Consider the following 452,723-nt stretch of genomic DNA (forward strand, 5'->3'; position numbering starts at 1 on the left):
TCCTATTTGTATATTTATATACAAAGTCAACTTATTGCCCCCAACAATCTGGGTCCTCATTTTACCTACCTTATAAAGGATGGAAGGCTGAGTCAACCTTGGGCCTGGTGGGACTCGAGCCTGCAGTAATTGTAATTGCAGGCAGCTGTGTGTTAATAACAGGCTGCATTAGCCTGGTGAGCCACTTCCCAGCCCTTATGTATGTAAAGCATGTGTGATACCACCAATTTCGTAATTGCTCAAGTTTTAGGGAACATAAATTGGAACAATAGTTATGTAACTAATAATGTATCGCAGGCAGACTTTGCGAGAAATGTTGCAAGGTTTTTAAAAAACAACAACAACTTTGACGTTAATCCAAGAAATGACCTATAAGCAAGAGACTATTGTGGCACATCTTTTTCATGTTCTTATTCGAATGTGGACATAACCATAACTTGTGAAACTGATTTTATTAAATAATTTACTTTTGACTGGTTGTTATTTTTTTCCAGATTCCACAGGCATCCAAATCACAAATGTGAGATGGATTCACTATCCAAATAAATAAATAAACAAATAAATAAAGCAGGGGAAATTTAAATTGGCTGGGAAATCTCCAGCAAAATTCGAACGACCAACATAGGATCTTATAAGAAACTTGATTAACATTTGGCTGTGATCAGAACAAACAAGAGCTACAACAGAGCCTTAGACACAACCTTTCCTGTGTAGACAAATTCATCTCGGCAATCAACCTATTAGTTCCAAGGCAACTGGAAATTTCAGTTGAATTGAAATCTTACAATCCGTGGTGGGATTGAAATAATTTAACAACCGGTTCTCTGCCCTAATGACCAGCTGCATAGGCGTGGCTCGGTAGTCATGTGACCATGTGGGTGTGGCCAACTCAACGTCACTCAGGTCGATTGGCGCTTCAGCTTAGCCAGTCTTTAGCCTGTCAGTCCTACATAGAAGAGCTTTATAGCTCCCGCTTCCTTAAGAAAGTTCAAAGCAATCTGAAAGATCCATCTCATCCTGGGTACCTTTTTTTTTGAACTATTATCATCTGGCAGGCGGTACAGGACACTAAAAACAAGGACAAACAGGCTGAAAAACAGCTTCTATCCCAGAGCAGTAACTATATTGAAATCTACTGTATGTTGTTGCTGTTAGTCATGAAGTCGTGTCCGACCCATCGCGACACCATGGACAATGTCCCTCCAGGCCTTCCTGTCCTCTACCATCATCTGGAGTCCATTTAAGTTCGCGCCTACTGTTTCAGTGACTCCATCCAGCCACCTTGTTGTCTGTCGTCCCCTTCTTCTTTTGCTCTCAATCCTTCCCAGCATTAGGCTGTTCTCCAATGAGTCCTTCCTTCTCATTAGGTGGCCAAAATATTTGAGTTTCATCTTCAGGATCTGGCCTTCTAAAGAGCAGTCAGGGTTGATCTCCTTTAGGACTGACTGGTTTGATCACCTTGCAGTCCAAGGGAGTCGCAGGAGTCTTCTACAGTACCAGAGTTCAAAGGCCCCAATACTTTGGCGCTCAGCCTTCCTCATGGTCCAATTTTCATAGCCATACATTACAATTGGGAAAACCATAGCCTTGACTATATGTACTTTTGTTGGCAGGGTGATGTCTCTGGTTTTTAGGATGGGATCTAGATTTTCTGTACTATATAGCAATGGTGGGCTGCCACCAGTTCACCATGGATCGGGCGAACCGGTAGCGGCAGGAGGCTCTGCCCACCCACCCAGACGTCTCTGCCCAGAGCTCTGCGCCGAGCGAACCGGTAGCGACGGGATTTGAAACCCACTACTGCTGTATAGTGCAATATTAATGCAGAATCAGGGGTTCTCAATTCAATTGCATAGAATGTGAAGGATGTGTGTTTTTGTTTTTTTATATATATAGTTTTTCTTATGTATAATGTACACTGAAGGTGGCATTTAATTTCGTTGTACGAGGTGCAATGAGAAGAAATGACTAGAGTCGGCAACGACTAGAGTCGGCAATGACTAGCTGCGAGGGGAACCTTTACCTTTACCTTTACTAAGGATCGTACCTCAAAACTCTCTCTCTTTCTCCTTCTTCCAACCTGCTCAAACTAAATCATCGCCTTCCCCTTTCAGGAGCTGCCAAACGCGTGTTTACATTGCTTTGCACTCTTTTTTCTTTTTCTTTTTTAAAAAAAGCACCACTCAATTAGATCAGGACTATAGAGCAAACACAGCAATTGCTTCCTGCAATTGTTCGCAGCAGCTTGCAAGTAAGACAATCATCTGATGATAAAGGTTAGCCAGCCAGTTTGCTGTCTTTTTTTTTTTTTTTAACTGTCCAGTTCCATTAGGGGAGGGGAGGCATATTTCACAACTCCCATTGCCAAAAAACAAAGGGGGGGGGTTTACTCTCGCCTTACTTGAAAGCCTTGATGACAAGAGCTGTTTGCAAGGATGTCTGGCCACCATCAGTAGCATTTCAAGAATCGAGTCGGCACATTTTTCATTCCAAAAGAATAGATTTCCAAGAAGGAAGTGGCCTATCGTGAAACAGAAGCAACCTCTACAGCGTAACTATTGTGTCTCGGCGATCCCATCAGTAAATCTGCCTGTTTTCCAGACTGCAGGAGGCATTTTTTGAACCCTGAAATAAGCGCTTGGCCTTATTGCCATGCGCTCAAAAGCCCGATTGGGCTTATTATCAGGGGATGCCTTATTTCGGGGGAAACAGGGTATATGTTGCTTTTTTCCAAGGAGTATAAGGCAGGGTACCCCTTGCCCCCTCCGCTGATCTCATGCAACAAATCTGAAATCTTAGCTAAGAAATCTTGAGCCGTGGCAGCACAGTGGTTAGAGTGCAGTACTGCAGGCTATTTCAGCTGACTGCCGGCTGACTGCAATTTGGCAGTTCGAATTTCACCAGGCTCAAGGTTGACTCAGCCTTCCATCCTTCCGAGGTCGGTAAAATGAGGACCCAGATTGTTAGGGGCCGTAGGCTGACACTGTAAAGCACTTAGAGAGGGCTGCAAAGCACTGTGAAGTCTAAGTGCTATTGCTAAGAGAGAAGAAGAGTGACTGGCCCCAAACCCATCCAATCTAGCAATAGCAATAGCATTTAGTTCTGACATACTGCCCCATGGGGCTTTACAGCACTCTCTGGCCTGTTTATACAATATAAATATGGTTTTTTTATTGCCCCCAACAATCCAGGGTTCTTATTTTAGTTGGAAGGATGGAAGGTTGAGTCCACCTTGAGCACTATCAGGATCGCACTCCAGGCGTGTGGGCAGAGTTTGCCTGCAATCCTGCATTGTAACCACTGTACCATCAGCACTCCTGATGAAAAGTTGAGGGTTACTTTGGATAAAAATATAAAAAATAAATTATTATTATTATTATTATTATTATTATTATTATTATTATTATTATTATTATTATTATTATTACCTTTCTATCCAACTTGCTACCTAATACAACCGCATTCAGAGTAGGCAAGTCTTGGTTAACATCCAACAACTGGATGAAGACACGGCATACCTTAACTAAGGTAGTTCAGTCTGCATATTTATTTCAGTGCTCATGTCTTTATGCAATGTGATTTATTCCTGTATCTATTTATTAATCCTGTTTTGGCTGATCTAAATCGCTTCCCATCTGTCCGGAAAACTTCAATTATTGATATGGATTCCCAATGCCACAAAATTTAAATAAATAAACCATGAGCTGAAATTCCACACCTGGGAATTCACTAACCCTAGGTATCCAAAGATAGAGAGATATAGTCCAAAGCCATATAAAAATGTTTCCTATTGTTATCGCTCAGGAGAGGCTATGGGGATTTTTCTTATGGAACCAACCAGGAGCCTCTGTGAACCAATAAAAAGGGACATGGCTTCAGTCGTATGGTTGAAGTCTTAACTTTTTTCATTGCACTGCAGATGCCCTGGACTATTTTAAAAGCTGCTGTTGATGTGTTTTTGCAAAACATGACTGCTTTAGGTCAGGAGATCTGTGCAGCCACCCCCGCCCACCCCGCCCCCAGCTTTTTCAGTACAATTCCCAGCGGTTCCAAATCTTCGTGACCAAGAGTGAAGGCAACCGGGAAATTGCAATTCATAGCCCCATCTAAGAATGACAGCTCCTTTTTTTTTTTTCCTCAGGATCTTCAGAAGACTCATCATGGATAGCCTTGTCCCCTTGGGAAAGTAAGGAGGCCAAAGACTTGGGCCTTCCAAATGGATCTTCCAGCTGGATGGTTAAGAGAGCACATCCTTCAGCAGAAACTGCTGTCCTTCCAATAAGACAGTGGTCTTCGGCAACTTGAAGTCGGGTAAACTTCAACTCCCAGAATGCCCTGGCCTGCACAAAGTTGAAGTTAAATCCATCTTGAAAGGTCTCTTTCTTTCTTTCTTTCTTTCTTTCTTTCTTTCTTTCTTTCTCTCTCTCTCTCTCTTTCTTTCTTTCTTTCTTTCTTTCTTTCTTTGTCTGTCCTACTCAGCTGGTATTTAATTGGTCAGCAATATGAAAGAGGCCTCTCTCCCTTCCTTCCTTCTTAAATGTTTACACCACCCATTTCGTTTAATTGTTCTGGGTGATATACCACATAATAGAACAAAATATAAAGACACAGTAAAAACACAGATTAAAAACGAGATGAAGAACAAAGTTAAAATTTACAAGTTAAAAAATAAATTAAAAATCCAAGTTCAAAAATTCAGAAGGCTAAAATATTATCAAGGCAGCTGGAAGGGCCCTCAAGCCATCAGCCATCCCAAGGGTTGCCTCACACTCCTAGATAATTGGCAGACCCAGGTCTTAATTCTCTTCTGGATAACCAGAAGAATGGAGGCTCACCTCACCTCTGAAGGTCAGTTGTTCCAAAATAAGGGGGCAACAGCAGAGAAAACCCTGCCTAAGCAGGAGAATTAATTAATTCATACACAGAATGGTGGGGAAACCCCTTTAGTCCCCTGAATTTCTATTCTGGTTCTCCACCTGCCAAACTAATCTTGTGTAAACCCCCTTCCCACTGGCCTAAACTTCTGTTCAACTTAACATTTTTGGAAATCTTCTAGGGCGCTGGGATATATGAGCTCATCCTGTATATTCTCTAGATTTGTTTGCAGAGGATTAGATCAGCTACTGGATTTTTACCCCCTGGAGTTGAACAGCTGCCCTATGCAAACAACCTATGACCATAAAATGTCAATTTAGTTTTTTCAGACTTTGAAAAACTCGGGTGGAGACGGTAAAAGTAGGGAATATAATATTTCATTTGCAAGAGTTTCTCAGACATGAAGGTATATGACCCACAGAAGTATTTGCATAATGACCTAAGTCATGGTTTATTGAATAAACCACAGTGATTGGCTTATCTAGCAGGCTTATCAAACACACCGCATTATTGTGGACTAGTGAGATACATAAAATATGTTGGCAACCAGTAGCTATCTCATTAGAAACACCCTTAGTCACCTCAGCAGGTTATGAACAGACTGTTTTACTATTTCATAGGAATATATTTACATAATCAAATTAAACATCAAACCAACCCAGAAGATTTAAAACCTTGATAAAAACAGTAAAGAACAAGTCAGACATTACCCTGGAGGGGGGGGGGAAACCCTTTGTATTATTGGCAGAAACAACATTAAGGAAAGGAAGCGCATTAAATCTGTTGACCAAAGAACTAAATTTGAAACTCATATAATTTTTTTTAAAAAAATAATCCTGGCAAACCTCCAGGTAGAAAGTCCATTTGGCTGCCTGGAATGTAAAACCAACTGTCAATATTGTATTTTCCTTATCTAATGTTGACAGAGAGTGACCGAGAGAAAGAGTCTGGAAGAGGGCTTGGCAAAGAAACCTTGGCTTAGAACATTCATGAGGTTCTCCAATCCACAGGTCTTCTCCAATCTGTTGATTTCAACTCCCAGGATTCTTTCCATATCAAAACAAATCTTTATTCTGTCATTTTTATTAGTCATGGGACCAGCATAGCCACCTCAGTACCTAAGAATTCTGGGAATTTCAATCCTGCCACATTTTATTTTTATTTATTTTTATTTGTCAAGCATCTATAAGATAACAGATCTAAGTATAAACATGATTATGAATGCATGAAATGGATACAAATAAATGGGGACAGTAGGACAGGGATGGTAGGCACGTTGGTGCGCTTATGCAGGCCCCTTACAGACCTCTTAGGAATGGGGTGAGGTCAACAATAGACAGTTTAAGCTTAAAGTTTTGGGGGTTTGGGGAAGAAACTACAGAGTCAGGTAGAGCATTCCAGGCATTGACCACTCAGTTACTGAGGTCGTATTTTCTTCAATCGAGTTTAGAATGGTTTACCTTAAGTTTGTATCTAATGTGTGCTCGTGTATTATTGCGGTTGAAGCTGAAGTAGTCATTGACAGGTAGGACATTGTAGCTTCGGACTCTTAGGCTTTGAAAAAGAGAGGAGCACCGCCCCCTAGAGTCGGGAATGACTAGCACATATGCAAGGGGAACTTTTACTTCGACCTTATTACAGTGTGTTATGTTCTGCTGTTATTTTCTTCTTTTAATATATTATTAATATATATATATATAGTACATATGTTATGGAAGGCCTAGTGATGGGATTCAGCCAGTTCGCACCTATTCGGGAGAACCGGTTGTTAACTTTCTAAGCAGTTCGGAGAACCGGTTGTTAGAAGAAATCTTATTTTGTTTTTTTCCCACTTTGTACGGCAGGCAGGAAGGAAACATTCTAGTGTTGTTTCTAGCCTAATCATTATTGCCCTGCTTACAGAAACTGCCTCTTGGTTAACCCTTATCACATTGTAACAGCTAAGGCGAAGCGCCCATCGACGCGAGTGACGTTGAGCTGGCCATGCCCACACGGTCACATGACCACCGAGCCATGCCTACCCAGCTGGTCATTAGGGCAGAGAACCGGTTGTTAAATTATTTGAATCCCACCACTGGGAAGGCCCAATGACTAAGTGATTAAAGACACTGAGCTTGTCGGCTGGAGAGCTAACAGCCAGGGTTTGAGACCCAAGCTCCACATGACAGGGTGAGTTCCTGTTCCTTGCTCCAGCTCCTGCCCACCTAGCCGTTCGAAAGCATGCAAATGTGAGTAGATAAATAGGTACCACTTCGGTGGGACAGCGTCGGTGTATAGTCATGCCAGCCACATGACCCTGGAAGGCTCTTCAGACAATGCTGGTTCCCTCAGCAAAAAACAAACAAACCCCAAAACAGAGATGAGCACTGCCCCCTAGAGTCAGACAGAGGAAACATTTAACTTTACTATACATTGTAAATTGCAATGAGTCTTCTGGCAATTGGCGGTATAGAACTGTATTACACAATATTACACAAGATAACCCCCACCCCGTTAAAGACCTTGGAGTTTTCATGTCAAATGATCTAAGTGCCAAAGCCCACTGCAACTACATAGCAAAAAATGCTAGCAAAAAATTTACTACATAGTAAATGTTGTACCTTGATGAACGTATCTTTTCTTTTATGTACACTGAGAGCATATGCCCCAAGACAAATTCCTTGTGTGTCCAATCACACTTGGCCAATAAAATTCTATTCTATTCTAAAAGGCTCTAAGAGTTGTAAACCTAATCTTGCATAGCTTCTTTTCCAAAAACACCACACTATTAACCAGAGCATATAAAACATTTGCTAGACCAATTCTAGAATACAGCTCGCCTGTTTGGAACCCTCACCACATCTCTGACATCAATACAATTGAACGTGTCCAGAAATATTTTACAAGAAGAGTTCTCCATTCCTCTGAAAACAATAGAATACCCTATCCCACCAGACTTGAAATCCTAGGCTTAGAAAACTTGGAACTCCATCGCCTTCGACAAGACCTAAGTTTAACTCATAGAATTATCTATTGTAATGTCCTTCCTGTTAAAGACTACTTCAGCTTTAACTGCAATAATACAAGAGGAACCAACAGATTTAAACTTAATGTAAACCGCTTTAATCTAGATTGCAGAAAATATGACTTCTGTAACAGAATCATCAGTGCTTGGAATACTTTACCTGACTCTGTGGTCTCTTCCCATAATCCTAAAAGCTTTAACCAAAAACTTTCTATTATTGACCTCACCCCATTCCTAAGAGGACCATAAGGGGCGTGCATAAGCGCACAAACGTGCCTACCGTTCCTGTCCTATTGTTTTTTCTTTTCTTCTTCCTATATATATAGAGATGCTTATACCTCCTAATATTTACTCATATATATGTTTATATATTATAAAATCCTTTTATATGATGTTGTGACAAAATAAATAAATAAAATAAAAATAAGTAAATAAATAAATATAATCTGAAAGGTGCATGATTCCCTGGCAGACAATTTTTCTGCCAAGGTCATCCAATTCTGGAATGCCCTCTGAAAGTCAAACAGACTAGCCATTTACTTTGGTCGCTTTCCACTTGCAAGCAAATATGTGGAGTTTTTTTTCCCCCCTTTCCTTTCTTTTCAATCATTTTTTTTTTAACGTCGGGTTTTATACTGCAGTGTTTTTCTTTCTTTTTTTTAAATCTGATGCAGCATTATTTATTATGGTTACTTACCCACTAAGCGTTGCAGGCTGCTGTTTTTCGTTTAAACAGTTTTATCAGTTATATTAAAAAAGTTGCTGGTAGGGAAATATTCTTTGGAAGGGCAGCATATGCATTTTTTTTTTAAATAAACAAAGGATTGTTTGCCAAAGTCCACATGAATTCTGACTGGAGACTTGTTTGCACAGAGGTTTGAAGGCTTCAGTGGGAAGGCTTCCCAATTAAATTTTCATACCAATACAATTTTATCTCGGACAGCATTTGAGTCAGATGCATACTGGTACTTAGCTCCTGAGCTAACCTACTAAGTTGCATAATATAAGCTAGGGACAGTTTTATGCCCAAAGAAGGGGGAGGAAACGTGGACATTTGGTTAAGTTGTGACTTTGAACTAGCCTTGTGCTATTTATAGGTTTGATTAAGCTACTATTACAGATTGGCATTTCAGCAATATAACGGGTTTTATAGATTATGATTATTTTGGTTATACTGTTTTATGATCTGTTGCTACAACAATAAATTTTGTGTGTGTGTGTGTGTGTGTATACACACACACACACACACACACTGCCCCAATGTGGAAGGGAGCATACTGCTTCCCTTTCGCCTTTCATGAGTGTGTAACCATTATATAGAGAAAGAAAGGCTTCCTGTCGAACTGGAAAAAAATGGTATTTTCAGAAGCTTTTTCAGGAAATTATTTTTTTAAAATCTGATTCTCCCTCTCTCTCCATCGCTTGCTCTCTCTCTCTCTACATTTTTCTCTTTCTCTTTCTCTTTCTCTCTCTCTCCATCTCTTTCTCTCTCTCTCATTCCCTCAACACTGTCAAACTATTTATTAAGTCTATACTACTATTAATCTTCTCATCATTCCCACCACTCATCTCCTCTAAACCTCTAAAATGATAAAAATAATAGTACCTTATGATTCTTGAGGAAAGTATCTTTTCTTTTATGTACACTGAGAGCATATGCACCAAGACAAATTCCTTGTGTGTCCAACCACACTTGGTCAATAAAAAATTCTATTCTATTCTATTCTATTCTATTCTATTCTATTCTATTCTATTCTATTCTATTCTATTCTATTCTATTCCTATTTCTATTCTATTCTATTCTATTCTACCCGATCCTACCCTACCCTACCCTACCCAACCCTACCTTCTATTCTATTCTATTCTACCTGACCCGACCCGACCCTACCCTACCCTACCCTACCCTACCTTCTATTCTATTCTATTCTATTCTATTCTATTCTATTCTATTCTATTCTATTCTATTCTATTCTATTCTTTCTGTTTCTATTTAATTGCTGATTTTGCTGCTGCCTAAGCAATCAATCTCTTGCGGGTGTCCTCGCCATCCTCCAGTTTGTTTGGAAACCCACTCAAAACCACGTGCCTTGCTTTGGAAAACTTAACCTGTTTCACTCAGGGAACAGGATAGGATTAATATAAACCCTTGAACCTGACCCAGCTGGCACCGTGTGACTTTTCTCACCCATAGGAAATAATACGGGGAGAGGTTCTTTTCCTTCTGCCCGCCCTGAGTTTCTTTTTTTAAACTGGATGTCCAAATGGCCACTCTAGTAATATGTGAATTGAGGACAAGGTCACCATCAGCAGTCGTGGTAGATTAGAGGCACATCCAAAGTAAAGAGAGATCTGGCAACCATCCAGGCCACTAAAGATGGAAGGTGGAGGGAGGGGGGGATTAGAAAGAATGCTGGGGGGGGGTTGTACAGGAGGGTTACAAAATCAAATCGTGCTGATTTTAAAATTATATTTGGCCTAGCATTTATAACCTGGCATTTATAAACGATCCAGCACCGTGACGCAAAAAATAAACACACACACACACACAGAGAGAGAGAGAGAGAGAGAGAGAGAGAAAGAAAGAAAGAAAGAAAGAAAGAAAGAAAGAAAGAAAGAAAGAAAGAAAGAAAGAACGAACAAGTTTTACAGGTCGTTCTCCACTTACAAACATTCATTTAGTGACCATTCAAAGTTATAATGGCATTGAAAAAAGCAACTCCTGACCGTTTTCCACACTTACAGGTACCTGAACACACTTTTAAGTGGATCAGAAGCTTCCTAACAAACAGGAAGCAGCAGGTGGAGCTAAGCAGAATCACATCAGATACCTGTACAATTAGCACAGGGACCCCGCATGGCTGTGTGCTCTCCCCTCTTCTTTTCTCTCTGTATACCAATGACTGCATCTCCAACAATCCATCTATTAAACTACTGAAGTTCACAGATGACACAACAGTGATTGGTCTCATTCGAGACAGTGAATGAATTTGCATACAGACGGGAGGTTGAACGACTAGCCTCGTGGTGCGACTGGAACAATCTGGAACCGAATGAACTCAAAATCGTAGAAATGGTGGTAGACTTTAGGATAAATCCTTCCATACTTCCACCTCTTACAATACTAGACAACACAGTATCAATAGTAGAGACCTTCAAAGTTCTAAGTTCTACCATATCTCAAGATCTAAAATGGACAGCTAATATCAAAAACGTCATCAAAAAAGCACAACGAAGAATGTTCTTTCTGCGCCAACTCAGAAAGCTCAAACTGCCCAAGGAGCTGCTGATCCAGTTCTACAGAGGAATTACTGAGTCTGTCATCTGTACCTCCATAACTGTGTGGTTTGGTTCTACAACCCAACAAGACAGACATGGACTTCAGAGGATCATTAGAACTGCAGAAAAAACAATGGCTACCAACCTGCCTTCCATTGAGGACCTGTATACTGCACGAGTCAAAAAGAGGGCTGTGAAAATATCTACAGACTCTTCACATCCTGGACATAAACTGTTTCAACTCCTACCCTCAAAATGATGCTATAGAGCACTGCACACTACAACAACTAGACACAAGAACAGTGTTTTTCCCGAACACCATCACTCTGCTAAACAAATATAACACTGTCAAACTATGTTCTAAGTCTGCACTACTATTAATCTTCTCATCATTCCCATCACCCATCTCTTCCCACTTATGACTGTATGACTGTAACTTTGTTGCTTGTGTCCTTACAATTTATATTGATTGTTTCCTAGTATGATTTGATTGCTTATTTGTACCCTATGACTATCATTAAGTGTTGTACCTTATGATTCTTGATGAATGTATCTTTTCTTTTCTGTACACTGAGAGCATATGCACCAGAGACAAATTCCTTGGGTGCCTAATCACACTTGGCCAATAAAGAATTCTATCTATCTATCTATCTATCTATCTATCTATCTATCTATCTATCTATCTATCCATCCATACATCCATCTTCTTTCTATCTATATCTATCTACCTACTTACCAATATCCATCCATCCATATCTACCTACTTACCTACATCCATCTATCTCTATCTACCTACTTACCTACATCTATCTATCTATCTATCTATCTATCTATCTATCTATCTATCTATCTATCTTTCATCTTTTTAAAAGATGAAAGATAGATTCTTCATCCTGGTCTGCATCAGCCAGATTCAACCACTTTGGCCATCCCTGATCCAGATGTCAAAGATGAAGTGACCACCAAGTACAACACACACACACACACAATTAAATGAATATCCAGGAATTCAAGCAATTAGATTTAAGATCGAGAGCAGGCAACCTGCAGTTCCACTACATAACCCATACACTCCTTTCTTGATACCGCCCCACACCCTCTATGATCGCAACTGCCTGAACTCGTGGCAGAGTTTCTCACCGAACTCCAGCTTCTGCTAAGGGCTCCAGATACAGCTCTTGCTGGTGTTTCTAAAACTCTCTCAAGAACCAAAATCCTTTAATTGTCACATCATACCTCACTGAGTTCTTAAGCTGCACCATACAATCGGAGGTGTTTCGTGGCTGTCCTCAGCAGTGACAAAGGATGCATTCAGCATAAGCTGGTTTTCTGGTCTTATTCTTCACCTTAGCTCTCTTTTAAAACCAAACCAGGTTTGCTCGTCTAGCCTGCATCCGAGGATACCCGGGAAGAGTGGAAGTTCCCAAAACATCAAGAAAATTCAATAGGTTATCCAGTTCTGTTTTCAGATATTATATGTGTGTTCTGCCTATCGGATGCACGGTTGCTTAGCAACCAAACTGTTTACGTCACTACAGGTAATAAAGTCAACTTACATCCATGCGAGGTATCGGATTGAATAAATACCGTCGTCGGGGTGGGGGTGGGGGAAAAAACACCTCAGGATGGAAAAGAATTTCGTTTGGAAACCTCATTTTCTGAGTCCAAGGTGGTGGAGCTCAGCGGAGGTACAGCAAGGGTCCTTCAAGAATTAGCAACTGGTTCCTGCACTTTCTCTTCATTGTTATTTAAATAGGCATACGTATATCATCAAGGGAGGCAGTGGCTCAGTGGCTAACACTCTGCGCTTGTTGATCGAAAGGTCGGCAGTTCAGCGGTTCGAATACCTAGTGCCGTGTAATGGAGTGAGCTCCTGTTACTTTTTCCAGCTTCTGCCAACCTAGCAGTTCGAAAGCAGGTAAAAAAGGCAAGTAAAAAAATAGGGACCACCTTTGGTGGGAAGGTAACAATGCTCCATGCGCCTTTGGCGTTTAGTCATGCCGGCCACAGGACCACGGAGACGTCTTCGGACACAGCTGGCTCTTCGGCTTTGAAACAGAGATGAGCACTGCCCCCTAGAGTCGGGAACGACTATCACATATGTGCGAGGGGAACCTTTATGTATATCATAACAAAGTGTATTTTTAGTAGGATGCCATCAGGAAATTTGTAGTGGAGGGAGAATCTGGAGCAATAAACTTCTTCTAGTACTGCGCTGAATCATCATGAAAAAGTATAGAAGAACATGAATATATTTGGCACATTCTCTGCAAATACATCCAATGAGAAGGAAATTCTCGAAGCTTCAGTCTTGAACTCCCAGTTAGGGAAAACCGTGTGGATGCTATTATTTGGTGTCAAATAATAGAGCAATTCCCCAGACGTAAACAAGCTGCTATGAAAATATAAAGAGTAGTAGTTATTTTTTTATTAGTATCCTTGCATTTTAGCCACCTTGCATGTGGCTAATCTCTGCTGATTTTACAATCTGATCAGCCTTTCCCTATGTAAGTAGCAGTATCTCTCACCATAAGGAAGACTAAGCGCCAAAGAATTGAAGCCTTAGAACTCTGGTGCTGGAGAAGACTCCTGTGAATCCCTTGGACTGCAAGGTGAACAAAGAAATCAGTCCTAGAGGAGATCAACCCTGACTGCTCTTTAGAAGGCCAGATTCTGAAGATGAAACTCAAATACTTTGGCCACCTAAGGAGAAGGAAGGACTCCCTGGAGAAGAGCCTAATGCTGGGAAAGATGGAGGGCAAAAGAAGAATGGGAGGGCAGAGAATGAGGTGGTTGGATGGAGTCACTGAAGCAGTCGGCATGAACTTAAATGGACTCCAGAGGATGGTAGAGGACAGAAAGGCCTGGAGGAACCTTGTCCATGGGTTTGCGATGGGTCGGACATGACTTCGCAACTAACAGCAGCAACATCTCTCATTCAACAAGGAGGTGCTTGTTTGCCAAGTGTCTGTCCATCCATCGGTCCATCCATTCCATGTCTCCAAAGTGGCAAGCGGTATTTCTCTGGTTGGAAAGAGACTAAAGACCCATCCACTCATTGTTTCTCATCATCTCAGAAAAGGTCAGGATTTTGTTCATTCAACAACTGCATGTGATTTCAAAACTCTGTGCCGCTTTCAGGACTCATAAAATGATCCGATCGCTGGAAAAGGTCAATCAGATCTTATGAAGGGTGTGCTTCAAATCGCTTTAATGAAGTGAAAACTCAGAGAGAGTGAGAGCAGAACCTCTCATTTCAATTAACCTTCCAAATCTTGGGCTTCCAAATCTGGCAGAAAAGGAAAGGAAAATGAAGCTTGTATATTTTTAACGGGTGTTAAGAGCCAAGAAAAAATTGGCAACCATGCAGTTTTTCTCCTTTCTCCCATGGCAATCTGCAAATGATAAAATGTCTTCTAGGTAAGACTTAAATGTACAGAGTTCAACTATGATCCTATGCATCAAAATTTAAGTTACCTGGGGCCCTCCAGACATCTTGGATTCTAACTCCTTCCAACCCCAGACAGCAGAGCCAATAGTCTAAGATTGTACTGTAGGAGCAGTAGTCCAAAAACATCTGGAAAACAGCAGGTTGCTTTATCCTGCAGTGTGCAGTCTCAGTGATTCCTTTCTTAATAAAGGGAATTTATTAACCGGTCAATTAAGAATCACTACATAGAAATGTTATGCAGATGCTGCAGTCCGAGAGGCGATCGATGGAAAATAATCAAGGAGAGATCCAACCTAAAACTGAAGGGAAATTTCCTGATATTTAGAACAATTAATCAGCGGAACAGCTTGCCTCCAGTGGGTGCTCCAACACCGGAGGTTTTTAAGAAGAGATTGGACGACCATTTGTCTGACATGGTATAGGATCTCCTGCTTGAGCAGGGGCTGGACTAGAACAGGGGTCTCCAACCTTGGTCCCTTTAAGACTCATGGACTTCAACTCCCAGAGTCCGTCAGCCAGCAAATTGAAGGTGTATTTTATTTCTTTCTATATTTGGGTAATTTCAAACTATAATTTCTGGGGAAATCAAATCATGAATAATAGCCACCACCCAGAGAATAGAATAGAATAGAATAGAATAGAATAGAATAGAATAGAATAGAATAGAATAGAATAGAATAGAATAGAATAGAATAGAATAGAATAGAATTTTTTATTGGCCAAATGTGATTGGACACACAAGGAATTTGTCTTGGTGCATATGCTCTCAGTGTACATAAAAGAGAAAAGATACGTTCATCAAGGTACAACATTTACAACACAATTGATGGTCAATATATCAATATAAATCATAAGGATTGCCAGCAACAAAGTTACAGTCATACAGTCATAAGTGGAAAGAGATTGGTGATGGGAACTATGAGAAGATTAATAGTAGTGCAGATTTAGTGAATAGTTTGACAGTGTTGAGGGAATTATTTGTTTAGCAGAGTGATGGCCTTCGGGAAAAAACTGTTCTTGTGTCTAGTTGTTCTGTTGTGCAGTGCTCTGTAGCATCGTTTTGAGGGTAGGAGTTGAAACAGTTTATGTCCTGGATGTGAGGGATCTGTAAATATTTTCATGGTCCTCTTCTTGATTCGTGCAGTATACAGGTCCTCAATGGAAGGCAGGTTGGTAGCAATTATTTTTTCTGCAGTTCTAATTCTGCAGTTCTAGCCACCACCCAGAGTTAAAGTCTTAAGCAAGGCTTTGATTAAAATGTGCGTTTTAATCAAAGAATCCTAAGAAATATGTTCACCCCAAAACTTGCCTGCATGCTTAGCTCAACTCTGCTTTAGGTTTTCCATTATTTTAACAATAAAGGAGGCAATACACTTTTTAAAAAAAAAATCTTCATACAAAGTTATTCCAATGTACTTTGGGATGTGACAAATCCATACAGGTTTTTTTAAAAAATTAAATAATATGCTCGTGGTTTATTCCTTTGATCACTCCAAGTTCATAACTCTTATCTTGGCATGAGGAGACTGAATTAAGCAAGAAAAGAATAGAATGAGAAGAGAGGAAAAGGGCAACAAATCGTTATGGGTCTCTTGAGAATGAAGCAAGACTATAATTTTTAAAATGCAATACATTACACTATAAATTGCTAGGTAATAAATTGAATTAACAGATAACTATCAATTCAATATGGTTTATTCCCAGACATCTATAAAAATGGCTGTTGACATACTTAGGATCATAGGAGAGAGATGTCAAGATTGGATTGGCAGAAGAAGAAGTCGTTTCTGCTTTAACAATTGAGCCTATGTTACAGTGGTGGGGTTCAAAAAATTTTACTACCAGTTTTGTGGGGGTGGCTTGGTGGGCATGGCAGTGGAAGGATACTGTAAAATCTCCATTCCCTCGCCATTCCAGGGGAAGGATACTGCAAAATCCCCATTTCCTCCCAATCAGCTGGGATTCGGGAGGCAGAGAATAGATGGGGGCGGGGCCAGTCAGAATTTTTACTACCGGTCCTCTGAACTACTCAAAATTTCTGCTACTGGTTCTCCAGAACTGGTCTGAACCTGCTGAATACCACCTCTGCTATGTTATAAGTATGATTCTTATTCCACAATGGAGCAGAATTAATCCAAGCCCTTCTGTTACTAGTTTCTTTTCTCCTATTTGGGTCATCATTGCTTCTGCTGGAGATGTTTACATGGCCACGTCTACATGTTTGCATTTATATACCATGGCATTATATAGTGGTATTGATGCCTTGGTATAAAGCCATACTTGGAATACTGCGTCCAGTTTTGGTCGGCACGATGTAAAAAAGATGTGGAGACTCTAGAAAGAGTGCAGAGAAGAGCAACAAAGAGGAGTAGGGGACTGGAGGCTAAAACATATGAAGAACGGTTGCAGGAACTGGGTATGTCTAGTTTAATGGAAAAAAGGACCAAGGGAGACATGATAACAGTGTTCCAATATCTCAGGGGCTGCCACAAAGAAGAGGAAGGCAAGCTATTCTCCAAAGAACCTGAGGGCAGGACAAGAAGCAATGGATGGAAACTAATCAAGGAGAGAAGCAACTTAGAACTAAGGAGAAATTTCCTGATAGTTTGAACAATTAATCAGTGGAACAACTTGCCTCCAGAAGTTGTGAATGCTCCAACACTAAAAGTTTTTAAGAAGGGATTGTATAACCATTTGTCTGAAGTGGTGTAGGGTTTCCTGCCTGGGCAGGGGGTTGGACTAGAAGGCCTCCAAGGTCCCTTCCAACTATTCTATTCTATTCTATTCTATTCTATTCTATTCTATTCTATTCTATTCCATTCCATTCCATTCCATTCCATTCCACTCCCTCTTGCAACTGAGACGAGATGCATCGTTTTGGGGATTAAATTTCCAGGGATTTAGGAAGAGAGAGATCCGAAAGAATTATTATCTGGGAATTCAGATGCTTCTACCAAGGGATCCCCAATGAGGAAAAATAAGCAGAATGCCTGGGAAGTAAACACAGCTTTTCGTAAATGTGGTCAGGAGTGCTTGATTGAACGCTGCCTCCCTCAGTCCTTTGCACGAAAACAAGCAGACTCAACTCCATAAGTTCTTAAATAAAACACACTTGTTTTTATTTGCGCCTTAAATAAAACAAGTTTGCACACTCCCTTGAGAAAGGATGCTTCTATTTTATGATCGGCAGTGTCAGCCAAATCTCCGATATGCGAGCACTGTTTTCTTCCATTCCTTATAAAGAGCTCAGGATCCACATTTTTAATTTGGTCACCAATTCCCTACTGGGTTCATTCATTCTGGGAAGGAAGAAGGCAGCCGGCCAACCTGAAATTTCAAATTGCTTTGTGTTGTTGAGAACTGGTTTATTTTGGTTCTTTTTCCAAGGTCAGCAGCCGGGGCTGCTTTTCAGAGCTGGCTTTATGAATCAATCGACAATCTTGCTCCGTTGCAAAGTGGTGAGAGTCCAACGACTTATCGAGTCGCTCGTCAAATTTCCACCCTTCGATGCTACTTTTTGTAACTTGTGTGAATTTCAGATCAAAAGTTTATTTGCCGATAGAAGAAAATATGTGTAACCCAAGAGTTGAAAGAAGGAGTTAAATTAGTTTACTTGGTCATTGCACTTCGTACAACGAAATTAAATGCCATCTTCAGTGTACATTATAACTATAAAAATAAAACACACGTCCTTCACATTCTATACAATTGAAAACCCCAGATATTCTATTCTATTCTATTCTATTCTATTCTATTCTATTCTATTCTATTCTATTCTATTCTATTATTTTATTCTATTCTATGTGTTGGGCTTTCTGGAAAGACCCGTCTTGAAATCCTCAATTTACAATGTTTTTAATTCTATTTATAAAATTGTTTTTTTATGTTGGCTGTAAACCGCCCTGAGTCCTTTGGGAGAAGGGCGGTATAAAAATCAAATAATTTTTTTAAAAATACAATGGAGGTCCCTCAATAATTTGGAGGAGGTCACTTCCTCTCAGTCCCGAATTCCTTATAGGAGGGTGGTGATGGTTACTCTTGTAGAAGAAAAGTGAGTCTGAAAATATATTAATAAACACCTCTCCTAAGTAGCTATGTAGGCAATAAAGCCCTGATCAGTAGGATAATGTTGAGTGAGTAGCTACAGAGAACAGCAACCCTACTGATTGAGACCCCTGCTGATAGACTGACCCTCCCTAAGGAGGCTCATCTGGCCCAGCTGTATAGCTTTTTTTTAAAATTCTACAGCTGAAACTAAGTCTTTGCTTGTGGTACTTTACATTTTAATGGTTTAATCAATAATGTGATTGGAGGTTTGCTTAGCCCTGTTCGAGTTTCTGGAAATCATATTTATTTTTTGCTTGTTTGTTTCAGGTGCTGCTCGCCACCAAAGCAGCTCTGAGTAACTCGCAATGCAACAAGCAATAAAAGCACAATAGAGAAGAAAACAAGATGGGATCCAATTGCTTAAGAAGAAAAAAAAAAAAAGAGAGACACACAAATCCTTCCCATAAGAGGTTCCATCCATCCTTGCCTAAATCTTCTTTTTTTTGTTTAATGGGTCTTTGAGGATTGTGATGCCTAGTGCAGGAGTCTCCAACCTTGACCGGGATAGCTCAGGCTGTAAGAAGCCTGTTATTAAAACACAGCAGCCTGCAATTACTGCAGTTTCAAGCCCGGCCCAAGGTTGACTCAGCCTTCCATCCTTTATAAGGTAGGTAAAATGAGGACCCAGATTGTTGGGGGGGCAATAAGTTGACTGTCAAGGTTCCAGAAAAACCTCTTCTGCATAAAAAAAACTCAAAGCCATTGTTTTCCAGAGTTCTTTACTAGCATGAGGAAACTGGCACACGATGAGTGAAATTCCAAAACTGAATTTCCGGATTCTTTTCTCCAGTTATACAAACCCCAAGAGTCCCACCCCCCTGACCCCTTTGATGGTCACATGGTCCCACGTTCCCCCAGTTCATTCGAATATCTTCTTGCCACTCTTCCTGCAGATGTGAACACCATCCGACCTTGACCGCTTGAAGAATGTTACCACACCCCTCAGCCCCCCTTCCTCCCCTCAGAGGAAAAATGTGGCAGCGTCTGGAACCCTAAAGTCTAATAGGGTTTCCAGGCCTGACATTGACTTTGTAAATATACAAATAGAATGAGACTATTGCCTTATACACTGTAAGCCGCCCTGAGTCTTCGGAGAAGGGCGGGATATAAATGCAAATTAAAAAAAAAAAAACTTTAAGCCTGTCGGACTTCAACTCCCAGAATTCCCCAGCCAAGGCTGGAGACCCCTGGCCTAGCGGGTAAAGAGCATGACTGCCTTCTTCTTGTTTTGGTTGCACTGCATTGCCTCTTTGTCTTTTCAGACGGCTCGGCTGAGCTCACAATACACCCCCTTGTCTCCAAGTTCAGAGTGGGACAGCATGGAAATGTGGCTAGTTAATTAACCACAAGAAGTTAGGCTGCCTTGGCACATTTTTTTTTTCCTCCGCGCTCGAGTTGCAGTTTATCTTCTTAATCTTCTAATTTGTGATGTGACTCGAGAAGATTTGCTTTGTAAATCAAAAGGCAGTTTGAACAACAACAAAAACGCCGGGATGTCCCTGCAAGGTTTGGCGCTACCACACTGCCCTCTAGTGCAATTTCAGCCTGTTTCTTTTCTCCAGGGTACAACTTTTCAAAAGAAGTCAAAACACGACTTAAAAAGAAAAACAAACACCCACTAACAAGGGCATCTCCAGGGGGAATCCAAGCTTTTACCACCAGGTGAGATTCCACCCCAGGCCGAGAAAAGAACAGTTTTAGACCAAAGTAAGGAGAGAACAGCCAGATTCACACTTTCAATGTGTATTCCCCATGCTTACCTGTTTACTCTCTTACAATCCCTTCTTCTCCGATGTAAATACAAACATTAATTCCAACTTGCTAACTTTAGAATGAAGTAGGGAGAGAACAATCAGACTCACACTTTCAATGGGTATTCCCTATGCATGCCTGTTTACTCTCTTATAATCCCTTCTTCTCCGATATAAATACAAACATTAATTCCAACTTGCTAACTTTAGAATAAAGTAGGGAGAGAACAGTCAGATTCACACTTTCAATGGGTATTCCCTATGCATGCCTGTTTACTCTCTTATAATCCCTTCTTCTCCGATATAAATACAAACATTAATTCCAACTTGCTAACTTTAGAATAAAGTAGGGAGAGAACAGTCAGATTCACACTTTCAAGGTGTATTCCCCATGCATGCCTGTTTACTCTCTTATAATCCCTTCTTCTCCAATGTAAATACAAACATTAATTCCAACTTGCTAACTTTAGAATAAAGTAGGGAGAGAACAGTCAGATTCACACTTTCAAGGTGTATTCCCCATGCATGCCTGTTTACTCTCTTATAATCCCTTCCTCTCCAGTGTCAATGCATACATTAATTCCAACTTGCCAATTATCTCACTTTTGGGATGAACATTACAAAGGGTTGGGTAGTGGGAAGTATGAAACCGATTAGTTTCGTCACTTGTAAGCAGGAAGCCCAGTTGCAATCACACAATTTCACACTTTGTGACAGCAGTTGCTGGTCCAAAGGCTGGTTGCTAAACAAGGACTGCATGTAAAGTTCTTTTCCTGTCTTACTCTGATGCCAGATGTTAAATTGGAGGTCTGCCACATGCCAAGACATGGCAAAGGAGTTGTTCAGACTCTGAGCTCCAGTAAAACACAATCAAAATATTTTGCCCCAGGAAGCAAAAATCAGCCTGCCCATTATACAACCTGGTAGCATACAAAAGAACCAATCTCAAAACTGCACGAGTGCAAATGTGTTTTATTGGCATAAATACATAGAGAAAACCCTTTTAGGTAGCATGGGGTTAATCATGTGCGTTCTGCTGACAATTATTAAGTACATTTGATTTATCTAAACAGATCCTGCCAAACATCCTGCGTTAGACTGGCACTCATTAAGGAAAGACTGAAACAAAGGAAAGCAAAAATGTGTACGAAATACTCAAAAGACTGGCGGTACATCGGGGGGTGGAAAAAAAGCATTTTCAGACGAGAGGCATCTAATCAAAGATTTGAGAAGAAGGAAATTAAAAGGAGGCATTTAGAGACCTAATATATAGCAGTGGATATAATTCTTCTGAAGCATATAAATGTGATTGCTTAAGTTGAGGAACAGACAAATACATTTCTTGGACAAATATTTTCCTTGTCCAGCAATGCAAATCTCTCTTTTGATCCATCTAATAACCATCCATTCTTGGTGGGAGGGGAACAGCTCTACGTGTCTGATATCCAGAACATGAGTAATTTTCACTTTATTACCAACAAGCCCAAAATGTGACCTTCACTTAACCATATATAACTTCTCCTCAAGGTACAGCAATTAACCAAAAAACCAAAAAGCAATTAACCGAAAAACCGAAAAAACAAAATAAGAGAGTTGGAAGGGACCTTGGAGGTCTTCTAGTCCAACCCCCTGCTCAGCTGGAACCTGTACCGTTTCAGTCAAATGGTTGCCCAATCTCTTCTTAAAAACCTCCAGTATTGGAGCACCCACGACCTCGTGGCATTGACGAATGGTTCTAACTCTGGCTGGGAGTAGTGGGGATTGTAGTCTAATACAATCATTGGGTCTAGCAAGGTTTATAAAGGTCCCCAGTTCACAAGCCTGGTGTAATTTAAGTAACATCTGCTTAAGGATGCATTTCGTAAAAAAAAAAAAAAAAAAGCTTAACCTAAATAGCGTAAAATACAAAAGTGGTAGAAATCTGGGGCCATCACTGTTTGTTCTGCCTTGCCTTAAATTTCACACTGTGTGGTCCTCAGATCTTAAAGACTATTAAACGCGGAACGGAAAGATTCCCATTCAAGTGAGCTCTAACTTTTCCAGCTGCCTTCTTGTAATAGGTTTTAAGCAGAGGTAGATTTGTAACATCAACCAGGAAACTCAGGAATCTAGTAAGATTATCACAAAAGCTTGTATATTCTTGGAGTGAAGACTCAAACACCAGGGAGAGTGTCCAGAGGTTGTCCAAAATGCCAGATGGAAGACTGAGATAGCAGAATGGGCCTCGGGGGTCTAAGGGCCAGTTTTCACCACGCATGATTTCAGGAAGGGCCTTGCGTATTCAAAGACGTTAGGACCGTGATGGCGAATTGATTGGCATGCGTATCCAGAGTGGCACGCGGAGCCATGTTGCCTGGCACGCGCAGCGTTGCCCGTTCCTCTTCCAGGTGTGCATGCACGTGCGATGATCAGCTGGCCTTTGTGCATTGTGGCAGTGCCAAAAAATGGAAGAGTTGGTTGTTGTGTCTGCGCCCCCCGAGCTGGACCCCCTGCCAGAAAGTAACTTGGAAAGTGAGGGGGAAGGGCCATCAGGACTTACCTCGGGGGAACCGGCTTCCCTGGCTCAGCTCCAGGAGCCAGAGGCAGTCCAGGTGGAGGAGATAACGAGTCTTCCGTCCCCTGACTCTTTCACCCCCAGGCCACGCCTCCAGACCCAGCTGATGGCAATCAGGCCTGGCTGGACCCTAGGTTTCGTAGGCAGGAGAGGCGGGAACAACAGAAGCAGGGGTGGGGCAGGCCTAGGAAGTGCTGAGTCATGGAGCCACACCCCACAGGATATAAAAGCAGCAAGGGCTGCTATGCCTCTTCGTAGCAGAGCAAATCAACTGCTTGACTAGAGCTGAAGTACTGTTTGTTGACTCATCGGCATCAAGGGAGATAACAGAGACACTTGGCAGACGCTTGCTAGTTTGCTGCCAGAGCTGATAGTGCCGGCTAATTAAGTCATCGCTCGGACTGAGGTGAGGGGGACAAAACACTGGTCTTCCGTTTTCTGGCATGAGCATGCGCGCTGCCCAGCTGATCATCGCATTGTGTATGCGTGGCAGTAACTGGAAGACTTGCTGGCCAGTGTGCATGTGCATGCGCATGCTGGAAACCAAAAGTACCTTATGTCGTGTCCCACTCCTCCGCTGACGGCTGGGTCAGGGAAATCCGAATCAGGCATGCCTCTGCAGCTCTGCCAAAGTCCTAGCAAAGTCCTCAAGGCAGGCAGGAGACCAGAAAGTGATTTCAGCAAGATAAGGTAGACTTTGCCTGACTCAGAGACTGTCAGAAAGCAGATCCTTTATATAGGCCATGGGGTGTGGCTCCATGACTCAGCACTTATCCAGGCCTGCCCCTCCCTTCCTTCTGTCGCCGCCGCCTATCAATTCTTCTGAAGCGAGGGTCACTCCAGTCGGCAGCTGTTGGTAATTGACCTTCCTCAGGCTCACATGCTGTGGGGGAGGGGGAGGGGTCTAGTTGCTCCATTTGCCTGGGCATGGAGCCAGAGCTGGGGGCTGGAGGTGCTTCCTCCTCCTCAGCATGTCTGGGCATGGAGCCAGGGCTGGGGCCGGGAGGCATACTAGGACATTCCTCGGCATTTGGAAGCAGATAAGAAGGCCCCGACTGCGGTGAGAGCGGGCAAGACACAACACCTTATTCGGCGCACACATGCCCTCTGGGCAGCTCCTCTTCCAGGTGGCGGCCCTGACAAGTGCACAAAGTGCTTCCTTTTCAGCACTTGGTGCCATGCATGGGCTCATGGGCTCCCTGTTTTGGCATTCAGTGCCAAAAAGGTTCGCCATCCCTGCCGTAGGGCCTTTATATTGCTTTCTTTTTTTATTTTATAGACAAACAAACATTTAGTACATCAATCATTCCTTCCGTGTGACATCTCGGTGTTTTCTTCAGGGCTCCATTTTTTTAATTGTTTCTTCTTTCTCCACTTCAATTTAATCTATTACCATTTTTTTTCACAAGCCCGGTATTCTAATTAGACCTTTCTTTGCATAATTACCCATTGCTTATCTGTCTTTTTTCTAACCAATGGTAAAATTTACCCCATATCTTAAAATATTCTGAATCCTCTCTTTCTTTGATCATCAAAGTTAATCTATTCATTTCTGCACAGTCTAATTTTTTTTTTTTAATAATTTCTCCTTCCAGGGGTATTTTCCTCTGCTTTCCAATTTAGGACCTTTATATTGTTTTCAGTGGGATTTACGAGAGGCTTCCAACAAACAAAGTCAATGGGTAGAAGCCAGATTGGCTTAATGACTGTGCAAATTCACTTAACAACCATGGCAAAAAAAAAAAGGTTGTAAAATCTGATGTGACTCACTAAAGCAGAGGTCTCCAACCTTGGTCCCTTTAAGACTTGTGGACGTCAACTCCCAAAGTTCCTCAGCCAACTTTGCTGGCTGAGGGACTCTGGGAGTTGAAGTCCACAAGTCTTAAAGGGACCAAGGTTGGAGACCCCTGCGCTAAAGGACTGTATCGTTTAGCAATGGAAGTTGCAATCCCAATTGTTTTCATAAGGCAAGGACCACCTGTATAAAGTTACTCTCCTTGGTCCTGAAATATTGAGCCTACGGGGCTTAGCAGAGCCCCATCACAACTCTTAAGGGCGCTGATGTCCTGTGCTTCTTCTTGCTTGAGCTATCAAGGCCTAAATGTCTAAAGTCTTGATGAAACAAGACTATTCCACGTTGCATGTGACCAGAAAGGGTTTTTTTCTCCCATCTTCACTGATGGCATGTTATCTGTCTAGACATGTCATAAGACCATGTAAACAGGTCAAGTTTGCGAATAAGGCAGCAGCCAGGGGTGAAATCCAGCAGGTTCTGACAGGTTCTGGAGAACCGGTTGCGGAAATTTTGAGTAGTTTGGAGAACCGGCAAATACCACCTCTGGCTGGCCCCAGAGTGGGGTGGGAATGGGGATTTTGCAGTATCCTTCCCCTGGAGTGGGGTGGGAATGAGGATTTTGCAATATCCTTCCCCCAGGAGAGGGGAGGGAATGGAGATTTGGCAGTATTCTTTCCGTGGGATGGGAATGGGGATTTTGCAATATCCTTTCCCCAGGAGTGGGATGGGAATGGAGATTTTGCAGTATTCTTCCCCTGCCATGCCCACCAAGCCACACCCACAGAACCAGTAGTAAAAAAAAAATTGAATTTCACCACTGCCTGCACCCCTATCAACTTGTAGTACACTAACTCCAAAACATGAAGCTTGCTTAATGGAAGCAATCTCTCAAATGCCAACCATTTATCAAGGAGCACTAATTACCTATGACCCTAGTTCCCTGTTCATAATGTGTGAATAGACCCTTAGGGTGCACTGTCCTGCCCTGGGGGGGGGAGGAGGAGGAGGAGGAGGAGGAGGAGGAGGAGGAGGAACCTGATTCAAAGCACAGCAACTCATGCATCTACATTGGTTTTATTATTATTGTTATTATTTTAAGGAGCCAAGGGACGCTAACCTCTTCATCTTATGACTCATGCATTCCCATTGGAGGGTGGCCTGTGCTTCAGGCAGACCTCCTCCTAATCAAAATAAGACTTCAAGGTGCCACGGCGGCGTATGTCGCAGGTCCAGCAGTGGAACCCTCCTCCCAAAGAATTGGCGTGGCGGATGTTCACTTTGATGGTTGAAATGCCTGCAGGCAAAAGAAGAGAAGGCAATTTCTCGAAGGTAATTTCCCCACCTCCCCCATGGAATTAATGAGAAGTCGAACATGGGCATGGCACACTGCCAAAGCAATTGTTGTGGTCCGCCAGCAGCCTGTGGACCTGGCAGTGGAGTTGGACAGTGAGGAGGGTGGGGAGGACAATGGGTCAGTCCTGGAGTCAGGGGAAGGCCTGGATGAGGGCTCTGCATCAGAGGCAGAGATGGGGCCAGGGCCATCTGGGAGCAACGCGCAGATTCCGGAGCTTCCAGAGGTGGACAGCAGAGAGGCAGAAGAACAGGAGGAGCCTGTTCCTAGTGCACGCATGCGAAGAGCTGCCAGAAGGCAAAAGCAGTTGAAGAAAAAAGGACAACTCGGGAGTAAGGCCAGAAGATGATTGGCCCCTCCCATAAGGCTTAAAAGACCAGCAACGAGAGGTTGGGTTCTTTGTAGAAAAGTAACATTGATTCCATTGCTTCTTAGCGTCTCTTGAATTTTGTGCGGTTTTTGCCAAGAAAAGCCTTTGGCAGGTTGCCCAAAGACATCAAAGGTTGGTAATAAGGCCGACAGGCTGGTTATTAAGAATTTTGTTTTGGATTAATTCTCCAAAATTCTCTTCTCTTAATTGTTTTGAATTACTTCTCAGCTGCTTTAATAAAATAAGTTTGTTGAGGACTGAATTGTGTTTAGTAATCACTACTTGGGGTTTGGTCACAACAGCAATAGGCTTTCTAGTTATGATATTAAGCCTTGGTTAGAAGACTCTATGAAGGTCTCAAATCCCATTGCCCCCCAAATGTCTGTCCAATCAGGGAGGAGTTGTAGCAATAGCACTTAGACTTATATACCGCTTTACACCCCTCTCTGGGAAGGATGGAAGGCTGTGTCAACCTTGAGCCGCTCAGAATCGAACTTCTGAACTTCTGCATTATAACCATTGTGCCACCAAGGCTCCTACATCTTACATCCTCTTCTTTTTTCCCAGGGCTGATCAGAAAGATGAAGTGGTATCTCTTTGAGGGAGACCTCACACATCTCTAAAACGTGAAGGACATCTAGCCTTCTCATAACCTTGAAGAAAAATCAGGGTGCAGGCAGAGATCTTGAAGGTTAGGGAGGCCAGCCCTATCTCCAGATCTCAAAAGGACTGTGTAAAGTTCAACATTTTGTGCCTACAACAGCTTTTGCTGACTTGGTGGCCTTCAAAGATGTTGAACTTCCAAACTCCCAACTTGCACTTTGGGTTTAGAAGGGCTTCATGCTTCTGGAGGGCACTTAGTTGGAGAAACACTGAGTTGGAGGAATCTGGGTTAAATTATCCTTAGGAAAATGTGGGCTCTACAGACACAAACTTTGAAAGTAACTGTTCCATGAAATTTTGGCCCATCTAGCTAAATTGGTCTTACCTAGGCTTTCAAAGAGCTTCTGGATCGGGGTTTCGTTGGCATCTACCATCACACGTTTCTCATCCAGCATCAGGACGTTCATGGAAAGCCATTTGGACGACATCCAGAGCGGATGATCTAGAGATGAAAACATTAGCACTCATGGATGTCTCACCGTGCAACCATCGCAATATAACATTGGCTTCCTGTGTCATGGCTTCCATATGGAAACAAAGCCAAACCTACTGTCAGGGATCAGTGGAAGCGGTGGATGAAGGATTGTCCAGCCTGCCTTCTTGAAGAGATCAATCTAAGAGAGTCGGGAAGAAAAAAACAGACAGCTTCACACTGGAAATCATATTGTTTTCTACGTATGTTCTCCAGCTGTGCACTTCTAGTATGTCTGTTAGTTTCTCTGTTGTGATATAAAAATGATGGATGAATCAGCAGTTTAATCTGCCCGGCAACCAAGAATAGGATCATAATGGAAGAAGCTTCTCTTCCGATGCCAATTTCAACCTTTGTATCGGGGTGGTATTCATTTACCTTCGCTACCAGTTTGCAAATGTGAGCGTGCACGCATGCGCAGAGCCTTCCCCTTCACTCACACGCACCACCTCCGCACATGCACAGGGCCTTTCATGCATGAGCAGGGGCTTCCGAGTATGCGCAGAGCATCAAAAATGGGATGTGATTACATCCGAGTGGATGGGCAGAGCCTCCGCTACCGGTTTTCCCGAACCGGATAGAACCTGCTGGATACCACCACTGTTTTGCATTTTGCTTGGCGCTACAATTTTTTTTTTTTAGCAAAGTCTGATTTCCTTGTGCCTATGTATGTAATGGAATGTATGGGTGACCTTAGGGAATGAGGGGAAGAACTGTTGCCTAGGAAACAGATAAGAGAGGCAGGAGCCCCCAGTGGCTTAATGATCAGAGGGAGAAACTAAGAAATGATCCTAAAGGATCCAAACAGTTCAGACTGGCAGTGGGAAGTTGTACTTTTCGATTGGCAGGAATTTGTTAATGCAGCCTTACAACTAAAGTAAGAATTAGTTCATCTAGTCCTGTTTCCTGTCTGGTTTTACCTGGGAAAACTGACAGTGTGTTTTACATTTCTTTTTCATTCACAGTGCAAGTTTAGCCTCCATCTACCCTCCGTTGAAAAGGGGCAGGGTGGCTCAGTGGCTAAAATGCTGAGCTTGTCGATCGAAAGGTTGGCAGTTCAGCGGTTCGAATCCCTAGTGCTACGTAACGGGGTGAGCTCCCGTGATTCATCCCAGCTTCTGCCAACTTAACAGTTCAAAAGCAGGTAAAAAGTGCAAGTAGAAAAATAGGGACCACCTTTGGTGGGAACGAAACAGCGTTCCGTGCGCCTTTGGCGTTGAGTCATGCCGGCCACATGACCACAGAGATGTCTTCAGACAGTGCTGGCTCTTCAGCTTCGAAACAGAGATGAGCACCATCCCCTAGAGTCAGGAACAACTAGCACATATGTGCGAGGGGAACCTTTACCTTTACCTTGACACTTTTTTAAAAGGTGCAGCAAAAATGGGAAATTGCTGGAGTCCTCAGATGCAACCCTCAGTCTTTTAATTGCATTAAGTAGAGCTAAGGAGGCTGAAGGACAAAGATTGCGTAACACAGTAACCCATAAATCATAGCCAGCAAGCTGTACTATGACACACACACACACACCCCAAAAAAATATGTCCTGCTATATTATGATTTCATGCAATGGAATAATTTCACATATTAGGTCAGGAAGGTTTTTTTTAATGGCCTAGATCAGGGGTCTCCAACCTTAGCAACTTTAAGACTGGTGGACTTCAACTCCCAGAGTTTAATTCTGGGAGTTAAAGTCCACCAGTCTTAAAGTTGCCAAGGTTGGAGACCCCTGGCCTAGATCATTCTGTGATGGCGAACCTATGGCACATTTGCCACAGGTGGCATGTGGAGCCATCTCTGCAGACACACGAGAGGAGGCCCAGGTCAGTTCCCCCGCACATGCCCGCGTGCCTCCTGCTGGCTAGCTGATTTTTGGGTCTCTGCTGGGAGGCATGCGCGCGCATGCATTGGGGGGTGGGGGGGGTGCAGCTCCCCATCCTGGGCCCCGTTTTTTGTCCCAGGAGGCTTCAGGGAGGCCTGCTAGCACCAAAACGGGGGTCGCTCTTGCATGCGTGGGGGTGGGGTGTACAGGGGGGGGGCATTGCATTATGGGTGTCGACACGCTTGCATGCTTTTGGCATAGATGATTGGTTTGCAAATTTGTATTCCTATCCTTCGGTGTGTTGTGTCCTTTGGACAACAGTAAAGGTTGTCCATCACAAGAAACGACACGCACCAATTTATTCCTCAGATTAGAAACATTCAGCCAATGGAAGAGCTCTTCTCTATTTCTCAGCTCATCAAAATTAGCTCAATAAACTCACAGATTTTTTTTCCCCATAGCCAAACTCACTGTACAGAAAATGGGTTTTTGTTCAGTGCTGTTTGTAACTTAAAATGGGTTAGGAAAGTTACAAGTCAAGGACGACCCGAAGTTCCCCAGTCCTCTGTGAAGCCCCCTTACCTCATTACAGGGACGATCTGGATTAGAAAGCACAACCCCAGGGCCAATGATATTAAAAGTAGCATCGATGTGCATCGGGTTGGGGTCTTTGAAAGAAATAGTATGGACTCTATAATCCGGAGCAAGATGTCTCCTCATCCACTCAATGCCCATGAAATTTGTAACCTACGACAACGGAGAAAAGGAAAGCAAAAAATGCATCTGGTTTAGAGTTTAAAACAAACTTAATCAAACCTCCCTCTATAATCTGAATTGTGGATAGTGGATAGTTGGACTGTCCCAAATTTTGTAAGTTCAATCCTGTTACACTGGTATTCTTGATTAGTGAGCCGCGGTGGCGCAGTGATTAGAGTGCAGTATTGCAGGCTACTTCTGCTGACTGCCGGCTGCCTGCAATTTGGCAGTTTGAATCTCTCCAGGCTCAAGGTTGACTCAGCCTTCCGTCCTTCTGAGGTTAGTAAAATGAGGAGCCGGATTGTTGGGGGCAAGAGACTGACTCTGTAAACCATTTAGAGAGGGATGTAAAGTACTGTGAAGCGGTATATAAGCCTAGGTTCTATTGCCAAGTGGGAAGGAAGGAAGGAAGGAAGGAGGGAAGGAAGGAAGGAAGGAAGGAAGGAAGGAAGGAAGGAAGGAAGGAAGGAAGGAAGGAAGGAAGGAAGCACAGGCCAGGGTGGTGTTGTGGTTAGAATGCAGTATTGTAGGCTAACAGTTTGATTCTCACCGGCTTGTGGTTGACTCAGCCTTCCATCCTTCCATGGTGGGAAGTAAAATGAGGACCCAGATTGTTGGGGGCAAGATGCTTACTCTGTAAACCACTTAGAGAGGGCTGTAGAACACTGTGAAGTAGTATATAAGCCTAGGTACTATTGCTATGTGTTCTGTTTCTTTTTTTCTGGCTAATAGTGACTAGCCAAGGTAAGATAAATTTATTTAGAGCTATCACTGGAGAAGGAAGCAATTCCAGTTTCCACATGTCTAAACCATTTCAATTTTCTTCGCTACCGGTTCGCTATTGGGAGTGCGTGAGCGCGCAGCACTTCTGCACATGCGCAGAGCATTTTTGATGATGTCCGGGCAGGTGGGCGGAGCCTCCTGCTGCCACCGCTACCCACCACTGATCTAAACACAACCTTTAAAGCAAATTTAATGTAACTGCGGGAAGAGATGGAAAGGGATTTTGTGTAATGGTTAAGGTGCTGGCTTAGAAACCAGGAGACAGTGAGTTCTAGTTCCACCTTAGACATGAAACCCAGCTGGGTGACTTGGGGCCAGTCCATGTCTCTCCGCCCAACCATCTCACAGGGCTGTCGTTGAGGGGAAAACAGGAGGAGAAAGGAGTTTTAGATAGAATCACCATCTTGAGTTACTTGTAAAGTAATAAAGGTGGGATTTTTTAAAAAAATCTAAAAAATAATAGATTTGTGTTTGTATCCCACGTCAAATGGTCGCTAAGCAAGGACCACCTGCATACAGGTTTTGTTTTAATTTATACTAGTGTGTTCAGACATGCTTTCTTTTGGCTGAACTTGCTAACACACTTTGAAAAAAGGGGGGGGGAAGGTAAGAGTACTGTTGTGTCTTGCCCGCTCTCACAGCAGCCGGGGCCTTCTTATCTGCTCCCGAACACGGAGGAATGTATGCCTCCCGGCCCGTCCTGGCTCCATGCCCAGACAAGCTGAAGAGGAGGGGGCACCTCCCGGTCCCAGCCCTGGCTCCATGCCCAAGCAGGCTGCAGAGGAGGGAGCACCCCCCGGCCCCAGCCCTGGCTCCATGCCCAGGCAAACCCCTCCCCCTCCTCCACAGCATGTGAGCCTGAGGAAAGTTTATTTCCAACAGCTGCTGATTGGAGTGACCCTCACATCAGAAGACTGGATAGGCGGAGGCAACAGAAGGAAGGGAGGGGCAGGCCTTAATGAGTGCTGAGTCATGGAGCCACACCCCATGGCCTATATAAAGGATCTGCTTTCTGGCAGTCTCTGAGTCAGGCAAAGTCGAACTTATCTTGCTGAAGTCACTTTCTGGTCTCCTGCCTGCTCTGAGGACTTTGCTATGACTTTGGGCAGAGCTGCAGAGGCAAGCCTGATTCGGATTTCCCTGACCCGGCCGTCAGCGGAGGAGTGGGACATGACAAGTACACTTATAGGATTTCTGATAGATAAGATTTGGGGGAAACTTGCGGGAGGGGTCTTGATTGACTTACCTGGCTTCTTTGCACAAAGATATCTCTTCCAGCTCTTATGAAGTCTGCAGCATCAAAACACGGCTCAAATTCAGTGGTGACGAATTTCCCCTGGGCAGCCAACTTGTGCCTGTCCTCTACTGTGCGGATGGGATAATCCTAATTTTTAAGACAGACATAGCGCGTACAGTAATCCTTGGGACCCGATGGAGGCAAAACATACACAGCCTTAGGGGCTGCAGCAAGGAAAGGGCAGAGCCCAGAAGAGAAAAAGGCACTTGTATATAAATAAAGCCCCACTCTCTCTCCCAGCACTGATTATGTAACCTACTTGGGTAATGAAACATCTTCAAGAAAACAATCAAGTTCAGAAAGCATCAAAGGCCTCACAGTCATTATCCTCCTCCTCCTCCTCTTCCTCCTCCCCCTTTCCCTCCTCCTCCACTCCGCAAACCCCACTCCCTTCTAGCACTGATAATGTTACCTAGCTGGGTAATGAAATGTCTGCGAAACAACCAAGTTCAGAAAGCATCAAAAATCCCACAGTAGTAGTAGAAGTAGTAGTAGTAATAGTAGTAGCAGTAGTAGTAGTAGTACTCCTCTCCACAAACCCCATTCTTTTTTAACCCTGATGATATTACCTAGTTAGGTAATGAGAGATCTGCAAAACAACCAAGTTCAGAAAACATCAAAGATCCCACAGTCCTAGTCCTCCTCCTTCTCCTCCTCCATTCCACAAACCCCACTCTCTTCTAGCACTGATGATGTTACCTAGTCGGGTAAAGAAACACCTGCAAGAAAACAACCCAGCTTACACAGCCCCAAAGGACCCCAGTGTTCAACTATCCTCTTCTATTGATTGTTTTGGAGAATCAGAAAAGGCTACCTGGTCATAAAGCTCATCAGACATCGTGGGCTTCGGTGCTGCTGTCCATTTGGCTCCCTGATGAAAATACTCTTTAATGACTGGGCGATACGCTCTATATTCAAAGAACCGGGCTCGCCACGCCATCGGTGCTTCGATGATTTCATTTCCAATGACAAGTAAAATGTCTCTTGGCATAGCTGCGTACATGCCTGCCAGGGAGATCAACACATACATAGCCTGTTATTCCTAGGTAACAGTAACAGTAACAGAGTTGGAAGGGACCTTGGAGGTCATCTAGTCCAGGGGTCCCCAACCTTTTGGACCTCAGGGACTACTGAATTCGTAATTTTAAATCCCGTGGACCACTAATGTGATCTGCCTAATGACTGGCTGGGTGGGCGTGGGTAGGTGGTCATGTGACTGGGTGGGAGTGGCCAACGCGATGTCACTCACATCAAGGGGTGCCTCACCGGCCTCTACTTGCCCCTCCCCTCCCACCCACTCCTCGCCTGCTCACCAGAGCTCCTTAGGGCCCCTACAGGAAGCAGTTGTTGGAACTAAGCAGCCACCACGAGAAAGAGTCGGCAAAACAGCCCGGCTCAGTTCAAATTCGATCTGACTGAGAAGGAGGCTCAGCAGAAACACCTCACTGAGGACTACGAGCATAGGCTTTCCAAGCAGAGGGAAGACCTGCGGGAGTGCAAGGCCAAGTGCCAGCATCTGGAGGCTCAGTGGGCTGAGATGGTCAGCCAGTTCCAGGCCATGAGGCAGTCCCACTGGAACGAGGCCCTCTGGTTCTCTGCCACCAGCAGCACTTCCCTCCAGCCTTCACCCAAAGCCCTGCACCAGGAGGCCGAAGCAGACCCCAAGTCAGAATTTCTGTCCCCCTCCAACCTTCACAAAAAAGACCTCAAAGGAGGAGACTGTCTGCAGTAACACCAGCGTTCATTGCACTTATCTGTCCCAGGGGCTGTAGTTTGAGGATCCCTGATTTAGTGCAATATAAAAAATGCAAATTTTTCTGCGCACCACCTAAATTTTCTCGCAGACCATCAGTGGCCCACAGACCACCAGTTGGTGACCACTGATCTAGTCCAACCCACTGCTCACACAGGAGACCTACCTAGGGATTTGAACCGCCGAACTGCCGATCTTTCTGATCGACAAGCTCAACATCTTAGCCACTGAGCCACCTAGCCAGGCTCAAGAATAAAGTTAGTTTTAATTGGTTCTATCATACCTATTAAATGGGACATTTTAGAAGGCCGAGAAAAATTGAAGGAGGAACTGCCGTGACTCGGATTCGAACCGAGGTTGCTGCGGCCACAACGCAGAGTACTAACCACTATACGATCACGACACGCCACTGGAGAACCGAGTGGTTCTCCATCTCTGTGCTTTAGCATGGTTGTGCACAATGCACACTGCCGATACGCAACCACAACATTCAATGTTTCCAGCACAGTTGCTTTTTTTTAACGATGCCGTTTAAATGAAAATATAGCAAAGAGTGTTAAAATCCCAAGGATTATTTTTTCCAAGTTATAAAAGAAAACATGATGGCCAGCAACCCACGTGTGCTGTGTGTGCTTTAGAAAAGAAAGTGCAACAATTTATACATTCACTCACACAGGTATTGTGCATGAAGTCAATCTTTTGGTGATCCCATTAATTTAGTAGGTAAAGGTAAAGGTAAAGGTTCCCCTCGCACATATGTGCTAGTCATTCCCGACTCTAGGGGGTGGTGTTCATCTCCGTTTCAAAGCCAAAGAGCCAGTGCTGTCCGAAGACGTCTCCGTGGTCATGTGGCTGGCATGATTCCTCACCAGAGGCGCACGGAACGCTGTTACCTTCCCACCAAAAGTGGTCCCTATTTTTTTCTACTTGCTTTTTTTACGTGCTTTCGAATTGCTAGGTTGGCAGAAGCTGGGACAAATAACGGGAGCTCACCCCGTTACACGGCAGCACTAGGGATTCCAACCGCTGAATTGCCGAACCTTTGGATCGACAAGCTCAGCATCCTAGCCTCTTGAGAAGTCAGACCTGTTTCCGGACCCCCTTATTAACCTACAATATTGACATCCTGTTTTTAGCAACTCCATAATAATTGTAAACAAACTGTAAAGTAGTTTATTTATTTATTTTCATTTGTTTTAAAACGTAATGTTTTTTATTTGGCTTTCCCTTTCTCTTGCCTGTGCTATTCTCCTAACATTCCTCCTGGCTAATAATTTTCCTTACCTGTTAGAATAGAATAGAATAGAATTTAGATAGAATAGATAGAATAGATAGATAGATAGAATTTAGATTTAGTTAGAATAGAATAGAATTACTGTATTTTTCGGAGTATAAGATGCTCCGGACTATAAGACGCACCTACCTTTTTGGGGTTGGGGCCGGGAAAACAAGATATACACTAGTGCATGGATACGGGAAATAATATGAAATTTTACTAGTTTGGAACTGTTTTAAGTTTTTTTTTTCTTTGCATAGATTGGTATTGTAATCAGAATCAGTAATTTATTCAGCACACAATCTGTTAGATCGAAAGCTTTGTTACCCCCTTCTCTTTACTTTCCTTCAGGTAACATTTTAATTAAGTTAGTGAAATGCTTTTTAAATTCCAGCTAATTGTTGATCCTAGACAGAAATTTTACAACAAAAGGACAGAAAGAAGAAAATAAGACCATAAAACACTCACAATAACTCTGCCTCTGCCTCTCAGTTTGCCTCCTTGCAGCAAACAGCTTGCTTTAGTTTCATTTTCAGCGCAAGAAAAAAAAAAGAAGTCTGCCTCCCAGCAATTTGCCTGCTTGCAGCAGAGGCCCACGTGGCAATAGGCCATGGCAGTCTCTCCAGCCTGAAACAGCTGAGGGTTGGGAGGCCGATCCAACCAACAATCAACTGCTTGTGCTAATCAGGCTGTGCTGAAGCTGAAATGGGCTGTTTGGCTGTTTGTTGCTTGCTGCAAGGAGGTAAATTGCTGGGAGGCAGAGGCCAAAGGGTGGGGCCTGGTGGGTGGGCGGGGCTACATTTGGATTATAAAATGCACCCAAATTTTCCCCTTCTTTTAGGGGGGGAGGGGAGGTGCATCTTACACTCCGAAAAATACGATGTATTTCCCTTGCTGTCTTCATTCTTTTTAAATAACAACTTTTTAAATACAGGTAATCCTTGGCTTATTATAGTTCATTTAGTGACCGTTTGCAGTTAGAACGGCACTGAAGAAAAGCAATTATGACCATTTTTCACACTTCCAATCGTTGCCACATCACCATGGCCACTTGATCAAAATTCAGAGGCTTGGCAACTGGCATGTACTCATGACAGTTGCAGTGTCCCCCTTTTGCGACCTTCTGACAAGCAAAGTCAATGGGGGGAAGCCAAGATTCACTTAACAACCATGGGACTAACTTAACAACTGCAGTGATCCACTTAAAAACTACATCAAGAAAGATGATAGAATGAGGCAAAAATAGTCTCGCTTAGCAACAGAGATCTGGGGCTCAATTGTGGTCATAAGTGAAGGACTAGCGGCAGTAAAAATTGTGTTTCTGGAACATAATGGGTGGCTTTGCGACTCAATTATTTAAAATGATAACTAAGGTGCCTCGATAATCAATAATGGGCCTCTGGTGGCTCAGGCTGGTAAGACAGTCTGTTATTAACACAGCTGCTTGCAATTACTGCAGGTTCAAGTCCCACCAGGCCCAAGGTTGACTCAGCCTTCCATCCTTTATAAGGTAGGTAAAATGAGGACCCAGATTTTGGGGGGGGCAATAAGTTGACTTTGTATATAATATACAAATGGATGAAGACTATTGCTTGACATAGTGTAAGCCGCCCTGAGTCTTCGGAGAAGGGGGGGTGTTAGTTACTACCTTTAAAGCACTCCATGGCTTAGGACCGGGATACCTACGGGACCGTCTACTGCCAACGTCTATCTCCCAACGACCGGTGCGCTCTCACAGAGAGGGGCTCCTCAGGGTGCCGTCAGCCAAGCAATGTCGGCTGGCGGCCCCCAGGGGGAGGGCCTTCTCTGTGGGGGACAAGCTTCCCCCTGGACTCCGACAAATACCTGACCTTAGGACCTTCCGCCGCGAACTTAAAACCTACTTATTTCATCTTGCTGAACACGCTTAAATTTTATATTATTAAATTGATTTATGGGTTTTTAAATTTTTTAGTAAATTTTAGAGGGAATATTTTTATCTATAAGTAGCCAAATTAAATAGGTTTTTTAAGGGTTGTTTTTAGTTTTGTATTGTTGTTTTCTTTCTGTATTTTATTTGTGGCTGTACACTGCCCTGAGTCCTTTGGGAGAAGGGCGGTCTATAAATAAAATAATAATAATAATAATAATAATAATTATTATTATTATTATTATTATTATTATTATTATTATTATTATTATTATTATTATTATTATTATTAAATGCAAATAAATAAATAAAAAAAAATAAGTAGGTAGACTACAGAAAATGCACAGATATAAAGCACTAAAAGCTTTATATCTGCACATAAAAGGACCCTGCAGAAGTTGTGAATGCTGCAACACTGGAAATTTTTAAGAAAATGTTGGATAACCATCTGACTGAGATGGTGTAGGGTTTCCTGCCTGGGCAGGGGGTTGGACTAGAAGGCCTCCAAGGTCCCTTCCAACTCTGTTGTGATATTATATTATAAAAGTTGTTGAAAGCTATTCAGTCAAAAGTACCAGTAGATTCAAAATCAGGGGTTTTATATTGGGTTGACCAGTTGAGGACTTCTGGCCTCTTCACAATCACTCCCTCCATCTTCAAAATATTGCACATTTCTTCAATCTCGGCGACTGCTTTCTTAATATAATCCTCAGGAAAACTCTGCCCTCCGTACTTCTGATAAAATTCCCAGTACTTGTCATAGGTATTAGCCTGGGGAAACAACAATAACAAAAAAAAGAAAAAAGAAAAAGTCGGTCTGAAACAAACAATTTACAGACAATTGCACAAATGGTTTTCCCAACAGAGGAACAAAAGAAGATTCCTCTGTTCTCGCAGAGAGGAATCACCGACTCCCTTAAAAAGGGGAAATTCCATATCACACTTTGTTATGGTTGGTTGAGTGAATCGTGACTGGGTTCAGAAACATTAATAGCAATAGCACTTAGACTTACATACCGCTGAACAGTGCTTTACAGCCCACTCTAAGCGGTTTACACAGTCAGCATAATTGCCCCCAATAATCTGGATCCTCATTTTACCGACCTTGGAAGGATGGAAGGCTGAGTCAACCTTGAGCCGGTCAGGATTAAACTCCTGACTGTGGGCAGAGTTAGCCTGCAATAGTGGATTCTCATCACTGCACCATGAGAAAGAAGAATGAGAAAGGAAATAAGGGAGGGAGGGAGGGAGGGAAGGAAGGAGGAAGGAATAGCAATAGCACTTAGACTTATATACCGCTTCACAATGCTTTTACAGCCCTTTCTAAGCGGTTTTCAGTGTTAGCCTCTTGCCCCCAACAATCTGGGTCCTCATTTTACCCACCTCGGAAGGATGGAAGGCTGAGTCAACCTTGAGCCAGTCAGGATCAAATTGCTGGCAGTAGGCAGAGTTAGCCGCCATAGCAATAGCACTTAGCACTTAGACTTATATACTGCTTCATAGTGCTTTACATAGCAATAGCACTTAGACTAATATTCCGCTTCACAGTGCTTTCCAGCCCTCTCTAAGCGGTTTACAGAGGCAGCATAATTGCCCCCAACAATTTGGGTCCTCATTTTACCCACCTCGGAAGGATGGAAGGCGGAGTCAACCTTGAGCCTGGTGGGATTCAACCTGCCCACCCAGCAACCGGGCAGAGAACCCCTTGCTAAAATTTTTGAAGCCCACCCCTGGTCACAACTAATTCTGTTCGATTTCATCCAGACAGAGCAAGGCAAGTGATCCCTCTACCAGGTGGTTTGATAAGAGGGATCACTAATGGCCAGGCCACAAGAAGGTACAAGAAATTACACAGCAGTGGAGCCAGGAGTCTTTCCTTAGAAGACTTTCGGTTATAAAGACTAGAGAACAGGCCGTTCCTGCTCCTGAAGACACCTCCCACAGGTCTCAACTCCATGCCCCCATTTTTTGTTGACTCTCAGGCTGTGAGTTTTGTGCTGCTGGAATTACCGCAGTAGCAGTTTCAATCACGTGTATGGTTCAAGGGCCGGGACCGATTTTCCAGCGACAAGTAATAGTCCTAAAGCTTCCGAGATAAGTTGGTGTCACGCGGATTGGACCCCAAACGGCCAGCTCAGCAACTTTCAAGTGGTGTTTTCATTCATTTGTCTTTGGCTCTCCTAAATGTCATCTGAGACCATCGCCGCATCGCGCAGGTTGGCCATGCTTGCAAATGTGATGACTTCAGCTTCCACCGTCCATGCCCTCTCTGGACTTGGATCCATGAAAGCTCAAGCAATCATCCCTCTGTTGTTTTTTAAAGCACAAAAATTGCTTTTGCTGCAAAAAATGAATAGTCTGGAACAGTGGTGGGTTTCAAAAATTTTTACTACCGATTCTGTGGGTGTGGCTTGGTGGGCGTGGCAGGGGAAGTATCCTTCCCCTGCCACACCATCAAGCCATGCCCACCAAGCGATGCCATGCCCACAAAACCACACCCACAAAACCGGTAGTAAAAAAAATGTGAATCCCACCACTGTTGCATATGTTTGCTGCCTTGAGTTATTTGAAAAAAAAACCAATCAAGGCAGGATAGAAATAAACAGAAAAACTTAATAAAGAGGAAATAGTAGTATGGACCATGTCTTGGCCTCTTGTTACAAAACATACATTTAAAAAGGAGAAAGAGGAGGAGCAGGAGGAGGAGGAGCAGGAGCAGGAGGAGGAGGAGGAGGAGGGGAGAGGGAGAGGGAGAAGGAGGAGGAGGGGAAGGAAAAGGAAAAGGAGGAAGAGAAGAAGGAGGAGGAGGAGGAGGAGGAGGAGAAGGAGAAGGAGAAGGAGAAGGAGAAGGAGAAGGAGAAGGAGAAGGAGAAGAGGAGGAGGAGGAGGAAAAGGAAAAGGAGGAAGAGAAGATGAAGAAGGAGAAGGAGAAGGAGAAGGAGAAGGAGAAGGAGAAGGAGAAGAGGAGCAGGAGAGGAGGAAAGGAGGAAGAGAAGAAGAAGAAGGAGAAGGAGAAGAAGGAGGAGAAGGAGAAGGAGAAGACGAGGAGGAAAAGGAAAAGGAGGAAGAGAAGGAGAAGGAGAAGGAGAAGGAGAAGAGGAGGAGGAGGAGGAAAAGGAAAAGGAGGAAGAGAAGAAGAAGAAGAAGAAGGAGAAGGAGAAGGAGAAGGAGAAGGAGAAGAGGAGCAGGAGCAGGAGGAGCCTAAGGCTGTTCTGCCTCAGGGTTTGGAGAGATTAAAAAAAACCAGCCTCATCTCATTCAAAGTTCCTCGAACTTCAGAGAGTAAAAGACTCACCTTCACCTCCACTGTAAAAGGAGGAACCCGGGCGTTTTCGGCTCTCCCCACGATGACCTCCTCCAGTGGGTCCCATTCATTGTAGGAGCAGACAGGACAATTCTCTGGACTAGGGTCAGGGACTTTGGAGGGTTCAGCAGCAGCAGCCGCAACAGCAGCAGGGCAGGGAGAATTGGAGGCCGCTGCAGCCTGGGTGCTCTGGAAAGTTCGCTGCACCCATCCTGGAACGACTCTCCCGAACTTGAATTTAAAAGCAAAAACAAAACAAAACACAACCATCAGAAGGGGGAAAGCAAAGCGGTGTGACTAGATGGGGCCTATTCTGTCTCCGTCCTCACTTTGGAGTAACGAGCTGGCCTACAGCCAGTGGTTACACGGCTCCTAACAGTCCTGGCCGAGAAAACGCAGCTGCCTGCCAAAAAGTTCAAACAGATTAAGACTTCAGCTCACTTCGACACAGTTCAGCTAATTTGCTTCCCGTAGAAGTGAGAGCAGTCCCAAAGCTCCTTATATATCCTGTGGGGTGGGGCTCCTGCCCCATCCTTCCCTTTGATGACACCGCCTCTCTAATCTTCTGAAGCGCGGGTCGGTCGAGGCTTGATTAGTATGATTATCAGCTGCGTCTGTAGGCGTAGCCTGAGGAAGGGAGGAATCAGGGGATGTCGGCCTCATTACGTCCTCCGACTGGCCTGGTTCTGGCTCCTGGAGCTGGGCCAAAGGAATCGGTGCTCCTGAGGTAAGCCTTACCGGCCCTTCCCCCTCACTCTCAGAGTCACTTTCGGGCATGGGGCCAGGTTCAGGGGCTGGAGCCACAACAGGGCCTGTCATAAGGTTTTCGGTTCTAGGGAAACAATGATTGGACTGCCATTTGTCAGAAATGGTGTAGGGCAGTGATGGTGAATCTTTTCTGCACCGAGTGCCCAAACCGGAACATGTGTGCATGTGCATGCACATGTGCGCGCCGGAGCACCGGAAATCTGAAGGCTAGCTGGCCAGCACGCACATGCCTGTTTTTAAGGCTTTTTCAGGCTGTTTTCCAGGCTGTTTTTGGCCCCCAAAAATGACCTGAAAACAGCCCAAAAACCAGCCTGAAAACAGCCTGAAAAACAGCCTGGTTTTTGCCCTTTTCAGTCCGTTTTTTTTGGTGCTCCGGCAGCCTCGAAGACCAAATGGCCAGCGCTAGAAACCAGAAGGGCAGCTGGAAAGGCGAAAGTTCTTCTACTCGAGCCAAACCCTTTAGTACAGCGGTTCTCAACCTGTGGGTCGCGACCCTGTTGGGGGTCAAATGACGATTTGCCTAAGACCATCAGAAATATGGGAAGTATACTTGCGAGTCGAAGAATCGCGCTCCAATGGTTGACTCCTATGAATTAAAAAAGAGAGAAATCTTTGCTCTGATGCCAGCTGCAATCACTCCCAATCGCTAGCCTAATCTGGCTTCAGGCGTGATAAATTTAATAGGGGAGGAGTCTCCGCTTTAATGCCTCCGTCCTCAAGGCAATCGCAAGCAGTTCAAATCGCTAGCCAATACGGCTTCAGGCGCGATAAATTCAAAAAAACAGTTTGCCGCTTTTCCCCCCCTTCTACGGCTGCTGAGGCACGCTGAGATCGCTGCCTAAAAAAAAGATAATTTTACGGTTGGGGTCACCACATCGTGGGGAATTGTATTAAAGGGGTCGCAGCACTATAAAGGTTGAGAACCACAGCTTTAGTAGAAGAGGCTGCACTTGTTCCCTGCCAGCTGTTGGGAAAAACTAGATTGACAAGTTGCCTAGCAGCAAGTATGCCCTATCTTATTGCAGAGTGTAAATGATCAGCATTCCCAGCCCAAAAACGGGAGGATAGGCATGTGTGCTGGGTCAGCAGAAGGTTGGAGAGGGGGGAAGAGCTATCCCCCCCCCCGCCGCCCAGAGAAGGCATGTTGGAGCATGGAAAGGGAAGGTTCAAAAGATCTCAAGCTCCTTTTTTTTAAAGTTTGTCCATCTCAGGCAGGTTAGGTCTGACTTGAAGGAAAAAGACACCTACAGAAATCCAGAGCAGGACTGAAACATCAGGGCAAGGACAAAAACCCTCTGAACAGGTCCAGTGCAATCCACACTGATGGGGAAAAAAATGGTATGGATCATAACGTCACAATATAATAGGATAACAGAGTTGAAAGGGTCCTTGGAGGTCTTCTAGTCCAAACCCCTGCTTAGGCAGGAAACCCTACACCACTTCAGACAAATGGTTATCCAACATCTTCTTAAAAACTTCCAGTGTTGGAGCATTTACAACTTCAGGAGGCAAGTTGTTCCACTGATTAATTGTTCTAACTGTCAGGAAATTTCTCCTTAGTTCTAGTTTGCTTCTCTCCTTGCTTTGCTTGCACCCATTGCTTCTTGTTCTGCCCTCAGGTACTTTGGAGAATAGCTTGACTCCCTCTTCTTTGTGGCAGCCCCTGATATATTGGAAGACTGCTATCATGTCTCCCTTAGTCCTTCTTTTCATTAAACTAGACATACCCAGCTCCTGCAACCGTTCTTCGTATGATTTAGCCCCCAATACCCTAATCATCTTGGTTGCTCTTTTCTGCACTCTTTTTAGAGTCTCCACATCTTTTTTACATCGTGGCGACCAAAACTGGATGCAGGATTCCAAGTGAGGCCTTATCAAGACATTATAAAGTGGTATTAATGGTGATCTTGATTCTATCCCTCCGTTTAGGCAGCCTAGAACTGTGTTGGCTTTGTTGGCAGCTATATACCCCAGCCCTTTCCACTAGCAATGCAGGGATGAAAGTACCTTAATCCCATTTTCTAGGGTGATACCATGATATTTACATCTCACATTTATTTGTGTCGCTCCCCACCCTCCATCCTGACACCAAGAAGTGAGATTCTTGAGAAAACAGACCATGGTCTTTTGCCAACTCCCTGGACAGAAAGTTCCTTGCAGTTGTATGCAATTCCCATGTCCTTCACAAAACTCACCTGTCATTTACAGAACCTAACCTATCTTTCCTCCCATCTTTCCTCCACGCACCCCCACTGAATCCTACGTTGGAGTTGCATTTCAGGAAATCTTGTGCCTTTGAATAAAATCCATGATTTTTCACTTATCTTCCAGACTTCCGGTTAGACTAATGTGCGTCTCCCCTAGACTAATGCGCATCTCTTCCTGCAAAGTCACAGTTTTGGTGTACACAGGCAAGGGTGAGGAATCTCAGCTGGCAGTTAGCACATCAGCTAATAACCGTCTATCCAAGTTCAGCACGGTTTAGCCAGCTCAGAAACCCTGGAAGCTGTCTCTCTAGGAATGAAGAATCCTATGCGAAGACAAGAAAGGAAATGGGAAACTAAATGATGCCATTTTTCCTGTCTTTCCACTGCTATCTTCCTGCCTGGACAATAAACTTCATTTTTCCTTTACTTGAAAAACCTCTATGGGCTCTTCACAAAGCAGAAGGTTTTTTGTTTTTTGTTTTTTGCATTTATATCCCGCCCTTCTCCGAAGACTCAGGGCGGTTTATACTATGTTAGCAATAGTCTTCATCCTATTTGTATATTTATATACAAAGTCAACTTATTGCCCCCAACAATCTGGGTCCTCATTTTACCTACCTTATAAAGGATGGAAGACTGAGTCAACCTTGGGCCTGGTGGGACTAGAACCTGCAGTAATTGCAGGCAGCTGTGTTAATAACAGACTGTCTTACCAGTCTGAGCCACAGAGGCCACAGTTTCCTTGTCTGTTTTTTTTTCCATACCACTAAGCTTGCAGAACAAACAGGAAACGATTTAACAGATTAACAGAGTTGGAAGGGACCTCATACATCATCTAGTCCAATCCCCCGCCCAAGCAGGAGACTACACCATATCTGACAGATGGCAGTCCAGTCTCTTCTTGAAAGCTTCCAGTGATGAACTTCTGAAGGCAATTTCTGTTCCATGGGTTGATTGTTCACACTGTCAGAAAATTTCTCCTTATTTCCAAATTGAATCTCTCCTTGTTCAGTTTCCATCCATTATTCCTTGTCTGGCCTTCAGGTGCTTTAGAAAATAGCTTGACCCCGCCCCCTCCTCTCTGTGGCAGCCCCTCAAATATTGGAAGACTGCTCTCATGTCTCCCCTGGTCCTTCTCTTGACTAGACTAGCCATGCCTGGTTCCTGCAACCGTTCTTCATATGTTTTACTCTCCAGTCCCCTCACCACCTTGATTGCTCTTCTCTGCACTTTTCGTAGAGTCTCAACATCGTTTTTATAGCGTGGTGACCAAAACTGGATGCAATATTCTAGGTGTGGTCTTACTAAGGCTTTACCACACCTTCAAACGACATTTGAATGTCATTTCGAGCAGAGGGTTTTTCAAATGCCCAGCATCTCCTTCTCTATGTGTGCGTAAATCCACAACTGCGCGTTTGAGTCATGCTTGACTCCTGTCCATTGCCTGGGTAAGTTTTCTTACCAAGATTTCCGAAATGTGCCATTGCCTTCTTCCCAGGGTCGAGAGGGAAGGGAATGGCCCAAGGCCACCCAGCTGGCTTCATGCCTAAAATGGAACTAGAATTCACAGTCTCCTTGTTCCTAGCCTGCTACCGTAAACCACTACACCAAACTGTCTCTCTGTTCGCAGAGCATATAAAAGAATGAGTCTGTTGACACCTCCATCCTGAGATTAAACTTTGGCACAGAAACACTCACTGTCCCCAAATTTGCCCAGAACAACAGAGATAGGCAGCTAAATGACATGTGTAAATTTAGACTCTGGACTTCAAGATTCGGGGTGGGGGGGAGAGAAGGTGAGCGGAATCTTTTTTCCCAAGGAACAAGTTAAAATTAAAACTTTTATGAGAGACTTTAGGTCAGACAGTCTACAGAGCAGAGCAGATTCAATGCAAGTGAACAGTTACTTAGAGTAAACAGTAACAGAGTTGGAAGGGACCTTGGAGGTCATTTAGTCCAACCCCCTGCTCCTGCAAGACCTGTACTACTAGGGATTCGAACCACCAAACTGCCGACCTTTCTGATCAACAAGCTCAGCATCTTAGCCACTGAGCCACCTAGTTCAAGAGGGGGCTTAGTTATAGTTAATTTTCACAACTTTTTCCCTTGTATGAATGGAATGAAGGATTTCACCAAAATTAACCAAAAGGGATACAAACACATGAAACAGACCGGGAGTTGAAGCTCTTTGGGGAGAAAGGGGAAGACAGGAATTTCAAGGACATTTAAATTTGATTGCCAAAAAGCCCACATTTTTACAAACAAAAATAGAATCAAATCCCTATCGGAACTTTTCCTTCCGAATTTCCAAACTTTTGCGAATTGGTTGGATCGAAATTGACCTTCCATGCAAAGAAACCACCACCCACTCCAAGGCAAGCTTTGAAAGTTTGCTCTGAGGTTTTTCTTTTTCTTTTTAATCGATTTTCTATGAAATACATTTCTTAGTGCTTAATAAACATCATGTGGTCCGGGTATTTAATTTGCTTAACAATTACAAATGGACATTCTTAATCTTCTCCCCCCTTTTTTTCCAACCGTTGGTAAAACAGATTCTGCGGTTGATAATATTCTACATCTTCTTTCTGTTTAATTTTTCAATGTCAATCGATCCATTTCTGTGCAATCTAGTTTATCTTCCTGAGTCTGAGTATCTTTTCATCTCGTTTTTCGTTTGTTTTGATTTTGGTTTTTTAAATTCCCAGCTTCGCGCCAGAGGAATCCACAGGAAGTAGGATCTCGCCTTGCAGCCGCACCTCCTCCAAATCACATCCAACGCAATTCCCTGCGCTCCCCTGACTTTGCGCGGCACGCCCTCAAGAACAATGGCTGGCATTACTCGGATCGCGCTACCTAGGACCGCAACCACCCCTCGCCTGAAATTACAAGCGCTCTTGACTCCGATCCTCGACGCGCCTCTCCCGCTTGCTATATCAGACTATCCTAAACCTGGTTTGTTGGCACACACAGCGCGCTGAATCAGGTCTGGACAAGCCCCAGCAACAGTTTGAATTCAAACCCCACGTGCTCAGCCGGGGTGAACGTCAACTTTGGTTAGGGGGGGCTTCTTCTTGCGTCGCCCCGAGTTCAAGGAGCTGTGCGGCGGTTTCCTTCCTGCCATCGGATTCAGCGGGTTGTGTGAACGGAGCCAGGGCGCTTTCTTTCCCAGCCCGCTGCAAGGGGCGCTTACCCTTGACCCAATGTAATGCAGGGCTTCGGCCCCTCGACTGCCTCCGCGCAGGCACCGCACGCGCAGCATCCTCGCTTTTTTTTTTTTTTACCCCCCGGGGCTGGTTCGGATCCCCGTCCGGAGCAACTGTGCGCGCGCGCGCAACCGATCCGGCTCCCACCTTAAAGCCTAAAGCCAAAGGAGAGCTGAAGGCTGGACGCTTTTGAGCGCAGCTTTGCGCACGCCCCTTGCGCGGCGCCCATTGGTTGGCCCGGCCGGGAGGGTGGGTGGGGGGCAAGGCGAGCACAGCCCCAACTTAGCCCGGGGCTGCATTCCGCCTTCTTGGTTGCTTTTTATAGCTGGAATGAATGGGGAAGAGTCTCCAGGGCGCTGCCTCTCCTTCCCAACTCTCAGCAAGATGCATGGAGACGTCTAACCATCGGCTGAATTATGTCCTAGCCCAGGGGGTCTCCAATCTTGGCAACTTTAAGGCTGTACCGAAACAAACCAGAGCCTAGCCCAGCTGAGGTGGTGAAAGTCTGCTAGGCGGACGGGACAACTGGTCACTGCCCACCCACCACGGCCAACTGGCTGCAAGACAACTTGCCAGAGCGAACTTGCGGTGGGACAACCATTCTATGTAATTATTTAAAAGAATTTGAAAAATCTTTTGATTTTTGTCATTCACATTTTTTTTTACTTACTCTTTTCATGTATCCAAATTATGTTTATACTTTTACCTGTTATCTTATATGTGATTGATAAAATTAATAAATAAATAGAAGGGCGGTATATAAATCAAAATAATAAAATAAATAGATAAATAAAATAAATAATAAACATTCGTTCTCTCCCTCCTTTTTGCATTCTTTCTTTCATGATTTTATTCCACCGTTCCTTGGATACCGTAGGAGTGTCACTCTTGTCCCGCAGCAAGTTGTCTCATGGTGAGTTGGACATGATGGAGTTGGCTGTGGCGAGTTCAATTCAATTCAAACGTTTATTGTCAGAGTACAACCTGTGTCCAATGAGATTGGCTGAGCCTCCCTTCGTGCACCCCGCCTCCCCCAACACGATACAACTCACAGTGAAAGACAAAAAGAAAATCCCAGTGAATTCTACTAACAAACACTCAGCCCTATTGCACCATGTGAACTTATTGCATGTTGCGCCGGCCCCGCAAGTCAATTGGGCTACTGTTGTTGTTGTAGAGTTATTTTTCATTCAGGAGTCTGACAGCCCACGGATAAAAACTGTTCTTCGCCCTGTCTGTGCAGCTGGCTATGCTTCTATATCTCTTTCCAGATGGTAGGAGAATAAAGAAGTGATGTCCAGGGTGAGAGTCCTCCCTGAGGATTTTCCTCACTCTTCTAAGGCAGCGAGCCCTAGTGATCTCATATGGTATCAGGGAACAGCCCAGAATATTTTGTGCTGTGCTCACCACCCTCTGTAGTGTCTTTCTATCCATGGCTGTCAAGCCAGCATACCACACCATGTATGTGAGGACGCTTTCTATTGTGGACAATAGGAGGTCATCAGTTGTTTTCACAAGACCCTAAGGAAGGAGTTGGCTCTGGCAAGTTGGCCATGGTGAGTTGGCCATGGTGAGTTGCCTGCAGTCAGTTGGCTGTGGCAAGTTGGCCATGGTGAGTTGGCCACGGTGAGTTGGCTGCAGTCAGTTGGCTGTGGCAAGTTGGCCATGGTGAGTTGGCCACGGTGAGTTGGCTGCAGTCAGTTGGCTGTGACGAGTTGGCCATGGTGAGTTGGCTGCAGTCAGTTGGCTGCAGTCAGTTGGCTGTGGCAAGTTGGCCATGGTGAGTTGGCCACGGTGAGTTGGCTGCAGTCAGTTGGCTGTGACGAGTTGGCCATGGTAAGTTGGCTGCAGTCAGTTGGCTGTGGCAAGTTGGCCATGGTGAGTTGGCCATGGTAAGTTGGCTGCAGTCAGTTGGCTATGGCAAGTTGTCATAGACTCGACGTGGGTGCCAGGTTTGGTACAGACATGGTACACCATCCTATGCCAGGGATAGAAGCTTCTGGATGGGCCAATAATCAGATGACACAGTTCCCAGGAAATGCTTCATTAGGTAGAATTGTAATCCCCATCTTTTCTTTGTATATGTGATTTTTTTTAAAAATAAAAAAAGCATTTTCTTCTTATTTTGGGTTTTTCATTGTTTTGGGGTATGGCAAATGGTTTATGGGGTCTGTGGTGCTCTCTGAGCTTGGTGTTGGCTGCAGTCAGTTGGCTATGGCAAGTTGGCCATGGTGAGTTGGCCATGGTAAGTTGGCTGCAGTCAGTTGGCTATGGCAAGTTGGCCATGGTGAGTTGGCCATGGTAAGTTGACTGCAGTCAGTTGGCTATGGCAAGTTGTCATAGACTCGACGTGGGTGCCAGGTTTGGTACAGACATGGTACACCATCCTATGCCAGGGATAGAAGCTTCTGGATGGGCCAATAATCAGATGACACAGTTCCCAGGAAATGCTTCATTAGGTAGAATTGTAATCCCCATCTTTTCTTTGTATATGTGATTTTTTTAAAAAATAAAAAAGCATTTTCTTCTTATTTTGGGTTTTTCATTGTTTTGGGGTATGGCAAATGGTTTATGGGGTCTGTGGTGCTCTCTGAGCTTGGTTGTTTTCTTGCAAACGTTTCATTACCCAGCTAGGTAACATCATCAGTGCTAGCAGGGAAACAGTAATAAAGATAGTACATCTCTGACCACTGAGGGCTGGATGCTTCTCTGCCAACCCTTTATTCTTTTGAGTTCCAGAGATGATGACGCTATTTTTTTTTGAGGGGGGGAGGGTGTCATTCAGCATTCCTCTCAATGTTTCAGAGGTGGCCAGAATTTTTGTGATGCATATTTTTGATACCTTGGCTTGACATTCATTTCACTTTCCTGTTATTCTGGAAGGCAGCCCAGGTGAGGGAAGCTGGGAACAAAGCCCAGGAAAAGCTGGCAAAACTTGGCTCGCTTGTGCACCTCTGGGCATAATTGAATTCCAGGGACAGCAGAAGACTGGAATTGAATTAAGAGGCGCTTGGTCATCTCCCTTGATTAAATTTAAATGAACCAGCTTTGATTTTTAGCAAGTTTAGGGCCTCTGGTGGCTCAACAGACTAATGCAGTCTATTATTAACACAACTGCTTGCAATTACTGCAAGTTCAAGTCCCACCAGGCCCAAGGTTGACTCAGCCTTCCATCCTTTATAAGGTAAAATGAGGAGCCAGACTGTTGGGGGCAATAAAAGTTGACTTTGTATATAATATACAAATGGATGAAGACTATTGCTTAACACATTGTAAGCCGCCCTGAGTCTTCGGAGAAGGGCGAGATATAAATTCAAATTAAAAAAAACAACAGTTCTGGTTAACAGAGGCAATGGGTCAGCAGGATGAAAGTCCTCATAGGTCCTTGGTGTTCTCCGAGGTTGGTTGTTTCCTTGGAGACCTTTCATTACCCCAACTAAGCACTGATGGCATTACCTAATTCGGATTAAAAAAAAATAATAATAATTGCTACCAACCTGCCTTCCATTGAGGACCTGTATACTGCACGAATCAAGAAGAGGGCCATGAAAATATTTACAGATCCCTCACATCCAGGACATAAACTGTTTCAACTCCTACCCTCAAAATGACGCTATAGAGCACTGCACACCAGAACAACTAGACACAAGAACAGTTTCTTCCCGAAGGCCATCACTCTGCTAAACAAATAATTCCCTCAATGCTGTCAAACTATTTACTAAATCTGCACTACCATTAATCTTCTCATCATTCCCATCACCAATCTCTTTCCACTTATGACTGTATGAGTGTAACTTTGTTGCTGGCAGTTCTTATGATTTATATTGATATATTGACCATCATTTGTGTTGTAAATGTTGTACCTTGATGAAGGTATCTTTTCTTTTATGTACACTGAGAGCATATGCATCAAGACAAATTCCTTGTGTGTCCAATCACACTTGGCCAATAAAAAATTCTATTCTATCCTATCCTATCCTATTCTATTCTATTCTAATGAAAGGTCCTCAAAGGGTTAAAAAAAGGTTTTCTCAAACTTCATGGACAGATCCAAGGATCTTTCTTCTTGTTGTTGTGCCATATCCATCATTGGATGTTGGCGATCATGTTGGCAATCCTATTTTTACCAACAGCCACATGAAAAAGTGTCGTTGAGTTTTGTCCAAACCAGTCCCTTAGATTTTGAAGCCACGGTGTTCTTCTTCTGCCTGGACCTTGTCTGCCTTCAATCTTTCCCTGGAGGATTAAGTGAAGGATGCTGTATTTTTCTGGGAGTCGTATCACATGTCCAACATATTCTATATTTTGCTTTTTAATGGCTTTGACGATTTCCCTTTGCTTTCCCAGGCGGTTTATCACCTCCTCATTTGTGATTTTGTCAACCCAGCTTATTCGTAACAGCTGTCTGTAAATCCACATTTCAAACGCTTCCAGTCTCTTCAAGTGGCTTTCAGTTAGAAGCAGTTCGAGGCTCCTCACGCCTCCACCCCTTGGGCAGGGAATAACGAAGGAGGGGCAGAGGAGGCGGCGGCGGGAAAGAGGCTGCTGGCGTGCCCGACCCCAGCAGTTCTACCTCGCCTTCCTCGGGCCGTCTGGCGAGGCTCCTCACGCCTCCACCCCTTGGGCAGGGAATAACGAAGGAGGGGCAGAGGAGGCGGCGGCGGGAAAGAGGCTGCTGGCGTGCCCGACCCCAGCAGTTCTACCTCGCCTTCCTCGGGCCGCCTGGCGAGGCTCCTCGCGCCTCCACCCCTTGGGCAGGGAATAACGAAGGAGGGGCAGAGGAGGCGGCGGGAAAGAGGCTGCTGGCCGTGCCCGACCCCAGCAGTTCTACCTCGCCTTCCTCGGGCCGCCTGGCGAGGCTCCTCACGCCTCCACCCCTTGGGCAGGGAATAATGAAGGGAGGCGGAGGAGGCGGCGGGAAAGAGGCTGCTGGCCGTGCCTGACCCCAGCAGTTCTACCTCGCCTTCCTCGGGCCGCCTGGCGAGGCTCCTCGCGCCTCCCCATGTCGGACACGTGGCGGCAGTGACAGCCATCGAGAAACAGGTGAGGCGGCGAGCGGGAAAGAGGCTGCTGGCCGTGCCCGACCCCAGCAGTTCTACCCTCGCCTTCCTCGGGCCGCCTGGCGAGGCTCCTCGCGCCTCCACCCCTTGGGCAGGGAAAAACGAAGGGAGGGGGCGGAGGAGGCGGCGGCAAGCGGGAAAGAGGCTGCTGGCCGTGCCCGACCCCAGCAGTTCTACCCTCGCCTTCCTCGGGCCGTCTGGCGAGGCTCCTCACGCCTCCACCCCTTGGGCAGGGAATAACGAAGGGAGGGGGCAGAGGAGGCGGCGGCGAGTGGGAAAGAGGCTGCTGGCCGTGCCCGACCCCAGCAGTTCTACCCTCGCCTTCCTCGGGCCGTCTGGCGAGGCTCCTCACGCCTCCACCCCTTGGGCAGGGAATAACGAAGGGAGGGGGCAGAGGAGGCGGCGAGTGGGAAAGAGGCTGCTGGCCGTGCCCGACCCCAGCAGTTCTACCCTCGCCTTCCTCGGGCCGCCTGGCGAGGCTCCTCGCGCCTCCACCCCTTGGGCAGGGAATAATGAAGGGAGTTTCAAGTTCATACCAAATACAAAACAAAAGCCAAGATCAGGGGTGTCCAAACTTGGTCTCTTTAAGACTTGTGGACTTCAATTCCCAGAGTTCCTCAGCCACACCCCAAAATAAGCCACGCCCACAGAACTGGTACAAAAAATTAGCCCCCGTTCAATGGTGTGGCCCGGGCCTTTGCTTATTTTTCTGTATTTGGCCCTCACCAAAAAAACTTTGGACACCCCTGGTCTAAAGGTTGAATTGTGGCAACGACCAGCCTGCCTTCCCTTGAGGACCTGTATACTGCACAAGTTAAAAAGAGGGCTGTGAAAATATCTACAGACCCCTCACATCCTGGACATAAATTATTTCAGCTCCTACCCTCAAAACGCTATAGGGCACTGCACACCAGAACAACAAGATACAAGGACATTTTCCCAAAGGCCATCACTCTGCTAAACATTGTCAAATTCACTACGAAGACTGTATTACTATTCTTCTTCTCATCCTTACTAGTACCTATCTCTTCCGACTTATGGCTATACCCATGTTGCTTGTATCTTTACAACTTATATTGTTCTTGTTGGTTCCTAGTATGATTTGATTGCTTTTTAGTATCCTATGACTATCACTAAGTGTTGCATCGTATGATTCTTGATGAATATATTTCAGTTTTTCTTTACACCGAGAGCATACGCACCAAAGACAAATTCCTTGTGTGTCCAATCACACTTGGCCAATAAAGAATTCTAGTCTAGTCTAGTCTAGTCTAGTCTATTCTCTGTGTTAATCTTAGATGTTTCCTTGCTCTGACTGTTGATTAACAGTCCAACAGTTTTGTCCACTTGCCATGATTCAACCTTTAGACACCTTTGGCCTGGGTGATTGAGTCTTCACCGCCCTGTTCCTGCAGCCCAACCAGAGTTCTTTTAAGGAGGCAGGCTAAGTGAATGAGACTACAGATCCATCTAAGTCCTGCTTTTGGCACGAACAACATCTCTCCAAGGTTTCAGTCTAATTGAGAGGGGTCTTTCCTCATCCTATTTACAGATGCTGAGGATTGATGAGGCCACGTCCTGCACGCCCAGAAGATGGCCTGTTTCCCAAATGGCTGATACTCATTTCCGTAGAGTATAGATGTGCTTTGGGCCATGAATGCAGGACTGACATCTTACACCCTGCTATTTCTTAAAGGCAGCCGTGACCCCTGAATAGCACGGTGAATTGAAGATGCCAAATCTGGGGGTAGATTTCATTCATACCAACATCCTCCAGAAAATTTGATGCAGGCAAGCCTAGGAAGAAGACAAGGAACACATCAGCAATGATTTCCAGCAGCACACTTTGCAGGAATAATGTTGTTCTCTTGAGGGGCTTATGCTGTGCAAAAACACTTCTGGTATAAATGCAGGAAGATAACTTGGTCCAGCTTTGAAAATCGCTTGGTATCAGGTGCATTAGGATCAGTTTATCCTTAATAATAATCAAAAAAACAACATTATAATGTAATACCGTAAAAAGTCCCAAGAGACTTCGGTGACTTCAGATCAGTGGTGGGTAACTATTGGTTCGCCCCAGTTCACGCGAACTGGTAGTGGCTGCAGTAGTGGCAGGTGGGCGGGAGGCTCCGCCCACCTGCCCAGACATCATCACAGATGGTCTGCACATGCACAGAAGCGATGAGTGTGCACAAAGGATGAGACTTGGTTAGTTGGATGGGTAACCACCAGAAAAGCTTTGAATATTTAGCTAAATTGAGATATGGACATCTGGGAGTCAAAATCTACAAGGTGGTGCATGTGGCATCCCGGTTGAAGCCCTACCTCTTTCAGATTTGTGTGTGATATTACTACATATTGTAGTGGCCTTAATGGTGAAGACATTCACCTCCCACTCAAAAGCTAGAGAATTCAATCCTAGGTAGCAGCAGATAGTTCTCTCCTAGGGCGCAAAGAAAAGATTATCTGCTGTGAACTCCACATAGGCATCAGGAAGGGCATCCGGCCAGTAAATACTCAGCTCTATCCAGTCGCCCCGACTCTACCCCGAGAAGAAACTACACAGGGTTGTAAAAAAGTGTTGTGACCCAGGACCAAGTAGGTAGTAGGAAACTCAGTCAGTGAAAAAACAAACTTTATTCGAACAGCTGAGAATTACTTCATTCCCAGCGTAGTTCTACTAAATTAAAGCAAATTCCGCCCAACACAAATTCCTCAGTCCTATCGCAAACCTTGGTCCAATTAGGCAAACTGCCAAAGGCAGTTGTATCAGAAGTCACTGATACAAAAATAAATGCAAGAAGACGAAGCTACCAATGTTGTTTTCCAGCAAAGCCCAAACAACGTTGCTGGTCTGTTTTCAGCCTTATGGGAGGGGCCAATCATCTCTTAGCCCTACTCCTGAGTCGTCCCCTTTGCTTGAGCTGCTCTTGCCTTCTGGCAGCTCTTCTCATGCGTGCATTAGGAACAGGCTTCTCCTGTTCCTCTGCCTCTCTGCTACCAGGCTCTGGAGGCTCTGGAGTCCGCACCTCACTCCCCGATGGCCCTGGCCTCACCTCAGCCTCATCGCTGTCCGACTCCGTTGCCAGCTCCGCAAACTGCTGGAGGACCACAACAAAAAGGGAGCTTCTGCATGTCTACAATGGAAGGGGCTTCAATCCTGACATTGCACTTTTCTAAAATGTACTTTGATACACATTTTCCTCCATCCTGGCATAGAATTATTTGAATAGGTCGCACGTGGCTGTTACCCAGAAAGCTACAATGGACTTATCCATCAATATGACTTAAGTTCAGGGATGGGGCTGCTGGAGGTTCACAGGGGTTCGGGAGAAACTCTAGCTAAGATTCTGTGCAGTTCGGAGAAATCCCACATCTGTCGTGTCCCACTCCTCCGCTGATGACCGGGTCAGGGAAATCCGAATCAGGCATGCCTCTGCAGCTCTGCCAAAGTCCTAGCAAAGTTCTCAAGGCAGGCAGGAGACCAGAAAGTGATTTCAGCAAGATAAGGTAGACTTTGCCTGACTCAGAGAATGCCAGAAAGCAGATCCTTTATATAGGCCGTGGGGTGTGGCTCCATGACTCAGCACTTATCCAGGCCTGCCCCTCCCTTCCTTCTGTTGACGCCGCTTATCAATTCTCCTGAAGCGAGGATCTCTCCAGGCTCCAGCTGTTGGTAATTGACCTTCCTCAGGCTCACATGCTGTGGGGGAGGGGGAGGGGTCTAGTTGCTCCATTTGCCTGGGCATGGAGCCAGGGCTGGGGCTGGAGGCGCTTCTTCTTCCTCAGCCTGTCTGGGCATGGAGCCAGGGCTGGGGCCGGGAGGCATGCTAGGACATTCCTCAGCGTTCGGAAGCAGATAAGATGGGCCCGGCTGCGGGGAAAGCGGACGAGGCACAACAACATCCCACTCTGGACTGGCCCCGCCCACTCACCCCACCCCTCCCAGGAGTCCCCACACAGCCCGTTTTGGATGCAAGTAAGTGCAGGGTGTTTGCGGAGGCTCGGGGAGGGTGAAAAACGGGCCTTCCAGAAATTCGGCCTCCAGAGGGCCTCCATGTCTTGGGGAGGACATTTTTGCCCTCCCAGAGGCTCGAGGAAAGCCTCCGGAGCCTGAGGTAGGCAAAAATGCCCCCCCCACCATGGCATGGTACAGGGGGCTAACTAGGCCACACCCACCATGGCCACGCCCACCCAGCAACCAGGCAGAGAACCCCTTGCTAAAATTTTGGAAGCCCACCCCTGCTTAAGTTCCACAATTCATTTTTGCTAAAACTCAAGGGAATCACTGCTGGGTGTTGAAGGATCGGCTCAAGTCAGCAAGGGTGTCTTGTAACTTCCCCAGGAAAAGAGGGGAAGAGCGTCTCATCAGGAATCCAGTCCAACGACATACCACATAAGCGCTACATGACAGCCCACAAATGCCTTCGTGAGGTGGGACAGTTATTGGAGTGAATGCAATCTCTTTCTGCAAATGGAAGGCTACCTCTTGGCCGTTTTTTTTTCTAAACTCAGTGGCTGACCCACCAGAACGTCTCTTTCAATTGCATGTTAATAAATAACCAGACAGTATTTATTTATTTATTTAGCTTTCTGGGGTCTCCAGGACATGCCATATATGGGGTGGGGGAAAACATTCCAGTTAAACCAATTAAGGAACAAAAAAGGAAAAAAAGGAGAAGTGTTTGAGAATGTCAAAGCCATAAAGTTTTACTTGCACAGTGCATACTTGACTGGCCTCTTCAAAAATGGGGTGTACAAAGAGGAAAAACGGAGAGAAAAGGCCTACGGTTACCCCTTTATAAATGAATTGATATTAACGTTAGACGTGTGTTTGTATCGTATTTCATAACTGAATTGCTAATGTTGAAATGAGCTGGGATGATGGAAAATGAAACCTATATTCCAACATTTGTAGGCATTCTTCCATTCAAACGTCTTTGACCATAAAATGTGAGTTGAAATATAGCAAGGGAGATACAGTTTTGAGATTATGGTATTGCTGATAAAGGAAGTTTTTTCCACCCTTGTACTACTAGTATCGTGGTTTTTTTTCATGGTCATAAAACTGCACCCTATCCATTCCATTTGTTTTGCTTGCTCCCAAACCACTATTATATGTGTGTGTGTCTATATATATATTTGTTTATATGTATATATTTGTTTGTTTTCTGAGGTTTTCGTGGGTGTTTGTATGTAGGTCTTTGGTTATTCGGGTTTTCTCCCGCGTAAAATTGGAAGTGTCTTGGCGACGTTTTGACGAAGTCTCATTCGTCATCTTCAGGCTGGTGTTTACAGCTTCGTGCTTCTAGGAGCAAGTGTATATATATATATACACACACTTATTTACTAACAATTAGCCATGACATACCACACTATCTGGACACCATCAAGGACAGCACAATCAAATGTGTAGGGAAAAAAATCAAGCATGCATGACAGGCATTGCTCATAGAATTTGAAAGTCAGAGACTATGGCTGGAAATGCAAGAAAACCCAGCAAATTCACACCAAAAAAAATAGGATTAAAAATCAAGCCAAAGAAAATATATCTTACAAACTCCAGACTTTTATGTTAGCAATCAGTGACACGCTTACCTTTAACATTCAGTTTCTCTTGAAGAAATCTAAAAAGTTATCTTTCAATAAAAGATTAAAGGGAAAAGGAACACAATCCATTTATCCATCTTTTCTTTTATGTACACTGAGAGCGTATGCACCAAGACAAATTCCTTGTGTGTCCAATCACACTTGGCCAATAAAAAATTCTGTTCTATTCTATTATTCCTTTCCATCCCAAGTCTTGTGATTTAATAAAAATAATAATGAACATTGCAACAATTAAACACAAAAGCAACCTAACCTGCTTAAGTCTCTCTCTCTCTCTCTCTCTCTCTCTCTCTCTCTCTCTCTCTCTCTGTGGTATGTGTATATGTGTTAAAAATGACTCACTTTTGGTTTGTTGTTGTTTTACTACTTCCACATCCTGATTACAACATGATTGCTATTAAACTAGCTATTTGTTTAAAAGGAACTGAGACTTCACAGTATTATATTCCCTCTAGTGGACACAAAGCATCCATCTATATAGGGCATGCTTTCTATCTTTCATTTTTTAGTATTCCAGTTTCATTAAATATTTTGACAAGGAAAAGAAAAAAGAAGGAAAAAAGAAACAATGAATTTACAATTCACTGTTCACTTATAGAAGTTAAAAGAACTATATTTGTTAGGCATGAATTTTCAGTATTCCAATATCTTGCATCGTTTTAAAATTGCAGAACATTTTAAAATGAAAGTAATAAATAGATATCAACAGCAATAAACAGTGGAGTATAAACCATAAAATAAGAAAGTCATGTCATTTATGCCCAAATAGGGAAAAATCTATCTTTATTTAACAGACCACTGAAAATTAGAATATCAAACTACGTTAAGGGAAATGTAAGTTTCAGACTTGGTATGAACCTGTATATAATAGAAGCGTAATTTTCAAGAATTAAATCCTGTGCCCAGTTTATTTTTTCTACAGTATTGTCAAATTTCAGTAAAACCCATTGAAGTTTGTAAGCTGCAGTTTATTACTGTAACTAGTCAGTGGTGGGATTCAGCTAATTCGCACCACTTGGGGAGAACCGGTTGTCAACTTTCTGAGCAGTTTGGCAAACTGGTTGTTGGAAGAAATCATTAGGGCAGAGAACCGGCTGTTAAATTACTTGAATCCCAGCCCTGTAACTAGTATATGCAACAACCTTATTGTGGTTTCGCAAAACAACACTTAGTGTGTTGTGTGAATGTAGAAGGCCCCTGCTCAGCAGAAACACCGCCTGGCAGCATCCCTCCACAACATGGCATGAAGATCATTAGAATTTTGAGTGCAGAGGTCTAGTGGTTATGTGCTATTTGTTGTATGATTTCCCAGTCAAGGGAGCAATTATCAGGTGTGTTGATAGGGGGATCCAAAAAGCCAAGATGTCAGCTGCAACATACACACAAAGAGATGGGCCTTGAATCATGGCATGATCATCGTGACTTACACTCCTGGCAATAACCCCTTTCAGGTCAATCAGTCAAGCTGCTTGTTACCACCACCCGCCAAGCAAGTCCCTGTAGAAGTTGGATTTGGGGTATCTCTTGCAGGCAAACCATCTCGCCGAGCAGGCCCATAGATCTGCTGCAACAGCTGACGCTCAGAAGTCCACCAAGACAGATCCTAGAAGATAGTCCACATGGAACATCTGGTGTCATCCCAAAGGTGCTTTTTTTCAGGAGGCAAATGGACTTTCTGGTTTTTCTTTGAAGATGTTTCGGTTCTCATCCAAGAAGCTTCCTCAGCTCTGATTGGATGGTGGGGAATGGAAGGATTTATATTCCTTGCAGACAGCTGGTCATTTGCATCGTTTTAGAAGGCACTTGGAGGTTTATCTGTGCCCTGGGGGTGGGGGGAGGTCACCTGAGTTCCTGTAGTCTGCAATTTTTTCTCTGGAAATCCATTCCTCCTCCCACACCATTTGAAGGGTGTTCATCCCAAATTGCATAGCTAAAACATCTGTAGAGATTCTCGGTCCTCCAGGTCATGATTGTCCCAAAGGTCCTTTTTTCAGGAGGCAACTGGACTTTCTGGTTTTTCTTTGAAGATGTTTCGCTTCTCATCCAAGAAGCTTCTTCAGCTCTGACTGGATAGTGGGGGAATGGAAGGATCTAGTGTCATCTAACACAGGAACATCATTCGATATCGGGGAGCCCCCTTTGGGTTATCTTAGAAATGGACCAATCACTTTGGGAAGCCACCTCCTGGCCAACATCACCTGTCCACCGCTACACCCATCAGGCCTTCAAGACCCTGGCTAGGTGGCTAAGACGCTGAGCTTGTCGATCGGAAAGGTCTGCAGTTCGGCGGTTCAAATCCCTAGTATAGGTCTCCTGCGTGAGCAAGGGGTTGGACCAGATGACCTCCGAGCAGGGGTGAAATCCAGCAGGTTCTGGAGAACCAGGAGTGGAAAATTTGAGTAGTTCGGAGAACCGACAAATACCACCTCTGGCTAGCCCCCGAGTGGGGTTGGAATGGAGATTTTGCAATATCCTTCCCCTGGAATGGGGTGAGAACAGAGATTTTGCAATATCCTTCCCTCAGGAGTGGGAAGGGAATGAGGATTTTACAGTATTCTTCCCCCAGGAGTGGGGAGGGAATGGGGATTTTGCAGCATCCTTCCCCTGCCACGCCTACCAAGCCACACCCACCAAGCCATGCCACGTCCACCAAGCCACGCCCACAGAACTGGTCGTAAATCAATTTGGATTTCCCCGTCCAACTCCGTTACTGTTATAAAGCCGTTACCTTCTCACTTCCAGGTGCCACCAGAATCTTACCTGTCTGTGTAAAAGCAGGGGAGGGGGAAGTCGGGAGACAGACTAAGAATGGAAACTTTTTCTCGCTTGGGTGGGCGGGCGCGGGAGAGAAAGCTAGCTGGAAGGGAAGTCATCGCGGGAAGCGTTCCGGAGGCTCGGTTGCGCGCACTTTGCGCCTCTTGCTGCGCGTCTGGGGGAGGGGGCGAGGGAGGGAGGGAGGGGCTAGGAGCTGGACACGCCCTTCCTCCGCTGGCCACTGGGTCCCCCGGGCGCCCGGTGGCTTCTTCAGCACACCTGTCGCCAGCTCGGCCAGCAGGGACGGCGCCGTCTGGGGCACCTGTCATGCTCTCGGGCCTCTGCACGGCGCTTGCGGGGCTGCTGCTCCTGCCGCTGCTGGCGAGGCTGGCGTGCTCTTATTTCTTCCAGGACTTGTGGTTCTTCTTGAAGCTGATGGCCGTGGGGCGGCGGGCCAGGCGGGGCGCAACGCGGCGCCCTTCGTCCACCTTGCTGGAGGTGTTCGGGCAGCGAGCGCGCCGGGCGCCCGAGAAGCCGCTCCTGCTCTACCAAGACGAGGTCTACACCTATCAGCAGGTGGAGCGGCGCAGCAACCAGGTGGCGCGGGCTCTGCGGGACCAAGCCGGGCTCCGGCAGGGCGACGGAGTGGCCCTTTACCTGGGCAATCAGCCCGCTTACCTCTGGATCTGGCTGGGCTGCGCCAAGCTGGGCTGCGCCCTGGCCTGCCTCAACTGCAACATCCGTGGACGGTCGCTGGTGCACAGCTTCCAAGCCAGCGGGGCCAAGGTCCTGCTGGCCGACCCAGGTGAGGAGAGGGTGTCCTTTCCCTTCTCCAGGGTTGGGTGTTGGATCTCCATCCGCTCAAGCCCCAGCTAGGTGCGTGGGTAGGGTTGAGGCTGGGGAAAAGGCTGGAGAGGACCAGGTGATGGAGAGACCTCTACTGGGTTCCTAGCCAAGCCCCCAATTCTGAGGGCCCCGGGAAGGAGGGTCAAGGGGAGCCTCCCCTTCTCAGAGGCTTTTAAAGCCTTCTGAATCGGAGAATGAGAACTTCGTGGGGACCTTCTCCCACCTTTGCTGTCCGTGGTCCTGGAATTGTCCCACTAAAAAGGGAGATTTATTAAAGGGAGAACTTTCGAATCTGCATCCTCAATTTGGGATTTTCAGAAGAATAGGGTTGGAAGGAACTTTGGAGGTCTTCTAGTCCAGGGGTCTCCAACCTTGGTCCCTTTAAGACTTGTGGACTTCAACTCCCAGAGTTGAAGCTGGCTGAGGAACTCTGGGAGTTGAAGTCCACAAGTCTTAAAGGGACCAAGGTTGGAGACCCCTGTTCTAGTCCAACCCCCTGCTCAAGCAGGAGACCCTGTACCATTTCAGATAAATGGCTGTCCAATATCTTCTTGAAAATCTCCAATTTTGGACCACCCACATTTTCTGAAGGCAAGTCATCCCACCAATTAATTGTTCTAACTATCCAGAAATGTCTCCTTAGTTCTAGGTTGCTTCCCTCCTTGGTTAATTTCCATTTCCTTGATTTTAAATCTGTGCGGCTTCATTCTCCGTATCAGTAGTTCAGATTAGGTGTTCAATTGTACTGAAGGACACAAGACTATATCTTCATATATGTCACTGAACAATTGCACCAGTTTTCCTTTCTCATTATTTAACACAACTATTTTATTTTTTTTCCGTTCTGCATGGGGATCAGCTAAGCAGAAAGACTAAGCATAGGGATGTTGGACAGGGAACAAAATAAAGGCAGTCCATGAGACACACTTTAGAGGACACTGATTTAACCGTAAAGATGTTATGTTTTTAAAAGACTTATATCTTATGTACCGTAACCCAGAAAAAAAGAGGGATCACAAAACAGCAGCGGAAACACTGAAAAACTATGGAATCATTACATAAAGTCCTGTGCCACCCCACCCCCAAACAAAATACTTTACTACACCTTTATTGGATCCCAGCCTCACTCTACTCCAACGCTAGTTGTTGTTGTTAGTTGCGAAGTCATGTCCCACCCATCGCAACCCCATGGACAATGTTCCTCTAGGCCCTCCTGTCCTCTACCATCCTCTGGAGTCCATTGAAGCTCATGCCAACTCCAGCTTCAGTGACTCCATCCAGCCACCTCGTTCTCTGCCGTCCCCTTCTTCTTTTGCCCTCAATCTTTCCCAGCATTAGGCTCTTCTCCAGGGAGTCCTTCCTTCTCATTAAGTGGCCAAAGTATTTCAGTTTCCTCTTCAGGATCTGGCCTTCTAAAGAACAGTCAGGGTTGATCTCCTCTAGGATTGACCGGTTGGATCGCCTTGCAGTCCAAGGGACTCCCAGGAATCTTCTCCAGCACCAGAGTTCAAAGGCCACAATTCTTTGGCGCTCAGCCTTCCTTATGGTCCAAATTTCACAGCCATATATTGCAACTGGGAAAACCAAGATCTAATTCTTCAAGCCTTCCAAAATGGTAGGAAAGGGAGCTGCCAGATCTAAGGGGAAGATCACTGTACAGGGCAGGGGCTTTTTACAGAGAACTTTCCAGTTCTCAATAGATCACATTTAAAAGAAGGGACCTGGAGCGAATCCATTCTATGTGACCTGGCGGAACAGGCAGATACCCTCAGGGAGAAACAGTCCCAGTAATAACTTGACCACAAGCCATTTCAGGTTTTAAAAGTGATAACCAGTCCTTTGAAGTACAGGTTGAATTGAAGTTGCCAGACTTGGGGGATTTGTCCCTTGCCTTTAAAGTTCTCAAAAAAGGCAAGCATAAAGTGAATAGGACTTAATTCATCCTTCTCACCTGCAAGCCAGAGGGTTGGAAAAGAAAAAAGCACAGAAAATGTGATTGCTTGGCCTGGTGCATCATTTGTTAAGTTTCGGAGAAGAATGGATGCTCAGACAAACCGTAGAATGATACCTGTTCATGGGAACAGAGACCCTGTGGACTCGCTTAGAGGGATGTCTACATCAGATAAAATTTGATACTGGTATTCAGTCTGAATTTGCAGTATAATTGGATCCAGACTTCTGGTTCTGAAAACTGATATGATTCAGATGTCTGAATCGTTTTGGAAAGAAATACCACATCCAGAAGTATTTGAATCCATCGGGATATTTTTGGAGGCACCCCATATTATTCAGCGGTTCAGACCCACTTGGACAGTTTGGAGGACTAATTCAATTCAGAGATTTTATTTTCATCAACAACTCACTTTGCTTTGCAATTTTTTTTACATGTGCAATGAAAGAGAGGGAGAAAGAGAGAGAAAGGAAGGAAGGAAGGAAGGAGGGAAGGAAGGAAGGAAGGAAGGAAGGAAGGAAGGAAGGAAGGAAGGAAGGAAGGAAGGAAGGAAGAAAGAAAGAAAGAAAGAAAGAAAGAAAGAAAGAAAGGAGGGAGGGAGGGAGGGAGGGAGGGAGGGAAGGAGAGAAAGAAAGAAAGAAAAAAGAAAGAAAGAAAAGAGAGAGAGAGAGAGAAAGGAAGGAAGGAAGGAAGGAAGGAAGGAAAGAAAGAAAGAGAAAGGGAGAAAGAAACGGGAGAGAGGGAAAGAAAGAAAGGGAGAAAGGGAGAAAGAAAGAAAGAAAGAAAGAAAGAAAGAAAGAAAGAAAGGGGGGAGAGAGAAAGAAAGAAAAGAAAAAAAAGAAAAAAAGAAAGTCTGATTAAATCACTTTCCTGTTGTAAGATAACAGCTTTATACTTTCACATTGTCCTGTTAAATGGGGAAAAGAGACTTTATCTGAGGCAGCTCCATTTTGCCACTAATTTAACTTACTATATCTTTGTCTAGAGGCTGAAAAGAAGAATTAATTAACAAATCCTAGATTTGTTTTGGACATTCGGGTCCAAAGAGCAACTCAAGACTGCACTGAATAACCACATAAGCAACTCTTTTGTAATAATAGGTTACCAGGCATTTTCCAGCTGCATTATTACAACAACCTGGGTGCCAACGGTCATGTCCTATTGGGGCTTATAGGAATTGTAGTCCCCAAATCTGGAGGGCAGCAGATCACCCCTGATCTAGCCCACCGTGGCACTCAAGATGAAACCTGCCCTTTTCTGCATATTCCATCCGATCGGAACTTGCAGGATGTAAGCAGCGATATGTCAGCCTTGCCGACTCTTTGTGCTGATTGATTTACACAAGCCGCAGTATATTATTAATGACTTATTCTCTTGATAAAGCTTTCCAAAAAAGAGAACAATGCCACCGTGGCTCTTTTTGGCAAAGTTTCACGAGCCGTAGAACAGAAGCACAGGAATAATCTGCAGAATTATTGTTGGTGTCATTATAGGAGTCTTTAAAAAAAAAAACAGTGCATCAAAGAGCAAAGAAATTCCCTGGGATATTGACTCATCCTCACCTAGGAAATAGCTTAGCTCACTTAGAGATGGGTAAGGCGGGGGACGCGGTGGCTCAGGGGCTAGGACGTTGAGCTTGTCGATCGAAAGGTCGGCAGCTCAGTGGTTCGAATCCCTAGTGCTGCCGTGTAACAGGGTGAGCTCCCATTACTTGTCCCAGCTTCTGCCAACCTAGCAGTTTCGAAAGCATGTAAAAATGCAAGTAGAAAAAATAGGGACTACCTTTGGTGGGAAGGTAACAGCGTTCCGTGCGCCTTTGGCGTTGAGTCATGCCAGCCACATGACCACGGAGACAACGACTAGCATGTATGTGCGAGGGGAACCTTTACCTTTACCTTTAAGGTGGGGGAAGTAGGGGAGCCCTTTCATTACAATGAAGATAAGGCGTTATGCAACTTCAGCGGCTAATACTGCTCCAAATGTATTGTCAAAATAAGATAACTTTGTCATTTTTTTTTACTGTGAGCACAGCAGCCCAAATGAAATTCTGTCGCCTGCTCTTCAAGAGACAGTCTATATCTACCCAAGCACATACATAACACACATATACACATGCTATACGCCAGGGGTGAAATGTAAAATTTGTTACTATCGGTTCCATGGGCGTGGCTCGGTGGTGGTGGGTAATGTGACTAGGTGGGTGTGGACAACTTTTTATTATTATTATTTTTAAAAGCATTTTTTCTACAACCTCTTCGGCCGAAGAGGTTGTAAAGAAATGCTTTTAAAAGCCTCTGATGATCAGGCAACTCAGCTGGGATCACCAGAGGAGCCTTTTAAAAGCATTTTTTACAGCCTCTTTGGCCGAAGAGGTTGTAGAAAAAATGCTTTTAAAGGGGTCCGACGATCCCAGCTGAGTTGCCTGAACCCTATAAAAGCATTTTTTTACAGCCTCTTCAGCCGAAGAGGCTATAGAAAAAATGCTTTTAAAAGGTTCAGACGATCCCAACTGAGATTTTTTTTTCTTTTAAAAACATTTTTTCGGCCGAAGAAAAAATGCTTTTAAAAGTTAAAAAAAAAAAACCTCTGATGATCGCGCGGCTCAGCTGGGCATGTTGGGGGTGGCAGGGATTTTTGCTACTGGTTCTCCGAACCACCCATCGTCATCACTACCGGATCTCACGATCCGGTCCAAACCCCTGCTATACACATACAGAAATATATACCTGTACCATACCCATATATACATACATGGTTCTAGGTCAATGTATCTGTTGATGGAATTGCTTGTGGAATGCTAGGCTTTGATAAACTCACATGCATGGCGGCTGGTAACGTGGACAATGATTCTTGTATTGCTCCTTTGTTCAAACTTGGAAACCACTGTTGGACTTCTTGTTAGAGACCAGAAGAAATGAAAATTTAATTTTGGGATTCGAGAGTTAGAAATGTTTATGCTTACAGAAATACTGTGTCTTACTGTTGATTTTAGATTAAGAGGTTAATGTATTTTATACCTGTATTTTCACCGAAGAAAATTGGAAATCATTCTTCCTTTTTTCTTTTTCTCTTTTTCCCCCTTTTTTTTCTTTCCGTTTGCGTTCCTGGTTTTGTTCTTTTTAACTTCATTTTCCCCTAATACTTCTTTCGTGCCTGTTTTGTGTTTTACCCTTTGCGGAAACTTAATAAAAAATAAACTAAAATAGAAGAAAGGATATTTTGCAATTACCCTTGGGAAGGTCATACCTTTAATCATGCATGACTGAATAAACCCCACCTGGCTAGGCTCACAACTTGGTGCTAAGCTATTTTTTTTATTTTTTTTTTACATTTATATCCCGCCCTTCTCCGAAGACTCAGGGCGGCTTACAGTGTATAAGGCAATAGTCTCATTCTATTTGTATATTTACAAAGTCAACTTATTGCCCCCCCCAACAATCTGGGTCCTCATTTTACCCACCTTATAAAGGATGGAAGGCTGAGTCAACCTTGGGCCGGGCTTGAACCTGCAGTAATTGCAGGCTGCTGTGTTCTAATAACAGGCTTCTTACCAGCCTGAGCTACCATGGCCGCTATAAACCATATTTTCAGCCAAATAGCTGAATTCATGCAAGGCTAAATGCCCCCACAAAACACTCCAAAATGCCTTCCCGTGACCTGTCCATCCAGGCAGTACTTTTGATGACAGGACCATCAAGATGTCTATGCAGATTCTCAGTCATCCAGCTCATGGTTGTCCAAAGGTGCTGATGACAGGTGCTGAAGAAGCTTTTTGGATGAGAAGCGAAATGTCTTCAAAGAAAAAAACAGAAAGTCCAGTTGCCTCTTGAAAAAGCAACTTTGGGAGGACTATCTAGTAAGAAAGCACAGGTCTTGATGAATCAATTCCCTACTTCCTTCTTAACATGATAACTTCTCTTCTTCTCTTCAAAGACTTAAAAGCATCCATTGAAGACATATTGCCCACCCTGAAGCAAGAAAATGTGCTTGTTTATTTCTTAAGTAGAATGTCCAACACTGAAGGGGTGAACAGTTTCCTTGACAAGATAGAAGCTGCTTCAGATGAGGCTGTTCCAGAGTCTTGGAGATCAGATGTCACTTTCAAAAGCCCCGCCATGTATATTTATACCTCTGGAACTACAGGTAGTGTAAAAAAAAAGTAAATTGGCTTCTGCTTTCTTTAAAAAAAATTGGACGTGGTGATTGGGAATAATGGAAGATATTCAACATATTTGGGAGAATATCATCTTGGTAAACATCCTCCTCCTAGCTAAGGAAGACAACTCTTAATGTATTTTTAGTAAGAAGTTCAACTGAACGTTGAATCCAATAATTTAAATACTCGCAGGTAAATTCATGTGTACAGGGGAAAGTGTAGAAATACGGATGGATGGATGGATGGATGGATGGATGGATGGATGGATGGATGGATATGATGATAGATAGATAGATAGATAGATAGATAGATAGATAGATAGATAGATAGATAGATAGATAGATAGATAGATACTATGAGCGAGCTAGAAAGACAATATAGATAGATAGAATGAAAGATATAAAGATAGATACTAGAGATAGATAGATAGATAGATAGATAGATAGATAGATAGATAGATAGATAGATAGATAGATAGATGATGGAGGGAGGGAGAGACGGGGGAGACAGAGAGACAGAGAGAGAGAGAGAGAGAGATAGGGATAGGGATGGATGGAGAGAGAGAGTCAGGGAGAGAGAGGGATGGATGGATGGATGGATGAGTGGATGGATGGATGGAGAGAGAGGAAGACATAGCTAGATAGGGAGGGAGGGAGTGGGAGAGAGAGAGAGAGTGTGCGATAGATAGACAGACAGACAGACAGACAGACAGACAGACAGATAGACAGACAGAGGATTTCTCTAAGACTTGCTGTTTAAATTAGAATAACTCCTTTCAACACGATAAAGTGCTTTTTCGTGTATATTCCTTCAAAAATAGACGTATAAAGAAGATATACGACAGACGAATCAAACTATCCCCAAATTAAATGATAAATATTGCAATGCACAGATGCTACCGAATGACCTCCCTAAAGGAACGGGTCACTCAGTTCACATTCTTGGGAAGTCAACTAACTTGTTTTTTCCCCAACCTAGGTCTCCCCAAAGCGGCCGTGATTACTCATCTCCGTGTATTATTGGCTTGTGGTTTGATCACACTGAGCGGCGTCAGTTCAGAGGACATCATTTATACAACTCTGCCCTTATACCACAGCTCTGCCCTCTTGCTTGGAGTAAATGGTTGCATCATGCAAGGTAAGAAGCCTATATATAGATCCGCAAGATCCATCTTGACAATCACATGGTCTTAAACACTTAGAGGTGGAGCTCTTGCCTCACAATCAGGAGGTTGTGAGTTCGATCCTAGGTAGAGGCAGATGTAGGGTCTCCTGCTTGCTTGGGCAGGGGGTTGGCAGGGGTCTCCAACCTTGGGAACTTTAAGACTTGTGGACTTCAACTCCCAGAGTTCCTCAGCCAGCTTTGCTGGTCATTGTTTGTCTTGAGGGTCACACAGAGCTTTGCCATCTTAGATTCTGTATTCAATCGATTTTCAGAAAAGATTGTTTTGTTGAAGAGGTTGAGATGTGGAGACTCTAGAAAGAGTGCAGAGAAGAGCAACAAAGATGATTAGAGACTGGAAGCTAAAACATATGATGAATGGTTGCAGGAACAGGCTAGTCTAGTGAAGAGAAGGACCAGGGGAGATACAATAGCAATCTTCCAGTATTTGAGGGGCTGCCACAGAGAGTGTCAGGCCTGGAAACCATACTAGGCCTTAGGTTTCCAGACGCTGCCACATTTTTCCCCTGAGGGGAAGAAGGAGGGTTGAGGGGTATGGTAACATTCTTCAAGCGGTCAAGGTCGGATTGTGTTCACATCTGCAGAAGGAGTGGCAAGAAGAGGTTTCGAATAAACTGGGAGAATGGAACATGGTCCCATGTGACCAGCAAAGGGATTAGTGGGGTGGGACTCTTGGGGTTTGTATAACTGGGGAAAGAATCCGGAAGTTCAGTTTTGGAATTTCACTCATCATGTGCCAGTTTCCTTATGCTAGTAAAGAACTCTGAAAGACAATGGCTTCTGAATTTTTTTATGCAGAGGAGGTTTTTCTGGAACCTTGACAGAGAGGAGGGGATCAAGCTATTCCATCCATTCCAATGGATGGAAACTGATCAAGGAGAGATTCAACCTGGAAATGAGGAGAAATATTCTGACAGTGAGAACAATCAACCCATGGAACAGAAGTTGCCTTTAGAAGTTGTGGGAGCTTCATCACTGGAAGCTTTCAAAAAGAGACTGGACTGCCATCTGTCAGAAATGGTGTAGGGTCTCCTGCTTGGATGAGGGGGTTGGACTAGATGACCTACAAGGTCCCTTCCAACACTGTTAAAACTGTTTTCTTCTTGACTCTTTTGGATGGTTTTCAATCAGCTTGGGTGGGGGGGAGAAACAATAGTCCTCCATCTTAGATCACTAGGCTTTTCAGTTCAGTAACTTCACAAGGGCCTCAGGGAAGAGATTCTTCTTCCCCTCACACGATGTGGATAGTCTGAATGGAAAAAAACGTCAAACCAACATTCTAAGTCTGTCACCCTGGGGAGCTTTCTTCTGAGCAAAATTTAGCTCCCTCCTTTCCATATTATCAGAAAGGGTCACACAATCATATCTTAATCTAAGATCGATTGTTTTATTAGATTTTATTGTGCTACCTTTTTTATGTAGCTAACCTATCAGCTAGCCTATTGTCAAACTGGCTAGGCTGGTTTGATGAGGAGAAAAATTGCTTTCTTGGACTGATTATCTTTTTCTGAAAGAAAGTACCCACATTTTACACAATTGATATTGCCATTAAGGGATGCATGGTTTAGGTTTTAAAATAATTAAATTACACTCATTTGTTTCATGCCATGAATGAGATTCATCAGTAATTTCCTTCCTTCCTTCCTTCCTTCCTTCCTTCCTTCCTTCCTTCCTTCCTTCCTTCTTTCTCATCTGTCATCTCTGTCTGTCTGTCTATCTATCTATCATTTGTTCACCTTTATTCTACGTTACCTAACTTTTCATTGTTTTTCACCTGTTTTCTCTCTTTAGAATATACAATTTGATGATTTATAGCCTCAGATTTTACTCATAAAGAGTAATTTAAATAAAATCCCCAAGTTTGTGCATTTGTAGGAGCTTGTGCAAGAACACCAACATCTCACTGAAGAGAAACCAAAATCTTGTATATCATGGCAAGCCTGCCAAGTTTGAACCAAGTTCGAAGTATGGACGTATTTAATCACATAGTACTGTCCCTCGGCAACCATGAGCTGCAGACTCTTGTTCTACAACAGGGAAGAGTTGCTCAGCAGATAGATATTGAACTGAATACAAACTGTAGAAGTTGCTCATGGTCTTCTATCGTACTTGGAGGTCTCCACCCAAAGAGACAACAAAGAGGGCATTGGGTAGGCCACTTAATGCATGGATAGATATAATGTGTACTTATTTCTCATTTTCCCTTCATTCCCAGGAGCTACCCTAGTATTACGCTCAAAATTCTCTGCTTCTCAGTTTTGGGACGATTGTAGAAAATACAAGGTGACCGTCATACAGTACATTGGAGAAGTGCTTCGTTATTTGTGCCATGTGCCCAAGGTAATCCTCATTTGACCTCCTTCCCCTTATCCCTGTTGGATATATCATCCCCATTCACCAAACAAATTACTTCCAACATGCAGAATAGAGTAAGGTGTGGTCCTTGGTGGTCTCTGAGCTTGGCTGTTTTCTTGCAGATGTTTCATTACCAAACTAGGTAACATTATCAGTGCACTTCATTACCTAGTTTGATTATGAAACTGTTGTGACTTAGGCTCACTTAGTCATTACAGGACACAATTAATCTCAAACAAAACTATTTTATTATAACAGCTGAGAATTACTTCACTCCCAGCTTAGTCCAAATTAATTTTAAAACAAATCCTTCAGAAAAAGTCCTTTGGCTTATCACAGACCTTTATCTTCTTTGACACCCTGCCAAAGGCCTTTCTTGGCAATGCCCCACAAAGTTCAGAAACAGGAAACGCTGACTGAAAAACAGATTTAGCAACGTTGCTTTCCTACGAAGAGCCCAAGAGCCTTTGCTGCTCTTTTAAGCCTTATGGGAGGGGCCAATCATCTCCTGCCCTTACTCCCAAGTCATCCTTTTTGCTTTAGCTGCTCTTGCCTCCTGGCAACTCTTCGCATGCATGCACTAGGAACAGGCTCCTCCTGTTCCTCTGCCTCTCTGCTATCCACCTCTGGAGGCTCCGGAGTCTGCACATCACTCCCAGATGGCCATGGACCTATTTCTGCCTCCGATGCAGAGCCCTTGTCAGGGCCTTCCCCTGACTCCAGGATTGCCCCATGGTCCTCCCTAGCTTCCTCACTGTCTGACTCCACTGCCAGCTCCACAGGCTGCTGGCAGACCACAATGGATACATCTGCAAGAAAACAACCAATCTTGGAGAGCATCAAGAACGCCACCGTTCAAACCGGAACTACGAATATTCTCTTCTAATAGAGGAAGATCTCTGGCGTCCTACTTTCCATCTCTCTTCCGATAATATTATATGCGTAAAAGGGTTAAGAGTAGAATATCCAAAGGGCACTCCCTATGGGACAGGGCATACTAATTACATTCAATATTGTTTTTAGCGGCTTTAGAATGTTCTGTGTCTTTTGATGTAGACAGATAGATAATATGGAGGTTATAAACAGTGAGTCCTCTTCCTTTTTTTTAACTCTTCCTTGTGGTTCTTGTCTCTCTCCCTGCACTTACCTGCATCCAAACGGGCTGCATGGGGATTCCTGGGAGGGGCAGGGTGGGGTGGGCGGGGCCAGCCAGGAGTGGGATTTGGGGGTTCTCTGGAACTTCACAGAATCTTAGCTAGAGGTTCTCCCGAACCTCTGCGAACCCCCAGCAGCCCACCCCGATGTAAAACCAAATTGCAAGTCTGAAAGTATTTTCTCCCTCCTTTTACTTTCTAGAAAACTAGAGAGGGTTTCTTCTGAAATGCTTTCCGCAGCTCTTTTCCATCCGTAGACTAAAATGCCTTTTTCATGACAGTCGTCTGGTCTACAGCTCTTCCACCTGTCTCCTGAAATCATTGCTACACTCCATTGCAGAATTTTCAGATGGTACATTTTTTAATACTATGATTTGTCCCAGGCAAATCAATAAACGTTCTGTTTAAGCATATTATGTACATGGGTGGAAAAAAATCCTAGTACAAAAACGCCTTCAGTCTAAGACAAATAGACTGCCCTTTTGGCCAAATGGATCCCAATACTGAAGATTTAACCATGTTTTGTCCAGCATATTGTTAAAAGTACAATAGTTGCATAAACCAAGGTAGTGCTCACCAGACTGAATAACACGTATTTGGGATAATGATGGGATAATACGATCCAAGGAGACATTGAATGGTGGAAGGTGCTTAGCCTGCAGGTGTTATAAATCTGTCCACTAAAGATTTTGTTATCTGGGAATTAAACTGGGAGGCAATTTCTATTATGGTAACAGGAAAAACAGGATTTTTTTGGACTTTCAGAAGTATTCATGCATACTACTATTGTATGCAACGTAGTAGTAATTGGTTACCACGTCTGAATAAATGGGTATGAATTTCTCAGGGCAGAGTTACACATAAGTGAACAATATATGTTGTACAGATGTTTATTTGCAGCAACAAATCCAAGCCATTTTGCTCCACATTTTCTCTCTCCCTGGCATAATTTTGCAGTGTGTTTCTTATGTGGTCATTTACACAGCCAGTGTTAATGGCAGCTGCTTTTACTTTTTTCCTTAACACACAAAAGGATTAATGAGAAACAAAAAACAAACAAACAAACAGCAGAACCGGAGGTTGATAATAGTCTGTTTCCCCTCCCTAGAGAAACTTTACTAGGTGGAAAAATTAATCTCAGAGGTCCACAATCAAAGGAGAAAAGGGGGCGAAAGCTAAGAAAGCTAAGAAAGGGGGGTTGGGGAAGGCAAACGAACTAATAGATTCATCTCTTCAATAGACCACGTTATTTAGAATTAGCCACTTTTATCAGTTTGGGTAAACTAAATTAACTAAAACAATACACCTTTTTTAAATTCTCAGTGGTGTGTAAGAAAGTGTCATGGAACACATGAACACACAGGCTTCCCAAGTGCTTCTACTTAATGCCTTAATGCACATTTAGTGAAGTCACGCTTTGTGGCTACACAGATGGAGTTAAAAAAAATTTCCGATAGTGCAGAAAGATTCACTTCTCGTTCAACCATTTTGCGTGCATACATCAACGATTGTCAGAAGGTGTCTTCGATTGAATCAAATGTACAGAGAATATTCAATGCACAATCATCTACATTGGCTGTAGATGATTATTGAGTTACTCTTCTTGGAGTAGTTTACTGTTTCCCTATTTTGGCAACTTCCAGTTTAAAGAGACGGGGGTGGGGGGAGAGGGAGGGAGGGAGGGAGAGTGGGGGGGAGAGAGATACTAAATCACTTTCCTGTTATAAGATCACAGCTTTGTACCTTCCTGTTGTCCTATTATATGGACACTCTATCCATAGAGGTAGCTCCTTTTTGGCCTCTAATTTACCTTACTATATCTCTGTCTAGAGACTGGAAAAAAGAATTAATCCTAGATTTATTTTGGACATCCAAGGGGCCCTTGGTGCTCTCTGAGTTTTTTTTTCCTTGCAGACGTTTTATTACCCAAACAAGTAACATTATCAGTGCTAGTAAGGATGTTTTACTACCCAAACGAGGTAACATCATCAATGCTACCGTGTTTTCCTGAAAATAAGACCCTCTCTTATATTTTTTTGAACCCTGAAATAAGCGCTTGGCCCAGGGGTAGGTTCTACTTATCTTTACTACCAGTTTGCAACGGGGCTGCCCACGCAGAAGCTTTCTGATGATGTCCGGGTCAGTGGGCAGAGCCTCCCACCGGTTTTACTACCAGTTCTTGCGAACCGGTCCAAACCGGGGACAACCCACCACTGCCTTCGCCTTATTGCCATGCGCTCAAAAGCCCGATTGGTCTTATTATCAGGGGATGTCTTATTTTGAGGGAAACAGGGTAGTAAGGTACTCCTTATTAGCACTGATGATTAGCATGACCTAGTTTGGGTCATGAAACACGTGCAAGAAAACAGCCAAGCTCAGAGAGCACCAAGGATCCCCTCATGTCAACCCTGAGCTACAAATGATTCTCCTTTATTGGTAGTTTTAGATGAGCTGAGATCAATTCCAACAGCTCTTAGCTATTCTGACCTCGGTCACTGCAGAGAATTCTGGGATTTGAACGCAAGACATCTGGAAGTCACACAGCTTGAGAAATATTGGGCTAGCTTCAATAGGAAAAACATTTTCTGTTCCTAAATAAAGATTCATTCATTCCCTCTGGTAAATCAGCACAGAATGCTTCTCTAACTGTGAGTGTTATGTTTGGGTATTGACGAGGCAGGAGACCAGGTTAGTGACAACAGCTCTTTAATAACGGGTGACCCAGCAAAAACTCTGGAGAAAAACCTCTCCTTATATACACTTCAGCCTGAGGCTGCATCCAATCAGAGACGAGATATTTCCCGCCTAAAACTCCCGCCAAAACTTACAGTAATACATTACACTCCTTCCCTCCCAGAAGGCACTTTGCCAATATTTGCATATTATTTCTCTACGTAGTCCTGCAGGTACGTGGGGCGTCTCCTGACTCTCCCGGACCTGCGCAGTTCACTTTCTGGAGTTGAGTCGAGCCTGCGGGAGGGACTTTTCGTTCCTCTGAGCTCCTCCTCCCGGCCATCCGGCCCTGGATTATTCGCCCGCTCGGACCTGCTGTCCTCTAGAGGGACCGGAGGGTGTCGCTGGACCTCGCCTGACTCAGATAAGTCTCTGTTTGGTTCTTTGCTTACGCTTCCTGTTTGTTCTCGGCTCCAGTCAGCTGTGGGGTTAATTAAATCATAGTCAGGGCTGGTCTCGCCTAATTCTGCCTTATCGCTCAATCTATTTCTTAATTGATCTATGTGGCGCCCAGACTCTGCCATCGTCTAATTCCACTAGATAAGATTTGGGGCCCGTTTTGTCTATGACTATCCCTCTCTTCCAGTTTGGGCCGTCGCTGTAATTATGTGCCCACACCGAGTCTCCTATGTTTAACTCTCGGATTCTATCTGGTTTTGTTTTGAACCCGTCCTGTACGTAGTTCGGGTGTAGCCGGTCTAGCGGGCACCGTAGCTTCCGGCCCATTAATAGCTCGGCTGGGCTGCGGCGGTGGCCACACAGGGGTCCTGTGTTGGACGGTTAGGAATGCGTCGATTTGTGCCTGCCAATCGCCGGGCCGCTTCGTGATAGCGCTTCTTCGCACTCGAACAAAACGTTCAGCAAGGCCGTTCGACGAGGGTGGAACGGCGCTGAGAGGGCATGTCGGATGCCCTCTTCAGCCAGGTACCCTTCAAATAATGCTGCGGTGAACTGTGGGCGTTATCGGACACGAGGGTGTCCGGTAGCCCGTGCGTGGCGAAAAGGTGTTTTAGTGCTGAGATGACAGCTCCGGTTGTGGATTTCATTAGGATGATCTCCAGCCATTTGGAGAATGCATCCACCACAATTAGAAATGTTTGGCCGTGGAAGGGCGGCAAAATCAATGTGTATGCGGGACCAAGGGCCTTGGGGTTTCTCCCACTCCAAAACTGGGGCCGTGGGTGGTAGTGGTCTGGATTCCTGACATACTTGGCATCGGCCAACCCTGTCACTGATTTCCCTGTCCATTAGGGGCCACCAGACATAGCTCCTAGCCAAACCCTTCATCCTCACAATTCCTGGGTGACCCTCATGCAGTAGTTCCAGGACTTTTTCTCAGCTTCTCTGGAACTACCACCCTATCCCCCAGAGCAGGCACCCCTTGCACAGACAATTCCCTTTTTCTTTACAAATCTCTAAAACGGTCGCCGCGCAGCGGCCATCCCTTTGAACCCAACCGATTACAGTTCTTAAAACAACGTCCGGTAGGAGGCCGAGCCACTTCCTGCGATGTGACTGGCCCCGAGTCCAAGAGTCAATCAGTAGAACGGGTGTGCCCGGGGTGGGGTCCTCGATTTCCCCTGGCAATGGGCATCTGCTCAATGCGTCCGCATGCCCCAGCTCCTTTCCAGGCCGATGCTGCAGCTTGTAGGAGTATGCGGCCAAAAAAATAGTCCATCTTGTCAGTCTAGGTGAAAGTGCTACTGGCGTTGGGCGGTCGCCAGCCAGTAACCCCAATAGCGGTCTGTGATCAGTGACAATTTCGAAATCTCTCCCAAAACGTATTCGTGAAATTTTTCACCCTGACACTATTAGAGCCTCCCTATCTAGCTGGCTGTAATTCCTCTCAGCCGGGGACATTGTTCGTGAATAGAACGCTATAGGGGCTTCAGTGCCGTTTGGGAGTCTGTGGCTAAGTACAGCTCCTACTCCATAGGGGGATGCATCACAAACCAATACTAACGGCAGTCTGTTGTTGTATTGTATTAACAGGCTATCGCTTGATAGCAAACTTTTTACTGCCTCAAATGCCCTATTCTCTGTCTTCCCCAAGACCAAACAGTGTTTTTCCAAGCAATTTATGCAGCGGTTCAGCAATGGTTGCCTTGTCTTTTAAAAACACGGCGTAAAGTTTACCAGACCCAGGAAAGCCTGAGTTCTGTCTTGTTTTTGGGTGCTGGGGCTCTCTTTATCGCCTTGACTTTGCTCTCAGTGGGGTGAATCCCTTTTTTGTCTATTCTATAGCCCAAAAATTCAACAGATTCGACCCCTATCTGACACTTGCTTGCTTTGACTTTTAATCCTGCCGACCTAAAAATGGCCAAAACTTTCCTTAATCGCTTCCCAGTTCTCTTAAATCTTCCCTGATACCAACACATCATCGAAATAGGGCACGACTCCTGGTAACCCTTGTAGGAGCCGTTCCATCAAATTTTGGAATAGCCCCGGGGCCACACTCACCCCGAACTGTAACCGGGTGCATTTAAAGGCACCCCGGTGCGTTACAATGGTCTGGGCTTCAGCTGTGCTAGCATCTACGGGTAGCTGTTGGTACGCTTGTGCCAAGTCTAATTTGGCGAAAACTTGTCCGTGCCTAGTGAGTGCAATAAGTGTTGCACTACTGGAACTGGGTAGGCGCTTTTGCAATGCTTTGTTCAAGGTAGCCTTGTAATCAGCGCAAATTCTTATGGACCCGTCTGGTTTTATAGGGTGACGATTGGCGTCTCCCATTTGGCATGGTCAACTGGCACTAGTATCCCTGGCTGACTAATTTATCTAACTCTTTGTCGATTTTAGGTTTGAGTGCAAAGGAACCCTCCTTGCCTTTAACCTAATGGGAGCTATTTGGGGTCTAAATTGAAGGAGATAGGGGTCCCCTTGTACTTGCCTAGGTGGTCCTCGAATACCTCTGCGAATTCCTCCATTAGGGCGTTTTGCAGGTTGCATCCGCTCCGGTGGATGCCAGTCACCCCATTCCCAACGCCCGGAACCAGTCTAGCCCCAGCAAGCTTGGCAAGGTTCCTCGACTAACGTGATGGGCAGGGTCTTCTTGTGTCCCGTACTTGACCTCGACGGTCGTTGTCCTCGAACAGGGATGCGGTTGCCCTGGTAATCCTGCACCGGGCCGTTGTTTCTGTAGCTTGCGCTTTGCGATGTCGGCAAGGCTTTCACAAAAGTGTCCCAGGACATGATTGTGATAGCTGATCCTGTGTCTACTTCCAGTCGGCACGGTACGCCTTCAATTGTCGGGTTTGTGAAGATCTTTTCTTCGATGCGGGTAGCTGCGTGGTCTATGGTAACAGTCATTCGGTTTGACTTCGCTCTTTCTTTCCTGGCCAATCGCGGTCGCCTTGCCGATCTCGCGCCTGATTGGCTGGTTTGAAATTTCGCGGAATGTGGGGTTTGCATCTCTGACTCAGAGCCGCTCTGATTGGCCGATTTGAATTTTGGCGGGAAGGTTGGGGTGCTCGGCAGACTTGAGCCAGGTGCCCTTCCTTTCACACCGCCGCAAATGGCGCCCTGAACTTACATCTTTGGCGCTGATGTCGCCCGCAACTTCCGCATTCCTCCGGGTCTTCCTTGTCGATTTTCCGGTGTAGTGGACTTCTTCCTCCTCTTCGCTGGTTGACTCACGATAGGTTTCTTCGTGGTGGACTGTGCTCGGCTTTGCGCCCGCCATCGGCGTGAGTCGCTTTTGTAAGGTGTCTGCTGCATGGTTGGACATCTCATGGGCTCTGGCTTCGTCCAGAGCGTTTGCCAATGTCAGGTTGCTCTTGGCTAGCAACCGTCTCCTCAAACGGATGTCTCTGACCCCCCGTATAAGTTGTTCCAGCAGCTCTTCGTCCAGATCGCGGTACTCGCAATGCTTGGAGGCTTGTCTCAGGGCTGCCATGTAGTCGCTGATAGACTCGCCTTCTTGTTGCCTGCGCTCCCCAAACTCGTACCGTCGAACGTATTTGGACGGGGCCGGTGCGAAGTGATTCTTCAGGAGGGTCTGAAGGGTCTGCCACGACACGGAGTGTAGCGGTGTTGGCTCCGCCAGGGCTTCTGCGACGGCGATGACTGCGGACCCACAGTGGCTTATGAAGTAAGCCCGTTTGCGGTTGTCGGAGACTCCCTGTAGCTCGTTTGCCTCCAGGAAACTTTCGAAACGGGTCATATATATTCCCCATTTCTCCTGGGCAGGGTCAAACGGAGCGGGTGGCGTGTAGCCGGTCATCGCTGCATTCGCCATCACCTTGCTGGGTTTGATTCTCGTAGTGAGTTCAGCTCTGTTCTGGTGCTCTGCCTCAAGATCCCACCTCGTCGCCAATGTTATGTTTGGGTATTGACGAGGCAGGAGACCAGGTTAGTGACAACAGCTCTTTAATATAGTGTGACCCAGCAAAACTCTGGAGAAAAACCTCTCCTTATATACACTTCAGCCTGAGGCTGCATCCAATCAGAGACGAGATATTTCCCGCCTAAAACTCCCGCCAAAACTTACAGTAATACATTACAGTGAGGCTGAAAGCTTTTTAATTTGTTTGTTCTCTACCGAGAAATCTTTTACGCTCTTCTAAAATGGCGGTCGCTTTCTTTCTAGAAAGACAACGACCAGAACCACATGGTTAGACTTGCTGTGGGTAACGGCTTACGGGCTGATATTTGGAGGGAATTCATCCGAAGATTTGGAGACATGCGTATTTTTGAGTTCTACGCGGCCACCGAAGCCAATGTTGGATTTGCTAATTACAGTGGGAAAATCGGAGCTGTGGGAAGATTGAATTACTTCCACAAGGTAAGAAAAAGTAAAGATGTATATTCTTTTAACTTGTTTTTTTTTTATTTGCATTTATATCCCGCCCTTCTCCGAAGACTCAGGGCGGCTTACACTATGTTAAGCAAGTCTTCATCCATTTGTATATTATATACAAAGTCAACTTATTGCCCCCAACAATCTGGGTCCTCATTTTACCTACCTTATAAAGGATGGAAGGCTGAGTCAACCTTGGGCCTGATGGGACTTGAACTTGCAGTAATTGCAAGCAGCTGTGTTTATAACAGACTGTCTTACCAGCCTGAGCCACCAGAGGCCCTATTTATCAATTATTATTCTTTTCCCCAGCATCCATCAGTGGTCAACCATGAACTTCCTTTGAAAAGTAACTTGTATGGGGCTTTCCTAAAAATGTCATTATTGTAGATAAATCTCTGTTATCTATTATCTAATACCACTCTGTAAAGCCTTAGTAAGACCACACCTAGAGTACTGCATCCAGTTTTGGTCACCACACTATAAAAAAGATGTTGAGACTCTAGAAAGAGTGCAGAGAAGAGCAACTAAGATGATTAGGGGACTGGAGGCTAAAACATACAAAGAACGGTTGCAGGAACTGGGCCTGGCTAGTCTAGTGAAGAGAAGGACCAGGGGAGACAGGATAGCATTTATTGGACCCTATTTATTTATTGGACCCTATTTCTTAAATAACAATTTTTAAAAATGTTCTAAGATTGCAGCACTTAAACTTATCTGGAGAGATGGCAACAGAGGTGGGTTTCAGCAGGTTCTGACCAGTTCTGGAGAACCAGTAGTGGAAATTTTGAGTAGTTCGGAGAACCGATAAATACCATCTCTGACTGGCCCCGCCCACATCTATTCTCTGCCTCCCGAGTCCCAGCTGATCGGAAGGAAATGGGGATTTTGCAGTAACCTTCCCCAGGATTGGGGAGAGAATGGAGATTTTACAGTATCCTTCCCCTCGAGTGGGGTGGGAATGGAGATTTTACAGTATCCTTCTCCTGCCACGCCCACCAAGCCATGCCATGCCCACCAAGCCACACTCACAGAACCGGTAGTAAAAAAATTTGAAACCCACCACTGGACTGCAAATGTACAAAGAAAAAAAAAGCATTTGAAATCTCTGTGTTAAACCCCTAATATACCAATGGTCTATGCTTTCCTTAGAAAATAGTACAATACGAACTCATTAAGTATGATGTGGAGAAAGATGAACCTGTCAGAGATGAAAATGGCTATTGCATAAAAGTTCCTAAAGGTACCTATGTTTTGATATCTTTAATTACCACTGAGATTCGGCACCAAATAACATGCTTCGAACTGTCTTTAGAAGAATAGAATAGAATAGAATAGAATAGAATAGAATAGAATAGAATAGAATGGAATGGAATGGAATGGAATGGAAGGGAAGGGAAGGGAAGGGAAGGGAAGGGAAGGGAAGGGAAGGGAAGGGAAGAGAAGAGAATTCTTTATTGGCCAAGTGTGATTGGATACACAAGGAATTTGTCTTTGGTACATATGCTCTCGGTGTACATAAAAGAAAAGATACATTCATCAAGAATCATAAGGTACAACACTTAATGATAGTCATAGGGAAATAGTCAATATACAGTAAATCTGAGAGAGAGCTGGAACGCCCACTAGTGGGCGGTAGGGACCAGGTTGACTACCACTGGTTTAGTACAATATGTAAATAAGAATCTAGAAAAGTAAAGCTATTAGTGTTAGATAATTTAATGTAAATAAAGAAAAGTGGATAAGAAAGAAAATAAAATAACGAATGTAATATGGGGGGGAAAGGTATAAAAGCGAAAGAAGACCACTAAGAAACGCTGTTTAGAAATAGGAAATATTTATATGTTATATGTTGTGTGTTTGTCAGACTGTGTATCACATTAAAACAATTAAAAAAAAGAAAATATTAATTTAGTTTTGGGGTACTGCAAATGCCACATGGAGTATGTTAACTTTGGGGGCGGGAAGAAAAAGTTCGCTTTGGTATAAAAATGGACAGATATGAGATATTCATTGTTGTTGCTATGTTTTTGTCAGGGACCGAATTTTCGCAGGGAGGCCTACAAGGCATCCAGGCCGTCTGTTTCACTATTCAGCTGACTTTCTTTATCGTTTTGTTTGAGTTTTGCGTTCCTCCTAGGTGAAGTGGGGCTCTTAGTTTGCAAAATCACCCAGTTGGCTCCATTTAGCGGTTACGCCGGATCGAAGACCCTCACCGAAAAGAAGAAGCTAAGAAACGTTTTTCAGAATGGTGATGTATACTTCAACAGTGGAGACCTCTTAATGATTGATCGTGACAACTTTATTTATTTCCATGATCGCGTTGGAGATACATTCCGGTTTGTTTGTTTCTCTCTCTCTCTTTCTTTCTCTCTCTCGCTCTGTTTTGTCTTCCTGTCAGCAGGAAATACGTATAGATAGATCATTATATTTTGAAATGTGGCAGCCTCTGTCTCAGCATTGAAGTTGTAGTTTAATATTTAAGGCAGGGGTCGGCAACCTTAAATGCTCAAAAGAGCCATTTGGGCCCGTTTCCCAAAGAAAAGAAAACATCAGGAGCCACAAAACCCTTCCTATGCCTGACTATTTCCCGAGCAGCCATAAAACGAGCATATGTAGTTGAATTAAACATTCTGTTTTCTTCTGAAACTTTTCTTTTCTTGGATTTATCCGTGGTTGGCCTACCGGAAGTCGAAAAGCTCAATAAATTGTGTGCTGGCGGGTGTCGCACATTGGTGGTTGTGACGCATATTTTGAGCGACGGGGAGCCGCAGCAGAGGGATGAAAGAGCCACATGTGGCTCCAGAGCCATGGGTTGCTGACCCCTGATTTAAGGAGTCAGTCAATTCCAGCATACTGAAAGAGCACTATGGATTTGTAGTCAGATGGTCTAAAATATTTGTCAGGGTTCCAAGGAACACCCCCAACAAAATAAAGCTCTGAGGCTTGAGGTTCCTCAAAGTTCCAGTTTATTAGAGATGCCATGTTGGCACAGCTGGGAAAACCCGAAACTGAAAGCTTCCAGGTTTTCCACACCCAGTTGACAGTTCACAGCCCTGCCCCACACCCACAAGTTCATCACATTGTCCAATTAACTCTTCACACTCAATTGGATACAATCTTCAGGCAGTTTCCATCAGATGCAGGATGTCCTTGAATACGGAATGCTGTTATGACTAACTTTCTACCACTCTAACAACAGCCCCCTCCCAACTTCCCCAACTAAAATATGTGGCAGTTAAAAAGCAAAAAAGAAAATTGCCTTCCAAAACTGACAATATTAATGCTGAAGGCTAAGCATTGATATTGCACATGGCAGCACCATGTGATGGCACCCCAAAACTATAGTTTGGACTAGACATCTTAGCAATAGCATCCTCTGAAGCTGCTCTCCAAGGTAGAATGAGCCTTTCGTAACCTGAGGGTATATCTTTTCTTGCTAGAGTTGTATCTTCTGGATAGTTCATCGATTCTAGAAAAGGATCGATTGATCAGCCCTGGATTGATAGCCTTCCTCACCCTGGTCCCCCTGATACACTTCTTAAATTTGAGTTTCCCCCTCTAGCAGGTGCTTGGGACTCATTTAGGATAGTAGTATTTTAAGTATCTGTGAATTTTAAAATGAATTCTGTTCCCTTAGATGGAAAGGAGAAAATGTGGCCACGACAGAAGTTGCTGATACTTTAGGAGTGATCAACTTTATTCAGGAAGTGAATGTGTATGGTGTATCCGTGCCAGGTATGGAGTAAAGACAGAGAGAGGGAGGGAGGGAGGGAAAGGATGGAGGAAGAGAGGGAAGAAGGAAGGAAAGAAGGAAGCAGGGAAACAAGGAAGGAAAATGATGGAGGAAGGGTGAAAGGAAGGGAGGGAGGGAGGAAGGAAGGAAGGAAGGAAGGAAGGAAGGAAAGAAAGAGGGAAGGAAGGAAGGAAGGAAGGAGAGGGAGGGAAGGAGGGAAGGAAAGACGGAAGGAAGAAAAGGAAGGAAGGAAGGAAGGAAGGAAGGAAGGAAGAATGGACGGACAGGCAGAATTTCAATTGCATCATTATGGATGACATCTTAGCTTTTTTTTAACCATATTCGATGAACATCCCTGGGAAGATTCTTGTTTTTTGGTCCATTTGCCTAAAATTTCCTCTTTGATTTTGAAAATAAAAAAAACATTATAGTTAATACAAATACAACAAAATTGGGTTTCGTAGACCGAGTGGAAAAATGTTGAGAAAAGTCAATATTAATGGCATTTCTCTTGTAGGTCATGAAGGCCGCATAGGCATGGCATCCATCCGACTAGCAGATGGTTGTGAATTTAATGGGGAAATGCTCTACAAACATGTGATCGATTACTTGCCTCTTTACGCAAGGCCTTATTTTGTGAGGATTCAGGTAGGTCACCTTCCATCTATATATCTCACAATTTATTTTATTTATTTATTTTATTTTTATTTATTTTATCTGTCACAACAGTATATATAAGCATAAGCATGAAATAACTATACGATATATACGCATATATATAATCATAAGTATGTAATAACTATATGAAATTGGATAGAAAGTGCCAGTTTTTGCACTAGGGAACGAAAACCATTATTTTCATGGATGGCGCTGTATTGCATTGTTTGAAAGCTCTCAGAACTTGCGTAACTCCCATTGTGCTGTAATACAGGTAGTCCTCAATTTACAACCAATTTGTTTGGTGACCATTTGAAGTTCTCAACGGCTAATCATTGGGGGCCAATGATTCCCCAAGGCTTCTTCTCCCAATGCCCTCCAGGCAGTGGTGGGATTCAAGTAATTTTAACAACCGGTTCTCTGCCCTAATGATTTCTTCCAACAACCAGTTTGCCAAAGTGCTCGGAAAATTAACATCCGGTTCTCCTGAAGTGGTGCGAACTGGCTGAATCCCACCACTGCCTCCAGGCGTCCTGGGATCAATCCTCTGAATTCCCAGCACCCATACTAGACCAGTCTTTCTCCACCTCAACAACTTTAAGCAGTATGGACTTCAACTCCCAGAATCCTCCAGCCACCATGCTGGCTGGGGGATTCTGGGAGTTGAAATCCACCCATCTTGAAGTTGTTGTGGATGAGAAACACATTGCTAGATAGTTCAACTTCCAGCGTGGAGGTCTGCATGAGCATTGCATTTTGGGGGTTTGGGCACGCACGTACACACTCACACTCTGGACACTCGGTCCAGAAAAGGTTAGCCATCACTACCATAATCCCTTAGAGTCTGGGCAACTGAATGGAGCTAGCACAGTGTTTTCATGGCCGGATGCCCTTCCTGTTGCCAATGCAGAGTTTTGTTCAGCAGATAGATTCTCAGTGTGCCCAGAGAGAGAAATATCTGCCTCTACCTAGGATTGAACTCACAGCCTCCAGATTTGTGAGGCGAGAGTTCCACCTCTAGCCCACCGCACCACTCCGGGGATTATACTCTAATGATGGGTTCTTATTTAAGTAGTTGCATAACGGGGAAACACAAATCCTTATGTTTGGAAAGGAAGAGTAGAGTAATTATTTTTAAAGACCTTTATGCAACTGAGCATTGCTGTGCTGTTTCTTCTCATTTTAATAGGATGCTCTTGAGATCACGGGAACATTTAAATACCGGAAAGTGCAATTGGCACAAGAAGGATTCAATCCGGCAGTTGTCAAGGATGCCTTATATTTTGGGGATGATAAAGAGAAGGCATACGTACCCTTGACAGAAGATATCTATAACTTGATATGTAGCAACAGATGGAAACTATAGTGCTTCTGAACTTGTTGCTATTTTTTTTAAAAAGTATGTTGTTAAATAATTTTAGAAAGTTGTGAAAAATTGATTTTCAGTCCAATTGCACGTTTATGCCTAGATTTTTGAAATGGCCATGCCTAACTCGTTTGGCCAATATTTTAGAGATAGTGCCGATGACCTTGGAACAAAGCTGTTCTGTCCCCTCCAGACTGATCTGCTAATATCATGATATTCTACATGTTTGGGAATCCTTAAAAGTTAATAGCTTGTATAACCATAGATTGTTGATGCTGTGAGAATGGTTCCCATTTGGGCGTCTCTGATCATGTGCAAAATGAGGATGTTCCCACAAAGCAATAGCTGACTGGACCAACCCTGCAGGGGTGGGATTCCAAAATTTTAGCAACCTGTTCTCAGCCGGGTTGCTGCATGGCCATGGTGGGTGTGGCCCAGAGGTGGGTTTCAGCAGGTTCTGACCAGTTCTGGAGAACCGGTAGCAGAAATTTTGAGTAGTTCAGAGAACTGGTAAATGCCACCTCTGACTGGCCCCGCCCCCATTTATTCTCTGCCTCCTGAGTCCCAGCTGATCGGGAGGAAATGGAGATTTTACAGTATCCTTCCCCTGCCACACCCACCAAGCCATGCCATGCTCACCAAGCCACACCCACAGAACCAGTAGTAAAAAAATTTGAATCCCACCACTGGTTTACAGAGTCAGCCTATTGCCCCCAACAATTTGGATCCTCATTTTACCTACCTTGGAAGGATGGAAGGCTGAGTCAACCTTGAGCCTGGTGAAATGAATTTGAACTGCCAAATTGCAGGCAGCCAGCAGGCAGCAGAAGTAATCTGCAGTACTGCCCTCTAACCACCGTGCCACTGTGGCTCATATTATGCTTGAACATCTCTTGTTCTTTCCATCCTTTTTTTCCAGAATAAGCTTGGGATGTCTGTAGTATGATTTTTTTTTAAAATTAGGATGGTGAAGGTGGTGCAATCAAAGTGCCTGTGTTTTGTGTTTTTCATTTGCACTATTGTGGTTGCCATCTTTGTTTTTTTTAACCACACTCTTTGGCCACCCCTTTTGAGGATAATTGTTAATAGTTATTCCAGATTGATTACATGCCTCACTCAAAGGAAGACAATGGGTAGTATTTACTGAATGTTTGAATTTGCTGTGATTTGTGGCTTAGCTTGAATATGACTAGGAGTAGGTTATTCAATAAAACCCTGTCTCAACATGTTGTTGTTGTTAGTTGCGAAGTCGTGGCCAACCCATCGCAACCCCATGGACAACATTCCTCCAAGCCTTCCTATCCTCTACCGTCCTCTGGAGTCCATTTAAGCTCATGCCTACTGCTTCAGTGACTCCATCCAGCCACCTCATTCTCTGTCATCCCCTTCTTCTTTTGCCCTCAATCTTTCCCAGCATTAGGCTCTTCTCCAGTGAGTCCTTCCTTCTCATTAGGTGGCCAAAGTATTTGAGTTTCATCTTCAGGATCTGGCCTTCTAAAGAGCAGTCAGGGTTGATCTCCTCTAGGACTGACCGGTTGGATCGCCTTGCAGTCCAAGGGACTCGCAGGAGTCTTCTCCAGCACCAGAGTTCAAAGGCCTCAATTCTTTGTCACTTGGCCTTTCTTATGGTCCAACTTTCACAGCCACACATTGCAACTGGGAAAACCATAGTCTCAACGCATAGTGTGGACCAAATCAATAATCAATACGTGGCCAGCAGAAATGAAAACTGAAACTCTAGGTGCGAAGATTAAATATTTTATTTACTTTATGAACTTACTCGGTATACAGGCTCTTTTTAAAAAAATAAGATCTGCAACTGTGATATTACTGGGCCATAGATTACAATCTTGCATAAAAAATAATCAGACTTAGGTTGTCATGCTATGGGAGGAAGGCTCTTAAGAGCTAGATAATAGCCTGAAGAGGACAACATGGCAACTGGAGACCGCACTGAATGGTGCATTCGGGAAAACTGGGCATGTGGTAAAACTGGGGCTGTTTCTTCAGATCTTCTTTCTTGATCATCAGGATTTCTTTGGGCAGCTTGGAAAGGAATTTCCTGCCAGCGCAAGGTATGTTCTCCAAAGGGCTGTCCAAGCTGTAGGAGCGGAGTGTTTTTTTCTTGCTTTGAGCTGATAAATTCAAGACAGAAGGCAAGTCGCAGTTGGTCAGATGCCGACTGTTTTCTGTGAAGCTCTCATCCAAATGAGGCTCTTTGGCCTTTGGGATGTATCCGTTCAACAGCGACAAGGAAGAGTTGAGAGACCCTCTCCGAGGCTGGGTCGTTATCCTGCCGAAAGGAGCGATTCTACCTTTTTCTTTCTCGGTGAAAATAGGCGGAGCGATAGCCGCTGCTTTTGAACTGGAGCCGATGAATTGGCTGGGGATTTGGGCCTTCTCCTCTGGGATGAGGAGAGATTGACTGGAGATGTTGACCGCCGTCTGTTGGATGAGGGCCCAGTCTCGCTGAATATCCTCTCGCGTGGTGAATTGAGACGTTACCGTGAAGCGGATGATCAACTTCTCCTGAATGGTTGCCGGGATGACAAACAGCTTGCCTGATTTGTTCAGGTCTTTTAAGAGCTTCTCGGTCATCCAATTGGGACCCTGTTTGGGAAAGAAGGAGTTTCTCAGGATAGTCATTGAGAAAGAATCTTTAAGATACATACACATGTACCACTGAAAGACAGTATTAATCCTGCTTTGTTCTCCAAACACGACAAACCCTCTGAAGTTAACTCAAAAATTCCATTTTTTGGAGCACCAGCAGCCCTGGCAAAAAGCTAACAAGTCTGGCCAGCCAGAAGATGAATAGTTGTCTGCCACACCTATTCATCTCCGCCCCCTGCCTTTTATCCCCAGAGCTAGGGTGGGGCTTCACTAGCAGCGGTGGCTCTTCCATCTCAAGGACCGGCCCATAGATTTCCACTGCTCTCCTCTCCTCTGCCTTCTGCGCATCCACGCATCAGGCACTGGATGCAGCTGTTCCTCTTCTTCCTCATCAGCCACCTCCAGACAAAACAACTTGACGCTGGCCTGATGAGCTGGAATTCAGTGCCCATCATTCCCCGCCAGCATGGGAACTGAAGTCCAATGCACAGAGAAGGAAGCCCATTACAAGAGAATGGCATAAGTCATAGTAAAATACTATAGGAAAATGTTACCTTTAGACGAAAAACTACTAGTCCGAGATGCCTCTTAGCTGGGATTTCAAACAAGGGGTTGTTTCTGAGCAGTGACTCAAAATACTTGGCCATTTCAGTCCCCTGGGATTTCCGAAAACAAAGTCGATAATTATTTTCAATAACACAGCTATGGTGACAGTCTACAGGGTTGCCCCATTATTTGTAGGAGAACAGATTGCTCCATATAGGTAGTCCTTGACTTACGACCGCAATTGGGCCCCAAATTTATGTTGCTAAGTGAGACAACAGCCTCCTGTTGTGCAGTAGAGCACAGTTAGCTATTGGGGACAAAGTATTCTTATTTACATTTATTTTTCTAATTCACCTACATGTCTGACATGCTCCTGAAGTTTTTTCACACCAAATGAGCGAATCACAAACCAGAGTTTTAGAGAGCGAAACCTTCGGCTCAGCGGGATTTGCCAATTCTGCAAAGAAAAGCATGATAATGTTTAATAAGAATAAATCATTAATAATAATGATAACAAGACTCCAAGGTCCCTTCCAAGTCTGTTATTCTGTTATAACGGCTCAGATAAAAGGGAAGAGGTGGGCAGCTGTGTGGAATTTATTGTTGAATTGAAGGATTGTATGGCACAGTTCATAAGGCTGGCCCCAATCATGGTTTGTTCAACCATGGTTTATTTCATGCATCGCAACTGCATAATTGCACAATAACTCAATACACTAGCTCGAAAGCAAGAAAACTACCCTATCACTTAGCAACAGTTCTGATCCAATTGGCATGAAATGACAGAAAAGTTGAGCTAGGAAAAGTCTACAAGTTTACTTCACAAATTCCATTCGCTTCTGAATCCCATCCTGATTCCCTTCACTGCTGTTTTTTTTTGGGGGGGGGCATGGGGAGGGGAGGAGAAGGAATTCTGTAGCCTCTTCTTGCTGAAGGATAAGCCGAAAATTCTCACCATGAAATCAGTCGCTGATCCAGAATTTGGATGTCTGAGGTAGACGGGGTTAACACTGAAAGTTTGCTGGAGCTTGTATTTATCTTTAACCCTTTTAGAGGATGAAAAGAGAGAACAAGATAAGCCAATTGGGAAGAACTCCACAGATTGGGCATGTCAGACAGATGAGGGATGGGGAATGTTTTCGGCACTCACCAGAATGCTGTGCAATCAAAGTGAACCATCATCCATTTGGAAGGATTGAAGGTAAACGAATCGGCATATTCAATTCCCTTGAGAAAAAATCGGTATTCTGGACACAGAAATGCTGTTCCAGCATAGGCAGCGTCCACATGAAGCCAAAGACCCTCTTTAGCACCTAGAGAGAAATCATCATCTTCTTTTAACAACCCCATAATCCCTTGCGAGGTGGAGTCTGGGCAACTGAATGGAGCTAGCAGAGTGTTGACTGGCCGGATGCCCTTCCTGTTTGCCAATGCAGAGTTTTGTTCCGCAGTTATATTCTCAGTGTGCCCAGAGAGAGAAATATCTGCCTCTGCTTAGGATTGAACTCACAGCCTCCTGATTGTGAGGCGAGAGCTCTACCTCTAAGCCACCGCACCACTCCTAGCACCTGGAGAGAAATCTGTGTCAAAAACAAAATCCCATTTTATTGGATGGCTGATCATATGCAAACCCCCAAAGGACATTGGTTAATTGGTTGGTTAAATTTCTTTCCTGCCTATCTCACCATGGGGATAATCTAGATAGCTTATAATAATAGCAAGAAAATGAAAGCAGTGTGAACAAAACAGAAGTAAAATAATAAGTAACGAAAACGAACAAGAGATTATATCCATATGATAATCAAAAAGATGGACGGGTGGAAAGCAGAGTGAAAGAGGAGCAGGGCACCAGCTCAGGAATTCTGGGAGTTGAAGTCAGAGGTGGCATTCAACTGGTTCGGACCGGATTGCCCGTACCGGTAGCGGAAATCGCTGATGGGCCTGGCCACCCACCCCGTCTCTACGGCATCCTATTTAGGCACGTTTTTGAGGCTAGGCGCATGCACGGAAGGCACACACTCCAGCAAAGCACATTCCTAGAAGGATGGGCGCATGTGTGGACACGCATGTGCTCACATTTGCGAACCGGAAGGAGCTGCCTTGAGAAATCTCTCTGAAAGATCCTGAAACATTTATCTTCTTTTTTTTTAATATTTTTATTTTATTTTTACTATATAAAGAAAGAACAATAGTTTCAATGTCTATATAAATAGTGTGTTGTCTGGTTACAGTCTGTGGAACGAGCTTCCCCCTGGACTTCGACAAATACCTAACCTTCGGACCTTTCGCCGCGAACTTAAGACTTATTTGTTTCGTCTTGCTGGACTGGCTTGAATTTTAATTTCAATTTTTAGCTGATTTTATGGGGTTTTAATTTTATATTAACTTTTAGTGTTACTTGTATTTTAATATTAGGCCAAATTTAATAAGTTTTTTAATGTTTGTTTTTAATATTGTATGTATTGCTGTATTTTTATTGTGGCTGTAAACCGCCCTGAGTCCTTTGGGAGAAGGGCGGTATACAAATTAAAATATTATTATTATTATTATTACAGTTATTATTATTACAGTCATCATCATCATCATGTTCATTAGTAGTGATCATATAATAACCGTGTTTTCTCAACCTAATATTAATACAAAATTGCTAATGCTAAATCCTATTAATAATAAACATATCGTAATAAACCCTCATGGTAAAGTTAATCCTCCTCTTATCATTTTAAATGTTTTAACTTCTGTTTCTGTTATTTAACCATTGATAAAAACGAATCCCACGTTTCAAAATATTCCGTATCTTCCTTCTCTTTAATTTCAAGTGTTAATCTATCCATTTCTGCACATTCTAGTATTTCGTTTTATGGTGGCGGTGAAAATAGAAGGGAAGTCCCGTTGATCACAAGGAGCCACCCAAACATTTATCTCCTGCTTCCCTGATCTGCCCTGGGAGACCAGGGATCTGAGAATACAGGTAGACCTCGACTTACAATAGTTCGTTTAGTGACCGTTCAAAGTTACAACGGCACTGGAAAAAGTGACTTGCGACCGTTTTTCACAGCTACAGACCAGCATGACCCCATGGTCACGTGATTTACATATTTATTTATTATTTATTTATTTATTTATTAGATTTTTATACCGTCCTTCTCCCGAAGGACTCAGGGCGGTGTACAGCCGAAAAGATAAAAACTCAGAATATATACAATTAAAACAAAAAATTTAAAACAGAGCATATTAGAAAAAGGCCGACATTAAAAATTTTAAAAATTTAAAAATTTAAAAATTTAAAAACCCTAACACAATAAAACCCCAATTAAAATTAATAAAACTATTAAGCCAGTCCCGCTTGAATAAATAAGTATGTTTTTAGCTCACGGCGAAAGGTTCGAAGATCAGGCACTTGGCGTAGGCCAGGGGGAAGTTCGTTCCAGAGCGTAGGAGCTCCAACAGAGAAGGCCCTTCCCCTGGGGGCTGCCAGCCGACATTGTTTGGCGGACGGCACCCTGAGGAGACCCTCTCTGTGAGAGCGTACGGGTCGGTGGGAGGCATGAGGTAACAGTAGGCGGTCCCATAAGTACCCGGGTCCTAAACCCTGGAGCGCTTTAAAGGTGGTAACCAAAATCTTGAAGCGCACCCGAAAGACTACAGGAAGCCAGTGCAGACTGCGTAGCAGTGGTGTTACGTGGGAGCAACGAGTGGCTCCCGTTACTACTCGCGCAGCTGCATTCTGGACTAACTGCAGCCTCCGGGTGCACCTCAAGGGCAGCCCCATGTGGATGCTTGACAACTGACTCACTCATTTATGATGCTTGCTGTGTCCCAGGGTCACGTGATCCCCTTTTGTGACCTTTCTAACAAGCAAAGTCCATGGCGAAACCAGAATTCGCTTAACAACTGTGGTACTTATTTAATACCTGCAGGGATTCACTTAACGATCGTGGCAAGAAAAGTCAGAAAAATGGGGCAAAACTCCCTTAACAAAAGGTCTCACTTAACAGCATAGATTTTGAGCTCAGTTGTGGTCGTAAGTCGAGGACTGTCTGTACTCCGAGGAGAAGCAGACTTAGTCCACAACTAGACTTCCCAGGAAGGACCTTTTAGATAAGTGGTGTATAATTACTTACATATCGGACCTAGTTCTGAAAGGCAGTCAAAAGCACACACACCAGTTGTTCCCAGAGTGGCACAAACCTAGACAAAACCAGAGATTTATTAAAATATTTTGAAACAAATACATTAGAAACTTAAATAAAAGGAGGGGAGTTGGTGAAAAAAGGGTCCTCTCCTCTCCTCTCTCTCTCCCTCTCCCCTGCCCTCCCCATTCCTCTCCCCTCCTCTCCTCCACCCCTTTTCCCCTCCTCCCTCACCTTTTCCTCTCCTCTCCCCTCTCCCATTCTTCTCCCATCCCCTTATCCTCTCCTCCTTCCCCTTTTCCCCTCTCCCCTTCCCCATTCCTCTCCCCTCCCTTATTCCTCTCCCTTCCTCCCCTCCACCCCTTTTCCCCTTCTCCCCTTTTCCTCTCCTCCTTCCCTTTTCCTCTCCTCCCCTCCCCATTCCTCTCCTCCCTTTTCCTCTCCCTCCCCTCCCCATTCCTCTCCCTCCCTTTTCCCTCCCAACTCCCTTTTCCTCCCCTCCCTTTTCCTCTCCTCTCCCTCCTCTCCCCATTCCTCTCCACTCCCCATTCCTCTCCCTCCTCTCCTCCACCCCTTTTCCCTTCTCCCTCCCTTTTCTCTCCTCCTTCCCTTTTCCCTCTCCTCTCCCCATTCTTCTCCTTTTCCCCATTCCTCTCCTCTACCCCTTTTTCCCTCCCCTCCCCTTTTCCTCTCCTCTCCCCTCCTCTCCCCCATTCCTCTCCCCTCCCCTTTTCCTCTCTTCTCTTCAATGCACCAGGCTTTGGCCCATAACAACAAATTATCTATACAGAACTTATATTTGACAATGTATTAAAGACCATTCAGTCTATCTCAGTGCAATTAGCTCTTTCCCCTATTCGTGGGTTTTTAATTTTTTTCTCTATTTTTGTACTTCAGTTTTCTGCTGGCCGATGTACCTGCTTTCTCAGATCAACCGCTTATGGTATTGCCCTTTGAAAAAAGGGACGATTTTTAGGAATTAAACATACTACAAAGAATGATATTTATTTGTTAAATGTACCACCAACCCATCTGCCGATGGCCATCAATGCAGGTCGTAAGTAACTTTTTTTTTTGTAACTTTGAACTTTACTCCTAAGTCGAGTAAACTTAAAGGCAATTTTCCCTTTAACTCTTGTGATAGGGTAGCAGGAAAAATCCTTGCCTGCTTTTCAGATGGGATGGAGCAATTGTCATATAATAATAATAATAATAATAATAATAATAATAATAATAATAATAATAATAATAATAATAATAATAATAATAATAATAATAATAATAATAATATTTTAATTTGTATACCGCCCTTCTCCCGAAGGACTCAGGGCGGTGAACAGGCAGATAAAATATAAATACACACAATAATTTAAAAACAACCCTTAAAAACTAATTTAAATGCCCAAAAGCGTTAAAAACATACTCCCTGTAAAATAACACAATTTTAAAACCCATCCAATAAAAATAAAAATCAGGCTAGTCCAGCCATATGAAATAAATAAGTTTTAAGTTCGTGAAAGGTCCTAAGGTCAGGTAATTGTCGAAGTCCGAGGGAAGTTCGTTCCACAGGGTGAGCTCCCACAGAAGGCCCTCCTGGGGCCGCCAGTCGACACTGTTTGGCTGACAGCACCCTGAGAGTCCCTCTCTGTGGGGCGTGCGGACGATGGGAGATAGAAGCCGGCAGTAGGCGGTCCCGTAGATAGCCGGTCCTAAGCCATGGAGCGCTTTAAAGGTGGTAACCAATACCTTGAAGCGCACCCGGAAAGCAACAGGTAGCCAGTGCAGTCTGCGCAGGATAGGTGTTATGTGGGAGCTCCGAGACGCTCCCTCAATAACCCGCGCAGCCGCTTTCTGAACTAGCTGAAGTCTCCGGGTGCTCTTCAAGGGGAGCCCCATGTAGAGAGCATTGCAGTAGTCCAGGCGAGAGGTAACAAGGGCATGAGTGACTGTGCATAAGGCATCCCGGTCCAGGAAGGGCCGCAACTGGCGGATCAGACGAACCTGATAAAATGCTCTCCTGGAGACGGTCGCCAAATGGTCTTCAAAGGACAACCGGCCATCCAGGAGCACGCCCAAGTTGCGTACCTTCTCCATCGGGGCCAATGATTCACCCCCGACAGACAGCCGCATCTGCAGCTGACTGTACCGAGGTGCCGGCATCCACAGCCACTCCGTCTTGGAGGGATTAAGTTTGAGCCTGTATCACCCAAAGAGCGAGAGAACAAACGACACTTACAAAAATAGGCACCAGGCCACGGTTTCGGTCCTCCTGCATCGCTTTGCTCAGGGTTTCCCCTCTCAGGGCAAAATCCTCATCGACTGGCAGAAACCTCACTTTCACGAGGGAAATCAAACCTGCCTTTTCAACGGAGGAATGAGCCTGGATAAAGAAGACACAGATTGGAGACAATCGGGTTGGATGAGGACAGAATGCAGAACGTCCAGTATTGGAGCAGCCACAACTTCTGGAGGCAACTTCTGTTCCACTGGTTAATTGTTCTCAATGTCAGGAAATTTCTCCTTAGTTCTAAGTTGCTTCTCTCCTTGATGAGTTTCCTTCTGTTATTTCTTGTCCTGCCCTCAGGGGCTTGGGAGATGGTCGAGATGACATCATAAGAGTCCAATTAAAGGCAAGATACATATGATGGTAGTAGGTAAATGTAAGCACCTGATGACTATATGTGTGTGTGTGTGTGTGTGTGTGTGTGTGTGTGTGTGTGTGTGTGTGTGTGTGTGTGTGTGTGTGTATTTTTTTTCAGGGGTGCCAGGATAAAACTGCATCCATTCCTGTCTGAATCTCAAGTGCCTTTAAACCCACCATTCCTAGGCAAGGCTGCCCCCTGCTGTTCAAAAGGTATATATGGGGAAACACACAATAATAAATAATGAAGACTTTACGAGTTGGTTAGCTAAACCCTTTTTTTTAAATTTGCATTTATATCCCGCCCTTCTCCGAAGACTCAGGGCGGCTTACACTATGTCAAGCAATAGTCTTCATCCATTTGTATATTATATACAAAGTCAACTATATATATATATATATGTGCTTATACCTCCTAACATTTACTCATATATATGTTTATATGTTTATATACTATATAATCTTTTTGTATGATGTTGTGACAAAAATAAATAAATAAATAAATAAACTTATTGCCCCCAACAATCTGGGTCCTCATTTTACCTACCTTATAAAGGATGGAAGGCTGAGTCAACCTTGGGCCTGGTGGGACTTGAACCTGCAGTAATTGCAGGCAGCTGTGTTAATAACAGACTGTCTTAGCAGTCTGAGCCACCAGAGGTCCTGGTTGCTTGTCCTGTTGCCATCTGAGAACACAGCCGCATGAAAGGGGGAAAAAAGCCTATGCGCCAGGCTTTAATGTATTTGCATGTGTGAAGGGGTGACGTCCATGTGACAGATATGAATAGGAAGCAGGAAGTAAGGGACGGAAGCTTAGCAAAGAGAGATCCAGCCTAGAACTAAGGAGCATTTTCCTGACAGGGAGAACAATTAATTGGCGGAATGGGTTTTGCCTCCAGAAATTGTGGATGCTCCATCACTAGAGGTTTTCAGGAAAAGATTGGACGTGCGTTTGTCCAGAATGGTATAGGGCAGTGATGGCTAACCTTTTTAACCATCGCATGCCTGGGTGGGTAGGTGGGTCGTCTGAATGTGTGTCCAGACTCATAATTCTATGCGCCCCACCCTCACGCATGCAACCCCCCCCACTCCCCACTATCCTGGCATGCGATGGCGTGGTAGGCCAGTTTTTCTCTGTCACCTGGCTCCAGAGCCTTTCTAGGAGTCTGGGGAGGGCAAAAACGGCCTTCCCCACATCCCGGAGGCCCTCTGGAGGCCAGAAACGACCCGTTTGCCAACTTCTGGTGGGACCGGAAGGCCCATTTTTGCTGTCCCCAGTCTCCAGAGCCCCTCTAGGAGTCTGGGGAGAGCAAAAAACGGCTTTCCCTACCCCTCCGGAGGCCGAAAATGGCCCATTTGCCAACTTCTGGTCCGAAGCCAGAGCTGAGCTTGCGTGCCCACTGATATGGCTATGCATGCCACCTGTGGCACACCTGCCATAGGTTCGCCATCACAGGTATAGGGTCTCCTGCTTGAGTGGAGGGTTGGACTAGATGGCCTTTAGGGCCCCTTCCAACTCTGTTATTCTGTATTCTATTCTGCATTTCTAGGGCAGGGTTATGGCCACCATCATTTTTGGCTTCTGTTCCCTGCCTCTGTTGACCATGATTATTTTTCCCCAGATTCCAGTTAAAAACTTAAAAGTTCACACAGAATTATATGCAACAAGAACTCACCTGATCAGAAGCATATGCAATGAGGCGAGAATTCAGAATGGAATCATCCACATCTGGCTCAGAGGTTTTCATTTCGAGGATTTTATTCTTTCTGGCTGCTAGGAGAGCGATCAGGGTGGATTCACTAACTGTGCTCTGCAGGGAGAAGGTGGAGAGGAGAAAAACCTCTAACAATAGCTTATATTTGAGGTGGAAAATATCCTAGTCCATCCAAATGCCAAGATGATCCTAAGACTATATTCAAATGTCATAATTTAAGTTGCAGTCTCCTTCCCATTTTTTTTCATCAAACGTTTGCTGACTTTCTAACTGCAAGCAGTATAGAACACTTAATCTTAGAGCAATATTAGGCATACTTCATTCCTCCAGATATTTTTGGACCATAGTCCTTGGAATGGAATGAAATGGAATGGAATGGAATGGAATGGAATGTAGGGTAGGGTAGGGTAGGGTAGGGTAGAACAGAACAGAACAGAACAGAACAGAACAGAACAGAACAGAACAGAACAGAATAGAATACTTTATTGGCCAAGTGTGATTGGACACCCAAAGAATTTGTCTTTGGTGCATAAGCTCTCAGTGTACATAAAGAAAAAATAAAATATATATTCGTCAAGAATCATAAGATATATCACTTAGTGATAGTCATAGAATAGCGATCAAATCATACTAGGAAGCAGTAAAAACAATATAAGTTGTAAAGATACAAGCAACATGGATATAGCCATAAGTGGGAAGAGATAGGTACTAGTAAGGATTAGAAGCAGAATAGTAACACAGTTTTAGTAGTTAATTTGACAGTGTTGTGGGAATTAGTTCTTTAGCAGAGTGATGGCATTTGGGGGGGAAACTGTCCTTGTGTCTTGTTGTTCTATAGTGTAGTTTTGAGGGTAGCAGCCAGAAACAATTTATGTCCAAGATGTGAGGGGTCTGTAGATATTTTATTTGCCATTGCTATGCAGAATTGAAGGCTGAAATATCTGGAGAACTTCAGACTGCATGTCCTATCTCGTTCCAATGACAGTCTATTCGTCACAAACAATAATATTCACTTCTCAAAACACTCCGTTTGTACTCTGTCTGTGGTCTCTGCAAGGATCTGATTGGGAAATCTTATGACACCAATAGTTCCTGGCTGAAGGAAGATTGATGACTTCCTGCAGATCAGCCACTATTCCTCAACTTATAACCACATTTGGGTCCAGAATTAGCATTGCTAAGCAAAGGTGCTAAAATGTATAAACTTTCATTAAAATTTGGAAATGGAAGAAGAACAAGTTTTTTAAAACATATGATAAAATACGTTTAATCTAAAAATAGGTTATAGTATGTAGATACAGTGATACCTAGGTATTAATCATTAATTGGTTCTGGGAGATGTGATGAGTACCAAAAATGATGAGTACCAAATTTTTCCCACAAGGAATAATGTAGTGAGTCACAAGGCAGCTGACACTGACAGGTTCAAGCCTGTGCATTGAGTACCAAACAAACAATGAGTATTGGGGCAAAATTTCCCTATCAGAATGGGCTGAGTACCCAATTCGATGAGTTTCAAAGCGGTTGAGTACCAAGGTACCACTGTAGAACAATGGGAAAATATGAAAGAATTGAAACTTACATTGTGTTATAATCTGATATAACCTCAAAATGACGCTATAGAGCACTGCACACCAGAACAACTAGACACAAGGACAGTTTTTTCCCGAACACCATCACTCTGCTAAAAAAATCATTCCCTCAGCACTGTCAAACTATTTACTAAGTCTGCACTACTATTAATCTTCTCATCGTTCCCATCACCCATCTCCTTCCACTTATGACTGTAACTTTGTTGCTTGTATCCTTATGATTTATATTGATATTGTTTCCTGATTGCTTATTTGTACCCTATGACTATCATTAAGTGTTGTACCTTATGATTCTTGATGAACATATCTTTTCTTTTATGTACACTGAGAGCGTATGCACCAAGACAATTCCTTCTCTGTCCAGTCACACTTGGCCAATAAAGAATTCTATTCTATTCTATTCTGTTATAGAGAACGTTCATAAAATGATGTACTGTTATTATACCACACCAGAAAAGAATTTATCAAGAAGATATAAAGGCATTTTAAATTTATATTGGGACTAGAGATAGATGGCCTCTAAGATTCTCTCCAATTCCATGAATCTATGATTTCTAACCTTCCTGCATGTGAGTTTTGGAATCTGTAGCTCCAACATATTTGGAGATCACCAAATTGGCCGAAGGAGTACCAGATGCAGCCACATGTTCTAAGCAGGCTAACTCACTGTTCACTCCAGGAGTTTGATTCTGACTGGCTCAAGGTTAATTCAGCCTTCCATCCTTCCGAGGTCGGTAAAATAAGGACCCAGATTGTTGGGGACAAACTGCTAACATTATAAACCCCTTAGAGAGGGCTATAAAGCACTGTGGAGCGGTATATAAGTCTAAGTCAGCGGTTCTCAACCTGTGGGTCGCGACTCTGTTGGGGGTCGAATGACGATTTGCCAGGGGTCACCTAAGACCATCGGAAATATGGGACGTATACTTGTGAGTCAAAGAATCGCGCTCCAATGGTTGACTCCACAAGCCAGCTGCAGGCTCCTCAAATCGCTAGCCGAATTCGGCTTCAGGCGTGATGAATTAAAAAAGAGAGAAATCTTTGCTCTGATGTCTCCCTCTCAAGCCAGCTGCAATCACTCCCAATCGCTAGCCTAATCTGGCTTCAGGCGTGATAAACTTAATAGGGGAGGAGTCTCCGTTTTAATGCCTCCGTCCTCAAGGCAATCGCAAGCAGTTCAGATCGCTAGCCAATACGGCTTTAGGCGCGATAAATTCAAAATGAAAATAATGTTATGGTTGGGGTCGCCACCTCGTGGGGAATTGTATTAAAGGGGTCGCCACATCGTGGGGAATTGTATTAAAGGGGTCGCAGCACTATAAAAGTTGAGAACCACTGGTCTAAGTGCTATTGCTATGCTCAGATTAACAACAGTGAACCTTCAGAATCAGTCACAGCGCGGTGAATAGATAGTGACGCACATTAAATCACTCACTCAATCAATCAATTCATCCACTCATTTACCTGCAAGATGCCACCACCTTTGCCACCTGGATGATAATGCAAGAATGTTTCCGGAAGACCCATCATTTGAGCCAACCAATCCATCACGTTCATTTCCAGTTCTGTGCAAGCTGGACTGGATGCCTTAGGGGAAGAAAACACAGTGGGGGCAGTGGTGAAATCCTCTGCAAATTGCCACCGGTTCATTGCCCACGCATGTGCGGTGCACACCAGATGCACAGTGCACACATGCGTTCACAATGCACACCAAATGCATGCTGCAGACACATGTGCAGTCCGCACCAAACATGTCAGTGGTGGGTTTCAAATTTTTTTACTACTGGTTCTGTGGGTGTGGCTTGGTAAGTGTGGCATGGCTTGGTTGGCGTGGCAGGGGAAGGATACTGTAAAATCTCCATTCCCACCCCACTCCAGGGGAAGGATACTGCAAAATCCCCATTTCCTCCCGATCAGCTGGAACTCGGGAGACAGAGAATAGATGGGGGTAGGGCCAGTCAGAATTTTTACTGCTGGTTCTCCAAACTACTCAAACCTGGACATCAGGCTTCACAAATTTTAGACTCTATTTTAGGTCTTCTCTTATGATTGCGTCTATGGGTCTCCTATATACACAGGTCACCGTTGTTATATTTTTGGCACAAGTCCCACAGCAGTTGTTCCTTACACACAGACTGGCCCCCAATATTTACTGCAATAATAGTCATTTGTGAACCTAAAAAAGTCCTTTGTGGGGTACAGGTAGTCCTTGACTTACAACCACAACTGAGCCCAACGTATCTGTTGCTGAGTGAGTCATTTGTTAACTTTGTCCCATTTTTACGACCTTTCTCGCCGGTTGTTAAGTGAATCACTGCCGTTGTGAGGTTAGTGACCCAGTTGTTAGTCTGGCTTCCCCATGGACTTTGCTTGTCGGAAGGTCGCAAAACACGATCACATGACTCCATAGGACATTGCCCCCATCATAAATACGAGACAGCTGCCCAGCGTCTGAATTTTGATCAGGGAGATTTTGCAACGGTCATAAGTGTGAAAAACGGACATAAGTCGCTTTTTCAGTGTAATGTTGACCCGTCACTAAACGAACTGCTGTAAGTCAAGGGCTACCTGTACACATACGGCCCCAGGTGGAAATGAGTCCCTCAGTACGGTTCGGATGTTTCATAGGTTCGGTAGAGAATGCAGCTTACGTGTCTGTGGGGAAGGGTAATTATGTCACTGCAAGAGAAGGGAAACATCTCACAAAGCAATGGGTTTCCCCATTTGTGGGCACTTGTTTACTTGGGAGAGAAACTGCCTGTCATGTCATGCCCGCTACCCACTCCCTGCTTTCATTCCTAACTAGCTTTTCATTTCCTTCTGCTTGGCTTCTGAATAAGCCCTGGAGTTTTGCCAGCTTGCAATTTTCACGTAGGGCTTTCCTGTCACGTAACACACAACTCAAGAGTAACTCAGCTCCCTGGCTTTGCTGGATATCTCGTCATCGGGTTAAGCAGAAACCAGTCTCCTCGTGGGGACCCTTTCCTAAAAAGTTTGTCAGGAAGAATGATTGGTAGACAAATATTCTGAATCATAGGGTGAGCAACCTAGACCAGGGGTCTCCAACCTTGGCAACTTTAATAATAATAATAATAATAATAATAATAATAATAATAATAATAATAATAATAATAATAATAATAATAATGATGATGATGATGATGATGATGATGATGATGATGATGATGTTTTAATTTGTATACCGCCCTTCTCCCGAAGGACTCAGGGCAGTGAACAGGCAAATAAAATACAAACAGAAACAAACACAATAATTAAAACAACCCTTAAAAAACTGATTCAAATTTGCCAAAAAATTTAACATAACATTACACCTCATAAGAATTACAAAAATTTAAAACCCATCGAAATTCAATTAAAAATTTAAAATTTAAAATTTAAAATCAGGCCAGTCCAGCCATACGAAATAAATAGGTTTTAAGTTCACGGCGAAAGGTCCTAAGGTCAGGTAGTTGTCGAAGCCCAAGGGGAAGCTCGTTCCACAGGGTAGGAGCCCCCACAGAGAAGGCCCTCCCCCTGGGGGCCGCCAGTCGACATTGTTTGGCTGACGGCACCCTGAGGAGTCCCTCTCTGTGGGAACGCACCGGACACTGGGAGATAGAGGCCGGCAGTAGACAGTCCCGTAAGTAGCCCGGTCCTAAGCCATGGAGCGCTTTAAAGGTGGTAACCAATACCTTGAAGCGCACCCGGAAAACAAGACTTAAGACTTGTGGACTTCAACTCTCAGAATTCCTGGCTGAGGAATTCTGGGAGTTGAGGTCCACAAGTCTTAAAGTTGCCAAGGTTGGAGACCCCAACCTAGACAGAAGAACCGGCTGGTGAAATTCAGCCGGTTCTAACCTGCTCGGGCGAACCGGTAACGCCAGTGGTGGGAAGCTCCGCCAACCCGCCCAGACTTCATCGCATCCTGTTTTTGACCATCTGCGCATACACAGAAGGCTCTGAGCATGTGTAGAGGAGGCGCACGCTCACATTTGCGAACCAGTAGCAAAGGTAAGTGAATTTCACCCCTGAACCTAGATATTGCTTTGTTATTTATTAAGGCAGGAGTTTCTAAAAAAAAAACCCCATGTTTGGAGTCGGTTTGAAACAGAAAGCAAAGGCAAAACACCTGGCATTCTCTACACCAGCTCAATGCTTTTCAAACTTGGCAAAGCTATGTGAACTTCAGTTCCCAGAATTCCCCAGTTACTATGCTTTGAATGTTATCTCTTTTCAGCTAACTTTCAGCTAATTCTCTCTTTCTTTTCTTATTTAGTTTAACCACATGGAAAGTTTAAGGAATGTTATAGGCCAGGGGTGTCAAACTCAAGGCCTGGGGGCCGGATCCAGCCTGCAAGGTGTTTAGATCTGGCCCATAGGGCCGCCCTGGAAATAGCGAAGGATTGGCCCGTGGTGCCTCTGCCAGTAAAAGGGAGCTGGTGAGGGCCGTGCACGGACCTCCCAAACTCCATTTTCTCTGGCAGAGGGTTGCAGGATGCCGTCCCAGCCGAAAACAGAGCTCGGGAGCCCGTTTTTGCTGGCAGAGCACTCGGGCCACCACAGGTGTCCCCCAACACCAGTGACATCATGCTGGCCATGCTCACCTTGGCCCCCGAGGTCAAACACAAACCACTGAGTGGCCCTCAATGAAATCAAGTTTGACACCCCTGTTATAGGCAATTGATCAAGGTTGACTCAGCCTTCCATCCTTCTGAGGTGGGTAAAATGAGGACCCAAATTGTTGGGGGCAATAGGCTGACTCTGTAAACCGCTTAGAGAGGGCTGTAAAAGCACTGTGAAGTGGTATATAAGTCAAAGTGCTATTGCTATCAATCCATGGTGTTTGTACATTATGACTATACAAACACTGAACGTGTGCAAAATGACCTTAAGCACTAGAACCGATCAAGTACAAATTCTTTGATCTCACGTTTGAGACGCTGGGGTTTTGAGCAGAAGATCTTAATGCTGGAGTTACTTACCCAAGTAAATCCCAAACAGTTAATAGCATCTGCTAGCATATCTCCAAGGAGTGAAGGCCAGGAAGTCAAAGCTGGGAAATAGGCATGCATTTGTGGGCTTTGCCAATGGACAACCTAAAAGAAGAGAGGAGCACGGAAAAATACGATGAGCTGGTCCAGCATGAAATGAAGACGATGGCAAGAAAGGCAAGACAATGTAAATAAACTGTCCAGGCAAAGGAAAGGAAACTTTGTCAGGACTCTTATTTTCCTTTGCCCTCCCGTAATGAAAAAAAATTGCTTGAACAGCTGGCAATCCTTGGCTAATCGTGCTCTGGATTGGAAAGTAATCTATGTCAGAATTCCTATCAAGGAACACAGGGAAGTTGGAACACATCCTGAATGAAGACAAGAGCAAAGTGTGTGCATAATGCTACCAAGAAAATTACATAGCTGCATTAAAGACCTTAGGTCAACTGGAAGGAGATGTTGCCTTTAATCTAGAAGGTAAATTGTAATGCAACAGATAATTGTACAACTATGAGCTGCGGTGGCGCAATGATTAGAGTGCTGTACTGCAGGCTACTTCTGCGGGCTGCCAGCTGCCTGCAGTTTGGCAGATCGAATCTCACCAGGCTCAAGGTTGACTCAGCCTTCCATCCTTTCCGAGGTGGGTAAAATGAGGACCTAGATGGTTGGGGGCAATTGGATGATTCTGCAAACAGAGAGGGCTGTAAAGCACTGTGAAGCTGTATATAAGTCTAAGTGCTACTGCTATCAGATCTCATAGCCAATGATACAACAATATGCTTCACTTATGTGAGCAGGAACTATCTAGCTATCATCCAGTAAGAACTTCTTTGAGTTTGGGGCAGTGTTCGCTCACATGGGTCCTCTCCAGATGTGTATTTGGGAGTTCCTCCGTGACATTGGAAGACTGTTGGGAACTTGGGAAGGATGACTTCAAAAACCAGTAAAGATGGCTTGATTACTGTCTTTCAAGAAGGCTGAGATTTTAGCCATCTCAGCCAAATTAGAAACTTTCAATATCCATTCTTCTATTGTGGGTACTTCTTTTTTCTTCCAATATTGTCCAATTAACAGTCTTGCTGCTGTTATTAAGTTCAAAATCAATTTCGTCTCAATCACTGTACAGTCTGTTATTATTCCCAAAAGGAAAAATTGCGGCACGAACTTTATCTTCTTCTTTATCCAGAAAGACTTAATTTTCTTACAAGTCCACCATACAAGAAAAATATTTAAATGAATGGAAGAACTGGATTGATTATATTCAAAATAGATATCAGATTAAGAAATTTCAGACTGCCTTTGAATGAAGGATGTTGTTTTTGATTTTAACGGAAGAAGTCAGGTTATGTGAATGAGAAGGATTATAATTGTGTTAGATTTTAAAATTTTAATGTATGACTGTTTGTTTATTGAACTATACCTTGTGTTTGCTCCGGGAAGTCAGGAGGGAGGGGGGTTTTGGAGGGAGGGGGGAGGGAGGGGGGAGGGGAGGGGAAAAATTTAATTGTTTTTGTAAAACTTTTTCAATTAAAAAAACAACAACCAGTAAAGATGGCCAATTGAATGTAACAGACAGTTACACTCGTTTAAGGATGACACCGATCTCGATCAGACCAACTGATGGTAATTGTGTTGTAAAGAGAAAACAGTTCTCTTCTGTTCTGATTTGTCGTATCTAACGACGGTGTGTGTGTGTGTGTGTGTGGCATTGAAAGTGGCTCAAGAAAGAGTCCGTTATTTTGTCACTGTTATCAAAACATATCTGATGCTGGTTGCAGGGCTGAATTGGCACTGGCATTCAGATCAGCTGTATAAAGATAGAAGAGATAGCTCAAGAAAATCACCCAAGTTTTTTCTTCTCCATTTTAAAAGAGCCCTGAGAAATCAGATTGTCCTCTTCAGTTCCAAGTATTACTCTTAGAGGTGAACTGCCAAGGCGTAAAAAGGTAGTTCCACTGAGAAGCCAGCAGAATACATATCTGCAGCTAGATCCTTTATTTCGGTTAGAATTTCTCTTCTCCATCAGATATCTGGGATATATGATTAGGGGACTGGAGGCTAAAACTTATGAAGAACGGTTGCAGGAACTGGGTATGTCTAGTTTAATGAAGAGAAGAACTCAGGGTGACATGATAGCAGTCTTCCAATATCTCAGGGGTTGCCACAAAGAAGAGGGAGTCAAGATGTTCCCCAAAGCACCTGAAGGTAGGAAAAGAAGCAATGGGTGGAAACCAATCAAGGAGAGAAGCAACTTAGAACTAAGGAGAAATTTCCTGACAGTGAGAGCAATTAATCAGTGGAACAACTTGCCTTCAGAAGTTGTGGATGTTCCAACGCTGGAAGTTTTTAAGAAGTTGTTGGGTAATCATTAGTCTGAAATAGTATAGGGTTTCCTGCCTAAGCAGGGGGTTGGACTAGAAGACCTCCAAGGTCCTTTCCAACTCTGTTATTCTATTCTATATGTTGCTAAGGATCATCCGTGGAGCAAAAAAACAACAACACAAAACTCCTGCTCAAGCAGGAGACCCTGAAGAAGCTTCTGGGATGAGAAGCGAAACGACTTCAAAAAGAAAAACAGGAAAGTCCAGTTGCCTTCTGAAAAAGTACCCATTTGGGACAGGAGACCCTAGGTACCATTACAGACAAACGGTTGCCCAATCTCTTCTTAAAAACAAAACAGCGACTGGGTGAATTAGGAATGGGAAATAAGTACAGTAGATTTCTTTATTGGCCAAGTGTGATTGGACACACAAGGAATTTGTCTTCGGTGCATAAGCTCTCAGTGTACATAAAAAGACAAGATACATCCATCAAGAATCCTAAGGTACAACACTTAATGATAGTCATAAGTTACAAATAAGCAATCAAATCATACTAGGAAACAATATCCATATAAATCGTGAGAATACAGCAACAAGTTACAGTCATAAGTGGGAGGAGATGGGTGATGGGAACGATGAGAAGATTAATAGTAGTGAAGACTTAGTGAATAGTTTGACAGTGTTGAGGGGATTGTGATGGCGTTCGGGGGAAAACTGTCCTTGTGTCTAGTTGTTCTGGTGTGCAGTGCGCTATAGTGTTGTTTTGAGGGTAGGAGTTGAAACAGTTTAGGTCCAGGATGTGTGTCACCTTTTAAAAGTTTGTGCTGTGACTCCCGTCATCCCTGATCATGGGGCCAGGCTTGCAAATTGATAGGGATCAGGATCCGACTGTCTGGGTCCACCAAGTAGGAGAACTAAACAAGCCACTGATTTCTGCTTGTTGACTGTATATGTATATGATATGTATATGTATAATGTAGAGTAAGGTTCTCTAGTTCTCCATCCTTTCCATTCTGCCCGTTGGCCTTGCTGGTGAGGGCTCTAAAGCAGGGGTCTCCAACCTTGACAACTTTAAGACTTGTGGACTTCAACTCCCAGAATTCCTCAGCCAGCTTTGCTGGCTGAGGTATTCTGGGAGTTGAAGTCCACGAGTCTTAAAGTTGTCAAGGTTGGAGACCCCTGCTCTAAAGAGCTGAAGTCACATCACATCTAGAGAATGCTAGGTGGGAGACCGTTCCTTTACAGGGACCTCTTTTTCTCACCAATTGCACACCTGTCCTTACCCCAGGCATAATGATGTTCTCTATGTCTCTGAAGATATTATCCCAGCTTTCTGGCTCCAAGGGGGCTCCGTCGGGCAACTGATCTCTCATGTAACCAGGTTGCACATCAGGATATACCCGCCTTTCCCGGATGTTGGTGAGGTAATGGCAAATGTAGTCCACCATCTCTTTCCCTAGGAAGCGGGAGCAAGGAGAGCTCACAAACACCATTCCTGCCCACTGGGGACATTTCATACATCCATGTTGCGACTGCCATAGTTTGCACATATAGTACGATAATAAGCATCGATAGAATCTCCATGAGATGTTTGCCCACTGCTGTACTACGAGCTAAAGAGGAAATGAGTAGGCTGCAGTCTTGAGGCACACATGCTCTATAAGATTTATAGAAAGGTTTATTTCTGAGTAAATCTACATACATACACTGTACAGTGTCCAATCTCATGAGCAGCCAACCATAGAATAGAATAGAATAGAATAGAATAGAATAGAATAGAATAGAATAGAATAGAATAGAATAGAATAGAATAGAATAGAATAGAATAGGGGAGGGGAGGGGAGGGGAGGATACAGTAAAGTAGGGTAGAGTAGAGTAGGGTAGGGTAGGGTAGAATAGAATAGAATAGAATAGAATAGAATAGAATAGAATAGAATAGAATAGAATAGAATAGAATAGAATAGAATAGAGTAGAGTAGAGTAGAGTAAGGTAAGGTAGGGTAGAGTAGGGTAGGATACGATAAAGTAGGGTAGAGTAGAATAGGGTAGGGTAGAATAGAATAGAATAGAATAGAATAGAGTAGGGTAGGGTAGGGTAGGATAGAATAGAATAGAATAGAATAGAATAGAATAGAATAGAGTAGGGTAGGGTAGGGTAGGGTAGGGTAGGGTAGGGTAGGGTAGGGTAGGGTAGGGTAGGGTAGGATACGGTAAAGTAGGGTAGAGTAGAATAGGGTAGGGTAGGATAGAATAGAATAGAATAGAATAGAATAGAGCAGAACAGAACAGAACAGAACAGAATAGAATTCTAGAATTCTAGAAAAGATACGTTCATCAAGAATCATAAGGTACAACACTTAATGATAGTCATGGGGTACAAATAAGCAATCAAATCATACTAGGAAACAATCAATATCAATCGTAAGGATACAAGCAACAAAGTTACAGTCATGCAGTCATAAGTGGGAGGAGATGGGCGATGGGAACGATGAGAAGTTTAATAGTAATGCAGCCTTAGTGAATAGTTTGACAGTATTGAGGGAATTATTAGCAGCTAATGAATGAAAAAGAATTTACCTATAAGAAATCATGCCTACCTTTGGGGCTGCAAAATAAAGAAGAGAAGGCCTTTGCTCCTTGAAGAGTTGGTGGGATCTGATTACCATCAACTCCAGCTAGTACGGCAAGGAGTTGCAATCAGTTGATGTATGGCAATATCTGAGAATCATACATCACTGTGTCACGGCCAGTGGAGCAAGGCAGAAATAAGTTCTGCCATCCCCTTCTAAGATGGTTTGAACAATTAGTTCTTCAACCCCACTTCATCATCTTCATTGGCTGGTGCTGATGTCCTTGAAGTCCAAAACCTCTGCAGCAGGGGTGAAATCCAGCAGGTTCTGACAGGTTCTGGAGAACCGGTAGGGGAAAATTTGAGTTGTTCGGAGAACTGGCAAATACCCCCTCTAGCTGGCCCCAGAGTGGGGAGGGAATGGGGATTTTGCAGTATCCTTCCCCTGGAGTGGGGTGGGAATGGAGATTTTGCAGTATCCTTCCCCTGCCACACCCACCAAGCCATGCCCACAGAACTGGTAGTAAAAAAAAATGGATTTCACCACTGCTCTGGAGGACACATAATTGAGCTCTTTGGGCGAAGTCTGGACTATCATAAGATGCTCCTAAAAAAATTGCAGGTAAACTACAAAAGCAGCAGCCTCCTTCTCTTAGACCCTGTGTGCACCTGGTTTAGACAGGTGCCTTCGTTTTTAAACACGGGCATTTGATTTCTGCAACTGTCAATAATTGAGTGGAGTTACCCAATCCTGTTCAAACAATGGAAGTGAGCTGAAAGCAATGGGAATCGGTTGTTCAAATCTCCTTCTGTGCCCCTTCCCAGACTCACCTCTCCATCTGTATTCTTCGTGGTCCATGTGGACTCTTACAAAGACTGCCTCTTTCTCTAATGGTTATCCGTGGACCGCAGACAGCTATTTGCTCAGCTGAGTCGCCTTCATCCTGCAGCCTTTTATATCTTCTATCAAACTTTACGTCAGCAAATTATTAGGAAATCAGCTTGTGATGAAACCTCCCCGATTTGCTTCTCTTCCTGCAGCTCGTTTAGCAGTCTTTTGATATTCAGCAAATTGGAGTCCCGTTCATTATATTACTACTACAGCAGGAGACAACACACAGCCTGGCCAATAACAAATAGTAATGGTGAAACTAGTCAGTCGACTCCAGGCACAAAGATAGCACGGAAGGGCATTAAACTGTGTGAGTCCAACTGTTTGGGTATTGAAAATAAATTCAGTAATCGTCTTCTAGGAAAATGTTGTATAATTAAATCACGGAAGACAAGGTTTGGTTGGTTTTAGTTGATGCCATGTTTGGGAAAGAGAGAGAGACAGACAGAGCAAAATACCAAGGAAAATAGCCCAAAGATTATTCAAAACAGTGTCCAGAAGCTGCCCAAACTTGTGAAAAGATACACACAATCAGAGAAAAGAGGATGAGTGAAACCCAAAGTCTAAAAATATCCATCAGGAAACAGCAATCTAGATAAGCTTACCCCACAAGTAAATACGTTGTCAATGTCTCTCAGGATCTCAACAGTTTTCTATTATCTTAAAATGTGACATGAATGCGATGCTAAAAATGCTTGTGAGATATAACCATACTTATTATTCCAACATCTTACTACATATTGTTCTTTCCACTTAACTTGGCCCTCTATTCTGGCAGGAGCAGACACTGTTTCCTTCTTACAATATGAGAACGAAAGAAGAATTTGCAGGGTAAGAGATCCAAAATATAATTTCGTTTCTCACACATATATCTTAAATTTCTTCTAGAAACAGATGACAATCCCAGCTCTTTTCTTATTGCTTATTGCTTATTGCGGGGTTCTCCAAATTTGGCAATTTTAAGACTTTCCACACTCAGTGGCTGGCTGGGGAGTTGAAATGCACAAATCCACAAGTTGCCAAGTTTGAAGATCCCTGCTCTAGACCACGCAAAGGATAAATGCCTTTCTTTCTAGAGACTCCATTTATATCCAACATACCTTTAGAGAACGCCATTAAATTTCTGTTCCAAAAAAAGAGATAAAGATTTTGGATTTACGCTTTGCTGTGAAATTATAGCTCGATTGTTTTATTTTTAAACAAAGTGCTCACCTCTGGTTTATCCCTTCCTAATTGTATCCTTCATACTTTTGCATAATTTCCTCTTATTTCACCCAAGGGACCGGCCATCAGAATTTGTTCTCCTTCTGAGGGCTCTAGATTGGACGAAAAATGACATAGAAATCAAGCACACAACTCTATCATGTGCAAAGCCACGAATTTCATCAATGAAGCTCGTGAAATTCATGCCACAAGAAACACATTTATAAAGATGAGTAATAGATTGTGACATTGTCACTTACATTCCTGGTATTATTCTGAGCGGGTTTTGCCTTTTTTTTTCTTTCACACAAGATGTCCAACGACAAGAAAGGGAGATTTTATTTTAAGGAATCTAGATTCTTAGAATACAAGATTCTTTTTGCAACAGAAGCAAATTGCTGCATTATCTAGATCGGCGGTTACCAACTGGTGGTCCTTGAGAAAATTTTGGTGGTCCCCAGAAAAATAATTTGCATTTTTTACATTGCACTAAATCAGGGGTCCTCAAACTACGGTCTCTGGGCCGGATATGTACAATGAACATTTGTGTTGCTGCAGAGAGTCTCCCCCTTCAGGGTCTTAGTCAACAGAACGTATTAACTCAGCCTGAGAGAGAAATCTAGGGTCTAAATACCCTTCTGATGAACTAGTTATCCAAATCTGGAGTATTCATCACTTTGGATTTATGCCTGTAAGAATTAGACACCCAGGTGTGTTGTAGATTTCTATTCTGACATCTGCAGATCAAGAATGGTGAGATCCTTGAGTTCTAGCTGAGAAGCTAGGTCTTGAGTTCACATGTAACAGGCAGTAAATTGACTGCACATTTATTTATAGTATGTTCTCTGGTGTCAGGGCAAGCAACACAGCTCCACACACATACATGCATTGTGCTGTGGGGGGGGAAAAGAGGAGGGAGAGAGAGCGAATATATGTATATCTATCATTGCAGACTTCTGTTTTTTCTAGATACCGAGCAAGTAAGAATTGATAAGCCTCTCTGGCAGCAAATTATACCATCTGATTATCGTGGTACCATAATATGGTGATCTTGAGAAGAATGGAAGTCCCCAAGGTTCTTTCTTTCAAATGACAACTGGACTTTCTTGTTTTTGCTTGAAGACATTTTGCTTCTCATCCAAAAAGGTTCTTCAATTCCAACTGAATGGTGGAGAGTGGAAGGATTTATATTCTTTACAGTCATCTGGTCTTTAGTACTCTGTCTGAGAATCGTTGATGCCACTTAAGAGATTTATCTGTGCCCTCAGGGTCACCTGAATCCTGTAATCTGTTTTTTTCTTTCTTCCAGAAGTCTGTTTATACTTCGCGCTATTCAAAGAGGTGAAATGCTCCCAGTTCGGATCGGATTGGCTGATCCAGTAGCAATGGCAGCAGGTGGTTCGGAGAACCGGTAGCAAAAATCCCTGCCCCCCATCCCCCGCCCATCCCCACCCAATCGCCCGGTCGCCCGCTTGCTGCTTCTTTCTGGCTCGCTTGCTTTTCCCGCCCAAATGGTAGGAATAGGTTGTAAAAAATGCTTTCAAAAGTAAAAAAAAAAAAAAGGGCTCTGATTTATTTATTTTATTATTTATTTATTTATTATTTAAATTTGATGATCACAGCTGAGCTGCGAGGATGAATAGGTTGTAAAAAATGCCTTCAAAAGTAAAAAAAAAAGGGGGGGGGGCTCTGATGATCACAACTGAGCTGCGAGGATGAATAGGTTGTAAAAAAAATGCTTTTTAAAAGTAAAAAAAAAATCGCGTGCCACAGTTGATCACACACACACGTACACACACGCGCTGTTCTACTTACTCCGTGCTTCCTTTTGGCGTGCACTGCGCGCGTGCACCTCGCATTTGGTGCGTGGTGTGCACTGCACATGCGCGCAGCCAGCGTGCGTTTGGCGCACAGTGCGCATGCACAGCCAGCGAACCGGTAGTAAACTGGTTCAGATTTCACCACTGGTGTTCATCCCAAAGTGCCATGGATAATCATGATTTGGATGGCTGAGAACCTCCCTAGACCAGGGGTCCCCAACCTTTTGGACCTCAAGGACCACTAAATTCTAAAATTTTAAATCTCATGGACCACTAATAGGATCTGCTTAATAACCGGCTGGGTGGGCGTGGCTAGGCGGTCATGTGACTGGGTGGGTGTGGCCCACTTGATGTCACTCACATTGTGGGATGCCTCGCTGGCCTATACTTGCTCCTCCCCTCCCTGCCACTCCTCACCTGCCCACCTGGACTCCTTAGGGCCCCAACAGGAAGCAGTTGTTGGAGATAAGCAGCCACCATGAGAAAGAGTTGGCAAAACAGCCGGCTGAGTTCAAATTGGATCTGACCAAGAAGGAGGCTCAGCAGAAGCACCTCACTGAGGACTAGGAGCATAGGCTTTCCAAGCAGAGGGAAGACCTGCGGAAGTGTGAGGCCAGGTACCGGCACCTGGAGGCTCAGTGGGCTGAGATGATCAGCCAGTTTCAGACCATGATGCAGTCCCACTGGAACAAGGCCCTCCAGCTGTTCGCCACCAGTGGCACTTCCCTCAAGCCTTCATCCAAAACCCCGTACCAGGAGGCTGAAGCAGACCCCAAGTCGGAATTTCTGCCCCCCTCAAAAAGATTCCGAAGGGGGAGACTCTCTGCAGCAAGATAGACATTCATTGCGTGTATCCCACCCATGAGGACCCCTAATTTAGTGCAATATAAAAAATGCAAATAATTTTTCCGCAGGCCACCAAAATTTTCTCGTGGACCATTGGTGGTGACCACCAGTTGATGACCACTGCCCTAAACAGAAGGGACCTTTTTTTATAGAAGGGACATTTTTGTATAGAAATCATGAATAAAAGGCAGTGTTAGTGCTTTGGCATAGGGGTCTCCAACCTTGGTCCCTTTAAGACTTGTGGACCTCAACTCCCAGAGTCCCTCACTGGCTGAGGAACTCTGGGAGTTGAGGTCCACAAGTCTTAAAGGGACCAAGGTTGGAGACCCCTGCTTTAGCAGACAGACGACTGGTTGACTTTCACCTAAGCATCCAGATAAGACATCCAGGGGAGAATAGATCTAGAAATGTTTCAGGACTTTTATAAAAATGGGTGGTGGGGGAACCATGTATGGAGCAATAGTCTGAAACCCACTTCTGAAATCCAGAACTGATTGCCGAAAGCACCTCACGCTTAAACCAGCTTCCTCTCAGTCCTATCAAAAGATTTTTTGAAATGGAAGTCATAGATCATCGTATTCACCGTTTATCTTGCCTCTCTTTAGTTCCAAAATGGGCACACTAATTGAAGAGGTGAGCAAACACACTCCAAAGCGCGTTCAGACAGGAAACAAAAGGGCTTGGAGCGCTTGAAATGACAAGAGTGAGCAAATACGATTTGATGCAAATGACTATTTCGTTATAGTTATCTTCCTCTCGGACCCAGTGGGCAGCAAACCAAGGGGGTAAATTATATTTACCCACAGGCGACCGGATGAATAGAAATAGTATGCTGGTTAAGTGCGAAGAGAAGCCATGCCGTCAAAACCGTGGGAAAAAGCACCATGTGCCACAAATGGAGAAATAAGATATTTGCTGGTCTCAATCATTACTGAACCAGCCTTCTCGTTTCTGATGAATTTGATCTATTTTCCTTTCCGTTTCAGAAATGGTTGTGACGCTGCAGTAGGTTGTGATGCTGACCCCGGAGGACTTTATTGGTTGGTAGCTCAAGTTCTGATTAAGTAAAATGGTTTAATCCTCAAAAGCTGAACTCATGAGTCAACAGAAACCATACAGGATTCAGCCTGGTTGGCAGTCTGGTTAAACTTATTCTGACGCACCGTATTTGTCGAAATTGTGGTTTTTTGAAATGCTTATGCAACATAAGCTTCATTTTAGTAGGTCAGAAACGCAAAGGGGGGGGTTTCTTTTTAACAATGTCAACAGCGTATAAGGAAAATTTATTCAAGATATTTTATGGATGGTATTTGTCACCGGAAAGACTGGCAAAAATGTTTAAAGACAAATCAATTAGATGTTGGAAATGTCATCAGATACTGGGGCCGTATTATCATATGTGGTGGACATGTGTAGAAGCAAAACAATATTAGGCAAAAATTCATATGGGGTTGGAGAAGATGACGCAGAAACATATGGATTTAAAACCTGAACTATTCCTGTTGGGAGTTTTACCAGAAATTTATAGTAAAGAAAATGTATATTTGATTATTCATGTAATAACTGCAGCTAGAATTGTATTTGCACAAAATTGGAAAAGTGAAGAGATCCCTACGGATGAAAATGTGATTAAGAAAGTATTAGCATGTGCAGAAATGAATAGATTTAACACTTGCAATTAAAGGAAAGGAAGAATCTGATTATTACAATATATGGGAGTTATTTTATCAGTGGTTAGAGAATAAATATAAAAGTAATGTATTATAAAGGCAAATAAGAAGAGAAATGTTATAATAGTAGGTATGTTAACTATTAGTAGTAATATAAGAAGAGATACAAAATATGAATGTGGTGGTAAATTTTAATTGTTATGACACAAAAATATGCACTCAGATGACACACTGTTTAATGAAAGATGAAATGTTTGTATTAAAAAGAAAATAAAAAATTATATATAAAAAGAAAAGAAACGCAAAGGGAGGTTCTTTTTCACTCATGGACCCATATTTAATTGCTATGCCCAACAAAACCTAACTGAGTTGTTGTTTTTTCAACCCTACTCCTTCCATTTGGGAGTATCTTTTGAATATCTGCTGGCAAAGGTGAGGAAAAACCTGGGTTGATTTTACAGGGGTTATTGTTGTTATTTAAAAGCTGCTCAAGTGTCTTCAGAAATGGAATAGCATATAAGTAATACATCAATTCTGGAAAATTTAGCATAGTAACAATGCCTTGTTCTGGAGTCACAACTCAAAATTGTGGTTGCTCCAACATTTGTAGCTGACACAGCCTCAAGGGTGATCCAGTTTCAAGATCCTTCCTGCGAGCGATCCTTTTGATGGTAACCCCCGTTGAGGTGTTCAAATGACTTATTTCATTTTGGGGCATTTTTGTTAGGGCTATTATTCATGTTAATGGTGGCGAACCTATGGCACGCGTGCCACAGATGGCACACAGTGCCCTCTCTGTGGGCACGCAAGCCGTTGTCCCATGCGTGTGTGCCTCCCGCCAGCCAGCTGGTCTTTGGGTCTCTGACGCGCCTGCATGGGGGGGGCGGAGCGCATGCACCGGGGGGCACACGCATTGCATTTTGGGGACGCACGTGTGCAGTTTGGGCACTGACGTTAAGTGATGGGCTTGGAACGCCAAAATGTGCAACCCCTAAACTATTGTTAAAATCAACCAAATCTTCTGTTGAAGTCCACAGGTTTGGATGGACTAAAAGTTGCAAGAAACTAGACTGTGAGCCTTTTCAAATGTCTCACGTGTTTTTGAGTCTCCATGCTAAAGTCAGCGACTGACTTTCCTAGCTTAAAATAACGCTGATGTTATAAAATAGCAAATTCTGATGCCTTATTGAAAGAATCATTTTGCCCTTCAACGACTAGAGTGGAAATCTCTAATGTAGACTTTTGAAACTGTTCTAATAGTGACACTGACGCAGCTGTATTCCAGCCCATGTATTTCTCTACATGTTTCCAATTCTTAACAATCCAAGCAGCTACCTTTTATAAAAATTCTGCGCTACAAAAGAAAACACCCGAGTGATAACGTTTTGCAAAAATAAGTGAATCAATCCCGCGTCTGTGGAAAAGATATTTAATTGTAAATAGAAAAGGTAGGCCAAAGACAAGTTTTAAGGGCAATTCTTCTGTATAGGTAATCTAGATGATTTATAAAGTTATACGTTTCATAAAAGCACTGAAAGATAAAACACAGCAAAGCACAAATCAAAATACAAGGTATACGTGGAAATAAAAGGAGCTGCACAGTAGTCTGAACAAAGGGTAAAGCGTTTGTAGCACTTGGTAATCTTTAAGGCAGTATGGTCTGTGAATTATCCAGAAGCCAACCAATATCTAAATGTTCTTAGCTCTCTACAGGTCAACATTTGCAGCAGGCAAGATAGACTCAATTACATCAACTGTGACGGACAAGGAAATACATTTTTTATAAATATTCCCTTATGTTTGCCTGAGTGCAAGTGGAAAGCTCACACAAGACAAGGTTAAGGGGAGGGAGATCCATCTCTTTTCTCCCTGTATTCAAATCCCATCTACAATTATATCTACTTTTCATTCCTTTCCATCGGAACAGCAGGACTCATCTGTGAAATCTTTAGTACAGGGGTCTCCAAACTCGGCAACTTTAAGACTTGTGGACTTCAACTCCCAGAATTCAAAGCTGGCTAAGGAATTCTGGGAGTTGAAGTCCACAAGTCTTAAAGTTGCCAAGTTTGGAGACCCCTGCTTTAATAGGTCCCATAACGTTTGTTCTGGGCTGAAGTCCAGTAAGGGAACTAAGTGCTTACTTACCAATTTCTTGAGGATATATTAAAGTTTAGGGTCTAAAACATCCTTATTTCTTTTAACAGTGAATTTTTCATGTGTAATAGTACTTAGGGTTGCCCTCCTATACCCTGGTATATTATCTACAATACCTTGCAGACCTAAATCACTCCTTCACAATTTTATATAGTTCAATCATGGCAGAACTCTACATCAATCTACATCAATAACCGCCGATTGTACTTGGTTAGCAAAATGTGGGCGCTGAATACCAATAAACCTGGATGGCATGGGAGGAGACAGAGAGAGAGAGAGAGAGAGAGAAGGCAGGTAAAAACGGAGAAATTTAAAACACCATTCGCTGGAAATGCTAAGAATTGTCTTCCCCCTGAAGACCACGCAAATTAAAACATAATCACAGCTCTCCCGAATAACAGAAGGCAACAACCGAACCGCCCATACAAAGCTGCCCCTAGAGGTCAGTCATGATTTAGGACACAACCTTAAAATTTTGTTGTGCAAATAAAAAAACGGGTGAAAATTACATGCGCCTGCATGCATTAGTTGCACTGTTAGATTGGGACGATGGGCACAAATGTGAAACAAGGAGCATTTCCTCTGTAAGCGTCGTTGGAAGAAAGGAGAGCAAAAGTCACAGGGAAGTTGGTGGCAGAGCAGGAACGCAAGAGAAGGTGGGCCTCACTTTAGGTGGCTCCTAGATAAAACGCATGCAAGGACTTCAGGCTTTTCTGTTACCCCTGTTCGTTTTGCAACCAAAGTGGGAACACTGTGGGACAGAAATGACCCCAGTGCCGAATTGTCTTACGTTTTAGGCTATCAGTATACAACAGCCATACTCATGAAAAAGGAGGAGTGTGAGGAGTCATTGGTTGCTCAATTTCCTCTCTCCAATCTCATGACCTTCAACGCTTGAGGGATGCCCCGTTGGAGAAGTGGTGGTGGGATGCCATTTTCAGACCTCTGTCTTTAAATTAACTCCTTCCACTAACCCCTCCTTTTTTTTTTTTGGACAATTTCTAGCAGGTGATAAAATCTTTGTGGGGCAGGTATTGTGAACTGTTTTAGGAGGTCTGGTCATCAGTACCTGCTGTCCGTTGGCGAGTCAGATTAAAGGCATTGTGAGAGATGGACACACTTGTGTGCCATTTACCAACAGATTTCTTGAAGGACAGCCTGGAGTCCAATTCCAGATATCAGCCTATTATCCTTACGGCATTTGCATTTGGGGTGTGGGCAGTGGGGGAGAGATGGGGACAGAGGGGTGCCGTGATGTGAATGTTAACATCCTGTCCAGCAGGTGGCAGCATAGCAGGGGAAGAGGTTAAGCTTAAGAGTTTGGGGGCGGGGGAAAAGACTTGAAATTTGTTCTCCCATCTGCAGAATTTTCCCAGCCCAGCTTGGCTGGACACCCCTGAAAATATGATTGGCTGCGCTAAGGGTAATATTTTCATATAGTTAATATATTACATAAATACTGGTTTTTGTTTTCCTTTTCTTCTCCCAGGTTACATCCCTCTAAGAAATGGGGCTCCCGATATAAAAGAAAAACAATCGACCCACAGTTATTCACCGGCTTCTTCATCTACCCCCTACCCCCAAGACAAAGAGCAGGACTGGGCAATTATAGCAACTTTACGACCCGTGGACTTCAACTCCCAGAATTCCTGAGCCTGGCTCAGGAATTCTGGGAGTTGAAGTCCACGGGTTGTAAAGTTGCCATAGTTGCCCGCTCCTGGCCTAGAGGTTAAATATTTTTTTTTAATCATAATTTTCCATCCTCTTTCCTGAAAAATACTTATGGAAGATGTATATAGAAATCATAAAAAAAAACATGCAGCGTATGTACAAACTGAAAATTTTTAAAAATATCAGCTTCATATACATGTCAATCTACTTGAATATATCAGGAATTAAATATAAAAAATTACACTTTTTTCTTCCCTAAAAAAAGGGGGGCATTGTTCGGAGGCCTTGGCCAACTCCTTAAAGCTGTACAAAGGATAACAATAATCAGGAAATGAATTTTTAGCCAGAGATCGAATTCATAGCTTTCAAGCTCGGTTCTGTCACATAATTCATTTAACACAGCACAGTTTCAATCAACAGTTATCCTCCTTAAAACTGTTCTGCATCTCAGAAGATTCATAGTAAAATAAAATAAAATTTAAAAAAAGTCACAAAAACATTGGCATTGCAGGTTTGTGGATCCCTTCCAAAAAGATTAAACAACTAATTTTGGAACTGTAAAAAAAAAAACTATTTACAGTATTTTTTTTTAAATATTTTGCACAAAAATGTCTAAATTCTGAGGTTGGTTTTTTTTTTTTTATGATACAAGAAAATCACCAGAGCTCATGGCTTAAGTCCAGTAGCATCTTCTTTGACAAAAAAAAAATCTCTGTTCTGCACCTACAATATGCGTTATTGCAGAACCAGATTGTACTGCGGTTTTCTTATCCTGTATATGATAGAAGGCTCACTTCATCCATTCAAACAGCTTCTTTGCTAGTCTGGAGGCGGGTCATCGCCTCCAACTTCTGCCTACAAGCTTCTGCTTCTTGTTCCTTCTTCAAAAGTTGCTGGCGATACTTCTGGGCTTCCCGGTTAGCCTCGTCCAGCTGTTTTTGTAATGTTTCTCTTTCCTGTGAAAGTCAAACAAATCAAAAGTCTCGTGTTAATGTGGTGGCCTCCTCAAAGGGAGTGGAACGTTTTATCATTTTTCATTTCAAAAAGAAATAAGGGGCAAGAATTTTGGGAATGGAGCAAATTAGAGGCTCTTTGAGTTGTGGCTTAGAAACAAAGTCTTTTTAAAAAAATGCTCTGTAAAAAAACAGCGTCAACACTGAAATTGGGTACCGCTTCGTTGAAACGGGTGAGTTTGAGCTGTTCTAAAGCGGTTATATTCTGGGAAGGAATAATTAGACATATTATTTTGACGCTGAGATGTAGATTCCGTTTGGACAATTACAAAGAAATGTGCAGTTTTTAAAGAACTGGAGAGCGAGGTAAATGTTAAAACTTTGAGCCTAATAAGGAAGACATGATTCATGTATACACATTCTGCTTCTTGGAATAAAATATATGTTAGTAAAATGTCTGAGAGAAGAGAGATTACTCATCGAATATATCACTGCTGTGAGACCATACATTGTTATTTTCAAAGGATGTTACTGGGAACTCGATCTTTTTTTTAAAAAAAAATGCAAAAAACCCCAACATCTAGTGTTTTTATTTGATGAAGCAGAACAACTTTGTAGTTTAAAAAAAAGAAAAACAAATTGAGTTCAAAGCAAGTTATTGGGGCTTGCTTTTTAGAGGGGGCACTTCTCAACCATTTTAAATAAATAGATGTAAAAAGCAGCATACTTGCTTTATTAAAATAATTATCTCAGCAATCACTTTGTTCTGACCTTTACACAGCAAAAGCTTTTTTAAAAAACAAAACAAAAAAAACTCCATGCTTTCACTAACCACTGACTGTCAGTCCTTCCATTGTAATCACCAGGTAGTACTAAAATAATTGTCTGTGGCTTTACTGCAATGAAATAGGGAGGCAAAAACTAACTCTCTCTTCCCGTCCTCTCTACTTTCTCTTTTTTTAAAAAAAATTATTTATTCATTTCCTATTAAAATATTGGACACAGTGCGACTGTCCTGGCAACCTATGACCATCATTTGTGTTGTAAATGTTGTACCTTTGATGAAGGTTTTTTTTCTTTTCTTTTATGTACACTGAGAGCATATGCACCAAAATAAATTTCTTGTGTGTCCAATCACACTTGGCCAATAAAAATATAAAAATTCTAAAAAAAAAATTATCTCTGCCATACACACTAAAATATAAAACAAATATCATGTATGCTCTTCATACATTACTAATTATACGCAATTATTCTGCCCAATGTACTCATTTATATTTACATACATTATATCACATTTCGGGTCAACAAGTCCTGATTATTTCCTGTTCCAACTCCCATCTCTCAGTTCCAACCACTGGTAAAATCTATTCCATATATCATGATATTCTGCCTCTCCTTTATCTTTTAGTTCTAATGTCAATTTATCCATCTCTGCGCAAACCAGTATTCTGGTTTAAATTCTAATCTTTGTCCAACCATTTTCACATCTGAATCCGTCACCAAAATTCTTTTGCTTTTTTGCATGTCCACCACATGTGGTAGTACGTGCCTGGTGCTTGATTGCATTTCCATCATTTCGGGGATATATTACTAAACATTTTAGCCAATCTAAAATGTTTAGGGGCCGGATAGCTCAGGCTGGTAAGGCCTGTTATTAAGAACACAAAGCCTGCAATTACTGCAGGTTCAAGCCCAGCCCAAGGTTGACTCAGCCTTCCATCCTTTATAAGGTAGGTAAAATGAGGACCCAGATTGTTGGGGGGGCAATAAGTTGACTTTGTAAAAATATACAAATAGAATGAGACTATTGCCTTATACACTGTAAGCCGCCCTGAGTCTTCGGAGAAGGGCGGGGTATAAATGTAAAAAAAAAAAAAAAAAATCTTGCTGGAGGAAGGTGCCACCTATAAAACATTTTATATAAATTCTCCTTGTACGATGTTGCCAGTGTTAATTTCCTATTTCTTACTTTCTCTTAATGCAACCATGTTCCAAGCCTGAGTTTAATATGATTTCCAACTACCTAAGTACTATATTATCATTCTTAACAAGGTTTTTGTTTCAACCCTCTTATTTCAAATTCTTTCATACATATTTTCAAATTATTTCAAATTATCCCAGCCGAACTGCACTAATACAATGTAAAAGAAGACCAGGCAGAGCCTGGGGTTAGAGTCAAGAGAGGAATTAGCCTGGAGTTGGTAAAACCCCCCTGAATTTTAATCACATGGCCATGGGAATGCTGCAATGGTCGTAATTGTGAAAAACGGTCATAAGTCACTTTTTCAGTGCCATTGTAACTTGAAAAGGTCACTAAAGAAGAGGGCTACCTGTATCTTAAAAAGAAACGTAAGATGCAATAATAAATTCCTTACTTTCTTCAAGTACAAAACAAAAGAAATCACAATTGTAAAGCGAGACAAGAAGAAACATTCGGTTTAGCAAATCGGAATAAAACATCTCAGCTAAGGGATTCCTTACTTCTATTTCTGCCGATTCCACCCGATTTTCAATGATCTCAATACATGGTCTCTTCATTGGAGGCTCTTCGCTGATTACTGTTTCCTCTGCAATGTCTGTGGCTGGTACTGTAAGTACTGGAATTGAAATAAGTTTGGATCAAAAACTATATTAGTTAACAATGGTTGCATCTGGATGCTGGGATAGCAGGGAATAAGTAATTACAGATAGTTTATTGAATATATCAGTTGGAAGAGAACTTGGTGTAGGGTTTCCTGCCTAAGCAGGGGGTTGGACTAGAAGACCTCCAAGGTCCCTTCCAACTTTGCTATTTTGGTGGGGATTTTTTTCTTTTTTTTTTTGGTCATCTCGCCTCTCTTGCTAAAGTCAACTCCCAGCATTCTTTATCGTTTTAAGCGTTACGTTACAGCACACCTGCATTGTAATAAGTCGGTTCATTAAAGCAGCCACATCTTTTCTTCAGGCTCCAGGTGGTGATTTAGGGCCAGTCACTCTCTCACTCTCTCTCTCTCTCAGAAGTAGGAAGGAGCATTAGATATATTTGCCACCTTATCTTTTTTTTAAAATAATAATAATAAAGGTAGAACAAAACCATTAAAAGACCTGGCTGCTTTAATGAACAACAGAGAGGGGATATGATTCAGAAAACCATGAAGCAACTTTTCGGAATAATGTTTAAACTGTGCATAGCCCTTATAGCTAGCTTTGTTATGTCATGATTCCATGGGAAGAAATGAGATTGTAAAATATGGAGCTCTTCCCCCCCACCCCAATAATTCTCTCAACACTGTCAAACTATTCACTAAGACTGCATTACTATTAATCTTCTCATCATTCCAGCTTTGAGCTTTGCTGTTTTTTACTCTCTAATTTTATCCTTTTTTAAAAAACATTCTTTCTACTTTTAAATCAATTTTTAACTTTTTAACTTTGTTCTCTTTTTTACTTCTATATTTTTATTGTATTTTATCTAAAATACTCTTTTAATTCTTAAATCAACTTTTAAATCGTTTTTTTAACTTTTAACCTTTAAATGTTTCAATTTTACTACTTGAAAAGAAGAAGGGCGGGGCTGCTGCTGGAGCGTTTTTGCAGCAGCTCCCCTTGGTTTTATTTTATTTTTTAATTTTTATTATACCCACTGGAGCCGTTTTATCTAAATAATATTGTTTTGGAGACGATATCACAACACAGACAAGTTCTTGGCTGAAGAGAAATAAGAAGGCATGGGGAAAAGAAAGAAGCGACAAGGTACCAGCCCAGGATCTCTCCCACCAATGAAGAATGCAAAACAACCAAAAATTGACGAGCATTTTGCTGACAAGAGTCTTCTCATCGTTCCTATCACCCATCTCCTCCCACTTATCTGTAACTTTGTTGCTTGTATCTTTACGATTTATACTGATTGTTTCCTAATATGATTTGATGGCTTATTTGTTCCCTATGACTATCGTTAAGTGTTGTACCTTATGATTCTTGACGAATGCATCTTTTCTTTTTATGTACACTGAGAGCATATGCACCAAAGACAAATTCCTTGTGTGTCCAATCACACTTGGCCAATAAAGAATTCTATTCTATTCTATTCTATTCTGGAAATTGAGTCTACGACATATGCATAAGCATCCTCTACAGTGCTTTACATTCCAGCCAATCCTATTCTTCATTATCTCTTTTCTCTAAAGGGCTTTCATGAATATTAAGTTTAACTTAACCAACAAAATAGGACAAGGAAGGAGTATTAGATATGTTTGCCATCTCGAGTTGTCTATAAATATAACAAAGGCAGGATATTATATAATTAAGTTTCAATATATGCTTTTCATCTTTTTAAAAAAGGTCTTAAAAGTTCTATTCCTGGTTTCTACTTACCTTGCTGCCCATCTGGCATGGTCACTATAATGGGTTGACCCATTCCGCTGGTGGGAATGGAATGGAGGTTTCCAAGCTGTATCCCGTCTGTTACTATGGTGATAACCTGCTGACCTCCAGAACTAACGACTTGTTGAATTGCACCATCCACAGATTCAGCGGTCACCACTTCTTCTGTAGCCACAACTTTCAAACAAACAAACAAACGAAAGGTATATAAGCAAACAGTAGTACCTCATGAAAATGTGGCAGTATGGATTGCTCTTGTTCTCTATTCCAATGGAGTCAGTATTTTATAAGATACTCCATTCTATTCCATTTTTTCCCCCATCAGCACATAGAAAGCCAGTCCATCTTCTATACCAGGGGACCTCAGACTACGGCCCACGGGCAGCATATGGCCCACTGAAGCCATTTATCTGGCCCACTCGGGACTATGAGGTTGCCCCACCCACATCAACCCACCTACCCGCCAGGCCCCACCCACCTTCTGGAGGCCAAAAACAGGCTCATTTTGGGGCAGCAGTGGTCCTGGAAGCCAAGGAGCTCCCCAGCCTCCAGAGAGAGGGAGGGAGGGAAGGAGACACACACACACACACAAACACAGATGTCCCTCACACACACTCCCAGGCAGCCACATCCTTTCACTAACCTGCTTTCCACCCCCAGGAGCATAACAAATGAAAGCTTAATTTGTGTGTATTGTTTAACAGAATGCTAAATTGGCTACACCCACTCAGTCACATGACCACCTAGCCACGCCCACCCAGCCGGTCCAGGTTTCCAACAGTCTGAGGGACCGTGAATTGGTCCCATTTAAAAAATTTGAGGACCCCTGTTCTATACAACCGAGAGTGCTCATCCCCACTAGGTTTTGGGGAGAATCTCTTCCCCACCTTTTCTCTGCTAAATTATTTTGTACTTCTGCAAATGTTGTGAGTTTACTGCTTTGTAGAAGTAGCCTGAGCAATCATGCCATCCAAACTTATATCTAAATGTTTCCTTTCTGATTACTTATGCAACATTTCTCACCCCAAATATTGGAAATGAGTACCTAGAAGTTCCAGAAATTAAATTCCTTTAACCCAACAACGTCTTTACAAGTAAAACGCAAGTTGCACAAATTCATAAAGAGTTTTAACAGAAAAACAAATGACATTATTTGACTTTCAGATACCATGTTAACACTCGTTATTAATTTTCCCCTAGGCTCTGGGAATTTCTATTCTAATTTGTTGAGTTCATGTTTGGTGCTTCTCTTAGGTTTTAACGCAAGGAGCCTAAAATATAAAGTACATCACTGCCAGTATCAGTTTCAAGAGCTACATCCACATGCATGCAATATTATATTAAGAGCAAGCCTTTGAAGTTTATTAACAATCGGATGGACAATAAAAAAAGCTTTCTTTCAAAAGCTACGGCATATGATTTATGACAGAAATGTCAGACATCACATAAAATTTGGGCGCTTTCATCTTTGCCATGATTGCTTCCTTATTTACAGTGATGTTATTACTCAATCGCGGTCTGCAATTCCTGCTTGCAATCATTGCCATTATTGAAAGAATGACGGTAAAACTCGGGATTTTATGAAAAACAAAGTTATGTCGTAACAGAGACACATATCAATGTGCTTGCTAGGGCTGGCTCACAGAACCTCTCAGATCGTCTTTACTTTATGTTAACAGAACCAATTAGTCCCTTCTACCAAAATCTGGAAAGTAAACAATCATAAAGACGTATTCCCAGTTGCACCATGATTTCCTAGAGGGAATTATAGGTTTGCAGGATTGTTCATTAGCTCTGTCTGCCTTCTCCCTTCCTCAACAGTCACCTGGCAGCAGTTTCTGCACCAGGGTGCAAAAAAAGGGACAGGCAGGAAACATAACAGGCTATGTTGAAGAATCTGGGGTTTTTTTAACCTCCCTGGAGTATTTCCATTCTAGCCAATCATTCTGTATTATGGGTTTGTTTTCCTCATTTTCTAAGCCTGCGGGCAGAGACTGTCCTCTATTTATTGACCTTATGTCAGCCATTCAGAAGCAGGCGATACAAAAGCTTTCGATAAATTAAGGTCAGAAGTATTTTCAGGAGGAAAAGCCCTCCACGTGGCACTGTGATCTCTACAAAGATGAAACAATCCTCCATAAATGCCACAATCAACATGTCACAAAAATTGGTGGGCAAAACATGATTCAGGTTTTCTCCTTTTTAACCCAAGGCAGGGGTTCTGCAACCTTAAACACTCAAAGAGCCATTTGGACCCGTTTCCCACAGGGGGGAAAAAACAAACACCGGGAAGCATAAAACCTGGATGGGCGTGGCCAATTCAACATCACTCACTCCCACCCAGTCACATGACACCACCCCCGCTAGCCATGCCTACCTAGCCAGTCACTAGGGCAGAGAACTGGTTTTTAAATACACCGGGAACCACAAAACCCTTCTCTCTCTCTCTCTCTCTCTCTCTCCCCCCCTCCTTCTCTCTCTGTATCTATGTCTCTCTCTCCCCCCCTCTCTGTATCTCTCTCTTCCCCGCTCTTGGTATCTATCTCTGTCTCTCTCTCCCCTTCTCCGTCTCCCGCCCCCACTCTGTATCTCTCGGATTTCCAAGGCCAGACGAGAAGTGATTGGGAGGAGAGGGCAAGGGGCGGGGCCAGCCAGTGATGGGACAGGGAGCTGCAGCAGAAGGCCCAAAAAGCCGCATGCAGCTCCGGAGCCGTGGGTTGCCAACATCCAACCCAAGGGGTCAATCTCCAATGATAGCTCTTGTTTTTGAAGCAAAACAAAAACAATTTGGTACTAAATATTTACTGCCAATGCTTTGCCCCTCTCCCAAAGCTTCCAGAGAGAGTACAGTCAATTGATACATTTCTCTACAGCAAATAGGGACTCAAGCCAAGGCAGTTGGCGTCCTTGCTCTGCATAGAAGTCTGATCTCCCTTCTAGAGATTAGACTGCAGAAGGCGGCAACGCTGGCTGAGGAAGCAAATTCAGAAGTCACAAAAAAGTGTATTTGTCTTAAAATGAACTTGACTCATAATCCGCTAATGTTTTTTCACGGAAATTTAAAAAATGTCTTCTTTTCCATTTAATTTTATTCTCTTTGTTCTGGGGTTAAAGAAATTTGATTACTTAAATCTGTTTTTATTGTAAGTATGCCACAACAGGAAAAAAACACACCGAGCTTAAAAAACAAATTTGCAATGAAATATGGTATTGCATCAATGCTGAAAACTAGGCTGTAAACCAAACCTGGTTTTTTTTTTTTAAAAAAAATATGGATCCGTATTTTTTTGTAACAATGTTATTTTTCCTCACCTGGCGTTTCTGAGGAGTTGGACAGCGGAGCTGAGGCTTCTGCTAAGGCAGCCAGAGTTGCCAGAACTGAAGTTGAGGAATTGCCAAACTGGACAGCAGACATTCCACTCTCATCTATAAACACACAATCCATAAAATTACATCAGAAAGTCACATAAATCTACTCGTCCATTACATTTGAAATCATTTTTTCCCCCTCAGAATGATATAAGCCTTGACCTCTCAATCAAACAGACCCCATTTAGCTCAGTAGCAAGCACAGATTTATCTCTCTTCTGGAGGCAAAAGTAGCCCAAAGTGAAATAAACAGAGTGGCACCAGCAGAATTCCACACAAACAAATAGGGAAAGTGCTTTGACATCGAACTGTGGGGCCAAAGCCAAACTTTAGACAATGTTAAAATCATCCCACGCTGTTTGAGCCACATGAACAATCCAGGAGATGACAATAATAGCAAAAGAAGGAACATATCTGATACAGTTTTAGCACATTCTAGGAGCACAACAAGGAGCTACCAGGCAACTGGACACAACCACACCACGTGTCTGCTGCCTGATCAAGAATAACCGTGGCTTGTATAGAAATCGTAAGTTAGACTGCACACTGGAGTAGGAAAATCAATTTAAGAAAACGTGGATTCCCTATAAAAGATAACTGTGTGTGAATGTGGAGAAGAACAATCTATCTCATATATCGGAAGGTGCATATGATGTCCTTCAACATGTACAGAGGAAGACTTCAAGCTGGTGAGAGAAAATTCTACCGATGTGGCCCTAAGCTTGACAAATGTCATTTACATTTAATCTATGTATTATACATAGCAGTGGCTCAGTGGCTAAGACGCTGAGCTTGTCGATCGAAAGTTCGGCAGTTCAAATCCCTAGCGCTGCGTAATGGGGTGAGCTCCCGTTACTTGTCCCAGGTTCTGCCAACCTAGCAGTTCAAAAGCATGCAAAAAATGCAAGCAGAAAAATAGGGACCACCTTTGGTGGGAAGGGAACAGTATTCTGTGTGCCTTTGGCGTTTAGTCATGCCAGCAACATGACCATGGAGACGTCTTCGCACAGCGCTGGCTCTTCGGCTTTGAAACGGAGATGAGCACTGCCCCTTGGAGTCGGGTATGACTAGCACATATGTGCAAGAGGAAACCTTTACCTTTACCTTATTATATATATTTTTTATGCATGATATATTTCTATGACCTATTTTATACTTATTTTACTTGCTCAGCGTCTATCATTTGGAAATGGCACGAATAAAGAAAGCACAGCCTTATTCCCAATTTAATGGAGTGAGCAAGCAATTTGCAATCCTCAGTGGCAGTGAATATCTGCCGTATGCGAGACCAGCTGCAGAGAATACTCCACCTGTTAGATTCACAACACCACCAGGTCCAATGATGAACTGTGGCGTTGCTGCATGAATCGTCACTGTGTCGGGGCTCTCTGGATTCGTGTTGATTTGGTTCTGCATGGCGATCTGTGACAAAAAACAACAGTGCTTTGTTTTTACACTTATTGGGGGTGGGGAAGGGGAATGAATTTTAAGATGAATATAGTACATAGCAGATGTTCATAAATTATACATTAACTCTCAGACAGAATAGCAGTCAACAGCTTAATGTAACCTATAGCTCATGCACACTGTGTTGTTATTCACTGATATATATTCAACGTAGAAAAATATCTGGCACAAAAGTATTCAGAATAAATGCATCAGTTTCAAGTTGCAGTGAAAGAGGGAATATAGGATGATGATAAAGAAACAATGATTGAAGGCCAGGGTGTCGATCCTATATAAAACAACAACCTAGAGCAGGGGCCCCCAACCTGTGGGGTTTGCAACTGGGCCATAGAAAAAGCCGGCAAGCGTGCAGCAAGCATCCTCACTTGCGCAAGCAATGGGTGAGCACATGCGCGCATGCTCCATTTGCATGAATGGCAGGCCTGTGTGCAGGCCATTCGCACAAATGGAGCTGCGTGCGCACTGGCCGGCCGCTTGCACAAACCATCACGTGTCCCCCCCCTACCACCCTGCCATTCCGCAAAGTCAGAAACATTGGGGAACTGTGGCCTAGAGATTCTACAAGATTCTGGAAAAGCCTAACAAAAAGTGAGTTTTGAGTTACCTGTAGAATTTCTGCCAAGTCTTCATATCCATTGTCTATGGCAATGTCTAGCGCAGTCTTGCAAAATTTACTTTGGGTATGGACATCTGCCCCATACTTTATTAAGAGTTCCACTACTTCCTGATGATTGTGCTCGGTGGCCCAGTGCAGAGCAGTCATTTTCAGCATGTCCTTTGCATTTACATCTGCACCATGCTACAAAACATAGTCAATTAAATTTCTTTCAAAACGGAAAGGAGCAGTCAAAGTTAATTTTAGGGTCGGGATTACTTCGAATATATATTTTAAAAACAGTGTCCTTCCTTTTAAACTTTGTTTATGCTGTCTATTTTCCTCCTATGAGTTAATATACTGCAGATAATTAATTCATTATTGCCTCGAACTGTTGGGCAGACACATTTTCAAAACGGCTAATCTTAGAAAGTAAAAGAACAGAAGATAAAATCTGGCGTGCGGTGACTCGTATGCCTCTCTCAGCATGGCTTCAGTCATTTTTTCCCTTCAAAAATAAATCTCTTCATCGAAAAATAATGTTGATAAGAAGTCATGTGCTTTTATTAGTCCGATAACATAAAGGAAAGTCTATAATTTTCAGTGCAAGTAATTTTTAAAAAGGATTTTGGACTGCAGCTGTAGAATTTTCAGACAGCAAAATAAATAGAAGGAAGGAATATTGGTGGGAAGTTTCCTGAAAATTTTGGTTAGAAAGCACAATTGTAAAACCATAACTTAGGGAAATTAAGTTGTCCTTTCTTAGATAATATTCTTCATCCTGTTATGGAAAAATTATTTGAACATATGCCAGATTTTAATGAACATATATATGGCTTTTAATGTAAAGGTGTTTTAATATGCCATATAGGATTTTTTTTTTTTTTTTTTGTTTACATTTATACCCCGCCCTTCTCCGAAGACTCAGGGCGGCTTACAGTGTATAAGGCAATAGTCTCATTCTATTTGTATATTTTTACAAAGTCAACTTATTGCCCCCCCAACAATCTGGGTCCTCATTTTACCTACCTTATAAAGGATGGAAGGCTGAGTCAACCTTGGGCCGGGCTCGAACCTGCAGTAATTGCAGGCTACTGTGTTCTTAATAAGCCTTAATAACAGGCTTTTACCAGCGTGAGCTAAACCGGCCCCTATATTTCAATCATTATTGTTCCTATGGTCTGATTTTAGACGGCCTAACAACAAATGGAAACCGCTTTGCACATGCTCAAAATGGTGCTATTGATTCTCCTCCTACATCCTTGATTACTAGAGAAGCTCTTGAAGAGGTCCAGAAAGATTCAATGTGCATTTAAAAAAAACAACAACAATCTTCCCATGTGCCTCTTTGATGCCCAGAAATGTTCTGAGAAACTCCGTTAGATACTGCAGGAAAAAAGCATCTTCAGTCTATTAGCAATTACAGCGGTACTCAACTTCTTTGAAACTCATCAAATTTGATATTCAACACATTTTGACGCAAAAATGTGGTCCCAGTACTCAACGCCCAAACTAGAACCTGTCAGTGTCGGCTGCCGTTGTTCCTTATGGAAAAAAACTGGTACTTATTGTGCCTCCCAAAACCAATTAACAACGAGTATTGGGGTACCACTGTATGTCCTGTTTCAACTCTGGCATAGGTAATAATAAACAAAGAGCTTTTTTTTCTTTTTACCTTCAGCAAAACTTCTACAATGCTTGCGTGGCCTTCTGAAGCTGCCATGTGTAGTGGCGTCCGATCCACTTTGGTCCTCGCATCTCGACTTACTCCTGCTCGTAGTAATACTTCCGTAGTTGAATAGTGGCCATACTGTGCTGCTAGATGAAGTGGAGAAGTTCCCAGCTGCAGCGGGAGATTGAAATAGGATATTGGCACATAATTATCCTCTTATTTAACAACACTAAAAATACATTCATTTTTGGGTACCATTATTTTAAAAAAAAACAATTATGGAAATTCTGGCGTATTGGGCTGTTTTAAACCTTTATTATTTCCCAAACTTTTTGCTTTGAAGTCACTAATCTTTGTTCTACATAATCCTATAATCCTTTCCTATAATCTTTCCTTTCATCCTAAATTAGAAAGGAACTGCTAACTCTTCTTTACAATAGTGTTTTGCCCAATCTCACAAATATCCAGTTCTAAAGGAAAGTTGTGTTTTCTTTTAATTAAACACAGTATTGCAGTCATCAGGCAAGCAATACGATCATCATGATTGGAAGGCTAAAATCTCACAGCGATGATGGTGATCTTACATTCTAGCCCAGCAATTTTTTCATGCACATCAAAACCAGAAGGCAACATTTTGAAAAATTGAGATGAGCTTCCGCATCCTACATATTGTCTTTTTTGGAGGGGTGGGGTTCCTACTCGATTTTATTTCCCAAAATGAAAATATCCCCAAAATATCAACCCTAACCCTAACTTTGAAATCCCAGTTCTAAGCCAAGGTTTGAAGTTTGGGAAGAATATGTCAGAAGTTCCTACTTAATAGTAAGCTTCTTCTTAGCAAAAACTAAGTAATGAGGGTAATTGGATATGTTCCAGCAACTTTGTTCATGAACAGTAAATTTGCCTTCTTATCACAGTCCGTGACCAATATTTCTACACATGACCAATCTAAGAAAAACAACGATCAACTGAAAAGTGGAATGTCATCAAAATTTCAACAACGAATAAACTTATTGGGCACCAACTTAATCTGGATGAACAATTAATGAAAGCAAGCAGTACTTATTTGAGCCAAGGCACTCTGGCTGCATTTTGTATCTCCATGATCATGTTATCCAAAAAGATGAAAATTTCCTTCAATCACACGTGCCTCCTAAGGATAACATGCTTACATCTGTGTAGTTTCCTTGATAGCAATATGAAAAGCTCCAGCAAAATAAACACTGCAAACACAAACCACCACACATGTGAGTTTCTTTTAATGGTGTTTTTACCCAATCTGTAGTAAAAGGCGCTCCATTGGCCATCAAAATGCGAACTTCATCATCTTGGCCGGCTCGAGCAGCTTCTAAAAGCTTCTTTCCCAAATCTACCAAGGACATCTAAAAAATATTTGAGATTTAAAACAATTGTTGAATGTAGATAATTCATGAAAGAAGCGAATACTACCATCCTTTCTACAGCAGCTAGAGCCGTGATGGTGAACCTGTGGCACGTGTGCCCGAAGTGGCACTCGGAACCATGTCACCTGGCACACGCGGCGGCACCTGTTCCTCTTCTGGGTTTCTGGCACACACACGCATGCGAAGATCAACTGTCCTTTGTGCATGTGGCAGTGCTGGAAACTGAAAGAGCTGGTCTTTCGTTTTCCTGTGTGATCATGCATGCTGGCCAGCTGATCGTCGCGCATGAATGCGTGCCAGAAACCCAGAACACTAGCTGGCTGGCGCACACGCACGTGCCGGAAACCGGAAGTTTATTGTCAGGCACACACAAGCACCCTGGGAAGCTCCTATTCTGGGTTGAGGCCCAGATGAGCGCGCCCACGTGCTCCCTTTTTGACTCGCCATCACGGAGCTACAATATATATACATACAGTAAATTGAAATTTCAAGCTCCAGTTCACTGGAACTTCTACATCAGGGGTGTCAAACTCAAGGCCCGCAAGCCAGATCCGGCTTGCGGGGTGCTTAAATCTGGCTCGTGGGACTGGCCTGGAAATAGCAAAGGATCGGCCTGCGGTGCCTCTGACAGCCAGCCCCCACTCAATGCCCCATCCCCACCCCGTTTTGGCCGGCAGGGTGCTGCAGGAGGCATCCGTCCTGTGTCCCCCCCGCCCCCCTTAATGGCCCACGGAAGAGAACTACAATGCTGATCCGACCCTCCGAAGAGATCCAGTTTGACACCCCTGTTCTACATGAAACAGAACATACCATAGCCAAAGCGTGCCAGCAATCTTGCCTGGAGAGGTCCTATAAAACAAATAACTTGGTAACATTCTCTCTACATTCCTTTGTTTTAAAACTTTTCATGCCAACTCCCTAATTTATATTGACCTAACAACTAACTGCGATGTCCAGCTCTTGCTAGGAGACAAATAAGTGGATAGTTTTGTGGTGCAACAACACAATACTAGTGAAGAGTAGCACCTTAATCATAGTAACTAGAGCCTTCACTATTGGAATGTTTTTGCAGTAAAGGAGTATGGTTGCCAACTGTTTTTGTTCATTGTTTTAGGTTTCTAGCCCGATAGTCAACCATTGCACCAAACCAGCTCTCTATTTAATTATTTAAAACTCTTGATTTTTAGAAATGTTATCTTTGTAACATTTAAGATACATTTATGCATATAACCCTTCATCATATGCGATTATAAAACAGATTGAATCAGTTTGAATCGAAATTGTGTATTTGTAGAGTTTTCTTTCTCTTCTTGCCACCTCTTTGACCAGCTTAGATTTGTAGCCAGGGCAAAATTTCTGCACGACCAATGGGATGTTGGGTTGCCATTATTCAATCAGGAATTGACTTTTTAAGCGCAAAATCACTTAAACTGAGCGTTCCATGTGTAAACTTGCAGCAACAAGTACCATTTCAAAAGAACACATGGAGAAAATGAAAAATTAGCTTACTATTTAGGATGCCAATGTAAATATATTTAGGTCTAAGCCACACTAAACTTAGGCTTCAGCTACAGAAGTGCTGTGCAAGCAATTAGTTAAATGCTTGCATTCCTAAGTCTAAAATACTACCGAACACACTAAGTCTAAAATACTATCGAACACACCTCAATATCAAAACATTACTACTGAATTCTGCTAAACACCTACAGTTCATTGGCAATACTCAAATCTTTTTTTTTTCTCTTTAGACAGATCCAAACTCTCAAAGCTTTTATCGAGCTACAGTGAAGCTCTGAATGAAAATTTTAGTGGCCTAAGCATTTAGAAATTCCAATTGTTTCTGCTCAGATTCAGAGCTCTAGAAAGTTCTTGAATACTGTGATTGTTGTTGTTAGTACACATATCCCTTTACCTTCAGAGGCCTCCTGCTCAAGTTCAAATCCAGCAACCACCGTTTCATCTTTCAAATTCATGGCTAGATAATAACATAGCTGGAAAGGAGCAAGATGTAACAATGGGGAATACTGTTATTCCCTTGCATATTGCCCTTGACAGCTTTCCAGGAATCCAAAATATTTTTATTTGCGCTGGTTTGTAATAAGTCAGGTACCAGTTGTGAAAACTTGGGAATACTGGCATGCTTATGTAAAGGTAAATGTTCCTCTCGCACATATGTGCCAAAGGAATGCCAAAATCCAAAGAGCAAGCAGAAAATACAATATTTCATATGCTTCAAAATCCACTTTGGCCCTAGTCCCTCTTCCTAAAGTGATGAATAGCTAATTTTCTCGTTTATTAAAATTAGGTTTTCTTGAAGACTATAAAAAGTAACGGGAGGGGGCATTTAGCAGAGTTACTTTGCCAAATTGTTACAGCAATGCAGTATTAACACCATAGCAACCAATTGTAAAGATTTTTTTTCTCGTGATTGTTGCTTGATTTAGAATGTATTTATATATCTTTTGTTTATTTATTGTTTTATTTTGTAGCCCTTTCTGGTGTCCGAGAGAATCTGGGAAGAATATGAATGGAAATGAGAACTTCAACCAATATTCGCCTACTAGTTGGTGGTTATTGTAGTTTGGCAGTTGCTAAACAAGGATCATACCGTATTTCATTATCTCAATACTGGAAATCATGAAACCATTCATTCTTGATACAGTACTTGGAACATGTCAGAAATCTGTATGGAACAGGTGCGCTATTTTTTTGTGTCTCAGCAGTGCATCTTAAATTTAATAACTTTTTAAAATGGCAGGTACTTAGCCAACAATGAACTACTTACTATCCAAATCTTAAAAAATTGCAAGTCTACTTTTCTACTCAGAGACCATAAAGGAAGATTTTTGGTCTTTTGTTAAATCCAAACTGGCTGCTTCTTCCAAATCAGGGCTCATAATCAGTGGTGGGATTCCAGTAATTTAACAACTGGTTCTCTGCCCTAATGATTTCTTCCAACAACCAGTTTGCCAAACTGCTCAAAAACTTAACAACCGGTTCTCCCGAAGTGGTGTGAATTAGCTGAATCCCACCACTGCTCATAATCAAGCATTATTTGAAAGAAACTTCGTAAGTGGCTGTAACATTAACTAACATTAATTCACTAGTGTTCATGAATTATGGCTTGCTCAAATCTGCATGGTTTTGAAAGAGTTATGTGGAAATGAAGTCAATATTGACTATGGATTTGTCAACATAATTTTTAGACTTAATTGCTAAGCGATTTTCTAATATGTTTCTCTGAAACATCAGCTGATGTTATATTCTTCTTTTGTAAGGCTGGAAAGTGAGGAGCAATGCAATTTCAAGGCTCTCCTATTGCAGGTACATATAAAATGGTGGTATAGCAATGCTGGGTGTATTACTGTATCTTCGATATTTGAATAGATATGCTAGGATTTTTTTCCTCTTAAACTACTTCAGAATTGCAATGACTTTTTCCACCTCGCCACTATATTATTTTTAATATTTTATATAACACCCTCAGCGTTTTGCCTGGAGGCACTCAAATTAAAGTACTAAAAGAAATAGTTTTTTACGTGGAAGAACTATGGACCTCATTACATTTTAAATGTCTATCTTGTTGGAGCTTGGAGTTGTAATAAAATGCAAAGTACTGTAGATTCTGTAAGTATACCCTCCACTGATGCCTGCATGTCCCCATGACACGCTGAGTATTCTGGCAGACTTCACAAACTGAGCCAATGGACTTCAGAGATGAATTGGCTCAAGTCCCGTTTCGGGGCGGGGGGGGGGAGAACGGGACGCTGCAATTCTGCAGTATTTCCTCTGGAGCTGCAGAGCAGGAAGTTTTCCTTTGGCTGGACTCATCCTTTCTCTTGTCTCCTATGGTTACCCTGCACCTTTTAAAATGAAGGGGTGCCTTGCTCTTCTTCTTGTTTTCTGGCTAGGATAAGGGGTGGTTTTGAATAACAGCTCATGAGCAAATGCAGGAAAAAAAGAAGAAAAAGGAAAGAGCAGGGTACCAGCTAAGGACCATCTCAAAAACATTTATTTCCAGCTGGAGGGAGTACTAGCTAGGTCAGGCAGGCAGGGAAGGGAAATCAACCAGACCAGCCAACCATAACCCAGTGGCATAACTCCCAAGTGGAAAGATGTGGGAGAATGACATTTTACATTATAAATAAATACACACACTAAATTGATGGACAAGAATATATCATCACAAAATTAGTAACATATGGGGAAAAAATCTCATCAGAGTATTTTCCAAATTTTACTTACTAATATTAATTACTAAGTAACTATTAAGTACTCTTAGTAATATTATATTTTCGCAGTAATGTTAATCAATCCAGAGCTGTTTGCTTGTTTACTTGTTAATGTTTTAATAGAACTTAACTACATTCATTTGAGGAGCCAACTTCACTGATTTCAACTGGGTTTACTTTGAATAAATATGGGCTAAATGTCAGTGTTTTAACAGCCTCTTGCAAGTGAATACATGAGATCATCTTTGAGTGAATCATGAATTAGGGGGAAAAATCTGAAGAAATGTAATTTTATATATGCATCTTCTTAGAAACAATTCAAAAAGCCAATCTCTATCCATCAAAATAAAAATGTCTCTTAAATTCAATTTGCTGACGGCTGAAAAACTAGTCTCAAATTTTTATCAGAAGAATAGCTTTATTATAAAAACAATGAGGCTACAGGAAATATCTAAACATTGCTGTTCAAGGAACTCATCAATGGGCTGAGCTGTATACCCAAGCCAATTTGATGCAATAATAATAAACTGAAATGGGAATTGCATGACTATTAGTATCACATACAGTACATTTTTAGGAATTCCAGAAATGACTGCCTCTATTCTGAACATGTAAAAGAAATGGGATTGGCATTCCAATTCCAAAGCACACCATAGGGGTGCATTTACCATTAAGTACGGGTTCAAAAAATAAATAGATCAGACTCTTCGATCCGGGCCTCAGATCTGATCTGCATTAAATCTAAAGTTAAGTAAAAGGGAAAATGTGCTCAGCTGAGCAACATGATCTGTATAAACCAAGAAGCCAGGGGTTCGATTCCACAGGCGAATAATAAACCACTTTTCAGGAAGAAGAGAGAACAGATATCTTCATGACAGGGGGAGAAGAAGGGATCCTGGATAGGAAGCTCTGAGTGACAAGAGGGGGAGAGGAAGGGTTGTATTTACAGAGCAGCCAAAACACGTGTCTGGTGGGGAATCCGTTTCCTTGGGCTTCTTGGAATGGGAGGATTTCGAAGACGGGGCCCCCAAAGAGGCCAGAGGTTCTTGCAGCTCGCACTAACCAAGTTTGGAAGCAGCCAGCATTCATTCCTTCCCTCCCTCCCAAATAAGGAAAGAGGCAAGCAGAGGCCAGCCAGACGTTGCTCAAACCCCCCCCCCCATCCAAAGGAGACCCAATTCCCGGCTTGCCCCTGGCAACAACAACAGCAGCAGCAGCAGCAGCCTCATCCCACCCCAAACCCACAAACACACTTCCTGGTACCCTCCACCCACGGCTTAAACCCCCCCCCCATGATTTTAAAACCCAACTTTGGAAGACCGGGAGACCACACCTCACACCCGAGAGAGGTGGGGAGGGGGGGAAGAAAGGGGGCGCCCGGGAGCGCGGGGTTGGCGGGCGGTGCAAGCTGTAGGAGAGGTTTGGGGGGAGGGAGGGGAGAAAGAAAGAGACGGGGCCCGACCCGCGTCTGAGGGAGGTCACGTGTGAACGGCTGTGGTGGTGGTGGGGAGAGAAGGGAAGGAACCAGGACCGGGGTGGGGGTCGTCAGCCCCTCCCCACTCCTCCTTCCCGACACCCCTCCCCCCACACACACACCCTCGGCTCCTTCCCGCTCGGAGCGCGGCCTGTCGCCCCCCTCCCCTCCCCCCACAGCCCGCCTGCCCTTCTCCAAGCGGCGGCCCCCGAGCGCCAGATCCCCGGAAGGCCTCTCCCGTCGCCGCTTTTTCCCCCCACGACAGGAAATCCTGGCTGGGAAGGAGCGGAGGGAGCCGCGGTAAGCGCCGGGTTCCGGGGGAAGTGGAATTATTTTTTACCAGCGAAAGAAGAGATCAACTTCCACATCCGGTAACAAGGGCCCCCTCTATACAAAAAAGGCGCAGACTGACCTGGAAAAGCTTGGCCGGCCCGGCCATCGGAGGTGAGGGGGGTGGGGGTTGTGGAGGAAAAGGAAGAGGAGAAAGAGGAAGGGGGCCTCCCCTTACCGTGTCACCCGCGCGCCCGGCCGCCGCCCGACCGAACGACGAGCAGGGCCGCCCGGAGCCCGCCGCCGCTTCTCATAGGGCGCCCAAAAAGCCCCGCGAAAAAGTCCCCCGCTCGCGCGCGGCGGAGGGACACGGGCGGCCGCGCTCGCGAGCGCTGAGGAGAGGAAGGAAGGAGGAGGAGGAGGAGGAGAGGCCCGCAGGGGAAGAGCGGCAGCGGGAGGAGGAGCAGCAGCGCCAGCGAGCTACCGAAGCGGCTCCTGCTCCGACGCGGTCCTCTCGAGGTGCTGCTCCCCAAGGGCGCTGCTCCCCTCATGGGGACGCGGGGGATGGTCGGGTCGCCCCCTCACACAACGGGCGCTGACAACAAATGGGGGTGTGGGGGGGAAACCGGGGTTGTGTGCGTGTGTGAGGAGGGGGGGTAAACAAGAAGATTCGGCGGAGGGATACGGCTTACCGGAGAGTCCGACTGCGCAGGCGCGGAGCCCGGGAGAAGGGGGAGAGCCGAGGCGAAAGAGGGAGACGCCATGTTCTGCCGACGCCTTTTTTTTTTTTCTTCCCCTTCCCTTTTTTCCTTTCCCGCTCGAAAGGTGGAGGGGAGCCGCCGGCGCGCCTGCGCGTTGCGGGGCGCGCGAGAGTCTGAAGTTGTTCTGTGAGGCAAAGAAATGTGACCTTGGTTGAGACCCCCGCCTCCCCTCCCACCGTCCCGGACGTTTGGGATCCAATGGGGAAGGGGGTGAAATGCAGGATTTAAATCTTGCAACAGCCCTTCAGACCCCTGAAACGCAACCCCCCCCCCACCTTGTCCGAATTAGCCTCTGACTTTGACGACTTCTTTTTTTAATTTCCAGACTGCAAAAAAAACAAACAAAAAAACTCCCACCACCCTGAATTAAGTCCTTAAATTGCAGGAGCTTTTTTTTTACCCTCCGCGTGATATCTGTCCATTATTTTGGGCTGGGATCTGGTGCTTCGGGATAGCAGCCTAACCTGTGAGCTTAATGCATCTTGATTATTATTATTATTATTATTATTTATTAGATTTTTATACCGCCCTTCTCCCGAAGGACTCAGGGCGGTTCACAGCCAAATAAAACAATAGAAAGTGTACAATAAAACAATAATTAAAAAACTTATTAAATATAAGGCCAGATTAAAATCCATTTAAAACTATAAAACCCCATAAAATTTAAGAACAAATACTAAAAACTACTAAAATACCTATGCCAGTCCTGCGCGAATAAATAGATAAGTCTTCAACTCGTGGCGAAAGGTCCAAAGGTCAGGCAGCTGACGAAGTCCTGGGGGAAGTTCATTCCAGAGGGTGGGAGCCCCCACAGAGAAGGCCCTTCCCCTGGGGGCCACCAGCCGACATTGTTTGGCGGACGGCACCCTGAGGAGTCCCTCTCTGTGAGAGTGCACGGGTCGGTGGGAGGCAATCGGTTGCAGTAGGCGGTCCCGTAAGTAACCCGGCCCTAAGCCATGGAGCGCTTTAAAGGTAGTAACCAACACCTTGAAGTGCACCCGAAAGACCACAGGTAGCCAGTGTAGCCTGCGCAGGAGTGGTGTTACATGGGAGCCACGAGCGGCTCCCTCCTTTCCTGATTGTGCAGGAAAGGCAGAGATTGGCGCTAAGGAAGTGCATATATCGGTAGTCCTCGACTTATGACCACAATTGAGGCCAAAATTTATGTGGCTGAGTGAGAAATTTGTTAGGAGTTGTTTTTTTTTAATTTGCATTTATATCCCGCCCTTCTCCGAAGACTCAGGGCGGCTTACACTGTGTTAAGCAATAGTCTTCATCCATTTGTATATTATATACAAAGTCAACTTATTGCCCCCCAACAATCTGGGTCCTCATTTTACCTACCTTATAAAGGATGGAAGGCTGAGTCAATCTTGGGCCTGGTGGGGCTTGAACCTGCAGTAATTGCAAGCAGCTGCTGTTAATAACAGACTGTCTTACCAGTCTGAGCCACAGAGGCCCCCATTTGTACGGTTTTTCTTGCCACGTTTGTTTAGTTGAATCACTGCAGTGGTTAAATTATTAGTAGCACTGCTGTTAAGTGAATCTGCGCCCCCCCCTCCCCTTGACTTTGCTTGTCAGAAGGTTGCAAAAGGGGATCAGGTGGCCCCGGGATCCTGCAACCGTCATAAATGTGAATCGGTTGTCAAGCATCTGAGTGTAAGTCGCATGACCATGGGGATGCTGCAACGGTCATAAGTGTGAAAAATGGTCATTGGTCACTTTTTCAGTGCTGTTGTAATATTGAAGGGTCACTAAGCGAACTGTTGTAAGTCAAGGACTGCCTGTACAGAGATGTCCAGTCTTCTGGAGCTCTGCTTTGTCCCTAACGATGTCCCTGGTATAATGGTTCATTGCATAGCTGGCCAGATGTTTAGATTTTTTTTTGTCCACATATTGACTCCAAAGAATCCAGATGTGTAATATTAAACATTGCAGGATGTAAACTATTCCAAGTAAAGCTGCCTTTTGCAATTGGTTGCATATCTAGCCAGATGTTTAGGCTGGATTTGACTTTTTTTGTCCACATATCAAGTCTTTCCCAAGAACCCAGATATATATTTTTTTAATATTAAACATAGGAGGTTGTAAAATATTCCAAGTAAAGCTGCCTTTTGCAATTGACCAATGGAGATTTTGTCAATATGGTTGGTATTCAAGTGGTTTTGAGATTGCAACCAATGCTCCTAATTACTCTTGGTACTATCTTCTTTTGCTGTGTTTATTTTACTTCTATTTGCAGGCTTTTATATTTACTTATTTTCTCCAGTTCTTTCTTTTTGGCTGTATTGCAATGTCCACTATCCAGAGATTTTATGGTTGTGTGGCAGATGTTTGTCTGCTTGAACTCCAAAGCCTCAGCAGTTTAGCTTCATTTTCTAGTCAACAGGAGCCAATACTGACTTGAAAGCACAAAATTATTACCGGTACTATAACCATATCGTAATGTGCATTGTTATATATAAGCTAGGAGGTTGTTCTGTATTTATCAAATGCTAGAATGCTAACTAGTCTTTTTTTTGTTTGTTTCAGGCAAGTTATTACTTGAAACAAATCTGAAACAATTTGAAGATTAAAAGGTGTTCATCTCTTTACATAAGAGGATCCTGTATTTACTAATGGATCATTTTGGATAAATTCCAAAGGCCATCCAATTAGTAGACAGAACAATGGCTAATTGACCATGAAGATACTCAAGTAAGAAAACATATCCCATTACTTGATGTAGGAAAACAACCTAGAATTGACATATACAGAATTTCTGTGACTTGCACTGTAACCTGAACTTCATTTAAGTCCTATCAGTAGATAAAGAGATTCTGGTTAAGCAACATATGAAACAGTATACTGTGTTGTGTCTTTATTAAACACAATTAATATTCAGTCTTTATTGGCAGATGTATGTGAAGCATGAATAAGTTAAATTACATGTTCTACTCAAAGTTACAATTATGCTTCTTCACAACAACTCACTGATAGTTTTATACAGTATTGCATAAATCGTTTGCTTCAGTCATGCCGTATTTTGTTTGGTTTAAAATAAAGTAGTACCTCAACTATTCAAAAATAGATTTTTTTTCTGGTTTAAGTTATCTATTGTAAATTTATTGAGAGTTTAGGAATGTTATGCTACATGACCCATGTTCATTTTAATATTCGGTGTCCAGACAGATATTTTGAAATTCAGTACAAATTCCTAATATGTTCCAGAATCTATTGTGAATATAGCACAGTATATTGTTTTGTGTGTTTATTTATTTATTTATTTATTATTTAAATTTTTATACCGCCCTTCTCCTGAAGGACTCAGGGCGGTTCACAGCCAGATAAAAAATACACTATAATACAATATAAATACGATTAAAATACAATTAAAAAACTTATTAAATTGGCCAAGATTAAAAATTTAAGATAAAAACCCATTAAAAACCCATAAAATTTAAAAACTAACCCAGTCCAGCGCAGATGAATAAGTAAGTTTTAAGTTTTAAGCTCGCGACGAAAGGTTATTTGTATAACCAAAATATTTTTATTAATAGAACTTAGATAAAAGAAGGGAGAAATGAAATTTATGAATGTGTTTACAAGAGCAAATCTGAAAAGCAAGTAAGCTATACAGATGAGGATTACTAAAACTATATGCTTATGTGTTAAAAAAATTATTCAAATTCCATTTGGGACTTGTGTCCCATTAGTGGCTATCCTTCTATAATAAATTTGCAAGTTTTAACAGAAAAAAAGGTGAGATAAATGATAAAAACTTTCAAGAAGACATTTTATAGGAAGTTTGAAATTATTAAATCTGATTTCTGAAAAGTTGGTTGTTAGGCTGATGCATTTGGATAGAACATCTAAATTAACATGTTGCAAAGTCATTTGGACTCAAAACAGTTCTATTAGCAAGCTGGAAGTCAGAATCTTAGGACTGATTGGCAACTACTGTTACTTAGAGCTCTTGGAGAAAAGATGAAATATAAGTGCTACCAGTAATTGTAAAAAATAGGATCTACACAGTGTATGCCACTGCAGAATAACCTTGAATAATAAGCCTTTTCCCCCTTAGAATCTACCATCCAGTGTTCATTATTTTCTGACTTTAATAAAACCATATTCTCAAATGTTTACAGATGTGAGTGAAACTGATTTTTAAGTCATTTGCCTTCTCTATTACATTCCACTTATTTCTGTAGACTATACACTGAAGACATTTAATTTTTTTTCCTAATTTGTGATAGTTTGTAAAATCTAGTTTTGCCCCCTCGTTCTGTATTATGCAGCAGGGGGTCAGTTATATTAATAGCATTGAATAGATTCACATAGCAAAAATACGATGGGCTGGTTTATGATTTAATATATTGCCTTAAGCCAGGCATTTAGATTCAAAAAACTAATTCAATAAGTCATGGATAGCATGTATAAATATAGTAATATTTTATTGGGGCTTTTACATGTCATTTGAGTATAATTGCTTATAGCAAGCAAGACTCTGTAGTAACGAATTACAGAACTCTTGTAAGGAGTACTATATACCTCACAAACTATAGAATAAATAACTTGTCAAGTTAAGGGATATTAATTTCTTAAATTAAAATACTATTAAGAACAGAGTCTCGACCAATGATTTACTAAAAGTTAGAGTAATCATAAAGGCCTTCTCTTCCAGAACCCAATTTCTAATATTGCCCTATTATGTTTATCGGGAGTTAGATTTATAGATTTTACTTGCATGTCCATGATTTGAAGGAACAAAAGGATGTCCAGTCTTCCATTGTACTGCTGTTCATATGATAAGCAAAATAGAAGAACATCTTTTTTATTCATTTACAGTTTAAATTCCATTACAGGGATCCAGTCTCCTAAGTGTCCTCATTGATTTTCCAATTGAAGGCTATTGTCTATGTGTACAATCAATTTGACATTCCAAAGAGTGTCTTTCCAATGTGTATAACTGCCAGCATATTCATATTTGGCACTTTGAGATCGCTCGTTTCATTATTTGCACATCATTTTTAAAGTGCCCTTCCAAGGTAATTCATAATGCATTAAAGCACAAAGCATCTCCATATATGTACTGTAATTAAATGACTACAGTTGTGAAGTACCAGATTCGTCTGGTGTTCCAAGTCATATTAGGCTCTGGGCTAGAGGTCCTTCGCTCATACAAGTACATGCAGATGTTCTGATCCAGTGTGGAAACTTCTATTTTGGCCAACAGATAAACTGCAGTTTCAAACACAAAATTAATTACCCCTCCCTTCCCCCATTGGAGTATGCGGAAAAGTGTAAGAGCCCCACCTTTCTTACATTCTTTAGCAAAAAACCCCAGGTGGAGAGAAGCAGAATGGCTTTTAAGTTACAGCCACCAAAAACCATTGTTAAAAAAGTGAGCTGCAAAAAACCAGAAAATTAGAACATGCAGTAATTATTTCGGAATCGTTGGAAAGCTGATTTACACTCAGCTGGTTTATACATGTTTGCTGACAGAAGAATGTCGTGGTCTAGAGCTTTCGCTCTATTGCCGCCTCCTGCATAATGAAGCAAGTTCCAACCACGGTTGGCATAAAATAAGACTCCTAAATCTCCAGTTAACTAATCCTGTATCTAATAGGATAATTGTCTATCAAGAGTCTCAATCATCCAGGTCATTTTTTGGTTTTTTTTTTCCAAAAGGCAACTGGATGTTGTAGTCCCGTCCCCCCCCCCCACTGCAAAGAATATAAATCTTTCCATTCCCCACCCCTTAGTTAGAACCTGAGAAGCTTCTTGGTTGAGAAGGGAAACTAATCCTGTATCTAATGGGATAATTGTCTACCAAGAGTCTCAATCATCCAGGTCATTTTTTGGTATTTTTTTTCCAAAAGGCAACTGGATGTTGTAGTCCCTGTCCTCCCCCCACCCCCAGGACTGGCTGACTGCAAATAATATAAATCTTTCCATTCCCCACCCCTTAGTTAAAACCTGAGAAGCTTCTTGGTTGAGAAGGGAAACATTTTCAAATTAAAACAAATAAACAAGACAGCCCAATTCCCTTTTGGGAATGTGCGGGGGGGGGGGCAACTTTGGGATGGTTGGATGACTTGGATCTGGTCCTTCCACCAAAAGTACTTCTCAGGCCCCTCTGGTCTGCCTTGAATTTCTAAAACCAAGCCATAAAACCCCAAGAACGCTTAGACGCCACCCAAAAAACCGCCTGGCACCCAACCTCAGCAGTTTGCGCCCCAAGGCAACATTTGGAGGCGAGGACAGTAAAGCAGGAGACCCCCAAGCAAGCGGCTGCAAAAACCCAACCCGGAAGAAGGCGATGCCCAGCCGCCTCCGATGCCAAGCAGAGGCCTGGGGGTTCCCCGGGAGTGGTAGGGAGAGGTCTCCCGGGGGCGGCCGACACTCCGTACCCGAAAGATGAGTCCTGGCGCACGATCCAAGCAGGGCGCCCTTTTCCTTGAAAACCACCCACAGGAGGCGGCGTTGGGGCGGCAAGGAAGCGGCCGGAAGGCATCCTCGCCCGGCCCGGCCCCTTTCCGCGGAAGGCCGGCCCGAACGGCGCAGGGGAGGCGATTATCCCCGCCCCGGGCCGCCTCTCTCCGCTTCGGCTCAGTTTCGTTTGCCCGGCTATGGCTGCCTAGCGCGTCGGCTGCTCGGCGCTGGGACATGGGCCAGGCCCGGCTGGGAAGAAGGAGGAGGCGGCGGCGACGACTGCGGACACCCGAAGCGGTGAGAAGCGAGAGTAAGCCATCGGCGGCTTCGGGGCTCAGCGCAGGGCCCGGCTTGGGGGGCGGACGCCGAGGGGTCTCCGGGGCTGGAGAGGCGGCAGAGGCCGAAAGGGGCGGCGGCGGCGGCGGCGGCGGCGGGTCTGTCCTCCGCCTCCACGGATGACCTTGATGAGTCACGGAGGGCGCATTCACACGTTACGGAACTAGGAGTTTTCACGCGGGGAGTGGGGGAGTCACCCTCCGGGCCTTGACAGCCCGAAGTTTGAAGCTCCCGCCGGGCGTTGCTGTTTTTTTCTTTCGGGTCCGTACGGGGAGGGTCTCTGCGGCTCTACGCGTGTATAGACTGGCGAGGCGCTGGGTTCACACGATGGGTTTAACCCCGGTGAAGATCGAAGGGCCGTGCGCGCAGGGAGACGCGTCTCACCATCCTTTTTCAGGACTTTTGGGGGGGTGTGGTGTGGTGTGGTGTGGAAATGCCACCCACGTGGCTAGATCTCACTGGGTCGAGCTGGACCTTAGTTGCCCAAAACCCTCTGAACCCAAAAGTGGTTGGTTTGTTTTTTGGTTTAGCTTTGTTTCGTGGTTTTTTTAAAAAAAAAATAACAACAAACGAAGCCATTCTGTAAACAGTGAACAATTTGTCCCAGAATTGTACCAGAGTCCAGCTGTTAAAACATCAACATTTAATGCTTTATTAATTAATTATTAATTAATGTGCAACCTCCTTTGATGGCCATGGTGGGTGTGGGGAGACTTGTGGCTCTCCACTTCATCATGGCTTGTAGGTGGCCCGAGCCTCCTGGCAATGATAGTTTAGCAACATCTGGCTGGCTGGGCTCGCAGGTTTCCTGTCGCTGCCAGGTGTGCGATCATGTGCAACATATCTGTATACTGACGAGGACTTCCCGTGGTGTGTATTTGCTGTTCTACGTACACATTCTTCCTTTGTGCAGGAGACTGGCGGAGTGTGGAAGTGGAAGAAAAGATGCTTGCTCACGCATTTAAATTATGCACTTATTATAGTTTTGTGAGGCTGTTTTGTAAGCACATTGTGCCTGAATTTTGGATGTGTGTAACCAGACACCGGTCTCTTGGGACTCTCTTTGTTTTCTGTAGACGTAGGAATATGTGATGTTGTGTTTTTATTTAAGAGAGGCTCCATAGTGGGCGAAGTTATGGTCAAATCCTGAATTAAAATAGCCAGCGGAAACGCCAGTGTTGTGTTAGTTACTGAATAAGTTCGTTTTCTGAATTCTCACTGGACGCTGAATCATATTCTAACCCACCAGGCTGAGGTTGTATAGGCATAGGCCTTGACCGGGCTAAAAACCAGGAAATGGTGAGTTCTAGTTCCACTTTAGAAAGGAAAGCCACCAGCTTGGTGACTTTGGGCCAAATCACACTCTCTCTCAGCCCAACCCACCTCACAGGGTTGTTGTTATGGAGGAAATAGGGAGGGGGGAATGGGTATTAGGTATGTTTACTGCCTTGACTTATTTAATAATAACAACAACAACAACAACAACAAGAGTTGGAAGGGATCTTGGAGGTCTTCTAGTCCAACCCCCTGCCCAGGCAGGAAACCCTACACCATTTCAGACAAATGGTTATCCAACATTTTCTTAAAAATTTCCAGTGTTGGAGCATTCACAGCTTCTGGAAGCAAGTTGTTCCACTGATTAATTCTTCTAATTTATAAGAAACAATAAAGGTGGGATATAATAAACAATTATACACACATAGTTGCGTTCACCGCAGGTTGACTGGCTTAAGCATGTGCGAATGCGGTCAACCCGTATTCATTACAATGGGTAGACATCTATAATAGATAAATGCAAGCAATAAGCTGGTATTCCCCAATTTATCCCTTTTTTGGCAGTGCTTCGGGGCAAGTGTAGTTTTAGGGTACCTGGAAGGGGCCAAATAGGAAAGGCTGTGGAAAATAACAATAATGTTACTCTTGCTTAATCTTTTAAGCCCCATTTCTCTACCTGTACAGGTAGTTGTCGACTTACAATCACAGTTGGCACCAGAATTTCCATTGCTAAATAATAAGCAAGGCGGTCCTTAAGTGAATCACACCTGATTTTATGGCTTTTTCTCCCATAGTTTTTAAGTGAAGCCAGCTTCTACTCACTTTTTGTCGAAGGCAAGATAGGAAGATTGCAGTTGGTGATTACCTGGCCTCAGGTAGCTTCAACCATTGTAAATACACACTGGTTGTCAAGTGCCCAAATTTTGGGATGTGACCACGAGGATGCTATGATGGTGCAAGGACCAATCGGAAGACACTTTTTTTTCAACATCGTCGTAACTTCGAACCGTCACTAAAGTAATGGCTGCATGACAAGGACTACCTTTATAAAAAAAGATTTAGTGGTTCTCCTTCCACAAACAGCTTAGTCAATCATAAGGTACCCCATGTAGTTGTCTGCTAAATGAAAAATCTTTCAAGGTATACGTGTCTTGCTTGTGAAGGTATATAAAGTATAGGCCATAAATATACGTGTTTAAAAGTTGTTGGAGGCCAATGTTTTATGATTATATGCAGTACATATATTTTGGACTCTTTGCATTACAGAGATTTTAAAAGCTATTAACAAATACAGTAAACAAGCTTTACTTTAAAGTAGCTACCTGTATATCTAAGGTGAAGAAGTCAGTACGATATTATGTCAACTGCCATCACAAAATCTTTATTGCTTTGGGATCCAGCTATATTTTTGTCTAAATTGTCATGTATCCTAGGTACATTTGATTTTTCCTGAATAGTGTGCACAGTCCCATTTTTTTTTTAAAAAAAAACATTTTTACCCCATAATAACAACAACTTATTCATAGAATCTTTGAGAAAAATATTCTTTTGGAAAGAAAAATAAGATTATTCTAACCAAGAAGCTGTTAATGCATTGTGAGAAAAGCTTCTGTACGCTGAAATTAGTCTGGGCAAACAATATATAATAAGTTGTTTTTTTCTTTGAAATTGTCAGCTGACTGTTCAGTTTGTTTGTTTTTTTTATAACTTTTATCTCAAGTAACCACTTAGGTTATTTGTTCCTCTGATGTCTGTAGCAGGAACGTTTGTGCAGGCATAAGTACTGTAAGTAGTAAAAAATTAAGTAACAGGAGCAAAAGATTTAGGACAAGAAACAGAAAGGAAATATTAACTATTTCTCTGCTGATTAAAAGTGTCAGTGTACTGTACAGGTAGTCCTCAGCAGTTGAGCCCAAAATTTATGTTAAGTGAGAAATTGGTTAAGCGAATTTTGCCTCATTTTACAATTTTTCTTGCCAGGTTTGTTAAGTGAGTCACTGCAGTTACAAAATTAGTAACATGGTTGTTAAGTGAATCTCATGGACTTTGCTTGTCAGAAGGTCACAAAAGGGGATTATGTGATCCCGGGACACTGTAACCATCATAAAACTGAGACGGTTGTTAAACATCTGAATGTAAATTGCATGACCCTGGGGATAAATATCTGTACAAATAATAATAATAAAGCTATGAAAATGAAACAATAATGGCGCCATCTGATTGCTGCTAACAACAGCCGGTTTCCAAAGGCTTTGTGGAACCACAAACCCATGATTATAAACTTTCAGAAGATCGTAACTGTAAGCCACCTTGGCTTCTGGGAAAAGCTGCAGGGAATACTGGGAATCTTAATTTGAGATGTCAAACAAATATTCTGTGACTTATTTCACCTTCATTTGCACACCTTCTCAAAATAGAGCATCGGCTTGGATTATTGTAAGAATGTCTGCATGTTCTTCCTGTAGTAAGGGGAATGAATGTCTGCATGTATCTGTAGTAAGGGGAAGGGTGCACTTATATTTCTTAACTTGTGTCGGTCTTTTTAAAAAATACTTAGCATATTTGCAGTGCCTAGACTGGAAGCCTTTTCCTGTAGCTACAAATGGTCAGAGTGAAATGTCTTTTAACTTCAGTTCTGTGGTGTTTGTGAGTTGGCTATATGTATTTACTATTTACTAAGGGCCGCGGTAGCTCAGTGGCTAAGATCCTGAGCTTGTTGATTAAAAGGCTGGCAGTTCAGTGATTCGAATCCCTAGTGCTGCGTAACGGGGTGAGCTCCCATTACTTGTCCAAGCTTCTGCCAACCTAGCTGTTCGAAAGCACGTAAAAAAGGCAAGTAGAAAAATAGGGACCACTTTTGGTGGGAAGGTAACAGCATTCCGTGCGCCTTTGGCATTGAGTTATGCCGGTCACATGACCAGTGCTGTCTTTGGACAGCACTGGCTCTTCGGCTTAGAAACGGAGATGAGCACTGCCCCCTAGAGTCGGGAACGACTAGCACATATGTGCAAGGGGAACCTTTACCTTTATAGGTCATTGTAGGTCGCTCTTAAGCATTTTCATTTTATGCATCTTGTATAGGTAGTCCTTGACTTACAACAGTCCATTTAGTGACTGTTCAAAGTGACAATGTCCCTGGAAAAAGAGTGATTTATGACCTTTTTTTATACTTATGACCATTGGAACATCCCCGTGGCCACATGATCAAAATTGAGACGCTTGGCAGGGAACTCATATTTATGACCGTTGCAGTGTCCAGGGGCCATGTGATCCTTTTTCACGACCTTGTAATGAGCAAAGTCGGAAGGCAGGTTCAATTCACAACCGTGTGACTAACTTACCAGCTGCCCCGATTACGATGCAAGAAAGGCTGTGCAATGGGGGCGCAGCTTACTTGACAAATATTTCACTGAGCAACAGAAATTTTGGGCTCCGTTGTCATCGTAAATTGAGGATTACCTGTAGTTAACACAACATGACACCTTTTGATCTTAATGCTCACCTTATGTACAGAGCACCGCAGTGACGTTCGTGAAAAGATAGTAAAAAATAAGCGTTACGTAACACGGTAAACCTTGAAGATACGTTTAACAAAGGCTTAAGGTTTCTAGGATACAAAGCCTTTTCATTCGTAATCCAGGTTATGAGCTGGAAAACTCCAAAGAAATGTCTTTGTCGCTAAACAAATTAAACAAGGAATGTGTGTTTATGCGCCAGTGTGTATTAGCAGAGGATCTAGTATGTCTCAAAGAGAGAGTTGTTGAAAAATTTCACCGATAATTTTTGGAAATGGCGCCTTTTCAACCTAAAATGCTCGTTATTGTTAACCTATAGATTAGGCATGCTTACAAATTGAACTATACATCCTTCTAAGATGCTTTCAGTATTGGGCTTTTATAATGATGCGAACATATCCGGTCAGCTCTTTATTTGAACAAAACCTTGTAGTTGAAAACCGCGTGTGTAGATCTGAATATAATTTGCGTTTCCTTTGCCTTATTTTGCTCTGTTTACAACTTTCGGTCTTCTTCTGTATTTTATATTTTGTATTCTGATATGGCCTTATGCAGGGATGTCAAACTCAAGGCCCACGGGCCAAATCAGACCCGTGGGGTGCTTAGATCTGGCCCGTGGGGCCGCCCTGAAAATAGTGAAGGGCTGGCCTGCGGTGCCTGTGCTAGCGAAAAAGGAGCTCGGGAGGGTCGCAAGCAGTGGTGGGATTCAAAAATTTTTACTACCAGTTCTGTGGGCATGGCTTGGTAGACGTGGCGTGACTTGGTGGGCGTGGCAGGGGAAGGATACTGTAAAATCTCCGTTCCCTCCCCACTCCAGGGGAAGGATACTGTAAAATCCCCATTTCCTCCCGATCAGCTGGGACTCGGGAGGCAGAGAATAGATGGGGGCAGGGCCGGCCAGAGGTGGTATTTCCCGGTTCTACGAACTACTCAAAATTTCCGCTACCGGTTCTCCAGAACTGGTCAGAACCTGCTGAATACCACCTCTGGCCGCGAGGGTTGCAGGAAGCCTTCCCAGCTGAAAAAGGAGCTTGTGAGCCCGTTTTCACTGGCAGAACCCTCGGGCCACACGTGCCCCTGACCTGAGTGACATCGAGATGGTCACACCCACCTTTGGCCGTGCCCACCCCAGTCCCCCAAAGTCAAACACAACCCTGATGCAGCCCTCAATGAAATCGAGTTTGACACCCCGGGCCTCTAATCAATAAGCAGGGGTGAAATCCAGCAGGTTCTGGAGAACTGGTAGCGGAAATTTTGAGCAGTTCAGAGAACCGGCAAATGCTACCTCTGGCTGGCCCCGCCCCTATTTATTCTCTGCCTCCCAAGTCCCAGCTGATCGGGAGGAAATGGGGATTTTGCAGTAACCTTCCCCTGGAGTGGGGTGGGAATGGAGATTTGGGCCGTAATAGCTCAGGCTGTTAGAAGCCTGTTATTAGAATACAGTAGCCTGCAATTACTGCAGGTTCAAGCCCGGCCCGAGGTTGACTCAGCCTTCCATCCTTTATAAGGTAGGTAAAATGAGGACCCAGATTGTTGGGGGGGCAATAAGTTGACTTTGTAAATATACAAATAGAATGAGACTATTGCCTTATACACTGTAAGCCGCCCTGAGTCTTCGGAGAAGGGCGGGATATAAATGTAAATTTAAAAAAATAAAAAAAATTTGCAGTATCCTTCCCCTGCCACGACCACCAAGCCACATCCACTGAAGCAGTAGTAAAAAAAAAAATTGGATTTCACCACTGTCAATAAGGTATTGCTATCAGTATATCTGATCAGAGGTTTTGGGGCTTTGTGATTAAGATCTATTTGGAATCTTTTCTTTTTTCAGAAAACGACGATTGAATTTCAAGCATCCCTTTGAGGAGACACCGTAATATATTAACATGCCTACCTTGGCTTCTGCACCTAAAGAACTCTATCTCTGCACTTCGTTGAAAGATCTGAATAAAAAGACAGAAGTAAAACCGGAGAAAACCAGCACTAAGAAGTATGGATGTTTATACCCAGCTAGTATATTTATTTTTCCAATGTTCGCTTGATGGTAGGGATTGAGGGGACTGTCCTTCTTTGCGGATCATTTAAATTATTCTCACTGTTCAGAAGGCTTTTGTCACTGAACTTTATACTCAATAAGTTTTATTTTATTTATTTTCATTTATAAAATTTATACGACTTACTGCTTAAAAAAAAAAATCCCAGCAACACTCAGCGTTTCGTGGGTCATAATAGACTTTTCTACATATTGTAAATACCATTTCTGGGTCTTTTTTATAGCATTGCTGAGAACTGTTAGACTATCTCAAGATGTGCATCCCTTCCCATACGAAATTAAGATTCCTTCCTGATTGAAGCTGATTCATTTTCTAAAAGCTGATTCAATTCTTCCTTGAAAGGAAGAACTGAATTCAGCACACGCTGTGTCACTTCTAATATAATTATTTTACTCTTTAATTCGTATGCGGTACTCCTTAGAAATACCTAAAAGCCCAATATTTTACCAGGGAGCAAATGCAATAGAATTCACCAAGATTTAAACTTGCAGTGGATTGTGTTATAAATGATTAATGGTTATGTATTTAAAGTATCAGCACAGAGCCTAGCAGTTTGGCAGCAGTGACAGAAGAAAATTGAACAAAAGCAGGTCAGAAAAGCCAAATGGATGGCTTTTATTAGATAATCATTTTTAATTTTGTTTGGGCTTGAAAACAGTTTTCTTACTTGTTTCTGTAGGCAAAAGTTTTATTTTTTTACAGTGTATATTTGCAGAAGGCAATGCCAGCTTTTGTGACTTCCATTCTTTGCTTCAATTTCAAGTTATGTCCAGAGTGCTGTTAAGATCTTCAAGGCAGCGGAAGAATGCCGGTTGGATAGAGATGAAGAGAAGGCCTATGTACTTTACATGAAATATGTAACTGTATATAATCTTATTAAAAAGAGGCCCGACTTCAGACAGCAGCAAGTATGTATTCAGTTACAAATTCCTTTATACATTTCGAGAGATCTTAAGTATTATGCTGAACTTTTAAAAGGACTGAAGGAAAACACACAATATATTGTTGCTTTAAGAAGTCTTTCCACATGCATCCACAGCAGGGGTGGGTTCCAAAATTTTTTACTACCAGTTCTGTGGGTGTGGCTTGTTTGGTGGGCATGGCTTGGTGGTCATGTGATTGAGTGGGAGTGGCCAAATTGAAGTCACTCACAGCAAAGTGGGGCAAGGTGTGAATGATATTGAGTTGGCCACGCCCACTCAGTCACATGACCGATGCTGGAGAGATGGCGATTTCCTACGTACCTCCCACCTCTTGGGCTGACAAAATAAAAGCCTGCCTGCCTGCCAAGCAGCCCAGACTGGAAAATGGGGGCGGCAAGGGATGTGTGTGTGTGTGTGTCCTTCTGCAAGGACTTAGAGGCAGACACCACACCTCTGAAGAAAAGCGGTGGCGAAGCCCTTTCACCCGGGAGAGGACCGCGGAGGGACACACCCACACATCCGTCGTCCTCACTGCCACTACTTTTGCTCTCGGCAAAAGCGAGAGCAAAGTAGCGGCAGCAGGGGCATGTGTGTGTGTCCCTCCGCAAGGATTTGGAGGCAGCCACTGAGGAAAAGTGGCGGCAAGTCCTATCACCCAGGAGAATACCATGGAGGGATACGCCCTCGCTGCCGCTACTTTTGCTGTCAGCTTCTCGGCGCTCTTAAAGTCAAGCTTGAAGACGTTTCCTTAGATCGCTGCCAAACTTACTGTTGGGAGCGTCAGGCTAGCCCCTGAATATACGAGAAGTCTTGGGCAAAGTTCTTCCAAAGAATGTGCGTGTTTGCTCTTGGATAGGAAGCTGAGAAGGAGAAGACTTGGGTGAACTTTGGAAGATAGAAAATATAGAAAACGAATGGCAGAAAAAGACCCCATGGTCCATCAAGGCTCCCCTTTCAGTTTTTGTTTGTTTACTTCTGCTTTCTTTGTAATTTATTTATTCAAATCATTTTTTTATTTTTATTTTTGTCGGATGATAGAAATGTGTTTATCCCAAGATTATTTCAACTCAGTTATTGATGATTTCAAATATATACATATACATACAGACACACACACAGGTTAAAAAAGCAAAACCCTGGTTATTTTCAATGCAAAGGAGAGGACGCACCTGAAGGCAGGGCAGTATGTTATCTCTTGATAGTTTTGGTCACAGCAGGACCCCCTGTATATATTAGACTGTGAGGGCCAGAGACAAAGTAGTAATTGATGCGTCTTCTAATTTCAGGATTACTTTCATTCATTACTTGGACTAACCAATATCAAAAAGGCTATTGAAGAAGCCGAACAACTTTCAGAGAGTCTTAAGCTCAGGTAGGCTTTCAAAAGCATTAAGGGTTAATTAGTGTATTCTACGAGTTTAGTTCATGTATTTATCTGTTAGTCACAGTGGGGGTATTTCTCCTATAGCCATATATATATATATATATATATATATATATATATATATATATATATATATATATATATATATATATATATATATATATATATATATATATATATATATTTCTGAGGTTTTCATGGTGTTTGTATGTAGGTCTTTGATTATTCGGGTTTTCTCCCGCGTAAAATTGGAAGCGTCTTGGTGACGTTTCGACGAAGTCTCATTCATCATCTTCAGGCTTCAGCTTCGTGCTTCTGGGAGCAATGTGTGATTGCAGCTGTTTCTTCCTTTTTAACTGCTAGTGGGGGTTTGAACTGATTGGGTGGGAGCTTGGCTGTGCTCTGATTGGATGGAGGTTTTTTTGTGCTCTGATTGGCTGGGGGTGTGTCCTGTTTGGGTGGGGTCTTGGTTATGCTCAGATTAGTCTGAGTTGCAGGGGGATTTGAGCTGGTGAGCTGCATTGCTCTTGTTTGGCTTCGTGTTCGTGGTCATGCTACATCTTCATAGTGGCTGAAGCATTGCTCCCAGAAGCACGAAGCTGAAGCCTGAAGATGACGAATGAGACTTCGTCGAAACGTCACCAAGACACTTCCAATTTTACGCGGGAGAAAACCCGAATAACCAAAGACCTACATATACACACACACACACACACACACACACACACACACTATTGGCTTGTCCTGTCAGGTTGGTGGGAATGTCCTTGGTTAGGCTGTCAGGAATATCTTTTAAACGAGTTTTGATACACTGTCCATTATGGTGGCCCAGTGGTTAGAGTGCAGTACTGCAGGCTACTTCTGCTGAGTGCCAGCTGACTGCAATTTGGCAGTTCGAATCTCACCAGGCTCAAGGTTGACTTAGCCTCCCATCCTTCCAAGGTCGGTAAAACGAGAACCCAGATTGTTGGGGACATGAGGCTGTCTCTGTAAACCGCTTAGAGAGGTCTGTAAAGCACTGTGAAGCGGTATATAAATCTAAGTGCTATTGCTGTTATGATAAAGATAACGCAAAAGGCTTTATTTGACCAACTGCCAACCCCCTTTAATTCAATTTCTGCTACTATTTATTTTACCTAGTCTTGTTCACATTTTTTATTACCATGAAATCTATTTGCCTTCATGTGAACATATAATTTAAGAAATCCTAAATAGTCTGTGTTTAAAAACTTGCCATGCTGCATAATGCTTTGGGGGGGGGAATGTCTTCTTTAATTAGATATGAAGAAGCAGAAGTGCGGAAAAAACTGGAGGAGAAAGAAAGGCAAGAGGAACAGCAGCAGAAAAAACAAGAATTAAAAGACGATGCTAAAACCTCTTCAGAAATATCAACGGATCCCAACGGGAAAAATCAGCTGGTAATTCAGCCGCTATTTATCCCTCTCATATATTTCTGCTCTACACCATTTAAAAAAAACACAACTCTTTGTAGAAAAGGAAGCTATTAAAAAAAATATGGCTAGTCAGATTGATTGCAACGACAAATACGACTTGCAAAGGTTGAGAATGAAATCTGATATTTAGGTTAAATTTGGCATTCCTAAATTATGGAAGCTGAACACCAATCCGTCTGGAGAGTATCAGATTCAGGAATTCTGAACTGAAAGAAAATCTGGTTACGACTAAACCTGCATGATGGTAGATACGTTTGGTAGACTGGTTCATCGTGAATACACATTTCTGTTGATTCCCTTTGATTGTGTGAAAATGCTATTGAATGCATCTGAAAATGCTGTTGAATCCTTTTTATTGATATATTATCCATGTTATCGTCCTCTTTTAACGACCCCATAATCCCTTGTGGGGTGGAATCTGGGCAACTGAATGGAGCTGAGTATTTTACTGGCCGGCTGCCCTTCCTGTTGCTAATAACGGGTTTTATTCAGGAGATACATTCTCAGTTATGTATTATCCATGTTATATAGCCAGAAAATCATTAGCTGGAAAATGCCACATGATGGTTAAATCCTGTCCTTATTGAAGCCTCCGTGTCAACTCTATTTACTATTGAACTCAAACCATGAATTCGGTTGACCAGTGCAAAACCGTTTGATCCTATTCAGCTAAACACCGTACACCCAAGCAAGGGAAAGCCTAAATATCCAGTCTGGATAGGAACTTCTCCCAACAGAATTCAAACGAGGCATTAGTTACGTTGCATTATGCTAGAAATATTTTGATGCAAACTATACAGGGTTGATTCATGGTATTTTAAGGAACAGGGTGTTCGCAAGACAGAGAAAAGGATAAAAACAAAAGATAATCTTCTGCAATCAACTTTATGGGGTGAACCAGGAAGAAAAAACTGCTGTTGTGTCTGCGCCCCCTGAGCCGGGCCCCCTGCCAGAAAGTGACTTGGAAAGTGAGGGGGAAGGGCCATCAGGACTTACCTCGGGAGCACCGGCTTCCCTGGCTCAGCTCCAGGAGCCAGAGGCAGGCCAGGTGGAGGAGATAACGAGGCCTCCGTCCCCTGACTCTTTCCCCTCCCCAAGTCACGCCTCCAGACCCAGCTGATGGCAATCAGGCCTGGCTGGACGCTAGGTTTCATAGGCAGGAGAGGCGGGAACAACAGAAGCAGGTGTGGGGCAGGCCTAGGAAGTGCTGAGTCATGGAGCCATACCCCACAGGATATAAAAGCAGCAAGGGCTGCTATGCCTCTTCGTAGCAGGCAAATCAACTGCTTGACTAGAGCTGAAGTACTGTTTGTTGACTCATCGGCATCAAGGGAGATAACAAAGACACTTGGCAGACGCTCGCTAGTTTGCTGCCAGAGCTGATAGTGCCGGCTAATTAAGCCATCATTCGGACTGAGGCGAGGGGGACAGAACACCTGCTCTAAATCCATCTCCCTATTTTCTTGCTGTTGATACTAATTGTATTATTTGGCTCCTTGGGTTAAGAACCTCAGTTTTCATGTGTTCTTGAGTTACAGACCCAATTAAAGGAGTCTCTTTATCAGGATGTATGCATAACAATTAAGTCTGGGGGAAGGGGGAAACACCACTTCGGGTGCCCTTTTTTTCTGACATACTAAACCTATTTTTAATGCCAAAATAATGCAGGTCAACGGAGACAAGAAAAATGTGGCAGACAAGAAAGATTCTTCTGAAAAAGGTAAGCATCGTTTCTTCATCAGTCCTTAAAAAGCAGGGACCGCAAGTGAAAGATGTTCAAGGGACGTATTTCGGAGAAACAACTTTGATCTCTGATAACCCCTAAAAGTTGCTGACTTCCCCTGGGGAAGGAAATATCCACCCCTTTGCGATTTAGACTGAGATCTCTTTCACAAGATCAACCTCAGAGAGCTACTTTGCAGAGAGCAATGATTTTGATTTCCATACAGCCATGGAAAACAGGAGAAACTCATGCATTTCCACTATCTGCTCTCAAAATGTCTGTTTAAGAGATTTCTTCTGCCATTCATAATGGCTTCCTTGGGCTCAGTGATGGGATTCAACCACTTCGGACAAACCGGTAGTTAAATTGCTGGCCAGCTCCGCCCCTTCCCTTCCTGCCCCTTCCAGAAATCCACCCCACCCCCACCCCGCAGCCCGTTTTTGCTCCCAGGAGGCTGCAGGGAGGCCTCCTAGGCCCAAAACAGGGCGCGGCCCACGGCCCATTTTTGCTCCCAGGGGGTTGTAGGAGGCCGAGTGCTGTCCGTCATACCCCCTGGCCACACCCACCCAGCCAGTCATTAAGGCAGAGAACCGGTTGTTAAATTATTTGAATCCCACTACTGCTTGGGCCACTATTCTTTGATCAGGATCACACATCTTCCAGTCCCTGGGTGATGAGAGAAGATCGTTTCTTTTCTTTCTTTTTTCTTTTCAATTTCCATGGCTGTAGAAGGCATAGCGATGTCAGTAGTGGAGGATATGGACTGAACGAATGTTTTGGCTATTTTCAGAGTGGGCTTTTTTGAAACTTGGTTTTTAAAAAAAAAAAAAAAAGTAATAGGAGCTTACCAAACCTATTGAAAGATCAACATTCCTATTTTGCTTCTATTTTTGGACCTCCCCGTACATTCCCACACCTGCAGTTTCGATGGTGTGTACGCTGCTGATCTTTGAAAATTCAGGGTGGAAAACTTCGAGATACAAAACAAATACTGTATAATTCCCAGAACCCCAGTTCCAACTTCAACATTCAATTCACAAGTTTTTAATTATTTGTCCTTGCCAATCATGTCAACTTGTAGCCAGTTTCAATAGTTATTTTCTCCAGTGGAAAGCTAATGACTGTTGTCAAAAGGAATGCTAAGTCATATTATGAATTTAAAAAAACTATACTGTTTATTTCATGGCGGAAGTTCGTAACTCATTGCAAAAACTTAGATCTCGCAGTTTTCAAAAGTTCTCTATTGAAACCTGCCTGCCTTCTTTTGATTAGTTTTGGTAAATGAATTTTTCTGTCTCTTAAAGGAACAGTCACCGCTGAGAAGCTGTTTACAATGATGATGGATAAAAGCATGAAGGTTATGATCATGGATGCCCGCTGCTTAAAAGATTACCAGGAATCCTGTATAATAAATTCTGTTTGTGTTCCAGAAGAAGCCATCAGTCCTGGGTATGGAACAAACTTTTTCTGATAGATCCTAAGACTGCAGAATGCTGAATAGCTTACCAGGGATCAAGCAGAGAATAAAGGAAATGTAAACAGGGATCATTTATTTGCTTGGCCACCAAGTACAAATAGTAGTTTTAAAAGTTTTCTTTTTAAAAGAATGCTTCATTAGCCTATAGAACTTTTGGCCATGCGATTTTGTCAGGGTAAATGATGATTTAATAGCTGACCAGCTGCTGTAATACTGTAATGATGATGCAATGGTAGGAATGAGTCAGTGGGGTTATTTGACTGTTACCACTTTAAGAGTCTGTATTATAAGAGAGGCCCTGTTGGGGTGTATCACTCTTTCCATGTGTGTTCTTCCGTGCTGTAGCTACTGATTGTTTGACCTTTGCCTAGTATGTATATGTTTTGTAGCGATAAACCACTATTTATTACCTTTTTCCCCCCAAAATGAGACATCCCCTGATAATAAGCCAAATCGGGCTTTTGAGTGCATGGCAATAAGGCCAAGCGCTTATTCAGGGTTCAAAAAAATATGTCAGGGAAACACGGTATTACAAACCTGCGTGATGTATTTGCTCCTGGTTAGTCTCAAGTAGTCACACTGTGCGCACTCTGACAGATGTGATGGTCAACCAGTAGTAAATGCATATATTCTGACCCCAAAGAAACTCTTGAGTTGCATTCATATAGATAATGGTACAGGCAATTCTTGACTTACAAGCAAAATGAAGCATTCTATTACGGTTGTAAGTCATAAATCGTCATAAAGCAGGTCACCCATGCAACCAACCAGATTTTCTGACCTTTATTTGTGGTAGTTGTTTACAGAGAACCACTGTGGTCATTAAGCAAATCCATGACCGTTAAGCAAACTCGTTCTTTCTTTATTCAGAATGTCAAAGACGTTCTTTCGTGGCTCTGTGTCCAATGACTGGCCAACTGTACCTTCAACAATAACCATGTTTTCTTGTTTTCTAATTTTGTGGACGGCGTCAAACTTCAGAGTCACCGCTAACAGGATTGAAGCTAAACTGCCAGATCCTTCGAAAGAACCATGGAAAGAGAGAGTCCACGTTGATTATGTTGTCTTGCTGGATTGGTTCAGTTCCGCAAAGGACCTGCAATTAGGCACAACTTTGCGGAGCCTCAAAGACGCACTTTTCAAGGTGGGCAAGTCCAGATTTACAGTTGGATACTTAGCTTGATATATGAGGAACCCACTCGTGATTATATAGTTGAGAATGGAAATGTTTGAGAACAACTGTCTCCATTGGGAGGAGGGTTCAAGCAGGGAATTAGCCTGGACTCATTACGCGGTGGCTCAGGGGTTAGGACAGGGGTGTCCAAACTTGGCCCTTTGAAGAATGGTGGACTTCAACTCCCAGAATTCCCCAGCCAGCATGAGCTATAAACATGAGCAAGTTGCTTGCTGGGGAATTCTGGGAGTTGAAGTCCACCACTCTTCAAGGGGCCAAGTTTGGACATCCCTGGGTTAGGACGTTGAGCTTGTCAATTGAAAGGTCGGCAGCTCAGCGGTTCGAATCCCTAGTGCTGCCGTGTAACGGGGTGAGCTCCCGTGACTTGTCCCAGCTTCTGCCAACCTAGCAGTTTCAAAAGCACATAAAAATGCAAGTAGGAAAAAATAGGGACCCCCTTTGGTGGGAAGGTAACAGCGTTCCGTGCGCCTTTGGCGTTGAGTCATGCCGGCTACATGACCACGGAGACATCTTCCGACAGTGCTGGCTCTTTGGCTTTGAAATGGAGATGAGCACCGCCCCCTAGAGTCAGGAACGACTAGCACGTGTGTGCGAGGGGAACCTTTACCTTTTACATTACGTAAACACAGGCCAGGGTCTGTCTGTCTGTCTGTCTGTCTGTCTGTCTCTCTCTCTCTCTCTCTCTCTCTCTCTCTCACACACACACACACACACACACACACACACACACACACACACCAATGCCTTTGAGGCTTATTTGGTCTTTCCTAGGCAAAAGTTGCCAGCCTGGGGAGAGTCCTGTAAAATAGGCATACACCAATGAAGTAGCTAGTTTGAACTCCACACATGTGGGTTCAGTTGTTTGAGCCTGGCAGGAAAATGACTGATCTGTTTTAGACTTTATAACATGGTCTCTTCTTTTTCACTGAATGCAGGGGGGAAAGATCATGGCACTTAGCTTCCCCATATACGTAGGCAAGCCTTTTAAGTAGATTATATGAATGAATTAGAGAAGAACCCCTGTTTTGTTACTTTGATATAGGAAAAAGAAAAAGAATAGTTAAAACGCAGGAGAAAAATTATCTTATGCTGCTGTTCCTTTACAAAGTTACAGCAAGATTGTTGCAAGGCTGAACTGATAATTTTAATGTTCTAAACAATGCGTATTTGTTCAAAGCATTCCCTAAGGGCGTCAAGAGTAACTGTCATTTTGCATTGGCCATCACTTTCATTATCAACCAATATTTGTTGCAAGAAATTTAATTGGACAAAAGTTTTCCACCTTCAAATAATCTCTACGGAACAACTTGCCTCCAGAAGTTGTGAATGCTCCAACGCTGGAAGTTTTTAAGAAGATGTTGGATAACCATTTGTCCAAAGTGGTGTAGGTGTTTCCTGCCTGGGCAGGGCGTTAAGACTAGAAGACCTCCAAGGTCCCTTCTTTCCAACTCTGTTATTCTAAATTCTAAATTTTCTCATTCAGCCCAGTACCTGGGCATCCTCTTGCTTTTGGTCAAGTATTTTTTGCCTTTTGTTTTCAGTGGGAAAGTAAAGCTGTGCTACGGAATGAGCCTTTGGTCTTAGAAGGAGGTTATGAGAACTGGCTGCTTTGTTATCCTCAGTATACAACCAATGCCAAAGTGGCTCTGCCCCAACGTAGCCAGAATGAGAACATCTCCGTCTCTCGTAAGTAGACGAGGCTGTTTTTTTTAAAAAAAAATTAATCTGGGAGGTTTTGAATCAGTTCTGCAAGCCCACGGACAATTACAGGTAGTCCTCGACTTACAGGGGATGTCGTTCAGCCACATTGGGTTTCGTATGTTGTGGGAATTCAGCTACCGGAGTTGGGAAGCTGCGATTTAGGGTTCTGCGTGTTGTGTGAATTTATTTGGCTTATTCCAGAAACGATGGTTAAACTGAGACGCAGTTTAGCACGATATATAACCTTGCCTTTTAAATATTGGCCAGGTCCATGCAGATACACCTGTAGATAGCACTGTGGCCTGTTGTTCTGACCTAGGCTTCCCCAAAAAGCACGAAGCAGAATCCTGGTCCTGAAAAATTCCCTTTTATTTAACAAACAGTGAATTCCTCTTATTTACCTTCAGCCAAGTCTTTCAAGGGAGAATTTACAGCCTCAGACCTTATCTGACTTGGAGAGCTGCCAGGCTGACATCTTCAAAACCTGGCAAAGAGTCTCGGAGAATCACAAACCAATTAGGTGAACTAATTGTCTTCTGCAAACTCCACTTCCCTTTCGCTCCTCTTTTATTCCCTCTGGGAGGGGCCATTCATCGTCCACCTGTGGCCTTACTCCCTAGTCGACCCTTGTTTTTTAGCTATTCCCATCGTCTGGCAACTCTGTGCATGCACACACTGGGAACAGGTTCCAGCTGTTCGTCTGCCTCACTGATGTCTGACTCCGAAGGCAGCTGATAACTGGCATCCGGCCCTAGGCGCCTTTTTGCCTCTGACGCAGAGCCCTCATCAGAGCCTTCCCCAGACTCCAGGACTGGCCCATGTTCCTCCCCAACCTCCTCACTGCCCGACTCTGCTGCCAGCTCTGCTGGCCGCTGGCGGGCTACAACACATGTATTACTTTGTGTATGTGTTTGTTGTAGTGTGTTTTTGACTCAAGGGGCTAGTCCCTGCAGTTTTGTCAGTAAGATTTCAAAAAATGGTTTGACTTCTGTGGAACAACTTGCCTCCAGAAGTTGTAAATGCTCCCAACACTGGAAGTTTTTAAGAAGAGATTAGATAACCATTTGTCTGAAGTGGTATAGAGTTTCCTGCCTAAGCAGTGGGTTGGACTAGAAGATCTCCAAGGTCCCTTCCAACTCTGTTATTCTATGTATTCTTCTCCCTAGGGCTCAGAGAGAGAGTGACTAGCCCAAAGTCACCTAAGGCTTTATACCTAAGGCTGGACAAAAACTCACCGACTCCTAGCTTCTGACCCAGTGCCTTAGCCACTATGCTAAAATGACCCTGTATATAGCATATAAGAAGTCTAGAGCATTTGCCTCTTAATATTTAGCATCTTCCATTTGTATATTTGTTTCAGTGGATTTTACTTACCCATCACTGGAAGAACCAGCTCCAACTCCCCCACCTATTGTCTATGTCAAACCCTCCGTGGTAGAAGCACCTGAAAAATTGGACATTACAAGCGAGCAGGAGAAGAAAACGGATGTACTCCGATCGCTAGTTCCTAGTGGAACCATTGCTGCTGCTCCGACTGGCATTCTCACCCAGCCAATCTCGGCTATGAAGGTTATTCCTCAGGTGAGTGATCTCTTTTCTGCAAGCAATGACCTGTCTGTTTAGACTGCCTCCTGATAGCACAAATGCCTACCCTTCTCATTCCCATAGGCTGAAGGACTATGAATTTTATTTTGTTTTTTTAAAAAATTGGTATAAATTGGTATAAACCAAGAACGAGAACATGTAAAAGCTCAGGCTGTTTCTTTGTTGCTGTCCGCCAGTAGACAAAATCTTGCCAGACTAAAGCACACTCTGCACCAGCAGTCACCAACTGGTGGTCCGTGAGAAAATTTTGGTGGTCCGCAGAAAAATTATTTGCATTTTTTAAATATTTATTTATTTATTTATTTATTATTCACATTTTTATACCGCCCTATCTCCCTAGGGACTCAGGGCGGTTTACAGCCATATAAAAAAACATATATATATACAAAGTAAAACATTAATTTAAAAAACTTATTACATAGGCCGAATATTTAAAATAGAGATATAAATAATAAAACCCCATTTAAAACCAGATTTAAAATTTAAACATTTAAAAATTTAAAAAATCTAGTCCAGTCCTGCGCAGATAAATAGATGTGTCTTAAGCTCGCGGCGGAAGGTTCGAAGGTCAGGAAGCTGGCAAAGTCCTGGGGGAAGCTCGTTCCAGAGGGTGGGGGCCCCCACAGAGAAGGCCCTTCCCCTGGGCGTCGCCAGTCAGCACTGCCTGGTCGACGGCACCCTGAGGAGTCCCTCTCTGTGAGAGCGCACGGGTCGGTGAGAGGCATTCGGTGGCAGCAGACGGTCCCGTAAGTAGCCCGGCCCTATGCCATGGAGCGCTTTGAAGATCATTACCAAAACCTTGAAGCGCATCCGGAAGGCCATATTGCACTAAATCAGGGGTCCTCAAACTATGGCCCCTGGGACGGACACATGCAATGAACGCTTGTGTCGCTGCAGAGACTCTTCCCCTTTGGGGTCTTTTTGTGTGGGTCAGAATGGGACAGAAATTCCAACTTGGGGTCTGCTTCAGCCTCCTGGTGCAGGGCTTTGGGCGAAGGCTGGAGGGAAGCGCCGTTGGTGGCGAAGAGCCGGAGGGCCTTGTTCCATTTGGTGCATGGTGCACACTGCATGCGCGCATGCAGCATTCTTTTGGCATGCAGAGCGCATGCGCAGCCACCAAACCAGTAGTAAACCCGTTCAGATTCCACCACTGTCAACAACCATTCATTTAATGGACAGTTTGAAGTTATAACAGCACTGAAAAAGGGACTTATGGCCAGTTCTTATACTTATGACTCTTGCAGCATTTCCACAGTCACGTGATCAAACTCCAGGTGCTTGTCAGCTGGCATGGTTGCAGCCGTCCCTTCGGAGTCCAAAGGGATTTTCATTTGCAACCTTCGACAAAGTCAATGGGGGGTGGGCAGCGAGATTCACTTAACAACTGTAGCGATTTACATAACAAAGATGCCCCCCACCCCCCCGGCCCCAAAAAAGTCATAAAATGGGATACAGCTCACTTAGCCACTGCCTTGCTTAGCAACGGGGAAAATCTGCTGTGGTCATAAGTTGAGGATTGCTTGTAGGTCCTGAATGTATGCCGTTTGTACTCTTTATCTCCTAATGCGCTTATATTGTATTTTGGATTTGGCTTTTTTTCTTTTTTTAAAAAACTCTATATTTTTCAAAAACTATGAGGCAGAAGGGAGAGAAGGCAGCAAAGCAAACCGCTCCTTTTCCTTCTTTTTCTTTGGGTCCAGGTTGATCGTAGCAAAAAACCCTCGGCCAAAATTCCAGGCGACCAAAAGGCGAAGGCCGAAAGCCTAGCGATGGTTAAGCCGCTAAATTCCAACGGGAAGCTGGTTCCGGATCGTTCCACAAAGCCATCGCTGGATACGAAGCCCGGCCTAACGGACGAAGAGAGGAGCCCCGGGCACGCGAGGAAGGCGACTGCGGTAGAAAAAAACGAAGGAGAAAACGAAGAACCAGAAGAGCAGAGAGAGGTCCAGAGACGGGAAAGGGCAGAAAAGAGAGCCAGGGAGGACCAGGGAGACTGGGAAGGCAGAGAAAAAAATCTCCAGAGGTATCAAGAAGATCAAGAGAAGAAAGAGAAAGACCAGCCGGCCAAGGGGGTCGATCGGAAACAAGACATGGAGAAAGTCCCGCGAGATTCAGCCAACGCGAAAAAGAAAAGTGTCTCTGGGAGCGAAAGCCCCGAAATGAGGAAAGGCGACCTTGACAAAAATACGGCCGGTGAAAAGGAGAAAATGGTCTGGACCCCCGAAACACAGAGGCGCAGATTTGCAGAGGAATCCCAAGGGCCTTTGAGGGGGGATTCTGGCTTGAACAAGGTGAGCGGCCCAGTGTTCTGACTTAGGCTTCCCCAGCAGCACGAAGCTGAGTCCTCGTCCCTATAAACTCCTTTTTTATTTAATTTACAGTTAATTTCTCTCCAGCAAAGTCTTTCCTCTCCCACAGTCTTTCAAGATAGTTCACCATTACCGACCTTTATCAGGCTTGGAGAGTGGCCAGGCCGCTATCTTTCAGATGCTGCAATACTTGGCCAGAATGCAGGAATGAACTAATTGTCTCCTGCAAACACCCCTCCCCTTTCATTCCTCTTTTATTCCCTATGGGAGGGGCCTTTCATTATCCACCTGTGGCCTTACTCCCAAGTCAACCCTTGTTCCTCAGCTGTTTCCTTCGTCTGGCAACTCTGTCCACATGCTGGGAACAGGCTCCAGCTGTTCATCTGCCTCACTGATGTCTTAACTCCAAAGGCAGCTGATAACTGTCAGACGGCCCTGGCCCCCTCTCTGCCTCCAATACAGAGCCTTCCCCAGACTCCAGGACTGGCTCATGTTCCTCCCCAACCTCCTCACTGTCCGAATCTGCTGTTGGATCTTCTGGCTGCTGGCGGGCCACAACACCCACCTGAGAGTGGCAGAGAAACCTGGCAACTGTGTTTTTTTCCAGCCCTGGCTTGGAAGAATAGAGGGAGGCTGTACAGAGATAAAGCCCCACTATAAAACCCACCCACCCACCCTCACCAGCCTCTTGATGGGCTCCATATCACTTTGGAGTCCCTAGACTCATCGGCAGAACCAGGTCTTGCAAAAGACTCTTTCTGACATGATCCAGATTATTTGCTGTAACAGGCTGTAGATTTTGATTCTCAAGGATCAGTGCTTTGTATAATTCTGAATATCCAGGTCTAGCATTCAGTTCAGCATTTTAAAGACCAGGTGGTAGAATCAGAGCTGTGTCTCCTTCGATTATTGTCATGAAAGGCATTCTTGCATTTCTTATATATACAGTAAGTCTCCAATTAGATTTTTAAGATCTGTGGAGATAAGATCTATGAGGCAGATCAAGTTGGTCAGCAAACCCAGCTTCCTGTTTCTTTGAAATTCCCACTGATAAAGCAGATTCCACATTCTTGCCTTGTCTTGCAAGAGATCATTTCTGACTGCAGATCAAAAAAAAAGCGGAGGAAAGCTCCCCACCTAGAGATCCATTCTTCTCCCAAACAAACATGGCTTGCAACTGAATGGGTCAAATGTATTTTGTATGCTGTTAGAGAGAATGTTTAGTATGTCGAAGTTATACCAGAGCAGCAGTGGTGGGCTGCAACCGGTTCAGTGAGCGGGTGCTTTGCGCACGCCTAAGGCGCTTGCGCGCAGCGTTCAAAATACAGCAATTTGAAGGTCGGCTGGTTACCTTCTAAGGCAGCCCCGATAAGTAGAACAGTGGAGGCACCGAAATCAACTTAGCCAGAAAGAAGGAAATATCAGGCTGGTGGGCGGGGCCAGCTGATTGTCGGAACTACCAGTTCGCCTGAACCGGTCCGAACTGGCAGCAGCCCACCACTGCAGAGAAGTGATGCACTATGTTATCTTGACAGAGTTTAATCTCTTTTTTTGGGATGGGGGGATGTATTTTATTTTTAGTCCCAACGAGAGCCGTTAACCAGAGCCCGGAGTGAGGAGATGGGCAGGATCATCCCAGGATTGCCTCATGGCTGGGCCAAGGTCAGTCCAACTTTTAACCTCAAGTAGAACTTCTAAGTATCCCAAATAAGTTCGGTCAAGATCAAGAAAGGACCGACCGCCTCTAGATATTTTACTCATCCACAAATGATCAGGCGGGCTTAACTTCTCCCCCCCCCCCTTTTTATTTTTGTGCTGTTCTCTTCTGGACATGCCCTTTGAAGTTTCTGGATACAGTCACCGGGACTTTTCGGTACTACCATTCGCCCACCAATTCAGTCCACATGTACCCACCGGAAATGACTCCCTCGGTTACTCCGCCCACTACTCCGCCGACTCATAAGCCAAAGCCTCCGTCTACCGATCTGCGGGACAAGGAACACTCCAAACTGAAGCGGTCGTACTCTTCCCCAGACATCACTCAGGCTGTGCAAGAGGAAGAGAAGAAGATGGTCCCCACTCCGACTGTTAATCGGGAGAATAAGTACGTTGCTTACCCATTTCCTCAAAAGGGTTTTTGCAGGATATATGTTTATTCTGCAGTTGGTGGGATAAAAGAAGGAATAAAAGCTTTTTTCCCTACCTGATCCTGTTTGGAGTATGTAGGAATGAGTCTCCTGCGTGATTTTCTAAACTTTTAAGACCTGTGGACTTCAACTCCCAGAATTCCCCAGTTAGGTATGCTACCGTGTTTCCCCGAAAATAAGACCCTGTCTTATATATTTGAACCCCAAAATAAGCGCTTGGCCTTATTTTCGGGGACGCCTTATTATTTTGGGGCGCATGGAGTAAGACAGGGATCCTCTTTTTTTTCTTTTTTTTGCATTTATATCCCGCCCTTCTCCGAAGACTCAGGGCGGCTTACACTATGTCAAGCAATAGTCTTCATCCATTTGTATATTAAATACAAAGTCAACTTTTATTGTCCCCAACAATCTGGGTCCTCATTTTACCTACCTTATAAAGCAGGGGTGTCCAAACTTGGTCCCTTTAAGACTTTTGGACTTCAACTCCCAGAGTCCTCAGCCAGCAAAGCTGGCTGAGGAACTCTGGGAGTTGAAGTCCAAAAGTCTTAAAGGGACCAAGTTTGGACACCCCTGTTATAAAGGATGGAAGGCTGAGTCAACCTTGGGCCTGGTGGGACTTGAACCTGCAGTAATTGCAAGCAGCTGTGTTAATAACAGACTGTCTTAGTCCGTTGATCCACCACGGCCCTTGCCGTCTTACCTGATTTTCAGTTCTGTCTTCCTAACCTTAACCAGAGGAAATGGCAGGGCCCGGCTGCACATGCGGTTAAATATTTTCAGGGAGGGTTTATTTTCGGGGTAGGGCTTATTTTCAGGGAAACACGGTATGCTATGCTGGCTGGGGAATTCTGGGAGTTGAAGTTCACAGGTCTTAAAGGTGCCAAGGTTGGATACCTCGTTTCTTAACGGAAACCCTTGACCAAGAATAATCAGGCATTTTAAAAAACCTTTATTCCCTCACGATCCTTATTTCCTGATTTCATTTCATTTCTTCTTTTTTTTAATTTGAATTTATATCCCGCCCTTCTCCGAAGACTCAGGGAGGCTTACACTATGTCAAGCAATAGTCTTCATCCATTTGTATATTATATACAAAGTCAACTTATTGCCCCCAACAATCTGGGTCCTCATTTTACCTACCTTATAAAGGATGGAAGGCTGAGTCAACCTTGGGCCTGGTGGGGCTTGAACTTGCAGTAATTGCAAGCTGCTGTGTTAATAACAGACAGACTTAGTCTGCTGAGCCACCAGAGGCCCTTTGTGACTGATCACCTGCCTACTTGGCACCACCTGACAACAAGCAAAACTCTGTTTTTACAGATCTTCAACGGGAAAAGGCATCTGATTGAACTTATTTTTTTTCCCCCTCCCTCTCCAGACCTGTGTGCTATCCAAAGACAGAAATTTCCAGGCTTTCAGCCACACAGATCCGCCATCTGAATCCTGTGTTTGGCGGGTTGGGACCGGCTCTGACCGGCCTTCGTAATTTGGGAAATACTTGCTATATGAATTCAGTGCTCCAGTGTTTGTGCAATACCCCGCACCTGGCTGATTACTTCAACAGGAACTGCTATCACGAAGATATCAACCGGTAATTTTGGCTTCTCCTGAACCAATATTTGCATTCAAATATGGTTGCCGTGAATTATTTCCTTAATGGCATGATTGCCCATAAGTAGTTGTCTTAAATTTGTAGGCGACTCTGTTCTGACCTAGGCTTCCCAAAAGCACGAAGCCAACTCCCCGTCCCGATAAAACCCCTTTTATTTCGTTTAAAGGGAATTCCTCTCCAGCAAAGTCCCGGCCAACAGTTTTTCAAGAGATTTCACAACTACAGACCTTTATCAGGCTTGGAGAGCTGCCATGCCGATATCTTCCAAACGCCACTCTGTAGCAGACAATACTTGGCAGGAAGTCAGGAAGAGATCTTCCCTCTAATGAATTGAACTAATTGTCTCCAGCAAACTCCCCTCCCCTTTCGCTCCTCTTTATTCCCTATGGGAGGGGCCATTCACTGTCCACCTCTGGCTTTACTCCTGAGTCGACCCTTGTTCCTTACCTGTTCCCTACTCCTGGCAGCTCTGTGCATGCGCACACTGGGAACAGGCTCCAGCTGTTCTTCTGCCCCACTGATGTCTGACTCCGAAGGCAGCTGACAACTGTCAGACGGCCCTGGCTCCATCTCTGCCTCCGACGCAGAGCACTCATCAGAGCCTTCCCCAGACTTCAGGACTGTTCCTCCCCAATCTCCTCACTGTCTGAGTCTGCCACCAGTTCCGCTGGCGGGCCACAACAGACTCTTTGTAGATCCCTCTGCCCCTCTTTCCCCAATACTCCTTTTCGGAAATGTCGACCGTTCACGTTTGCAGGTCTAACTTTTTGGGGTACAAAGGAGAAGTAGCTGAGGAGTTTGGCATCATAATGAAAGCTCTCTGGACCGGGCAGTACAGATACATCAGCCCCAAAGACTTCAAAATCACCATTGGGAAGATCAACGAGCAGTTTGCTGGGTACAGCCAGCAAGATTCTCAAGAGCTACTCTTGTTTTTAATGGACGGCCTTCACGAAGACTTAAATAAAGTAGGTTTCCACTTTTAAAATATTTCTCCCTGAAGTACTGTATAGCACTAAAAAAAAAGCAGAAAAGCAGAAAATGATTTTCACCCAGAGTTTCCAATCCTCTCCTATCCGTCTTAGAAAAAAATGTTGTTGTCGTTGTTTAAAAAAAAGAAGCAGGTGTTATCCCGTGCAGAAAAGAAACCAAGCTGAAAACAGGCAGTTTCTGTGGTTTCTGCATGAGCAATAAGAAACAGGAAAACTTCCCCCATGTGTTGTCCCAAGAAGCTTTTTTTTTTTTTTCCAGAGGCAACTGGACTTCCTGGTTTTTCTTTAAAGACGTTTCGCTTCTCATCCAGGAAGCTTCTTCAGCTCTTCTTCTTGAACGAGAAGCGAAACGTCTTCAAAGAAAAAAAAAACAAAGTCCAATTGCCTCTTGAAAAAAAGCACAACCATGACCTGGATGACTGAGAATCTCCATAGACCTCCGCATTGACTGGGGAATTCTCCATTATTTTTTTTACTGCCAGTTCTGTGGACGTGTCTTGGTGGGCGGGGTGTGGCTTAGTGGGCATGGCAGGGGAAGGATACTGCAAAATCCCCACTCCTGGGGGAAGGATATTGCAAAATCTCCATTCTCTCCCCACTCCTGGGGCCAGCCAGAGGTGGTATTTGCTGGTTCTCCGAACTGCTCAAAATTTCCATTACCGGTTCTCCAGAACCTGCTGGATTTCACCCCTTGTTGAAACCCATAAGTCTTAAATGTTGGCAAGGTTGGACAACCTGGTTTAGAAGAAGAAGGTGAAAATACCATCAAAGTCGGTGTGTTGTGTTTTTAGAACCAAGTATCTATATATGTTCTCAATCTCCGTCTTTCTATAATAAATAAACGATGAGAATCGTAAATAATATAAACGATGAATGTTCTACCCAAAACACACCTTGCGATGCTTCAAGTGGGCATTGATAAGTTTTTTCGTTTTCCAATGTTCTAGGCGGACAATCGAAAACGCTACAAAGAGGAAAACAATGACTATCTGGATGACTTCAGAGCATCTGATCTTGCCTGGCACAAGCACAAACAGCTGAATGAATCGATTATCGTGGCCCTCTTTCAAGGCCAGTTCAAGTCCACAGTGCAGTGCCTGACGTGCCACAAAAAATCACGGACTTTTGAGGCTTTCATGTATTTATCGTTGCCGCTAGCCTCCACTAGCAAGTGCAGCCTGCAGGTGGGTTTGTGTTCTGACCTAGGCTTCCCCCAAAAGCATGAAGCAGAATCCTGGTACCACCAACACCCCTTTTATTAAACAAACGGTGAATTTCTCTCATTTACCTTCAGCAAAGTCTTTCAAGGGAGAATTTTCAGTCACAGACTTTAACTGGCTTGGAAAGCTGCCAGGCTGATATCTTCAAAACTTGGCAAGGAGTCTCAGAGAGTCACAAACTAATTGTCTCCTGCAAACTCCATTCCCCTTTCGCTCCTCTTTTATTCCCTCTGGGAGGGGCCCTTCATCATCCACCTGTGGCCTTACTCCCTAGTCGACCCTTGTTCTTTAGCTGTTCCCTTCGTCTGGCAACTCGGCACATGCGCACACTGGTTCTAAACAGGTTCTAGCTATTTATCTGCCTCACTGATGTCTGACTCTGAAGGCAGCTGATAACTGGGCCTCTCTCTGCCTCCGACGCAGAGCCCTCATCAGAGCCTTCCCCAGAGTCCAGGACTGGCCCATGTTCCTCCACAACTTCCTCACTGTCCGAATCAGCTGCCAGCTCCGCTGGCCGGCCACAACACTTTGAACCATTGGAAGATTCCTTAACCCTTCCAGATTGTTCTTTCGTTAAGGCCACAAGATGCTTCTCTCTAGCATTGCTGTGTGTTCAAAGGAAGAGCAAAACAGGGAAGACTGTTTTTTGTGTTGGGCCCAATGAAGGGGAAAATAAATCACCATTCACGAGATTGACAGTTTTATGCATGTAGTTTCTCTTCTTACCTACCTGTGCTCCAGCAACTATTTAGTTCTGACCTGCCATGTCAAAAATAGTAAAGGCAAGAAGTCCATCTCTTCCCACTGCCTGGAAGTTAATTCCCAAACAAGCTTTTAATGGCTGAGGTTATCTTTCTTTTTGATAGTCCTTGTTTTACTCTATACCCATGATGACGAACCTGTGGGATGCGTGCCCAAACTGGCACACGGAGCCATGTCGCCTGGCACGTTTAGAGTCACCCATTCCTCTTCTGGGTTTCTGGCGTGCATGGGCACGCAATGATCAGCTGGCCAGTGGTGAAATTCAGCCGGTCCTATCTGGATCGCGCAATACGGTAGTGCCGGCGGCGGGAGGCCCCACCCACCCGGACATCATGTCCTGTTTTTGACCCTCTGCGCATGCATAGAGGAGGCATGAGTGAGCGTAGTGCGCACATGCGCACACTCACATTTGCAAACCAGTAGTGAAGGTAAGTGAATCCCATCCCTGCAGCTGGCCTTCATGCATGTGGCAGTGCCAGAAACTGGAAGAGCTGGTCTTCCATTTACCTGCATGATCCACCCAGCAGATCGTCGCGTGCTCATGCGGGCCAGAACCCCAGAACATTAGTTGCCAGTGTGCATGTGTGTGCCGGAAACTAGAAGCACATTGTTGCACATGCGCCTTGGGCAGCTCCTATTCTGGGTTGCGGACCAGGTGAGCGCATCACTGCTCTATACAGTTATGCATCGGGGTTTCTGAGATTTCACTGCATGTACTAATCAAGTATATTATCCTAGTATTAAGGGATAGGGCTTTAACAACAACAAAAAATGAGCCCCCAATGCTACAGTATATTGTTGTGGCTAAAGTTTGTGTAGCACCTTGAACAATTGATCTGAGTTCGAGTAGTAAAAAATTACATCCATGTGGGCATCAGATGGAACTCTAAAAAAATGAGCAAGTTTGCCATTTTCATCCCTGAAAAATTGCTGTTGAATTTTCATAGTTATCTTAAAGTTATTTAAAAAAAAAAAAAGACGTTCTTTCTCTTCATGGAAGGTTAAGGTTTCTCTGTCTGTTCCTTGAAACACCACCATTAAATACAGTTCAGCTGGTTGAGACCGGTTCAAGTGAACCGGTAGTGGCGACCTGCAAGTGGGCCCACACTCACTCATCCCGGCGCTATGCCATCCTATTTAGCCATGTTTCCTAAGCCGCTCGCATGCGTGCAAGCCGCGCGCTCACATTTTCGGTGCATGGCAAACCGGTGGTAAAAATTATGTGAAACCCCACCTCTGATTAACCGTATATTAATGATACTAATGAAGGAGTTTATTTTTTTATTTTTTGTTGCATGCTTTATTTTTTCCTCCAGGAATGCCTTAGATTATTTTCCAAAGAAGAAAAACTGACGGATAACAATCGGTTTTATTGTAGCCATTGTAAAACTCGAAGAGATTCCTTGAAAAAAATAGAAATATGGAAATTGCCACCTGTCCTCTTAGTACATTTGAAAAGGTAAGGCTGGATGTTTATCTCTATATCCGTTGTGTTTCCAATGACTACGTGTGTCCAGAGTCATCCTTGGTAACACTGGTAGCTGTATAAATTTGATTAATGAATAAATAAATAGATAAATATTGATTACTTTTGGTAGACCCATCATGGCCTAACGCTTATTTCCTGTTGCTCATGGTTTAGGTTTTCGTACGATGGGCGGTGGAAACAGAAGCTTCAAACATCTGTTGATTTCCCTTTGGAGAACCTTGATCTGTCACAATACGTCATCGGCCCCAAGAGTACTTTGAAGAGATATAACCTGTTTTCAGTATCTGTAAGTAACAGCCTTTTGAATTTGTTGTTACCGATGGGGGTGGAGCAGTGGTTAGAAGGCAGTATTGCAGGCAAACTCTGCCTACAGTCTGGAGTTCAATCCTGTTCAAATCTCAAGGTTGACTGGGCCTTCCGATAAGGTCAGTAAAATGAGAACTCAGATTGTTGGGGGAAATATGCTGACTCTGTAAATTGCTTAGAGAGGGCTGTAAAAGCACTGGAGAAGCGGTATATAAGTCTAAGTGCTGTCGCTATTGTTCGGTTGCTAAGTCATATCCCAACTTTTGGCAACCCCATGCACCACAGCATGCCCGGTCCCCATCCCTCATTATCACCACCGTATTGATGACACTATCTAACCATCTCCTCTACTGTCGCCCCTTTCTCCTTTTGCCTTCCATCTCTCCCAGCCTCAGGGTCTTTTCCAATCAGTCCTCTCTTCTCGTCTGGTGGCCAAAGTATTTTGAGCTTCAAGAAAAAGTGAGGGTTGATTTCCTTTAGGGTTGACTGATTTGATTTCCTTGAAGTCCAAGTCTCTTCTGCAACACCACAATATGAAAACGTCCATTCTTGGGGCACTCAGCCTTTTGTAGGGTCCAATTCTCACAGCCACACATCACTCCTGAGAAAACCATAGCTTTGACTCTACGGACCTTTCTCGGAAAGAGTCTTCTGAATGCTATTGGTTAATTAGTTACTAAACAGACTCCCTTGTGTTCATATATATTTATCAAGAATTTTGGCAGTGGTTGGTTCTCCAAGCTTGTTTCAATTTAGTTTCTGAACATTTCATTACCAGTCTTGGTAACATCATCAGCAGGATTTTCTGGTCCTATTCTCCTTCGTTTATAAATGTCTTGTCAAGAAAATCCTGCTGATGATGTTACCTTGTCTGATACTAAATAATGTAATAATATATGTAACTTATAATGCCTTGGTAAGGCCACACTTGGAATATTGCATCCAGTTTTGGTCGCCACGATGTAAAAAAGATGTTGAGACTCTAGAAAGAGTGCAGAGAAGAGCAACAAAGATGATTAGGGGACTGGAGGCTAAAACATGAAGAACGGTTGCAGGAACTGGGTATGTCTAGTTTAATAAAAAGAAGGACTAGGGGAGACATGATAGCTGTGTTCCAATATCTCAGGGGTTGCCACAAAGAAGAGGGAGTCGGGCTGTTCTCCAAAACACCTGAGGGTAGAACAAGAAGCAATGGGTGGAAACTGATCAAGGAAAGAAGCAACTTAGAACTAAGGAGAAATTTCCTGACAGTTAGAACAATTAATAAGTGGAACGACTTGCCTGCAGAAGTTGTGAATGCTCCAACACTGGAAATTTTTAAGAAAATGTTGGATAACCATCTGACTGAGATGGTGTAGGGTTTCCTGCCTGGGCAGGGGGTTGGACTAGAAGGCCTCCAAGGTCTCTTCCAAATCTGTTGTTGTTATGTTGTTAAATTGAAACAAGCTTAGAGAACAACCCGCTGCTGAAATCTAAAAACCGAGCTATAAGTATTTTCTATTATTTCAAATTTATCCAGAATTTCTATTCCTAGACTGTTTTCCCACGTGTAGTTTCCCTGAAACTCTTGATCCTAATTTTTGTTTCCTCCGCAGAACCATTATGGAGGGCTGGATGGTGGACACTACACAGCTTATTGCAAGAGTGCTGCCAAGCAGCGGTGGTATAAATTTGATGATCACGAGGTGTCCGACATCTCTGCATCCTCAGTGAAGTCTTCGGCTGCTTATATTCTCTTTTATACGTCTTACGAACAACGGGCTGCAGATGTAGCCACTTAAAGGAAGGACCGAAGGATGCACTAGCTGGTTTATAAATTACCGAGCTGAGACCAATGTAAAGTTGCCTAAAAGAGGGCTGCAGCAGTTCCTTATCCAAAAATGTATTTTAGTGCTATTGCTGAAAAATTAAATTATTAACTCTGCTGCTTTGTATGGAATAATATGTTTCAAACCGACTTGTTTGTAGCTACGCTTGAAAATTATAAATCTTGCTTAGTCCTTTGAAAAAGTGTTAAGAGTTGGATTCGAGATGTCCTAAAATTCAATGCGTATCTTTCTGTCCTCTTTCCCACGTTTATGGCCTTTTCACACTAACCTTAAAGCTTGATTCTACTGTGAATATCTTAGCCAGAGATAAAGATTGGAATGTACGAGTACATACCGATTGCAGAATTGCACATCCAACATGTATATAATAAAGAAATCCGATCCTTTGACAAGAACGGCTAAGAGAGAGAGAGAGATGGTTGTTTTGTCAAACTAGGTTTCTATATGTCTTTATCTCCGCACTTTACAATGTACTCTGGAAGACCGAAGCATTACATAATTTTTAATATGTGTCTTGAATCCGTGTCTTTTTTTTTAAAACAAAAAAGAAATTTTACGCGATTGTTTCAAATTGCATTGGTTTTGCAATTTAATAAATGTAGATTATTTCAGGAAGTATTCTGACCTAGGCATTCCCAAACTACGAAGCAGACTCCTTATCCTGACAAAAATCCCTTTTTTATTATAAGTTACTGTGAAGTCCTCTCATTCACCTTCAGGAAAGACTTTCAAAGGAGAATTTACAGTCATAGACCTTATCTGGCTTGGAGAGCTGCCAGGCCAATATCTTCAAAACTTGGCAAGGAGTCTCTGAGAGTCACGAACCAATTAAGCAAACTAATTGTCTCCTGCAAACTCCACTCCCCTTTCGCTCTTTTATTCCCTCTGGGAGGGGCCATTCATCGTCCACCTGTGGTCTTACTCCCAAGTCGACCCTTGTTCTTTAGCTGTTCCCTTCATCTGGCAACTCGGCACATGCGCACACTGGGAACAGGCTCCAGCTGTTCATCCGCCTCACTGATGACTGACTCCGAAGGCAGCTGATAACTGTCAGATGGCCCTGGTCCCCTCTCTGCCTCCAACGCAGAGCCCTCATCAAAGCCTTCCCCAGACTCCAGGACCGGCTGATGTTCCTCCTCAACCTCCTCACTGTCTGAATCTGCTGCCAGGCGGGCCACAACAGGAAATACTAGATGAGAGCAAAGGCAGAGCCCCAAGATTGTTGGAACATTGCGTTTAAAGACGCATGAATTATGGAACGGGGTACCCTTTCTTAACTAATGTTTACTCAGGGAATGCTTTTGAGAGGATGTGGTTGCGATTTATTAAATAGTTCACAATTATTCTTTTAATCAGAAGACTGCCGAATGTTTATGAGCTTCACTCAGCAATGTATAATCCGTTCAGAATTATAAGGAGGAGGAGGAGGAGGCTTCTAGTTCTCAGTGGATGGTGCAATGATAATGAACACTCAACCCTGGCTGTCCAAGAAGAGTTTATTTAACTGCAGGTGTTGTGTCACGTTCTGCATAAGGCTTGCCGAGTAGCATTCTTTTCCACTGAAAGAAAGTGGCTTGGAAGGGCCAGCTTCTACGTCACTCCATCAGTACAATCCAAAGACACAGAGAAATGCAGTTGTTCCTGAACGACAACCAAAGCATTGGCCAGTTCAGTGCGGCTCCTGGAACCTACCACTTGGTTCTCCTAGACATTTTGGTTCTTTACAGGAGCAGAGAAAGCTTGACTGCTATAAAACAGAAGGTAGGCGGCAGATGTTTGCACGGAGGATTCTGGGATCTCGTTGATCTGGGAATCGTCAAAGTTGTACCAATTCTGGCTGAGAGTATGTCTGCAGAATGCAGTATAATGGCCACCGTCCAGATCTCCAAAATGGTTCTGCAAACAATAGCAACACATTTCAAGTTTACCAAGTACTTCATACAAGCCACTCATGACAGCATATGGGCCTCCTGTCCTAGTTTAATAATCACTGTAATTTTTGGAGGGAGGTGGCTGAGAATCAGTAACAAATGGAGGTTTGTTACCTAACAGTGTCCATTCTTCAACGTATACAGGTAGTCCTCAACAACAGTTCATTTAGTGACCATTCAAAATACAATCATCGTTATTTAATGACCCCATAATTTTTTATTTTTTATTTTGTTTACGTTTATATCCCGCCCTTCTCCGAAGACTCAGGGCAGCTTACAGTGTGTAAGGCAATAGTCTCATTCTATTTGTATATTTACAAAGTCAACTTATTGCCCCCCAAAAAATCTGGGTCCTTGTTTTACCTACCTTATAAAGGATGGAAGGCTGAGTCAACCTTGGACCTGGTGGGACTGGAACCTGCAGTAATTGCAGGCAGCTGTGTTTTAATAACAGGCTTCTTACAGCCTGAGCCACACGGCGGCCCTTGTGGGGTGGAGTCTGGGTAACTGAATGGAGCTAGGAGAATGTTTTAATGGCTGGATGCCCTTCCTGTTGCCAATGCGGAGTTTTGTTCAGCAGATATATTCTCAGTGTGCCCAGAGAGAGAAATATCTGCCTCTACTTAGGATTGAACTCATAGCCTCTTGATTGTGAGGCGGGAGCTTCCACCTCTAGGCCACCGTACCACTCATCATTCAAAGATACAATGGCACTGGAAAAAAGTGACTTATGTCCGTTTTTCACAGTTACGACCTTTGAAGCGTTCCCATGATCATGTGATCAAAATTCAGATGCTTGACAACTGACTCAAAACATTTATGACGATTGCAGTCTCCTGCAGTCATGTGATCCTTTTTTGCCGACTTTCTGACAAGCCAAGTCCATGAGGAAGCCAGATTAACAACCAGATTACTAATTGATCAACTGCAGGGATTCACTTAACAACGGTGGCAAGAAAGGTCATAAAAGTCACTTAACAAATGTCTCACTTAACAACAGAAATTTGGGGGTCAGTTGTGGTTGTAAATCGACCTGCATATATTAGGTGTGTAGTAAGATACGCACACACTAATTCACAACCAAGTTTAACTACAGTGCACCTGGAACAGGGGTGAAATGTAAAATTTGTTACTACCGGTTCTGTGGGCGTGGCTTGGTGTGGGGAGTGGTACAATGTGACTGGGTGGGTGTGGCCAATTTTTATTTTTATTTTTTTACTTTTAAAAGCATTTTTTCCCTTTCTAGACCGGGATGCCCTATGCACGGTCACTCACGCACTCGTGACGTCTTGCCTGGATTATTGCAATGCTCTCTACATGGGGCTCCCCTTGAAGGGCATCCGGAGGCTGCAGTTAGTCCAGAATGCGGCTGCGCGGGTGATAGATGGAGCCCCCCGTGGCTCCCGCATAACACCCATCCTGCGCAGACTGCACTGGCTACCTGTGGCCTTCCGGGTGCGTTTCAAGGTTTTGGTGACCATCTTTAAAGCGCTCCATGGCATAGGGCCGGGTTACTTATGGGACCGCCTACTGCTACTGAATACCTCTCACCGACCCGTGCGCTCTCATAGAGAGGGACTCCTCAGGGTGCCGTCAGCTAGGCAATGTCGTCTGGTGGCGCCCAGGGGAAGGGCCTTCTCTGTGGGGGCTCCCACCCTCTGGAACGAACTACCCCCAGGACTTCGTCAGCTTCCGGACCTTCGGACCTTCCGCCGCGAGCTTAAAACACACTTATTTATTTGCGCAGGACTGAGTTAGATTTTAAATTTACGGGTTTTAAACTGGGTTTTATTTTTATATTTTTAAATTTTTGGCTTTTAGAATAAGTTTTTTAATTGTTTTTACTCTGTATTTATGTGTTTTTAAGTGCCTGTTAACCGCCCTGAGTCCCTCGGGAGATAGGGCGGTATACAAATATGATTAAATAAATAAATAAATAAATAAATAAATTCTACAACCTCTTCGACCGGAGTGGGGAGGGAATGGAGATTTTTCAGTATCCTTCCCCTGGAGTGTGGTGGGAATGGAGATTTTACAGTATAACCAGTACCACCAAGCCACACCCACAGAACCGGTAGTAAAAAAAATTGAAACCCACCACTGCGCCCATCCCATCCCCCCGAGGTCAAACACAACCCTGATGTGGCCCTCAATGAAATTGAGTTTGATATCCCTGTTTTAAAAGAACGTCTTTACTTCATTGAAAAACGTATCTGGTAAAGCCATCCAGTATGATGTATGGATTGGAATATTGCTGTCCCCTCTAATAACAAGTCAGTTTTAGGCACATATGTTTTCTTTCCGTTCGCACCCACCCACCCATATTTTTTCTCCAGTAATAATCCTGAACAAGAAGTGATTGCAAACAACTTGGCGAGTTTAGTTCATCTGCACCCCTACAGCTGTAATTTGGAGCGCATAATAATTTTATTGTCTTGTTTTTATGATATCTACCAGTTTTTTTTCTCGGTTGCATCAATTGGCAAAGCGTGCTGAAAACCTAGCTCCTCACAATAGCATCATATGTTCATCCCTTCTAATGACAGAATAAAATCGTTTTATTGAACTCCTTTTTCTTACCTTCTGTTCATTCATTCTTATCCCATTTTTATTATCTTTAGGAAGTGAACATTCTTGCATACAGATAACTGAAATGTTATCCTGGAATCATCTATTGCCACTTACCACTACGGCAAATAAGTTGTATTTTGGGTTTTTCCGAAAAAGTGGATATATATAAGGAGACAAATCCAGGTTATTTAAAGGATAGTAGATGTCAGTTTTAAGTTTCTTTTTGTAACTGCCTTGACAATCAAATCTGAAAAGGAAGTATGATCTTTATCAATAGTACAAAAGAAATGGTTTTTGAGTCATCTTGGTATATTGTGTAGAGTCAAAGTTATAATAAACACGAGACCAAACTAGCATCTAGTTCTGTTTTAATATATTTCATATCTGAGTGCAGAAAATGAATTAAGAAAAAACACTGGGTATACAAGCATGAGGAGTTTGAATTGTTGTCTCTGCAAGAAATGGAAGCAGCTCCTTACCTCTCAAATAAAATACAGTGAGAGAAATATCATCTCTAGAGGTTTTAAAGAAGAGATTGGACAACCATTTACATAACATCAGAGTTGGAAGGGACCTTGGAGGCCTTCTAGTCCAACCCCCTGCCCAGGCAGGAAACCCTACACCATCTCAGTCAGATGGTTATCCAACATTTTCTTAAAAATTTCCAGTGTTGGAGCATTCACAACTTCTGCAGGCAAGTCGTTCCACTTATTAATTGTTCTAACTGTCAGGAAATTTCTCCTTAGTTCTAAGTCGCTTCTTTCTTTGATCAGTTTCCACCCATTGCTTCTTGTTCTACCCTCAGGTGCTTTGGAGAACAGCCCGACTCCCTCTTCTTTGTGGCAGCCCCTGAGATATTGGAAGACTGCTATCATGTCTCCCCTAGTCCTTCTTTTTGTTAAACTAGACATACCCAGTTCCTGCAACCGTTCTTCATATGTTTTAGCCTCCAGTCCCCTAATCCTCTTGGTTGCTCTTCTCTGCACTCTTTCTAGAGTCTCAACATCTTTTTTACATCGTGGCGACCAAAACTGGATGCGACCAAAACTGGATTTGTCTGAAATGGTATAGGGTCCCCTACTTAAGCAGGGGATTAGACTAGAAGACCTCCAGGATCCCTTCCAAGTGCAGAAATCTCCCCTTAATCTGGCTTTTTAAAACTAATATGATGAGATTTCAATTTCTGTTCTGTTAAATTGTCAACACCTGCCTAACTAGTCAAACTGTGCCACTGAAATACACCTTCCTTCCTTCCTTCCTTCTTTCCTTCTGTAAGCAATTCACCACAGCAGAACGGATGTTGTGTAAGTCAGCCCGTGAAGAAAAATACGCCTAACCTCTTTAAGTGGAAGATGACCATCTTGGGTGACTTGGCTATGCTGGCTTTCACTGCCGCGTCTGTTTTTATTCCACAGCAGGAACAGTTGATCTGGTTGTTCCAGGTCAACACGTCTTGCTGAAAGAAGCAATCAAGGCATTCCTGAAGAAGACGAAGAAGAAGAAGAAGAAAAGAAGTTTGGGAAAGAGGCGTAATGAAGTGCACCACAAGTAAGAAGTAATTAAAATAACAAGTAAAAAAAAAAAGCCAAGTAATTAAGTAACACCACAAGTAGGCAATTTTTTTTTTCTAGTCAGTAGATGTAGCTGAAGTCTGGCAATCCACCAGAGGTGGGCTGCTGCCGGTTCAAACCGATTTGGGCAAACCGGTAACTGTGACCTGCAGATGGGCCTGCCCGCTCCACCCGCCCCGGTGCTATTCCATCCTATATCGCTATGTTTTTGAAGCCACGCACATGTGCAGAAGGCCGCACTCGCTCACATTTTCGGTGCTGGGTGAACTGGTTGTTATAACCGGTAGCAACCCACCACTGCTAGCCTCTCATCGTTCCATCTGATTGGCTAACTAACAGCCATGATGAGCTTGCCCCATCATAAAACACCCATCTGTTGGTATCCTACACTACTGAAGTTTGGCCCCACACAATGCCCCAAGTTACCCTCTTCTTTTGTTCTAGACCAGGGGTCTCCAACCTTGGCAACTTTAAGCCTGGAGGACTTCAATTCCCAGAATTCTGGGAGTTGAAGTCCTCCAGGCTTAAAGTTACTAAGGTTGGAGGCCCCTGGTCTAGACAAGCAAGCGCATATTGGAACAAAGCTGTGATGTGCTCCTTTCTAAGCATGCCCCATAATACACCCAGAATGGCCTTGCAAATAAATATGAGGTAAAAGTTCGGCGTTTGCGGCACACCATGCTACTTTCTCCATTTAATTTTTGTTTTAAATATCGATAATGAGTATTTACACAAGCTGTTGATGGGTACTGTTTTGTTTTCATAGAAATAAAAATAAAGTGTTGCACATACAGAGATATGCAAGGTAGGGAGCCTAGTTAGGTTTCTTGGGCAGGGGTGGGCTTCAAAAATTCTAGCAAGGGGTTCTCTGCCCGGTTGCCGGATGGGCGTGGCCATGGTGGGCGTGGCCATGGTGGGCGTGGCCTAGTTGGCCTTCTGCACCACGGTTGGGGGCATTTTTGCCCTCCCTGGGCTCTGGAGGCTTTCTTCGAGCCTCTGGGAGAGCAAAAATAGCCTCCCCAGGTTCCGGAGAGCCCCTGGAGGCTCGAAACGGGCCCATTTCTGGCCTTCCCAAACTCCCAGTAGGCCCATTTTTTGCCCTCCCCGAGCCTCCGCACACATCCTGCACTTAGCTGCATCCAAAACGGGCCACGTGAGGACTCTGGAGAGGGGAGGGGAGGGGTCGGCAGGGTCAGCCAGGAGTGGGATTTGGGGGTTCTCTGAATTGCACAGAAACTTAGCTAGAGGTTCTCCCGAATCCCTGCGAACCTCCAGCAGCCACCCCGATCTATCAACATCATCACTTCTTGGGATCAGATTGCAAATAGGAGCACTGATATATTGTCCTTCCCTTCCCCTTCCAATCCCTTCCCTTCCCTTCCCTCTTCCCTTCCCTTCTCCCGCCTCCTTTCCCTGCTATTCCAATCACTCTCATCTCTGAGCAGAACACATATCTTATCTTCATAGATCAGGTTAAAAGAATAATATTAAAAATTAATTAAGTACCAACAATAAAGTGACATACAAAACACCTGCGCTACACTAATCCGTTAGATTACAACATATGGGATCTGTTAAAAAAAAAAAGAACTGAATGGGGATGGTTTCCATCCCTAGAGAAAAGCCGATACCTCAAGTGAGCATTCCGATTCATAAGGTATCGGTAGAGATAGCACAGTGAAGATCTCCGTTTTATAAGTAGTAGTTTGACATTCCAAACACATGATATCATAGCTAAGATGTCCTTCAAAAAGTCGGGTGATAATGGAGCAATCACTAAGGCAACTCCTGGATTCCCAAGCAGTTGATGAGCTTCCCTGGTTTTTTTTCTTATTCGTCTATGGAAGAGAAAAAGGAGCCCCGTAAGGAGCCAGTAAAACCAAAAGATATCCAGTGTTAATTATATCCAATTGTGCTGATCAGCATTCTAAAGCTAGATTTACATACTTTTCCCCAACCAAGCCAGGTGTTGTGACTCGTCCTCCCTCCTCTCCTCAGCCAGGCCCCTCCCGTCTCCAACCGGGCTTTTTATCAGACTCCGAGTCTGATAATGGAAATGAGCGGCCTGTCATGACTCCAGCCCTGGCCCCATGCCCGGAGACGATTCCAGGAGTGAAAAGAGTAGCCCGATAAATCTCACTCATGCAGCGTGTGTTTCTTTGGCTCAGTCTTCAGAGCAGGAAGCCAGCCAGGTGGTAGAATTACTCGGGCCTATTCCCTCTGACCCCTCCCTTTCCCAGATGCTGACAGCAGATCCAGCTGAAGACAATTCAGAGGAGGTGGACCCTCGCTTCCGGAGATCTGAGAGGCGATGCCAGCAGAAGAAGGGGTGGGGCAGGCCTGGATAAATGCTGAGTCATGGAGCCACACCCCACAGCCTATATTTTTGCCAAGTTTGCCAAGTTTGTTACGGACTTCCTTGACTCGTTCGTCTGAGTGGGGGTGGGACACGACACCAGGCATGTTACATAACCCTTCCTTCCCTTCCCTTCCCTTCCCTTCCCTCTTCCCTTCCCTTCTCCCGCCTCCTTTCCCTGCTATTCCAATCACTCTCATCTCTGAGCAGAACACATATCTTATCTTCATAGATCAGGTTAAAAGAATAATATTAAAAATTAATTAAGTACCAACAATAAAGTGACATACAAAACACCTGCGCTACACTAATCCATTAGATTACAACATATGGGATCTGTTAAAAAAAAAAAAGAACTGAATGGGGACGGTTTCCATCCCTAGAGAAAAGCCGATACCTCAAGTGAGCATTCCGATTCATAAGGTATCGGTAGAGATAGCACAGTGAAGATCTCCGTTTTATAAGTAGTAGTTTGACATTCCAAACACATGATATCATAGCTAAGATGTCCTTCAAAAAGTCGGGTGATAATGGAGCAATCACTAAGGCAACTCCTGGATTCCCAAGCAGTTGATGAGCTTCCCTGGTTTTTTTTCTTATTCGTCTATGGAAGAGAAAAAGGAGCCCCGTAAGGAGCCAGTAAAACCAAAAGATATCCAGTGTTAATTATATCCGATTGTGCTGATCAGCGTTCTAAAGCTAGATTTACATACTTTTCCCCAACCAAGCCAGGTGTTGTGACTCGTCCTCCCTCCTCTCCTCAGCCAGGCCCCTCCCGTCTCCAACCGGGCTTTTTATCAGACTCCGAGTCTGATAATGGAAATGAGCGGCCTGTCATGACTCAAGCCCTGGCCCCATGCCCGGAGAGGATTCAAGGAGTGAGAGGAGAGGCCCGATAAACCTCACTCATACAGCGTCTGTTCCTTTGGCTCAGCCTTCAGAGCAGGAAGCCAGCCAGGTGGTAGAATTACTCGGGCCTATTCCCTCTAACCCCTCCCTTTCCCAGATGCTGACAGCAGATCCAGCTGAAGACAATTCAGATTAGGTGGACCCTCGCTTCCAGAGATCTGAGAGGCGACGCCAGCAGAAGGACGGGTAGGGCAGGCCTGGATAAATGCTGAGTCATGGAGCCACACCCCACAGCCTATATTTTTGCCAAGTTTGCCAAGTTTGTTACGGACTTCCTTGACTCGTTCGTCTGAGTGGGGGTGGGACACGACACCAGGCATGTTACATAACCCTTCCTTCCGTGCCACCTAACTTCATAAATGATGAACATGGTTTACCTTTTTGAGAGCTTCATGCAGTTCATTCAAGACATATATCAGAAACTCTTGGGCATCCTGCTGGGTTTTCTTGATGAAAGCAGGGTATCGCTCGCCGATCACCAATCTAAAGACCTCGGGAGAGACGCAGTCAAAGTCCCCAAGCCACATATCATTCATCAGATAGGCGAAGGCTGTTGCAATCTCTCCATTCTCCCTTAAGAGGAGAACATATAAGAACACGAGATGATTATTCGCACCCTGCTGGATCGAATCTTGCCTCATCTTCACCAGCAGGATAGAATAGAAGGAATGAGCTGGAAGGGACCTTGGAGGTCTTCTAGTCCAGTTCTCCTCTCAAGCTCAAATCAGACTTGATTTTATTGAGGGCCACATCAGGGTTGTGTTTTGACCTCGGGGGGGCTGGGATGGATATGGCCAGGGTGGGCATGGGCAGCTCGACGTCACTCATGTCAGGGGTGCCTGCGGTGGCCCAAGCACTCTGCCAGCGAAAACGGGCTCCCGAGCTCCGTTTTTGGCTGTGACAGCCTCCTTACAACCTTCTGCTGGTGAAAATGGAGCTCGGGAGGGTTGCGTGTAGCCCTTGCAAGCTCTGTTTTTTCTGGCAGAGGCACCGCAGGCCAGTCCTTCGCTGTTTCCAGGGCTGCCCCACAGGCCAGATCTAAGCACCCGAGGGGCAGGATCCGCCCTCACCCCATCCCGGGCCTTGAGTTTGACACCCCTGGTCTAGACTCTTCTTAAAAACATCCAGTGATGGAGCACCCACGATTTCTGGAGGCAAGTTGTTCCACTGGTTAATTGTCCACACTGGACAATTATGTCCGGACAGTATGTCCTCACTGGGTCAAGGACCTACTCAAGGAAACCCAGTGGCCTCCCAGCTAATGGCCTCTCACTGCCATCAAGGTTGAAAGCCATGTCGAAGAAGCGGATCAACCAACACAAGAGCACTGGAAGGATTAAGCATTCACAGGCTCTGCAAATGAAGCTAGACTACAACTGCTCAAGCAGCTTTGGTCAATTTCTATATTTTCTTTCCTGATTTCTTTTTCTTTTTTTTTGTAAAAAATTAATATGTCTTAATTTACCGGCATTACCAATTTGAGCATCCCTATTTTTTAGCCTCGTTACGGATCGTATTGTAATTTCCACGTGTGCTGTAGGGTGAACAGAAGATTTCTTTTCTACATTGTCGAATTTTGAAATAGTATGAAAGGGCAATTAACTTGGTCATGGTACTACATGTAGTCAACATTAGCCTGGACTTCCTGCCATGAAGATTAAGCCCTCTGTCTTTATTGGCCAGCAGAGCTGGCAGCAGATTTGGACAGTGAGGAGGTTGGAGAGGAACATGGGCCAGTCCTGGAGTCTGGGGAAGGCTCTGAGAGGGGGCCAGGGCAGTGGTCAAATCCAAATTTTTTTACTACTGGTTCTGTGGGAGTGGCTTGGTGGGTGTGGTGTGGCTTGGTGGGCGTGGCAGGGGAAGAATACTGCAAAATCTCCATTCCCACCCCACTCCAGGGGAAGGATTCTGCAAAATCCCCATTCCCTCCCCACTTCTGGGGCCAGCCAGAGGTGGTATTTGCCGGTTCTCCGAACTACTCAAAATTTCTGCTACCGGTTCTCCAGAACCTGTCAGAACCTGCTGGATTTCACCCCTGGGCCAGGGCCATATGCCAGTTATTAGCTGCCTTTGGAGTCAGACATCAGTGAGGCAGGAGAACAGCTGGAGCCTGTTCCCAGTGTGCGCATGCGCAGAGTTGCCAGATGGGTGTGAGGCCACAGGGGGTCGATGAATGGTCCCTCCCAGAAGGAATAAAAGAGGAGCGAAAGGGGAGTGGAGTTTGCAGGAGACAATTACTTCATTCCTGCATTCTTCATGCTGCTGGCAAAGCCTAGGTCACAACAACATGTTAGATATCTTTATATGTTGAGAACCAACGTGACAATCATGCAAACTGCTTCAGATGTTAAAAGAAGCGTACTATTTGTTTTTTAATTAAAATTCTCACTGACGTCCCCCTCTCTGCTTAGAACCACTTTCCTATATCCCTTCAAAGGAGAGATTAGAAAACTCAGCCCAAAGCTTGCTTGACATAAATTCATGGTCCAGGCATTCATATCAAAGAGTGTGATTAAAATCTCTTAATAGGGACAGCAATCTCAAACAGGTGATATAGGTCACCAGGAGTCATTAGAAATAAAAATACAAGGAAGGCCTAAACAAAAACCTGAGACTTGTGAATTAGTTTTTATGGAACTTTGTGGCTTCGGGGGGGGGAAAAATGAAATGATCTTCAGCTTAATATTAAAGAGCAATTTCCCAAAGAACATTCTTGCATAACAAAACAATCCACTTACTTGTCTAACGAGGCTATATATTTTCCAGAGAGGAAATATTCCACCAACGGGGATACACTGCAAAGGCACTGAATTACAGCATTCATATAACATGTGTTGCCTAAATTACGCAGGCCGGTAAGTCCTTGGTATTGCGGGTTTGTGTCATCTCTGGATACATCCATAGACTCCTCCGAAGTCTGCCAGGGAAAGGCACCCTTGCTGCATTTCCAAAGCCAAACAATCGTCAAAGGAGTTTTGAGTCCCAGCATGAACAAAAAATATTTATTTACAAGATATAACAACAACAACAACAACAACAACAACAACAACAACAACAACAGAGTTGGAAGGGACCTTGGAGATCTTCTAGTCCAACCCCCTGCCCAGGCAGGAAACCCTACACCACTTCAGACAAATGGTTATCCAACATCTTCTTAAAAATTTCCAGTGTTGGAGCATTCACAACTTCTGGAAGCAAGTTGTTCCACTGATTAATTGTTCTCAGTGTCAGGAAATTTCTCCTTAGTTCTAAGTTGCTTCTCTCCTTGATTAGTTTCCACCCATTGCCTCTTGTCCTGCCCTCAGGTGCTTTAGAGAATAGTTTGATTCCCTCTTCTTTGTGGCAACCCCTGAGATACTGGAAGACTGCTATCATGTCTCCCCTAGTCCTTCTTTAAATCAGACTAGACATACCCAGTTCCAGCAACTGTTCTTCATATGTTTTAGCCTCCAGTCCCCTAATCTCCTTGGTTGCTCTTCTCTGCACTCTTTCTAGAGTCTCCACATCTTTTTTACATCGTGGTGACCAAAACTGGATGCAGGATTCCAAGTGTGGCCTTTCCAAGGCCTTATAAAGTGGTATTAACACTTCACGTGATCTTGATTCTATCCCTTTGTTTATGCAGCCTAGAACTGTGTTGGCTTTTTTGGCAGCTGCTGCACACTGCTGGCTCATATCTAAATGGTTGTCCACGTGGACTCCAAGATCCTTCTCACAGTTACTGCTATTGAGCAAGGTACCACATATAAATATAAGTTTCCGTTCCAGTTTCTATAAATTAATGAGTTTCCTAGAGACCCAAACAATTGTCAAACAAGTTTTGCTTTTGGCTCGCATCCTAACTTGAATAAAAATCTTCTATTTACGAAAGCTGTATAAATTAATCAGTCTCCTAGACAACAAGGAATTGAATAATAGGACAAGGAAGTTGTTCGGTTGATACAAAAAGAATTAAATGAACCAGTTGGTGCTGAAGTCAAACATGTTCAAAGCTGCTCACACCGAACTAGGATTATTATCATTTAGGGGTGGGCAACTTCCAGTTCTCATCCACACAGGGGGGAAAAAATTACATATATAATATAAACAACAATAGACTTTTCTTGGATCATATCAATCCACAAACTATACAGTAGACATTGCCTAATAATGCTAGCTTGCCTGCCTGCATTTTAAGTTTCCTACCACTTTGACTTGTTAAAACATCTTCAGTTCAGCTTCATAATTTATGGGAAATAGTGCAAAATCTGGGTGATTAAGAGTCAACACCAGAAAACATAACAATGGAGTTAAAAGGGACCTTAAAGATTTTCTAATCCAAGCAGCAGACCCTATACCAGTGGTTGCGAACCTTTTCGGTCAGATAGAAACATCGTGCGCGCTTACGCTCGTTGGGGCTGTGCTCTGGAAAAGCCAAACTTCCAGGTTCTAGCATGCATGCGTGCCTGATGATCAGCTGGCCAGCGTGTATGTGCAAGCTGGTTTTCAGCACTGCCGCGTGTGCGAAGGGATCGCGCTCTGGAAAAGCTGAATTTCCGGGTTCTGGCATACATACGCACCCACCAATCAACTGGCTGGCGTGTGTGCACACATGAGTTTTTGGCACTACCGCATGCGCGAAGGACAACTGATCATTGCACACGCATGTGCACACCAGAAAGCTGGAAGACAAACAGGCAAGGCCGCACATGCCGGTGACATGCCTTCACGTGCCACTTTAGGTACATGTGCCATAGGTTCGCCATCATGGCCCTATACCATTCTGGACAAACGGCTGTCCAGTCTCTCCTTGAAGACCTCCAGTAATGGAGCACCCACAACTTCTGGAAGGAAGCCGTTCACTGATTAATTGTTCTCACTGTCAGCAAATTTCTCCTTAATTCTTAGTTGGAGAAGTCCTTAATAAGTTTCCATCTGTTACTTCTTGTCCTGCCTTCAGGTGCTTTGGAGAATAGAATTTTCTCTGCGACAGCTCTTCATGTATTGAAAAAGCACTAACATGTGACTCCCTAATCCATCTCTTTGTTAAGACTAGACATACCCAAGTCCTGCAATTGTTCATCTCCAGATCTACCTCCCCAAAAAACAAAGGTAAGATTTCTCTATACCCTTCCCTTCACCTCCTAGTCACTAGATAGCACCGTAATTAACTAAAAACCGAAACCAAAAAAGAGAAACAAACTCACAGAAGATAATATATATTGAATTCTTCTGGCATATTTGTTGACCTGGAAGCCATCAGCTGGCTTGCAAGGAGACAAAGCAATGCTTGAATTCAAGTTTCGGGGGAGCCAGTTTACCACCTCCTCTTCATTTTGATGCTTGGTTTTGGGGTTTTCCAGTGCAATCAGATGGTTTCATCTTACTCGCAATTCAGGAGGACCTCCCCCAAATATAAGGGTTTGTCCCTTTGGCGATTTGCACTTCTTCCTGGTGTTTCAATATGGATTCTTCTGGCATCATAAATATACTCTGCCTTGTTGCTAGGCGATGCCCATTGGGATATTTCTAACAAAATACAACACCCAGTGATTCCGGAATCCTAATTCACAATTCTAGTCAATTGCTTTCCAAGAGTTGAATTTCTCTCACACATGGCATACCCGAACCGCAAAGACATTGGCTCCACGGACCCCAAAAAGCTTCATCGATACGATTTTCTCCTTCCAGCAACGTCTTCTAAACAAGGGTTCTCCTAAGCAGTCGTTGCCTTAACTTTGGGCTTTATAGCAAGGCAGAACTTTAGCAAACAATATGGACAGCTTTAAGCCTCTCCTTATTCCTCCGTTAGTAGAAATGGTGTGTTGATTTATCAAGAAAGCAAAACGAAAAAAACTTCTTGGTTGCTGCAGTGGCTTCTGGGACTTAACGCCCTGCATCTTGAAACTTTGAGCAGTTTTCACTTAACCTGAATGAATGCCCTTATTATTTGCCACTATGGATTACAGAGCCCAAACAATTCCCAAAGCAATAAAAATGCCTTTTCCATTCCCCTTTCAGGCGGTTCAAATAAGGAAAGAGGTCAGCAGTCTAAACAAGAATAAATTTATTTGGGATTGTTTAAAGATTTATTGATATATAAAATGTATACAGTTTAATAGCTTTAATACACTTTTATTTCCTCCCCCAGCGACATAAACCACCATTTAAACAGCTATTGTGTTCGTGCCTTAAGGTCTGTATCTATAAGATACACTACAAATTTTTTTAAAAAAAGAATTACTAAGCGTTATGATGCCTTTTAATTAAAAATTACAATTAGTACCTATTTAACAAACAAAACAAAACAAAAAAACCTTGCAGCATGAAACTTTAATTGGACAAAGAGGTTCTTGTTGAATTTTCAACAAATTTGGACAGGTAAATTACATTTTATCGGCATAAAGTTGCATTGCAATCTCCCGTACAATACATAATGTAAATTCAACCCTATTTTCTCTCTCTTTTAAATAAGTCCCATAGATAAAACATAAAACGATGCATTCTCACAGAGTATTGAGCACAACTGAAAGTGTTTTTTTGGGGGGGATGTCACCTGGGTTGTATGGCAACCAGAACACACACACTCTCTCTCTTCCAATATATCAAAAAGTTGCCAGGCACTGCTGGTTCTCACTTGCAAGACCTCGAAGTCAACTTGGTTGCTCACTGGAAGCTGAGACGACATGGACATAGCAAGAAATCCCCAAGACGACTCTTTGTCTGCATCGTTTTGAGATTTTGGATCTTTCCCAGCACGCTGCGGGTGGGGAGGGGTAACATTGGAAAATGTCCTACAATCCCATGTGTACATTCAGGTTCCGTGTAGAGGTCGAGAAGATCTTTGGAAGGCAACGTGAATGAAGCAGCCCGTAGGTTTCCAAGAACACCTGTGTTCACTTCACAAAGACAACTTCTTGTCCCAAACCAGATCCTATGCTATTTTCTCTTCTACCACTGTGATTCACCCCCACCCTCACCTCCCTCACCCCCCACACTTCCAAATCTCACTTAGACTTTTTTCCTACTCGTAGACAGTGCCTTAATAAAACTGAAATGTATATCGGTTTGATTTTTAAAAATGGAGGAGGGGGGATTCATTACACGTAATCCGTCCCACGCAAACTGGCTCCACGCTTCTGTGGGTGAATCCTGATGCAGGAGACAAGGCCACTGAACGTCAGGGGGTGGGGGGGCGGGATGGGGGGGTGGGAAGAGAGAAGGAACCAGAGGTTCACACACCCCTTGTAGCTCGAAGGTTCACGTACCTTCTAGCTCAAAGCTTACTGGCACAAAGATCGCTATTCTTAGGAGCAGCTCGTTCCCACTCAGCCGCATAAAAAAACTATACATGGCCGGGTGTCCAGAGACCATCTACGGGACCCCCTGAGGCGTGTCAAAGAACCCTTTGGCAATGGAGCAGGGGGGTGGGGGGTGGCTCTCTCCCATTTCTCTGATCGGATTGACAGAAACCAGCTGCCAATTACCCAGAACACCTTCTGCCTTAGGACCACTGAAAGCCAAACTGTCATTTGGTCATATTGCACTACAGCATGAAGGGGCGGGGGGGGGGGAGAGAGAGAGAGAGAGAAAGAGGAAGAGAGAGAGAGAGAGACACCCCCTCCGCAGACCGTAAGATAATAAAATGGACAGTTTATTCCTTCCGCTAAAATGCTTCTTTTTTTAAAAAAAAAAAAGCTACTTCATAAATACTTAATTCAATTCCACCTCAGAGGAAAAAGGAACTTGGAAGAATAAATCGACAGCTTGCCAGCTCCTCCTCTGCAGATTCTGCCCGCATTTCACAAGAAACCCTCCCTAAACTACAGGTCAGTTTCCTGGACCAGAGCCGGCGCAGAGAGAAGCAGGGCACCGGGATCTGACCGACGGTTGCAAACGTTTGGTAAAAAGCCAGGGTATCATGTTACAGCATCAAGTGTCTGGAACCAGTTGAGTTGGATTCTTTGGTGCAGCTCCCGGGCTGAATAGTCAGTTCTGGAGAATCTTCTTGAGGCAGCAGGATTTTATCCGGGGTGTAGTCATTTCTTTTCAAATCTGCAAAAGGATGACAATAAAAAACAGAGAGTTGCAAAGGTGCCTGGTTTATTTTTTTCCCAAGAGGCAACTGGACTTTCTGGTTTGTTTGTTTTTGAAACCCAACGGCAGTTTGGGGGGGGACGGGACATTTTTGCTCTCCCCCGGCTCTGGAGGCTTTCCTCAAGCCTCTGAGAGGATGAAAAAGGCCTCCCCAGGCTCCGAAGGCCCTCTGGAGGCCTTCCTGAACTTCCAGTAGGCCTGTTTTTCTCCCTCCTTGAGCTTCTGTGGGTGCCCATCAAAACCGGCCACGTGGGGACTCCTGGGAGGGGCGGGACGAGGTGGGCAGGGCCAGCCAGGAGTGAGATTTGGGGGTTCTCTGAACTGCACAGAATCTTAGCTAGAGGTTCTCCTGAACCCCTGCGAACCCCCAGCAACTCACCCCTGTCTACCCTCCCTCAGAGACTAGAAGCATCCCCAGAGGAGTGGCGTTTCTTTTCTATATGAAAAGCAATCTATGAGGGAGAAATTCTTGCCCCTTAAACAAGAGTGCCTGGTTTACCTGGAAGCTTAAGTTTCCGACAGCAGGAGTTACAGTGATGCTTAGCTCTGAAATTCTTAATGGCATCTTCTCCCAGGTTGGCAGGACCAAAGACCATATCGCTTGACCTTGGAAATAAAACAGGTTTCCTTTCAACATTCTTTACCGGCACACGAGGACTTCTGCCTCCTAGGAAGAACAGTATTTCGATCGCTTACCTTTTTTCTTCAGCTTTTATTACAGAAGGGTCGGTCAGGTTTTCTCCAACACCTTCACAAGAAAGAGCAAACGTTATCAATGGGATTTGTTGCCCAGAAAAAATCTGGGGTCCACAAAAGAGGCAAGGACCAAGCCAGGTACCATATTTAATGTCAAGAAACACCACGCCAGCCTCTCTTTCTCTCAACTGCTGAATAGCAAAGGTTTCTGCCTAATCATTACAGGTGGTCCTCGGCTTATAATAGTTCATTAGTAACCATTTGGAAGTGACAACAGCACTGAAAACAGTGACTTATGGCCATTTTCCACACTTACGACTGTTACAGCGTTCCCAGTGGGCATGTGATCAAAATTCAGATGCTTGGCCACTGGTTCATATTTATGATGGTTTAAAAGATTTGAAGATTTTTTTAAAAAAAATATAACAATAAAGAGGAAGAAATAAAGGAGAAAAGTTCTTCTGGAACATTTAATGGAATGAGAAGGAATTCAACTGAGCTGGTGACTGTTGGAACAGCACAGTCTTTCTGTACCACTTTATAAGACCTTGGCAAGGCCACACTTGGAATACTGCATTCAGTTTTGGTCACCATGAGATAAAAAAGATGTGGAGACTCTAGAAAGAGTGCAGAGAAGAGCAACCAAGGAGATTAGGGGACTGGAGGCTAAAACATATGAAGAACGGTTTCTGGAACTGGGTATGTCTAGTTTAATGAAAAGAAGGACTAGGGGAGACATGATAGCAGCCCTCCAATATCTCAGGGGCTGCCCCAAAGAAGAGGGAGTCAAGCTGTTCTCCAAAGCATGTTGGTAGGACAAGAAGCAATGGATGGAAACTAATCAAGGAGAGAAGCAACTTAGAACTAAGGAGAAATTTCCTGACAGTTAGAACAATTAATCAGTGGAACAACTTGCCTCCAGAAGTTGTGAATGCTCCAAAACTGGAAGTTTTTAAGATGTTGGATAACCATTTGTCTGAAGCGGTGTAGGGTTTCCTGCTTGAACAGGGGGTTGAGCTAGAAGACCTCCAAGATCCCTTCCAACTCTGTTATTCTATTCTATTCTATTCTATTCTATTCTATTCTATTCTATTCTATTCTATTCTATTCTATTCTATTCTATTCTACTCTATTCTAGTCTATTCTAGTCTAATATATTCTATTCTATTCTATTCTATTCCTATTTCTAATTCTATTTAAAGCTACAACGAACAAATCTTCATTTACCTTGCAGATCAAGGACCAACAGCTCTCCTCGTGTGTATTCATATGTCCAATGGCTGAAAGCCAGCATGACCTCCTCCAACATGTTGGTTGGAATGATTTCATCTCCATTGTTGTTGTTGTACTTCCTGAATTCTCCAGTCATGCATTCTTCAACCGCAAACCACTGACCGGCTGAGTGGCAATACAAGAGGAACACTTCCAAGAACCTTAGGAGGAAACATAGTTGAGTAGAAAAGTAGTTGAGCGAGAAGCTCATTCCCCGCCCCCCGCCCCCTTACACGCACTAAAAGAAAGGGGGTGTCACACATCCAAATCCTCCTTAATACAAATAATACGTTATTTATTTGTTCAATATCCAGGAATATTAAATTAGTTGTCTGGTTATATTTTTATAGAAATCTGTTCTTCTGTTTGTGTGCGTGTGCGCTCGCGTACACACACACACACACGGAACAGCTAGCAGCAGCAGTTATTGTAGATGAATGTGGTTCAGGGGTGCTATTCAGAAGGTTCTGACAGGTTCTGGAGAACCAGTAGCGGAAATTTTGAGTAGTTTGGAGAACTGACAAACATCACCTCTGGCTGGTCCCAGAATGGGGTGGGAATGGAGATTTTGCAATATCTTTCCTCTGCCTTCCCCCGCCACGCCCACCAAGCCACACCACACCCACCAAGCCACGCCCACAGAACCGGTAGCAAAAAAAATTTGAATTCCACCATGGGTGGTAGATTTCCTACATCTAGAAAGCCAGCATTAAATCCACCACCTCTGTCATGCAGATTAAGGAAAACCCACGTACTACTTGGGTAATTTGGTCTAGAAATGAAAACAGGAGGGCTTTGAACACCGAGAAGACATCGTAAGGTTTACCTCGGAGAGTATGGAATCGATTTGGGCTTCATCTGATTGAAGGCAAAAGTGAGCTTCTGTGCAGCCCGTTGCTGCTGAATTTCCTAGGCGGGATAAGAAATCCACTTTTGTAACAAAAACTCCCAACTATATTGAAATCCTGAACAGACATTTTCTACGCCGCATGTCCATGTAACGTGTACATACCGTATTTTTCGGAGTATAAGATGCACCGGAGTATAAGACGCAGCTTAGTTTTGGGGGAGGAAAATAGAAGGAAAAAATCTGCCTACCAGGTATTCATGTGGCTAGCGTCCTTAGCTTCAGCACATTAGTTTGCTGGTTTTTATCCCCTGCTTGGGGATACAAACAGCTTCTAAAGCACAACTGATTTTTGGGGAGAGAAGCAATGAGAAAAATGGGCAAACCACGGAGATTGCTTCACTTGCTAGCACCTTGTTAGGGCTGAAAAAAATGGGTGAGAGTCGGAGGGAGCAGGCAAAGCACGGAAGATCGCTTCACTGAAAAAAAGCTTCTAAAGCACAGCTGAGAGTCGGAGGTAGATCGCTTCACTCGCTAGCACCTCATTCGGGCTGAAAAAAAGCTTTGAAAAAGCTACATTCAGAGTATAAGATTCACCCAAATTTTCAGCCTCTTTTATTTATTTATTTATTTATTTATTTATTTAATCAAATTTTTATACCGCCCTATCTCCCGAAGGACTCAGGGCGGTTTACAGCCAGATAAAAATACAGAAATCATACACAATAAAAAACTAATTAAAAAACTTATTTAAATATGCCAAAATTTAAAATTATAATTAAAATGATAAAACCCCATTACCTAAAAATTAACAACTAACCCCAGTTAAAATTAAGTAAAACTTTTAATTTAATTTTAGGAGGGGAAAAAGTGCGTCTTATATTCCAAAAAATATGGTAATATACACATATGTGTGTGATGACACAATTTAGCTACATTTGTCATTGCGAACTTGAAAGCAACTACAAATAGCTTTGGTAATTTGAAAAAAAAAATATTTCTAGAACCATTCTGTAAGATTATAGGTAGTCCTCAACTTACAACCATTTGTTGAGCGACCGTTCAAAGTTACAACAGCATTGAAAAAAAAGCACCTGGTCAGGTACTGGGCACCTGATCAGTATTTGAGATGGTTGGTAACTGGCATGTGCAACTTATGATGGTTGCAGTCTCTCCTTTTGCGGCTTTTTGACAAGCAAAGTCCATGGGAAGCCCAGATTCACTTAACAGCCGTGTTACTAATTTATCAACTGCAGTGATTCACTTAACATTTCTCCTCTTAAAAATGACTTTAGATGAAAACAATTTCAATTCTTCTGAGAATTTAGGACCACACATTAAATTCCAGTTAAACTAATGTATCGCTCTTGCCTATATACAAGAATCCGGTCAACTAGTGATTGCGCAACACGGCACAACTGCAGTGATTCACTTAACAACTCTAGGATAAGAAAGGTCGTAAAATGGGGCAAAAGCCACTTAGCAACTGTCTTGTTTAGCAATAGAATTTTTGGGGTCCATTATGGTTGTAACGCGAGGACTACAGCGAAAGCACTATCACGGATATAGGCTGACTCCACTGAAGCGTATACAACATTTAACAGAGGAGAACTGGGCACCTTTGGCAGGAAAAAAACCCCCCCAGAAGGCCGAAGAACGAAGGAAGCAGCAAAAAAGAAAATCATAAGTATTTGCTTTTGCCTCAGTGGTGCTGTAAGCATCTGCCCTTTCTGAGCAAAAGTACAACTTACTCTCAAGCAAAGGTGTAACACTGTGTCTTCTTTGTAAATGCTTGACCAGGTGTTCACAACTTCGGGGAGAAACGATTTGATGATGTAAAGGTGACCTGATTTCAGAATATCGTACTCGGACCAAGTGCAGGCCACCTTGAGGGCTCGTCGCAAACCTCCTCCCATCTCTTCCTTGCTTAAGAATTCGATTTTGGCACAGAGACCCAGCTGAGACCAGGAAGACATGCTGTTGTTCAAAATATTGGGAGAGCTTTCCTCCAGACGGTACACAGTGACTGGTTCTCCTATGATGTCACCAGAACAAAGTTAAAAATACAGGTAAGGATTAGAGAATAGCACTAGCAACAGCACTTAAGACTTATATACCGCTTTACAATGCTTTACAGAGTCAGCCTATTGCCCCCAACAGTCTGGGTCCTTATTTTACCCACCTTGGAAGGATGGAAGGCTGAGTCAACCTTGAGCCTGGTGAGATTTGAATTGCCAAATTGCAGTCAGCCGGCAGTCAGCAGAAGTAGCCTGCAGTACTGCACTCTAACCACTGTTCCACCACGGCTCAGAATATTAACCTATCCAAGATGAGTCTTGTTTGAAAGAAACAAAATCTGATTCATCTTCACTGGATGAGTAACTATCCAATATAAATGAATGAACTCAACATTAATTATAACATTTGCTTTTTGATCTTCCATCGCCTTTCACTCAAAACTCCAGTTAAGAATCAGAAAGAGTGCAAAAGGAAGGAAGGAAAGGAAGAAGACACAGCGTTCATCTTATCTTGTTCAAATTTCATAGTAAAATACAAGAAACAAAGTGTTATCTTTATCAGAAATTGATTATATAAAAGAGGAAAAATTCTGGTGCTAGGCTACATTCCCTAAAAAAGATAATCGATGTTAGAATTTTTTTGGTACCCAGTGAAGACAAATTTTACTTACTCAAGTATTTTGAGCACCTCAGTTTGCATAATCCTTCAAACTGCAGACATTCTGTTTGCTCTTTTGTATCACAGTTGCCTGATATTAGGGTCTTATTTGTTTTCTTGCGTGTTAAATGGTATATTATATAAATTGTTGTAATGCCTACCAGGTCTGTTTTGACCCAATGAAAGGTCATCTAGAAAAACTTGAAATGAATAAATGAAAATTCGTACCTCTTGGAGGCACCGGGGTGAACGGTATGCTTTGCGATAACCTCATCAAATTATTTCTCTCCACAGCTATAGAGAAAGACAAGGCAATCTATTGTAGATTAAGGATTATAGTGCTTTAATTTTTTTAAAATTTCATTTCAGGAGGTTAGGAGACTGACCTGAATAGTAGTAGGTGGTATCCATAATGGGCTTGAAGGGGGAAGCTATACCTAAAATAAATAAATAAGTAAATAAGGTCCTATTGTTTTTTGCATACTTGCTTCATGATTAAATTAATAAAATGTGTTACATTTTTAGAAAGACAGCAATGCAAAAAACGAAGCTTTTCAGGTAAAGTTTCATCAAACTCTTAACAAGTTATAAATGTAACACTCAATTAAACCCGCGATGTTCAAAACACTGAGGAGAATTAACACCGCAACGTAACAAAAGATAACTTCATCTTGGCTGGATGAGAACAAAAAGAAAATTTCTTTTTGAAGAGCTAAGGTATTAAAATGTCCACCAACATTTCTACTGAGATACTTTTGTCCGCAGTTAAATCTGAATGATTATATTGAATTTAAGAAAGGTTATTATAAAGACTGAAGTATAACTTACCATTCAGTGCATCTTCCTCAGAAGACCTACAAGTAATAGAGACACCATTAAAACTTTAGTGACATTTACATTTCATGGATTTTAGTGTTCTCATATTTATTGTAAAGGAAGAGAAAATTCCTCAGGAAGAATATCCCAGAACAGGGAATGTCTGTATAGAAGTATTACTATGTAATAATGTAGGTTTTAATTACTACCAACAATGGCTACCAACTTGCCTTCCATTGAGGACCTGTATACTGCACGAGTCAAAAAGAGGGCTGTGAAAATATCTACAGACCCCTCACATCCTGGAAATAAACTGTTTCAACTCCTACCCTCAAAACGACGCTATAGAGCACTGCACACCAGAACAACTAGACACAAGAACAGTTTTTTCCCTAACGCCATCACTCTGCTAAACAAATAATTCCCTCAACATTGTCAAACTATTTACTAAATCTGCATTACTATTAATCTTCCATCGTTCCCATCATCCAACTCCTTCCACTTATGACTGTATGACTGTAACCTTGTTGCTTGTATCCTTACAGTTTATATTGATATTGTTTCCTGATTGCTTATGACTATCATTAAGTGTTGTATCTTAGGATTCTTGATGAACGTATCTTTTCTTTTATGTACACTGACAGCATATGCATCAAGACAAATTCCTTGTGTGTCCAATCACACTTGGCCAATAAAAGAAAATTCTATTCTATTCCATAAACCCAACCAACCAATTAAGAATATAGGGCTTCAAATAAAATGTAATTTATGGTTATAGCTACTTTCATGCCTCCTACGAACATAACCTGGCAAATGAAATATTATATTTTCTCATGCTTCTTCGTTTGCACTTTTTTTCTGTAGGAATTCTTATACATCAAATCAAGATAGCCTCAAGCAGTGGCAGAGTTACTGATCTCTGGAGATAACCAAAGGCATAAAAGATAATGTTTTAATGCTCAGTAAAAAGATGTTTTAATAGTTTACTTACATTTCATTCCTGTAGGAAGTTCGACCTTGCAACCAATCCTGGAAAGGAAAACCAGGAACGAGTCCATGAAATAGAGGTTAATTGCTGGGTTTAATGTCAAACCATGATCCAATTATCTGTCATGTTAGGTTTCTCTAATGCTGTTTTGCTGAGCCAAGAAAAATCATTTAAATTGCTCAAAGTGGCTGAATGAGCAGATCAGTTGTGATGATTTCAGCTCCACCCAATTGTCTATTTTTTCCCCAAGTTCTTTCATAAGGAACACAAAGACTATACTCAAGAATAAAAGAATGCAAAAACGGTTGAGTAACTGCTTTTTTCCCCCAAGGTTATCTCCATACTACAGGGGTGTCAAACTTGATTTCATTGAGGGCTGCATCAGGGTTGTGTTTGACCTCGGGAGGGGGGAAGGGGGAATCGGTGTGGCCAGGGTGGGCGTGGCCAGCTCGACATCACTCGTGTCAGGGGCGCCTGTAGTGGAACGAACGCTCTGCCAGAGAAAACGGGCTCCTGAACTCCGTTTTCAGCTGTGACGGGCTCCTGCAACCCTCTGACAGTGAAAACAGAGCTCGGGAGGGCCACGTGCGACTCTCCCAAGCTCCGTTTTCGCTGGCACAGGCACCACAGGCCAGTTCTTCGCTGTTTCCAGGGTGGCCCCGTGGGCCAGATCTAAGCACCCGTGGGCCGGATGCAGCCCCCAGGCCTTGAGTTTGACACCCCTGCCATACTCTAACAAATGCTGGACTTCCTGAGCTGTCCTGTGATTGATTGCTACCCATAAAGCTTGAGTTTAATACGACAGTTCTGATGGATTCTCTCTGTGATGCTGCTATCAACTTTCCATGGATATTCCAATGCTTAAGTGAAAGTGTGAGCAATCACCATACCAATGTGACCTGTGAATATTCCCACTCAATGATTTTTTTCCCCCAGTTTGTTCTTTCCCCGACAGCCAGAGAGGTACAAAAATTCCCAGCACATTTTAAAAGCATTTTGAGAGATGACATATCCATCATTTTGAACAGCGTGTTAATACCGTGGATGACAGTCTGTATTTGGGTGGGAATACTGATATTTGTCATATATTACTTTCTGATGATTACTAAAAAGTTTCACTTTTGGATTCTTAGGTTCTGCTGTTTAAGTTTTATGAAAGAATGCATAACAATTTGCATTATGTTTTTACTCACTGTGAGTAAGGCTGCCTTGGAGTCCACCTGGTGACTCTCCTCAGTAGATGCTCTTCTGCTCTTATTGTGAGCTAAAATAAATGGACCTTACAATTAGGATCTGCAGTCAACTGAATGATTTTAATGGATTTATCATCTACCATTGGCTAATAACATTTAAATAAATAATCAATTAATCCAGGTACACAACTCAGTATATAACCCTTGATGACATTGTCTATAGTTTGTTAGCTTATACTGGGGTGAGAAAAAAAATTCTTCAGGTGTTTAAGAATTGTATTAGTTGACAACTGAAGCACTTTATAAAATACACCAAATAAAAATGAAAATATTTGTGTTAATACTTACTTTGCTCTGATCGTGCAGCTCTACAATGCTCACTGAAGCCTTCACATGAACTAACATGCCTTAGAGTACCTTCTGTATTACTGCTGACCTGTACAGTAAAAAGAAAACAATACTAGCGATCATCATTATTCTACTAAAATCAGTGGTGCACCTCTTGGTAGGTACTATTCTTTAATAGCAATTATGTCATACCACAGTTTAAGGCAGCGTAACTAGTATTTTGAGATAAACCCAGGAGCAAAACACAGCACCTAGCACACAGAGCCTTTAGATAAATAATAGTGATTTATATATAGCTAAATATATACAGACTTATATGTGGTTAAATACCTTATCATACAACTACTGATAAAAGGAGAGCAATGATACATGACAAGAGAGAACATGAGGAGAAGAAACACCCTCTAATGGCTTCCTTTATATAGACAGCTTCTTACCCAGCTTCTTAAAATGGCAGTAACCCTGCTGCCTCATTCCCATTGCATCAGCTTTCAGTTGCCTCCGCTTACAACCTTCCATCAGCTTACAGCTATTTAATCTACATTCCCTGACATATCAGCTTCTCCCAACCTGCAACAATTCCTATCATTCTCCACTCATATTCCTAGAAATGAAATATGAGCAATGCTGTTGTGGCCCACCAGACTCGGATGAGGAGGAGGTTGGAGAGGAACTTGGGCCAGTGCTGGAGTCTGGGGAAGGCTCTGATGGATGCTGTGTCGGATGCAGAGATAGAGCCAGGGCTGTCTGACATTTCCCAGCCACCAGAGAGGCAGCTGCCTTTGGAGGCTGATATAAGTGAGGAGGAAAAACAGCTGGGGCCTGTATGCACGTATGTGCAGAGCAGTTAGAAGAGGTGAGCAACGGAGGACAAGGAGTCGACTTGGGAAGCAAAGCACATGTGGACACTGAATGGCCCTTTCCTAGCTGGGGAATAACTAGAAGAAAAGGGGAGTGGTTGTCGTATGAGACAACCGTTCGTATTTCTGAAGATTTTGCTCACTGCATTTCGTGCCACAAAGACTGCTTGCCAGAACTTAATTTGCAGGCTTTCGGCTGGGAGTGCACAGCCTTGCAATTATCACAAGGAATTGATACGGTCTGTTACTGCGGTTAACTCCTTGAAGGACTCTTGCCTGGACTTTTCGGTGGGTTAATGCCATTAATTCACAAGAGGTAAAGAAAGAGGGTTTTTTCGTGACAAGGAATCTGTTTCTTGCCTCTGCTAAGGCTGCGTCAGAACAAATGCCACCCAGACCTGATGCAGAAATGAACAGCTGGAATTTTTTACCTTCTCTTTCGTTTTCTCCATGCCTTCCAGAATTGCTTTTTTGAAGTCTTCCTGTTGCTCCTATCAAAGAGAAAGAAGAAGGCATTTAAAGTTAGCTCTGATGTGGCTTTAACCTTTGTTTTAGTTGCCTGTGCATTTAAAAATCCAAGGATAAAAAAAAAAAAAAACCAGAGCCAGTTTGGTCCAGTAGTTCCAAGCACCAGACTTGAAACTAGGAGACTGGGACTTTCTGCACAAAGCTTGCTGGGCAGCCACTTTTTCACAGACCCAGGAAGCAGGCAACGGCAAACTGAAAATCTTGCCAGGAAAAACTACAATGATTTGTCCAGGTACTTACTAGGATCAAGAGGGACTTAAAAACAAACACACAATACACCCACGGGATTCTGTTTTCTGGAACTACAATTCAGTTTGGTGCTTCAAAAGTGGCACTGGCACATTCGATCTCTCCAGGATTATGTCCTTCTCCTTGCATATAAATTCTACATCAAAAGTTTACCGCTAAATTGTTCCCATATCTCCTCCAACCTACCTCAATGCTGTCACTTTTTTCTTTACTCATTGTCGGTGTCTCCTTAAACCGCTGCAATTCCATGCTGTCTCTGTGACCTATGGCAGCAGCATTACCATGCAAACAAAAAAAAAAAAGAATGATTACAGAATTAGGTACAACTGTCATTATTCACATGCTGTTGGAATCTGAAAATACGCGAACCTTTTTTTCCTCCCAATTTATAAAAAAATTCAGTTCCACTGATCTTCTCCATGAAACAGTTATCTTTTATGTGGTCCCTTTGATGTCGTGGTGAGGTTAGTGGCCTAGAAACCAGGAGACTAAATAACAGTAACAGAATTGGAAGGGACCTTGGAGGTCATCTAGTCCAACCCTCTACTCATGCAGGAGACTTTCTAGGCCTTTTTTAGGGGTGAAAGCCAGCTAGGTGATTTTGGACCCCTCTCTCTCTCTGTCTGTCAGCCCGATCCATCTGAGAGGGTTTGTGTTGCCGGGGCAAATAGGGAGGCAGGAGAATTAGGTATATTTGCACCTTGATTTATACATAAAAAAGTAGGATAAAATTATCATCACCATCACCACCACAAGGTTACTGTCATCATAATGATGACCTAGAAAAGACATTCGACCAGGAAAAAAAAATAACATTCCACTTTGCTGTATTCAAAAATAACTTCTCATCTTGTTTTCTAGGAGTATATAACATGGATGCTAACATTTTTTTACTAAGGGCTGTTCAGCAGAAAACACAGAGTTGGATATAATCAAAATTTTCGAAATATAAACCTGCCCCAATAAAAAATTATTTTGACGTGCAAGTGCGCTCTTCTTTCTCTCATGCTACAGACACAGGCAGACTTTAGAAATACTAACTCCTATCCTAAGTCTTACGTAAGGAACAATGATGGCTTGCTCTGTCCACATTATACACTGGGTTTCCTCATCCACAAATACGCAAGCCATATTTGAAATGTACAGATTGTGCAATTCAGGGTAAGACGTACAGACAGCAAAGATGGAAGTCATGGACAAATGGGAGCTCCCATGAGGAGCTTTTACTATGTGTACAATTTAAATGTATCTGCACAACATTTAAGTCATGGCTGTCCAACGTTTTGGCTTGCTTGGGCAGCACTGAGTGAAAAGGAATTGTTTAGGGCCTCAAATATAACGTAGTTTTATCATATAAAATCACATAATAATGTTAAAAAGTTTATAATTTTATGGGGGGGGCATTACTAGCTGTCCATGAGGGCCATGGATACCCCTGATTTAAGTTAACCTTCCCCAACTGATACTCTTACAATGGCAGTTTATGGAAATTGATATTCAGCACCTCTATCAACAAGTTTGCAGAAGGGCCCTTGGTTAACGACATTTAAATTAAATGTGACTAGGTTATATCATCAGTCCTTTTTACAACATAAAATAAACCATTTCGGCTACAACCAGCTACCAAAACGACTTACAAGGAAACCAAATTCTATATTATCTAAACTCCACACATTTTGTTAGTACACCTCTTTCCTAATATCTAAACAAACACCATCCTGCCACTGTTTTGTTTTTGTTTTGATTTTTTTTTCAATTAAAACAAATTTAAAGGTGTTTTTTTAAGAAGAAAAGATAGAATACTAAATCTTGATTTGCACAGGGAATTTGTTGTAGTAGCCAATTCCTCAAAGGTGAACAAAACAGTGGTAGGTCATAGACACGGTGACGGAAGTTAACAGAGCCCGTTACACAAGCGGAAATTTGCACAAGGAATTTTACATCTTTTCATGGAACAGACAATATTTTGGTATAGGTATCTTGATATTTTATATCAAGATAGAAACATAACATTTGACAGAGCAGCACTCTTCTTAATTATAAGCTCTGATTTGCAGTTGACAGACACAACCACCATTATGTCTGAAAAATATTGCCCACATCTCAAGATTTGTATGTTTTTTTTAAAAGGAGTTTACACGTTCACAAAGAAGGGAACCGTTTGGAGAACTTGAAGAAATCAAGGTATTAAAAAACAGAGTGCACCCAAAGTACCACACAATCCGTAAAGGCACCACACAATTCTTGATAAATCAAACCTTGCAGTTTAGATTTGATCCACAGTTTCTGATGTTGTACCGTGACACCGGAACTTAAACTGGAGACCTTGGTTGACATTTCTGGAAAGCTTCTGTTCGGCCTTCCAACTTCCTGTCTCTTTTTCAATCCGCTACAAGGGACGCTTCTGATTTCCTTCGTAATCGTCAACTGTAGTTCGCTTCGGGCAATGGTCTTCGCAAAACTAGAAGAGGTCTGGCCATTCCCTTGGTCTGAAAGGTTTTTCACAGCACCATCTTTTTCATCCTCAATAAATCCAGACTTGGCATAACCTCCACCATTCGGGGAGATGGAAGCGAGCCAAATGAAGCCCGAAGAGGGCACTTTGCAGCAACCCCCAGCAGTAGCTGGATGCCCTCTTTTCACCTGGTGATACTTACCCACAAACGCACCAAATTCAACGGCATTTTCTCCTTCAGCGGCCTTTGGGACCGGAACGTCCTCCTCTTTCGAGGTGCTTCCCGACTGGTTTTTACAAAGGGGTTGAGAAGGAGTGCTGACAAAAAACTTTGCGGACAAAGACGTTAGGTACGGGAGGCTGTTTAAAGAGCTGCCCCCCTTTTTAACTTTATTACTGTATTTGGATGCTTGTATACCCTGTACTCTCTGACGAAGTTCTGTGGGAGAAAGAGCTTTTGGAAGTAAGGCACCACCTGAGGAACCTGCCTCGGGAAAATTGAATTCGTCCCCCTTGGTGAAACCGGACATTTTATGTCCTGGATCTTTTTCTTCTTGCATAGATATGTTGCACAGCACGGCGTTGTTCGTTTCAAGGCCTCCTTGGGGGAAAGAAGAACCGAACGCGTTGCCGATACTGTGCTTCCTCCACATGGAAGATCTTAAGGGAACGTCGTCGATGAGGTTCTGGGCCAAATGTTTCGAAATGCTCAGTTCCCGGGTGATTTCATTGTGGACCTTGCTTGCTTCCGAGGCTTTCTGGGCGGTGAGAGTTTTCAACGTATCCACGGTGAGAGCCGAGAGGTCTTGCAAGTGGCCGATTTGCGTGTCCAGAGACTGCAAGGAACGTTTGATGTAGTTGACTCTGTCGCCAACCTCCTTGATTTGGATGCACATCTGCTCAACGCTGGAGAGAAATAATCAGAGAGAGAAGATCTAAGGCATGTTTTGATAAGATGCTAGACATCAGGGGTGAAATGCTACCAGTTCGGATCCATTTGCCCAAACTGGTAGTAATAAAAGCTACCGGTTCGGGTGAACCGGTAGTAAAAAAAAATGCTACTGGTTCAGGCGAACCAGTATCAGCTGTGCCGTGCAATTTATATTTGCTAGAAAGCAGGAAATCCTGTGGTGCGCATGTGCGTGAAGCACGCATTTGGCGCACTGCGCATGACATGCAAACCTCGTGTTTGGCACATATTGTGCATGCAAAGCACGTGTTTGGCACGCACTGCGCATGCACATGCAAAGAGCACATTTGGCACGCGCTGCACATACACATGCAAAGTGTGTGTTTGATGTGCACTGCGCATGCACATGAAAAGCTTGCATTTGGTGCGCACTGCGCATGTGCGTGCAAAGCGAACCAGTAGGGAAACAAACCAGTAGCAGACTTCAGAGTATTTCATCCCTGCATCTAAACTAAAGGACTTTAATTCTGCCATAAAAGAAAAGATCAGTGAGAGTAAAGCTATTTTCCAGAGAGATGTCATGGAAAATTTTCTACTTGAACCATTACTCTGGATTTATCTCTTTCTCAATTAATACCATCCGAAGATGATTATCCTATTGTATTGTGTACAAATGGCCCAGAATTTCAGATTTCCATGCTGTGGTGTTTTTCAAAACCAAAGGTAAGCACAGAATTATTATTTTTTAAAAAATGGAGAAAGTTCCTCTTAGCATGAGCAATGCTTATGCTTCTATTTTTTTTTTAAAAAAAGAATTTTGTGGTTGAATTATTTGCCTACCGTTCAGAGGTGACTCTAATTCTTTCTTCGCTCCGACAATGGAATTTGTCATCTTTTTCACTGAAATACATCTCAACACACAACTCTTCAAAATCATGAAGCTTCTTCTGATCTTCTTCTGTTAGAAACAGTTCTACAGAACAGAAAAGACAGTCGATTTTAGAAGTTCTACGAACAGTCTGTCATGCTAAAAAAAAGACAAAGAAAAATGCAGAGATCAGCGCAACAGAAACGATAACATTCCTCTAGTGTAGACCCTTAAAATCTATACTCTACAGATGTGTACAGGCAGGGGTGGGCTTCAAAAATTTCAGCAATGGGTTCTCTGCCCAGTTGCTGGGTGGGCGTGGCCTAGTTGGCCTCCTGCACCATGGCGAGGGTGGGGTGGGCGTTTTCGTCTTCTCCAGGCTCTGGAGACTTTCCTTGAGCCTCTGGAGGGTGAAAAATGCCTCCCCCAATCTCCGGAGGCCCTCCGGAGGCCGGAAATGGGCCCGTTTCCGACCTTCTGGAATTTCTGGGAGTCCCATTTTTCCCCCTTCTCGAGCCTCCGTGCGGGCCCTGCATGTACCTCGCATCCAAAATGGAACCACGTGGAGACTCCTGGGAGGGGCGGCATGGGGGGGCCAGCCAGGAGTGGGATTTGGAGGTTCTCCAAACTGGCTGTAACGTTAGCTACGGGTTCTCCCGAACCTGGGCAAACCTGCAGCAACCACTCCCTGTATACAGGTATGTATAATCTATATATATTCTATAGATTTCAAGATGAGATGAAACCAGCATTAAACAGGAATGTTTAAAAAAAAAGAAAAAGAAAAGGAGAAACCTCCCTCAATAGATGTAACAGGAAAAAAAATCACACTGGAATCTCGGACTCACAAAAACAAAATTCGTTTCTTAACTCTCCTTAAAATCACTGCAAAAATACCACTTCCCAGTTTCTTACACTCAGCAAGATAATTTTCATAAATAAACGTGTGTTTTTTTTAAAATTGCAAAGTGTATGTGATTTTTAACAAAGTCTCCATCCCCAAAGGAGGAGTTGGGTGGGGGAGATGGTGAGAATATACAGTTTTGGAGTAATCCCATGTTTAAACTTTATCGATTATCAGCTTGCCACTGCATAGGCCAGGGGTCTGTAAACTTGGCTTTTTTAAGACTTGTGGACTTCAACTCCCAGAGTTCCTCAGCCAAGTTTGCAGACCCCTGGCATAGGCCAAAGGCACCTGCTCAAGACAATATCCAAATCCAGATTGGGAAACTGGGGGAAGAGTATCAGATACAGAACTCTTGTGTAGTACAGATTCTTTATAAATGCTTTTAGTGGTGGGGTGGGGTGTTTCCATCATAGCTTTGACCTCAATTGTTAAGTGACTGGTCAAAAGTCAAGGGCTGACCCTTTAAGCCAGGGGTCTCCAATCTTGACAACTTTAAGCCTGGCAGACTTCAACTCCCAGAATTCCCCAGCCAGCAAAGCTGGGGAAAACTGGCTGGGGAATTCTGGGAGTGAAGTTTGCCAGGCTTAAAGTTAAAGTTGCCAAGGTTGGAGACCCTCTGCTTTAAAGCTGCTTTGGACTTTTCAAAAGGAGTAAGATGAAGTTCACTCACCCTTTCAATTCTTGCAGTGGTTATTTTTTTAAAAAAAAAATGTTTAGGATGCCAATTGATAATTCACCTCAAAAGCACTTACTGAGTCAAAGGAGGCAGTGACTAAAGTATATTAGATAGTCATTCTCCAAAATAGTTTGGAGAGGCACAGTGGCTCAGTGGTTAGACCAGGGGTGTCCAAACTTGGCCCTTTGGAGAGTGGTGGACTTCAACTCCCAGAATTCCCCAGCCAGCATGAGCTATAAATTTAAGCAAGTTGCTAGTTGGAGAATTCTGGGAGTTGAAGTCCACCACTCTCCAAAGGGCCAAGTTTGGACACCCCTGGGTTAGACTGCAGTACTGCAGCTAATTCTGCTGATTACCCGGCTGCCTGCAATTTGGCAGTTTGAATCTCAGCAGACTCAAGGTTGACTGAGCCTTCCATCCTTCCGAGGTGGGTCAAATGAGGAGCCAGATTGTTGGGGGCAAGAGGCTAACTCTGTAAACCATTTAGAGAGGGCTGTAAAGCACTGCAAAGCAGTATATAAGTCTAAGTGCTATTGTTCTATCTATCTATCTATCTATCTATCTATCTATCTATCTATCTATCTATCTATCTATCTATCTATCTATTTTCCTCAAGGCCACTGAGCCTCGATGGCGCAGTCAGTGGTTAGAGTGCAGTACTGCAGGCTACAGTACTTCTGCTGCCTGCCGGCTGCCTGTAATTTGGCAGTTCAAATCTCACCAGGCTCAAGGCTGACTCAGCCTTCCATCCTTCTGAGGTGGGTAAAATAAGGACACAAATTGTTGGGGCCATATGCTGATACTGTAAACAGCTTAGAGAGGGCTGTGAAGCGCTGTGAAGTGGTATTTAAGTCTAAGTGGTAAGTTGAAACACTTACAATTCCTATTCGCTGTAATGAGGCTTTCAAGCAACTTTTAAAGATACCCAGAGACATTTTTTAAGGTAAAGAAGAAGGAGGAAAAAAAGACACTATATATTCAGCAGGTGCTTACTTGGCCCATCTGAAGTTTTATCTTTCTTTCTTCGTTTGCAAATGCAGTAGCACAAAGAAGCCATATGGCTGAGAATAATAAGCGGGGGAGGCAGGATGGGTTTCTCATGATAGGCCATAACGAAATGATAACGCTGATACTTCCACACAAGGTTAGAGATAGCTTTCACTTGTAAATACACATTGCTAAAAAAGAAAAAAGAACAAAAAGAAGAAGAAAAACAGGCAAGTGTTTCAGTACAAAAATAACCTACAAAACCAGTTTTGCCCATATGATACTGGAAAGAGATCCTTCAAAATCCGTATTTATAAGAACTCTACTACGATTTGTTAGCAGAGATGGTAAAATTAACTCTTTTAATTTATCTAGTTTTGTTTCTATCTGGAAATTGCTTCCAGGCTTTACGCCTTAGATAGGAAAAAAAAACTGAAATGTTGACTTAGGGATTTGCTGATTAGATCAGATTAGACAGCTAGCATTTGTAAATATGTAAAAATAAAAAATTGAGGCTGCAATTTTACTTTAAATTTTACTACGCTAACAAAGTTTGAAGTCAATGGTTTTTTTTTTGTTTTCCTCTTTATCCCATACTTCTCCTTCTTGTTTCTTTTCCTTTCATATTTCCCTACTAGCTTTATTTTCATTTATATTATGATAAATTGAATTTTTTGAAATGACTTCTACTATGGTTCTACAATCACCAAGGTGATTTCTAAAGCTCAGTTTAATAATCAAATGGTCCTGTGAAGTTCATACATACTTGAAAAAGGCGATGAGAAGGTTGACCATAATGATGTATTGCACAAAAAGGTATACAGCCTGAAGAAACGGGGTTAGCCATGATCCTGTCACACAGAGTTGCTTACTTTCCGAATTATTTGCACATACTAGACAGATTAAAAAGAATAAAAAAAAAACATAAATAAGAGCTGGTGACCCAAAGCTCCTGACAACATCCATCTGTTTTTTAAACCCAAAAACCTCTGAAACATTTCATTTAAAAATATCCCTTGTTAATTATGTAAAGGTTTGTAAAATCTCTTAAACCTAACTATCAAACGTCAGATCAATGCTCAGCTTTTGTTATAAATCAGGGGTGTTAAACTCAAGGCCCGCAGGGTGCTTAAACCTGGCCCACAGGGCCAGCCTGGAAATAGCAAATCCCCCCTCCCTCTGCCTTTTCGGCCTGGACGGCCTCCTGCAGCTGTGAATTATGACACACCTTGGGAGGAGGGGGGAAACAGAGTTAATAGTTGGGCCATAAATTAGGTAGGGCAGAACTGACTTCACTTGGGTAGGTGATGACATGTTGCTGCTAATAAATAACTGGATTTCTTTTGAAACTTGGCTCGAGGCTGGTTTAATTAGGGCATCCATTGGAACCCAGCAGCACTTTGCCGGACAAAACGGGGCGGGTGGGGGGGGAGCCTCACCCTCAATGCCCCCCCCCCATTTTGGCTGGCGGGCTGGTGCAGGAGACGTCTGTCCCAACTCCCTCTGCCCCGCCAGCCCACAGAGGAGAATTTTTTTTTTTTGTTTACATTTATATCCCGCCCTTCTCCGAAGACTCAGGGCGGCTTACAGTGTATAAGGCAATAGTCTCATTCTATTTGTATATTTTTTACAAAGTCAACTTATTGCCCCCCCCAACAATCTGGAATTAAAATGCTGATCCGGCCCTTGAAGAAATCCAGTTGGACACCCCTCTTATAAATGAACAAATGAAATCATTAATTACCTACCGTCAATTTCGTAGGCATACACTTCACCAAATATCATCCAGTAAGGCTGAAATACAATATCTTTTGCTAGAACCCAGGACGGTTCTTCATCAGGATAAAGTATGGCTTTCCTAGGTACTCCAAAACTGAGCAGGACCAGGGCCATGATCACTACAATATAAAACATGTTCGCCACCTGTTAAAACAGAGCAAGAGTCAAGAAAATTGAAATTATTAGTAAAAGGCCGCAGCAGCCTTGCCCAACATGAGAATGTTCAAGATACGGATTTCAATCTGGTACAGGGAGTCCTTGATTTATAGAGCTCATGCAGGTAATTCAAGCATCCAAATTTTGGATCACGCGATCACGGGGATGCTGCAAGTGTGGAAAACGGACATCGGACACTTTTTTTCAGTGGCGTTGTAACTTTGAATGGTCACTACATGAACTGTTGTAAGTCGAGGACTACCTGTATATGAACCAGAGAGGAATGGAATGGAACCCCTGATCCACTTAGGGCTGTTCAAAACTTTGGATACCTTCTCAAAGTTGTCACCAAACTGTGAAAGCTGATGTTACATTTTCCAGATGAAATTTATTACAATTAATGGGAAATACTTGGGACTAAATCTTGGAAGCAGCTTCATCTGTTATTTCCGCGTATCAATTCTGATACATGCTCTAGCCTTGGAAGCAGCTTCATCTGTTATTTCCGCGTATCAATTCTGATACATGCTCTAGCCTTGGAAGCAGCTTCATCTGTTATTTCCGCGTATCAATTCTGATACATGCTCTAGCCTTCTATGCATAAATTTGTTCTGACCTAGGCTCCCTTAAAAAACAGGAAGCAGAGTCTTGGTCCTGGCAAAACCTCTTATTTACATGACTGTGAACTTCTTTCATTCACCATCAACAAGGCCTGTCCAAACAGTTTTTCAAAGGAATATTTATCAACACAGACCTTATCTCGCTTGGAAGGCTGCCAAGTAACTAATTTCCAAACGCACTACAAGGCAAAACTTGGCACAGAGTCTCTCAAGAGTCACAGAACCAACAAATTGTTTCCTGCAAAAGCCCACTCCACGCTCTGCATATGCGCACACTGGGAACAGGCTCCAGCTGTTCCTCTGCCTCACTGCTGTCTAGCTCCCTCTCTGCCTCCGACGCAGAGCCCTCATCCAAGCTTTCCCTAGCCCCCAAGACTGGCCCTCCCAACCTCCTCACTGTCCAACTCTACTGCCAGCTCTGCTGGCCGCTGGCGAGCCACAACAAAACCCATGATTTCAATGCAGAAAACCAGAGTATGTCACATCTGTGGACTCTTATCTACATCTATATGTAATGTCTGTGTAGATCACACATGCGCAGCAAATGCAATACGGGGGATGGGAACGCATTAAATGTGACCATTCAAGTTCACTGATGTTTCCATTCCACATCATGCTGCATATTCAATCAAGCACACCTATATTTGTATATATCCACAGTTATATTCATAATACCCCTCCCATGCAGAGATTGAGTCGCTAAGGATCTCTCTATCTATATTTACTGGAAGTAAAGTAAAATGAAATTTATTTGCATTAAAAATTTAAGGAACAAGACCACGGCATCTTTTTTTTAATCTTACCATTTTCCCAATCATCATGACGTAGGGTCCTGCATGTTGATTTACAGCCAGAAAATCCAACAGTCTCACGTACCAAAAGATTATATTCAGGCAGTAAGTGAGTCTTCCAGCAACGAAGACATAATTAACTTTGTAAGTATTTTCATGGAAGTTCCCTTTTGCTCCAAATCTTAGTACAAAACCAATGAAGAAAGTGATGATGGCTATTGTGTCACTGACGTTGAAGTAATCGTTAAACCACACTTTAACCTTCTGACTAATCTTCCCAGCTTCTGACATAAAGATCTGTATTAAAAATAACAAGAAATCGAGTATGGTCAATTTTGGTTCATATCAAAGGTCATGAACGGCCTGATTAGATGGCTGTTACACCTGAACCTACAGCAATCTTGGTTGAATGTCACAAAGCAGAGACCAAAAATCATCGTAGGAGCTTTGCAAACCAGGGTTAGAAGGCAGTGGTTTCCAGTGGGGGCCCCTTTTATATAGCAATAGCTTTTAGACTTGTATACTGCCCAATAGTGTTTTACAGCACTCTCTGGGAACATATTGGCCCCAACAATCTGGATCCTCATTTTACTGATCTCTGAAGGATGGAAAGTTGAGCTCCATTAGGATTAAACTCCAGGCTGCGGGCAGAATTAGCCTGCAATAATGTATTCTAACCACTGTGCCCTCTTCAATGGAATAATGTTAAGGCAAGACATACCTCACGGATTTTCTCAACCGCCAGCGTGAAAATGTAAGCAATAACAATCCATTCCTGAACTGAAGGCAATTCTTCCATTTTCACAAGAACCACAAAGGTATAAAGCATCAGGAATCCTATATAGGCCAACTAACAAAAACAAGCCAAGTGTTAGATATCCATCTGGATAGGTTAAAAAAAAAAGATTCCGAGGAAGGAGGGGGGAGTAATTCTTTACAACTAAAACCAACTCACCGTGTTGAACCAGAATTTCACTATTGGCGCGTGATAAAAAGCATAAAACTTTCGTGTAATGGGAAGCCTCTTAGGTTTTATCACGCTCTCCATATCGTGCTTTCCGTCAGAATGATCCAAGACCCTGACTTCTTTGAACACTTCCTAAGATTAAAGCAACAGGGTCAAATGACCTACATTTGGAAAGGGTTGTATTTTTGTGGTTAAGACTATGGGATCCAGACATAGTCAAAGTCAGTGATAGAGTGGCAATACAATTCACTCATGGAACGAAGGTCCCAATTGAGCTCTCAGGATTTATAAAAAGGACTGAAGAAACATCTACAAAAACTCCCGAAAGCTGCTTTCTTCAGTATCAGCAATACGAGTCAAAAAGAGGGCTGTAAAAATATTTACAGACCCCTCGCATCCTGGACATAAACTGTTTCAACTCCTACCCTCAAAACGACGCTATAGAGCACTGCACACCAGAACAACTAGACACAAGAACAGTTTTTTCCTGAATGCCATCACTCTGCTAAACAAATAATTCTCTCAACACTATCAAACCATTTACTAGGTCTGCACTACTTTTAATCTTATCATTCCCATCATCCATCTCCTCCCACTTATGACTGTAACTTTGTTGCTTATATCCTTACAATTTATATTGATATTGATTGTTTCCTGATTGCTTATTTGTACTCTATGACTATCATTAAGTGTTGTACCTTAGAATTCTTGAGGAATGTATCTTTTCTTTTATGTACACTAAAATCATATGCACCAAGACAAATTCCTTGTGCGTCCAATCACACTTGGCCAATAAACTATTCTATTCTATTCTATTCTATTCTATTCTATTCTATTCTATTCTATTCTATTCTATTCTATTCTATTCTATTCATCTAAACAAACTAGTGATCAATCCTGGTCTACAGCAAGTTCCTAGAAGCATAGTGGCTTGATTAGTTGAAATACTGGGCAGGATGTTAGCAAGCCATATTCGAGACCCAAGGGCTCCAGTGGGGCGGAGTTGAACTGGGTATGTCTAGTCTGATGAAAAGAAGGACTAGGGGTGACATGATAGCAGTCTTCCAATATCTCAGGGGCTGCCACAAATAAGAGGGAGTCAAGCTATTATCCAAAGCACCTGAGGGCAGGACAAGAAGCAACAGGTGGAAACTAATCAAGGAGAGAAACAACTTAGAACTAAGGAGAAATCTCCTGACAGTGAGAACAATAAATCAGTGGAACAACTTGCTTCCAGAAGTTGTGAATGCTCCAACACTGGAAGTTTTTTAAAAAAGGTTTGGACAGCCATTTGCCTGAAATAGGGTTTCCTGCCTGAGCAGGGGGTTGGACTAGAAGACCTCCAAGGTCCCTTTAACCTCTGTTATTCCATTCCATTCCATTCCAGACATGTAAGAAGCCCCCAACTGGGTCTCCTCAGTGATATCATCTAACCCTTTCAAACTGGAAGGGCCTTGGTGCTTCTGACATAAGTGCAAAAAAGCAAGTGTCTAATTTGTTTCGCTGACTTAAACAGGGGCAAGTATAACCGAGTTCTTTGAATGGATGTGAAGACTTACCATTGGTATTTCTTCCGCTATGTTCTGAAAATTGTTTTCACTGTCTTCCATCGTCATCTGATGTGCATCTTGGGACTGAGGAATGTGAGACATTTCAGCCTTGGTTTTGTATTCCAGCATTAATATAGTAGGGGGAAGAAGGATGCTCAGGATTACCTGTAAAATGTTAACATCGGACAATTTAAAGCAGGGGTCTCCAACCTTGGCAACTTTAAGACTTCTGGACTTTAACTCCCAGAGTTCCTCAGCCAGCTGGCTGAGGAATTCTGGGAGTTGAAGTCCACAAGTCTTAAAGTTGCCAAGGTTGGAGACCCCTGATTTAAAGAATTATTTCCCACGCAGGTGTACTTAGAAACAAAACAAAAGTTTAAAAGAAAAGAAAAAAAAACACCACCCAGCACACAGATTTCCTGCTTTCTCTCCCCACCCTTATTCCAGCAAAATCTGTCAGGTAGCAAGTAAAAGATGTAGAAGGCGGCTTATATTGAGCAGCTTACAAATATACTGAGACAATTTCAGAATTACTCCCGAGGAGGAAGAAAGCTAACTGTGTCTAAATTATTATCCAACTAAATGGGTTTGTACAAATTTCCATCCTTCGTTGTATTTTTTTTTTCCACCCCGCAAGATTGCGTTCTGATTTCTGCAGTCAAGTTTTAACTGATTTCATCTTTGCAAAGCTTCTTTTCCATATCATTTAAGAAATGAAGCACGGCCACACGATTCTTTGCTGAGGAGCAAAGAATTGAATTCCTCAGAAGCAAGCGAGGGGCCACAAACCAAACCCAAGACAAGACTAATCACGTATCCTGTTTTAAAAGGAGACTTCAGGAATTTTCTGTAAAAGGCACTGAAAGTTTCTTGTTTTGTTTTTTTAAAAAAAACAGAACTGTCTTATTTCATTTGAACCCAGTGAGGTAAATTTCCAGCCTGGTTATCTGGAGAGAAATGGAGGCTCCTGGTGTTAATCTAGTCTACATGGCTTACTTGTCTTGTACCATTCTGAAAACTTACCCCATTCATATCCTGAGGCTTTGTCTGAATTCTGAGGAAGCTCTCGCTTGCTCAGCTCATGCTACTAAAACGAAGCATAAATATGAAGACTTTCTACATCGCATTTTACTTTACTACCTGTCGGAAGCTTAATGACAGTTGTTTTACATGGGGGTTTTTGAGTCTGTTAATGGGTCACCACTAAGTTTTTTTAGTAGTAGATTAGTTCTCATGATGAACTAGAGATCCGTCTCTATTTAAGGGCTACTTGCCTGGATTCGGCCTTCTATAGGTCTGTACCTTTTTCAAAAAAGACAATAAAGCGTCAAAAGAAAAATTACTGTGCATTCCAACACGACCTCTAGCTTTGATTTTTACACATCCCTAAATAAAGATGACACTGACAGTACCTATAGAACTACATGCTTGAAGTTGTTTCCCATTTTCATATAATTTCAATAACACTCAAGGCATCCACTGAAAACAAACCCCAAAAGGAGCATACCTTGTACCACGAGTTTTTCCTCATATTCAGCCTTCCCATCCACATATCCGATAGTAACATCTGGGTGCATGTGTGTGCTACAAAAGGACGGAGGCGTGAAGACACGGCGAGTTTAAGGCAGGTGGCATTACTCCAGTTTTTTAGCTCGTAGGTTAGTAACTTCATTGCCATCGTTTCATCTTGGCGAAAGGACTGCTCTAATAACTCAACGGCCAGCTCTCCAAACTCACTGAGGAAGGGAGAGAAAAAACAAAATGAACTTAAAGATGCAATTGAACAACAGGTACACAAACAAGTTCACTAATAATGAACATGAATTGCCTAGACTGACAGAATGCACCTATTTTTAAATTCTATACGTTTAAGGTCTTCTTCAAAATGAAAAAAGTCTTCCGCTGTCATGACATAAGCCTAAGACTGAAAATCAGGCTTGTCAGATGTTGCATCTTTTCTATCCTGCTCTACGGAGTGGAGAGTTGGTCTCTGACAGAAAACCACTTGAAGAGACTAGAAGCATTTGAAATGTGGATTTGCAGGCGGCTGTTACGTATAAGCTGGGTTGACAAAATCACAAATGAGGAGATGATAAGCCGCCTTGGAAAGCAAAAGGGAAATCATCAAAGCCATTAAAAAGCAAAAGTTAGAATATTCTGGACGTGTGATGCGACACCCGGAAAAATACGGCATCATTCACTTAATCCTCCAGGGAAAGATTGAAGGCAAACGAGGTCCAGTCAGAAGAAGAACATCATGGCTTCAAAATCTAAGGGACCAGTTTGGACAAAACTCAGCAGCACTTTTTCATGCGGCTGTTGACAAAAATAGAATTGCCAATATGATCGCCAACGTCCAATAATGGATATGGCACAAGAAGAAGAAGAAGATATGTTTAAGAGAGAGAAAGATACAAAATGAAAGTTTTTTTTCATAAAAATATAATAACCATTTTCATTTTAACTCAAGTCCAATTGCTTTTCTTCCCAAGAACTGATTCAGGAAAATGCTTCATTTATTCACAAATGTTCCTGGAACTGTTGCTGAATTTCAGAAAACAGTATCTCACCAAATGAAATGAGAGAAACTAACACAAATGATTTATTGGCCCTTTTGAAGAAAATAAAAGGAAATATCCAGCCGTAGAATGAAACAGACAATTGATTCTAACTGTGGGACTGTTGTCCTTTTTAAAAAGTATAATTTTGTCGAACAACAGATAACGAGATACGTAAAGAAGCTGAAATGCTCACTTGGAGTATTCTTTTAGTTCTTCTGAGGTATCATCGACCAGGTCGTTTTGTTTTGATTCATAGGCCATGGAACGGTAAAGCTTGCAGGCCACTAAGGCTTTTGCCATGGACTCTTCGCCATGCTGCCAGAAAAAGAGCGCCATTTTCTGCCTCTTCATTAGCACCGCCCAGAGTAACAGCTCATTAAGAGGGTACGGAAAGCGCCTGGTTTCTGGATCATCAATATCGACAATGTCATCTTTGGTTTTTTTCTTTTTTCCTTCATCTGTGGCAGTATCAGCCTTTCAAAAGGAAAAAAAAACCAAGAACCTATAATTAAAGAACTCATAATTTATTTTTTAAGAAATGCAAAATAATAATAATAATAATAATAGTTTGCATTCTAGGGCAAACCTTCAACAGTATCCGGCACAACTTCGAATGAGAAAAAAGTAACAATACTGTACAATTAAGCATGGCTTTCTGGAATTATTTCCAGTCCCTTAAGAGCGGCTCGTATCTAGATTATGGGATGGCCATAAAACAGGGGAGCACAGGGGAGGGGTATATAGGAACACTGGGCAGCGTTCCTAGTCATGTTTCTGGTCGAAGAATGCAGTGAGAAAAATCTGAAGGGATAATATGGCTTTTTTAAAAACCTGAACTTCCTTTTGCTAGCTCCCACGCATCTAAACAAATAATGGTAGTTGGAACGCAGCAAAAACATCGGCAAAACATTTGATCTCTATTTCAGTATAACTTCCCTACCTAAGCCTAGAGAACCTCAATGTTCTGACAAGTTCTGGAGAACCAGTAGCAGAAATTTTGAGTAGTTCGAAGAACCACCAAAAGCCAACTCTGGCTGGCCCCAAAGTGGGGTGGGAATGGAGATTTTGCAATAGCCTCCCCCCAGGAGTAGGGAGGGAATGGGGATTTTGCAGTATTCTTCCCCTGCCACGCCCACCAAAACATGCCTACCAAGCCACGCCCACAGAACCGGTAATAAAAAAAAATGGGTTTCACCACTGAATCTTATGGATTTCTTTAGTACTGAAGTACAACACTTTTAGGGTCAAAGAGACAGAACTTCCCTAGATTTACAATCTTGGATTAGAGATAGTTTGTTTACATTTTGTTTACGAGCCTTTTCCCAACATAGAGTAATGGAAAAATTGGTCAATAATAATTTGTGCTATCAAGATTTAATAATTTCTTTAAAAGCAAGGTAGGTTTTTGTGTGCTTTCCTTTACTCTCTTTTTTTTATATATTGAAACAAAAAATAAAACAGTTGACAAGAAGTACAATGTATTATGTATGTAGCATTAATATTCATGCCAAGGGAACAGCTGTTGTTGCCTACCTTTGGTTTGTAAGGCTGTGCAGTTTTGATGAAGTGATTGTGCCGCATTTTTTCTTTCTTATCCACCCTGTTCCCAAAAGGTTCGTGGCTTTTACGCAACTGAGGAGTGCTCCCTGAAGCATTTCGCCCGGAGCGCTAGATATACGTACATATATATATAGAATAGAATAGATACCATTACCTAAAATTATAAAACCCGGATGGGTTTTAAATAAGTGATACAGACTAATATTACCACAGAGGTGAGAGAATGGGGACATCACAGATTAATTGGAAGTCAGTTATGAATGCACTGGGAGGGGGGAACCCCTCTCATCCAGTTTCTGTCTACAAAACTGGTATATCTTAAAAGGCAATATAATATAATATAATGAATATAATATAATGAATATAATATAAAGTAATGTATCATATCTCATATCATATCATCTCATATATCTTATCATATAGTTGGAAGGGACCTTGGAGGTCTTCTCCAACCCCATGATCAGGCAGGAAACCCTACACCAGTTCAGACAAATGGTTATTCAACAGCTTCTTAAAAACTTCCAGTGTTGGAGCATTCACAATTTCTGGTGGCAAATTGTTCCACTCATTAATTGTTCTGACTATCAGGAAATTTCTCCTTAGTTCTAAGTTGCTTCTCTCCTTGATCGGTTTCCACCCATTGCTTCTTGTCCTGCCCTCAGGTGCTTTGAAGAATAGCTTGACTCCCTCTTCTTTGTGGCAGCCCCTCAGATATTGGAAGACTGTTATCATGTCTCCCCTGGTCCTTCTTTTCATCAGATTAGACATACCCAGTTCCAGCAACCATTCTTTTAAGTTTTAGCCTCCAATCCCCCAATCATCTTTGTTGCTCTTCTCTGCATTCTTTCTAGAATCCCCACATCCTTTTTACATTGTGGCGACCAAAACTGAAGGCAGCATTCCAAATGTGGCCTTACCAAGGCCTTAAAAAGTGGTATTAGCACGTCATTTTATCTTGATTCTATCCTTCTGTTAATGCAGCCTAGAACTGTGTTGGCTTTTTGGCAGCTGCTGCACACTGCTTCTGAATAGCCTTTGATGTCAAAACTCTTAAAAGCCTATTTGAATAGCCAAAACTCACCTATCTTAAAAGGCTATTTGACTATTCAGTAGAAATAATATTTCTGTTCCCTTAGAAAATGCGCGTGAAATGCTCTGGACCTAATCTAAGTATCCAGAGGGAGGCCACTTACCATGAACCTATCACTTCTGCTCTGAAAGCATTTCATGGGCTGCTAGGTTTCTACTGGGATGCTTGCAAAGTCCTGCAAAGCTTTATACAGCTTAGCCTTGAATATCTGAAGGGGGCCTTCTCCCTGATGTACCTGCACATCAACTAAAATCTGATGGAGATGGCCAACTGAGGGTGCCAGGTTTGCCTAGGATTAAAGACTACAATTGGAGCATCTGCACAAGATCTTAGCGAACAAGCAGAGCCACAAGAGAGAAAGGCTGATTCGCAAGAAGCCAACTCTACTTACATGCTGGGAAAGGCATTTTCATTTTTCACCTTAAAAAGAACAATCACATACCCTGTTACTGCCACTGAGGCTGTTGTAGATCACTCGGAAGCGTTTTCTTGTGTATGTGCACCGATAGGTTCCTCCCATTAAGTATTCGACAACAAGTCCAACGTCAATCAGAGTGAGTTTATACCCTGGAGGAAGATTTCCCTGAACATGACAAATAGAAATTTAGAACTGAGATTCAAAATATTTTGGTATTGTTGTTGGTTTTTTTAAAAAAAAGAAAGGATCGGCTAAATAAAATAGCCTCCCTACCCTTAGATTCAGGGGGTGGGCTGCTATGGGTTCGCCCGGGTTCGGGAGAACCTCCAAATTTCAATTCTGTCTGGCCCCTCCCCTCCCCTCCTACCCCTCCCAGGAGTCTCCACGCAGCCAGTTTTGGATGCAAGGTAAGTGCAGGGTCCACCCGAAGGCTCGGGGACAGGGAAAACGGGCCTCCCAGAAGTTCCAGAAGGCCGGAAAAGCCTCCTGAGCCCGGGGAAGGCAAAAACACTCCCCCCCCCACCATGGTGCAGGAGGCTGACTAGGCCACGCCCACCTAGCAACAGGGCAGAGAACCCGTTGCTGAAATTTTTGAAGCCCACCCCTGCCTTGATTAACCCCTTCCCCCAGATAGTTTGGAACTGCAACTCCCACAATCTTGTCAGAAGCAAAATTATACTAAACTGAGAGAAGGGAGGAGGCGAATACGGTTTATGAGGTTCTAAGGAATGTGAAGACGTTTTATCAACTGAAATCTTTACCTGTTTGACATCTCGAACGAGGTGAAACAACGCTGGATTTGTTGGGCCTTGTTTCTTGATGAAGAAAGGAAAAACACGAAGACTTTTAGATAATTTCAGGCAAGCAACGAATCGGAAAAGAATGACTAAATGCTGATTGTTTCCTTATTTCGGTTTAACTAGCAAAATAGCTATATTTTTGCAATATTTAAAACTAAAACTGAAACACTTTAAAACATTATAAAATAGTTCTTCCCAAGCAAAGTTTTTGCTCAGCAGAAGGAAAAATATACAAATTGATATGAAGCAGCAAAACTTCTAATCCGCTGTTCTATTGGATTCCATTCCAATAAAGTTGAAATACAATAAAATCCTCTATTAAAATTATCTTAGCAAATAATCATTGGGCAAATTTGTATTTTCCCTCAAATCCCTCAATACATTTTGCTTGGTTTCTAGATGAAAATGTAAACCTAGTTCCATGGCAGAGTTTTTAAAAACAGTATATAGAGATTTTGCAATGGATGGTCTTCAACTTACAGTGTTGTAAAGTTCTTCCAGTCTGGGAATTGTCAGAAATTTGTGCATGCTTACTCCATTTTCAATAAGAAGTTTCACAAAGGCAACTCTGTCCATCACAAGAGCATCCAACATAGCCTGCTCTAAAGAGCCAACCTGGATGAAATTGTTAAGATGAGCATGCTTAAATTGAACAATAGATAGAAATACAAAACTTGACACAATATTGCCCCAATATAGCAGTAGCACTTAGACTTACATACAACTTCACAGTGCTTTACAGCCCTCTCTAAGCAGTTTTACAGAGTCAGCATAATTGCCTCCAACAATCTGGATCCTCATTTAATCTACCTTGGAAGGATGGAAGGCTGAATCAATCTTGAGCCGGTCAGGATCAAATTGCTGGCAGTAGGCAGAGTTAGCCGCCATACCAATAGCACTTAGCACGTAGACTTATATATTGCTTCATAGAGCTTTACATAGTAATAGCACTTAGACTTATATACCGCTTCACAGTGCTTTCCAGCCCTCACTAAGCGGTTTACAGAGTCAGCATAATTGCCCCCAACAATCTGGGTCCTCATTTTACCAACCTCGGAAGGATGGAAGGCTGAGTCAACCTTGAGCTGGTCAGGATCGAAATCCTGACTGTGGGCAGAGTTAGCCTGCAATAGTGGATTCTCATCACTGCACCATGAGAAAGGAGAATGAGGGAGGGAGGGAGGGAGGGAGGGAGGGAGGAAGGAAGGAAGGAAGGAAGGAAGGAAGGAAGGAAGGAAGGAAGGAAGGAAGGAATAGCAATAGCACTTGGACTTATATACCGCTTCACAATGCTTTTACAGCTCTCTCTAAGCGGTTTACAGAGTCAGCCTGTTGCCCCAACAATCTGGGTCGTCATTTTACCCACCTTGGAAGGATGGAAGGCTGAGTCAACCCTAAGCCTGATTAGACTCGAACTGCCAAACTGCAGCCAGCAGAAGTAGCCTGCAGTACTGCATTCTAACCACTGTGCCACCTCGGCTCATATGAGAGTACTATGAGAGTACTATGCAAACAAGAGTTTATTTTAAATAACAATTCCTCTTTTATAAACTGATAAATTAAGAATCTGCTTAAGTAAAAATTAATGTTGTTTAATTTCCCTTAGGGATTGTGGAGACGAGGTAGCCCAGCCTTACGTTTGCTCGATCTTATTATCAGCAATCTTATTTATATTGTCCCTATTCCAACTGCCAGCTGTACTTACCAGCCACTGTTGTCCATAAACAAAAACATGATTTTTGGCAATGTCAACTCGATCCCAAGCAAGGGTAAGGATAAGCTGGTCAAATGCAGAAGCATTTGTCCCTAAAAACAAATGCAAACAAAACAAAACAAAAAGTTTTGAAATGTAACCTGCTTGTCACAAAAGCCTAATTCCAAAAGTATCCAGATCCAATACAACTGTACATTAAAAAGAAACTGATTTTAATATTTTGCTTAAGGGAAATAGCACCTGTGGATTGGAGGAAAGTCTTTGAAGCTGAGAACGATCTATTAAATGCATATGCTCTTATTTTAAAGAGCTACAGAATGAAGTGTGGCGATAGAAGAGAATATCTGTAGCTCGGGTTGAAGGATGTAGTCCTTGATATTCTATGATCTTGGTTGTTTTTTTCTTGAAAATGATACCTCAGTGCACTGATGATGTTACTTAGTTTGGCAATGAAGCGTCTGTAGGAAAACAACCAAGCTCAGAGAGCACCAGAGATCCAACAGAATGAAGTGTGCCTGAAATTAATAAATCAGTGAATGTTGTTTATATCTGACCACCCCATCAATAAGCTGGAGGGTTCCATAAAAGAAATGCCAAGTTTATGCAGAATGAAGCCAAAAATTATCCAGGGTTCAGACAGTTTTATATACTGTATTTTTCGGAGTATAAGACCCTCTGGACTATAAGATGCATCTACCTTATTGGGGGAGGAAAACAAGAAAAAAATATCTGCCTCTGCCTCCCAGCAATTTGCCTCCTTACAGCAAACAGCCTGCTTCAATTTCAGTTTCAGCTTCAGCAAATCCTGATTAGCACAAGCAGCTAACTGTTGGTTGTATTGGCTTCCCGAGAATCAGCTGTTTCAGTCTGCAGGGATTGCCATAGCCTATTGCCGCCTCCGTTTTCAGCCTCCGTGTGCCCCGTTTTCCACCTGTTCTGGGCGGCGGGGATCAGAATGGGCAATAGGCAATGGCAATCCCTGTGGCCTGAAACAGCTGATCCTCAGAAGGCCGATCCAACTGACAATCAGCTGCTTGTGCTAATCAAGCTGTGCTGAAGCTGAAACTGAAATGGGCTATTTGCTGTTTGCTGCAAGGAGGCAAATTACTGGGACGCAGAGGCTAAAGGGTGGGGTCCGCGGTGGGAGGGCCTACATTCTGTGTATAAGACGCACCCAAATTTTCACCCACATTTAGAGGGGGGGAAGTGTGTCTTATACTCCAAAAAATACGGTAGTTGTCCCACCATTACAAAGAGATGATGAAATCAGGACCCGAAAAAGTCAATCAAATAAACAGCAAAAAGATGAATGTTTCCCCACCGCCAAAAAGGGGATTCCCAAAACAGTTCCCAATCAGAAACAAGACAGCCAACAAAAGGAATAGATGTTCATCTCCGGTCCTACCAAAAATTAGTGTGGAACCATCTTAACTATTAAGATAAACAATATCACTTTGAAAGAAAAAAAATGTACCTTTTAATAGAGCTGTAAGGATTGCAACATCAATATCCTGATGTTCATCAGACCCAATGTGGAACACTGTAATCTGTTTTTGAAAATTAGATAAGAAAGAAAGAAAGCTTTTTAGATGAGCACACTGCCTCTCATGTACACAGATTAAGTAAAGGTTCCTCTCGCGCATATGTGCTAGTCGTTCCCGACTCTAGAGGGCAGTGTTCATTTCCGTTTCAAAGCCGAGGAGCCAGCACTGTCTGAAGATGTCTCCGTAGTCATGTGGCCGGCATGACTCAATGCCAAAGGGCACATGGAACCTTCCCACCAAAGGTGGTCCCTATTTTTCTATTTGCATTTTTTACGTGCTTTCTAACTGCTAGGTTGGCAGAAGCTGGGACAAGTCACGGGAACTCACTCCGTTATGCGGCGCTAGGGATTCGAACCGCTGAACTGCCGACCTTTCGACCGACAAGCTCAGCATCTTAGGCCCTGAGCCACCGTGTCCCTGTACACAGATGGTATCATGTTAAATTGAAATGGGAATTCTAACTTTAGTAATATTCACAAAGTAGACAAAATTATCTGGATTAGAATATATTTTAATTCTTTCCGGAGTGAAATATTTATTAAGCAAAGCCTTCTTTGCTTGCGGTGCAGAGACTAACTTACCAGTTCCCTTTTTTTCATGCATTCCAGCAGCGTCTGGAATAAATGAACCGCTTCACTCTGACCAAAATTGAATGTCTTTTTGATTGTTGAAATGATTTCAGGTTCAGCTCCATCAGGGATGCTTCTGAGGTTAAAGAAAGAAATCAGAATTTCTGCATAATTATCATATGCAAAGTATGGGAGACTTTTTTTTTTTTTAATTCAGAGCTAGAGGGGGAGAAAATTGGGATCATTACAGAACTGGGTTCTAATCAATTGTTTCTCAGGCAACTGCACTTAGGGTTGAAAACTCAACTGCAGAAAAATTGCTCTCATCATAGGGACGTGTTATATAGCTCAGTGGTCGAGCATACGTAGTAGTTTTGCACAAAGAAAAGTCAGCCTGTACTTGAACACATCTGTTCTGACCCAGCTCCCCAAATACGACAAACTCTCTGAAGTTAACTCAAAGATTCCTTTATTAGGAGCCCCAGCAAACAGTTTCTCTCTCACCGAAGGCTAACAGGTGTCTGACAGGGAGATGAATAGTTGTCTGCCACATCTATTCATCTCCGCCTCCTTCCTTTTATCCCCAGAGCTAGGGTGGGGCTTCGCTAGCAGAGGAGGCTCTTCCTTCCCAAGGATCAGCCCACAGATTTCCACTGCTCTCCTCTCCTCTGCCTTCTGTGCATCTGCGGGTTAGGCACTGGACCCAGCTGTTCCTCTTCTTCCTCATCAGCCACCTCCAGACCTGGAGGCTGTTGACTCTCCATCGGAGGGCTGACAGATGGCCCAGGCTTTGCCTCTGTCTCTCTCTCTCTCTCTCTCTCTCTGCCAGCTCCATTCCCTCTTCCCCCTCGGAGCTCCCAGGTTGCCCCAATGCTAACTCTGACTCCCATGCCTCCTCCTCCTCCTCTGATTTGGGTACTGGAGGGGCCGGCGGCCGACAGGCCACAACAACATCTCAGAGAGCAAGGCTGAAACATATTCTAGTCCACAAATGTGGATGACATCTAGAAAAGATTGAGCAAGAGGGACGAACAACCCAAATTGATGGAGATCAGTTCCACTATAGGTGGCCGATGCTTAAAATGGCTTACCCGCCCTCTTCTGTTTGCTTATAAACATAAGCCAGGATATCTGCAGCTCTGCCGGTCCCCTCGCAGACCACTACTGGCACAGGAGGGCTTTCCTGAAGATACTCCAGAACAGTGAGGACAACATTGGGACCACCTTCAAAGATAAGTGCCACCACAGGAACACCTTGGCCAATTCCTAGGTAAAGAGGTTTCAAAGAAAATTTAGAAATGCTTTATTAACTTGAAACAGGTTTCTTTTTTAAAAAATTAAATTTTAAAACCCCAACTTTACAATAAAAAAAAAACCTGAATGTCTATCAGTGGTGGGTTTCAAAATTTTTTACTACCAGTTCTGTGGGCGTGGCTTGATGGGCGTGCCATGGCTTGGTGGGCATGGCAGGGGAAAGATATTGTAAGATCTCCATTCCCACCCCACTCCAGGGGAAGGATACTGCAAAATCCCCATTTCCTCCCGATCAGCTGGGACTTGGGAGGCAGAGAATAGATGGGGGCGGGGCCAGTCAGAATTTTTACTACCGGTTCTCCGAACTACTCAAAATTTCCGCTACCGGTTCTCCAGAACTGGTCAGAACCTGCTGAAACCCACCTCTGATGTGCATCCTCTACACATTAAGCAGGTTTTATGGTGTTGTTAAATTGACTTCACAGTTTCTATTGGTTGGCCAAATTAATGTCACTGCTATTAATCAATGTGGGATGAGTGTTGTTACTTAACTGGATTGAGCAACTCTGCCTGAATAATCAATATGCACCTGGGATAAAGACTGAACTATGGCGGATATAACAATCTTGCAGAAGTATTTATGCACACGCATACATATTGAGATATTTCAAAGAATGCTATGAATAGGCAAAGACAAAGAACAATGAACAAGGATTAAAAAGTAGAATGAATATGAATAATGACAAGATTTACAAAAGCCATAGAGGTTACAATTTTCCATTATAGTTGACCATGGATAGATGAATACATTATATCATTTTAAAAGCCTGAGGATCACTTAAAGCTTGCAGAAATTAAATAAGCCCAGATGCTGCTTACACCTACATGAAACAATGTGTGGGAAACCTGCGCTAACTGCCTTAAACAACCTGGCAGAAAGGTGAAATACACTTGCAATCTGTATTATATTCAAACCAGTGGTGAAATCTAAATTTTTTTACTACCAGTTCTGTGGACGTGGCTTGGTGGGTGGGTGTGGTGCGGCTTGGTGGGTGTGGCAGGAGAAGGATACTGCAAAATCTCCATTCCCTCCCCACTCCAGGGGTCAGCCAGAGGTGGTATTTGCTGGTTCTGCGAACTACCCAAAATTTCCGCTACCAGTTCTCCAGAACCGGTCAGAACCTGCTGGATTTCACCCCTGACTCAAACTCTTTTTCCTGTAATGTGTAATCGGGTGAAACGGTGAAAAACCTTTCGAAGCAAGGTATTTCAAATAGACTTAAGTTGCAGACCATCCCAAAGGTGCTTTTTCAGGAGGCAACTGGACTTTCTTGTTTTTCTTTGAAGACGTTTTGCTTCTCATCCAAGAATGAAGGCAAATTTGTGGGGAACCTTCTTAGAAATGCTGAAAGGACTGTGTGGTGGACTAAAGGTAGATGATGTCGTATCCCTCCCCCTCTGTTGAGAGAGGGCTGTTCATCTAACTCCAATCTACAACACAATCCTTCCAGCAGTTCCAAGAAGGCTTCACACCCATTTGCACCACTCAGGTGACCCAGAGGACAAAGATAAACATTCAAGTGGCCTCAACGACTCTCTCAAAAAATGCAAATGACCAGCTGTCTGCAAGGAATATAAATCCTTCTATTCTCCACCATCCAGTCAGAGCTGATGAAGCTTCTTAGATGAGAAGTGAAAGGTCTTCAAAGAAAAAAAAGAAACCTCTTGAAAAGTTGCCTCTTGAAAAAGTACCTTTGGGACAACCATGACCTGGATGATTGAGAATCTCCAGTAGACACTAACTTGCAGAATGTGTCCAAAATCCGGGACTCATGATTCCCATGAAATATAGACTAGACTCAACGTTTTGTCTTTCATTGCACAAACAAGTCAAAATTTGATCAGCACACGTTTTAAATACAGGTAATCATGCAGAAGGCCTAAAGTGTGGTTTTACCACAGTCAGCTAAGTCAGCGTAAATGCAACGGAAACACTGTAAACACGCAATCATTTTTCACAGCAAATTTTTTTATGGTTCCAAAATGTTGCAAGGTTTTGCCATAATCTATTTGAAAAACTGAAAAAGATGTAATGCACGTTTTACTAATAAATATACCTTTTGACCTTCCATAACTAAAACAATTTATTTTTAAAAAATGGCCTCCTACCAATTATACAAGCTTAACAAAATCTTTACCACTTTATTACCCATTGTCTAGTCTTAAAGTCATGTCACTTCACGTACAGTAAAATAGTCAATTCTATCATTATAACCATATACCACACGTACTTGCATGAATTCGTTGCTGACTGATTGTTTTTTCCAGTTCTCGCCGCAATTTCACTTCTGCTCCGTATTTTCCAACTGTGCCATCATCCACCAGTATGAAATGGGAATGAAGATTATTCAGGACGTTTAATTTGCTTAAAGGATTTAGCAGAGTTTGATATGGAGCAACAACCTAAACATAAAACAAAATTAATCTGTCCCTGTGTAAGAAATCAAGGTTACTCTTTCAAACAAACAACAGTCTACAATTGCCAATGATCACACTATCAATTAGTTAAGGATCAATCCTTTGTTCCTTTAGAAAAGAAAGTGGTAATACAAGATGAACTTGCATGTCACTTTATTCCACTTTTATATCTGAAGGAGGCGGTGCGAGACAGAGGGGCAGGGAGAGTGCCGCTCCACAGAGTGGCCAAGGGTCAGCTATGATTAAATGGCTGCTGCTGATGGAATACTATTAAAATTAAACCGCAATGCATCAACACATTTTTTTTACATTTTAATGTATTTATTTATTTATATATATATGTATTTATTTGTATTGTATTATATATATATGTATTTATTTATTTATTTTAATAAATATTAAAATATTTATTGCACAATCAAGGCTTTCGAAGTGTCAAGTGTCCAAAATACAGTTTGTCTTGATTTACTCTGATATACTGTACTAGTTTGTCAACTAACGCAAATGTTGTGGCCCGTCAGCTTCCAGCCGAGCTGGCGACAGACTCGGATGATAAGGAGTCTGGGGAGAAACTTGGGACAGTGCTGGAGTCTGGGGAAGGCTCTGATAGATACTGTGCATCGGATACAGAGACAGAGATAGAGCCAGGGCCGTCCGACATTTCCCAGCCACCGGAGAGGCAGCTGCCTTTGGAAGCTGAGATGAGTGAGGAGGAAGAACAGTGGGGCCTATTCCAGATGCACGTATGTGCAGAGCAGTTAGGAGAGGTGAACAACGGAGGACAAGGTGTCGACTCGGGAAGCAAGGCACACATGGACACTGAATGGCCCCTCCCTGCCTGGGGAATAATAGAAGGAAAGGGGAGTGGTTGTCGTAGGAGACAACCGTTCGTATTTCTGAAGATTTTGCTCATTGTATTTGGTGCCACAAAGATTGCTTGCCAGAACTTAATTTGCGCTCACGGCCTTGCAATTATCGCAAGGAACTGATAAGGTCTGTTACTGCAGTTAACTCCTTGAAGGACTCTTGTCTGGACTTTTTGGTGGGTGAATGCCATTAATTCACAAGAGGTAAATAAAGAAGGGTTTTTCGTGGCAAGGAGCCTGTTTCTTGCTTCTTAAGGCTGGGTCAGAACAGCAAAGTGTAAACTCTCTCCACCTTTCAACCCCATTCATTTTACAATGATATTTTATGATCTTAAGAATTCAGATCAAAACCTGAACAGAAAAATGGCCCGGTAATGTGCTGGGCCTTGGGGTCCCAAGTTTGTTAAGGATCTTGTTTCCTGCTTATGTTAGCATCTTTAGATTATAACATTTTTCAGCCGTGTTTACTTTTTTTGCCTTGCGTTTTTCATTGGTTTTAATTGATTTTATGTTTTATGACCCAGAATCGCTTGTTTGAAAATGTCAGCTATATAAATTGAATGAATGAACGAATAAACAAATAATTTTCATTCCCCACCGTCACCACCCAGCTAACAGCACATTCAATAGCTTTATGAACTTACATCTTTCCCAACGAGATCGTTCCTGTTTTCAATCACTCCCCAAGGAGCTATTCCAATAGTGCAAATCTTTCGAGATGATCGGGAGGCATGCTCCTTCAGGGCATCGCCAACGTGCTTTGCAACTCCTACGCAAGGACAAAAGTATAGGTGTGTTGATAATAAATCTCCACAAAACTCAGTAGGTTGATTCATACATCACAACCAATTGATGCTTGTCAATTAAAAAAAACAAGAGGTTTATTTATTTATTTTTATTTATTTAATTTAATTTTTATACCGCCCTTCTCCCGAAGGACTCAGGGCGGTGTACAGGCAAGATAAAAACCAACAATACAAATATACAAGTTAAAATAACCTTTAAAAAACTTATTTAAAATAGCCCAAAATTAAAAAATTGCCACCGCTGGAATTGCCACCGCTGGAAGCATTTCACAGTCGTCCTATTATTAGTCCCTTTCACCCTCTCCCATGCTCTAATTCATTGGTTTCACCATCTTCTATTCATGAGAATGTATACTATATAGATCGTCCTCGCTTTGGAAACTTTCGTTTTAGTGACCAAGCTTACAATGACACCGACAAAGTGACTTAAGACTGTTTTTCACACTTACGATCATTGCAGTACTTCCACGGCCAGGTGATCAAAATTCAGACGCTTGGCAACGGACTCGTATTTATGACGGTTGCAGTGTCCCGGGGTCATGTGATTCTCTTTTGCGACTTTCTGACACGCCAAGTCGCTGGGGAAGCCAGATTGACTTACAACCGTGTTACTCATTTAACAACTGCAGCGATTCAGCTAACAACTGTGGCAAGAAAGGTTGTGAAATGGGGCCAAACTCACTTAACAACTGTCTCGTTTAGCAACATAAACGTTTGTGGTCATAAGTCAAGAGCTACCTATGTTATCTATCAAGCTTGGTGTCATCCCAGGATTCCCAATATGCTACCTTCATGGACCTTTAAAACAAGTTCTGATGTATTATGACTGTGACGGCAAACCTTTTTGGCAACGGAAGAGGAGCCGCCCAGGGCACATGCGCATGCCTGAGAATGAACTTCCGGTTTCAGCTACCGAACTTCCGGTTTCAGCCAGCTACTCTTCCGGGTTTCTGGCCCACATGCCCGTGCGACGATCAGCTGGCTGGCACACATGCTCACGAAGGAAAACAGAAGATCAGCTCTTCCAGTTTCCGGCATTGCCACACGCAAAAATGCCAGCTGATCATCACACACGCATGCGTGACAGAAACCCAGAAGAGGAATGGATGACGCTGCGTGTGCCAAGCAACATGGCTCCACATTCCACTTAGGGCACACGTATGATAGGTTCGCCATCACGGCATTATGACATCAAAACAGTAACACAACTCAGGACCAATTGTCTTACACATCAGAAGTACGTTTCAAGTCAAGGCATCACCTGTGTTCACCCCTCCAGTTATAATCCAGGCTCCTGTTGTTACTGCAGCTTTAATGAGGCCTTTACCAAGCAACTGTTTGATCCGTGGGTGAAGCTCAAATTTTTGCATCCCTCCGTGTACAGAAACAACAAGTTTTGGCAGTTCCAGCTGCCATTCTTTAAGCATAAGTTGTAGGATGGCTTCAGGTCTGGTGTCATATGACAATCGCACATACTATCAAAAGAAGGAAAATGTTAATAACCTTTAACCACAAAACAAGCAAAATATAAAATCATTCGTGCAGTGACTGACAAATATTACAACTGAAAGGCTTATTCAAAATTCCTAATGAATGTTTTAAGAGATTAAACCTATTTGGATTCATAAAATGATTTGTTCGATTTTGGTTTAGCAGTGTTCTACAAATACAGCCGTTCTAATTCCTACCGCTTGGATCATAATATAAAAATGCAAATCTAGCCATCAAGGTTTAGTTAACAAACCATGGTTAAAATAAAATATAGCTCAGCACAAGACACAAATGTCTTTAAAATGTAAAGTAGAAGTATAACTCAAATTGCTCTTCAAAATATCATTTTAAGAATACCAATTTTAACAGGACTGCTCTGGTTTCCACAATATATTTGGTGTGGATTCAAGGTATACACGATGACTTCTCAACAGCTGGAATTCTTGTATCTTGAGGAAGCACCACTATCTTTATGTTGTAGGTGCCAAAACAGAGGAAGGAGGAAGTGTTTTCTTGGGGGTGACACACTGTTATTGAAAACTTCAGTTTATAGACACTTAGACTAACAGAGAAGTTTTCTTTTATCATAAAATAATAAAAAAAATTTGCAAAACAAGCTTAGCGTGGGATTGTTTCTGCATTAATTGTTTTAAATATGTTTAAAGTTCAAGACGTTCAACACAGTGACTAAGAAATAAATGTCCACAACCCGATGACTAATTCAAATGTGTGTGGGGGTATATAGGTACATGTACTTCCTAGTAGGAGTTCGAAGAATAAACAAATGGAATTGTGAAGTGCTTTAACTATGCCTCCATTTCACTGCATTATCAGAATCAGGAAAAGGGCAAAGAAAATCTAAAAGGCTGAATTAAAATAAGTGAATAAATTTAACATCCATATTAATGGATAAATTCACAGCCATTGATTTGGATATAAAATCCACTTCAAAAAGGAAAATACAAATAATAGTTAGCACCCTTCATGGAAGCTTATCACAAAAAGAGTTTCGATAATAAACTCCATTATATTATAAACTGAAGGGCAATTCAGTCGCATGAGAACTTGACTCAACTCCCATCTATTTCCACCCAACCACGTCTGTGTTTGAAGACCAATGCAGCTATTTTAGTCTTCGCTTCAGCTATTGTATTTGAAGATGATTCCAGAAGCACTCAACAACTCCACCATTAGAAGCCAAATAGAACTGTGGGTACAAACCTTCGCTCGGTAGGAATGAGAGCCTCCTTGAAAATTAATGACACCGTAAGCATCCGTTGAACTCTGCTCTGTATGTTTTTCTACAGACCATTCCTCAAGTTCCTGGTTAAAATTTTCACCTAGCTTCACATCGGAGTATTTCATGGCAAGGCTTGCGGTGAAGCAGGCATGTTGCCGTACCAAGCGACCGCAGCAGCACCTAAGGACAAAATCCTCACTTCAGGAAATTGGACAGGTGCATTATAATAACATTACAAGCTGTAGTATGTTCAGTGCATTTCACAGTCTCTACCTGTTAACTTCCACCAAATTTAAACCAGACATTGTCTCTGAAAAACTACAATCCAGGGGTGAAATCCAGCAGGTGCTGACAGGTTCTGGAGAACTGGTAGCGGAAATTTTGAGTAGCTCAGAGAACCGGCAAATACCACCTCTGGCTGGCCCCAGAGTGGGGTGGGAATGGAGATTTTGCAGTATCCTTCCCCTGCCACGCCCACCAAGCCCTGCCCACCAAGCCATGCCCACAGAACTGGCAGTAAAAAAATTTGGATTTCACCACTGCTACAATCCCATGCTTTTCATAAAGAAGCTCCCATTTCAAAGGTCACATCAAAGAAATCAAACTGCAGCATAATAAAGATCCATAATGATATTAGGAAGACAGATAATATCTAAGGGCTTGAATGCCATGATAGCAGGGATAATTATGTTTGCTGCTCACTTTAATACAGGCTTATATTCCCTATGCTCTTCACCTTCTCTGCATTTTGGCTTATTTCTGTTTCCAGAGACTTTTGAAACGGATTATAGCGCTCACAGATAACTTACCTGTATTGTTTAACCTAGTTTTTAAAAATATTTTATTTCATGCAAAACTGCTTACCTGACAAGTTGCTGACAAATCTGACATCCTGGAAGGCATCTAAGATTAAAAATTTAAAAAGATAGTCTAAAAACGGTCACAGTTTCAAAAAAAAAATTACATTAATAAAACAAAAATATTATATGACTTTTCTTTTTAAAAAACCCTTATTTTTTTGTGCACAGGTTCACTACAGGACAAGAGGAAAGAAAGTAACACAGCAAAGATGATATAAGCAAAACAAAAACCGTTATCGTTTCCAGGTATGGGATATAACCAATACAGCACAAATTAAGGGGGAAATCGTAAATCCTTCTTCTCACTTAGATCCCAAACCCAAGGAAAAAAACCCTCTTCTTACATTCCTGTTCACTTCCAAGTCTTAAAGCACTCCCATTTCATATCACAGAATTTCCCCTTCAAATTTTCATTTACCTGTGAGGATCCTTTGAACTTGGTATTATGTAGACACATTCCCGTTTGGTGAAAGTATTTTCTATCCAAGATTTCTGGGACTGTAAAAAAAAAAAGTATTTTAAAAATCATACCAAGGCAATAGTGGATTTTTCAGAGGGTTGTTTTTCATTTATTTATTTAAATTTATTTATTTATTTATTTAAATTTTTATACCGCCCTTTTCCCGAAGGACTCAGGGCGGTGCACAGCCAAGTCATAAAAAACAGCACAATATACAATTAAAACAAAAACTTAAAACAAGCATAATTCATAAATGGCCAGAATTAAAACAATCAAATTTAAAACTCTTAAAATTTATAAATAATAACCCCGATTAAAATTGTTTAGAATTAAAAATTTAAGCTAGTCCCGCTTGAATAAACAAATACGTTTTCAGCTCACGGCGAAACGGGATTCAGCTCATGGGATCAATCGCCCATATTTCTGAGTAACGTAATATCTATGTCTCTCTCCCGTCAGTGTTCAAGCAGGTATAATTCAGGCCATTAAGACAGATCTACCGTTTATGCCTTCTTAACTTGAAATAGATTAATCTTGCCAAATCGGTTATTGTGCAAAGTATCTGATACTTAAAGTAAAAATTAAGTATTGATTAACTGATTATTTGTTACGAAGCAACACAAATTGAAGTTTTTAAAAATCAAGTTTAAGGAGGTTTTCATGTGTTGTTCTTTTATAATGTTAAATTTGCAACAGATGTTTTGAGATTTCGTTTAACAAGGATATTTAATTCTTATTCGAGATGAATTCAAAATCCTCCCCACCCCGGGTATTGTGGAAAACACAACTGTAGTTTTCCAATAAATGTACTTTCTAAACGTCTTTGAGATCATTCCATCTGAATTCCATCCGACTTTTCAAATTAAACCTTTCACAGTATGCTTATTAGGCCAAGAGAAACACAAGACATTTATTTGGTAAACGGCTCACAATTTAGCGTAAACATTGCTATTAACAGTTATATTGAACAGAGAAGAAAAATTGCTCTGCTTTCAAATGGCGTTCAAAATGCCTGTTAAATTATCTCTTTATCTCTGTAAGGCATTTAACTACCTCTTATCAACAGCTCTTTTGTTGAAAAAAGGCTGAAATGGGCTAAAATCTCACAAACAACCCATTAAATCAAACAAAAATAGGATGTTTAAGGCAGGATTGCAAGCAAGAAACCAATTGCTGGCCCGACTCCCTAGAAATTGATTAACTAAAAATTAAATGTTTTACTCCAAGCATTCAAGTGAAAACATACCAACAAGTTTACATTTACTTAGCTAATATATTTCCCTGGGGGGGAGGGCACAAAAGTTGGTGATAGGCAAATCAGTCTGCACCAACGTTCATCAGCATGCTGTTAAAACCTCTCATCTCTAAATATAAGAAGAATGTTTAAGACCCTATAAAACTCTGTTAATATAATTATTATTCTAGGTATCTTAGGTATCTGTATAATATTAAGACAGGTTAAATCATAAAGCTAGCAAAAGTATTTTTTAAAGAAATACCTGATCAAGATACAAGGTCCACCTTATTTTTTCTTTGCAGAAATCCATAGTCAACAACTACTAGCAAGCAACTACCCCCTTTGAGGATCAATCTTATACCACGAAAGTTTACTCTAATTTAAGGTTTTAGAGATGACAGGTTATAACAACACACCGCTGGCTAAAATGCAGGATGAGATCAGACCTTAAAATAATTTAACATTACATTATAGGGACCATTCTAAATGGAGCGAATATTTTGAGGGGTTTTCTCTTGAATAAGTACTCTATTATTTAACTCTAACTCCAGAATTTAAAGTCTGTGGCGTAAGAGGATGGATTGGTCAGAAAACGTCAAAATTAACACGAATGTTCTGCCATACTACATTAAAATTGTGTTTTGGTGACTAATCCTTTAAGTTTTGTTATACAAAAACATTTTAAAATTCACTGATATTTAATCTTTGGTTAATTGATATAACTGAGCACTAGTTGGCTTCCAAGAACTAAAACTAAAAAAAAAAAAGTCAACAAATCTATTTGAGCCCACCCATACTGTAAGGCACCAAGGAATAAACTCTGAAATATAACAGATGTTTGATCCAGAGTTCTGAGATTAGACTATAGTACATGTTTATAATCCAACTATGTTCTGTAACAATGAGTTCTATTTATATGGAACAGAAAGCAGAAATTCCCATTTATTCGTTTAGGAAGATGGTTGTGCATTGTTCACAAGATTCAGAAACGGTATTAGACCTAAGTATAAGTTCCTAGTTCATATGATACAAGAAGCAAGTCATAAATGGAATTGTCCGAAGATCAGCCACAATGAACAGCAGGAGAAAATAAATGAACATTGGAAAAAGTTAGACTTATGGTTCTCAGTAAAACCAGACATGCATTGCTATTCTATCATCTATTGATCGATCGATCGATCAATCAGGACTGAGCCTATTCAAAAGGCAAATCCTTCACATGGCAATTTGTTCAGTTATATTAATTACTGCAGCATTTGACGCTATGTAAATTGCTTTATGAATAAGTAAACAGATTGTTTTCTTGTATTAGGCAGTTATTCAAACCTACATTAAGGGTAATGGAGTATGTAATAGCAAACACTATTACAAGCACTACAAGATATTTATGACAAGCTGCCTCCACCGGATAACTTTATCTATCCAGAAAAGCAGAGGTTAGATCAGTAACAGAAACGAACTAAAACAAAGAGGCAATGTTCGAATCAGGAGAAAAAGCAAAAAAGGCAACACTGGATAAAATATTCCCTCTGTCTGAATTAAATGGAGCTGTAGACATGTTTACTCAGAAATGACAAGAGTTTCTTAGAGCTTATCCTCAAAAAAGCCTGCATGAAATTGCACTGTCAACAGGAACTTACAAACCAAGCGGGGATGTTTGTGTCTCTAACTTATTAATGGACCTGGTGCATTTCAGACAGAAAAAAATCACAGATAACAAATAAATCACATTGTGATCTAAAATCCCTTTCTCACTACTGAAGTAAAGCTGGGACAATTGAGATGCTACTTTCTAACTTCACAGGTCTCTGCCAAAACCGTATTCCCACATTCTACATAGCCTGGTTTTCTTTTCCGAAGAAAAAGAGCGAATTCACTATGCAAGACATTGCATAGATATAAGTGTAGACTTCTACTCTGTACCACAAACTCCTCAAACACAATTAAGATTCAAGAACCCTTACAATCACACATACAATATTTTTCTGTCTCAATTCGAAGGAGGAAACCCCTTATATGTGAAAACTTCCCTTGGAAAAATGTGTAATACTTTTACAATTTACAAAGTCGTTCCATTCTATGGAGTTTTTTGATGTAATTGACATTGATATGAATATTAATAATGTTAATAAATAAACAAATATTGCTTAGTACTGCTTGTTTCAATAATTTTTTCCCTTTTTGTTGTACACCAGAGTTATATGACTGGGAGAGTCTTCAAATACTGTAAATAAATAAATATTTTTCAATATACATTCCCAATCTGTTAAAAACTTGTTAAACACCTATGATATCCACACAAATTGTTTTGGACAAAACTACTTTTGCTCAAACTTTAGAGGGGGGGGGGAAGCATACCTTTTAATTGCAAAATTATTCAATGTAAGTGAGACAACCTGACATTAATTTTTCAGTTAAGAAAACATATACAACAAACAGTGCATTTTGTTGCAATGGTTTTATGTAAAAGCACAATGCAGAAGTTACCTTGAAAGAAGTTCGCCCCAACTCAGATGGCAAACAAGGACACATTTACGAAACCATGAATTTCCCCCAATTTGCAAAAGGCCCAACTGAACAGAAATACTTGATTAACCAAACACATGGCAATCATGGGACAGAGCTGTGACCCATAGCTAGTTGATTGTAACACCTCATTTTACAAGAGGCTTCTAGAGCAATAGCTGCAAGGCAAACATTCCAGACTTCAGTTTTCCCATCGTCCTGAATCTCATTTGCATACTGAGCACCTGGACCTTGCTGAACACAATGAGTTCACACATATAAAGTGGCTGGTTAGCAGCATTTCTTCCTTGCTCAATAGTCCAAACAGAACAATTTAGCAGAGATTACACACCGTTTTAAAAGAATGTACATTTGGTATTTTGCAAGGAATTTCTTCCCAAGGATACCTGTGTCATATCCAGGGAGTTATATTTTAGCCAGAAATGTCCCAGACCATATTATGCATTGTCTTAATAAAAGAAATTTTCCTTGCAATAAATCACTCTTATTTCAAAAAGACCCTTTCTCAGGAATACTCAAACGCTATACATTAGCAATGCAAAATTTTCCATATTTTTATCCTTCAAGTAGTCTCATCCCGGCTTTACACACATACAATCAACAGTAGCTTAATTTAGTTTGTGAAAACTCTAAATACTCATGGAAGTGTAGCCTTTTGCAATGTGTTAGCTATCAAGCATGGTAGTCTGTAATACCCATTGTAACCTCCCCTAGCAATGGCATTTAGTTGAAAAGTTGTTGTCATCTTTATTGTCCCAAAGGTGCTTTTTCAAGAGGCAACTGAAGTTTCTGGAACTAGAAAGTCCAGCTGCCTCTTGAAAAAGCACTTTTGGGACAACCATGACCTCGATGACTGAGAATCTCCATAGACATCTGTCATCTTTATTCTTTTTGTGTGTGTTATGCTAAACTAACCATATCTCACTGGCTTAAAGTATGAATATTAATATACCGAACAGAACCAACTAACTTTGTAACACACCTTATCCTAAATGATATAAAGGTTTTTGTAGAGTCATCCCGAATAGCGTAGAGCTTTTTTTTTTTTTTGCTGCAAGGAAATATGCAGGAAGAGAAGGAAGTTACCCAAAGTCAGATATTATCCTTCATCCCGTCAAAGTGCTTTAGAAAAGGTTTCAAGGCTGAAATGTCCTGACCTCAAAACATCTTGTTCCAATCTTATCAGAATGCTCACATGTTGGAACAGCAATGTCAGAAGCCATCTGGTGTAGAAACAGACCCTGCTAATTGCACAATGGAAATCAGAACTGGTCCATTTCCAGATCAGATCCATTTTGGTAAGGTAGGAAGATTTCTCAGGAGGCTGGAACAGCCCTTCCCATTCTAGAATAGGACATCTGGACATCAAATGATTTAGTACACTTCTACTTTCCATTTATCAAAACTAAAGATATTAATTAAATTATTATTAAATTGTTTATTGTGATATTAGAATGCCTGAGTGATAAAATTTAATGGCCTTTTGCAATTAGCGGTTTTGTGGTAAGAATTTAGCATCCAATGGTTCAAATGAAAAGAGAAGTTTGATTATTTTGTGATGCAGAATCTTACTTTTCTGAGATTCCTTTTAATTAGGAAAACCCTTGTAAGGTGCTACCGCAAGGAACACTGCATGTAAAAGCTAGCCTCAGATGCTTGTGTATTTAGAAATAATCTACTAAGAAAGCCTGATTTTATTTTTTTAAATAACCTAACACCTCAAATTTTTTTTTAAAAAAATACAGATTCCCAATCGGTTGTATTTTAAAAACAATTTTCTTTTGTTTGGGACCACAGAAAATAGCAAAAGGATAAACATCAAGTTATGTATTTCCTACTGTTGTTTAAACATTTAGGCTCCAACAAACCCCAACAGACGCCTCACTCCCGTGCTGTCATTGCAAATGTAAGGTTACCTATTCCTATAATTACTAAGTCTTAAGCAGGACAAAGAAGTACCAGCTAGCTAGCTCCTGTACCAAGCTATATTTAAAGCTATCTTCTAAACAGCAAGATCCAAGAAGTTACTAAAATATGATTTGCACTGTCGGATGCACGATTTCAAGAGAAGCACTAGCACTAGCACTTAGACTTATATACCGCTTCACAGTGCTTTATATTCCCCTCTAAGAGGTTTACAGAGTCAGCCTATTGCCACCAACAATCTGGGTCCTCATTTTACTGACCTCGGAAGGATGGAAGGCTGAGTTAAACTTGAGCCAGTCAGGATCGAACTGCTGGCAGTCAAGAGAAGTAGCTTGCAGTACTGCATTCTAACCATAGCGCCACCACGGCTCTTAGTAAAAATTCTTATTAGTTATGAAATCTAAAGAAGACAGAAGTTAGGAAATAAAAATGAGTTTATATCAAACATAACCTGAAGCAACTGCTCTAATCTGGCTTGTTTTGGAGGTAAGAGTAATCAAATAATTTAGGAACTTTCATCCAATTTTTTAGCATTATATCCAAGTTAGGATTTTTGGTTTATTCCTCTACAGCAGTGGTAGTCAACCTGGTCCCTACCACCCACTAATGGGCGTTCCAGCTTTCATGGTGGGCAGTAGGGGTTTTGTCCGATACTGAAGCACTTTCCTTTTTTTTTAATTTAATTGACTTTTAAAAAAAATTCATAGCATTATTTAAAAACATTTCCATTAGGTTTTCATAAAATTCCCCATAACAATTTAAATTTCTGAAAATATACTATTTGTATCGCCCGCGCATAAATTTAGTTCACGTTACATAAGTGAACTAAATGGCGCTATAGTGTGACTGCAAACAAAAGATCCTCATCCCAGAATAGCTCGCGCATCTCCCCCCACACCACCCAGCGGTAACAGACAAGCAGAGCTGGTAGCCGGTGCCCACCCGAACCCAATCCACGATGCGCGAGAGGCATGCGCAGATGACAATACACGGTGCATTACTGTGGAACCGGTGGGTGGTTAGAAAATTTTACTACTAACAGAGATACAAAAGTGGGCGGTAGGTATAAATATAAAAAGGTTGACTACCCCTGCTCTACAGGTAGCCCTCAACTTAGTTTAGTGACCATTCAAAGTTACAACAGTGCTGAAAAATGCCGACTTATGAACGTTTTTCACAGTTATGAACTTTGCAGCATCACCCTGGTCTTGTGATCAAAATTCAGACACTTGGCAACTGGTTCATATTTATGACGGCTGCTCTGTTCTAAGGCCATGTGATCCCCTTTTGCGACCTTCCGACGTGCCAAGTCCATAAGGAAGCCAGATTCACTTAACAAACTGGTTACTAACTTATCAACTACACTGATTCACTTAACAACTGTGGGGGCGGGGTGGGAAAGGTCTTAAAATGGGGCAAACCTCACTTAACCAATGTCTCACTTAATCACAGAAATTTTGGGCTCAACTGTGATTGTAAGTTGAAGACTATCTGTATTATCAACTGTAAAAAAAAAATGTACAAGCTTTTGCAATGCAGAATTAGTAGAAGAGAAACCAGTCAGGAATCTAACTTGGAACAATCGCTTCCTAGCTTGTTTAATCAGTAATGCCACCAGAAGCCAAACAAGAGCAACTGCTTATCTATGTCAAAACACTTGCTCATTCTAAAGAATTCAGGGTTTATGAAAGTATCTGAAGCTGTCTTATAAGAACCGTACATGGATTCTCAGGTGCAAAATAGGGAATATACCGTATTTTTCAGAGTATAAGACACACCAAGATTTCAAAGAGGTAAAACAAGGAAAAAAATAAGTTTTTGCCCTCCCTGGCCCCCAGGAGCACTCTACAGACCTTCCAAACCCTCTGCGCGTCCTGTTTTTAGCCTCCCAAACCCCCCACGCGTCACATTTTTGCCCTTCCCAGCCCCCATGACCACTCTGCAGGCCTCCCAAACTCATTGCACATCCCATTTTTGCAAAAAACGGGCCCATTATTGGCGAAACACAGGACGCGTGGGATGGGGTTTTGGGAGGCCAAAAATGTATAACATACGGTATATAAGTCACACCAACAGTTCCACCCTCTTTTAGGGGGGAAAAAAGTGTGTCTTATACTCTGAAAAGTACGGTAAACCACTTGTAGAGACTGCTGCCTCATTGTCAGGACACTTGCTCATCCTGGAGACTTGCTAAACACCAATTTCCTTGTGGACCAATATTGCAGAGTCCTCAACTTATAACAGTTGGTTTAGTGACCATTTCAAGTAATAACAGCACTGAAAAAAGCGACTTGTGACTGTTTTTCACACTTACGACAGTGGCAGCATCCCCGTGGTCGCATGATTAAAAATTCAGACCCTTAGCAACTGACTCCCATTTATGACGGTTGCAATGTCCCGGAGTCATGGGATGGCCTTTTGTAACCTCCTGACAAGTAAACTCAACAGGGACACTGGATTCACTGAACAACTGCGTTATTATCTTAACAACGGCAGTGAGTCATTTGACAACTATGGCAAGAAAGGTCGTAAAACGGGGCGAAACTCAATTAACAACTGTCCACTTAGTTAGTAACAGAAATTTTGGGCTCCGTTGTGGTCGTAAGTCAAGGACTACCTGCATTAAGCAAGGCCAGATTTGCTTCCAGTCGAGAACATACGTTTTCTCCACGCTTTTCATTTGCTACAGGCCTTTAAGATGTGGAAGCAACCAAAATACTCCCGTTTTTCAAAACACAGAAAATGAAAAGGCTCAGTTCTGAGGAACCAAAGGTGTCCCTGCGTGCAAATCTCTATAATTCAAAACCTAAATAAGGAAGTGTTTAAAACCGGCTGCTCCTTAACATGCTTACCACTTAAGGCAGAGAGCTATGTTATTATTGCTCAGAAGCCCTTATCTTTTATTACGATGATGCACATGCATAAACACTGAAACACATTTATTTTTTTTAAAGAATTCAACCGTGATAACTGTGTAAGAGGGAGTCTTTGTATTCTGCCATAAATCTCTATAAGGCAGGAGTGTCAGACTTGATTTCATTGAGGGCCGTGTCAGCAATGTGCTTGACCTCGGAGAGCCTGGGTGGGCAGGGGTGGGGTGGGCATGGCCAGCTCTACATCACTTATGTCGGGGGCACCTGTGATGGCCCGAGCGCTCTGCCAGAGAAAACAGGCTCCCAAGGTCCGTTTTCGGCTGCGACGGCCTCCTGCAACCCTCTGCCAGCAAAAATAAGAGCTCGGGAGGGCTGCACATGGCAGTGGTACCATGGGCCGGTCCTTTGCTGTTTCCAGGGTGGCCCCGTGGGCCAGATCTAAGCACCCTGTGGGCTGGATCGGGCCCCTGGGCCTTGAGTTTGACACCCCTGCTATAAAGAGAGAGGAATACATGAGCAGTTTTCATCACTTTTTTCTTGGCACCAGAACAAGAAGTTGATCCTGGCATAGTAAGGGGTATGCCAAAAAAAAAAAAAAAAACAACCCACGAACTTAAATATAGAGGCTGATTTGATAGAGTAATGACAACTGATCTCCTCCAATATTACTGATTGAAATGTTCCAAAATGTTAGTATATCTTATTTGCACAAGTTGGTTAAATTGCATGAATCAGCACTCCACTAGCCAAACAGCTAAAGATACACATTACTGAAGGAGTATAAATTCTCTCTTCTACAACTTGGAAAGGCAACATTTGCAGACAAATAAATAAATAAATACAGAGGTTTCTCTATATTTGCATCTATCTTCAAAAACAGATAATATAAAAACTTTGCGAGTTACCAAAAATATCCATTGCCTAACAAATATTTTGGTTTGTAAAAGAATGGTGCTCATCGTTCAGGATAGATATGTAAGCACAATTAAAAGAAAATAATCAGTTTTAATCTTTTAATTCTAGACTTTATCTACTATAATTTCTTTTCAAATAGCATAATCCCCACTGGGGCCACTTTTAAGCGTGTTTTTTTCCCTTGCAACTACTATGAGAATGTAACAATCTTCGTAAGATGCTTTATGATCTCCAATAATATAAATCATTTTCCCAAATAATGTTTTCCCTTTATTGCCAGAAGCAATATTTAGAAATCTCCTGGTTTACAAACTCAACAGGTTTAAAAGTTGTGTCATTCTTTGCTTTGATCCTTTCAATCATTTTTGTCTAGTAGCATTACACCGAATCAAATATAGGTAGTCATCGATATACTGACTGTTTGAAGTTACAACAGCACTGAAAAAAGTGACTTATGACCATTTTTCACGCTTATGACCATATCTTATCCCCATGGTCATGTGATTTACATTCGGATGCTTGACAACTGATTCACATTTATGACGGTTGCCATGCTGTGGGTCACGTGATCCCCTTTTGCAACCTTCTGACAAGCAAAGTCAATGGGGAAACCAGATTCACTTAACAATTGTGTTAATTAATTTAACCACTGGGGCGATTCAGTTAACAAATGCAACAAGGAAAGCCGTAAAATGGGGCAAAACTCACCTAACAAATTTCTCACTTAGCAACACAAATTTTGGGCTGAATTGTGGCCATAGGTTAAGGACTACTATATGGTAATTCCTCTGAATTTTGATTCTGATGAAAACTGTCAAAGCATCTGCTATCTATGCTAAACTAAAACAAACAGCAATGGAATCTTTCAATAGTTCCACATATTTCCAAATTATCACAGACATTACACTTAATCTCAGCTTGGAAGAAACAACAATAGTAGAGATAAAATATATTCCTTTTCCATCTCCCTGGGCAGTTAGACTGTTGCATGCTAAACTCTCACCTATAAAAACAAATTAGACAACATTATTAACTGAATGGAAACATTACATTTTATTACCCAAATAGGGCCTCTGGTGGCTCAGACTGCTAAGACAGTCTGTTATAAACACAGCTGCTTGCAATTACTGCAGGTTCAAGTCCCACCAGGCCCAAGGTTGACTCAGCCTTCCATCCTTTATAAGGTAGGTAAAATGAGGACCCAAATTGTTGGGGGCAATAAGTTGACTTTGTATATAATATACAAATGGATGAAGACTATTGCTTAACATAGTGTAAGCCGCACTGAGTCTTTGGAGAAGGGTGGGATATAAATGCAAATAAAAAAAAATTAAAAAAAATATTTTAATATGTATAAAAGTTCAGTGAGTTCAAATCCTGATCTCTTAGATGACACTTATCTCTTAACCTGACACCTTTATAAGATTTTTTTTTCTGGATAAAATCTGGATAAAACTAAAATTATATATACTGCCCTCAAATAAGCATTTTATTTAATTACACTAATTTAATTTTTAATTAAGCACAAAAACTAAATATAAGGAACTAAAAAATGTATAAGTTGCTACAATAAAAGCTGCACAATTGTTAACTGTGTTATTGGAGGAAAACATAAGTAAATTAATATATATTGAAAAAAGTACTAATTGTTTAACTCAGTTTTAATTGCCACAATTTGCCAAATACAAGCAGAATGATGAGTGATCAACTTAATTAGGGTTGATCCTTTAAATTTTTAAAAATGCTTCCTTATTTTCCAATCTCCATAAAGATCATGAAAAGGCTCATCTCAGATTTCAGTCTTTGACAGATAAAGACAAAAAGGCCAGATTGTTAACACAGCGCAAATGGGATTGTTTTTAGGATTAAATAATGAAAAGGCATCACAATGCCAAAAACAGTAGCTTCTGAATTTTTAAATAAATAAAAAGATGGGAATTGATGCGAATGGAATATAAAACGCTCCTTCAACGGCAATGAATGTGTTAAAAAAAAAGCATCCAACTACATTTAATTTTATTGTCTCCTGTAATTCACCAGAGAAACAAGAATAACTACTTCTAGTTGATTTAACAGCCCCTATACAATAGTGGTAACACAACCTTATACAGTAGTTATAATTCTTGCAGTATCATCCCTTACTCATACCTAATAACCGGATTTCTATTTGAAGGAACTGCTTTTAATTTAATTTAGCTTTATTTATTGTTAGACATTGGAATATACAATCCATGGAATGGAGAGTAAATATATTAACAAATGTTAAAGGTTTGTTTCAAAAATCAAAAATTTGCAAGAATCTAAGAAAAAAAAAGCCGGATCCACAGTTAAAGTCCCTCCTAATTTTCAATTGTTGGAAGAACTTGAAGAGGGTGAAAAGGGAGTAGGAGATGGTATAGTAAGCCGGGGTCTGGAAGATGATGTAGACATGTCACTTATACAGTGGACACGCATGATTATTGGACCACCAAGGACAAATTACGAAAACAGAATATACAGCTTGAAAGTAGAGTATGGGCCTAAATATCCTGACGCACCTCCAACAGTTAAGATTTGTAACTAAAATTAATATGAATGGAATAAATAATTCCAATGAAATGGTGGATGCATGGAGCATACCAGTGTTAGCAAAATGGCAAAATTCTTATAGCGTTAAAGTTGTACTTCAAGAGTTAAGGCACCTAATGATGTCCAAAGAAAATTTAAAGCTTCCACAACCCCCAGAAGGGCAGACTTAGAACAATAATCTCTCGCCTCTAATTTGAATTCAACAGCATTTACTTCCAGAAAAGGACACCTTGGGACATACAGAATTCAGCACACTTTAATACTGAAAAGGGTTGACCCAGGATTGGAATACAAGATTGTTTCGGCACAGAGAAAGTCGAATTTCTTCAAAATAAATACGATGGATCCTTTGATTTGAAAGCCACTGAGAAAAGTGAGCTCCCCTTTCTGACCTGGGGTTCAGAGACATGGGCACCACTATTGGTTCTTCGTTTCCCAGGTAACATAAACCAAGTTACTGTTAAGAGACGGAGATAATTCTATGGGAAACCTGATGTTGACCACTAAAAATCAGTAATTTTAAGGGAAGGTAAGAATAAGGTTTCCCTCCTTCTGTATCGGATTTCCCAGTGTAAGAAAACCACCAATTTCGAACCAAAGAGTCGCTCATGAAAGCAAAAACTCTTTGTAGTAATAAAAAAAAATGCTGCAAAAGACGCTATCAGATTCCTTCGGGTGTCTGGCAATTACAGATTAACATGGCTTTCCCCTTAAACAGTCATATGTGTGTGTGTGTGTGTGTGTGTGTGTGTGTGTGTGTGTGTGTGTGTGTGACAACTTAGCTCTGAGGCATTTTGGCAATACAGGTAGTCCCCAACTTACAACTGTTCACTTAGTGACTGTTCAAAGTTACAATGCCATTGAAAAAAGTAACTTATGACCATTATTCATACTTATGACTGCTGCAGCATCCCCATGATCACGTGATTTACATTCGGATGCTTGGCGACAGACTCATATTTATGACGCTTGCAGTGTCCAGGGGTCATGTGGTCAATGTTTGCGACCTTCTGACAAGCAAAGTCAATGGGGAAGCCCGATTCACTTAACAACGGTGTTACTAATATAACAACTGCAGTGATTCAACTTAACAATTGTGGCAAGAAAAGTCGTAAAATGGGGCTAAAACTCCCCTAACGAATTTCTCCTTTAACAAATTTCTCACAACAGGTCATCCACCATAGAAGGCGAATCAACGTTTCACCCCAAACAGTAACACAAACTCAGCTCTCAGCCTTGCCACATAAAATGGTTTCTGCTGGACACCGTGAGCTACATCAGGGGTGTCAATTTCAAGGCCCATGGGCCGGATGCAGCCTGCAATATGGGCAGATCCGGCCTGCGGGGCCATCCTGGAAAATGTAAGGGCTAACCCGTGTTGCTTCGGCCCAGTCTACCCAATGCCAAGAGGAAACATCGGACCCATGTCACTTTGGCCCGGTCTACCCAATGCCAAGAGGGTATATTGGGCTAGCAGTTTGGGGAGTGGCGTCAAGCTGGCCACACCCACCCAGTTGGCCATACCTGGCTGGCCCCCTGAGGTCAACCACAGCCCTGATGTGGCCCTCAATGAAATTGAGTTTGACACCCCTTTGCTACATGGTAGAGGTAGAGGATGAAGTAGCGTGTGGCCTCTTTTCTCAAGTTTAGATGTTCCCAAGAGAAGCCAGCTGGCCTGTATATTGGTTGCAATTGGCCAGTAGCAGCCAGATTGGCTCACCTTTCTGCCTTCCAAACGCTACTCCCACTATTTATTTATTTATTTTGAACCAGTGCATCTGTGTATGACTAACCGAATACTCTACGTATTTCCAAAATATTCCCGTATCTTATTCGGAGGAAGGGTGTGTATTTGAATCATATTCAGAAGCGAGCCAAGTCTCAAGATGCACTCACTGCCTTTAAGGAAATGCTCACAGACAAGAACAGAATATACAAATTTACGATTGAGGTAATTTGGCTGGGGGGGGGAGTTTTGAATTCCCAAGCTTTTAGACAAGGCAAAAGGTGAAACCGTTGAGGAGAGGTTATGGGTTGGACGTCAAATTTACACTTCTGGCTGCCAAGTTTTTTTTTATTCCCCCACCTTTTATTACCTTGCCTGAACTATCAGATCAGAGCACAGCTAGCGAGCATATTTGGTACATGCATCTCGGATTACTTCATACATATCGTTTACTTGCCTCTGGGTATGCATGCCTAGAAACTCTTCCTTAGCTGCCCAGTGAGAAAGACACTTAGTGACTCAAGGCACCAGAAAGCCAAGAGTGTGGAACTGGATTGCTAATGTTGAATTATTAGATTGAGGCAGTGGTGGGATTCAGCCAGTTCGCACCACTTCGGGAGAACCAGTTGTTAACTTTCTGAGCAATTTGGCAAACTGGTTGTTGGAAGAAATCATTAGGGCAGAGAACTGGTTGTTAAATTACTTGAATCCCACCACTGGATTGAGGGTAGACCTCGGCTTACAACAGTTCATTTAGTGACCATTCAAAGTTGCAACAAAAGAAGATTGGGGGAGAGAGAGATTGAGAGAGAGGGAGGGAGGGAGGGAGAGGGAGGGAGAGAGGGAGGGAGGGAGGGAGAGAGAGAGAGAGAGAGAGAGGCTGCTAAATTTTTGAACAGTCTCCAGTGGAATTGGTTGCTTTTTGCAAATGAAGCTCCTGTTTTAAACATGAGGGCAAAGCTATCATCCCTCAAACACAGATTCTGCCCAATTTGCCAATCTTATGTTGCCAACTCGCCAATTTGAGGAGACCCCCAGCAAATGGTTTCCATTTACGAGTTTAGATGACAATGGCAGATAAACTTCAGAGATCCAAGTCTACCTCAGTTCAGGAGAAGAATCCCAACTAAATTACAGGATAGTCCTCAACTTGCAAACCATTCATTTAGTGACTGTTTGATTTTACAATGGTACTGAATTTAGGGTTGTTTTTCAGATTTCTTGACAGTTGCAGCAACCCCGTGGTCACGTGAACAAAATTCAGGCGCTTGGCAACTGGCTCAAATTTATGATGGTTGCCGTGTCCTGGGGGGGGGTCATGTGATCCCCTTTTGCGACCTTTGGACCGGCAAAGTCGTAGAGGGGGAATCCAGATACAACAACCAGGTGACTGGCTTAACAACTGCACCGATTCACTTAACGACTGTGGGGTGAAAGGTTGTAAAATAGGGCCAAACTCACTTCACAAATGTCTCTCTCAGCAACAGAAATTTGGGGCTCAATTGTGGACGTAAGCTGAGGACTATCTGTACTGTAGTTAAAGCTAAGCCAACAAAAGGAAGGAATGAAAAACTTCAACTACAGTGAGGCGGGTGACAGGGGACCACCTTATGCCTGGAAAAGATTTAGTTCTACAATGGTATAAAAGGGCAAAGTAGAACTCAGAAAATGTACATTTTGGATTTGCCCTCTAAACCAGTTCCAAAGCCAGAAGTATTTAAATATAGCAGGAGGCATTGTGTATTACTAAAAAAATAATCCACAGATAAAAAGGAAAAAAAAATCTTTATACACTCCCATTGGAATAACTAAACTTTGTTCTTAATTCTAATCTCTGGTGTTATTCCAAAAGATGCGTGATTCATCATATAGAAATGGCAGAACCAAGACTCATTGAAACTTGATATAGCCAGAATAATGCCTCCTAACTGGTTTGCCCCATAAATTCTTCCAGAAATTGCATCTTTCTGAACAAAAATGCATTGTGCCTTAAAGAAATCAACAAATCTAATCCAACAAAAATGAAAAGGGATGCAACGCATATCTTTTAATCCAGTGGTAGTCAACCTGGTCCCTACCGCCCATTAGTGGGCTTTCCAGCTTTCATGGTGGGCAGCACGGGTTTTGTCCGATACTGAAGCACTTTCCTTTTTTTTAATTTAATTGACTTTTTAAAAAAATTTCATAGCATTATTTAAAAACATTCTCATTAGGTTTTCATAAAAATCCCCATAACAATTTAAATTTCTGAAAATATACTATTTGGGTCACCCGTGCATAAGTTTAGTTTACGTTACGTAAGTGAAACTAAATGGCGCTATAGTGTGACCGCAAACAAAAGAGCCTTGTTCCAGAATAGCTCGCACATCTCCCCCCACACCACCCAGCCATAACAGACAAGCAGAGCTGGTAGACGGCACCGCCCCCCAAACCCAATCCACGATGTGCGAGAGGCATGCGCAGACAACGATACACGGCGCATTGCTGTGGAACCGGTGGGGGGTTAGAAAATTTTACTACTAACAGAGATACAGAAGTGGGCGGCAGGTATAAAAAGGTTGACTACCCCTGCTTTAATCAAAAATAAGGAGGAAATACAGCTGTAGTTATACTGGACAAATTAAACTTACAAGAAGGCAAATGTAATCAAACAATAAGACAAAATGCTTATTTATAACCAACAGGATTTTCACGGGTTAAGGCAAAAGATGCATGGTTATATTTATAATTATCTCACAAAAGCCTTGATGGGGGGGGGAGGGAGAGAATTACTACAGTATTTCTGTTTAGATGTGAAAATACTGCAGGAGGAATCTTTACCTACAAAGGGTGTGGTGCTGATCACATTACTAAAAACCTCTGACTATGACTGTAGTAACATCAAAGTAAACTTGGTAACCTTTGCTAGAGGAAAAGATCAATGGAACATTCAGTTCTGAGGGCTGATTTCAGAAGCATTAGCAATACTGGGGATTAAAGCAAATGATCAAAATAACTGTCCTTCTTGCCTCAAGCCCGTGTATTTTATTCAAGAGCTTCTGGAGTAAAAAAAATGGGAAGAGAAAATAAGGATAGTCCTCGACTTACAATAGTTCATTTAGTGAGTGTCCAAAGTTATAACGGCACTGACAAAAGTGACTTATGACCGTTTTTCACACTTACAACCATTTCCACGGCCCCCAGGGTCATGCGATCAAAATTCAGATGCTTGGCAACTGACTCATATTTAGGACAGTCTCAGTATCATGTAAACCCCCATTTGTGACCTTCTGACAAGCAAAGTCAATGGGGGAAGCCAGTTTCATTTAGCAACCGTGTTACTAACTTAACAAGTGCAGCGATTCATTTAACAACAGTGGCAGGAAAGGTCCTGAAAGGGGGCAAAACTCGTTTAACAACTGTCTCACTTAGCAACAGAAATTTTGGGCGCAATTGTGGTCATAAGTCAAGGATTGCCTGCGAAGGAAATCAGAAATTGGAAGAGGATGGTTTCATGATGAAAATTATGCAAGGGCAATTTTTTCCCCTGTAGTATAGATATGCAACAGACAAAGAGCTTCTTTGCTTAATATTACATACTAGAGACTGCTAGCTAGTCTGAAAATTCTTAAAATTGTACTGCTTGGAGTGTGTTTTTACACTTTTGGTCAAATGTTCCCCTTTGCCCAACTCTCTTGCAAGAGGAGTTGCTCAACAAGGATATTTGATCTGAAAGACAATAGCTGATTCTGGGAAATATGCAAAACCCAATTTTCACTGCCAGCGTTCATTATTAAATCTTTGCGTCTGACTAACAGATTAAAAAGATGATTATGAAGGAAAAATTAAGTTCTTACTCAACAGCCAGAGTAATTAGAAATTACGAAATTACAACATATTCAGATTGGTTTGGTTTGGGAGATAGATCAATAGCAAACAAAATAGACAGAAACAGGTTCAAAGGGCTGTATGTAAAATTCTCTACTGCAAAAAAAAAAAGTTCTTATTCTGCTAGGATCTATTTGATTAGGTCACAGGGACACCCACTTTTTACTTTGTGGCGTATAACTGTATTATAGTATGCGCTGAATATGTATACTGCTGAATCCAAATACTCATGGAAGCCGACAGAATAACATTAAGGATACAGTGAAGCAAGTCACTTCCAATCGATTTGTCAAAAATAAGTATTTATAAACCAACTGCAAAATGTGACTTCAATCCAATTCTCACTTAAAGTAAATCCAATTAAACACTCATAACCACTCAAAGGAAGGCACACTTTACATTGTTTGGAATGAAGACCTATAGAAAATAATAGTGCTCTATATTCACAAAATGTGGGGGGGGAGCACTTTTTTTTTTTTATTCAAAAAGTTTTACAAAATTTTTCCCCCTTTCCCCCCCTCCTCTCCCCTCCCTTCACAACCCCCCTTCCCCCCCCCCCCCGACTTCCCGGAACGGGCACAAGGTATAGTTAAAAATAAAACAAACATATGCTAAAAAAATTTCATCCCAACTTAATTATACCCCTACAATCATCAATTCCTAACTTCCCCCAAAAACAATCAAGAATAATACATCATAATCATTCAAAAACAGTCTGATAACTCTTAGTCTGATATCTATGTTGAATATAGTCAATCCATTTTTTCCATTCCTTTAAGTATCTTTCTTGCGTATTGTCTTTCAAAAAGGCTGATATCTTCGCCATCTCAGCCAAATTGGCAACCTTCAATATCCATTCTTCTATTGTAGGTACTTCTTTTTTCTTCCAGTATTGTCCTATTAGTAATCTTGCTGCTGTTATTAGGTTTAAAATCAATTTAGTCTCAATTACTGTACAATCCGTAATAATTCCCAACAAAAAAAATTGCGGCAGGAACTTTATCTTCTTTTTCAAAACATTTTGTAAAATCCACCGGGGGGGGGGGAGCACTTTTGAGTCATATTGCAGTTGGCAAATCTATTGACATATTTTAGATTTAGACACTTTTAGAAACAACAGTAACAATCATTGAAAGTGTAAGCATGCTACACTTCAGGATGTAGTTAATTCTTTGTTTGGGTGGTTGTTTTAAAAATCTACATACATTGTAACTACTTTTTTCTACACATAGGCAAGTGGTGACTCACTGCCAAAACAAAAGAGAAAATTTAATGAACTACCCCAATGTAAACTGTTAAGTACTGAAGCTAAAGCCATTGGCTACCTGAAGCCTGACAGCAACTATTCTACACAAAAGGGTAGTTACAAAAACAATGAAAAAAAGATCTGCTGCTTGATATTTATAACACAACTTTGATGTTGCTCTGACCATCTACGCAACTGATGCATTAGTCATAGTTATATAATATAATATAACAACAGAGTTGGAAGGGACCTTGGAGGCCTTCTAGTCCAACCCCCTGGCCCAGGCAGGAAACCCTACACCATCTCAGTCAGATGGTTATCCAACATTTTCTTAAAAATTTCCAGTGTTGGAGCATTCACAACTTCTGCAGGCAAGTCGTTCCACTTATTAATTGTTCTAACTGTCAGGAAATTTCTCCTCAGTTCTAAGTTGCTTCTTTCATTGATCAGTTTCCACCCATTGCTTCTTGTTCTACCTTCAGATGCTTTGGAGAACAGCCCGACTCCCTCTTCTTTGTGGCAACCCCTGAGATATTGGAACACTGCTATCATAGTTCTACAGATGCAGCTTCATTTATGGAGTAGCTGCAGTGATGTAATGAGATAATGGTTCTCAGGATGGAACTTACTAATATATTGTAATTGTACTTGGTTGGCAATCTCTGATTTTTCTCTACTAAGATTTAAGGGTATATTCAAGAAACCAAATTCCTATACTTCTCTTTTCAATCTTTTGTTATTCAAGATAAGAATGCTAGTGTTCAGCTAAACGCAACCCTATTATCTAAATTTTTCTGATTCCCCAGATGTTGGTTCTAAGCACATATTTTTTTCAATTTGCAAAACTTCTTATTGATGAAAACTAATAAAAAATAGCATATATTGCTCAGGTCTTAAACTGCAGCATAAAGACACTGAATATTTATATCACTCAAAGGTAGGTTTTATAACACAGAATTTGTGTTGAACATATTCATAAACACATCTTAACATCAGGGAAACTAATGGGCTTCAGGAACAATTTGAATTAAGAACTGTAATAGCTGGAGGATTTGTTCACATATCTCACAAAGTGACAGCGCTCGGCTCACCATACTTCAGTTCAAAAGCTAACTCTGGTTAACACTTGTAGGGGAAATCTCTAGGGAATAACAGGATGTGGGATAAACAGGAAAGTAAAAAGAAACTGAAGAAAGAACGGCAAATCACTTGGTGAACACAACCGCCTCTTTTTAACTGTGGAAAACAAGGCACTGAGAGAGATAAGAGATCTCTAGTTAGCCAAAAGTGATTATTTCCAAAATTATCTTTAAGCTCATCTTAAGCACTTTTCTTTTCCCTTGGAATATAAAGTCTCATATCTGCAGTCAACACAGTCTGTTATTAAACATGTTTATTTTAAAAACCTCCAGGGAAAAAGAATACTGGTGTGCCAGTAAAATTTGTTCACATCACATTAGACAGTAAACTATCTTGGCCCTGTTTACATTTCCACTTGCCTATTTTGCCCCCATTTTTCAAATCAAGGGTTGCTTAACAAGGATTTACTGAACAAACCACTACTGGTTAGTTTTACACCATCAACCTTAAACCCCAGTTTACCAATTGCAACAGTTAACCTCACACAAGAAATTAAAGTAAACAAAATTAATCCTCATTATGACTTAGCATGGCACAGAAGTCTAAACGACATGTGGAATTTTCACATATTTTTAAGAATATAATTCCTTAAGAGCTTTCAAAATTAAATGTTGTATGCCTCTTTTAAAGGATTGCAGGGCTACCAAAACTGAAATAAATTTATCTCCGCTATTGTACTGTATGTCTTAAACTGTGTGAAGTAGGGTAATGAAGTTGATGTATTTTTTTTTCTCTATAGCACCTCTTTTGTGTGGGTAAATTTGAGGTAAATCTGAAGGTTTATTCAGTGGTGAAATCCAAATTTTTTTACTACCGGTTCTGTGGGCGTGTCTTGGTGGGAGTGGCTGGGGAAGAATACTGCAAAATCTCCATTCCCAGCCCACTCTGGGTCCAGCCAGGGGTGAAATTTGCCAGTTCTCTAAACTGATCAAAATTTCCACTACTGGTTCTCCAGAACCTGTCAGAACCTGTTGGATTTCACCCCGGGGTTTATTGGGATGCTACAAGGTCTCAAAGTTTTACAATTGTCCTTTTTCTACAGAATCCTAAAACAACATTTGGAATGTACAATTTTGTGGTGCTACAGATCTGCCAAAGATCTCTTTTTGAGGTGAATTCTAGAATTGCGTATTTGCTGTTAGAACTGGGAGAATCTAATGATTCCTATAATCCTTACAAGTTAGTTATTTTGGAACTGGTATAGGCATATAGTAATTAAATCTGATTGTCTTTCATTTCTTCCGAACAAAACATTCAAGGTATTCTCTGGGGATAAGAAATACTGCCAGAGAAACACTCAGTTGTTGTCTTTTTTTAAATGAATCTCTCCACTATAAAATCAATAGAATACACAGAGGCAAGGTTAACAGTTACTTCAAATAATCTTTCCTATCCCTTACCGATAAATTATTTACTTAATGTGGGAAGGTTTGCTTATGAGAAGTTGGGAGTTATCAAAATGGGCAAGATGTGGATGTTGGCAGCTATAACGATAGTTGAAAAATACATACAGCAAACAAATTCGACCAATCACATCCCACTAGCAGCCAGACTAAGCCATGCCTTTGAAGCTCCCTTAAGCAGGAAGCTGAAAACGAGACAATTTTGAAAGCAGAGTCAGCTAGAAAATGACCTTAGCTTGAACACATTTGAAAGGGCATGTCAGCTAACTGAGCCTACAATCAACCAGCCCAGTTTGCCTCTTCAAAGTTCACCTCAGACGGAGAACATGGATGGAGCAGGGCACCTGATGAAACTCATGTTTTCCAATATGCCACTCCAAAGCTGGACAGTTACTCAAGAATTTGGTAGGAGAAAACCTATTTAGCATCTTTTTTGGGATGTAGCCTGTGATTCTTTACTCTGCTCCCGTGGGGAGGGGGAATAGTCCTTGACGAAAAAGTACTATCATTAAATTTTAATTTATGAGGGTTACAAGGATAACTTCTGACACTCCTTTTTGTAACTTCTTAGGCACTGTAAATTGTTTACCTATATGCAAAGAACTAAGTGAGAGAATTCTACCCCACTGGCCCAAAGTGAGAAGACTTCAAGGCATCCCGTAATTTCATTAAACCAGGGGTCAGCAACCTGTGGCTCTGGAGCCGCATGTGGCTCTTTCATCCTTCTGCTGTGGCTCCCTTGTCACTCAAAATATGTGTCACGACCACCAATGTGCGACACCCACCAGCACGCAATTTATTGAGCTTTTCTACCCCAGTAGGCCAAGCATGGATAAATCCAAGAAAAGAAAAGTTTCAGAAGAAAACAGAACATTTAATTCAACTACATATGCTACTTTTGTGGCCGCTCAGGAAATAGTCAGGCATAGGAAGGGTTTTGTGGCTCCCAGTGTTTTCTTTTCTGTGGGAAACGGGTCCAAATGGCTCTTTGAGTATTTTAAGATTGCCGACCCTTGCTTTAAACAGACCAACCACATAGTCAGATGGGGTGGAAAATTATATCTAGAAGGCGGATAAGCATTTCACCCAAACAGTAATACAAATTGTTCCATTTGAACTTAAGAGCGTGTGAATCCAGCCTATAGTAAGTTATTCCACAAGTGAGAGGACAAGCAAACTTTCAGTGAGCATAATAAGTGATCCCAACCAATGCTCTAAACATGTGCTGAAAACTCAGCTCTCAGCCTTGCCACATAAAAAGGTTTCCGCTGGACACCCAAAGCTTTCTCTGTTTCAACGAAACCCGTACAGAAATCTATCTCAGTAAGGTCAAACTTCTGCCAAACCTGCCTTACAGAAAGAGGAAGATACTTCCAGGTTTATCTTAAGAGGCATTCTGTGAAGTCCTTATCGTAAAATAAAACTTAGTGTAGCCCAGAGCTCAGATGACACAAGGGGCAGGATTAGATCAAGGAAGTTGTGTTTTGCATTGGGAATGTTCTGTTTTAAAAAAAAAATAAGGGCTTTCTAAATTGTCTACATCAGAAAAACCTGAATATATTAGACCATTATATTTATATGTAGGTTTTATACTTAGGTTAGGTCTACTTAATTTAACATGATAAGACACCCAGAAACTCCCCACCAGTTCCTCTGCCCCTTCGTGATACAGATTACAATTTAAATATAATTTCCAATGCATTTTGCAATGCATCATATTGGCAAATACCTACCCTCAAGGTAAGTTAGTAACAGAAAAGGTAGGTTCAGAACATGGAACGGAGTCCCCCAAAATGTCATTATTTATTGCCTTTAGTCATCTTAGATAACCTGAGTAACCAGGTGACATCCAGGACTGGAGGCACTGACACACATCCAATTAAACCCTATTTTATGCAGGTAACCCCCATTTTCAAGGTTGGCAACAGCCTGACAAGCCCAAGTCAAAAGCACGTGGTCAGTTCAAAAAAAAGGGGGAAGGGGAGATTTTGTGCCTTGGGAAAAAAAGTGGGGGGGGGCTGCTGACCTCTTCCATAGCTCCCTTTCCAAAGTAAGGAGCAACCTTAATAGATTTGTTATTTATTGGTGCCATTACATAGCAAGAGATTCTTATTCTTAATAACAGAGTTCCTGGAGGTCTTCTAGTCCAACCCCCTGCCCAGGCAGGAAACCTTTACACCATTTCAAACAAATGGTTATCCAACATTTTCTGAAAAATTTCCAGTGTTGGAGCTTTCACAACTTCTTCTTCTTCTTTTTTGTCTAATTAGAGGCGCGTTAAGCGATCCCAATGCATCCCATTCCCCCAGCGATTCCAACCTCCTCTCCCTTTCCTGGAGGTGTTGGGACTACAGTTCCCATGTGGCGGCCAATCCACGGGACAGGCTGTCCGAAGGGAGGAGACGAGGGAGGGAGGCAAGTTGGGCAAACACGGCGGCGTGCACGCGAGGCGCCCTTCCCACGTTCCCCAAACACGAGTCTCCTCAATTTCACCCCCCCACCCCCTGCTAGCCTAGCTCGGTGGCGGCTGCGGATCGAGGCCGGGCTGGAGGCCTCGGGCCAGGCCTCACCATCCTCCTCAGGGGCGGCGGGCGGCGGCGGCGGCGGGGCTGTCTGGTGGCCGGCGGCTCTGGTTCTGCTCACGCCGGGCGGCTCCGGCTCGAGGTTCGGCTCCGAGGCCTGTCTCCATCTATGGGCGCCGAGCCCGGCAGCGGCGCGAGGCCGAAGCGGCCGGGCGAAGCGGCGGCGGCCGGGGAAAGCGGCAGCGGCGGCGGCGGCGTCTCCCCGCCAGAAGGCCGCCGCCGTGGCGGGAGGCTGCGGAGGGGGCGGCCGCCGAGGCAGCGGGCACGGCTCGCGGCAGGCTCCGGCTGGGGCTCCAGAGCGGCGGCAGAGGCGGCGGCAGCGGCGAGGGCAGGAGCGGCCTGGTGGCTCCTTCTCATAATTGTGCGACTGGGCCGGCAGTGGCGGCGGCGGCAGCAGCGCCGCGGCCTGGCGCGTCAGCTCGCGCCGCCCTCCGCCCGCCCTCCTCCCGCCGCCGCCGCTGCAGCTGAGGGGAGGCCCGGCTGAGGGGTGTGTGTTTGTGTAGCGGTGGTGGTGTTGCGTGTGTGTGTGTTTGTGAGGGGGTTGCGTTGCTTTATACACGCGGAGGATTGAGGCGGGTGTGCCGGGCACACGCGTCTGCGTTTCCTCCACACACACAAACACCAGACACGCGCACGCAGGGCCCCTGCCCCGCACACGTGCCCAGGCACAGGCACACTGGCGGCCGCGGGGCTGCCTCGTTTCTCACGCGCCCGTTTTTCACACCCACGCACGGCCCTCCTGCACCCACAGGGTGTGTGTGTGTGTGTGTGTGAGAGAGAGAGAGAGACACTGGTCAAATGTCTGGCCACTGGACCTCGGCCAACTGTCACCCACGCCTCGCGTGCACGGCCACTTAAGGCAAGGCTATAGGGATATGTTTGTCACAGGGTGTAGCCACCGTTGCTCCTACTCAGACACGTGTGTGTAGAATGAAAATACACACACATACACACACACACGTGTCTGTCCATCTATCCATCTATCTACGCACATAGATACACGTGTGTAGAATGTTAAACATGTCTGTCTCTGTCCGTCTATCTTATCTATCTATATATCTATCCATCCATCCATCCATCTATCATCTATCTATCCATTCATCCATCATCTACCTACCTAATCTATATCTATCTATCTATCCATCCATCCATCATCTATCTATCTAATCTGTTATCTATCATCTACCTACCTAATCTATCTCTATCTATCTATCTATCCATCCATCCATCTTTCTACACACATACATACATAACCTGTTTTCCCCAAAATAAGACCTCCCCGATAATAAGCCCAATCAGGCTTTTGAGTGCATGGCAATAAGGCCAAGCGCTTATGTCAGGGTTCAAAAAAATATAAAATATATTTTTGGGGAAACACGGTAAATACATACACACAAACACATACAAACACTAATTTATTGTTCCATGCTCCTATATCTCACATGCATATGCACCCACCCATATAGCTCACCTAATACAGATGTATCTCATATATGAAATATATGTATACACACACACACACACCACAACCAGTGGTGGGATTCAGCCAGTTCGCACCCCTTCGGGAGAACCGGTTGTTAACTTTCTGAGCAGTTTGGTGAATTGGTTGTTGGAAGAAATCATAAGAGCAAAGAAACGGTTGTTAAATTATTTGAATCCCACCACTGACCACAACCATCTATACACAAAAAGAAGGGAAGAATTCTATTGGGTTGAAGCAGCTTATCAATACTTTCAAGTTAAATAAATATATAGTTATTTTTATTATCTATAGTTTTGCATACATTTGTCTCACCCATTTGGCAAGATGCATCTCATATATGTCTGTGCATCTCTCTGATTCTTATGTATAAACTCGCATTTGCCATGTTGAGTGGATTTTGATTGTTTTTGAGATTTTAAAATGCATTTCTTGTCAGTTTTGAAATGGCTTTATATTTGTTCCTTTCAATTTTCACATTTTGGAATTATTTATTTTGCCTTGTATGTGATTGTTTTTCATTTGAGGTTTTTTTTTCTGTTTTGTATCTTTTGTAGAAGTGCATTTTCAAAACATGGAAGCCAGACATAAACAAGGATGAGTTACAAATTATCAAACCTTTCTCCCAGTCTCAATAACAGTGATGTGGTTGAAAAGAAGGTTTTTAGTGGAAAAGCAAGTTATAAATATGTTCAGATAAAAACAAATAAGGATGTAGCAATAGCTTTGTAACTTTTCTGTTCTATCGATCCCACCCAATCCTTTCAAATATTCAGCTGTCATTCACCAGGAAACGGTTCATGTTCAATCATCATCTGTACATGTTCTTATACGAAACAGGTTACCATTTATTCAAACTAAAATTGTTAGAGGGAATAAGATGCTATCACTTTGCAAACTCGCCTGTTGATGAATTTTTATTTGGCATCACTTAACACTTTCCTTATAATCCACAGAGGTGTGTTTTCAATGCTTGAAGCAGGGGTGAAATGCTCCCAGCTGGGACCAGATCGGCCAATCCGGTAGCGATGGCGGTGGGTGGTTCGGAGAACCGGTAGCAAAAATCCCTTTCCCCCCCCAGCCCATGCCCAGCTGAGCCGCACAATCATAAGAGGTTTTTTTTTTAACTTTTAAAAGCATTTTTTTACAACCTCTTTGGCCGAAGAGGTTGTTTAAAAAATGCTTTTAAAAGGCTCTGACGATCCCAGCTGAGTTGCCTGATCGTCAGAGCCTCTTTTTAGTTTTAAAAGCATTTTTTCTACAATCTCTTCGGCCGAATAGCTGATCACACACACCCCTGCGCTGTTCTACTTACTGCATGCCTTTTACCGTGCAGTGTGCATGCGCACCTCGCATTTGGTGTGTGGTGTGCATTGCGCATGCACACGCAGTACACATACGCAGCTAGTGAACTGATGGTAAACCAGTTCGGATTTCACCACTGGCTTGAAGCCTCTCTGTAGGACCTCTACTTGGCTTCTAAAATAATATGTATTTATTGTGTCGTATATTCTGGAGTAGATATCTGTGAATATTGAAGTGAGACAGGTGAAACTGATGACAAGTGTTGCCTAAAGACAGAGAATGAAACCACCTTACAAAGACAGTTCTTGTGTAATCTTTCTTCCTCTGCTCTTCATATAACTAGCAAGAAATATCAGTGTGACCTCAAGATATAAGGCTAAGTCTAACGTTTTACTTATCCTCTCAGCTGTTACAATTACTATTAACTTGGCATATCGCTTTTGTAAATACAATTATCATAAAACGCCACTGTCTTAACGTCACCTTTGTCTGTACTCCAGGTTAACAGTTGTAATACTAAACAATACCCTCCAGATTATAACCAATTTGTAGTTATAATAATACGAACAGGGGTAAGCTGTCTTTTGCACGTTGTCATCTGCACATCATTTTGTTTGCTTTTCAGAGTTTTATTACTGATTTCTGTGCAAGTTGATCCTTAAGCTTGTAAACTAGCGATCCTTTAAACGTGGGAAATTGAGAAAATTTTGTTGTGATTTTCTGTGCAAAACACGTTGGATTTGGTTGCTCTTTTAACAATAGTACACAAAGAAAGGTTAGGCATCTGCAAAGAATCATGTCAGCTTTTAAATATAATATTAATATATTCTTGGTTTCAGAATTATTGCATGGCTTGGGATGGCCAACATTCCGGTAAATAAGGCCACCCCATATGGTTGAAGGCACAAATATCACAATAAGTGAGAACATCAGAATTTTCAACATCAGTAAAACAGATGCGATAGAAGTTGACAGGTAGAAGTGTTTTTGAACGTCAGCATTCCTCTTCCAAAGTTTCAATTCACCCACCCACTTTGGACCAGGACTAGGTAAACCAATCTATCACCCAGAATTGTAGAACAAGCACTTTTATTTATATATTTTAAAAAAAAATTGCAAAGGAATCTAGGGCAAAGATGCCTGCGGGAACAGCAAGGAAGTCCCTCATAAGGAAAAGTCAATAGAGAAAGGATCCCTTGAAGGAGAGGATTTGACAATGGTGTACATGTAGTCCTTAATTTAGGAGCATAATTGAGCCAAAATTCCTGTTGCTAAACATGACAGTTGTTAAGTGAGTTTTGTCCCATTTCACGACCTTCCTTGCCACCATTGTTAAGTGGATCATTGCCGTTGTTGAGTTAATGAGATGGTTGTAAAGTGAATCTGGCTTCCCTTTGCTTGTCGGAAGGTCGCAAAAGAGGATCACAGGACCCTGGGAAACTGCAACCATCATAAATATAAACCAGCTGCCGAGCGTCCGAATTTTGATCACGTGACCATGGGAATGCTGCAAGAGTCATAAGTGTGAAAAATGATCATACTTTTTCAGTGTCCTAACTTTCAACAGTCACTAAACAAATGGTTATAAGTCAAGGACTACCTAGTTGTTAGGAGCGCAAAAGCTCTGGAATCGCATATAACTATTCCTGCAAAAACAATGCTGTATAAAGGATCATTTGGGTCTCAGCCAAGGTGCCCTAAGGCTGACTACCTCTTATCTTGTGGCTCAATAGCTCACCAAACCAGCCTGAACTTGTTCTTGTAGCAATAAAATTACCACAAATGAGAACAACGGCAAAGAGGTTTTCAAAGAAATGTAAATATGCTACAGGTACAAGGGGCAGTTTGGCCAGAAGGGATGCTTCGTACAAAATATGGAACAATGGATGTTGAAAATTCAAGGCAGCTTCCAATATAGAAGATAAAAAGGTACAATGGATTAAAATTACTAATTACTAAGTGTACTTACTAATTACACTTAGTAATTACACTTAGTAATTACACTTAGTAATTACACTTAGTAATTACTAATTACTAAGGGATGCAATGGCTCAGTGGATAAGACGCTGAGCTTGTGGATCGAAAGGTCGGCAGTTCAGCGGTTCGAATCCCTAGCGCCACGTAACAGGGTGAGCTCCCGTGACTTGTCCCAGCTTCTGCCAACATAGCAGTTCAAAAGCATGTAAAAAAATGCAACTAAGAAAATAGGGTCCACCTTTGGTGGGAAGGGAACAGCGTTCTGTGCGCCTTTGGCGTTGAGTCATGCTGGCCACATGACCACGGAGATGTCTTCGGACAGCGCTGGCTCTTCGGCTAGAGTCAGGAACAACTAGCACATATGTGCAAGGGGAACCTTTACCTTTTAAGTGTATAAAAATCAAATATTGAAAGGCGAATTCAAACAGACAAAAAAAAAAAACCTAGCTAGCATCTTCAAACATACATCTTTAAAATCTGAGAAGGCATAAAAAAATTTTTTTTAAGTTTTCTTCCCTGGAAAGCAAATGGAGATGAATACCAGCCATATTGATGCCAAACAAGGCTATGTTTAAAGTGTAAACCAGACAGGAAATAAAACAATTCTTAAATTATTGCTGAAAGTTTATTTGATACAAAATGTTTTTCCAAATTATAATAATCTTAGAAAACAAAAATATACAATGTTTCAGAAATAAAGCAGCAAAGAAGGTGATTATCAGACTGGATTATTGCTCTAGCAGGACAATGATAAATGTTATTCTTATTACTAAGGCTGTTAAAATGAAAATGGACAACTGAATTTTTAAGCACTTTTTAGTAGATGTCCAATGTGGCCCCTAGCATGCTATTCAGTAGTCAGTTGTTAAAGCACCCAATTTTAAAGAATACTGTTAAATAGTCCATACAGACACTGTTAATTTGACATTTCAAAATGAGAAGCTTGGAATATTTGTCATAATTTGAATCATACTTGAATTGAATCATACTCTCCGTCTTAAAAAAGCATATGCATATTCAGTGGACAATTTTATATAATTTGTCAATTCTACTCCTTACAAATGTAACTCAATGAACTTAGACATTAAACAAGATTAAATTTGACATTTCTCTATGAATTAAATTTATTGAACTTTTTTTTAAAAATTCCAAAATAACAATGTAAAAAAATAGACAAAATCAATTCAAAAAGGCTGTTCATTTCCTCGCCATCTTTTACTCTCCCAAGCCCAGCAAAATTAAAACTAAGACTAACCTTTTATCTACAATTTAAGCTTGCGTCTCATCAAAAGACATTTTAAGAGCAAAGGATCTCTTTTCTGCCCATCATGCAAATACAAGTTTCAGGTTCCCTTGATTTATTACAACCGGTGTTAAAACGAGAAGTCTGTTTGAATTCATGTTGACTAAAGAATAATTAAAAAGAATGAAGAAAAAAGAAAAATGGATCATGTTGGGAATAGGATAAGAAACCTTGGTATTTATCGTTTCAAGTTTCATAGGTCTGTAAACCTGATGATCGGGTCACCTGCTCTGCAGCCTTGATTGTTTTAAATGTATCTCATTTGATCAGTAAGCCTTTTGACAGAAAGGACTCAGGTAATAATTAAATAAAGCTTCATCAATTATGACTGAAAAGAAAACAGAAATATCCCAGCCATATGCCTCCTGTCCCATACAAGAAGACCCCAATGGTATATCAAGAAAAGGTAGGCCATTTTTTCATTTCTGTATTCTGCTCAACTTTGAATGGAAACTCTTCCATCAAATGGTCTAGGAAAGTCCCTGAACCTATTATCTGATATATAGATTAAGGAATCGTAGCTATGGTACAATCTATTCTACCCTTCATTGCCTACACCTTGGGGCTTGGGAGGGAAGTTCTCACGAAGACAACCTTCTTCATGGGTGTGTCACCTCAAATCAATAACCCACACAAAATCAGCAGTTTAAATAGCTATAAGACAGTGTCTACAAATTTAGAGGAAATTCTTGCTTTGTGGATCTACCTTCTCTTGTGGAGATTGACTTTACAAATACGCAACTAGTAAAAAGAATAGCAAATGCTTTTAAATTGCTTTTTAGACTTGTTCTCATTAGCTTAAAATGACGTTTCATTTAAATGAGGCCTATTTCTCCTGAGTGAAAACTTCATAAAAAACAGTTATTTCAAAAGCTTCCGGTCTCTTCAGTTGCTCTACAAGATCTATGGTATGCTAATTATTCCAGCTTCTCCTAACTTGATGGCTTTTAAACGCGTAGAATACAATTCCCAGAATTCTTAACAATATTCTGAAGCTGCAGTCCTATGATATGTGGAAGACACCAAGTGAGGAAGTTTATGTTACACTGTTGTTCTTATATTACATCTGAACTAAAGCATTGCCAAGTCTTTTTTCCCGGTTTTTTTTTCTTTTACACATTCCTCCAAGTCTTTGGTTTAAAATTATGTTGGTCCTCAAAGTTACCAAACTTTTGTTCATCAGCACTTCCAAGAGATGTTAAAAGTGGGAAATCTCTTTCAAATCAAAATGCTAGAGCTGAATTTATTCTATTAATATTATGACGACTGTTTTAAAAGTTTTAAACAGTGGACTAAGTACAGGAACTCCTAATTACAACAATAATGAGTGAATGGGCTTATCTCGGCCGATTCTTTGTCCATCTTACTCATTTTATGATTTCACAACCCCTCTACATTATACATTATAATTTGTAGTATTTTACAGGAGAGAACCCATTTTGAGGCCACAGGTTGTATATCTTTTTTTCTTTCAACCACTGAAGATCAAAAGATTTGTGACAGTGACATTGCTACAAAATGGAAAAGGCTGGGCTGAATATTTCAGGTTTTGGGGGTTTTTTTAGGGTTTGGTTCCCATTTTAAAAAATGGGAATGTTGAGGCCTCAGTGCCTGTGTTTTTCTCTTTTGGGGGACAAACATTGGATGCAATCAAATATATATTTTGCTGCAGAATATTGGCATCAACCTGGACTTCTGGGAACTGCACTCATAGGATTACATGGTTGCATGTAACTCTTAGTTGCCCATCATTACTTTCTCATATTTGCATAGTAACCCATGGCGTTTCCTGCTAGCTGGACCTCTGATAAGACACTTCTGGTCTGCATTATTCTGCTCCTAAATGCTTCAAATAAAGATTTAGGTGGAAAGCCTGAGATCCAGGAGCAAATTGGACCACTGATTAGAAATACTATTTATCTCATAGGCCACAAACTTGAATTGAATTGAAGCAAGGCACAGGTTTATTGAATATGGTTTGGTACCTCGAGAAATAACATGTTCTAACAATTCTGAGAATATCAATAGTAAACTTTTCACAAAAATATATGTGCAAGTGTAAAAAAAAAAGGCGATTCTTTTCATAATAAAGTGTATGAAATATTCCAGTTTAAAAATTAAACCAGTCTCTATTATTTGAATAGAAAAATCATAGTACATTATTTTTGGTGATGCGTTATTGTCCCTCATGGTGTTGTGTGGCTTGTGTGGCATTTTCTTCATTAGAAGCAGAATTCATCACCTGGGCATAAAAGAAATGGTAAGTTAGTAGTCAAATCGCTGGCTTTGTATTTTTGTTAGGCAATTACAAGGATAGCAATATAATAAACATGGTATTCAGTCCAGGACCAAAGATAAAGAAGGTTTATCTAAGTGAATAATCAGAGCCTTCATTCCCAAGCAACAAAACAAATACTAAAGTTATACTATTGGTTTACAAATTCATATATTTGTAAAAGTGTGAGTAGAATGACTTGCACAAGAAATTAAAAATGATTGTTTCTTCTTTTCAGGAACCCTTGGAAAATAAACCGAGCAAAAACATTAGATGTTCTCAACCAGGTACAATTGGCTGTACTTCATACGCATAGCACATTTATGGAAATAAACCATAAGATGCTTAAGACAGCATTCAAAACTATCTCTATTATAGTAGAGAAGCTTTACTTAAAAACTATTGGGAGGCTCTAAAAACAAATTGATTCATGGGAAGAGGAAAAAAAACAATTTCTGCTTAAAGTCAGAAATAGACAAAAACAGAAGCATCCATTGGCTTATATAATTACAAAACTCAACTGCAGGAGACAAAAAAAGGGGGCTAGCTTGGGACACAGCAAATTGTGTGAATTATGATTTAGTCAATAAATTATGATTAACCAAATATGCAAACCTGGTCTACATATTCCTAAAGTATCTTCACTCTTACAAATTATATACTCTTACTATCCAACTATGAGAGAGAAAAAAGCTGTCATCACTCACAAAATCAGCAGCTGATATCTTAGTGCTGGAGAAAAAAACCCTAGGACTTAAAAAAACAAAACAAATGCCCATAACTCCCCAGAAAGCAAAGCACCAGCAAACAAACAAGTAAAGTCATTAGTTCTGTTGAAGTTAATCAATATTTCCGAAAAAGCCAATGGGGGAGGGGGAAGGAGTGCTTTTCTGCAATGTATTTTTGCCAGAAAATCTGTGAAGCCAAAGAGGGTGGGGTTGTTTTTTTTTAAAAAAATGCAAGGGTTAGAGGGATGACCACACCTCCTTTGCTTGTTTTAACAAGTCAAATCTTTTCCTGTGTGAGTTAATTCCTATGGCTTTCTTAAAAAAGGGATGGACGCCAAATAACTGAATCGGTAGCATGGTCAGAGTTTGGATATATACTCTTCATCTTAAACTTTGGATCAAGACATGAGGCTAGAGTAGCCTGCAGCTCACCTGTTGCAGAAAACGGGGCATCTAAACCAGGGCTCTCCAAATTTGGCAACTTTTAAGACTGATAAAAAAGAGAATATTTGTAGCTCAGGGTTGAAATGAGGGGTCCTTGATGCTCTCTGAGCTCGGTTGTTTTCCTGCAAACATTTCATGATCCAAACTAGATAACATCATCAGGGCTAGTGATGATGAAGTTGATGTCCATGGTGACGATTAGCACTGATGGCTAATCGTCACCATGCTTGGGTCATGAAACGTCTGCAACCAAACTCCAGAGAGCACCAAGGTCCCCTAATTTTAAAACTTATGGACTTCAACTCCCAACCAACAGGTTGCCAGGATCGCTGATCCTTGATCAAAGCAGACGCTGCTAGAGAGATACAATTCTAATCATTCGAATGCCGAGACAGCTGACTCTTAACGCATGTTATCCTACACAAGAAGTCTCCCAAAAAATGCAGCTGGAAAAGCAATCGAGGCTCTTTTTGCAAAAATAGCATCCCAACCCAGAAAAATCCAGAGGGGAAAAGAAATCAGGTGACCGTGACATTAAACTGAAGGACAGGGCAAACAGGCCCAGCCCGAAAAATGCGGCACTGATCTCGTTCAAGGAGAGAACGCTGGTGTCCGATTCTTTCCATGTCAAGAATCAAACCAAGCGCAGACTGAAAAACCATGCTGCCAGTTCGGGCCAAAAGTAAACACGGGGAGGCAGGAAGTGGATGAGGCAAACCTTCAAGCTAATTTTTATTTGCTAGCTGGCTCCATCAACTCAAATACAGAGACATGCTGCTGTGGGGAAACGGGGGTGGAGAGGACGCCAAGCGTTCTTGGTTCAGCAACCTCAGAGCTTGACATGCGCAAACACCACGGGTTTATAAAAGCATCCGGCGCAGTTTGTGAATGGTAGAAATCGCCCTCCATGAACCAGTTACAGTTGTTATGGCTGGCAGGCAAAGGTAGGTTTGGAAATATGTTGGAAATGATGGTGGTGTGGTCCGCCAGCAGCCCGCAGAGCTGGCAACGGAGTCAGACAGTGATAAGGCTGAGGAAGAATATGTGCCAGTCCTGGAGGCTGGGGAAGGCCCGGATGAGGGCTCTGCGTTGGAAGCTGAGGTGGGGCCAGGGTCATTGGGGAGTGAGGTGCAGACTCCAGAGCCTCCAGAGACTGATAGTAGTGAGGCAGAGGAACAGGAGGAGCCTGTTCCTAATGCACGCATGAGAAGAGCTGCCAGAAGGCAAGAGCAGCTCAAGCAAAGAGGACGACTTGGGAGTAGGGCCAAGAGATGATTGGCCCCTCTCATAAGGCTTAAAAGACCAGCAACGGAGTTTGGGCTCTGCCGAAAAACAACGCTGATAGCGTTGTCTTGTTGCATTTGTTTCATATCGGCGTCTTCTGAACTTTGCCAAGAAAAGCCTTTGGCAGTTTGCCTAATTGGACCAAGGTTGATGATAAGGCTGAGGAATTGAGTTGGGAGGAATTTGCTTTAATTTAGTTTGGACTACACTGAGAATGAGTTAATTAATGAGTTAATAGTTGTGCTAATAAAGTTCGTTTGCTTTTACTTTTACTGAGTTTCCTACTACCTACTTGGGCCTGGGTCACAACAGATGGCTGACATTCCAAAGAGGCCAGAGGAAGGATTTCGCTATCCTTTTCTATGACCAGCAGAAATAAAGACAAAATGTCCTTATTCCTTCCATTTATCCCCTACCTTTCTACCCCAGGTGTCCTTAAGGCAGTATACGAGTATGAAAGCTGCACAATTTATTGTGATGCAGGGCTGAATGGAAGTTTCTGGAGCGGGGGGGTGTTCAAACTCACGGCTCGCGGTCCGGATGAGTCACGTGCTGGCCCCGCCCCCACCCGGTTTAGCAAAGGGGGGGGGAATGTCCCGATATGTCACATGACGCTGTTGTGACGCCGTGAGTTTGACACCCCTATTCTAGAGGGAGAGAAAAAATATCTGGCGTACCTGCTTCCATTTAAGCATCAAGCCCATAAAAAATACAGATTATTCTTATAACATTTTCTAAGCTATCACATGGGTTCTTTGGCTGATTCAGCATTTATCATCCTCGCTAAGTTTGACTAAAAGGGCCGGATGGAAAAACACAAGTAGGCAAAACAAAACAAAACATGGTGATTATTAAGCTTTAACTGTGCAACAGGTTCCAAAGACCTGGAAGCAGATTTCAGGAAACCCCAGAAAGGATCTATTTACACGCCTAACTAGAAATAGGACCAAGCAGCAAGCTCCAAATAGCATCACTCTTTGTGCCACTATAATTTTAGGGCAATGAGAATGCAACAATGAAAAGGCAGGAGTATATTGGCTCGAGTATCAAGATCTGTGCCGTTTTTAAGATTTCCAAAAATATTCATCAAATCCCTGCTTAGCAAACAGGTTGGGTGTTTCTGCCAAAAAACAACCACCAAAAAATCGGGTTGGGTGGGAAATTGGTTCAGAATCCGCATCACAAGATTGCTGGCTACACTTTGAAGCAAAGGCTTGTTTGTGTCTCAAATGGGAGAAGAACACAACCAGGGAGCCATCCTTTTTAAAAGGCCCCTCTGGCAAACAAGCGTTAATTCGAGTTCAGGTAATTTGGAAGTGTAACAGCCTCTAAAATAGGACTTCAGGTATTCCCACTCAGCAAATTCGGACGTAATACCTGACAGTTCAATTCTGGTGACTTTCCCCTCCCTGTCGTTAACTTAAAAAGATTTCACCACTTGGTGCTGAATGTTAATAGCTGGTTGAATCACACAGCCTGAACTTGCAGGAAATAAAGCATGTGGACTTTTGCTTTTAAAAAGTGCAAGGTAGCTAGGAAAGCAGAATGAAAAAAATTCTTGCTGCTGAGAACTTACAGACTAGATTAAAGGTCTGGTTGAACTGAACCTTGCTTGAACTGCCTTCAAATTCTCATGCCGCGAGTTAGGATTTTCATTCCAGACTAAGTCGTGCTGACACAAAGATCCAAAGTTCAAAGCAATTTAAATCCTCACTTGCCGAGAAAAGCATATGAAACTATTGCTATGGCAACGTTAAGTACTTCTAAAGAATGAAACTTGCCATTTGAGATACGAGTAGTTAATTTAGAAGTGGGACCGAAGTAGTAGGGCCAGGGGACACCCATTAAGGTAAAGGTAAAAGTTCCCCTCGCACATATGTGCTAGTCATTCCCGACTCTAGGGGGCGGTGCTCATTTCCGTTTCAAAGCCAAAGAGCCAGCGCTGTCCAAAGACATCTCCGTGGTCATGTGGCTGGCATGACTAAACACCAAAGGCGCACGGAACGCTGTTACCTTCCCACCAAAGGTGGTCCCTATTTTTCTACTTGCATTTTTTACGTGCTTTCGAACTGCTAGGTTGGCAGAAGCTGGGACAAGTCACGGGAGCTCACCCCGTTACACGGCAGCACTAGGAATTCGAACCACTGAACTGCCGACCTTTCAATTGACAACCTTAAACCCATGCTAAGAGTACACATCATCTTTGATCAGTTTCAGAATCCCATTCAGGTCCTCCAGAGAAGGTCAAGGGAGGAGGTAAAGACCATGGAAGGTGAAAAGGAGCTGGAGAAGAAGATGCAAACAAGTTGGACAGGATGGAGCAGAGTTGGCAGAAGGCCCCAAATGCTGGGTAACAGCAAATGAGATGGAGAATCTCTGAGTAGGGAATGGAGTCAGGGGTCTTGCATAGAAGGATCTGGGTAAAGGCAACATCTGGGATGGGAAAACTGTAGAACAGCCAGGCCAATAGTGCTGTGGTCCGTCAGCAGCCTACGCAGCTGGCAAAGGAGTCGGACACCGATGAGGCTGAAGTGAGGCCAGGGCCATCAGGAAGTGAGGTGCGGACTCCAGAGCCTCCAGACACTGATAGTAGTGAGGCAGAGGAACAGGAGGAGCTTGTTCCTAATGCACGCATGAGAAGAGCTGCCAGAAGGCAAGAGCAGCTCAAGCAGAGAGGACAACTCAGGAGTAGGGCCAAGAGATGATTGGCCCCTCCCATAAGGCTTAAAACAGACCAGCACTGGCATTTCAGCAACATTGTAGCTGCGTCTTCGGCTTCATCCTCTGCTTCGTAAACGTCTTTGTTTTTGTGGCTTCTGGACGTTTGTCAGGAAGGGCCTTTGGCAGTTTGCCTAATTGGACTAAGGTTTGTGAGATAACTGAGGAATTTGTGTTGGGAGGCATTTGTATTACTTTGAGTTGAACGACGCTGGGAATGAAGTAATTCCCAGCTGTTCGAATAAAGTTTGTTTTTCCACGGACTAAGTTTATTACTAGCTACTTGGGCCTGGGTCACAACAAATAGGTAGATATGCAGGTGGCACAGAGGCAAAGCAGTTCAGGACATGGAAGGAAGAAGCAGAAACAGAAAGAATAGAGTCAGATACATGGAAAAAGCAGTTGTAAGCACGGCGAAAAATAAAGTGGAAGTCAAGCAGGGAATACAGCAGGAAATGGATCCTGTAGACCAGGGGTCTCCAACCTTGGCAATTTTACAACTTGTGGACTTCAACTCCCAGATTGCACCGGCTGAGGAATTCTGGGAGTTGAAGTCCACAAGTCGTAAAGTTGCCAAGGTTGGAAACCCCTGCTGTAGGCGACCGAAGGAAGGGGTCAAAGGGCATTTCAAACTGGCTCTGACCCTCTCAGACGTACTTTTCCTGCCCCCCTTGGTCTCCTTCAAAAGGCATTCTCTTTCGGCAAGATTATTTGGTGAAGATTTCTTTTATTTGCTCTTAAGATTACAGAGAGCCGGCTTGGTATAGCGGATTAAGGCACCGGGTTAAAAAAACAGGGAGACTGTGAACTTTAATCCTCTCTTAGGCGCAAAACCAGCTGGACGACTTAAGAGCCAATCATTCTCTCTCGACCCCAGGAAGAAAACAACAGCAAAACACTTTCAAAAAGATTGCCAAGCTGGCTTGTCCAGGCAGTCCCAAGGAGTCAAGAGTGACTCGAAGGCTCACCCACTATCAGACCGATTCTTTTTTTTCCTCCAGAGGTCAAGGCCGCAAATGTAGCATTCCTGCCTCCAAATTATTATGTCTACGGTCACAACAGTCTTGCGAGCTATGTTGGACTAAGGGGCACCGAGTGGGTCAGCATCAGGCAGGGAATTATCACCCACCAAGAGCAACCTTGTCGCTGACCTCGCCCATCCTAACCCAACAGCTACGGTCAACTCTGGATCTCGCAAGCCAGGCCCTGTATGAAGAATGAGCAGCAGCTACTGTCTGCTACTATTTTGTCAGACTTGAACACTGGGTGCTATCTAACAAAATGAAATTCAACGGTGAAAAAAGTAAGGTTCTACATTTAGGCAAGAAGAACAAAATGCACAGGTACCGTAGATGTGGGACCTCGCTCAGTAGTAGTAACTGTGAGAGGGATCTTGGAGTCCTAGTGGATAACCATTTAAATATCAGCCAGCCATGTGCAGCAGCAGCTGCCAAAAAAGCCAACACAGTTCTAGGCTGCATAAACAGAGGGATAGAATCAAGATCACGTGAAGTGTTAAGACTACTTTATAATGCCGTGGTAAGGCCACACTTGGAATACTGCATCCAGTTTTGGTCGCCACGATGTAAAAAAGATGTGGAGACTCTAGAAAGAGTGCAGAGAAGAGCAACAAAGATGATTAGGGGACTGGAGGCTAAAACATATGAAGAACGGTTGCAGGAACTGGGTATGTCTACTTTAATGAAAAGGACTAGGGGAGACATGATAGCAGTGCTCCAAAATCTCAGGGGCTGCCCCAAAGAAGAGGGAGTCAAGCTATTCTCCAAAGCACCTGAGGGCAGGACAAGAAGCAATGGGTGGAAACTAATCAAGGAGAGAAGCAACTTAGAACTAAGGAGAAATTTCCTGACAGTTAGAACAATTAATCAGTGGAACAACTTGCCTCCAGAAGTTGTGAATGCTCCAATACTGAAAGTTTTTAAGAAGATGTTGGATAACCATTTGTTTGAAGTGGTGTAAGGGTTTCCTGCCTAAGCAGAGGGTTGGACTAGAAGACCTCCAAGGTCCCTTCCAACTCTTCTATTCTATTCTATTCTATTCTATTCTATTCTATTCTATTTTACTCACAGGACCCAAATAGTCTCTCCTCACCTGATAGCTGTTACCGTTCCAGAATTTTCTCATCTCCTTGCGGTACAAAGCAACCAGGACACAAGGGATGAGTGTGGAAGGCACTAAATAGAGAAGAGCTGGTTGAGCCTTCTTCATGAATATTAGACACACGAAGGTGAGCACCATGCCGACACCATAAGCTGCAGAACAAGGCAAACATTAAAATAAGATAAGTCACTGAATATCACAGATTTTCAGGCTCCTTGGTTTAGGACTAGGCATGGTAATTTATTTTTATTTATTAAATTTGTATGCTGCCCAATTCACCGTCAGGTGGTTCTAAGCGGCTTACACAAGCCAAAATGGCAATATTAAAACATTAAAATAATGAGTATTATTATTCATCAAACAACCAGACCCATGTATCTAAGGTTCAAGCCAGTGGTGAAATCTGAACCAGTTTGCTACCGGTTTGCTGGCCATGCATGCGTGTTGCGCGCGCGCATGCGAAATACATGCCGAAAGGAGGCTTGGGAAGGTAAGTAGAACAGTAAGGCGGGGGGGGAATCAGCTGTGGCGCGTGATCTTGGGAACCTTTTTAAAAACTTTCTTTTAAAGCATTTCTTTCTACCAGTTCGGGCAAATAGGTAGTAAGAAATGCTTTAAAAAAGTAAAAACAAAAGGTTCTGATGATCACAGCTATGCCGTGAGATCGTCAGAATCTTTTTTTTTTTTTTTTACTTTTTTAAAGCATTTTTTAACTACCTATTTGCCCGAACCGGTAGTAAAAAAAATGCTTAAAAAGTTTTTTTTAAAAAAATGTTCCGACAATTGCGCGTCGCTCATCTGATCTTTGGAACTTTTGTTTTTTATATTTTTTTTACTACCAGTTCAGCAAGCCAGTAGCATTTTTTACTATCGGTTCAAGCAAACCGGTCCGAACTGGTAGCATTTCACACCTGGTTCAAGCTATTTTATCGTTCTCTGCCTCTTATACAGGAATTTCCCCAGACAGTTTTCATATGGAAACTACTAGCTAAGCATTCAAAGAGGGTCAGACCTAGCTGTCTGGTGTTTACATAGAGTAGGCAGGTGTATTCTGTGCTTCAGTTCTCCCAGCCAAGATGGTTGCTCTCCAGTGTCAACTCGCAAAGCATTCCTGGACTGCTCTCGAGTCGCCATAGGCCAGGGGGGGTGGGAAACCGGTGAAATGGCACAGCAGCCAAAGACAGATGCACATTCCATGCTTATCTCTCTCAAGGCTGTATCCCAGGGTTACCTACAGCAGCCGAGGGGAGTGACCTCTACAACCCGTGAAATTGCTCCGTTGGGAATGTGATTGATGACACACCCTGGGGGGAGGGGGGAAACAGGGTCATAATTGGAGCGTAAATTACGAAGAGTTAGAGCTGGGTTCATTTGGGAACATGCCGACATGAAGCTCCTAATAAATCACTGGATTTCTTTTGAAGCTTGGCTCGAGACTCATGATATAATTAGGGCATCCAGCATCATTAAAACTAACGAAGATAGCTAGGAGAGGAGCAACATACAGCGAGGTGGAGGTGAAATAATCTCTTAATCCACTAACCACCTCCAATATGTAACGCCTCCATCCAGGACCCCAGGCTAATTGGGAGAGTCAGGTTTTAAGGCTTCTCCTAAAAAGCCAAGAGGCTGGGTTCGGATCTCACCTCAAGGGGCATTCCTAATACCGTTTTTCAAAATAATGGTTGGGATAGATTACCTATGGTGCAGAAAATGAAATACACGGAGGAAGAGCTGGTCTGCACATCAAATCTCTTGCAGTACGCAACCAGGAGACCTTAAAAAAAAAAAAACACACCCAAAATGAAAGACAGGACAGAGAGATTTTGTCAGGAACAAAATGACGTCATCAAAACAACAGGATTACACTCTTGAAATTAAGGCCACAATTGAGCCCCAAAATTTATGTTGTTAAACGAGAAATTTGTTAAGGGAGTTTTGTCCCATTTAATGCCTTTTCTTGCCACATTTGTTAAGCCCATCGCTGAGCTGCAGGAGAGCTGTAAGTTTCATTATGCACGCTCAAGTTTTTCCCCACCCATAATTTTAACCTGGGGTCTATGAGTGCTTATAAATAACCTTGGACTAAGCAAGAATCTCTGTATGTAGATTTTGGGAGGGGGGTACTGGCCTCTAGTTCTAATTTTTCAGTCTCCCCCTACTTTATTTGCCTTTTCTGCCTTTTGTAAGAAAATAAATAAATAAATATTTCAACGTATACTTGGAGATCTGACTGCAAATTGCTCTGGCAGTAGGGCCCACAGAATTCTATTCATTGAGCTACATTAAAATTTACTCTGCAGATGCTCTGTTGCAATCATTTTTATACTTGTTGAGAAAAAAACAGTGAAGCCAGAAAAGTAAACTCGGTCTCTCTCTTCCGTGCAATATACATGTAGAGCAGTGGTGGGATTCAATTTTTTTTACTACCAGTTCTGTGGGCGTGGCTTGGTGGGCGTGGCATGGCTTGGTGCGCGCGGCAGGGGAAAGATACTGTAAAATCTCCATTCCCTCCCGGGTACTTACGAGACCGCCTGCTGTTACCCTTTGCCTCCCATCGACCCGTACGCTCGCACAGAGAGGGTCTCCTCAGGGTGCCGTCCGCCAAACAGTGTCGGCTGGCGGCCCCCAGGAGTAGGGCCTTCTCTGTGGGGGCAGTGACGCTCTGGAACGAACTTCCCCCCGGCCTGCGTCAAGTGCCTGATCTTCGGACCTTCCATCGTGAGCTCAAAACATATTTATTCATTAAAGCGGGACTGGCATAATTAGTGATGTATTTTAATTGGGTTTTAATATTTTTAACTTTTTAACTTAAATTTTAATAATCAGCCTTTAAAATTTGCTCTTTTTAAATGTTGTTTTAAATTGTATATATCTTTGTTTTTATTCTGGCTGTACACCGCCCTGAGTCCTTTGGGAGAAGGGCGGTATAAAAATTTAATAAATAAATAAATAAAAATAAATAAATCCAGGGGAAGATTACTGCAAAATCCCCATTTCCTCCCGATCAGCTGGGACTCGGGAGGCAGAGAATAGATGGGGGCGGGGCGAGTCAGAATTTTTACTACCGGTTCTCCGAACTACTCAAAATTTCCACTACCAGTTCTCCAGAACTAGTCAGAACCCTGCTGAAACCCACTTCTGATGTATAGGGTGCATCTGTGTGAACAAAATGGCTTAGAAACCAGAAAACTTGCTATAGATGGAAAAATTCTTTCCCTGTGTTGCCCCAAGCACCATGTTTAGATTAAGACACATCTATTTATTTGCGCAGGACTGGACTAGATTTTTAAATTTTAATTGTTTAAATTTTAGATTTGGTTTTAAATTGGGTTTTATTATTTATATGTCTATTTTAAATATTTGGCCTATTTAATAAGTTTTTTAGATTAATGTTTTACTTTGTATATTTATGTTGTTTTTATATGGCTGTACACCGCCCTGAGTCCCTAGGGAGATAGGGCGGTATAAAAATATGAATAAATAAATAAATAAATAAATAAATTAGCAATAGCACTTAGACTTATATACCGCTTCACAGTGCTCTAGAGCCATCTCTAAGCGGTTTACAGAGTCAGCATACTGCCTCCAACAATCTGGGTCCTCATTTTACTGACCTTGGAAGGATGGAAGGCTGAGTCAACCCACAGCTGAAAGCAGGGGTAGGATTGAAATTTTTTTAGCAACCAGTTCTGGGGGGGGGACGTTTTCACCCTCTCCAGGCTCTGGAGGCTTTCCTTGTGCCTTCATGAGGGCGAAAATTGCCTCCCCTGGGCTCCGGAGGCGGACTTCTGGTAGGCCCATTTTTTGCCCTCCCAGAGCCTTTACGCAGGCCCTGCACTTACCTCGCATCAAAAACGGCCGCAGGGAGACTCCTGGGAAGGGAGGGGAGGGGTGGGTGGGGCCAGCCAGTCCTTGCAACTACCGGTTCAGCAAACCGGATGTGAAATTAGCATCCGGTTTGCCCGAACCGGTCTGAACCGGTTGAATTCCACCTTTGGCTGAAAGAGATGCTTACCTGGAATAACAACATCACCAAATCCAAGTAATGAAAATGGCCTCATGCACAACACTGCTGGTGACAAGTCCAACCTGGGCACCTTGAAGACCACAGGCAACTGAAAAACAGTGGGGGTTTTTTAATAAAAAAAAAAAACACCCTGTAAGATCAATTCAAAGGAAGTTTCACGAAAAATGAAATTTAATCAGAATCCTTTCCTCATCTAGTTTACACAGAAAAAGTGTCAACATTCAGAGAAGCAGCAACCAAGAAGCAGAGTTGCACAAAAAAAGTATGATCAAACACAAACACCACGGAGGACACATCTGGATTTAGCAGACAGACACCACCGACAAATGATTTGATAAAATGCGGAGCCCCGGGCAATGAGGGAAAAACAATTTTTTTTTTAGCCTGATCAAAATTGATCGGGCAACACTTAAGGTCCAAATCCTGAAGAAATTAATGTGGAGAGAAGAGAGAATCAGTTGTGTTGGTTGTTTTTTTTTTTCCCCTGCCCCAAAGAATATTGATTTTTGATTATTATTTTTTATTTTTTGGAAGTAGGCCATTGAAAATCCATGGAATGTTATCTTAAACACAATCCTTACTTTCTCATGAGGAGCTGACTGCTCAGCAGAGGCATCCATCAAGTTTCCATCACTCTAGGATCAAACCCAAGTCAACAAGCATTTAATACTTGGAAGAAAAAAAAGATTTTAAAAATGGCTATATTTTGTAAGCAGTTTATATTGGAATATTAAGGGCAATATCCAAGCACACTTTACGTAATAGAGGAGGAAAAAGACCACTCCTGCATTCGCTTTCTCTCTCCTCCAAAGTTTAAGACAATGTTTCTCAACCTTGGCAACTTGGAAGATGGGTGGGACTTCAATCTCCCAGAATTCCCCAGCCAGAAATTATGGAAGTTGGAAGTCCCCGCATTTTCAGGTTGCCAAGGTTGAGAGACACTGTTTTAAGAGGTCTCTAAGATGTTTTTAGCATGTTTATGTACAACAAGGGCAATATTATAACGTAATCCAACCTGTGCAAACAGAAGCTACTGGGTTTTTTTCCCAAAAGATTTAATATGCTTACCTTTTCACTGCTTTCAAGCGGTCCGACTGCCACTTCAACCATGATGCTTTCTCCACTCTGAAAGTTTGAAAAAAGAATACTGATGCTGAAACATTCATTCTGGAAATACTTAAAACATTAGGCATTTTAAAAGTCAATGCATTTTTTTTTCAGGACATGTTTGGCCAGGACACTCCCTGGCAAACTCATATAAAATGGAATGAATTAGGGAACCAGGATGGTTCATAATCCAATAAAGATAACACGAGATGAAGACACTTTAAAAAAAAATAAAAATTCAAAAACAGTTGGTTCTATGTGATTTACCGGAAATGCCAGCTGCAAGTGTATTTCACGAATTTATTAGAAACAAGCATCAAACCGGGCTGATTTAATGCCATTTCCATCGAAGTCAGAAAAATGAAACATAAATCAAAAACACCGAAAAGCACATGAAACCTAAGCACATATTTTTTAAAATAAAATAAGGAGAAGGTAAAAAAAGTAGATGTGCAAATGTTTATACGATAAACAAAATAATGGACTTTTTCTAGTCTCTATATTTTGAGAACTGGACTACTGGACCTGAAATAAATTGTTTGGCATGTTTAAAAGTCCTCAGAATTAAGAGTCTGGAGATATTATGTGGTTCACTTTATCTAGACCTTATTCTAATTTAATGGCATCACAGTGCCACACCAAGGCAACTGGTGGCATTGAACAACAGCCAAAATTCTACAGCTAGTCTTTGACTTAAGATCTCAATTGGGTCCAGAATTTCTGTTGCTAAGCAGAGAGGTTGTTAAGCAAGTCACGCACAATTTTGTGAACTTTCCCACGCGCGCCCCCCCCCCATGGTTGTTAAGCAAGTTACTGCACTTGTTAAGTGAATCGTGCATCATTAAACAAATCCAGGTTTGCCCATTGACTTTGCTTGACAGATGTTGGCTGGAAGGAGCACAACTGGTGATCACAAGACCCTGGGATGTTGCAACCATGATACATATTTGCCGGTTGCCAAGTGCTTGAATTTTTGATCATGTGGTTGTGGAGATGTTGTGATGATTGTTAAGTGTGAGGACCTAAGTCCTCACACTTAACAATCGTTAAACAATAGTAGTCTTTAAACAAATAGTTTTAAGTGAAGGCCTAGCAGTACTATTTAGTCTTTCATACTCTAGACCAGCGGTCACCAACTGGTGGTCCGTGGACCACTGGTGGTCCATGAGAAAATTTTGGTGGTCCACAGAAAAATTATTTGCATTTTTTATATTGCACTAAATCAGGGGTCCTCAAACTACAGCCCCTGGGCTGGATATGTGCAATCAATGTTTGTGTTGCTGCAGAGAGTCTCCCCCTTCAGGGTCTTTTTGTGTGGGTCGGAGGGGGGCAGAAATTCCAACTTGGGGTCTGCTTCAGCCTCCTGGTGCAGGGCTTTGGGCGAAGGCTGGAGGGAAGTGCCGCTGGTGGCGAAGAGCCAGAGGGCCTTGTTCCAATGTGACTGCATCATGGCCTGGAACTGGCTGATCATCTCAGCCCACTGAGCCTCCAGGTGCTGGTACCTGGCCTTGCACTCCCACAGGTATTCCCTCTGCTTGGAAAGCCTATGCTCCTAGTCCTCAGTGAGGTGCTTCTACTAAGCCGCCTCCTCGGTCAGATCCAATTTGAACTGAGCCAGCTGTTTTGCCAACTCTTTCTTGTGGTGGCTGCTTAGCTCCAACAACTGCTTCCTGTTGGGGCCCTAAGGAGCCCGGACGGGGAAGTGAGGAGTGGTTGGGGGAGTGAGTAGAAGCTGGTGAGGTGCCCTTCGATGTGAGTGACATCGAGTTGGCTATGCCCACCCAGTCACATGACTATCTTGCCATACCCTTGATGAACGTATCTTTTCTTTTATGTACACTGAGAGCATATGCACCAAGACAAATTCCTTGTGTGTCCAATCACACTTGGCCAATAAACAATTCTATTCTATTCTATTCTATTCTACCCACCAGCCAGTCATTAGGCAGATCCTATTAGTGGTCCGCGGGATTTAAAATTATGAATTTAATGGTCCCTGAGGTCCGAAAGGTTGGTGACTCCTGCTCTAGACCAGGTATGGATCAGATTAAATCAAAATTTTGGACTTGTACATTTAAAACTTTCACTGTACTGTGGCATATTTTTCATAAAAAACATAAAAACACCAAAACAACAAAAACAACCCCTCTGCATGATGAAAAAATTGTTATAAAACCTGCATACTTACTTTGGTAATGTAAGGTGTGATGAAGACAAAAAACACATCATATAAAAGAAGGAGACCTAGAAGAATCACACATGACTAGAGAACAAAAAACAGGTGTTTATTTTTTACACAAAACAAAATGAAACAAAATGTATGCAAAACCCTTTCAAACTTAAAAGACATTCATTCCATATTTGGGGTTCTTTTTCTTTTCTGTGGTCTTTCTAGTAGCGGCCATAAACAGCTGCATAAATACAAATTCTTTGGACATAGAATAAACAGACTACAATCAAGGTTATAACATAACATAACATAATAAAAAGGTTGGAAGAGACCTTGGAGATCTTCTAGTCCAACCCCCTGCCAAGGCAGGAAACCCTACACCATTTCAGACAAATGGCTATCCAAAATTTTCTTAAAAATTTTCAGTGTTGGTGCAGTCACAACTTCTGCAGGCAAGTTGTTCCACTTATTGATTGTTCTAACTGTCAGGAAATTTCTCTTTAGTTCTAAGTTGCTTCTCTCCTTGATTAGTTTCCACCCATTTCTTCTTGTCCTGCCTTTAGGTGCTTTGGAGAATAGCTTGACTCCCTCTTCTTTGGGGCAGCCCCTGAGATATTGGAACATGCTATCATGTCTCCCCTAGTCCTTCTTTTCATTAAACTAGACATACCGAGTTTCAGCAACCGTTCTTCATATGTTTTAGCCTCCAGTCTTCTAATCATCTTTGTTGCTCTTCTCTGCACTCTTTCTAGAGTCTCCACATCTTTTTTACATCGTGGCAACCAAAATTGAATCAATATTCCAAGTGTGGCCTTACCAAGGCATTATAAAGTGGTATTAACACTTCACGTGATCTTGATTCTATCCCTCTGTTTATGCAGCCCAGAACTGTGTTGGCTTTTTTGGCAGCTGCTGCACACGGCTGGCTCATATCTAAATGGTTGTCCACTAGGACTCCAAGATCCCTCTCACAGTTACTACTATTTTGTTTTGTTTTTGAAAATGTATGTTCAAGTTTTCAAATCAACAGTAGAAATTTTGTTTTTGCTCTTATAAGTGCCCTTATAAGTGCTATATTATTTCAATATAACCCAATGATTTTATGCCTCTCTGTTTGATATCTATTAACAATGGCTAAAAACACATTTGTTTCCTTGGCCTTACTGCCTGTATTAAGAGCGGCTGAAATCTAGCACCTCTGTAACATATTTTGTCAAAGAAAGTTAACTTAACAGGGGAAATCTTCCCGAGCTGCACTGAAGACAAAATTTAAGACTACAGGGGCTGAGTGGCAGATTAAAATACTCCCTTTCCTTCACTCTATAATTTACTGTGTCTGTGTAAGTTTAGCTAAATAAGTTACTGTACCTTGAAGTTGGGCATTTTGAGTGTTTTAATGAAGTTCAGACAGAAAGAAATTCCCAGGATGTTTTGTAAAATCCAAGCCCAGCTAAAATTAAAAAAAAAAAAAGGTTATGTGTTAAGCACAGGAACAAGAATGCTTACATACACTTTTTCAAACTTCAGACATAATCCTCAACATAATGAATAAAGGATAATGTTCCTTTGAGCATAACAACACAGGCTTCTGAATAAGTACACACACAGAAAGGTTGGGCAAGGGAAGAACTCACTGTCATTTAAAACAGGGGTCCCCAACCCCCCCACCACAGTCCCTGGACTGGCACTGGGCCAGGCATGCCAGGAACCAGGTTGCGCAAACAAAAGTCCCATCCTCGAGATGCAGGCAGCATGCAAAACCATGTTCCCACCGGTCCACAGAAATATCTTTTTCCATGGAACCGGCTTGGAGAGTGGCCAGGCCGATATATTTCAGATGCTGCAATATTTGGCAAGAAATGCAGTAATGAACTAATTGTCTTCTGCAAAGACCCCCTCCCCTTTTGCTCCTCTTTTATTCCCTCTGGGAGGGCCATTCATCGTTCAACTGTGGCCTTACTCCCAAGTCGACCCTTGTTCTTTAGCTGTTCCAGTCTGGCAACTCTGCGTATGCGCACACTGGGAACAGGCTCCAGCTGTTCTTCTGCCCCACTGATGTCTGACTCCAAAGGCAGCTGATAACTGTCAGACTGCCCTGGCCCATTCTCTGCCTTCGACGCAGAGCCCTTGTCAGAGCCTTCCACAAACTCCAGGACTGGCCCATGTTCCTCCCCCAATCTCCTCACTGTCCGAATCTGCTGCCAGATCTGCAGGCCACAACACCTGCTTCGATAAAACAGATGAATTAAATAGCCAATTTTGTGGGTTTGAGCTCCTGGAGTTAATATATATGTATGTATGTATGTATGTATGTATGTATGTATGTATGTATGTATGTATGTATGTTTTTGTAGGTTTTCACGGGTATAGGTATGTAGTTTTTGGCATTTTTAGGTCTTTTCCCATGTAACCTTACACGGGAAAAGATCCGAAATTGCCAAGACATACATACATATATATATATGTGTGTGTGTGTGTTTGTGTGTGTGTTTTCTGAGGTTTTCGCGGGTGTTTGTATGTAGGTCTTTGGTTATTTGGGTTTTTGTCATCTTCAGGCTTCAGCTTCCCAGAAGCATGAAGCTGAAGCCTGAAGATGACGAATGAGATTTCGAAACGCCGCCAAGACACTTCCAATTTTACGCAGGAGAAAACCCGAATAACCAAAGACCTACATATATATATACATATATATATATGTGTGTGTGTGTGTTTGTGTGTGTTTGTGTGTGTGTGTGTATGTTTTTTGAGGTTTTTGCGGGTGTTTGTATGTAGGTCTTTGGTTATTCGGTTTTTCTCCATGTAATTGAGTGTCTTGGCAGCGTTTGAAATCTCATTTGTCATCTTCAGGCTTCAGCTTCCCAGAAGCACGGCTGAAGCCTGAAGATGACGAATGAGATTTCACAAACGCCGCCAATACACTTCCAATTTTATGCGGGAGAAAACCCGAATAACCAAAGATCTACATATATATATATATATATATATATATGTGTGTGTTTTCTGAGGTTTTCACGGGTGTTTGTAGATAGATCTTTGGTTGTTCGGGTTTTCTCCCGTGTAAAATGGAAAGTGTCTTGGCGACGTTTTGACGAAATCTCATTTGTCATCTTCAGGCTTCAGCTTCCCAGAAGCACGAAGCTGAAGCCTGAAGATGACGAATGAGATTTCGTCGAAACGTCGCCAAGACACTTCCAATTTTACGCAGGAGAAAACCCAAATAACCAAAGACCTACATACATACATATACATATACATATACATATATATATATATTCCCCGTTTCAGCTCTCTAAAAATTTAAAATATAGACACAGATACCAAAGTGTGCAAGATTTTGGAAAGGGGAGAGGAAGAGCTATCCTGGCAGAAATGTCCAATGGGGGGGGGAATCCAAGATAGTGGGCACACCTGTGCATTTGCCATGCATGCATGGGAAAAAAAGGGGGGGATTTTACTCAATCGCCATACACCCCAATGCCTCTTTGCTGCTTCTCTTCTACACCAGCAGAAATGGCAGTTTTTTTCTAGCAGTATTTATTTCAACATGGAGAAAGCCTAAAATTCTTCACCCTTATTTTATTTTTTTATCTGCAGTCGGTTTTCATGCTCAAGGTGGAACTAGAACTCAGGGTCTCCTAGTAAGTGGCCCAAAGTCACCCAGCCGGCTTTCATGCCTAAGGTGGAACTAGAACTCATGGTCTCCTAGTAACTGGCCCAAAGTCACCCAGCCAGCTTTCATGCCTAAAACAGGACTAGAATGCACAGCCTCCTGCTCTCTAGTCTGGTGCTTTAAACCACTAGACCAAACTGGCTCTCGTTCTTCACTTACCTATCCTCGTTCCGAAACACAGCCCAGGTAACGGACAGCGCTAAGCAAAACAGAAAGAGGAAAACAAGTCTCACTTCAAGGGCGCGATTCCAGCATGGAAACCTAAAACAACAGAGTTAACAAGAAGACATCAGCATTGCAAATACAGGATGCACAGCACATTTTCCAGTAACAAAGACAAGCCTTGCTGAATTCATTATTACACTCAGCAAATTTCAGGCGTTTTCCCCCACCTGCTTCCATTGAAGATATAAATTATACTGAAACAAAGCAAAGCGCTCCATGGCATTGGGCCGGGTTACTTACGGGACCGTCTGCTGCTACCGAATACCTCTCACCGACCCGTACGCTCTCACAGGGAGGGACTCCTCAGGGTGCTGTTAGCCAGGCAGTGCCGGCTGGCGGCGCCCAGGGGAAGGGCCTTCTCTGTGGGGGCTCCCACCCTCTGGAACGAACTTCCCCCAGGACTTTTCCAACTTCCTGACCTTCGAACCTTTCGCCGCGAGCTTAAGACACATCTGTTCATTTGCGCAGGACTGGACTAGAATTTTTAAATTTTAAATTTGGTTTTAATCAGGTTTTATTATTTTATTGGGGTTTTAACATTTGACCGTATTTAATAAGTATTTTAAATTGTGGTTTTAACTTGTATTTATCTATGTGTATATTTTACTTGGCTGTAAACTGCCCTGAGTCCCTCGGGAGATAGGGCGGTATAAAAATACGATAAATAAAATAAATAAATAAATAAATAAAGAATATCAGTAGATACTCGCAGTATAACTTCTATAACTGTCTGATTTGGTTCTGCAACCCAACAAGACAGACACAGACTTCAGAGGATAATTAGAACGGCAGAAAAAACAAAGGCTACCAACCTGCCTTCCATTGAGGACCTGTATACTGCATGAGTCAAAAAGAGGGCTGTGAAAATATTTACAGACCCCTCACATCCTGGACATAAACTGTTTCAACTCCTACCCTCAAAACGACGCTATAGAGCACTGCACACCAGAACAACTAGACACAAGAACAATTTCTTCCCGAACGCTATCACTCTGCTAAACAAATAAGTCCCTCAACACTGTCAAAATAGTTATTAAGTCTGCACTACTATAAATCCCATCACCCATCTCCTTCCACTTATGACTGTATGACTGTAACTTGTTGCTGGTATCCTTAAGATTTATATTGATAGTGTCCTAGTATGATTCGATGGCTTATTTGTACCCTATGACTATCATTAAGTGTTGCACCTTATGATTCTTGACGAATGTGTCTTGTCTTTTTATGTACACTGAGAGCCTATGCACCAAAGACATTCTGTGTCCAATCACACTTGGCCAATAAAGTATTCTATTCTGGCTGGCGTCTAAATTTAATAAATAAAAATGAAGGGGCTGGCTTTGCATTGTGATATCACAGAGAACATGTCACTACTTCCTTGTCATTATGCATACAGAGATTTCACAGGCATCCATACTGATTTTATTATATAAGTTTTTTTAAAAAAAAATTGGCTGTTCTCTCAGGTCTTATGGTGTCAGCTTTGGAAGCCATATTAGGCCAGAAGCTTTCGTGCTGCCACTTTCTCAGGTGTGGGAAAGTAGGAGGGGGGGATTTACAGTGGTGGGTTTCAAAACTTTTTACTACCAGTTCTGTGGGTGTTGGCTTGGTGGATGTGACATGGCTTGGTGGGCATGGCAGGGGAAAGTTACTGAAAAATCCCCATTTCCTCCCAATCAGCTGGACTCGGGCGGCAGAGAATAGATGGGAGCGGGGCCAGTCAGAATTTTTACTATTGGTTCTCTGAACTACTCAAAATTTCCCCTACCGGTTCTCCAGAACTGGTCAGAACCTGCTGAAACCCACCTCTGGGGATTTAGTAGAGGGATTTTTTTAGACAGAATAGCATTCTTCCTGTCAGTCAAGGCATCTTAGCCACTGAGCCACTGCGTCCCCTTACGCTTTCCATATCCATCACTAAATAACCGACCTGCGGCATCCAAAGTCTGATCAACTGGAGGCCAAACTGAGATTTCACTGTGACTTAATTTTCATCTTCAAAAGAAAAAAATATATTTTTATCTCCTTTTAAAAAATTGTATATAATAGAGCACTTTACCTGCATTGTCCATAAGGTATATTTTTCACCAGGGCAGAGAGACAGGAGTACATGCTCGAAACAGATGCCACGCAGAATATGGCAATAACCACATACACTAGACAAGAAGGGAAAACAAGGAGGAGGACACGGTTACAAACAAACTAGAACCAACCGACTATCAATCTTTCAGTAACGGGGAAAAGAGATTCATATAAAAATGGATACAGGTAACCAGTGGTGAAATCCTCCGCAAATTGCCACCAGTTCACTGCCTGCCCATGCGCGGTATGCGCCAAATGCACGCTGTGTGTGCACACATGTACAGTGCACGCCAAAACATGTGCTTCACGTGGAAAAAGGAGGCTTGGGTACAACAGGGCAGGAGAACAGCTGTTATACAAGTGCCTAAAACAGCGGTTCTCAACCTGTGGGTCGGGACCCCGTTGGGGGTCGAATGACGATTTCCAGGGGTGGCCTAAGACCATCAGAAATATGGGAAGTATACTTGCGAGTCGAAGAATCGCGCTCCAATGGTTGACTCCACAAGCCAGCTGCAGGCTCTTCAAATCGCTAGCCGAATTCGGCTTCAGGCGTGATGAATTAAAAAAGAGAGAAATCTTTGCTCTGATGTCTCCCTCTCAAGCCAGCTGCAATCACTCCCAATTGCTAGCCTAATCTGGCTTCAGGTGCGATAAACTTAATAGGGGAGGAGTCTCCGCTTTAATGCCTCCGTCCTCAAGGCAATCGCAAGCAGTTCAGATCGCTAGCCGATATGGCTTCAGGCGCGATAAATTCAAACCGAAAATAATTTTATGGTCGGGGGTCGCCACATTGTGGGGAATCGTATTAAAGGGGTCGCAGCACTATAAAGGTTGAGAACCACTGGCCTAAAACATGTTTGTAAAATCACTTTGGGGTTGTGAAAAATCTGCCTAAATTGCATCGGGGGAAGATTTACTATTTTGAAATGTTGTAATACTTTTGGCATGCCAAGCTGCCTCAGGAAGTAACTGAGACCAAAAATCCATCTTTGTAACACCTATTTTAAATATCAAAGGCATTCCAATATGCAGGGGTCTATCTTGTGGGTAGAGAACTAGCAATTCAGCAACATGTTTTCCCTTCCAATCCCAAACTCTCTTTTTTTTTTTACCGAGCCATTTGTAGAAGAAATACATCAAGACCAGCATAATGCAGCAGAAGAACACAAATATGACCACGGTCAAAGGGGTTAAAGTAAGAGTTTCTTCATCCGATAATGATTCATTGCTTCCGGGGTTGGGGCCTCGTTTCAGCTTTTCACTGGGTGGACAAAAAAGAAGCACTTAGGAAATTGTCACAGAGGATGACTTCTTTATCTGGGCAACTTTGCCCTGGTGTCCCTGTAATTCTTGACAAAAAAATGCATCCTCCCAGGCTCTGTTCTTCAAAGACACGTTTTGTAAAAGATCTTTACTTCCTGGCTGTGTGTGAGCAGATTGGGTACATTGCACAGATGCTCAAAGGATGGTGTGCGTTATCTCAATGCCTCTTCCAACACCTAGCTTTTTGGACCTATCGTAGCAGATTTATTCATGACATTTATCAGCTGCTCATCTGTTCTGACCCAGCTCCCCAAACACGACAATCCCTCTGGCCTGAACTCAAAAGATTCCCTTATTAGGAGTGCCGGCACCCCAGGCAAAAAGTTTCTCTCACTGGCTAACAAGTCTGTCCATCCGGAAGATGAATAGTTGTCTGCTACATCTGTTCATCTCCGCCTCCTGCCTTTTATCCCCAGAGTTAGGGTGGGGCTTCATTAGCAACGGTGGCTTTTCCTTCCCAAGGATCAGCCCAAGGATTTCCACTGCTCTCCTCTCCTCTGCCTTCTGAGCATCAGCGCATCAGGCACTGGATCCAGCTGTTCCTCCTCTTCCTCATCAGCCACCTCCAGACCTGGGAGCTGTTGACTCTCCATCTGAGGGCTGACGGATGGCCCAGGCTCTCTCTCTCTCTTTCTCTGCCAGCTCCATTCCCTCTTCCCACTCAGAGCTCCCAGGTTGCCCTAATGCTGACCCTGACTCCCACGCCTCCTCCCCTCCTCTGATTCAGCTGCTGGGGGCGGTCAGTGGCCAACAGGCCACAACCCCATCTCATACTGAAACCACTCTGAGCGACACCCATACTTCCATTGTTCCATTTACTTAAAGAACTGAAGCAGCGTGCAAGGAATTTGCATGGTGAATGGAAGCCCAACCATTCACCGTCAGCTAACCGTCAGTTTTAGAAATGTTTTTCGTATTACAGTAAAAAAAAAAAAATTAAACTCACAGCTCTGCCCTGCCACTCCAGTAGCCTCCAAGAGACACACAGAACATTGCGATTAGGAAAATGATCACCAAATTATAATCGAAGACCGGCGAAGGGGGTGTATATAATCCCACATTAACATTTCTTCCAAGACTCTAAAAATTAGAAAGTTAAGACACGTTGGTTGAATATTAGACATTGTTCCTCCCTTTGAATAACCCATTGATTGCCACCCAGCCTTTGTTGGCCAATCAATTCATGGCCATTTAGCAATAGCAATAGCAATTAGACTTATATACCGCTTCACAGTGCTTTACAGCCCTCCCTAAGCAGTTACCGGTTACAGACCTCCCTAAAGGGGCATCTTATACTCCAAAAAATACGGTAATTTCCAACAGAAGCCATTTGTTTTTCTCGTTCACCCACACAAAAAGCCATGGTGAAAAGGATTGTTACCTGTTCCAAATCCTTTATATCTGCGTCTCTAACGAGCGCAATAGGAATGGTGAGATTCTGGGTCTTGTTCCCTCCCGGAGAACGCTAGAAAAATGGAAATAAGTTTGTGTCTGCTTATGTGAGCCAAAACTTGATTAAATCACAGGTATTTCTCAGAAAAGGGGGCTCTTAATTCCTCCCATCTGTCTTTTAACACAGACCTTCCCCCGCACATTCCACGCTATTATGTAGATCAGGGGCAGTGGTGAAATGCAAAAAAATTTTTGCTACCGGAATAGGAATAGGGACAGCCAGAGACCAATAGAACAAATTGTAGAATTATTACTAAAATGTTTATTAGATGATATTTCTTATTATCTTGCCTTGTCCCGCCTTCTCTTTTAGTGAAATCGTATAAAACTTTCTTAATCCTTTGTTCTTGATTCTTGGCATTTTGGCCAGGAGCCCTTTTTCTTGGAGTACTCCAAGAAAAAGCAATCAGAAAACTTGGATGTCTGGCGTCCATCATTGGCTTTGGCACCAGGCTCAGACCCGAATTGGGGACAACATACTACTTAAAAGATATATATATAGGATACTACAGATTCAGGTCCCAGGGCCAGCCTATTAAAAAAAATCTGTACATGTTGATCCAAATCACATAGATCTGCTAATAACAATTGGAAAATGGACAAATCAGTTTCCGTGCACCAAAAGACCGACAGAAAGCAATCAACTGGTCAAAAACTGGACCTTACTATGGAAGTTTCGCTGGCCACCAGCAACAATTTAGCACCGAACCGCTGAGCAATCTCTGCCTTTTCTAGAAAAGTACAATTTCCCCTCTTTACTACGATTGCTTTGTTCTTGATGTCTTGAGTAACGTCGGATGGGCTGCAGAGCAACGTATGGGTCAAAAAATCCAGTCTTGCATAGTCCTGAAAGATCATAAAAATAAGTCATTTAAAAAACAAAACCAAAAATTAAAGATTAAACATGCAAGAGACTTCTACAATGTAGCTGAAACAGGGTGTGTGTTTTTTTAAAAAAAAACCTTTTTTGTCACTTCCTATTATTTAACAGGAACCAGAATTAAAATCCTTAACACAGAGTAGTAAATGCATTTTGTGAGAATGCAAAGAGGAGAGAGGTGGTATTTAGCAGGTTCTGACCAATTCTGGAGAACCGGTAGCAGAAATTTTGAGTAGTTCGGAGAACCGGTAAAATATCACCTCTGACTGCCCCCGCCCCCATCTATTCTCTGCCTCCTGAGTCCTAGCTGATTGGGAGGAAATGGGGATTTTGCAGTACCCTTCCCCCACGAGTAGGGTGGGAATGGAGATTTTGCAATATCCTTCCTCAGGAGTGTGGAGGGAATGGAGATTTTACAGTATCCTTCCCCTGCCATGCCCACCAAGCCACGCCCACCAAGCCACGCCACGCCCACCAAGCCACACCCACAGAACCGGTAGTAAAAAAAATGTGAATCCCACCACTGAAGGAGGACATACTATTTCAAGGTCTCTGTCTTTGTGTTAGAGGCTAACAGCTGTTCCTGAATCCCAGTTTGCAATTCCCTAAAGCACACAGGATTGCTAAAGCTGCCTCTCACGTCTGCAATGGTTTCTGGGGAAAGATGTGGCTGCTTTAAGGAGCTGTAGACAGGTCCGGTCTGTGCGCCCATGTTTCCTGAACCAACTTTCTGCCTTGGAATCTGAAACCTTTCTGCCAAGCAAACCTGAAATCCAACATTTTCCTACCGTGCTAGCTTTCTGCTTACAGGAACTTAACAAGGGTGGTATTCCCAGGGTTCTTCCTCCCAGCCCAACCGTATCATTTTCAAATATTTCACTCCCATGTCCTTCTACTACATGTATGAATCCAAACTTAGCTGCATTGTTCCCTTATAACTGTACTATACTGCACTATAGCTTGGACAATGAGATCTCCCGTTAGGGATGCCAATTGCTTCTGACAACTGTGTTTCCCCAAAAATAAGACCTGGTCTTATATTAATTTTTGCTCCAAAAGACCCATTAGGGCTTATTTTCTGTTTAGCTCTTTTTTTGGGGGGGGGGATATGGTACTCAATGCACCCATCTGGCTGACAATCATAACTGGGGCTTATTTGTGGGGTAGGGCTTATATTACGAGGATCCTGAAAAATCATGCAATGACTTATTTTTCTGTTGGGTCCTATTTTCAGGGAAACAGGGTATGTTCCCACACTATACCAACTGATTTGATGGCTTATTGCTTATCATAATCCAAGGTCCTGCTTATCACCTTTAAACCCCTACATGGCTTGGGACCAGCCTATGTGAAGCCTCTCCTCTATTGTTGTTAGTTGCGAAGTCGTGTCCGAACCATCACGACCCCATGGACAATGTTCCTCCAGGCCTTCCTGTCCTCTCCCATCCTCTGGAGTCCATTTAAGCTCACACCGACTGCTTCAGTGACTCCATCCAGCCACCTCCTTCTCTGCCGTCCCCTTCTTCTTTTGCCCTCAATCGTTCCCAGCATTAGGCTCTTCTCCAGGGAGTCCTTCCTTCTCATTAGGTGGCCAAAGTATTTCAGTTTCCTCTTCAGGATCTGGCCTTCTAAAGAGCAGTCAGGGTTGATCTCCTCTAGGACTGACCGGTTTGATCGCCTTGCAGTCCAAGGGACTCGCAGGAGTCTTCTCCAGCACCAGAGTTCAAAGGCCTCAATTCTTTGGCGCTCAGCCTTTCTTATGGTCCAACTTTGCCTCTTCTATTACAGTCGCCCAACCCATAAGGACAGGCAGACAGGTCCCATCAATTAGAGATGTACTTCTGGTACAACCACAAAAAAGGGCCTTCTCAGTAGTGGGCCCTTCTCCATCCTTCCCCTTGAGGTATGGTTGGACCCTTACCCTGTTGTTTTGCCTGAAAGGCAGAGGTGGGATTCATCCGGTTCGCGCCTATTCTCTAGAACCGGTAGTTAACTTTCTAAGCAGTTCAGAGAACCGGTTGTTGCAAGAAATCTCCTTCTGTTTTTTTTTTTTCAACCATTGTAGCATCCCCATGGTCACAAGAGGCCAGGCGAGGTGAAGCGCCCCTCGTCGTGAGTGACGTCGAGTTGGCCACGCCCACCCAGTCACATGACCACCCAGCCACACCTACCCAGTTGGTCATTAGGGCAGAGAACCGGTTGTTAAATTATTTGAATCGCACCATTGCTGAAAGGCCCTGAAAACGTGGTTTTTATCAGGGACCTGGGACCACGAATAGAGACATTGATGATCAAATGGTTGATTTGATTGTGTGGTTGCTGCCGTGGAGGGTGGGAGATTGTTTTTTTAAAAAGTTTTTTATTATAGATTTTTTAATTTATTTTTTTTATAAAACTGCCCTGAATCATCAGTGTGTGAGTTGGGCAGCTATATAAATTTGTTGAATAAAATAAACAAATAAATAATGTGGGAATCCCGCCATTGTGGCTTAGTATTATGCACTGACCGAATCACAATGGACTAAAGAAAAATAAATATAGCTTAGCGCTAGGTGTGAAACTTGTCAAAAGTCCCCAAACTGAAATTCATTCCATTCTTAATGCATAAGATGCATAAATACTTACAATGCTAGATAAGCTATCAGGAAGGGAAGTCCAGGTGGAATTGTAATAGATGCAATAATCCTTGGTTAAATAGGGATTGTCAATTTGAACTGCATGCAGAATTCCTCCTTGGGCACTTATCTATTATTAGAAAAAGAAAAAAAACCAGATTATTTAAAAAGTTTTGTGTTTTTTAATTGTTTAGGAGCTAAAAAGAATTGCATGAGGCCATATATACATCTGACAGAGTTTAAAAAATTGAATATTGTTTGAAGTCTGAGCGAAGAAAGCTGACCTCGGTAAAACCCACCCAGTTTCAAAACTGGTTTATGCAATGAACTCAATTATTCAGTCGATTCAACTTCCTTTTTAAATCACAGTTCCACAGAAGTCATTGTTTGCTAAGCCAACCAAAACTTTGGAACCTTTTTTTTTTTTTAAAGCTTTTGAGTTTCTCAAACTCTTTCTCAGCCAGAATTAAAACTGCCAAGTTAAAAAAAATATCTGTCAATCAGTTCTTCAAACAATTTTAATTTTACTAAGAATTCAGCAAGATTGTAGGTTGAGCTGCTGGACATTTTCACATGATGTGGTTCCCCTAACTAATTTTAAATTAAGCAAAAACATTTTGTGGATGGTAGAGGATTTCATTTAACTTTAAGTGGGATCATTCTTCACCTAGGAGAATTTAGAATGAACTAACTCTTGACATTTTGTTTGCTGTTTGGTAAACATCACTGTTTACGTCTGTTTTGTTCATCTGTTCCTGTGGTTCACAGGCTTGGAAATATGTCATCAGAAACATTTTTCAGACGTTAGATGCTGATTGGCTGAGTCATCGGAATCCAGAGAGTGACTCAGATTGTGCCTAAGGATGGGATTTAAACCACATGCCATCCTGTTTTTTTCGGTCCATCTTTGAAACTGAGCTTGACTTATGATGATCTCATGGACACAGGGACAAAAGTGGTTTGCTTCTGTTTTCTGGATTTCAAGGCTGTAGCTCTGACATCTAACTCCTTGATAGCAAACCTTTTTGGCACTGAGTGCCCAAATCAGAATGCGCGTGGATGCATATGCATGCAGGCGCATCAGTGTGCCGGAAACTCAAAGACCGGCTGGCCAGTGTACATGCACATGCCAACCAGCTGGGCTTTGGGTTTCTGGCACGCGCATGCAACCGGCCACCTGGTCTTTGTGTGCGCCAGAGCACTGGAAACCTGAAACCTGCACGTGCCTGTTTTGGGGCCATTTTTGGCTATTTTTTTTGGGCTGTTTTTCAGGCCATTTTTCGGCGCCCACAAAGACCAGCTGGCAACGGCGCGCGTGCCCACAGAGAGGGCTCTGCGTGCCATCTCTGGCACGCGTGCCATAGGTTCATCATCACGGCTCTAACTTATTAACCCGGTTGTGACCCAGGCCTCAGAAGGTAGTAGGAAACTCAGTCTGTGAAAAAACAAACCAATTTTATTCGTTGAATTCAAATTAAAACAAATTCCTCCCAACACAAATTCCTCAGTCCTATCGCAAACCTTGATCCAATTAGGCAAACTACCAAAGGCCTTTCTTGGCAAACATTCAGAAGTCACAAAAATAAATGTAAGATGTAGATGAAGCAGAAGACGAAGCTACTGAAGCTGTTTTCCGGCAAAGTCTAAACACCGTTGCTGGTCTGTTTTAAGCCTTATGGGAGGGCCCAATCATCCCTTGGCCCTACTCCCGAGTTGTCCTTTTTGCTTGAGCTGCTCTTGCCTTCTGGCAGCTCTTCTCATGTGTGCATTAGGAACAGGCTCCTCCTGTTCCTCTGCCTCACTACTATCAGGCTCTGGAGTCTGCACCTCACTCCCCGATGGCCCTGGCCTCACCTCAGCCTCATCACTGTCCAATTCCATTGCCAACTCCGCAGACTGCTGGCGGACCACAACACTTCTAAGTATTTTAGTTGCTGAGTCCAGACTATTTAGCCTGAAGCTGTAACCTATTTAAGATGCGATTCTTATACATTATTTTAAACGTTACGTTCAGGGGAAAAAATATTCAAGCAATTCCCAAAAACTTAATGATTTCCCTATGAAATGACGGCTGGAGTTTTGTTTATGCAGTTTGCAACACTCCGTGTCCTAACTCCCCTTTTTTTCCTGGCATCAAAGCTGGTTGATGAAACACTGTGTGAATTTGTTGTCCTGTCCCGATGGTATGTTGTTTAAGGACTAGACACTTACTCATGGCCACAGTATTGTGTAAGCAGCTATTAATCCGCTAGAAAAGTGTTTTGGGGCAGCATGGAAAATCTTTGTGTCGATTTTGCTTTTTAAAAAGAAAAAAGAAAAAAAGAAAAACAAGTAGTCAAAAGTTTGGTGTGTTGTGAATAGAAATTGAAAACATTTAGATATGTGTGGCAATTATTAAGTTTCATGCTATATAAAATAAAAATCACCAAGCTACGCTAACTACATCTGCATTTGTTCTAAGTCCATTATTTATGTTATTTGCATCCCAGCTTTGTTATTTTTTACAAATCACTCAAGGCAGCAAAAACATATCCAACAAACCTTCCTCCTCCTATTTTTCTCCATAGCAACAACCCTGCGAGGTGAGTTGGGCTGAGAGTGAGTGAGTGAGTGGGCCCAAAGTCACCCAGCTGGCTTTCATGCTTAAGGTAGGACTAGAACTCAGTCTCTTACTTTCTAGCCTAGTGCCTTAACTACTAGACCAGGGGTGTCAAACTCGATTTCATTGAGCGCTGTGTGTTTGACCTCGGGGGAGCTAGGGGCGCGTGGCCAAGATGCGTGTGGCCAGCTCAATGTCACTTGTGTGACATTGCCTGTGGTGCTTCAAGCGCTCTGCCAGCGGCCCTCCCGGGCTCCATTTTCACTGGCAAAGGCACTGCGGGCCGGTCCTTCGGTGTTTCCAGGGTGGCTCCGCGGGCCAGATCTAAGCAGCCCACGGGCTGGATGTAGCCCGCGGGCCTTGAGTCTGACACCCCTGTCCTAGACCAAACTGCTCCACTGATGGAATTAAGCCAGGCATTCAGAAGACTAAAATACCCACCAACAAAACTAACTGATACATCGACAGAGTCCGATCGGTTTCAAAGGCAGACCTATTAAAAGGCAGACCACAACAAGAGAAACGCCACCAGTTGTCACCCAGAGCTCACAGCTCAAGTCACTCAAACAAGGCTACAACCCATACTAGACAATCTACCTTACACTTTCTCAGGCCCCTCCACAAATCCTTGCACCTGAAGCAGATGTTTTTAGTTTCCTAGTATGATTTATGTTGATTGCTTATTTAGTATCCTATGACTATCACTAAGTTTATGATGAGTGTATTTTTATAATGACCATGACCATGGTTTATCATTTATAGCTTTCCTGTACACTGAGAGCTTATGCACAGAAGACAAATTCCTCGTGTGTCCGATCAAACTTGGCCAGTAAAGAATTCCACTCTATTGTATTCTGTTTTCATAAGCCTCAAGGGAACAAGAATAAGCAGGCCCACCTGGATAACCTGCAGCAAAGCCAGGGGTCTATTTTGCCCCCACATTTACACCAACAGCACTATCACGGACCCCAGCAACTGCACACTCAAGATTAGGGATGCCTTCCCACGATCTGCTTCTCAGATGACACAGGTAGTCCAAGGGTTACAACCGCAATTGAGCCCAAAATTTATGCTGCAAAGTGAAACATTTGTTAAGCGGGCTTGTCCCATTTTACGACCGTTCTTGCCACCGTTGTTAAGTGAATCACTGCAGTTTTGAAATTAGTAAACACGATTTGCTGTTAAAGTAAATCTGGTTTTCCCATTCTGAGTTTGCTTGTCAGAAGGTTCGCAAAAGGCGAATTACATGAGCCCGGGACGTTGCAACCGTCGTAAATGTGAATCAGTGGTCAAGCATCCGAATTTTAAATTACGTGACCCTGGGGATGCTGCCAACGGTCGTAAGTGTGGAAAATGGTCCTAAATCACTTTTTTTCAGTGGTGTTGTAAGTTCAAACCGTCAGTAAATGAACTGTTGTAAGTCGAGGGCGACCTATACTAGCCAGGACCATGGGGCTAGTGGCTGTGTGGATGGCCAGGGCCATCAGGACCCAGTTTTCCAACATTCCAAAAAGAGTGGAGGAGGCGCAGTGGTTAGAGGGCAGTACCGCAGGAGACTTCTGCCTGCAATTTGGCAGTTCGAATCTCACCGGGCTCAAGGTTGACTCAGCCTTCCATCCTTCCGAGGTGGGTAAAATGAGGACCCAGATTGTTGGGGGCAAGAGGCTGACTGCAAACTGCTTAGAGAAGGCTGTAAAGCACTGTAAAGCGGCATATAAGTCTAAGGCAGGGATGTCCAAACTTGGCCCTTTGAAGAGTGGTGGACTTCAACTCCCAGAATTCCCCAGCCAGCAACTTGCTCATATTTATAGCTCATGCTGGCTGGGGAATTCTGGGAGTTGAAGTCCACCACTCTTCAAGGGGCCAAGTTTGGACACCCCTGGTCTAAGGGCTATTGCTATTCCAGCAGCTGGGAAGGTAAACAACGGCCTCCGCAAGCCGCATATGAGGAGGCAGGTCCCCGTTCCCCGAAGCCAACAGGAGCAAAGTCCAAGTCCAGCCACCAACGCCGTCAACTTCCGGGACCTGCCTCTCTCCTCGTCCATTAAAAACTTCAAAGCATCGCCGTTTCAATTCAATGCAAGCCCCAGTGTCATGGCTGGAGACCGGTGCGCATGCGCAAACAAAACCAGACCCGGAGCAGCCTTACCTGGCTGGAGGTTTACGGGGGTTTTAGACGGAGCCGCCAACGGGGATGCACGGGAAGCCCCTTCCCACGTTTCCCCTAGACGGCTCCCCCCCCGCCCCGGTCTCGCGGGGGGCACCGAGGAGGGCGCTCTCTGCTCGGCTGCCCTCTTCCTATGCTCAGAGGCCAGGTGCGTGGGAGTTCTAGGCTAAGGGGGGCTGGTGGGGGGGGGAGAGCGCCCACCCAGGGGGTTTCCCGAACTGGGGGGGGGAGGGGAAGAAGGCCGGCCGTGCAGAGAGAAAGACTCGTGGCGCCCGCGAAAGGTTTCGCTTCCACCGCTGGAAAGCCCCGAGAGCGTTTGCTGGGGGGCGATCGGCGGGCGACCAGCCCGAAATTCCTGCCCTCCCTGCCCGGCGATGGGGGTCCCGCGATGTGTCCCCCTCCCCTCCCGCCCCCCGAGCCCTTACCAGCGGCAGGAGCAGGGCCCAGAGCGCGGCCCCCAGCAGCCGGGCGGCCCCCATGCCCCGCGCCTGGCTTCAACGCCGCCCCCGCAGAGGCTCTACGGCCAGCTGGCCCGCAGCCAACCGTTCCCTCCCCCGCCGGGTCCTACTCCACCGCCGCCGATGCCACCGAGCGCGTCTTCTTTCCGGGGCGGCTGCCGGCGCTCGGCACGGCCAGGACTTCGCCTCCTCTTCTGGGCGGGCTTTCCTCCGGGGTAGAGGCGGCACAGACGCCGGCGGAAAAAGCCGGCCTGGAGGAGGGAAGGAAGAAGAGGAGGAGGAGGAGGAAGGAGAAGCAGCGGCGAAGGGCGCTCCCCCGGGCCAAACGCCCCGCACCGGTTCCCGGGGTTTCCTATCCCCCACCCCGAGCGACGGTCTCGCTGAGCCACGAGCAGAAAATCTCCCAATTAGTCAATCAATCGATCCATTCATCCATCCAATCTCTTGCCAAGGATCTACCGCCAGGTTGATGATGATCCCTTAGGCCAAATCTGGGGGAAATCCCAAGGGATGGGCTGCAGCACTGGTGGTTCTTGACTTACAACCACAATTGAGCCCAAAATTGATGCTGCTAAACAAAGACAGTGGGTCAAATGAGTTTCGCCCCCATTTTATGACTTTTCTTGCCATGTTTGCTGGTCGGAAAGTCGCAAAAAGGGGATCGCGTGACCCCGGGCTGCCGCAACCGTCATAAATAGGAACCAATTATCCAAGCGTCCGAATATAACTCAGGTAACTATGGGGATGTTGAAAAGGTCGTAAGCGTGAAAAATGGTTGTAAGTCTATTTTCAGGGCCATGGTAACTGAATGGTCACTAAAGGAACTGTTGTAAGTCACCTATACCCAGGGTCTCCAACCTTGGCAACTTGAAGCCTGGCGGACTTCAACTCCCAGAATTCCCCAGGGAGTTGAAGTCTGCCAGGCTTCAAGTTGCCAGGTGCTGGCTGGGGAATTCTGGGAGTTGAAGTCTGCCAGGCTTCAAGTTGCTAAGGTTGGAGACCCGTGATCTATACAGTGCTATCTTGGGACTAATTGGGAAGGTTTTCACTTAACTCTCCAAAATTGTTACTAGACATTCTCGGTCTATGATATTAATTCTCCCTAGAGAGGTGGTTTAATTTGGCTTTTCTCTAACCCTGCCAGCCATGGCAAACGCCGGCCTGTGGCTGCAATTAAAGTCTCTGCCTTCTGAACCGTGAAGGGCTGGCTTGGCTGCCTGCTATTTTGGCTTGTTGACACACTGGGAGGCTGTTGAATTCACTGCCTGCTCTGACAGGCAATTACAACAGTTCTCCTTTTGTGCAAGACCTGACTCGCTGCCCAGCAAGGCCCCGGCTGCTACAGGGAGGAACCTCAAGCAGATTTATTTTTGGTAGGAGAGAAATTGTCAGCTGTAGGAAGTGAGCACACTAGCCTAGCCTGCTCCTGAAATGTAGACTAAATTATGACATTTAAGGGACAGCCATTCAGATGTGTTAGGTAACATTCAGACGCAAGTGGAATCAATGGGACTTGTGATTAACAAGTGCGGGTCAAATGATTAAGCCACCATAGAGCAACTTTTGAACTATTTAAACAGCTGATGCTTACAGTAATTTCTTGTTTGGGCAAAGTTTCTAAGAATGTTACCAGTTTTGGCGTATTCTAATAAAATCTAATTGGTTCTCCCCATGTAGTATTCATTCACCATGCTGTCATTTTGTCCTATTCTCTCCCCTAAAGAGAGACTCTGCCAGTTTCAGCCTTGTTTTGCAATTCAGTCAATAACATTGAATCCTTGATAAGAAACAATATTGAGACATTTGGTAAATAACAAAGGAACGCACTGTGGCTCACTTTCAAGCAGGGGTCACCAGCCTTTCAGACTTCAGGGACCACTACATTCATAATTTTATATCCCGGATATGATTTTTTTAACAAAGATAAATAGTATTTAGTGCAATATAAAAAATGCAGATAATTTCTCTGTGGACCACCAAAATTTTCTCACGGACCACCAGTGGTCCACGGGCCACCAGTTGGTGACTGTTGATTTTAAGCAGCCTTTTAAAATTCAAGGCCAAACTGAGTTTTCAAAAATGTTTAATTCATCTCACTACCTGATCTATATTATTTAATTCCGTTTGTATTACATTTACTGCTACAGCACCTTCCAATCTGTAAGGCATTACCTTAGACTTTTGCACTCAATAGTTTGAGATATTAATAGTCAAGGACAAGGATGAACATCAGAAGAATTGTCAAATACTTGATCTGTTTTTTATAAGAATACAGTTGCCTTCTGCAGAAGAAATGCTATTCTGAATAATATTCATACAAACATTTTAGTAAGAATGAATTACTTAAAACTGTACACAGGTCCACTTGTTAAAAATGCCTATTTTAAAACTTGAAGCGCTTTACAGTAAAATAAATGACCACCATCTATTTAAAGCAAATTTATTTTCCAATAATAGAAGATCCATTAAATCTAGGACTTCAGCTCTCTGCTTTCACTTCATGCAGCTGAAATGGAGTTGAGGTAGCTTATATACACATTTGGGCACTTCAGTAGAATGTTTCAGTTCTTTTCTGCAAATACCTTTTGTCTCATGAACCAAAATCTGACTGTTACAATTTAAATTATAGTTCACATACTAGACTACAGTTTCAGGCAAGAATTAAGAGTACAAGAAATTGATTGAATTTGATTCAGACAAATGTTTCTGGATTCATTTGGGTCAGAACTCAGTAAATTCAGAGTGTGCACCCATCTTCCAACGGTAGAAGAGAAAATACAGCTAAGCAACACTATGTCTATAAAACAAGTCTTCACTTTTAGAATAGAAGCAACCACTGTTGAAAGATTTTCATCACACCTTACATATTCTGCAGTTCTCAGTAGCAGCAAGAATCCTATCCCACAGTCCTACTTCAAAAGCCCACCAATAATATTGTCAATTTTTACATTATTATTCTTCACCTAACCCTTTTATCTGACAACACATTCACAAAGCATTTCAGGGCATCCACTATGGCTGTGATGCAAAACCTGTTTGAGATATTCAGCTTTTGTCTTAACAAAGTAGAACTTAAGGCATGTTATGGGCTCTCACTCATAGCCCATGAGATATATTAACCGAACAGAGCAAACCTTTTATTCTCATTTTGTTGAGGGTCAGCAAAAAGCTATTTAATCTTAAAGAAAAAAAAATAAGCTTTAAAGTACTTAAATATCTTCTTGAGCATTTTTTTTCCAGAAAAATTGTGCCAGGTTAAATAATTCTTGCCTAAAATCAGACTGAAGACCATTTTCTCAAGATAGGTAGAATTTTCTTCAGGTGTTAGTTTTATAGAAGTAAAAACTGAACAAAATATTAACCTTGCTTCTTCATCATCTTAACAGAATTTAAAACCCCGATATTTATAGTTGGGAAAGAGCCATGAATTAAAACTGTAGTTACAGTACATGTAGTACTTTAAATACTATATTTAGCACATATTTCAAACATGGCGCTGTCCATTAACATTAACACAGCTTTATAGTTTTGTAATCAGATCCCCAGTTTGTACAGGCTGTCACAGAATAAAATGGTGTTATTTTAGCAGTTTACAACCAGCGTACAAACAGTAATGAATAAACTTAAATATAAAGCTTTCTATCTGAAGAGATTAATTACTTGAACCCCTAATTTGAACACCTTCTAAATCTGCGTGTTCCTAGAATTGTTGCTGTAGCCTCCTTTGGAATTCATCCGTTCCTGAATATGCCCAACCTGGAAAAAACATAAGATTATGAAAGGCTGATTAGTGCTAACATTATGTATATATTTTGCACCTTAAAATAATTTCACCATGTTTTTTGTAATTAATAATGGGTCTAACATTAAGTTTCCCTTAATTTTCTCCAACTCTGAAATCTCCAATGTAAGTTTCATTATACATTTTAGTCATAAGTAATGGTTTATGACAACCATGCATTTCCTTTCATGCATGTTTACCCAGAAAATTATTAGCAGGAATGTATTCAAAGGGTAACTGTGCAAGGGAAGTGACATATCTTTAAGCGAAGTGAGATTTTTGGAAACATGGATGCATCGCATCCATATTTAGAGAGATATTTCACATATTCAGTGTTTTTTATGTAGTCCAATCTAATTTTGAATATAGGTAATATGCTGAAGCTATAATAAAGTAACTTACATTTCATAGGTTTACTGTATCTTGATACTACATCACTCTACTAAACAAATAATTCCCTCAACACTGTCAAACTATTTACTAAATCTGCACTACTATTAATCTTCTCATCGTTCCCATCACCCATCTCCTTCCACTTATGACTGTAACTTTGTTGCTTGTATCCTTACGATTTATACTGATATTGTTTCCTGATTGCTTATTTGTAACCTATGACTATCATTAAGTGTTGTATCAAGTGTTAAATTTGTACCCTATGACTATCATTAAGTGTTGTAAGTGTTGTACCTTGATAAAGGTATCTTTTCTTTTATGTACACTGAGAGCCTATGCACCAAGACAAATTCCTGTGTGTCCAATCACGCTTGGCCAATAAAAAATTCTATTCTATTCTATTCTATACCCGTAGTCATACCTAAACATTGATAAAGAAACCAAATGTAACACTTTATTGCTTCTCTCCCCGACATACTTACTGGTGGGGGGTTGCTGGTCATCTCTTTTGTTCCAAAATGAGTGATGTGAACGAAGTTCATTGGCTCTCCTATCATTTTTCGGTCGAGTCTCTTCTTTTAGGGAACAGAAAAACATAAAGTCAATCTTTGCTAAATCTTTTTTAAATTTAAGACATAATTATTCTGTTACAATTAGCCGCCCATAGTTACTTCAGCAATGACTTATGAGTAGCTGGACAACATATTTAATACAATGTTGCCCTGCCTTTTCCACAGTTAAGCTTACAATTTTTTTCCTCATAACACAGGAAAAATTTTAAGTTCCTCGTAACAATGACCACAAAAGCCGAGTTGTCTGACTAGAGAGGAAAAATATACCAGGTCTTAGATTTTTATAGTAGAATTTTATTTCAGATTTCCTATTAAATATTTCTCCCCCCCCCGCACCCCTTATAGCCAAGCTCTGTGTTACAAAGTCTGCCATAAAATAAGTCTTGAATTTAATACCAATATAAAATGGCTGGAGCTTAACTAGTCAGTCTTCTAGCTGTGTTTTAAGATATTTAAAAATTAAATTGCATTTTTATTGAAATCTGTATCCTATATGATGATTTGAGTATGCTACCTTAGATTGGTCTCTGAAATACAGCATATACATTTCTAAGTAAAACAAACTCACTGTTTGAGGCTGATCTCCAATGCAACAGTTAAAACAAACCAGGAACTCTGTCATTATAACACACAGTAATAGTTTCTAGAATTAAAAATTAAAGCAATTGCTATAGTTAGGGAACATGCTATTGATTTTTTTTGAAATGTTATTTAATAGACCTTAGAATGCTTGAATCTTTTTACTTCTTATCCCACTGACTTATACAAAAAAACCCCACATCATACTTAATTTTGCTTGAAATATTAATTATACCCTTTCATTTTTTTCCTCCCTCTGTGTGCCTGAACAAATGAAAGAAAAATACAGCTGCAACAGCTACAGTATTTAACACAAAGTTCATTTTACATGCCACATGTAAAAAAAGTAACTATAAATATCAGTATCAACTATATGCAGGTATATGAAGGTAGGATCAAACTTGCTTTCTGAAGACATAAAGCAAAACTTGAATATTTTTTAATATTTCATGACTATAGTCTGTTTAATCGCCATCTACCATCTACTGAATTTAGCCAAAATAGTAGGTCACTTCTAGATTCATACCAAAGCTAGTGACTATACTAGTTTATGCAAATGTATTAATATAGTTAGTGGCTTAGACTACTAATAAAGTCAACCTTTGTAGATAAACCATGAATTATGGTTAAGCAGATGAACGAGCTTATTATAATTTATTCACTCAAACATAATAAAGCAAACTATAGGTCAGAGTACAATAAAGGTAGTCATATTTCATAGTAACTTAGAATATTCTATTGTTAAAATACTTAACTATTTTTTGCATAGTTATTCAAAACAGATATAAGTTCTTATGCTGACATTTGATTGTATAGAAATATGTAGCTATTAAAGCCTGTCTTTGATAAGGTCCAAAACTGATTCTAGTAACTAATTATTTCAAAACAATACAAGTCTTTTCAACCAAATTATACTAAGCCACAGTTGTAACAGTTAAGCATAAAATAAAAAACAAAGTTATAACTTTTTTTCAAAAGCTATTTTTGTACTATTAATCCCAAAGAAAGACACATCCACATTTTATACCTAGAGCCTATTACTACCTCTATTTTATATAACACATATTACAACATACACAATGGGAGATTAAGAACTCATACCACTTAAAAGTGCACCACTTCTCTAAACATTAACTTTCTTAAAACAAAGGCTACCAAGCAATCCCTGCTCTTATACAAGCCCCAAATTATCCAATTACCACGCTCTTCCCTTTAACACAATTGCTCTCTGGGTGGAGCCATTTTCACAGCTGATTATTCCTAACCTTGTATTTGGACATCACTGTTTCTGGCGAATCCTTCCTACAGCCTATCTATCATTAGTTTTGAAAATACATAAATACAGAAATATTTTCTACTCTAAAGACTGATTGAGGAACACTATGAGAGTTTCCTTTTGCTTTTAATAGCTAGCTGCAAGTCAGAACTCAGCAGATCAAGATGTTCCAATCACTGAATTTCTAGTCATCTATGCAAGCCTGATACACATTTAGAATAGAATAGAATAGAATTTTATTGGCCAAGTGCAGGGTACCCTGTTTTATTACATCTGTCTTTTATAAACATAAAAGTCTTTATGTCTTTTATAAACATAAAAGTTATAAACGTCTCGTCTGGATTACTGCAACGCTCTCTACATGGGGCTCCCCTTGAAGGGCATCCGGAGGCTACAGTTAGTCCAGAATGCGGCTGCGCGGGTGATAGATGGAGCCCCTCGTGGCTCCCGCATAACGCCCATCCTGCGCAGGCTGCACTGGCTACCTGTGGCCTTCCGGGTGCGCTTCAAGGTTTTGGTGACCACCTTCAAAGCGCTCCATGGCATAGGGCCGGGTTATCTACGGGACCGCCTACTGCGACCAGATACCTCTCACCGACCCGTGCGCTCTCACAGGGAGGGACTCCTCAGGGTGCCGTCAGCTAGGCAGTTTCGTCTGGCGACGCCCAGGGGAAGGGCCTTCTCTGTGGGGCTCCGCCCTCTGGAACGAGCTCCCCAGGACTCCGTCAACTTCGGACCTTCGAACCTTCCGTCGCGAGCTCAAGACACATTTATTCATCTGTGCAGGACTGGCTTAGATTTTAAATTTTATAGGGGTTTTAAATTGATTTTAATATTTATATTTCTATTTTTAATGATAGGGCATTGGAATAAGTTTTTTAAAGATTATTTTAATTTTGTATATTGATGTTTTATATGCCTGTGAACCGCCCTGAGTCCTTTGGGAGATAGGGCGGTATATAAATTTAAATAATAAATAAATAATAAATAAATAAATAAAATAAACAGTCTTTTTCTTTTTTGTCTCTCTCAAGTTCTTTGCTGCTGCCTCTTTGGTACCAGTATCATAACCATCATAACCTCAGTCAGAATGTTCATTTAAAAGTGTCTTTTCTATGAAGAAGGAATCGATAAGATCATCTAATATAAATCACAAAGTGATTTGGATTGAGCTATTTTAATTTCCAAGTGTTTTGTTAATTTGTAGCAGCAAGTGTCGTACTGTAAACTGACTCTGATCCATGAAAACCTAGCAGACCGATAAATACATTAAAATATCCAAGTGACTGCACATTCATGTTTATTCAGTCACATTTATAGTTTACAAATAGTTTTAATAAGTACCATAGAGTTCTGAAGAAGGCACAGAATAAATCCAGAAGACGATCTGCCTTGATCAACATTTGTGTGCTTATTTTGCACACCAGTCTTTGGCCTGGTTCATGGACCACTTACTAAACTGCTTAATAAAGTAAAACCAGAGCGTCTACAGGAAGCACTAGTAACAATGCTAAAGTCAGTATTTTGGACACATAATGCAAAACACAAGAATTGGAGAAGATGTTGATGCTTGGAGAAGTCAAAACATTTAAGACATAGAAGACCACGTTGAAGATTCAAGAAATCAAAACAAGCAGTTACAGACAATCCTGGCCAAATTATACCCGTTATTTCAGAAAGACCTACTAGTTCCCATCACCAATCTCTTTCCACTTATGACTGTATGACTATAACTTGTTGCTGGCAATCCTTATGATTTATATTGATATATTGATCATCAATTGTGTTGTAAATGTTGTACCTTGATGAACGTATCTTTTCTTTTATGTACACTGAGAGCATATGCACCAAGACAAATTCCTTGTGTGTCCAATCACACTTGGCCAATAAAAAAAATTCTATTCTATTCTAAAACCTGAATCCCATGTGCACCGAATCCAATAGATGGCAGCAAGACATTTAAAATAAAAAATAAAATAAAAAATCCCTGTATCTTTGCTGCCACTTAGTGGCTGCTCGAAGTATAGCAGCGCAGATCTGACATTCCTACATTAGGCTAAAATCTTTTTTTTCTGTGAAATATCTACCATGGCAGTTAATTATGTTTTATGGCCAGTAGGTTGTGGAAATGGGTCCAGCAATATTATATTCTATGGATAAGCGTGACACACGAACCCAGAGGCTTTTCCCTCAAAGAAATATGCAATATGCCTTCGACGGGGTCGATAATTAGTGCTTCGGGGTGGGGTTTTTGTATTTCTTTTTTTTTTCCTGGGAAATTTCCTCAGAATTCGTATTTAAAACAGGACGCGTAACCATATCCGCTTAAGTCAGAATACAACTGGCGAGGCGACGAGTCCCCACACGCGGAGGGGGGGGAACGAAAGACAGAAAGAGGCCGGGCCAACAGCCAAACCGACCAATCGGAGCGAGCCTGGCCTCGTTTCCAGTCCTTTATTGGATGCCAAGACTTGGAGTGGCGGGAGAGAGGAGGCGCGAAAAAAAAAAAAGCCGGCGATTGACGGCACCCGCAGCCAATGAGCGGGCGTTCGAGAGCGTCAGAAGGCGGGTGGGCGGGGGGGAAGGATCCGCGCGGCGATTGCGGCGCCTTCTTTTCCCTGAGGGCTTTGGCGGGAGCGCCGTGTGCTTCCCTCCCTCGTCGCCGTTGTCTCCGCCGCTATGGCTCCCCTCGGCAGTTGACGCTCGTGGCTCTTTTTTTTTTTCCCCTTTCCCTCCTCCCGGTTCTTCCTCCTCCTCCTCCTCTTCCATCGCCGGGCTCTCCCGCGGAACCCTCTGTGAGGCCAGCGCGCTCGCGGCACCATGAAAGTCATCCTCGGCATCGGCGGGTGAGGAGAAGGACAGGGGGGGAGGGGGGGGCTTGGACGCGGGGTGTTCTCGCGCCTGCGCAGTGGGGAGGACCTTCCACGTGCGGGGCTTTCAACTCTGCGCTTGCAGCTGTTGGCGGCGGCGCTGCCGCAGCTGCTGCTTTTTCCCGGCGGGCGCCGTGATTATTCCTGGGTTCCTTTGGTTATCCTCTTCCCCCGCCGCCGCCTCCAGTCTGCATTGTTGCTTTTTTTTTTTTTTAAAGTGTATTAACTCTCAAGTGGGACTTAATAGAATAGAATTTTATTGCCCAAGTGTGATTGGACACACAAAGAATTGGTCTTGGTGCATAGGCTCTCAGTGTACATAAAAGAAAAGAAAATGCTTTTATTCTAAATGCATTTATTCTCAAGGGGAGGGGGGTTTCCCGCTTCCCCGCCCCTCTTTTTGCAGGGATGATCTAATGGTGGTGCAGCCACCTCGTGTTTCATTTTGAGTCCGAATGGCTGGTCGGTGGGCTGGAATAGAATTGGAATAAATTCTTGATTGGCCAAATGTAATTTACCCCAGCATCATCCTCTGTGGATGCCCTCTTTGATATCTGGTCAAATTTCAATGGCAAAACCGAAATTAGCTAGCAACAAGGAATTTGTCTTTGGTGTCTAGGCTCTCAGTGTATATAAGGAGAATAAAATACATTCATCGAGAATAAAAAGATACAACACTTAGTGATAGTCAAGGTTACTAATAAGCTATCAATTCATACTAGGAAACAAGTAAAAACAATAAATTGAAAGATACAAGCAACATGGTTATAAGTAATAAGTGGGAAGAGATAGATACTAGTAAGGAAGAGAAGAATAGTAATACAGTCTTAGTAAATTATTTGACAGTGTGGTGGGAATTAGTTGTTAAGCAGAGTGGTGGCATTCAGAGAAAAACTGTCCTTGTGTCTAGTTGTTTTAACCGAATAACCAAGTTGGAAGGGACTTTAGAGGTCTTCTAGTCCAACCCCGATCAAGCAAGAGACCCTATGCTGTTCCAGACATTTTGAAGAAATGCAGGGTGCGCAGCCAGTTATTCTTTTGCTTATTTTGACCTTCCTCCCCAAGGAAGAGGATTAGAGAGATGGTAGGAGAGAGCCAGGGTTGGGTGTGTGAAAATCAGGAGGGGGGGAGACCTGATTCTTGTCTGCCTTCAATCCTGGATGGGCCAATCCCTCTCATTTCCACCCATCTCCAATTTTCTCCCTCCTAAGTTGAATTTCTGTAATCTACAAATGTTTTGATTCCCTGTGTTTGCTGATAACCCATTCTCCAAAATTCCCATTATAGGATCACGAATGGCGGCAAGACCACCTTGACAAACAAACTCACGCAATCGCTGCCCAACTGCAGTGTGGTCCATCAAGATGACTTCTTTAAGGTGGGTCGGAAAAATTAGTCTGTTTGCTTTTCCTCCCATTTGATTTTGTCAGGCACCCGAAAGCCATTATAGAATTTCCTCTTCCTGACCGGAATGTGTGGATAAAGGATATCATTGGAAATGTGCTGATGGTTAGTATGTGAGCTTATTCTTTGTGACGGTCTCACTACAATTCAAGCCTAACATTCTGCCCATGTAATTGATGGGAACTGCTATGACATTTGCAACAGACAGAGCTGAGTTTGGATAACTCCTCAAAATAACTTAAAAGGCAGAATTGTTCCTGCCCCTTTTGGAGAATCTACCGAATAAGCAGATACAGAGACAATAAATCCCTTTTTTAACAGCAAGAGACTAAGGATTCTGATTGCTTGCTCATAACGCCTTTCAAATGCATATTGGTTTGCTTATATTTAGCTTAGAATAAAAGGCAACAGAGAAAATGGGCAGATGGCACATTAAGAAACCCCCTTTTTTGCTTACTTTGTACTTTCTTTAGATATTAGGATGCTTTTTTAGATGCACAGCAAATTATAATTTGCCTCTAAATGAACATCTTCAGCCTAAGTTTTTGTCCACCTTTGCAGATTGTCTCAATCTTTTCATACTTTAGTCCAATCCTTGTTCATCATATCAATACACTGAATTCCACATGTTTGTAGAATCACAATTAGTGAAACTGACATTTTCTATCTGTTTTCCCATCTTATAAACTACATGGAGTTCAGTGTTGTTGTTCTGCTAAGTCTTTAGGTATTGGTCTTCCCTTTAATGTATTTTTATCATATATCAGTTTACTTCTGGAGGGTTGGGACATAAAAGTTTTTTGTAGTTACTGGATAGGATCCTAATATACAGTTGGCATGACTCCACTGTTTTGAAAGTAGGATAGGTGTGTATTTGTTAGTGATGAGATAAAGGGTTAAGTCACTTACTGCCTTGTGACCCTGTATTATGTAAGTTACTGAAAGTCCAGCTATCATCTTTTAATATGAGCGTTGAATTACCAGAGAGTCCATTTAAAAATGCTTTTATCCCTCTTGCTCTTCTTAAAATTAGCCTTAGGAAATCCGTGACTAGCTCTGCAGACGGTTTTTGTTCTGTTTCAGCCCCAAGATGAGATAAAGGTTGAAGATGGATTTAAACAGTACGATGGTAAGTTCTATTTATATCAATGTAGTTATTTTAAAAACCCTTTAGTTCTATCGCAGAACTAGTCAGTTAACAGAAGGAAGAATAAGAATGCAAGCTTGATTACCTGCTGAGATCAGGGTATTTTATATCTTGTTATACTGTTTTTCTCTCCCTTTGGAGCTAATATTTCTGTTCTTTTGCCTTAAGTTATTAGTGCTTTGGATATGGATGCAATGATGAATACCATCAGTGCCTGGAAAAAAAATCCAGTCAAGTTTGAGCGATCCCATGGCATTAATACACTTGATACCAGCACCATAGAGGAAAATGATGACGCCATTCATATTCTTATTGTGGAAGGATTTTTACTTTACACTTACAGGTAACTAAAGTCAGGGACTTCCAATAGTAGAATGTTCTAAAGGTCCTGGTATTTCAGTCATATTTTTGCTGGCAAACGAAAGTTTCAAATATCGTGAGGGCTGTCCCAGCTTTCTATATCTAATCAAGTACCTGCTAACACTTGTTTATTCTTAGCAAGTATTTGAAACGTTTTGATTGTGCAGTGAACATGAGAGCAGTTGGCGAGTAGATAAATTTTACTTGTTCCAGTGCTCCCAGATTATATATATAAAGAAGCACAAAGGAGGAGCACTTTCTTGAGGGAATGTTTAGTTGCATTTAATCCATAGCTCATAACCAACCTATTACAGGGCATAAACCAGGCAGAAGAGGTTTAGGTAGGTAAGAAATCCCTAGAAGCTTACTGAATAAAGTGTACTGACTAAAGAACTGGGGGGGGGGGAAATCCCAGATATATCTAAAGGAATTACAGCTTAAAGTATTCCAAGATTCTTTGGGTAGTACATAGGCCAGTGATGGCTAATCTTTTCTGGACCAAGTGCCCAAAGTGTGTGCGAATGCGCGCTCCCCTGAACCCCTAAAATGCAATGCGTGCACATGCGGAGCTAAACTGGGCGACGGCTCGTGTGCCCACATAGGGCACTGTGTGCCACCTCTGGCATGCATGCTATAGGTTTGCCATAGTGTAAGCCGCCCTGAGTCTTTGGAGAAGGGCGGGATATAAATGTAAATTTAAAAAAATGAATATAGGCTAATGTTTCTCAAACGTGGCAACTTTAGGATGTGTGAACTTCAATTCCCAGAATTCCCCAGCCAGAATAAGAAAACGAATAATTTTAACATGCTATGTAAGTGCAGTTGTGATCGATACGGGGGGCCGACTTAAAATGGTTTCGGAAAAAGCATTTAGTGATTTGTAAGAGAATAACATGTAAATAGTTTGAGCTGTGCCAAAGCCAATATGTCTTCCCTTATGGGGAAGGTTTCATTTTCTGGTGGTGATTTTCCCAGAAGCTTACAGTCATGGTTAAAAATATGATACCGTGTTTCCCCGAAAATAAGACTCTGTCTTATATATTTTTTGAACCCTCAAATAAACGCTTGGGCTTATTATCAGGGGATGTCTTATTTTCGGGAAAACAGGGTAATGCACAGGATGGGACTTTGCCTAGCCTTGTATTTTGTTATGTAACAAAATCTGAGGGATTTTCCTACTTTTCAGACCCCTGATCGATATTTTTGATGTCCGGTATTTTCTTTCTATTCCTTACGAAGAATGTAAGAGGAGGAGAAGGTAAGTCCATGATATGAGAAGTTGCATTTAGAGGTGGATATCTAGAAGGACTGGATGGCTTTAAAAGAGCTACATAAACAACCCAAGTTCAAATGGATTTTTTTCTTTCTCTAGTTCAAGGAATTACACCGTCCCAGATCCACCTGGATTATTTGATGGTCATGTCTGGCCCATGTACGTCAAACATAAGAAGGTGATGGAAAACCTTAATGTTGACGTTGGTAAGTTCAACTGGATTTTGGAAGCCCCTTTTGAACTTGATCCTCTTGTATTGCTAAATTGGATAATTGTGTTTCAAAATGTAGGTCTTTGAATAACATTCCCAGGGTTTAACATGTTACTAAAAAATAATAATTTGACTTAAACTGTAACAGTTTAAAGTTAGTTCTGTTTATCATTTACTTTGCAGCTCTAGCCACAGACTGAGAATGAAAAGGATAGGGATTGCTTGGGTCAGAAAATCAGAAGAGTTTTATTTAGTTGTCTGGATTCTGTTATTTAGTGAAGGTTTGTAGCTTTATAATAGCCATGGTTTTAAAGAAAGCATAGTTCGAACAAGCTGTCATTTACTAAATTTGTAATAAGCTGCAATCTATAGCTTTATTTCACCTAATGAAAAATAAGCATACTGAGCTCAACAGAATTGTTCTTATTTTCAAACGGTGCTCCTTCTATTCCAGTTCATTTGGATGGGACAAAACCGAGGGAGGAACTTTTTGACATAGTTTACAACCACATCCAGAACAACTTGGAAGAACTGATTCAGATGCAGGTATGTATTTTACTTAAAATCACGGGAGCCAATCATGTGCAGATTATTACATGCAAAGAAATCCTAGCAACGTTTTTTGGGATGGGGTGGAGAGCATTGATTACAAATGTAAAAATCCAGCACTTCCTGATAAAGATGGAATTGTTTTGACACAGGTCAAAAAGTGGTTGTTCCAAAACAATGGTTTGGTATGAAATTTGGAAAAGATCAAGGACATTTATGATTGAGGAGAGAATGGAAGGCGCTAGGATTGGGGGACAAGATAAGTTGCGCTTGCTGCCTACTCATGAAACCGTTCAACTATACAATAAGTGAACTGGCATTTTCAGTTACCGCATCCTAGAGGAGGCACAGAAAGGATGGCACTGGGGAGCTGGTGGAATGGGCCATACTGGGACATTGGTGGTGGGTTGGGAAACTTTAGCTTATAGGATATGTTATGCTTGCAAACTGCTGGGGAGGAGAATTGGGCAGAGGGCGACAGCAGCCTTTCCCTGCTCATTCTATAAAATCACTTTAGGATCCCTCTGCTTTTGTTTCATTTGAAACCCAGAGCAATTAAAATATTCTGGGTTTTTGTTTTACCAAGCTAATTTGAAATGGTTCCACAGAACTTCCACAGTACAGTGGCTTGTTCGGATTTTGAAAATATATTTCCTGAGTACACTCCTTAAAAAGACATTATGAAAAAGTTATGAACTTAGGTAGTTCTTGTTCACGAACCGGTCATTCAGGGACCATTTGAAGTTAGGCTTCTAATAAATTTTTCTCTTTACCATGAATTCCTAAACTTCTACGGGAACACAGTGCTATTGACTCAATGGGACGTCTGGGTCTATGAGACTAGGATGATAGCTTTGCTGTATTTACAAAGATGTGCAACACTCATTGACCATACTTTTCCCCCCCTTCTAACAGCAATAAACAAATGGCTGGGACACTCCTGAGAAGATATTTCTTTGGTAACTGTGTTTTAATGTGCGTGTATGCTGACTTAAAGGTGATTTTGTATAAATCCTAATTGTAAGGGTCTAAAATCTGGCCTTGATTAAAACACAACTACTACTTTTTTATGGTATCTTTGTGGGAATTGTGCTTTTTTGCGTAATGCAGTCTTCAGAAAGCTGCTTTATATCAAGACAGGCATCCTTTTATTCATCTGGATAGGTCCCTTTGGCAGGGACCTTATATACCAAGTCAGGAAAAGAGGATCTTTTGAGGGTTCCAGCTACTTGGCTTTTTCAAAGCTGTTCTGTTGGATACTGAAGCAGCCCCTTCTCTTTGCAAATCTTAGCCCCTTCTTATCTGTCCACCAAGCTATGACACTTCACCAACCATTGAGAAACAGCGCTATAAATTGAGCAGAGACATCGTTGCTGGAAAAGGTCCTGCATAGGAAACCATGTCTAAAACAACACGGAAAGCTGATTTAGTAATACAAATCCTCCTATTCGTTCTCACAACAGAATAACCATTGTGGTATTCAAATGGAAATGGTCAGAGTGCGTTCTGTTTAGTAATGAAGAAACCCATGGCTTCTGTTTAAAACAGCAAAGGGGCTCTTGATATGCAACAGTTTGTACTTAAAACACTCAGTCAACAGTTTTGGGTTTTTTTAAAGCCATGTAAACTTCATGAAGGAGGTGAGATGAGTTAATTAGGGTCATTTTAGGTTACACATCCACAGCGGCAGTTACTGAAGCTTACCGAAGCTAATTCTGTCAACTTGGCATTGCTAAAAATACAGCTGCTGGCTGTGTGCTTACTGGGCACTACTTTGCTACTTGTAAGTGCAGAAATAAGGAAAAACTGTACCTGTGTTTTAAGATGAAGAGGACTCTGAAGGTTGCAGTCCTACAGAGAAGTGATTTTATTAATTTCTGTGGAGAATCTCTGAATGTGTTTTTTTTTTAAATTAAAAGTGTTACATGGTTTGTAGCTGGCAGGAGATGATTTCAACGATTACTTCAACCCAAGGTGAAATATTTTCCTCACTGGACCTGGGCCACCCCAATATCCCCTGTGAGAAAGGAGGGAGGGAAAGGATTTATACCTTCACAGAGAATTAAGACTTGTTAAATATTTCCTGAAATTAAATGTAGCGCTATGTCAAGAGTAAACATTGCTGCTTGTTATAATAGAATCAAAGGAAGCATGGAAATTAAACATGACAATATGACTCCCCACACTGAAATAAGGAGGTGTTACAAACTATTTTGGTGGAACAGACTAAGACAATAATTCCAGATATTCAGTTATTGTTTACGTATGAAAAACTAGGGGACACCGTTGTTTATTCTTGCAGGAAGTGGCCAAAGTTAAAATTGGCATGGGAAGAGGACATTAACAGTTAAAGTTTGCACTGGATAGATATACAAATAGATAGACTGACTGATTACAATTCAATCTCGTAGCATTCATATTTTCTTTATCATTATCCAGGTTGTTGTTTTTTAATAAATGGCACTGCTCAAATTAAGACTACCTATCTATGAAATTAATAAATGCAGAATTAACTCTACTTTTCTGGGAGTCAGTTCCCCTTAACCCCTACATAGTGTGAATAGTGGTACATTAGAATACTTACTTCAGAAGTCCATACCAATACAGATAAGGCATCATATTAGCCTTCAGATGAAAACTTATCAGTCTCTCTTTGCTCTGGTCGAATGGAAAAGTTTCTAAAGGCTGAGCATTGTAATCAAACTCAGCCAGGATTGCTCTGTTGTAGTTGGTTATCAGAGGACAGGAAGTATATCCATCATACTGCAAAACATTAAAAATATTAGTTTTTTAGGATAGGAAAAGCATACACTATTTTACATATTCTGATTTAAGGAGCTTCATGGGCCATGAATTTGTCTAATCCCCTTTTAAAGTCATTCAAACCCGTAACTCTTCTTAAATTTAAGGGATTGCAGAGTTTAATGTACTGTTGTGAAGAAATTATGTTTCTCTCTAATCTCATAATTAATTCACTGTCATTGGGTGAATCCAAAATTAGAAGCCATGGAAAGAAATTTCTGCCATTATTTTGCTATCAGCTTTACAATACTGTTGTAAAGAGATCTATATAAAACTTCAGTCCTCGGAGCCTTCCAAATGAGTTAAAATTTTTAGTAGGTTGCATTGCAAACACGAATAGTTCCCCAACATAATTAAAGCCCATTGCACCAATGAAAAACAAATATATTGTTCCTTTTCAGGAAAAGTTACCTTCTTAGTGGGAGTTTTGCCTTTCATGATACATGAAATTGTTTTATCAAGTACACCACACTGGCCAGCTGTGGAAGAGATAACATATTTTATTTTGTCTCTTATTTCTGCTGAAAGGAGAGCAGTTACAATTTTTTAAGATGGTTTAACTCTTTGGGTTGGTAGCAGGTTTTTTGGATCACGTTGGGAATGTTCCCAAAGAGCAGCCAAATTGTGGGTAACCGCTAATAACAGCCATTTATATGACCTGCTGGCATTGGTGACTAGGCTTTGACGCCCTTTCTTTCTCCCCTATTCCATTGAAAAATGTCTTGTACCGAATCCTAATTGGGTTCTCTATGATGACCAAATCAATCAAATACTTTCAGGCACAAGGGGATTCGATCCAACATTTAAAACTGGCTTTTGGCCTTGCAACAAGGAGAACAAAATGCAAGCACAGTACCTAAAAATTAATCTCACCTATAGCTGCAGCAGTCTTGGAGGTAGGGAGGTTGGTGCAGTCTCCAATCCCAAAAACGTTTGGGTATTTCACATGCTGCAGTGTCTCCTTGTTTACATCCACCCATCCAGCGACGTCAGAAACTGGACTGTTTAACAGGACGTCAGGGGGACCCATGGGTGGAGTGACATGAAGCATTTCATACTGGAGAGCAGAGAAAGAAAAGCAAATGAGATTCGGATAGAAGACAATATTTGTAGCTCAGGGTTGAACTAAGGGGGTCTTGGCGCTCCCTGAGCTTGGTGGTTTTCTTGCAGAGGTTTCATTACCAATTAGGTAACATCGACAGTGCCTGATGTTGTTACCTAGTTTGATAATGAAACGTCTGCAAGACAACCACCAAGTTCAGGGAGCAACAAGGACCCTTCATAAATGAGCTTGATCTGCAATCTCCAATTAATTGGATGCAACCAAATTCCCCAACTGAGATTAAGGTTCCTTAACTAAACAACTGAGGAACTGTTTCTTCCTTCCAGGTTTGGTCCTTTCTTCTACAACAGCTTAAGGGCCATTTGTTCAGCAATTATTTGAACTTAATAGCAACGCTGAACAAATAGTATTTGCCATTGGATTGCAATAGCACTTATATACCACTTCACAGTGCTTTACAGTGTGCGGTTTACAGAGTCAGCACACTGCCTCCAACAATCTGGGTCCTTACCATTGGCTCCTTGAAGTCATGGCCTTTAGGTGATCGATTAGAGCTCTCGGCATCCTAACCGCAGAGAGAAGGCCAGAAGCAGCCAGCAGCTGCCTTGTATAGGGCCAAGCCGAGCATACGTGGTCAGCAGTGGAAGGAAAAATAATGGCAAAGGTCAGTTGGGGGTAGCAAAGCAGAGGTTGGGCAAAAATGAGGGGAAGACAGATGGGTGAAGGGAGTTAAAAGATGAGTGGGAGGACAGGCAGAGACTGTTGTCCTGAACAGCTGCAAAGGAACTACAGAAACTGATATTGCTAAATGATGAAGTTGCGTGATGTTTCAACGAATTGAATTCAAACCATTCACCAAGAACTGCCTATAATCTTCTCTGCCTCTAACATCTTTATCACATAAGAATGGATAGTGCTGTGCGTATGTTTTGAAAAGCTCATCCTATTCTCCAGTCACACTCCCCCCCTCCCCCCGCCCCGCCAGTTCTAAACAGAATGGCAACCTAAACTATAAACAGGAAATTAATAGAGAAATTCCCTGAAAATTTCCATTTGCTCACCCGATAAACTTCCGTTTCACCAGCTTTGTCCAAGTTTTCAAATAGGGCTTCCTGCTTATCTGCTCGGACTTCCACAAGGTTCCATTTGTAGTTCACTATAATATCTCTTTCCTTGATAATCTCTAATAGAGCATCAGCATACTTCTTAACACCAAATATCACTCCAAGAGAAGTATTGAATATGATCTTGGCTTTGGACCGTTTTCCAGTCTGGGGGAAAATGAGAAGAAAAAGTGTAACATTCTAGAAAACCCCCAATGTCACCATTCTTGTTCTTGTCTGTACTTTTCTATTTTATCGGTCGAATAATCATAGAGTCATAGGGCTGGAAAGGACCTTAGAGGTCTCCTAGACGAACGCCCCCCCCCCACCCAAAGGAAGAATCCTTATCTATTAAGTTGATTAACCATAACTGAGTTTATATAGCCTGCCCAAAATGATTTAAGCTAACAGTTTTTGAAGAACCTACAGTAAATCATTCACCCAATTTATTAGATGAACAGCACCTAATAAAACACAGTTTAAACTTGCAGTAATGGGATTCATGATACCTGCCAAAACTACACTGAATCCAAAGGCCTCAATTTGACGTCTGCATCAATACGTTGAATAAGCTTAATAGTTTTAGTCCTATGTGCAAATTTACGATTTAACTAGTTGGTCCTATTGATTTAACAAAATTGCTTGTATGTCTTCAATTGGAGGAGCATTCTAAAATTACCCATAATGTAAGTTTATATTCTAGCAGTTTAAACTAGGATAAGTGCATTTTTCAATAACCTGGATCCTTGGGATTCCAACATTTTTGTTACCTGTTTAGGCAACCACGCTAGTTGTGCAGTGGCCGACACTTACCTTTCTCAAGTACGCCTCTGTCAGATACATGATCTTTTGTGGCGCCCCTGCACATTTCACTGGAGTGTTTGGAAAGGTGAAAATGGCATTTCCTTCTTCGAAATCCTGCAGAGCTTTCCATGTTTTCTCCACTGTGTGAATGGAATAATTGGAACCAATTTTAGGAAACTTAAAACCCTCAGGCAAGCCTTTGATCTGTAATTAAGACAAAATTAGCAGGGTAATATTTCACTGGATTAAACATGCGGGCTGTTCACATTCAAGAACCCATTTAATTCCAAGCATACCATCCTGGCCTCAATAATCATCTTAGCCGTAGTTCCTTTAGATATAATTCTTTATTGGCCAAGTGTGATTGGACACACAAGGAATTTATCTTTGGTGGATATGCTGTCAATGTACATAAAAGGAAAAAATACATTCATCAAGAATCATAAGATACAACACTTAATGATAGTCATAGGGTACAAATGAGCAATCAAATCATCCTAGGAAACAATATAAATCGTGAGGATACAGCAACAAGTTACAGTCATACAGTCGTAAGTGGGAGGAGATGGGTGATAGGAAGGATGAGTAGATTAATAGTAATGCAGACTTATTGAATAGTTTGACAGTGTTGAGGGAAATATTTGTTTAGCAGTGCTTTGTTGAATAAGCCACCTGTGGGTTCAGTTCACACAACACACAATATCTACAAGCCATAATAGCTGAGTTCATACAACATACTACAGCCAGTGTCCACCATTAAAACAAGCTCATTTCACAACAACACAGTAGGTGACCCTGGATACATTCAATTTCCCGATAAAGCACTAGAGGTCTCTAAATGGTTTCTTCCACTGTTGCACAACCTCCGTTGCACAATTTCCACAAGAGTGCTTCCTTGTGGGAAAGACGCAATGCCATTTCTCATATTGTGCTCAGAATTTGGGGACTTTCATGCAAGGAACATGCAAGTCACTGGGCCTTGCTTCCTATCAGTAGAGAAAACTAAGAAAACGCTCACGCAATCATATCTTAAATACCTTTTCAAAATTCAGCTGCAGCCCGAGAGCAACAATCAAATACTTGTAAGATACCTGTAAAAGAAAGAAGAAAACTATTATCTTAAAACAGGAACCAAGGATTATTCAAACAGACAGTTGGTCTCAAAATGCTGGAAATGCAAAGAGTTTCTCCTATCCTCATGGAATATTGCAGGCAAGAATAACGCCAAACTAAATAAATAACATCATACAGGTTTTTTTTTAGAAGTTTGAAAAAAAAAACATTTATGAGAAGAGATGACAGAACTATTCAATTTATGTATTAAATACTAGCTGATAACCCAGCGTTGCCGGGTATTTATCCCAATCCTGTATTAGGAAGAGCAACTTCACCCTGAGCCCTGATTTTGGCAAGAATTAAATTACCGTATATACTCGAATATAAGCCGATCCGAGTATAAGCCGAGGTCCCCAATTTTACCCCAAAAAACTGGGGTAAACTGGGGACTCGAGTATAAGCCGAGGGTGGGAAATGAGGCACCTACCGGTCGGCGAAACCCTCCCTCCCTCGGCCGAGAAGGCTGGCGGCTCCCCCGCCCCGCCCTCTCACTGCACCGGCAGGGCTTCCCCGCGCTAAAGCAAAAGCCCGCCAAGTTCGCGCCGGCCGGTATAATGTGAAAAAAAGAAAAAGAAAAAAAACTCGAGTATAAGCCGTATATACTCGAGTATAAGCCGAGGGGACGTTTTTCAGCACAAAAAACGTGCTGAAAAACTCGGCTTATACTCGAGTATATACGGTAGTTCAAAATGTTTTCCCTGTGCCCCCAGAAGCGTCAAGTAAAATAATACCGCCTTGTTTGGTATGCTTTTCTCTGATCTTGGTTTTATTCATCGTGGCCATACACTTGTCCTCAAGAATAAATCAAAGCCTAGTTGAAAATGTCCAGACCAAACGTAATTTCTAATATTGGATTTCCCCCCTTACCAGAGGGAGCCCCCTTGTGGAGCACTGTGAAGCCGTTACCATGGCAACTCTACTGTGCTGCACAGTAGAAGCCATTTTAAGGCACAACAGGCTGTATCTTAACAGAACATACACCCTGAAGGGTGTTAGGGGTGTCTTATCCCCACAGTATTTCTTTCCAGAGAGTAAGTCATCTGTGTGCCAAGTTTGGTTGAAATTGCTTGAGGCATTCCAGAGTTATGCTGGAACATACACACATACACACATCTATTTATATATAAATAGATTACTCATAACCCATTCAAACCAAAGGCTAAATCTCACGTATTCAAGCCCTATCAATTGTTTATGCAAGTAAGATTTCATTGAGTAAATAAATGAGCACATTCCAATGGGCTACCTACCTTTTGATTGTTCCCCAAATAGACACAGTTGTTGTCTGGATCCAACTTTTCCACCTTGGACTGGATCCACTTTACCCCTGAAGGAATAACACTAGCTGTTGAACGTTCTGAAGTGGCCAACTGTTTCGCCCCAGCTCCAACTAAAGTCCAGAGGGGCTGATAATAGTGTTTCTAAAAGAAATAATTGGGGGGGATAAAAGCCGCCAGCATAACATAAGAAGAACAGAAATGAATGTACAAAATCAGACAGTTGATAGATCTGGTCAATCAGGTTCAAGAACTTCCCTTGATTATATTAAATGAGATTTTTTGAGAGACATATATTCAATATATCTGGACATTTCCAAACTGGGAAAAGGCTGCCAAAGAACAGTGGCTCATAACCTGTGATCCGCAGACCCCTGGGGAGTGGGCACATTGTCAAAAGCAAAGGTTTAAGGAAATGTTATGATTTAAATCTTAAGTCTCAGGGGTGCATGGCCACAATCTGGCCACAAAAGATATTTAAAGAGGGTTCGTTGTGAAAAAAAGATTTTGAGAACTACTGCTTTAGAATATTGCCTAGTTCCTTATTTAACTGAGTGGCCTTCACCTGATTTTTCTAGCTATGGCTTATACAAACTTAATTCTGTGGTTGTTTAGACCGCTTGGTTTTGCACAAGATATCAAACTATTAAAAGTCTGTAGAGAGTTTCAGTCATCTAGGTCATGGTTGTCCCAAAGGTGCTTTGTCCAAGAGGCAACTGGAGTTTCTGGTTGTTGTTGTTGTTTTTCTTTGAAGATGTTTCACTTCTCATCCAAGAAGCTTCTTCAGCTCTGACAGGATAGTGGGGAATAAATAAAGTATAACTCCTTCCTTCCCCCACTATCCAGTCAGAGCTGAAGAAGCTTCTTGGATGAGAAGTGAAACGTCTTAAAAAAACAATAAGTCCAGTTGCTTCCTGAAAAAAAAGCACCTTCTGGATATCAAACTGTTGTTTTCTTAACTGCTTTATGAATAAATCATAATTAGACTCCCGCAATATGCTTAAACCCTAAACAGATTGACAAGTCAAAATGCCTAGGTTTCATTACAACAAGCAAACCAGGTTACTTCTTAGCATGAAGGGCTACCACGACTATTAATCGTTTTGACGGTCTGTCCCTGCTTAAATGAAATGCTAATTCACTGACTTACAAAATAGCAAATCCGAATTTGTGTTTATGACTGAGCAAACACCCCATCGTCCTTGCTAGTTTGTCCTGCCAGGGAACACGGATAACAAACCCAGATAGTTCTCAAGTTCTAGAACAGGAGTGTTCGTTCAACTGGCGGCCCGCGGGCCAGATGTGTCACGTGCAGCCCACGCCTACCCCAGCTCCGCGAATGGGAAAAACATCGTGAAACGTCACGCTGCAAGTTGGACACACGTGTTCTAGAAGACAAGCCAAATTCCTGGTTTGTATGACTTCAACAATCAGTGGAGGAAACTATTGAGGCTTACCAAAAATGCACGTTAATCACAGGTCCACACAAGGAGCAATTAAATGATACTCATTACCATTCTGTTCATCAGTGGTAAAAATTCTAGTCTACTGTTTTATGCAATCTTGGATCCTGAACGGAGAAGCTGCAAGTATGCTATAAAAGTACTTTGATATCTCTATATGATACTCACGCCCGCGTTATTACTTTAGATGTCTCCAACAGTATACTACACCCAGGAGGTCATTACCCTTGTCGTGAAAATAACAGATCTCACAAACTGCTTTTTAGATGTTCCTTCCTTTAAAAAAAGGTGTGTTTTGGTGTTGCTCAACAAATAAAGTTCTAAGTCCATTTTAGTTGTAAAGATCTGGGAAAAGTTTACATGTAAATTACATGTACAGAGATGAGGGAAAGTTTTCATTAATTAAGTAATTTATCTCTTGTTAGCTGTTTTTATTTAAACAAACTTATATTTCACCTTTTAGGCTTAATAAAGTCAAAAATACCTATTTTCCAGAGCTCAAAACAATTAAAATATATATACCGTATTTTTTGGAGTATAAGTGGATGAAAATGTAGGTGCGTCTTATAGATTGAATACAGGCATATTTGGCCTCCTGAACCCTTTGTGCATCATGTTTTTGTCCTCCCCAGCCCCCAGAAGCACTCTGCAGGCCAAAAGCGGGCCACACAGAGCACTGCAGAGTGCTTCTGGGGACCTGGGAGGGTAAAAATCCGACGCACGGAGGCCAAAAAATATTTTTTTCTTGTTTCCCTCCTTTAAATTTAAGTGTATCTTATAGTCCGGTGCGTCTTATAGTCCGAAAAATACGGTAATCAATGAAGCCATATAATTAAACTGGCTAGAGTCCCACAAATGCTCAAATGATATTGACTAGAAATTTGAAGAGTTGTAATTTCAGCACATCTGGAAGGCACAGATTGGATGGAGAAAGCTGACCTAGAGGAAGAACCGATAGATTAAAATGTCACACTAAGCTATAATGTGGCTCCTCAATTTAAGCTAAGCACGATGTGCAAAACCAGCTCTACTTTATAAACCATGACAAATGTCTAAGCATATTGCATGAAGCACAAAAATATGAAGCATCCAAAAACTGATAGATTGTGTGGAACTGTGTTAAGTGCAGTAAATATATAACTTTTTTTTTTCTTGTGGGGAAGAGTTTGACGTGCACAGTTGTCAAGGAGAAAATGCAGAAAGCATTTTAAGACCTATCTGAAAAATTCTGCAAAGACAACGCAATCAAATTCTGGGAATAAGTGCACAAAAGTGCCTACCATTCCTGTCCTATTGTTTCATTATATATACGCTTATATGTTGTATATGTTTCATGCTTATGCTTATATATACTGTTGTGACAAAATAAAATTTTAAAAAAATTGAAGGCCATGCATGCTAAAATTTTTCAGGTTAGAGAACACAGTCTGTAGACTGACCGGCACTGGTCCAGGCCATGCCAGCAACCAGGCTGCACAAATAGGTGAAGCCCCATCCATCCACGGGATGCAGGCAATACACAAAACCACACTCCCTCCGGTCCACGGAAAAACCTTTCTTCAAGAAACCGTGGCCCCCAAAAGATTGGGGGCCGCTGTTCTAGACCATACGACTCTTGCTTATTTGTATGACAAAGATCTCAGTGGAGTGGTTCTAGATCATAATGTACTTGGAAGGATATCCATGTCCCTTCTGAGATACAACCAATCGCTATTTTTTCCCCCTGCGAACTGCTACATACAAATTACATCATGTGATTCCATGATGAAATTGTCCTTTCAGGTCTGTTCTTTCGTTTCCTCTTTGTCTTTTTTTTTAAGAGGGAATTTCCTTCTAAATGCCTTTATTTGTTCTAGTACTGCTTTACTCAATCTGGATTCTTTTGAACTACAGATTAAGGTGAAAGATGTATAACAGAATGAAGAATAGTGTGGACTACTACTTCCATATGTGGCAGAACAACCATTGAATCCCACTATTAACAGTAAAAGCCAAAACTTTAGGATTTCTTATTCCAAGTGAAACGTCGGTGCCTGTAGCTTTGATCACAACTGTGACACAAGTAACATTAATGAGTCACTTGCTCATTAACAAGTTTTAGTATTTTTTTCTCTGTATCAGAACTCAACTGAGAACAGACACCAATTCATTGTTACTTTTTAAATTGAGAGAGAAGGCCCTTTAAAAAGTCCAGATTTAAAGAGGGTATCAGAAAAGGTACCCTTTCTTCCGGGACACATGTAGGACACGACTGTTCCACTTTAGCGATTTATAATAGTATACTTTATATATTTTGCATAATGCCTCCAAATCAGGGGTGAAATCCAGCAGGTTCTGACAGGTTCTGGAGAACCGGTTGCGGAAAGTTTGAGTAGTTCAGAGAACTGGCAAATACCACCACTGGCTGGCCCCAGAGTGGGGAGGGAATGGGGATTTTGCAGTATCCTTCCCCTGGAGTGCGGTGGGAATGGGGATTTTGCAGTATCCTTCCCCTGGTGTGAAGTGGGAATGGAGATTTTGCGGTATCCTTCCCCTGCCACGCCCACCAAGCCATGCCCACAGAACCGGTAGTTTAAAAAAAATTGAATTCCACCACTGCTCCAAATCCCAACATTTCAGAATTCCAGAATTCGGGATTTACCTCCTGGGGTTCCACCACGGCCACATTGTCAGCTCCTACTTTCCGCTTCATCCGGGCACTCATCGTGATCCCGCCTGAGCCTCCACCAAGCACCAGCACCTCGTAGTAATCTTTCGAAGCGGACCCGGCTGTCGTGTGTAACTGGGACGAACACGTTTTGGGGATCCCCAACCTCAGTAAAGGCACCAGGGAACGGGCACATGCGCAGGAGGACATCAACCCAACAGCAGACATCTTTGGTGAGCATCAACTTGCAAACTTCTAGAGACAGAAGTAAGAACATCAAAAAGGTGGTTCCCCCCCCCACCCCCCAAATGTCATTTTCATTCTTTATCTTATTTTACTAAAGAGCTGAATAAAGAAGCTGAAAGATGGTCTACAAAGATGTGGTCTGACGTTCAAAATGTGACAGCGATACTTTGGTTTCAAAGTTGTCACTCAGTTATTGTTATTTTCTTTTCATCGTTCTTCCTCTGATAATTATAGCAGTTTAAATTCAGATGAAAAAGGCCGTTTTTATGTTGAGAGGCAGCAATCTGAAATTTTTACTGTGCTATTCCAATACCAGATATGTTGTTAAAAATGATAAAAAACTTTGTTTTGACACCCATTCTAAGAAATTGCTTTTGTTCCATCTGCATTTCATTGCTCAGAAACATTAATCTGGTCGGGGAAGGCAGTTTTTATGTTTTGAACAGCTGTAAAAGAATGTGCTTTTCCTGCTTTTGACAAACTACAAATGTTCTTACTTTTTTTTTTAATGGGTAATAAGATTGTTTTTCAGGACATTGTTTATGAAGCTCGTGCAGATTCTGCGCTATGTCAAATTCAGTTGTGTTTTGTTCCACGATGCTTTAATTTTTTTTAAACTTTACTCTCCAGCAATTGTTGTCCACGCAGTTTTAACTTTCTCACTATTTTTTTTTCTTCCTCGAAACTTATGCTAATTTTAACTGACACAAATGGATTTTTTAAAATATTGAGAAACTAAGGACATCAACTGATAACTGAACTTTCTATTGAAGAATCATCGATGTTCAAACTTTCCCAGTTAAAATCTTTTGCAGGATTGCATTATAAATGAACTGCTCTTTAAAATGGACTCATCCGTCCCCAAAATGTGACTGTGGAGGTGTGCAGAACGAATAGTAATAAAAATATTCATATTACTTGTATTGGCATTTAAACAGCTGGCAAGGTTTTTAAAATGGACGCTGGCTTGACAGTCACATGACCCTTGGCAGAATCCTCATGAGGTCATCTGGGGAGTAAAGCTAAATCGACTGCTAATTCTGACAATAAATACTAAAGCATCTTTGTTTTGCAGTTCTGATTTGTGCCACAATTTCTTTTTAAGAAACGAGGGTTTGCTATATTACCCTCCAATAAAGGCTAAAGCGGAGGCAGAGCAATTATAAGACGGCAATTCAAATTTTGTAAGGCGGTGCCGTCCCCCAATGCAGAAGATGCGAATGGTATGCAACCCAAGTATATTATGACGCTCTTCTTCTACAAGATTTATGGTGCCCATTTCCCAACCCAGACTTTGAGAAAGCAGGTTGCGAAATATCCTTCCTCCCACACATTCAGCTTAATTTATTTTAACTCCTGAACAACTGGTCAAAGAAGTGGGAAGCTAATTCCTTTTGGGGAATTGGTTTAGTTAGGAGAAGTGGAAAGCAACTCCTGTATGTTGGCAAGGCTGGAGTTTGTAGTGGAGGGGATACAACTAATCTTAAGAACTGGACTGCGGAATTCCAGTTTAAGGAAGATTGATCTATTTCCTTTCCTGGGCGAGAGGCACCTTCTGAAAATCTTTCCCTTTTGAGGGCAAGAATAAAATCTTGGCAATCAGCTTTGGTATAGTACATCTAGAGTTTGGGTTTTATCTGGTGAGAGGGCCTAGAGCAGGGGTGAAATCCAGCAGGTTCTGACAGGTTCTGAAAAACCGGTAGCGGAAATTTTGAGTAGTTCAGAGAACCGGCAAATACCACCTCTGGCTGGCCCCAGAGTGGGATGGGAATGGAGATTTTGCAATATCCTTCCCCCAGGAGTGAAGAGGGAATGGGGATTTTGCAGTATCCTTCCCCTGGAGTGGGGTGGGAATGGAGATTTTGCAATATCCTTCCCCCAGAAGTGGGGAGGAAATAGGGATTTTGCAGTATCCTTCCCTTGGAGTGGGGTGAGAATGGAGATTTTGCAGTATCCTTCCCTTGGAGTGGGGTGGGAATGGAGATTTTGCAGTATCCTTCCCCTGCCACGCCCATCAAGCCACACCCACAGAACCGGTAGTAAAAAAAATAAATTGAATTTCACCACTGGCCTGGAGGGTCTTTGCTTAGAACGAGAAAGCTGTAGGCTGAAGATTAAGCACATGCACACATCCCAGGAGAAAAATCACCTTGTTGCTGACAAGAATAATGAACGGACAAGAAGTAGGAGGAGGTTAATCCAGAGAGTTAGAGGTTAGAATTAGCAGATGTAGGACAATTTATAGGGAAGTCAAAAGTTTGAGTCTGAGCTGGCCTATGGGAAGTCCAGGTGTCGGTGTTTGTTCTATACAGCATTATTGGCATGAAGTGAAATGGGACGCCCATATAGGAAAGATGGGATATCAATGTAAGTAAATATAAGCACAAATGTAATGTGCATTTATTTTGCTTATTTATTAGATTGCTAGCCCACTTTTATTACTTTATAAGTAACTCAGGGCAGCAAATATACATAATGTTCCTTGGACTGATGTTTTCTCCCTCTGTGTGTGTGTGTGTGTGTGTATACATACACACACACACACATACACAAAAGGTAAAGTTTCCCCTCACACATATGTGCTAGTTGTTCCCGACTCTAGGGGTCGGTTCTCATCTCCGTTTCAAAGCCGAAGAGCCAGCGCTGTCCGAAGACGTCTCCGTGGTCATGTGGTCGGCATCACTAAACGCCAAAGGCGCACGGAACGGTGTTCCCTTCCCACCAGAGGTGGTCCCTATTTTTTCTACTTGCATTTTTTATGTGCTTTCAAACTGCTAGATTGGCAGAAGCTTGGACCAGTAACGGGAGTTCACCCCATTAAGAGGCACTAGGGATTCGAACTGCTGAACTGCCGACCTTTCGATCAACAAGCTCAGCGTCTTAGCCCCTGAGCCACTGTGTATATATATATATGTATATATGTATGTGTGTGTGTGTGTGTGTGTGTGTGTGTGTGTGTGTGTATGTGTATATATATTATATATATATATAATTTTACACGGGAGAAAACCCGAATAACCAAAGACCTACATACACACACCTGCGAAAACCTCAGAAAACAAATACCACACACACACACATACATATATATATATATATATTGGATGTTTAAGCCACACAAAGTGACCCATCTTCCACTGTTCCACACACTGCACTTGTTGAAGTACATTCTGACCTGCTAATTTAGGGTAGAATAAATAAGTTTTCTTGCTGTGCCTTTCAACCCAGAAAGCAAACATTCACTCCTTTATTTATAGTGGCAAAGGTTTACTCTTGCAGAATAAATGAACAGCATCCAATGTTATCCTCCGTATGACTCCATATGCCGCTTGAAGACCAAAGGTGAGTTTTATGCAACCTTGTCCTAATCTTGAAGACAATGAAGGACAACCTCTTCGCCAACTGAACGGTGGCCACCCGATATCTGTATGCCAGCCCTATTCACTCCAGATCACCACTACTGCCTTGTAAATAGCTTTTCCGTTATCAACATTGTGATGGAAACCATCAATTTCCCACTTGACAAAGGATTATGGCTTAATGATTAAACAGCCATTTCCTTTCAACGGAAAAAAATTGCACCTAGCAAAGATCTAACTTCTGCTCACAGTCTACGGTACACAATGGGTCAACAGATTGTGGCATTTCAAGGTAGCGTGTCTTTCCATAGATGCCAAAAATGGCAGCTCTGGTTTAACTTGGTCTAGGAGAAAAGGTGACTTCCTGGTTTTAATCTGCTGACTGTCCCCACCAAGGTCAACTGCTTTTTCAGACTACAAACACCATCATCAGACAATCTGGATAGTATAGGAAGTCCAAAATTTAAAAATGGCCCCAATTTTCTCTTGGATCTCTCTGCAAGGACACTGAAATCTTGCAAGAAGTTTACTTGCAATGCTGCTCCAATCTGTAACCAAGTGGCTTACTAAACCCAAATTCAGTCATTAAAATTAAAAACATACGATAATTTCAGAAGAAGCCTCACTCCCATGACAATATATTGTTCGGAAGAATAGTCAAACCTCCATTCCTTCACCATGGGTCCTCCTAAATAAGCCAGGTGTTCTCCAATATAGTAATACCAATGGGCATTGACAAAATCATCATAAATCAATTGCAAAAGGCAACTTTACTCAGGACATCTTACATCCTTTAAACACCATCAAACATCCACACCTGTCTATCTCTGCTAAGGGATCATTAGATGGATAAGAATGGCAAATCCAACCTGGACAGCTGGCTGGCTATGCAATGAACTGTATTAATAATAATAATTACCCAGGTGAGATTATCATCTTAACTGGGGGGGAAGGGGCTTTTCCAGAATAGACACCTCCCCATAAAGATGTCTGGGCTCCAGTGCCCTACTGATAGCATTCTCGAGGCATAAGATTCCACAGCAAATATTTGTTTGGATCTCCTTGGTTCTGGCAGTTTCCTGAAACTTCGATCGTGTAATTTTGCCTACAATTACATTTTAATTTAATTTAACCTATGCACATTATCTGCTTTTGCTGATCACAAATGTTCAGGGATATATTTATTTGCCTAGTTGGTGGCCTTCCCTACCAGGTGAAGACTTTACTCTCCTGAAACTGGCATACAAAAGTTAAGACAAGCTCCTGAGGTTTGTGATGCAACCAGCCATAAATATAACTGTAGAACAGACAGTTAACGCTGGCAAGCGAGTTATGAAATCTAGAAAATTCCCATAGAGATGTTTCCTCTCCCGGGGTAGCTGTGATTTGTTTAGGTTAGAAAAATGATGGCCTGTGAGATGCCAAACTTCAGCTAAACATGGCTCGGAAAGCAAATTAAACTCATCTGGCTAGCAAGGGTGTTTGCTCAAGGAATATTAAACGGCCCCAAAGCTTCGTTCATTACAAAGGACTTTATCTTACTGCAATGCTCTCTACATGGGGCTCCCCCTGAAGAGCACCCGGAGGCTCCAGTTAGTCCAGAATGCGGCTGCGCGGGTGATAGAGGGAGCCCCTCGTGGCTCCCATGTGACACCTCTCCTGCGCAGACTGCACTGGCTACCTGTGGCCTTTCGGGTGCGCTTCAAGGTTTTGGTAACTATCTTCAAAGCGCTCCATGGCATGGGGCCGGGCTATCTACGGGACCGTCTGCTGCCACCGATTGCCTCCCACCGAACCGTGCACTCTCACAGGGAGGGACTCCTTAGGGTGCCGTCAGCCAGGCAGTGCCGACTGGCGACACCCAGAGGGAGAGCCTTTTCTGTGGGGGCTCCCACCCTCTGGAACGAACTTCCCCCAGGTCTTCGTCAACTCTCCGACCTTCGAACCTTTCGCCGCGAGCTTAAGACACATCTATTTATTTGCGCAGGACTGGACTAGAATTTTAAATTTTAATTTGGTTTTAATGGGGTTTTATTATTTTTATTGCAATTTTTAACATTCAGCCTTATTTAATAAGTTTTTTAAATTGATGTTTTATTCTGTATTCATATGTATGTTTTTATTAGGCTGTAAACCACCCTGAGTCCCTTGGGAGATAGGGCGGTATACAAATATGATTAAATAAATAAATAAATAAATAAATAAATCCGAACCAAAGTTAAGCAGTAAAATGACAAAAAGCCAAAGCAGAACAAGGCGATTACCTTTTTTTCTCTCTGCTTGTATCTTTCTCTCTAACACACAAACACACAGATTCTAAATGCTAATTTCTTGCAGACAGCCTGTAATGCAGAACTCTGAATGAAGTGACCCCTGGATTCAAATATTTGACTGCTAAATTCAAATCAAAGAAGTGGAGTTCGAAGCTTTCTCTTCTTTGCAAGTTTTGGAAATCAGACCCTTTCCCCTATCCTTGTTCCATTTTTTCCTTTCCTGTGCAGATTGCGGTTTCTCTTCTTCCTCGATCCTTTCCTATCAGATCTGAGATTTAGCCATTTAGCCACTTAAAAAAAGGAAAGTGGCTAATAAATGAGGGTCACATCATCCCAAGGTCACATGATCACCATTTGCCATCTTCCAAACTGGCTTCTGACAAGCAAAGTCATTGGGATAGCCAGATTCAATAACAACGATTTGTTTAACAACCGAGACAAAAAAAAAAAGGTTCTAAAATTAGAGGTGACTCAATTAATGACGGCCTTGCTTAGGGATGGAAATTTCAATCCCAATTGTGCTTATAAATCGAGGACTACCTATATGCTCAGGCTGTTAACTGGAGAAAGGTTTCAACAAGCAACTTGTGACTTGTGTCCCTTGGATCTGTGAAGCCTTTACATTCAGGAGCAGTCTACCATCAACTATCACTATTTGGAAGCAGATCCAAGATGTACCCCAACTTCCTCACTCAACTCATGGACCTCTCAAGAGCACTCAGTAGTAACTAATTGCTGGAATTAAGCAGGCCTTTAAACTGAATCGGACAAGTTTCTAATATCAATCAATCGAATCAATGAATCAATGTTACACTTCACACAGAGAGATGGCTCTTAAACTGAGATACAGTAATCAGGAAGGGTGAAAGTTGGTCTCAGAAGATGCAATCTCATCCCTCAAAGAAATGTCCCATTGAACTACTTGCCTTGTATAAAAGTGTCTTTGTTTTTCCATAATTTTTCTTAGGAAGTAAGCCAGAGGTGGCTTTCAGTAGGTTCTAACCAGTTCTGGAGAACCGGTAGCGGAATTTTTTGAGTAGTTCCGAGAACCGCTAGTAAAAATTCTGACTGGCCCTTCCCCCATCTATTCTCTGCCTCCCAAGTCCCAGCTGATTGGGAGGAAATGGGGATTTTTACAGTATCCTTCCTCTGGAGTGGGGTGGGAATGGAGGTTTTACAATATCCTTCCCCTGCCACGCCCACCAAGCCACAGAACCGGTAGTTTAAAAAAAATTGAAACCCACCACTGAAGTAAACCCAGATTCCTTAACTGCTGCAACCCATAGCTTAGTTCCCCACAGGCTTCAGGGACAGGAAACGAAGCTTGCAACTTGTAAGGGGCCTGCATAAGCGCACCCGCATGCCTACCGTCCCTGTCCTAATATTCCTTTTTTTACTTACTTTTCTTGTATCCAAATGATGTTTATACTTTTACCTGTTACCTTATGTATGACTGACAAATAAATAAATAAATAACCGAAAGCCAGAAAACAAACTCGGATCCCTAGCTCAGATTGGAGTCGGAATCGGTTTCAAATCGCAGAGCCTTTTCTGCCATGAAGGCGGAACTCGCGGAAGTTTTTGACCCGGAGTTCCCGAGCTCCAGCTCCTTGAATCACCTGCCCAGGATGATGGGAACCCAATCCTAAGGAAGTGCGCAAAAAAAAAAAAAAAAAAGGTGCGGGGAAAGACCTCTGCGTCTGAACCTCCTCCTCCTCTTCCTCTTCTTCCTCCTCCTCCTCTTCTTCAATGAAGGCCACGCTCACTCACCTGCCCAGGAAGAGCCGCCCAGCCCCGCTCGCTTCTCCGAAACCGCTGCGCCCGCCTGTGGCTCTGCGCCCAAGCCGCTGCCCCGTTGCGCAAGAACCCGCTTACGCCCCCAGCACGACCCGCCCGGAGAGAGGCCGCCGCTGGAGACAAATAAAAGCCGCTCTTTTCAGCCGCTGCCTCCGGGTCAGGGAGGAGCAGCGGAGCAGGAAGGGAGCCATCGGGAGGTCAGGCTCGGAGCGCCCAAGCTGTGGGGTTCCTGAGCTTGTGCAGAGCACCAGCTCTCTTTGCAGGCCAAGTTTTGCAAAGGCGGCGGGCTCGGTTGCAATCGCACCGCGCATCGGCGGCTGGGTTTAAACCTTGGAGAGGGAAGGGCGCAGGTCGTGGGGAGGGGGTGGTGGTAGGAAAGCAGCTGTTTGAACCCTCGGCACTTTTTGTTTCTTACCTGTCCGAGCCGGGCCCGCGCTGCCTTGCAAAGCTTCTTAAATCCCAAAGGTGTTTTTTCAAAAGAGGCAACAGGGAGTTTCTGGTTGTTGTTGTTCTTGTTTTTTTTGAAGACGTTTCGCTTCTCATCCAAGAAGCTTCCTCACCATCTCCACCATCCAGTGGGAGCTGAAGAAGCTTCTTGGATGAGGAGCGAAAGGTCTTCAAAAGAAAACAAAAACAAAAACCAGAAACTCCAGTTGCCTCTTGAAAAAGCACCTTTGGGACAACCATCACCTGGATGATGGAGAATCTCCATAGACATACCTGGTTAAGTGCTTTTGCCTTGCCAAGTTTTTCTCACCAAGGGCTATGGTGAAATCCAAATTTTTTTACTACCAGTTTTGTGGGGTAGGTGTGACTTGGTGGGAGAGGGAGGGGAAGGATATTGCAAAATCCCCATTCCCACCCCACTCTGGAGCCAGCCAGAGGTGGTATTTGCCGGTTCTCCGAACTGCTCAACATTTCTGCTACCGGTTCTCCAGAACCTGTCAGAACCTGCTGGATTTCACCCCTGCTATGCGGTAATACAGCTGCCAACAGTCTGGAGCGCTTAAGGTTCTTAGGAGTACCGTTGGCTGGGGATGGGGGGGGGGAGATTGTTGTCCACCCAGAGGCTGGAGGAAAGGGGGTTCGGGAACATCTTTCCTGGGTAGGTTCTTCTTCCCCCAATTCAGCGCCTTCCAGATGTGCTGCCCATCATCCACAGCCCTGGTCTGAAGGCGCCTTCGCTTTTCTTGCAGATGTCTCATTATCCAGACTAGTAATATCATCAGTGCTTTATTGGTACAGCCCTGTCTATTGGAATACAACTTCTCTTTAACAATGACAACCTGGGTTTAGAATTTAAATTCACTCACGCACTCGTGACGTCTCGCCTGGATTACTGCAACGCTCTCTACATGGGGCTTCCCTTGAAGGGCATCCGGAGGCTAGTTAGTCCAGAATGCGGCTGCGCGGGTGATAGATGGAGCCCCTCGTGGCTCCCGCATAACACCCATCCTGCGCAGACTGCACTGGCTACCTGTGGCCTTCCGGGTGCGCTTCCAAGGTTTTGGTGACCACCTTCAAAGCGCTCCATTGCATAGGGCCGGGTTATTTACGGGATCGCCTACTGCTACCAGATGCCTCTCACCGACCCGTCCGCTCTCACAGAGAGGGACTCCTCAGGGTGCCATCAGCTAGGCAGTGTCGTCTGGCGACGCCCAGGGGAAGGGCCTTCTCTGTGGGGGCTCCCGCCCTCTGGAACGAACTCCCCCCAGGACTCCGTCAACTTCCGGACCTCCGAACCTTCCGTCGCAAGCTCAAGACACATTTATTTACCTGTGCAGGACTGGCTTAGATTTTAAATTTATAGGGGTTTTAAATTGGTTTTAATATTTATATTTCCATTTTTAATAATTGGGCATTATAATAAGTTTTTTAATGATTATTTTAATTTGTATATAGATGTTTTATATGCCTGTGAACCGCCCTGAGTCCTTTGGGAGATAGGGCGGTATACAAATTTGAATAATAAATAAATAAATAAAATAAATAAATTATTTGGGAGAGCTTGGCTTTGTGAAAGGTGAAGAATCGAATCGAATCGAATTGAATAGGTAAGGGAGCTTAGCTCTGTTTAATTTGAGGGAAGGAACTAAGCGGTCTGTCTTAGGGCCAAGAGGTCAGTAAAACAGTCAAGACCCGAGAGTTAAACCTCTGCATTTTTTGAAGGGTGACGTACAAAAAATAATAATTGTGCAGTGCTTGGATCACATCCTTGTGGCTGCCATTGTGATTTTTTTTTCTGACTACACCTTGCAAGGAAGAGATGGAAGAACTTGTGATTTATGGAGAAATTCTGGCCGATTGCTGAGACGAAAAGGATATTGGTCTAAATCTGGCTTATCTCAATGTGGTTTTCTTCAAATTGCGTAGAGATGCAGAATCTGCCTTTCTGTGCCCTCCAGGACACAGTTGTCAACCGTGGCAGCTCTAAGAAGTGTGGACTTCAACTCCCAGAATTCCCTAGGCTGCCATGCTCCAGGAGCTCAAAATGGTGTATACTTAAGGTTCTTCTTGCCAGTTTTCTGCACAATCACCATTCTTTCTTGGTTTGTGTTGAAAAAGTGATTGACCTAAAGTCACCCTAGGATCTTTCATGGAGAAAGGTGGACTTCAACCTGGGCTTCCCTGGTGCTGATCCAACATCTTCCAAACTAATGTACAATGGCAAACATTAAACGTAAAGGTTCCCCTCGCACATATGTGCTAGTTGTTCCCAACTCTAGGGGGCAGTGCTCATCTCCGTTTCAAAGCCAAAGACCCAGCGCTGTCCGAAGACGTCTCTATAGTCATGTGGCTGGCATGACTAAATGCCTTCCCACCAAAGGTGGTCCCTGTTTTTCTACTTGCATTTTTTACGTGCTTTTGAACGGCTAGGTTGGCAGAAGCTGGGACAAGTCACAGGAGCTCACCCCATTACGCGGCACTAGGGATTTGAACTGCTGAACTGCCAACCTTTCGATCGACAAGCTCAGCTTCTTAGCCACTGAGCCACCGCATCCCCAAACATTATGGTAATAGTGATGAAAACTATGGCACTCCACAACTCAACTTTGACTCCTCACAAGCTGCCTCAGAAACCCCTTCAGGTTTACTTGACGTCCTTGCTGGGAGGAGTAAGCCAGTTGTAATTTCTCTCCTTACAGTATCTGCACCCAGCATCAAACTAGTTGCTATTTGTAGGTCTGACTCCAAAAGTAGGTTTGCTGATTCCAGAGACGCGGAGATAAGCTGGAGGAAACTCCTGAAGCTCATGGAAAGCAACTCTTGAGCGTGTGTTACAGACTGATAATCTATCACTCTTCAGCAGTAATGTCCTCATAAGCAGGAAAGCTATTTAAAGATCTTTGTTGTGGCATTTGATAACGAGGAAAAGTAGTTTGTAATATAAGCACACATAGCTGGAACAGATCTGGATGTGACCATGAATGCTTTTATACTTAAGAGGCGATTGACACTATCGTTGTTCCAAGTGTTCACACAATAATGAGCACACAATTACTTGGCAACATTTTTAGAATAGTTTTGCCAGGACCTTCTCAAATTTTCAGCTCAGTGACTGGTCTGAAGGTATCCAGCTACCTTCTGTGCCCAGATGTGTCCCCCTTGTTCCTTTAACTATCTTTGGCGAATAGCCTAGCATTCTAAAGATGTTGATTCAGTTTCCCAACAACGTGGTTGTGTGGAGGGAGTCCACCATTAAAATTGGGACAAAGCAGGGGTAGACACTTAGCTGAAAACAATAGGGAAGTTGACCTGAGTTTTGACTCCATGGATCATGCTTTTTAACTCCAGGATCCCAACTGTAAACATAAACATAAAACTCATATTGGCTTTTGTTGTATTAGCCTTTGCTGATTTTCTTCTATTTTAATCAAACCGTATAGTCTAGCATATTTTTCGGAAAGCAAGACACACCTTTTCCATCCCAAAAAAAGAGGGTGAAAATCTGGGTGTGTCTTATACTCCGAATGTAGCCCCACCCAGCCTCTCAAACAGAAACGAAGCTTCAGAAAAAAAGCCTCAGAAATGAAGCTTCAGAGGCTTTTTTTCTAAAGCTGTTACAGAAGTTTCAGAGGCAGAAAAAAAAAGCAAAAAAAAAAAAAAAAGGCACAGAGCTCACAACCAAGGAACCTGTTGCTAAAATTCACCTCTGGAAACAGCTGATTGGGGGTATTTGGGGAGGCTGATCCACCTGCCAATCAACTTTTTTTTCTTATTTTCCTCCCCAAAAACTAAGGTGTGTCTTATACTCCGAAAAACACAGTAATTTTATTTATAACTAATTATAAGATTGTAACGCTAGGTTTATTACAATGCCTCTCTATACCTGGGTTTCTCAACTGTAGCAACTTTAAGATGTATGGAAGTTAAAAGTCCATACATCACAAAATTGCTGAGGTTGAAACCATCCATCCATCTTCACACCCCCCAGTTGTGTTTGCTGGTTGAGAATGATACAATCACACATTTTCCCCCCACAGGCAAGTAGGCCCTTTTTTTTAATCACGCATTTTGACGTCTGATTGTAACAGATCGTGCTTGATGGACACCCCCCCCCCCAATTACAGTAATTAAAACAGCCTTGATTTTAAACAGAAATATTTGTGGCGATTGACCTACGAGCAACAACTGCTGAGAACACAAGAGGGAGCCTGCGGTCTGCCACCAGCATTCAACTGGGCAGTCTGTGCTGGCTCTGTACTTTCCATGTGGTGCTACCTGTGTAACAGTAACAGAGTTGGAAGGGACCTTGGAGGTCATCTAGTCCAACCCCCTACTCACACAGGACTGTGTTTGATACCGAGGCTGCGCATCCAGAATTCTAATGCTGCTTGTTACCAGAGATCTCCTTCTAAGCTAAATCGATCTGATGGGTGCAAGCTACAAAAACTTTCCCGGCGTTTCCCCAAGTACCGTATTTTTCAGACTGTAAGATGTACCTTTTCCCCCCAAAAAAGAGGGTGAAAATCTGGGTGTGTTTTATACTCTGAATGTAGCCCAGCCCAGCTTCTCAAACGGAAGTTTTCAGAGGCTGAAAAAAGGGTCAGAAATGAAGCTTCAGAAAAGGAGCCCCCAAACAGAGCTTCAGAGGCTTTTTTTCTAAAGCTGTTTTGGAGGCTTTCAGAGGCAGATTTTTTTTTTTCCTGAAACAGAGTTTCATAGGCTGAAAAAAAAGCAAGGCACAGAGCTCACAACCAAGGAACCTGTTGCTAAAATTCACCTCTGGAAACAGCTGATTGGGGGTATTCCGGGAGGCCAATCTACCTGCCAATCAGCTTTTTTCTTATTTTCCTCCCCAAAAACTAAGATGCGTCTTATACTATACTCCAGTGCGTCTTATACTCTGAAAAATATGGTAGGTGTTCATTTCCTGAAAGCAGGTATTGGACCAACGTTGCACCAATATTTTCGCATGGATGCTTCTTCTGTTGTCCCGTCAGTTCTTAACCCAGGAAGGATCCTGTAGAAGCAATGAGATCCTGACAATTCTATTCCACCAGTCTTGTCTTTGGAGAATCTGAACTCAGAAAGTTGCCACAAGGATTTCTGCCCATGTTTCCTGCAAGTTGCAAAGATCCCTCGCTCAGCAAAGGGACATGGACAGATGGGTGATAACTACCCTGAAGTGTGGTGTAGCGTACATTTAATGAGGTAGAGATAACCGTTAAGGAACAAATCTGGGTTTGGGACACATGCACTACCAATGGAGGCCTTGTAAGATGTTGGAATTAATGTCACAGAGCTTCCAGCCTTGGCAACTTTTAAGACTTGTGGACTTCAAGTCCCAGAATTCCCCAGCCAACCATGTTGCCACCTTACCATAGAGTATCCTATTTCTTAAAAAAAAAAAAAATCTGACCCAGCAATATTAGCAAAGCATTAATCAAAAAGTGATTAGGAGCAGTTAATGTGGTACACTTTCCGTTCCTAACAGCAAGGTAGAAATATGAAGACTGCGCTAATACTTTCCTTGGCAAAATAGAACGGGAGAGTGCGAGGGGATCATCGCATCCCCAGAAAGTCCAAAAGGTTAATATAATTAGCACAACAAGGCAAAACATGTTGGGCTTTCATGTCCTTTTTGCTGGTTTGGCAGTTAATTGTTTTTCTCTTTCCAGTTCCTTCTCCCGTTGTTGTTCTCGTTCTAGTTCTTCTTTCTGTCGCTTTTGCTGGAGTTTGAGCGCCCTTCTCTGAAAGGAGGAAGCATCAGAAAAACCAAAGGATTATATTTCAGGACATCACAGCCTCGTTATTCTGCTATTATTTTTCGCAGGTCTCTCAGCTTTTTTTCCGCTTCATGTGCTATTACAAAGGATCCTGAAAAAAGCTTACTTTCATTCTATAAAGGCACATCCGTTTCAGGGTTATAGCCAGTCCTTCCAAAGAGATCATTCTATCCTTTCTCCCTGATCTTTAAAACACATGTTCGTTTTCTAATCGATATACTCTGTACGGTTGAAAAGATTCAAATCCTTTCGCGAGCATTAATGGAAACGTTGTTCTAGATCTCTCTTTTACATTTTGCATTTATGCATACTTCTGAGTCCTGTACGAAGGTCACTGTTATGAGGAGGAGAGCTGATTTCATCGAGAGAAAAATTCTGTACGATGTCCACGAACTGCGATTCTAAACTCTAAACAATAGGTTTTTAAAATTAACAGACGAATCCTAATGCCTACAATGACATGGTTTGCTAGGTCAACTGACAGTCCAGTATTTCATTTTCATCTTTTTCCTAGAATGGTTTAGAATGCAGTATTGCAGGCTAACTCTGCCGACTGCCAAGAGTTCAACTCCTTCAATCCTGACTGGCTTGTTGGGGGCAATATGCTGACTCTGTAAACTGCTTAGATAGTGCTGTAAAGCACTGTGAAGGAATATAAAACGATATTTAAAAAGTCTAAAATTTATAAAAGAAAGCTTTCCTCCAATACCATCTATAAGCAAATATCACCCAGTCCAAACTTATATTTCCTGAGAAATAAGTTTCACATTGAATTAGTGGATTTAACAAAACACAGGATTATAGCTTTTTTCCATGGTAGGTCATATATGTAATTAATGTTGAATTATTTTACTGAGAAATTCTGCTTAAGGCAGAGAACTGCCCTTATTAATATTATAATATTGAAGGCATACACTCTCTGTAGATTCAATTAGTAGATTCAATTAAACTTGGTATTAAAAGTTGAAATTTGAATTCGAATGAATGGCAACATTTCAAATACCAAACATTTATGAAAAGGCTAATTTAGAATGGAGTTCTTAAGAAAATATAGGACATCTGTTTTGATCTGCAAGACCTTGAAGAGTCAAAATATATACAACAGTGTACATTTTGCCCACATTTTACTAGTCAAGTAAAATAAAACTCACTTTCAACTTTGACGTCTTCTCATGCAGCAACAGCATCTCTTTCCTAATGTTTACCAATTTATTGTGATAGTATTTCGCTTCTGAAAACTTAAAAAGGAAAAAACATTTACTGGAGATGGAAACTTATAGAGTGTCTAAAACAAACCTGAGTAACTTTAAAAAAGTAACCTGTTTCTTGAATATACCAAAGTATGCATAAAAAGCTATTCTAGGTATAAGTCCTTCAAGGAAGGCCCAACAACACAGTAAGTGGTTATCTATCTGTAAACTGCTCAGAGTCACTTGGATAGTGAGCTCTCCATGAAAAAAATTACTAGGATTTAAAGTCATTATAGTGGGGCTAGGTAAAGATAAAGGTTCCCCTCGCACATACGTGCTAATCGTTCCCAACTCAAGGGGGCGGTGCTCATCTCTGTTTCAAAGCCAAAGAGGACGCTGTCAGAAGACGTCTCTGGGGTCATGTGGCCAGCATGACTCAACGCCAAAGGCGCACGGAACACTGTTACCTTCCCACCAAAGTGGTCCCTATTTTTCTACTTGCATTTTTTACGTGCTTTCGAACTGCTAGGTTGGCAGAAGCTGGGACAAGTAACAGGAGCTCACCCCGTTACACGGCACTAGGGATTTGAACCGCTGAGCTGCCGACCTTTCGATCGACAAGCTCAGTGTCTTACCCACTAAGCCACCGCGTCCCTCTTATAGTGGGGCTACAGTTCACTAAAAATAAAATACAGAATCCTTTTATAAACTCTGAAAGGCTACAGAAGAGCAGTATATAACTGTCTTTTATTTTTCAACCATTTAGTGAACTCAGCTGCGACCATAGCTGGAGACCACAGCTGCAATATAAGGGATCTAAAGGCCTTGGGAATGGACATTAACAACTGGGAAACCTCTGATCGTTCAGCTAAAGATGCAGCATGGCTTTCTCTTTCATTCATTTCTTCGGCAGGCTGAGGCAAAGAGGCAGTCCCGGAACCAGCGAAATCTGGGGGCTGGACAGAGGACGGAATGTATCTGCCCTCAGTGTGGAAGGGATTGCCACTCTCAAATTGGCCTTTTTAGTCACACCAGATGCTGTTTTAGGATCTCTTTCCAGAGCACGATACCTTAAACTTTTGAGACTGAAGGTTGCCAATGATTTGACTGAACTCGGCTCCTGCCATCAATGATAACGTCCATCGTTAGAAGCAAAGTCTATTATCTCCTGAACCATATGCACAATCTGACTACTTACATATGTCGCAATCAGTTCGTGATCGAACGGTTTCCGTTTTAGTACATGAAAACATATGCACTCATTGTTGGATGTTTGCAATTAGTACAAGACACCATTGTACATCCCAAACATTTCATGCATTTCTGGGAAAGGGGGGACGTTCAACAGCAAAGGTCTTCCAATGAAGACAAATGTAACAAAAACACACTTACCAGCATGTTGATATCAAGAACTGAATTACATTCTTTAAACTTTGAAATTTCTTGTTGTACAGTTTCTAACAGTACTTCTTGGTTCTGTCTGAAAGAAAAATAGAGTAATTTAAAATGCGTTTTGAAATCAGCGCTACAAAAATAAAGTTACTGATATGAAAAATTCCATTTTAGAAATTCTGAATGCTATCTGCATTCACCCATTTCCATAAATATCTCAGCCCGATATGGTGTACAGGGAAGCACAAGCAGTGCTGTATATCCCTGTAATAAATATGAAAATAATGTTGATTTTTTTTTAACAGGAAACTCAGTTAAGAGGAATATTAATTCTAATACCAAGCTGGGGTTTGTACCATACATAAAAAGTTAAATGACTATTTTTTTAAAGTTACGTACGTGAGTTCTTTTAAGGCTAGTTTTGATCGTTGTAGGTCAGGTAAATAGTGTGAAATTAGCCCTTCTGTTAGTTGCTCCACAGCTTTCTTATCTATGATAGGAAAATCATCTACTAGGGCTTCATCAGGGGAATTATCATTAAGATCTGAAACAAAGGTTAGATAAAAAAAAACATGTAATGGAAAATTTCTGAACCAAGAATTCTCAGAATTATTGCATCATTTTAAATTTTCAGTTATCCTACTGAGAGCCTGATGCTATTAGTGCCTCTTAAAAATGGGATATCTTTAAATGGAAAGCAATTATTAAATAAACAGAACCTTGGAGAACTCTGTTGCAAGAAACTACTTCATTTAAAAATGTTCCACAGATATAACTGAGGCTAGTAACAAGAACTGAACTAATGCCATTTTTCTTGAGCATGGTGATAAAATGACTAAAAAAATGAAAGCTCTACAACTGCATGGCTCCTAAATGTTTGATTCATTGCCAATGTATAATTATTTATCCTGCATTAGCTCTGAATTTATTAACAATAAGGACTATATATACTACTGAAACTTCAGTTAAGATACAGGTTGTCCTTGACTTAGCCACAATTGGGATCAGAATTCCCATTGCTAAGCAAGTTGCTCGTTAAGCAAATTACGCCTGATTTTATGCCTTTTTTGTTGCCATGTTTTTTCAGTGAATTACTGTAGTTGTTAAGTGAATCATGCAGACATTACGCATGGGATCAAATGGAAAGTGTACCACATTAGCTACTCGTAACCACTTTTTGAATGCTGTGATGGTCATAAATGTGAAGATTATTCCTAAATTGTTGTTTTTCAGCACTGCTGGAACTCCTAACAGTCACTAAATAAATGGTTGTAAGTCAACGACTACCTGTATTGCTGTGTATCTTACTATTTCTCAATAACATGGACAAAATCTAGGAGAAAGAAGCTCAACTATTACCATGCTTCGTTTTATCTTTCAGGTGATTTATTGCCCAAAGGAATTTTCTACTGTTGTGGGGACAATACTGTGATTAAATTAAAAACAGAAACAATTGATGCAACAATGTTTACTAGCATGCACAAACCACTCTGCACTGATCACTGGGTTCTTTGCCAAAGGATTGCAGCAGAGCCCTTCCCAAAGCAAAACTACGGGTTATATAGGTCAAACACACTAGGCATTATACACACCTATGTAAATATATACACTACATGAAAAATATTTAGATATGAGTGTATGTTTTTATAAATGTTATATATTTGTGTGTGTGTGTGTGGATAAAACACTACATGATGGGTGGCTATATAAGTAAGTGTATGGGTGTGACAGCGTCTGTGTGTCTCTATATACATATAGGGTTTCAGCTGAGTTGTTTTTTAACCTCTGTGGGTCTTTTCCCACGTAAGGTTGAGAGTATCTTGGCGACGTTTCGACGAGGTCTCACTCATCATCTTCAGGCTGGTGCTTTCGGCTTTGCTTCCGTCGCGAGCTTAAGACACATCTATTTATCTGCGCAGGACTGGACTAGAATTTTAAATTTTTAAATGTTTAAATTTTAAATTTGGTTTTAAATGGGTTTTATTATTTACATCTCTATTTTAAATATTCGGCCTATGTAATAAGTTTTTTAAATTAATGTTTTACCCTGTATATATATATATGTTTTCTTTTATATGGCTGTAAACCACCCTGAGTCCTTAGGGAGATAGGGCGGTATAAAAGTGTGAATAATAAATAAATAAATAAATAAACCTTACACGGGAAAAGACCCGAATATGCCAAGACCTACATACCTATACCCGTGAAAACCTACGAAAATATACACACATATACACATACACACATATATACACACATACATACACAACAGATTTTATATATATATCTCCTACCTATGTATATGCACACATACAAAACCTTCCTCCTCTACTTTCCTATTTTATATATAATATAATGTAATGTATATAAAGTAGGAAAGCAGAGGAGGAAGGTTTTGTGTGTATACACACATACATATAAAAAGAGAGATGAGAGATATATACATTCATACACAGAGAGGGGGGGGGTCCTTGGACTTCAAGTCCCATCACCCCGAGCGGGCTTGGGCCTACCTCGCGCTCCAAAGTCCACTTACCTAAGGCGGGGTCGTTCAAGGCTCCGGACGGCCATCCCGCCTCCACCTCCGGCGCCTCTGCCAAGCTCATCGCCCAGTCTGGAAGAGCGCGGCCGGACTGACCCCGCAGGAAAGCCGCCGCTTAAGTCTCCGTGCCTGAGCGAGGCGTAGCGAGCCCTGCCGAAGCTCTTCCAGGCGGCGGTGTCAGGGAAAGTCCCCGCGAGGCCGCTTCGCTCGACCCCTTCGCCCGAGTCACCGGGATCCCCGCCGGGGACGTGAGTGGGTGTAAAGTACGGGAGGGGCAGGCCTCAACCTCGCAGGACAGTAGGCCTTCCGGCGATCCGGAGGAAGGCAGAGATACGAAATTGAAGAGTAGCCACGACGCCCGAGCTACAGAGGAGACTTCCGGGTTCATTATGCAAATAGTATCTCCCCCCCCCCCACAACAATTTCTAAATGGTTTTTTAAAAAGGGAGCTGCCCTTTGGAAATCAGGGAGACGAACGGAATTCGGATTAGAGGAAAGTGGGATCATATTGTGCCATTAACGCATCTTTCTTAAAAAAGCTGGGGGTTTATTTGTCAGCTATTAAAACCATTGGCCAAACTTTAAAACAATGTCTCTCTTATTTTGGGGGAAACAGGATATATGTATGTATGTATGTGTATATATGTGTGTATATATGTGTGTGTGTGTGTACATACATACATACATACACACACACACACACACACACATATATATGTAGGTCTTTGGTTATTCGGGTTTTCTCCCGCGTAAAATTGGAAGTGTCTTGGCGATGTTTTGACGAAGTCTCATTTGTCATCTTCAGGCTTCAGCTTCGTGCTTCTGGGAGAAGCACGAAGCTGAAGCCTGAAGATGACGAATGAGACTTCGTCAAAACGTCGCCAAGACACTTCCAATTTTACGCGGGAGAAAACCCAAATAACCAAACACCTACATACAAACACCCGTGAAAACCTCAGAAAACATATATATATATATATATATATACACACACACATGGGCCTCTGGTGGCTCAGCAGGCTAAGTCTGTCTGTTATTAACACAACTGCTTGCAATTACTGCAAGTTCAAGTCCCATCAGGCCCAAGGTTGACTCAGCCTTCCATCCTTTATAAGGTAGGTAAAATGAGGACCCAGATTGTTGGGGGCAATAAGTTGACTTTGTATATAATATACAAATGGATGAAGACTATTGCTTAACACAATGTAAGCCGCCCTGAGTCTTCGGAGAAGGGCGGGATATAAATTCAAATAATAATAAAATAAAAATATGGTCCACCCAAATATGGGAAGGAGCATACTGCTTCCTTTTGCCTTTCAACCCCAATCCAGAAGCCCTCAGGCAGTCGCTTTCACAACAAAGTATTAAATTTATATTTACTGCTAAAGAAATAAAGGGAGAGTAGTATAGATCTATACGCACATTCAAACAAGCACAATTAGATCTTTCTCAGATGCTTTTTTTTTAACCCTGAGATTTTTGCGGTTGGTTGCTCTATACTTTTTTTTTGCCTCTCCCTATCTCTATCTCTAAATAGAACCTTAATGCTGGGACACCCAAGTACCTGGTTGCTAGGCAGAGTGGGTTGGTTGCCGTAGCAACGCCAGCTGTTCAGAGAAAGTCCTGGGTCCTTCCCAGGGCTTTTGGGGGGATGCTCTTGTCAGTTCCAGCCCCTCTGTTAGTATCTGCAGGGCTGCTTATGCCACCCTGTTAATTCTGGGTGCCCAGGGGGGAGGGATAGCAGGTTTTTCAAAATAATTCCTAGGGCTGAGTTATGGGAATTTGATTTTTTAGAATTGCATGGCAGATAAGAGGCGTTTGTTAGATTATGCTGGGTAGTGCACCACCCTTTTAGGTTCTGAAGGATGCTCATATATTGAGGTCAGCTAAAAGGATTTTGCCTCTAATTCTAGCAGGAACAAGATATAGTTGCCCATTTCCCCTCAGGTATATAATTATGTATATAATCATTAAATTAGGCAGCATAGTACAGCAACTCCTTCTGGCTCAGTCTGTGAATATCTAGGGGATATCAGTGCTTGAGTGTAGTTGTAACTACATTGCAATATTGGTCTCTGTCCATTTTTGAGCACCATCCAAATATCAAGTTGTGTGTTACAGCTTGATCAATCTTTGCGTGTTAATTTGCCTCTTGCCACCCTAAGAATTACAATGGAATATTACAAGTCTCTGTTTTCTGGCAATGGATAAACCTTGGCTCAGCTCAAAATCCTTTTTTTAAAAAAAAACAACAACCACGTTTGTAGGGGAGTTGGACTTTAAACACTTCAAAAATGCTCTATACCTCAGAATTGTATTTGTATACTGGATCAAGGGCAAATATATCCAGGTATGTGATTGTTTAACAAGTGAGGGAGAATAAAAACAGGGAAATAAAGTGTATTTACTTATAAGCAGGAGGATTAATAATTCTGACAAAGCCAGAAAAACTGCTTGTGCATGATTGTAGATGATTGAGAAGTTTGCTTTAGTTACCAGAACAAAGTTTTATCCTTAATACAGGGACTACAAGCTTGAATGGAGCTGCTTAAAATAACAGAGGGCCTTCAAAGTTTCTATATCCAGCTTTGTCCTCCAAGAACAACTGTTCCAGATACAGATCTAACACAAGATGCAAAACCATACTGTGGTTTGCTTATGACTTAAGTTAGCTTGCAGTGCAAAACCCAACAACTGCAGTTGGTAAATCTTGGCTTGTGCATCAGCATGTTGTGTGAGCCTAGTTACTTGTGGCTTATTGAATAAAACACAATTAAGCAACTCATGGCTTACAGTCTTATATAAACAAAGCCATAGTTAGAATGGGGGTGCTTCTTTGTCAGTCTGGGGTAAGAGAAACTGTCGTGCTGAAAACATCTTCTAATTTGCAAAGGTGGTTTTTTTAAAAGCCATAATGACGTCATACACAAATGACACGAATTATTAGTGGCATAATTTGCATCCACAGCCGTAATTGGGACCAAAATTTCCATTGCTCATCAAGCCAGTTGTTAAAATAAATCACACCTGATTTTGCAATCTTTTTAGCAAATCACTGCAGTTGTTAAGTGGATGGTGCAATCCTATGACTTTGCTTATTGGAAGCCAGCAGGTAAGGTCACAAATGACAATCAAACAACCCCACTACCATTGTAAATAGGGGCAGTTCTCGACTTACGTTTGCTTAGTGATTTTTCGAAGTTACAACGGCACTGAATAAAGTGACTTATGACATTCATGCTCATGAGATTTACATTCAGCTACATGGCAACTGGTTCGTATTTATGACGGTTGCAGTGTCCCGGGGTCACGTGATCCCCTTTTGCAATTTTCTGACAAGCAAAGTCAGTGGGAAAACCAGATTCACTTAACAACCACATTACTAATTTAACAACTGGGGGGGGATTTACTTAACAAATGTGGCAAGTGAAGTCGTACAATGGGGCAAAACTCACTTAACAAATGTTTCACTTAGCAATATAAATTCTGGGGTCAACTGTGGTCATAAGTCGAGGACTACCTGTACATGCCACTGGCCAAGTGCCTAAATGTTGATCACATAACCATGGGGATGTGTTAATACTGGGTGGCTGATAATTTGATAAATGGACATAAATGTGGGAACGAGTCATTGGTCACTTTTTTTTAAATATGTCTCCGAAATTGAGCATTTCCTTGCATTAGAAAATAAGAGACAACTGCCCTTCTTAAATGAGACCATGTATAGTGGCCAGTTTATCTGCCGTTGAAGTTGATCTACAACTTTTAAGAAATATGATATATGCCTCCGAATAGAGTACAGTGAACTAAGGACTATTTCAAAAGGCTAAAAAATGATAATAAAGGATTAGAATGTTCTTGCATTTATTGATACAAGAAACCAAATGTTCAAAACCAGGAGGAGGAGGAGGAAGAAAGATTACGGTGGCCATTCAGCCAAAATAAATATCCAACTGACAGAAACTTTTCATCAAACGTGGCAAAGTTCATTCAAACGAACGAAGCATTTTCAAAATATTTCTAATGGCTGGGGACTTAATAGTATGGGATGGACAGTATCTACTAGATTAGAAGGCCAATCTTATGCACACTTACTCTGAAGTACATTCCTGTGCATTGAACAGAATTTAAGTGGTCTTATGATTCAGGAGGACTTAGAGGAAGCTTATGAGTTTGTGCACTTTGAAGCTTAATAATTCAGCTGGATAACTTGAATGTAAACATACATTTCAACTGAAAATGGACTCAGGATTGCAGTCTCCTCTATAAAGGGTCAAGGTTAAAAGAAAGATAGTAGTGGGTTTTAATATAGGGCAGGGGTCTCCAACCTTGGCAACTTTAAGCCTGGCGGACTTCAACTCCCAGAACCCCCCAGCCAGCAAAGCTGGCTGGGGAATTCTAGGAGTTGAAGTCCGCCAGGCTTAAAGTTGCCAAGGTTGGAGACCCCTGGTATAGGGTTAGACTGGGTTCATACAAGCTGTGGTTTCTTCTAACAGTGATTTATGGAATAAGCCACATGGCTTCTCGTATTTTTCTCCTGACGCTTTTTTCATGGACAGAAGCTTGGATCAGGATCTAAAGATCTCCCTGGCAAATTGAAAGCAGAAATGCCAATGGCAGTTTGAAGATGCCAATTGTTGCTCAAAGGAACCGGGAGCACACACGGCAAACAGGTTTTTGCAGTTTGGGTTGATATTGCCTATTGTTATGAAAGCTGAGATATTTAAAAGGCAGGGGAAGGCAAGTTAAAAGGATCTCTTTCTTCCCATAACAGAGCAGCTGTAGTCCCTAGGAAGCTCTTGATGTGCTTAGCAGATAGCCAAAAGATTTGAAGCCAATCATAGAAAGATACAGACTCTTATTGGCCATGTGGAGTGGAAATGTTGAAATGTATTTGAATACAAGTAGTTGGGCTGAGCTCCGAGCTTGGCAATTTGGTTGCAACCAAACTGCCAAGCTCGAAGCTCAAACCAACAGCCCCTGATGAAATGTGCCCTACGATGTTTTACCTGCAATATCCTAAGCAGTGGTGAAATCCAAATTTTTTTACTACTGGTTCTGTGGGCATGGCTTAGTGGGTGTGGTGTCGCTTGGTGGGCCTGGCAGGGGAAGGATGCTGCAAAATCTCCATTCCCACTCCACTCCAGGGGAAGGATACTCCAAAATCCCCATTCCCTCCCCACTCCTGGGGGAAGGACATTGCAAAATCTCCATTCCCACCCCACTCCAGGGGCCAGCCAGAGGTGGTATTTGCGGGTTCTCCGAACTACTCAAAATTTCTGCTACCAATTCTCCAGAACCTGTCAGAACCCGCTGGATTTCACCCCTAATCCTAATGCTGAAAGGTGGAGCAGGTTTCATGAGATATTTGCCATCTCTGCAGGGGGCAACAAAGCCACAGGCCTGACTCAATTTGCCATCCCTGAGGGGAGGAACAGACCTCCCCCCACCCCCAGGCCTGACTCCCAATTGCTTCAAGGATGTAGTATTAAAAATATTCTAAGGCCTTTCCTTATTATAAGCTTAGAATAAAGATGGCACGGGTAATTATTTGTTAATTATCTTTTAATATGGGGGCGTGATGGCTCAACAGTCAAAGACGCAGAGCTTGTCAGCTACAAAGTTTGAAAATATGTGAATGTGAGTAGATAAATAGGTACACGGCTGGGCTTCAAAAAATTTAGCAAGGGGTTCTCTACCTGGTTGCTAGGTGGGCGTGGCCATGGTGGGTGTGGCTTAGTTGTCCTCCTGTACCACGGTGGGGGGGGCGTTTTTCCCCTCCCCAGGCTCTGGAGGCTTTCCTCGAGCCTCCAGGAGGGTGAAAATGGCCACCCCAGGCCAGTAGGACCATTTTTCGCCCTCCCCAAGCCTCCGTGCGCGCCCTGCACTTACCTGCATCCAAAATGGGCCATGTGGGGACTCCTGGGAGGGGTGGAATGGGGTGGGCAGGGCCAGCCAAGAGTGGGATTTGGGGGTTCTCCGAACTGCACAGAATCTTAGCTAGAGGTTCTCCTGAACCCCTGCGAACGCCCAGCCCTGAATAGGTACCACTTCATGGGAAAGTAACAGTGTTCCATTCACCTTTGATGTATAGTAATGCTGGCCACCTGACTAAAGAAATTGTCTTCAGACAATACTGGGTACATGACCAAGAAATGAAGATGAGTGCAGACCCCTAGAGTGCATGACTGACAGGGAAATGTATCTTTTTAAAAATCTTTTAACGGGTCTATTGAATTCAATATATTATGTTGAATATATTATATATCAATATACGATTTACATTGATTGTTTCCTGATTGCTTATTTGTACCCTATAACTATCATTAAGTGTTGTGCCTTAGAATTCTCAATGAACATATCTTTTCTTTTATGTACCCTGAGAGCAAATTCCTTGTGTGTCCAATCACACTTGGCCAATAAAAAAATCTATTCTATTCCTATTCCTTATTCTTATTCCTTATTCCTCAATTCTTATTCTTATTCCTATTCTATTCTATTCCTTAAACATACATTAAGGTTTGGGGGAGTTACTTCATTGCTTTCATATCAAAGAAAGGGGGGGGGAGGAGAAAGACTGAAAAACCAATAGGGGAACAAAACAAATGATTACTTTTTGAGATGTGTTTTTCCAATTGTCTCTAAAAGGTTGCAAAATTTGCACTTTCACTGATGGCTTAAAGAAACCACATGGAAGGACATTTTTAATTTATTTTTCTAACTGCAAGATAACACAACGGCAAAAGTGTACAGAGAACGTGGTTTTCCGGGGTTAAAAACGTAAGGGAAAGTTGCTACAGTATTTGCAAGAGGCGTGACCTTGCTTTTCTTGAGAAATGACTGTATATTGGGTGTTTTGTTAAATGTAACATTTAAAACATTTCCAAGTGTTCCACAATCCTTCTTCCTTTGCAAACATTTTGCAGCTGAGCAGGGAGTTAATCAAACCCTAATCTTTAAGGGAGACTCATTTCTATCACTTTTCATTTGGGAAAAAAACCCAGCAGACACTCAGCAAATCCTGCCCGCAGCTCCTAACTATTGGATTTCCACAGCTCCCTTCTTAAATTATGGCTACAGACCACAATTGCTCGATCCAGACAGCACATTAAATCAATCTCAAACCAATTATAGGTAGCCCTCAACTTATAACCAAGATTGAAGATCCAAGTGACTTATCCTTGATTTGACGAGGGTTGGTTTTTTTTTGGGGGGGGGGCAGGCTTCAGCAAACTGCTGCAAGTTATTAAGTGAATCAGCTGGTTGTTCAGTGAATCCCGCTTCCCCCATTCACTTCACTTCTTGGGAGCCAACTGACAAGGTTGCAGTGCTGATCACATGACCCTGGGATGCTGCAACCATTGTAAATACAGGCCAGCTGCCAAGAGCCCAAATTTGGTTCCCATGATTATGGCGGGGGAGGGGTGTACTGCGACTTTCAGAAGTGTGAAGATCACTCGTAATTCACTTTTTTCCTCCCCAGTGCTGTTGTAACTACAGCCACTAAATGAAAGATTGTAAACCGAGGACTACCCGCATAACAGATTAACAGAGTCGGAAGGAGTCTTGTGAGGTCATCTAGTCCAACCCCCATTTGCAATGCACAACCTGGTACCAGCTGCCATTCCGCAGGATCAAAAAGGTTGCAACTTCAAACAGTCACTAAGCGAAAGATTGCAAACCGAAGCATAACAGATTAACAGAATCTGGGAAGGGATCTTGTTAGGTCATCTAGTCCAACCCCCATTTGCAGGGCACAACCTGATACCAGGTTACAGGGGACAGTCCCCACCAGCCAGCTGCCATTCCGCAGGAGCAAAACCTAACGGATCCCTCATTCAATGCAAGCGGATAACCCACCCTCCCTCTTTAGGGATTTTTAAATAAAATAAAATAAAAATAAAATAAAAATAAAATAAATGCCATTTTTGCACGGGAAGCCACTCGTCACCCCTAATTTCCCCTCCCCGCCTACAGCTCCCACCCTGCACCGCTTCCAGGCGCACCCTTAACCCTTTCGGCGCCCTGCCCTGCAAGCTCCTCCCGAGCTTCCCGAGGGGGCCGGAGCGATGTCAGAGGATCGGCGCACGTGGGAAGAGGCGGGGGAGGAGAGAGGCGGCTCTCCTGCTGCTCCTCCTTGAAAACGCCGGACCAGGGGGTGGAGGGGGGGTCTCTACCTCCTCGCCAGCTGGCCCATCCCGGAGCCGGCAGGCCGGGCGGATCTTTTCGGAAAGGGAGGAAAAGGCTCCCCCCTTTGGAAAGGAAGGGCCGGAGTGGCATTTTGTTTTTGGGTGCAAAAAAAAATAAATGAAGGCGAGGCTGCCAGGCTGGCATTAAAGCGCGGAGCCGAAGAAGCTAGCTAGAAGAAGCGGGATTTATTCCGTTTTTGGGGGGGGGATTTTGTTTTCTCCACCTCTTCCACCCTGGTTGTGCCTCTCGGGGTGTGTGTGTGTGTGTGTGCATGCATGCATTCATGCATGCGTGTGCAGCCATCCACGCGTGCTTGGTGGGCAAGCGCGAGAGCCAGCTTTGAACCCTGGGCGGTTTTGCCCCGAGGGCTGGCTAGAATGGAGCGACCCCTGCAGCAGCCCCGGCGGCAAAGGACTGCCCGAATGAATAAATGAATATTATTCAGGCATGCCTCCTCTTCTTCGCCAGCAGCAGCAGCAGCAGCAACAGCCCACACCCTCCTCTCTGGCTAATCTCCGGGCAGCCTGGCTCTGCCCCAGCGCCACTCGTCGCTTCTCGGCGCTGGAGGAAAGCGCAAGGAATTCCTGGCCCTGCGCTTCCCCGCCGCCGGCTCCAGGAGGAGGAGGAGGAGGAGATGGCCCCGGAGCTCTTCCCCGCGGCGGGCGCCTCCTTCTCCGCTTGCAGGTAGAGGAAGGGTGACGGGCTTTCCCCCCCACCCTCCGCTTTCCCGGCTCTTCCCAAACCCCGGGAGCCCGTCGAGGGGCTTCCCAAACCCCCACTTCCAGCCGCTTCTCTATCCAAGCCCCGGGAGCCCGTCGAGGGGGCGTTTTGCTGGAGCTCCGTCCGCGCCCGGGTGACTTGTTCTTGGGCCGGGTCGACGGGTGGGAGGCGACCAACCAACCAACCTGCTTGGTTAAAGATGCCCGGGATTGAAACACCGAGGCGTCATAACCCGCCCAGGTTGTCCCAACATTTGCTGGCTTGCCTGCCCGCCCTTCCAGCGGCAGCGGACAGACCTCCGCCAGCTGGCCTTATTTTCCCCCCTCCCCAGCCCTCCAGCCACCTCCCGCGGCCAACATTTGGGTCAAACGCTGTGGCCTGTTCATCGGTGGGGGTGGGGGGACATCGCTCAATCTTCCAGCCTTCCGAGGTCGGTAAAAAAACCCAACCCCCCCCCAAAACGTTTAACCTAAGACGGTCTACTGTTGACCTCACCCCATTCCTAAGAGGTCTGTAAGGGGGCGTGCATAAGAGCACCAGCGTGCCTACCGTCCCTGTCCTAATGTCTCCTTTAATTGTATTCACTTTAGGTATTCAATTCATGCTTATACTTATATATATATTATCTAATATGTACCCGACAAAATAAAATAGATAGATAGATAGATAGATAGATAGATAGATAGATAGATAGATAGATAGATAGATAGATAGATAGATAGATAGATAGATAGATAGGATTAGGTAGATAGATGATAGATAGATAGATAGATAGATAGATAGATAGATAGATAGATAGATAGATAGATAGATAGATAGATAGATAGATAGATGATAGATAGAGATAGATAGATAGATAGATAGATAGATAGATAGAGAGAGAGAGAGAGAGAGAGAGAGAGAGAGAGAGAGATAGAAACTCAAGGTAAGGTAAAAATGAGGAGCCAGATTGTGGTGCTGGAGTTTGTAAACGGCTTAGAGAGGCGCTATGAAGCAGTATACAAGTCTATTGCTGCCTGCTCTTGTGCTAGGGCTACAGGGGGCGTGTTTTAGAGCAGGGGTCTCCAACCTCGGCAACTTTGTTTGAGGACTTCAACTCCGATTCCCAGCCAGCTTTGCTGGCTGGGGGTTCTGGGAGTTGAAGTCCGCCAGGCTTAAAGTTGCCGAGGTTGGAGACCCCAGTTTTAGGGGGCTGTGGTGGAGCCATCTGCTTTGCCCTTGAGAGATGTAGAGAGGGAGCGTATGGAAATGCCAAAATGCCTTATTGTTTGTTGTTGTTGTTATTTGTTTATTTATTTGAAAAACATATTGGCTGATTATCGTACCACGGGGTAATTCGGGGGGGAGGGGGGGCTTAGGATCTTAAAAAAAGATAAAGCAAAACCTGAAAGGCTTTTAAATGAACTCCACTAAAGATCCAACGACTAAGTTCCCATAAAAAGATGGAGTGGGGAGGAGGGAGGGAGTGAGTGGATGAGCAGGGTGTGGGGGGGGGAACAGTGGGATCTGTTTTACGGTTAAGGTCGGTAAAACGAGGACCCGGATTGTTGCGGGCAGTAATCTGTAAACCGCTTAGAGTGGGCCGTAAAGCGCTGTGACTTATAAGACTTATATACCGCTTCTCAGTGCTTTACAGCCCACTGTGCTATTGCTAGCGTACCACCCATACAGGTATTGACGTACCTTTCTAGATTTTGTGATGTGTCGGATTGGGAAGGGACATCCCCACCTTGGCGTGGCACGGCCTGAGCTTGGTGGAGGGCTGAAACTTTTCATTTGACTTCCTAACTTGCCTCTCCTTGCCTTTCCCAGTTTTAATTCCTCAATGAAACTGCCCTGGTTGGACGCTTCTGCCTAGAAGAGAAATGGTGGGCGAACTTAGCCAAGGCATGCCAGAGATATAGTTCCACCCGAGGCAGACAGCCTGTCCCTCGGTACCAGGGAGCATCCAGCTGTGTTTCTAGAACTGACAGCCTGCAATGGCCGGCCCCAGCATCTGGAACAGCCTCAAGTCGGTCCTGAGGAAGAACAACGATTCCTTGTTTTTGAACGATTGCAGTGCCTTTGATTTTTCGGACGAGATTGGGGAGGAAGACTTTCCCCGGTTCAAGAAACTTCAAGTGGTGGTTTCGGATGATGCGGTCGACCCCTCTGCCAACGGGGCCTACGTGGGACCTCACTCCGATGATGAGTCCTTGCTGGACAGGGACATAGCGTTGCGAAATGCTGCGGTCGTTGGACCCCCTACGGACCCCCCTTGCAACAACTGTACCCAGCAAAGGGAACTGTCAAAGCAAAAGAAGGTGAAGAGGCGGCTGGCTTTAGCTGCAATTCTGTACCTTCTCTTTATGACGGGCGAGCTTGTAGGTAAGAGTGCTCTGCAGGCACGGGACTGGGTGGGGGAGGGGGACTGGAGTGGGGAGGGGGAGAAGTTGTTTTGTAAGGCGGGGAGTGCCGTGGAATAGCTGTTTAATTATTTTCTCAGGCAGCAGGATAAGGGCCACTGTGAAACTGGCCAGCTGGCATCGCAACAGGACAGTAGATTTAGAGAATGTCTTAAGTAAGCGAAAACTGCCCGCAGCAAACAGAGAGGAACGGCTGTGCCAATTGTTTGATCTGCCATTGTGTGGAGTAATTCAGCTGAATAATGTGGTCTTTGACTACCCACGTTCATAGATTGTATCCAGTATAGCTCCGGTACACAGCTTGGTCTTGACGGCTTCAGAGCTTAGACAGCAACCCTTAGGTTGTGTTCTTCCTATCTTGCATTAACTCCTGATTGGTTTTTCATTTACTAACTTAACCCCAATTAGCTGGAGTTACATAACAGAGGTTCATAAAAAAAACGTTGAGCCAAGGAAGCCGTGTTTATGGTTTAGTTCAGTACAATAGAAAGGCAGTTGCTAATATATATATAGTCTTGAGCAGGGGTGAAATCTAAAAAACGTTCCCTACCGGTTCTGTGGGCGTGGCTTAATTGGTGGGCATGGCTTGGTGGTCAGATGACTGAATGGGCATGGCCAATGATAATAAATAATAAAAATAATAAAGTATACAAAACTTGGGAGTGCACCAGTCATTTTTCTTTAAAAATAGAGGCACCGGTCCAGTAATTGCCTTTTTTGGGGAGGTACTGGTCTACCTTCTTTAAAAAATAGCGGCACCGATCTACTAGCCGCCTACAGCGCTGCTCAGCTGTAATGCGGCCTGTTGTGTCTTGTCCGCTCTCACCGCAGCCGGGGTCTGCTTATTTGCTCCCGAACACGGAGGAATGTTTGCTCCCGAACACCCAGTTCTGGCTCCATGCCCAGACAAGCTGCAGAGGAGGGGGCACCTCCCGGTCCCAGCCCTGGCTCCATGCCCAAGCAGGCTGCAGAGGAGGGAGCATCCCCCGGCCCCAGCCCTGGCTCCATGCCCAGGCAAACGGAGCAGCTAGACCCCTCCCCCTCCTCCACAGCATGTGAGCCTGAGGAAAGTTTACTTCCAACAACAGCTGATTGGAGTGACCCTCGCATCAGAAGATTGGATAGGCGGAGGCAACAGAAGGAAGGGAGGGGCAGGCCTCAATGAGTGCTGAGTCATGGAGCCACACCCCATGGCCTATATAAAGGATCTGCTTTCTGGCAGTCTCTGAGTCAGGCAAAGTCGAACTTATCTTGCTGAAGTCACTTACTGGTCTCCTGCCTGCTCTGAGGACTTTGCTAGGACTTTGGGCAGAGCTGCAGAGGCAAGCCTGATTCGGATTTCCCTGACCCGGCCGTCAGCGGAGGAGTGGGACACGACACGGCCCTTTGAAGCGCCGCGGCAGTCATTTAATGCCGTTTGCAGCTATATCACCACTGAGAGCTTCAGGGACAGAGAAGGGGAACAGCGAGGCGTGGGTGATGGAGGGAGGGGGCAGGGATTTTTGCTACCGGTTCTCCGAACTACCCGCTCCCATCACTACCGGATTGTGCAATCCAGTCCGAACCGGGAGCATTTTACCCCTGGTCTTGAGGGGATAACCCAGTGGTGAAATCCAAATTTTTTTTTACTACCGGTTCTGTGGGCATGGCTTGATGGGCATGGCGTGGCTTGGTGGGTGTGGCTTGGTGAGCGGGTCAGGGGAAGGATACTGCAAAATCCCCATTCCCTCCCCACTCCTGGGGGAAGGATATTACAAAATCCCCGTTCCCACCCCACTCTGGGGCCAGCCAGAGATGGTATTTGCCGGTTCTCCGAACTGCTCAAAATTTCCTCTACCGGCTCTCCGGAACCTGTCAGAACCTGTTGGATTTCACCCCTGGGATAACCTAATCCTAGATCCAGGTTTCTTGCGTCTGGCCTTTCAGTAGATGGAATTACAATCCAAAAGAGGAAGAATCTGTCGGGGCCTTTTCTGATGAGTACTTTTTAAAAATAAGCCTTAGAAAAAAACAGAAGCTTGTGGCTTTAATAAAACTTGTTGGTTGAAAAAGACGCTATCCGCTCATGCTGATTTTTTTTTTTTGCTACCGTAAACTAACAGCTGTTCTCCTAACAAAGTCCCAAAAGGGATGGGCGCGACCCTGATAGACCGAATTTGATTTCATTCCATCCATTTTTTAAAAAAAAATTAGAAATCATTCATAAATAGACTTTCAGACAGATATTTCATCAACTTTCCCTTTGCTATTAAAAATTGCTTCGGGAGGTTGCACCCTAGGCTTCGTCAGTTGTACGTCCTTTGACTGTATCCCACCAGTCAAGAAAGTTGTCCATAGCAAACAAGTGAACTAAAAGAGACTTTTGGGCTTCTTGTACTTTCGGTGCAGTGAAGATGGTTCAATGCAAGAAATCAAGGATGGATTAACCGGAGGGACTTTCTGAGGCCCTGCTGAGAACCATTTCAGAGTGCTCCACCTCCACAACAGTGTCTCCCCCCACCCCCTTGCTGTTTTCCAGTGGTGAAATTCAAGTTTTTTTACTACCCGTTCTGTGGGTGTGGCTTAGTGGGTGTGTTGTGGCTTGGTGGGCGTGGCTTGGTGGGCATGGCAGGGGAAGGATACTGCAAAATCCCTATCCTCTCTCCACTCCTGGGGGAAGGATATTGCAAAATCCCCGTTCCCACCCCACTCTGGGGCCAGCCAGAGATGGTATTTGCCGGTTCTCCGAACTGCTCAAAATTTCCTCTACCGGCTCTCCGGAACCTGTCAGAACCTGTTGGATTTCACCCCTGGGATAACCTAATCCTAGATCCAGGTTTCTTGCGTCTGGCCTTTCAGTAGATGGAATTACAATCCAAAAGAGGAAGAATCTGTCGGGGCCTTTTCTGATGAGTACTTTTTAAAAATAAGCCTTAGAAAAAAACAGAAGCTTGTGGCTTTAATAAAACTTGTTGGTTGAAAAAGACGCTATCCGCTCATGCTGATTTTTTTTTTTTGCTACCGTAAACTAACAGCTGTTCTCCTAACAAAGTCCCAAAAGGGATGGGCGCGACCCTGATAGACCGAATTTGATTTCATTCCATCCATTTTTTAAAAAAAAATTAGAAATCATTCATAAATAGACTTTCAGACAGATATTTCATCAACTTTCCCTTTGCTATTAAAATTGCTTGGGAGGTTGCACCTAGGCTTCAGTTGTACGTCCTTTGACTGTATCCCACCAGTCAAGAAAGTTGTCCATAGCAAACAAGTGAACTAAAAGAGACTTTTGGGCTTCTTGTACTTTCGGTGCAGTGAAGATGGTTCAATGCAAGAAATCAAGGATGGATTAACGGAGGGACTTTCTGAGGCCCTGCTGAGAACCATTTCGGAGTGCTCTACCTCCACAACAGTGTCTCCCCCCGCCTTGCTGTTTTCCAGTGGTGAAATTCAAGTTTTTTTACTATCCGGTCTGTGGGTGTGGCTTAGTGGGCGTGTTGTGGGTTGGTGGGCGTGGCTTGGTGGGCATGGCAGGAAGGATACTGCAAAATCCTATCCTCTCTCCACTCCTGGGGAAGGATATTGCAAAATCCCATTCCTCCACTCCTTGGGAAGGATACTGCAAAATCCCCATTCCTCCCACTCCTTGGGAAGGATACTGCAAAATCCCATTCCCTCTCCACTTCTGTGGGAAGGATACTGCAAAATCTCCATCCTCTCTCCACTCCTGGGGAAGGATATTGCAAAATCCCATTCCTCCACACTCCTTGGGAAGGATACTGCAAAATCCCCATTCCCTCCCCACTCCTGGGGGAAGGATATTACAAAATCCCCGTTCCCACCCCACTCTGGGGCCAGCCAGAGATGGTATTTGCCAGTTCTCCGAACTGCTCAAAATTTCCTCTACCGGCTCTCCGGAACCTGTCAGAACCTGTTGGATTTCACCCCTGGGATAACCTAATCCTAGATCCAGGTTTCTTGCGTCTGGCCTTTCAGTAGATGGAATTACAATCCAAAAGAGGAAGAATCTGTCGTGGCCTTTTCTGATGAGTACTTTTTAAAAATAAGCCTTAGAAAAAAACAGAAGCTTGTGGCTTTAATAAAACTTGTTGGTTGAAAAAGATGCTATCCGCTCATGCTGATTTTTTTTTTTTTGCTACCGTAAACTAACAGCTGTTCTCCTAACAAAGTCCCAAAAGGGATGGGCGCGACCCTGATAGACCGAATTTGATTTCATTCCATCCATTTTTTTAAAAAAAATTAGAAATCATTCATAAATAGACTTTCAGACAGATATTTCATCAACTTTCCCTTTGCTATTAAAAATTGCTTCGGGAGGTTGCACTCTAGGTTTCGTCAGCTGTACGTCCTTTGACTGTATACCACCAGTCAAGAAAGTTGTCCATAGCAAACAAGTGAACTAAAAGAGACTTTTGGGCTTCTTGTACTTTCGGTGCAGTAAAGATGGTTCAATGCAAGAAATCAAGGATGGATTAACTGGAGGGACTTTCTGAGGCCCTGCTGAGAACCATTTCGGAGTGCTCTACCTCCACAACAGTGTCTCCCCCCGCCTTGCTGTTTTCCAGTGGTGAAATTCAAGTTTTTTTACTATCCGTTCTGTGGGTGTGGCTTAGTGGGCGTGTTGTGGCTTGGTGGGCATGGCAGGGGAAGGATACTGCAAAATCCCTATCCTCTCTCCACTCCTGGGGGAAGGATATTGCAAAATCCCCATTCCCTCCACACTCCTTGGGAAGGATACTGCAAAATCCCCATTCCCTCCCCACTCCTTGGGAAGGATACTGCAAAATCCCCATTCCCTCTCCACTTCTGTGGGAAGGATACTGCAAAATCTCCATCCTCTCTCCACTCCTGGGGGAAGGATATTGCAAAATCCCCATTCCCTCCACACTCCTTGGGAAGGATACTGCAAAATCCCCATCCTCTCTCCACTCCTGGGGGAAGGATACTACAAAATCCCCATTCCCTCCCCACTCCTTGGGAAGGATACTGCAAAATCCCCATTCCCTCCCCACTCCTGGGGGAAGGATACTGCAAAATCCCCATCCCCTCCCCACTCCTGGGGGAAGGATATTGCAAAATCTCCATCCCCTCCCCACTCCTGGGGGAAGGATATTGCAAAATCCCCATTCCCTCCCCACTCTGGGGCCAGCCAGAGGTGGTATTTGCCGGCTCTCCGAACTGCTCATAATTTTCGCTACCGGTTCTCCAGAACCTGTCATAACCTGCTGGATTTCTCCAGAACCTGTCATGCTTTTCTCCCGCTCCAATCCCTGTTTGTTTTCACTCTCTGCCTCTCCTGAGCTTCTTCTGAAGGTCTGCCTTCCATGAGATGGACTCTTGTCCTTCATGGCTCATTGAAGGCAGCCGTGAGACATCAAACCCGTTATGGGGGGAATGTTCATAAGCCTCTTTTGAGCTCTTTAAGAGATAGAGAAACAAAGAATAACTGAGGAAGTATAAAGATATGGTTGGAAAAGATGATAAAACAGCGTATTGAGTTTAAACCAGAAATATTTTTGTTGGGGATCTTGCCCTGAAACAAGATAACAAAGAAAATATATATTTAATTATTCATATATTAATAGCAGCTAGAATTGTATTTGCACAGTATTGGAAAAGTGAAGAAATTCCTACTGAAGAGAAGGTGATTAGGAAAATATTAGAATGTGCAGAAATGAATAGACTATCACTAGCAATTAAGGAGAAAGAACAAACTGATTATTATATGATATGGGAAGCATTTTACCAATGGTTAGAGAATTAAAAAAGGAAACTGGAAATAAAGGAAGACGACAATAAGAAGAATAGAAAATATATTAAGATAGAGCTAAGAATAAAATGGCAATTGATAACATGAGTATGATGAGAATTTTATTAGAAGATATGAAGGAAATGAAGAATTATACAAGGTATAGTTGTTCAGTGTATGTATAATTTGTGGAAGGATGCTGCACAGAAATAATTGTGCTTAAGGAGAGATGAAATGTTTATATATTTTTTAAAATGGAAAATAAATAAAAAACTTTTTTTTTAAAAAAAGAGAGAAATGCAGCAGCTAGGCAGGCCTTTCTACAAACCCGAATCTCAGACCTGCCGGATGGTACGAGTTGTTGTTTTCAAAATCTGTACCGCTGCGGATCAGTGTGTTTCTCTGTGCCCCAAGAATGCAAAATGCAGAGTTACTTCTGCTTCTCCTTTCCCGGTTTCAGGCCTTTAATCACAGAAAGAAGGTATGCCCATTAATCCTACACACCACTTCATCCTTGTGTGGCTGGTGCGAGAGAGGTTGAGCTCAGAGGAAAATAAACCATTAAATTTATCAAAGGTTCGCTCTGTTCCACCCAAGCTTGCTTCGTGAATCAAGCCAGAACGCTTTGCTTACTTTAGAGCAATTCTTAAAATATTAGGAGCCCTGTCTCCTAACCCCCTCAACTCTGCCAAGTTGAGGCGGTGTCTTAAAAAAGTACTATTTTTTTTAAAAAAAATATTTTTGTAAGTTGAAACAGAAAAAAAAAATGGGCAAAGTTTTTTTCTAAATCCTTCCTGCAAATGAAACAAGCCCAGGAATTAAAACCTATAGCTAGAGCCATTTAATTACAGGGTATAAATCTTCTGGAAATTGCTAGTTTAAAGACCAGTTCTGAATTCTCAATGTTTAAAGAATTGAGTCCTTTGAGGAACGTTGGTGCTTTTTCAGAAATAAGTTATGAAATAAATTGAGCGTATGAGGATGGCTACCTATGGTGATTTCCTGCTGAGGATATTAAAATTTTAGACTGGTTATAACAGTTTGACTGGATATATTTGACTGGAGCTGTTGTGATCGTTGTCCCTTCCTCACTCTCCAATGTGTGTGTTAAAATATAATCTGTAAGTGTGGCAACCATTTGTTGCACAATAGATGTTTTGGAAGATTGGAAGATGTGAGGAGACCTAGCCCGTAGAATTGCCAACAACTGAATGGATAACATCATCACCCATGGAAAGCTGTGATTTTTTTTTCTAGTTTAACATTTTATTGAGTTAGAAAACATTGTAAAATACAAAATACAAAAGTAAATAGAAAAGCAGTGGGGAGGAAAAAGGGAATGAGAAGGGAGAATAAGAAAAAAGAAAGAAAAAGAAACATTGACTTCCAACTCTCTCCGTTGCACTAAAATAAGGCATTAACCTCAAATCACAACTTTTTGCTTTTTCATAATAATATGAACCAGCCATTTCTGTAAAGATCTATCAATATACTCGATGGGTGGGCATCAAAATTTTTGGCAAGGGGTTCTCTGCTCGGTTGCTTGGTGGGCGTCGGCTAGTCTGCCTCCTGCACCATGGCGGGGTGGTGGTGGCATTTTTGCCCTCCTTGGGCTCTGGAGGCTTTCCTCAACCTCCAGGAGGGTGAAAACAGCCTCCCCAGGCTCTGGAGGCTCCCGAACTTCCAGTAGGCCCTTTTTTTGCCCTCCCTGAGCCTCCACGCACACCTTGCACTTACCTGCATCCAAAACAGGCCGCCTGGGGACTCCTGGGTGGGGTGAGGAGGGGTGGGCGGGGCCAGCCAGGAGTGAGATTCGACAGTTCTCCGAGCACATAGAATCTTAGCTAGAGGTTCTCACGAACCCCTATGAACCCCCAGCAGTTCCCCCCCCCCGGATAAAACCCAAAATCAAAGTTTCATTCTTTCCCGTTTCAAGCACGGAAGCCGATGTAACTCCTTGCTGAATATATGTGGTGGTTTTTTTTGGGGGGTGTAATAATATGTCAATATATCTAACATTTCTCTCCCCCCTTTAAACTTCTGCATTAAGGTGGATACGTCGCCAACAGTCTAGCTGTCATGACCGATGCGCTTCACATGTTGACGGATCTCAGCAGCATTATTTTGACTCTTCTCGCTTTGTGGCTCTCTGGAAAAGCACCCACAAAAAGGTTCACCTTTGGATTCCATCGATTAGGTAGGAGGCTTTTCAAATTATTCCGCTACCATTGCCTATGCCGGTTGACAGTGAGAGTTTCATAACATAACATAACATCAGAGTTGGAAGGGACCTTGGAGGCCTTCTAGTCCAACCCCCTGCCCAGGCAGGAAACCCTACACCATCTCAGTCAGATGGTTATCCAACATTTTCTTAAAAATTTCCAGTGTTGGAGCATTCACAACTTCTGAAGGCAAGTCGTTCCACTTATTAATTGTTCTAACTGTCAGGAAATTTCTCCTTAGTTCTAAGTTGCTTCTTTCTTTGACCAGTTTCCACCCATTGCTTCTTGTTCTACCCTCAGGTGCTTTGGAGAACAGCCCGACTCCCTCTTCTTTGTGGCAGCCCCTGAGATATTGGAACACAGCTATCATGTCTCCCAAGTCCTTCTTTTGTTAAACTAGACATACCCAGTTCCTGCAACCGTTCTTCATATGTTTTATCCTCCAGTCCCTAATCATCTTTGTTGCTCTTCTCTGCACTCTTTCTAGAGTCTCAACATCTTTTTACATCGTGGCGACCAAAACTGGATGCAATATTCCAAGTGTGGCCTTACCAAGGCATTATAAAGTGGTACTAACACTTCACGTGATCTTGATTCTATCCTCTGTTTATGCAGCCCAGAACTGTGTTGGCTTTTTAACAGCTGCTGCACACTGCTGGCTCATATCTAAATGGTTATCCACTAGGACTCCAAGATCCCTCTCACAGGTACTACTATTGAGCAAGGTACCACATATACGGTACTGGTGCATTTTGTTTTTGGCCTAAATGTAGAACCTTACTTTTTCACTGTTGAATTTCATTTTGTTAGATAGCGCCCAATGTTCAAGTCTGTCAAGATCTTTCTGTAACTTGAGCCTATCTTCTGGAGTGTTGGCTATTCCTGCCAGCTTGGTGTCATCTGCAAATTTGATGAGTTCCCCATCTATCCCTCGTCCAAGTCATTGATGAAGATGTTGAAGAGTACTGGGCCTAAAACAGAGCCTTGGGGTACTCCACTGCATACTTCCCTCCATGTGGATGTAGTTCCGTTGAGGACTACACGTTGAGTGCGGTTGGTCAGCCAGTTACGAATCCATCTGGTGGTGGTGCTGTCTAACCCACATTTTTCTACTTTATCTAGTAGTAGGTTATGGTCTACTTTATCAAATGCTTTTACTGAAGTCCAAGTAAATTATATCGACAGCATTCCTCTGGTCTACTAATTTTGTCATTTTGTCAAAGAATGCGATAAGATTAGTCTGGCATGATCTGTTTTTGACAAACCCATGTTGGCTTTTGGTTATTACTTTGTTTGCTTCTAGGTGTTCGGTGATTCTTTGCTTGATTATCTTTTCCAGAATCTTCCCCGGTATTGAGGTCAGACTGATAGGTCTGTAGTTTCCTGGATCTGTTTTTTTTCCTTTTTTTCCTTTTCCTTTTTTCTTTTTTTCCTTTTTCTTCGGTTTATTTTCTCCCAGCTGGGTGCCCTCCATCTGTATTAAGCTGCAATTCACAATGGCCCTGTGGCTGTGCCAGAATTGACAAAAATTAAGATCTAACAAGATGCCAGGGTAAGACAGCTGCTTAGTTTAGTAGGAAAGTGGTAGATGGATAGCAATAGCAATAGCACTTAGACTTATATACCGCTTGACAGTGCTTTCCAGCCCTCTCTAAGCAGTTTTACAGAGTCAGCCTATGGTTCCAACAATCTGGGATCCTCATTTTACCAACCTCGGAAAGTTGGAAGGCTGAATCAACCTTGAGCCTGGTGAGATTCGAACTGCCGAACTGCAGGCAGCCGGTAGTCAGCAGAAGGAGCCTGCAGTACTGCACTCTAACCACTGCGCCACCGAGGCTAACCGTGTTATATCACTATAAAAATGGTAATTTGCGAGATCTCTTTTGAGCTGTTGACTTAAGGATTCGGTGGTACAGAAGGAGACAGCTGGAGGAAAAGTCACCATATTCACCCCCTCTGATTCCGGTACTTTTATGCCTGTTCCGTGTACTCCCTCCTAACTCTTTAGCATAAGTAAACATCTTGGGTATATCTGTTTGCAGCCCAAAGGGATTTATTGTGACATCAGTTTCTATAGGCAGATCTTTCACCATGAGATATGATTCAGTGCTAGTAGCTACTGCAGTTTGGTATTTGTTTACCCAAGAATCAGCTTTGCAGGAACCCAGAGAAGTGATATTGGAACGTTGGAGACATGCAGTACATGTAGATCCTCATAATGTTTAATGGTGTCTTAGATCCCGTGCTGTGAACCATATGTATACTTCATTTGAAAGTCTCTTTTTTTCCTTAATTCGGAGTATATGATTTTAGATACAGAGAGTTTCTGCTGTTTATTTTTGACTGGTTTTCCAATTCAGATCCAAATTGCATCTGATTGAAAGGAAAAATAGCTCTATGTTTGAAATGTGGGCTAAGTAACTTGCATTTGCAGTATGGAATCATATCATAGCAATAGCAACAGGAACAGCACTTAGTGTCAGGCCTGGAAGCCATCTTGGACATTGGACCTTCAAGCCTGCTACATTTAGTGCTGTGGGAAACTGGGAGGGGGGATTGCACAGAGCTGGGGAGATATATAGTCAAAATAACATTCCTCTCTCCGAGAGTCAAGGCCACTTTGCCCTGCACCTGGATGGGTGTAACTGTGAAGCATCTCCAGTTGGGACGATTCATTGATTGGACCATGTGATGGATATTTGGGTGCTTCGGAATTGCAGCCAAAAATACTTTTTAAAAAAATCTGCACATTTCTATCTGTTCTTCCTGTCCCAGAGGACGAATGAACGACTAGAAAGTTCTTCGATTACAGTTCGCCTATGAAAACCTCATCAGTCTTCACCCGACGTTTCTAAAAATATAGTTCTATTAGCTCTCAGAAGGAGAAGTCATTACGCCAAACAGAAAGAAGAGAAATATTTTTTTCAATTAGATGTGCTGATTCAATTTTGCCCCTTCATGCCTCTGCTGGGTTAGTTTCTGCTCATGTGATTCAATCCACTGTTTATATGATTCTGTTTTCCAACGCCGTAATTAGATTTTTCAGGATCCCTCCCTCTCCCCCTTGTTCTTTAATGTCCCGTAGGAGCTGTATAGTAAAAAGTCAAGCACTGGTGTGTGCATTCACATGCCTTTGAAAACCGCTTTTAGCTCCAGTGGCTTGTGTTTCAGCCATAAGGATATCCCTTGAAGAAAATTAAGAACTCTTGAAAGAAAAGTTTCCCAGCTGCCAAACTGCTGTGCTGTTTGAGATCCAGGATGACTTGCTGTTCTACAGTATAAGTACAGTATGGCTTTAATACGCGAATTGATGGGGATGTTATCAGAGTGAAGGAAAAATCCCTCAATCTCAGAATTGAAAACTTGGCAGACCGAAGTTTTGTGAAATACAACTCTCCTAAAGACAGACTTTGTACCTGTTCTCTTACCTTCGTTTCAATCCCTTTACTCGCTATGAAATTTGGAATTATGCTGGGTTGTTGTTTTTTTTACAGAGGGTTTCCTGTGGTGTGTACAGTTCTAAATAACCTTCCCAGACCTGATCCTTTGAAAAAAGCCAACAAGCCACGATAATGACATGTGTTGATTAGACAGTGCTGAGTAACCAACATGGCAGAGTTCTAGTGTCGTCACAATGGGACAGGCCAGATTATTGTGTTGTGACCAAGGCCCAAGTAGGTAGTAGGAAACTCAGTCTGTGAACAAACAAACTTTATTTGAACAGCTGAGAATTACTTCATTCCCAGCGTTGTTCAACTCAAATCAAAACAAATTCCTCCCAACACAAATTCCTCAGTCCTATCACAAACCTTGGTCCAATTAGGCAAAATGCCAAAGGCAGTTTCATGGCAAATGTTCAGAAGTCACAAAAATAAATGCAAGAAGTAGACGAAGCAGAAGACGGAGCTACCAACGTTGTTTTCCGGCAAAGCCCAAACGCCATTGCTGGTCTGTTTTAAGCCTTATGGGAGGGGTCAATCATTTCTTGGCCCTACTCCCGAGTTGTCCTTTTTGCTTGAGCTGCTCTTGCCTTCTGGCAGCTCTTCTCATGCGTGCATTAGGAACAGGCTCCTCCTGTTCCTCTGCCTCACTACTATCAGGCTCTGGAGTCCACACCTCACTTCCCGATGGCCCTGGCCTCTCCTCAGCCTCATCGCTGTCCGACTCCATTGCCAGCTCCGTAGGCTGCTGGCGGACCACAACAGTCAGTGCCGGAAACTGGAAGAACTGGTCCTCCATTTTCCAGTGTGAGCATGTGCGCTGGCCAGCTGATCAGCGTGCGCGCATGCATGGCAGTAACCTAAAGAAACTGCAAGTACATTCTCTGGTGCGCGCACGTCTCTGGGCAACTCCTATATCTGGTCTGGTCCCAGACGAGTACACAAACTCCCTTTTTCAACCCTCGGTGCTGTGGTTCTCCATCACTGCCATAGACATTTCCTGAAGTAATCAATATCCTAAAGAATTCGAAGATTCCTGTTTTAGAAGGACTTTTTTATTTATAGCAGCCCAGCATCTGCTTATCTCCCCCCCACCCCGCAATAGTACAGATAATCCTCAACTTATGACCAGAATTGAGCCACGGATTTATGTTGGTAAGCGAGACATTCCCCCCCTTTTTATCACCTTTCTTGCCACAGTTGTTAAGTGAATCTGTGCAGTTGAGAAGTTGTAGTAACCTGGTTGTTAAGTGGAACTGGCTTCCCCCACTGACTTGGCTTGTCAGAAGGTCGCAAAAAGGGGATCGGGTGCCCTTGGGACACAGCAACGGTCGTAAGTATGAACCAGTGGCCAAGCCTCTGAATTTTGATCACGTGACCACATGGAACGCTGCAATGGTCGTGACCGTGAAAAATCGATCCCCAAGTCACTTTTTTCCAGGGTCGTTGTAAATTCGAACGGTCACTAAACGAACTGTCGTAAGTCAAGGACTATCTGCACCGCATCCGATTTTAGAGATTTCTTTTGGATCATTTGGAAGTAAAAAAAACCGCATTTTAAGGTTTGACTGTTAGGTTGGGAGGATGTACTTGGACTTCTTTTTTCAATTGTTGGTATTTTGCTTCTTCCCTCCCAGAGGTTTTGTCCGCCATCTTCAGTGTACTCTTGATTTACATCCTGATGGTTTTCCTCTTATACGAGGCTGTTCAGCGAACTATCCACATGGACTATGAGATTAATGGCGATGTAATGCTTATCACTGCAGCTGTTGGAGTCGCAGTAAACCTCATGTAAGTTAGCGTGGTTTTTTCCCCTTCTATTTAAGATTGATAGTCTATTGATCTTGATCTGGCCAGTAAATGCTCGGCTCCATCCAGTTCTACCCTGAATCTACCCTGAATTAAGAGATTACAGGATTGAGTAAAACAAGAAAAAGAAATCTGCCTTTGCCTCCCAGCAATTTTGCCTCCGTGCAGCAAACAGCAAACCAGCCTGGTTTACTTTCATTTTCATTTTCAGCATAGCTTGATTAGCACAAGAAAAAAAAATCTGCTCCCAGCAATTTACCTCCTTGCAGCAAGCAGCAGAGGCCTGCGCAGCAATAGGCCATGGCAATCCCTGCAGCCTGAAACAGCTGAGAGTTGGGAGGGGGACTCCAAGGGACAATCAACTTGTGCTAATTAGGCTGTGCTGAAGCTGAAATGGGCTGTTTCTTCTTGCTGCTTGCTGCAAGGAGGTAAATTGCTGGGAGGCAGAGGCCAAAGGGTGGGGGCCAGTGGGTGGGCGGGGCTACATTCAGTGTATAAGATCCACCCACATTTTCACCCCCTTTTAGGTGGGAAAAAGGCGAGTCTTAAATTCCGAAAAATACAGTAGATTTAGCCTAGAATTTGTACCAGCCGTAGGTTAATTGTGTGATGATGATGATGGTGGTGGTGGTGGCTTGAGAGTCCAGTGCCAGTGCACCTGTGGTTTCTTCCTCTCTCAAGAAAAGCAGAAAGAAAGGATTTGGGGGAGCAGAAAGCTTTACCGATGAGAGGACAAAGTTTTGTGTTTTTTTTCTCGCTGCTTCGTTTAGATCAAAGCATACTTGAATAATGGGGCAGAAGGAAGACGAGGGGATTTCTGCCCCTCTATTCTTCTTGGCAAGCAATAGGGGTGGAGTGATTTTTCTCCTTGAAGATGGGCAGGAGGCCAGGCCCAGTAGATTAGCAGGAAGAGTGAAATAGAATAGCGCAAAAGTAACTCTGGAGAAACGATGTTTGGATAGATAGGTTTTCTGGCCAAGCAGCTGATCTGTAAGCATCATATATACATTTACAGTGGCTTTGCAGAACAAGCTTAGAAAGCACTGTCGACTCCCATTAGTTCCCGCGAACAAATAACTGATTATTTTTTAGACTTCTGGGCTAAAAACTAGGATCCATTTGGATTTTTTAAAAAAAATTGCTTCAGAGCCTTAAAAGGTAAAGGTAAAGGTTCCCCTCGCACATGTGTGCTAGACATTCCCGACTCTAGGGGGCGGTGCTCATCTCCGTTTCAAAGCCGAAGAGCCAGCGCTGTCCGAAGACGTCTCCGTGGTCATGTGGCCGGCATGACTCAACGCCAAAGGCGCACGGAACGCTGTGACCTTCCCACCAAAGGTGCTCCCTATTTTTCTGCTTGCATATTTTATGTGCTTTCGAACTGCTAGGTTGGCAGAAGCTGGGACAAGTAATGGGAGCTCACCCCATTACGCGGCACTGGGGATTCGAACTGCTGAACTGCTGACCTTTCACTCGACAAGTTCAGCATCTTAGCCACTGAGCCACCGCGTTCTTATAGGGACAACAAATAAGAGCCTTATGGGGCACAAATCTCCCATCCCTCAACAAATCCAGTTTGACTCTCTTGGGGTTCAAGGAGCCACTGTAGAAAGAATGGTGCTGCGTTTGTGCCTCTCTGGTTAAGAAGCTGGAGTTGTTGACCGGAAGGTCGGCAGTTCAACACCCAAGCACTGCGTGTCGGGGTGAGCTCCCCTTCTAGCCCCAACTCCTGCCAACCTAGCCGTTCGGAAGCATGCAAATGCAAGTAGATAAATAGGTACCACTTTGGTGGGAAAGTAACACTCTTCCATGCAATGTTGGTATATAGTCATGCTGGCCATATGACCCCAGAAGCATCTTCGGACAACGCTGGCTCTCTTGGCTAACAAATGGAAATGAACAACTCCCTCTAGAGCAGTGATGGCTAACCTTTTCCAGACTGAGTGCCCAAACAGCGCATGCAGATGCGCACACACATTCCTGAATGCCCAAAAGGCAATGCTCGCGCCCCACCGTGCATGTGCCCCGCTCACTGCGCACGCGACCCCCGCATGCACGCACCCCCCCTTACATGCCCTGCCCCTGCATGTGCGCGGCAGAGACCCAAAGACCAGCTGGCCGGCAGGAGGCACATGCGCATGTGCAGCAGAACTCTGGTGTGCCATCAGAGAGGGTGCCGCATGCCACCTCTGGCACGCATGCCATAGGTTCGCCGTCACGGCTCTAGAGTCAGACCCAACTTATGTACTGGATACCTTTTTACGTATCAAAATACCCCTTTGGCTTTGATTGTGATGCACTGCGTAGCCTAGTAAGGCTAGTAAAATATATATATATAATCAATATTCTTTAACTTATTTTGTTTTCCCCCCCGGTTGGCATTTCCAAGGGAAAGTGGCCCTTTCCCTGTTTAAAGGACCTTCCTTCTCTCCTTTTCATTTCAGAATGGGCTTTCTGCTGAGCCAGTCTGGTCACCTCCACTCCCATTCACACGCACCTTCATCGGTTCCTCCATCCGGCTCTTCCGCTGCAGCCCCTGGGCACTCTCACAGCAGCGGCAGCTTAGCTGTGAGAGCTGCCTTCATCCACGCCCTGGGAGACTTGGTCCAAAGTATTGGCGTGCTTGTCGCTGCGTACATCATTCGATTTAAGGTGGGCAGGGTTTCTTCGCTAGACTTGTGGGGGCGTCTCTGAACTGGGGTTGTTGGGCCTTGGGATGTTGTAATGGGTTTATTCCAGGGGTGAAATCCAGCAGGTTTTGACAGGTTCTGGAGAACTGCTAGTGGAAATTTTGAGTAGTTCAGAGAACTGGCAAATACCACCTCTGGCTGGCCCCAGAGTGGGATGGGAATGGAGATTTTGCAATATCCTTCCCCTGGAGTGGGGTGGGAATGGAGCTTTTGCACAACTTTACACAAAGGTTGTGTGCAGCTATTCGAATTAACAAATTATTTCCTGAATCACCTGTAGTGGGTAGTGATGGTGGGGTGGGGAGCACGTGAGAAAAAAAAAAGCCATACAGAGTTACCCTGCGGTTAGATGGGCAGCCAATAAAATTTAAAAATAAATCAATACAGTACGTGGAGTTGTGCCATTGGGCCATTTTACACCATTTATACCAGGGGTCTCCAACTTTGGCAACTTTCGGACTTGTGGACCCAGAATTGGGAGTTGAAGTCCACAAGTCTGAAAGTTGCCAAGGTTGGAGACCCCTGACGTATATACCGAGCTTTCAAGGACTAAGGAAAACTCTTTGAAAGGTCTCCTTGTATATAGTACTACCAACCTGCCTTTCATTGAGGACCTGTATACTGCACGAATCAAGAAGAGGGCCGTGAAAATATTTACAGACCCCTCGCATCCTGGACATAAACTGTTTCAACTCCTACCCTCAAAATGACGCTATAGAGCACTGCACACCAGAACAACTAGACACAAGAACAGTTTTTTCCCGAAGGCCATCACTCTGCTAAACAAATAATTCCCTCAACACTGTCAAAATATTTACTGAATCTGCACTACTATTAATCTTCTCATAGTTCCCATCACCAATCTCTTTCCATTTATGACTGTATGACTATAACTTGTTGCTGGCAATCCTTATGATTTATATTGATATATTGACCACCATTTGTGTTGTAAATGTTGTACCTTGATGAACGTATCTTTTCTTTTATGTACACTGAGAGCATATGCACCAAGACATTTCCTTATGTGTCCAATCACACTTGGCCAATAAAAATTCTATTCTATTCTATTCTATTCTATTCTATTCTATTCTATTCTATTCTAGTACTTAGTGTACAGATGTTGGGATTGAAACCTGAGTGTTTCTGTGTAGCAAGACCGTATTGTGCTATTCGGCCCATTTGTAAAAACATTCAGTACAGTACAAAGGTTAACTGTATTTCAAACTGCCTATCAATCCAAGCACTGCAGTCAAGGATGATTAATTAAGGTAGTTCAATAAATCAGTATTTTTTTTTTTATCTGAAAAGTTCAGTGATCCTCTGTAGCTGATTTCTCCCCCACACCCCCAAAAGGCATTTAATATCCTGCATACAAAACAGCCTTTGTTCTACAGTTGCATGTTCCTTTTCTTATCGGTCGTGGTCCAAATTATAATTGCAATGAAGTCGAGTTAAAGGATATTATTCATGGGAAAGTTTGGGAAGACTCGGTCCTATTGTGCAACTGTAAACAAATGGACGGCATCTTCTTAACAAAGAAAGTGTTACTTATCTGTGGGAAAAAGCACATACAAATTAAGCCCTCTTTCACAAAACTGGCTGTTGTAAGTAAGAATAGCTTATTAACAGAAGCAGTGTTGTGCATATTATATATTGTATAGTTCAGGGGTGAAATGCTTCCGATTCTTTTTTTTTTTATTTGCATTTATATCCCGCCCTTCTCTGGAGACTCAGGGCGGCTAACACTATGTTAGCAATAGTCTTCATTCTATTTGTATATTTATATACAAAGTCAACTTATTGCCCCCAACAATCTGGGTCCTCATTTTACCTACCTTATAATGGATGGAAGATTGAGTCAACCTTGGGCCTGGTGGGACTAGAACCTGCAATAATTGCAGGCAGCTGCTGTTAATAACAGACTGTATTAGCAGCCTGAGCCACAGAGGTTCGTACCAGTTTGGGCGAACCAGTAGTGATAAAAACTACCGGTTCGGTCGAACCGGTAGTTAAAAAAAGCTACCGGTTCGTCCGAACTGGTGCGAACTAGTAGCATTTCACCCCCTGGAATATACAATATATAATATGCACAACACCACTTACGTCAATAAGCAAACTGGTATTTCCGATGATCAGCTGTGCCAGGCAGTTTATATTCGCTAGAAAGCAGGAAATCCTGCTTGGCACATGTTGCGCATGTTTGTGCTGCACATGTGCACGCATAGCACGCGTTTGATGCACAGCGCGCATGCGCAGTCAGTGAATCGGTGGCAAACCGGTTCAGATTTCACCACTGGTATATTCCCCAAATATCGTATATTCCCCAAATTTACCCGTGAAATAACTCTGGGTGTTTCAACGGTTGTAAAAAAAAAATAACAACAATAAAGACACTCGATTTAGTGAAAAATTGAATGGACGGGGTAGGAAACGAATAACTATGGCAGTTGTATTTGATTTGGCCCCTGATTCTTACATCCATACTTAAAATATTGACTGGTGGAATTCTTCCCACACCCCCCATTTCTAAGCCTTCAAAATATTTATAGCCAGGGACTTTAGTTACAAGGCTTCAATCTTTTTCGTTTCAGCCAGAATACAAGATTGCTGATCCTATATGTACCTACGTATTTTCAGTTCTTGTGGCTTTTACAACCTTTCGGATCATACGGGACACCGGAATAATTGTACTTGAAGGTAAGAGCTGTTTAAAACGGCCGACGACTGGGAAGCGATAGAATTCAGAGGGCTTTTTAAAAAATAACAGTAACAGAGTTGGAAGGGACCTTGGAGGTCATCTAGTCCAACCCCCTGCTCATGCAAGAGACCTGTACTAGGGATTCGAACCGCCGAACTGCCGACCTTTGGGTTAGAAGGACGCTTGCTACCAACTGGGTATAGGGAATCCTCAATTTATGACCAGAGTTGAGCCCCAAATTTCTGTCGCTAAGCGAGACACTTGCTAAGTAAGCTTTGCCCTATTTTACGACCTTTCTTGCCACGGTTGTTAAGTGAATCTGGCTGTTCTGTCCCCCTTCGCCTCCGTCCGAGCGATGGCCTAATTAGCCGGCACTATCAGCTCTGGCAGCAAAATAGCGAGCGTCTGCCAAGTGTCTCTGTTATCTCCCTCGACGCCAATGAGTCACCCAGGAACAAACTTCAGCTCTTAGTTAAGCAGTTAATTTGCCTGCTACGAAGAGGCACAGCAGCTCTTGCTGCCTTTATATCCTGTGGGGTGTGGCTCCATGACTCAGCACTTCCTAGGCCTGCCTCACCCCTGCTTCTGTTGTTCCTGCCTCTCCTGCCTCCAAAACCTAGGGTCCAGCCAGGCCTGATTGCCATCAGCTGGGTCTGGAGGCGTGGCCTGGGGGGGGAAAGAGTCAGGGGATGGAGGCCTCATTATCTCTTCCACCTGGCCTGCTTCTGGCTCCTGGAGCTGACGTAAGTCCTGATGGCCCTTCCCCCTCACTTTCCGAGTCACTTTCTGGCAGGGGGGCGCAGACACAACACTGGCTTCCCCAAGGACTTTGCTTGTCAGAAGGTGGCAAAAGGGGATCCCATGACCCCGGGACACTGCAACCATCATAAATAGGATTCAGTTGCCAGTTGTCTGAACTTTGATCAGGTGACCAGGGAAGATGTCCTTCCCTCTGGTACAGTTGTTGTTGTTTTTTATGTTGGACTATCAACATAAGAAAGATAGATTTGTTTCATATAATGTACCAGCAATCCTTGACGTACGATCACAATCGAGACCGTAATTTCCATTATTAAGCAAGGCTGAATCAAGTCTTTACAGGACTTATTCCAAAACATTGCTGTTTTGAGCCAATACTCAGAAACAACTGTTGTTTTATTTTTATCGCTTTACAGATTGTTCATGTATGGCATAGGTATTTTTCAATCTAAACAGAAAAATCTGTTCCTGGTTCTTTGTTTTGTTTGTAGGAGTTCCAAGACATTTAAATATGGACCTTATTAAAGAAGAGTTGATGAAGATTGAAGATGTATTTTCAGTGGAAAACCTGTATGTCTGGTCTCTAACATCAGGAAAAACAATTGCCATTGTCCACCTACAATTAGGTAAAAACATGTTGATCCATTGTCTGTAAAATACTTGCTTCAGGCTGTACCTAGTTCTTAGGTACTACCTGTAGAAGTAAAATAAGAGATATAAAGGCTTTAATCAAAAGCTAGCAATCAAAAATCACAAAACAGGCAAGGGATGGGAAGAAATAAATGAATTGATCATCCCAGGTCAAAAATTAATTTTTAAAGAAACATTGAGATTGAATAAGTGGTGAAATCCAATTTTTTTTACTACCGGTTCTGTGGGTATGGCTTGGTGGGCATGGTTTGGTGGGCATGGCATGGGAAGGATACTGCAAAATTCCCATTCCCTCCCCACTCTGGGGCCAGCCAGAGGTGGTATTTGCCTGTTCGAACTACTCAAAATTTCTGCTACCGGTTCTCCGAACTGCTCAAAATTTCCGCTACCAGTTCTCCAGAACCTGTCAGAACCTGCTGGATTTCACCCCTGGATTGAATTGTATTTTTTTGCTCCCACCCCCGGGGTTTTGAGATGAAGATTTAGCAATTCATGGGTCAGAGGGACACCCATGGAGAAGATGATGTTTGCTTGTGTAGGAGGTTGGCCTGTCAATTGATCATTGATTGGCAGTGATTGATGGCTTCTCAGTGATTGAGCTCTGCAATTCTTGGCCGCTGGATGGAACTGACAGGTTGAAACAAAGCCCTCTTCGAGTAAGACTGCAGAGCTAAACGGAGATTCCTTGTGAACGAGCCTTCAATCTTTGGCTTTGTGAAAGTTCTTCAAGCTACCAGTTGCTACTAGTTGACAACAAGCCTCATAGAGAATGTCTCTACGGGAGAAATGTTTCAAGAATATTTCCGTTTCCCCCCCATCGAGAACGATGAGAACAGGAGAGAGCAATTGGGAGAGTAATTCTGAACTGGAAAAGCTCTTCAACTGGTTCATTAAATAGAGGAAATTCAAGGTAGAAACCCTAAAATCAACTGCTGAGATAATCCTAGCGGACAAATCAATAAACCGTTGGAAACTTGCTTGTGTAGTCCCAACAGATCAGCCCACCGGGGACTCCTCATCTTTGCTTATAACAGCAATCAATTCCCATTCAAGCTGCTTCCCTCAAGTCTCAAGCATTTATCAAGATAATGGCAGAGCTATTAAGGCATATGAGGCATGCATGCATACATAACATATATATCAGAGGTGGTTTTCAGCAGTTCTGGAGAACCGGTAGCGGAAATTCTGAGTAGTTCGGAGAACCGGTAGTAAAAATTCTGACTGGCCCCACCCACCATCTATTCTCTGCCTCCCGAGTCCCAGCTGATCAGGAGGAAATGAGGATTTTGCAGTGCCCTTCCCCTGGATTGGGGAGGGAATGGGGATTTTACAGAATCCTTCCCCTGCCACGCCCACCAAGCCACACCCACAGAACCGGTAGTAAAATTTTTTGAATCCCACCACTGATCAATATATGTGTGTGTGTGCTTTTCTGTCGAAGCACCTGGTCTGCCCCAATATGGGAGGGAGCATATGGCTTCCCTTTTGCCTTTCAGCGCCAATCCAGGAGCCCTAAAGCAGTCGCATTCACGACAAACCATTTTATGCCAAATTTATATTTGCTGATAAGGGTAAAGGGTATGGCTAGCTGATGAGAACTAAATAGCTTGAAATAGATCTATACTAGTCTCCCTTTATTTCTTTGTCAGCAAATATAAATTTTACATACACACACACACACAGATATACACACACACAGATATACATTCATACACATACACACACACACACAAATATATATATATACATACATACATACACTTAAATGGTCTACTAATTAGATCTCCAACTAGGATCAGGACTGCATCCAGGCTGTAACTCACAATAGATTAATTGTAGGGCTGGGAGTTTCTGGTTTACTGCCTTCAACAGATGCTTTATTTGGGGGAGGTGTCCTGTTCAGCTTGGGAGAAGAAAGTCATTCTTCTTGGTCAACCTTCGGGAAGGAGACGATGTGCTGTTCAAATAGTCCTTGTACTGGTGCTTAAAGTCAATATCTTAGCTTTTTTAAATAAGTACGATAGTTTTGGTTGTTCATCGGGAGAGCTGCCTTTCGTAGAGGCGTCGCAAGAAATGGACAAACAGTTGTTGTTGTTACTTGTTTTGTTTTGTGGCTTTCTTGTCTTTCAGTCCCTGGCAGCTCACCCAAGTGGGAGGAGGTCCAATCGAAGGCCAGACAATTGCTGATGACTACCTTTGGCGTCTATCAGTGCTCCATCCAGCTCCAAAGCTACAGGCGAGCGGAGAACAAGCCCTGTGCAAATTGTCAGAGTGCCTAATTTTTCCAACCTTCGAGAAGACTTCGCTGCCTTATCCTTTTTAATCTCGCAGCCAAAGGGCCACAAAGCAATAAGCGTCAGATAGAAACAGAACAGAGTGGTTTGAGCTCCGACCTGTAACATCTGCATTAAGTGCAGGATCGGCAAGTTGGAGCTGTCGGGGTCAGCTTCGGCACAGCTCTTTTCAAGAAGGCAAACTTCTGATTCTTTCTATCACCGTTCATTTCTGCTCGGGTTTTTCTCGCCAATAGATTTCCGAGAAGTTGTTTACACGTCCCTTGATGGTTGGGCTGGTTCCTCGCTGAGCTCAGCTTCCACACTGTCGTTTTCTTAACTGTTCTGATTTGACTGTCCGGAAGGAGCGTCGGGAAATTTATCTACTTGAGTTTTCAACAGAATTTAAAAAGAAAAAAGAAAAAGAAAAAAAAACGCAATCATGTTCACAATTTGTAAAGTTAATGACCCCTGAATTGGTTACCTTAAGTATTTCCCCCCACCCCATTCCCCTTTTCCAGGTTTTTAATTCCTTATCTTAAAAAAAAAATGCTGCAGGGATAACAGAACTTTTTTTAAAAAATAAGTTGTCTCTTAATACAAACTTGAATTGGTATTGGCTTTTACGTGTAACCAGTTTTTGGACATTTAGCTTTAAGTAGTACTTTCCGTGGTAGAAGGATTTTATCCAGGATGAACCACCAATTGTTTAACTGAAGACTTTGGGGCAGGACCCACCTGTGTTTGAAACAAAAAAAAAAAATTGATCGACTTTCATATGCTTTGATATAGGTCCTGTATTGTAGAAGTGTATTATTTAATTTCTTCGAGTCTGAAGTGACTGATTTTGAAAGCCTTCCTACCGGTCGTCCCTAGTATCTCAAGTAACATGTCGCCTGCTTCAAAAGGCTATTTGATTAACCTGAATCTTAATTCTACTAAATAAATGTGTTGTAGAAACTTCTTTGTGATTGATTTGCTTTGCTTGAAAGAGAAAGGGCTTTTAGAAAACTCCCAAAAACGGAAAATCAAATCAATACTGTGTTTCCCCGAAAATAAGACATCCCCTGACAATAAGCCCAATCGGGCTTTTGAGCACATGCACTAAAATAAGCCCTCCCGGAAAATATTTAAATGTATGCACAGCCGGTCCCCACCATGGAGACAGAGAGACAGAGCTGGAAATCAGGTAAGACGGCAAGAGGAGCCCTGACTTGCTCAATGTGCCCCCATATAATAAGACCTCCCTGAAAATAAGGCCAAGCACTTATTTTAGGGTTCAAAAAAAATATAAGACAGGGTCTTATTTTCGGAGAAACATGGTAGATATAAGGGTAAATATTGATGGGAAAAAGAAAGCAAAGATTTGCAGTTCCCAGAACTTAAGATGGCGAGAATCTGGCATCGGTTTTGGTTTCATCTTGATGTACCTTTCTGATAAATATATGGCTTTTTCACAGTGTCCCATCTGTGCTTTTAAAAGATACAATCAAATGTACAATCCAACGGGGGAGTTTTGTTGTTGGTATAAAACTAGCCTTTGTAATCTCTGCTGCATCATAGGTACGAAACTTATGGATGAGATGTTCTGAATCATGAGCATGAAGAAAGGAAACTAGGATTAAGGAGAAACTAACAATACGTGAGATTTTGCGGTCAGTTCCTAGGCATATAAAACCTGGATTAAATGGAGGACAGAGATAGACAACTTGTTTCTGAACACCTCATAAATTTCTGCAAGATCCAGTCTGGTTCGGTCACTGGAACCAGAGGTTTAGTCTTCTGAGCTTTCGGACACTTGCCAGAGCCCATCTTCATTTTCGTGAGAGAGATGTTCCTTGAGGATGGGCTCCAGCGCAAGTCCAAAAATTCGGAAGACAAAACCTCTGGTCTCAGTGACCGACCCAGATTGGATCCTGTACAATGGTGAAATGCTACCGGTTCGGACCAGTTCGCCCAAACTGATAGTAAAAAACGTTCCGGTTCGGGTGAACTCAGTGGTGGGATTCAAGTAATTTAACTTAACAACCGGTTCTCTGCCATAATGATTTCTTCCAACAACCAGTTTGCCAAACTGTTCAGAAAGTTAACAACCGGTTCTCCCGAAGTAGTGCGAACTGGCTGAATCCCACCATTGGGTGAACTGGTAGTAAAAAAGAAATGCTACTGGTTCAGGTGAATTGGTATATCTGATGATCAGCTGTGCTGTGCGATTTATATTTACTAGAAAGCAGGAACTCCGCTTTCTAGTGAATCTAAATTGCATGGCACAGCTGTCCTTCCCCGGCTGCTCTAATCACCTTTGCAGACTCGGAAAAGGCTTCTTAATCCTCCTTTTTCAGCACTGTGCAGTAGCGCCTGCGCGTGAAGTGTGCGTTTGGTGCTCAGCGTGCATGCGCGTACAAAGCAAACCAGTAGCAAAGCGAGCCGGTAGCAGACTTCAAAGCATTTCACCCCTGATCCTGTAATATTAACCTGGAACATATATGTTTCCCTTCATTCATAATTTTTTTGTCGATGGCAGTTGGGACTGATAGAATATGAAATTGAAAACATCTGGAAGGCACTTATCTTTGATGTGGGTAAATGTCATCACAAGAGATGTTAAAAACTAGATTTATTTATTTATTTATTTATTTATTATTTAAATTTGTATACCGCCCTTCTCCCGAAGGACTCAGGGCGGTTCACAGCCAGGTAAAAATACAATACAATAAATACAAATTAAAATACAATTAAAAAACTTATTAAAATTGGCCAGGATTAAAATTTGGAGCTAAAAACCCATTAAAACCCATTAAAACACTAACCCAGTCCAGCGCAGATGAATAAGTAGGTTTTAAGCTCGCGGCGAAAGGTTCGGAGGTCCGGAAGTTGGCGAAGTCCTGGGGGGAGTTCGTTCCAGAGGGCGGGAGCCCCACAGAAGGCCCTTCCTGGGCGTCGCCAGGCAACACTGTCGCGCCGACGGCACCCTGAGGAGCCCCTCTCTGTGAGAGCGCACGGGTCGGTGAGAGGTATTCGGTAGCAGCAGGCGGTCCCGTAAATATCGGCCCTATGCCATGGGCGCTTTAAAGACATTCACCAACACCTTGAAGCGCACCGGAAGGCCACAGGTAGCCAGTGCAGCCGGCGCAGGATAGGTGTCACTCGGGAGCCACGAGGGCTCCCTCAATCACCAGCGCAGCTGCATTCTGGACTAACTGTAGCCTCCGGATGCCCCTCAAGGGAGCCCCATGTAGAGAGCATTGCAGTAGTCAGGCGAGGCGTCACAAGGCGTGGTGACTGTGCACAAGGCATCCCGGTCTAGAAAGGCGCAATTGGCGCACCAGGCGAACCTGGTGGAAAGCTCTCCTGGAGGCGGCCGTCAAATGGTCTTCAAAGACAGCCGTTCATCCAGGAGAACGCCCAAATTGCGCACCCTCTCCATCGGGCCAATGACTCGCTCCCGACAGTCAGCCGCGGACTCAGCTGACTGTGCGGGATGCCGGCATCCACAGCCACTCCGTCTTGGAGGATTGAGCTTGAGCCTGTTCCTCCCCATCCAGACCCGTCGGCCTCCAGACACCGGGACAGCACTTCAATGGCTTCATTGGGGTGGCCCGGTGTGGAAAAATACAGCTGGGTGTCATCAGCGTACAGCTGGTACCTCACACGAAGCCACTGATGATCTCACCCAGCGGCTTCATATAGATGTTGAACAGAAGGCGAGAGAATCGGCCCTGCGGCACCCACAAGTGAGGCGCGCGGGGTGACCTCTGCCCGTCAACACCGTCTGCGACGGTCGGAGAGATAGGAGGAGAACCACCGATAAACGGTGCCTCCCACTCCCAATCCCCCCAACCGGCGCAGCAGGATACCATGGTCGATGGTATCGAAAGCCGCTGAGAGGTCTAATAGGACCAGGGCAGGGGAATAACCCCTATCCCTGGCCCTCCAGAGATCATCCTGCGACCAAAGCCGTCTCAGTGCTGTAACCGGGCGGAAGCGGACTGGAGCAGGTCCAGATAGACAGTTTCCTCCAGGTGAAGGGAAACTGATATGCCACCATACTCTCTACAACCTTCGCGAGCGGGTTGGAGACTGGGCGATAATTACCTAAAACAGCGGGTCAGGAAGGCTTCTTGAGGAGGGGCCTCACCACCGCCTCTTTCAAGGCGGCCGGAAAGACTCCCTCCAACAAAGAAGCACTCGTAATCCCCTGGAGCCAGCCTCGTGTCACCTCCTGAGTGGCCAGCACCAGCCAGGAGGGGCACGGGTCCAGTAAACATGTGGTGGCATTCAGTCTACCCAGCAACCTGTCCATGTCCTCGGGAGTCACCGGGTCAAACTCATCCCACACAATTTCTTTGCCTTTGCATCTCTTTATTTCTTCTAAAGAACTAGAAGCTAAAATTAATATTTTGATGTTACATAGCAAAGTCTATGGCTGAGATGGGATACTTTGGATTTTGGCTTTGAAATCTGAGGCAACCAGCCATACAAATATACATTTTTTATAGTTTGCTGGAAGTGAAAAGTTTAAAAAGAGGACCTCGGTTTGAGCATGATTGAAATAAGAATTCTGCCAGCAGATTTGAATGGATTAATTGAAATGTGGCATATCAATTGTGTAAAATCAATTTGTTAAGTGACCTAGAAGTTTTTAGGAACGATGTTTATCTTCTAATGAAGCAAGTTCTTTTTTAGTGGACAGATTCATAAAATTTGATAATTTTTTAGAATATATAACTGTGGAGAATAAACCATACGTTTCAGGCAAAGAGTATAATAATTTTAAGATCATCTGGCTGATGAATTACCTACATGAAGTTGGTGTTGTACCCTGATTAAACTATCTTAAAAGTTCTCTTTTTCTGGCTTGCAATTGGATGCAATTGGAACTTTCAGTATGTCTACCCACCCCAAGACAAACTCTGTGTGTATGAAAATTACATATTTACACACAAATCATACATACATACATATCAGTGGTGAAATCTAAACTGGTTTAGTACCGGTTTGCTGGTGTGCATGCGTGCTGCACGCAGACATGTGCAGTGCACACCACACACCAAATGCAAGGTGCGTGCGTGCCCAGTGCACACCAAAAGGAGGGGTGGGGTAAATAGAACAGTGCAGGGGTGTGTGTCATCAGCTCTGTTGCACAATCTTTTTTTTTTACTTTTAAAAGCAGTTTTTTTTACAACCTATTCGATCAAATAGGTTGTAAAAATAATGCTTTTAAAAGTAAAAAAAAAAAAAGCTCTGACGATCAGGCAGCTCAGCTGTGATTGTCAGAATCTCATTTTTTTTACCTTTTAAAAGCATTTTTTAAAAGAAGCGGCAAGCAGGGAAGCGGGCAACCGGTCATTGGGTGGACATGGGTTGGGGGGGCCAGGGATTTTTGCTACTGGTTCTCTGAACCACCCGCCACTATCGCTACCAGATCAGCTGATTCGGTACGAATTGGGAGCATTTCACCCCTGATACATACGTGCAAAAACAAAAAAATCCTGCAGTAGCAAATGTTGTCAGAAACCTGGGTTGCTACATTGTGATGTAACACAAAGCCATATCAAACTTTCCTTTTAAACTAGTATAAAATAAAGGTTCCCCTCGCACATATGTGCTAGTTGTTCCTGATTCTAGGGGGCGGTGCTCATCTCCGTTTCAAAGCCGAAGAGCCAGCGCTGTCCGAAGACGTCTCCATGGTCATGTGGCCGGCATGACTCAATGCCAAAGGCGCACGGAACGCTGTTATCTTCCCACCAAAGGTGGTCCCTATTTGCTTTTTTTACGTGCTTTCAAACTGCTAGGTTGGCAGAAACTATAATATAAATATAAACTAGTATACCTGTCTATAAAACCTTTCTGAAAATCAGATCTTTCTGCACACCCAAAATATTTATAGTGGCATATTTCCATTAAGCTTTGGTTTACAGTGCCAATTTGTTAGAAACTGGGGGTTTGTTAGATCTGTATTGTAATTTAGAGTTTTTATTTTAAAAAAAACTGTAATTATATAATATACATTTGTTTAAATGAAACCGATCTGTTAACATTCCTGTGGATTTATTACGTTGGTTATTAAACTGTCCGCATACATCTCTACTCTTCTTTTGTGGCATGAAAATCCTTGGCATTTGGATTTTTGACTTTCATCTGAGCTTGCTGTGGACTTTAACTGAATAGAGATAAGTACTGTATGGTGCATATAATCTGCTTAGCCAAGCTTATGTCAGCACGTGCCACATTTCAGAGATAAGCAAAAAATTAAGCAATCCGGTGCCATCTCGGTGTAATTACAGAAACTGCAGTAACCGAGTTCAGTTAATTTCTCTCCCGTTTTAAAGGAAGAGGATATGCTACATTCAAAATTGCCATTTCTCTACTCCAGGGGTCGGCAACCTTAAACTTTCAAAGAGCCATTTGGACCTGTTTCCCACAGAAAAGAAAACCCTTTCCATGCCTATTTCCGGAGCGGCCACAAAACTAGCATGTGTAGTTGAATTAAATGTTCTGGTTTTTTTCTGAAATTTTTCTTTTCTTGGATTTATCCATGGTTGGCCTTCTGGGGGTTGAAAAGCTCAATAAATCATGTGCCAGTGGATGTCGCATATTGGCAGTTGTGATGCATATTTTGAGCTATGGAGCTGCAGCAGAGGAATGAAAGAGCCACATGTGGCTCCAGAGCTGCAGGTTGCTGACCCCTGCTCTACTCTGTTATCGCAGCTGATAATTTTTGAGACCCAGCGCAACGGAATCATTTTAACTTTAAACAGGTTAAGTTGCTGTGATGGTGATTTGATAAGCTATGGGGACGCATGTAATTATGGTTTGTTTGATAAACAAAGGTTAACATCTGAATGCTGTGAGTGCAGACAGGTGAGCCTCGACTTACAACCATTTCTTTAGTCGTCATTCGAAGTTCTAGCGGTCCTAGAAAGCGGTCCTAGAAAGGTTACTTTCGAACGTTTTTCACGCAACTGTTGCAGCATCGTGATCATCTGATCAACATTGGCAACTGTCTCATATTTATGATGGTTGCCCTGTCCCGAGATTATGTGATCTTTTAGGCAAGCAAAGTCGACGGGGAAAAGCCAGATTCACTTAACAACCGTGTTGCTAACTTAACAACTTCAGTGATTCACTTGGCGGCAAGGAAAGTCGTGAAATGTTGCTCAGAGGAAAGCAGTGACCTGTATTTGGGATACTACCTACCTGCAAAAACTCACCGAACGACTTGTCTTGCTTAGCAATGAAAATGGCTGTAAGTCGAGGACCGTCTGCATAGATGTAGGAAAGAGTATAATAACGATGAAGCTGCAATAATAGAGAGGTAAAAGACCCCTCTATCTGTGGGTGTTGCAGGAGGAGCTTATTTAATGGAACTGCCAATGACAGCAAAGCAGACGTGTTTTCAAGTTAATCCTTATTGTTCAAGGAAGCAGTTTTTTCCGTGACAGGTGGGTGGCCTGCCAGGTGTATGCATGCAAATACAGGTGATTGCTTTTATTTGAGCAAGAGCAATAGATTAGCAGCAGCTTTTCCATACAATTGGCGTTCCTGCATGGGCAGGAGAACAAAAACCATTGGTCGCGCTTTTGTTTTTTTCTTGTGTTTCCAAGGTGTAGCACTGAACCTTAAACCTTTGCAAGTGCTAAAGATAGAAAAACGTGCATAAAGGTAAAGGTTCCCCCGCACCTGTGTGCTAATCGTTCCCGGCTCCACAGGGCGGTGCTCATCTCTGTTTCAAAGTCGAAGAGCCAGCGCTGTCTGAAGACGTCTCCGTGGTCATGTGGCCGGCATGACTAAACACCAAAGGCGCACGGAATGCTGTTACCTTCCCACCAAAGTGGTCCCTATTTTTCTACTTGCATTTTTTACGTGCTTTCGAATTGCTCGGTTGGCAGAAGCTGGGACAAGTCAAGGGAGCTCACCCCATTACGTGGCGCTAGGGATTCGAACCGCTGAACTGTCGACCTGATCGACAAGCTCAGCATCTTAGCCGCTGAGCCACCGCATCCTTAGAAAACATGCGTAGCTTATCTGAAATGTAGAATTGCATGCAGATTCTTTGGAGAGCATAGTCTGGCGAGCCACACTCTTCTGAAAGAGCCACAGTGGGTGGGGTTCAGATATGGTGCCCAGGCATCATCTGGGTGGTGTGTTGAGTTTATTTCAATGTGAATGTAATAACACTGAAAGGTGTTCCTCAACAATTGACCAATGGGCTTTCATGCACTAATTTAAGCTTTAATTGATGCTGGGTGAGGGGATTCTGGGAGTTGATGTCCACACAACTTAAAAGTCCTCAAGGTTGAGAATCGCTGTTGTAGACCAAAATCAACCGAATCATATTATAGTTTAATTCTTCAACAAGGGTGAAGGCTGGATATAGGAAAGAAGAGAGATGACCTGAACCTCTGGCCATCCAACCCCTTTGGTGGCAACTTCAGATCCCTGTAGTTTCCTTTTATGTATCTGAACATAATCCTGTCTCTCTTAAATCTTCTTTTCTTCAACCTGAAAACCCCACATTACTTCTGCCTATCTTCATAGAGCATGTCCTCAGGTACTCTCAATTTTAGTAAAGTAAGGGTAGATAGCGGAACAGGACATACCAAAGGAAATGATTGTTGATTGTCTGAAATGGTGTAGGGCCATGATGGCGAACCTACGGCATGCGTGCCACAGGTGGCACATGTAGCCATATCGGTGGACACGTGAGCTCAGCTCCAGTGCACATGCGCCCACAAGCTAGCTGATCTTTTGGGCCTTCTGGGCCTACCAGAAGTAGGGAAACAGGCTGTTTCCTGCCTCCAGAGGGCCTCAGGTGGTGGTGGGGAAGGCCCGTTTTTTGCTCTCCCAAGCCTCTAGAGCCTTTCTAGGAGTTTGGAGAGGGCAAAAATGGCCTCCCCCCCTCAAGGCCCTCCGGAGGCCGAAAACGGCCTATTCCCCCCACCCCGCTCCTGGCAAGCAATGCCAAAAAGGTTAGCCATCACTGGTGTAGGGTTTTTTGCCTAAGCAGGGGGTTGGACTAGAAGACCTCCAAGGTCCCTTCCAACTCTGTTATTCTATTCCAGGGGTAGTCAACCTTTTTATACCTACCGCCCACTTTTGTATTTCTGTTAATAGTAAAATTTTCCAACCGCCCACTGGTTCCACAGTAATGCTCCGTGTATCGTCGTCTGCGCATGCCTCTCGCGCATTGTGGATTGGGTTTGAGGGTGGCACCGGCTACCAGCTCTGCTTGTCTGTTACAGCTGGGTGGTGTGGGGGGGAGATGCGCAAGCTATTCTGGGACGAGGCTCTTTTGTTTGCGGATGCACTATAGCGCCATTTAGTTTCACTTACGTAACGTGAACTAAACTTATGCGCGGGCGATACGAATAGTATAATTTCAGAAATTTAAATTGTCACGGGGAATTTTCTGAAAATCTAATGAAAATGTTTTTAAATAATGATAAGAATTTTTTTTAAAAAGTCAATTAAATTTAAAAAAAGGAAAGTGCTTCAGTATCGGACAAAACCCCTTACCGCCCACCATGAAAGCTGGAACGCCCACTAGTGGGCGGTAGGGACCAGGTTGACTACCACTGTTCTATTCCATTCTAAGGTTTGTATATGTACAATAAAAATGTCTCTTTTACCTTGGGAGAGCTCTAATGAATCTATTCCAATTCAGCCTTCTACAGGAGGTTTAATTCATTAACTGGGCTTGTTATGTCAGGATTTGTTTAAACCAGCGGTGTCCAAACTTGGCCCCTTGAAAGAGTGGTGGACTTCAACTCCCAGAATTCCCCAGCCAGCATGAGCTATAAATATGAGCAAGTTGCTGGCTGGGGAATTCTGGGGGTTGAAGTCCACCACTCTTTCAAGGGGCCAAGTTTGGACACCCCTGGTTTAAACTATTACTTATTATAGTATAGTGGCTAGGTGTATAAGTAATCATGAGCTGAACTGGCTGGGTTCAACAGTATACACAAACTGACATAAATAAAAAACAACACGTCATAAAAGAAAAAATATATATATAAGTAAAAGTATGCAACAGCTATGTTAATTTGATATAATGAAGGGAACAATAGGACAGGAACAGTAGGCACTTTTGTGCTCTTATGCACGCCCCTTATAGTCCTCTTAGGAATGGGGTGAGGTCAATAGTAGACAGTTTTTGGTTGAAGATTTTGGGATGTACTAATAAAAACAAATAACGTATTTTATGGCCCATAAATTTATTTATATTTGCGCAGGAGTTGTCATAAGAATGTCAAATGACTGATATATTACAAGACGAAATCTTAAAAAAAAAACAAAAACTAAAACCAGAAATGTTTCCAGTGTTAGCCGCTAGATGTCCCACTAACCATAAGTATTAAAAAACAAACAAACCCTCTTCCAACAAAAAAATTCTTGCTCTCCCATTTTCAGTTCCAAGTTGATAAAAGTTCAATTCAGGCTGAATAATATCGCATCCTGTTAGAAGGCAAGCTGAACAACCTTGCCTTGCGTGCAATAAAGATTATTCATGGATGATTGAAATAGTAGGGCATTCTTTATTAAAACTTTGTTTAAAGCGTTATACAATATACCCTAAGCTTTTGTAGGTATTAATTGTTTTGTTATCTCTTTCCCTTTCTTTTGCTATTTTTCTTTGCAAGAATGGCAAATAATACTTGGAGACAGCACGATAAGCATGTTTTCAGTTAGAATAGTATCTACACCCTGCTTTTTCTTCTAGAAGTGAACAAATAAATGCGCCATTTAAAAGAGAACAGAGATTAGAGGCTTCACATTGGCAGCTCCTGTACGCTACAGAGATGTTCCTTGCGACGTTTTTGCAAAATCTAAAGCAAATAATAGAATTATTATAAACGGTAATATTTCCCTCGCTTTATGCCCTTTCCATTTGCTTCAAAGAAATACAATACTCTCCAAAGTGCATTAGTGAGTTAGGTAAAGAGGCTGAAAGGGGAATTAAGAACTATACCCAGGAGTCTATTTATGAACACTTATTTAAAGATATTTTTTTCTATCTTTCCCCCTCCTTTCCTGTGTACTCTTCTACTAGTTCATGTCGTACATCCATCTTTCTGATAAATTTACTACCTGGTTTAATCGGATTTTTTTGTCCTGATTGACACGGGAAAAGAACCTCTTTTTAAGAAGTCTTCTAAACCAGTCAGTGGTTCTAGACAGGTTTCTAAACTGGGAAAATTATTTTGATTGATCCGGAGTAAAAATTTGCACTTCTTTCTTGAAACGGATGTTTGACAACATGGATGAGGTTTCCCTTAGCCTCCCTCCAGCATTTCCTCAATGAACACTTGCAAAAGATTTGTTGCTGGCCCCCTACTAGTTCAGGAAATCCATGCATGACCTATATTTTCTCGAAATAAACCTAACACACAACCTTTTTAAAGGAGGGGGACTTCACGGGCAATTGCCCTGCTCCGAAGTATATTTTAACATTTGAAATGATCAAGTAGATCAATATTTTTTAATCCAGGCAAGAGAATTAATCATTTAAGCAAGAGATATTTCTGTATTATGCATTTTCCTACCTACTTCTGGTTTTTGAGCAATGGAACAAAAAAACAAACAAACCCATCAAGCAAGAGAGGAAAAAAATACTGCACTGATATAGGATGCCTGACAAAAAAATATGCACAGAAAGGAGGATTTTAAATCCAGAATCTTGAAAAAGCTTGATCCAGTAGATCTTAGACTTTCCTTTCATTAGGTTTATTCTAAGCCTGGCTCGAGTTGGATCCATGCCCTGGTTGGCAGCCAATTTAATTCACTGTTATATCTTGACTCAGGTGGGTCTAAATTAAGTGCCAATCAAAAATATTTCACGTGTGGCTGGCCTCCTTCTTTGGTGATCATTACCACATTAATAGATATTTTTATTTCAATCAAAAAGAAAGCATTACATGCAACACCGTGCCTAGAGAAACTTTAAAAGATAAAATGATGATTGAAATGATTTAAAAGATAAAAGGATGAGCAACTTTGGTCTAGTGGTTAAGGAACTAAGCTAGAAAGTGGGAGACCTGCCTTAGTCGTGAAAGCCGATTCAGTGACCTTGGGCCAATCACCAGGAGAGGGTGAGTTCTAGTTCCACCTTAAGCCATGAAAGCCAAATGGGTGACCTTCAGCCAATCGCCAGTAGACCATGAGTTCTGCTCCTGCCTTAGCTGTGGGTGACTTTGGGCCAATCACCAGGAGACACTGGGGTTCTACTCCCACTTTAGCCATGAAAGCTAACTGGGTGACCTTGGGCCAATCAACCAGGAGATGGCGAGTTCTAGTGGTTTTTTTTTGCATTTATATCCCGCCCTTCTCCAAAGACTCAGGGCGGCTTACACTATGTCAAGCAATAGTCTTCATCCATTTGTATATTATATACAAAGTCAACTTATTGCCCCCAACAATCTCGGTCCTCATTTTACCTACCTTATAAAGGATGGAAGGCTGAGTCAACCTTGGGCCTTGGTGGGACTTGAACCTGCAGTAATTGCAAGAAGCTGTGTTAATAACAGACCGTCTTAGCAGTCTGAGCCAACAGAGGCCCTGCCAGTCCGTTCTCTCTCAGCCCAAGCCACCTCACAAGGTTGCTGTTGTTGCTATGGGGAAAACAGGAAGAAGAAAGAATATTAAGAGATGCTCGTTGCCTTGAGTTATTTGTGAAAATAATCAAGACAGGATATACCCAAATAGATATAAATAAATCATTTTAAAATTAAAACAATATTTGAGGAGTAGGATTTCATCTTTTGCAAGGGCTGAATGCTCCTTGAAGGAGGACGGGTACAGCCATTTGCACACACAAACACACACACACACACACACACACACACACACACACACACACACACAATGTTCTTATTTTTAAACACTGCACAAAGACAAGAACCATCGCTTCCTTCCTGAAAGTTCTCAGCTCATTTCCTTGCTTCAAGGTCAAGAAGTTAAGCAACCCTGAGTTTTACCATCCTGTAAAGGCCCAAGGCGGTTACAAGAACAATGTACCTAATAAATTAGGCAAACTGAATTGCCCAATCTGCGTAAAAGGGGTTGGTTGTTGAAAGAAAGGGATGGAGAGATTTTTTTCCCCGCCCTTTGCCCTGGGTGGACCAAGTATTGTGGATATTTATGAATGATGTTGACTCGATAAACAGCTCTTGCTGGGTGTGGATATTCCCATATGTCACCATCTTATATAATAACCAGGTTTCAGGAAGCAGGGAGAAGCGTGGGATTTTCAGAAAGCTTTTGGGTTTTTTTGTTTTTGTGTTTTTGTATTCAAACGCTATGCAAAATAGCATCATTGTGATGCAATTTCTTGTGGCTTTATGAGTAATTTCTCCTCTAGTTTCTTTTACTACTTGTTTAGCTGTTTACTTTTTAGAATTTCCTCCCTCACTACTACTACTACTACTACTACTAATGGCAGTAACCTGTATCAACCATTACCACAAGTCAATCGTATTTGTGACACATTTTTAAATGTTCAGTTGATTGATTTTCATGTTTAATGAATCAAAGAGATAATAATAAGAACAACAACAGAGTTGGAAGGGACCTTGGAGGTCTTCTAGTCCAACCTCCTGCCCAGGCAGGAAACACTACACCATTTCAGACAAATGGTTATCCAACATCTTCTTAAAAACTTCCAGTGTTGGAGCATTTACAACTTCTGGAGGCAAGTTGTTCCACTGATTAATTGTTCTAACTGTCAGGAAATTTCTCCTTAGTTCTAAGTTGCTTCTCTCCTTGATTAGTTTCCACCCATTGCTTCTTGTCCTGCCCTCAGGTGCTTTGGAGAATAGCTTGACTCCCTCTTCTTTGTGTCAGCCCCTCAGATATTGGAAGACTGCTATCATGTCTCCCCTAGTCCTTCTTTTCATTAAACTAGACATACTGAGTTCCTGCAACTGTTCTTCATATGTTTTAGCCTCCAGTCCCCTAATCCTCTTTGTTGCTCTTCTCTGCACACTTTCTGAAATTGAAATTGGGGTTGGTTTTTTTTTTGTCGTCCCCCCCCATTGGGAGGTTTAGGGTTAGGGTTCGTTGCTGAAACGCAAATCACAAAATCCCTGAGCTGGGATTTTGAGACCAGAATTCTGCGATGGCCCACCCATTCCTCGTCTTGATAGCCGCCGAGAGCCCCTGTCCAAGCGTTCGGCTGCAAACTTTCTCAGTTGTTTAAACGGCATTCAGAGGCCGTGATTTGGCAGGTTGCCCATTGGCTTGGCAGTCTTATCCGTTGGAGGAAGGAGCCTGCGATAAAAGATATTTATCCTTTAGCACGTTATTTGTTCTGATCATGTGACTCAAGAATGAAATGTGGGCTGCGCGTCTCACAGAGGGTGGTAGTTAAATGTTCATTTGTTCCTTTGAATTCATGGCACAAAGAGAAAGATTGACGTGTGGATGGGTGGGTATGCTTGATTGCCCCTATTTAGGTATGAGTTTATATCTGATGACACTGCTGATGGGCCTTTGTACACTTTTGACTCAAAGGAGATTTTATGAGGTTTCTAATTTCCTTGCGTTTACAACGGGGCCGTGCCTTTTGCACTTGCTTGTGTGATCTCTTTCATTCATTTAGTTTCCACCTCTGTAGATGTTTATGGGTCATCAAATTACTTAATCAGCGGTACATAGAGAAAAACAGTGCTATAAAGGGAACTCTTACTGGAAACAAGGGAGAAATTCTAGGCTACAGCGCTCAGGATATTGAACAGCAGTTGAGGAAAGTTGGGTTTGAACCCCATCCTCAGCCATGATAGCTGGCGGCAAGATTATGGGAAAATCTCAAGGTTTCAGCCCAATCTGTCTCATGAGTTTGTTGGGAAGAAAGCCATATTTTGCCCAGGGGTGGGCTTCAAAAATTTTAGCGAGGGGTTCTCTGCCCGGTTGCTAGGTAGGCATGGCCATGGTGGGTGTGGCCTAGTTGACCTCCTGCACCATGGCAGGAGGAGGTGTTTTTGCCCTCCCCGGGCTCCAGAGTCTTTCCTCAAGCCTCCAGGAGGGCAAAAACGGCCTTCCCAGGCTCTGGAGGCCCTCTAGAGGCTGGAAATGCCTGAACTTTTGCTAGGACCATTCTTGCCCTCCCCGAGCCTCTGTGCGTGCCCTGCACTTACCTGCAGCCTAAACAGTCTGCGTGGGGACTCCTGGGCTGAGTGGGATGGGAGGGGTGGGCTGGGAAGGGAGGGGACAGCCAGGAGTGGGATTTGGGGGTTCTCCGAACTGCACAGAATCTTAGCTAGAAGTTCTCCCAAACCCCCAGGAATCCACCCTTGGACTTCTTCAGAGGATGTCAAATCAACAATTTAAAAAGTCAAAAATCTCCCTCTCAAGCCAGCTGTAATCACTCCCAATCGCTAGCCTAATCTGGCTTCAGGTGCGATAAACTTAATAGGGGAGGAGTCTCCGCTTTAATGCCTCCATCCTCAAGGCAATCGCAAGCAGTTCAGATCGCTAGCCAATACGGCTTCAGGCGCAATAAATTCAAAACGAAAATAATTTTACGGTTGGGGTCGCTACATCGTGGGGAATTGTATTAAAGGGGTCGCAGCACTATAAAGGTTGAGAACCATTGCTCTGTGCAGTTCAGAGTTTGTTCCCTTTGTGTAAAGAGTGTAAGAAAGATTGTGCTGTATTCTGCTGGTGACTTCTATGCCTGATGCAGATGACAACAGCTGTAGGGGAAGCCTCCCCGGGATATAAATCAAACTGATAGCAGCAGGGCAAGAGGGAAGTGAGGTTCATTTAATGTGAAAGCTTTACTGGGCTGCCTCCAAGAGCTGATCCCTGCCAGAATCAATGAATTATTTTTATCACTGTTGTTAGCACTCTCCAGCTTGACCTGGAGCAACGAATTTGGAACTGAAGAGACCCCGTCATGTAGGAATGGCTCCCAGATCAGACAGAACTGTTATGTCAGGACTGAGCAGACACCTTACAAGGACGTGACAAGATGGCCAGATCTCTCAAAAGGCCAGGAGGAAAAGGTCTAGTGTTTAACGCCTGGAAGGTAAATGTTTACGTAGGTTTGGATTTCTGTAGATGGATTTTTGCAGGTGCGGTAGTTCATTTAACAACAACAACAACAACAACAACAACAACAACAACAACAACAACAACAGAGTTGAAGGGACCTTGGAGGTCTTCTAGTCCAACCTCTTGCCCAGGCAGGAAACCCTACACCACTTCAGACATAGGATTATCCAACATCTTAAAAACTTGCAGTGTTGGAGCATTCACAACTTCTGGAGGCAAGTCGTTCCACTGATTAATTGTACTCACTGTCAGGAAATTTCTCCTTAGTTCTAAGTTGCTTCTCTCCTTGATTAGTTTCCACCCATTGCTTCTTGTCCTGCCCTCAGGTGCTTTGGAGAATAGCTTGACTCCCTCTTCTTTAGGGTAGCCCCTGAGATATTGGGACATTGCTATCATGTCTCTCCTGGTCCTTCTTTTCATCAGATTAGGCATACCCAGTTCCAGCAACCGTTCTTCATATGTTTTAGACTCCAGTCCCTAATCATCTTTGTTGCTCTTCTCTGAACTCTTTCTAGAGTCTCCACATCTTTTTTACATCGTGGCGACCAAAACTGAATGCAATATTCCAAGTGTGGCCTTACCAAGGCATCATAAAGTGGTATTAACACTTCACGTCATCCTGATTCTATCCCTCTGTTTATGCAGCCCAGAACTGTGTTGCCTTTTTTGGCAGCTGCTTTAGAAGTTCAATAACTTATTTCTTATTGTCTGTGTAACGGTATACGTGGGAATGACACAGTAAGGTTTGTTGTGCAAAAGGACATGTTTATTCGACTTGAAATGAGCATCGTCAGCAGCAGGAAAGGAAGAGCTGATCTAAAAATATAGACCTTCTTGTGGCCCTTGCATGTCTAATACTTGGACTTATCACATCAGATGTCTCAGCTGGACATGAATTCCAGAAAGTTCTAGAAGAGGGATGTGTTGGAAGAAATATCCATCTGGGTTCAGTTCCAAGTGGGGACAAAGACACTGGAAACATAGAGGCTGCTTGGAAAGATGGTTTAATGGTGGTCAGGATCACATGGCTTGAGATCCTGAACAGAAAAGGGCTGAGATCCTGTGTGCTCCCTGGTTTTATGCTTTTTCTGAGCTTTGAACTTTCTGGGGCACAGGAAGAGTATCCTGATTGGTTGTCAGACTCCCAGGGGGTGGGAGTCTTAGCTAACATTGTAGGTTATCCCTCAAGCTTGCCTGAGCCTTGCCATGTGGTGAGTTTCTGTTCTATTGTGTTGCAAATGATGGTCCATTGATGAAGGTGGGGGGATTGAGTGAGCTTGGCTGAAGCCTTAATTGCCCATTGACAAAGGTGGGGGGGGTGGCAGGAAGTTGCAGGGAGCTGCTTTGTCTTTAAAACATGTTTCTCCATTTCTCATCCAGGGAAATATATTCTGCCTTTTAAATATTTTCTAAAATATTTCATTCTTCTAGGAAGGGGGTGGGTGCTAAATTCCTACAGATGACAAAGCATAAGGCCGATCTTCTTTGTTGGTTACTTCCAGACTATTTTAACTGGAGAGGGCAAAAATCAAGAGACATCTTACATATTTTTTCCCAACTGACCTGTGCTCTCAAAGAAATAAAACAGAGAAAGTTGAACCCATCATGGAAAAGAGAACTGGAGTGGATGATACAAAGGACATCAGTGCCTTTCCTTGAAGCTTCTCCATCACCTTCAACTTAAAATAGCTAGTCAACCGGTGGACATTATTGCCTCAGAATTAATCCCAGCATATTGTTTCAGCGGTAGGAAGCCAAGTCTATTATTAGGGCCTCTCTGAGCCTTAGTCTATCCCATAGTTAATGGGGTTGGACTGCCATGATGATCTTCTTTTTAAAGTGCTTCTGATGGAAAAGTACAAAGGCATTTATGGCTTGCGTTAAAGACCCTCAAAAGAAGATGCATCAAGAAGCTCTTAGATGTTTGCAAGGAAAGAAATCCTTGACACTTCTAAAAATGGCCCACGCTTTAACTATTTGGGGGAAGGCAACACTTAACAATCTGGACACAGGTTATTGCGGCTGCAATGCATCTACTTTAGTTGCGCAGATTGCACAGTCATATCCACTATGGGGAAATGGAGACAATGTCAAGGCAAAAAATAGCTGACCTCTTTGCTAAGAATTCAACAAAGGATGGAGTTGTCCTTCTCCGACAAGAAACAAGGGACTTTCTGATTTACAACCCTTTTGCTTCTCAAAGATCTGGGGGAATTTGTGTGAGCAGGGTTTAACCTTTTAATGGTGTGCCAGCGGTATCCTCCAAAAAGGAGTGAATGATACAGACGAACTAAAGTTTGATTTGACCCAGGGGTGAAATGTAAAATTTGTTACTACCGGTTTTGTGAGCGTGGTTTGGTGGTGGTGGGAAATAATGTGACTGGGTGGGCGTGGCCAACTTTTTTTTTTTTTACTTTTAAAAACATTTTTTCTACAACCTCTTCAGCCGAAGAGGTTGTAAAAAAATGCTTTTAAAAGCCTCTGATGATCAGGCAACTCAGCTGGGATCACCAGAGGAGCCTTTTAAAAGCATTTTTTTCTGGTAGAAAAAATGCTTTTAAAAGATTCTGATTATCCCAGTTGAGCCGTGCAATCATCAGAGGCTTTTTTTTTACTTTTCGGTGGAAGAAAAAATGCTTTTAAAAGTAAAAAAAAACCAAATGTCTGATGATTGCGCAGCATGGGGAGTGGGCAGGGATTTTTGCTACCGGTTCTCCGAACCACCTGTCGCCGTCGCTACCGGATCGGGTGAGCTGGTCCGAACCGGGAGCATTTCACCCCTGATTTGACCTTTATTAAAATTAAATATAATTTTATGATTGTTTGTCAGTAAAGTGGCTGATTATTTCCCCCTTTTGACTCAAAATTATGAATTTAATAGCAATGTCAGAGATCTTTGGAGCTGCACTGAAAGTTCTTGGTTCTCCACTTGGAGCCCTGGGGGTTTGAGCTGTGCACTTTATAGAGCAGTGAGAGAGTGACAGTCCACATGTTGATCCCTAACAAAAACTGTGCAAAGAGTGATGTCTGTGTTAAAGAGCAGATTTGTATAGGCAACTCAATTCATCTGTTCACGAAACGTGCTTAGTGTAACTAGGGTTCTAAAGCGAACCATTTCCAGGACATCTAAAAATCAGAACCATAAACTATCATGATTGTGTTGCATGGACACAGGCAATGTGTTCCTTACTGCAGTGATGCCAAAATATGCACTGTGAGGTCATAACACAAGTTCCACCCTTTCATACTTGCAACGTGATGTCACACAAGGCTGATTTTGCATCGATCACAAGACCTGCTTTGTCATTTTCCGTCCTCCCTCATGCTTATAAACACTTACAAGCAGGGTTGGTATTCAAAAATTTTTGCAACTGGTTCTCTGCCTGGTTGCATAGTGGGCATGGCCTACTCGGCCTCCTGCACTATGGTGGGGGGGTGTTTTTGCCCTCCCCAAACTTTGGAGGCTTTCCTCAAGCCTCCAGGAGGGAGGAAACATTTTGGAGGCCAGAAACAGGGCCGTTTTCGGACTTCCAGACCTTCCGGGAGGCCTGTTTTTCGCCCTCTCAGAGCCTCCGTGCAGGTGCTGCACTTACCTGGCATCCAAAATGGTCCGCATGGAGACTCCGGGTTGGGCGGGGCCAGCCAGTCCTTGCAACTACCGGTTCGGCGAACCAGGTATAAAATTAGCATCCGGTTTGCCCAAACTGGTCCGAACCGGCTGAATCCCACCCCTGCTTATAAGTGTGAAGAGGGCCCTGCCGCATCTTCAAGAATCTCCCTCCTTCCATTTGATGGTATTGAAGTTTTGGATAAGATGCTCTCATGAGGCCCTTCACCTTGTCTACTTGATTGCTGCTATCCTCAACTTTTGGGCCCAACCCACATAGCTGCCCAGAGACATAGTCAAAAGATATGAAAACTAGTGTAATGTTGAGGATTGTAGGTTGTCCATCTTGGTTCCCAGGCAACCAGATTTCAAGGAAATAGAAACACCGTAGAGTGTGGTGTTTACTCATCGTGAAACATATTCTTATGGCTGCTTCCTCCTATTCTGCTGCAGCACGTACGCATATGAATCAGCGATGTGACAGACACATCACTCCTTTCACCATCCAAAGAAGGAAATGAAATCTAGGTTTCTTGCTACCTTTTCAAACCTAAACAGCAAGAAGATACCTACTGCACAACACAGGAAAAAACCAGCTGTATTATAGTTGCACATCCCAAAGAAGGAATGGCTGTAAAACCCTTCAGGAGGGAAATAAAAACCTGATCTATGTATTAAATACAACAGCATCCATATTCCCCCGCCCTCACCTCCATCCCCTGGGTCCAAAAGGCCACTGGATTTCCTTGTTTTTATTCCTTTTGAAAACGTTTCGCTTCTCATCCAAGAAACTTCTGAAAACATTTTCAAATCAAAAACAAACCAAGAAAGACGAATTGCCTTTTGGGGAAAAAAAAAAGCAAAGGTATTGAGGTGATGCATCTCATAACAAAGCAAAGGTATTGAGGGACGCGGTGGCTCAGGGGCTAGGACGCTGAGCTTGTCGATCGAAAGTCGGCAGTTCAGCGGTTCAAATCCTTAGTGCTGCCGTGTAACGGGGTGAGCTCCCGTTACTTGTCCCAGCTTCTGCCAACCTAGCAGTTCGAAAGCATGTAAAAAATGCAAGGAGAAAAATAGGGACCACCTTTGGTGGGAAGGTAACAGCGTTCCGTGCGCCTTTGGTGTTTAGTCATGCCGGCCACATGACCACAGAGACATCTTCGGACAGCGCTGGCACTTTGGCTTTGAAACGGAGATGAGCACTGCCCCCCTAGAGTCGGGAACGACTAGCACATATGTGCGAGGGGAACCTTTACCTTTACCTTATTGAGGTGGTGCATCTCATAACTCTGGCAACCAGATTTCTGTTTCACCAGATTTTTTTGAAGTGGCATTTCAGTCTCGGCACTGTGAAATCTTTGAATTTAATCAGGGACCTGCAGCATTTTAGTTTGGGTTTTTCTGATGTTGGACGGCCAAAATTGATTTACTTCTGTTTCCGCCTTTCAACCGTGGACAGATGTCAACTAAGTTGCAAGTGTGGGCTTGCCACGAATAGCCGCCACTTGCCCTTTCAAAAATCATCCCACCCTGAAACTAGCTTGTGAAATTGTTTGTAAGCCAATGTCGTGCAAAGGAAACTGTTTAGAAATCTGGAAGGTTGTGACAAAAAAAAAACAAAAAAAAAAAACTCCTGGATGATGCCTTTTTATGGGATTTACAAAGTAGGCTAGTGAAAGTTTTGAAGACTCCTTTAAACCGTGATGGTGAACCTCTGGCATGTGTGCCACAGGTGGCATGCGCAGCCATATTGTGGGCATGCGAGCTCAGCTCCAGCGCACATGTACGCACCGACTAGCTGATTTTCGGGCTTTCTGGGCCCATCAGAAGTAGGGAAACAGCATGTTTCCTGCCTCTGGAGAGCCTTGGGGTGGGGTGGGGGAGGGCTGTTTTTTGCTTTCCCGGCCTCCAGAGCCTTTCTAGGAGTTTGGGGAGGGCAAAAAGCACCCCCCCCGCCCAAGACCTTCTGGAGGCCGAAAACAGCCCATTCCCCCCACCCCACACTCCCCCACAATGACCAAACCATCACTGCTTTTCAATGACCAAACAGTGAGGAAAAGTCAAATCCTAGCACAGGAATGATTTAAAACTCAAGATTGTGCAGAGCAAAAAGAAGGAATATAAAGTTAGATCTTCTGTCCAGGGATAAACTATTTTCCTGATATTTCTGATAATTCCTAATGAACGTTCAGTAAAAAAGTAGGATATGATTTCTGGATTGTGTATAGATAAAAAGTTATGCGGTGAAGAGTTTTTTTAAATTTGTAACTAAAAGAGGGTGAAAAGTTAGTATATGTCTTTTAAATTTTGATGTGGACCATCTGGAGTTGGTTGAATGACGGGTGACTATGTAAATGTTTTAAACAAAGAAAGAAATAAATAGTATTTTAGCTTATGTTCGGTATAATGAAGGTTGGAAACTTTTATTATTGTATTTGCTGTCTTTTTCTTTTCTCTTTTACTTTTTCCTATCTTTTTTTCTTTTTCTTTCTTTTCTTGTTCCTTTTTAAAGTTTCGTTTGTATTCATTGTTACCATAAATAAATAAATAAATAAATAAATAAATAAATAAATAAATAAATAAATAAATAAATAAATAAATAAATAAATAAATAAATAAATAAATAAATAAATAAATAAATAAATAAATAAATAAATAAATAAATAAATAAATAAATAAATAAATAAATAGAAGGGTAGCAGTTAACTGCAGTCTGTCAAGTTCGTTATTGCACTCAAGAACAATTAAGTAAAGACAAATGTTGCATCTTCTCTCTCATCCTCACCCCCACCCCCAGGGGTAAAATCCAGCAGGTTCTGACATGTTCTGGAGAACCGGAAGCGGAAATTTTGAGTAGTTCAGAGAACCGGCAAATACCATCTCTGGCTGGCCCCAGAGTGGTGTGGGAATGGAGATTTTGCAATATCCTTCCCCCAGGAGTGGGGAGGGAATGGGGATTTTGCAGTATCCTTCCCCTGCCACGCCCACCAAACCACACCACACCCACTAAGCCATGCCCACAGAACCAGTAGTAAAAAAAAACATTAGATTTCACCACTGCTCCTCCCCACTTTCTAAACATCATCCTGTTTTTTTTTTAAATTTGAATTTATATCCCGCCCTTCTCCGAAGACTCAGGGTGGCTTACAATGTATTAAGCAATAGTCTTCATCCATTTGTATATTATATACAAAGTCAACTTAATTGCCCCCAACAATCTGGGTCCTCATTTTACCTACCTTATAAAGGATAGAAGGCTGAGTCAACCTTGGGCCTGGTGGGACTTGAACTTGCAGTAATTGCAAGCAGCTGTGTTAATAACAGACAGACTTAGTCCGTTGAGCCACCAGAGGCCCCTGGTGGCTCAATAACTTTTGTTTTTAACTAACATTTGTTTTTAAAAGATTTTCAGAAGCAGAATTTTTAATGTAAACAAAATATGTCTTGATGAGGGAGATCCATGGCTTAGGACCCGGGTACTTACGGGACCGCCTGCTGTTACCTTGTGCCTCCCACCGACCCGTACGCTCACACAGAAAGGGCCTTCTCAGGGTGCCGTCCGCCAAGCAATGTCGGCTGGCGGCCCCCAGGGGAAGGGCCTTCTCTGTTGGAGCTCCTACGCTCTGGAATGAACTTCCCCCCGGTTTACGTCAATTGCCTGATCTTCGGACCTTTCGGCGTGAGCTGAAAACGCACCTATTTATTCAAGCGGGACTGGATTGAAATTTTATTGGGGTATTTATGTTTTAAGATTTTAAATGGTTTTAAAATTTCGGCCACATTATAATATTTCTTTTTAACTTCTTTTTAATGTTTATATATTGAATTTTTACTTGGCTGTACACCACCCTGAGTCCTCCGGGAGAAGGGCGGTATAAAAATCGAAATAAATAAATAAATAAATAAATAAATAAATAAATAAATCCTTCATTTTCTCCACCTAACTTTTCCTAGAAATCTTATCCATGTAAAATCAGGAAATGTCTACTACGGTAAGTGGGTGGGTCAACTATATCAGAGGTGGGTTTCAGCAGGTTCTGACCAGTTCTGGAGAACCACTAGCGGAAATTTTGAGTAGTTCAGAGAACTGGTAGTAAAAATTCTGACTGGCCCCAGCCCCATCTATTATCTGCTTCCCAAGTCCCAGCTGATCAGGGGGAAATGGGGATTTTGCAGTACCCTTCCCCTGGAGTGGGGTGGGAATGGAGATTTTACAGTACACTTCCCCTGCTATGCCCACCAAGCCACGCCCACCAAGCAATGTCACACCCACAGAACCGGTATTAAAAAATTTTGAAACCCACCACTGAACTATGTGAAATGATAGTTGCAACCAAAGGGGAAGCAAGTGTAGAAATTAGCCTAAATGTGGATTAACCACAAAAGCGAGTGATCAGTACAAAAAATCTTGATGTGGTTTAGTGACTAAAAAAAAAAGAATGAAGGTAGAATTGCAAAAAGCAAATACATAAAGAAAGAGTAAGATGAAGGGGGGAAACCAAGAATGTCAGAGGTAGCTAAACGTATTATGGTTTATTGATAAATTAGCAAACCAGCTTAGGATGTTGGATGAACAGAGGGATACAAAGAGAAGTAGCGGGCAACCTAGATCCTTCCTTGAAGACGATACAACAATATTCTTTTTAATGCTGCCAAATAAGTGAGAATCGCAATCAGTCTGAGACCTGATAAATGACTTGATAAATTCCAACTTTATTGAAAACGTAAAACGACAACGTATCTTTTTCCCCCCCAACAACAACCCAAATCTTTTTTTAAAGCTCACACATGGAGAAATGCTGGTTTGTCTTTCTAGAAGACAACAGGGCAGGGTTCAAAACAAATGACAACAAGCCAGCCTTTGTAACACGTTTTTGTCTTTTCCCCGCAATAGAGTTCTAGGCTGGGCGATCTGTAAAACCAACAGTAAATCTCCTCCAGAATCCAAAACATAATGGAGAGAGACTCTAAAAATGTAGCAGAAGCATTTCCGCACACTGGTTTCGATCCTCTAGTTTGTGCAGAAATGATTCCACTAGATTCAGAGAGTGTCGTTTGGAAGGGCTGGGGACTTCACCCCTTGTAAATTTTTCGGATCTCCTCCAGTTCTTGGATGGGCTCCCATTTCTGATGGATCGAAAACAGCTGCCGTATAAGACAAAAGATTAAAAAAGACAAAAGATTAACAAGCTTACTGGTATTAGGAATTCCTCCCCCCCCAAAAAACCCACTCATATTAGCGTTTCACATTATAGAAGAGGCTATGTAAAATAAGATTTTTTTAAAATTCCTTGCCGAGATGGCAAAATGGACTATTTGATTTGAGAGAATCCTTTGGCTGCTTTTCTTTTGACATGGGCACCAATTTGGGACTTTCTGTTTGATAAAGATAAAAATGAAGCTTTGATGTTGGGATTTGATGACTGGGAAGGTTTTCGCTATAGAAATGTGTCGTATTATTGGAGTTTAATAAATATACATTTCGTTTGAGGTCCTTGTATGTTTTTATGTATTGGTTGTGAAGTGGATTTGTGGAATTAGAATTCATTTACTGGTTATTTGTTTATTTAGGCTATGATGGTATATATTATTTTTTTGATTGTTTGAGGTACACTATATATCTTTTATATTTTAGTTTTGTTGAGTTTTTTTGTTAAACTAAAGCAAGATTATTTCGTATTTTAATTCTATCCATATTGAAGAGAATCGGAACTCCCTTTTTTTCTTTTCTTTTTTTATATTATTGTTGGTTTTTTAGTGCCCACTTTTTAAATTCCCCACTGTCCTTCCTGCCCAACAACAACAATTTTGGTTGTAATTTTTGCTCCAACTTTCAATCTTTGAAATATAATACCATTCTGTTTTAAATACAATTCTGTTTAATACAATTCTGTATTCAATTCTGCATTACATTCTATCTGTCTTCTGTGACTTTTATTCTGTGAGCTTTGATACCCTTATGGATGGATACCTGTTTCCTTTGGATGGGGATAAACAAAATTCAGTCTTGTAATAAGCCTTCTATATTGAATTCGATCGGAATAGTTTAACAAAGCTGATCACAACTTATCGACAAGTTACCTTTCTATTTATCTATTAGCCAGGATTCTTAGCACTAAATATTAATAGCACTAAAAAATTAATTTAGTTATCTATTACTTATCTGTAGGTTTCTTACTCCTGGACTCTAGATTCTTAATAATACAATCCAGGACTTGCTACCTATCAAGTTGATTACCTTTTGAGGTTGGGTGGGATCCACTTTTTCCCAAGGTTCAGGATTGTGCCACCTATCAATACTAAAAGCAAAAGGCAGCATTTATTATGGATGAGATAATAATAACCTCTGGCTAAATAGCAACTTAATAAAACGGTATTTTAACTATTTAAAAGAAGACTCAATAGCACCACTAGATTTATTTTGAAGTTAGCATCACACAGACTTCCACTGACTTTACTTCGGTGGAATGATTTAAAACTCTGAATTAGCATTTAAAAACAATTCCTTTAGAGAGTAATATGGAAAATCTGCTTATATACTGCTAAGATACAGATAAACATTTTCTTTGATAGTAATCTGATTCTTCCTTAGTTGCATAATGAAAAACTTCAGCATCCAACTAAAGATAAAGCAGTTTTAAACCTTGTGGGTTTTAAAACCTAAACTCGGTTCTCGCCGAGCTTTATCCCTAATGTGCCATTAAAAAAATAAATAAACATACACACAAAAACACCCCCCACCCCAATTGAAAATTTAAAAAACTTTTTTTAAATTAGAAGGAATTCTTTCAATTTCTACATTAGAGGCTTTTTGAACTTTGCCTGAAAAAGGCTCTTGTCAAAACCCCACTCCCTCCTTGAGAAATAAAACAAAAAGCAAAGATGGAGAAACATTTCTTATTCCCAGCCCTGTCTGATTTTACTCCTTGTGGCACAATTTCGCTCTTCTGTTAGCCTGGCTTGTCGATCAGAAAGGTCGGCAGATCGGCGGTTCGGATCCCTAGTGCAGATCTCCTGAGCGAGCAGGGGGTTGGACTAGATGACCTCCGAGGTCCCTTCCCACTCTGTTACTGTTAACTTGTAGTCCGGGGGGGGGGGTAGGGGAAACATGCTATCCCTTCGCCTGTTGTCCTTCATGCCCATTTGTCTTAAATTAAAACAACAACGAAGGAAAGAACTTGATCTGACGTAAAGCGAAGAACATAATTCGTTAGGGTGAGTATGAAGAAACAGGTGCTGCTTACATTATATCTGATCTTCTTATGGCTCTGATGCCTGTGTACACCATCCCACTCAGCGTGGTAGTCATAATCATAGCCAGAGGAATCAGCTGGAAGAGACAAAGCCCTCCCTTAGCAAAGGGGATGCATCAAACTATCGCTCTACTTCGGGAGAAAACAGGACTTGGAAAGGGCATTTCTTTCCAAACGTCTTTTCCCAATATTTCCTTATCCCTGGAGGGTTGACAGCGATAGCAACTTCCCATCCAAGGATGCTTCATACCTTGCTGTGCACAGGTAAGGACAATCTGATACCCTAACTCTGATTTATCTAATACCAAAGCCCAAAACTTACCTCTCTATGCTTGTTAAAATACCGGAAGAATGACATGGTGTAAGCAGGTGCAACTCTGAGAGGAGGAAAAAGGAAAAAGTTCCAAAGTTATCTTCGGGAAGCATCGTTTGGGTACCAAAGTGGGCAGGTGTCTTCCCCTCTCCCTTCCAATTTATCATCCCCTCCCTGGAATGAATTAAAGAGCCCTTCTCCCTCCCTCATCACAACAACCTGGTTAAGTAGATCTGCAGAAAAATTCAGTGATGCGCACTTCTTCCTTTATATACCGTTAACGCCCAAGGGTGCTGGATGTGTCCCAAGTCACGTAGTAGCTCCGCTGGGCAATTCAGCCACCTACAGATACTATAGGAGCATTGCACAGGATGAGGGTGCTCCCTGCTGGATGTGTGAAGCAATGCTAAGTATCTTGGGTTAGTAGATAAAGCGAGAGTGTGATAATGGGGTCTGGCTGTGAAAACCACTTTACTGTAGTGATTAAGGCAAACCCCAAAATGCAAAGATCTGTAAATAGAAGTGGAATGACTGTGGTAAAAGAAAGCAAAGATAGTACCAATAGTAATAGTAATAGTAGAGAAGATAAGATTCTTTATTGGCCAAGTGTTATTGGATACACAAGGAATTTGTCTCCAGTGCATAAGCTCTCAGTGTACATACAAACAACAAAGTGATAGATCATAAATCATAAGATACAAACAAGTGATAAATCACAAGGTAACAACAGGAGAACGTAATGGGAAAGATGAGAAGGATAATAATTGTTAAGAGTAATCTGGGTTCACAACCAAGGTTGTGGACTGTTGAGCATGAACTACGCATGAAAATGACTGAGACTGGTTGTATACGTTAACAATCATTTGCAGACAAACTGGGGTTTGATATTCCTTTACTTTTAGGGAAAAGGCAAAGTCATAGTCCAAAAACAATCCCAGGTCATACACATATAAAGCCAGTCAGGGATGTTACAAAGTCTTCTCACCAACGTAGACTTGCAAAACAAACAAGGTCTTCTTTCAGTTCAGCAAAACACAGTTCAATACATAACAATCAGTATCTTGAGCAATCAGTAACTAGCCATAATCAAGCAACAATCATAAAGCTCAAATATACAGTTGCAGCATGTCATTAAGTTACAATGCTGTAACGTCCCTTTAAATTCCCCACAAGCCATAATTTAATAGTCCTTTTATACATTGGCTACAGAGCTCAACCAGTCAGGATGCTTGCGTGATGCAGCACAGCCTTAAAGCAATATCATGACTTTCTACAAACATATATAGTTAGTTTATATATTGCCTAGCCAACTAGTTAGGCAAATAACAATTTCCTGACAATAGTGATACAGCAATCCCAAACCATCTGGAGCATCACTTGAACACCATCGGCATTGACAAATTCATCATCAGTCAATTGCAAAAGGCAGCTTGACTCACAACTGCTTGCATCCCACGATGGTACCTTTTACGCCCTCGAACAACAATATCTGCCTATCCCAGGTCAGGCTGAAGGACTTGATAGGTGGATAAATATGCCAAACCCAGTCTAAACATCTGGCTGACTGGGCGACCAACCCTATTTACACAATTTACACAAATAAAAGCAATTGATTAGATTTGTACTGCAAGAAGAGTTGATTTTCGGGCAGATCCACGCTCACCTCGAAGAAGGTGAGTATTAAATGAGCAAAGGAAAGATTGTGGCTGCTATGAAGTACTTATTAGTAGGTTTATTTTCAAATTCTATCTCAGAAATATCTGTTGCTAGAACCCTTCCTTTGCCAATTGCACTCCAGCAGATGCTAGATCCAATGTTAAGAGGCACCACATGGGCAGCTACATAAATCTAAACGAGTAAATAGCGGTCGGAAAGGCCTTTCAGATCCACAAAGAAAGTAGTTGCAAGGAATTACTTCAATACACAACCTCCACTGCCCTAGCCTCCCACTGTGTTAAGAAAATGGAAAGCCAATTTTGGGGATGGTATTATAACTTGTGAGCTGCCTGGAGTCACCTCGCAGGGGATATGGACAGCATAAAAGCTTAATGCATAAACAAACAAATAGAAAAGGAAGGAGCAGACAGTGAAAACGAGTTCAATTCAGACCCCTGTAAAATTGGCAGAATGTTGACGGAAAACCTTCGGCGTTTTCAGGCGTTCAAAAAAGGCTCCCAAAATTGGATTGTTAGAAAGGGCTGCACCGCTTTAGAAGAGGGATGGCAGCAAATCTGTTTTAGCTGGTTGTACAAATGCAATCGTAGGGCAAGGAGGGCACCATTTCGGATTCAGCCTCTGGCAGTGGAGAAAATGAGGTTTGGCCAAGGTGCTCAAGCCACAGTTGGCTGAACTGTGTGGTTTATTGCATGAAGCATAACCTATCCCTTTCCAGCACTTGGCAAAGAGCAAAATGCAAACCATTTGCAAGGCCGCAACAAAGCTAAGCTGCATCCTAGACACAGGGCCTGTGGGTCGGCGCTATGATACGGCCAAAGGAGCCCCTCCCCTCCCTTTGAAGGGTGATGGAGGAAGACCCTCAGTTGTGGACAAGGAAAATCGATATAGCAAGGCCGGGAGGTGGGGAGGAGGTCCCCTCTCTCACCTGTTGCCTGGTTGCAAAGGGAAGCCCGACTGGAACAAGTGGAAGAAATGCACCTCCCACCCTGCCCCAGATATGGGTTCCTCCCGTTTCAGTTGCATTTCCACATCCTGTTCACACAACAACCTTCTCTATGTCACCTGAAACCTAGTGGCTGCATTCATATTACATGCTGAGCTTGGACCTTTCTCCTTTCCTTTCCTTCCTTTCCTTCCTTCCTCCTTTCATCTCCTCTCCTCTGCTTTCCTTTCTTTCCTCTTTTCCTTCCCTTCCCTCCTTTCCTTTCCTCTCCCTTCCTCTTCTTTCTCCTTTCCTTTCCTTCCTTTCCTTTTTTCCTCCTCTCCTCTCTCCTCTCTTCTCCCCTCCCCTTCCCTCCCCCCTCCTCTCCTCTTTCCTTTCCTTTCTCCTCCCCTTCCCTCCTCTCTTCTCCCCTCCCTTCCCTTTCCTTTCCTCTCCCTTCCAGCAGCCACTTGTCAGAAATGGTATAAGGTCTCCTGCCTGAGCAGCGGGTTGGACTATATGATCTACAAGAGCCCTTCCAACTCTTGTTATTATTCTATTCTATTCTTTCCTCCGTCCACCTTTCCTTTCTTTCACCAGGTGCTTTTCTTTGCCCAGCCAGGACTTGCTTCCTTGGCTCACTGGGCTCCATTTTGTTGCCCACCCAGCTGGCCAAGCCCCCTTCTCACCCTGTTTCCGTTACTGTTCAGGCTTTTTTTTGATGTGGCCCGTGAGATGGAGGACAAGAGGGGTGACTTCTCCCTTGTCTTGCTAGCTTCTAGCGGAGGGATGCCTCTTCTTCCCCCAAGTCAAGTCCTAGAATATGACAGGAAAAAGGCCACAGTCTGAACACAAAGGGGAAAGTCCGTTAGAAGCAGTTGGTTCTCCCTTCCTTCCTTCCTTCCTTCCATCTGTCAATTACAGTTTCTCCAAAGTCTGGCTTGAGAATATAGGGCCTACTCATTGGGGCAGTTTTATTTTAAATTAACCCTAGCACATCTTAGTAAGTACCATACTTTTCGGAGTAGAATAGAATTTATAGAATAGAATAGAATTTATTGGCCAAGTGTGATTGGACACACAAGGAATTTGTCTTGGTGCATATGCTCTCAGTGTATATAAAAGAAAAGATACGTTCATCAAGGTACAACATTTACAACACAATTGATGGTCAATATATCAATATAAATCATAAGGATTGCCAGCAACAAGTTATAGTCATACAGTCATAAGTGGAAAGAGATTGGTGATGGGAACTATGAAACGATTAATAGTAGTGCAGATTCAGTAAATAGTTTGAGTCTTTCAATGGTGCGCTGATCGCCATGGTAACGGAATCTCCCCACCTTTTTGCTGGTCATCTTCGTCTTCTCTTTCCGTCCACATTTTCACAATAGCAGTCGACTATAAATGAGGCATTTTGCCTGGCTAATCAATTACACCTGAATAGCAAAATTGATGGAACGAGCCAAGAATCCCTCAAAAAACGACAAGACCTTTCATTGAATAACTTCTTTTATTGAATAACAGAACTCAAGTCATATGAAGTTACAAAAATACACAAATAAAGTCAGTTTCTTGAATTTACAGATTAGATTTAACAGAGCTGGCAGGGACCTTGTAGGTCATCTAGTCCAACCCCCCCATCCAAGCAGGAGACCCTACACCATTTCTGACAGATGGCACTCCAGTCTCTTCTTGAAAGCTTCCAGCGATGAACCTCCCACAACTTCTGAAGGCAACTTCTGTTCCATGGGTTGATTGTTCTCACTGTCAGAAAATTTCTCCCTATTTCCAGGTTGAATCTCTCCTTGACTAGTTTCCATCCATTATTCCTTGTCTCGCCTTCAGATGCTTTGGAAAATAGCTTGACCCCCCCCTCCTCTCTATGGCAGCCCCTCAAATATTGGAAGACTGGTATCATGTCTCCCCTGGTCCTTCTCTTCACTAGACTAGACATACCAAGTTCCTGCAACCGTTCTTTGTATGTTTTAGCCTCCAGTCCCCTAATCATCCTGGTTGCTCTTCTCTGCACTCGTTCTATGACGGGACTTCTCCATCACACTAAACAAGAATATAGTTTATTTTGTTTGAGCTGCAGTGGTGTATACACTGAACAATTCTGAAAAGCCGGATAAAATACGTTCAATAAATCCATTCTGCCAATACTGGAAGAAAAAAGAGTTACCTACAATAGAAGAATGGATATTGAAAGTTGCTAATTTGGCTGAGATGGCTAAAATCTCAGCCTTTTTGAAAGACACTACACAAGAAAAATACCTAACTGAATGGAAAAAATGGATTGAATATACGCAAAATAGATACCAGATTAAGAGATATCAGATTGCTTTTGAATGATTAGGATGTATTTATCTTTGATTTGTATGGGGGAAGTTAGGATTTGAGAAGAAGGGGAAGATTATAATTTAAGTTAGGGAAAATTTAGCAAATGATTTGTTTTTTCTTTTGAACTATACCTTGTGTTTGTTCTGGGAAGTCGGGGGGGGGGAGGGTGGTTTTGGAGGGAGGGGGGAGGGGATGGAGTGGGGGGGAGGGAAAAAAAGGGAGGGCCCCCGAAAATTTTTGTAAAAACTTTTTCAATTAAAAAAAAATAAAAAAATAAATCCATTCTGCCAATTAGATTACTCTCCTTTCATTATTCCATCCTTTTTTTTAAACAGATCTTTCAATTTATTGTTGAAGGTGAAAATATTCGTATATGTTGGCATGTAGTTGCTTTGCAGATTGTATTATTGAATTCTAAACAATTTTTCATAAAATTGCAATTCTTTGTGAGTTAGTGATGGCTTTACAGTTTCCAAGGATTTTTCAAAATGTTTATATTTCACAGCTGTGGCTTCCATTTTGTTTTCTTGCAATGCTAGCAAAGCAGCCTAAAAATAAAAATAATAAAATAGGAAAAATACTCGTTATAAATGAAATAAAAATCATCATAAACGTATATACATATATAGGTCGTCCTCGACTTATGACCACAATCGAGCCCAAAATTTCTGTGGTTAAGTGATTTTTTGCTCCAACCTTGCTTGCCCCCCGTTGTTAAATGAATCACTGCACATGTTAGTGGCCCAGTTGTTAAGAAATCTGGCTTCTCTGTTGTCTTTGCTTGTTAAAAGGTCGCAAAAGGGGATCACATGACCCCGGACACTGTGACCGTCATAAATGTGAGCCAATTGCCAGGTGTCTGAATTTTGGTCACATGACCTCAAGGATTCTACGACGGTTGTAAAATGATCATAAGTCACCTTTTCAATGCTGATGTAACTTTGAACGGTCACTAAATGAACTGCTGTTAAGTCGAGGACTACCTGTACACACACACACACGCTGTCAAGGTTCCAAGTAACACCCTCAAGGAAAGAAGACTCCAAGGATTGAATTTCCTCAAAGTTCCATTTTATTAGAGATGTCATATTGGCACATCTGGGAAAACCCAAATCTGAAAGCTTCCAGGTTTTCCCCACCCAAAAGAAAGTCTAAGTCCCTTCCCCCTGCACCCACATCTCCATCACATGGTCCAATCAATGCATCGTTACAACTGGATATGCCTCCCAATCACAGCCCTCCAGTTGCAGGGCAAGATGTCCTTGACTCTCTGAGAAAGGAATATTGTTATGACTATATATCTCCCTTGCTCTGTACAATCCCCCCTCCCAGTTTCCCACAGCAGTAAATGTGGCAGGCCTGAAGGCCCAATGCAAAAAGGCAAGCCTCCCACACATACACACACAAACCACACACACGATTGTTTACTAGTCTGTCCCCCATTTCCTTTAAATTCTGTCACTGAGGCATTATAAATTAAAAATGACTTACTTCTTTACAGAGATTCTCAAGATCAGCTCCAGAGAACATATTAGTTTGACTTGCTATATCTGCTAAGGAGACCTCAGAATCGATCGGAATTCTTTCTGTGCAGATTTTCAGAACCGAAAGCCTTCCCTATTTCAAAACACCACAAAAGAGGCAGAGAGTTATTCAACGGGCTTTATAGGCTGTGATCTACATGCTCTTAAAAGCAAAGCCCACCCCCCAGCCCCCAAATGAGTTAAAAAAAATAGCAACGCATTGCAGTGTCGGTCATGCATATGGTTGCATGGATTAGATGTAGATGACACTGTACAAAACTATATTTTTCTTAATGATGGTCTGTTGAAAGGATGAGAAGGTCACACGTCTCAGTATGCCCAATGCATTTGTTTTGTTGTGGCTTAGTGTGTTATGTGGCTTTAGTCACTATATTTTATAAACTAGTGTTTATCACATCTTCTTATGTCAATCTAGCCAGCATTGAAGGGACGTGGTGGCTCAGTGGCCAAGATGCTGTGCTTGTCGATCGAAAGGTTGGCAGTTCAGCGGTTTGAATCCCTAGTGCTGTGTAACGGGGTGCGCTCCCGTTACTTGTCCCAGCTTCTGCCAACCTAGTAGTTCGAAAGCAGGTAAAAAATGCAAGTAGAAAAATAGGGACCACCTTTGGTGGGAAGGTAACAGCATTTCATGCACCTTTGGCGTTTAGTCATGCCGGCCACATGACCACAGAGACGTCTTTGGACAGTGCTGGCTCTTCGGCTTTGAAATGGAGATGAGCACCGCCCTCTAGAGTCGGGAACGACTAGCACATATGTGCGAGGGGAACCTTTACCTTTAGCCAGTATTGAGCCACGGTGGCGCAGTGGTTAGAGTGCAGTACTGCAGGCTACTTCTGCTGACTGCCTGAAATTTGGCAGTTCAAATCTCATTAGGCTCAAGGTTGACTCAGCCTTCCATCCTTCTGAGGTGGGTAAAATGAGAACCCAGATTGTTGGGGGCAAGAGGCTGACTCTGTAAACTGCTTAGAGATGGCTGGAAAGCACTGTGAAGCGATATATAAGTCTAAGTTGTATTGCCATTGCCTTCAATAAGTACAGTTAAATAAACCACAGCTTAGGATGATGTACAACCCCAGCCAATATCTTTCAAAGGAAAGATATATATATTCAGAATAGAGCATGAAGGGGCCTTGGAAGTATAGAATAGAATAGAATGAGCTGGAAGGGACTTAGGAGGTCTTCTAGTCCAGCCTCCTGCTCAAGAGGAGAACCTATACCATTTCAGATAAGTGACTGTCTAGTCTCTTCTTAAAAACGTCCAGTGATGGTGCGCCCATGATTTCTGGAGGCAAGCTGTTCCACTGGTTAATTGTCCTCACTGTTAGGAAGTTTCTCCTTAATTCCAGGTTGCTTCTTTCTTTGATTAGTTTCCAACCATTGTTTCTTGTCCTGCCCTCTGGTGCATTGGGAGAATAATTTGACCCCCTCTTCTTTGTGGCAGCCCCTCAAATACTGGATATCTGAAATGAGCAACATTACTCCAATATGCCATTTCTCACCCAAAACAGAACATTTAGACATAATGAACTTGGTGATTTCAAATTCATCTACAGTTTTACGCCGTACCTGCTCATCTGGTGGTGGGACATAGATGATCTTATCTAAGCGTCCCGGACGTAGCAAAGCATCATCCAACCGGTCTGGTCTATTTGTTGCAGCGACGACTATGACATCTTTATTAAAAACTTCCTGAAGTTCTAACTAGCAAGTTGATAGAAATAAGGAACTGTTAGCCATTTAACGATTTAAAGCTTCCTGTCTTTCCTTGGCTTTAGATCAGTGGTGAAATCTGAACCGATTTGCTACTGATTTGCTGGCCGCGCATGTGTGCTGTACGCCAAGCGCGCGCTGTGTGCGCATGCACAGTGTGTGCCAAATGAGTGCTGTGTGTGCATGTGCAGTGCGCATCAAAAGGAGGCTTAGGAAGGTAAGTAGAACAAGGAGGGTGTGTGTGGAATAAGCTGTGCCACGTGATTTAGCTTAGCTAGAAAGCAGGATTTTCTGCTTTCTAGCAAAGCTAATCGTCAGAAATACCAGTTCGGAGGAACCGGTAGTTTTTTTAAGCTACAGGTTCAACTGAACTGGTAGCTAACTACTGCTTCGCCCGAACCGGTAGCTTTTTAAACTACCAGTTCAACCAAACCAGTAGCTTTTTTAAACTACCAATTCGCCTGAACTGATAGTTTTTTTGAAGAACCGGATCGCCTGAACGGGTAGCTTTTTTCCCCCTACTGGTTTGCCTGAACCGGCAGTTTTTATCACTATCGATTTGACCGAATCGGAACAAACCGGTAGCATTTCACCCGCTTTAGATCAGGGGTCTCTAACCTTGGCAACTTTAAGACCTGTGGACTTCAACTCCCAGAATTCCTCAGCCAGTTTTGCTGGCTGGGGAATTGTGGGAATTGAAGACCTCCAGGCTTAAAGTTGCCAAGGTTGGAGACCCCTGCTTTAGATAGCCCACCAACTTGCTTTATTTCAGCTAAGGAAACAAGAGGCAAAAAAATAATTTCTCCCGTCTCATTCCACAGGGTATAATTATGTGATCTTCTACAGGATACTCCTCAACTTACGTCCATAACTGAGCCCAAAATGTCCGTTGCTAAGTGAGACATTGGTTAAGTCAATTTTGGCTCATTTTACAACCATTCTTCCCACAACTGTTAAGTGAATCAATGCAGTTGGTAAGTTAGTAACCCGGTTGTTAAGTGAATCTGGTTTCCTCATTGACTTTGCTGGTCAGGCGATCGCAAAAGGGGATCACATGACCCCAAAACACTGCAACCATCATAAGTACATGCCAGTTGCCAAGCGTCTGAATTTTGATCATGTGACCATGGGGATGCCGCAAGTGCGAGAAACGGTCCCGAGTCACTTTTTTTTTAGTCCTGTTGTAACTTCAGTCACTAAATGAATTGTTGTAAGTCGAGGACTACCTGTAAGAGAGGAATTCCAGACTCATCTTAAGTACAAAATCCAGTGAACTTTGAATGACTTATTATGATGTCTATCTATGTACCTTTTTATCACTTTCAGCTGGTTCTTGACTCTCATTTTCCATCTCTGCTTTATTTCCTCTCCGCTCGGTTAACTTGACTCCGATGCCATCCAACTCATTGAGAAGGACGGAAAGAACTCTCTCCTGGACGCCACACCCGGTTTTCGTTCCTGATCGGGATCCCAGGATCGCATCAATTTCATCCAGGAAAACTATTGCTGGAGTATTTGCTCTTGCTTGACGAAATACCTTGGAGGGAAAAAAGCAAAACGGAAGAGAATCAAATAGCGAAGCCTATTAAGTCTATCAGCAGAGTGGTGCGGTGGCCTAGAGGTGGAGCTCTCGCCTCACAATCAAGAGGCTGTGAGTTCGATCCTAGGCAAAAGCAGATATTTCTCTCTCTCTGGGAACAATGAGAATATATCTGCTGAACAAAACTCTGCATTGGCGACAGGAAGGAAGGAAGGGCATCCGGCCAGTAAACACTCAGCTCCATTCAGTTGCCCAGACTCCATCCCGCAAGGGGTTACGGGGTCATTAAAAGATGGTGATTAAGTCTATCAGCTGTGAAAAAAATAACAAAACTACATAAAGGTAGTTCTCGACTTACAACAGTTCATTTAGTGACCGTTCAGAGTTACAACAGCAGTTGAACAAGTGACTTATGACCATTTTTCACACTTACAAACTTTGTAGCATCCCCACGATCATGCAATCAAAATGCAGGTGCTTGACAACTGACAGGTTCTTAGGACCATTGCTGTGTCCCAAGGTCACATGATCCCCTTTTACGACCTTTTGACAAGCAAAATCAATGGGGAAGCCAGATTCACTTAACAACCATGCGTCTAATTTATCAACTGCGGCGATTCATTTAACGAGTGTGGCAAGAATGGTCGTAAAAGGGGGGCAAAAACTCACTTAACGAACATCTCACTTAACAGAAGCAGAGATTTTGGGCCCCAATTGTGGTCGTAAGTCGAGGACTACCTGTACTTCCAGTCCTCATTGGAACAAAAACCTCGCACCTGAGACAAAATCTTCTCTGACTCTCCGACCAAAGATGAGAAGAGATCAGCACCGTTCACAGCCAGAAAGGAACAATGAGAACAGGAAGCGGCAGCTTTCACGAGCATCGTTTTGGCACAACCGGATGGTCCATAGAGAAGGATGCCTTTTGGGCGGGCCAGCCCCATCCGGACAAAGGCTTCTGGGAATTTTATTGGCCATTCGATGCTCTGCAAACCATGAAAAGAACAGAACCTTCCGTGAATATCTCAGGCTGCAAAATCCTACAAGGCAATTCACCTTCTAACCAGTTTGATGAGCAAGCCACAATTGCCTGGCGTCATGGGATCATGATAAACCATAAACCGTGGCTTTTTAGGACTAGGCTTGCACACATCCTACTGTGCCCCAGCAAGATACGTTGAACGTCTTCTCATTCTGATTTTTAGTCCTCTTCATGAGCAGAGCAACAATTTTGTTTTTAAAACAAAGCGATTTAACAACCGATCACCGCGCTGAACAACTGCTGCAGCTTCCCTAAGGTCACAGGAGCAAAATCTGGGCAGTCAGCAACCGAGAGGTATTTACAAGAGTTGCACCATCTCATCATGTGATCCCTGCCTGTGACCTTCCGACAAGAAAAATCAACTGGGGAAGATGAATTCACTTAACGGCTGTTTGAGTTACTCAATTGCGGCGATTCACTTAGCAGCCATGGCCAAACAGGTTGTAAAATCAGGTGAGACTCACTTAATTACCATCTTGCTTAGTACAGAAAATTGTGGTTCTCAATTGTGGTGGTTTAAGTTGAAGACTGTTTGAATGCAGGTTGGGTTTATCCAAATATATTCAATAAGTACAGAAACCTGGTTGCCACTTTGGAGGCCAGCCAGAATATTCTTCAGTTCAGACTCCGCTCTGTAAGTCTACCTGTTTTAATTTTAATTTCACGTCTTCAAGGCCACCAATCTGATCCCATGAGACGGGTTTGAAGTCTGTTAACCCAATTCCGCTTCGGGAAGATGACGGCTGGATCTTCTTCAGGGCCTCGAGGAAGTCTGACATCTCAACAGGACAAACTGAATCCTGAAGACAAATGCAAACAGAAGCAGAAAACATTGATTCACTTTTGAGCGGCAGAATAAAGCTTCGCATTTGCCAAATGATCCCATTAATCTAGAATTAGCTGATGATCCGGGGAAATCCCACAATTACATCTGCTTCCATTGGTGTAATCAAAGCTCGTGACAACATAGAGACCATCTTGCTAACATCACTGGGCAAATTTCTGTTACCAGTTGAAGTAACCGAGGGAATGTCAGGCATTCCAGTATCTGATAGAAGAGACCAGCTGTGTGCCAGCTTTAAATGATAAAATGACATGTGATATTAAAATTAGAAGTGGTGTGTATAAAGAAGATATTTTCTGGAAGATTTGGAAACCATGGCAATCATGAGGACATATCCAAGACCCAAATCTTCCTAATAATGTATTTTCTTTTCTGTTTGTAATGTTAGAAAAAAGTAATAAAAAAATTAATTAAAAAAAAAAAGAAATGCGAAGGAGCTTCTTACTGTGCAATTACGAAACAGGGCTTGCATAGCGGCTTCTCTGCAGAGCGAGGTGAGGTCAGCCCCAACAAAACCCGGCGTTATTTCTGCCAGTTCTAGCAAATCAACGTCGTCCGACACAGGCATGCCAGCGGTAATCAGCCGCAGAATAGACTTCCTTTGCTTCAGGGTGGGGCTCCCAAGGACAATCTAAAGCAAGGATGGAAAACATGGGCATTTTGTTAACCGTAGCATTCACAAAGGCTCCATGAACCAGGGGAAGTAAGCCCAGGGCAGGAGTCTGCAACCTTAAACCACTCAAAAGAGCCATTTGGACCCATGTCCCACAGCGAAGAAAACACCAGGAGCCACACAACCTGGGTGGGCATGGCCAACTCGACATCACTCACTTCCACCAGTCACATGACCTCCCCTAGCCATGCCTACTCAGTCGGTCATTAGGACTGAGAACCGGTTGTTAAAACACACCAGGAACCACAAGACCCTTTTGACATTTCACTGCTGTTGTAACTTTGAACAGTAGCTAAATGAACTTACGTTAAGGACTACCTGTACATAGGTAAAGGTTCTCCTCGCGCATATGTGCTAGTCGTTCCCGACTCTAGGGGGCGGTGCTCATCTCCGTTTCTAAGCTGAAGAGCCAGTGCTGTCCGAAGACATCTCCATGGCCATGTGGCCGGCATGACTCAACGCCAAAGGCGCAGCGAACGCTGTTACCTTCCCACCAAAAGTGGTTCCTATTTTTCTACTTGCATTTTTTACCTGCTTTCGAACTGCTAGGTTCGCAGAAGCTGGGACAAGACACGGGAGCTCCCCCCGTTAGTGGGGAGCTCCCCACTAGATTCGAACCACTGAACTGCCGACCTTTCAATCGACAAGCTTGGCGCCTTAGCCACTGAGCCACCGCGTCCCATTCTGTACATACCTGTACATAGCTTATAGCTTTTTCTAACCATCCCCAGGAAGCACCAACCAGTTGGCGGAAGTACCGGAAGGCACAACTATGAATTACGTACCTCCTGATCAAATCTGCCTGGTCTCCTCAACGCAGGGTCCAGGGAATCTGGCCTGTTTGTTGCCCCTACAATGACCAGCCCATGTCCTTGGCTAAATCCATCCATAAGAGTTAGCAACTGAGCCACCAGGCGATGCTCAGGGACATGACCGGAAGCTGCCCGCTTGGGACACAACGAATCGATCTCGTCAATGAAGAGGACGGTGGGCCCTTCGCTGGAGAGTTCTCTCGCTTGCTCGAAGACCCGTCGCAAGTTCTCCTCGCTTTCGCCAGGCCGCGAACCACACACCACAGGGCCACTGAGCCTCACCAGACAGGCCCCGACTTCTCCAGTCACCGCCTTGACCAGTAGCGTCTTGCCAACTCCTGGCGGGCCCACCAAAAGGACTCCCTTTGGGACCGAGAGGCCTAATGTTTTGAAGCTGTTCGGGAAACGCAGGGGCAGTTCAATCATTTCTTTCAAAGCCTGGCTGACTTCATCCAAGCCGGCCACCCGGATTTTGGAACCGTCCCCCATCAGGCGACTGTATCTCTCCAATGTGATTGTCTCCTTAATGTGGACGTTGGTTTGGGGGGTGATCAAGCCAGCGTCTTCCGGGTCGAACTGTCCCATGGACAATATTTCGAGGAACTCCACAGGGTTGCCCAGAATTGGGGGGAAAGTCACGATGTGATGGCGGGCCACGCAGGCCTTTCTCAAAAGCTCTCGCACCACTTCCGGAAGCGTCGTTTCGGGAAGAGCTGTTTTTGAGGCCTGGTTTTTAAAGACGACTCGGACCGTCACATGTCTTAGCTTGGGGCAGGCCACTACCCTCAGCTGGTCCATGCTCACGGTCTTCCTTCGCAGCTGGCTTTCTCTTAATCCCCAAGTCCTGCATTTGAGGTCGAGCTGCAGGTAGCCGTCAGCTGAATCGTGCCTTGGCCAGGCCGTGCACAGGCAAGAGCCACTGGGCAAGCTGATCTTGATCAAAGAGCCCAGCTTAGCACCTAGCAAGGCGAATGCAGCAGGACCAAGCCTGCACCGCTGGCTGCCCTCATCTTCTGGATCCGGTGGAAGCAGCTTTAATAGAGCCATTTTCTGAGACAGGCATGGATCAGGCAGCAGGGCAGGTTCCTTGTATAATTTAAAACAAAATAGTGAAAGAAGTAAAACAAAACTCCAGTCAAGAGCTACCGACAAACAATCCAACCACAAACAACAGCCTAAAGAAGGAACCACCAAAAACCCTCCCAGCAACACTGACAGGGCAAACCATATATAAAAATAATATATGTATATCAATAAATATTATTATAAATAATATAGATAATAAACTCTAGAAAGAATGCAGAAAAGAGCAACAAAGATAATTAGGGGATTGGAAGCTAAAACATATGAACAGTTGCTGGAATTGGGTATGTATAATTTGATGAAAAGAAGGACTAGGGGAGACATGATGGCAGTCTTCCAATATCTCAGGGGCTGCCACAAAGAAGAGGAGGTCAAGCTATTCTCCAAAGAACCTGAAGGCAGGACAAGAAGGAATGGGTGGAAACTAATCAAGGAGAGAAGCAACTTAGAACTAAGGAGAAATTTCCTGACAGTTAGAACAATTAATCAGTGGAACGACTTGCCTCCAGAAGTTGTGAATGCTCCAACACTGCAAGTTTTTAAGATGTTGGATAATCCTATGTCTGAAGTGGTGTAGGTTTTCCTGCCTAAGCAGGAGGTTGGACTAGAAGATCTCCAAGGTCCCTTCCAACTCTTCTCTTCTGTATATAAAAATAAAGGAGACCCGGCTTCTTTTTAACCCTGGTGACGTTACCCAGCTGGGCCATGAAACGTCTTTAAGAAATTATGATTACGCATTAAATTGATACGTTGCTGACTCCCAATGACTTTAGTTTAGGGCTGTAGGTTGGAAAGATGAAAGCACATTTTGAGGAAGGCAGAGGCCAACCCCATCCGTGTTAATTAATTGTGTATGTGTGTGTGTACATGGTTGTGTTGGAAGAAATATCCATCTGGGTTCAGTTCCAAGTGGGGACAAAGACACTGGAAACATGGAGGCTGCTTGGAAAGATGGTTTAATGGTGGTCAGGATCACATGGCTTGAGTTCCTGAACAGAAAAGGGCTTGAGATCCTGTGTGCTCCCTGGTTTTATGCTTTTTCTGAGCTTTGAACTTTCTGGGGCACAGGAAGAGTACCCTGATTGGCTGTCAGACTCCCAGGGGGTGGGGGTCTTAGCTAATGTTGTAGGTTGTCTCTCAAGCTTGCTTGAGCCTTGCCATGTGGTAAAATTCTGTTGCTAGATGGGTAGGGGCTAATCCTATCTTTGTCATGTAGACAATGGACTGGCTCAGGCCTTAATGGCCCATTAACAAAGGTGGGGGGGAGTTGCTTTGTCTTTAAAACATGTTTCTCCATTTCTCATCCAGGGAAATATATTCTGCCTTTTTAAATATTTTCTAAAATATTTCATTCTTCTAGGAGGGGGGTGGGTGCTAAATCCCTACAGTTGGCAAGAAAATATGTTCGAGGTATTGCCCCAGGAATAAGGCTTGGTTAGAAGGACCAAGAACATGAGTCAGGATAGAACAGCTTTGGGCCCTTCAGCAGCAAAGACTGCATTTCTACAACAGACTGAACTCCCATCCTATACTGGAATGTGTGAATGCAGAAAACCCTCTTAAGGAGTTAAGATCCTGGCTCAGATATCAAGGAAGTGGTGTTCTGCAAAGCCTCAATGCACACCGCCAATACATCATCACAAAGCCTTCCAACAGGGACACAAACATAAATAAACCGCGTGCAACACACACGCACATGGCTCTCTCAATCTAATGAGCCTTCTGATGCACTGGAAACTACAATTCCCAGAGTTCCCAGCTCACATCAATAAGGAAAGCTAATCTAAAAAGGAAATTCAGTGCATTGACTGATAGGTGAACGGATGCAAAGAAGCAATCGAAATACTGACCTCATCAAAGCTGTAATAGGCGAAAGGTGGGTGAAGGGCGAGGAACCGTCTTCCGTCTTTGCAGACAGGATGGAAGGGAGGAAAGATAAAAAGAAAGATAAAACGTGTTGCAGCAAAAGGACTGCTGGAGTTAGGGAAACATGTAATTGGCTCGTCGCCCTGCCCATCAATGCGAACGCAATGCTCGGATCGGTCGAGTGGCTGTTCTCTTGGTCCAATAGGAAAAGGGCTCTGAAACGCTCTCACCCCGAAAAGGGAGGAGTCGGGCCGGGCAGGAGAAGAGGACTGGGGATTGGATAACGCTCTCGAATGGGCGGTGCAGAATTGAAAGAAAAAAAAAGGGGGCGGGCGGGGGCGTTTTAATAATTGAACGCAGGTGGGGCTCTGTGCGTGACGTCATCGAGGAGCAGAAATTGGCGGGGATTTTTGTTTATTTTGATTTAGTGTTTGTTTTTGAGGGGGAAAAAAAGCTACTTATTTACTGTCTGGGTAGAGGCTTAATGATAACGGAAACTTTCCCTTGACTTTGGAAAAATTAACAATTTGGCCAGAGGCTGGGCTTGGACTCATAATTCAGGGTGTTTTATGATTTTTGCTTAAAAGATGTGCCTGTGAGGAGGAAAAAAATGCGACATGAATAAAATGATTTGCAAATAACAGAAACATAGAAATATGGAAAACTAAGCGCAGAAAAAAAAAATGGTCCGTGAACTCTGGCCTTTGAGTTTATATGCTTTTTGTTTTCTTTTTAATTCTTCTTCTTCTTCTTCTTCTTCTTCTTCTTCTTCTTCTTCTTCTTCTTCTTCTTCTTCTTCTTCTTCTTATTATTATTATTATTATTATTATTATTATTATCTTTTAGAATAATAATAATAATAATAATAATAATAATAATAATAATAATAATAATAATAATAATAATAATAATAGTAATAATAATTTAATTTTTATACCGCCCTTCTCCCGAAGGACTCAGGGCCGTGAACAGGCAAATAAAATAATACAATATATTACAATAAAACACATTTTAAAAAACTTATTCAAAATAGCCTAAATTTAAAATACCATACAAAATATAAAAAATAAACCCCAATAAAATCCATATTTAAAAACCCTATTTAAGCCAGTCCTGCTTGAAAGAATAGATATGTCTTCAGCTCGCGGCGAAAGAAAAATTGAGTAAGATGGTGTCTTTGTGTTTTCTATCCAATAAAGATTATATCTCTTTCCCAGTAATATGTTAGTTCCATGGATTCAAATGGAGGGGGAAAAATCTATATTTAGGACCCCTAAAATCTCCCCAATCTCCGCAAAAAAAAAGTAAATAGGATTTTCTGTGGTTGGATGTCAGCAAAGTAGAGAGCTAGAAATTGTAGCGTATAATCAAGTGAGTTGAACTTTTACAATTAGAAAGTTTCATATTTCTATACTACTGGCCTAAAGAGATGATTTTAAAATGCTAATTAATATTAAAAACATGCTTATTTTTCTTCAAGAAGATTTGATATTTTTACGTGTGCGAGGGGAAAGGAAATCTCACCCAAATTAGTCTCTGGGATGAATATATCTTTGTGTAGAAATTAAGAAATTCTTGATGTCTTGAGCTATATGAGAATTTTTTTCTGGAAGAGTGTGCCTAATAAAACTTAAAAATTGATTTGCATGACAATATTACTTTTATTAACAAGTTATTTTAACATATGGTCCACAAGTACAGATCCCTGATTAAATCTTGTTACGGAGCTCAGTAATGCTAAATACCAATCAGTTAGGTTGTGTAGTCCTAAATGTTTATTAAGCACATTTATTGTTTATTAAATACATTTTCCCCCTCATAAACAATACCCTGTAAAGCTACAAGCCTTACTGCATAAAGTAAGTTTCTAGCCTTTTGCTATTTGCCTTACTTGAATATGCAGGCGAGCCAAGGAAAATCTGTGATTTGATTCCTGATTCTTGAAAATTATTTCCCTTGTTGCTAGAATCATAAATAGTAATAATTTGTTATATGGTCAGTTTTAAGTCAGCAGACAATATGATTAGATCACTGGCATTACGCCTTTAAAAAGTACTCAGATCTGTGCTGCTACCGTATATATATAAAATTAACCAACTATATTTGGTTACTTCATCCCATTTATCCAATCAAGAGAGACTGAGGCTTTCCTTCATGCCCACTAGATGGCAGCTGAGTATCAGTAATGAAGATTTATTTTTCAGAGTTAGTAAAGGTTTAAGAGAATAAGTTTAATTGGAGAAGCATTGCTACAGACTCTACAGAGACAGATTACAGTACAGACAGGGAAGGCAATAACCTTGTGCGATTCTGGCGTAATTCTCTAAAGATGGCTTCGGCTTTTATTTTATTCCAGAAGTGGATAGTCTGAAACCCCAGGGCCACACAAAGCCCGAAAATCTATCCAAAAGACAATTGTTGCCCAGTTGTAAATTCTAAGATGATACAAAAGAAACGTTATTAAATAAATACAGATATTCCTAACGACATTACCATGTTCGTAAAGGGATGGTCCCCAACTAAAAAGATTTGCAGAAGGAAAGGTTATCAAGTAATGAAGCTAGGTGGGCTTTTGAATCCTGAGCATTAGGTTTCTCCAGGTTTTACCTTGATTTGAGTGACTTCTTCCCATGAGCTGCTGAGCACATCTTTACTACCTTGGTCAACTCTTTCGTAGCGGGGAAGGGTACAGCAGCCCTGCCAGAAAAGAAGGTGACAGCCTTGACAATCACTGTTTTTGTTTTGTTTGGGGGTTTCATTTTTGTAGTTCTTTATACGCAGGGCCAGACACATGGATTCCATGAAACACTACTGTAAAAACAGAGGGGGTGGTCCTATTTATTTAAACGAGAAGATGGAGCATGCATGGTTAGCATCATAATAATCAGGACAATGTGGAAAATTTCTCTCTCTCTATATATATATATCCAGACTGGATTATGTTTACTATTCGTGTAGGTGTTTTGCTTGGGTTCAAGAGAGTGTGGGAAAAACGTGTGCCATCCTGGCTTTGTAAATTTACGAACAGAAATAAATACTTTGATTTGGAGCAATTGAAAAGACTCCATGGGTAGAACTATCCAATGTTGCGAAATGGGGGAAGGAAACAAGACTCTGAAAGTCTGGAAAAGAGGCTGTTTATTTGTCTCAATTAACTTGCAATTCTAACAAAAGCCCTTTTTGCAAAGTGTGAGTTGAAAGTATGCACTGTGGACAATCACTACATTTCCTCCACAGCCCTCGGAAATTAATTGCATAGTTCCATGTTTCTATGGTGGATCATTTTTTTTTCATTCGGCATAGTCGTGTCCAATTCTCAAAGATTGCCTGGACAATCCTTGCAGTTTTCTTGGCAAGGTTTTTCAGCAGTAGTTGACCATTGCCTTCTTCCTAGGGCAGAGAGAAAGTGACTGGCCCAAGGTCACCCAGTTGACTTCGTGCCTAAGGTGGTACTACAACTTCCGGTGTCCCAGGTTCTAGCTTGATGCCTTAATCATTGAATGAATGGTGGTTCATAACCTTTGGCTATTGTGGTAATGAATATGAATTACTGGAAGATGACCAGTTTTGCATGCAGAAAGTCCCAGATTTCGCCTCTGACGTTGGACGTGGATGAGCAAAATTCCTGCTGGAAATTCTAGAGAAGTTGCGTTACTCAACTTTAAGATAGATGAACTTACGGCTGATGTCGCATGCAGGTTGCCCAATCCTGTTTTGGGAATGCTGTGCAATCATCCATTTGGCATCTTCCTTTAAGAGTATGTTTCTTGACTCATCTTGCTATTAGAGATGGTGGGTTTTAACTCTTACAATTCCATTCACTGTATTCTCTCTCTCACCCTCTCCCTTTCTCTCTCTCTCTCTCTTTTTTAAATAATATTCCCCCACCATACTTGTCTAACCACTCAAAGCAAAATCCTTGTCTATCTAACTACACTTGGCCAAACAAACAAACAAACAAACAAATTCTTATATTTTACAAGCAGGATTTTTTTTAAGGGAGAAGAAACCCAATAACCAAGCATCCCCATCAAGTCATCTTTTACTTCTACGTTGGAAATGGATAGAGGACTACCATTAACTTTTTTTGGGGGGGAGGGGTGAGAAGAAAGTATAAATAAGGTCGTATCGGATGCTAATGTGATCTATTATTGATCTTAAATAATTTTATTTTTCTCTTCTTAGGAAGTTTACTTTTAGAACTGGAAAAAAAAAAGTGGCGGGAAGGATCAAATGGTTGATAATTTTCCTTGGACCTGTGCAGTTCCCTGAACGGTTAGCTTCACTTTCATTGCCTTATTCTTGCTATAAACTTTAGCCTTTTTGTTCCAATTTATTCTTCATTTGCCCCAAAATCCACAACTATTATTCAACAACAAAAGAGTTTGAAGCAAACATGAAGTTTTCCCCAATTCCTTCCATTATGGTTTATTTCTCCTTCCCCCCTTTTAATATATATATATATATATATATATATATATATATAGATAGATAGATAGATAGATAGATAGATAGATATAGATATATATATATATATATATATAAAATTCTAAACAAAATTTAGACCTTTAATCTAAGTTGTATTGCTTTCTTTCTTTTCCCCTCCTCACATCAAAGCTTATCAAAGATAGATCCAACCTAGAATTAAGGAGAAATTTCCTTACAGTGAAAATAAATAATCAGTAAAGTGGCCTGCCACCCAAAGTTGTGAGTGCTCCATCAATGACTGGAGATTTTTAAGAAGAGATTGGACAGCCATTTGTCCAGAGTCATATAAGGTCTCCTGCTTGGGCAAGGGGTTGGATTAGAAGACCTCCAGGGTCCCTTCCAATTCTGTTATTCTGCATTTCATATCCTGTATTTCATATCATCAATATTCCCTGATCAATTATTAGTGAACATATACAAATGCATTTTAATAGACTTGAATTCCCCCGGGCTAATAAATCATTTTATTTTATCCATCCATTGCTCTTTTCTATACTGACAGTAGTTTTCTTCATTTTTAATAATCTTCTAACCTCACCAAAGTTCCCAGTAAACATTGGCTTCCATCCAGATTTGCAAATTTAAAAAACGTTGCTTGAAAATCCAAAGCCAAACATCCACCGTTAGACTTCAAAATGTTTTGGCACTGCCACTTTTCTCTTTTCCGCTCTTTATGTCTCTGCTTTTCATCATTTCCTCAGTTTTTCTTACAGCATTGATGGAGGTTTTCTTTTTCTCTGTTATGGGCATCTGACTTAAAGCCTGTAAAATGAAAGCAATAGGAAACAAACAACTCTTACTAGTTGAGAATGAAAGATGGTTTTTGCAAATAATGGAAAGGAAAGGCAAAGGAAACTCCTAGTTCTTGTGCTAAACTGAGTTTTAATTGCTGAATAAACCAAGTTTTTGGCATGTCTCAAGGTTTTGCAAGCTAAACCACAGCCATTCTTGGTCGTTCTGGTTGCAGATGACACGGTCTGAATCTGAGATCTTGAAAAGAAGATATATTTCCACTGAGCTGTGGTGTCTTCCTTACAGTAATTGCAAAAGGTGTGTTTCATATCTACAAGGCATGACTCTCCCATAGCAACAAAAGATGTGCCATGATCTATAAAAAAGATGTTTTAGATATCCTATATGAAATAGAAGAGAATATCAGTAACTCAGAGTGGAACTGTATAGTGCTTGGGACTGCTTGAGCTTAGTTATTTGGAGATTTTTCATTGTCCATCTAGGTAACATCATCAGGCACAATGCCATTAATTTTAATAAGTTTATGATAATTTATTCCTTTCCACTCATGACATAAATATTTATTTTAGCAGCATTTTTTCTTCCAGAATGAAAGGCCCAGGTTTTATGGTATCCTGTGTAGTATCTATGATATTCCTGTAATCTATCCACCTTTCTCAATTCTGCTACCTTCCGAATGTGTTGGGTATCAACTCCAGTAACATTTCAGCCAATGCGAGATTCCTAAAATTAAGATCCAACACATTTGCAAGGTCCCGTATCAGGAAAGGCTGTCATCCCAGTTAGCAACATTTATCAAAATTATACTTGATAAACAATCAGAGAAATATTTTAATATAAAATTAGAAAGTGAAGCTTTTAATTAATTTTGGTTTAATTAATTTTAAGTTCTTTTGTGAAGGTTCTGATAGATGCCCTAATTAAATCATGAGTCTCGAGCCAAGTTTCAAAAGGAATCCAATGATTTATTAGGAGCAACATGCCTGCATCTACTTCTGCCATCACGTAAGTTACGGCCCATCTTTGACTGTCCCCTCCCTCCTTTTAGTCTGTGTCATAAATCACATTCTCCAACGAGGCACTCCCACGGGCTGTAGAAATACACTTCACACCCCAGCTTTGGTAATCTGAGATTCACCGTTGGAAGAAGGTATGCATGGAATGTACTCCCACCTTGCTTCTAGTGGCAACTCCAGAGTAGACTAGAAATGCTTTTGCGAGTTGACATCTTTCTTTCTTGCGGTAATCTACCGGTAGTTTAATTTCAGTGCAAATTTCTCCCAACTCTTCTGCCCTAGACCACACCATGAGGTTTAGAAAATGCCTCATAACACATTCATTCATAACTTGAGTGAGTTGTCCTACTGTTGTCCATTGGATCAGGCGAGGCCTACAGTCCTTAAAACCTCTGGCAGTTAGGAACAACTCATCAAGGCCTTCCATTGATTAATTGGTGAATAATACATTTCTTTTTTTCACATTGGCTAAACCTCATTAAGTTTGCTTGGCAGGAGGTATGAGATAATTTGTCATTTAATAAACAAATTTGCCTTTCATTCTTAGAAAAGTCATTTAATTGTCTCTTTTCTGTTTCTTATTACAGTGACACATCAGGATCTTATAGGGCTTCTGAGTTCCTTGGAGGATCTGAAGTTGGACAGCAGAGGAGTCGCCTGGTAGAGTAATGTTTGTGTTTACACAATGAGCAAGTGATCACGCTTGAAATTCTGGTCACTTCACTTTGAAGACGGTTGCAGAGTTGGAAAACGACAATTCAAATTCTTCTCAAAGGAAAGATTACAATGGTGAGAAAAATGAGCAAGGAATTTGAATCTGGTTAAACTCTTCTTCTATATAGCTGCAAATTAATTTAGGCATAGTATGAAGGACAATAGATACCGGATATTTTATTTCCTTCATGTAGTAAAGGAAAGAACTACGCTGAAATAACTTAGAACTGATTGATAAATTATGCTCAGCTCATTTGTTAATCAATGAACACACTTAAAGCACATATTAGCTTGATGTGTGGGCTAGCACTAGTATCAGAAGAACGTGTTGTAGTGACCAATATTAGGCAAAATTACCTCTTCTACTCATGTTTGGTATATATGTGTCACCTAATGAAGAGAAGGACTAGAAATGATATGATATTTGAGGGGCTATCACAGAAAAGAGGAGAATAAATTCTCCAAAGCATCTGAAAGCAGGACAAGAAGCAACGGGTGGAAACTAATCAAGGAGAGATCCAACCTAGAACTAAGGAGAAATTTCCCAACAGTGAGAAGAATCAATGGAATAGCTTCCTTCTGGAGTTGTGAGTTTTCCATCACTGGAGGTTTTTAAGAAGAGACTGGACAGTCATTTGTCCAAAATGGTATAGTTTTTCCTATTGAGTAGGGGGTTGGACTAAAAGACCTCCAAGGTCTCTTCCGGCTCTGTTATTCTGTATTCTTCCTCCTTGTGAACTTCAACTGGGTCATCTGGTTGGCCAAACCAGCAGGAATATTATGCTGGACATTCAGGCTTTGGATCTGATTTAGATGAATTTTTCTTTTATATATTTGAAAGCAAAAGCAGTATTCCAAAAACGCCCCAACTTTCAGTATTCAGAAGGAGACAGTTGGATAACGTTATCCTGCAACTTCTTGTTTAGGAGAGCAATAAAACTAATTTTCGTTTGTGTGTAAGTTTGTGCATTGTACTGAGTATAATCTAATTTGATTTTGGCTTGGTGTGACTTTATCCATTTTGAATGTTCAGTGGCTTGGTATTCGCCATAGAATATGCCTGATGCCTTTTATGGCATATTTATTTGGTAAAAGCCATAGTTTAACAAACATGGCCTTAGGAACAAGACCAGGGGTGAAATCCAGCAGGTTCTGACAGGTTCTGGAGAACTGGTAGCAGAAATTTTGAGTAGTTCGGAGAACTGGTAGCGGAAATTTTGAATAGTTCAGAGAACTTGCAAATGCCACCTCTGGCGGGCCCCAGAGTGGAGATTTTGCAATATCCTTCCACCAGGAATGGGGAGGAAATGGGAATTTTGCAGGATCCCTTCCCTGGAGTGGGATGGGAATGGAAATTTTGTGGTATCCTTCCCCTGCCACACCCACCAAGCCACACCACACCCACCAAGCCACGGCCACAGAACCGGTAGTAAAAAAAATTGGATTTCACCACTAAACAAGACCACTTGATGTTAACCCAAGAAAGATATTGTAGAAATCTGTGCTTTTTTGTGCTCTGTTTTTTTTTAAATTTTCTAAACAAACATTTTGTGGTTTACATTCAATTGTAGTCTGTATAGTGGTATTGTTATTTAGCTTGGCCCTCGTTCTACAAAATTTGGACCTACACAGAATTGTGGCCAGATGGAAATACTCAAATAATTACCTCATGTAATTGGCCCAGGCAAAATTTCATTCCTTCTGCAATCAATAAAATGTACATTAGAATATTGCCATGATTAAATCTTAATAATTGGGGATTTTTAGAAAGTGTATTTATGAAAACTCCTCAGATTCTTGGCTTGTGCTGAGTCACACCCTGCTCCTATGAATATCTACTTAAAAGGAAATCCTTTAGACTTCCTTGAACTTGAGTTACAAATAAGGATGCGTTTGCAATCTTAGGCTGCAAATTAACTACAGGTAGTCCTCATTTAGTGACCATAATTGGAACTGGCAACTTGGTTGTTAAGTGAAGCAATTACTACATGGAACCACAACTGTGCTTATGGTACTTCAACATTTCTTTGCCTTACAGATCTGCAAAGGTCTTAAATGCTAGTATTGGTCATAAAGTTATTTTTTCATCATATAACTACAAATGGTCACTATCTGAGGCAGTCACTAAACGAGTATGTGTACCCATTTACTTGGAGTGCATTTGTCTATTTAGATATGGTTCTTCTAAAAGCATCTAAATGAAGGTTTTAATCAGCAGTCTTTGGGTCTTTTTAATCTGGGTTTTGCATGCTAAAACACTGGGACAGCTTAGGTTTATATTTGTTTTATGGCTTTTTAAAATATATATTCTGTGTAAACTGTTGAGGGTCCATGTGGGGCCAGTGATATGCAAATACAGTAAACCAACATATACTGTACATAAAGCCAAAGAACCACTTTAAAGAAATCTGGCACAACGAATATGAATAATGTCTTCATGGGTTTCCTATCACTGAGGCTGTCAGGGTAATAATTGTTTGGTAGATATAATTTGGTTTTTTTCTCCCCAATCTTGTAGCAAATTATAAAGAAAATGTCTGTTAGTTCTATTTTCATCCGGAGAGATCCTTAACAAATTACAGTTTGTACCGGGAAATCTGAGATTCTGAGTACAGAAGGACATTCACATTTTAATAACGGCTATTACACACTTGTGTGCTTGATCCAAAGTTGATTATCCTGTTCCTACTCCAATCTCCACTGAAAGAGACGGAGTTTAGGAAAACATGCCTGGGTTACTGTCTTTTTTTAACTGCACCAGCAGCTAGAAGAAGAGCCATGTGGCCGTCTTAAAAAATTGAACCAAATTCTCTCTTATTCTCTCTCTCTCTCTCTCTCTCTCTCTCTCTCTCTCTCTCTCTCCCTCTCTCTCTCCCTCCCTCCCTCTCCTCAAATGAGTATAAAGATTTATTACAAGGTTAACTTCTCTACAAGAATCTGAACTACTTCTTTATTTCATTGTTTATTTTACTTATTGTAATTTGTCAAACAGAAACGAAAACAGGAATAATATAAAAATACAATGACAAGGACGATAGGCATGTTAGTGCACTTATGCCCCCCCCCTTTATGGACTTCTTAAGTATGAAGTAAGGTCCACGGAAGTCAATTTGTGACTAAAACTGTGAAAATTTGTAGCTGAGACAACTGAATCAGACAGAGCATTCCAGACTTTGACAACTCTATTACAAAAATAGTATTTTTTACAGTCAAGTTTAGAATGCTATACATTGAGTAAAGAATAGAATAGAATAGAATAGAATTTTTATTGGCCAAGTGTGATTGGACACACAAGGAATTTGTCTTGGTGCATATGCTCTCAGTGTACATAAAAGAAAAGATACGTTCATCAAGGTACAACATTTACAACACAATTGATGATCAATATATCAATATAAATCATAAGGATTGCCAGCAACAAGTTATAGTCATACAGTCATAAGTGGAAAGAGATTGGTGATGGGAACTATGAAACGGTTGTTCGTGCGCGTATTATTGCAATTAACTAGTAAGAGCCCAAGCAAATTAGCGGTAGATAAGAGTCAAAGGTGGGCTGGACTTAGATCTCTTGTGAGCACAAAGGGACTCGAGACTTATGATGCACTTGCCTCCTCCCTCGGGCTCAGCCTGGTCACCTCCTGCAATAAAAGCAGAAAGAGGCATAATTCCTCTTTCCTTGGGTTGCATGCAGATGATTCAAGAGATGCCTTCCTGATCCTCCTTTCCTCTCATTGTTCATTTATTGCTCCTTACAGCAGCGGTTTCCAACATTTGGGGCATCAGGGACCACTTCCGTGGAAAGAGATTTTTCCATGGACCGGAGGACCAAAGGACAGTTTCACGTGTTACCTACATCCCACGGATTGGGCTTTGTTTGTGTGGACTGGTTACTGGCATACCACTGACCAGTGGCGGGGTTGCGGATCCTTGTCTTACAGGACTTGAAGAAGCCTGTTGTGTTTCGTCCAATCTCACCTCAGCCGGGGTCTTCTTATCTGCTTCCGAACACGGAGGAATGTTCTAGTATGCCTCCCGGCCCCAGCCCTGGCTCCATGCCCAGACAGGCTGAAGTGGAAGAAATACCTCCAGCCCCCAGCTCTGGCTCCATGCCCAGGCAAACGGAGCAACTAGACCCCTCCCCCTCCTCCACAGCATGTGAGCCTGAGGAAGGTCAATTGCCAACAGCTGCCGACTGGAGTGACCCTCGCGTCAGAAGACTTGATAGGCGGAGGCAACAGAAGGAAGGGAGGGGCAGGCCTGGATAAGTGCTGAGTCATGGAGCCACACCCCATGGCCTATATAAAGGATCTGCTTTCTGGCATTCTCTGAGTCAAGCAAAGTCTAAACATATCTTGCTGAAGTCACTTTCTGGTCTCCTGCCTGCCCTGAGGACTTTGCTAGGACTTTGGCAGAGCTGCAGAGGCACACCTGATTCGGATTTCCCTGACCCGGCCGTCAGCGGAGGAGTGGGACACGACAAAGCCACAAATCACTATCTAAACTAACTTGTTGCTGTGATTTGATTCCACCTCTTTTTTTCTTTCTCGCGAAGCACACCTCTGTTCTGAAGTCGCACGGCAGTCTTATCACCTCCCATTGGCTGCCTCTCAATGACGACAGCAGTGTATTTGCAGTGCAGTTTTCAGTGCCAATTTTATGCAGTGGATTGAAAACAATCTCCATGGATGTTCAAGCTTTCTACATCAATGCTGAAGGGGGAGAAGTGATCTAATGCAGAACATAAACTTTGTCTCTCTCGCTGTCCAAGATTCTTGGATCGGGTAGATCATGCCAGGATGGTTCTTTTGATTCCTTCAGCATGTTCTTGCACATTGTGTGCCAGGAAATCTGCTCCCTGTACCAAGCAAGTCGGGCAGTGTAAAGTCAAGATGGGGCACAAGAAGCAATCGCACGCGTTGTCAGTGAAACGGAGTTGGCAACGGTCTAATTATACTGCTAGATTATATGAACTGCCATCCTGTTCTGACTCTGATAGGAATCACTCTTGATTGTATAGCTTTGAGGGAATAAATTGTATCGAAACTCGTTCCAGGAAAAAAGAACAATAACCCTATGACACCATACTCTAGGGAAAGGATGTGCATCTTACCGCCTCAGGGCCACATGTATTACCCATTGACTGTACTGCCAAATTTGTTCCTTATTGTGTTGAAATGGAAAACACATGAAAGCTGTAATATAAACCGAAAGCAGCTTAAAATCCGTCCTTCCTGAACATCAGAAAAAAACTTTTATCTGCATGCATGACAGAATTCTAGTTTCTTCTGGTTGTGGCCCATCTCTTGTAGGCCTGGATAGCATTGGCCTACTCATGCAGAAGAAGAGCAAAAGAAGGAGGGGATGACAGAGAATGATATGGCTGGAAGGAGTCACTGAAGCAGTTGGTGTGAGCTTAAATGGACTCCAGGGGATGGTAGAGGACAGGAAGGCCTGGAGGAATGTTGTCCATGGGGTTGCCATGGGCCGGACACGACTTCGCGACTAACAACAACAACTCATGCATGTTGTTATCAAAGTGATTAGATCTACTAACCCAAGTCAAGTACAAATTTGCATCTAGGAAAGAGGAGAAACCAGACAGGAAGTAGCTTTCCGGTCCTGTAAGAGAAGATCTGCATATCTTACTTGATAGAATATAATAGAATAATAGAGTTGGAAAGGACCTTGGAGCTCTTCTAGTCCAACTCCCTGCTTAGGCAGGAAACCCTACACCACATGTGCATCAAACATCTGGGATTAGAACAGGAGTGTCCAGCCTTGATAACTTTCAAGAACTGTGGACTTCAACTCCCAGAATTCCCCAGCCAGCCTTTCTGAGATTTGAAGATCACAAGTCTTAAGGTTGCCAAAATCAGATACCCCTGTATTAGAGGTTAGAACAGGGGGCGGGATTTAGTTGATCTCAGAAAAACTAAACAGGATTGGATCTAATCAGTAGTTAGATTATCACAGGTATAGGCTTCCCTTAGGCATTATTGCAATCATGCAAAGCTAGCCTATAAGAAAGAAATCCCTTTTTGGGGAGGGGACAATCTGGGGCTCACTGGAAGAATGTATCCTTTGCAAAAGTTTCTGGGTCCAGCTTTTAGTAAGTAAGCAGAACCTAAAAGGACTCCTGGCTGAGAATTGGAGAGCTGCTCCTACTTTATGTCAACCATGCAAAGGTACGTAGGGATAAAACAACACCCTACACTGAATTGGGCTCCAGAAATACATGTTTTAGAGTTCTGTGACTCTTTTTTAAAAAATCCCCTACTCACACAGAATCAAAGGTTTCTGACAAAAAGTTTAAACTCTGATATCTGTCTTTTTGGGGAGGGGGAGCAAAGCCAATAGTCTAGGGTGGCAGTTCTGCACAAATATGGATGTTTTTTGTGTGGTTTTCCCTTAGAATTCCTGGAAGTTGAGCAATCCTACCCTGAGAGATGATAGACTTGGATTTCTGAGTAAACCCTCCCCTGAGCTTTGAGAATGTCATCATAAACATACATCAAGCTGAAATGAATCAGAGGAAACCATTAAAAGTAAAAAAAATATAATTGAATAGAAACAAAACTCTCTAGTTTAATTCTATGCCAGGCAACTTTCAGACCACTGTAGGAAAGGAAGGAAAAGGACTTGGCAATTTTATTTTGTTAAATTAACTTTATTTTACTCTTTTAAGATGTTTGCATCAGTTTTTGCGAATATTTATGAATGGCCTTGGGTGGTTGGGTATTGTGGAATTAAAAATGATGGAGGCCATTTGCTTTTCTTCTTTGTTAAATCTTAATTACAAGATTGATCACTTCTCTGGTAATTGGTTTCTGAATGGGACAATGGCCTACATCTCTTTTTGAAACGGCCTCTTTGTTGTAGCTGAATGGTTTTTGGAATGGAATGGAATGGAATGGAATAGAATAGAATAGAATAGAATAGAATAGAATAGAATGGGGTGAAATGCTACTGGTTTGCTCCAGTCCAGGTGAACCGGTAGTAAAAAGTGCTTTAAAAAGTAAAAAAAAGGTTCCGATGATCACAGCTGTGTGGCGTGATCGACGGAACCTTTTTAAAAAAACTTTTTAAAGCATTATTTTACTACCTATTCGCCTGAACCAGTAGTAAAAAAAAAATGCTAAAAGGTAAAAAAAAAGAGAGGTTCTGACTGACAGCTGATTGACAATTTTAAAGCGTTTTTTTTACTACCTATTTGCCCGAACCTGTAGTAAAAAATGCTTTAAAAAAGTAAAAAATCAATCAGCTGTGCTGCGTGATTGTCAGAACCTTTTTTTTTTACTTTTTTAAAGCATTTTTTTTACTACCAGTTCGGGTGAATAGATAGTAAAAAATGCTTTAAAAAGTTAAAAAATATAATTGAATAGAAACAAAACTCTCTAGTTTAATTCTATGCCAGGCAACTTTCAGACCACTGTAGGAAAGGAAGGAAAAGGACTTGGCAATTTTATTTTGTTAAATTAACTTTATTTTACTCTTTTAAGATGTTTGCATCAGTTTTTGCGAATATTTATGAATGGCCTTGGGTGGTTGGGTATTGTGGAATTAAAAATGATGGAGGCCATTTGCTTTTCTTCTTTGTTAAATCTTAATTACAAGATTGATCACTTCTCTGGTAATTGGTTTCTGAATGGGACAATGGCCTACATCTCTTTTTGAAACGGCCTCTTTGTTGTAGCTGAATGGTTTTTGGAATGGAATAGAATAGAATAGAATAGAATAGAATAGAATAGAATAGAATAGAATGGGGTGAAATGCTACTGGTTTGCTCCAGTCCAGGTGAACCGGTAGTAAAGGTAAATAGAACCCACCCTGGTAGTAATAAACCTTGATGAATTAGTGCACTAACTTTATTTTACTCTTTTAAGATGTTTGCATCAGTTTTTGCGAATATTTATGAATGGCCTTGGGTGGTTGGGTATTGTGGAATTAAAAATGATGGAGGCCGTTTGCTTTTCTTCTTTGTTAAATCTTAATTACAAGATTGATCACTTCTCTGGTAATTGGTTTCTGAATGGGACAATGGCCTACATCTCTTTTTGAAACGGCCTCTTTGTTGTAGCTGAATGGTTTTGGAATGGAATGGAATAGAATAGAATGGGGTGAAATGCTACTGGTTTGCTCCAGTCCAGGTGAACCGGTAGTAAAACTGGCAGGAGGCTCTGCCCACTGACCCAAACATCATCAAAACCAATAAAATACCTTATTCCTCCAGACTTGATATCCTGGGTCTAGAAAACTTGGAACTTTGTCGCCTTCGACAGGACCTGGGTTTAGCTCATAGAATCATCCGTTATAATGTCCTTCCTGCCAATGACTACTTCAGTTTCAACTACAATAACACAAGAGCTACCAACAGATTTAAACTTAATGTCAACCGCACCAGTTTAGATTGCAGAAAACACAATTTCTGTAACAGAATTATCTATGCTTGGAATGCATTACCTGACTTTGTGGTCTCTTCTTATAACCCCAAAAGTTTTATTAAAAATCTATCCACTGTTGACCTCACCACATTCCTAAGAGGACTCTAAGGGGCGTGCATAAGAGCACAAATGTGCCTACCGTTCCTGTCCTATTGTTTATTCCCCTATATATATATATGCTTATACTACCTTGTTTCTCCTCATATATATGTTTATATATTATATAATCTTTTGTGTTATGCTTGTTATGCTTGTGTATATTGTTATGACAAAATTAAATAAATAAATAAATAAATAAAACTCTTCTGCGCACGATACAAACCGGTAGTAAAGGTAAATAGAACCCACCCCTGGTAGTAATAAACCTTTGATGAATTAGTGCACTAATTTTATTTTACCTTCCTTTACAAACTCAGATAAGACATCTTTCCCTGCCTTCTGGGTAAATTATTTTTCAGTTCTAATCAGGAATCGGAAAGAAAGCTTTAGCAGTATTGCTATTTTATATGGTATGCATTTATATGTAACATTATTATAGCTGATGCTTGTTGTGGACCTAATGTTGAAAACTAAAAATCGCATTGTGAGTTGTGAGTGACAACTAATTCAATAAGCAGTAGGCCAGAGCCCTTCCTGATGTCCTGTTAGAAACTCACCTTTATGACTCCTCCATGTAACCATGGTTTGTTGATATCAATTTGGTTCGATAGACGCTTTTCTATATTCAAAATAAGAATAAGAATAACTTAAGAAACTCTCCGATAAGCTAGTCACAACCTCTCCTGTCAGTTGTTTGTTGTTCGTCCTCATTTAACATAACATAACATAACAACAGAGTTGGAAGGGACCTTGGAGGCCTTCTAGTCGAACCCCCTGCCAGGCAGGAAACCCTACACCATCTCAGTCAGATGGTTATCCAACATTTTCTTAAAAATTTCCAGTGTTGGAGCATTCACAACTTCTGCAGGCAAGTCGTTCCACTTATTAATTGTTCTAACTGTCAGGAAATTTCTCCTTAGTTCTAAGTTGCTTCTTTCTTTGATCAGTTTTCACCCATTGCTTCTTGTTCTACCCTCAGGTGCTTTGGAGAACAGCCCGACTCCCTCTTCTTCGTGGCAACCCCTGAGATATTGGAACACAGCTATCATGTCTCCCCTAGTCCTTCTTTTTGTTAAACTAGACATACCCAGTTCCTGCAACTGTTCTTCATATGTTTTAGCCTCCAGTCCCCTAATCATCTTTGTTGCTCTTCTCTGCACTCTTTCTAGAGTCTCAACATCTTTTTTACATCGTGGCGACCAAAACTGGATGCAATGTTCCAAGTGTGGCCTTACCAAGGCATTATAAAGTGGTACATTATTTCTTGAGGAACCTCTCGCAAAGTTTGCTCTCACTAATAAAAACACTCGGCAAGACCCAGCATCTTTCTTCCAGCATCTTTCAGTCGTATGATCTTAGAATGAACTGGTTGCAACAAAAATCAAGCTGGCAATCAGGATGCAGGTTACACACACCCATGGCTGAATAATGTGAAGACCAAATGTGTGGGCCAACAGCAAAGCCAAGCGCAGCCAACTGTTGTTGTCAGAACTCAACTCAAGAACGCTTTGGCATCCGTGCCATGGTGAATCTGATGAAGGTTTTATTAGGGACATATGTAAGTCACCCATGAAGCAAAGCAGCCCATGTGCAAGTATTTAAAGTTGTCATAATTGTAATTAGGCCTCATGCAAGTGACATTTTTGAATCTGCAATTTATTCTGGGAGATGATCAAGAACGATTTCCAGGGTTGACATTTTTCTTTCTGATACTGAAGTAGAAGATATTTAACAGAATAACAGAAGAGTTGGAAAGGACCTTGTCTTCTAGTACAACGCCGTGTACAAGCAGAAGACCCTATACCATTTCAGACAAAGGGTTGCCCAGTCTATTTTTGAAAACCTCCAGTGATGGAGCACTGGTTAATTGCTTTCACAGTCAGGAAGTTTCTCCTTAGTTCTAGGTGGCTTTTCTGTTTGATTAGCTTCCATCCATTTCTTCTCGTCTTGCCTCCTGGTGTTTTGGAGAATAGATTGACCCCCTCTTCTTTGTGGCAGTACCTCAAATATTGGAAAATTGCTGTCATGTCACCCCTAATCCTTCTTTTCACTAGACTAGACATACCCAGTTCCTGCAACCGTTCTTCATATGTTTTAGCCTCCAGCCCTCTAACCATCTTTGTTGCTCTTCTCCACACTCTTTCCAGAGTCTCAACATCTTTTTTATATTTCTTACTAGTGGCTTTCCCAGAAGATTTGTGGACTAGTATGACAGGCAGAAGACAATGTTACTAAAGGGTCTGGGAAAATATCTAAGATTATCCGGCTGGATCTGCTGCCCATATATAGCAAGCCACAGGATTATTTCCTGCTCAGAATGTACATGTTCTGCAGCCTAATTCCCTCTATAATATCTACAACAGCCATATTGTAAGAAAGATTCATACAATCTGAAGGTAATCCAGAATCCTATGACTTGTTGCTTGTTGCAAGACACTTTAGCTTAACTTGAAAGGAAACTGTGGAGTCTTGATATTCTTGGATTGATAATATTTGGTAGCTAGGATTAACCGCACAATTGTTGGGGCAGGCCTTACGTGATGGAGAGATGAGACAAAGTAGAACTGGGTTTTGCGCGTGAGTTTAGCAAGCACAAATACAGTTGCTGTATTTGTTATAATTTTACATAATTTATTATAATGATGTCATCAGAAGAATGTTATGCCACTTGCCTAATGATTTTCCACAAATATAAGAGAATACAAACAATGTCTATAATGATCATCGGGCAATGATTTCACGAACAGTTGGAAAAAGCATATCGCTTCTCTCTAACTAGCCTGTTAAGTTGTAATTTTGTTGTATTTTACTTTATTTTCCTGGTCATTTGTTCCTTTCTATATTTTGAGTCCTTGCGTAATAAGTGCTTTTTCCATTAGCTGTTCTTTTAGAGATTTTTTTTTTAAATATCAATTTTTAATCTTTGAGAACATTTTCGGATAGACAATAGAGCTGCCCTGTATCAGCCCATTGAGAGGTATCGAAGGAAAACTCTGTAAAAAAAAAGTTCCTTAAAATTAAAATGTGGAGCACCCAGACATGTCAGTCGCAAAACCCACATTTAATTAGTGTAGATGTCAAATATATATCTGGTTTCTCTTCCCCTTCTCTTCTTTCTTTTCCAATGGGATTATTTCTCAAGTGTTGAAAAATGTCTTATTTCTGTCAGGTTAAATATTACGATTTGGTGTCCACGTTCGGCGGGGTTTATAAATGGCGGCAAGATGTGCACTTTTGGGAAGTGGCTGTGGTGCATTTTGACAGCCACTTCCTCTGAAAGCTTTTAAATGCCTGCAAATTTAAAAGATGGCACTTGCTTTTGACTATCTGGTTTCATCCAGCTAATGCTTTGGCTCAATTTATTTTCTCAAGTCGTTTCCTTCATGTTACCTACCTTTTGGGCTAATGCAGTTCTCTTTGCCAAGGAAGAAAAAAAAAACAGATAGAGGAAAATAAGCATGGTGGCTGACCAGGGGTATATTCTGACTCAAGGCAAGAACACTGCATTTGAAAACTTTGCAAGACCACATGTTCTTGGATCTGTATGAAAGAAGAAAACCCACAAATATATAAGCCAAATGATCTGTGGATACTGGTATGGAAAGCATTCCTAATGGTCATATAAATATTTAAGGTTTCTTTCCAGCCTATTAAAAAGTTGATTTCAAAAAAATAAATCAAATTGTCCTTTAAAAAAAAAAAAAAAAGTAATGCAAATGTTCCTACAGGTTGGGCTCAATTCATGTACTGTTGCAGTGTTATTTAAGAAAATTGGATGATGCCCCATTTTAACAGAATAACAGAATTGGAAGGGACCTTGGAGGTCTTCTAGTCCAATCTTCTGTTCAGGCAGGAAACCCTGTACCATTCTGGAGAAAGGGCTGTCCAATCCCTTCTTAAAAACTTCCAGTGTTGGAGCACCGACAACTTCTGGAGACTGATTAATTGTTCTAATTATCAGGAAATTCCTCCTTAGTTCTATGCTGGATCTTCTTGATTAGTTTTCTTCCATTGCTTCTTGTCCTGCCTTCATGTGCTTTGGAGAATAAGATCACCCCTCGTCTTTGTGGCAACCCCTGAAATATTGGAACACTGCTATTATGTTGCTCGTAGTCCTTCTTTTTATTAAGCTAGACATTTTATTTTTGTTGTTGTGTCCATCTACTTATTTTGAACTGTGTTTTTAAACCTGTTGATAATATCAGTACCATTAGGGTAATTTTTTTAAAAAAAATTATATCCCGCCCTTCTCCGAAGACTCAGGGCGGCTTACATTGTGTCAAGCAATAGTCTTCATCCATTTGTATATTATACAAAGTCAACTTTATTGCCCCCAACAATCTGGGTCCTCATTTTACCTACCTTATAAAGGATGGAAAGCTGAGTCAACCTTGGGCCTGGTGGGACTTGAACTTGCAGTAATTGCAAGCAGCTGTGTTAATAACAGACTGCTTTTAGTCTGTTGAGCCACCAGAGGCCCCTGGTGGTTAAGCATAATATTATTCCACTAGAAGAGTCTTGTTTTTCTTATCTATAAAGGTGAATGTAATTCCGTGGCTGTTATTATTGTGCTTTGTGCACAGTCAGCTGGATGTTCACCTTGGGTTTGGCATTTTTAACTATCTACTGAGTCCTTTCGAAGTAGCCGGAACAGGCAGATGTGGATGTTTGATAGTGTTAAAGGTATCGCTGCATGGTTGGATACACAGCCAGATGTTTAGACTGAATTTGCCATGTTATCCACATGTTGAGTCCTTTTCAAGGACCTGGGATGGGCTGATGAGATTGTTTGGGGGTGTTAAAGATATTGACACAGGATGTAAGCTGTTCCTAGTAAAGCTGCCTTTTGCAATTGACTGATGGTGATTTTGTCAATGCCAATGGTGTTCAAATGGTTCTCTAGTAGTTTTGGGATTGTATCCAAGGTGCCTATTACTATTGGTACTATCTTTGCTTTCTTTTGCCACAATCATTTCATTTCTATTTACGTTTTTTTTGTATTTCGTGATTTATTATGATTATTATCTCCCCATGATAATTTACTGGAGCCACCATGGGGGACGAAAATAGGGGAGGGCTTCAAACTGATATGAAACTGTGTTTATGCTTTTTTTTCTGAACTAGCCTGTGTAGGCCAGCTAACAAATTCGTCTGGTGGCTCATTTTATTCACTAATTTTACTGCTCTTTCTGGAACCTATTAATGCTTTTGGTAACTTTCTGGTTTAGAAATACTTAATATAGCTAGTGTTTATTCGAAGAAATTGAATTCTTCCAGACTGACAAGGAGGATTTAGATTGTTAAAGACAGAAGAATAGCCAGGAAATAGTTGGCCCAAGTGACATTTTGGTTTGGCCAAAACAAATGATATTTTTCCCACATTGTGCAGTAGTTGAGGGGCTGTTTGTGGATGTGTGCATGCACTTACAAATGTATTTTTTTTTTTAAAAAAGCATAAATAATTGAAGTAAATATTATATAATACCCGTAAATGTTTGTTCAGAGGATGGACTGAAATATTTATGGGAAAATATCCCATAAAAAAGATGGTTAGGAGGAGTTTTCATCTATTAAACTATTTACAATTCACTCTGGCAAATAGTTCCTCCCTAATTTAACTTTAAAAGTTAAAAGTCACCATGCAGCATAAGCTAAGATAACCATTCTATGTCACAGTTACAGGAATGCTACAATAGCTTTCCTCAATGTGATCCCTGTTACACAGTGCTGAACTTCACCATGGTTAGTGTAGACCAGTTGTTCTCAGCCTTTATAGTGCTGCGACCCCTTTAATACAATTCCCCACGATGTGGCGACCCCAACCATAAAATTATTTTGAATTTATCGCGCCTGAAGCCGTATTGGCTAACGATCTGAACTGCTTGCGATTGCCTTGAGGATGGAGGCATTAAAGCGGAGACTCCTCCCCTATTAAGTGCGATTGGGAGTGATTACAGCTGGCTTTAGAGGGAGACATCAGAGCAAAGATTTCTTTCTTTTTTAATTCATCGTGTCTGAAGCCGAATTCAGCTAGTGATTTGAAGAGCCTGCAGCTGGCTTGTGGAGTCAACCATTGGAGCACGATTCTTCGACTCGCAAGTATACTTCCCATATTTCCAATGGTCTTAGGTGACCCCTGGCAAATCGTCATTCGACCCCCAACGGGGTCGCGACCCACAGGTTGAGAATCGCTGGTGTAGACTATGGGAAAGATCAATATTTGAAGAGTTTTTTGTCTCCGTAAATGGATCTTAGCTTGGCTATGGACTTCATATAAATGGGTATCCCAACCTGTTGAAACACCAAAAGTTCTACCAAGAAGTCTTTGTAGTCTGTTACATTTCATCTCAATATCTGGACAAGGTTAGGGCAGGAATAGGTTCAGGCTGTGTACCCTAGCAAGACTGAGTGACTGTGAATTCATGGATTCATTTGTCCAACTTAGTTCTTGATGGAGTTGCACTTCTCCAGATGGAACCAATTTATAATCTGGATTTGTGGCTCTTCTCTAAGAGCAGGTGGGAACCAGCCAGGACCAGGAGGACCTTTGCACGGTTCCCTCTTGTGGGCGTTGCCAATTCTTTGACCAGGAGATACCTTATTCACCTCATGGCTAGATTATAGCAGCACGATGTCTACTCAGGCTGTCCTTGAAAACCGCTCTGAAGCTACAGAGGGTCTGAAATGTGGCAGCCCAAATACTCCATGGGTGTAGCTCAATTCATTGGATAACGTCCCTGGTCTGCAAATTGCAACAAAGCTAACTGGCCTTTAGGTAGAATTCAAATGTTATTCATGACTTGTGGTAACCAACATGTTGGTCATCATGGCTCAGGATGTAATTATTCAAGGATCACCATCTTCCATCCTATTAGATCTAGTATGTTCCAAGTCCTGTTGAAACTATGGCATGTCACTTCAGAGTTCTGGTTGTTTGTTTTTTTTAAAAATAACAACATGACTTTTAGGAAGCATTCCCCCCGCCCCCACCAAGTTAGCCGTTGTTTTAAAAGCTGAGTCTGTTCAAATGCTTTGGGGCAGGATATTACATGATTGTGCATTGATACTGGCACTTTATTCCTTGGTTTTGGCATTACACATTAGTTGTTTGTTATTTGTTACTGTGTCCTATTTGTTTTATTGATTTAATACACAGTGTAGCTTCTAGAGTCTGTTAGTCGATTGCTGCTTAAACTGAACAAATAAAGCAAATAAATAAATTGTATGTCACACCTATGGCCAGTGTATAAGTAAAACATACAAGAGGTAGAGGATAGCCTCAGCTAATTCAGAGCAGGGAGAATTTTTTTAGCAATTAAAAAAAAAAGATGCATACTCAATAACTGTTTTTCTAAAGTTGAATCCAGGTTCCTGTTTACAAAGCCCAGTCAATTAGTTAGGCCTTACGTGTTAACCAACCCACAATTTTGGAATTTCAGTGTTGTTTGATGAAGTGTGGCTTCTGCAATTTGTGCTTGGTCAAGCTTTCAACCCCGAGGACACACAGATTAAAGACAGATGGGCGTGCAAATTTAAAAGGCATGATCCAAACCAGGGACACACGGACTACTTGTGCAGAGATGTGTCATCTTCTACTTCTCTTGGGGATATGCAGCAATGGGATGCTATGCTTGTTTCCAGCCCAAATATACTGATTTCAATGGGCTGCTCTGAATTTGTTTTTGCTTTACTTTCGTATACAAGATGTGCTTAATAAGGTTCATGTGTTTGTATCCCATGGACTTAATGCTGTGTTGAATTCTGCATTCTCTGCCCTTAAAAATAATGTGTTTTCTAACAGGGAGGAAAAATTAAGCAGACCTACAGTTGTTAATAATTTACAAAAAACAGAAAGCCATAATGCATTGGGTTGATTTTGGGGGGGCCTTTGGCCGCTGCAGTTTTATTTCATGGTTTATGGCTTCCTTTGTGATATGAGAACAAGCAATGGTGGTGGGTCGATATCAAGGTTTAACATAATGTATAAAATCCTTTCTGAGGCTGGCTGCAAACTGCAGTGTTAGGCGCAAAGGATCAGGACCATATGTAGTACTAGTATCATACCAGTACTAAACTGATGCCAGAGAAGGGTCAGGGGAATTCAAGAGGAGTTGAACTTGCATCGTTTATGGCAAAGTAGTGACTCTAAACTGATGATGTGCTTAACTTCTCCCCCAGCTCTATCTGCTCTTCTCTTGTATGCAGACACAATATAATTAAAAGGTATCAGTTTGAGTTGTTTGCCCTGAGTGATATTTAGAATCACCACTTGACTAGACATAGAAAGATTTTTTAATTTGCTGACATGATGTCCAGTTGAATTAAATAGTTGTCTCTTTCAGTAAATTATGTGTACTGTATATAAAAAGCTGCATATTACTTCTTCAATGTCCATATTTCTGTACTATCACATTTCCACCCAAGTAGGAGGGGAAAAAATCCAATATAAAGAAATACTTCAATGTTGATTTTTTTAAAAATAATTCCAAAGATAGGCTGCAATGAGAGAGAGAAAGAGACCTTAATATCTCAAAAAGAGTTGGTTTTATTTATTTGTTTGTTTGTTTGTAACTCATTTTTTATTATTTTTACAAATGGCTCAAAGCGGCGAACATATTCAACATATTCAACACCTTCATCTTATTTTCCCCGCAACAACCCTGTCAGATAAGTTGGGCTGAGAGAGAGAGTGATTGGCTCAAGGTCACCCAACTGGCTTTCATGGCTAAAGTGAGACTAGAACTCACAGCCTCCCATTTTCTAGCCTGCTGTCTTAAGCACTAGACCCAACTGGCTTTTTGACTAATGTCAGAAAGAGATCTTCCTGAATATGATGGAAATACTGTGATTATTTATAGCTAATTATTTAAAATAAGGAATATCCTATTTGGGCGAGCTGGGAGAAGGCTTTGTGTGTAGACAAAGTTTTTCTAATTTAAAAAAAACTCTAATCATTTCATGGAAAAACACATTGCAAAATCTCATTGGTATGGAAATCTGCTTAGGGTTAGGTTTCCATGAAATTGTAGAGAAAAAGTGAAATATCATTGAGCTAGTGATATCAAATAGATATCAAATAGCTAATGGCTATTTATGCATGGGGGTGGGGGGAGACACTTACATTTACATGAAAATAATAGGGATTATAAATTTTCTTTCTTGGAAATTTAACCCTAGCCCTAAGTGGATTTCCATCCCTATGGGATTTTCTTGTGCATTTTTCCTTGGAATAAAAATAATGGGGATCATAAATGCAAGTGGCCCCTATCTATAAAGTACCTCTCCAAATCATTCGCTGATTTTCATTTTTCTCTCTGATGTAATGTATTAATTCCTTCCTGGGATTTAGTTCTAAGATTTGAACTTTTGGAGTTCTCTGCCTAAATCATGGCTCATAGGGTAGAAGGGGGCCTTAGCTGTCATCTTCTTCAGTCTCCTGGTCAATGTAGAATCCACTAGAGTGGTGTTTTTCAACCTCAGCAACTTTTAAGATCTGTGATGGCTCAGGAATTCTGGGAGTCGAAGTCTTAAAAGTTGGTGAGGTCTTTAAAACACAGATGTTTAAGCAGAGGTCTTTAAACAGAGGGTAGGAAGGTGATCTATCATGCATTGTTAGACCACTTTCCATCCTCTGTTTAAAGACTCCCCAGAAGGAAAACTCACCATGCTGTGTGACAGCTTGTTTACGTTGACTGACTGCTCATAGAGTCAAAGAGGTTCCTCCTAATGTCTATCCTGAGCTTCCTTCCTTCCTGGTCCTGTCCTCATGTTGATGTTCTACCTCCAACATGGCTACCTTGGAGTCTCTAACGGGACATGTTGGCAGGACGTCTGTAGGGCAAAAATAGAATAGACTCTTCCCTTCTGCTTGAGGTAGGTTTTTCCTCATTTCAGTTCCAATATGAGTAATACATTGTTTTTCATGCCGAAAGGGCAAAGCCCTCAAACAAAAGCCCGCTTGTATATTTCTGGAGCTAATGGAAGCGGTTGTCTCTTGTAATGCAATTTGCAAAGCCTTTTTGGGCAAAATGTTAAAAGGCAAAACAATAACAAACACTTGATCTTTTTTGTCTCACAGTGTACATGCCAAGACTTTGCAGTAAGGACATCACTGATTAGTTTTCCTGGACTTGTAGAAAAGGAGGGTGACTTGTAGAAAAACGAAGAGTAATGACTTCCAACTTTTGTTTATGTTTTTGTAGTGGGTGGGGGGGGGGGAAAGGAGAGATATTACTCTTACTTTGTGATTCTCAAATTGTTACGCTGGAGATGTTCAGTGAAAGTGTATCGTTCCTAACGGATTAATTCCCCTGAATCCTTCTGAAGCAATGCTGCTGTGGAAGATTGTGAGAAAGTAAATGGATGACTCCTATTTCAGTGTCCCAGAATACCCCCAAGATGTACTATGGTCAAGCACACCTTAAAATTAAATGGTAGCTCTTCCAGACTCAGCTTTACATGCATTTCACTGAACGCTAGTGATGCCTCCCAGGAGAATCTCACCAAATTAGAAGAACTTAACAAGAAGGCAATTATGTACCTAAGATTCTGTCTTACTTATTCTTCCCCAACCTTAGGACTCTTCAGACCAAGAATTCTACAGCTAGTAGCTATGGGAAATGGCTATGAATTCTGAGAAGGAAACCCCAGAATCTGTAGAGTACTTGGTTTGAAATTCTGGGACTTCCAAACCATCTTGAGAGATGCCAAGAGGAGGAAGACCATAATACATATAGCAATAGCAATAGCACTTAGACTTATATACCACTTTGCAGCCTTCTCTAAGCGGTTTACAGAGTCAGCCTATTTCCCCCAATAATCTGGGTCCTCATTTTGCCCACCTTGGAAGGATGGAAGGCTGAGCCTGGTGAGATTTGAACTGCCAAATTTCAGGCAGCCAGCAGGCAGCAGAAGTAGCCTGCAGTACTGCACTCTAACCATTGCACCACTGCGGCTCATATCTTTATGATTGCAAGCTCAATCCTTAAATTAAAAATGGAGTGTAATATTGTGGACTAAAGAACACTGATTTGGGGGTCACACCTGCTTTAATTCATATAGGATCAGTAGAGAACAGAGTTATTGCCTACAAATTATGATTGCTGTTTGCCAGCTCTGCTATTGGAAAGAATCTGCTATGTATACTAATTCTAAGGCAATACAAGTAGGGAGAAACCTAGGAGCTTGTAGATTTGCCAGGATCATCTGATTGTCCATTGGAGGAGTACTAGCACCCTAGATGAATTTATCATGTGATCCAGCAGGAGTCTTAGATTCTTTCTAAGGATTATTTGATTTATCTGGATCATATAGCATTTTCCTAGTGCTGTGGCGGATTCAAGAAAAGGAACATCCCATACTCTAGTGATTAACTTGGATGCAACACATTTTGGCTTGCACTGATGTGTATCTGTTTTGCGACATGATCTCATAATGTACAATTGTACTGTTTTAGTTCATAGGGATGCAGGCTTTTCAACTTCAAACGCTGCAAAAATCTTTAGTTTGTGATGAAAAGCCAGTTGTTAATCCGGTGTAGATTAAAGCTGAGAAATCAAAGGCAAAGACTTTGGAATAAGTGAATAATTATAAATGAGAATCTTTGGCTAGCATGGAAGGAGTCTTAATCTTAATATTTTAGAAAGCTTTTGGGAAAACTGTGGGAGTACTGTAGGTTTCTCACCAGCCAATCCAAATTTTAACCTATAAATGTACAGCTTTCTGCATTACATCCCCTCACTAAATGGCATATTTCTCCAGTTTGATGTTCCCGGTGCGTAGACTTGACAGCTTCCATAATTCCTTTAGGCATGAAACTTTGGGGAGTTACAATTCTAATTCATTAAGAGAAGGCATGAAGTGATGGAATAATGTAGTACGACATACAGAGCATTCTGCTTTCTGATTGTTAATGAAGTTTTCTGGTGCTTTTGGATGCTGTTATTTGAGGAGTTTAGCAAAAAGAAATATAATGGAAATCTTTCAAAAAAGCCCTTATGTTAATTGAAACTTGGTCATTTAAAACATATAAAAGAAACAGAATAAGGTAAATGAAGACTAGAAAGCAAGAAACCATGAGCTCAAGTCCTACCTTAGCCATGAAAGCCAGTTGGGTGACTTTGGGCCAGTCATTGTCTCTCTGCCCAACTCAGCTCACAGGATTGTTGTTGTAGGGAAAATAGGAGGAGAAAAGTGTGTGGATATATTCGCTCAGCGAAAATTTGCTCAGCGAAAAGCCCTTCACAAAAAAAATAAAGCGTTTTTCCAGCAATTGGATGCAGTGAATAGTTTTCTTTGTCTCCTGTCTTCAGTGCTGGTGCTCCTTTGTGAAATTTCACCTATTCATATATTTGTTTCAACACATACGGTTTTATTGGGTCCAGAAATACACCTTCTTATCTCTTCCCCAAGATGCAGGTATCCCTGTTCTGGCTGGGGAATTCTGGGAGTTAAAGTCCAGGCATCTTAAAGTTGTCAGGTTTGGAGAACACCAATCAAGATAATTCCTTCTCACCAGAATCTGAAGATCTCTTGGCATGTATTATTTTAATTTCTAATACATTTGACTTGTCCTAGGGTGGAGTTAAATTAAACCCTGTGTCAATCTTGAACTAATCGCCCTTGTGGATCGTGTCACATGAGCGCGTTTTAAAGGATATTTTATATTACTATGACTAAGCTTCGATACTGAGGAAATTACTCATTTTTATCTGTTTATTGGCTCAGTTGCATACTAAATCTCCTGACCTTTTCTCTGTGACAGTTTTTCAGCCACAAAAGGATATTTGGTGAATCACTTGAGTAGATTTGAAGGGTATGGGTCTTCTTGCTGATGCTCAGGTCTTAAAACAAAATCCTTCTGATTTTGTACTATACAGTGAAGTGCAAGTATGTGGAAGTTAGAAGAAGAGAATTCTGATTGTATCCATAAAACGTTGGTGCTGTTCTCTGTATTTAACCTAACTTCATTCCTGATAATATAGTTTTGGGTGAAGAAAAGAAAATCCTATAATGAACTAAGTTGTTTTGTTTCGTTTTTTTTAAAAAAACACCTCCCTGATTTAATTTGGACATAAAAGATGCCATGTGGGAAGTTTATTTATTTATTACTATCCCGTCTTTATCCCTTTCTACTGAAAGTAACCCAAGGCAGTGAA

At 42.5% G+C, this 452,723-nt stretch overlaps 14 protein-coding genes, 1 long non-coding RNA gene and 1 pseudogene across 37 annotated transcripts; 6 read left to right on the top strand and 10 right to left on the bottom strand.

Moving 5' to 3' along the window:
* Positions 1 to 25,879: 25,879 nt before the first annotated feature.
* On the bottom strand, positions 25,880 to 46,886 carry GATM (glycine amidinotransferase). Its single transcript, XM_058156181.1, has 9 exons — positions 46,735 to 46,886; positions 40,561 to 40,800; positions 37,841 to 38,036; positions 33,142 to 33,332; positions 32,277 to 32,414; positions 30,074 to 30,238; positions 27,748 to 27,811; positions 27,523 to 27,639; positions 25,880 to 26,107 (listed from the first exon to the last, which is right to left on the bottom strand). The coding sequence occupies exons 1-9, from the start codon at positions 46,801 to 46,803 to the stop codon at positions 25,995 to 25,997; spliced, it is 1,293 nt and encodes a 430-aa protein (XP_058012164.1). The 5' UTR covers positions 46,804 to 46,886; the 3' UTR covers positions 25,880 to 25,994.
* Positions 46,887 to 60,498: 13,612 nt separating this feature from the next.
* On the top strand, positions 60,499 to 85,102 carry SLC27A2 (solute carrier family 27 member 2). 2 transcript variants are annotated; one of them, XM_058156179.1, is made up of 10 exons: positions 60,499 to 60,976; positions 66,902 to 67,111; positions 68,103 to 68,261; positions 70,522 to 70,646; positions 79,134 to 79,328; positions 80,496 to 80,586; positions 81,484 to 81,682; positions 82,984 to 83,081; positions 83,597 to 83,727; positions 84,926 to 85,102. In XM_058156179.1, the coding sequence occupies exons 1-10, from the start codon at positions 60,499 to 60,501 to the stop codon at positions 85,100 to 85,102; spliced, it is 1,863 nt and encodes a 620-aa protein (XP_058012162.1). The 2 variants fall into 2 exon arrangements, with proteins under 2 accessions (XP_058012162.1, XP_058012163.1); XM_058156180.1 differs by lacking the exon at positions 68,103 to 68,261.
* A 1,750-nt stretch (positions 85,103 to 86,852) lies between these two features.
* HDC (histidine decarboxylase) lies at positions 86,853 to 109,266 on the bottom strand. 3 transcript variants are annotated; one of them, XM_058156166.1, is made up of 12 exons: positions 109,055 to 109,266; positions 106,938 to 107,110; positions 103,325 to 103,438; positions 99,807 to 99,929; positions 96,712 to 96,846; positions 94,631 to 94,774; positions 92,386 to 92,452; positions 89,412 to 89,574; positions 89,217 to 89,307; positions 88,620 to 88,718; positions 88,270 to 88,371; positions 86,853 to 87,712 (listed from the first exon to the last, which is right to left on the bottom strand). In XM_058156166.1, exons 1-12 carry the CDS (start codon positions 109,080 to 109,082, stop codon positions 87,011 to 87,013), a joined length of 1,941 nt encoding a protein of 646 aa, XP_058012149.1. In that variant the 5' UTR covers positions 109,083 to 109,266; the 3' UTR covers positions 86,853 to 87,010. The 3 variants fall into 3 exon arrangements, with proteins under 3 accessions (XP_058012149.1, XP_058012150.1, XP_058012151.1); XM_058156167.1 differs by lacking the exon at positions 106,938 to 107,110; XM_058156168.1 differs by lacking the exons at positions 106,938 to 107,110; positions 109,055 to 109,266 and adding an exon at positions 108,252 to 108,297.
* Positions 109,267 to 116,067: 6,801 nt separating this feature from the next.
* On the bottom strand, positions 116,068 to 138,891 carry GABPB1 (GA binding protein transcription factor subunit beta 1). Of its 3 annotated transcripts, none has more exons than XM_058155817.1 (9): positions 138,764 to 138,891; positions 132,175 to 132,282; positions 130,904 to 131,071; positions 129,238 to 129,432; positions 128,477 to 128,588; positions 127,110 to 127,223; positions 123,789 to 123,974; positions 121,917 to 122,032; positions 116,068 to 119,435 (listed from the first exon to the last, which is right to left on the bottom strand). In XM_058155817.1, the coding sequence occupies exons 2-9, from the start codon at positions 132,280 to 132,282 to the stop codon at positions 119,283 to 119,285; spliced, it is 1,152 nt and encodes a 383-aa protein (XP_058011800.1). In that variant the 5' UTR covers positions 138,764 to 138,891; the 3' UTR covers positions 116,068 to 119,282. The 3 variants fall into 3 exon arrangements, with proteins under 3 accessions (XP_058011800.1, XP_058011799.1, XP_058011798.1); XM_058155816.1 differs by lacking the exon at positions 138,764 to 138,891 and adding an exon at positions 138,518 to 138,657; XM_058155815.1 differs by lacking the exon at positions 138,764 to 138,891 and adding an exon at positions 138,422 to 138,552.
* On the top strand, positions 138,288 to 176,857 carry USP8 (ubiquitin specific peptidase 8). Of its 5 annotated transcripts, none has more exons than XM_058155814.1 (20): positions 138,288 to 138,309; positions 141,573 to 141,737; positions 152,412 to 152,570; positions 153,398 to 153,542; positions 154,844 to 154,929; positions 156,221 to 156,359; positions 158,064 to 158,115; positions 159,423 to 159,567; positions 160,577 to 160,739; positions 162,332 to 162,476; positions 163,852 to 164,072; positions 165,797 to 166,387; positions 167,987 to 168,067; positions 168,250 to 168,509; positions 169,931 to 170,143; positions 170,922 to 171,132; positions 172,104 to 172,340; positions 174,455 to 174,597; positions 174,781 to 174,913; positions 176,529 to 176,857. In XM_058155814.1, exons 3-20 carry the CDS (start codon positions 152,467 to 152,469, stop codon positions 176,712 to 176,714), a joined length of 3,255 nt encoding a protein of 1,084 aa, XP_058011797.1. In that variant the 5' UTR covers positions 138,288 to 138,309; positions 141,573 to 141,737; positions 152,412 to 152,466; the 3' UTR covers positions 176,715 to 176,857. The 5 variants fall into 5 exon arrangements, with proteins under 5 accessions (XP_058011797.1, XP_058011792.1, XP_058011795.1 ...); XM_058155809.1 differs by lacking the exon at positions 138,288 to 138,309 and adding an exon at positions 138,316 to 138,453; XM_058155812.1 differs by lacking the exon at positions 138,288 to 138,309 and adding an exon at positions 138,662 to 138,798.
* Positions 176,858 to 177,527: 670 nt separating this feature from the next.
* Positions 177,528 to 191,339, bottom strand: USP50 (ubiquitin specific peptidase 50). Its single transcript, XM_058156489.1, has 7 exons — positions 191,287 to 191,339; positions 188,839 to 189,039; positions 186,478 to 186,673; positions 185,589 to 185,795; positions 182,602 to 182,744; positions 181,379 to 181,511; positions 177,528 to 178,658 (listed from the first exon to the last, which is right to left on the bottom strand). The coding sequence occupies exons 1-7, from the start codon at positions 191,337 to 191,339 to the stop codon at positions 178,467 to 178,469; spliced, it is 1,125 nt and encodes a 374-aa protein (XP_058012472.1). The 3' UTR covers positions 177,528 to 178,466.
* A 790-nt stretch (positions 191,340 to 192,129) lies between these two features.
* TRPM7 (transient receptor potential cation channel subfamily M member 7) lies at positions 192,130 to 261,162 on the bottom strand. 5 transcript variants are annotated; one of them, XM_058156509.1, is made up of 40 exons: positions 261,024 to 261,162; positions 236,985 to 237,064; positions 236,571 to 236,609; positions 235,688 to 235,886; positions 234,237 to 234,450; positions 232,814 to 232,938; positions 231,117 to 231,288; positions 228,663 to 228,837; positions 227,584 to 227,707; positions 226,933 to 227,005; positions 225,450 to 225,550; positions 224,225 to 224,359; positions 223,706 to 223,759; positions 222,969 to 223,109; positions 221,410 to 221,544; positions 220,070 to 220,350; positions 218,823 to 219,051; positions 217,325 to 217,480; positions 215,754 to 215,897; positions 215,520 to 215,648; positions 214,811 to 215,095; positions 213,201 to 213,375; positions 212,219 to 212,345; positions 211,459 to 211,643; positions 208,855 to 208,987; positions 207,307 to 208,010; positions 204,836 to 204,912; positions 204,304 to 204,363; positions 203,013 to 203,100; positions 202,665 to 202,735; positions 201,475 to 201,512; positions 200,496 to 200,521; positions 200,054 to 200,104; positions 199,896 to 199,961; positions 198,743 to 199,026; positions 196,971 to 197,053; positions 196,100 to 196,305; positions 194,873 to 194,924; positions 194,676 to 194,782; positions 192,130 to 194,134 (listed from the first exon to the last, which is right to left on the bottom strand). In XM_058156509.1, exons 1-40 carry the CDS (start codon positions 261,024 to 261,026, stop codon positions 194,004 to 194,006), a joined length of 5,658 nt encoding a protein of 1,885 aa, XP_058012492.1. In that variant the 5' UTR covers positions 261,027 to 261,162; the 3' UTR covers positions 192,130 to 194,003. The 5 variants fall into 5 exon arrangements, 4 of the variants coding, with proteins under 4 accessions (XP_058012492.1, XP_058012491.1, XP_058012493.1 ...); XM_058156508.1 differs by having other exon boundaries at positions 206,908 to 208,010; XM_058156510.1 differs by lacking the exons at positions 214,811 to 215,095; positions 215,520 to 215,648; positions 215,754 to 215,897 and having other exon boundaries at positions 206,908 to 208,010.
* Positions 248,086 to 249,773, top strand: LOC131184808 (ubiquitin-conjugating enzyme E2 variant 2-like; annotated as a pseudogene).
* Positions 261,163 to 266,400: 5,238 nt separating the features above from the next.
* SPPL2A (signal peptide peptidase like 2A) lies at positions 266,401 to 301,660 on the bottom strand. 3 transcript variants are annotated; one of them, XM_058156521.1, is made up of 16 exons: positions 301,416 to 301,655; positions 296,235 to 296,354; positions 293,396 to 293,575; positions 292,659 to 292,742; positions 292,224 to 292,357; positions 291,067 to 291,215; positions 289,932 to 290,028; positions 287,807 to 287,908; positions 285,346 to 285,427; positions 283,996 to 284,070; positions 281,769 to 281,825; positions 281,282 to 281,335; positions 280,689 to 280,788; positions 278,370 to 278,447; positions 276,662 to 276,822; positions 266,401 to 269,342 (listed from the first exon to the last, which is right to left on the bottom strand). In XM_058156521.1, exons 1-16 carry the CDS (start codon positions 301,467 to 301,469, stop codon positions 269,277 to 269,279), a joined length of 1,593 nt encoding a protein of 530 aa, XP_058012504.1. In that variant the 5' UTR covers positions 301,470 to 301,655; the 3' UTR covers positions 266,401 to 269,276. The 3 variants fall into 3 exon arrangements, with proteins under 3 accessions (XP_058012504.1, XP_058012506.1, XP_058012505.1); XM_058156523.1 differs by lacking the exon at positions 292,659 to 292,742 and having other exon boundaries at positions 301,416 to 301,660; XM_058156522.1 differs by lacking the exon at positions 281,282 to 281,335 and having other exon boundaries at positions 301,416 to 301,653.
* Positions 301,661 to 310,653: 8,993 nt separating this feature from the next.
* LOC131184805 (nicotinamide riboside kinase 2-like) lies at positions 310,654 to 316,938 on the top strand. Its single transcript, XM_058156538.1, has 8 exons — positions 310,654 to 310,895; positions 312,207 to 312,297; positions 313,407 to 313,452; positions 313,639 to 313,813; positions 315,017 to 315,088; positions 315,203 to 315,309; positions 315,769 to 315,860; positions 316,779 to 316,938. Exons 1-8 carry the CDS (start codon positions 310,870 to 310,872, stop codon positions 316,782 to 316,784), a joined length of 615 nt encoding a protein of 204 aa, XP_058012521.1. The 5' UTR covers positions 310,654 to 310,869; the 3' UTR covers positions 316,785 to 316,938.
* Positions 316,939 to 317,706: 768 nt separating this feature from the next.
* SQOR (sulfide quinone oxidoreductase) lies at positions 317,707 to 344,677 on the bottom strand. Of its 4 annotated transcripts, none has more exons than XM_058156530.1 (11): positions 344,626 to 344,677; positions 343,195 to 343,281; positions 328,133 to 328,393; positions 324,002 to 324,172; positions 322,673 to 322,726; positions 321,645 to 321,839; positions 320,790 to 320,999; positions 319,539 to 319,722; positions 319,077 to 319,144; positions 318,448 to 318,626; positions 317,707 to 317,880 (listed from the first exon to the last, which is right to left on the bottom strand). In XM_058156530.1, exons 3-11 carry the CDS (start codon positions 328,364 to 328,366, stop codon positions 317,823 to 317,825), a joined length of 1,353 nt encoding a protein of 450 aa, XP_058012513.1. In that variant the 5' UTR covers positions 328,367 to 328,393; positions 343,195 to 343,281; positions 344,626 to 344,677; the 3' UTR covers positions 317,707 to 317,822. The 4 variants fall into 4 exon arrangements, with proteins under 4 accessions (XP_058012513.1, XP_058012514.1, XP_058012512.1 ...); XM_058156531.1 differs by lacking the exons at positions 343,195 to 343,281; positions 344,626 to 344,677 and adding exons at positions 335,418 to 335,661; positions 335,787 to 336,265; XM_058156529.1 differs by lacking the exons at positions 343,195 to 343,281; positions 344,626 to 344,677 and adding an exon at positions 335,709 to 336,264.
* On the bottom strand, positions 336,442 to 347,486 carry BLOC1S6 (biogenesis of lysosomal organelles complex 1 subunit 6). The gene is made up of 5 exons (XM_058156542.1): positions 347,162 to 347,486; positions 345,025 to 345,169; positions 344,626 to 344,713; positions 343,195 to 343,281; positions 336,442 to 342,007 (listed from the first exon to the last, which is right to left on the bottom strand). The coding sequence occupies exons 1-5, from the start codon at positions 347,229 to 347,231 to the stop codon at positions 341,888 to 341,890; spliced, it is 510 nt and encodes a 169-aa protein (XP_058012525.1). The 5' UTR covers positions 347,232 to 347,486; the 3' UTR covers positions 336,442 to 341,887.
* Positions 347,487 to 355,279: 7,793 nt separating this feature from the next.
* SLC30A4 (solute carrier family 30 member 4) lies at positions 355,280 to 381,830 on the top strand. 3 transcript variants are annotated; one of them, XM_058156532.1, is made up of 8 exons: positions 355,288 to 356,041; positions 357,890 to 358,444; positions 366,282 to 366,428; positions 371,531 to 371,684; positions 374,144 to 374,351; positions 376,981 to 377,086; positions 378,338 to 378,472; positions 380,628 to 381,830. In XM_058156532.1, the coding sequence occupies exons 2-8, from the start codon at positions 358,057 to 358,059 to the stop codon at positions 380,774 to 380,776; spliced, it is 1,287 nt and encodes a 428-aa protein (XP_058012515.1). In that variant the 5' UTR covers positions 355,288 to 356,041; positions 357,890 to 358,056; the 3' UTR covers positions 380,777 to 381,830. The 3 variants fall into 3 exon arrangements, with proteins under 3 accessions (XP_058012517.1, XP_058012516.1, XP_058012515.1); XM_058156533.1 differs by lacking the exon at positions 380,628 to 381,830 and having other exon boundaries at positions 355,285 to 356,041; positions 376,985 to 377,086; XM_058156534.1 differs by lacking the exons at positions 371,531 to 371,684; positions 374,144 to 374,351; positions 376,981 to 377,086; positions 378,338 to 378,472; positions 380,628 to 381,830 and adding an exon at positions 371,094 to 371,484 and having other exon boundaries at positions 355,280 to 356,041.
* Positions 381,831 to 405,123: 23,293 nt separating this feature from the next.
* C13H15orf48 (chromosome 13 C15orf48 homolog) lies at positions 405,124 to 408,206 on the bottom strand. Of its 2 annotated transcripts, XM_058156544.1 has the most exons (4): positions 408,006 to 408,205; positions 407,675 to 407,760; positions 406,669 to 406,729; positions 405,124 to 405,575 (listed from the first exon to the last, which is right to left on the bottom strand). In XM_058156544.1, the coding sequence occupies exons 1-4, from the start codon at positions 408,039 to 408,041 to the stop codon at positions 405,504 to 405,506; spliced, it is 255 nt and encodes an 84-aa protein (XP_058012527.1). In that variant the 5' UTR covers positions 408,042 to 408,205; the 3' UTR covers positions 405,124 to 405,503. The 2 variants fall into 2 exon arrangements, with proteins under 2 accessions (XP_058012527.1, XP_058012526.1); XM_058156543.1 differs by lacking the exon at positions 406,669 to 406,729 and having other exon boundaries at positions 408,006 to 408,206.
* Positions 408,207 to 412,104: 3,898 nt separating this feature from the next.
* On the bottom strand, positions 412,105 to 424,241 carry AFG2B (AFG2 AAA ATPase homolog B). 2 transcript variants are annotated; one of them, XM_058156517.1, is made up of 9 exons: positions 424,040 to 424,231; positions 421,080 to 422,192; positions 420,067 to 420,252; positions 419,422 to 419,577; positions 418,512 to 418,721; positions 417,505 to 417,732; positions 416,052 to 416,186; positions 414,433 to 414,558; positions 412,105 to 413,489 (listed from the first exon to the last, which is right to left on the bottom strand). In XM_058156517.1, the coding sequence occupies exons 2-9, from the start codon at positions 422,151 to 422,153 to the stop codon at positions 413,346 to 413,348; spliced, it is 2,259 nt and encodes a 752-aa protein (XP_058012500.1). In that variant the 5' UTR covers positions 422,154 to 422,192; positions 424,040 to 424,231; the 3' UTR covers positions 412,105 to 413,345. The 2 variants fall into 2 exon arrangements, with proteins under 2 accessions (XP_058012500.1, XP_058012501.1); XM_058156518.1 differs by lacking the exons at positions 412,105 to 413,489; positions 414,433 to 414,558 and adding an exon at positions 414,606 to 415,945 and having other exon boundaries at positions 424,040 to 424,241.
* A 5,253-nt stretch (positions 424,242 to 429,494) lies between these two features.
* On the top strand, positions 429,495 to 438,300 carry LOC131184810 (uncharacterized). Its single transcript, XR_009152033.1, has 4 exons — positions 429,495 to 429,593; positions 430,198 to 430,301; positions 430,900 to 431,101; positions 434,782 to 438,300. It is a non-coding gene; the product is annotated as an uncharacterized LOC131184810 (long non-coding RNA).
* Positions 438,301 to 452,723: the final 14,423 nt, after the last annotated feature.

The sequence above is a fragment of the Ahaetulla prasina genome, chromosome 13, assembly GCF_028640845.1.
Source record: "Ahaetulla prasina isolate Xishuangbanna chromosome 13, ASM2864084v1, whole genome shotgun sequence".
In the NCBI taxonomy this organism is placed as follows: Eukaryota; Metazoa; Chordata; class Lepidosauria; order Squamata; family Colubridae; genus Ahaetulla; species Ahaetulla prasina.

Bases quoted from the DNA above. Each gene is read 5' to 3' on its own strand.
- C13H15orf48 (XM_058156543.1), bottom strand. From the start codon at position 408,041: ATGTCATTCTTCCGGTATTTTAACAAGCATAGAGAG. The intron at 407,761-408,005 runs GTAAGTTTTGGG...TGTCTCTTCCAG, and splicing joins ATTTTAACAAGCATAGAGAG to CTGATTCCTCTGGCTATGAT. The intron at 405,576-407,674 runs GTAAGCAGCACC...CTTATACGGCAG, and splicing joins ATAAGAAGATCAGATATAAT to CTGTTTTCGATCCATCAGAA.
- SQOR (XM_058156530.1), bottom strand. From the start codon at position 328,366: ATGTCTGCTGTTGGGTTGATGTCCTCCTGCGCATGTGCCCGTTCCCTG. The intron at 322,727-324,001 runs GTAGGTAGCCCA...TTTCTTTTACAG, and splicing joins ATTTGGGGAACAATCAAAAG to GTATCTTACAAGTATTTGAT. The intron at 318,627-319,076 runs GTAACTTTTCCT...AATGTTTTGCAG, and splicing joins GCAAAACTCCCACTAAGAAG to TATGATGGATATACTTCCTG.
- SLC30A4 (XM_058156532.1), top strand. From the start codon at position 358,057: ATGGCCGGCCCCAGCATCTGGAACAGCCTCAAGTCGGTCCTGAGGAAG. The intron at 371,685-374,143 runs GTAAGTTAGCGT...TTTTCATTTCAG, and splicing joins GGAGTCGCAGTAAACCTCAT to AATGGGCTTTCTGCTGAGCC. The intron at 374,352-376,980 runs GTGGGCAGGGTT...TTTTCGTTTCAG, and splicing joins CGTACATCATTCGATTTAAG to CCAGAATACAAGATTGCTGA.
- SPPL2A (XM_058156521.1), bottom strand. From the start codon at position 301,469: ATGGGGGCCGCCCGGCTGCTGGGGGCCGCGCTCTGGGCCCTGCTCCTG. The intron at 285,428-287,806 runs GTAAGTGAAGAA...TTTTAATTTTAG, and splicing joins GTGTTTCGGAACGAGGATAG to CTGGGCTTGGATTTTACAAA. The intron at 280,789-281,281 runs GTAAGGATTGTG...ACTGTTTTTCAG, and splicing joins AGTCAGCTCCTCATGAGAAA to TTGCCTGTGGTCTTCAAGGT.
- AFG2B (XM_058156517.1), bottom strand. From the start codon at position 422,153: ATGGCTCTATTAAAGCTGCTTCCACCGGATCCAGAAGATGAGGGCAGC. The intron at 417,733-418,511 runs GTGCGAGGTTTT...TTTCCCTCCAAG, and splicing joins CAGAGAAGATTTTGTCTCAG to GTATTTCGTCAAGCAAGAGC. The intron at 414,559-416,051 runs GTACGGCGTAAA...GTTTTGAAATAG, and splicing joins TCCCACCACCAGATGAGCAG to GGAAGGCTTTCGGTTCTGAA.
- SLC27A2 (XM_058156179.1), top strand. From the start codon at position 60,499: ATGCTCTCGGGCCTCTGCACGGCGCTTGCGGGGCTGCTGCTCCTGCCG. The intron at 70,647-79,133 runs GTAATCCTCATT...CTTTCTTTCTAG, and splicing joins ATTTGTGCCATGTGCCCAAG to AAAGACAACGACCAGAACCA. The intron at 83,082-83,596 runs GTATGGAGTAAA...TTTCTCTTGTAG, and splicing joins GTATGGTGTATCCGTGCCAG to GTCATGAAGGCCGCATAGGC.
- LOC131184805 (XM_058156538.1), top strand. From the start codon at position 310,870: ATGAAAGTCATCCTCGGCATCGGCGG. The intron at 313,453-313,638 runs GTAAGTTCTATT...TTTTGCCTTAAG, and splicing joins TGGATTTAAACAGTACGATG to TTATTAGTGCTTTGGATATG. The intron at 315,089-315,202 runs GTAAGTCCATGA...TTCTTTCTCTAG, and splicing joins GAATGTAAGAGGAGGAGAAG to TTCAAGGAATTACACCGTCC.
- USP50 (XM_058156489.1), bottom strand. From the start codon at position 191,339: ATGGCTTCCAGGTCAACAAATATGCCAGAAGAATTCAATATATATTAT. The intron at 186,674-188,838 runs GTAAGTGGATTG...TCTCCTCTTAAG, and splicing joins TATATAGCCTCGTTAGACAA to GGAGAATGGAGAGATTGCAA. The intron at 181,512-182,601 runs GTTAGGCGTATT...CTTCCTTTTCAG, and splicing joins GTCATCTTCCACTTAAAGAG to ATTTGATTGTCAAGGCAGTT.
- BLOC1S6 (XM_058156542.1), bottom strand. From the start codon at position 347,231: ATGAGCTTGGCAGAGGCGCCGGAGGTGGAGGCGGGATGGCCGTCCGGA. The intron at 345,170-347,161 runs GTAAGTGGACTT...CCTTTGTTTCAG, and splicing joins CTTGAACGACCCCGCCTTAG to ATCTTAATGATAATTCCCCT. The intron at 342,008-343,194 runs GTGAGTTTTATT...TCCTCCTTTCAG, and splicing joins AGAAGACGTCAAAGTTGAAA to AGAAGGGCGCTCAAACTCCA.
- USP8 (XM_058155814.1), top strand. From the start codon at position 152,467: ATGCCTACCTTGGCTTCTGCACCTAAAGAACTCTATCTCTGCACTTCG. The intron at 159,568-160,576 runs GTATGGAACAAA...GTCAAACTTCAG, and splicing joins GAAGAAGCCATCAGTCCTGG to AGTCACCGCTAACAGGATTG. The intron at 170,144-170,921 runs GTAATTTTGGCT...TCACGTTTGCAG, and splicing joins TATCACGAAGATATCAACCG to GTCTAACTTTTTGGGGTACA.
- GABPB1 (XM_058155815.1), bottom strand. From the start codon at position 138,448: ATGGCCGGGCCGGCCAAGCTTTTCCAG. The intron at 132,283-138,421 runs GTCAGTCTGCGC...AATATTTTTTAG, and splicing joins GGCCGGCCAAGCTTTTCCAG to ATGTCCTTGGTAGATTTGGG. The intron at 119,436-121,916 runs GTAAGGAATCCC...TGACTTTCACAG, and splicing joins TGGAATCGGCAGAAATAGAA to GAAAGAGAAACATTACAAAA.
- TRPM7 (XM_058156508.1), bottom strand. The intron at 231,289-232,813 runs GTAAGTTCATAA...TTTTATGTTTAG, and splicing joins ACGATCTCGTTGGGAAAGAT to GTTGTTGCTCCATATCAAAC. The intron at 227,006-227,583 runs GTAAGTTAGTCT...TTTCAAAAACAG, and splicing joins GCATGAAAAAAAGGGAACTG to ATTACAGTGTTCCACATTGG.
- GATM (XM_058156181.1), bottom strand. From the start codon at position 46,803: ATGCTGCGCGTGCGGTGCCTGCGCGGAGGCAGTCGAGGGGCCGAAGCC. The intron at 32,415-33,141 runs GTAGCCTTTTCT...CTTAAAAATTAG, and splicing joins CTGATGAGCTTTATGACCAG to GATTATCCCATCCGCACAGT. The intron at 27,812-30,073 runs GTAAGGGGGCTT...CGACTCTCTTAG, and splicing joins CAGATCGTCCCTGTAATGAG to ATTGATCTCTTCAAGAAGGC.
- HDC (XM_058156166.1), bottom strand. From the start codon at position 109,082: ATGGACCACGAAGAATACAGATGGAGAG. The intron at 103,439-106,937 runs GTAAGGACAGGT...CTCTTCTTTTAG, and splicing joins AGAACATCATTATGCCTGGG to GTTGTCCATTGGCAAAGCCC. The intron at 94,775-96,711 runs GTGAGTTCTTGT...TTCTTTATCCAG, and splicing joins TTGCATATGCTTCTGATCAG to GCTCATTCCTCCGTTGAAAA.